General features: G+C 40.5%; 5 protein-coding genes and 1 pseudogene across 14 annotated transcripts; 2 read left to right on the forward strand and 4 right to left on the reverse strand.

Annotated features, from left to right (window-relative positions):
- Positions 1–8,131: 8,131 nt before the first annotated feature.
- cep55l (centrosomal protein 55 like) lies at positions 8,132–36,167 on the reverse strand. 4 transcript variants are annotated; one of them, XM_072239750.1, is made up of 8 exons: positions 35,916–36,167; positions 34,187–34,465; positions 27,773–27,826; positions 23,652–23,778; positions 22,529–22,845; positions 17,242–17,313; positions 13,911–14,036; positions 8,132–10,590 (listed from the first exon to the last, which is right to left on the reverse strand). In XM_072239750.1, exons 1-8 carry the CDS (start codon positions 36,084–36,086, stop codon positions 10,402–10,404), a joined length of 1,335 nt encoding a protein of 444 aa, XP_072095851.1. In that variant the 5' UTR covers positions 36,087–36,167; the 3' UTR covers positions 8,132–10,401. The 4 variants fall into 4 exon arrangements, with proteins under 4 accessions (XP_072095851.1, XP_072095854.1, XP_072095855.1 ...); XM_072239753.1 differs by lacking the exon at positions 35,916–36,167 and adding an exon at positions 35,362–35,894; XM_072239754.1 differs by lacking the exon at positions 35,916–36,167 and adding an exon at positions 35,358–35,894.
- A 12,161-nt stretch (positions 36,168–48,328) lies between these two features.
- LOC140185737 (myoferlin-like) lies at positions 48,329–316,201 on the forward strand. Of its 4 annotated transcripts, none has more exons than XM_072239327.1 (54): positions 48,329–48,733; positions 60,361–60,416; positions 60,805–60,896; positions 94,182–94,287; positions 100,405–100,507; positions 109,979–110,124; positions 110,400–110,528; positions 112,612–112,674; positions 112,753–112,803; positions 113,604–113,634; positions 114,688–114,803; positions 116,983–117,109; positions 119,199–119,302; positions 119,406–119,474; positions 126,693–126,736; positions 130,369–130,451; positions 134,764–134,799; positions 138,586–138,710; positions 141,150–141,263; positions 143,198–143,375; positions 145,114–145,238; positions 146,323–146,429; positions 147,191–147,383; positions 150,292–150,447; positions 154,423–154,554; positions 156,234–156,397; positions 163,817–163,931; positions 164,668–164,770; positions 166,297–166,439; positions 166,753–166,926; positions 167,194–167,281; positions 175,820–175,897; positions 179,341–179,522; positions 179,614–179,772; positions 180,381–180,482; positions 182,029–182,190; positions 185,942–186,107; positions 186,346–186,419; positions 186,972–187,025; positions 190,081–190,179; positions 205,509–205,634; positions 207,330–207,485; positions 208,816–208,907; positions 217,796–217,966; positions 218,405–218,547; positions 247,151–247,290; positions 253,433–253,521; positions 254,661–254,756; positions 286,802–286,943; positions 287,892–287,991; positions 296,140–296,321; positions 299,528–299,637; positions 306,005–306,152; positions 315,507–316,201. In XM_072239327.1, exons 1-54 carry the CDS (start codon positions 48,646–48,648, stop codon positions 315,537–315,539), a joined length of 6,165 nt encoding a protein of 2,054 aa, XP_072095428.1. In that variant the 5' UTR covers positions 48,329–48,645; the 3' UTR covers positions 315,540–316,201. The 4 variants fall into 4 exon arrangements, with proteins under 4 accessions (XP_072095428.1, XP_072095429.1, XP_072095430.1 ...); XM_072239329.1 differs by lacking the exon at positions 186,972–187,025 and adding an exon at positions 189,447–189,455 and having other exon boundaries at positions 48,330–48,733; XM_072239328.1 differs by lacking the exon at positions 134,764–134,799.
- Positions 316,201–322,017, reverse strand: cyp26a1 (cytochrome P450, family 26, subfamily A, polypeptide 1). 2 transcript variants are annotated; one of them, XM_072239332.1, is made up of 7 exons: positions 321,994–322,017; positions 320,976–321,200; positions 320,437–320,721; positions 320,151–320,300; positions 318,999–319,133; positions 318,670–318,825; positions 316,201–317,055 (listed from the first exon to the last, which is right to left on the reverse strand). In XM_072239332.1, exons 2-7 carry the CDS (start codon positions 321,180–321,182, stop codon positions 316,711–316,713), a joined length of 1,278 nt encoding a protein of 425 aa, XP_072095433.1. In that variant the 5' UTR covers positions 321,183–321,200; positions 321,994–322,017; the 3' UTR covers positions 316,201–316,710. The 2 variants fall into 2 exon arrangements, with proteins under 2 accessions (XP_072095433.1, XP_072095432.1); XM_072239331.1 differs by lacking the exon at positions 321,994–322,017 and adding an exon at positions 321,655–321,987.
- An 11,422-nt stretch (positions 322,018–333,439) lies between these two features.
- On the reverse strand, positions 333,440–364,937 carry LOC140185741 (cytochrome P450 26C1-like). The gene is made up of 6 exons (XM_072239336.1): positions 364,388–364,937; positions 363,201–363,425; positions 362,362–362,637; positions 361,494–361,649; positions 344,151–344,759; positions 333,440–337,757 (listed from the first exon to the last, which is right to left on the reverse strand). The coding sequence occupies exons 1-6, from the start codon at positions 364,589–364,591 to the stop codon at positions 337,389–337,391; spliced, it is 1,839 nt and encodes a 612-aa protein (XP_072095437.1). The 5' UTR covers positions 364,592–364,937; the 3' UTR covers positions 333,440–337,388.
- Positions 364,938–372,295: 7,358 nt separating this feature from the next.
- LOC140185739 (exocyst complex component 6-like) lies at positions 372,296–555,816 on the reverse strand. Of its 3 annotated transcripts, XM_072239333.1 has the most exons (23): positions 555,499–555,814; positions 530,369–530,540; positions 520,300–520,347; positions 520,123–520,213; positions 509,395–509,440; positions 496,730–496,934; positions 495,136–495,291; positions 493,116–493,184; positions 488,396–488,479; positions 488,253–488,299; positions 487,686–487,806; positions 482,776–482,847; positions 480,463–480,560; positions 478,556–478,661; positions 477,879–477,988; positions 469,177–469,288; positions 463,139–463,273; positions 461,832–462,011; positions 461,149–461,178; positions 441,921–442,062; positions 420,715–420,788; positions 388,799–388,911; positions 372,296–373,471 (listed from the first exon to the last, which is right to left on the reverse strand). In XM_072239333.1, the coding sequence occupies exons 1-23, from the start codon at positions 555,594–555,596 to the stop codon at positions 373,339–373,341; spliced, it is 2,442 nt and encodes an 813-aa protein (XP_072095434.1). In that variant the 5' UTR covers positions 555,597–555,814; the 3' UTR covers positions 372,296–373,338. The 3 variants fall into 3 exon arrangements, with proteins under 3 accessions (XP_072095434.1, XP_072095435.1, XP_072095436.1); XM_072239334.1 differs by lacking the exon at positions 461,149–461,178 and having other exon boundaries at positions 555,499–555,813; XM_072239335.1 differs by lacking the exons at positions 372,296–373,471; positions 388,799–388,911; positions 420,715–420,788; positions 441,921–442,062 and adding an exon at positions 458,593–458,682 and having other exon boundaries at positions 555,499–555,816.
- On the forward strand, positions 503,958–504,764 carry LOC140185952 (cyclic AMP-dependent transcription factor ATF-1 pseudogene; annotated as a pseudogene).
- Positions 555,817–576,716: the final 20,900 nt, after the last annotated feature.

A 576,716-nucleotide genomic window follows, 5' to 3' on the forward strand; every position in this document is an offset into this window, starting at 1 on the left:
AAATACTTACTCATTTCATCGGGCATTTCCTTGTCCCCCATTATTAGCTCTCCAGCATCATTTTCCAGTGGTCCAATATACATTACCGGTGCAGGTGGTGAATCAATGAGGACGGAGAGAAGTTGGCCTCAGGAACTTGTGATTGAGGGAATGCAGCTTCCTAGTAAATTTCTGGTGTGCCCAAACAACGACGGTTCTGTCCTGGAGACTAAGTAAGATTCAGGAAAGGGAGAAATAACATGGACAAGGCTCCTGAGTAAAAGGGTGAAAAGTGAAATATTTAAGGGGGAACTTCTTATATCTGTGAACATAAAACTTCATATGTTAATTGCCAGTTGAAAATCCCAGTTAATAAATGTCTCAATATATTTTCTGGAACGTGACCATTCACAGCTACAGATTATTTTTTTAATTAAATATTGCCAGGCATTTTCTTTTCCTCCCACCCCAAGAGAAACATTTCAAGTTAACCTTGAGGCATCCACATCCATGGGGTACTGCAAGTCTACATTTAAATCAACAAAAGACCTTCCAGTCCTCTCTCCCTTCCACATGAGAAGCTGGCAACAAAGGAAATGATGTCTTTGCCAACTGCAGACTCAGTGACTTTACCTAATTTACTCAGAGGGGGCTGAGAGTGTGGAACTAGCTGCCAGTGGAAGCAGTGGATACAAGTTCGACTTCAACACTTAAGAAAAATTTGGATAAGTACATGGATGGGAGGGATATGGAGATCTATTGTCTGGAGCAGGTCGATAGGGCTAGGCAGATTAATAATTTATCATGAACTAGGTGGGCTGAAGGGCCTGTTTCTTTGCTGTAGTGTTCTATGACTCTACTATACTGTATCTCTAAATAAGTATAAACAGTTCATGTCGTCAGACTAGTTTCTGGTAACAACAGAAATACTACAGAATCTGGGATTTGGTTAGATTCTTGAAATATCAGTTTCTTTATGCATGTAGGCTCATAAAATGGACAATCCTTGTAATGAAGAAATGGTTCATACTTTTCAAAGATAAAGGAAATGGCAGAAGGGAAAAATAATGTGTTTTGAAATACTCAGCCAAAATGGTGAAGGAAGCTGTCCCTTTGGCCTTCTGGAAGGGAAAAATGCGTCTGGTGATAAATTCTCATTGAATCTGGTGGAATTGAATGCAGAGTGGAGTGGAGAGTGAAAGAAAGGGGAATTCTGCAGAAGGAGAAAGCATGAGACTAGTGTCCTGGAAAATAGGAAGGATACAATCAAGGCTCTGTTACCTTTGGGAGAGGGAGATAATGCAGTAAACTCAGCTGCACTCAGCCCCGCTGATCCTCCAATTCTGAGAACAGAACGTTAGCAAATGCTGGTACTTAATTTGCTCACACCCATTTAATCGGGATTGAAGCCACATTGAAAATGTACCTGTCTCACAAAGAAATGCAGAATTTAGGGATCTGAGGAAAAGTTCTTTTTTTTACCCAAAGGGTGGTTGGTATATGTAATATGCTGCCGGAGGGAGTGGTGAAATCAGATATAATCACTAAGTTTAAGAGGCATTTAGACAGACACTTCAATAGGAAAGGCATGCAAGGATATAAACCAAATATGGGCAATCGAGATTAGAACAAGTGGACAAAAAACGACACCATGGATGAAGGGCTAATTTCTGCGTTCTCCACCTCTATGACTATTAGAAATGAGTCGTAAAATTTAGAAAAGGACTGATAGGGAAAAGACAAAGTGTGCCACCAGGCTTACTTGATTATATCCAACAGAACTATCAAAAGTTGAAAATAAAGCAATTTAAAAGCAGATTACATGTGAGATAACCTTTGTTTCAGTCTATTTAAGCCTCCTCCACAACTCTTTTTAATGTATATCTACAACTCCTACACTCATACAAAACTCAAATATGTCATTACTTTTGCTGCAAGTTCTCACTGTGCTTTGTTTCATATGGTCTATCTCTATCTCGGCAGATAGCTCCATCTCAGACATCTACAGATTCATACAAGTGTCTCAGCTATTTTTCCTCCTATCCTGTTTCTTGTCTGGACTCTCTTCTAATTTCCTATGTCCTATCTCCGTTGCAGCTGCTCCAATAATGAGAATTTCTATACAGGTTCTTCTGAGTTGCCTTGCAGAGTTCCCTCTCCCAAAGATGACAGAGCTTTGCTTCCTTCCTATTTTCCAGGACGTTAGTCTCATGCTTTCTCCTTCTGCAGAGTTCCCCTTTCTCTCACTCTCCGCTCCACCAGCCTCTGCATTCAATTCCACCATATTCAATGAGATTCCATCACCAGACGCATTTTTCCCTTCCTGAAGGCCAGAGGGACGGCTTCCTTCACCATTTTGGCTGAGTATTTCAAGCATTTTCTGCTTTTGTTTCAGACTTCCAACATCTGCAGATTCCTGGGATGTTCATTACAAGTGTATTGTTTTGGACTTACAAAGTCAACAATAAAACTGCTGAAAGATGAACAATTTTTCATTCTAAAGTCCCTGTAGGTATCAGATTGTGAACCATGCCTTCTAATATGGCTAAGGTTTAGAGCTTTTTCTAAGGTGAACCATGTGGCAATGTATTGCCTACATCCATGTTGGCAGCCACTGTCCACATCATGAATTATCAAATCAATGGAATTGTATGCAGGAACAAATTACTCGAGATCAAAAAATCCAATTCAATTCAAAGCCAAGTCAGAGGATCAATGTACTGCCTCTTTGACTGGCTTTCTTTTACCATAGCAGTACAATTTAGCTCAGGTGCTCCCATCCCAACAACATCCTTGTAATTTTTTTCTGTACTCTTTCAACCTTATCTACATCTTTCCTTTAGGTAAGTGACCAAAGCTGCACACAATACTCCAATTTAGACCTCGCCAACACCTTATGCAAATTCAACACATCTCATCTCCTGTACTCAATATATTGATTTATGAAGGCCAATGTGCCAAAAGGATTCTTTATGACCTATCAACCTGTGACACCACTTTCAATGAATTATGGATCTGCATTCCCAGATCCCTTTGTTCAATCGCATTCCTCGGTGTCCTATTGTTCACTGTGTAAGACCTACCCTGGTTGGTCCTACCAAAGGGCCACACCTTGCATTTTTCTGCATTAAGTTCCACTCGCAATTTTTCAGCCCATTTTTCCAATTGGTCCAGATCCTGCTGCTAGCTTTGATATTCTTCCTCGCTGGCCACTATACCCCCAATCTTAGTGTCATCCACAAATTTGCTGATCCAGTTCATCATATTATCATCCAGATCATTGATTTAGATGACAAACAACAGTAGACCCAGCACCAGTCCCTGTTGCACTCCATTATTCACAGACCTCCAATCAGGGGGGCAACCCCATACTACCAGTCCCTGGCTTCTCCCAAAAAGCCAATGGCTAATCTAGTTTACTACCTCATCTTGAATACCAAATGACTGAACCTTCCTGACCAACCTCCCAAGCAGGACCTTGTCAAGTACCTTTGCCCATGTAGACAACATCACTCTATTGCCTTCATCACCTTTTCTAGTAAGTTCCTTGAATAGCTCCATTGGATTGGTTTGACACAACCTACAATGCTAAAAGCCATACTGACTACCCCTAGTCAATCCATGTACCCATATATCTAGTCCCTTAAAATACTTTCCAGTAATTTTCACAGTACTGATGACAGGCTCACCAGCCTATAATTTTCTGGTTTAGATTTCCTCCAATCCTCCGGTACTTCGGCCATTGATAAGGATGATTTAAGTACCTCTGCCAGGGCCCCTGCAATTTCTGCACTTGATTCCCTCAGGATCTGATGGAACACCTTCTCATGTCCTAATCTGCCTCACTGGAAACACCTCCTCCTCTGTAATGTGTATAGGGCCCATGAAATCAATGCAGCTTTGCTTCACTTCGATATGTCCATCTCCTGAGTAAATACAGATGCAAAAAGAAACCATTTAAGATCCCTCCCATGTCTTTTGGTTCCACCCATGGATCATCATTCTGATCTTCCAGAGACCAGTTTTGTCCCTTGCAATCATTTTGCTCTTAAGATATCTGTAGAATCCTTTAGGATTCTCCTTCAGCTTGTTAGCTAGGGCAACCTCATATCTTCTTCCAGCTTTCCTGATTTCTTTCTTAAGTGTTGCCTTGTATTTCTTATACTCCATAAGTACCTCATTTGTTCCTACCTGTCTAAGTTGTTCTTCTCTGTGCCTTGTGGTTCATCGGGCAGCAACTTTACTGCTTTTTCAGCATTTGTCTGTTTTTTTTTTTAAATGAGGCAGAGTTGCTAGCTGGATGCTCAACCAACCACGAATGGGAAACATGCAAGGAGCTGGCTGGATTCGAACCTGGAACCACTCGCCTCGAAGTCCAGTGCAGATGCCACTACACCACCGACTGGCTTATATCTACTATGCACCTCCTTTTTTCTTTCCCCTTAACCAGGGCCTCAATATCTCTTGAAAACCAAGGTTCCCAAAACCTGTTATCTTTACCTTTTATTCTGACAGGGAGATACAAGCTTTATACTCTCAAAATTTCACTTTTGAAGGCCTCCCACTTACCAACTACACCATTGCCAGAAAACAGCCTCACTTGCCAAATCCACTCTGATACCATCAAAATTGGCCCATCTCCAATTTAGAATCTCAATCCAAGCAGCAGACCTATCTTTTTCCATATTTACTTTGAAACTAATGGCATTATGATATTTACAGAGGTTGTAGATACAGTTTTGAAAGTTCAGGGAATTGAAGACTGTAAAGAATTAGCACAGAGGAGATAAGGAGGCATAGGCAGATGAGCCATGACCATATGGAATGGCAGGATAAGTTGAGGGAAAAGGTAGACTACTACTACTTTTTTAAAAAATGTAATACTTGTATGAAGAAGCAACAGCTCTAACTTTCTGGTATAATAGAAAGAAAGACATCACAAAGCAACTTTAATGATAAAACAAACACCTGCTCTTTTCAGAACAACAGAAGTGCTATACGAGGGGTGATTGATAAGTTTGTGGCCTAAGGCAAAAGAAGGGAGTCAATTTTAGAAAAACTAGCACATTTATTTTTCCTACATTTACATACTTAGTCCAGCAGTCGTGGAGCATACGGATCCCTTCTTTGTAGAAGTCGGCGTCTTGGAGCTCCAGAAGTGGTCCACAGCAGGGGTGATTGATAAGTTCATGGCCTAAGGTAGAAGATGAGTTATTAACTTCAAACTTTCTGCATTTTCACTCAGAGTTGAACTGCACATGCATGTAACAAGAGCTGTATAACTCATCTCCTTCTACCTTAGGCCACAAACTTATCACCCCTGCTGTGGACCACCTGGAGGTCCAAGACGCTCTCATTACATGTACGTGCAGTTCAATTCTTTGAGTGATTATGCATAAAATTTGAAGTTAATAACTCATCTCCTTCTACCTTAGGCCACGAACTTATCAATCACCCCTGCCGTGGACCACTTCTACAAAGAAAGGATCCGTATGCTTCACGACCGCTGGACTAAGTGTGCATATGTAGGACAGGACTATGTTGAAAAATAAATATGCTAGGTTTTCTAACTTAGGCCATGAACATATCAATCACCCCTCGTAGTACAGATTATTCGCTATGCACTGAATATAGGTGCTCTGCAAAGGGATCATCCAATCTGATATTACTTTGATGTAGGGGAGACCACATTGCAAGTATCAAATGTAGTACATTAGAGTGGGCTAAATACAAGGAAAGGCTGATAGATTCACTTTTCCAGACTTAAAATGCCAATCATTATGCAACTGGCAACAAAGATTCTTGATTAAAGGGTATAAGGTGAAAGCAGGGGAGTGGGGATGACTGGATGAAGTGGATCAGCCCATGATTGAATGGCAGAGCAGATGTGATGGGCCAAATGGCCTACTTCTGCTCCTAATTCTTATGTATAACTAAGCAACAAGATGATAAGGCCACAAGAGATGGGAGAATTAGGCCATTTGGCCTAACAAGCAATTTCTTCATGGCTGATGCATTTTCCCTCTCAACCCCATTCTCCTGTCTTCTCCACATAACCTTTCTAATCAAGAACCTATCAACCTCCAACTTAAATACACCCAGTGACCTGGCCTCCACAGCTGCCTGTGGCAATGAATTCTACAGATTCACTCCATGATATGTGGATTCAATTTATATAATATTGGGCCGCTCACGTAACACATTCCAAAGGGTTTGGGTAGCAAATAGCAGACACTGGCTAGCCAACAAGAGATAATTTAGTGGAAGTGAGAAAAAAATTAATGAGGCTAAATTTTGAAATATTGCTAGATGACAGGAAAATGTCCTGGTAACCACCACTGTGAAAGGATTCACATTTGCTCTGTTTATTCTGCAAACAGCTATACCCTAGCCATCTTCTTCCCATCATTTAATAATCCCACATTGCCTGATAACTGGGATAAAAGCTTTTCTAAGATGATTTGAGGTAAATAACAAAGCTTAGACTCTCTTCTCATGGATAATTACATGCTTGCAATGCTTGTGCTAACCTATACACAGCTGTCAGCAAACATTGTAACTGATGAATAATTAAAATATATTCTGATCTGTTTAGCAATATCAACTCATAAAATGATTCATTACTTGTAAACTTTTAATATTGTAGATGTGTTTGTTAGCTGATTCATATGAATACATTCTGCAGCTGCTGTCATGTAAAATATATAATTGGCACAAAGCTTATAGGGACAAGTACTAAAGTGTCTCTCAACCCTTGAGAAACACAGCATTTCCTTTGCTTTTCATTTAAAAGATAATTTAACTTTACATATTGTAATTGTTACAAACAAGGCTGATAGAAGGTGGTTCATTGCGATTGGCAATGTACGAGTAGGCTGTGCCATCTTAATCTGATGTATTACATAACCAAAATTGCACCTGAGACCATAGGCATAAAAGGCCTTGCACCATCTCTTCATTAAGAAATCCAGAGGCCCAAGATTAAAGAGCGTCTGTGCTGCCAAACTTCCTCCAAAATGTTCAAAAACTGGGACATTCCAATGAAGATACTGGGTAATTACCTAGCACCATATTCCCCCCCACCCCCTTTGGCAGTCCCTTGGCATCAAGAATGCTTTGGTTGAATAAGAATGACACTTGCCTCCCATCTTCATAGGAATGTGAGTTTATGAACATTTCAGAGGAAGTCTTGGCAGAACAGAACGTGTTTTAAAATCTCAAGCGTGGGACTGAAACAAGAAATGGACAAGAGATGTGTGCAGATAGTATCAGTATGAAAATGTCAGACTCCCCTCTTCCAGTCCCTAGCTCCTCCTCTCCAACATTGTTTGAATACTCAAACTTATGTGCTACCAATCTAATTCTGTTTTTATCCTTAGATGTAAAGAAACAGTTTTAATACAAGTCCCAGGTATATTTATTTTTAAAGGTTTAGTTTCAGCTCAAAACAAATTGCACACTACGGACAAGCAAATAGGAAAGAACTTTAAAACAGTTTATTTCTATTGCTAACAAGCCATAAAACAAGTAAATATTGTGAGGGGAATAATAGTTACAGGAGTTATTTTCATTTCCAGCAAGGAGTCTTAATTTGCTTGCAAATCATTAAGGTCCTGGCAAATTTTCTTCTGTGCACAGACACCAGAGGTGTCTTGTGAAATATTCTGGTGCATTGCTAGAATACTACTTAGCAATATGCAGGAACATAGAGAAATGAAACTGCTCTTCCCAGCCAGCAAGTCATCCTTATCACAACCTTTGAGGCAATTTATGATTGATGGTGAAGAGACAGACTGGAGTCTCCTCTTTCCAATTGTTTCATTGCCAAATTACAAAAGCTGAACAGAGTGAAGGCAAATCTTCCATGTTCTTTTGGAGTTCAAAAATGTGAAAGTAAGCAAAGAAACATCAGATTCTGAGGAGACATGATAGAGTAAACAGAAAAAAATGTTATGACTACAGTGCTTTACACCCTGGTTCAGAGAAACGTCTTGTTTGACGGTATACACATTCTGTATATAGTTAAATGACAATAAACTTGACTTGATATTCATATTTTTGGTTTGGCTGAAAATGTTCAGCAAACTGCTTCATTAATGCAAGAAAATAAAATGAGATTATCAATTCTTTAATCATTTGATGTTTATTTAAAAAGTTACATAGAAATGGACTGACAAGTTCACTATTGCAACTAAACAGAATATCGTAAGCAGAAGGAAACCAAATGGGGCAATTACCACTCCAAGTGCATTTGGTTATAAAAATAGCCAAAAAGCTAAAAAGTAGAAAATAAAACTTTGTACAACCCATTCTGACTTCATCTAAATAATTCAAGTTTTGCCAAAATAATTAATTTCTGGAGATAATTGGTTTGAACTCAAATGTCAGTACTGTATTCAAAATTTTAAATACAAATTCAAACTAATTTACTTGCACTATATTCACATATAGCTGACCTTGGAAGGTGAAGCTTTACAGAGGTATCTGGCAATGTTTTGGAGGGGTGGGGAAAAATAAAGTGGGTCATTACAGTGCATTAGAAAATTACAAATCACACCTGCAATATCTCCCCATTTGATTATCTGAGCTGCTCAGTGGAGTGCATCACCGACCAGGTGCTTCCCAATAATATTGTGCAAGAAAGCAATACCAAGCCATTTGTTATAACTGGTTCAAGAATACTATAATTTTAGGAATTGACTGACATCCTATTACCCAAATTGCAAGTAGGTGGCCTATTACAATATTAAATGCAGATCTATAAAAAAAATTTGCAAAATTACTGAAGTAAACATTCACCAATTTGGAAGGAAACCATTGTTGTTCCTGGTCAGGTCCTATAGTATACACATGGATGGAAGCTGAACCCAAAATTAACCTACCTTTTACCTATTTTAGGCTTAAAGTACAGTGCGAACTAGAACACTAAATTATGTTCTTGTATAATACAATTCTGAAGAGAAGCATTCAGAATGAAAAATGAATATTTTAAGAGAAAGTTACATAGTCATTCATTTTCCACATGCCATTTACCTGAAGGATTGTATGTTTATATTTTAATTCAAAACGAGCATAAATAAACATTCTAAAAAGCAAAGATCTTTAAATTGTTCTGTAATAATAATTATAATACTTTCAACAGTAGCATTTATTCAGTATTTTGTCCCAATATTCTGCTGTAACTTGAAACTAGCTACAGTAAGTTTTCCCAGTGTTTCCTGCAATAAAACCACATATCTGAAACAATTGTATTTGACAATCCAACACTCGTTCTAACAAAATTAATTGAACAAAAAGTTAATGAAAGCTTGTTAGTTGTGCCCAAATGCCAGTTGACTTTTAGAACATTGAAGGCTTCATTAATTCAACTGCATGCAATAATTAACTAAAATAGATACAAACTCTTAAACCTTTTCAATAAATGACATTGATTGTAATTCAACCAAATAATGTTGACCAAGGCACCAAACAAACACACATATTGCATTATCCAGGCTCTGAAGTAGCCACTAAACAAAGACAGCAGGATTTGAGGCTCCTCAGGTTATCTTGTTTGGTCAGACCATGCAGAGTGGAACTGTGAGGGAAGTCAAGGCAAATAAGGAAATATTTAAAATTAAATAGGTTTATGGAGCAAAACAATTGCAGCTTCAAGTTACAATAAACTATCAAGAGCAGTAATACATTTCATGTATCAAAACATTATATGCTCAAGTAGAAAAACAATGCACAAAATAAGATTTTAGTAAACATGCTAAATGCAAGTATTGTGAATTCTTTCACAGTATTGCTTTCCTGTGCAAATCAATTAGCAAATGTGTGTGTGTGTGTGTGAGGGGGGGAGAGAGGGGGAGGGGAAAGAAAGCAAATCTTAATGCCCCTTTGCCCTGCTGACGAACATAAAGTTCAGGAGTGCTTAATCATTCAGTAAAGTAAACTCTAGCCATAAGATAACATCCATTGCCCCAATTTTACATCACCTTGCCAACTACAGAACTGGCTGCCATTCAAGATTACACAGACTCCCAGGACAGAGGCCTTGATGAGATCACAAGAACACCCAAGCAAACCTAAAAATGTGTTCAACAGTCTAAAATCATCTGACATTGTTTTTGTAAGTTAAAGTTAATTTTAGGCATGATATGCTATTAATATTTTCCACTTGATTAATACAAAGAACATTTCAAAAAGGGAGATACAATTCAAAATGTCAAGATCATAAATGCCATCGCAATAGCGATATGCTAAACAATCCCTAGGAACTCGACATTTTTGCATGTATTCTAAAGATCAAGCTCAAATAAAGTCCCAATTGAATTATTTCCCCACTGCAAAACTTTGGAATTGCAAGCTTTGAGAGTGCAACTGAAGAAAAGAAGGTGGGGGGGGGGGGAAGGGGGGGGGAGAAAAAAAAATCAGAATTTAATTATTGCAAATTTCAACATGTTCCAGCAGGTCTCGGTGCCGACTGGTGGGGTATTGAGCTTTGCACTTGGGGCATTCCAAGAAACTCTCGTCAAGATGATTTTTGGATCTTGGAAAACTTGATTTCTCTTCACTCTCACTGTTTCTGTTCAACCCTGGCTCCAGGAGACATTTGTCTTCTATTTGCTGCAACAAAAATAAGTATTTTTAAAATCATTTACCCAAATATGCATACAATGCATTTCAATATTGCTGAAAGGTTAAGTGTTTAAGGTTTGTATGTTTGCTTTCCAATTCATTTGTTCTAGAATGGATGATTCAAGACCACTTGATGCATGCTGCAACAGCCACAGAAGTGGAGTACTCTAGTCTTATAGTCCAATATTAATTTTACACTCTACTTTATTGCCTCTTCTAATTCTTCCCACCGAAACACAACACTTACCCTTTCAAAGTATTAATTTTCATCTAGCACCTAATCTCAGTCTCTACTCCCAATTCTTGAAGCCTACGATCCTCCTCACAGATCATGATGTCTCCAAATTTTGTTATTACTATACATCATGGAGCAGTACAGCACAGAATTGGGCCCTTCAGTCCATCCCGGACTGTTATTCTACTAGTCCCACTGACCCACACCTGGACCATAACCCTCTAATGCTCCACCCATCCACATATTTATCCAAACCTCTCAAATGTTGCAATTGAACCTGCATCCACCACTTCCACTAGCAACTCATTCCATACTTGCAGCACTGAGTGAGGTTCCCCTTAAATGTTTCACCTTTCACTCTTAACCTATGACCTGTAGTCCAAGGTTCAACCAAACTCAGTGGGAAAAGCTAGCTTGCATTTATTCTCTTTATACTCCTCTATTTTGTATACCACTGTCAAATCTCCCCTCTTTCTCCAGGGAATAACGTCCTAACCTATTTAATTTTTCCGTATAAATCAGGTGATCATCCCAGCAACATCCTTGTAAATTTTCTCTGTATTCTTTCAATCTTACTGATACCTTTCCTATAGGTGGGTAACCATAACTGTACACAATACTCCAAACTGGGCCTCACCAACATCTTGTACAATTTCAACACAACATCCCAATTTTTATGCTCAAAAAGATCATAAAATATAGGAACAGATTTAGGTCATTTGGCACATCAAGTCTGCTTTGCTATTTCATCATGACTGATCAATTTCCCTCTCGGCCCCAATCTCCTGCCTTCTCCCCATATCCCTTCATGTCCTGACTAATCAAGAATCTACCAAACTCTGCCTTAAATATACATAAAGACTTGGCCTCCAGATCTGCCTGTGGCAAAGAATTCCAGAAATTCACCACTCTCTGGTTGAAGAAATTCCTCATTTCCATTCTAAAAAGGATGCCCCTCTACTTTGAGGCTGTTTTCTGGTCTTAGACTCCCCACCATAGGAAACATTGCTTCTGCATCCACTTTATTGAGGCCTTTCAACAGTTGTTAGGTTTCAATTAGATCCTCCCTCCCTCCCCACCCAATTCTTCTGAGAGCCAAACTCTCTTCAAATGACATGCCTTTCAATCCTGGAATCATTTGTGAACCTCCTTTGAACACTCTCCAATGTCAGCACATCCTTTCTTAGATAAAGAGTCCAAAACTGCTCACAATACTCCAAGTGAGGACTCACCAGTGCTTCATAAAACTTCAACACTGCATCACTGCTTTGAGATTCTAGTCCTCTTGAAATGAATGCTAACATCACATTTCCCTTCCTCGCCAAAGACTCAACCCACAAATTAACCTTTAAGGAATCCTGCACAAGGACTCCAAAGTCCCTCTGTACCTCAGATTTTTTAAATTTTCTCTCCATTTAGAAAATAATCTACCCTTTCATTTCTTGTACCAAAATGCATGACCAGACATTTCCTGACACTGTATTTCATCTGCCACTTCTTGCCCATTCTTCTAATCTCTCTAAGCCTCTCTACTTCCCCAAAACTCCCTTCCACCTATCTTTGTATTGTCCGCAAACCTGGGTCACAAAGCCATCAATTCTGTCATCCAAGTCATTGACATATAACATAAAAAGCAGTCCCAACACAGAATTTCTGTGGAATATCACTGGTCACCAGCAACCAACCAGAAAAGGCTCCTTCAATTCCCACTTTTTGTCTCCTGCCAATCAGGCAGTGCTTTAGTCACGCTAGTAACTTTCCTGTAATACCATGGGCTCATAATTTGTTAAGCAGCCTCATGTGTAGCACCTTGCCGAAGGCCTTCTGAAAATCTATGTACATAACATCCACAGATTCCTTTTGTCTAAACTGCTTGTTATTTCTTCAAAGAATTCTAATGGATTTATCAGGCAAGATTCTAACTTTAAGAAAACCATGCTGACTACAGGCTACTTTATCATGTGCATCTAAGTACCCCAAAATCACATCCTTAACAATTGACTCCAACACCTTCCCAACCACTGAGGTCAAACTAACTGGCCTACATTTTGCAATCTTCTGCCTCTCTCCCTTCTTGAAGAGTGGAGTGACATTTGCATTTTTTCATTCCTCTAGAACTATGCCAGAATCAATTGATTCTTAAAAGATCATTACTACTGCCTCAACAATCTCTTCAGCCACCACTTTCAGAACCCTGGGGTGTACAGCATACCAGCTGGTTCGGGTGATTTATCTACCTTCAGACCTTTCAGCTTCCCAAGCACCTTCTCCCTAGTAATAACAACTTCTCATATTTCTGCCCAACACGCTCAAACTTCCAGCATACTACTAGTGTCTTCCACAGTGAAGCAAAATATTTGTTCAGTTCTTCCGCCATTTCCTTGACCCCCATTACTAACTGTCCAGTATTATTTTCCAGTGGGCCAATATTTTCCATACCTAGAAAATATTTTCAGAGTATTTTCTACTCTCACCTCTTTTACACTTTACGTCCCTGAAGAAACTTATGGTATCCTCTTTAATATTATTGGCTAGCTTACCTTCATATTCCATCTTTTCCTTCTTAATGACTTCCATTGAATTTTAAAAAGTTTCCAATCCTCTAACTTCCCATTAATTTTGCTCCATTATACACCCTCTTTGGCTTTTATGTTGGTTTGGGATTTCTCTTATTAGCCACAGTTCTGTCATCTTGCCTTTAGAATACTTCTTCTTATTTGGGATGTATATATTCTGTGTCTTTCGAATTGCTTCCAGAAATTCCATCTATTGCTGCTCTACTCTGATTTATGAAAGTCACTGAGCCAAAAGCTCTCTATAACACTTTCAAGGAATTATGGATCTGTATTCCCAGATCCCCGTTCTACCACACTCCTCAGTGTCTGAAAGTTCACTGTGCAAGTCCTACCCTGGCGTGATAGCCTTCCTCGCTGCCCACTACACCTCCAATCTTGCATCATCTTCAGATATGTTGATCAATATCTATGAAGTTATACCATCACAAATGGAAAACTAACCACAAATTATTTCCTCCACAGTGGATAACACTCAAGTAAATTATCTGCATACTTACAGTATTCTCAAGTCTTGCAATTTGCTCTCGTGCCTTCCGCAATTCTTTCAAGACTTTGTGCAATTGATGTTGCAGATTTTGACGTTCATGTTTTTCATTTTCAAAGTCTGAAGAAATGTTCTGCATCTATAAAAGATTAAAAGTAATTTCACAACCAAATGCATGACAAAAAATGAATTAGCTTCCATGCGAATTATTAACTTAATATGGTTTTGTATTATAAATAACTCAGTCCAATCATTCTTAATTCACAAAGATAGTTATCAAAGCTAAAGGAGCAGATCATTCTCTTTAAACTAATCACTGTTGTGACCTTCATGACAGCCAATTTGTAATGGATACTGCAGATATGACACAAAATGGAATGCATAAATAGAATGATATCTATTTGCTTAGAAAAGTAGAGACCTTCCAGTGGATGTTCACAGATCCTTAGAGGTAATAGGATGATAAATCAAGGGAAGAAGTTACACTAGTGAGGTTACTGTTCAAGAACTGCATTCAGTTTTGACTACCATATTACAGAATAATTTTATTTCTATTTCTTGTGCTTTCTCTGAAAAGATTACAAAGGAAATTTACAAACACCTTGTCATAACTGTAACCTGCAGAGAGGATAAATTAGACAAGTTAGGAACCTAGAAAGAAAACAGGCAGGATCTAGTACACTTCTCATACTACTGAGGTCAACAACTGGAGGTACTGTGGTGGTAGTTAGTGGTGAAGGATAAAGATTTGTATTGGTAAAACTTATTTGGTAGAAGGACTGCAGAAAAGGTACAAAGAACTGTAAATATTGAAGGAAATCGGATCATTTCAGGTCTGGAAACAATTGACTGGGGCATGAAAAAGAGGTAGAAGCAGTCACTATTAAAAAGGTATTCAGATCCATGGCCTTCAACAACAATGAACAAAGCTTAAAGAAAGCTAGGCTGTGCAGCTGCCTTGACCAGCATCAACAAAGAGCAAGATGTTCTAGAATTCTATGACACTAGTACATTCCTTATGCACAATACAAAAGTAAACTGTTAGAATAATTCTGGTATGGCAAACCCAAATTGCTTTAAAAGGTGTTAGAATAACATAGTAGACCAAGTCATCTAGTAAGATTATTAATATTTTGGAGAAATTGTAAAAGGACATAGCAACAGTCTCTTGCTGCCGAGGATAAATTGCTTTGACTCCAATTTTGTGGATTTTAAAGTGACTGAGAAAGCCAATGCAGGAACCGCTGACTCTTCCACAGAGAGAGCAGGAGGTGCCTGACTCAATGGGCAACAGGATAGTTTGAGAGGTGCTGCACTTCTTCCACATTTAAGTCTAGGTTTCTGTTCTCTCAATACATGGACTGGAAGTCCTCGATACAAACACAAATGATCTTTCTCCACTGGGCAATCATGGGCCAGGAATTCCTAAGAGTAGAAAGGTGCACCTTTTCAAGGAGGCTTTAGGCATGACCTCAAAACTGTCCTGTGTTTGCCAGGTAAACCCTTCACATGACAGATCATGGGAAAATTCTATTTTGAGTCAGGTGCTGGGCATGTGAACAGCAAGGTTTTGGAGAGTACACTAACCTTGGTTTGCTTATGCTTTCAGTAAATTAGTAGGATTTTGATGAATCAGTACTGTTACAGAGGAGCAACACCCAAGTCCCAGCAGGAGCATTTATTAGACTAGATCATAATCAGGTATGCAACTGTAAACATGTCCAGATTACCCATGCCATGCCAGGCACAGAAGACCACTGCACTGATCATCTAAACCACTCATTGATATCAGGTTCCAGAACAGTAAAGGGCCCTACAATGGTAGCCATTCTTAGACAGTACCTCATAGACAATTAATTCCAACCAACAAGAACCACAGAGTATCAGCTGACCCCATGTTCACCATAAATAGCATCTAGCTGAATCCAGCAAAAAAAAAAGGCATGACCTAAAGGATAGTCAGTGGAAAGAACAAAGGAACCATAGGAACTTGCTGTTAGAATTGCATCCAAGTTCTTCAGCATTTCAAAATCATTTATGACCCAGACACCCAAGATCCTACCTCAATGAGATCCAAGGAAGAAAGTGAAGTTATCAGAGAAGCATGTGTTAATAACTAGTTATTGAAAGCAGTTCAAATAACTCATTTTCAATCAGTTCACAAAAGGTTTCAATTGATAAACCAGTCCAGAGGTTCCCAACATTTTTTTATGCTATGTATCCCTACCATAAACTGAGGGGTCTGTGGACCCCAGGTTGGGAGCTCCTGAAATCAAGTCAGCGGAATTCCTTCGACAAGATATTTCAATGAAAAACCTCTGGATTTACAAAAGGCCATCTCAAACACTGAGGGAACCAACAGGCCATTTTTATCTCATTAACTTCTGGCAAATGCATCTATGATACCATCACAGAGTCAATATGGAATTCCATCTTCACATTATGGGCAGCCTCCATGGTATTACATGATAGTACAGTTGGTTAAATTGGACAAACTCAAACTCCCACTATCAGTACAATTCAGATGAAGAACACTAAGTACAGAACTGCACATTACCAGAGCCATCGAATGGAACTGATTGCTCGCTACTTAGCCGTGCCAATTATGTAATGACACTTGGTACATGCTGTCACTTTAAACAGCAGACATTTATTGCATTTGAAGTGATAACAGAGCAAAAACCTATTGATTATACAAAATCTAAAACAAAGATAGATTGAAATTTCAATAAAAATAATCCATAATCCCTACAATGTGCCTATTAATAGACAATACTGTAACTGCATTTAAACATTCACAGAGTCATGATGACTTTCAGATTGCAGTGCTCATTGAATTACAGTCGGTATACCCTCAATGGATTGTTTTGACTTAATGGTCTGGTTGATCAGCATGTTGCTTTTATGCTTTGGTCATTTCCATATGATCTCAATACATTAATATATTGTTTGATTTGCAAAAGATAATGCTCTGAAACTGCCTTTACATAGGCTACTTCTGTATGTCTTAACCATTTCAGGCATATATTTTACAGCTAGTAACAAGGCTAAGCATTAAATACATCAGCCACAAAAATCTGTCTGCCTTTCTTTCCCATAGCTTAGCTGTCAACTTGAATTAAGAATATACAGGTTGACCTCCACTAATCCGACTACCGGCAGTCCGGTTCCTTCGATAATCCGGCACTGATTATGCTTAATATGATCCTTCTGTAATTTGGCATTTTCACTAATCCGGCACTCCTCAGGTCCCAATGGTGGCGGATTAGTGAAGGTCGACCTGTACTAACACTTGGTGAATTTGAGTCTGTAATATTATTTAAAAACAGCACTATTCATAATACCTGTTGTTCCATTATTCTATTTCTTGATTGCTCTTCCTGCTGGTTTATGGAGGATCTTTGAAGAAGCTGGATCTAAATATTAAAAATGTTTTTTTATGATGAATTTAAAAAGGGTGAAATAATTTTCAGACACACATTTAGATAGGGTTCAAGGAGATTGCTTTGCCCAAGAGGGCAAAATCATAAGATTAATTTATATTTTATATATTTTATAAAAAAAAGTATATATTTTAAAGCATGTTGTTGAAGGCTGTAAACAAAAAGAACAAATATCAAATATGGCCAGTTTCTGATGATTGTGTCAAAGAACACGACAACACAGTACAGACCCTTTGGCCCACAATGTTGTGCTAATCTTTTAACCTACTCTAAAATCAATTTAACCTACATAGCTCTCCATTTTCTATTATTCATGTGCCTAACGTATGCACATGCCTCAACCACCATTCCTGTCAGTGTTCTATGTACCCCCCACTCTAATAAACTGACCTCTGATATACCCCTAAATTATGCCCCCTCATATTAGCCACCCACCCCCCTGGAAAAAGTCCTTGGCTATCCAGTCAATCTATGTCCCTTATCAAAGTCACCTCTCATCCCCCTTCACTCTAAAGAGAAGAGCCCTAGCTTGCTCAACCGATCCTCATAAGACATGTCCTCCAGTCCAGGTAGCATCCTGGTAAGTCTCCTCTGCACCCCCTCTAAAACTTATACATCCTTTTCATGAGGTGACCATAACTGAACACAATATTCCAAGTGTGGTCTAACCTGGGTTTTGCTTGAACTCATTCACCCTTGACTAATGAAGGCCAATACACCATATGCTTTGCAATACACATAAAAGTTGTTGGTGAACGCAGCAGGCCAGGCAGCATCTCTAGGAAGAGGTACAGTCGACATTTTGGGCTGAAACCCTTCGTCAGGACTAACTGAAGGAGCTGGTAAGAGATTTGACAGTGGGAGGGGGAGTGGGAGATCCCAAATGATAGGAGAAGACAGGAGGGGGAGGGATGGAGCCAAGAGCTGGACAGTTGATTGGGAAAAGGGATATGAGAGAATCATGGGACAGGAGACCCAGGGAGAAAGAAAGGGGGGGAAGCCCAGAGGATGGGCAAGGGGTATAGTGAGAGGGACAGAGGGAGAAAAAGGAGAGAGAAAAAGAATGTGTGCATATATATAAATAAATAATGGATGGGGTACGAGGGGGAGGTGCGGCATTGGTGGAGGTTTGAGAAGTCAATGTTCATGCCATCAGGTTGGAGGCTACCAAGACGGAATATAAGGTGTTGTTCCTCCAACCTGAGTGTGGCTTCATCTTTACAGTAGAGGAGGCCGTGGATAGACATATCAGAATGGGACGTGGAATTAAAATGTGTGGCCACTGGGAGATCCTGCTTTCTCTGGCAGACAGAGCGTAGGTGTTCAGCGAAACGATCTCCCAGTCTGCGTCGGGACTCGCCAATATATCTAAGGCTGCATCGGGAGCACCGGACGCAGTATATCACCCCAGCCGACCCACAGGTGAAGTTTCACCTCACCTGGAAGGACTGTCTGGGGCCCTGAATGGTGGTAAGGGAGGAAGTGTAAGGGCATGTGTAGCACTTGTTCCGCTTACAAGGATAAGTGCCAGGAGGGAGATCGGTGGGGAGGGATGGGGCGGGGAACGAATGGACAAGGGAGTCGCATAGGGAGTGATCCTTGCGGAAAGCAGAGAGAGGGGGGAGGGAAAGATGTGCTCAGTGGTGGGATCCAGTTGGAGATGGCGGAAGTTATGGAGAATTAGATGTTGGATTCCCATTCCCATTCTAATATGTCTAGCCACGGCCTCCTCTACTGTAAAGATGAAGCCACTCTCAGGTTGCAGGAACAACACCTTATATTCCGTCTGGGTAGCCTCCAACCTGATGGCATGAACATCAACTTCTCTAACTTCCGCTAGGCCCCACCTCCCCCTCGTACCCCATCTGTTACTTATTTTTATGCACACATTCTTTCTCTCACTCTCCTTTTTCTCCCTCTGTCCCTCTGAATATACCCCTTGCCCATCCTCTGGGTCCCCCCCCCCCCTGTCTTTCTTCCCGGACCTCCTGTCCCATGATCCTCTCGTATCCCCTTTTGCCAATCACCTGTCCAGCTCTTGGCTCCATCCCTCCCCCTCCTGTCTTCTCCTATCATTTTGGATCTCCCCCTCCCCCTCCAACTTTCAAATCCCTTACTCACTCTTCCTTCAGTTAGTCCTGACAAAGGGTCTCGGCCCGAAACATCGACTGTACTTCTTCTGTGAGCCACATGGAGAGGATATTGATGGGCTCACAGAGTGCATCACTGATTACATCAACTTCTGTGTGGACTGCAATGTTCCGACAAGAACTGTCCTTTGTTACCCAAATAACAAGCCATGGGTGACAAAGGACATCCTGAATGCTAAAAAGAGGGCGTTTAGAGATGAAAATAGGGAGGAGCTGAGGGCAATACAGAGGGACCTGAAAGCCAGGATCAGGGAGGCTAAAGACAGGTACAGGAGGAAGCTTGAGTGGAAACTCCAGCAGAACAACATGAGAGAGGTCTGGAGGGGGATGAGGACCATCACTGGGTTCCGGCAAACTAGCAACAGAGGAGCTGAGGGCAGTGTGGACAGGGACAATGAACTTAACCTGTTCTTTAACAGATTTGACATTGTGGCCCCTGCCCATCCCCCACATGAGCCATCTGTTGTCGGCCCCCAACCAACACATATTCCACTCTCCCCTCCTACCCCATGTGCTACACATGCCCTTACACTTCCTCCCTTACCACCATTCAGGGCCCCAGACAGTCCTTCCAGGTGAGGTGAAACTTCACCTGTGAGTCGGCTGGGGTGATATACTGCGTCCGGTGCTCCCGATGCAGCCTTCGATATATTGGCGAGTCCCGACGCAGACTGGGAGATTGTTTCGCTGAACACCTACGCTCTGTCTGCCAGAGAAAGCAGGATCTCCCAGTGGCCACACATTTTAATTCCACATCCCATTCTGATATGTCTATCCACGGCCTCCTCTACTGTAAAGATGAAGCCACACTCAGGTTGGAGGAACAACACCTTATATTCCGTCTGGGTAGCCTCCAACCTGATGGCATGGACATTGACTTCTCAAACTTCCGCTAATGCCCCACATCCCCCTCGTACCCCATCCGTTATTTATTTATATACACACATTCTTTTTCTCTCTCCTTTTTCTCCCTCTGTCCCTCTCACTATACCCCTTGCCCATCCTCTGGGCTTCTCCCCTCCTTCTTTTCTTTCTCCCTGGGCCTCCTGTCCCATGATCCTCTAATATCCCTTTTCCCAATCAACTGGCCAGCTCTTGGCTCCATCCCTCCCCCTCCTGTCTTCTCCTATCATTTCACATCTCCCCCTCCACTTTCATATCTCTTACCAGCTCTTCTTTCAGTTAGTCCTGACGAAGGGTCTCGGACTGAAACGTCGACTGTACCTCTTCCTAGAGATGCTGCCTGGCTTGCTGCGTTCACCAGCAACTTTTATGCGTGTTGCTTGAAATTCCAGCATCTGCAGATTTCCTCGTGTTGACGCCATATGCTTTAACAAACCCTATCAACTTATGCTGCAATCTTGAGGGATCTCTATAGATTTGAAACTCCAATATCCTTTTCTCCACACTGTCAAGAACTTTGCCATTAACCCTGTAAGCTGCCTTCAAATTCGACCTTCCAAAGTGAATCATTTTACACCATTACAGAGTGAACTCCATCTGCCAACTCAGTCCAGTTCTGCATCCTATCAATGTCCTGTTATAATCTACGACAACCCTCCACCTCCTCACAATTCCAGCCTTTGCATCATCTGCAAGCTTAGTAACCAACCCTTCCACTTCCTCATCCAAGTCATTTATAAAAATCAGAAAGATCCAGGGTCCCTATGGAACACCAATAATCACCAACCTCCAGGCAGAATACTCTCCATATACTACCACCCTCTGCCTTCTATAAACAAGCCAATTCTGTATCCACACAGCCTAGTTTCCCTAGGTACCAATGACCCCAACTTTCTGAAAGACCCTACCATGGGGAACCTTACCAAACACCTTACTAAAATCTATATACACATTTTGTATCATCATCTTGCAAAGAACATTAACTGTTTTAACTTCAGTTGTTAACTTTAAAAGAATTCAGTTTAGGTGTAAAGGACTTCAAAATACTGCAAATTTATAGGACTATAGGGAATTGCTATTAAATGTATAAACAGGATGTAACTATATTAAACCATGGCAACCTCAACCTTTTCTTGTACCACTTGTCAATGGGTCTTTTACCTAATGTAGAACTCTATCAGCCCTGTATATTCATTGATGCACCCATAGTAGGTAATCTACCTCTTAAGAGGATTGTACATCCGTACTTAGATACAAGCACTGTATTGTATCAGCATATTAAGAGCTCTATAAAGTATAAAAATTGAAGTTTCTTCCACACTAAAATGTAGTTTAATAATAACAATCTAGTAACAATCAAAATATTCAACAATAGTAAGTATTTGCATGATTTATTTTGGAACTATTAGTAGCTTCTGAATATACTTCAATAGCTTTCAGCCATACTAATCTTCGCATCAATTCATCCAAATTCACAAAAACGTGTCCAGTCCCAAAAAGTTCTCATGTGATCTGTTAAGGATTCAAACACCATAATAAGCTAACAATAAGAGCAAGAAAGCACTTCACCAAAAGGTATTAAATAAATGATATAGACCCATCAAGTTAAAAAAGAACCATTAAAGAGAAAAAAAAACATTGAGGCAGTAGGCCACACCTTTGCACAAGAAACAAATTGGGAACCTTCTTGAGATAATGTCAAATGTGAATGAAAAATAAATATGCATTGGGAATAAATAAGCTAATTCCTTCGAGCTCTTGAGTCTCAAACCACTGAAAATATACAAAAGCCAACAAAATCCCTGAATTAACTGACCAGTGAGCACTCTCAGGGTTGAATGGACAGCAAAAGAAAAGAATTTCAAGTGCAAGAGAAAACAGAAAAAGCTGGTGTAAAAAAGTATCATTCTAAAACGTGGTTCAAATATACTAAAATGCAGTTACCTAATGTAAAAAAATTCCTGAATATCTGAGAATGCAAGTTATGGCATCAATCATTTATTTTGATAACAGATATGATTCTATGTAGTGTCCTCACAACTAATGCAAAATGACACCAGCTAAAATGTGTTACAGTGGTACAATTGTAGAGCAAAGAAATACTAGAAATCATTAAATGTGAACTGAATTTTAACCTGATACAAAAAGTCAGCTGATCTTTTTTTCTCCTCTTCATATTGAGCTTTGAAGGTCTCCAAGTCAGTTTGAAGTCTCTGGATCTTTTCAGCTGAGGATTTCCTTTCTTCATCAGCCTTCCATTTGTTGCACCCTTGCTCTGCATGTAATTTGATACTCATGGCCTTGACTTCCAAGTTCTTTTCTTCATAACGCTTTTTCAATTCTGAAAGTTCCAACTTTAGTCCCTCTGCAATCTCACACTGTTCTTCAAAATTTTTCTTAGCAGTTGAAAGAAGTCGGTCATAGTGCTTCTGTTTCTCTTCTGACAGTTCATCTGCATCAACATTGAAATGTAACTCAAGTCAGAAAATGACAAATCTAAAGCTTCATAAACAACGACCTTACAATCACAGGTTCAAAAAAATCCAACATAGCCAAAATATGTCACATGTCCATTTGGACCAACAGATTAATACTTGTGAGAAATATTTGAAGTGAGATTAGTGCATGGTATTCAAATCAGTACTCCAACCTAAAAATGTACTTTAAATGTTAGAAACATTGGTCTAATCAACTAGGAACCCAAGAATCTTTTCTGAAAGGATAATGAAGGATTATTTCACATCAGATAAACAGTTAAGATAGTCTGGAACAACTATTAAAGACTCTAGTTAAAGCTCATCCAGTTAAAGACCAGAGAAAGTTATCTCCAAGCAAAGCATTCTAAAATGCCGTTTTGTACACTAAGCCTAGTATTAGAAGATACTTCACAGTATAACAAAATTAAGTGATTGAGATTCCTTAAACTAGTTGTAAAAATGATTAAAATTTTAATGTTTTACTTTTACATTATTCAGAGAAAGTTGTGCATAGCATTTTTTTAAATATCAAAATCTCTTGGCTGGTATTTTCAACCAAAGAAAATAACTGTCACAGGAAAAATAGGTGCTTCCAGTCTTGGGGACCAAAGATAGCTTTGATTTTTAAACCTTTATCTAGTTTGTATAATAAAGAGCATCTCACATGAAATTGATAGAAAAATGCTCTGTTTTGAGAGTGCACAAAAAGAGTATTATGGTATGCAGGGTTAAGTTGTTTCTCTAAAATAAAATCTCAGACAGGAATGATGTAGTTCCATACTTGCTGTGCTGGTATCACAATGTTTTCTAATTTCTTGCTCCAGTTCAAATATTCGGGCCAGTAGCCCCCTGACATAGGCCTCCCGCTGTTGGTCATAAACTAGCCATTGCTGGTTTTTCTCAAGAGCCTGGATGGAAAACCAAACGCATATTACCAAGTAACAGAAGTATTTAAGTTACAGCAAGCTGTGCACACATAACATTCATTAGATTTACATAAAGTCTACAAGTTCTGGAAATCTAAAATTTGTATATTGTTTAAAATGTTTTGGTCAGCATCGAAAAGGCCAGATTTAAGCTCACAGAGCACTTACATTTCTCTTGCAGAGGCTGATCAATGTTTTTAAAACTTTATGTCTTAGTTACTACTCTGCCATGCCTTATAAAGTTTAAGCTATATCAAACGTGTAACAAACAGTGGAACGTTTCAATATTTTCTCATTTGCTTCCGACAAGCAGTTAAATCTCAAAGCTGATAACAGAAGAATGCTTGCCATTATACTATACAAAATACCTCACCCATGAAGGGGAAGAGTACCCATTACCAATGTGTGCCAGGAGCAGCTTTCTTACCAAAAAGGAACAGGCATATACCCAGCTAGTGCGAGTGCTAGCTAATCTTAAAGACACAGAGACAAGTCATGATGCAAAGCAACCTGGAAACAATTTGTTTAATGACATCTTGGCAAGAAACCCTAGGAAAAAAATTGTCTATGTTTCTATTAAAATGGTTTCCTTCATAATTAATATAGAAGTTTAAACATCTGATGGTTAGCACAAAAATAATTTGAAACCATTCTGACATCTAGTGGAGAACTGTCTAGCTACAGGTAATAAAGCTAACATTTACAGTATACCTAAGTTGGACAACTCCCTTATCTCTATATAGATTACTGGAAGTATTTAACCAATGTTCAAATATAATTCAAAGTGCCCAGATTCATCACCTCCCAGCAGAGGAAGGAACATCAGAAGGGTAACCACATCTCAAATTACCTTAGTGACCAAATTAGCTGAATGTGTTCAAGAGAAACCTGTGGCATTTCTTTGGCCTATTTAAACATGGTTTTCAAAGGCAGTAAATCACATTTATTACTTCCATAAAGAAAAACAAAGCACAGGCAATCCTTACGGGTTTTGTTCCCAAGGACTGCCTAACCTGATTTCTTGGCAACTCAATTACCAGTTAGAGAAAACCCATATATCACTTTAAATACACTTGCTGTAATTCATTTCATTGAATATTCACCCAAATACTGTGCATAAACTAATAGAGTACACTCAGACCCTGCTTAACACTGAGGATGCGCACCTTGGAGGTGGAGCTCTATGCAAATCAGCCCCATGCAGGGTGATTATAGCATTACAGAAACGGACATGTGTCTGATTTTTAAAAATTAAACCCGATATATATATATTATTTTACGTACACACAGCAATTTGCGGAGTAACAAACATGCAAATAGGCCTGTGCATCAGTGGAGGGAAGTGGGTTGTGGTTACATCTTAGAGGGACCAGACTGTGGGTTCTCCTCTAACTTTGGCTTCTCCTTCATCGAGATTTGACTGCCTTTTCTTAAGTTTCCTCTCAAGAAGCAGCTCTCAGTAGCAGGAAACCATGTTGAAGATACCTCTCTTTGCTTTATTGCTTTTCTCCCAGTCAGGCTATTATCAATGAACTGAAATGAATTTGATTTGACTTTATTTCTTACATCCTTCTTCTACATGAGGAGTAAAAATCTTTACGCTACGTCTCCATCTAAATGTGTAAAGTGCAATTTATAATAAATAGTATGTACAACAGGACAGTCAATATAACATAGAAATACAATTGTGTAAGCATGATTTAATCAGTGTGATGGCCTGGTGGAAGAAGCTGTCCTGGAGCCTGTTGATCCTGGCTTTTATGCTGCGGTACCATTTCCTGGCTGGTAACAGTTGGAACAGTTTGTGGTTGCGGGGACTCGGGTCCCCAATGATTCTTCAGGCCCTTTTTACACACATCTTTGTAAATGTCCTGAATAGTGGGAACAATTTCATCTACAGATGCGCTGGGCTGTCCACACCACTCCCTGCAGAGTCCTGCAACTGAGGGAAGTACAGTTCCCATACCAGGCAGTGATGCAGCCAGTCAGGATGCTCTCAATTGTGCCCCTGTAGAAAGTTCTTAGGATCTGGGGGCCCATACCAAACTTTTTCAACCCTCTGAGGTGAAAGAAGTGCAGTTATGTCTTTTTCTCCACACAGCTGGTACGTACAGACCACGTGAAATCCTCGGTGATGAGGATGCCGAGGAACTTAAAGCTGGTCACCCTCTCAACCCCAGATCCATTGATGTCTATAGGGGTTAGCATGCTCCATTCCTCCTGTAATCCACAACCAGCTCCTTTGTTTTTGTGACATTGGGGAAGAGGCTGTTTGCTCAACACCACAATGTCAGGGTGATGACTTCTTCTCTGTAGGCTGCTTCATTATTATTTGAGATTAGGCCAATCAGTGTAGTATCATCAGCAAAATTAATTAGCAGATTGGAACAGTGGATGACGAGAGTCATGGGTATATAGAGAGTAAAGGAGGAGGCTTGGTACACAGCCCTGAGGGGCACCTGTGTTGAGGATCAGAGGTGAGGGAGCCCTCTCTTTCCAACTGCCAGCAATCTGACAGGAAGTCCAGGATCCAGGTACACAAGGCAGGGTGAAGGCCGAGGTCTCTGAGCTTCTTGTCGAGCCTGGAGGGAATTATGGTGTTGAATGCTGAACTGTGTGTCTATGACTTGTGTGATTGCAGTGATGCTAGTGCTAGGAATTTTGTAGTTAACCAGTCCTTTGCAGCCTTGAACCCAGATGCATGTTTCTCTGCGAGAGATGAAAGTACGAGAAGGCGTTCTTTTCCAACATAGGCCCATTTCATCTACGTTGAAGGCAAGCTTGGGAAGGGAATCATCCTTTTTGATTAAGGCCCTCAGTGTTGAAGGAAAATCCTGGGCTGCCTTGCTGTCTGCACTAACCACTTCCCCAGAGATACGCATGATATGGAGGCTACTGCGCTGTTTAAATCTGTTAAACCAACCTCTGCTGGCTATAAATGTTACCAACATACTATCTTCTTCTTGAATACAATTGAAGATGCTTCTTGCCTTTTCCATTGTTATCAGCTAGCTTAGGGACATGTTTCATTGCCTTTGGTCATCCACCCATATACTTAGTCTATTTTCCATTTTTATCAAGTGAATGGCTCCTTGGACGAGTTACCTTTCTCGATGATAACTTTGAGGTTGTCGTTGCAAAAGCTTTTATCTCGTCTGCATTTTTTATAATTGTTCTGATTGTCAATGTAATCAATTTCAAAGAGGTACCAACATCAACCTGACACTTCCAAATGCCATACCACTTGCAATTTCACATCCATACTGATGCTTTTCCAAGACATCTTCGGTGTCCTACCCTCATGGGAAGCTGCAGGCTGTTTTCCAGTCATTATGGGTGAAAAGAATGGAATAAATTGACGAGGGAGCAGGAATATTTACACGTGCAGGTAAGGCAGTGTGTGAACAAATACATGATTGGCTGAGTGGCTCAGAGCATATATAAAGCAATTTCATTGGCTAATTGAATGTTTATTGCAATGGCAGCCACCGAGAAGCATTGTGTGTTGTTTAGAATAAATTTTTGTAATTTAAAAAAATTTCTACAAAGAATTGAATAACTGCATTGTAACGAATCAGTGCTATGCAGGGTCTGAGCGTACATACATCATTAACAAATACTACCAAACATCTTGTCATTTTGAAAATACTTTCAAAACATATGTTGCATGACTAAAGCCTGCACAACTTAGAAATGAAATTTACAACATGTATTTTATGTTTCCACCCAAATGTAAACACCACTAAGAACTCATTACATACCACTATGGACACATTCATTTTGAGTGACATTGCAGCAATACAATGTTTGTTAAAAGAAAGTTTCAGTTGATCACCTTTAATCAGAACTGAAAAGTCAGACTGACAAGTGTCCAATGCTGCCTTACCTATTGAATGTCTTAAATATTTTACTTTCTTGAAATTACAGATTTATTCTCAGGAATAATGCTTTTTTTTTTAAAAAAAAAGAGACTTACATCTTTCAGTTGAGCTTGAACATTTCCAAGTTCATATGATGACACAGTTTGGTTCTATAATACGTTAAAAAAAAGCATCAGTATTAGGGCCACAAATAAAAGACAGCTAAAAAAAAATAAAATCAGCTCAAACCTCTTAAAATTAAGAACAAAGACTTTTCTCCCTTTTATCTTTAATGCACCTGGCTGATAATTCTAGATAACTAATATTGAAATTGGTGATTACATAAAAATATTAGAAACAGCCCCAAGTCAACCAGATGTAATTTACTACAGAGGAGCATCTCAAGCCTTGTGCAGTAGCCCAATCTTGTCCCAGGTAATGAAGGTGTGAGGAATCTAATCTGACATTGATATAGCAGAAGATCTGGTCCAAACCTGTACTCAGCTGTTGGACTCTGCAAAGGATTAAGAAATAGTGAATGGGGCAAATTGCTATTTTTGAAATTTTTCTATAATGAACTTGGTGACACTGACATACAGAAATATCAATATCTGTGTGCAACTACCAGCACTTCATTTCAAAATTTAATCAGAATAATTTAATCCAAGGCCAAGCAAAGAATTCAAAAACAAAGTGGTGAAGTCAAGTGCACATTTTTGAGAGAGAATGAAAACCATAAGACTTTGGAGCAAATTAGGCCATTCGGCCCATTCTGCCACTCCATCATAGCCGATTTATCTTCTCTCACAACCCCATTCTCTTGCCTTCTCTCCATAACCTTTGATACCCTGACTAATCAAGAACCCATCTAACTCTGCATTTAAATGACTTGGCCTCCATGAAGGAATTCCACAGATACACAACACTGTCTAAAGAAATTCCTCCTCTGTTCTAAAGGGACATCCTTCTATTCTGAGGCTGTGCCGTCTGGTCTGACTCCCCCACTGCAGGAAACATTCTCCCAAGTTCACTCTATATTTGAAGGCCTTTCAATATTTGACAGGTTTCAATGAGATCCACCCCCCCCCCCACCCATTCACTCTTCTAAACTCCAGCAAATACAAACCCATAGGCATCAAATGCTCTTCATACATTATCTCTTTCATTCTCACCAATCTCCTCTGTACCCTCTCCAATGCAGCACATCTTTTCTTAGATAAGGGGCACAAAACTGCATGTGTGGTCTGACCAATGCCTTACAAAACTTCAGCATTAAATCCTTAAATAAAGCGCAAATATCAAATTGCTAAATCTGTCTACTTTAGTAATTAAAATAATTAGTGTCTGAAGGAATGAGATTTCAGACTCCACACTATGAGATTAATTATCAGTCATTAGAAAAGTAGTTGCAATATTAACTACTAGACTGTTTTCTGTGGCAAATTTATTAAGTAATTAAAATGAAAATGTTAGGAATTTATGAAGCTCAGGGGTTTGGTAAGAGGTGCCTGTATTGAAGATAGCATTTAGAATCTAAAATTTTAGATGGTGTTAGTTGGACAGCAGTCTGAGGTAATTCAAAATTCGCTCTTTCTTACAGGAAAGAGTATTCAGCTTGTAGTACCAAGAATCTAGTAACTCTAATGCAAATTCCAACCGTATAATGTATTTTTCATTCTGAAAACAAAACTAAGCAATATATTGGTCAATAGATTAGATATGAGATTCAAACCTTTGTTCTCTTTCTAAGCCCATATTAAAATTCTATCTACAGATTATTGAAGATTTTTCAAGTGAATCTCAAGATTTAGAATTTATAACAATTTTAGTCAAAAGCAGAAATCAGTTTACTATAGATAATTTTGAAATGGTGCACCTGTATTTTGCAGTTAAGTGCCAGGGACTGATATATGCTTGCTTGGTTTAATGCCAGCTCTATAGGATAAACTCACCTGTCTATTTGTCAATGCTCACTTCCTTTTATTGCACATTTGCTTGTTTCCCCATTGCTTACTTGCAGAGGATAAAAAATTCACAGCATGGTCAGTTTGAGAGTTTTTTTTAAAGAAATAATCATCAGGGGGTGGGAAAAGAAAATAACTGGTATTTGAAATACATGGCTTAATAAATGACTGCCACAAATAGAAATTATGTTAGACTATTCTGAATAGTTCTTTGATAAAGCAAATGCAGAACAAGGTTACGAATCAGAATCAGGTTTATTGTCACTGACATCAGTTGTGAAGTTTGTTGTTTTGTACTAGTAGTACAGTGCAGACAAATTACCATAAGTTACAGTAAACAATAAAGAGTGCAAACTATGAATAAGAAGAGTGTTCAGGGGCTCACGGACTATTCAGAAATCCGAATGACAGAAATGAAGAAGTTATTCCTAAAACATTGAATGTGGGTTTTCAGGCTCCTACAAATGACTTACTATAATAATCAAAACATGTCCTATTACTGTATATGACTGTGATGACATGGATAAAATACAGAAAGCAGAAACTGCAAGTAATGGCTAAGGTTATGCAGAAATCTCCTGGTGTTAGTGTTAGGACAATGGTTCTTTTTGAGAAAAAGATGGACCTCAGTTTGGGTATACAGTGCAGAGTTGCAACAACTTCTATTAGGTGGCTTTGGGGCATTTCCATAGGCCTTCTCTTCCTCTGGGACTGGGTTGAGCCAAGGTGACCCACTCACTCCCCTGTAATAATAGTTTATTTTTATTACTAATTTTTTATTGCAACACCAACAAATTACATTCAAGACAACCAGTCGCCAATTACATTTTGATTGCTTATCCCAACCACCCCCCAACCTTCATCACCATCCCCCTCCACCCCTCTCCCCTGCATCAACCAAATGAATAGTAGTGCATACACAGACAAAGCATTCCTATTTTATACAATAGTAAGATTTTCTAATTTATCTGCGTTGCTCATCTTCCCCTGAATCTGTTGTTGTAAGTTGGTGGTGGAGCCCTGAGTTACCTCCTTCCCACCCCCACCCTCCCATTCAACCCTTTACTTTGTAACATCCGTGAGTGTCACTTAGCAATGTTAGACACTGAACAATAACCACCTCCCGCCCCCCCCCCCCCACAGTACCAACAAATTAGAATGGCAAAGCAGTTCTCATAGGCAATATCAAAGAGACAAGGAAAAAAAACCCTGGACAAATCCATTGCTCTATATAATTAAAACCATTTCCATCTCAAACATAATATACCACATAATCAAGACCCGAACAGCTCTCTTGCGAAAAGCTGTTGCTCTAATAAACCGCCAGTTAGTGATGGCACCAGTGACGTCTTATCTGGTGCCCAGGAACGAAAGCAAGTCTACTGGAGACATAACCCAAAATGAACATGTACAACTAAAGTTATTCAGAATCAGAACAAACTGCTGTTTTTCAGTTTCATTCTTTTTTGGGTATATTGAATATCACCTTAGGAAGTAAAAGATAAAAGGATAAATCTAGGCGGACTTATATCACCTTACCATGTTATCCTTGTACTAACAAGTTAACCGAGCCATTGCCTTAAAACTCTGACCTGCAATACTGAGACAAATTAGCCCATTAATTAACTGAATACAAAAGTGCAACGAATGACTTTCCAATAAAAGAATAACCAGAAAACTTCACACCAAGTACGTTAACTTGCCCGTGCCTGTTAGATTGCGCATACGGACTGGTCCGAGCTCTTAATGCAGTTCCGTCTCCTCCCGAGGGGCGTGTGGACTTTGCCCAGGGTCTTCTTCCATTTCTCCCAGCACTGATGAATTCAGAGCTTCTTTTGCTTCCTCTGCTGAGTTAAGCAACATCTTCATGCCTTTGATATTCACTCTCAAAATCGCTGGGTATATGAGGAACGAGTCGATCCCCTTCTGTCAAAGCTTAGCGCGGATCTCCCTGTATCCCTGCCATTCCTGTATCATGCTGGGGCTGTAGTCGACAAAGAACTGCAGCTGGGTGCCATCCGGGAGAGTAGGTTTGGCCTTCCTCGCGCCCTCCAGGATAGCCTGCCGGTCAGTGTTCCGTAGAAGCCTAAAAACCATGATCCGTGGTCTTGAGGTGTTGTTGGAAAAGATCCTATGTGCTCTATCGATCTCCAATGGAGTGCTGTGGGAATTCTTGAGCGCTGGAATCCAATCAGGCAGCATCTTCTGGAGGTAACCTCTTGGATCGTTGCCCTCAGTGCCTGTCGGTAAGTTGACCAGCCACACATTGTTTCTCCTGGATCTGTCCTCCAAGTCGCTTAGCTTCTTCCACATCTTAGTCACCTCCGTGAGACTGGAGTTAGTAACTTTCTCATTCTTGCGTAAGCAAACCTGAATGTTGTCTATTTTGTTGAAGACCATGCTAAATCTTTTAGCATGAATGTCTGCTTGCTCCTTTAATGACAGAATGTTGCCATTCTCTGCCATATGCTTCTCTCTGGGGTCAAGGGCCTTTTCCAGCGACTCCTTTAGCATGTGGGCTACCGTTTCTTGCAATGATTCCACCTCCATTGTCATTGTTTGCTTAATTAGCATAGCTATTTCCTCGGATGAATCGCCAGGACAAATTCATACCAATTCCCATTTATCTTTGCTTTTCTAAATGTCAGCTTGGTTTGTTCCATATTGTGAACTAAAGATTTTCATTACTGTCAACTGGCACACCTGAGCCAGATCTGACTCCCGTTTCTAATTTCTTGAATACTACCTTGTAAAGTATCTTTGCTATAATATCTTTACCCATACAATTTAGTTGTTGCCTCTTTATTGCTGTATTTAGCAGCACCCAGTTTCCAGTATGGACAATCTTCACATCAAGGACACCATTGTGCTGTTTACCAACAAGGCAGAGCAGAAGGGCATACCAGCAGCCAACCGGGTGGAACCAAAAATGAAGCACCACCAACTGGAATATAGGATTACTTGAGTGCTAAACAGCAAAAAAAAATTACAGAGAACTAATCACTCAGAAACTAAAGATTAGATCAAGGTTCGTCATTGATGAATGATGACAGACAAAGGAAGAGGCTTAAAGTACATTCCCAACCTCAACAATGAAAGGGCAACATGTGAATGCTAAAGAAAAGGCTCAATTCTTCACAATGCTATCAAGTGGCACATGGATTTGCAGAAGCATTTAGCACCAAACTTCAATGCAGCCTTGGTGCAAACATGTTCAAAAGAACAGAAGTGACCGACAGCCCTCGATGTCAAGGAAGCCTTTGATCATTTGTGGCCCTGACAAAGCTGAGTAATGCGTTTTAAGAGGAAAAACTCTCCAATATTTGGAGTTATACATTGCACTCAGGAAGCTAGTTCCGGTTATTGAAATTCATCACACCAGTCCCAGGAAACCACGGCAGAAGCTTCTCAGGGCAATGTCCTATGCCCAGATAGATTCAATCTCAATGGCATCATGTGAAGATTCTCAATTTTGAGAAATGAAGCAACCCCTGTCTGCACGCATTAATCCCCAGATAAAGTTCAGGCTTCAGCTGATATAGAGCAAATAACAACTGATCCATAAAAATGCAAGACAATAACCATAGAAACATAGAAAACCTACAGCACAATACAGGCCCTTTGGGGCACAATGCTGTGCCGAACATGTACTTACTTTAGAAATTACCTTGGGTTACCTACAACCATCTAATCATTTGCCATGACATTCAAAAACACTGCCACACCTGGGTTCCCTGCCATCAATACCCAGTAGGAACTCATCCGGATGAGCCATACAAGGACCGTGGCTTTGAGTAGTTCAGAGGTTGAGTATCCTGCAGCAAATGACTCACCAGTTTTCACAAAAGACCTTTTCACTATATGCAAGACAAAAGCCAAAGTGGTTACTCTCCACCTGCCTGATTGCAATGCCATCATGTTTCAAAAATCTATGGCAAAGCAAGTTGAAATATTGTATCACTAAACTGTTTTACCTGCTATGTAGAGATGCAAGGAGCATCCCTTACCTCAGACATCTACAAGGGTTGCCAACCTTTTTTATGCCTTGGACCATTACCATTAACCAAAGGGTCCGTGGACCCCAGATTGGGGCCCCTGATCTACAGGAATCTTAATCCTTCTGAAAGTCATAGCCTTAAGATGAAGTTTACCCTGTTTACTTTCTCAACTCTGAACAGTGGTGCAGAAGAAAGTATGCATGGGTTAACTATACTTGAAACACTACTAAAATCTGTTCAGCTCCTAAAATTCAAAGCAGCAGCCTTCAACACTTCTTTCTGCATCACTTCTGCTGTTTCCCTAACCTCAAAAGAATATTTTTGCATTCTCTTATGTACCCATGTCCTATGTCCTATGTCCCTGAGCACTGAATACTGCAGTGCTCATGGTCATAGGTCATTTCCCCACCCCCCCAGCAAGGGGTACTCACTTTTCCAAAGGCAGGTCTTGTATTATACAATTCATCTGGACAGTTTATCATAGTAAACCAAACAAAACACAGCAAATCAAGTGTTAGCTACTTCTACAAATTTAAGTACAAATACTGCAATTGTTAATAAGCTTTACCTGGGCTTGAAATGTTGAAGCATTCTTTTCAAGTTCTTTACATTTTAATGTGATTGCAGACAATTCATTTTTCAGGTTTTCGGTTTCCTCACTCAAAGACTTGAAGAGTTGCTCTTTTGTTTTGGCATCTTTATCTTTTTCCGCAAGCTGGTTACGTAGAGAAGCCACATCTTTCCCACCAGATTTTGAGAGTTGATCTTTCATTGTCAGAATCTGCTTATCCTTCTGCTCAAGTTCTTGGGTCTGCTTCTGTTTTGTGGTTTCAAGTTCAAGAATTTTCTAGACACAAAGAAAAACTTTGTAAGGACATGACTTGAAGTTTTCATGTTTAAAAAAAAATCACTGAATTTTATCAAAATGCAAGGATATCATCTCCCAAGAAAAAGTAGCCAGCTTAATTTTGAAGCCAAAATAAGGTGGTTATTGGAGCTTAAAGTGTAAAATAATACAATGGTAGAAATTCGGGATATTTTTACATTGAACTTGAGCCTTGAAATTTTCAGTTTTAAAGCCTTAAAAAGCACCACCCAAATTGTTCAGTCTGAAAATTTTTGATCCAGAGGCTATGTCAACAAGAAATTTTTCAAATGGTCTCCAATTTTCAATAAAGAACCTAACTGAAGAAACCCAATAGAAACTGACAAAATGACTGACAGGTTCAATTTTGGTACAAAATTTAAGTTCTGGTAGATTGTTTTATCCCCAATACAGGCTTCAATAAAACAGCAGCATGAATGATGAAAACTACCTGCTTAACAGCCATGATAAAAACTAGCATGACTACATGCTGAACAAGTATGAGGAATTCATGCATGCTAAAACCAGTTTCTATGTGCAGCTTATATAATCCATTCATAGGCACTATCTGCCATTTCAGTTTTATTCGCACACGACAGCAAATAAAGCAGTCAATGCCTACACAACATTCAGACATGGCAACATTTGCTGCACAAAGTGGTCTTCATCAAGACATAATCTAACACACCTACTCTTGACATTTAAATGGCATTACCCTCTCTAAATCTCCATCAATATCCCAAGCATTAACACGGAGAAGAAACAAAACATGTCAACTATATAAATAACATGACTATAAGAGTAAGTCAGAGGTGAGTGACAATTGCAGATTTTCTACATCTACAAGGCAAGAGTTAGGAGTGTAATGGAATACTTGCAGTCCTGCTGAAGGATCGCGGTCCGAAACGACAACTATACTCTTTTCCATAGATGCTGCTGAGTTCCTCCAGCATTTTGTGTGTCGACCTGAAACATTGTTTCTCGGAAAGCTCCCTGAGCACTTCCGGCTTCCACAGTATTGTTATTATGGCCTATCCAGACAGTTCTTTCCAATGTTGTCGGGGAGAAATGTGGGGATTTAACAGCTCCGATATGAACGCCGGGGGTGGCGGGGTTATTGGGGGAAGAGAAGTGGGCTTCAGCCACGTAGCGCAAAGGAAAATAAAGGGTCCAGGAAATGAATCATTAACCCCTCTCGCTTTCCAGCATTCATCTTTTTACGAAGGCAGCCAGCCACGGTGCATAAAAATGCTGCAGCCAGGTTAATGGGCACATTGCCAGGCGATGGGGTCTACACCCCGACAGAATATCACGTCTCTGGCTCTTCCATCTCCCCCTCAAACCTCACCCGTGGCCGTCTGCGGATCCCGCACAGCCCGCGGTATTCACCGCGGAGCTAGGCAGAGCGGCTCTCCGAGGGAAGCCAACGCACCTCCAGCAGCCTGTTCCTCTCCCTCTCCCACGTCCGGCCTTTGCTCAGCTCTTCCAGGGACCTCTTTAACTGCGCGTTTTCCTTGCGGAGTTTCTCCGCCTCGCCGTCCGACTTGGTCATGATGTTTTTGCCGAGGCCGAAGCGGCTACTAATGATGTTTTTCGAGGTCATTTCTTGCGCGGCTGCGGCCACAGAAGACAAGTGAAGGCGAGCAGGGCTCTGGAAGCCACAGTGACAGGCCGTTCACCAACCGCCCCGACAGAATGTCATCGTGCGAATTCAAATTTCCCCGCCTCCGACCCCGGGGCGTATCGGGACCTAGCCGGGCGTGCGCGTGCGATCCACTGCGTGCGCGAGCGCGGCATCCTTTGCACGCGCACAGGTCGTAGGCACCGTGCGGACGCGCGCACAGAGTCGGATGGGGAGCGGTGCCCATCGTTATTATGCAAACTACGGTGCGGTTATTCGAACTACGGCCTCCCAGAAACCTGATCTCCAGCTCACCCTGCACCCTCCCGGGTCTCCTTCCACAGCCCAAAGCTGGGCGGGTTGTTCAGGTTTACTGTCATAAGCTTTTTGCAGCACTGTATATTATAAACAAAAGTTAACAGATACGTTATAACATCATTTTCATGACAAATTTTTTTAAAACGACATTGGTGCATAATTAGCCGCAGTAAACTGCCTCTAATGTAGATGAGTGGCAGTATTTGAGGGGAAATTAGTGGGCGATCGACGCGAATACACCCTTGATGGGTCAGCAGAAGGGCGTGTTTTCGAGTTGTATGAGTAATTAATGGCACAGCAAGGCTTGTCTCTTGAGTGAATTCCTGATCTAAAAACTTCAGTCAAGTGAAAGATTATTTTCATCTGATATTTTTGATAAGACACCCCAGGAGGCTAGTGTGAGCGTAACAACCAACCTTTCCAATTCTCAGTCAATGTGCGATTGGCTGCTTTGGGGACATAGTACAGGCTTTCAGATGAGTGGTTAAGGTGGCGCTGCACTGTGCCCCTGTTTCTCAGAAGTCAGGCAGGTGTTGGCCAATTTTCTCTATTATCAGCAGCGGACGTGGATACCTATATAAAAAAAAACCCAAGCGCGACTGAAATGGGACAGAGGCGAAATAAACACTTTGACAAATTAAAGCCATCCCCATGATACGACGAACCCACGGGCCACAAAACTGCCTTACATAATGAAGATCAGTGTACTTCTTTCGGCATAACCACGACGGGGGGTGGAAATAGATGCAGTTGCAGCCAGTCTCGAAAGGATACCTTGTTATTTATGAAAAAATCATAGTTGCTGTTTTCATGTCCTGCTTGCCACTCGCCTAATGAAGGAATCCAGTAAGATCTAGTGAAATCTGAAATTCAGTCGAGAACGCCCTGTGAACTGACTTTCGAAATTTGCTGTTAAGTGTATTCTGCCTAGCAGCCGCGATGCCCTCGAGCTGAGTACAAAATACATTAAAGAATTCTCACAGCATACTCAGAAGCAAACTTTGATCAACATTTTTTAATTTACAAAATGTTAAATAAGGTTCTGTACACGCGTGTTTGATTAAAGTGGAAGCTGAACTATAAGTGAACGATTTGCTTTTACAATCAAATACAAGTGACTTGGTAGAAGTTGTTATAAACTGTAATTAATGGAAGTTTTTTGGGGGCCAGGGGTTTCCAAACCTCAGTTACTGCATAGTACAGAACTGAGCGCTGGTGTCAGTGCATTGTATAGCAGAATATTTTTAAATGGGTGAACCCCAGGTTAATTTTGTTGACCTAACCCGAACCCTTTGATTTAGGCTAGGGTAGACTCAGCTAGATCCACTTACAGTATCAGAGATTTTTATGCATTTGCATGATCTGTAGAGTTGATGTCAGTTTCAGAAAGTAAATGTTGCCCTTTCATAGACCTGAAGGATTCTCCATATTTAAAGTACTTTGCTTTTGTAGAATAGAATTATTCTCATTACAAAATCCACCCTTTTCTGTATTTCATTTTAAACAATGAAATACCCTTCTTTTCATTGTCCCAGTGGAGAGAAATGTTACTTAACGAAATGAAGACTTGCAAATAACATAGTTCTACCTTTTGAATACATTGTAATCACAACAGAAGTCTCAGAAGTTGTATTTGCTAAACTTACTTTGTTTAAGAAGAATGAGTCATCCTTGAAACTTGTGCCAATGACACATTTATCTGAGAACCAGATACTCCAAATTCGGTCACTTTTTTTTCCATTTCTTCACTGGGTGCTTCATTATTCCCTAGTCGGCCTCTCCCTGTGATTCAATTCATCTTGTGTAACTAACAAGCACTGGAGAGCCTAAACATTAGAAATGGTTGGAGGCATTGTACAAATATGGAATTCATATGTCTTTATTGTTTGCCATCAATGCTAGCATAATTACAAAGAGCATGAAATAGCTGCATTATTGAAAACAAATGACACAGCAGCTTTAGAAAGGGTGGAGTTAGCACTTCAAAAGAAAAAGGGTAGGGACAATCGTGTGGGAGGTGGATAATATGGACCAAGATAGACAGGGAGGGATATGGGAGAGAAATACAGGAAAGATGCTAGTTTGGAACTGAGTCTGAGAGAGCACTTAGAAGTTTACTCTGTCAGACTAGATTGTATAAGTTTATTATTGTCACACGTACTGAGGCACAGTGAAAAGCTTGTCCTGCATACTGTTCATACAGATCAATTCATTACACAGTGCATTGAGGTAGTACAAGGTAAAACAATAAAGTGTAACAGCTACAGTGCAGGTAAACAATAAGGTGCAAGATCATAACAAAGTAGATTGTGAGGTCAAAAGTCCATTTAATCATCCTAGGGAGTCTGATAACACCCTGTCCTTATGCCTGGTGGTATGTGCTTTCTTCCGGATGGGAGAGATAAAAAGGGAGGATGTCCAGAGTGGGTGGGGTCTTTACTTACATTGGCTGAGCGAGTGAGAACATGGAGAGGAGTCTGGTTTCTGTGATGTGCTGAGTTAGAAACATGGATACATAGAAAATATACAACACAATACAGGCCCTTCGGCCCACAAAGCTATGCCAAACATGTCCCTACCTTAGAACTACTTAGGCCTTACCCATAGCCCTCTTTTTCTAAGCTCCATGTAGCCATCCAGGAGTCTCTTAAAAGACACAATAATTTCCGCCTCCACCATCACCACCGGCAGCCCATTCCACGCACTCACCACTCTCTGCGTAAAAAACTCCCCTGACATCTCCTCTGTACCTACTTCCAAGCACCTTAAAACTATGCCCTCTCATGCTAGCCACTTCAGCCCTGGGGAAAAGCTTCTGACTATCCACGTGATCAATGCCTCTCATTATCTTATACACCTCTATCAGGTCATCTCTCATCCTCTGTCGCTCCAAGACCGAGTTCATGCAACCTATTCTCATAAGGCATGCTCCCCAATCCAGGCAACATCCTTGTAAATCTCCTCTGCACCCTTTCTATGGTTTCCACGTCCTTCCTATAGTAAGGCGACCAGAATTGAGCACAGCACTCCAAGTGGAATCTGACCAGGGTCCTATATAGCTGTGTCCACAATTCCCTGTGATTCTGACTGGAGACTAGAGAAGGGGCATAGAGACAGCTGCATGCATATTAGAATTCTATAGCAGTTGTTGGAGGCAAAGAGAGGAAATCTGGGGAACAGTTTGTTGCTGAAAAAAGTAACCCAGTGATCATACTTTTGCTTAAGGATGATCCTGATATAGTGAGCAGTTTGGGCAGAAAATAGGGCAATTTAATTTTGCTTTATTCTGTTAATCTAAATCTGAGAACTCAGTGGGTCAGGCAGTATCTATGGAAGGAAACGACGGTTGATGTTTTGGGTGAAGACCATTCCCCTGGACTGAAAATAGAAGTGGTCAGTAGAAAAGGGTGGAGGGAAGGGATGGAACAAGAGTTAGGAAGTGACAGGTGGATCCAGGTGAGATAGAATAATAGGCAGGTGGGGTGGGGAGAGTGGGATTTTATGGGAATTAGGATTTAGGGTACTGACAAAAATTCATCTAATTGAAACATTAACAATCAATTCTAAACAAATTCTTATGTGGCTTCTTGTGATGCACATTTGTTTCTGCTCTTATTCTACTTTCACCATCAGATGGGAGTGCTTCAATCTCAGAATCTGAATCAGGTTTATTATCACCGGCATGTGACATGAAATTTGTTAACTTAGCAGCAGCAGTTCAATGCAATACATAATATAGAAGAAAAAAATAAAATAATAATAATAATAATAATAAACAAGTAAATCAATTACGTGCATTGAATAGATTTTAAAATGTGCAAAAACAGAAATACTGTATATTAAAATAAGCGAGTTAGTGTCCAAAGCTTCAAAGTCCATTTTGGAATCGGATGGCTGAGGGAAAGAAGCTGTTCCTGAATCACTGAGTGTGTGCCTTCAGGCTTCTGTGTCTCCTACCTGATGGTAACAGTGAGAAAAGTGCATGCCCTGGGTGCTGGAGGTCTTTAATAAAGGATGCTGCCTTTCTGAGACATTGCTCCCTAAAGATGTCCTGGGTACTTTGTAGGCTAGTGCCCAAGATGAAGCTGACTGAATTTACAACCGTCTGCAGCTTCTTTCAGTCTTGTGCAGTAGCCCCTCTATACCAGACAGTGGTGCAGCCTGTCAGGATGCTCTCCACGGTACAAATATAGAAGTTTTTGAGTGTATTTATTGACATGCCAAATCGCTTCAAACTCCTAATAAAGTATAGCCGCTGTCTTGCCTTCTTTATGACTACATCAATATGTTGGGACCAGATTAGATCCTCAGAGATCTTGACACCCAGGAACTTGAAGCTGCTCACTCTCTCCATTTCTGATCCCTCTATGAGGATTGGTATGTGTTCCTTCGTCTTACCCTTCCTGAAGTCCACAATCAGCTCTTTCGTCTTACTGACATTGAGTGCCAGGTTGTTGCTGCGGCACCACTCCACTAGTTGGCATATCTCACTCCCGTACGTCCTCTCGTCACCACCTGAGATTCTACAACAATGGTTTTAAAAACAATCTATTGCTTTTATTCCTAATTTCTGAAGAACATGAGAAAATTTTGGTCTGTGCTGAGGATTCTTTCATATTTCACCTCCTAGGGATTGGGAAGGACCACTCAAAGATACAGGGCGGAACATGAGCTTGGAGGCAGGGGATATCAGTAAGGTGCTAAATGAGTACTTTGCATCAGTATTTACCAAGGAAGAGCATTTCAGGATGTATATTGTTTGCTGGGGCCTTGACCAATATCTCCACAACCTCTCTAGCCACAGGTGATGTCCCAGTGGGCATCATTATTAAGAAGGAAGTAGAGATAATCCTGGAAACTACAGACTAGTGGGAGTCTCACGACAGTGGTAGGGAAGAAGATACTTAGGGATTGGATTTATAAGCAATGGGAAACCTATGTCCTAACTAGGGACAGTAAGCATGGCTTTGTGTGGGGAAAGTTGTGGCTTACTAACTTGTTGAGCTTTTCAAGGAGTTTATGAAGGTGATTGATGAAAGTAGAGCTGCGGATGTTGCCTACGTGGATTTTAGTAAGGTGCTTGGAAAGGTCCCTCATGGAAGGCTCATCCGGAAGATAAACATGCACGGGTCCCACGGTTAACTAGCTGCTTGGATTCAGAATTGGCTTGCACATAGAAGACAGAGGGTAGTGTTCAATGGAACATATTCTGGCTGGAATAGTGGTGTCCTGCAGGAATCCATACTTAGACCTCTGCTGTTTATGATGTATACTGCATAATGACATGAATTTTTTTGACTGAGTTGATAAGATGTGTTAGTGGTGCTGTGGACAGAGTAGTAGACTGGCAAAGGGTACAACAGGATATAAATCAGTTGCAATTATTAGGGGAGAATGGCGGATCAGGTTTAACTGGGGCAAATGTGAAGTGTTGCACTCTGGGAGTTCAAATGTAAGGAGACAGTACACAGTTAATGGCAGTGTCGATGTGCAGAGGGATCTTGGAGTCCGAGTCCATAGCCCCTTGAAAGTGGCCACACAGTTTGATAGAGTGGTAAAAAAGACACATAGTTTGCTTGTACTTATTTGTCAAGGAACTGAGTTCATGAGTTGTGAAGTTATGTTGCAGCTTTATAAGGCTCTAGTTTCAATGGGTATCTTTAATGTCAGAGAGCATCTGTTAGTCTTGCGAGACCATGGATCTGTGCCTGGAAAGTCTTCACTCTCCAGGGCGCAGGCCTGAGCAAGGTTGTATGGAAGACCAGCAGTTGCCCTTGCTGCAAGTCTTCCCTCTCCACAACACCGATGTTGTCCAAGGGAAGGGCATTAGGACCCATACAGCTTGGCACCAGTGTCGTCGCAGAGCAATGTGTGATTAAGTGCCTTGCTCAAGGACACAACACGTTCCCTCGGCTGGGGTTCGAACTCACGACCTTCAGGTAGCTAGTCCAATGCCTTAACCACTTGGCCACATGCTCCCAATAATGTCAGAAATGTATATAATATACATCCTGAAGTTTTTTTTTTCGCAAACATCCACAAAAACAGAGGAGTGCCCAAAGAATGAATGACAGTTAAATGTTAGAATGCCAAAATGTCCCCCAGCATCTCCCTCCCACACATAAGCAGCAGCAAAGTGATGACCCCCCCCACCAGCAAAAAAGCATTGACGCCTCCTCCCCCCCATCGAACACTCAAGTGCGCAGCAAGGCATCAATAAAGACACAGACTTGCAGTACCACAAAGACTACTCGTTCACTCGGTAATTTGACATACCACAGGCTCTCTCTCTCTCTGTATAATAAGGGAAAAAGAAGTGTCCCCGTTTCACAGCGAGAGGGGAGACATATCAAAGCAACTCACTGATTTACGATGTTAAAAGTCTGTTGCGTCGCTTTTTCCGAGCCCTGTGCCCAAAGAAGTCAGGTCTCTGGGCACACAGCCAGCAGCCAGCTTGCTACGTTCAATCTTCTTTCTCCCAGGACACACCAGTTTTCTGCGGTGGCACCAACCCCAAATCCATCCATCTCCAGAGCCATGAGAACCCAGCACCCTGAAGGCCCACTAGTCTTCTAGGCCGCGTCCTTGGTATATCGTGAAACGGCCAGTCATAAGACCCCGAGAGCGGGTCCCATTTCCGCAAAGAACCAAAGTCAGCATGTAACTCCAGGTCAAGGTCTTCAAAAGAACCCTGAAAGGGAAAAATCGAGATATTAAAGATAGAAATAGAGTTGTTTCCGAAGATGCAAGTAAAGGAGTTGCCATTAGGCGCCATTGTCCTCCTAAGCCCCATCCAAGTAAGGCTGCACCTGGAGTATTGCAAAGTATTGCATTGCAGTAATGGTTGCCCCATTATAGGAAGGATGTCAAGGCTTCAGGGAGAGTGTAGAAGATGCTTACCAGGATGTTATCTGGATTAGAGGGTATGTGCTATAAGTAGAGGATGGACAAATTGGTTTTGTTTTCTTTGGACCAGAAAAGGCAGAGAAGAGATCTGATAAAGATTTATAGGATTATGAGAGTCATAGATACAGTACACAGCCGATATCCTTTTCCCAGGATTGAAATATCTAATCCCAGAGGGCATTCAATTAAAGTAAGAGAGTAAGTTCAAAAGAAGTGTACAGAGAAAAGTTAAACACAACAAGTAGTGGGTGCCTGGAATCCTTTTCCCTACCACTGTTGTGAGACTCACCAATCTATAGTTTCCAGGATTATCCTATTTCCCCTCTTGAATACTGAAGCAGCATTGGCTACTGCCATTCCTCAGGGACATCGCCTGTGGCTAGAGAAGACATGAAGATATTGGTCAAGGCCCCAGCAATCTCATCCTTTACCTCTCTCAATGGTGGTGGAGGCAAATACAAAAGAGGTGTTCGTGGCTTTTAGACAGGCACATGAATGTGTAGGAAATGGAAGGATACAGTATGGATGTTGTGAAAGCAGAAGGGATTAGTTGGGCATTATATTATTGATTTCATGAGTTCAACACAATATCGTGGACTAAAGGGCCTTTTCCTGTGCTATACCGTTCCATGTTCTATGTTCTAAGATTTATAAATTTGCATCATTCTTAAAGACAACTCTATTATAGTTCCTACTTCAGTAGAAATTAACGTCTTATTTTATGTTGTGTTTTATTTAGAAAGCATATTTTTCCCAAAAAATGTTAGGAACATCCAACACCGAATGTTTTTATCCAATTTCTCCAGGTGCTTCACATTTTCAAATTATTAGAATCATTCAGTGCTTCTTCCCGAATACTGAAACACACAAAATGCCTCCCAATTTGTATTTTTGCATTTTTTCAAGTAGCTCCAACTGTCAGATAAACCCACAGATTTTCTGCAAGATAGATATAGTAACGTCTTCATTTTGTTCACTTCTGTGCTAATTAATCTTAAAAGGCAATGAGGCGATGAGACAAAAATACCGCATTTCATCACTGTCAACTGCACTCAATGTGATTGTTTTCAAATTTGAAAACTTATTCACTTTCCTATGCATTTAAGTAAGAAGCCAAGCCAAATAATTCAAGTACATAATGTATGTGTTTCAATTTAGATACAAATATAGTTAACAGTTTCTTTTCAATTTCAGAAGGTTGTAATTCAAAACTACTATTAGTAATTAAATGTTCAAAAGTGAAAGCATTACAATCAATGAAATGATCCGAAACTTCCAGAGCTTGCTAACTTTCAGAACTGATAATATTGCTAAAATTGCTTCACATAACTGCAAGTGTTAACTGTAAGGCAGCACCTATGATACAAGATTGCAGTTATTACTGCCCTCAAGCAACTAACAACTATTGCAAATATAATTGTTAATAATACTTACCTACTCAATAAATATTATTGATATTCAAAGCCTGAAAAATACCTGATAGTACAATGCTTTGATTCTTTTCTGAAGATGATTTCCTTAAAAAATACAACATTATTACAGGGCTTGACAGAATAGATACCAGTTTTATGTTTCTCCTGGATGAAATGTTTGGAACCAATGGTCAGTCTTAAAAAAAAACTATTCAGTTGTTCAGTATCGCAATTAAAATAAATTTCTCCCAGAAGGTAGCAAATTGATTTTGTATCAAGAAAGCTGTGGATGTTTTGTTGCTGGGTAGCAATCAATTGACTTTCTGATTTATGAATCAAAATAAATGGGGTTAATGCAAGGGCGTGCCACTGAGGTAAAAGATTACACCTGATTTTTCTTTGAATGGCAGGGCAGATATGAAGGGGAAAATCCTGTTCCTTATACTTTAATAAGAAGACATTATATTTTTATGTTTCTGTTTTAACGAGAAGACTTTTGAGAAGACACAACAGATCCAGAAACTTAAAAAATAAACACAGTTTTTTTTTGCTTTCTTATCAATGCATTTCAGTTAGGATAGTCTCTAAATCAACTGAAAACTTACCTTACATACTATCTTAATATGCAGTTAGTGAATTATGTAGGGCATATGCAGGAGTCCATAAGTAATCAAGCAAAGCAGAAGAGGAAGAGGGAAGAGATCATAAATTGTTGCCTTATAACACTATTAAATTAAAATTCTAAGATAATGTCAAGGATATTTCCAGTAGAATCAAGTCCACTCTTGTGCAAGTGACCTACCTAGGCCAATTATCAGTTCCTCAAGGAAAGTTTCTGCAGAAAATTATCTTTGACTGCAAGTCAATCAGGCAGTAATTGTCCTGGAGGAAGTAGGAATGTTCGCAGATGACTGCATAATGTTCTGCACCATTCATGACTCCTCAGATAGCGAAGCAGTTCATACCATGGTCTGAGTCGACATTCCCTCCCCCTCTCCCCTCCTCATACCCAAATGCAGCAGGACCTGGACAATATCTGGGCTTGGGCTGACAAGTGGCAAGTAACATTCCAGCCACGCAAGTGCCAGGCAATGACCATCTCCAACAAGAGAGGCTCTAACCAACGTCCCTTGATATTCAGTAGCATCACCATCACTGAATCCCCTAATATCGACATCCTGAAGGTTACCATTGACAGGAAGCTGAACTTGTCTAGCTATATAAACACCACGGCTACCACAGCAGGTCAAAGGCTAGGAATCCTGCAGTGTGTAACTCACCTCCTGACTCCCCAAAGCCTGACCACCATCTACAAGGTTCAGGTCTGGAGTGTAATGGAATACTCGCCTCTCACCTGGATGAGTGCAGCTCCATGAATACTCAGGAAGCTTGACACCATCCAGTACAAGGCAGCCCATTCGATTGGTATCCCTTCCACAAGCATCCAATCCCTCCCCCATCAACGAACAGTTGCAGCATCGTGTACTATCTACAAGATGCACTGCAACAACACTCAAACATTCCTAAGGCAGCACCTTCCAGACCCATGGCCACTACCATCTAGAAGGATGAGAACAGCAGATACCTGGGAACACCACCACTTGGAAATCCCCCTCCAAGTCACTCACCATCCCGACTTGGAAACACATCACCGTTCCTTCATTATTGCTGGGTCAAACTCCTGAAATTCCCTGTCTAACAGTACTGTGGGTGTACCTACACCTCAGGGTCTGCAACAATTCAAGACGACAGCTCATCACCACCTTCTCAAGGGCAACCAGGGATGGGCAATAAATGCTGGCTTAGCTGGAAATGCCCACATCCCGTAAATAAATAAATAAATAAATAAATAAATAGATAGATAGATAGATAAATCTGACGGTGGTGTCTGAAAAAAGGATGCTGTCTAAGTTGCATGCCATCTTGGTCAATGTCTCCCATCCACGACATAATGTACTGGGTGGGCACAGGAGTACATTCAGCCAGAGACTCATTCCTCCAAGATGCAGCACAGAGCGTCACAGTAAGTCATTCCTGCCTGTGGCCATCAAACTTTACAACTCCTCCCTTGGAGGGTCAGACACCCTGAGCCAATAGGCTGGTCCTGGACTTATTTCCTGGCATAATTTACATATTACTATTTAACTGTTTATGGTTTTATTACTATTTAATTGTTTATGGTGCAAATGTAATGAAAACCAATTTCCTCCAGGATCAATAAAGTATGACTATGACTGACTAAATAAATAAATAAATCAATGTGGGGATCCTGCCAGATGTTTCTCTGTGGAGGCAGCCAAAATCATTTGATGGCATTGTTCATCACCAGAAGTCTCAAGTTTCAAGGTTCTGATACCAATAGATACCAATAACATACTCAGGGGTGTGATCACGTGCTCCTATCACTGGTCTCCATTTACCAAAAGACAGGTCTCTGTTTACTAATCACACATTCTGCGCATGTTGATATTGCTTTGTAAATATGATTGAATGTGATGATATCCTTGCAACGGGGAACGAAGTCAATGCAATGACCCCCAATGTATAACTATATTTTATTTTTTAAAAAGTATCTTTATAGAAAAGTGAGGGAAACGCACACCTCTACCTCAAAATATAACACAATAGGGCCCAAAACCAGAATAGGGCATTTCTTCGGGCATTGGGCACTCCTGTCGTCAGTCGTCACATCGTCATCATCATCAGGTGCCGTGCCCAGATTGAGCTTTGACTGCCATGGCCCACACACTCCTGATTTGAGTCAAGTGGATCAATTCATTGGTATGCATTTCCAGTTCTCTGGCTGCTGTCTCCATCATCATTTGTCTTTGCCTTCCTTTACTGTGCATTCTAACTCCTCTTTCCTAATCACATGTCCAATGAAGTTACGTTGCCTTTTCATGATCTCATACGTTATTTCTCTTTTTGTGCTTGCTCTGTTCATGACATCCTCCTTAGATATTCCTTTTGTCCATGATATTCTTTTCATCCTCCTCAAAAACCACATCTCTGCTGCTTCAATTTGTTTCCTCATGTTACTAGATACTGTCCAACATTCTGATCCATATAACATAACTGTCTTCACAAGTAATACTTATTGTCGTAAATGAAAATGTATGAATGTCTATGATTTTTTTTGCATGTACCACTGCTAGTTTACTCCTTGATGTAATTGGTCAGGATCACTGCCATTCATCTGTTTCCCCCTTCTGAATAGAAATGGTAACAGGAGAGTTGAAACTGTACGCCTGCGGAACCCGTTGCATTTTACAATAAACGTGATTTCATTGAAACAGGGTTTTTATCATACCGTGGTTTTGCGCATTATGAAACTGATTTATGACCTGATTGAGGTTCATGGGTGTGTCTAACTCTATTCTAACTTAAGAATATTAATATTTAGCGGCTGTCTGTCGTGTGTTGACCACTACCATAATTTCCCTTATCAGGTTAAGGCGTAGTTTTTAACAAATGCTTAATTATTGACTATAGTAATTGGCAGAGTTTATGGCCAGCGGCAGGATTACAACAGTGAGTTATCAAGACACTCATTCAACAGCTGTGACGCTTGAACAAGTTAACTAAGGCTTTCCCGAGGCACATCCACGAATTTTCCACTGGTTTTGAGAAGTTCCCGTTTACTTATGCGCTACGTGGCAATGCTTTTTGCAACTCGCGTTCCGTGGGGTGTTTTTCGGTGTTAGCCCTTGTGTAGGTGGCGCAGGTACTGGCTTCCAGGTGTGGTAACCAATCCGCCTCAACCTATGCATCTCTCATTAAAGATCTCATTACTAGCCTATGAATCATTTCCCCTTTCACCACTGGGGAGGTGGTAGATGCACTGACGATGTCAGGCTGAACCCGGCCGTTGCACACATTCGTGCTTGCTGTTTGGGAATGTCAAAATGCTTCGTTTAATAGTAGAATCAGCCAGTAATCTTCCATCATCAACATTTGGAACGCCCGACCCGATAGTATCGATCATTTTTAAAGGTAAGTTTTTTTTTAATATTCACAATCTGTGTTCCAGAAATACCACAACATTAACTGCACGGCCGTCAGACGTTGTTGGAGGAATTCGATTAATGCTTTTATTAAAACAGTTCGTAAAAAGGAATTTTCTTTTAATTCGGCGATTGTTTAAAGTTGCCGATGGGTGTGTGAATGCGCCGTTTCTCCGCCCAAACTTCTGAACAGTGGGGAGGATAGATTGTTATTTGTGATAAAATCTTAGTCAAACTCCGTCCTGTCGCCAATACTTACCTCTCTCTTTCCCTGCCCACGCGCAACTTCCTAATTCGTGAATTCATTTAAAAGTTTCATTTTTGCCTTTTAAGGCGTGGTCGCTTGCTAATATTGGAAAGCTAAGTTTGGGAAACCATTTTAAGGATTACCTCACGTTGCATGTTCCCGTATTTCGTCCTAAATAGTTTGGGAAATCAGTTTAACATAAGCTAAAACTGATTTCTACAGCTTTTTTAACATTAACTCCAAAGCTCTTTATCCTTCAATGGGTTAACATTTCTACTTTTACATTAGTAGGAGGGATATACACATACAAGCCAACTTCCTCGTTGACTGGAAATGTTTAATGTTCTTTAAGTGTCATTGTAGACGTTGTATATTGAACCATAAGTCCCTCACTCAGTAAGCCATTCATGTCAAAACATAAAACAAACATTTTTCTTGCATAGTTTGTCCTAAGTTGATCGAAGCTCCTCCTATTTATTGGGCCAGTTATCAACAGACTGTGTCTTTCTCCCCTCGCCTACTTGTGTAAGCAAGCAGGAATTCTTCAGGACTATCCTAAATTTTATGTTGTTAATAAACTGGAGATAAAAATTAATCTTTAAAAGGAAAACGTGGGTGACACCTTTCTATTGCTGGCTTATCGAGTTAGCAAAATGGCCAAGCTTGTAAGGAAAAGAGAGAGGGAAAAATCACAAGCATTAAATAAACTGTAAGTGCTGGAAATCAGAAACATAAACAGAAAATTCTGGAAGTACTTAACAGGTCTCACAGTGAACAATTTCAACTCCACTGGCTATTTCTTGACCAAAGGTGTAGCTGTGGAAAGGGTACAAAGTTAGATTGGTCCAGTTTTATTTGAATTGTGGGATGACTCCACCCTTGGGTACTCCCAATAGATTGACAACTACTGTATATTGAAACTGCTTCCTGTCCCCATATTTAATTAGGTTTGCAGCTAATTTTCACCCTATTCGTTACTTTCATATGATGCATCTGATTTCTCTTTCAGTTTTTTTCACTGTCAGTGGATGTGATGAAAAACATTTGAGCACCTGACCTATTTTGACCATCCCCCTCTGCCTCTTGGAAGGATTCAGTTCTCCTAGTTCCTTGCCTCTGTTGTATTTTTTCTGAAAATTTGTACACAATTCGCTTGGCACTGATGGCCAAAGGCCTCCATTGCATTTCATCTGTCTTCTGCATCTCTGTTCTCTTCCCCCACTCTTCGACAAAGGAAAAACCAAGTTTCTGCAGTTTCATCTTCTGCCACACCAGACTCTGAATTCAATAGATCATAGAACAGTACAGAGACAAGATGTTTATCCCACGATGTCTACACCAAACACAACGTTCAATTTACTTAGGTCTCTTCTGCATGCGTATGTCCGTCTATTCATATTCATGTGCCTCTCTGACAGCCTGACTGGCTGCATCACTGCCTGGTATGGGAACTGTACCTCCCTTAATCGCAGGACTCTGCAGAGAGTGATGTGGTCAGCCCAGCACATCTGTAGTTGTGAACTTCCATGATTCAGGACATTTACAAGGACAGGTGTGTAAAAAGGGCCCGTAGGATTATTGGGGGCCCAAACCACCCCAACCACAATCTATTCCAGCTGCTACCATCTGGGAGGCGGTACCGCAGCATAAAAACCCGGACCAACAGGCTCTGGGACAGCTTCTTCCACCAGGCCATCAGAGTGATGAACTCATGCTGACTTGGGTGTACTCTATATTCCATTAACTGTTCTATTTATTATAAATTACTATGATTGCACCTTTAGATGGAGACATAACGTAAAGATTTTTACTCATGTATATGAAGGATGTAAGAAATAAGGTCAATTCAATCCAATTCTTAAACACCACCAGAGTATTTGTTCCAGGTACCTACCACTCTCCATGCTTTTTTATTTCCTTTATGATTCCTCTTTTTACCTTGAGTGCGTGTCCTTTTGTACTTGAGAATCCTGGTAATCCTCTCCTGCACTTCAACATCCTTCTTGTCATGGGATCAAAGTATGGGTAAGATTTGTTATCAAAGTACACATTATGAAATACTACCTCAAGTTTCATTTTCTTGAAGGCATTAATTACACTCAATGTGCAACAGAACCAAAATTTTATAATTTTTCATAATTTCTGCCATCTTCGGTATTCTGCATCCTTTCATGTACTTTGAAGGGACTATTCTCTTCTCTGGTCTATTCTTCAATCTCACTGGTCACTTTCTGCTCTATGCACTTCCCATGCAACCACAGCAAATGCAAAAGTGCCCTTGTATTTCCCTTCCACCATCCAAGACTCGAGCAGCCTTTACATGTGGGAAAAGAAGCAAAGATTTACTTGCGCTTCTGCCAGTCTAGTGAATTGCGTTTGAAGTTAGCAATGTGATCTACAGTGTTGGAGAAAATGAGTAGATGGGGTAACTCCTTGGTAGAGCACCTGCATTCAGACCACAGATGATCAATAGCTACCTTTTACCAGTCACTCAGATTTTCCATTCTGCTCTCAAGTTGACCTATGTGTGTCTGGTCTCCATCATTGTTACAAGGAGTCCTAATGCGAGCTTGAGGAAAGGGACCTCGACTTCTATCTGAGCACATGTACAGAAAACTGCACTGATACTGAATTCTACAACTTATGATGACCTACTTTCTCCTTCTATATTAGAACAAACTTTTTGTTGTAAGTCTTCTGTCTGTGATTTGAGCTTAAAATTTCTATTTGTTTTACTTTGCCTCTCCATTAGAGCACTGTAGTCTGTTTTTTGCCAATGCATCATATTTCCTGCAATTCTTCAATTACCCGTAAAATAACTTGTTCCCATGGCAGCCCTGGCTGTAACCCATCACAGATATTCCATCTGCAATATTCTGTAACTCCAAACGTAACACTGACTCAAGAGAAATTAGGTTCTGGAAAGGTTGCTGTGAGAAAGCAGGAGAATGAGGTTGAAAGGGAAATGCATCAGTCATGGTGAAATGGTGGGACAGACTCAATGGACCAAATGGCCTACTTCTGCTCCTATGTCTTAGGAAAAATGAGAGCCTAGCAAAGGTGCGCACGTATCATGTGGTAGCATCATGATGTATGCAATTTGTGTATTTTTACATACAACACATAATGAATTATTAAAATGAACAAGAATGCCTAAACAAACAATATATTTAGGCTTACTCAAATACTACAGAAATATTAAATACACAATACTCCTTCCTGCTTAGCTGTAAACTCCAACTCAATAGAGAGTACATCTCAAATATATGCATAATATACTTGACAATGCAACTACTATATACAGACATCTGCAGCATAGTAAATTTTAAATTGGCCCGTTTGGGCCTAGAGATTTAATCAATGTGGAGGATTTCTTACTTTTGTGGGATAACAACTTTCCTGACAAGGGAGGTTACTCTGCTTGGCAGGTGAGACTTGTGGCTGTGAAACAATCTCAGGTTCTGGGGCTTCCTCCTCATTTGACTCCGAGACTGCAGGAGGTGGTTCTGACAGCTCTGGATCTACTTCATTCCTCGCCTCTCTCCGGGTCCTGGCTCTTTTTCTTTCTCTTTTTCATACCTTATTCTTTCTCACTCACTTTCTTTCTCTCTCCTCTCATTTTCAATTTCTATTTTCTTGTCAGTATATCTGAATTAGCAAATTTCTCGAGAAATTGGGTCTCGTTTATCCTCTTCCATTTCCAAAGCACTTATTTCCCTTTATCTTCTTTTGAAGATGTGCATCTTGATCTTGGGAAGCAGCATTTATTTCACTGGAGTATTCTCTTATTAATCCTTCTGTTGCTCCCTTTCCAAACTGATCCATCCCCTTAGTCTCCTCATCCAGAACATCATCTGACAAATCATCTGTTTTCGTATCTCCATTGACTCTTTCTTTTTGGCCTACCATTCATCCTGCTGGGCTTTGGTCTTTGCATCTACTTTTACAAGTAGCTTTTTGTATCTCATTTGAAGTTTATGCAATAACCTTAATACTCGCAGTGTAGGTTCTAGTTCTTTATAACCACAAAAGCTGAATGCTTGCAGTATTCCTAAAACTCCTTGAGCTCTCTTCCTGCTTAAACCCAAGCCACATTTAGCAAGTGACTGCCTGATTAATATATCAGAAGCTTTCTCAGATACGTTGCCTACAAAAACTGTTGTAGTCAGACCACTCCTTTGGTCTCCCTGAGATGCTCTTTATATGTGTCCTACGTTGTTGCATTTTCTGTAAGTTTTGTGTTGAAACCTGCATTGGCCTGGTGTATGAGAGCCCCTGCCACAACAATAACACAATTTGTTCAGCCACATAGGCTTCCATCTAGATGCTACAATTTTGTTCATGCTCACATTCATTCCTGACTGCAACTCAATTGCAGCTCTATCTGCTGTTTCCATTAAAACAGCAGTTTCAACTGCTCTTTTAAATGTAAATTGTACTTCAGTTAGAAGGTGTTTTTGAATGCTTTCTTGTAAGATTCCACAAATTAAACATTGTCTGTGCATCATTAAGCCCATTACCAAACTGACAACTTCAGTTCAGCCATGTACGCTGAAATGGACCTCCTTTCCTTAATCGTAAAGAGTTCTGCAATCAACAATGGTTTCAGTTCTAAATGTTCCTGCATTGCTTTCACAATATCAGCTAAACTCATTTCTGCTGACTTGGTTAGAGCAATCAAACTCTTAAGCAAACTATATGGTATTAAACTCAATGCACTAAGCAAAACTGGTACTTGTTTCTCATTGGCTATTCCATTTGTTTTAAAGTGCTGTTCAATCCATTCTGTGTACAATTTCCAGTTATCTGTTGTGTCATGGAATGTGTCAATCTTTCCAATGTAGCCAGCCAATTCTGCTTTTTTAATTATTGTCATCTGGTACTCACTGATGATGAACTTGTGAATTCTTCCATTTTCTGCCTTTTTTTTGAAACTTGATCATGTCTTTTTTTTAAACTTGAATGTTTCCCTGCAATTCCATTGGTAGGTAGTCATCTTGGTTCATTTTTAAAAATGCCTCACTGCCACTGTTATGTTTTGTAATGCCAAACATAACACTAATTGAAAGGAAAAATAGGAGATGCCAGTCTTAGTTTGCTTTTTTACTTTAAGCGAGGCACGCATGTATCGTGTGGTAGAATCATGATGTCTGCAATTCATGTATTTTTACATATAACCTGCAATGAATGACTTAAATGAACGAGAATACTTAAACAATATATTTACAATATTATTCAAATACTACTGAAATATTCAATACACAACACCATCCTTTGCCAGAGTTGCTAACTCTTCTCGGCAATTTTCCTTGTTCCGACAAAGGGTCTTCTACCTGAAACATTTAACCCCATTTCGCTTTCCACAGATGCTGCCTGACCTAATTTCTAGCATTGTGGCATTGTTTCAGAAAACCCCAAGACCCTTCTGATATTCAGTATTTTGGTTGTTCCCACGTCATGTTCATTTTATGAACCTTTATTTATATCTTCTAATTTCCTTGGTGTCCAAGAAAATAACTCCGTCTGGCCTTGGCTACAGCCATCCAAATGAGATGGGACTAAAATTTTCAACCTCTCACAAGAGGGTATTTGTGTCCTTCCAAGGCTTGTCTTAAAATTATGTTCCCCGATTTTGGATTCTAGAGCAGGGGTTCCTAACCGGGTGCCCATGGACCCCTTGCTCAATGGTATTGGTCCATGGCATAAAAAAGGTTGGGAACCCTTGACGTAGAGGAAGCAGCCAGCAGACAACAATCCTTTCAACATCGTGTATGCTTGAGTAAGACAACATATTGCTGATATACTATCTGACTTGTGCTGAGTTAGATGGCCTCCGTCTGGAGTGTCGCAATTGGGATCAGTGTCCCGTGCAATAAGATTAACTTCTCAGTTGGATATTTTTTGCTGTTCAATTACCTCATGGTAGATTTCTCTGAGGTTCTGAGCTGATAAGGGGATCTAGATTGCCTGTGATATCTGTATGGTCTTTGGGCCAGATGAGGAGCAGCCAGCTGAGACTGCAAAAGGAGCAAGTGCTCTTAAAACTTACCATACCAAAGAGTGGATATCATCAAAAGAAATCACAAAACAAAACATTCCACAGATTTTGTTTTGATTAAATATAACTGTGACGTTCACTCTTTTCTGCTGTCTGTTTTCACTGTTAAGAATTATTCTTCAGATTGTTTGTGGGAGGAGGTGGAGGAGCTCAAGGCTTGGTGCCAGGCAAGTGACCTCTGCCTCAATGTCAGTTAGATAAAGGAGATGGTTATCAACTTCAGGAGATTTGCACCTCTCACACCCCTCTTTACATTGGTGGTACAGCAGTGGAACCAGCAAGCAGTTTGAAACTCCTGGGAATGCACATCTCACAACGTCTCATGGTCCCAAAACACATTGTACGCAATCAGGAAAACTCACCGGTGCGTCTACTTGCCGAGGAGGCGGAAGAGAGTAGAACTATGTGTGTCCACACTCGTGTCATTCTACAGATGTGCAGTAGAGAGCATCCTAACAAGCTGCATCACTGCATGGTACAGAAACAATAGACAATAGTTGCAGGAGTAGGCCATTCAGCCCTTCGAGCCAGCACCACCATTCACTGTGATTATGGCTGATCATCCACAATGAAACTGCACTCTGGAGGACAGGAAGGCTCTACGACAGGTAGTTAAAACTACCCGATGCATCATCGGCAGCAGTCTACCTGCCATCTAAGATGTATATATGGAAAGGTGCCGGAAAAGGGCCTGTAACATGAGGGATCCTACTCGCCCTGTCTATGTGCTGTTTGTCCCATTCCCATCAGGAGGAGGATACACAGCACACACTCTAACACCACCAGACTCAAAAACAGTTACTTTCGTGAAGCAGTGAGGATGATCAACACCTCCACCCCTCCACACCCCAACACGACTACTTTATCATTCTCTGTCAGTTACCTTATGTCAGAATCAGAAATGGGGTTAATAACAAAATATAAATATCAAATGTATATATATTTGATATTTATTTCCTAAATCATTGAATGTGTGCCTTCAGGCTTCTGTACCTCTTTCCTGATGGTAGCAATGACTTGGGTGATGAGGTCTTTAATGATGGATATAGCCTTTTTGAGATATCGCTCCTTGAAGATATCCCAGATACTATGGACGCTAGAGCCTATGGTGGCGCTGACTAAGTTTACAACTCTCTGCAGCTTATTTCAACCCTGTGCAGTAGCAACTCTCCCTCATACCAAAAGGTGATGCAGCCAGTGGGAACGCTCATCACGTTACACCTGTAGACATTTGTGAGAGTCTTTGGTGACATACCAAACCTCCTCAAACTCCTCATGAAATGTAGCCACTGTTGTGCCTTCTTTGTAGCTGCATCGATATGTTGGGTCCAGGATAGATCCTCAGAGATATTGACACCCAGGAACTTGAAATTGCTCACTCTCTCCACTCCTGATCCCTCGACAAGAACTGGTGTGTGTTCCCTCATCTTACCCTTTCTGATGTCCACAATCAGTTTTCTGTTCTTTACTGGTGCTGGATTCGAACCCGGGACCACTCGCCTCATACTCTAGTGCGGATGCGAGTACCCCACTGGCCAGCACACAATCAATAATATAAGCTACCTTATGCGTTTATATATTTTATTATCATTCTGTTCTTTATCTTAGTGAGTTTCTTTTGTGCTGCATCAGATCCGGAGTAACAATTATTTCGTTCTCCTTTACACTTGTGTCTGGAAAATGACATTAGACAATCTTGAACACGAGGAAATCTGCAGATGCTGTAAATTCAAGCAACCCACAAAAAATGCTGGTGAACGCAGCAGTCCAGGCAGCATCTATAGGAAGAGGTACAGTTGACGTTTCGAGCCGAGACCCTTCGTCAGGACTAACTGAAAGAAGAGATAGTAAGAGATTAGAAAGTGGGAGAGGGAGGGGGAGATCCGAAATGATAGGAGAAGACAGGAGGGGGAGGGATGGAGCCAAGAGCTGGACAGGTGATTGGCAAAAGGGATATGAGAGGATCATGGCACAGGAGGCCCAGGGAGAAAGAAAAGGGGGAGGGGGAAAAAACCCAGAGGATGGGCAAGGGGTATAGTCACAGAGGGAGAAAAAGGAGAGAGAGAAGAAAATAATAATTAATAATAAATAATGGATGGGGTAAGAAGGGGAGGTGGGGCATTAATGGAAGCTGGGGAAGTTAATGTTCATGCCATCAGGTTGGAGGCTACCCAGACAGAATATAAGGTGTTGTTCCTCCAACCTGAGTGTGGCTTCATCTTGACAGTAGAGAAGGCCGTGGATAGACATATCAGAATGGGAATGGGACGTGGAATTCCCATTCCGTTATGTCTATTCACGGCCTCCTCTACTGCCACACTCAGGTTGGAGGAACAACACCTTGTATTCCGTCTGGGTAGCCTCCAAACTGATGGCATGAACATTGACTTCTCTAACTTCTGCTAATGCCCCACCTCCCCTTCATACCCCATCCGTTATTTATTTATTTATTTTTAAAATTCTCCTTTTCTTCTCCCTCTGTCCCTCTCACTATACTCCTTGCCCATCCTCTGGGCTTCCCCTTCCCCCTTTCTTTCTCCCTAGGCCTCCCATACCATGATCCACTCCCTTCTCCAGCCTCGTATCCCTTTTGCCAATCAACTGTCCAGCTCCTAGCTCCATCCCTCCCCCCTGTCTTCTATCATTTCAGATCTCCCCCTCCTCCTCCCACTTTCAAATCTCTTACTATCTCTTCTTTCAGTTAGTCCTGACAAAGGGTCTCAGCCCAAAACATCAACTGTACCTCTTCCTATAGAGGCTGCCTGGCCTGCTGCATTCACCAGCATTTTTTGTGTGTGTTGCTTAAACAATCTTGAACCCTGTGTTTAATTTATCATTAATTACTACTTCAAAGTTTAAATCATGAGACATGAGAGTCTGTGACCGCCTTTAGAATGTAATACATTGAACAGTAATGATTGGGATTTCCCGTTCTAATATTTACAACAACAAACCATGCATTGTGATATCTGTTGCAAATATTTTTCATTTTAAGCCTGTGCTGTAAACATGAAGATGCAGAGTTTGGGAATCAAAGTCATTGATGTAATCCCTGGAAAAGGGATGTATACCCTGTCTGTTACATACCTCTTCCAGGTTTCGCTCGAATGCTTACAATCTCAAGATATCTGCCCAGTATTTGAAACAATGTTTGTCTATCAGTTTGTAGTCCAGCCCCATTCAAAGTTGTGCATAACTGATTTTGAAATGTATTATTAATAGTAAAATTGCAATTTTCCTACTGCAAAATTGAATGTTTATAGTGCTTGACTAGCATGAAATTAAATTTCAGGCAAATTAATAGAAAAGTAATTTTCCACTGCTGTTTTTTTAAACTAATTACAAATTAGCAAATTTAGTCTGCCACTGACACAATATTTTGAACGTAGAAATTATTATTTAAGAATGCTAATGCAATACAAATGTTGGTCAAACTTTTTCTCCCTGTTTCAATAAAAGGCTTTATTTGATGGATGAGTTTGCTAATACTTGCAGTGAGTGGGTTAGGAGTGAAGAAACTAGTCAACATTCGTGAAGTTTTAGGTAGATTTCCATTTGGTTCTGAACAAGGCCCAGTTCCCAGTCTATTCCATTCAAAAGCCAAGCTTTTCTTTGCCCTGTTTATTTTCCCTTCCCCAACCCTAATGTGTGTGCCAATACACGTGTGTATATGTGTGTGTGTGTATGTGTCTCCCCACACCACTGACATTGTGACCCACAATATACTTTCTGCTAACTGACAAATTGATTAGGCTGGAGATTTTAATCCCTCCTTTTTAGTCAAGTCATCTCTGAAGGTTGCCGAGAGAATTCTGCCTACAGTGTAGTGCCTTGAGGGGCAACTGATTGATCATGAGATTCTGTTTTTTTTGTTAGATGCTATCACGTCTTTGTTTCTAAGTATAGTAAGGATGACATTTTGTATTAGACCATAAGACTTAGGAGCATAATTAAGCCATCCAGCCCATCGAGCTTGCTCTATTGTACTTCACACAACTACAGCATTATTCATAGATAGTTAAGAAATTGCATGGAGTATTAGACGTTTCAGGTTTTGCTCTGCGAATGGAATGGTTTGGAAATGGTTTGCCTACACATAAAATAAAAAGAACAGATTGGAATTAATTCAGTAATTTGTACATGGTGGAATTTATTTTTAAAAAATACTTGAGAATTTACTGGGGTTCCTTTAGAAAATTTTCAATGTTTGCTTTTATCTTGTTTACTCTTCTGCTTCTACGAACATCCTGATGGTAATTTAGCCAGCTAATAAGTTCTCATTATTGTAAATGGGCGTATTTGCAGACACATCAACTCTTGTGAATCAACATGTACTGCAATTTACCTGCTACTGAGGGAGTTATTGAGGTATGAATAAACAGTACTGTATTATTGGGGAGTATTCAAGAGTCCTAAAGAAGGCAAATACTACAGTGCCGAGGAAGTAAAGTGCATTCAATTCAGATGTGTATAAACAAATATTATTTCTAGTTTGGTTTTGGTACAATTTTCTTTAAGAGACCTGAGTATCTGAGGAAATATTAAAGGATATGATTAAAATTCTACCTGGAGGAACATAAAGAATGACAGGATTCTTCACCCCCTAATCTAGAGTGTGGTGAATCAGTGGAATTTGGTTCCACAGAGGCCACCTCTAAGTACTGTATATTCAAGTCCTTGATTAATTAAGGGTTTTGGGGAGAAGGTAAGAAAATGGAGTGGGGGTTAAAATAATCAGCCATGATTGAATGGCTTGAAGGGCTGATTCTGCTCCTGTATTTTATGGTCTTGTAATGAATTTGCAAGCAAGAAGACATTTATTCATTTTCTAAATTGCTAATATGTTGGTTGAAGATTTTTTTTGATGTACATGATAATGGGAACTAGAAATAGGAATAAGTTATTTTGATTTGCATCTGCTCGATCATTCAGACAGATCACAACTGATCCATTAATTCCCCTGAATTTGTCATCTGGGCGTAAGTGTTGAGCAGATAAGCTGTCATTACTGTTTCAGAACAGGTTGCCGGGGAAATGACTAACATTAAGAACTCGTCTGTTTAGTGGATACTGAGTGTTTGAAATGGTTTAATATTGACATCATTTGACTATAGTAATTTATTAGTACCTAAAATAGTTGATTATTGCCTTATTTCCCCACTCAAAAACAAATTTATACCAAAATTATTCTACTGGCTTGAAAATTAGGTAGTCAAATAATCTGGTAAATTGTGGGTCATATATAATGCTTTTCAATGTGATTTTTTTTCTTTGCATTTCACCTTATAAATGTAACATTTAACTATTTCAGATGAAAAGAAGAAAACCAAGTCAGTTGATAATGAATTGAATCCTGTGTGGAATGAGGTGAGATTCCTTCGACAAAGATGTATTCTTAAATTTAAAACCTGTTTGAAACAATGTCTGATTTTGTCACTTTGGAGACTATAGTCTGAAATTTGGGACTCACTAAGTACTGCACAGCTACAGTTCTATAACCTTACAATCTGTGTGAATATGACTTTGTAACAGTAAAATGAATTTTACAATTCACTTTTCAATGATGTGTTGATCTGATGATCTCTCATTTCTGCTTGTTTCCAAAAAAACAACGGAGAGAAGACTATCATGAAAAATTCCCACCACTTCAAACTACTTCAATTATTCAGCATATATTAAAATAGTAATCATTATGAAGTATAGTTTATTCTGATTCATATTTTTGTTGACTATTGATTTATTTATTCACCCACAGAGAATTGAATTTGATTTGAAGGGAGTGGCCCTAAATGCTTCCTCGTCAATTCTTGTTGTGGTTAAGGACTACGAGACAATTGGAAAAGATAAGTAAGTGCTCTAACATTCAACTTTTTAATGCCCTCTAGTCTTCTTGCATTGGAGGTGTATCAGTATCAAAGCAATATGTAGTGTTTTACAAGTTGGTTAGCTTGAAGTTTTGGTGTAGTTAAGGCTCTATCGCTCCAGATGTCCGGAAACGCAGAATTGGTGAGCAGTTAATTTTGCTCCAAATAACTCTTGGCTTGTTTGTTCAGTATTGTGTAGTATATCCCATTGGATGCTACTTCCTAATCAGCATCGTGAGCCTATTGACTTAATTGATACCGGTCATTTTATCCAAAAAATAAAACCTTTTAGAGCTGTGAATGCCTTGAGGTCACTTGCCATATTATTATTCATAAGCAGTCAGGTCTCATTTGAACTCTGAACATTACCTCCTTGTATGTCAGCTGGGATCTGTATTTAATTTTGTTTGCTGGAAACATATGTCATGGTTCACTTCCCAGCTGAGGAAAAGGCACCACCGTTGGTGCCAGGCCTAACTGATCCTGCATTGAGATTAGTTTATTTTAAATTTGTGTTTTCCAGTTCACTGGTTAGGCGTGAATTTGAATTTAATCACCTCCCTTTTGGGTCTCTTTCACCTTCCCTTTCTCCCACAATCTACTCTGCTCTCCGTTCAGGCTTCTTTTCCACCTATCACCTTCCAGCTTCTCACTTCAGTCCCTTTCCCCTCAGTTGGTTTCATAAATCACTTGCAAGCTTGTATTCCTTCTCTTACTCTACTGTCGCGATGAGGCCACACTCAGGTTGGAGGAGCAACACCTTGTATTCCGTCTGAGTTACCCCCAACCTGATAGCACGAACACTGATTTCTCAAACTTCAAGTAATGGCCACCCCCTCCTGTCATTCCCCATCCCCTTTATCCCCCTCTCACGTTATCTCCTTGCCTGCACTTTCTGGTGCTCCTCCCCCTTTTCTTTCTTCCATGGCCTTCTGTCCTCCTATACGATTCCTTCTTCTCCTGCCCTGTATCTCTTTCACCAATCAACTTGCTAGGTCTTTACTTCATCCCTCCCCCATTCCCGGTTTCACCTATCTCCTTGTATTTCTTCCTCCCTCTCCCCCCCCCCCCAACCTAACTCTGACTCCTCATCTTTTTTTTTTCTCCAGTCCTGACAAAGGGTCTCAGCCCGAAATGTCGACTATCCTCCGTTCCATAGATGCTGCCTGGCCTGCTGAGTTCCTCCAGCATTTCGTGTGTGTTGCTCGGATTTCCAGCAATGGCAGTTTTTGTCTTGTTTGTGGTGTTTTCCCAATGCCTCCTCGAGGTAGCTCAGCTCTCTGAAACATGGGAAGGCGGGGGTTATGGCTCTCTGGTAGATCACAGGTTTTGTGCCAAGTTTGTTTTCTACCCATTTCCTGAATTGAACAAAGGTTGTGCTGGTTCATTTTAAGGTGGTGGCAAGTTTGTCCTCAGAAGTGGTGGTTTCAGAGTTATGGGAAGTGGTCTACATTTTCTGGGTGTGGTCATCTGTACTTTTATTGCCATAGGACAGCATAGTTGTTTATGGTGGTGCAAGTATATCAATAAATCTGGACAGTGCATGAATAGGAAGAGATTCCAAGGGAACTTCATGGAAGTTTAATAAAAGTGAAAGATCAGGAGGTAGCCAAATGAGGACAGCAAACTGATGGCTTCTGGCATTTCATATTCTGTGTACCTACACCAAACAATGTGATAATATGAATTTCGTCAGCACTTGAGGTACTGAAAGAATGGCTGATGTTGTGCCTTTTATTTAAGAAAATAATTTAAGAATTACATGCCATTAAGCTTTAAGACCATAATACATAGGAGCTGAATGGGGCCATTCAGCCCATTGCATCTGCTGCACTATTTAATCATAGCTGATTTATTTTCTCTTTCAACCCGTTTCTGCTGCCTGTAACCTTTGACACCCTTCCTAATCAGGAACCTACTAACCTCCACTTTAAATATACCCAAGGACTTTGCATCAGTGGTGTGCAAGTTAATGGAAGGGATTTTGAGGGGTAGGATTTCTTTGCATTTGGAATAGGTGAGGACACTTGAGGGATCCTACTTTCTACAATGATTCCTACATTACTCGTTCACACAGTGCACACAATGGAGCAAGTTGCAGCATGACCCACATTTTTCATCTGCACTCCTAGCTTAACAACTGTAAGACAAGATACTGAATAAAATTCTTTGTGAGCTCATCCCACATTATTACATATCTATTCTCCAGGCAGCTTCTCTTGGTATTGGTGCCTCTGCTTGGCATTGGTTTCGGTTGCTTTGCTGCCTTTTAAATCCTTCAACCTTCACTCCTGCATCCTCAACTTTGATTTCCACTATCAACCTATCTTTACACTTCTTAAAATCCCTGCTTCATCTCTCTCCCACAATTTATAATGTGCTTTAAAAACAGTTTTCTGTGCATGAACACTTTTTAAAGAAGAATAAAATCTGTCATGTAATCTCACTAAGAAGGCACCTTTTCATTTAAAATGCCTTCTCTTCAGGATATACCTATTACTATTTGTAGTCGGGTAGAGAGATTTGCTTCTCTGGTTTACAGAGAACTCTTTGAAGTGAAGCCTTATTCCACAAATTTCACATTTTCTGCCTGAAATTGGCATGTGGTCAAGAGTGGGTGGAGACACTTCAGACATTTCTGTCTCATTAGTCATGATGAGTAACTCTCTTTAGACCTGCAGTTCATAAAATTTGTCAGGCAAAGGGCAAGGGGTTGGGCACTGGCTAGATAGTTGAACTGAGACCATCTCCATGGCTTTTTAGCCTCCTGTGTTGTAATCTTTATTTTGTGGATTAACTTTTTAATGCCATTACATAATTTTTTTTTTAAAAAACCTAGTCAATGGAACTTGTAGTTGAATATGCTGTGATGGAGAACTGAATTCTGTTGTGGAAGTTGGGATACATAAGCCCTTTTATTGTAGTTGCGTATTGAGGAAGGGCTGGGAAAATGCACAAGGTTTGGGGAAGGAGCTGAATATGTTTTGGCAATGCTGTATTATTTTTGCTGCCTTATAGCTTTGTCAGCTAATTCTTTACACAGTGTAACTAGTGTACATCCTGCTTGGTGGGTGTGCAGAGAACGCGATGCACTGCTTTAGAAACATAGAAAATCTACAGCACAATACAGGCCCTTCAGCCCACAAAGCTGTGCCGAACATGTACCTACTTTAGAAATTACCTAGGGTTACCCATTACCCTCTATTTTTCTAAGCTCCATGTACTTATCCAGGAGTCTCTTAAAAGACCCTATTATATCCTCCTCCACCATCGTTGTCGGCAGCCCATTCCACGCGCTCACCACTCCCTGCGTTTAAAAAAACAACAACAACTTGCCCCTGACATCTTCTCTGTACCTACTTCCAAGCACCTTAAAACTGTGCCCTCTCGGCCTAGCCAATTCCACCCTGGGAAAAAGCCTCTGACTATCCACACGATCAATGCTTTCCATCATCTTATACACCTCTATCAGGTCACCTCCCATCCTATGTTGCTCAACCTATTCTCATAAGGCATGCTCCCCAATCCAGGCAACATCCTTGTAAATCTCCACCATTTCTGTGGTTTTCACATTCTTCCTGTAGTGAGGTCACCAGAACTGAGCACAGTCCTCCAAGTGGGGTCTGACCAGGGTCCTGCATAGCTGTAACATTACCTCTCAGCTCTTAAATTCGATCCCACGGTTGATGAAGGCCAATGCACTGTGTGACTGTGTGGCATTCTTAAACAGAAAGTCAACTTGCGCAGCAGCTTTGAGTGTCCTATAGACTTGGACCCCAAGATCCCTCTGATTCTCCACACTGCTAAGAGTCTTGCTGCTTTGTAGGGTGATCTATTGAAGAAGGTAGAAAAGCAATAATTGGTTATCTATCAGTATTGCGTGTTAATTTTTACCAAACCATTTTTTAAAATTTGATTTGTTCCCTCAAAAAAAATCAGTGATGTAAGTCTCATATCTTTGAAAAAGTTTAGAGATAGAGGATCACAGTTGCACAATGTTTTCAGGATTGTAGAGGCCTGTTTTGCAATGCAGGAGTGACTCAAACCTTAGTCGGAATCAGCAGTTTGAATATTAAAAAGAAATTCTTTCTGGTAACGTATGGGATAGAACACAGGATATTTCTATGTAGCATAGGGCACAGTACAGGCCCTTTCAGCCTACAATATTGTACCAATTTAGAACCTACTCTAAGGTTAATCTAACCCTTCCGTCCTAGAGAGTCCTCCATTTTTTCATTATCCATGTGCCTATCTAGGAGTTTCTTAAATATCCGTAATATTAATACCACCATCCTCCATGCAGCAGGGTGTTCAGTGCACCCTCTATGTAAAAAAAAACAGGCAAATAAACTTACCTCTGACATTCCCCCCCCGCCATATTTTCCCCCAACCACCTTAGAATTATATCCTCTCATATTAGCATAAGTATTTGGATGTGCTGTAAACTATTAAGACATTTTGTCATAACTCTTATTTTGAAACAAATGCCAATTCACAAATCACAAACAAAAGAAAATCTGCAGGTACTGGAAATCCAAGCAACAAACAAAATGCTGGAGGAACTCAGCATCTATAGAAAAAGGTACAGTCTATGTTTCAGGCCGAAACCCTTCTGCAGGACTGTACTTTTTTCCACAGATGCTGCTTGGCCTGCTGATTTCCTCCAGCATTTTGTGTGTGTGCGTGTTGTGTGTTGCCTGTTCCAAATGTCTGCTTTTTATATGCTGTTTAAAAACATTTCCTTGTCTGCTTTTTATTTCTGCTCTTCCCAGTTAATGCTGCATTTCTCATAATTACGGCATCACTTGAGAAACTCTTAAAAAGCTGTTCAGTGTTAGTTCTATACCTGGTATTGTTCTTGCAAAATACCAAGTCACCTAGCAACTGCTTTGACAGGACACGCCTCTAGTGCAGGGATTGCAGAAAGTCCAAGCGGTTTTGTTCTGTTCTCCGGAATGTTCTTTAAAAAAACTAGTGCTTAACTTTTGTAAATCTACGTTGACTTGTTACACTTGCATTGGATATATGTGTATCTGTTCATTTGATTGGTTTCTGCAAAGTTTATGAATGTACTGGATAGAGAAGGACTTTGGCTCAGAGCCAATGAATTTTCTGCAATGCACCAAGCCAAAAGGCTCGGTTGAACTTTAAGTAATTCCATATGGGGAAAGTAAATTTGCATGTTAGTTTTAACTTGGTGTTTGGTTGTTGTGATCATTTTAAGCATAGAAACCTAGAATTTAAGAAAAACTGAGCTAAGCACAAAATAAAGATTGCCTGAACAAGAATCAAAGAATGTTTCTGAGCACTGATGCCAAATGTGGCATTACTATCGTTGTGACATAATATTGCCTGATACACTTCTTAATATTTTTTTAAACGGAGAAGGGTTGGGGAGAGAGGTAAGGAGGGTGGAAACAAACTGATTTGAATCTATTTTGCTATGATTTTTATCTCTGGTCCTTTTTGATTTGGTTGACAAGATCATCAAACTTCAAACTATCACGTAATTATTTTGAGAATTTTTTTCTTGTTACAAATGATGTGTGAAGGTTGAACCCTTAAGCATGCATTAATCACGCTTGGTTTTAACTGAGTCTGCAGAGTGACAGGCTGCAAGTAACCAATGCCTGGTTGTTGCTATGGTTTAGTTAAATTCTTGCTAAGCAGGTTTAAGCTTGTGTTAACTTTAGGATTTGCTCAATTCACCACTGACTTCTATGGTGCAGGGTGTAGCAAGTGAGCATGCACAGAGAAGACAGGAGGCCCTTATTTTCAGTGTGTCCATAAGCATTATGACATAATTGATTATATTCGTGTCATTCAGTTTGTGCAGAAAGAATGCAACCATTTCTACTGGTCCTTAAATGCAATAGTGATAGCTTGTGAAAATGTTAAATGTTCTGTACGTTTGGAAAGTGATTAGCCGATGTAATAACGTGATCTGAGGCTATTGAAACCCTAATACAGAATCTGGCCTTTTTTTGACACCCAGTTTGAAGCTGTGGTTTGACGGCATTGTAGGCACGTTGAGAGTTGCTCCAGTCTTCAACGAAAAGCACCAAATTCAATGGCTTGAGCTGCTCCAGAATTGATGCAAGCCCTTACCAGGGGTGTTCACTCGTCCTTGGTCTCCATTGGCTCTCAGCTGCAGCTCCAAGTAGCTGTTTGCATGCGACAGCAACTATACTCTGACGCACCACTTTGACAGGCAGACGAAACAAGGTGACAGTAGCCAGTGGCCTCATACCCTGGTGAGATAGGGACACGCCTATCCTAGCATGTGAAGTCAGCTCTGGCGGACTGGGCAGATGAGATCTATAGTGAGATCCAATGGCCAGGAAGGAGGTGGTACTGCAACACTCTGTGGAGAGCGAAGGGCAAGGCAAGGAACAGAAGACGTCATGGTCATCCACTGCAACCAAGGAAGACCCCTGTTTGTGATGCTTGCTCGTACCACAGGACCCAGACTTCTGAGGTCGAGAGAGGGGATCTGCCCCAGTGCAATGGCTTTTCCACTTTAAAAAGCTCTCCCGCACAGGTTTTCTGTCATCATCGGACATGATGGACAACCACCAGGAATGTAACTTGTGAGGTCGTAAACCAGCCTCAGCCTAGACTAATGTCACAGATATCAGACTTAAAATCCCACCTTGGCTGCTGGGACTTGTTTAATCAACCAACTAGTTGCCATGGTAACGTAGGGGCTAGCACAGTGCTATTACAGCTTGGGGGTGTTCTGGAGTTCAATTCTGGCGCTATTCTGTGGTCCTCTTCATGGAATGCGTGGGTTTACTTCAGGTACCCCAGTTTCCTGCCAAAGGCATAACAGTAGGTTAATCGGCTGTGTAAAATTGTCACATGATTAGGCTGTGGTTAATCAGGGATTGTGGGGATGCTGGGGCGGCTTGGCTCAAAGGGCTGGAGTGAGGGGTTGTATCACTAAATAAATAAATATATAAATATATAAATGCAATAGTGATGGAGAATAAACAAGGAAAGACGAGACTTCAGATGCTGGAAGGACTTTGTGTATGTAGCAGGATCTCGGTGGCAAAAGGATGGCTGCCATTTTGGGTTGAGACACTGCAAGATGTAGAGGGAAGATGGGCAGGATATAGAAGTGAAAGAGAAGAGTGTAAAACAGAGACTTGTAGGTGTCAAAGGGAGCCTAGGATAATGGGCAGATGGAACTAGGTGGGGGACGGAATAGCAAAGATGAACTAAGAGAAGAAATCCAGGTAAATGTTTGAAGGGTAGATGGTGGTGGGTGGGAAAGGGTTTTGAGTCTAAGTAAGGAGGAGGGAGGGATGGATATGATGAACATAGTGGGGGAGAGAGAGAGAGAGAGATATTGGGTGGATTGGTGTGAGTTGGAAAGGATCACTGTGAGTGGGTAACCAGAAATTGGAAAATGTAATGTTCATACCATTGGGCTGTCAGCTATCCAAGCTGAATGAGATGCGGACAAGGAAACAAATCTTTTAATTATATTCTGAAAAGTGGTTCTTAATTCCACCTGGTCAGCTTCAATAAAATATGGCAATCTTGCATCAAAATTTTAAAAATACATGCAGTACATTCATTAGATCAAAATAAAAACCTGTGGGTATGTGATTGACAGACTACTTAAACTTAAGGTGATGAACACAATTTAAAAAAAAAAAAAAAAATACACCTCCTCCTTGATGTTAGGAATGAGAAAAGGGCATGTCCTTGGTGATGGGGGTCTCTCCTCACTGCTGCCATCAGGAAGGTAGTATAGGAGCTTCAGGACTTACACCACCAGGTTCAGGAACAGCTATTACCCCTTAACCATCAGGCTCTTGAACCAGAGAGGATAACTTCACCCAACTTCACTTGCCCCATCACTAACATGTTCCCATAACCTATGGATTCACTTTCAAGGACCCTTCATCTCAAGTTCTCGATATTTATTGATTTTTTTTTTCTCTTTGTATTTGCAAAGTTTGTTGTCTTTTGCAGTTTTGCTGTTTTTCCATCCTACTGGCTATGTTTTTCATTGATTCTGTTGTGTTTCTTGGATTTACTGCAAGAAAACAAATCTCGGGGTTGTATATGGTGACATAGATATACTGTACATTGAAAATAAATTTACTTTGAACTTTAAGAGGAATGGTTTAAAGAATTAATAGTAAGTGATGGAGATTTTGTACAGTGTCTTGCATCTGACTTCAAGGTAGTGGAGCGTAAATATCCTATTAGGGAGATATTGGGAAAGAAAGAGGAAAGAATTTGAAACTTGTTATCACCTAGTAACAAAGAATTGATTAAATAGAGCAAATGATGGACATGTTCCCAGGACACAATAGCATGTTTTGTAGCATTTTGAAAAAGATGTGGCTGTATGGAGGTGTAAGTTGAGATCTCATTTCCGATATCCTGGGACGGTGAGCACATTTTAATTGTGGACTAAACTGAGGAAGCAAAGGTGCGACAAGGTGAAGGAAAGATGTGTATAATCTTGGGGAAACTCATTTCATATGGGTTAATTCAAATTTAGCTGTTGTGTTTGGAGAGTGGCAGTGGCCCCTCCTTGCTAACAGTACATTTGTTTTGTAAATTTTATTTTTGGGAGGAGCCGTTTCATGTTGTACAGCTAAATATTTAGACTCACACTGTTTCTTTTGGACTGAGCTGATCATGCTTTTAATGATATAATGCTGATAAAGAAAATGCTCAAAATTCCACAGTTTGATATGTTTTAAAACAAATATTCAGAGAATTGAGGGATATGGTGCAGGAATGTGATATTCCTGGTACTTAATTGAATGTTGGAGCGGTGAAGTGGGGTAGGGTGCTGGAAAGCTAAGTGGCCTGCCATTTCTTATACCTTTCAATACTGGAAGGTGGCTCATGAGATTGGTTTAAAACATCTTTAATGGCTTTGGGCTTTGCACAAGATCCTGTGTTATCCAGCAAAATGCATGGGGACCACAATGTTCTCCACCCAGGCAAGGAAGGAAAATGGAGCTGAAACCAGTAAAAGTGAGTGTGTGTATGTGTGATATCTAAAAAAACACCCTCCCCCAGAAGACAGCCTTATACTTCATTTCCAGGGGTAGTTAAGAGTTTACATACTGATGGATCTGAAGATCACAAGTGAGGACAGCAGATTATTCCTGAAGGTATTAGTAACAATAAGCCTCTATCACCATGATTACTATTAACTTTAAATTTTCAGATTTCAGTACAGTATTTACTTTCGAGCCTCAAAAGTGCCAAGTTGAAATTCAAAATGGTTTCTGTAGATATACTCCCAATCACTTAACGACTATAGTGAGACAAAGGACAGATACCTAGCCGTATCCTTAAATGGATGTTTCCATATGTTGGGAAATGATGAATGGGAATGATTGTGGTGTGACGGGTGTTTGACTGAGTGTAAAAAGCTTGAGCCTTGGCAACACTGAGTATGGAAATTTTGACTTTTGTGGAGCTCGTGGACTTTTGAAAATGCTATTCAAATTCCAAACTTGATGAAATACTTTTGCTTTTTTTATTATTTAACCCTCACATAAACTGTTCAAGACCAGGCAAATTGTTTTTAAACTGTGCAGCATGAACATTGGAATAACTGTTCCTATTTGGCCACTGTCCCAGTGAGTTTTCTTCATGCCCACAACAGTGACCTTGTGTTTGAAGAATCTGGGGGCAGAGCAGTCACATAATAAGAATCTTGTATTTCTATAATTTGCAGATGACAGAACAGTTAGTTTGCACTTTTCAGTTCTTGTTTGACAGTCAATTAGTTCAGGATTTAACGCACTTTTTGATCTGCTACCATAAATGGAGTGTCACCATTTGTGCACAATATGTGATCAAGTCCTTCTGGACCAGTCTCTTTCAGCCCTCTAGAATTCTTACCATTGGCCTTTAGCTATAATGTACAACGAGCAAAGAACATTTGAAACAGAAGAGCAAATATAGTTTAAACTAGAAATCATTGGAATAGTCTGTGGTTCTATAGAATGTAAACAACCTTTATGTATGATTTTTCAGGCTTTTGTTATGACCAAAGTGGAGGTGGAGTGGAAAAATGTTCTTTCTTAAAGTTCACTCAAAAAGGAGCATCAGTGGGGAGAAGAGCAGGGTCTGCATTTAGCACTGATCATTTGTCTGAACCATTCTTACCTAGTATTCCATGTATATGTGCTTTTATTTCAGATTTGCAGCACCTGCAGGATTTTGATTTTCTTCCAAAATACAGTTATCTCTAACAGACTTATTTTTTAATCTAGCAGAGTTGAACCTTTTGGATCAGTTATAACACAATGTATAACTTGGTCAAATTTTGTAGGGCCCATTCTGGGATGGGATTAGCAAGCTGTGGAAGAGGCATAAGATACAAAATGCAGTTGTAAACAGCGTTTGGAGATCGCTCTGCTTCTTCGCTGTCTTAATAGTAGTTCTATCAGTCAGATTCCTACATATAACTTTTACATTAAGTCATCTAGAATTTGCGTTGGTGATAAGTGTAGCTCAGGAATCTGCACACTTGCCTCAACAGCAACACTTGGCAGAATATTGGAGAACCAATCCATGCCAAAACTCTATCTTCTGCAGAGGAAACGAGGCAGCAGAATTGGATAAAAAGGTGTGACAGTGCTGAATTTGGAGGTGGGAGGATCCATCTTTCAGGAGTGGCATTGTACAGTACTGTGCAAATGTCTTAGGCACCCAAATACAAGCTTGGGTGCCCAAGGCTTTCACCAACATGGAACAGAGAACGAGTTTGTAGATCTGTCGGGAGCAAAGGATGTTGGAAATGGAAGGGTGGTTCAGATGGCAGAGGAGAAGTGCCAGGGGCCAGGGGTGGTAGGGGTCCAGATACACCCAGCCCCTGAGATAGTAGGCATAGTCATTTGATTCCAAACAATTGGTTTATTGATCATTACAGAATATCTCTCTGGTGCTTCCTGCTCCCTCCCTTTCCCTTTTCCCAGCCATGATTTCCCCCGTCTCCCTGCCCCCTTCCGACTCGGTACACAATAGGGACCCAAATCAGAATCGGGTTTATCATCACACACATGTCATGATTTTTTTTTGTTGCAGCAGTACAGTGCAGTACATAAAATTACTACAGTACTGTGCAAATGCCCTGGGCTATATATATGTGCCTAAGACTTTGGCACAGTACTGTATGTTTGGAGAAAAATTTGTGGGTGTCATAGATGGGAGAGGATAGAATTTGGCGGCGGGGGGGGTGTCAAATGACAGATGAATCATTGGCCAGATGTAAAGCACTATACATGGTAAGTGATCTTTTTGTGTAATCATATTATGCAAATAGAAGTGCTGACAATTTTGGCCTACAATCTTCTGCTCTAAATGCAGTTGCCTTCTCGCAGGAGGCGTCACTGGCATAGACCAAGAAACTGGTCTGTTGTCACCCTATTGCCTCTGACCTTGGAAATTTTATTGGAAGGGAATTTTGTGATACAGTGTAGTGTACATATAACCGGATCAAAGACAAACAACCAGCGTGTACACTGTGATGTGACTTCAGAGTCAGACCCTGTTTGAGGGCCGGGTAAAGTTAGCTCAGCACTTAAATGAACACTTTAAATTAGTGCAGCCAATTCATCATGACTTTGGATTTGGTTATTACATTCAACGCAAGAGTGAAGGCTGTTCTGTTCTCATTTAAGGGCTGAGAAAAATCTAATATTTGCTGATGAACTTGCAAACACGTAGGAGTAATGATCCAATTGCACCCACACAGAAAATTACATTTGATTGCTTAAGGCTGGGAAATAGCACTGAGTATATGATTGATTGTCACTGAACAGTGGTGAGTCAACCATCTGATCAGTGCCACAGAGTAGATGAAGCCTAGTGGCAGCAATTTGAACAGTAAATTGTGATTCCTTGTCCCTTCTGGTATTATTAAACAAATCTCAAGTGGTGAGATCATTAGTGCTACCAATCTGGCAAATGCCTAGCTGTAGCATTTAAAGGGAGGTGTTCTCTGGACGAATATACAAGTCCCTGGAAAATTATGGCATGCTGTGCCTGACAATAGCCATTTATGTTGCACTTAATGCAACATAATCAGTATGGCATTGTGATTAAGGCTGAAACTTCCAGAGAGTTCTGGCACTTGCATTTCCATAACCAAGAATGATAAGTAAGTATGGCACTAGGTCATTCAACAGCTTGTGTCTGCTCCACCATTCATACAGTTTTCTTTTACTTGAATATTATTTTCTTGTATAAATCCCATGACTCTTGCTATCCAAAAATCTATGATCTCTACCTTGAGTATACATAGGACTGCCGAAGCTGGATGGAGATTCCCTCTCGGGTGATGAAATTCCTTCTCATCTTGGTTTTGAGTAATTGACCCTCTTTTTTTTTTTCAGGCTGTGATCCCATAGATGACTGGATTGGCGCTGCTTCCTGCACGCATGCAGAACTCGTTGACTTTATTAACTTTGCCTCCAACTTTCACCCTGCCCTCAAGTTTACCTGGTCCATTTCTGACATCTCCCTCCCCTTTCTAGATCTTTCTGTCTCTGTCTCTGGAGACAGCTTATCCACTGATGTCTACTATAAGCCTACTGACTCTCACAGCTATCTGGACTATTCCTCTTCTCACCCTGTCTCTTGCAAAAACGCCATCCCCTTCTCGCAATTCCTCCGTCTCTGCCGCATCTGCTCTCAGGATGAGGCTTTTCATTCTAGGACGAGGGAGATGTCTTCCTTTTTTAAAGAAAGGGGCTAACCTTCCTCCACTATCAACTCTGCTCTTAAACGCATCTCCCCCATTTCACGTACATCTGCTCTCACTCCATCCTCCCGCCACCCCACTAGGAATAGGGTTGCCCTGGTCCTCACCTACCACCCCACCAGCCTCCAGGTCCAACATATTATTCTCCGTAACTTCCGCCACCTCCAACGGGATCCCACCGCTAAGCACATCTTTCCCTCCCCCCTTCTCTCTGCTTTCCGCAGGGATCGCTCCCTACGCGACTCCCTTGTCCATTTGTCCCCCCCATCCCTCCCCACTGATCTCCCTCCTGGCACTTATCCGTGTAAGCAGAACAAGTGCTACACATGCCCTTACACTTCCTCCCTTACCACCATTCAGGGCCCCAAACAGTCCTTCCAGGTGAGTCAACACTTCACCTGTGAGTCGACTGGGGTGATATACTGCGTCCGGTGCTCCCGATGTGGCCTTTTATATATTGGCGAGACCCGACACAGACTGGGAGACCGCTTTGCTGAACATCTACGCTCTGTCCGCCAGAGAAAGCAGGATCTCCCAGTGGCCACACATTTTAATTCCACATCCCATTCCCATTCTGACATGTCTATCCACGGCCTCCTCTACTGTAAAGGTGAAGCCACACTCAGGTTGGAGGAGCGACACCTTATATTCCGTCTGGGTAGCCTCCAACCTGATGGCGTGAACATCGACTTCTCTAACTTCCGCTAAGGCCCCACCTCCCCCTCGTACCCCATCTGTTACTTATTTTTATGCACACATTCTTTCTCTCACTTTCCTTTTTCTCCCTCTGTCCCTCTGAATATACCTCTTGCCCATCCTCTGGGTACCCCCCCCCTGTCTTTCTTCCCGGACCTCCTGTCCCATGATCCTCTCGTATCCCCTTTTGCCTATCACCTGTCCAGCTCTTGGCTCCATTCCTCCCCCTCCTGTCTTCTCCTATCATTTTGGATCTCCCCCTCCCCCTCCCCCTCCAACTTTCAAATCCCTTACTCACTCTTCCTTCAGTTAGTCCTGACGAAGGGTCTCGGCCTGAAACGTCAACTGCACCTCTTCCTACAGATGCTGCCTGGCCTGCTGCGTTCACCAGCAACTTTGACGTGTGTTGCTTGAATTTCCAGCATCTGCAGAATTCCTCGAGTTTTTGTTTTTGATGCCATAGATGAGGTAGTTCTGTGATTATTGTTGGGCATCCTTCTGCATCTAAGAGTGTGTGCATTTATTTTATTTACCCTGCACATCTAGGACTTTGTTTCTAGCAAGTGAGAGCTACTGCTGTTGGCCAACGACTTGCATCTGGGACACACGATTGCATCTCCTTGCCGTCCTCATAGCAGGAATGAAATTAGTGTAAATCAAGGAATAAGGGAAACCTACTGTTCAAAGTTAATTGTGCGTTGCCTCATTCCATAGAGTTTGTTTTCAATATTGGGTTGAGCAGAATTGATTAACACTAATAGAACAAAAACTAGCGAGGCAGTGCTTTGGGAAGCTGGGTCCTCACAGTTGCTGAAAGCACAACTGTATTGTATTTGTGTGGCAAATAGCAAGGGGTCATTTGGGATATATGAATCTTGCTTAAAGTTTTTGTACCTTCAGTCTTGCTTTGATGGTGAAGAACCATTCACTCTGATTTTTTTTTTTTAAACAGTCAACTGGGAGATTGTTAAATAAGATTAAATCTTGCCCAAACTTGCACTATGTTACAAAAAACATTACTGGAAGATTTTAATGACTTAAAATTCATAGTTTTGCTGGAAAAATACAGCTGTATTTTCCCCCTCTATCCTTAAGCCAAGGAATAAGAACTATCCAAATCAACACACACAATGCTGGAGGAATTCGCCAGGTCAGGCAGCATCTATGGAAATAAATAAACAGTTGACGTTTCTGACCGAGACCCTTCTTCAGCACTGGAAAGGAAGGGAAAAGATGCCAGAATTAAAAAGGTGGTGTGAGGAGGGAAACTAGGATAGCTGGAAGGTGATGGGAGAAGCCAGGTGGGTGGGAAAGGTAAAAGGCTGGAGAGGAAGGAATCTGATAGGAGAGAAGAGTGGATCATCAAAGAAAGGGAAGGAGAATGGGACTTGGGGGAGGTGATAGGCAGGTGAGAAGAGGTAAGAGACCAGAGTGGGGAACAGAAGAACTATTATTACGTCGACGCAGGCCTAGGGGGCCGGCATCAGGCACGATGACAGACTCTCCACTTCTCCTTCTCCCTCTCCCTCTCCCTCGTCAGTGTGTTCAGTTCATCTACATTAGCCGTGCCGCTGTCTTCTAGGAGCATGTTGACCATAGTCTTGGGAGGGCGCCCAGGGTTCATCCTCCTGTGCTTGGGGCTCCCATATGATGACTAGGCTGGCAGGTAGCTCGGGGTGGCGTAGACACTGCCCCACTAGTTGCAGTCTTCTCGCCTCGATTTTAGTGGAGAGCATCGGTAGGTTGTTAAGGAGCTCAACGTTCGTCATGTGCTGTTGCCAACTCACATCAAAACAGAACAGAAGAAAGTAGAGAAGGAAATTTTTGTGTTTTTTTTTTTACCAGAAGGAGAAATTGATATTCATGCCATCAGGTTGGAGGCTCCCCAGATGGAACATAAGGTGTCGGTCCTCCAACCTGAGGGTGGCCATACCCTGGCACAACAGGAGGGCATGGACTGACATGTCAGAACAGGAATGGGTGATTCGCAGGTGAGGTGTTGCCTCTCCTGAAAGGACTGTTTGGGGCCTGGAATGGAGGTGAGGGAGGAGGTGGAAGGGCAGGAGTAGCTCTTTGGTCCTGTAAACCTCAGGTTTGGCCAGCATGTGTTTGTCTAGGGGAAGGCAGCCTCTGGCCTAGCCAGACTGAGGGATCTTGTTTGTGCGGATGCTGCATGATGTGTTGCCCGGTTACAAATCCGCACCGCAAAATATCAGACAGTACACCATATGCAATTAAACAAATGAACTTTGTAAATCTTAATCAAAGCCAAGACCTCTTACTAAGGGTTAGTAAAGGAAAAAAAAAAGGAAAAAGGGCCATTGTAATGAAACAGTCTAATGTGCACGTTGGAGCTCACAGACTCGTCCGTTCATTCCCCCATCGTCCTTCCCCGAGCGTCGCTGACCATCGGACCCTTGCTTCAAGTCCACTCTGTCTGGCGGTCTACCAACTCTTTCCATTCACGTCCTCTCTTCATCTCTTGCTGACAAAAGACCGCAAAATCCCTCCTCCCAGACCCACAAGAAAGAACAACATCCCTCTCATTGGCTAGCATACATTCCAAAGCCCCCATTATCTCTAGTCATAACCCAAACATTGCTGCTATAGAGAAACTATTACCTTAGTGAAACATTTCAGAGAGGCCATTACATTAGCAGTGTAACCTTACAGCGCGTTACAGTCCCTTGAAGAGATAAGTGCTGAGAGGGAGATTAGTGGGAGAGATGAATGGACAAGGGAATCATGGAGGGAGTAATCCCTACAGAAAGTGTAGAGTGGAGAAAGAGTAAAGATATGTTTGATGGGAGAATCCCTATGGAGATGGCCAAAGTTATAGCGAATGATGTGTTCGATGTGGAGGCTGATGGGGTGGTAGATAAGGACACGAGGAACCCTGTCACTGTTAAGGTGGCGGGAAGATTGGCTGAGTGCGGATGTTCAGGAAATGGAGGAGATGCAGGCAAGGAAAGGAAACCCCATTCTTTGAAGAAGGAGAACATCCGTCATGTCCTGGAAAGGATTAGATTAGATTATGAGGACACTCAGTCCTCGTTTATTGTCATTTAGAAATGCATGCTTTAAGAAATGATACAATGTTCCTCCAGAGTGATATCACAAAAAAAAGGACAAACCAAAGACTAACACTGACAAAACCACATAATTATAACATATAGTTACAGCAGTACAAAGCAATACCATAGTTTGATAAAGAGCAGATCATGGGCACAGTTTAAAAAAAAAAGTCTCAGATTTCCAATTGACTCCCGATAGTCCCCGATAGCAGGTGGCAAAAGGGAGAAACTCTCCCCACCATAAACCTCCAGGTGCCAACAACTGCCGATGCATTGGAAGCACCCGACCACAGCCGACACTGAGTCTGTCCGAAAAGTTCGAGCCTCCAACCAGCCCTCCGATACAGCCTCCCGAGCACCATCCTCTGCCAAGCGCCTTCGACCTCGCCCCGGCCGCTGAGCAACAAGCGAAGCCGAGCACTTGAGACCCTCTCCTCCGGAGATTCTGGTCACACAGTAGCAGCGGCAGCGAGGCAGGCATTTCAAAAGTTTCTCCAGCTGTTCCTCTGTGCTCTCACGTCTGTCTCCATCAAATCAGGACCATGGACAGCACCCTACTTGACAGATAACAGACATCACCACTGGAGTGGCCACTGTGCGCTGCATCATGCTGCCATCTTCTCCTTCTCCAGGAGAGTTGTATCCTGGGAACAGAAGCGGTGCAGTTAAAGGAACCGAGAAAAGGGAAGAGCATTTTTACAGGAGACGGGCTGGGAACAGGTGTAGTCAAGATAACCTTGGGAAACAGTAGATCCATGAAAGATGTCGGTCTACAGTTCATCTCTGGAGATGGAGAGAAAGATTGAGAAAATGGAGGGAGGTGTCAGAAATGGACCAAGTGAAGTAAAGGGCAGGGTGTAAGTTGGAGGCAAAGCTAATGAAATGGACGAGCTCAGCATGAAGTTGCACCGAGGCAGACATCAATGTAGTGGAGGAAGGTTTGGGGACCATTACAGGGGAAGGCTTGGAACATGGACAACGAAAAGGCCAGGCATAGCTGGGTCCCATGCAGGTACCCGTGGAGAAAGTGAGGACCAGTTCTGCCAGATGAAGGAGGGTGGTGACAGAGGGGAGCTGGTCGCTGTTTTATTGAGAAAGAAGGGGAAGGCTTTAAGGCTGCCTTGATGGGAGATAAGAAGTGTATAGGGACTGGGCATTCATGATGAAAAAGGCGGTCAGGGCCAGGGAATAGAATGGTACTGAGGAGATTAAGAGCATGAAAAGTGTTGCAGATGTAGGTGGGAAGGGACAGAATGGAGTCTAAGTATGAGAATAGAATGAAGTAGAATGTGGCTTTCCCTTCTAGGACATCGGGGTTTCCCTTCCTCCATCATTGATATCCATTGTTTATTTAAGAAGCTCCCAATAGTAAATATAAAGGAAATTGTTTCATTGCCATGACTTGGGCTGACCAAGGATTAAATACAGACCAGCTATTAAAACTCAGGATGGTGGTGACATATCTCTTCCAAACAGAACTTAACATTACTGTTAAGTGATTCATAGCTCTGCGGCTGTATACTTGGAATGTACTTAAGCTTTAATGGTCGGGCATTGTTACAGTTTAACAGATTTAAATTTGCATGTTCTTTAAAGAGCAACATTTGTAAGTAACTCTATTAATGAGAATCAGTGACTATTAAATTGTGAGTGAATTTTAATGGGAATTGACAAGTAGAAACTTGTTTATGTACTTTGCCATTTGTTCTAAACTTGGATATTCTAATGTAGCACTTTTTAAAAACAAGTCTGAGCAGCAGATTGACTATCATATATAGTAGCATCTGACTTTAATATCCCTTGTTCACGTGCACACAAGCTGAATGTAATTGTAGATTTTTTGGAACTTATGAAATATTGTTCCATTGACTCAGATAATAAAGATTTTTGAAGAGGTATAAGCTATAAATGTTCAGTGCAGAAAACAAAATTTTGCCCTCACTTTCATCTTGAATGATTGATCAGTAAAAATATAAGAAGTCTTCTGTGATGATACAAAACACCCCTCGCATGTAAACAACAGGAATTCTGCAGATGCTGAAAATTCAAGCAACACACATCAAAGTTGCTGGTGAACGCAGCAGGCCAGGCAGCATCTCTAGGAAGAGGTACAGTCGACGTTTCAGGCCGAGACCCTTCGTCAGGACTAACTGCAGGAACCGCGGCAGGCCAGGCAGCATCTCTAGGAAGAGGTACAGTTGAAGTTTCAGGCCGAGACACTCTGAAACATTGACTGTACCTCTTCCTAGAGATGCTGCCTGGCCTGCTGCGTTCACCAGCAACTTTGTGTGTTCCTCGCATGTAAAGCTTTGATTCCTAGGCATCTTGCAGCATGTGCCATGTGCAATGACATTTTTATGTAAAACATGACAAGAGTTTCCTTAATAATTTTCAGGATATTGGATGACTTTAAATACATGTTTCACTTTGCTTCCTTGTCTTGAAAGAAAACTGAGTTCCATTTTCACATGCCTTCTCAGCAGTGAAAAGTTTAGCTGATGCTGAGGTGCATCACTGAGATACATCATCAGTGATGTCACTTGGGATCATTGGGTGTTTCAGGTCTTTCAACATCAGGCGACCCCAGCCAGGGTTGATCAGGCCCAGGCTGGTGTCCCAGCAGCCGTGGTCCACGGGCCACACCTCTTGATCCACAGCCATCTGGAGGCTCACCCAGCAGCCTCTGTGATGGTCCTAATGCTCTTTTCTTTTTAGCCCAAGGGAACAGTAGGCTAAATGAGCTGAATGAATGTTAGCAGTGGGTGTTTCTTGTGAAATTCAAACTCTGAATACTCTCAAACTGACTCCCTTCAGTTTGCTTCCCAGCCTGCAAAGTGACATGGTTCAGGACTGTACCTTTTGGTTTATGGTTACATTTGTTCTTAATGCAGCTTGTCAACATCCGTAGGTTGTTTTAATCCAAAACAATGCAGTCTGCTATTTTTTTTAAACTAGCACTTCATGGTGGAATAATGTGGGAAGAGAGCAAGGGATTACTTTGAACTGGATTGTGTGTCCAATTCAAGTCATCCAATATCCTGAAAATGACTGAACATGTATGATTGTGTATGAAGTACAGGCAGATGAATGTAGATCTTTGGAATGATGAACATTGTGAACTTGCAATTGCCTTTTTTCATTACAATTAGGGACATTCACTTTTGCTTCCCTTCATTTAGTGACCAGGAGCAATTTGGTGTGGTAGTATAGTGAAATATGAAACCTGTTTATTATTATGATAAAATTGAGGAAAAGCAAAGGAAAACGTCAGGATAATGCGTCCCCTCAGGGAGTGTTCAGTTTGTGTTAAATTCCTTCTACAAAATGCATGGCGATTCTGATATTACTGCAAGGCATTCTGGGCAATTTTGGTCAACAGTTAAGGTTAACATTGCAGATCTGTCATTATGGACTTGTGTATAGCCCATATTTGGTACAAATAACAGATTTTCCTACCCAAAAAGTCACTGAAAACCACTTGGATTTTGGAGGATATGCAGTTGTCAGGATCAGCTTTGTTTTTTGTATTTTAACTAGCTGTAGTTAGTCTTTCTGCACATGTTGTCTGGTTTGCTCTTGTATGATTCATCCAGTAACAGTCATGACATAGAACCTCTTTGCATTAGTACTAAACTACTATTGCCACTTAGACTTGGGTGTGGTAGTCTTGAGCACTTGTATAGCTAGGATGCCAAAGACTTTTGCACAGTACTGTATCTGTCAATGTGGAACAGAGAACAAGCTTGTAGATGGGGTGGGAACAAATGACATTGGGAATGGTGATGGTGAGGCACCATGGGAGGGGTGTGGGACAGGTGGCAGAGGAGGAGTGCTGGGGCGGGGTAGTGTGGGTGCAGGCTCTCCCAGCCCTGAGATATTAAGCAAGGTCATTTGATTCCAAACAATTGGCTTATTGATCATTACAGAGCGTCTCTTTGGTGCTTCCCACTCCTTCCCTCTCCCTTCACCTTTTCCCAAACATGATTCCCCTCTCAGTCCACAATAGAGACCCATATCAGAATCAGGTTTATCATTGCTCACATATATCATCAAATTTGTTTGTTTTTGCAGCAGCAGAACAGTGCAATACATAATTACTACAGTACAGTGCAAAAGTCTTGGGCACAATGGTTATATACAGCATATGTGCCTAAGACTTTTGCACATTATCGTATGCAGGATTGGAGGGCCATGGCACAAATGTAAAGAGGTTTGGGCATAGTAGAAATGTTAGTAGAGATGTACTTGTGGATGGTGTGCTAGAACTAGAGGAAGGGGACATGTATCAGCACAAGGCTAGAGACAAGTTGTTGTGGCTGTTGGAGCTTGTGGGTCATGGAGTTGTGAAGAGACCTGGGCTGGACTGAAAGCTTGAAGTAGGCTCTCAGTTGGCTTGGGTGTAAGAGTGATATGGGTGGAAGTTGGTAGAACTGTGAGGGCAGATGGTGAGCTTGGTGGTGGTGCAGTTTTGGAAGATGAATGGTTAAGACATGAAGCTGTACCATGTACAGACATGAAGGAACTTGGGGGATGAGGTTTGTGGTGGGTGTAACAGATGTGCAGTCCCTTGTAAAAGTACTCAGTCCCCAATCCTTTGTTCACATAAATGAGGATTGCAACCAGGGATATTGATCAATTTAACTGAGAATTTTTATCTATGAATCAATTCTTTTTCCCCCCCACAGTAGAGTCTAAAAAAAAGGGAAGATTGTAAAACTAAAAATTCAAAAACTGAAATGTCAGTAGTTCAAAAGTATTCACCACTCCCCTTTACTCAGTACTTAGTTGAACCACCTACTGTAGCTATTGCATCCAGAAGTCTTTTTGAATAATTCTCTATTAGCTTTGTACAATGTGATGGAGAACGATTTGCCCATTCTTCCTTGCAGAATTGCTCAAGCTGTGGCAGGTTAGTTAGGGAGCAGCAATGGACAGCAGTCTTGAGATCTTACCAAAGATGTTCAATCAAATTAAGGTCAGGACTCTGACTTGGCTGCTCCAGGACATCAATTTTCTTAATTTGAAACCTCTCCATACTTGCTTTGGTCATTGTCTTGATGAACAACAAAATTCTTCCTCAGTTTAAACTTCCTGGCAGAGGCAAGTAGGTTTTTATCAAGAATATCTCTGTATTTAGCAGCATTCATCTTCCCATCAATCCTGACCAGATTTCCAGTCCCTGCTGAAAAGCATCACAAACTCAGCAGGCCAGGCAACATCTGTGGAAAAAAGAACAGTCGACGTTTCAGGCCGAAACCCGTCAGCAGGAGAGGAGGAAAAAAAAGCCGAGGAGTAGATTTGAAAGATGGGGGGAGGGGAGAGAGAAATGCCAGGTGACAGGTGAAACTTGGCGGGGGAGGGATGAAGCAAAGAGCTAGGAAGTTGATTGGTGAAAGAGACAGAAGGCCATGGAAGAAGGAAAAGGGGGGGGGGATGAGGAGCACCAGAGGGAGGTGATGGGCGGGCAAGGGGATAACATGAGAGAGGGACAAGGGGATGGGAAATGCTGAAGGTGGGGGGGGGGGGGGAGGCATTACTGGAAGTTTGAGAAATCGATGATCATGCCATCAGGTTGGAGGCTAACCAAATGGAATATAAGGTGTTGTTCCTCCAATCTGAGTGTGACTTTATCCTGACGGTGGAGGAGGCCATGGATGGACATATGGGAATTAAAATGGATGGCCACTGGGAGATCTCGCTTGTTCTGGTGGATGAAGTGTAAATGCTCAGCGAAGTGTCTCCCAATCTACGTCGGGTCTCACCGATATAGAAGAGGCCACACCAGGAGCATCAAAAACAGTATATGACTTGAACAGACTCACAGCTGAAGTATCACCTCACCTGGAAGGACTGTTTGGGGCCCTGAACGGTAGTGAGGGAGGATGTGCAAGGGAATACGTGGCACTTGTTCCGCTTGCAAGGGTAAGTGCCAGGAGGGAGATCAGTGGGGAGGGACGAATGGACAAAGGAGTTGCGTAGGGAGTGATCCCTGTGGAAAACAGAAAGTGAGGGGGGAGGGAAAGATGTGTTTGGTGGTGGGATCCAGGTGGATGTGGCAGAAGTTTTAGAGAATTACGTGCTGGACATGGGCTAGTGGGATGGTAGGTGAGAACAAGAGGAACCCTATCCCTGGTAGCATGGCAGGAGGATGGGGTAAGAACAGATGACAATGGAAGATTGAAAATGATGTGAAATGGAAGAGATTTCATTACTTTACAGGGGTGATGGGATGGTGTTACCTGGCTGATGTGCAGTATTAGATTTATGCCACATGTACTGCTTAGTGTTGAGGCCAAAAAGTCTCATCCAACTAAAAGCCCACCTTCCACATCTTTATAGTATCTTCTGAGTGATGCTTTGCAAAGTTTTCACGGGCAACAATATTTTTTTTGCCAGGGTTTCTTCCTTGCCACTCTTTCATAAGTGCCTTGTTTTTTTGTGCAAGGCCTTGTAGATTGTGGAACCATAAGCGTCATCTCCAGTTGCAGCCATTGACTTCTGCAGCTCACTCAGAACAAATGTTGGCATCGCAGTAGCCTGTCTTACAAGTGCTGTTCATCTCTGGCAACCAGGTTGAGAGGGGCAGCCTTGCTCGCACACGCATTTTCAGTTCTGCCCACAAATTTTCTATCGGATTGAGGTCAGAAAATGATGTCAAGTCTGGTTCATCCTTGGGAGCAATTTCCAAACGCCTGAAGGTACCACGTTCATCTGTACAAACAGTAGTACACAAGTATAAACATCATGGGACCACGCAGCCGTCATACCACTCAGGAAGGAGACGCATTCTGTCTCCTAGAGATGAACGTACTTTGGCGCTAAAAGTGCAAATCAATCCCACAACAACAGCAAAGGACCTTGTGAAGATGCTGGAGGAAACAGGTAGACAAGTATCTATATCCACAGTAAAACGAGTCCTATATCGACATAACCTGAAAGGCTGCTCAGCAAGGAAGAAACCACTGCTCCAAAACCACCATTAAAAATGCCAGACTACAGTTTGCAAGTGCACATGGGAACAACGATCCTATCTTTTGGAGAACCGTCCTCTGGTCTGATGAAACAAAAATTGAACTGTTTGGCCATAATGACCATTGTTATTTTTGAAGGAAAAAGGATGAGGCTTGCAAGCTGAAGAACACCATCCCAACTGTGAAGCGTGGGGGTGCTTTGCTGCAGGAGGGACTGGTGCATTTCACAAAATAGATTGCAACATGAGGAAGGAAAATTATCTGGATATATTGAAGCAACATCTCAAGACATCAACCAGGAAGTTAATGCTCGGTCGCAAATGGGTCTTCCAAATGGATAATGACCCCAAGCATACCTCTAAAGTTGTGGCAAAATTGCTTAGGGACAACAAAGTCAAGGTATTGAAGTGGCCATCACAAAGCCCTGACCTCAATCCAATAGAAAATTTGTGGGCAGAAACTGAAAAAGCGTGTGCGAGCAAGGAGGCCTACGAACCTGGCTCAGTTACACCAGTTCTGTCTGGAGGAATGGAACAAAATTCCAGCAACTTGCTGAGAGAAGCTTGTGGAAGGCTAGCTAAAATGTTTGACCAAGTTAAACGATTTAAAGGCAATGCTACCAAATACTAACTAAGTGCATGTAAGCTTCTAACCCACTGGGAAAGTGATGAAAGAAATAAAAGCTGAAATAAATTATTCTCTCTGCTATTATTCTGACATTTCACATTCTTAAAATAAAGTAGTGATCATAACTGACTTAAGACAGGGCATGTTTTCTAGGATTAAGTATCAGGAATTGTGAAAAACTGAGTTTAAATGTATTTGACTAAGGTGTATGTAAACTTCTGACTTGAACTGTAAATATTTCCACTTCCTGTTGCAGATTACATCCACTGTTTTAAAACTCTTTGAATTGGTAACCGCAAAAAAATTGGAAATGCTCATGGGATTTAGATTATCCAAGTGATCCTAAGCTGCATTAGTAATAATGGTCTTGATCTTTTTCCATAAATGGGGAAATAAACAAAATCTCAAACTTCCTGAGTTAGTGGGGAATAGAATGGAAAAACTGTTGTCATTCCAGTGAGGGGCTGAAATCCAATCAAGAACAATAGGATCATGAGTGAACAGGAAATCCTGGTTAATTGTGAATGTTTTTATTTCCAGTTAATTTGTTAAAAGAACCATGCTGTTTTAGTTCTCAATTCTCAATCACTATGCCTCCTGACACCTGTAATTTTGTTTGGGTAGACTGCAGATTGAAACTGGGGCTGTGAGATGGGGAATTAGTTCTTCAAGCAAGATTAACCAGCTGACAGGATAACTATAATTTATGAAAGACTAGGTTGCTGGGATAGAGCATGTGATTTCATTTGCAATGTGCGGCTGTCTCTCCCTCTGGTAAATCCCATAATATGCCTGTGATATGGCAGCAGTGCACTTACTGGCCTTTACTAGGATGGCAGTGTAACCTCCTGCTCTGCAGGTTCTTCTTAACCTCATCATGGGCTGTGCCTGGTATTTGAAACCTGAATCTGCTTTGCACAGATGTAGATGCACTTTAGTGAGTGGGTAAATTACTTTACAAAAGGTAGTAAATTCTTTATTACCTCAGGAACAGGGAGTGGCTTTCTGTTGTGTGGATGCGGTTTTATTAGATGCTGAGTGGCACTAAACTTGTAGGAACACACAAAGGCATTTCAGGGAGCAAGGTACGGACAAGTTGAGATCTGCTCCTACATTTGACTTTTTTTTTTCCTTTGATTGGTCCTTGTATTCAGTGAGGAGTCCTTGATGTCAAAATGGTGCAAGGGCTTCTGGATGGTACCTTGCTAATTTTTATTTCTGAATATTAGTTAAGACATACATTTGAAATGGGATAAGACTGCAATTTGGTGTACTGCATTTAATGATTATATCTGATTGTTTCTGCCTGTTTGTTTTTAATTTGAGATACAGCATGGTAACAGGTCTTGCTGGTCCAACGAGCTCATACCGCCCACTTGCACCCATGTGACTAATTAACCTTGTCTTTGTACGTCTTTGGGATGAGGGAGGAAGGAGAAGGCCCTGCAAGAAACTCAAGCGATCACCAGGAGAATGTACAAACTCCTAGCTAGTGGGGAGATTTGAACCCAGTTGCTGGTGCAGTTATAGCATTACCCTAATTGCTACATCATAATGAAGAACCAAATGCAGACAGGATTTGCATATGTCATGGGATAGCATTTTTCTGACTATAAGGGTAAACCTAAATTTGTAGTTGCTGTGGCTTTCTAAATTGTCCATTCTCTGTGAGTCGATGTTCAGCTTACTGTCATGTGCACAAGTACACGTATGCATGGGCGCAACGGCAAAACTTGTAGAACCATCACAGGCCCCCAACATCATATAAGCACCACAATTGGCTTCTGGCGTTGAAATGAGTGACCTTGAACAGCGTCTCCTCCTCAACTTGAGCATGGGACTCCAGCAATTCAACTATTTCAGATCACCAGCTTGTGCGGGAGCTAACCAGTTCTGATGGAAAAAGAAATCATCGATCTGTGATGTTACCCCACAAAATGCTGGAGGAACGCAGCAGGTCAGGCAGCATCTTCAGAGGGAAATGAGTAGTTAACGTTCCAAGCGGAAACCCTTCACCTGCCCCGATGAAGAGTCCCGGCCCGAAAAGTCAACTGTTCATGTCCCTCCATAGGTGCTTTACTTTATACTTGATTGTCGCCAAACAACTGATGCTAGAACGCACAATCATCACAGCGACATTTGATTCTGCACTTTGTGCTCCCTAGAGTACAAATCGATAGTAAATATTAAAAATTTAAATTATAAATCATAAATAGAAAAGGGAAAGTAAGGTAGTGCAAAAAAACCGAGAGGCAGGTCCGGATATTTGGAGAGCACGGCCCAGATCCGGGTCAAATGCGTGACAAATAATATATATTATATCTGTTTTTGCATGATTTTTAATCAATTCAATACGTACATACTGTAATTGATTTTATTTCTTCTATATTATGTATTGCATTGAACTGCTGCTCAGTTAACAAATTTCATGACACATGCCGGTGATAATAATTCTGATTCTGAAGTTCCCCCAACAGTTTGTGTGCATGTTGTTCCATATTTCCAGAATCTACAGTAATACTCTGGGTAAACCTGCAATGTTAATTTGTTTTTCTCCTCTGCATGTGTGACACTGAGGGTGCTGAGTAGTTCCTGCATACTCTCTCCCCAAATGTTGCTCTGTATCACCACTGTTTATCCTTGATCCATTTTCCTCTGTCCTCTCTCAAAACTGTCGTTTTGTCATCCACCTTCCACACATATCATTGACACTAACAAACACTACTTTCCCTCAGTCAGCACTATCTCTAGATGTACCACTGACATTGCCTTTTAAAAGACATTTCCTCCTCCTCCATCTGTTTTATGTTTGTTTTTTAACTTTAGTCTTTTCTCAGAACTAATCATCAGTCTGTAAGATTAGCTCTCAAGCAACACACACCAAAGTTGCTGGTGAACGCAGCAGGCCAGGCAGCATCTCTAGGAAGAGGTACAGTCGAGGTTTCCTCTGTACCTCTTCTTAGAGATGCTGCCTGGCCTGCTGCGTTCACCAGCAACTTTGATGTGTGTTGCTTGAATTTCTGGCATCTGCAGAATTCCTCGTGTTTAAGATTAGCTCTCAGTTTTTTTTTCCGCATTCCACAGATGCTCCTGACTCAGTATGTTCATTCTGAATATTCAACATTTGCTACCTTTTTGTATGAAGCTGACATGTTTTGTACATAACCAAAATTTAAATATACCAGACTTTGTGTTTGGCCAGCCTCAGCAAAGGCTGGGAGATTCCTTGCTGCCAGCGTCATGGGGAGGGACAAGCTTTGTCAATGAACAGGCTAATTCAGTGATTAACACAACTCCACTGGTCTGCTCCACTTCTCACCTGAGGAAAAAGGCAAACACTCATAGTCATGGCAGCGACCTGTCTGTCAAAGGCTGACATCCTTGTTCCCCAAGTCTGTGATGGTTATAATTTTTATCACACCCATGTCCTTAAAGACTTGATGGCTACCTGTTTGCAAATGAACACTTCATTAACATGCATACCTCATGAAGGTACTGTTTGCATTTCACACAAACTGACTGAGAGATGTGGTTGATACCAAAGGCGTCCACATTATATAAACAAAGAAGAAAAGTGGGTCTCTCCGGCTGCATTGTGATGTTGAAGCAGCACATAAAAAGCTGGAGGAAGTTAGCAGGCCAGGCAGCATCTATAGAAGAATGCAGTTGACATTTTGAGCCGAGACCCTTCAGCAGGACTGGAGGGGAAAAAAGATGAGGAGTAGAGTTAAAAGGTGGATTTGGGGGGGAGGGGACCTTGAAATCCCACCTTTAAATTCTACTCTTTTTTTCCTCCAATCCTGTTGAAGGTTCTCGGCCTGAGATGTTGTCTGTACTCTTTTCCATCGAGGCTGCCTGGCCTGCTGAGTTCCTTCAGCATTTTGTGTGTGTGCGTGTTGCTTGGATTTCTCTTGTTTGTGATGGTGATCATCAGTTGGAAATTGACTTGCACCGTGTTAGTAATCATCACATCATTAAGATAAAGAGGCAGACTTGTGTCACACCTTTCACCTGCTGAATGGGCCAGAATGTCTGACTGGCATTTGCCATTCTCACTTGCTACAATCTTGAGGTGGATGGAAGCTGTGAGCCAATGAGTACTTGCTGGTGGCCTTCTAAATGGCTGCTCATACACTTGGCAGTTCCCCCTGCAGTGGATGGACAGATACTGAGCGAGTGAGGAAGAAACGTTGATTACATGCCCAAGTTACATGAAGAGGACTGAAAGGTGAGGGGAATGTTCTTGCTACCCACCACCTCTGAGATGGTAACTTACTGGACTGTGTTTAGATGATGAAAGCACTGAAATTGCCAAACACTGGGGATGGAGGAGGCAAGTGCTTGTGGTATTACATACCAATCAGGCAAATTGCTTTGTTTTGGTTAATGTTCAAGGTGGAGTTGTGCATACCGAGGTGATGTAACAGTATTTCCTGACACTCCTAGTTCTGGTAAATGAATGCAACATCCTTGATGATGTCTAGTATTGAATTCCATGCCAAAGCCTTGGCCCTACCTCAAACCTACTTCTGTAGCCCCTGTGAATTTCCATTGGTAGTCCATATGCAATTCTAGTCAGCTGTGACTGTCAGAATGGGATCCTGAAATAATAATTCAATAGCATCTCGTAAGGGAGGGAAGTAGACTTTCGGAGTTGGTTCCCTAAAATAACGAATAGTAAACAGTACAAAAAGCTTAAATCTTTTTTGCATTTTTGTCATTCTGTAATATACTGCAAATACTTTATACTTTATTGTCGCCAAATATCACTGCTACCTGTATTATTTGGGTCCGTTTTCCACATTACGAAGCTTTCTGAAGCAGTGATACATTTGCATGATTGTAGGCAAACCTTAAAAAGTCAATGTGATGACTTGGTTCTACACAAGACCTTGGCTTCCAAGTAACTATTGAACAGTTGGGGATGACGTGATGTGAAGCAATGGAGCTAATTGTTAATGCAACTTCAGTCAGAATTATTTGTGGGTTTAAAAAGAATTGGAGTAAAATCTCAATCATTGGTTATCTTCTGGGTTCCTGATCTCGTCCAGTTTCAAGTCTATTTTGTTATTGGTGCTTGCTCATCAGTCTGAGCACTAATCCCTTCACCTTGCAGAAGGTAACAATCTTTTTTAATTCAATTAAGTCCTAGGGCTTGGAAAATTCTTCACTAGTATACCCACAAATATATACCTGCTATTACAATTAGCCTGCCAGTTTCTTGCAGATAACATAGAGGTGTATAACTACGTCCACTCCTTACTCTTCATTCCAGATTATTTAATCTATCCAAATTCTTAAAAAAAATCGGTCTTTCTTTCTGAACTCACTTTTGTACTCGATGTTTTGAGAACATAATTATAACAAAAATAACTCCCCATTGCTATGCTCATCAGGAAGCTGATTTATTCATCTCAGAAACAGGTCTTCTGTTGCTGATTTTTTTTTTCCCTGAATGCCTTTTTATTACAGGGTAGGTATATGGTGGAATAGTGGGCGAAGACAGGCCACGGGAGGGAGTCAGCAGAATATTGATGGGAACTATTGAGCAGTAAGTCCATCCATCAAAGGACAAGGAAGTGGACTTGAATGTCAGAGCAGTAATGATGCTATTGAATGGTGAAGCAGACTTGAGGAACTGGATGGCCCTCGATAACATGCAGTAATTTTAGTGTGTGTCATCTACAAGATTCATGATATCACTTCCCAAATCTGTAGACTTGTGCTACTTTGGACAAGGGCAGCTGGCACAGGGTCACTGCCTGCTCTTCCTTCATTTCTTATCTATTTGGTTTGAAAACATGTTTGTTTATGATGTCGTGAATTGCTGTAAGCACTCATTAAGTTGGATAAAATTAATAGCAAGGGAAGCGGCTAATGTTTAGATTAATTTCTCATTAGATGATATTTCTGAAGCAGGTCCTTGAAGGGGCAGCAGGGTAACATAGTGGTTAGCACAACGCTTTACAGTACAGACGACCCAGGTTCAATTCCTGCTGCTGCCTTTACCTTCGCCCTGTAACCATGTAGTTTCCCCGGGTGCTCTGGTTTCCATCCACAGTCCAAAGAAGTTCTGATTGGTAGGTTAATTGGTCGTTGTTAACTGTCCCAAGATTAGGCTCAGATTAAATCGGGGTTTGCTGGGTGGCGTTTTTTTGAGGAGGCGAAAGAGCCTATTCTGTGCTGTATCTCAATCAATCAATCAGTCAATAAATACAACCTGAAATGTTAACTTTTCTCCCCCTCCGCAAATGCTGCCTGACGTGAATATTTTCACGTAAAGGAATGATCATTTTCTTTTTTTTATTTAAGCTTTCAGCAAATGGGTTTTTTTTGTTCCATTGACTAAAATTCTCCTAACACCCGGACTGATGATACCATGAGATTATCTTCATATGGACTGAAACGCTTCAACTCTGCATCACCAACACCAGTTTAGGATGACCTAAGCCCCTGGCTTTGATAGTTACACTTGTGTCCAATTGAATATAATTAAGGTGCAAAATTAGTTGCACTACAAAAATAACTAAAGGAGAAGAATCAAGTGTAGCAGAGGGCAGATATAGTACTTGATGCAATAGTAAAAGGTTAATCGGCTTATCTAGAAAATGTGTCTGCTCCTGTTATTTCAAGAACTTGTAGACAAATCAACAGCTTTTGCTGCTGATAACATTTTTCTCTGTGTCTGCGTGCATATCAGAAACATTGTTATGGAGTGTGTCATGTGATACTGGAATACAGACTATCCTAAATATGACTTTGCTTCTGAACCATGGAAAGCAGGTAAACCTCATATTTTGCTAATTCGCTGTTAGTAGTTGGCCTTGCATTGATTTATTTTTGACCAGATCCACTCAGCATATATCTGGCTGGAAAGTGCAATATATTTAAGGTGAAAATTTGCCACAACTTTAATAGAACCTTAAGACGAAAGTGGAACACTTATTATGTTTCAGAATTTGCAGTTGGTAGTAAAGCAACGTCACTCATTTCTGACTTTGAAGAAAGTTCTCTATATGTCTGGCATTACTAATAATGAGAAATCTCCTTTCCAACTGTCTGACACTCTTGGGAATGTGTTGAAAGACAAAATGGTATTGATGTTCATCAAGCTGAGTGAGACAGGAACTTCGTTAAAGCTTTGTCACAAAAAGCACAGCTGTACAGTAATTAATACCAATTTTTAACTACTTAATGTGTGGAATTAACCTTCAATATGCAAATTATTAAGGAACTAATTGAGATGTGAGCATTTAAACTATTTCAATATCATAATATGCCAGACATCCCACCCTGCAAAAACTCATTTCAGAGAGGTAGCACCATCAATTTGCGGGAGACTCCCAGAACTTCCAGGAGAGGAGGGATGTCTGCAATAGAGTAGCTCCTTAGCAGCTAGCCAGCTAGTTTAAATAACGTTAGCTATGCTAATGAACGAATGACACCGTTAAACTCACCTCAACATGTCTTTTACAGTCCTAACCCACCATGGGCAATAAAAAAGTCACTGTTGCAAACAGTGCAGCGAGCAACACTGTCATTATTTTTGACCCCTATTAGGCAGGGGTACACTTTAGTATAGTCTGGGGTGACGTACATTTTATTTTTTTTGAACACTCTCCCATGGCGTGCGCGCGCGCTCTCTCTCTCGCGTTCTCACTCACTCGCTCTCAAAAAAACTTTTGTATATAATTTGCGGGCATCAGGGAGCCACTATTAATATGCAGGAGACTCCTGGAACTTCCGGGAGAGGTAGGATGTCTGATATGCAAAGCAGTAGGAACCGCTTAGTACTGCATTTTAAGTCAAGTTTTCAGAATACTGTAAACGTTAAGATTCAAGTCTGTTTAATGTCATTTCCTGTACACAAATGTAAATGATCCAGTGCAGCACAAAAAAACCACTAAAGATAAAGAACAAAAATAATTTTATAAAACACAATGTAGATACATAAAATGGTTGGTATACATTGATTGCATGTCCATAATGGGACACTAGGCACAGGAGTCTCTGTACTTAAGGTGTCTGGCAGGAAATAATAAAGTAGTGGAGGGTGGAGGTGTTGATTAGCATTGCTGCTTGGGGAACGTTTGAGTCTGGCGGTCCTGGCATAGGCGCTATGTAGCCCCCTCCTTAGAGTGGGGAAAAATAGCCCATGGGGAGGGTGGATGGCATCCTTCATGATGTTACTGGCCATTTTCTAGCACTGTTCTGTGTGTATATGTTCTTGATGACAGGTAGGCAGCTGTAAGTGATACGTTGGGCAATTTTGACTACCTGTTTTGGAGCTTTCCTGTCCTGCAGTGCAGTTTCTGTAACTAGCAGTGATGCAGCTTGTTGGGATGCTGTCTTCTGCTATTGTACGTGACGTGAGCATGGATGCACATAGTCCAGCTCTGTTCGGCCTCCTCAGAAAATAGAGACATTCTTAAGGTTTTCTGACTGTGTAGGATGTATGGTGGGACCATGAGAGCTTGTGTGAGATGTGCATTCCCAGGAGTTTTAAACTGCTTGTAGTTTCCACTGCTGTATACTGTATATGAAAGTCACTGAAATATACGTGTATGAAATTTACATTTCATGTACTTTTAAGTTCAAGGGGAAAAGGCTGCGACAGAGATCAGAGAGCAGCTGTGCAGGAATAAAAATCGTAAATTACTGGATGAAAAAAATATTATTTCCAGTGTTATTTAGTTCTTTAGTAGTCATTACTACAAGATCCAGCAAGATATTCTAAACTGAGTTTCTGTTTAGATATAGTGATTTGTCATTGGAACAAAATCCACTGCTGATGAGTTTTGAGATGGCTAGTAATGGCTGTTTCGTTTTGGGATTGCTTGGTGCTCGTCACTCTTAAAGGTGCTGTTGTGCATCTTGTATATAACAATGCCTGATTAGGCCAGTTGTTATTTTTTTTATTTGAAGGGATGAGTTAAGATTTACTTAAACTAATGCTGAGTAAGGGAGAGTGAAGTTTTCATGAATGAAAGATACCAGATATTGCCATGGGGAAGGGATGACTCTGAACACTTCATTTTAGAGATGTTGTCAAGCTAATTTAATTGCAGAGTTGTTAGTTTCAAGTGTATTTAATTGCTGGAATATCAAGGTTTAACATAATAGCATTTAATTTTCATTTCTTCTAGGTTTATTGGTTCTGCAACAATATCCTTGAGAGAGCTTGCAAGTGGTCAAAGAACATTGCCTTTGAAGAATATCTCTTTGCTCAGTGAAAAGAAACAGGCAACTGGGGTAGGTAAATTTTGAGCCCTTCATATGCCTCTTGTGTTTACTGAGGCCACCACTGGGTAAGAATATATTATTACATCTTTTGTTTTTCTAGGGTAGCTATTGAACAATCCCTCAATAAAATTATTTTTGAGCGTCCTAACTCATATGAATGAGAGTTGTAAAGACTAGATTGCGGATTCAAATCTGTGCACCAGAGTTTAAATTTGGACACACCAAAGTCCAGATTCTCAATCTAACTGGGCAAGCCTTCATTACTTGTGCCTAAAATGATGAGGGTGGTTGGTGGTGAATGATAATGTACACGTTACTATATACTGTACATTAATTTCAAATGTATATCTTGCATACTTCCCTTCTGTTCTAGCTCTTTTAGTATTTCAAATATTTTGCTATTCCACTGCCCTCACAGTGCATTGTGTACAAAGCTAGGCAGGGAGTTAAACACCTTCTCAAAAATCACCTGAGCTGGATGCTTTCTTCAGGGTTTTTAATGAGAAAACTGTGTGAAAGTGCAGAAAGTTAAGTAAAATATGTATTAGATTCAATACAGAATGGCTGTGCACCAAGGTATACTAATATTATCAATTATTCTCACAATCAGTGTTGAACAAGTTAATACACACGTGCAACATTCTGTAGCTGTGCCGTCATGTTCCCGATGTGCACAGATGTTGTCTCTGCCAAGCAACAGGAGAATCTTGGCAAAAAAGACAAGTGGGGGAATTTTGTCAGCTACGTCCTTAAGATGTGAGTGACCACAAGCAGCTTCAGTAGTTGGGGGTTTCATCCCTGCTGTTGGGAATATGGTTGCAGTCAATGGGAGTTGACAGGGATGAGTAGAACTTCCCTCCTGTTGACTCCATGACAAATTCACCGGCTCAGTTTCCAGTAACTTCTGACGTACCAGAACATGGCTTTAGAATGTACAGGGAATTAGCTATATCTGATGGATGCTCAGCTGCCTCCTCGCCTTGCTCTGCTGCAGGTGTGCTGGAACCAGAAGTCCAAGGTGCTGGCCCTGAATTTACAGCTGTATCTGGGTCTAATTCAATTTGAGTGTCAATAGGTTCTTGCCTCAGTTTCCTGGAGACCGCTGGTGCTTGCTGCACCGCGTGTTCATCCGTGTTCTACAGTACATTGTTACTGCTTCTCCCGATCTCCGTGCTGCCCTCCCCAGGTTCTCCACCACCCTCCCGATGACTGTCTTGTCCACGTTTGGACTGGTTCTGCCTCGGGCCTTCTCTGGCCAGTCTCAGCATCTCACTCAAACTATTGTCCAACGGTGATTTGTCACCGCAGTCTGGTGCAGCGAGTGAGGGCTGTACAGTTGGTTCTGTGGTAGCTTCTGTTGAAAGGTGAGCCACCGATGCACTGTTCAGCCCTTGTCGGATCTTGTTAGGTGGTGAACATCCATGCCTTTCCAGATTAGGTGGGCACGTCTCACCCTCCGACTTAAATGAAGGTTCATCTTGCTTTTGGTTTAAATCTGAAGCAGAGGTTACAAGTTCAGGAGAAAGGCCAGATAAATCTTGGCAGGAAAGTGTTACGCTCTGGTTCCATCGGCTGTGTAAGACTTGGGAAGACGAGCTCCGGCCCCGCCAAACGTGGGAGATTGAAGTGCGAGCCCCCTGAATCCCCCTGTTTGTGTGCAAGTCTGCGTGATTTGTTCCCGTTACAAATAAGTACCGTGATATAACAGACAGTACACTGCATACAGTAAAAGATTTTGCTTTATAATTCTTAATTTGACTCGAGGGTTAGTAAAGGAAAGACAAAAAAAGGGGCCCAGTTTAATAAAACAGTCTAATGTGCACAAGTTGGAGCTCATGATTTCCCCTTTGCCGATCTTCCTTCGATCTCCCTGGGCTTCATTGAATCACGGCCCCGCTCCGGGTCGACTCCTACGACCTCTTCTCTCCGGCATCTTCACTCTTCTCCCCCAACAAAGCCCCAAGCCCAACCTCAGTGTCCCTCACCAGAGGAACCGCCCCAAAATCTAGCCATCCTAATCGGATGGAATACAATTCTCCTGTCTCTCATCTTCAACAGTAACCCAAACAAACAGCGAGCACAGAACAGAACAGCATACCAGAGGAAAAAAATATGAACCATCTGAGCCAGGGCATTACAGAAGCATGACAGGAGGCTAGTTCCTACCTTTTCTTTTATTTCACCCTTTGTTGAGCAACCGTGTCATATTAAAGGACTTGCACCAATGGTCAGTTCTTCACTTACCTCCTGAGAGAGAGGACCACCACCATCCAAGTCAGTCGCTGCTTTATACACCTTTACCTCAGTTTAGCACTCCTCCTCGAGCAGACTCAATGTAGCCTCTGTATGAGCTTTCTCTGCATCTGTACGAGCTTTCTTCGCGTCTATATGATCTTTTTCCATCAGCATTCCCAACTTTGCGCTTAGGGTACGCTGCTCTCATTCTTGCCACTTCAACTCTGCCGCAAGCTTGTGTTGCAGCTATGCGAATCGTGGTTTTGCTTGAGCATTCAGACGTGTATATTTTTTCACTCCTCTGCTCTCACTGTGCATTGTGTCCAAAGCTAGGCAGGGAGTTAAACACCTTGTCAAAAGTTACCCAAGCCAGAAGCTTTCTTCAGAGTTTTAAATAAAAAAAACTTAGTGAAACTGCAGAAAGTTAAGTAAAACACCTATTAGATTCAGTACAGAAATGTTACGTGCTTTAATATCAATAGGTTTCAATAGGTATATTTAATGTCAGAGAAACATATATACCGTATACATCCTGAAATTCTTTTTCTTGGCAAACATCTATGAAAACAGAGGAATGCACCAGAGAATGAATGACAGTTAAATGTTAGAACCCCAAAGCCCCTCCAACTCCCCCCTCTCAGGTATAAGCAGCGACCCCCCCCCAACAAAAAAGCATCGGGCCCCCTCCCACTGAGCACTCAAGCATGCAACAAAGCATCAATAAAGACACGTACTTGCAGTACCCCAAAAACTATTCATTCACCCAGTATTCGACATACCACAGGCGCTCTCTCCCTAATAAAGGAAAAAGAGGTGTCCCCATTTCACAGCGACATAACAAGCAACTTGCTGATTTATGATATTAAAAGTCTGTTGCGTCACTTTTTCCGAGTCCTGCGCTCAGAGAGCTCGAGTCTCTGGAGACACCGCCCGTGGCAGCCAACCCACTGCTCCCAATGTTCCGTGTTCTCCCATGATGCCTGTCAGGGACACCGGCCTTGAATCAGCCTGTCTCCAGAGCCATGAAAATCCGGCACCCTGAAGGTGCGCTAATCTTCCAGGCCACGTCCTTGGGATACCAAAAAGCAGCCGGTCGTGAGGCCCTGGGAGCAGGTCCCATTCCCACAAAGAACTGAAGTTGGAGTGTAACTCTGGGTCAGGGTCTTCAAAAGAACCTTGGAAAGAGGAAAAAAAGAGATATCAAGGATGGAAATAGAGCTATTTCCAAAGATGCAAGCAAAGGCGTCGCCATTTAGACCCATCATCGCTTCACTCCGCTCCTCTTGCATTTTACTAATAATATCAATTATTCTCATGATCAGCGTTCAATAAGGTAATGCACACATGTAAAATTCAATAGCTATGCCATTGACTAGAGTGAACTCATAGTGCAACGATGGCCAGGAACGATAAACATAATACTTCCTTTGAAGTACATCTACCAAATGTTTACCAATCTTAAGACTCACAGGAGCAAATAAAGAGGGGAATGGAGATGAATGTTTCAGCTATGTTTGCTCAAAGTCAGAACCTAAATTAACCTGTGCAAGAAATGATGTATAAAAATAGCTTATGAACAGGAAGTGATGTTTGTAGAAAATGAAGCGCTTGCAAAACGAACAGTGCTTCTAGTGGCAGAACATCTATAGTACCGTGCAAAAGTCTTTGGCACATAGGCATCCTAGCTATATACCTAAGACTTTGGCAAGGTGCTGTAGTAACATCGTGTTTTGTACTTCCACAAAAAAAAACACATTTCATGATGTACGTGAGTGACAATAAACCTGATTCTAATATGTGTCTCTATTGTGAACTGAGAGAGGGAAGGTGGCAGAGAGAGCGGAATCACAGTTGGAAAAAGGAGAAGGAGTAATAAAGTTACACAGGCAGTTTGTAATTTCCATTGCATGCTTCAGAAACACAAGATTTGGTAGGATTTATATTTAATTGATCCAAAGCAATAATAATTCTTTGGGTATTTAATGGTTGGTTGGATTTTCATCGAAATTTCACACCGTTTGCTTTTTAACTTAGCATGAAGAGAAGTTTTTAAAAATGGCTTTTTGAAACCGGGAGTTACCTGTATTCATGGCTGTGTATTAATACAGCAAGAATTCAATTAACTGAATTGTGTGATCAGTTAATGATGCTGTGAGGTGGCAATTTAAAACAATCCCCATTTGTTTTTGCAAACATTTAGTTGTGTAACCACTTGCAAGAGCATGGAGTTACTGAATGCATACAGTATGCTGTTCTGTTGGGATAAAATACCCCATCTGCATTAATGTTTCATTATAATTCAAAGGCTGAATTTATAGTACATAGTACTTTACCTGTAATCAAAATAAATGGGAGCTTAAATGAGAAATTTGGGTCCTTGTACTTTGTTTTTAGAATGTTCAGTTTTCTACTTGAATAGATTAATTGAAAAGTGTAAAGGATATGGGAAAAGCTAAAGAAACACTGATTACCACTAGTGAGAAATGAGAAAACAGAAACTAGTGAGTCATTGAGAAACCAAAAGTTTTGGAGGTCTGTGTTTACAAATCTCATTTTTAAAACAATGCAATAATTGGGATAAACACAGAATTCACCAGAAGGCAAGCTGAATTAGATAGAATAGTTTGTGTTTGACTAGACCTGTATGCAATTCATATGGAAGATTGAACAGGGGATCAATTGAAGCTTTTGAGATTTGATTGGATAAATGCAGTGAAGAATTTTGTCTTGCAGCTTTTCCACCCCAGGGAGTAGTTAAGATTTTGAGCTAGACTGTTCAAGGCCATCGAAAGCAGAAACAGGTTTAATATCACTGGCATAAGTCATGAAATTTAATTTTACAGCATTGGAACAATGGAAAAACATGATAAATATAGAGGAAAAAAACAGTATTACAGTAAGTATATACAGGTTACGTCCATTACATAGTTAAGTAGTGCAAAAAAAATCTTTTTTTTAAAAAAAGTAGTGAGGTAGTGTTCATGAGTTCAATGTCTATTTAGAAATCAGAAAATCGGGTGGCAGAGGGGAAGAAGCTGTTCCTGAATTGCTGAGTGTGTGCCTTCAGGCTTCTGTACTTCCTTCTCGATGGTAACAACGAGAAGAAGGCATACGTCCTGGGTGGTAGGGATCCTTAATGATGGCCGCTCCTTGAAGATGTCTTGCATACTATGGAGGCTGGTACCCATGATGGAGCTGACTAATTTTATAAGTTTCTGCAGCTTACTTCATTTTGTATGGGGTGGGGCTGCTGCACAAGATTGGTGATGCAGCCAGTCAGAATGCTTTCCATGACACGGGGAGAAAATCATGATCAGATGTCGTTCAAACAAGATCAATTGAAGTATCAAAGCTCTAGATTTCTTTTGGCTCTGGATGCTAAGCCATATGGATCCTCTAGTACCTCACTTACCACTTGTGACATGAAGAAGGTTATCAAAAACAGTAAAGAAGAAGATCAGAAATTACAGGGTAAGTGAGTTGCGAATTGGCCAGGTTCTTTGCGCGGTAGTGTGCAGCCCCATAGATCGCTTTTCCTTTTAAAGATGTGGCCTGTGGTAAGTTTTTGGACTCCAGGATCAAGAGCCAGTAAAACTCCACTCTGAAATAGCAGCAAGCAAGGAACAGTATCAATGGAATTGAAAAGCAAATGAATCAAGCCCGAGTATCCAGTCCTAGGCTTGACCTATCTGCTGGAAACCAGAAGCAGGAGCTCCATACAAAGCAATTATCAGTAGGTCTGGTTGTTTTGGTTTCCTTCTATGCACAAACTGTTCTATCATTGAGCACTGGAAGATAGCTTCCAGAATGCAAAGTATGAATTTTAGCTTTGCTTCATTTTTAAATAGACCCACAGATGATCATTTTAGTTGGTATTTTTTTTAATTCAAGGCAACAATAAACTTGGTGGCCAACTATGAACCGCCTCCTGGATCAGGACCACCTAACCAGTCTGACACTGGAGATTCTGCTGTACAGGAGACAGTTGCAGGAGGTAAGGCTTCATTGTTTGTCGAGTTTTCTGTTTACTTTTTATTCTATTTGAATGTTTCAGCATTCAATCCATTTGACGTGTCCAATGATCTTGGCCTTCAACAAGAATTGTGAATGTTTGGTGTTAAACTAAGATGGCAGAATATAATCTATGGAGGAAAAAAATCTTCAGTCCAAAGATTTATTGGCTACACAGTTCCTCGGATCTGTTAATTTCTATCTGTTCATGCATGATGGGAATTGTCTTAGCTGATAAATATAACATAAATCCCTTGACTTGTAAAGTGTCCGACATAACAACACTTCTTACCTTTCATTTGCAATTCGAAGTTTCAATGATTTTGAGGGTTACATTTAAATTCTAACTTCACTGGTATGTTCTTTGGTTTAAAACTATCATTAGTCATAATTGTCAAAACTAATGTTTAATGGTCTGGTTCCAATCAAAGATTTCAATTGGTACATCTAATGTCAGAGAAATGTATACAATATACATCCTGAAATACTTTTTCTTTGCAACCATCCAGGAAAATAGAGGAGTGCCCCCAAAGAATGAATGACAGTTAAATGTTAGGACCCCAAAGCACCCCCCAGCTCTCCCCTCCCACATGTAAGCAGTAGCAAAGCAACAACCCCCCTTCCCCACCAGCAAAGTGGTTAAGGCGTGGCCAAGTGGTTAAGGCATTCGTCTAGTGATCTGAAGGTCGCTAGTACGAGCCTCAGCTGTGGCAGCGTGTTTGTGTCCTTGAGCAAGGCACTTAACCACACATTGCTCTAGTGTCTGTGCGAGGAGTGGCGCCCCACACAGACTTCCAATCTGTGCCTTGTAAGGCATGAAAATGCCCGACGCAGGCCTCTCATGGTCTGAGTCGACGTTCCCCTCCCCACCAGCAAAAAAAGATCAGCACCCACCACCGAGCACTCGTGTGCAGCAAAACATCAGCAAAGACGCAATACCCCAAAAACTACTCATTCACCCTGTATTCAATATACCACAGGCGCTCTCTCTTTCCTTAATAAGGGAGAAAGGGGTGTCTCCATTTCACAACAAGAGGGGAGACGTAACAAACATCTCGCTGATTTATGATGTTAGAAGTCCGTTGCATCACTTTTTCTGAGCTCTATGTCCAAAGAACTCGGGGCTCTGGGCACGCAGCCAGCTTGCTGCTTTCGATCTTCTGTCTCCCATGACACACTGAATTCCTGCAGAGACACCGACCTTCAGTTCGCCCATCTCCAGAGCCATGAGATCCTGGAACTGCGAAGGCAAGCTAATCTCTTGGGCTGCATCCTTGGCATATCGAATAACGGCCAGTCATGAAACCGTGAGAGTGGGTCCAATTCCCACTAAGAACCGAAGTCAACGTTTAACTCCAGGTCAGGGTCTTCAGAAGAACCCTGGAAAGGAAAAATAGAGATATTAAAGATGGAAATAGAGCTGCTTCTGAAGATGCAAGTAAAGGAGTCGCCGTTAGGCACAATGGTCTCCTCCAGATTGGAAGTTTCACCAAAATATACTCCAATCTGAATGTATCATTCATTTAGGTATGCAATATGCTCAGTGTACAGTGGTTTTCAGGACCTGTGATATTTGCAAATCATATTTCCCGTTGCAATATGTAAGAAATTTGTGCTGTACATCATCCCCACAACTGTGTAGGTTTTCTCCCCCTTCCAAGGAAGGTTAATTAGTCACATGGGTGTGATTGGGCAGTGCAAACCTGTTGGGCCAGAAAGGCCTGTTACCATCCTGCATCAGTGAATAAATAAGTGATTTCTTTTTATTGACAGGCTGATTAATGTCTGCTTTGGTACTTTTAAAGACACAGCCAGTAATGTTGAGATTTCAGAATCAACATTTAAACTGGATTAATTTCAGGTGCATTAATTTTCCACTCCTACAAAGACTGCAGAGGGATTAAAGCTTTACTCTGTAGTCTTGCTCATGTAATGATAGTCACATTCATTGATGTAATGTTTATGTACTGTTTCTTAAACACTATTATTTTAATTTTTGAGAACATGCAGACCAGAGCATGTTTTTCTTTTCTTTTTCCTGTTTAGCCTTTCCAGTAAGTGTTTTCCAAAAAAAATGTTCTTCCTATTAAAAAGTAAATGCAATCGATGCATGTCATTAACTCCATCCATTATACGAAGCAACTCACTATGTTCGCTTATCAATAGCACTAATGTTTTATTTTTAAATAAGCATCTCCCATGCTTCGTTTGTGCAATAAACAGGCTTAGCCCTTAATGTTCAGTGGTGTCAATATGTTGTGCTGTGGTCCTTTTCCACAGGCACTTGTGTCTGTTCCAAGGCCCAGAGCATCCACCAATATGTACTCCTGCAGCTCGGAATGTTCCTCTGGACCACAGTCGTTTGTGGGCACTAGCATGAGAAGACTAAATTTTGAGCAGACCAAAGTGCATCTTTGACTGAGTCACTGACAAAATAGAAAAAATCACTTGTGAGAGATCTGAGCCGCTGTGTAACATGGGATAAGTGCTAGCCAGGAGCTTTGCCAATGGCGTTGGAGTCAGAGTTATACGGTATGGAAGCAGGCCCTTCAACACAGCAGTGCCAGTCAAGATACCTTCCTGATCTAGTACCATTTGTCTGCATTTGGCCCATAGCTTTACAAACCTTTCCCATCCATCACCATTTCTACAACTCCTCCCTTGGCACCTCCTATACTTTCACCACACTGATTGTTAGGGAAAAATTTGTTTTTCAGGTCTCCTTTCAATCTTTCCCCTTTAGCTTAAGTCTGTGTCTCTAGCCTTTATTTATGCATCTTATAGCTTTATGTCCCTTTGCTCCCAGAGAGATAAAGAGGTGCCACCCGATCCATTTCTCTCCTTTTAATTCAAGTCTCACAATCCAGGCAACACCATGTGAATCCTTTCTGCACCCTTTCTAGTTTAATCACGTCCTTCCTATAGAATGGAAATCCAAATGCAGTCTCACCAACATCCTGTAGATTGTAACAACGTCCAAATGTTGTGCTCAATGCCAGTCCGATGAATGCAAGTCTGGCAAATGCAGCCTTCATTTCCCTTTTTTTACCTAAGTTGTCATTTTTGTTGTCCTATGTACTTGTGCACCCAGGTCCGTCTGATCTACAATGCTCCCCAGGGCCCTGACATTTAATGTGTATACATTGATCTGGTTTAACTTCCTGAAATAGATTACTTTGCACTTGAGTAAGTTGAATTCAATCTGCCATATTCCTTTGTCAAGTTTCCCAGTTGACCCAGGCTCTTTGTAACTTTAGGTCAGGGGTGCCCAAACTTTTTTAATGCCATGTAGCCTTCCCATTAACCGAGGGGCCATGGACCCCAGGTTGGGAACCCCTGCTTTAGACAAACACATTCACTGTCCGCCACGCTAATTTTGGTGCCAGCAGCAAACGTGCTAATCATGCAACCCACTTTTTCATCTAAATCATTGATTTATATAGACAAACAGCAGGCAACCCAGCACTGATCCCTGCAACACACCACAGGTCACAGGTCTCCATTCTGAAAAAGAGGTCCTCCACTATCACAGGCTAGCTTCCCCTGGAATCCCATTGTGATCTCATCTTCCACACCAGTCTTCCATGCAGGACTTTATCAAACTCTGCACAGACATAATCTACTGCCCTGCCTTAGTCAGTCCTCTTCTTGGCCACCTCCATCAAAAACCTGAAAAGAAATTTGAGATACTAGTACCCACGCACAAAGCCGCTGCGGACAATCTGTAATGCAGATAGAACCTGCCTATCAGAATCCCCTCCAGTAACGTTCCCACTACTGGCCTGCAGTTCCCAGGATTGTCCTCACAACCCTTAAATGTGCAATATTAGCCCCATTCCAGTCTTCTGGTATCTTGCCTGGCTCTGGCTAAGGAAGACACGGAGCTCTGTACCGTGCTCTCCAGCAACTTGTTCCTGTGCTTCCCAAAATATCCCAGACTATGCTTGTTCAGGCCCTAAGAGTTTAGCCAGCTTGTGTCTCAAGGCTGGCAGCACTTTTTATTGATGTAAACATGTCACTACTTTATTTCCTGAATTCCCTGGCTTCTATGGAAAAACGGCTGAGAAGTATTCACAGTCAAGCATGTTCAGAAGGTGAGGAAGGTCTGACAGAATAGCATTAGTTCCCTGAAAACCATGCAGCAGCTGCTTTTGATCATCTTTGATCTAGAGTGGGTATCATTTTATCAGAAGGAACTCTGACTTACAGTGTCAAGACAAGGAAATAGAGTAACAGGCAAGCACAGAGACACGGAATCTGCTAGTCCTCGGCATGCCTGGATGAAGGGAAGGCCATAGACAGCACAGAACTTTGCATCCTCCATCTCACGGGTGTTGGATAAGATCATGGGGCAGAGACTGGAGCAGGCATTGACCCAGGAGGATCTAACAAGCTCTATCCACTCCTTTTTGAAATGAATAAAAGTCTCAGAAAAACAAGTTTTGTGGGTGGCCAAATTGTACTTGGCTGTGGGACAAGATGTGCCCAGACTTGTTGGAAGTGTATGGCATTATACTTTTAGTTGGCAGCACATCAGAATCCATTCAGAAGGCCTTCACCATCCTCTACAATGAGAAAGGGAGCATTTTGCTACTTTTAGGCCTGTACTCACTGTAGTTTAGAAAAATGAGGATCTCACTAAAATCTATTGAATATTGAAATGTTTAGAGAAAGTGCAAGTTGAGAGGATGTTTCCAATAGTGGGAGAGTCTAGAACCAGAGCACAGCCTCAGAATAGACAGATACCTCTTTAGAACAAAGATGAGTAAGAATTTCTTCAGCCGGAGGGTGATGATCTGTGGAATTCATTGCCTCAAATGACTGTGGAGGCCAAGTGATTGGGTATGTTTAATGCGGTGGTTGATAGGACTTGATTTGTAAGGGCGTTGAAGTTTACGAGAAGAAGGTAGGAGAATGGGGTTGAGAGGAAAACTAAATCAGCCATGAGTGGAGTAGACTCTGAGCCAAATGGCCTAAATCTACTTCTGTGACTTGTGGCCTTTTTAGAAAAATCAGTAAATGCTGACTTGCTGTTGAAGACAGTGGACCTTGTGACTTCCCAATAACCATGTGAAGGCTGCAGGGATGGGAGAAATGGAGAGATGGCATTATCTTGTTTCATTATTATAACTGAAAAATCCAGAATTAATATTTGAGACATCTGGTTTTCGTTCTACTTAATGACATTGCTTGCGGTAATGTACCATTTGTAATACACTCTTATTTGCTAATAAGCAGATAGGAAGCATATCTGGGTGCTACATTGTTCCAGGCCTAGCCTAAATCTTGTGCCGGTGGTAATAATTCTGATTCTGAAACTTCTTTAGAGTGTATTTTAGGATTGGGATACATTATACATAATTAACTGAGCAATTATAAGCATGCTTATTATGACAGCAAACTTATGGAATGGACCAGTGACTAAAAATTCCAGTTTCAAAAGTAACAGTGGAGATGGTATTTTGTGTATTTGGACAGCTCTAGGTGTTCTTTACTGTATACAGTTTGGATACACTTAATCGGTAAACTGTTTTTATTCTTTCAAATAAGATCTTGGAAAGCGAGAACAAGGCTTTGGACATTGGTTAACTGAAGATATTTGAGAAAGCAGTGCATTCTTGAAATTCTGTATGGCATGTCACAATTCGTCACAATTCATGCTCCACTCATTTTACTCATGCTGAGATCCACTACTGTTGGCACTCCTTCTCACAATATGGTTTAATATCACTAACGAATGTTGTGAAATTTGTGGTGTTGCAGCAGCAAATCATACTAAGTAAGTAATGCAAAAATAGTGAGGTAGTATTCATGGGTTGGTTCATTGTCCGTTCAGATATCTGAAGGGGGAGGGGGAGAAGCTAGTCCTAAGATATTGAGTATGTGCCTTCAGGCTGCTGTACCACTTATCTGGTAGTAGCAGTAAGAAATGTGCTATCTTGGGTGACGGGGGCCCTTGGTGGTGGGTACTGCCTTTTGAGGCATCGCCTTTTGAAGATGTCCTCAATGCTAAGGTGGTTAGTGCCCATGATGGAACTGGCTGAGTTTACAATCCTCTGCAGTTTTTTTTTCTGATACTGCACAAACCAGACCAAAAGGTGATGCAACCAGTTAGGATGCTCTCCATGGTCAATGTGTAGAAGTTTGTTGGAGTTTTTGGTGAACATACCAAACCTCCTCAAATTCCTCCTGAAATAAAGTTGCTGATATGCCTTCTTCATAATTTCATCAATTTGTTGAGCACAGGATGGATCTTCAGAGATGTCGACACCCAAGAACTTGAAACTGCTCACTCTTTCCCCAGTTAACCCCCCTGAATGAGAACTGGTGTGTGTTTCCTCAATTTTGCCTTCCTGAAGTCCACAATCAATTTGTTGGATTTTTGATAATTTTTTGTTGTTTCGTATGGCAGGTGTTTTTCTCTTCACACTTCTAAGTGTTGAGTGATCTGTTATTGTAACTCCATTCAAACAGCTGATCTGTCTCATTCCTGCATGGCTCCTTGTCACCGCTTGAGATTCTGTCAACAGCCGTTGTGTCATCAGCAAAGTTATAGATGTCATTTGGGCTGCGCCTATCAACGTAGTCATGGGTGTAGAGAGACACAGGACCTGGATTCTGTTAACTAATCTTCACTGTTTATCATTTCCCTCTTTGGGCAGTGGCATTTCAGCAGGTTACATGGAGTACATTCAGAAATTAAAAGTGCGGTGGGAAAATTTTATATTTCTGACCTATATTTCTGGGAAACTAGAAAGTCAGCTAGTGATACCCAATGCATCAACTTATGCCCAAGGCTTTCAAGCACTGATCATCTTGATTCCATGTCTCATGGCCTCTCGAAAAAATGCTACGTAATAGTATATTTTTAAACCTTTAAGCTTAATTCTGCTGAAATAGTTTTCACTGTTGTCCTAAAGTTTGTTCCTTGCAATAGACCAAATTTAAGAAGGAAATACTTAAGAATGTGACAGTGCTGTTAAAATATGTAACATGAAACCTCTGAATTGGGGATGATGTTCTCAGGTCAATCCTCTAAAACTGTTGAGACGTGTGTCACTGGTAATGCAAGTGAACCGTGAGCTTTTTGTAATTTTTACTGTTGACAAAGAAAAATTGCAACCTATTTTAGCTGACCATCTGTCTTGACTTTAAAGAGTCAGTATTAAATAATCTTCAAGGATGTTAGTTCTAGCTGGGTCCTGGTAGAATGGATTTAACCAGTGGTAATTTCTGGAGTTATTCCTTTGTCCATGTTTTCTATTTCATCTATATCTGTCTGGAAGTGCTGCACTAATTCATCGAACAAGTAATGAATCAGCACCTGTGCAGGTATCTCCAAGAATTAATACGTAGGCTTTTCAGTGAACAGTGACCTGTGTTTTATCATCCTGAGCAAATCTAACTGCTTCGATGACATCTGAACTGTGTCCCACTCTTCTAAAAACAGCAAAGTGCGGCATGCCATGTTAATTGACTGGGCCTGAAATGGTCAAACTCAATAGCCAATTGAGCCACTGCTGCAAATGCAGTTCTGCTAAAATTGCTGCCTTCAAAATGGGACAGTAGAAGAAAAGCTAGTAATAAGCAGTTAACATTGTCACAAGTTCATGAAAACTAAGTTAAAGAGCCCATGGTGTTAAAGGGGAGGTACTGGCATTGATAGAAGAGTTGGTTGACTGGCAGAAATCAAAGGAGACATAAAGGTGTCCTGTTTAGGATGGTTGCTGGTGAGCCATGGAGTTCTGCAGGGTTTAGTATTGCAACTGCATCTCTTCTCTTAAGATATTAATGATGTGGTTGAACAAACTCATGGCATTGTGGTCATGTTTACATGTAATACCAAGGTAGATGGAGGAACAAGAAGTGTCTCAGAGGTAGGGAATCTGCAGAAGGACTTTGATGGATTGGGAGAGTGGGCAAAGAAATGGCATGTGGGGAACTGTGGGCTTATACATTTTGGTAGGAAGAATAAAGGCATGCACTATTTTCTAAATGATATGGGGAATATTTAGAAATTGGGTGCAAAAGGTCCTAGTTCAAGATACTCTCAAGGTGAAGCAAGTTGAGTCAGTACCAATCACTTTGAGAGGCTATAACTAGAAGATAAAAGCAAGGAAGGACTGCTGAGTCTTTAAAGCATTGTTCAGACTGCATTTGGAATATTGTGAGCAATTTTGGAGAGGGTCGGTAATTATCCAAGGAATTAAGGGTTTAACATACGAGGTGCAATGATATCTTGAGCACATACTTGATGGAGTTCAGAACGATGAGGGGGTATCTTTATTGAAAATTAGGAGATACAGAAAGACCTGAATAGAGGGACTGGATATAGAGGTTGCTTCTAATAGCAGGAATGTATGGGATCCAAGAGCCCAGCCTCGGGATAAGGGAACTACAGTTATGTGTCGCATGTGATCAACCTCCTACAAATACCACAATTCAGGATCCACTCATCCTAAGATCCATAAATACTGGCATTCATTCTCTTAACTAATCTTTTATTTATAATTTCCCTCTGTGCCCAGTGGCATTTCAGTGTGTCAGCTACTTTGATCACATGGAGTACATTCAGAAGTTTAAAAGTGCTGTGGGTAAATTTTATATTTCTTGCTTACATTCTTGGGAAACTAGAAATTTAGTTGGTGATACCCAATGCACGAATTTACTCCCAATGGTTTCAAGCACTGATTATTTTGTTTCCACATGTCGTGAGTTCTTCAACAAATTATGCATAATAATATATTTTTTTAATTTAGTGATATTCCTAAAGGGAAAGAGTGCACTGCTTTCTCAAAACTCTTCACTGGTGAGGAGGAATTTGTTAAGCCAGAGAGCGGTGAATCTGTGGAATTCATTGCCGTAGAAGGCTGTGGAAACCAAGATGTTGGGTGTATTTAGGGCAGAGATTGAAGGGTTCTTAATTGGTTGATGGTTACAAGGAACAGGCAGGACACTGGAGTTGGAAAAAAATCAGCCATGATTGAATGGCTGAGCGATCTCACTGGGCTGCGTGCTCCTGTCTTATGGTTTTAATAGTTTTTCTGTGCTGCTGATGCTGAGTGAACCCTCCCAAAATCTCCATTCAAAACAAGTAATATTACTGGTTTAAAAAATAGAAAATACCGTAAGTGCTACCTGGTTTTGACTATTATCTTCATAAAGCTAAATAGGAAATTGATGCTTGGGTAGCCTTTACATTTTTGCTGAGTTCCCAATTAATGGCAAACAATTGAATTGTAAAAGCATTGATTATCAGAGCCTTTGTAGTTGGGCTGCCTGGTGCAAATGACCATTTTACAGAGCACCTCAAGGTTGTGGTTCATTGTGTTATGAGTGCATTTTGATAGAATGCAGGTCCCTGGAAGAACTTAGACTTGCTTCCTTCTAAACGTTCACTGGGGTAGGTGTACGCACATGATTGAGTTCTCAGTGGGCATCTTGCTGTTTGCAGAAGAAGGCGATGAAGAAGATGTGGAGGGCGGTGCAGGGCCTGGAGGCACTACAGGAACCCTTGGTACACCAGCCCTTCCAAGAGTGAGAAGGCCCCGGAGGAAGAAAAGTAAGAGGTTGCTATCCAACAAACCTCAGGATTTCCAGGTATTTTGGAAGAGTATAAATAGCATTTATTTTCCTCTGGCAATAAAATCTTATTTTGTCTTGATGGAGCCACTTGCCACTTCATTATCTATTAAGTGTGAGAATGTCAAACGTGTAGAAGCTGCAACACAGCAGTTCATTTAGACTGTTTACAACAGCTGTCCATTTGGAAATGAAATGGCTAATAACTGATTTATTTTTGTTCACAATTTTGTGTCTGTACAATAAGTGTAAAGCACAACTTCTTGCACCCAATTTGCTATGCTGTATTTCAGATTCGGGTGAGGATAATTACAGCACGTCAGTTGCCAGGTAATAACGTAAAGCCTGTAGTTAAAGTGACTGTCTGCAATGAAACTCATCGAACAAGGATTCGAAGAGGAAACAACCCCCACTTCAATGAGGTACATAAATCTTTACTTGAGTTTGAAGAAGCCAGCTTGATGAGGTTGCATGATCTTTTCCTGCTTGCATTTGTACTTATTGGAGCGAGTAATTAGACTGACCTATAGCAATCCTGCTGTCTTAGTGGTAAAGGATCCCATAGCACTTATGAAGTGTTCTCCCATTGTTCCTTTTGAAATGTCTCTCTCCAATATTAACTATGATTGGTGGGAACATGCATGTGCAAAATAATGATATAAAGCCCTGGCATCTGAGATGTGCAGGTTATTTTGTGACATTTTAATTATTCATGTGGAAATCCCAGACTGCTGTTATAAATACTAAGTGCCAGGATTTAAACCCAAGAATTTATGTGGAACGCGGAGGGCATCTGCTGATGGTCCAAACATCTGCCAGCGAGCTTGATGAGAAAGGCAACAGGTTGATTCTGTTGACTTTACAGTGAACCAATGGTGTAGTGAGTAAATGTTTAGAGGAAACCTATAGGATACCAGTCAAGTTGATCACTTTCATCTAGATATCAATGTTCTACGAGTCTGTGGTGGCCAGTGCTATCATGTTTGCTGTTGTGTGCTGGGGCAGCAGGCTGAGGGTAGCAGACACCAACAGAATCAGCAAACTCATTCGTAAGGCCAGTGCTGTTGTGGGGATGGAACTGGACTCTCTGACGGTGGTGTCTGAAAAGAGGATGCTGTCCAAGTTGCATGCCATCTTGGACAATGTCTCCCATCCACTACATAATGTACTGCTTGGGCACAGGAGTACATTTAGCTAGAGACTCATTCCACCGAGATGCAACACAGAGCGTCATAGGAAGTCATTCCTGCCTGTGGCCATCAAACTTTACAACTCCTCCCTTGGAGGGTCAGACATCCTGAGCCAATAGGCTGGTCCTGGACTTATTTCCTGGCATAATTTACATATTACTATCTAACTATTTATGGTTTTATTACTATTTAATTATTTATGGTGCAACTGTAACGAAAACCAATTTCCCTAGGACCAATAAAGTATGACTATGACTATGTTTGTTGGAACTCTTGTTTATCAGGTTAATAGTTAGTGAGTAACATATACAAGGTGCTAGGGGAACTCGGCAGTCGAGCAGCATCCATGGAAAGAAATACATAGTCAAGACCGTTCATCAGGAAGGGAAAGGATGGTGTTTGCAGTTAGTCCCTCTTCCACCACCCACCTACCTGGCTTCACCTATCACCATCTAGCTTGCATTATTTCCGCCCCCCCCCCCCCAATTCTTATTCTGGCTTCTTCCCACTTCCTTTCCAGACCTGATGAATGGTCTCAGGCTGAAACATCGACTGTTTATCCCTTTCTGTAGATGCCACATGAGCTGCTAAGTTCCTCCAGCATTTTGTATGTGTTATGCTGGATTTCCAAAATCTGCAGAATCTTTTGTGTTTATAATAGAGAACTGGAGCTGGTAGAAAATCTTTATGGCGATGTCAGGATGCAAGCTGGTCTCAGCAGCATATCAGTCCTTATGGGTTTCAAGTCCAATTAAGTTTCCAGACATAGACAATCCCAGATATATTGATATTGGAGAAGAGGCTGGAGGTAGATACCACTGGGTGTTTGGATGGAGGTACATCCCTCCTTCCCTCCACTGGCCTGCCAGTCGCCCTTGAATAAGATGAAGTGCCTGCTTAGCTCCCCCATCGGTATCACGTGAAGTCATGGGAGCAGGTGGTGGATGGTTATATGAGCAGCTGGTGCATATCACAAGGGCTGGTTATGTGACCACTAACACCAGGCAGACAATCTCTGAAGAGTATTGATAATTGTTGCGGTCAGCTGCCTTGTAAAGAAGGCAGCAATGGCACACAACTTCTGTAGGAAAAAATTTGCCAAGAACAATCATGGTCATGGAAAGACCATGATCGCCCACATCATATGACATGGCACATAATGAAGCAATACCACACCCACAGAATGTTAAGAGCAGTTGATAAACATCCATTTAGTTGGGATTATTATATATTTTATACATGTTTGGCTATTGAGAACCCAGCTCAACATTCATTCGAATGTGCCCTGTTGTAACTGATGTTCTTGTGTTAACAGGTTTTCTTCTTCAATGTACATCGCTCACCAGAGGAGCTCTTTGATGAATCCATCTACATTAGAGTAAGTTTCATTTGTAATTGTCATGAACTTACTTTTCCGAGCTTTTGAAGCAAGTTAAACTTATTGTTTTCTCTTTAGGTGTATAATTCATTTTCATTGCGATCAGATTCACTAATGGGAGAATTCAAGGTGAGTATTTACTTGTGTATCTTGGCTATTAGATTTAAATTATAAACATCATTAACAAACCAAGCAATTAAAGCTGCTAAACTCTTCAGAAATGCCACCATGATCTAAATCTCACATTTACTGAATTGTAGCATGTTGTGTTTATACCATGTAAAGATGGACTTTGGGATTATGAAAATAGTTATCACACACAAAAGGCTTCAGACTTCCAATCCTGATGAAGGGTCTTGGTCTAAAACATCCACTGTTTATTTGCCTCCATCGACACTGTCTGACTTGCTCTGGCATTTTGTGTGTGTTGCTCATGATTTCCAGCATCTGCAGGATCTCGTTTATGAAAATGGATATTTTGTTTTTTTTTTCTCTTTTAAACTTGAATATAGCATAGGTGGAGTGTGAGATCTAGTACTGAGGTGAAGGATATGTTCCTTATTATTCTGTGCATTGGAAATTCAGATCATTGTTTCACTTTGTCCATGCATTTTAATTAACTTTTTGACACGGTTTAATTTCTGAGCCCTTGTGGTATTCTTTGTAATTGCTTATAGTCCTGTCTATTTTAATATTATTACAGCATCCTTGCAATTATTAGAACCATTCTCTTCCCACACTTGAAAGGGAAGTTTGCTAAGCTCTATGGTAAGATCACCATGATGATGTAAAATTGCAAGTAAGGTACTCCTACATGTGAAGTTGACCTGTTAGCTTGTGCAGGCTGAAGTACGTGAATCCTAGGTGTTAACATTGTATTGTTTTCAAAGCGAAGAATTAGACCTAAAATGAAATATTTTGTTTTTCAGCTGGACGTCGGTTATGTATATGATGAGCCTGGTAGGTTGTGTGTTTCTTTGTAAATTGAAGTGAGGAAGGAGAAGCGAGCTTTGATTATCCATTTTCACAAAGCTGATAAGCACTTTATGTACACTGTATTTCGTCTTTTTCCCTTTCAAACTTAATGTTACTACTCTAACACACGCACACATGCTGGAGGAACTCAGCAAGCCAGGCAGCATCTATGAAAAAGAGTAAACAGCCAAAAGTCTCAGCCCTAAATGTCGACTGTTTACTCTTTTCCATAGATGCTGCCTGGCTTGCTTAGTTCCTCCAGCATTTGTGTGTGTTAGATAGTAACATTAAGTTTGAAAGGGGAAAAGGACAAAATTTAGTGTATTTAAAGTGCTATAAATGATATAAATTGCTACAAATGACCAGAGATTTATTAGTATTTTGTATGTTTAATTATGGCATTGGCAGGAAGGCTTTCTGTAGGCATTTACAGAATGGTGTAGAAATGGTTGCAACATTCTGTGACTCTATTGTAACATTTCTCTAGGACTGTCCCACTCTCCTGGAATTTTCCTTTAATGATGCAGACTTTTGCCTTTTAGTAATTTTCAGTTTCCTCTTACAAGTATTTGAATTATTGATTTGAATCTACTTGCATCATTTGTCAAGCAATGCACTGTAAATCACTGTTTACTGAAGTGTCTCTTTCTTTGGCCAATCACACTGGACCTTATTTCCAAGGGAAAGTTTCACCTTAGTTGTTAATGCTAAGAATTTTTTTTCCCCTGAAACCTTGTATCAAATATCCCCCTGTGCTCCAAACAGGCCAGGATTTTCTGGTCTCTATGTAATTGAAAGCTTGCATCTCTTGTGCAATTCTCCTCTCTGCTCTCTGAGATGCTGATGATAATACACACTGAGAACTGTACAAACTGGGGTCCATAAAGTGTTTCATGAAGATTTTAGCACTAATGTTTCCCAGAGTGAACATCGACTAATGCATTTTCTGCTTCTGTTTCGTGCTACATTATTGAATAATGTTGTGTGAGTGCTGATGAATAAGTATATTTCATGTAAATTTTTTTTTGCTATCCTCAGGACATGCTGTTTTGAGAAAATGGCTCCTGCTTAATGATCCTGAAGATACAAGTACAGGGTCGAAGGGATACATGAAAGTCAGCTTATTTGTCCTGGCCACAGGAGATGAGCCTCCGGTAATGCTTTGGTGTTGACATTTGAATTCAGTTTCTAGCCAATGAGTTAATTTCAGGTTGCTTATCACATTCACAACAGCTCCCCTGGTGGTTATGAGCTATCACCTGCACCTCTGCAAGCATCTGTAATGTTGAATCAGGTCCGCAGGTCCGGCAAGTGAGACAGGAGTTGCTGATGGGAGTAGGTGTATTAATAATTTATTTACAGTAAAAATTTGACTAAACATTCATGTTCCCCATGTCACAGAAACTACAAAGCTGAATATTCAACAAATATATTTAGTTAAAAGCATGCGCAGAGCATACCTTCCCAATGGTCATGTGCGCTGTTTGCCTTAAACAAAGGGAGAGAGACGGAACTTCCCACGTGTTCTCTATATACTCAAGGTAGTTGAAACTGGACACCAGGAAATGGGAAAAGCAGCTGCAGTTTCTAAACTAGTCAAACATGGCAAAGTGACTTTTGACAATCTGAGTAAGGCACGCCCCACCCCCACCTCAGGACAATATCATCTTTCATTAGAATTCTTATAATAATAATTCTTGGAATACAGCCCACCATTGTATTTCTTTATTTTCCTGTAAATGCCTGCAAGCAATTGAAATTCAAGGTAGCATATGGTGACACATACGCAGACATCCTACCTCTCCCAGAAGTTCCAGGAGTCTCCCGCATATTAAGAGTGGTTCCCTGATGCCCGCAAATTATATACAATATCCCAGAAATTGATTTTTTTGAGAGAGCATGATAGAGAGCGAGCACGAGAAAGAAAGTGCGCCATGGCAGAGTGCTCCAAAAAAAAAATATAAAACGTACGTCACCCCAGACTATACTAAAGTGTACCCCTGCCTAATAGGGGTCAAAATAATGACAGTGTTGCTCGCTGCACTGTTTGCAACAGTGACTTTTCTATTGCCCATGGTGGGTTAAGACTGTAAAAGACATGTTGAGGTAAGTTTAACAGGTGTCATTCATTCATTAGCATAGCTAACGTTATTTAAACTAGCTGGCCAGCTGCTAAGGAGCTACTCTATTGCAGACATCCCACCTCTCCCGGAAGTTCCAGGAGTCTTCCACAAATTGATGGTGCTACCTCTCTGAAATGAGTTTTTGCAGGGTGAGATGTCTGCATACGTACTTTGATAATAAATTTACATTGAGCTCTGAGCCTCAGAATCTCATGACCAAGTTCTTTCAAAGACATTTCCTGCCTGATGACAAGGTTTGACAAAAGGTGGGCAAGTGGGGAAGGTAGCCTCGTATGTAATGAGGGACAGTCAATGGCTAATTAGAATTTTGTAATGATTGTTAGTAATCAGTAAGAGCACTACTGGCAGTTGGTGCCAGTATGGGAATCTTTATTCAGTAGGTACGAAGAAGAATGGGGAATGTCAAAAAGTAAATAAATAGCATTGAACAGCACTAAATGAGATTCTATGGGAATATATAATTGAGAAATTCAGAATGGCTCAATTGATATTGTGACATTACTAAACTCCTCATTCTGATGTACCTCTTTCACTGGTTTGTTTAAGATGGCACCCAGAATACTGTATACAGATAAGTACGTTAATCTACTTTTTTTTCACCTAGATCAACAGGCAGTACTACTGAATTTTACACGTTTTTGTCATTAAGATAAATGCCATAATAACTATACCTTCCAATATATGGGTGTGACTGAAGAGCAACTAAATTTTAAGTGGTCTAGGCAATATACCCACACGTTGGATGTGTTAGATGATTATTTTCATTGTTTTCAGTTCTTCAACAGCAACAAATGGTCTTGAAATAAAGGGAATAATTTGACACTATGTTAATTATGTTTTGGAAGCCACAAGGTACTGAGGAATACATGCAAAGAATACTTAAGAGTAATTTAAGATGAGGGGATCCAAACCAATTTTTATTTAGCCTGGCATACTCGCTACACTCCTGAGTGATGGGAAGACTGATATCAGATAAAACTGCAAGCTGAGTTTTGTAGTAATAAAAGCAAACTACTTTGGAGGGGGGGAACAAGTTATTAAATACTCAGAGGTTATGGTGATGCTGGTGTCACACCTCTCCACAGAAACATCTCGTAATGGGGTATGCTATGAAGATTGTGAAAGAAGCAAAAATTGCATGCAAGTTTCTTTTTTCTATTAATTTTTTCTCTTTTTTGATGCTTAATAGGTTGAGAATAAGGTGCAGAATGAAGATGAGGACGACGTTGAAAGCAACCTGTTGCTTCCTGCAGGCCTCACTCTTCGATGGGCGACTTTCATTCTAAAGATTTACAGAGCAGAGGATGTTCCACAGAGTAAGATGGATTTTGGGGTTGTAGGGGAGATTATGGTAACTTTGGTGACAATGGTGCGTGTACAATCAATCTGTTTTGTGGCCTAGAAACATAGAAAAACATACAGCACAATACAGGCCCTTTGGCCCACAAAAAAAGCTGTGCTGAACATGTCTCTACCTTAGAACTACCTAGGCTTACCCATAGCCCTCTATTTTTCTGAGCACCATGTAGACATCCAGGAGTCTCTTAAGACCCTGTCGTTTCTGCCTCCACCACCATCGCCGGCAGCCCATTCCACGCACTCACCACTCTCTGTGTTTAAAAAAAAAACTTACCCCTGACATCTCCTCTGTACCTACTTCATTTCTTGCATTTCAGAATCAAAATGGGGTTTAAGATTCACCTAGATCAACATATGTTGTGAAGTTTAATATATTTAAAATTAAATTAAGTGGAACAAAAATAATGAAGTAGTGTTAATTGTCCATTTTGAAATCTGTTGGCGGAGGTGAAGAAGCCATTCCTAAAATGCTGGGTGTGTGTCTTCAGGCTCTTGTACCTTCTCTCTGGCAGTAATGAGAAGAGAGCACATCCTGGGTGATGGGGGTCCTTAATGATGGGTAACGCTGCACCTTTTCAGGATGTTCTCTGCTGGGGAGGAAAGTGCTCATGGGGAGCTGACTGTGTTCAGTGTAGGGTTCGCAGCTACGCCGTACTTACGGCGTACATTTGACACACAAGTATAAATCAGCCTTAAGCCACCTCAAACTCCTAATGAAATATAGCCACCAACGGCCTCCTTTTGTAATTGCAGCAATATGTTGGCCCATTTGAACGTAGTTCACACTTGGTATCCTCAGAACTCAAGGGCTTTGCATAATTAGCTCACTGATAATGTGGATCCAACAGGGGTTGAAAGCAGCTCTGTTACTCGGAATCAGAATCACGTTTATCAGCATATGTCGTGAAATTTGTTAACTCTGTTAACTTTGCTTCAGCAGTGCAATGCAATACATGATAAATATAGAAAAAAACTGAATTGCAGTAATTATAAATGTATATTATTGAATTAAAATAAGTTGTGAAAAAACAGAATTTTAAAAAAAAGGTAGTGAGGTAGTGTTCATGTGTTCAATGTCCATTCAGAGTTCTGATGGCAGAGGGAAGGAAGCTGTTTCTGAATTGCTGAGTGTGTGCCTTCAGGCTCCTCTACCCTCCTTCCTGACAGTAACAATGAGAAGTGGGCAAGTCCTGGGTGGTGGGACTCCTTAACGATAGACACTGCCTTCCAGCAGCACCGCTTCTTGAAAATGTTTTGGATACTATGGAGCTAGTATCCATGATGGAGCTGACTAATTTTACAACTTACTTTTTATTGACATCGTAAATTTAACCTGCTAGGCTACCTAGTCATTCCTGTCACAGAGTTGATTTGATATTCTCACACTGTCTTCCAGAGTTGCACCTGTTTATCTTGCCCCTGTCCTCCAGCTGCCTCATCCCAGCTCTAGACCAGCAGTAGCACCTTTCTTGCATCCAGTGCTGGCTAGTATTGAGCATTTCTACAGCCCCATCCAAACCCTTCCTAATCTACAGCCCCTTCCTTAGAAATGAATCCATTTTCTGCATTTTACCTTGCTGTCCTTGAGTTTCAAATGTACATTACCACCTAAATGTCTTCTCAACTCTTCAATTTATATTGGCTACTGAAAAGAAGTCTGCCACAGAGCTGTTATATAGGGCCAATGTTGCCTTGTATACTTAACAATTCTCTTCCCAACCCATCTTGCTCTCTCTGCAGCTTCAAGTTGCCAAATTGCTTGGTACGGTCTAATCTCTTTGATCCGTGCCTGATTTTAACTTTACCATATCATCTTAGTTTGGGAATGTCTACACGAGGAAATCCGCAGATACTGGAAATTCAAGCCACACACATCAAAGTTGCTGGTGAACGCAGCAGGCCAGGCAGCATCTCTAGTGTTCAAGATTTAGTCTGTTTAACCTTGTATTTGCTAATTAAAATTTTGTATCTGGGTTTACTTGAGTTTATTGCGCTCAAGTAACATTGTAGTGACATAATTTTGCTGCTTGCTTTACTCCGTTTTAGTGGACGATGCCTTTGCAGAAAGTGTGAAGTCACTGTTTGGAGCAGGAACTGACAAGAAAAACCTTGTGGATCCATTTGTGGAAGTTAACTTTGCAGGAAAAAGAGTGAGAATCTACCCATCCCCATATTCAGCGATGTCATTATAGAATTTCTAAACGCTGCAAATTGCCTTCCAGCTGTAATACTGGCTTTTTCTTCTCATTTAAGCTTTGTACAAAAATAATTGAAAAGAACGCAAATCCAGAGTGGAACCAAATCCTCAATCTTCAAGTCAAGGTAGGATCTGTTTCATTTTATAATCTGTAATTGCTTTGAGTTGATCATGTTGAGTCAGTGGTCATGTCCATTTTTGAGTCATGTTTTTTTTGTGATTTCATGCTTTTTGTCAGTAAGTATTTTAGAAATGGGCATGGGGAACTCTGGAAAGAACTTAGCATCCACAAAATGGATTTATGTCTGTAACATTTTTTCACATGTGCAAATTAAATGCTATACGAAATATGATACCATTATGACAGGAAGGGAATGAATATTCACATATTATTCTTTAGATCTTTGTGCTTTTGCACCTGACAATCAATTTGTATAGTACTGTGCTAAAGTCTTACGCACCCTAAATTTTTTGATATGGTGTGTCAGATGGTATGGCCTCCACAGAGCCCTGATCACAACATCATTACCTGGAGAGACAGAAGTGAGTGAGACAGCCAAAGTTGCTGAAGAACTGTGACAAGCTCTCCCAAGGTGCTTGAAACAACCTACCTGCTGATTCTCCTATAAAACTGCACAGTGTACCAAATATGCAGTTTTAAAGGCGAAGTGTGGTGACGCCAAATAGTGATTTGATTTTAGTTTTTACTGTTTACTGCTCTTCATGATACATTTTTTGATATTTAGAAACTTTTCAAGTCATTATATTTGAAAGCACCTTTGCTGTACAGAATTTTTATATGTGCCTAAGACTTTTTCACAGTACTGTATATTCTAGATGAAACAATAAGGTTTTTCAGAATACTTGTTACATTCTAGGTGCGTGTATTTAAGTTCCCAGATTGATGTCATGGGTTCTGTCATTTGGCATAATCTCCTTGTTCATATTTACACCAGACATTGCATATGTAAACTCTTATAGATGAATTGCAAGTCTTTACACCTCCCCCCCGGCACGTTAGTGTTGCCAAGAAAGAACAGCATAAATACAACACGATTAGGTTACAAAGGCAGTGCCCATCAGTAAAGAGTAAATTGAGATTGAAATATTTGAAGAGGATCTAACACAAGTAGTCAAACATCAGCAGCAGCAGGTTCCGAAAGTGGCTTGTTGCTGAATGTGCAGTAACATGTCCTTTTATGCTTCTTTCCAAAGAATATTATTGTTAAGTTTCCTATCAACATAATTAGTGCTGTGTAATGATAGGAGCTCTACCCATCCCATCCGTTGGTAGGAATGCATTCCAAAAGTTGGCATCCTCTCAATCTGCTTGACTTGAGACTAATTTTGAACGCTTTTATTTTACATGATGTTGGCTTTGTGTTCAGCACTGCTTTATTTTACCTTCAATTCTATATTTGATCTGAAATTATATTTGATGCAAGTGGATTGCTAACCTAGTTAAGGAATTTCTTCATCGGTATTAATCACCAAGCAGAAACTATCCTAAATAAAGATCGCAACTCTGATAATTGGTGATCATACCATAATTGTAATTGTATGCAAATAATGAAATAGCACTTGGCTGTGGCTAACAAAGTTTAATATCAAATCCAAAACCAGGGTCCTTGTGGAAATGTTTTCACACAATACCTGCAAATACCTGCAATTATCCTTCCTGTTTACATTTTTGCCGCTCATTATTTGAGCGATTAGTGTTCTAAAAGCAAGTGGAGTAAAAATGTGAATGTCATCAAATCAGTTATGTAATTTTCATAGTTATGATCTAGTACACAACTGATTTGATCTACTTCAGGAGGTTTTGATTAGATTTTTATTTACCATTGTTACGTACCCCGTAACTGGGTTGCCATACCAGCAGAAATGGACCACTTAGTTGGAGTCTGGATTACTGGAACTAAGAAAGTTTTATTAAAGAAATAAGTAACACAGTACTCTAAACGTAAGGATATAAATGCAACGGGTTAGCAATGATAAAACACATGTACACAAAACTAGGATAATAGGAATCGATCAAGCTCTTTCGCAGTCTAGGGGTAAAATGATCAGTCTCAAGTGACACACAGTTCAGTTTAGTTCAGTTCGCAGTAATCGCTGTTGTGCCATTGGGGGGGAAAGAGAGAGAGAGAGCGAATGATATGATATTCAAATCGGATTCAACAGACCTTTGATATTCCTCGCAGTTAGCTTTCGGGCAAGCCCTTTGTAATGTCTTCTGAGGTCACCGACTGTGACCCCTCCGTTCCGGATACGGTTGTTCTTCTGCGGTGAACCCGGCACCCAGGCAAGGGTGGACACACACACCAGGTTCCCGCCGATCGTGCCTTTTCACCCTGTGCGTCTATGGTCGGTCCCGCGATCAGACCTCCAAAACTCCCACCATCTTGTGGGGGGGGGGCACCGCACTTCCAGGGTCTTGTTACCTCGTCGTGTCATGGTGTGTCGCTTGCCTTAGCGAACCTGTTCCTTTTATCCCCCTGCTGGGGTATCACCTGTCCATCAAACTTCAAACAGTTCAGATTCAAAGCAACCGGTCTAAACAATACTCGGAACTGTGTCTCTTTTCGTTAATCTCTCTCGTCTCTCTCTGATTAGCATTTTGAATGTTTCCCCCATCTGTCTCTCTCTTAACTCTCTTATCGGCATCAACCTTCTGATAACTTGGTCTGTTGTCACACCGTATTCTGCTTTTGAGTAAGCTTTAGTTATAGCATTGGGTATGTCACCTGTGAGGAGACTTCTAATTTAGATTGCTGCTGATTAATTTGGATTTGTCATTGATACAATATTAAATTCTATGTTGCTGGTTGTCTTAAGTCTGTGCATCTTTAATTTTATTGATCAAAGTTCAAAGTAAATTTATTATCGAAGAACATATATGTCGCCATCTACTGTATATTGCTGAGATTCGTTTTCTTGCGGACATACTTGGTAAATCCAATAAGCATAGTAGATCAATGAAACACCACGCCAATGTGCGCAAAAGGACAGCAAGCTGTGCAAATACAAACAGAAAGAAAACATACATTAATAAGCAATAAATATTCTGACTATGAAGAGTCATTGAAAGTGAGTCCATAGGTTGTGAGAACATTTCAGTGATGAGGTGAGTGAAGTTATCCCCTTTGGTTCAAGAGACTGACGGTTGAGGGGTAATAACTGTTCCTGAACCTGGTAGTGAGGGTCCAGAGGCTCCTGTACCACCTTCCTGATGGCAGCAGCGAGGAGGGAGCATGTCCTGGGTGGTGGGGTTCCTGATGCAAGATGCTGCTTTCCCTCAACAACACTCCATGTAGATGTGCTGTGAATAGTGGGAGGGTTTAACTTCTGGTGGACCGGCTGTATCCACTACTTTTTGTACGATTTTCCATTCACGGTGTTTTCTGTATAAGCTGTGATGTAGCCAGTCAACGTACTTTCCACTGCACAGCTATAGAAATTTGTTAAAGTTTTATATGTCATGTTCAGTCTCTACATGCTCCTAAGGAAGCAGAGGCCCTGCTGTGCTTTCTTTGTAATTGCACTTGCATGCTCAGCCCTTTGAAATGATAACACCTAGGAATTTAAAGTTGCCTTCCCGCTCCAAATCGGATTCCCCCAGTGAGGATTGATCATGGACCTCTGGTTTCCTCCTCCAGGAGTCAATAATCAACTTCCTGATTTTACTGACGTTGAGTGAGAGGTTGTTGTTGTGGCACCACTCAGCCAGGTTTTCAGTCTCTCTCCCTGTGTGCTGATTCGTCACCGTCTTTGATTCAGCCAATGTCAGTGGTGTCATCAGCAAGTTTGAATATGGCTTTGGAGCTGTGCGTAGACACACAGTAGTAAGTGTAAAGCGAGTAGAACAGGGGGCTAAGCACACAGCCTTGTGGGGCGCCTGTGCTGAGGGAGATTGTGGAGGAGATGTTTGCTATTCTGAATATTTCTCAGAGCTACATGTCCCTTTCACTTTCAGGTCATGCTGGCCTTCAGTCAATATCATTAGCATTTGTTCCATCTTCTCAAAAATTGAACAAGCAAGCTCTTTGTAGACAAGATTTGATGGGGATTGTTAGATGCTTCATCATGTTTGAACACAAGTCAAAGTTGAATTTATTGCCAACTGCACAAGTAAATTGATGCACAGGTGCAAGAGAGAAACTTGCAGCAGCATCACAGACTCATAGCATCATACAAGTTACTCATCATGTTGTGTCTAGATGAATTCAATTAACTGTATTGGTTATGGCATACTATCCTAATACACAAGGTCACCTTTGACAAGTGTACTTTCCAGTGTATCTTTTGGCTAATGTGTCTTTCACATTCAACAGTTCAGACTGTTGGCTTTAACTATTGGAGCGTGACTATTATTGATTGCAGCCTGAGAGATGTGGATGCCATCCAGAAGATCACCAAGAATTAGAAGTTTGCCTCACTAGTGTGGACATGTCAGGCTTACCTGGCAAGTACAAGCCCTGAATCCACCAGCTTGGCATTCTCCCCTGCATCCTCTGGCCAGGGCTGGTACATGAAGTACATGAGGACAAGACTCTTGAAAGGAAGATCAATGGCTACCTTTGAAGATGGCTGGGCCTCCCCATAGCCTGAGCAGCATTGCTGTGTACAGAGAGAGGAATAAACTGTAGCTTCCCTTCAGTAGCCTGAACAAAGAGTTTATGGTTTCCCATAGAAGGGAATGACTGCAGTTCAGAGATTCCAGCGACCCCCAAGGTCCAGACAAGCAGTTAAATGCAGGGCCCAGGATGCAGTGGAGGTGGCCGAGTCACGTCTGAGGCACAGGGATCTGGTGGGGACAGTGGTGTCTGGTCAGGAGGGGCTGGACAGCTTCCCTTCAATATGGCCCAGGGCAGGGACAGACGCAAAGTGGTCCAGGAAGAGGTGCAAGTGGTTGTCAAGGAAGTGCTTCAATACGGCCCGGGGCAGGGACAGACGCAAAGTGGTCCAGGAAGAGGTGCAAGTGGTTGTCAAGGAAGTGCGTACAACCAGGATGGTGCGCTTGTAGCAGCAGGGAGTTTGGACGAGGTGGGAGGGTGTGCGAAAACAGAACATCTGGCCCAACATCTGGTAGGCAGAACCACAGCACATCAAGTTCATGACTCAGGCTGTGTACAACATCCTGCCTAGTCCAGTGAACCTTTTTTCTTGGGGTAAAAGCTAGGCACCATCATGTCCTCTCTGCCCTGGCAGAGTGACCCTGGAACATATCCCAAAAGCCCTTGGAGAAGGCTGCTACCGGCTGGCATCAGCTGCTGAAGGCAGTGGCTGAAAATATCTCCTTGGCCATTAACCACAGTAAGCACCTCTGCCCACCCAGAAAGCCTGACCCTTTGTCAAAGCCGAAGACAAATCACGGTCTCCACCTAGATCAGCAGCAGACTTGCTAGCCATGGGGTCTGACTGGCAACTAAAAGTCAACGTTGGCAAGCTATTTAAGTTCCCTGACTTTATTGCATCATCATCACTGAGGGCTGACATGGTCATTCTGTCAGAAACCTCGAAGCAGGTGGTCATGGTAGAGCTGGTAGTGCCGTTGGAAGACTGGATTGAGGAGGTGTTTGAGCATGAGAAGGTCAAATGCCAGGAGCTGGTAGAGTAGTGCCAGAGACAGGGGTGGAGGGCACATTGTGAGCCAATAGAGGGGAAGTGGAGAGGTTTTTGCTGGCTGCCCACTCTGCAGAACTTGCTCTCTTCTCGGCTTAACAGGGGCTACAAAGAGAAGAGCCATCAGGGCCGTCAAAGAGGCTGCCAAGTGTGCCTGCAGGAGGCTATGGATCAAGAGGTGACCCATAGACTAATGCTGCTGGGACACAAGCCAGGGCCTGATCAACCCTGACTGGGTCACCTGGGCGAGAGCATCTGATGTTGGAAGACCCAAAACACCTGATGACCCCGGGTTGCATCTCTGATGTGTCCCAGTGCATTCTAGGATGTATCTCAGCATCAACTGTCTTTGAAATTGCCAATGACTCCTGCCCTGTTCAAGTTCATTGGTTTTCCAGCAAGGACAAGATCATAGGCTAAATACTTCAGATGTCAGGGCAGCACAGTAGTGTAGTGGTTAGCATAATGCTTTAGAGCACCATCTGTAAGTTCAGGGTTCGATTCCCACTGCTGTCTGTAAGAATTTATATATATTTCCCATGACTGTGTGGGTTTCCTCCAGGTGCTCTGGTTTCCTCCCACATTCCAAAGATTTGCAAATTAGGGTTAATAAGTTGTGGATATGTTATGTTGGTGCTGGAAGCATGGTGACACTTGTAGCTGGCTCCAGACAACATTCTCAGTGTAAAAATTGCATTTCATTGTATGTTTTGATGTACATATGACAAACAAAGCTTATCTAATCATCTTCAGATGTGGAAATGTGAAATAAAACCCATAATACTCAGCTGGTGGTCAAAACATGCGATGATAGAAAGTAGACACTTTGGATCGATGCCATTTCATCAGAGCAGTGAACAGTTGAGAAACTGCTTTTAATAAACCATGCAGGAGGAGAGCCTAAATGTTAGAAAAGAACACCAAGGAAAGGTGAAGGTACAGGAGAGAGTCCTGAAAAGAGTTGAGTGATAAAGGATTATACTTTAAGAATATGTTAGAGTGTTCAGACCCTTTGCAGATGGAATGAGGGGAAAATTCATCAAGTAGGTAAAATATTGTGGGATCTGAGCAGAGTGGCGAGTGGGGCAGTTTGAGGGGTTGAGGATTGGAGCTTGCATAAAATAGAGGATGATTTAAGAGGACATTAACTTTTTCGCAGTGTGTGGTTGGAATCTGGAATGTACCGGTTGTGGAAGTGGTGCAGGCATGTTCCGTTGCTGCAAAACGGACATTGGGTGAATGCATATTGGAGAAAATATTACAAGGCTCAAGAGGAGGAGTTGCAGGTTGATGCTGGAGTCTATGTGGTTGGAAAAGGACACAAACACAATGGGATGAGTGGAAGATTTCTCTTCATGTAATTATGCTATCTTTCAATGAATGACGATGGAACTTTGGGTGTGTGGTGAAAAAATGATCTCAAAGGAGTAGAGGTAGAATCAGAATAATTTCTGCTATGGGTTGGACCACGGCCATTTTCCTCTCAAATACTGAATCTGGTATTCTAAAAATATTCTACATGTGATTTCTAATCTTGTGCTTTTGAATCAGATTGGTAGATAGCTTGTACTGCAGTAAGAGTCAACTTGTTTGTACAAAATGTGTTTAACTGGTTACCTGGTCAGTGATGAATGTTAAAACTATTTGTTTTTTTAATAAGATGGCAATAATAAATGCAGAATAGACGTAATAGTATAATTTTCTTTCTTGTCTTGCAGTTTCCGTCCATGTGTGAGAAATTGCGCATGACTATTTTCGATTGGTGAGTGTGCAAGAAAAGTTTTCATTCGTTCCGTGTTGGTTTTAATGTGAATGATTAGCTGCTGGTAATTTTGTGAAAATGCATTGAGGTCAAGTTATCTTTGACCAAGTTGCTTTGGGAGTTGATGCTGAAATACAAGGAAGCACAGAAGAGGTGAGGCAGGAAACCACAGCCTTAAGGGAGAGTTACTGCACTCTGCATTTACTCAAAGGTTGGTTTGCTCCAATAAGTTCATTGCCTCAGAAGGCGATTGTTACTTGCTGGTGTATGCATGTTGCAAGAAGCAAACAGATAAGGAACTTTACAGTACATAAGGAATCCAGTGTGTAGTTTTCTCTTATTGCTGATCTTTCAGTGACACAATTTATTATGGTGTGGAGAGTATGCCATTTTCCTTTAATGACCATCAGAAATAAACAAATTTGTCTGTTAAATTGTTCACTTCCAAATTTGTTTTGAGTGGTAGGAGGGGGAGTGTGAATTCTGAAAAGGAAAAATGATTAATGAACAGAGTTGGGGAGGGAGGCAACAAGTTGCAATTGTTTACAAATATGGATAAAATGTTCTTGTTCAGGAAATTCCTTCTCCCCGTGATGACTCACTGGTCTGCAGCAGGAAGTCCTTAAATTGTATTTTCAAGTATCGAATGATATATTAAAGAAAAAAAAGCTGAAATGAACTGCCCAGGGCCAAGGGTACCAAAGGGAATTGCCCATGTTCAATTACTGATCCTTAAGTCCCAGATCTGTGCAGTCATTGTAAGTCCACATTCTGCTGAAGGGCATGCATTAGTGTAGCTATAATTACTAGTCACCAGTTTGGGAGCAGAACTCAGTGTTGCTGAATATTGTGTGTGACATGTGCTCACCAGGTGATTCTGAGCTGTAACCTATTACATGCTCATTAACTGGCATGGAGCAGATGTTTAACTATTTCTGATTGTGTGGTAGAAATGGCATGGACTACTGTGTTCTCCATATAAATATTACTTATAGCAGTGTATCATTACCATTCTTTTAAACTAAATTTTAGGGTGTTTTTGTTTCCATCTTTGTTCCCTCTTGCTGAATGAAATATACTGCAATGGTATTAGAATTCCATGATCCTTGTTGCCAATAACATTGAATAAGACAATTTTCACTTATTTTTGGGACTGGAAGTCGTACACAAAGTTGGCATGTAGTCCCCATCATTGATTGCCTGTGAATGTAGTGGTTTATTAAAGTAACACACATAAAAGTTGCTGGTGAACGCAGCAGGCCAGGCAGCATCTCTAGGAAGAGGTACAGTCGACGTTTCGGGCCGAGACCCTTCGTAAGGACTAACTGAAAGAAGAGCTAGTAAGAGATTTGAGAGGGGGAGGGGTGCATTCACCAGCAACTTTTATGTGTGTTGCTTGAAATTCCAGCATCTGCAGATTTCCTCGTGTTTTCGTTTATTAAAGTGTTGAATATACAAGTGGGTTTGGAGTTGCATATAGACTAGCTGGGACGAATATATTGATATTCACCCTGCGAGCTAGGTAGGTATTGAACGGCTTGGTACCTTTGTAGTCACACCTAATGCATGAGGCGAGTTTCATTGTGCTGTGCATGTACTCGCTAGAGTTCAGAAAAATGAGGGGGAGATCTCATTGAACCCTTGCAAATATTGAAAGGCCTAGAAACATGGAGATGATGTTTTCTATAGTGAGGGGGTCTAAGAACAGAGGGTACAGCCTCAGTGTAGAAGATTGTCCCTTTAGAACAGAAATGAGACGTTTCTTTAGCCAGAGGGTGGTAAATCTGTGGAAATCATTGCCACAGGAACTGTGGAGGCCAACTCATTGGGTATATTTAAAGCAGAGGTTAATAAGTTCTTGATTAATTAGGGCATTGAAGATTATGGAGAGAAGGCAGGAAAATGGGGTTCAGGGAAAATAAATCAGCCTTGATCAAATGGCGGCGCAGACTTGATTTGTCGAACGTCGTAATTCTGCTCCTATGTCTTGTGGTCCTTGTTCTAACTTTTTTTGAAATTCTAGACCAGTAACTGAATGTTAATTCCAGCGCCAAATGGTGGATTTTGAACTGTATTATTAGTCAGGGCCTCTCTGTTACTAGTCTGACGGTTCTATCACTGTACTGAGAGCCGTGAGCCTCGGCCCTTTTTGATTACCATTCCCCAGTTTTTAATCAAATTTGGAAGTGGTATTTTAAAAGTACTTATCGATGTCAAACCTCATAACAATCATGGCATGAAAGCAGAAACTGCTTTCTTTTTGCAACAGTTTCTGAGCTGTTCTAATGATTCTGCCTATTGAATTGTTCAGCAGCTGGCTCGTTTAACAGGCTCTGCTAACCACAAGTAGGTTTGGATATTCCAGTGTATTATCAGTGCTAAATGCACTAAGGTATAGTGAAAAGCTTGTTCTGCAGACTGTTCATACAGATTTGTTCATTGCACAGTACAAGGTAAAACAACAATAAAATGCATCAGCGACAGAGAAAATACTTGATCAGTATTGCCTTTCTAATGACTTCTTTACTAACTAGTGCAAGACAGCAATCAGGTTTTGCCAAAATTAAGATCAAATTTATTGTCGTGCACAAGGACACAGGCATAGGGTGAAATGAATAACTCGCTTGCATCAGAGACACGAGGCAGCATGTAAGTGGCATTTGCACATTAAGCATAAACATGAGATTCTGCAGATGTTGGAAATCCAGAGCAGCACACTGAATGCTGCAGGAGCTCAGCAGCTCTGAATGCATCAGGAGGGTCCTGAGGAGGAGGCAGTATTAAGCGATGAGCCATGCCAGTGCTTTGCAATGTTGGAATGCAATGTGTTCAAGACGGTTTCTGAGTCAGAGGTCGTGTCGATGATGGGGATGGAGTTGGAATGAGCGATTTGGAGGGGAGTCGAGGCGGAGGAGTTTTGGTGCCCGCCCATCTAAACTGGGAGTGAGGTTGGATCACTCTAAGTTCAGAGCCAGTTTGGAAAGGTCAAGAATGGCTATGAGCTGGACGGTGAGGCCTAATCCCAGTGTCTGTCACTGCGGCTGGGTGCTGGTGCGAGACACGATCCAGTGTTTGGATGATTTAAATGCCAGCCCAGACTGACTGGAAAGGCAGGGTGTTGGGACCGGAAGCAAGGGTTGGGCCGATTCTGCTTGCTCTTCCACGATGTTCTCCTCTCTCTCCACAGTTCAGAATGCTGTTGCTTGCTTTTATTGTTTGTATTGTTTTTAATTGGGTTCTTTTGGGTTTCTTACTTTGTGACTGCCTGTAAGCAAACAAATCTCAAGGTTGTATAATTTATACATTCTTTGATAATAATTGGACTTTGAATCCTTTGATAGATCTCGGCCCGAAATGTCGAATGATTATTTCCTTCCAGAGATGCTACCTGACCTGCTGAGTTCCTTCAGCATTTTATAGATTAAGCATAGCTTATGCACAATTTTTACAAGGGAGGAAAAACACAACAGAATGTCCATTCTAGTGCAAAGTGATCAGAGTGGTATTAGTGTTGATTTTAAGATTTTGTCATTTCATTGAGAAACCAAGTGGTTGGAGAGAAGAAGCTGTTCTTGAATCTGGTGATGTAGGCAGTAATACTAACATTTAAAAACCTGATAACCATCTTTTAGGGATCGGATGACTGGAAATGATGCAATTGGGACAGCATTTTTCTACCTCTCCAAGATAGCTTCATCTGGTGTTGAAGTTAAAGGTTTGTACCTTTCTTTTCTCCTTTCATTGTACTGTTGCTGTTAATGTACAATTCAACTTCCCAAATCTGACAATGCTTCAGTCAAGCTATAATGTCACCATTCACCAAAAAAGGCGTAAAGGAAAATCTGTTACCATTCTCCAAAAAGATGCAAGGCAAAAGGTGGCCTCCATCATTGAGGGATGTTAAATTCTTCAGTGTAGTTTATATTATAGAGGATTCGTAGAGTAACAAGTTGGTGTCATTTCGCCTATCATTAAATCCTAAGCACCTGATGTCAGTGATCTTCCAGCCAAGTATTAATTAGGCCCAAGTCTACTTAGCTTCTGAAATTGGACTAGTGTCATTTGGCAGGTAGAATGTGTATCAATGTAGTTAATGCTGATTTTGAAAAGAGAAGGGGGAATACTGTATTGAAATATTTACAAATAAGTTGCCATGGCAAATAAACTCTTCTCGGGCTTCCAACCGGGTACAGGTATTGATTTTAACCGATGTTTCAATGACAAACTATCATCTTTATTCCTATGAAGATGGCAGAGTTTGTCACCAAAAGCCCAAGAAAAGTTTATTCACTATATACGCCAGGAAAGCACTAGATCCTTTGTCAAGTTGCCACGGCTTTGACATTTCCCTTTTATTTCTTTTAGTCTCTTCATCGTCCATTTTACAAATTTCCAGAAATCATGGGTTAGAGTGCCGTTACATATTTTTCCATAGTGTGGTACTGTCAATTTATTTTCGATAGACATCACAAGCTGCATTTATATTTCATGTTGGATCATAAGGTTCAAAGGTTACAGGTCTTCTCTGTCATAATCCACCATGTTTGGAAAGAGTCCATTCTAGTTAATTTTGAAACAAAACTGTGGAAAACAGTAATTTGTATGTTTCCCTGCTGGTCTCAAAGTTTCCCAGGCAATACAAAATGGATCATTTGTCCAGTGTGCCTTTGATCATGTAGTATAAATGTTTAATTTTAAAATTGTAATATTTTAGGTGTTTCTGCTGTTATGCAATTCAATTGCTTTCTGGTGTGAAGCTCACTACGAAGCATTTTCAGCTCTCTTTGTATCTGGATCCAAGCTTGACGATCTGAGTCATCTCTTCACACCCTGATGCAGTTTTCTTTCAGAGAATGGAAACTTGGGCAGCCTGTTTGTTTACTTCCACCTTCCCCACCCCCAGCAACACAGAACTGCTCTTCCCTCACCTCTCCTCTCCTTCAGGCCATGTTCCATCTCACTAAACATGACAACTTCCTGATTTTTGCACTCCACTGTCCATTAGGGCAAGGTTCACTCTTTGATCCCCATCCCCAATTATCAGAGCTCAGCTTTCCTTCTGCTGCATTGCCATTGCCGCCCACCCTCCGACCTACCTTTACAATTCTCACCAACCACTGCCAGCTTCTGACGCTGCCACCATTCCTTCACATCCTTGTTTCATAGTCTGAGTGCCATGTTTTGAAACAGAAATTTTCATGCCTTGTTGTTAGGAGTTTCCAGCAGGAGGCAAACAACCAAAAATTATTGCACCCTCCTAGTGTGGCTCACTATGCATCTTTCTGGGGGAGCTAACGTTTCTAGGCCAGTGCTCCTTATCATGCTGGCAGTCTTGGGTTACATCAGGAAGAAAATAATAGGCAATGAGTGAGATGCTCTGCAATTCAAGCAGCCTCCGTGAGTGTGAAATGGAGGTATTGTTTTTGGTTGATGGTCTTTCAGAACTCTGGCCTTGCATCAAATCCACGTTATCAAGGAATACTCTGAGCTGCTAAGAGAAAGGTGTAGAGCACAGAAATTGACCCTCTTGGCCTACAGTGGGTATGCCAACCATCAAGTATCTATCTATTCTAATCATATTTACCAGCACTTTGTTCATAGCTTATTAGGCCTTGGCAAGTCGGGTGATCACCCAGATGCATAAATATTGTTGCATTTCCTGTCTCTTCCTCAGATTCCCTTTCCTTTTTTTTTACAACCACACCTGTCCAGCCTCCTCCTAACCCCCATCCCCACCCAATCTCTGGTCTTGGATACCTCTGCCATGGGGAAACCTTGCTTTAATATCTTTCCTTGCACGTGAAATGTCCCACCCCAGGCAACGTGCTGGTCAATCTCGTCTGCTTCCTCTCCAGTATAATTCTGTCCTTTCGTGCAGTTGCCAGAACTGTACTTAAATTTCCAGTTGTGGGCTAGCCATGTTTTATAAACGTGTACAGTGAGCTCCTGCTCTTAATTTATATTGTGAATAATGAAGGTTAGAATTTCGTATGTCACTTTTACCTTCTTGTTGAACTGTGCTGCCACCTTCAGGCATCTTTGGGCATTGTACACAAAGGTCCATTTGTTCCTCCAGTGCTCACTAGGAACATCCCATCATGGTATGTGACCTACTCATATTAGAATCCTCAAAACCTTAATGTTATGATGGTATATATTTATCTGTGGCCTTACATGAGAAGCTCAGATGGAAGTTTTTGCCCATGATTCTGAAGAAAATTAATGGGGAACATTTTTAAATCATAGAAAATTGCATACAACTTTGTGTAACTAGTCTGTTAAATTTTTATAGTGTTCACCATTGAGCATGCAATTCAAATTCCAACTTGCACAACCTTTTTAACTCATGTAAAAACATCGTAGACTATTTTCTATAAAAATAAAAAATTCAGAAGTGCATAGGGACTTGGGAGTCCTAGTGCAGGATTCCCTGAAGGTTAACTTGCAGATTAGTTCTGTAGTAAGGAAGGCAACTGCAATGTTAGCATTCATTTTTTACAACCACACCTAGGACTAGGATATTAAAACAATAATGCAACGCCGAGGCTTTATAATGCATTGATTGGATCACATTTGGAGAAGTTTGGGGCCCTGTATCTAAGGAAGAATGCAAGTCTAGAGAGGCTCCAGAGAAAGATTAGGAGAATAACTTGGGGGATGAAAGGGTTTGTTTACATATGCGGACCATTTGATGGCTGTTGGCCTGTACTCCCTGGAGCTTAAGAGGCTAGGTGTGTGGATTTTATTAAAACCTACTGAATATTAAAATACTTGGATAGAGTGGAGTTGAAGAGGATGTTTCTAGTAATGGGAGAGTCTAGAACCTGAGGGCACAGTCTCAGAAGAATAGGACAACCCTTTAGAATAGCTCAGGAACTTCTTTAGCCAGAGGGTGGTGAATCTGGCTGTACAGGCCAAGTTATCAGATTTACTTAAAGCAGAGTTCAATGGTTTTTTTTATATTAGTAATGGTGTCAAGGGTTATGGGGAGAAAACTGAGGAATGGGGTTGAGAGGTGAAAATCAGCCACGATTGACTGCCAGAGCAGACCCGGATGGCCCAATTCTGCTCTATGCCTCAGGGTCCTGTTCTCTTTAGCTGTGATGTAGATAAGATTGGTAGGTATCTAGTCGTCATAATCCAGTATTGTACATTTCTGAGAAACACAAGAGAGTTGAGATGCTGGGATCTGGAGAAAAAAATAAGGAATTTAGGAAGTTGCGCAGAATTGGTCAAGGGAAAAGGGTAGCCAATTGTTTCAAATCAAGAGCCTTTGCTTGGACTGAAGAACAGATGAGGAGTCACCACCCTAATGTGGACTGTCCCAGGTTCAATTCCCACCTGCTGCCTATAAGGAGTTTGTACGTTCTCACCGTGATCATGAGGGTTTCCTCTGGGTACTCTGGTTTCCACCCACAATCCAAAGAATTACCGGTTGGTAGGCTAATTGGTCATTTTTGCAAATTATCCAGGATTAAATTGGTTGGAGTTACTGGGCAATGTGGCTTGAAGTGCTGGAAGGGCCTATTCTGTGCTGTATCTCAATGAAATGGAGTAAAAACAAACTTTTCTGACCTGTTTGTATCAAAGACAATTCTGATAAATCACTCCTATGCTTTTTATTTTAACTGCATTTGGAGTACCAGTTAGGCGAATTAGCTATTTAGCAGGGTCTGTTGCTTTCTAAACATCGTCTTTTTTCAGAATCCCTAAGTAACCCTTCTGCTGTGAATTACATGTCAGGTTATACCTGTTCTGTCAGATAGAGTGCAATAGCAACTTGCAAGTTACCCACACCATCCCAAATAACTTAGAGGTTGAAGGTTCCACGATGTGTATCACATCCTGTGTGTGGAAGGGCATGGAAGTCTGGTCCTTCTGATTTGCATGGGTATGTCGGCACTCCATGGTGCTGCAGTAGAAATGAATTATGAAACTGGTTCTCTGTAAATATCTACAATATTGTAACTGTTTAATAACACTTATTTTGAAATGTTCTAACTTGTTTTTGTTTCCCTACAATCCAGATGATGAGGGAACTGGGGCTCCTCCAGCAAATGAAGGTTCATTTCTTGGTCTATTCTTTGAACTTCCACTGCCAAATATAACATTTTAGTGTGAAACAGGGTAATGATCTGGCATATACAGAGTTCATTGCTGAGTTAGGTAAATTTGCCTCCATAACAAATAATGCGAAGATATTTGGCAGTGGATGTTTTCACACATGGCTACTGGACTTGAGCTGTTTAGCTAGCTTGGCAAACTTCTTTTTTCCTTTTGTGTGAAAGACTCCTAAAAATGTGAGCAACTAACATTTCAGATTTTGTTGTAGGTTCAAATGTGCATTTAGCTGGTAAGGTTATAACCTCCTGAATGTCTTGCTTTAAAGTGCGGGCACTGCAATTGAAAAAAGAAACTAAATATAACTTGGCAGCTTTTCTTGTTTTAAGCTATGTACCACCAAACAATAATCATTTGTTTTATTCCTCTCCTTGTTTTTCTTTTCCACGGCTGGGCGTGGTAACTCTGTATGGTGTAATAGTTGTTTATTATTGGCAGCCTTCCAGCATCTTGGTCAACTAGCCAGAGCCAAGTGAACCCCTCCACAATGCATGCTTCCAACTGCATGACATTTAGGAGTTGAGTGCTTGATCACGTCAGTATTTTTACTTTACGAATGTTACAGAAATACAGTGGATTCCAGTTAACTGGGACACATCAGAACCAGTACAGTTTGGCCCCATTAAGCGGCTGTCCCAATTAGCCAAAGTTCCATGGAAGTAGTTAAAAGGCATAATGAAGACAAAACACCATTTAACTGAGTAACAGATTTTGTGTTTAAATGAAATGCGGAACAAATTCTAACATAACCGGTACGACTACAGTATTGTAAAACTGTCTTCGATGGAAATTGATGGTTATCGATGGAAGAATTAATCGCTATCGTATTCTTTTGATTGACTGGAAGTGAACTAAATCAGTGTAGATAATGGGCTATCTTCATTGCTTTCCTGCATCAAGTCAAAATAAAAAAACAAAATGATCAAAAATCACTGCTTTTTGAATTGGCATCCATCAGCCCAAATGGATAATATAACACAAGAACACACAACTTGAAGCTATTTAAAAATTGTTTGCTCCATAATGTCTAATGGTCATCTCTGGCATCTCCAAGTCTGAATACTGGAAACCACAGTGAGCAAATCAGTTCTGAATTGTCTTGCTGCTTATTTCTCACCAGCACAAAAATCACTGCCTTTTGAACACAAAAAGCATGCAACTGGCGTTATTTAAAACTGTTTACCCTAAGCACAGTGTGGTCTAATGGCCACAAAAGTGTACGCGACTGATGCCAGTTAGAAACTGTTTGACAAGAGTCTTCTGTCCCAGTTAAGCGGCCGAGTATCCCACATAAACAAAGGGAATCTTGGCTATTTTCTGGATTAGTTTTTGTTCTTTAAGTGTTGTCCGAAATAAGTGGCTGCCCCAAGTAACCAATGGCCTAATTAACTGAAATCCACTTACTGTAAAAATGGTGAAGGTAATGACAAATCCAGTTTGGTTGGCATAGCACATGCTATGTGTTATTCTAGAGACCACTTTAATTCATGTCAGCTATTAATACTGACCAAATGAAGACAAATATCATGATTTAGTACATCATTGGCTCAAAATAGATGCATGGGAAGCTCCTTGCCAATTGTCTGTTGAAATGCTTGAGATTTTTTTTTTACTGAGTCTTGTTCAACTTCAACTTCCTACTAATTCATTTCACTTGTTTATTTTTTAAAAAGGAATATATTTCAATTTTGTTGACCATAAATTTATTCTGTCAATTTTTTAAAAAATCTGACTTGCCCCATTTAGAAATATTGAATTAAACCATGCTGGCAAAATGCACACTGATCCTGCATGCTTTGGCCTAAAGCCACAATAATTGCTTGCAGCCATTTTGTTCATTAATTAACTGCTTATGATACTTAGCTGAGTTTTGTTCTTCCACAAAAACCAATTTTTTTGAAAAGCACAATTAAGAGACTACAGGATTAGACACAGTTAATATTAACTATTTGGGTTATTAATCAAAGACTGCATCTTCCTGAGGTAACTCTTAGATCACTTTTCTTAAAGTTTTCACCAGGCTTTTGGTCATTAACAGAAATACTTTCTACTTAATCACTTGCCTCTGGCTATAACTGCCATTAATTTATTTCGTAGAATGTCATTTTTAAATTTGGGATACGGCAGTACTGATTTAAGTATATCTCTGTTTATGTAACACACATAATTTCCAGCATCTGCAGATTCCCTGTTGTCTCTGTTTATGTATCTGCTCTCCCTAGTTTACAACGTCTCCTGGCAGGCTTTGACTTAGACCATAAGATTTAGGAGCAGAAGTAGGCCATTTGGCCCATGGAGTCTGCTCCGCCATTCAATCATGGGCTGATCCACTTCATCCAGTCATCCCCACTCCCCTGCTTTCACCCCATTCCCTTTGATACCCTGGCTAATCAATAACCTATCTATCTTTGCCTTAAATACACCCAATGACTTGGCCTCCACAGCTGCTCGTGGCAACAAATTCCACCCTCTGACTAAAGTAATTTCTCCGCATCTCAGTTCTAAAAGGACGTCCTTCAATCCTGAAGTTGTACCCACTTGTCCTAGAATCCCCTACCATGGGAAATAACTTTTCCATATCTAATCTGTTCAGGCCTTTTAACTTGTTCTGATTTCTCTATTAATGATTTTAATATCTCATCCTTTAGTATATTTATCATGTGGAATACAGTACAAAATGTTTGTGAGTGAATGCCATTAATTGGGTGGTTTCCACAAGGATTTGCATTCTTGGTTAAGAACACCAACAATTTTGCTGAAATCCACGCTAGAGGCCCTCAATCTCCTGTAAAGTGGTTTGATCCATTACCGAGGTCCAGCATCCGGAAAAACTTGGGCCATACACATTTTACACGTGCATTTCAAAATCAGATTTTAGAATTTTAAGTAAATTGTGTCTAATCCTTCTCGTGAAAATTCTATGGTAGCATCACAAGATTTGCTTGCTCAATGAAGCTATGCATTTTCTGTTAAACTTGGTTGATAGTGACTAAAGCAAATATTTGGGTACTGGTTAAATTATTTCATTAAAGCATTTTTGGTTTTTTAAACATTTTTTTGCTTCAAGTTTTCCCCTTTGGGCTTCAGACTTAGACTTGGGGGTTTACATTGATTTGAATGCAGGTACTTGGGAACTGGTTATGTGATTTCACTTTCTGTTTTTGAATTCTTGCTTCAGGTTTTTCCCAGGGCTTTCAGATCTTTCATCTGCTGTAAGGGGGTGGGGGACAAGCCATTACTTTCCCACACTGCTATTGGAAGTGATAGCTGGAGAGCAGAAGGCTAACGATTCCAGAAAATGTATCACACTTCCTTCCACCCCCACCTTCACTGAGTTAGAAGGTGCTCTGATAGGAAATGGAATGATTGAAAGTAATGGGTGAAATTATGATTTATCTCTCTGTTTGCTTCAGGAGTTTACCTTTTAGACTTGGTTACAGGGTAGTGCAGGGAGTATGTTCCTATTCATTTTTTTTTCCCCAGTACTCATTCTGTTTGATTTCTTGCCAATGTAGTTAGTAGGGTGTCAAAGTAAGTTTGGTAAAATCATAGCTGAGATCTGGAGAGTCTTTTCTTCATTTACTTACATAGAATCTATTTGACTGCTCCCAACCTGCACAATTAGACAATCTGTGCACATGCTAACAAATTAACTTGCACGAAGAATTTTTTAAATGAATGCTCTAGAAATTCCAGGGTGGCTTGCTGATCATTGTGTCCTTTGATAGAGGAAACGGGAGAGGAAACGGCAGGATTTCTTCCTGCTTTTGGCCCTGCTTTTATCAACTTTTATGGGAGCCCCAGAGAATTTACTGGCTTTCCGGATCCTTATGAAGACTTGAACCTTGGAAAGGTTAGTAAGAATTCTTTAACTCGCTCTCTGATCTCACTGCAATGTGTAAAGCTACCTAATAATATAAGTGAGAAAACTGCTTGTACGTTATTGTGCTCCTTCGTATTCAGCTGCAGAAATGAATGTATTCAGCTCAGAAGCAGTAAGTTTTTAAAAGACCTGTGACACGTAACAATTCATTTGTGACAACTTGCTCTGTGGGAGCCACATAAAGTGACCTTGATGGTGCTTATTTGTGCCATTTTGCTATTTTTTTTTTCCTCTTTCTATTGAAGCTTTTTATCCAACGGAAGAAATATGCAGGAAGATTCTGCTGATTCATTGATATCTGTGAAGTGGGTTCTGATCTGCATTAAGGAGAGAATTGGAACATAACTATATAGAAGCAGACTTGGGCTCCGTAGCCGATTGAATCTGCTCTGCCTTTCAAGCATGGCCCATGTGCTTTTTTCCAACCATATTCTCCTGTTTTCTCCCCATAAATATTAACTCCTTTGCCGGTTAAGAACTTTTCTCTGCCTTAATTGCACCCAGTAACTTGGTCTCCACAGCTTTCTGTGGCAAAGAATTCCACAGATTCACTACCCTCTGGTTGAAGAGGTTCCTCCTTGTACCAGTTTTTTCAAGGGCTGTCCTTTTATTCTGAAGCTGTACTCTCAGATCCTAGGCTATCCTACTACTGGAAACATCCTCTCCATGTCCGCTCTTTCCAGGTCTTTCATTGTTGAGTAGGTTACAATGAGATTGCCTCCTTATCCTTCTGAACTCCATCGAGTGCAAACCCAGAGACGTCAAAGGCAACTCGTATTAAACCTTTCATGTCTAGGACCATTCTTGAGAACCTCCCCTGGACCCTCTCCAGAGCCAGCGTATCTTTCCTTGGGTATAGGGCCCAAAGCTGCTCAAAATAGTTCAAATGCTGCCTGAGCAATGCCTTAAAGCTTCAGCAGTTCATTCTTGGAGATTGTACTGTAGACGGATAACGTACTCTGGAGAGTGTGTTTAGGTTCTTTTCGTTACTGGCATGGATAGAGGAATGGCTGACAGGCAGGGGCAGCGAGTGGGAATAAAGGTGGCTTTTTCTGGTTAGCTGCCAGTGACTAGTGGTGTTCCTCGGGGGTCTGTATTGGGACTGCTAATTTCACACTGTTTGTCACTGGTTTGGATAATGGAATTGGCTTTGTCACAAAGGTTGCGAAGACAGGTGGAGGGTAGGTAGGGCTTGCAATTGGAGCAAGACTGAGACAAGTTGGAAGAACGGGCAAAAAAATGACAGATGGAATACAGTGTTGGGAAATGTATGATAATGCATTTTGGTAAAAGGAACAATAGTATGGATTATCTAAATGGGGAGAAGGTTCAAATGTCAGAGGTGCAGAGGGAATTAGGAGTCCTTGTACAAGGCTCCTACAGGTTAATTTACAGGTTGAGTCTGTTGTAAAGAAGCCAAATGCAATGTTACGATTTATTTCAAGGGGAATAGAATATAAAAACAAGGCAATAATGCTGAGGCTTTATAAGATGCTATTCAGGCTGCACTTGGGGTATTGATAACAGTTTTGGGCCTCATATCTTAGAAAGGACATGTCGTCACTGGAGAGAGTCCGGAGGAGGATCACAAGGATGATTCCAGGAATAAAGGGGTTAACTATGAGGAGCATTTGGCAGCTTTGGGTTTGTACTCACTGGAAGTTAGAAGAATGCAGGGGGATCTCAATGAAACCTACCGAATGTTGAAAAGATTAGATGAGGTGGATGTGGAGAGGATGTTTCCTATGGTGGAATTAAAGGACACAGCCTCAAAATTGAGGGGGAAACCTTTTAGAACAGAGGCGAGGAGGATTTTTTTTTTTAGCCAGAGAGTCGTCATTCTGTGGAATGTTCTGCCACAGATTGTGGTGGAGGCCAAATCTGTGGGTATATTTAAGGCGGAAGTTGATCACTTCCTGATCGGTCAGGGCATCAAAGGATATGGTGAGAAGGCAGGTGTATGGGGCTGAGTGGGATCTGGGATCAGCCATGATGGAATGGCAGAGTAGACTCGATGGGCTGAATGGCCAAACTCGCTCCAAAATCTTATCGTTACTGTTACTTATGCTAGTAAATTCTGAACAGTTTCAGCAGTGCTATTTGCAAAAGTGACTTCTAATCAAGCCATTGAATCTGCAGTTGTTAATATGAATCGGTGCCTATGTTAGATCACAAGAAGACAGTGGCCCGGTTCCCACCGATCTTTGCTGTTCACTAGGTGCTGACCTGATGTCAGTGCGATCATCATGTTATTGATCAGGCAATGGATCATCAAATCACTGATAAAGTCAGTCAACTGAATGTCTGGTTTGCTATGAATTTTCAGTCACGACAGATCCATTTCAGTGCTTGGGAAGGTTGGGGGGGGGAACTGTCACTCAAAATCCTCAATTTTTATTTTGCATTTAGGGTGAGGGCCTTTCGTATCGTGGCCGACTGTTAGTTGAACTAATCACTAAACTTGAAGGTAGTCCAGAGAAGAAGGTGGAAGACATACCAAGTGACGATGTTTTGGTTGTACAGGTTAGTTAATTAATAGTGGTTATTCTTCGTAAATCCATTGGTCTTAAAGCATTCTAATGAACACCATCATAAAAACTTGGATTCTGGCTGCAAGATCAGCATGAACTAACTTTCTGTATCCCAGTTCACTCTGTCCAAGATAGCTGGAAAAGTTGCTTATGTTGCTTGCTTCGACAATCCCCTTTGACAGAAAAAACAATACTCTTGAATTTGCTTTTTCTCTTCTCAATTTGTATGTTTTATCTTGATCCTTGTTGGCATTGAATTGTCAAGTGGTAAATAGTTTGACCAATAGTAGTATTAACAAAAGTGATCTAATTTTCAGTTCTGAAATATCCTATTCCTTTTCAAATTTTTGTTTGTCCGCCTGTTGTAGTATCCACTGGCAAGCTGGCACCCTATAAAGTTTCTCTTTATAGGGTGGTACAATGGGGCAGCTTATCTCATGGTATTGGGTTTGCTGATCATGAAGTTCTAAGCTCAAACACAGACTTCAAAAGCCCATTGGATATAAATAGCCATGAGTACTTTCACTGAAGGGAGAGTATACTATAAATACCCAATCTTCAAAGAATAGTTTCTTCCCTGTTTATTCTCCACAGCAAGTTTAACTGCTAACCCCCACCATTAGAGCAATGGGTCCCGTTTCCCTACCAAGGAGAAGATACTTCCAGCTAACAAAGTAGTTTAAAATGCAGTTCATTTATTTTCAGTGATACACATTTGAATCCATACAACACTCTTCAAATACATTTAATACTCAGTGGATTTCTATCTTAAACACTTCCAAATTACAAACCATTTCCTAAACCTAGAGCATTTCTAGCACATGAAGCACGAGGCGTTCTTAAAATCAAAGGATTAAGCATTTCCAAAACAGGTACAATTCCTGTAAACTTAAAAAAAAATACAATGATGCAGACAAGTTGTCCTTTGCAGAAACTGAAGCTGGAGGAATGGATCTAGTTTACCCTATGTTTCTTTCAAGTTTCTTAATGTTCCTTACACCATTCTGAATAAACCTGACCTGCTCTCCACATTTATAAAGTTTCTCTCCCACTTGGGTGTCTTCAGAAATGTATGATAGTTCCTCAGATATCCTGTAACACAAACAGTCTAAAAGCATCTTTTGAAGACCTGGACCTCAGTTTCATGTTCACAATGCTATAAAGCTAACTTCTCTGAGTACATAAAACTATTCCAAGTATAAACAGTTACTGATATACTAAACAATATTCATCCTTTCTGAAAGTTTCCTTGAACTTAGCAACTCAGAGCCAGCTTGTCTGTTTGAAATAACCAAAATTAAGCAATCCCTTGCCTTATACTGTATCCTTGAGCAATAGGTCAGGATGCTGTGAGCTAGTCTCTTCACAGACAGTGTTTTCTAATTACAGAGCTTGTTTGCAAAGTCATTGCATAAAAAGTGCTTTTTTAACTTCAAGTTGATTATTGTTTTCCATTTACATTTTAAGAACTGATGACTGACTTCTATTTACAACCAGAGATTAAACAAGTTGAAAGTTTACTTGCATCTGTTTGTGATCTTTCAAGTGGCAGCTGCTGTTCTTTAGAAAACCAGCTTAGCAAACATGAGACCTCCTGTTCCAGGACAGTGAATCTCCATCACACGGACGCCCTGGTTCAACCTATGGGGGTGGAGGGAGGAAAAATAAAGTCAGTTCGAGGGAGCCCACTTTTGAAGTAGTGATTGCAATATAATGGAGGATAAAATTTGAGAGACTGTGACCTTAGGTGTAGTCGGTAAGGATTAATGTAGATTTAGTGCAAAGGGGGGATTATGATTCGCGTGGAATCAGTGGGCCAAAGGACCTGCTTCCAAGCCAATCTCTGTGACTCAGTAGCTATGTCTTTTATTGGTGATACTTATTACGTGTTGTTGACATGAATTCATCTAATACATCCTGTTCTAGAAATATCAACGCCGACGCAAGTACAGTCTTTGTGCTGTCTTTTATGCTGCAACAATGCAGCAAGAAGTTGGAGATGCCATTCAGTTTGAAGTCAGCATGGGCAACTATGGTAACAAGTTTGACAAAACCTGCAGGCCTTTGGCTTCCACTACCCAGTATAGTAGAGCAGTGTTTGATGGTGAGTACTACTGCTGTGAATCCCAGGTACCTAAGATTTAATATTGCTGCTATCAATTATGGCACTTGTGATCCTCCATTTCCACCAGCTGCTTGACCCAATTATGGGTATAAATTACTTCAGCTAGTCGTGATTAATTGACATCTGTATTCATGGTTGAGAGAAAATTGAGGAGAGTTCAAGCTGTGCAATAGCTTATTGTGGGAATTGTCTGACACTGGCCGTCAATGATTCCTGGATAATGTACAACCAGGTGGCCAGTATTGTCTAAATATAATTTGACATGAATTTAATAGCTGTCAGAAAGAGAAACTTGGAGGGATGAGGGTTGAGAGCACAGCATTGGGAGGTGAGAGGGTAAATTTCCAATTATCCCTGATGAAGATGGCAGAGTTCGTCATTGAGACGTTGGTTATAATTGATACCTGTATCTAGCTGGAAGTTTAAGAAGAGTTTATTCTCCCAATTATAGTTAGTAGTGTGAATTTTTGGGGAGGTTATGGTGTTCTTGAATCCATGCAAAGGTAAATGTAAGTAACGTACATGATATCGAAGTCTGTTTGTACAAATTAGCTGATGTTGCAATTTTAAATTGGACTGAATGTTAAATTAATGGTCTGGGCAGATGTTCAGTAAATGGCTGATAGATTTCAATGCTCAGAAATTAGAAGAGAAATGGTGATCAAGTTAATTAACTTTATCACATCTGCAGCACAAGTTTTGGACCGATGCTAAACTTATTCCATGGTGCCTTCAAATTTTCTGGATCTGTACTCAGAAAACTGCTTGGGTTCTGGGACATATCTGTCTTCTAGTTAATAAGTTGGAATACCTTCAGATAAACCTTGTATTTTAACTTCTTTGGGTTCCTCTGTGACTCTAACCAGTAAAAATTAAAAATAAAAAATAAAAATTAAAAATAATATGTTAAAAATAAAAATATTCTGTCAATGTGGGCTTCATAGACCGAGCTGACATATAATTGTCCTTGACTAATTGCTTGAGAAGGTGATGATGAACTGCTGTGTGGGTATACTCATAATCTTGTTGTGAAGTTCAAGGATTTTGACCCAGTGACAGCAAAGCTGCTGGGTAATATAATTGGTGGAAACGTATGTGATCACAGCCACTGACATAGAGCTGGGGTTCACTTTAGGAGGCTGTTCTGGCATGATGATGTAATTACATCAAGTATTTTTACTGCACTTTGTGTTCAGTGTTTGGAGTGCAATTAATGAGTTGCCACGGTTTTTCTTAAACATAAAACGCCTCTACCATTCTTATTTGCAAAAACCTACAAAGGAATAAGTTTACAAGTGGAGGTGGTATGTGGCTTGGAGTGCAGCTTCCGGATGGTGATGTTCACATGCATTTGCTGCCCTTGTCCTTCAAGCATGCAGAGGTCATGGATTTTTTTGAAGGTGCTGTCTGAGCAGTCTTATTGAATTGCTGCAGTGCTTCCTGAATGGCAATACTGAGAGTTTAAGGAAAAATGAAGTATGTGGGATTAAATTGCATAGATCTCCTGAAGGTGGGAGTGCAGGTCAAAAAGGCAAATAGTATGGTGAATGGCTGTCAAGATAGAGACTGTTTTAAACATTGTCTCAATAGGGAGATGATGAAAATGGCTCAGCAAATGGGATCAGAGAAGATGGTAGTATTTGCTGAACAGGCACATTTTTCAAGACGAGTGTAGGTAGTTCTTCTGTCAGTTAAGTCATTTTCTTATTTCTGGCAGGTAACCACTACTATTTTCTGCCTTGGGCAAACACAAAGCCTGTAGTGACTCTGACTTCTTACTGGGAAGATATCAGTCACAGATTGGATTTGGTGAACATCCTCCAAAAAATGGTCCACAGACTGGTAAGCATTTATTTTTCTTTCCACTCATTTCTCACGATAAACATCAGGTGAATAAATCTTTGAAATTTTTTAGTTTGATAGATTTGTGAGGAAACAAATAAATTACAAGTTCTTGATGGGTTCTTCCCACTGCAAATAAATGAACTTATTTTTAGTTGCATATATGATGAATGTTAAAAGCCAACAATCAAATTATCAATAGATATTATATCACGGACAAGAGAAAATCTGTGGATGCTGGAAGTCTGGGCACAAAATGCTGGAGGAACTCAGCAGGCCAGGCAGCATCTATGGAAAAGAGTAAACAGTCAAAAGTCTCAGCCCGAAACATCGGCAATACTCTTTTCCGTAGACGCTGCCTGGCCTGCTGTGTTCCTCTAGCGTTTTGTGTCTGTTGAATAGATAGTTCATCCTTTGACTTCATAAGTTTTCAGTCATCCTTGAGCAGAAGTCAGGATCTGGTGTACCAAAGCATTTTCCTAACGAAGCTTCCCAATCTGCCACCTTTAGATTGTAGTGCCAGCTTCATGTCAGCTCTATCGGATTTTGGCTGTGCTTCTCCATTCATTTTCTTAGTCACTGCAAGCATAAGCATATTGCAAAAAACACGCATTTGCTACACAACTATTTCTCTTTTTGAAGGACACAAATGCTTTTCATTTTGGCCAGTGTTATCTCGTTGAACCTTGTCCTGGTATATCTTTCACCTGTGAACCTTGATGGCCAACATAGATCAGCATGTATTTACCCCATTCTTGTTAAATATGCATCCCATTTAGTAAGTAATCAGCTGCAAGTATGAACAAAACCGTTCTTACTGCTCACAAGCAAAAGTACCTCCAAAAGGAGTGATGCCTTTATGGAAAAGCAATTGTTTCAATGTATTGAATAACCACAATAGAGTTGCCTTCATTGTTGTAGAAGTCCTGCTTCCAATCTGAATTGTGTGATTACTATGGCATTATGATGGTTACCATAACTGAAGCTTATGAAGAGAGTTTACCAACAAAATGGACATGGAGCTACCTATTCTAAATCTGGCATTTTATTCAGCCTTGCTTAGCTTTCCATTTTTCCCCCCTAGGAAGCGAACTTGACAAAACTGAAGACAGCTATACAGGTCAAAGTTGCAGAGGAACCTTTAGCTGAATTCTGGTTCAAGCTTATTGAACAAGTTATAGAAGAATGCAGGTAAAATGAGAAGAATTTGCCCAACATCATGAAAGTAACTTCTGTTGTAGCTAATTCCAGATGGCTGTGCTGTCTTCTAATGGGAAATTGCTAAAATGTGATTGCAGAATATTACAAGGATATGAGATAAAATTTAGCATATAAATACAATCTTTCCATTGTCATCCATGTCCGACTAAATGTAAAAATCTGAAATCATGGGGCCACAACTGATGACGTGTTTCAATTTCAGTGCATCCTCCAGCAACTTCAGTGAGTGACTTATGATGGAATGCCCTATGTAGTTGTTAATTGAACTGCATAAAATTTATTGAGCTAACTGATACTTTGATTCAATAAATTTTGGTTTGGAGTTGGCAACAATAAATAAAACTGCATTCATTTAAGTGATTAGCTGGAATAACCTTTGGAAATGCTGACCAATTGTGAGAAGCTTCAAACTCTTGACTTACTGGAAGCACCAAAAAAGGGAGGATTTTCTTTCTACAAAAAAAATAGCTAAGAGCAGATTTTCCGGAAGTCATGTTATATTTAAAATTCATTGACATTCATTTGAAGCAAATATAATTTAGTAATTGTATAGATTTACATTATTACTAATATTGAAATTCAATTTTCTGGAATAAGTTTGTTACTTCAAATCACGACTTTTTTTTAATATAAACTCCAAACATCAAGCGCCAGTTATTTTCTGACTTTTAACATTTCAGTTGACATTTTCCTTATCGTGAGTTTTATATTTTTCTCTCTCCTGATTTCAGCCAGCCTGTGCCAACTATTGAAGGTAAACCTAATGTAACACAGCTTGACTTGCAAATCCACAAGATGCGTAAAAAGGTCCTAGAATCCATTGTTGAATCTGCAACGGCCTTGCGAAATGAGGCAAGTGATCCCAAGGAAACAATTGCTGATATTGAAGGTTGGCTGGAGAACCTTAAATCGTTGGCTGAAGAGGTTAGTGCTCAGATTTGCAATTTCTTGTATTCTCTTCCACCTTCATATCTGCACTGTTTATTCTAATGTTCATGGTTTACAGTTATTAGTATGGATAATATTGATATTTAACTGTAAACTAACACTACAGTAGTATTTTCCTGTGACTTTAAAAGTTTTTCAAATATCATGTTTCAAAGAAGTACTATCAAATAAAATTCAATATCAAAGGAGTTGAAGAGAGAATGGAAAACTTAAAGCTCGTACAAAGAGTGAGGCTTAAGGTGTGGGTTGGGACAGTGTTGCAGTGGTGCGATTTATTGAGGGAACTACAAAGCAAAGAATTAGGTATTCCAAAATATGTTTCTCAGTGAAATAGTTAAAATTTGGAGATTTAAGGATAAATGTCGAGTGAGCAGTTGACTGTTATTGAGGAGTAGGTTATTTCTGATCGGCACTGACTGTCGTCTCCTGTTGAGGAAGTCAAGGATCCAGTTGCAGAAGGAGATACAGAGGCCAAGTGATGATTAATTCTCTACCCCCCCCCCCCACCATTCGTTCCTTTGAGTATAGAATTTAGAACTATATTTCCGTTTGTGGCAGAGTGCATTTTATCATAACAGGAAAAATCAAATTCTGCAAATATTCAGCTGGCATCTGTGGATAGGAAAATGGTTAATATTTCAGTCTGAAGACTTTGTCCCAACTGTAGAGGGGTGAATAGAGGTTCCTTAAACTCTGTGAATGGAGGGGTGGGCAGGGCTGCCCCTGACAAGGTAAAACCTGGTGACCCCATCGTAGACAAATGCACTCAGCCCACCCTTCTAGCAGCTATCCAGTTTCTTTTTCCCCTCTTCCCAGTTCTTCCAAAGAGTGTTCAACTGGAACTGTTAACTCTTTCTCTTCCCATAGGTGCAGCTTGGTGTTCTCAGCATATTCTGTTATTACTCTAGATCTGCAGCATCTGTAGTATTTTTGTTCTTTATCATATCCACGTTCTGCTTAAGTTACTCGATGCTGAATTGGAATCGATGGGCCTTGTTTCATTTAATTTCAAGTTAAATTACACCACTGGAATTACTTTGCTACACAGTGGTAACAGCTTTATCACTGCGATGTATGTAATAATACTGCATTTATTGGGGAAAATGGGTATCCCTAATATTCATTATACAAATTATAATCTCTGCTATCAAACAGGAGTTTTGAATTGGTCATTGTCAATACACGTTATGTGAGTTAGAAAACCAGCCAATTCATGTCACTGACAGGATATATCAAATCAAGTTTAATTTTTCTGTGCCAAGCATGCACAATTGTATAAATATTTCGCAGGTGCTGAGACAGGTTTTTGACTTTTAGTCAGTAAAATCTTCATTGCAACTCTCTGTAATTGCTAAATAAGCATAGACCTGGGTTTGAGTTTGGAACCTTGTTCTTCAGATAATACAGGTTGAGTATCGTAAGGTTGTTATAAGCCGGGGGTGGTAATAGGGACAAGCTCCCGCTACTGATGGAATGCTCCCAATGACGTGCACGTTAAATAGCCTCTGACAACCGAGTCCAGCTCCTGGCCTTCACGTGTGGCTTAGCTACTAAACCCGGCGGAACCATTTCTAGTGACAGGAGAAGGGACAATGGTGGGTTACTGGCACATTAAAACCAGTTGCTTCGGGCAGATGGGGCACATCAGTCATGGTTGGCAGCTCTTCTAGAAGGGAAAACTCTGCTGCCTTGCAGCTATACCCACTTATGGGGAAAGCTTCAGGAGTAAACCCCAAGGGAAAAATCTGGAGCTGGAGACCCTAAGGCAGTCCTACATTGAGTTCAATGCTGACTGGCAACTCCTGGGACAGTGCTGGTACCAAACTGTTCCAGTCTCTGTCATTCCTTTGGGTTCTTCAGATGCATGGAGGGGGGGAGCTTGCTACACGGGCAACAGTTTGCTCTCCATATCGCACTGCCCAGGCTTGGACACCTAGACAGCCAGGACGCAATATCCATGGTCAGCTCTGATCGATGGAAGCCTTCACCTCAGCTCACAGATTGCGCACTCCTTATCCGAAATTCCAAAATCCAATGTATTTATTTATTTTGGAGTATTGACGTGATGTCATAAAAGGAAAATTCCACGAGGTGCTGGGAAGGTTCCCAGTTAATGCGTAGGTCTCTGCACACCCCAGACAGTTCTGAGAAGTGACCTCACATATGTAATGAAAGGAAGTTGATGAAAAATAGAAAAACACTCCGTGGAGTGAAAAATGAAGATCTCACTTGTGTATCAGTGAACATAGGCTGTTTAGTGCTAGGCTGATCATGAAACAAATGAAGATCTATCATGTCGAACTGAAAATTGAAGGTAACTCTAAATTTTCAGCAGGCTGATTGCAAAAATTTAAGAAAAGGCACAGCATTAAATAGTTAAATTGTCTGCTGATCACAAAAATCTAGTACCAGAAAAGTCTATGATGATGATTGCTTTTATACTTTACGTAAAACCTTAAAAAAACAATATATATAGTGTACTGAAACCTTACAGCATTGTAAGTGGAGACTGAATGCCAGCTGTGCAACAGCTGATTCAGGTACTCTCCTTTCTGCTGTGCAACACATGACCTTTTCGCGTACTGATATAGTAATGGCATGTGGAAATTTTTACTATTAAGTACGTATGTGTGATGAATAAATTAAAACAAACTGCTTACCGGTAGCACGTAAATTCGGAATCAGAAATGATGGTGATTCCTAGCTATCTCATTATAATCCAAAATCCCAAACACTTCCTGCCCCAAGTATTTGGGATAAGTGGTACTCAACCAGTATAGGTTTGTGTTGGCCATATTGCTCCACTAACATACTTGCAGAGCTTAGAACTAGAAGGGTCCTCTTGACAGAATAAATGGTAAAGATCTTCCTGTTGTTCTCACAGCCACAAAACAGCATGCCTGATATCATCATCTCAATGATATGTGATGAGAAACGAGTTGCTTTTGCACGAATTCCAGCTCATGAGCTGCTTTACTCAACTACAAGCGAAGAAGCCTGCGGCAGATTCTGTGGCAAGACACAGACCATATTCTTGAAGGTAGACTTGAGTGTTGTACCTGGCACTAATATCGTAACTTCCTAATTTTATGATTTAAATTTGTTTTTTAATTGTAATTTTATTTGCTTTTATTTTGTAAAACCTTTCTGGAACTCATTTTGATATCATGTTCCTGAGATCTGACCTAATAGTATAAATCATATTGAAATATTCTATACATATTTTCACTTCTTCAATGGAGTAAGTTGTAATTTGTGAGATGTGGGCATTATTGTGAAACAGTTCAATTTTCCAATTTAAATTGCCTTTGAGAAGTTGCTGGAGTGGAGTGTCTTCAAACACCACTATCAATGCAATTAAGGGCTCCTATGGATAGTTCTCCATAATTTTAACTATAAATAATGAGATGGTAATACATTTCCAATTAGAGTGCACTACTTAGAGAAGGACGTGTTCACATGTTTTTCTAAATTGTAGCGTTATATGTTTTCAGAATCAGGTTTATTATCAGTGGCATGTGATGTGAAATTTGTTAACTTAGCAGCAGCAGTTCAATGCAATACATAATCTAGCAGAGAGAAAAAAAATTAAATAAAACATAATAAATAAACAAGTAAATCAATTATGTATATTGAATAGATTTTTTAAAACTTGCAAAAACAGAAATACTGTATATTTTTTTAAAAAGTGCCCAAATCTTCAATAACCATTTAGGAATTGGATGGCAGAGGGGAAGAAGCTGTTCCTGAATTGCTCAGTGTGTGCCTTCAGGCTTCTGTACCTCCTACCTGATGGTAACAGGGAGAAAAGGGCATGCCCTGGGTGCTGGAGGTCCTTAGTAATGGACGCTCTGAAGAAAGCTCTGCAAAATGGCTGCAGTTTAACTTGAGCTCAATGCGTTAACGTGCATTGTTTTGCCGCGGCAGGATGCACTGATATTAATTATTCAGTTTCTGTTTAATGTTGATATTAAATAAGGTAAAACTGAACACTTTGGCAATTTGGAACCCAAGTGCTGCTTTAGTTTACCATTCAAACCTTATTTAGTACCAATAGAGTTCCTGCTAACAAAAGTGACTATTAAGCAAAGCCAAAATATTCCTGTTCTCCACCCCCCCCCTTTGAATTTCTTGAAATTATGCCACTGGTTGCCTGAAATAGTGCCTTAGAATTTCTGCAGTGTTGTTTTGCCATAGTTGTAGTGGATACTTGAGGTGGTTGAAATAATCATTGTGCTTTAAATCTGTTATCAGGTTGGAAAAGTTTTATGACTTGTACCTAATTCAGTCATCTTTTTTGTTCCTTCTGAAGTTAATAACATTGACAAAGCATTATTCCTTGGGTACTTGAACAGTCTCTAAACAGTATTTACTTCCTGAGAGTTTGGACAAATGGGATGTGGGTGTTCTTAATAGTTGAGCTCATCAAATGGTGATGTCCTCAAACTATTTAGTCAGACCAGAGCATTGTAACCCTGCCATATGCAGATGAATATTAATAATTAATATATTTATAATTATATTTTATAGTTAAATAGTGGATAATTAAGCTACAACAAGGAGAACTGATTTGTGCATGTTACGATTCTCAATGGCAGAATAAAGTGAATGAGTGCCAAAGAGGAGGCTAAACTGTTCATGATAGTATTGGCCAGGACTGTTGAGTAGGTGATGCATTTTGTCTTCCAGACAGACAGGGGTTCCCAACTTTTTTATGCCATGGACCTGTACCATTATCCAAGTGGTCCATGGACCCCAAGTTGAGAACCCTTGGTCCAGGCAAAATTTGCAAAGGCAAATCCAAATTGGCTAAAGAACAAAGTCAAAATCTCTGAACACTTGAGAGAACAAAACTGGAAGGACCATTTACTGACCCAGCTGTCAAAGAAACACAAAATACCAGTACACAGTAGGACAAGTTGCACCCACAAGGAGAGACACTAAATCAATACTTCAGGTTAAAGACCCTTAATTGGATTTGGAAAAGGGTGAAAATAAATGTTTAAGGTTGCGGGGGGGGGGGTAAGTGGAGAGGATAGATTAAGGTTCAGAACAAATAACAAGGTGACAGTTGCTTTAAAATATTTCATGGTGACAAAACTTACAAAGCAATTTAAAGAGCAGGTAGAACTGCATCAATGGAAAAAAGTAGTTGCCCAATGTTATGAATTTCAGCATTTCATCTGTAGGGCTTCCACATACTTGGATTAAAGATGAAGTGCCAAACCTTGTTTGCATTCATTTGAGGCAATGTAGGCGGTTGGTCAAAGAAGGAGTGGGACAGAGAATTGGTGACCGGAAGCTTGGGATTGCTCTTGCAGACTGAATGGAGATGTTCCAAAACATGATCATCTAGTCTGCATTTGATCAAATTGTGAGCTGTGAATGCAAATAGTAAACTTGGGGAAGTGCAAGTGAATGGATCCATGAATGATGGGAAAGAAAGAGGTAAAAAGGAAGGTACTTCCCTGTCGTTTCAGTGGAGTATGAAACAGTAAGGAAGATGTTGGTGAAATTGGCGAAGTTATTGTCGATTTGGAAGGGAAGGGTGAGAGAAACCATGAAGTAGGTTAAAAGTCAGCACCGCATCATGGGCTGAAGGGCCAAATTGTGTCGTACTATTCAATGTTGCTCTGCCTGGAAGGGTGAGGGCAACAGATCTCAATCCATCTGGTCCAATATATAAATCATCCAAGCATCAATGGTTTCCGGTTAAAGGTGACGTGGTGAAGCCCAGTGACTACTTGTGGCAAACAAAATGAAGAATACAACTAAATACTTTATTAATAACACTCACACACACCTTCCACTGATTCCCCTTCCCTCACTGCTCCAATCTGCCCTCCAACCCTTACACTCCTATCAAATTTCATCATTTTCCAGCCGTTTGTTGCCTCCACCTATCACGTCCCAGCTTCTGTTGCTAGTTCCATTCTGCCCTTCTTCCACTGTCTCCCTCACTCACCTGGATCTACCTATCACTTGCCATCTCTTTCTCCACCCTTCCCTACACCTCTTTATATTCCCTAACCCCACCCCCCATCCAGGCCTTGATCTGAAACATCAACTGTCCATTTCCCTCCATGGATGCTGCCTGAGGGTTAATCCACCATCTTGTTTGTTGCTCCGTATTCCAGTATCTGCGGTCTCTTGTGTCTATACAGTAAAAGCATCTATAGGGTTTGGTGGTTGATGGCTGTTCAAAAACAGTAGCTAATCAAGAATCAAGTGTGCTCTCCATCGATCGACAGCTTTAGCCTTATCAATTTAAGAGCAATGAAAAGTAGTCTTTGGCATTATTCACCAATGAGCATTCAGCATTACCCAGCAAACAAGACAACAATACTTGCTGGCTGTACAGAAACAACAAAGCAACATTTCTCAAGGATTTAATAGGTTGGGAGCTGATGGTTGTTTCTGTGGCTGCAGATGTTATTCCAGGAAGGAGTAGCTTCCCCGATGCCATGTTCAAGGATAGGCGGTGCAGTTGAGAACATTAACACTCTACCTTATCAGTGTGTTTACAGGAAAGAAGGATAAAGGTTCTACAGTTTAATTACAGGGAGGATATTGCAAATGACTGCAAGGCTGAAGTGATGCTGATGAATGGGTGGGCTTTGGATTCAAGGCTACTGATAGCCTGTTGCCTAACAGAACAGTTTGGTTTGGCAAAACCAATGGATAGAAATTCATCCTTTTGTCACTTGCATTAAACATGCTTGTTCTACCTCTTCACAGTTTGATTTCACTTGCATCAATCGAAATCTTGTATTACCTGCAGTCTGTATTATATTACAAGTTTATTGTAAATGACTGTGATTGTTTCTGTCCGAAAGGGTTACATCTAATTTCTTTGATTTGCTACCATAACACATAATGTACTGGTCATCAGATTGATTTTTGTACACTGATACAACTTAAAGAGGAATTAACCTTTAGACTTGGTTATTTGTGATTCTGAATGTCTGATTTCACTGAAGAATATTTGGTCTAATCCTTCTGTTCTCTCTGCTAGTACATAGAAGACAAAAGCAAAAATTATAAAGTACCAACTCAGCTGCGTGTTCGCTTTTGGCTTGGCCTTTCAACTGTGGAGAATAAATTCAGCAGCTTTGCTGAAGGAACTTTCAGTGTATTTTCAGAATTGGTAAGCGAGAAGTGCATTTGAATTTTGCTTGTAAAACCAGAAAGCCAGAGATTCGCAACAGGTCAGGATCCATCTGCAGACAGGAAGACAAATTAGTGTTGCAGTTCACAGTTGTTTTATGATGAGAGGTGACTTGAACTGGATAGATTCAGAGACAGATTTGACAGGGTGGATATGGAAAAGATAATTCTGCTTGTGGGAGGAGAGAGAGTCATTTTAAAAATCAGTCGGCATTTCAGGCCAGGATGAGCCAAGAGGGGATGGGAGTAGTTTCTACGAGATTGTGAGTCTTTGAATATTTGTAGTGGATATTTAGATGAGGTAAGAGACTGAATTGCTGGTGGACAGGAATGTGGTGTTGAAGCAACACTTGAGTCAGCACTAAATGGTGAAGCAAAGGGACAAAAGTTTGCAGGAGAGCCAGGCTATAATACTTATACGCTCAGTGGCCACATTATTAGGTGCACCTGGACACATCACTAATGCAAATATCTAATCAGCCAATCATGTGGCAGCAGTTCAATGCACAAAATCAGGTCAAGAGGTTCAGTTGCTATTCAGACCAAACATCAGAATAGGGAAGAAATGTGAGCGAAGTGACCTTGACTGTGGAATGATTGCTGGTGCCAGACAGGGTGATTTGAATATCATAGAAACTGCTGATCTCCTGGAATTTTCATGCACAACAGTCTTTAGAATTTGTAGAGAATGGTGCAAAAAAAAACAAAATACTTTCAATGAGCCGCAGTTCTGTGGGTAAAATGCCTTGTTAATGAGAGGGGTCAGAGAAGAATGGCCAGACCTGCTCAAGCTGACAGGAAGGCGACAATAACTCAAATAACCACATGACAGATGGATTATTGGATTCAATTGTTCTATGGCAGACATTTAAATTTATTTTCTTAGCCACCAGGGTGAATAACAAATGTCTCAGGTAAATATACTGTGCATTGAAGGCAGTGATCTAAACTTCTTGCAACAGTGAAATTTGTTTGGTCAGATGAACTTTGGCATGACTTTCCACAAAGACTTTTGATTGACTGTTGAAGGCCCTGGTCAAGTTAATGAAGACCATGCAAATCTCATCTGTCTAGATGCAGAAATTGGTGCTTGTGGTGATCTGAAGTCTTAATGGAACTCAAAGTACTTCCATTGAAAAGTGAAACAGATGATTCAGGAAGGCCTTGGCAGGTATCTCTCGGTGACACCTCCAACTTTCAAATTTGGCCTTTTTAGTATGTTGGTGAATAATGTGATTTATGATGTCTTGATCAAAGTGCTGTGGTTATGCTGTTATTGCTAATGTCTTTCCTCCCTTGCGAAATGTGGTTTTCAACATGTTTTTGACACTGATGGGAGTAACTAAGATGCTTCTTCCCAGTAGATGGAAGAAGAATTAAAATGCAGATTTGTAGTGGTCTGGTTCATTCAGATGCTATCCTTAATACATTTTGGTCATCAATTTTAATATTTCTGGAGTTCAATTTTTTTGGTTAACATGTACTACTGGTTATGAAGTAACATCTTTAATGTTAAAAATGTTTAATTTTAATTCCTCTCGCTGAATGATTGTTGCCCACACCAAATGCCTCAAATGTACACTAAATTTGTACAACATTGAGTCACTACACATCTGTGCCTTTAAGGCCTGATTTGTCCTCTCTTGTGTATGCATGCAGTATGAAAACCAAATGCAGATACTAGGCAAATGGGGCACCAGTGGACTTGTGGGACGCCACAAGTTTTCCGATGTGACTGGTAAAATAAAACTGAAGAAAGAGAACTTTATGCCCCCAAAAGGCTGGGAGTGGAAAGGTGACTGGTTTGTTGATCCGGAAAGAAGGTCAGACTTTTATCAATTTAAATTAACTTCAAAGCTATTGAATGTAATGTGGTTGAAATATAGCAATAATTTGCAGAAAAGTTGAAATGTTTTGCCCTCTACCTGCACTCTCTGAACAAATGATCCTTCTGTGTATGATATATTTAAATGTTTAAGGTAGATAATCTTTAATCATTTTCTCAAACAAAAGCAGGATGTCTGTCTGCACTCTCAGCAAAATTTTGTATTTGTTCAAGAATGTGGAATGATTAGTGCTGTAGGAAGCTGTTCGGCCTATCATGCCTGTGACAGCTTTTATTAGAAAAGCTCCCTAAAATGAGATTCAGATCTATTTCTCACATGTATGTTGAAACGTGTCACTTGATTAACAACCAAGGATGCGCTGGGGGCAACTTGCAAGTGTTGTCACCCATTCCTCGCTTCACTGACTTGCTCATTCCATCAATTAGTCACTGCACACGGTCTTCAGAATCCGTGTCAAAGTTCACACTTGTCCTTAATGAGCCACACCCCTCCAAGTACTCACTTTCCACCGTTATGTAACACATATGGATTCTTAAACACGCAGTTTAGGTAGGCACGTGGATAGTAGAAAAATGGGGGGCTATGTAGGAGGGGAGGGCTAGATTGATCTTGGAGTCCGTTAAAATGTCGGCACAGTATCGTGGGTTGAAGGGCCTGTGCCTTAGCATTCTATGTTCTGTGTCTCCCCTAGTCGTTAACATTCTCCTCCACACTTCCATTCCCACCTTGTTTAGTATTGTGGCAAACCTGAAGTGTAGACGCATCACCTAAATTGTTGATACAGTATATAAATTGCAGAAAGCTTGAGCTGAAGCATCAGATTCCCCCAGGATCTTGTTAGTTGCAGGCTTCCAACCGCAGAATAATCCATTCATTCCTGCTGTTTGCTTGATCTGACAAGCAACTCCATCCACACCTCTGCCCCCCGCCAGTTCAAAATGTGCTAACCTTAATGATTAGCCTCCTGTGGGGAACTTTATTGAAAGCTTTATGAAAATCCAAATGTACCACATTCGCAGGTTCCTCGTCTTCTATTCTGGTTCTCTCTGGTATTTACAGCCCAGAACTAATCATGTGTGACCTTTACCTTCCACTCATATTGATGGCCAAATGCTTTCACTGTAATTTCAGCATGAAACACAATTTTAGGATTTAATCTCTGAGATGCAAGCTTGTAAGAAGTTGTTCCAGATAGCTTTCTGCAAACTGCACTATTTACATCCTTTGACAAAATTGGGGAAAATAACTTGCGATGACAATGTAACCTGCACATGGCTCAGATTGTTTAGTCACAAATGTCCTTTTAAGTGGAGTCAAAGTTGCCTTTAAATGGGAGCAAACTTGGCAATCTATCTGGCGCATAGAAAACAAATTTTAGAGTGAATTATAATTAAATGTTTTAATTTGTTTCACATGCAACATTAATGGTATTTTCCAAACTTTATAATATTTTTTCAAATATTTTTGTGCTTTAAACTTCATCATGAATATTTTAACGAAGCTCAGAACTGCTGGATGCCAGGAATTTCCGTTACCTGACTTTAGTCCTTTCTGAATTTTGTTTTTTCTGCAACTATGCCCTCTAGGTCTGGATTCTCATGTGATGAAGGATACTTTCAGCATTAACTATGGCTTGTCCCCTAGGAATCTTGTCTTCTAAAGAAACAATATCATTCTCCTTAACTCCAGCGACATTGCCTTATGGGGCATTTCCTCCATAGCTGATGTTATACGATTGACCCTTCTCTGTTCTGCCTCCAATTAAGTATCTTGAAATAAGGGGACCAAATTTCTTTCTATATTCTAGGTGTGGTCTTGCTGGTGCTTTGCCCACTGGAGTAAGGCTTCTGAAGCCTCTGTTGATCAGGTTCTACCATGGATGTTGTGTCCTAGCTGTCTAAGGCAGTACAATATGGAGAGCAAGTTGTTGCCCATATATCAAGCTCCCCCTCTCCACGCATCTGACGAACCCAAAGGAACGGCAGAGACCAATACAGTCTGGCACTAGCAGCATCGCAGGAGTTGCCAGTCAGCATTGAACTCATTGTAGGACTGCCTCAGGGACTCCAGCTCTGGATTTTTTCCCCTCTCGGTTTACCCCCAAAGCCTTCCCTATAAGTGGGTATAGCCGCAAGGCAGCAGAAGTTTGTAATCAGAGTTTTCCTTCTAGGTGAGCTGCCAACCACAGCTGGCAAACCCCGTCTGCCTGAAGCCACTGGTTTTAAACCGCCAGTAAACCTGCCTTTATCCCTTCTCCTGTCAGTAGAAACGTTTCCACCAGGCTTCATAACTAAGCCACACGTGAAGGCCAGCAGCTGGACTTGGTTGTCAGAGGCTATCTGAGGCGCACGCTATTGGGAGCATTTAATAGGTAGTGGGAGCTTGTCCTCATTACCACCTCCAGCTATGACAACCTTAAGGAACCAGTAGTAAGGCTTCACTACTTCTAAATTCCAGTGCCCACCCTTGAAATTAGGACCATGGTTCCAGTAGCTTTGCATATTATCTGCTGCACTTGTGTGCTGACGTCAAATTCCATGCGCAATAAGCCCCAAATCATTTATTCTGCTGCTTTCTGTGGATTTTCCCTCTATTTCACGAATACTATTCTTGCACCCAAACTGAGTGCTTTTGCGATTTTTTTTTTCCACATTATGCACCATTTGGCAATTCTTTGCCTGTTCGTTTAACTTGTTTGTGATCTGTTAGTATCCTGCTCGATTCTCCGGCTTTCCTATTTTCTTTCTGTCATCCATAAGCATGCTGACTGTGCCAAATCTTCCTTTCTCCAAGTCAGTAAGACAAAATGTGATCAGTTGCCTTTCCAGAATCGGCTCCTCCCGCATCTCAATAGTCATGGGTTAGCAACTTGAAAAATGAGCCCTTCTCTCCTTACCGCCTGTGAGCCAATACTCTCTTCATGCTAATATTGTATTCGCATCAGGAGATCCTACCTTGTGACTTGTATGAGGCACATTGTAGAATGTGTTCTGGAATTGAAATGCATCTATATACACTGGCTAAAAAATTCTTAAACCCTTAAGTTTATCAGTTGTGATTCCCAACCCCCTTCCTGAAGCCATGCTGATTATGCTTGTTCAGATTATGATTCCCTAATTGTGCTGCTATGAGTTAACTATTGTTAGAATTGACCATTGTTAGGCTAAACTACCTAGAGTTGCCCACTTTTTCCCTCGTGCTTTGAATGAGGATTTCATATCGCCAGTTTTCCAATCCTCAGACCGGAGTAAGAAATAGAAAGTGAATGATGGAGCTCCAAGGTGTGGGTTTGAGCAAAGGGACCTGGGAATATAGATCCCTAATTCCTCGCAAGTGGCATCACAGATAGATAAGGCCGCAAAGAGGTTTTGGCACATTGGGCTTCATAAATCAAAGACATTGAGTGCAGGAAGTTGTATAAGATGTTGAGACCAAATTTGGAGTATTGCGTGCAGTTCTGGTCACCAGCCTACAGGAAAGGTATCAATAAGCTTGAAGGGGTGTGGGGAAACTTTACAAGGTTGGTGTTGGGACTTGAGGACTTGAGTTACAGGGAAAGGTTGAATACTTTAGGGCTTTATTACCTGGAGCACAGGAAAATGAGAAGAGACCTTACCAAGATAGACCAAATTGTGAGAGGTGTCAATGGGGTGAACATGTACAGGCTTTTCCTCTCAGTTTGGGTGAGACTGTCACTAGAGGTCATGTGTTTAAATTTCAAAGTTCAGAATAAATTTATTATCAAAGTACATAAATGTCACCATACACAACTCTGAGATTCATTTTCTTGTGGGCATGCTCGAAAAAATTTCTTGTAGTGGTTTAGGATGAAAGGTGACATATTTAAGGAGCATCTGAAAGGGGATCTTCTTCATTCAGAGAGTGTTGCAAGTGTCAGATGAGTTGCCAGCAGAAGTGGTAGATGTGACTTCAGCTGTAACACAAGAGAAGTTTGGATGGATACATAGATTAGAGGGGTAAGGAGGGCCACGTTCCAGGTGCAGAAAGCTAGCACGAGGCTAAATGGGCTGAAGGACCTGTTCCTGCGCTTCAGTATTCTGTGACTCCGGTACTTCCAAAAAACTAAGGATTTTTTTTTAAGCTTTCACAATCTCAATAGCCATGGCCCGGATACAAACCTTCTGGCCTGGGGACTTGTGGGGCTTCAGCCCCGTTAGTTGCCTGATACCACTACCATCTCTGGAGAAATTATGTTGAACCCTTGGTCTTTGTTTTGTTTCCCATCCCTCGCCCCTAAATGGTCAGTGATTATTGCGCCAGGACACTGTGATGTTCTTTCTGTCTGCTATATACGTATGTGACTCTGTGGTTAAGCTCTGCCATCTCTTGCTCATGATCAGTGAATCTGAAGAGCTGTCTGTTGACTTCAGGAGAAGAGTGAAGGTGCACTAGTTTACACTGGGGGATCGACAGTAAAGAGTGTCAGCAGCTTTGAGTTCCTGCATGTTAAACTATCTAACGTGTTCTTCACTCAGTGCACAGAAGCAAACATAAAGAAAGTGTGCCAGTGTTTTAAAAGGTTAAGGAGGTTCAACGTCATCAAGCACTCTATCTACCCTCTACAGATGTGCAGTTGAAAAGCAGTGTTGATTTACATCATGGTATGGTACAGCAATTCAAATGCACAGGAATATAGGGGAGTGGATTCAGCCCAATACATCATGGGCATATCCCTCTCTGCCGTCAGCATTACCTGCAGGAGGCACTGCCTGAAGTGCTGTTGTCAAAGATCCCACCACTGCCATTTCCTCGCAGCTACCATCGGCCTGAAGTCCCACACCATCAAGTTCCAGAACAACTCCTTTCCTTCATCCACTCAGTTCTTCAACCAGCTGGCCTGACCCTTGTCACTACAGCTCAGTAACACTATGGCCAACTTTGGTTTCCTTGCACTAAAATGGACTTTTTTTTAAACAAAACACAATTGGCGGAGAAAAGATCATGTAGGATTTGTTGCTGTAGTGAATATTGCTTGTATAATGCAATATCAGAATTGGGTTGATCATGAAATTCATTGTGACAACAGTATGGTGGAAGAGATAATACTATAAGTTAGAATTAAAAACTAAAATAAACAGTGTAAAGAGGAATAGTGTAGTGTTCATGGATGGTTCAGAAATCTGATGGTGGAGGGGAAGAAGCTGTTCCTGAATCATAGGGTGTGCATCTTCAAGCTGCTGTACCTCTTCCCTGATGGTAGCAATAAAAAGAGGGCATGTCCCACATGGTGAGGGTTCTTAATGATGGATGCTGCCTTTTGGCGATGTCCTCAATGGTGGGAAAGCTTGCGAGTGTGTTGGGAGTTGGCAGAGTCCACAGCCATCCAGAGCTTTTCTCGATCCCGTCTGTCTGAGCCTCCAGACCAGACAGAATACTCACCACAGTCCTTCTGTAGAAATTTGCTAGAGTCTTCAGTGACAAACTAAATTTCCTCAAACTCATCATGAATTTTAGAAAATGGCATGACTTCTTTGTGATTGCATCAAACTGTTGGGCCCAGATCCCCTGAGATATTAATGCTCTGGAGCTTAAAGCTGTTCAGCCTTTCTCCTGTGTGTGTTTTCTTCTGACTTCCCCTTCCTGAAGTCCACTATCAATGTGCCTATGATGTTGCTGCGAGTAAGGCTTTCACTGCACCTGTGCATACAGGTACTTGTACGTCTGACAACAAACTCCACTTGGGCTTTGACATTTTCCACTTCCTGTGACTGCACTTAATTTCTGACCAGAGGAGGGCACTCACTAACTGGGCTTTGTTGGCCAGTGTTTGAGTTATGTGTAGATTGAAACTACTGTTGATACCAGTGTACTGCCAGCTGGTGGCAGCAAACAACAAGGTGCACTACAGCAAGAGCCACTGGTACTTCTCTTGTCACTTCTGTGTAATCGTTTTCATTTATCTCCCTCTTTCAAGATATCCAGGTCAGCTTGGCACATTTAATGATATCCTCCCCAGATTTAGCAGTGTGTCTGAAAGCAAGAGGATTTGCACTCATCATAAGAAATCAAAAAATAAACTCAGCAGCTTAAAACTGTCAACTTGATTTTCAATGTTGGGGCAATTGCTAGGGAACGATGGGATCAAAAGTTAAGTCACTTTTACAAGTGTGGAATAATAAAGAAAATCCAGCGGGAATATTTTATGGGCAAATCGTTCTTAATTGATTATCCTTTTTTTAAAAAACAAATCTGATTATTGCGATTAAAGTTGCATTAATTAATGCAAAGTTAAAATTCCTCATTCAACAAAACTGAAACTAATGGAAAAATTGGGTAGCAAGGCTATGGATATAAAAGTTACTACTGATTAGACATAATCATGGTAAGTTGTTATTTCTGGGCTACCGGAAATTTCCCAGACAGTGTTTCCCAAAGACTAGGACTGCTTTTTAGTTATGCACTCAGTGGCCACTTTTTTAGGTACACACGTACAACACATTAAGGCAAATATCTAATCAGCTAATCATATGGCAGCAACTGAAACGCATGAAAGCGTGCAGATATGGTCAAGGGGTTCAGTTGTTGTTTAAACCCAGCATCAGACTGGGGAAGCAATGTGATTATTGGAATTTGACCGTGGAATGATTGTTGGTGCCAGATGGGGTGGTTTGAGTATCTCAGATACTTCTGATCTCCTGGGATTTTCACGCAAAACAGTCTCTGGAGTTTGCAGAGAATGGTGATTAAAAATTTTTAAAAAACATCCAGTGAATGGCAGTTCTGTGGGCATGGCCAAAGTGGTTCAAGCTAAGGAAGGCGACATTAACACTAATAACCACAGATTACAGCGGTACTGTGCATTAGAGCATCTGCCAATGCATAACAATTTGAACCTTAAAGAGGATGAGCCACAGCAGCGGAAGGGAACACCGGGCTCCTCTCCCGTACCTAATAAAGTGGTTCATTAAGAGGCTCATCTGCTGTCTAACAGTGGGCTGAAAGGCGAAACTCCTACCCAGCATAAGGTGCTGAGGCAAGGCTTTCTTCAATATTTTGTTTTAATTTGTTTTGTTTTTTTTTCTGGAGCAATTACATTTTGGTAAATTTGCACTTCCTTCCTGCAATGACAGTGGTAGCCTTCAAACTCTTGTGTAGCACTGATTTTTACCAACCCCAAATGTGAGAGAGTTAAAATATTTTCCATTACTTGGCTCTTACTGATTTTAACCCCTTTTGCCAGGGTGAATTATCTGTTTGAAGTTTTTTTTTAAAAAAAGGGTAATTCTATGCCACAATAGAATTAATTAACTAGGGGATTTAAACCCAATAATGGAATTAATAGGCAAACCCAGTGAGGGGGAAAGTAAAACGGGAGACCATTTGCATTTCATACAGTATCAGCCATAATATAGCTTGGTTTACTTTTGTTAACAGCTTGCTAACAGAAGCTGATGCTGGTCACACAGAATTTATTGATGAAGTTTATGAAAATAACTCTCGCTATCCTGGAGCTGAATGGAAACTAGCAAAGGAGCCTTATACTGATGTGGTTTGTATTATAATATTGATTTTCCAATTAATAGAGTCTGAGAGCTGCTCTTCATAGTGTGCTCTCCAGTCGTAATCAAATAATATTTAGTAACCTTTATTATCTTAAAATTAAGCTCATTAATCATTCAGAGTTCAAATTTGAGTCTTCATTATAATGTAGGATGCTTGGAAATTCTACTGGTTTGGCTCAAGTTCCAGCAGGGTGCAAATTCCAACGTGCAAAAACTGTGCAAATAAAGTTCATTTGGTCTCTGTGTCACTTGTGTAATTTTAATGACTCAAATCCCATGAAATTTTCAACTTGATGATTTGAAAATATAATGCAAGATACAGGCATTATTTTAGCCATACAATATACTGAGCTGCCCTGGACAGTGTCAACGGGCTGGATGAGATACTTACATGAATAATACTAATATTTTGTAGCTATAACTTGAAAGCTTTCTTTCATTCGGATTACATTCCTTGTCTTGTCTTAATACCGCAGATGCTTCCTGCAGTTTGACCACTTGCAAACTGGATTCTGAAGTGCCTGTTCAGAACTACTGAAGCACTTATTGGTGCCCGGTGTAATACCTGCAAATCTTTTTCTGGCATTATGGTTGCTTTGAATTGTTTGCAAGTGATGAATACATTGTTCATTTGAAGTCCGCTCCAATTTATCAAACTAAAGCTGTTTCAAATCCTGATTCATTCACTAATCCTTAAATATTGCTTTTAATTTTGATTAATAGAATGGAGAAAAGAGTTCATCAAGAGAAGAGATTGACCCACCAGCTGGCTGGAAATGGATGGATAGATGGGCATATGATGTCAATCGAGCTGTAGATGAGCAGGGTAATTTACAATCTAGTGTTAGATTAATTATGTATGTTTGCATAGAGAGTGAGGAAGATAGCAGATGTTTCATTAGTTTATTGTACCAGGTACTTTTTGTAATTTCCTCCTATTTTAGTTAATTTGTAATTGGTGAAATTGTAGTTTAAAAAATGATTTTTATAGATCCAACCAAGGCAACACACACAAAATACTGGAGGAAAGTTCAAAGTAAATTTATTATCAAATTCAGTATCGTGCAAATGTCTTGGTCACATATCTATAGCCAGGGTGTCTGAAGACTTGCATGGTTCTGTATTTGCTAACGTGAAGCAGAGAACGCCTTTGTAAATGTGGCAGGAGCGAAGGAGGTGGAATTGGTGTGGGTGGAGTGCCATGGGAGGAGTGTGGGATAGGTGGCAGAGAAGGAGTGCCAGGTGCAGGGGGGCTTGGAGGAGGTGCAGACGCACCCAGGCCTGAGACACCAGGAAAGGTCATTAGATTCCAAACAATTGTTTTTTTGTTCTTTATAGAATGTGTCACTGATGCTTCCCACTCCCCTCCTATTTTCCCAACCATGATTCCCCTCTCCCTGTTGCCTCCCACTCTGTCTACATTAGAGACCCATATCAAAATCGGGCTTATCATCACTCACATGTCATGAAATTTGTTTTTTTTGTAGCAGCAGCAGTACAGTGCAATACATAAAATTACTACAGTACTGTGCAAGAGTCTTAGACACCCTAGCTATGTATATGTGGCTAAGGCTTTTGCCCTGTACTGTATATGTCACCATGTACTTCCCTAACATTTGTTTTCTTGTGGGCATACACAGTGAAAGACCACACCCAACAGGACAGAAAAACAACCACTGTGCAGATACAAAAGGAAAAAATAATAATAAATATATAAGCAATATCAAGAACATGAGATGAAGAGTCCTTGAAAGTGAGTCCATAGATTGTGGGGATATTTCAGTGATGGGGCAAGTGAAGCTATCCCCTCTGGTTCAAAAGCCTGCTGGTTGAATGATAAGAACTGTTGCTGATACCTCGACTGTTTATTCATTTCCGTAAATGCTGCCTGACCTGGCGAGTTCCTCCAGCATTTTGTATGTGCTGTTTGCACTTCTTTCTGTGATTCCTTTTGTTTAAAAAAAATGTGCAATTGAACAACTATTTTGTAGAGCCTTCTAGATATTAGAATAGTTTTTTTTAAAGTTCACCTTATGAAGGGTAACAGAAATTGCAGGATATTGTGGTATTTCCTACTGTGACAAAATTTGATTCTTTGATTTAGCTTGTGATGAATTTTATAATGGAATCTACTTATCATACTCTGTTGGAAAGAGTGAGGTACATATTCGGCAGTTTCCTTTAGCTTAATACTACTTTTCGTTGGATTTTCCAGTGTTTTAATAGATCTGTTTCCTGGTGTGTGTGGCTTGTGTAAATGGTTACTGCTTCATGGTTTTATAAAGAGTTTGATGAATTTTGTATTTGCACTACGATCTTTTTCTTTATTTTTATCTTTTCCACGCATTGCAGGTTGGGAATATGGAATAACCATTCCCCCAGATGAAAAACCCAGGTCCTGGGTTTCAACAGAAAAAATGTATCACACCCAGAGGCGCAGGCGCTGGGTGAGAAGACGCAAAAAGGACACACAGTCAAATGTGCTGTCAAGCAAGGTGTGTTGTAGCACTAAAACTATTTGAAGTTCACAAGCGGAGCAATGCCAAAGTTCCCTGTTTTGCTAAAGCTTGAGTAAGATCCTAAAATCGTGAATAATTTCTTTAAAAAAAATCTTTTTACATTATCTGCATTGATATAGTCTCTGATCCGTGCAGAATTTCTACCTGCGGTACATTGTAATATTTCAATAATATCAAATATTTTGAAGCAGGAATCAACCATTTATCAGCAGTATAGAAATAAGCTATCGATACCTGTAGCTGATGTACAGTATTTTTCTTTTGGCTGGGACTTGCTGCAAACTTCCAGGGCCCATCACCTGACCAGGATTCAGAAGGATGGGAATACGCGTCACTGATTGGCTGGAAGTTTCACATAAAGCAGCGGAAATCAGACACTTACAGACGCAGAAGATGGAGAAGAGAAATGGCACCAGCTGGGAAATTAGGGGCTGCTGCAATCTTCAAATTGGAAGGTGCTCTTGTAAGTACATTACCAATAAATTTTCAAACCAGGTACGACCACCTCTGTCTACGAAATCTGTCTGCTTCTGTTACTGCTTATTGGATAGGTAGCTTGTCCTCAGTAAGAGGATTAAATTGTGGCGTTCTTATTAAAATAATCTCTGACTTTTGCATTGTTATTTTAAATTTAGTATTAAAATTTCACTGCTCCCTTTTATGATTGTAGTCATAAAGTGGGGTTGTGAGGAAAATAAGCCTGTCACTTGTGTTTTTGTTCATTTTAAAGGCTCCATCTTCTGGTGAGAATGGTGACAAATCACCAACAGACTCTATATTTGGATCAAGTGCTCCTATGATCTCCTGTGTGTTCGAGCGTAAGTAAAATCTTACACTTCTGAAAGCCCTGCCAAAGAGGTATGTTCTGCCAAGGGGAGTGCAGGCTGGTCTCTTCCTGTGAAATTAATCACTGAAAGCTAATGCTTAACAAATTATTCAGACGTTAGTGTATTTTTTCACTTCTCCCCTGAGGCCAATGAATCATTGCCCAGCAATCCATCTTGCTGTCTTCCCAGTCTGTAGCAACATGTTAAAGCTACTGTGTTTGCCCCAGTGGATAAGGGATAAATGTTTGTATTTTAGTGCTATTCCAATTTTTTTGCTTGGGTTGATAGGAATTATCAGTTTTTCGGTAGTGATTACGACTCAAGTAGTTATTCTCCAAAACTTCAGGAATATATTGCTTGAAATGTTGTAAGATTGACAGTAGTTGTGAAGGAGGTGGTTTTGATAGTTTTATTGGCTAAGGTCGTGCATGCATACCATAAGAGTAATGCTTGTCTGAGGCAAATTTGCCCCAGTGTTACTGGGTAACCTCCAAGGCAATTGAATAATTGGCTGGGGGGAGGAGTTGAGGGGCTGGGTCTGGTGGTTGCAGATCAAAGTAATTTTCACTGGGGAAATGAGCAATCTGCAGACCAGAATACAGAATTAGCTCTCATCCAAATACTGTAGTGAGTTTTGAGAATTGTCATTGAGTTTAATTACAACAGTAGAGGCAGCAGGGATCAACAGTTCTTAAAAAAAAATATTCACAACCAGATTTGTGGCTGAATATGAAATAAATGGTTTGATATTGCTGCCACACAGAAATGTGAAATGACCCTCAATTTCTGGCAACACCTCATTCAAAGAGAGGTCTCCAGCAAAAGCACGGAAACCCAAAACACCTATTGCGGTCAGTAAAACTAGAACAGAAATCTACTATGAACCCTGATAGACAATGCCTGGTCCATAATTGTTCCTTGAGGAAATGCAGAGGATTCAGAGAAAAATCGCTTGCAGACCATAGATGCTTTCCAAAGGAGCAATAAATAGTTTCAAGTGTTGCACATTAACAGGCACTAAGCAAAAGACTAAAGCTATCATACACTGCACTGAGTGTGACAGTGACCACCAGCACATATCAGCACTTCATTCAGGATCAGCACCTTGGGCTACTACTGATTTCAGCACATACACAGCAGGGAGCTAGCTGAGCATCTATTAGATGTAGTTACTTTCTCATGCACTGAGATATGCAGGAAAGGCTTCCAAGGCAAGTCCTGCTCTAAAATTTGTCCAGTCAACGTCTGCCTGAAAGGACATCCTGAGCAAAAAATAAAGTCGTATGCGATGTTAAGTGATCAAAACAATGTGTCATTGGCAAAGTCAATATCCTTTGCCATCTTCAGTATTCAAAGTTCTCTTTCCACGTACGCTCTAAAGATGTGTTCTGGAACATCAGAAGCTTTTGGAAGTAGAGCCAGTAGATTTGTCATGGCATAAGTAGGAAGGGGGTCCACTGACCTTTGCCAACCCTCAGTGAGTGTGACCACATTCCCAACAACAGGGATGAAATCCCAACTTCTGAAGCTGCATGTGGTTACTCATATCTTAGGACCTTAGCTGGCAAGATTCCACCCTCTCCCCAAACTCTTCTGAGGTGCCAGTGAGGGTAGGAATAGGATGCTCTGGAGGAGGAACAAATGGCTGAGGAACTGGTGTAGGGGGCAGGGTTTCAGATTTCAGGATCATTGGGACCTCTTCTGGGGCAGGTGGGACCTGTACAAGAGAGACGGATTACACTTGAACCACAGGGGGACCAATATCCTTTCAGGGAGGTTTGTTAGTGCTATTGGGGAGGCTTAAAACTAGATTTGCAGGGGGATGGGAACCAGAGTGCCAGAGCTGACAGTGTGGCTGGGATGAAAATAAATGATGTTGAAAGTTTAAGCAAATCCGCTGATAGAAAGGTTGTGAGTGGTGGTAAAAATCTTCTGAAGTGTATATCTTTCAATGCTAGGAGTATTGCGGGGAAGGCGGATGAGTTGAGGGCGTGGATTGACACGTGGAATTATGATGTTGTAGCAATTAGTGAAACTTGGCTACAGGAGGGGCAGGACTGGCAGCTTAATATTCCAGGGTTCCGATGTTTCAGATGTGATCGAGGCAGGGGAATGAAAGGTGGGGGAGTAGCATTGCTTGTTAGGGAAAATATTACAGCAGTGCTCAGGCAGGACAGATTAGAGGGCTTGTCTACTGAGTCCTTATGGGTGGAGCTGAGAAACAGGAAAGGTATGGCCACATTAGAGGGATTGTATTACAGACCTCCCAATAGTCTACGAGACTTGGAAGAGCAAATCTGCAGAGAGATAGCAGGCAACTGCAGGAAACATAAAGTTGTGGTGGTAGGGGATTTTAATTTTCCATACATTGATTGGGACTCCCATACTGTTAGGGGTCTAGATGGTTTAGAGTTTGTAAAATGTGTTCAGGAAAGTTTTCTAAATCAATATATAGAAGGACCAACTAGAGGGGATGCAATATTGGATCTCCTGTTAGGAAACGAATTAGGGCAAGTGACAGAAGTGTGTGTAGGGGAGCACTTTGGTTCCAGTGATCATAACACCATTAGTTTCAATTTGATCAAGGACAAGGATAGATCTGGTCCTGGGGTTGAGGTTCTGAACTGGAAGAAGGCCAAATTTGAAGAAATGAGAAAGGATCTAAAAAGTGTGGATTGGGACAGGTTGTTCTCTGGCAAAGATGTGATTGGTAGGTGGGAAGCCTTCAAAGGGGAAATTTTGAGAGTGCAGAGTTTGTATGTTCCTGCCAGGATTAAAGGCAAATTGAATAGGAATAAGGAACCTTGGTTCTCAAGGGATATTGCAACTCTGATAAAGAAGAAGAGGGAGTTGTATGAAATGTATAGGAAACAGGGAGTAAATCAGGTGCTTGAGGAGTATAAGAAGTGCAAGAAAATACTTAAGAAAGTAATCAGAAGGGCTAAAAGAAGACATGAGGTTGCCTTGGCAGTCAAAGTGAAGGATAATCCAAAGAGCTTTTATAAGTATATTAAGAGCAAAAGGATTGTAAGGGATAAAATTGGTCCTCTTGAAGATCAGAGTGGTTGGCTTTGTGCGGAACCAAAGGAAATGGGGGAGATCTTAAATAGGTTTTTTGCGTCTGTATTTACTAAGGAAGCTGGCATGAAATCTATGGAATTGAGGGAATCAAGTAGTGAGACAATGGAAACTGTACAGATTGAAAAGGAGGAGGTGCTTGCTGTCTTGAGGAAAATTAAAGTGGGTAAATCCCTGGGACCTGACAGAGTGTGCCCTCGGACCTTGAAGGAGACTAGTGTTGAAATTGCGGGGGCCCTGGCAGAAATATTTAAAATGTCGCTGTCTACGGGTGAAATGCCGGAGGATTGGAGAGGCTGGTGTTGTTCCGTTGTTTAAAAGAGGATCAAAAAGTAATCTGGGAAATTATAGGCCGGTGAGTTTAACGTCAGTAGTAGGTAAGTTATTGGAGGGAGTACTAAGAGACAGAATCTACAAGCATTTGGATAGACAGGGGCTTATTAGGGAGAGTCAACATGGCTTTGTGCGTGGTAGGTCATGTTTGACCAATCTGTTGGAGTTTTTCGAGGAGGTTACCAGGAAAGTGGATGAAGGGAAGGCAGTGGATATTGTCTACATGGACTTCAGTAAGGCCTTTGACAAGGTCCCGCATGGGAGGTTAGTTAGGAAAATTCAGTCGCTAGGTATACATGGAGAGGTGGTAAATTGGATTAGACATTGGCTCGATGGAAGAAGCCAGAGAGTGGTGGTAGAGAATTGCTTCTCTGAGTGGAGGCCTGTGACTAGTGGTGTGCCACAGGGATCAGTGCTGGGTCCATTGTTATTTGTCATCTATATCAATGATCTGGATGATAATGTGGTAAATTGGATCAGCAAGTTTGCTGATGATACAAAGATTGGAGGTGTAGTAGACAGTGAGGAAGGTTTTCAGAGCCTGCAGAGGGACTTGGACCAGCTGGAAAAATGGGCTGAAAAATGGCAGATGGAGTTTAATACTGACAAGTGTGAGGTATTGCACGTTGGAAGGATAAACCAACGTAGAACATACAGGGTGAATGGTAAGGCACTGAGGAGTGCAGTGGAACAGAGGGATCTGGGAATACAGATACAAAATTCCCTAAAAGTGTCGTCACAGGTAGATAGGGTCGTAAAGAGAGCTTTTGGTACATTGGCCTTTATTAATCAAAGAATTGAGTATAAGAGCTGGAATGTTACGATGAGGTTGTATAAGGCATTGGTGAGGCCGAATCTGGGGTATTGCGTTCAGTTTTGGTCACCAAATTACAAGAAGGATATAAATAAGGTTGAAAGAGTGCAGAGAAGGTTTACAAGGATGTTGCCGGGACTTGAGAAACTCAGTTACAGAGAAAGGTTGAATAGGTTAGGACTTTATTCCCTGGAGCGTAGAAGAATGAGGGGAGATTTGATAGAGGCATATAAAATTATGATGGGTATGGATAGAGTGAATGCAAGCAGGCTTTTTCCACTGAGGCAAGGGGAGAAAAAAACCAGAGGACATGGGTTAAGGGTGAGGGGGGAAAAGTTTAAAGGGAACATTAGTGGGGGCTTCTTCACACAGAGAGTGGTGGGAGTATGGAATGAACTGCCAGACGAGGTGGTAAATGCGGGTTCCTTTTTAACATTTAAGAATAAATTGGACAGATACATGGATGGGAGGTGTATGGAGGGATATGGTCCGTGTGCAGGTCAGTGGGACTAGGCAGAAAATGGTTCAGCACAGCCAAGAAGGGCCAAAGGGCCTGTTTCTGTGCTGTAGTTTCTATGGTTCTATTCTTCTGTTGCTTGACAGAAACACCATCCGTGCATATAAGATGTGTGAACAGCTCAATGGTCAGCACGATGCACCTCAATGCACAATAACTGGAGCTGCGTTGGATCATAATGAGTGAAGTCTGCCTCAATGGTGCTCCTCAGCCCACTGTCAGCACATTTTAAGGCTAATGTCCCGAACAATGGGCACCAAGTAATTTCAGACATTGTGAGAGTAGAATCTATATGAAAGAGAAGATTGTAGAATGGCAAACCGAGCACCCTGGCATACTTGCCCTGCTCAACCAGATTTGGGAAAGATGACCTTTTGTCAGTTGGAAGATGATTATAAGCTGGCACCTTCCATTGAAGACCAGGTTTTCCTTCATGTCATAAACTAAGAGTTTAGCAAAGGCAAGTCAAATAGTTGGGTAGCTTCCCTTTCTTTCTCACCTTCCACAACAAGAGATCAGGCCCTCAGTCAGTCATACATTGAAAAGGAAGCCGGAAATGAAAGATCATTACATAGAGTTCGTGGAGAGATTCTTCAGGAATAAACATGCTGGTTTAGCACCGCCTCCAGAACCCATCAAAGGAAACTGGTATTTGCCCATTTTCGGTGTTTACCACACACAGAAACCTCCACAAATACAAACTGTCAAGTGTGCAGTTCAAAGGCACATCGCTGAACAATGTGCTTTTGTGCGATCTAGGCCTCCACAACAGTCTGCTTGGGGTCCTTGTGTGCTTCAGAGCCAAGTCCGTCACAGTGATGGCCGACATAGAACAAATTTTCTATTGCTTCCGAGTGAGAGAGGATCATTGAGACTACCTCTATCATGACCACTATCTGGACAGCGAGATTCTGGAATAACACACAAAATGCTTAAGGAACTCGTGCCCACCACAATGCTGAGCCTACTTCGCTACCCCACACTGATGATCTCTTCGCCTGTCTCCAACTCTCCTTATCCTCTTGAGTACCCTGTGCTGGTTCTCCGCCTGCAATGGATCTTTTCATCTCTAATTGATGATGAGACATCAACAGTCTCACCTTCTTCACTCCTTACCTCACAATCAAACCCGCAGACAAAGGGATTGCTGTGGTAGTGTGGTGGACTGACCTCTACCTTGCCGAGGCCAGGCGGCAACTCTGACACCTCCTCTTGCCTACCACTGAAGAAGACTCAGTGTTCAGCACGGACTAGAAGGGCCGAGATGACCTGTTTCCGTGCTGTAATTGTTATATGGTTATATAAGACTCCACTCCTCCTCTTGCCTACCACTGAAGAAGACTCAACTCCGGTCCGTCAGAAAACTGTCTCTGACATCATCACTGTCGAAGTCCTGAAGAAGAGTCTTGGCCCGGAGCGTTGACTATTTCTTCATTTCCATGGACACTTCCTGACCTACTTAGTCCCTCCAGTGTTTTGTATGTGTAGCTTTGGAATTTCAGAATCTGCAGAATTTATCATGTTTTTGAGATTCTGGAACACCGCATGAGAATTCATGTGGAAACTATCCCTCATGAGCTGTGGCAATCTATGGATTTAAAAGGACAACTTTCAAAGGAGGTGAGGAATTTGGGACTGAAGCATGGAGGCCCATAGACTGGCATTTCTATGTGGATAATGGTCTTAAATCAATTTCTAGTGCAGAAGAATTAGTCAGTATGCTGAGAGCAGCACAGGACATGTTGGCGCAGTCTAATCTCAAATTGCATAAGATCGCATCCAACAGTGCTGAGGTCATGTGACATTTTCCATCTGGAGATTTGGCCAAAGGTCTACAGAATCTTGATCTTGGACATGACTTCCCTCCTATACAGTGTATACATCACTTCCTGCTCTAAGCTTCTTTTTATATCATTTCCTGCATGGATTAATTTGGATTTGTCAGAAGCACATGGTGGAAAGACATCCATCTCCATCCTCTCTTTATTTGCTCTTGAAACAGTGATATCTTTTCACAAGTAAGATCTCATTTTAAAAAAACGCTGAAGAAAGCTTTTGCCTTGGGTGATTTTTGAGGTGTTTAACTTGCTGCATGGCCCTGTATATATACACACTGTGAGGGCAGTAGTGCAAGTTTAATTTGAAAAGATTCCCATTCAGTACACCTTTAGCCCATTTTTATTTTATCAAAGGGTAGATAAAGGGAACTGAAACAAGGATCTTGGCCCAGAAGATCAGATGTAGAATGCGTATAGATGCAGTAATGAAGTAACTGTAGGGAAGAAACCAAGGTTTAAGGACTCTAACAGTAATTTGTTTTGGACAGAGTATAAATTAGGGAAAATTGCAGATGCTCAGATATTTAATTACTCCAGAAAGCTTTCACCTTGATATGGCAAGTAGTCTAGAGGAACTAGTTTAGAAAGTAAATCCGTGGCATGAATTAGACAACTTTCTGTTTTTTTAAAAAAGTCAGGAAATGAACAGTGGAAAAGACTATTTTAGATCTATTATTGTGCTATGTGACTGTGTTAATAATGTTATATTAAGGCTTTCTTGTCAAAGTGATGCTTTTAAAGAATTTAGTAAAAGTGAGCACAAATTTAATGAACTTATTTAGCTTAAGTTGGAGGAAATTTTATTAAGATGTAACGGCCAACAGCAAATACTTAAAGCAATAATTCTGAATATAAAGCTGAAAGCACACTCTGTCAAGTGTACACCATTGGAAAACGTGTTAAATTAATGTTATCTAGGCAAGGATTGTGTATGGACAGCAGCTTGCCAACAACATGTGGCAGATCTGAGAATCAAACTTTTCAAGATCAGCAAATTAATAAAAAATTCAAGAATAAAACAATGAAATTAATGAGCAAAAAAGTGAATGGTTTTACCAAAAATCCTGAAGTTTTGTAAGAATGTGAAAAGGAAGAGATACTGTAATTGAATTGAATGAGCCCCTTGAAATCTTCAATATTTTGATTTCTCAGCAGAGGGCAATGTTATTTCTCTGGAAGCCTTGAAAACAAGGGCTATGAAATCTTTCAGTTCTATCTGATATCACCTACGGTGTCGGTCTTATTTTATTCTTTTGACAGTGCCCTTCTAAAGATGCATTTCCTGAGCCATTTAGTCCAGTCTTATTTTGTGTTCAAGAAACTAGAGTGAGAGTTGAACTCTTAACCTTCTCACTCAGTAGCAAGTGTGCTACCAGCCTTTTCATCGTTAACCTTATCAAGCAGTGATTATGACAAGGAAATTAATGCTCCATGCTTGGAAGGAATTTGATAAGATGCTATAAAAGAGGTTGTTAGAGAAGGCTAAACTGCATGGAGGTAAAATATCAACAAGAAGAGTTAATAGACGGAAAATAAACTTTTTTGGGGAAGATTGATTATAAGTAGAAGAATCTGGCCATTGGCCTTGATTATTGATAACGTAAATCATTTCTTAAGGCAAAGGAGTTGTATTTTTGTTTGATATGGAAGTGTATTGACATTTTCTAATGACATAGCTTAACAAGAATGAAGGAAAAGGCAAGAGCAGTAAATTGATCACTGAAATGAATAGGCAGGAAAATGGCAGATTAGGCTGCTGTCTTTTTGAGGACAAACAGGAATAGAACTAAAAGATTGGCTTGTGCTTGGGTGTCAATAGAATGTCTGCATAAGTGTGGGGGGGAGGTGATGGATTTTGGATTGTGGTATATGTTTAGCAGAAGCTTTTGTAGTCGATGAGCTCCCGTTTGTTCTTATTCTTACCCTTTTTGTTAATTGTTCTTTTGCAGGGCCTTTAATTTTTCACCTTCGTTGCTACATTTTTCAAGCTAGAAAAATAATTGCCATGGACAAAGACAGCTTTTCTGGTATGTAACGGTCAGATTCCATCTGACAAAGTTTACTTACTGAACTATTGGAATTGTTCTCAAATTCTGCATGTGTGAACCAAACAATAATAAACTGCCCCTTGGCTAATAAAGCAGTGTTCCACAATTTCTAAGCTGATTTGCTTTTCTTCCATTGCTCTCCTAGCAAGGGTCATAAGCTGCAACCAAGTGCCCCACTGATAACAGTAATATTTATATTTACAAATGTGCCTTTTAATAGAGCAGAAAACATCCCAAGTTGCAAATTACCATCAAACATAATTCATTACCCAAGTGTGCATTCAAATAATAACACAACTAGTTTTGAAGCCAATACTTATGTTTCAGGTTTTGAATATGGTAGTTGTCTCTGTTCCAGCTCTCTGAAATTGCATTTTTCTATGGTTGAGTAAATTACATTTCTAAGAAAATAGGTGAATTTTAATTCACCTAATCCTTCCATAATTTAAAAATCCACTTCCCCATTTAAAGAAAAATCTGCTGTGTCTAAAAGTAGTTGGCAAAAGAATAGTTAAGTTCTTTGAACTCGGCAGTCAGTTTTTGAAGATTGACCCGGAGATGACCTAAACAATAACTGGAATTGGGTTACAAGAGCTTGTACAGGAAATAGTCATGTTGAGCAAGTACCTGCTCTATAGATAAAGGTGATTTAAGAGCTACAGATAATGTCAGAGCCCAAGGATGCCTACTCTTTAATGTCTGGGATAGAAACAACCATAAATATCAACAGGTAGAAACTGACTTGTTCATATAAAGTTTCAGTGTTCAGTGACATGTGATGCACGTGTGCTGAGTGAAATGCTCAGAGCTGTGTCTAAGTATCTGGTAATAAATAGTGGAAGACAGCAGTTACTAGTCAGCTGTATTTTCTGTGGACGCATAATCATAAATTTTGTTCCTGAGAAATATTGTGCAGTCAACACCAGTTCTTCATTCTCTCCATTTCTTTACCTTTTGCCATGCGAGCATGCTCAAGGAAGATGGGAAATTTTAATTGGTGATCTGTACCAAAACTGTTTTTATGGGAAAGGTCTGTTTATTTTTGGTAGACAACAGAAAACACTGATAGCACATGAGATTCAAAAGATTCATATTATGTTTATTATCAAAGTACGTATGCCACATACAACCCCGAGATTTGTCTTCCCACAGACAGCAAAGAATCAACCCTCAAAAATTAAACAGCAAATATGCAAAAGGAAAGAACAAATTGCAGAAATGGCAAAAAATGAGTGGAAAACATAGAATATAAAATTCAAACCACAGAGTCATTCAGTCCGGGATTGCTCAGTGTAGCTCAGTTCTATTCAATTTAGCGCTGTGTTGCTTGCTGATTGTAGGCCACAGAGGCCCTCCACCCTGATCAAAATCACACAAAATAGCAATTAAAAAAAAAACACGATTAACTAGAAACCTGAAACACATATAACATGAACTGTGTCTATTAAACCTTACTCAAGACACCGGCACCTTCCTCTAGCTACAGCGAGTGAGAGGAAGAGAGAGACCAGTCAAATGCAGGCAGACGTTGCAGAACACCTGCTCGCTTTCTGCTCTCGTCCTCGTTGATTTCAATCTTGCTCGATGCTTTAATTGGAGGGAAATGAAGTCAATCATGGGCTCGCACCCTATCTGCAGGCTGCACTCTCTGTTCGAAGCCACACCAAACTCCCTTGGAGACAGTAAAGTGCAGGATCGCTCAATCAGCCTGGAAACACACCATCAAAATGTATCAAAATCAAAAGATTCCAACAAGCTGCGTTCTTCCAAGGTGGAATGTGGGGGCACATTGGGTGAGAGTTCTCAAAGATGCACAGTTTGGGGCCTAGTTCCTTAGGTTCTCATAGCTGGGAGGGGGAGATGGGATAGTGGAGATGAGCTCCCACTACCTATTAAATACTCCCAATGGCATGTGTCTCAAATAGCCTCTGACAACCAAATCCAGCTCCTGACCTTCATGTGTGGCTTAGCTACTGAGCCTGCCTGACTGGTTCTACTGACAGGTGACAGGGTAAAAGGCAGGTTACTGACTCCTTAAAACCATTCGATTCAGGCAAGTGGAGCTTGTCAGCCATGGTTGTCAGCTCGCCTAGGAGAAGGAAAACTCTGATCTCAAACCTCTGCTGCCTTACGACTCTACCCACTCATGGGAGGGCTTCAGAAGTAAACACAGAGGGGCCACTCCAGAGCTGGAGTCCCTGAGGCAGCCTGCATTGAGTTCAATGCTGACTGGCAACCCCAGCGATACCGCTGGTACCAAACTGTGTCTGTCTCTGCTGTTCCATTGGACTCATGACCTGCATGGAGCAGGGGAGCCTGCTGTATGGGCAACAGCTTGCTCTCCATATTGTACTGCCCTGACTTGGATATCAGCTTCGACGCAGACAACTAGGACTCAGCATCCATGGTCAACCCTGACCAACGGAGGGCCTTACAAATTGGGCCCTGGTGACGAAGGAAGAGAAGGGTATTTTTTGGTCATTCTAATAGTTGCATAAACCATTTCAGAAATGGCTTTCCACACCTTTCTCAGTCTTGCATGTTCATAGATACTGTACCTGGAGTTAAAGTTATGAAAAGCGTAATCATTGTGCATTATGCTTATGCCCCACTTTTTGAGTTACCTGCATTGGGTTTTTCCTTTTCTGGCATCACAGTTAGTGACCATTCTTGAGAAAAATTCGAAAGAAGAACTGTCAGCAAGCCTTAAGTTCAGAGGCAAGCAGATAATCCTGTCCTTGATGGTTACTGTATAATGATCAGAGTGGTGATCTCTTCTCTCTTGCCCTTTGGCAGCCTCTTCAATGCCCAGAGTTGCCGAGACCAATTGTTGTGCTGCTGCCGTAATTAGTAATTGTTCTCTGAGCAGCTGTATGTAGCATCTCTGCAACATGTGAGCACAAAGCTCAAAGGTGATGCCTGGTAATATTAAGCTGCATGTAAATCAATAAAGATTGTTTCATTTTCAGGTCTGATTCTTCCTGATTTAGTAACAATCATTATGAAATTTGATGGTATTTCTTCCTTTAGAGCAGGAGTTCCTATCCTGGGGTCCAGGATAGGAGCCATGGGAAGGCTCCATGGCTGGGAAAAAAATGTTTGGGAACCCCTGCTTTAATGGAACATGATAATATTCGGCATATTAAGTGGACTTCCCTTCATTAGAAGTGATTCTTTAATCCTTAACTTGAATTTGATCTTGAAAACCAGTGGAGATATGATCTGTGATTTGATTTTCTGTTGAGATTTATATATTGTACATATTTCCAATATTCCAAAGCTCATTCCCCTACTGTGCATGGATAATGTGGGGATATTTTCTGTGCACTGGACATTGTGAAAGAGGGGTGGCATGGTGGAGTTGTTCCTAATGTGATATCACTTTTAGGGGATTTTAAAGCTGTTACTTTTGTTTATTTTAGATCCATATGCACATGTGTCATTTCTTCATCAAAGCAAGACAACAGAAGTCATCAAATCTACTCTCAATCCAGTCTGGGACCAGACTCTAATTTTTAACGATATTGATATCTATGGCAATCCTTCAAATTTGATTCAAAATCCACCAAATGTGGTGATTGAAATATTTGATGAAGACCAAGTTGTGAGTGCTGCTTTAATTTGTTTTAGTTGTACAGTGTTCCTGCTTGTCAGTTGAGCAAAACTGGACAATGTTAAATTTGCCTTCTGTGCAGGGAAAGGATGAATTTTTGGGCAGATGCCTTTGTTCTCCGATCGTGAAGCTGAATCCCAGTGCAGAGGTGACACCCAAGCTTCTCTGGTATCCAGTAAAGATGGGCACAAGGAAAACTGGGGAGCTCCTTATTGCAGCGGAAATGATGCTGAAAGATAAAGTAAATTCATCTCTATATTTACACTTTGCTCGTGCAACTGGAGGTATTTCTCTCTGATATCTAATTTGGACCTTTTGACTTTGTGGTACTAATTTTAAAGAGGGTGTATGAAACAGAACTTGTCTATTTCTATCTTGTTTTTAAACTACAGGTTCAGGTCAGGGTTGCAATTTAATACTGTCTGATTTGGAACTAGAGACAAAGGAAGTGGAAAACTCTTTCTACTTGAACATTACTAATCATGATGTATGCTTTTTATATATATATAAAAAAACAAATCTATCAGGAATACCTTCAACATCTCTACTCAACGCCATCTTCCTTGTTGTCTCACTACCATTTGAACTGAAGCTTTAAGTTCCCCTGACAGGCACAATCTAATTTGTAATTGATTTCTTATTTTTACCATCAGGCCTTCCAGATCTTGGGTCTTTGTTTTCTGTGAAGTTTACTCTTATCTTCCAAGGAAGAATAATTCCAGTTTAAAATCTGCTGCTATCTTGGCTGATATGAATGCTTTTTTAAAAAAATTCTGCAGATTTTTCACTTTAACATTCTTCAGTTTTCTTAAAGATTAAGTTTGTGAATACTGTGTCCCTTTTCAACAGCCCGATGGATCGAATTTACCCCTTCTTCCTCCAATCCGGTCAGGGTCATTGTATATGGTGCCACAAGGTATCAGACCAGTTGTGCAGCTTACTGCAATTGAAGTAAGTCTCAATTCGTGACAATTTTTAGCTGGAATGAATTTGTCTGCTTACTTTTTCAGAAAGTAGAACTGATTGAATTTTACCAGTGTTCTTCTACTCCAGAGCTGTTTGTTTTGTTTTTAGAGGCAAATGGTTGGTTATTTCTAAGGAAATTATATTGGCCTTCTGCACACATTCAGAAATCCTTTCCCTGCACATTCCACTAATGGTAGTCCTTTTTGCCCATAGTTTTTAAGTTGTAATATGAAGGATGTAAGCAATAAAGTCAATTCAATTCAGAGGAGATTTACAAGGATGTTGCCTGGGTTGGAGAGCAAGCCTTATGAAAACAGGTTGAGTGAACTTGGCCTTTTCTCCTTGGAGTGACGGAGGATGAGAGGTGACCTGATAGAGGTGTATAAGATGTTGAGAAGCATTGATCATGTGGGTAGCCAGAGGCTTTTTCCCAGGGCTGAAATGGCTGACACGAGGGGGCATTGTTTTAAGGTGCTTGGAAGTAGGTACAAGGGGGACGTCAGTGGTAAGTTTTTCATAAAGGGCGGTGGGTGCGTGGAATGCATTACCAGCGATAGTGGTAGAGGCAGGTACAATAGGGTGTTTTAAGAGTCTCTGAGATGGGTACATGGAACTTAGAAAATAGAGGGCTATGCGTTAGGGAAATTCTAGGTAGTTTCTAGAGTAGGGTACATGGTCTGCACAACATTGTGGGTCGAATGGCCTGTAGTGTGCCACAGATTTCTATGTCCTATGTAACAGTATCAATGAAAGGTCAACTGCAGTGCAGTAGACGACAAATGTAAATATAGATAAACAGTAATAAATAACAAGAGCATGAGATAACAGGATAGAGTCCTTAAAGTGAGATCATAGGTTGTGGGAACATCTCACTGGAAGGGCAAGTGAGTGCAGTTATCCCCTTTGTTCAAGAGCTTGATGATTGAGAGGTAGTAGCTGTTCTTGAACTTAGTGGTGCAAATCCTGAGGCTCCAGTACCTTCTACGTGATGGCAACAACGAGGAGAGTGCATGGCCTGGGTGGTGAGGAACTCTGATGACAGATACTGCTTTCCTACAACTGTGTTTCATGTAGGCGCGTTCAACGGTTGGAAAAGTTTTACCCATGATGTACTGGGCTGAATCCATCACCTTCTGTAGGATTTTTTCATTCAAAGACATTGGTGTTTCCATAGTTAAATCATTTTTAATGCTGGAATAGTATGTAACTGTAAGACATTGGTGTTTCCATAGTTAAATCATTTTTAATGCTGGAATAGTATGTAACTGTCAATTACTCATTCAAGTGATTATTATGTACATTCCATTACCGGAGACCTTAAGCCTGCCTATGAAAGGGCTAGGTTATCAACGACAACATGATCTGCATTGTACAAATCCAGACTAAAATGTTGTTTTCGACATTTTTATAAATGCTGATTGTCTCATCAGTATAAAAATTGTGCTTTCCTTGTTTCTTGACTGTTATGTCCTCTGCATCAAATCAAAGATTGAGTTCATCCACGAATCATTGTCCACTAATTTTGTTGCAGATTCTAACATGGGGGTTACGGAACATGAGAAGCTACCAGCTGGCAGCTGTTACTTCCCCAAGTATCGTTGTGGAATGTGGCAGCATGTGTTTAGAATCTGCTCTGATCAAGAATCTCAAAAAATGTCCAAATTTTCCCCGCTCTGTCCTCTTCATGAAAGTGGTACGTTTCTGTTTATTGAGAACACCATGCAGTGGGTACTTTAAAATTGTTGAATCAATATTATCTGATAATTTGTTGAAATAATGAGCAATAGAGGACCATTTAGCTTAGGCAACATTTGATTGCACTGATAGAATATACTGTATCGTTCTAAACTTAAACCCAAGTGCCCTGAATGACTGAGATTTCTTAGTGGTATAGTCCAATATACCAGCTGTAATCAGCTAAGTCTGTGATGGATCAAACTTGATTTCTCTACCACCAGTTTTTGTCATTATCATTTAAGCAACATCAAGGAGTGTAATTAGTAAACTTCAGTTCATATTATTTGTGCTAAGGTAAAAGCATAAGTCCTAGGAACAGAATTAGGCCATATGGTCCATTGATGTTGCTCTGCCATTTCATCATGATTAATTTATTTTCCCTCTCAACCCCATTCTCCTGCCTTCTCCCCATAACCTTTGACGCCCTGATTAATCAAGAACTTAGCATCCTCCGCTTTAAATGTACCCTGTGAACTGACCTGCACAGATGTCTGTGGCAGTGAATTCCACAGATTCACCTCCCTCTGGCTAAAGAAATTGTTCCTCATCTCTATTCTAAATGGATGTCCCTCAGTTCTGAGGCTGTGCCCTCTGGTCCTAGTCTCACCCACTATAGGAAACATCCTCTCTAGGTCCACTCTATCTAGGCCTTTCAATATTCAATAGGTTTCAATGATATCCTCCCTCATTCGAATAAACTCCAATGAGTTCAGCTCCAGAGCCATCAAACGCTCCTTGTATGTTAACCCTTTCATTCCAGGGATCATGAATCTCCTCCAGCCCCTCTCTTTCCTGAGATATTAGGCACAAAACTGCTCACAATATTCCAAGTGCTGTCTGACAAATGCTTTACAAAACCTCAGCATCACATCCCTGCGTTTGTATTCTAGTCCCCTCAAAATAAATGCTAACATAGCATTTGTCTTCCTTACCACCGTCTGAAGTTATTCTTTAGGGAATCCTGCACCTCTGACTTTTTAAATTTTCTCCCCATTCAGAAAATAGTGTATGCCTTTGTTCCTTCTACTGAAGTGCACGGCCGTGCACGTCCCTACACTATATTCCATCTGCCACTTCTTTGCCCATTCCCCCATTCTGATGAAGTCGTTCTGCAGACACTCTGCTTCCTCAACACTGTCCACCCCTCCACATATCTTCGCATCGTCCTGAAACAGCCATAAAGCCATCGGTTCCTTCATCTAAATCATTGACCTATTAAGTGAAAGGAAACAATCCCAACACAGACCCCTGCAGCACACCACTAGTCCCTGACAGCCAGCCAGAAAGGGCCCCCTTTATTCCCAGTCTTTGCCTCCTGCCAGTCAGTCAATCTTCTATCCATGCTAGTACCTTTCTTGTAATACCATGGCTTTTATCTTGTTAAGTAGTCTCGTGTGCGGTACCTTGTCAAAGGCCTTCTGAAAGTCCAAATACACAACATCCACTGGCTCTCCTTTGTCTATCCTGTCTGTTGTTTTCTCAAACAATTTGTCATGCAAAATTTCCCCTTGGGGAAAACCATGGAGATTTTGGCCTATTTTGTCCTGTGCCCCCAAATTTTCATCCTTAATAGTAGACTTCAACATCTTTCTAAGGCTAACTTGACCTATAATTTCGTTTCTTCTGCTTCCCTCCCTTGTTAAAGCATGAAGTGGCATTTTTGCAATTTTTCAGCCCTCTGGAATCATTCCAGAATCATGATTCTTGACCAATCATTACTAATAATTCCAAAATCTCTTCAGTTGCCTCTTTCAGAATCCCGGGGTGTAGTCCATTTGGAAGAGGTGACATCTATCTTCAGAACTTCCAGCTTCCCAAGCAAATTTGCATTTATAATAGCAGTGACATTCACTTCTTCCCTTGACACTCTCATATTTCTGGCATTCTGCTAGTGTCTTCCACAATGAAAAATGATGCAAAGTACTTCTTGTATCCTCTTTTATATTTGGGCTAGCTTACCTTCATATTTCATCTTTTCTTTCTGTGTTTTTTTTATTTGCCTTCTGTTGGTTTTAATAGCTTCCCAACCACTACCTCCCCACTCATTTTTGCTGTATTATATGGCTTCTGTTTGCTTTAATACTGTCTTCAGCTTTAACATCCCTTTGACTGTAATTTTATCCTGTCATCTTCCTGTCCTTCCTGATAGTCTGATTACACACTGCATCTCGTTATATACCAACTGCCCATCATCAGCCCTATCACCCCTGTTCCTTTTCTCCTGCCAAATTTGTTTGAGCTTTCCCCTACAGCTCTAGCAAACCTGCTGCAGGAATATTGGTCCCCACGGGTTCAGGTGTAACCTGTCCTTTTAGTAAAGGTCATACTGTACCTTCCCCATAAGAAATCGCAATGATCCAGTAATCTCAAACCTTGCCCTCCCCACCAATTCTTCAGCCATGCATTCATCTGCCTCATCATCCGGTTCTTGCTCTCACTGGCGTGTAGCACAGACAGCAATGCAAAAATTGTTACCCTGGAGGTCCTTGCTTTTTTGCTTTCTGCCTAACTTCCTACCCTCTCACCCTCGCCCTCATGTCGTTGGTACCTATATGTACTACAACTTGTGGTTGTTCACCTTCCCCCTTTAGAATGCCATAGACCTGATCCGAAAGATCTCTGGCACCTGGGAGGTAACATCCACAGAATCTGTTGTCCTCTCCTCTAACAATGGAATCCACTATCGCTACTGCACTTCTTCTCCCCCCTTTCCTTCTGACGCACAGAGCCAGACTCAGTGCCAGAGACCTGGTCGCTGTGGCTTCGCCTGGTAGGTTGTTCCCTGCAACAGTACCCAAAGCAGTAAACTTATCATTGAGGGGAACAGCCATGGGGTACTCTGCGCTGGCTGTCTATTCCCTTTTCCTCTCCTGACAGGCACCCAGGTACCTGCCTCTTGCAACTTAGGGTGACTACCTTCCCGTAGCTCCTATCTATCACCTCCTTGTTTTCCCATATGAGCTGAAGGTCATCCAGATGCAGATCCAGTTCCTTAACATGGTTTTTTAAGGAGCTGCAGCTGAGTGCACTTTAGGCAGATGTAGTTTTTAAGGAGACTGGAACTGAAGATTAATATGTGTATTCCAAATATTCAGCACTTGAATCTCTGAACTCTGTTAAAATAAACTATAGCATTATTAATTTCAATCTTACAAAGAATACTTCATGATTCCCCTCAGTAATATACTACTTGATTTACAGTTAAAACAGTTGTAGTAAAATTACTGTATTTAAATATTTTATCAATTAAATTTACAAGTGCAAAATACTGACCTTTAACATTATCAAAGCATTTCATTGTCTGAGATTTTAATTTAAAAGCCTAATTTGTCCAACTGATGTTGAAATTTTTGTTCGGTTTGCAATTTGAGAATTCGAATTGTCTCAATTCTCAGAGAACTATGTAGTTCCTGATCTTGTAAATATGGTAGCTTTCCATGTGTTACAAATAAAGTGTTAATAATTCACTGGTATATTTTGAGCTTGGAAAATGTGAGGGCAATTTTGGACACCATTTCTCAAGTTATTATTGAATGCAAGCTAAACTTACTGTTGAAAATATATCTTGTACATAATTTTAGAACTGGTACTTGTAAATACTTGATTACTTAGTGAATTAAGGGTATGATAATTGTATTATTCCAACAAATAATAAGTGAATTAATGTCTAAAATTATCTCTGATTTTTTTTAAAATCTTGGTTCTAGTATCTTCCAAAAGAAGAAATATACACTCCACCTATTGTCATAAAGGTTATTGACCATAGGCCATTTGGACGTAAACCTGTGGTTGGACAATGCACAATTCATTCTTTGCAAGAGTTTCGGATTGATGCCTATGCTGAAAAAGAATGTGTTGGAATGCAATCAAAAGGTATTCTCTAAACATCTCTCTAGGAAATTGCAACCTTGTAGAAATTACCTTTAACACAAATAGAAAATTTGGACTTCTATAGGATTACATCTAATGTGTTTTGAAATTTATAGGAGCTACTTTTAAGTAGTCATGCAAATGAGTCTCCTAATTTTAATCACGTCAGTTTTAAAATCATAATACAAATGTTTGGATATTTTATAACATACTGTAATCATTGATCCTTTTATCTGTACAGTAACTTTACTGTCAAATGCTCGTGATTGTGTTATTGACGTAGAAGACAACCAGAAACCTCTCCTGGAATCACAGGTAATATCCTTTTGGTGAAATCAGTCAATGCTTTGTTTTGTTTTTAAGTGAGTGGCTTGAAATCAGAATTCTATCTCCACAAAACCTAAACAGTACCTTTAATGTTCTGAGGTAAGACAATTTGCTCAGATATAACTGTGAAGAAATAGCATGCAAGTAGATGTGATTTCTTCGCATTTGGTAATTCTATACAATCCATGCATAAATGCTGTTTGCTAAAAATGCCATGGCAAGCTCATATGTTATGTGACAATTTGTAGATCAACAAGGATAACCTAAAATAAAAGATTCTAAAATACCTTAAATACAAATTCACTGTGGCATGGATGCCCTTGCTGTGTACAGTGGATTGCATAAGTATTCCATTACTTGAAGTTCAGTTTTTTGCTGTCGTTACTAGGTCTTGCTATAGAACCTGTAAAAATCCGATCCAAGATGTTTTAGATTTGAGAGAATAATGTTAAATTGCATTGCAGTGAGTGAATATTGATAAAAGGGAGTAACTTCTTTCAAAGCATTAGGTGGAACTCACTCGTGCATTCTAACTTTCAGTTTGTAGACAGTTTCACCCAGGCAGTCATCAAAATGACTTCACCAGCATTGCATGTATGTATGGAAGACACAAAGTTAGTAATATTCAGGGTTTAGGAGGCTTTTCCTGGATTTTTTTTTTCTGTCACTGTATGTTACATGAGAGGGAGTACCACCATCTGCTATCATTTTACCTTGAGCAACCTGCCAGTAGCTAACACGTTTTGAAAATATTTAATCCCTAAATTGAAATGATGTGCAAGTTATTTTTTGATCAAGTTAACTTCATTGTTTAGTATAGCCCACCACTGGGCATGATTTATGAGTTAAAATACTGTATGCAATAACCTTTACAGATATTTCCCCAATTTTTCCCCACTTTCCTCAGTTCCAAAGGCTGATAACATTGGTTAACAGAGTGTCAAAGATAATGATACTTTTTAAATTGGTAAACGTAATAGGTTGGTTAGCGTTCAGTGTCCTAGCCTTAGTATCTGATTTGATGTTACTTTTTTGCTAAAATGAGATTAAAACTACTTTTGCCTTCATTTTGACTTTCTAGTTCATTGTTTCCACTCTAACTACATGTATAATTTTCCCTTCTCCTCACCTCATGGTACCAATAGTTTGGGACATAGTTGAGGAAAGGGAAATTATAGTTGTCACCATGTGACGATTTCTGGAAGTAATGGAACTTGGAAGGTTTTGCTGCTGAGCCTGACTCATCCCACGTCCAGCCTCACGGAAACGTTTCCAGCAGAAAGGGACAGCACTGCCTGTTTTCTTTTTTTCAAACCTGAAGATTTTAGGCAGCATGGCTCTTATTGCAGCCTTGGCTTAATCGCTATTTCTATGGAAACCGTTTTAGTGAAGACAAGTTTGGATAGATTTTTGCGTAGTAGGGGAATTAAGGGTTATGGCGAAAAGGCAGGTAGTTACAGATGAGTCCACGGTCAGATCAGCCAAGCTCAACAGGTCAGATGGCCTACTCCTGCTCCTGTTTCTTGTGTTTCTTATGATCACATAACCTTAACTTTGAAACCTAAAACAATCGATGATTGAACCACTATATTTTCCTCAGAAATACTGAACATCATGTAACAATATAAAGCAGGGAATAAAGTGTTACTAATTTGTTTAGATTTTTTTTCATGCTGATGCTGTTTTTCCATGTAAGAATTCCAATCTATTTTATATTCACTCTAAATCCACTGTAAATCTTATTTTAGTGAAAGCAGATCCCAATTTATAGAAACATAGAAAACCTACAGCACAATACAGGCCCTTCAGCCCACTTGCTGTGCCAAACATGTACTTACTTTAGAAATTACCTGGGGTTCCCCATAGCCCTTATTTTTCTATTTATGAATATTTTGCTCATAAATTTCAATTTGTATTTGCATTTGGAATGCAACAGTTCACTCTGAATTAATGCTAGGAGACCTACAGAAAGCTAGTTATTGGCAGATGTTGCTCCTTTGCAGTAAATAACCTTTGTTTGAAAGCTTTGCTACTGTAACAGATGAAACGCTACTCCCAAATCTCACTTGCATACAGTAATTAAAATCATTGATTCAATAAAGACACCGCTTTTCTTATACAAGCCTACACAGTCGGCAGATTGAGTCTGAGACAAGTGGCCCTATCAAGGGCTATCTTAAACTTCACAGCGTTAATAAAATACTTCCATCACAATTTAAGATGGAATCCATTAATGAAAAATTCTGTAGGGTTGTCTGTTTTGTGTTCTTCTCAGGTATGTTCTTTAGTGCTGTATAGTGAAACAAATGATATGAAAATACACGACATACTAATAATGCTGTGGATCTAAAAGCATAGTGAAGACTGTGTAGGCTGATTTTTTTTTAAAAATAAGGTCTTTAGATACCATTGGCGGGAATATAATCTTGGAATAAAATCTTAGATGTGGAGTAAAGCTATAAATTGGGTGATAATTTCTGTTCATTAAACAATTCAGCAAAATCCAGCGCATGTTCATACACAGGGTTGTATTCTTAAAGAATTTCCTTTTTCAGTTCATTAAAGGTTGTACTAACACCGCATGTTTATTACATACTTTTATGCCAGGATCTCCATTTATTTATTTGATAATTTTGAACTTGAATCCAAAGTTTGAAAGAAGAAAAGTGTTAATCAAAGTTTTAAAACTTTAATCTATTGGCCTTTGCATTGTATGATAGTGCAATGTTTGACATGTAATGGTGTCAATTATTCTGTGTTCAGTGGTTTATCATCCTGATGAGGTATGTAATAAAGCAATGCTTTAGGAATCTTCTGGTGAGAATGAGGTGGTTATTCACAATGATGATCTCTCTTCCTGGTACAGGGAATTTTTTGATTATTCTTTTCTGCTTAGAAGTGCATGTTGCCTGTTTGAAATTGTAACATTTGTTTAATATTCTGATCACTTAATTTTCCCTTCCTCTTTTTATTTCCCAATTGTGGTATTGATAAATCATCTGGTGCTGTGACCAGACTGCTCAGGTAAGTTGCATTTTAGTGTTATACCTGTAACGGTGCAGTGCAGTGACAGGTTGATTTGAGATGTGGGGCCGAGAAACGAGTTGACGTTCTGTTCCTATTTACTTTGGTCTGTGTGTATTGAGAAAGGTATGGGTTGTCCTCACCTGTAAGCTGTATTGAAGTGGACATCAGTAATGAAGATGACCATTGTGACATCTGCCCCTTCTGCCTCATTTCCTCCCTTCTCTTTTCATCTCTTTGTTCCACATCAATGTTCAATCCTTAGTCAGAATCCTGTCCACCTGAATGTTGGCAAGCTGTTAGAGTTTCACATGAGCCCATTTGCAGTAGATACCGTAAGTCAGTGGTGGCACCGCCAAGGCCCAAATAACTGGTCTTAATTGTGACGCTGCACTTTACTATCTACCTACACAGCCCTCAATCTCTACTGTAACACTTCATTCTGCACCCTTGTTATTGGTTTACCTTTCACTACCTCTATGCTGTGATGAATTAACCTATATAGACACTATGCGAGACATTTTCCACTGTATCTAGGTACATATGACAATAGAATTACCAGTTTGTGGCTGTTGCATGTCTTTTAATGTATTAATTTTCTGGAGAGTTGATTTCTTTAATATAGAAGGATGAATCGATCGATTGGTGGAGCAAGTTTTATGCATCTTCAGGAGAACCTGATCGATCTGGCAAATATCTTCAGAAAGGATATGATACACTGAAGGTAATTTTGTTTGGTGCTTTGGTTGGGATTGCAGGGTTTTACAATATAGCTTTCAAATGTTTTTTGATTTTCGCAATGACTCCCTTTGATAGATTAAATATTAGAAGTACAAACCAAATGCAGCAAAAGATGCACAGATTTGTTTCTCAAGTATGTCTTAAACCTAGTTTCTTTTTGCCAAAAAAGAAAGTCAGAGGTAAGTTTCGAGATAAAGGTTGATCACTGATTCCTTACAACTTCCCTCCACTTCAGCAAAATCATCTGGTTTCCTGCAATTTGGAATTGTTTAAAATTCCATTCCTCACATTTCCCAGGAAAGTAAGTAGGAACTTCATAATTGAAATAACAATTTGTGGAAAAAATAATTTTATGATCATAACTGGAAACAAGATGCAAAACCAGGGTCACAACATGGAGGTAAGTAGGAGCATAGTGCCTCCATCCAGACTACCTTTCAGAAGAATGTATACAACCTGGTTATAGAAGCAATATTACCCATTTACAGTATTGGACGACAAATAAGGATAGTAAAATGTGTCCTTCCTAACACTGGTAAACATATAAGGTTATTAAGGGATTGGACATGCTAGAGGCAGGAAACATGTTCCCGATGTTGGGGGAGTCCAGAACCAGAGGCCACAGTTTAAGAATAAGAGGTAGACAATTTAGAACGGAGTTGAGGAAAAACTTTTTCACACAGAGGGTTGTGGTTCTGTGGAATGCTCTGCTTCGGAAGGCAGTGGAGGTCAATTCTCTGGATTCTTTCAAGAAAGAGTTAGAGCTCTTAAAGATAGGGAGTGAAGGGATATGGGGAGAAGGCAGGAAAAGGGTACTGATTGTGGATGATCAGCCATGATCACAGTGAATGGTGGTGCTGGCTCGAAGGGCTGAATGGCCTCCTCCTGCACCTATTGTCTATTGTAAACATGTATTCTTATACTCCTGAATTTTTTTTTCATATTTAAAGCTGTATCTTGAGCTTTGACAAAAACAAGTTGTTTTCCCCTGTAGGTGCTGTGTTGAACTTTTGCAACACTGTAGTACATTCAATTCTGGTTAACTGGGCACATTGGGACCAGTACATTTTGCCCCAATTAGCCAAAGTTTCATGGAAATAGTTAAAAAGGTATAAAAAAAAGACAAACAACTGTTTAATTTGAGTTACAAATAATGTATTTGAATGAAATACAGAACAAATTAGAACACCACCAGTACTAATTATTTATTAGTATCGTGATAGTTATTGACAAAACAATTTGGCTTTTAATTTGGTCAAATTGGGTAATTTTTTTGGCTGGTGTCAAATATTTTTGTGGCATCTTGGCAAGTGGCTGAATTTTTTTAAGTCGAGATTAAAAAAAACAAGATTATCAAATATCACTGCTTTTTTGAATAGGTGTCATTGGCCCAAATTGATTACATAACACAAGCACACACAACTGCCACTATTTAAAAACTGTTCACTCCAAGCACAGTGTAGTGTCTAATGGCCACATAAGTGCATATTACTAATGCTAGTTAGAAACTGTTCGACAGCAGTCTCCTGTCCAATTAAGCTGCTTAGTGTCCCAAATAAACAAAGGGAATCCCAGCTATTTTCTTGATTAGTTTCTGCTTTTAAAGAATTTCCTAAAGAAGCAGCTGCCTCAATTAACCACTGTCCAAATTAACCAGAATCCTCTATTTTTATAATGATTTCTGATTTCTTTTTGAAATAATCTACTTGCTTTGTGCCATAGCTTTCTTTGAACCTGTAGCATCCAAATTGCATTAATTTTCTGATTGGAATAAGTTTTTAATTCTGAGACTTCAAATATACCAGTGCCCAACAAGCATGGTAACCTGCCTCAAAGACTATTGTCCAGCAGTCCTTACATCCATAGTAATGAAGTGATTTGAGAGGTTGGTGATGAAACATATCAACTCCTGCATGAGAAGTGACTTTGATCCGCTCCAATTAGTCTAGCACAGCAGGTGCCATCTCACTGGCTCTTCAGTCAACCCTGATTGCTCTGAATTGACTACAGTTCAGCATTCAATACCATCATCCCGTCAAAACTAAATCAGTAAGCTTCAAGACCTTGGCCTCAATACCTCCTTGTGCAATTGGATCCTCGATTTCCTCACTTGTAGACCTCAGTCAGTTTGGATTGGCAACAACATCTCCTCCACAATCTCCATCAGCACAGGTGCACCACAAGCTGTGTGCTTAGTCCCCTGCTCTACTCGTTTTACACTTATGATTGTGTGTCTAAGCACAGCTCCTATGCTATATTTAAGTTTGCTGATGACACCACTGTTGTAGGCCTAAGATGAAGAATCAGCATATAGGAGGGGGGATTGAAAACCTGGCTGAGTGATGCCACAACAACCTCTTACTCAATGTCAACAAGACGAAGGAGCTGATTATTGACTTCAGGAGGAGGAAACCAGAGGTCCATGAGCCCGTCCCGATTGGAGGATCAGAGATGGAGAGGGTCAGCAGTTTTAAATTCCTCTGTGTTATTATTTCAAAGCATCTATCCTGGGCCCAGCACGCAAGTTCAGTTATGAAGAAAGCACAATATTGCCTCTACTTCAGAGTTTGTAAAGATTTAGCACGACATCTAAAACGGGAGGAGAAGATGGCGGCGTGACACAGCTCGCAGCGGCCACTCCGGTGGTGATGTCTGTTATTTGTCAAGTAGGGTGCTGTGCACAATCCTGATTTGATGGAGACAGATGTGAGAGCACGGAGGAACATCTGGTGAAAGCTCTGAAATGTCTGCTTTGCTGCTGCTGCTACTGTGTGGTCCAGAATCTCCGGAGGAGAAGGTCCCGAGTCCTTGGCTTTGCTTGTTGCTTGGCGGCCGGGACGGGGTCAAAGCGCTCGGCACAGGATGGTGCTCGGAGAGGCTCTGTCGGAGGCTCGAAGTTTTTGGACGGACTCAGAGTCCGCTGCGGTCAGGTGCTTCCAATGGTGCTGCATTGGCAAGTTGGCGGCACTTGGAGGTTCATGGCAGGGAGAGTTTCTCCCTTCTACCGTCTGCATGAGACGATGAATCTATCAGGACATTCTTTTTACCGTGCCCATGGTCTGCTCTTTATCAAATTATGGTACTGCTTTGCACTGTTGTAACTATATGTTATAATTATGTGGTTTTGTCAGTGTTAGACTTGGTTTGTCCTGTGTTTTCTTGTGATATCATTCTGGATGAACGTTGTGTCATTTTTTTTAATGCATGCATTTCTAAATGACAATAAACGAGGACTGAGCGTCCTCATAATCTTTAAAAAAACCAACTTCTATAGATGTGTACTGGAGAGGATATTGACTGGCTGCATCACCACCTGGTACGGAAACACCAATGCCCTTGAACGGAAAATCCTGCGAAGTGTGGTGGATGCAGCTCAGTCCATTGTGGGTAAAGCCCTCCTCATCATCATCGAGTACAGAGTTGTCGCAGGAAAGCAGCATTTATCATCAGTGACCATCACCACCTAGAATATGCTCTCCTCTCACTGCTACCATTTGGGGGAAGGTACAGGAGCCTTGGGACTCGTGCCACCAGGTTCAGGAACAGTTAATACCCCTCAAGTATTAGCCTATTGAACCAAAGTGGGTAACTTCACTCAATTTCATTTGAAATGTTCCCACAATCTATGCACTCACTTCAGGGACATTTCATCTCACGTTTTCGATATTTATTTAATTATTATCGTTATTGTTTCTTTTTGCACAGTATGTTGTCTTTTGCACACTGGTTGATTGCCCAAGTTGATGCAGTCTTTCATTGATTCTATTATGGTCATTATTCTATTACGGATTTATTGAGTATGCCAGCAGGAAAATGAACCTCAGGGTTGAATATGTGCTTTGATAATAAAGTTACTTTGAATTTTGAAATGCAAATATGTTCATGTCCAAGAACTTGTTGTTCCCTTCTGTTAAATGCTATGCATTTAAAACAAAGCTTTTCTGCATTGTTGTGAGGATTAAATCACAAGACCATAAGATGTAGGAGCAGAATTAGGCCATTTGGCCCATCAAGTCTGCTCTGCCACTTCATGGCTGATCCAATTTTCCTTTCATCCCCAATGTCCTGCCTTCTCCCCCTATCCCCTCATGCCCTGACCAATCAAGAATCAATCAACCTCTGCCTTAAATATACATAAAGACTTGGCTTCCACAGCTGCCTGGGGCGAAGAATTCCACAGATCCATCACTCTCTAGCTAAAGAAATTCTTCCTCATTTCTGTTCTGAAAGGATGCACCTCTGTTTTGAAGCTGTGTTCTCTGGTCTTAGACTCCCCCCACTATAGGGAACTTTCTCTCCACATCCACACAATCAAGGGCTTTCACCATTCGATAGGTTTCATTGCCATTTGATGAGCCAGTAATTGCAGATGGTAGAACAAAATCAAGTATTTAGCTAAAAAAAAAAACCCAGAAAAACCATTAAATGAATATAAAGTTACACCTTTAACAAAATATGCCTAGAGAATTGAAGTATGAAAGATTGGAGGTGCAAAGCAGACCTCTGCTTCACTAAGACAAATACTCAGTTGTTAATGTATGAAGCTATACTACAACCTCAAGGTCAATTAACTTTAACTTAGCCTGTAAGAATGTTTCTTCTTTTAAATGAGATCAATATATTTCTAGGATGATATTCAGTCATTTTCCAAAATATACATTAAGAAAACTATCATTATGCTTCCCTCTGTTTAGATAGTCAGAGTTGTTCAAAATCAGGAGCTAACTTCCCTCTCACAGCTCTTAAGAAGTCATTCTGACTCCGCCTGTTTGTTGCTGGGTGGCAATAAGCTTCTATTTAATGAACAGCTTTCCAAAGGTGTTTACAATAAGTTGATGTCGAAATTGCTGGCGTGAAAATCTGGTTAATTATCTTCGAATTATGACAAAGCTTAAAATCCTACTTTTGGAGTAAGGGTGGCTGACATGTAGGTGTAGGGTGAGGTCTTGATCTAGTTGCTTCAAGATTATACCCCAAGAATTGGTCAACGGAAATATACATTCAGTGGCCACTTTATTAGGTACACCGGTATACCTCGTTAATGCAAATATCTAGTCAGCCAATCACATGGCAGCAACTCATAGCATAAAAGCATACAGATATAGTAAAGAGGTTCAGTTGTTCAGACCAAACACCACAATGGGGAAGAAATGAGACCTTCGTGACCTTGACCATGGAATGACTGGTGTCAGATGGGACGGTTTGTGTTTCTCAGAAATTTCTCCTGAATTTGGAGAGAATGGTGCAAAAAACAAAACAAAAAAAAAAATCATCTAGTGAGTGACAGTTCTGTGGATGAAAATGCCTAAATGAGAGAGGTCTGAGGAGAATGGCCAGACTGGTTCAAGCTTGCAGGAAGGTGACAGTAACTCAAATAATTTTGTGTTACAACAGTGATGTGCAGAAGAACATCTCTGAACGCATAACACAACAAACCTTGAGGTGGATGGACTATAGCAGCAGAAGACCAGAAACATAAAGGAATGCCCTCAGTCATCACTTTAGTTGGTAACTCTTGTACCTAATTGAGACCACTGAGTGGATAGCCCAGTCGGAGAGATGAGCAAGCCTGCAGGACTCCAGCTGACAATTTGCGGCTAGCTCTTTACCCACTTGTGTTAGCTTTACAGAGTAGGAATTTTGCATCAATGAAAGATTTAGAGAGCACTGTCTTTCATTGCAATCATTTGCACAGCAGTTATGTCACTCTGTGCTGGAAAAAGGTTGTGTAATAGATATGCTAAGTAGTTACTGAAGTGAGGATACACTGTTGCTAGTTGTTATCTCAAGGAGATGTGCACTTATTGCATTGAGTAAAGGATCAGTTAGCAGAATTTTCACTAACCTTACCAGAGAAGCAAATGCAGAGTCTGGGCACTTACCTATAAATAATGCAGAATGGGGTTGCATGACAGAGCAAACCACATATCGGTTATCAGATTAATTAATCTAACCTTTGGTAGAGTTAATATATAGTTAACTCCCCAGCAAAAGGAGCATCCTGCTTGCAACCCTGTAAGGACTACATTTATAGAATCAAATGCCCCCAATCAGATAATGCCCATCCTTCACATTGTTCTCATCCTTAAATGCTCACAGTAAGGATATGTAAGCAGGAGGTGCTGTAGACTGGAATATAAGTTTGATAAGTATTGGACTTCTCTTGTCTTTGTATCATTGAAGATGGAGCTTAATGGGTCTGGACGATGCCCTATGAAGTATGGGTAGAGCAGAGGAGAATAACTTTGCGAAGATGACATTCACATACTTATACCACCTCCTCTGCAAAATAGAGGTAGAAAAGGTCATTTTTCATTGTGAATAGGACACAAGTTTCCTCCTAGCCTTGTGTACAGAAGCTGAACTATGATACAGATCAGCCACAACAGCCTGGAATGATGCTGGGACAGGTGTTGTGTGGGTTTGGTTGGAGCTTTGAATGTGATAACCTGCCTCAATGACTATCGTCCAGAAGCATTTACATCCATTGTAGTGCTGTGAGAAGATGGCGAAGAAGCATTTCGACTCCTGTGCGAGGAGCAACTTGGATCCACTCAATTTGCCTCCTGTCACAACAGCTCAACAGCAGATGCCATTTCATTGGCTGTTCACTTACCTGGCTGTGTGCTGCCACAACAATAACCTTTTACTCAATGTTAGCAAGACCAAGGAGCGGATTACTGACTACAGGAGGAGGAAACCGGCCCATCAGCCAGTCCTCATCGGGGGAATCGGAGGTGGAGAAAGTCAGCAACTTTAATTCCTTGGTGCTGTCATTTCCGATGATCTGTCCTGGGTCCAGCATGTTTATGACATTACCGAGAAGGCATGACAGCACATCTGCTTTCTTAGAAGTTTGCGAAGATCCTGCACATCATCTAAAACTTTGACAAACTTCTACAGATATGTGATGGAGAATATAACCAAATGTTTGCGTCATGGCCTAATTTGGAAATAACAATGGAAAAGCCTACAAAAAGCAGTGGATACAGCACACTCCACCATTGTGTGCATCTACATGGAGCACTGTTGCAGGGAAGCAGCATCCATCATCAAGGAGCCCCACCGCCCAGGCCATGCTCTCTTCTCACTACTGCCGTAAGGAAAGAGGTACAGGAACCCTGTGTCCCACACCAGCAGATTCAGGAACAGTTATTACCCCTCAACCTTCAGGCTCTTGAATCAGAGTGGATAAGTTCACAAAAACCACAATGCTGAACTCTCAAGGTCTCTATGATTCATGTATGCAATATTTTTCATTTATTTATGCGATTATTATTATTTTGTTGCTTCCTTTTTGTTTTTGCATATTGGTTGTTTGTCCATCTTTGTTGTGTGCAGTTTTTTTTGATTCTGTTGTGTTTCTTTGTATTTACTGTGAATGTCCATAAGAAAATGAATCTCAGGGTAGTATATGATATTTATATACTTCAATAATATATTTACTTTGAACTTTGAACTGAGGCATTCCTCACCGGAGGTTAAGGTAGGAGCATGTTTTCAAGTAAACTTCATGGTAAGATGGTGCCATTAATTAGTGACTCTTTGTGTGCAACTCTAATAGGAACCATCAGATATTCCCATTTATCACTGCTGCAGCTAAAATCCACAGTCACTGCCATTGGTACTTCAGTAAGCAGCGTCACCTTAAGATGTCTAAAAACTGTATTGCTACTCTAAGTTGACCAACCTCGAACAGTAGACTCTAGTTGCGAGTGCAGTTTCCCTTAAAGAACGTGAAAGCAGGGATGCTACAGTGATCTAAAAGCTCAATTGAGATGCAGAGCCTTCAGACCTCTGCTCCGAACTATCCTGCTGGACCTCAGAGTAAGATTGCTGTGTATGAGGGATATCAAGGACTGTAGTGTACTTTGCTTCACAGAAACATGGCTATCCTTTGCCGTTTTGGACACAGCGCTGCAGCTCGATGACTTCGCCATTCTTCGCAAAGACAGGACAGCTCAGTCTCTTAAAGGCATAGGAAGTTGAGAATGCTTAATGATTTAACTCATTGTGGTACACAAACATGGCAGTTCTGTCTCAGTCCTGCTCACCCGACCTGGAACATCTAGCAGTCAAATGCTGTCCATTTCATCTGCCATGGGAGTTTTCTGCCATCACCCTGGTAGCACCATACACTCCACCTCATCCAAACTATGGAGGAACTGAGCAACGTAACAGACACACAACTGTGTCACCTGATGCCTTCCCTATCTTTGCAGGAGATTTCAACCCGGCCAGCTTGAGGATGTCTCTGAACAACTACCACCAACGTATCACCTATAGAATTAGAGGAACCAACACACTTGACCACTGTTACACCACCATCAAGCACACTTATTGCGCAGTGCCATTCCCACTCTTTGGAAAGTCTGATCTTCTACTTCCAGCACAGGGAGAGACTAAGCTGCAACACCAGTGCTATGACCGAGAAGGTACAGTCAAGGGCGGTGGAGGAGTGCTTACAGGACTGCTTTGAGTCAGTGGACTGGACATTAGTCAGAGATTCATCCTTGAGTCTGAATGAATACGCCATAGTTGTCATTGACTTCATCAAGACCTGTGTTGGTGAGGGTGTGCCTTAGAAAACATACTGGACATACCCAAATCAAAAGCCATGGATAAACCAGGAAATTCTTAGTCTTCTAAGAACTAGAACTGTGGCATTCAAGACCAGAGATCCAGAATTATACAAGTAGTCCAGGTATAACCTATAGAAGGCTACCTTAAGCGTGAAAGAACAGTTTGGTTGAGGTTACAGAGGGGATCAGATGCACATCAGCTCCAGCAGGATTTGCAGGCCAGTACTTCCTACAAAGCAAAGCCTAATATGAACAGCAGTGATGCTTCACTTCCGTACGAGCGCAACGCCTTGCATGCTTTGAAAGGGAGAATAAGACTATGTCCATTGGAATCTCTGCAGCATCTGGTGACCTTGTGATCTCTGTCTCAGAACAACAGCATCAGAACATCGTTCAAGAGGGTGAACACTCGCACAGCATCAAGCCCTGATGGTGCACCTTGTGGGGCTCTGAAAACTTGTACCAACCAATTGGCAGGAGTGTTCAAGGACATTATCAGTCTCCCAGTGCTACAGTCGAAGGTGTCCACCTGTTTCAAAATGGCGCCAATCATAATGCCTTACAAGAGCAGGGTGAGCTGCTCAGCAACTATCACCCGATGGTGCTTACATCTACTGTGACGAGGTGCTTTGAGAGGTTGGTCATGGCTAGAATTAACTCTTGCCTTAGCAAGGAAGAGCGGCAATTTGCCTAATGGGTGCAGTCTCACTGCCTCTCCACTTGGACTTGGGTCTCCTGGACATGAGTAATTACTTGAGTCACGCTGCTGTTTATTGAATCTAGCTTGACATTCAACATAGTCATACCCTCAGTTCTAATTTAAAAAGCTCCATAACCTGAGCCTCTCTGCCTCCCTCTGTTGAGTTCTTTATACGTACCATGGGTTACTAAGAGCAAACCATATTCGGGAAGAATTAAAACTAGAACTTTTGTTTACAACAGCAAACATCAACCACGTTTTCACCATACAGTTTCGAGATCATTCTGTCATTTCTGCACATGGTCCAAACCCTGTCCAATCACGTTCTTACACGTGATATAACCCCATCTTCCTTTCCTTAAAAAGAATAACAATTAGCAACATTAATCAAAACAAAAGCATAATTTTTCATGTCTCAGTCTCTCTGGGGTTTACGAACACAAGTAGACCTTCTAACTGGTTCATACACTTGTATTTCGTTGTTATTTTCATGTGTTGACTGGTCTGCATCAGTTAATTGAAACTCTGAAACTCTTTCTGAGGTATTTGAGAAGAAATTGCAATTCATTCATTAACTGTGTAATCTTTTTTATGCTGAGACTTCATTTCAATAAAACTTCTCAATTCCTTCACTTGCGTTTTCACTTCTCCAGTTGGATACTGATTCTTGTCACTCTTTGGCTTCAGATCCGTGTTGTACTGTACTGGCAAGTTTGACCTCTGTCCACTGTATTCTAACTCTGTATCACTGTCCAGGACTAAATCTCTTTTCACCAATTTCAGTCTCTCACAGGCAGATAGACCCAGTATTGACTGTACATTCTTTGGCACCACTGCAAATGAAAGCATGTGCACCATATTTTTGTGTGATACTTTTGCCACACATGTTCCTTTAACTGGAGTGTCTGCACCTGAATACCCAGTCACTTTTATATTTGTCTGTTGTAACTTTGGTCTAGGCTTTAATGCATTAAACGCAGATTCTGCAAGAACATTTACTTGTGCTCCAGTATCAAGTTTAAACGGAATATTGTTTTGGTTCACTTGCAATGGAATAGTCCAGTCATTCTTTCTTTCTTTGTTTTCACAAAGCACATCTATATAAAACTCCTCAAGTTCATTTTCAAGCACTGCATTTACATGTTTTATTTCCTTTCTACTTCTGCAACAGCAGGAAAAATGATTACTCTTACCGCAGGTGTTGCACATTTTCGGATACGCTGGACACTTTTTTAGATGATGTTGCCACCCACAGCGATCACAATGTTTTTTTCTTTCAGATGACGTCTTGCTTTCTGTTGGTTTCATTGTCGCTGCATTTTTTTCTAATATGTTTGTGCTTTCAGCGTCTACGTAGCCGTTATTGATAGAAAGCTCTGCAACATCATAGTCTCAGAAGCTTTGCAGAGTGCCACAACTTTTCCAAATTCTAATCTTGTTCTAACAGTCTTTCTTTCAGACCATTATCCAGAATGCCACAAACAATTCTGTCTTTAATGAGAGGGTCTGTAAGCTCTGCAAACTCGAATCTCTTACTGTGGTTTCTCAACTCCGTAACAAATTGATCAATTGTTTGACCAAGTTTCTGCCAACATTTGAAAAAATTATAGTGCTTATATGTCACATTACGCTTCAGTATACAAAATGTGTCAAATTTGTCAATTATCGCTTTTAGAATCAAATTATCTCCATTTTCAAAAATAAATTGGTTATATACTTCAATTGCGTCATCCCCTATTACATGGAGTAGAATTGCAGCTTTTGTTTTTTTCCATTTTATTACCTGCTCCGATGGCCAATAAATAAATTTCAAATCGCCGTTTAAATCTTTTCCAGTTTTCAGCTACGTTTCCAGTCAGCTGAAGTGTCGATGGGGGTAGCAAAACTTCCGTTTTTAAAGCTGTTAGCAAACAACGAGAAAGTTTGCACTCTTTTTTTTCAATTATCTTTGCTTTTTCCGTGTTAGTGAAACGTGATATTCTTCCAGACTGACTTCTGACACCATGTTGAGTTCTTTATACGTACCATGGGTTACTAAGAACAAATCATATTCTGGAAGAAATAAAACTAGAACCTTTATTTACAACAGCAAATAGCGACCACGTTTTTAACATACAAGTTTCTGTCATTTCTGCGCATGCTCTGAACTCTGTCCAATCATGTTCTTACATGTGATATGTGATATCACCACACCCCCTGCAACTGGATTCTTGACTTTCTCACCAGGACACCACAGACTCTGCAGATCAGAAATAATATCCCCCCACTGACAATCAACACTGTTACTCCTCAACGATGCATGCTTAACCCACTGCTCTACACTACACCTATGACTGTGTGGCTCGGCACAGCTCAAATGCCATCAGTAAATTTCCCGACAGTGCAGCTATTCTCTGCAGAGTTTCAGATGGTGATGAGAAGGCATATAGGAGCGGGATGGATTAGCTAGTTGAAAGGTGTCACAGCAACAATCTTGCACTAAACCTCAGTAAGACCAAAGAATTGATTGTGGACTTCAGGAAGGGGAAATTGAGTAAATGCACACTAGTCCTCATTGAGGGATCAGAAGTGGAAAGGGTGAGCAGTTTCAAGTTCCTGGGTGTCGGCATCTGAGGATCTGTCCTGGGCCAAATGTATTGATGCAATTACAAAGAAGGAACAGCAATGACTATATTTCATTAGGAGTTTGAGGAGAGTGAGTAAGTCACCAAAGATGCTCACGAATTTCTACAGATACACCATAGAGAGCATTATAACTGGTTGCATCGCCATCTGGTACGGAGGGGCTACTGCACAGGATCAGAAAAAGCTGTAGAAAGTTCTAAACTCAGCCAGCTCCATCATCATGGGCAATAGCCTCCCTAGCGTTGAGGGCACCTTCTAAAGGTGATGCCTCAAAAAGCTGGCATCCATAATTAAGGACGCCCATCATGCAGGACAAGCCCTCTTCTCATTGCTATCAGGGAGGAGATACTGGAGCATGAAGACACACGCTCAATGTTTCAGGAACAGCTTTTTCCCCTCAGCCATCAGATTTCTGAATAGACAAGGAACACCAGGAATACTACCTCAGTATTTTTCCCTCTCTTCATTGCACCACTTAATTGATTTATTTTTGTATATACTTATTGTGATTTATAATTTTCATTACTATGAATTGCAATGTTCTGCTTCTGCAAAACAAATTTCCTGACATATACTGGTGATATTAAACCTGATTCTACTTGTAATGATGTTGTCTTCAAATGTTTGTGTGTTATGCCTCTCCTTCTGGGCTATCTTGCATATTTCTATATGGAGGAATTTCTTTAGCCAGAGGGTGGTGAATCTGTGGATTTCACTGCAACAGATGGCTGTGGAGTCCAAGTCATTTGGTATATTTTACGCAGAAGCTGATAGGTTCTTGATTAGTAAGGGCGTCAATGGTTATGGGGATAAGGCAGCAGAATGCAGTTAAGAGGGATAATAAATCAGCCATGATTGAATGGCAAAGCAGACTCGCTGGGCCAGGTGACCTAATTCTGCTCCTATGTCTTGAGTACATGTAGCATCTGGCCTGAGCTCCCACTCAAAGAATGCACAGCCAGCAACATAACCATGAAAGCACCGCCATTTTAAGGTGGTTGCCAAATACCAGGGAATTAGTGGTCTTCAGTAAATATGTCTATAGTGAAGTGTAGCCACTTTCATGAGCAGATTGCAGCATAGAATTCAGCAGATTGCAAAGGTTGCACTTGGATAGAGTGGCCTTTAACTGTTGCAGCCAGAGAACTGGTAGTATTGTGGAAACTTAGTTTGTATTCTCTTGAACCAGCATCATGTGCCGGAGACAAAAGAACATGAGCAATGATGTTGGGTTTGTGTGTGTGTGTTGAGTGGTGCATGAAATTAATATTACTGGAAGTGCCTGCTTAAACTTTGGAATGCAAACAGTGCAATCCAGTAAATTGATGTTTTTATGCAAAAATCAATTTTCATTCGTATTTATTTCCTTTGTGGTTCTTGGCAGGTTATGTTTACCTTTTATTTTGTAAATGGAAAAAGTTGTGGGTACGGGCCAGCTTCTTTTAGGGGAGCAAACAGCCCTTGGCTTGAGCTCTCTGCTGTTCATCCTGTCTTGAACTTCTGCACATGCAGGGGTAAATGTTAATGTGAGCTGGAGGTCAGGTGCTGGTGTGTTGGCTCTAACCACCAAGCACCAATATATCTCACTCATATGGGTAACTGCAATTTAAAAAAAATAAATTAGCATTAAAAAACTCAGCATCTTGGAAAGACTTGAATGTGCATTTTTCCTTTCTAAAGAGCAAGTGCAGTTTAATATTTATTGCATGTGTAAGAAAATTAATTAGGCATGTCAATGTAAATGTTTTTTTTCAGATATAGAGTCTTAATAGAAGGGCGTCACTGTAGAACAGAGATGAGAAATTTCTTTAGCTGAGGGTCATGAATTTGTAGAATTCATTGCCACAGATGATTGTGGAGGCCAAGTCACAGAGTATATTTACAGCAAAGGCTGATAGGTTCTTGATTAGTAAGGACATCAAGGGTTGCAGGGAGAAGGCAGGAAAATGGGGTTGAGAGGGAAAATAAATCAGCCATGATTGACTGGTGGGGCAGACTCAATGGGCCAAATGGCCTGATTCTGCTCCTATGTCTTGTGGCCTTATAGCAGCAATGTGCTGAAGGGAGGAGAATGGATGCACTTTGCATCTGGCCCCTCTGCTTTCTGCCAGCATTTTCTGAGAAAGTCATTCAATTGAATGGGCTTGCCAATGCTGATGGGGGAAAGAAACACAAGCCGTTTTCAAGATTTATATAGTTGTACTCATGTCAGGACCCGGCTGGTGGCATGGTGGCATAGTGGCATCAGCGTTGGACTTCGGGACGAAAGGTCCCGAGTTCGAATCCAGCCAGCTCCCCCGCACGCTTTCCATCCATGCTGGGTTACGAGCTGGTGATCTCTTTGGAAACTCACCCAGCAGAAGGCAATGGCAAACCACTGCTGTGACTTGCCTCGTATGTGCTTCCCCACTACGTCATCAGAGAGGTGTGGAGGGAAATCGTCCGCTAACCGGAGAAACTCCGGATGCGACGTACCTTTCCTACTCATGTCAGTACTCATGAACATTAATTAGTGGTACAGTGGGTCCTTCGAGTCACACAGCCCCAGCAAACTCTCAACCCAGATTAAACCTAAACTAATCATGGGACAAGTTAACCTATCCGGTACATCTTTGGATTGCGGGAAGGAAACTGAGCACCTGAGCAAAACCCACATTTCTCATGGGGAGGACATATATGGAAATTCCTTACAGAGCAGTGCTGGAATTGAACTCTGAACTCTGGAATGTTCCAGGCTGTAGTAACATGCCAACCACTATGCTACTGCGGTGCCATTTATCAGTTTAAAAGTGTTGGAGACCTTGGGGTGAGTCCTGGATTGTAGTGCAGAGCCTTCTTTATCACGAAGGTAAATAGAGTCAGTTAGGTTTGCTATCTGTATCTGCAAAAGGTTGGTGAAGATGGGCAGTGGGTTTGCTCCAGGCTGATCTGGCTTAAAGTTTTACTGTTTCCAATGTTGTTGCTCCTGTTTGGAGTAGATTGTACTTATAACACTACTCGGTTGGCAAATGATATTTAACAGTGGCATATTAACACTGCTAAAGTTTTAATTATGATTAATATTTGTTACCTAGGCTGCTTATCTGCTATTGTCCCTGCCAGTTAGATTCCAAAGGTCTGTTTTCTACTTTCACTTGAAATGAAGAGAGTTTGACATTTTGCATTGCCTGTAGACATATAACTGTCAGCACAATTAAGAGAGATGATTTTAAAACTGTCACTGCCTGGACATTTTCAGATTACACCTGGCCCTAACTGTTGCCAATAATCAGCCCCACGCCAGCTTCCATCTAGATAAGGTGATTCTACCTTCCAGGCAAAAAATGAAGTGGGACTAGTTGGTGATAAGAGTGCTTCTTGTTTCTTTCTTGTTTAATTTGGCTTCCTTGACTTCACTCCCTACAGGTGTATGACACAGCTCTGGAGGATGTCCCTGAATTCAAAGGGCTGACTGATTTCTGCCAGACATTTAAACTCTACAGGGGCAAATCTGAGGATGATGAAGACCCGTCAGTTGTAGGTGAATTTAAGGTAGGCCTTTTTCTTTAAACTAATGTGGTTTCATTATCAATTTTTAAAAAATATTTAATGAATATAATTGCACCTTGCATGTATCAGGGTGAAAGTCTAACTCTTGAGATTGTATTCAACCAAAAAAAAATCCAGTTTACCTGCCTTTAAAAGATTACGTGCTCTCTTTTCAAGTAGTCCAAAGAGTTTGAATATACATATTGCTTGTCTGCAGACATTCTTAATAAATTAACAAGCAAAATAGCTTAAGGTTAATATAGGAGTTATGCTGTCCATCACTATGTAGTTATGAGCTGTATCTTTTAAGCAGGCATGCAGTTGAAACTACCATTCTACTGGAGTGGTCTTGCACAAAAAACTTTGGAGTAAAGTAATGGTAGAAATGGGATTAATAGAACATATGGACTATTTCTCATTGAGTTTTTCTCATCACCCTACAGAAAAATTAATAGTTTTGGATATTCCCCACATAGTGTTACACTTGCACTTGTCTGATGGACCACCATGTTAAAATCTTGACCATCTGTCTCACTCCTACCTTGCATTCCTTTCTACTGGCTATCTGCTCTCTACACTCAGTCCTGATGCCGATTATCAACCTGAAATTGCCTCCACAGATGCTGCCTGACCTGCTGATGTTCTTCAATCAGTTTTTTTTTGCTCTGGATTACAGCATCTGAAGTCTTTGTGTCTTCTAGATAGTAGACCGGCCCATTATTAGAATTCCTGGCATTTCCTTCTATAGGATAACCAAGACAGCAGAGCTTCCAGGTCAAGCTGATGCTTATGGACAAGGAAGTATTAATTAGGTAACACAGTCTCTGAGTTGAAGAAGAAATCAATAATATTCCAGGTCTGTGGCTACTTTTTCTGTGTGGCCTTCTCTCCAGGTTCACAGTAGCCACATTAAGAAACTGGAGCAAAGGGAAAAATGCTTTTCTTAATGTTTTATTAATCTCTAACCCTTTCAGAAGGGTTTAAGATTGGGGGTATAAAAGCAAGTTTTTACCGTGGAGGCTGATGATTTTAATGGAATGAGCTGAAAGTGGAAGCAGTAGTGGTGGGTCCAATTACATTTAAAAGACATTTGGATAGATATGAGAGATATGGGCCAAATACAGGCAAATGGAACTAGCTTAGGAGACATTGATTGACATGAACAATTTGGGCCAAAGGGCCTGTTACTGTACTGTACATCTGACTCTACTGGTCTGACCTGCAAAGATTTTGGCTTGCGAAACAGTGGTGTGTTTATAGGTAAGTACTCCTAAGTCAGTAAGGGAGGATTCCTTGAGACTTAAAAAAAAAAAAAAAAAAAAAAAAAAAAAAAAAAAAAAAAAATTGAAAACGGATAATTTCACGCAGTTCAGATATTGGAAACTATTGCTGATCCTAGAAATCTGAAATAAAATATGATTGAATATTCAATGTTGGACAGCGTGGACAGAGATAGAGCCTATTCATTGGAGCTGTGGTAATCAAAACCCTAATTCGGTTTCTCTCTTCGCTTGTGCTGACTGACCTGAGTATTTCTGTGTGATAGTTCCTTCAAGCTAGTTTGTGTAAGCACCATCCTGACCAGAATCTCATAGAAAAATAATTGGTGAATACTGCAATTGTCCTGAATTTATTCCCATGAATTATTTACCTGTCCAGTGACACTGAGCTTTCATGTCATTTGCTTATATTTTCTAGGGCTCCTTCAAAATTTATCCTTTAAGTGATGATCCCAATGTTAAAATGCCTTCACGCCAGTTCATCGAGCTGCCTGACAGTGGAACTCAAGAATGTTTGGTGCGAATTTATATCGTAAGAGCCATTGACTTGCAACCAAAAGATAATAACGGCAAGGTAGGAAACTTGAATATTTCACTTGCATTGAATCTGCTGGCATCAAGTAATTTCCAGAAGATTATCACTGCATTAGGAGGGTATGTGAGTCGTGTAGCCTTTATCTCATTGCAGTTTTTTAATCTACTTTTACAAGATTATGTTGAAAATCTGTTGTTCAAGTGCACATAGTTTTATTTAAGTGCCTGCACAGTTGCTCATCTCTCTGTCTGATCTCTGCACACCAGTCTGCATGATAAAATGGGACCGGATACCTGAAGGCAATAGGAGATGGTGGTCAAACATCACATACCCATCTGATCCCCCAAACTCCACTTCACAAATTTCCCCTTAAATAATTTTATTAGTTTAGACATGATATTGTGGATTTCTGACTCCTGATCTGAGCAAGTAAATGGACAGGTCTTAAGCTACATAACATATTAACATTTCTTTCAATTTCTTTAGTCCTTTCTTGGCATCTAATCACAAGGGCTGAGTTTCTGTCCATTGTTTTTGCAATGAACCTTCCTGTTGATATCCAGCTTGTAACCAAAACAATCAGGAGGCCAGGGACTGTTCTTGACCTCTTTTCTTCCATCTTCCTTCTATTCCAAAGCCCTGGAATCACAAATTGGTCTTCATTACCACTACCTCACTGGTCTAGATTTATTATGATGCTTAGTTCCAGTTTTGAACTGTGCTCTATTTATAAAATCAAATATCACTCAGCCAAACTGATTAAAAATGTTTTTTTGGGTATTTTGTTTCCAACACATAGTTTTGTTGCACATATGCCTTTATTTTCTTTACTGGAAACCTTTACAAAGCAAGCTGATTTAAGCTTTGACCAGTTTGTATCTAGATCAAGAAAGAACAGGGGTGGGAGAATAAAACCAGGACAAACCAACGGCTATAATACTTGTAAATGCAACAATAGCTTGTCAATGACTAATAAGTTTAAATTGCAGGAATTAATGTTTCTAGGCCACTTTCCTGTAGCAAAAACTCTGATCCCTACATGTAGATGTTTTGGTTGTCAATTACCCAAAAACTCTTACAATATTTCTTTTGTATTTTGTGTTCCGGATACCAGAAGCAGATTTTCACCAAGATCTGGCATGTTCATACTTAGAAATTTAAATATAAATAAGAAAAATGTAGCTTTATTTTTAGTTCAGTTTCTGGATGCAATTTCTGGTGGTATAGCCAGCTGATAGAAACTAGAGAGGTTGAGTGGATGTCCCTTTGTTTATCCTTGTCTACCTGATTAATTTTACCAAAATAACTATTTTTCCCTTTTGCTAAATTTATTGTATTAATTTTCCCCTAAAAACCATTTTTCTTTCAGTGTGACCCTTATGTGAAGATCAGCTTGGGTAAAAAAACAATAGAAGATAGAGACAATTATGTTCCTAGCACTTTGAGCCCAGTGTATGGCAGGTAATGCATAATATATTTTGAATGTTCAGTGCGTATTCTAATAAGGGCTGTCAATAGAAGTAACATTATCTTGGGTTAAATGGGCATCTTTAGATATAATAGTTCTTGCTTCCGTATATTACTTGCTATCTTAAGTGGTTTGTGTTTTTCTTCTCTTCTATTCGCACAATGCTCTACAAAAACATCAACTATAAGTAACCATTCCTTCATTGATTCATTCAAGTCTTACTGGTTTGTTAATCTGCTGGTATACTGCAGTTGAATTGCATGACAATTTGTTAGTATTTTTAAAACCAATACTCTTCCAGTCCTTTTAAGCAAACAGTCAGCAGGACTTAAGGATGTGTAATGGGGAGTGTGTTCAATCATGGCCCAAATTAATTTAAAAAACATAAGCAGATATGAAGTGGTCTTCACTCTGCAAACAAAACTTTTAGAAATAGTTTAGACATGGGGCCAAGCATGGGACGCATTACTCCGTGAGCTTTCATCTGTTGCTTAACGGACAGTAATGTTTTATGGGATACTAGTGAAATTGCTTTTCTGTAAATTGTAGCCTTAATCAATTTAAAAACACCTAAGTGGGTAGACTATGCCTCAATTTAATGTTGCATCTGAAAGGCAATGCTGGTGGCAGTGCAAGACAGAATTATCGACCTGGACTTTTCCCTTGGTTCTGGAGTCAGGCTTGACTCTACCCCTACGGCACCTGGAGATGAGAGAATGACTACAAAGCCAAAAATAACCTTGTGAGTCAAAAGTAAAGCAGCAAGTACTTGTGAGTGCAATGATTGGAGCACCAGTTCAAATAAAAACTATTAGGTGCTAGACTAAAATTACTAAATCAGACAACAAGCTACATTCAGAATCGGATCAATTTATTGTTATATATACCTGGGTGCAATGTAATTCTGTGCTCCTGTGAATCTCAGTGTACAGCATACATGGTAGTAATTGAAGGCATCCGTTAGTCTTGTGAGACCATGAATTTGCACCTGGAAAGTCTTCACTCTCCAGGGCACAGGCCTGGGCAAGGTTGTATGGAAGACCGGCCGTTGCCCATGCTGCAAGTCTCCTTTCTCCACAACACCGATGTTGTCCAAGGGAAGGGCAAGGGCCGATACAGCTTGGCACCAGTGTCGTCGCAGAGCGCTGTGTGGTTAAGTGCCTTGCTCAAGGACACAACACGCTGCCTCGGCTGGGGCTCGAACTCACGACCTTCAAGTTGCTGGTCAAATGCCTTAACCACTTGGCCATGTGCCCACATGGTAGTAATTAATACAAAAAATACAGGGTGTTGCTGGATCTCTGCTTAATTTCTGGTCCTTGGGATTCCTCCAGGAATCAAGAATGAAGAGTAGTCTTCATTCTAAGATTTTCATACAAACACACGAATATTAAACAAACTAAATAAACAACTGAGAAACGATGCTCAGAGATGTATAGATGAAAGAATAAAGATGGCGCTTCTAAAAAATCTATCACTTTTATAGACAAGTTGAGAGACATTCCTTAGCAATGAATTAGTTAACAGGCTACATAATTAAAACAATTATATCATGTAGGTAAGGTGCTAATACTTAGCCAATGAAAAATGAGAATGGTGATAAACCAACACACATAAAAGTTGCTGGTGAACACAGCAGGCCAGGCAGCATCTCTAGGAAGAGGTACAGTCGACGTTTCGGGCTGAGACCCTTCGTCAGGACTAACTGAAAGAAGAGCTAGTAAGAGATTTGAAAGGGGAAGGGGGAGATCAGACATGATAGGAGAAGACAGGAGGGGGAGGGATGGAGCCAAGAGCTGGACAGTTGATTGGCAAAAGGGATATGAGAGGATCCTGACGAAGGGTCTCAGCCCGAAACATTGACTGTACCTCTTCCTAGAGATGCTGCCTGGCCTGCTGCGTTCACCAGCAACTTTGATGTGTGTTGCTTGAAATTCCAGCATCTGCAGATTTCCTCGTGTTAAGGTGATAAACCGTTAGTTTAGCTGTTATGCCGCTTTCTGCCAGTAAGAGTGAAAAATGAGTTTGTTAAAAAGTACAAATCTTACAAGTATTTTTTTTAAAAAAGAGAAAGTTGTTTCCAACAGTTCCCCCTCCCCCCACCTTTTAATTCTGTAAGAAATCCTGGCAGAATCACATCTGAAAATTCAGATCTTAAAAAAATCTACATTACAGATTATTTAAAAGCCACTGTTTAAAGACAGTTTTAGTAGTGCATCATGATTGAATACATTTGGAATGCTTATAGGAGTTTGAGCTATTCTGCTAATAATCACTTTTAAACAAACACAAACATTTTGTTTATGATAATGTCCAATAATTATATTCATGTGTGAAGTCTTCCCAGAGTATTTGTGTTAAACTGGATTCACTTTAGCTCGCCTGCAGTGGCTGACGTGTATTCACTTACTTTTACCTTGACTGCTGAATTAATAATTAGCAGTACTTGGTAAAGACCTTCCCACCAACTTCCCAGCAGTTCTTTGTGTGGTTACCAGGACCCACTCGCCAGGAATCAAGTTGTGTACTCCTCCTGATGGACCACTCCAAGCAGCAGAAACCTCTTGAGAAGCAGACTGAACAGCTGCATTAGTTTTGAACAATAATCAACTAAGCTATCTGCCATAACATGTATATCAGCCTGTCTGAGACAGAGAGCTCCCTGTCACCATTTCAAGTGGACTCAACTCTGTTTTGTTTACAGTTGCCTGGATGCTGCATAAACCACAGGAAGAGCTGTAGGCCCTGGTCTGCCTTCCTTGTGATACTTAGTCATTGTTTGATGATGCCATTCAATCTTTCAACTTGTCCTGATGACTCTGATGTGGACAATGAAGAGACTATTCAGTGTTCATCAGTTGACATAATTCTTGACAATCATTTCCAGTGAAATGTGTTCCTTGGTCAGAGTCAATGTGGCATGGCAAATCCCCATCTACTAGGAATACAGTCCTTAATCAGAGCCTTGGCTGTGAGTGTGGCAATAGTTTTTCTCGTTGGGATGCCTTCCACCCATCTTGAAAATTTGTCCGAATATCATTGGCACTTTGGTAATGTAGATGTTAAAATGGACCAGGTGGGGCAGGATTACTTAGTTGAAGTAGCTTCTCCATTGATCTGGTGTTTGTTTTCTGGCGTGTCATACATCTCTCAACTGTTTGTCAAGCTTACATCCTGAGCTTTGGATTCCACCACCAGTGGGAGAATTTGTCGGCCATCTTTTGCACTCCATTGTGTTCTAAGGAGTGTATCTGCTGTGCCAGGTAAGGAAGCAGCTCGGCTGGGGCTACTAGTCTATGACTACTGCTATATCTCCATACTCCATCATTGTTTAATAACCCACCATTTTCTATACAGTACCTCTTTGCTTCATTTGAGCAAAGATCTTGCATTTCTTGAGTAACTTGCATGTTCGTCTGTGACACAGTGTTTTACTTGGTTTCAGTTATCGAGTTTTCTTCCATTTCTTTGATTTTCTTTATTCCTTCTTTCCTTCACAGTTTGCAGTTTTGTCTGCAAATGCATTTCCATGGCTTTCTATTGTGGTCATTTTAGAGTGACCTTTACATTTTACTGCTGCAACTTCTGATGGTAGTTGTATGACCACATAAGTTCTTGTACTAATTCGCCATTCCTGATTGGAGTTCCCACAGCTGTAATAAATCCTATTTGTCTCCATAAGTTTCCAAAGTCATGAACGACTCTGGAAGTGTATCAAGGGTCTGTGCAGTTATTAGCTGATCTTCCTTCTGCACGCTTGCAGAGTTCAATTAAAGCTTTCAGTTCTGCCGGTTGTGCAGAGGTACTGGGAGCCATGCTTCCCGAGACCACCACTTCATTTTCCGTGACAACAGCTCAACCAGCCATTCAGATTCCTCCCTCAATGGTTGAGGAGCCATCATTGTACAGAACGAGATGTGGGTTTGATAAAGGCACATGATAACTTGCATCTTCTTGGCATGTAATTGTTCTTGGCACAGGCACGATGGTCATAGTCTTCCATGTCCACTGACAATAACGTAGATGGATTTGCTGGACTTGATCATTTGGGTGAAGAACAGCAGACCACTTAGACCACCGAGCTGTTGTCACTTGAGAGGCCCTGTTCTTAGTCAGTAGAACATGAACTGAATGTCATCGAACATTTAAAGCCTGATGTTAGAAACAGTCATGACTGCTAGATAAGGTGGTTGCACTGCTCATAGACATGTACCCTATCTTAAGGCTACGTTTTCCGGTTTGGCAGAATGATAACCAACAGGACACTGCTGATCTCCACGTTCTTGAGTTGTAACTGCCGTCCTGTTGCACGCTTCTTGTTAACATACAGAGTGAATGGTCTTCCTGTGTCATCGATGACCAATGCAAGTGCAGTTATTGGTATCACCTTTGAACTTTGGAGAGCTTCCATCTGTTATTCATTAAGAGTCAGAGGGTTGTTGGAGTGCTTGCTGCCTTTCAGCAGACGAGTGAGGGGTTGAGCAATTTCTGCGTGTGAGTCGACCCATGCTCTGTTGTAGTTGCACAAACCCAGAGAAGATTAAAGTTGCTGGATTGTTGTAGGTGGTTTTGCTGGTTTAATGTTCTTTGCACAATCTTCAGTTATTTCCCATTTGCCCTGGGAAATTTTCTGTCCCAAGTAAATCACGTCCCCTTGTTGCAATTGTGCCTTGTCCAAATTTTCTTTGTGTTCCTTGAGGGCTAGATAATCGAGCAGGCAGAGTACATCGCATTCGTGCTGACCTGCAATCTCAAAGGCAATTAGGATGTTGTCTACATATAGTATGAGGGTTGAGTCAGTGCTTGGAAATCCCTTTAGATGTTATCTCAAGGCCATATGTTAGTAGGACTATTGTGAAGTCCCTGTGGTAGTCTCATCAACTGATATTGTTGACCATCAACTGTAAAAACCAACTATGGTTGACATTCAGGCATCATCAGTGGTACCGGCCGGAAATCATTGGCCGGATTGATGAATGTAAACCACTTACAGGATGGATTCAGGGTGTTGAAGACAGGTGATGGACGGGCTACCAGAGGAATTAACTTGTCAATTCTGTAATCCACAATCAGTCTGCAAGTGCTATTCACTGCCTTGACAGGTCAGATTGGATGGTTTGAGGGACTTGTGTATTTTGACAAGAATTCCTCGCTCCTCCAGCTGATTGACAATAGGTTTAATGCCTTCTATAGATCTTCTGCTTAGAAGATATTGCTTGGTACTAAACGGCATCTTCCCCATAAACCTGACAGGATCCATTTCTGGTAGGTCACAATCATTTTTGTATTGTGACTGGTTAATTCAGAGTTTTTGTAACCACATGAGATTCCAGATAATTTTACCCTTCATAAATTCAAGAGTAGAATTTAAAATCAATCAGACATCCATTCCAAGAGGTTGCGCAATTATTCCCACCCAGATGTCAGACAGATGTTTGTTTCGTGTAACCTGATATAGTCACAACGGGGCTGTGAATTTGGTGAGATTTCTGATGTCTAAAAGTGAAGAGTAATTCTTAAGATCGAAACCAATACAATGGCTAAAAATTTAAAACAGACCAGTGGGACCCTTGAATTCCTAGCTGAGAGAGAAAAGTTGGCTGAAATCTTCAGCACATAAGTGATGCACATTAATTTGACACTGTTGGGAAAGAAATGTGCTATCAATACCAAGTCTAGTGAGGACTGATTCATAAGTGATGTTCAAGCAATATGCTGTAAAATCAAAAAAGATGTGGTCGTGAACGAAAAAAAAGCTTGGACACTAGCTATCTTAACGGAGCTGCAAAGGTGTGAGCACATTGATCTGCAAGCCCAGATCAAGACTTTGAATTGAGAATGCACTGATTTAGATAAAAACAAATGCTAAAAGAGCAGTATGAAAAAGATAATAAATCAGCAAAAAAACAGATCTCTGCATTAACGGCAAAGTTTGTCCATAGTCAAGAGCTCTGTTCAAGAATTTGCTGTCTTTAATTCGAAGATTCTTGTTTATTTTAGAGTACACAAAAACATACAGATACTAAGAATAAAGATGGCACATCTGAAAAATCTATCACTTTATAGATAAGATTTTTAAAAATGCCTTAGATAAAGATATATTAATTATTAGTCTGCATAATTGGAACAATTATATCATGCAGATAATGTGCTAATACCTAGCCAATGACAACTGAGAAAGCTGATTAAGTTTAGCTGCTATATTACTTTCTGCCAGTGTGTGAAAATACGTACGTTTGTTAAAATGTACAAATCTTATAATAATTATTATTTTAAAAAAGACAGTGGCTACCAATAGTCTAAAAACAACAGGATGATGCAAAGTATAATATTCCAAATGAGGTACTGCAAAGAAAAGGATAGTTGAAGTGAAAATAATGGAAGAGGTAAAATTAAGGATTCACAAATGTGGTAAATGGGATGGAGGAAAAATTGATTGCTTCAGAAATCTGATAGCAGTGCAGAAGGACTGTTCTTGAGTTTAGTCATCTAAGCGTTCAAGCTCTTGTGTTTTTGACAAGAAAGAAGAGAGGAAAAAGAATGACCATTGCGGCAGGCATACTTGATATTGTTACACTTCCTGATGCAAGCTAAAGTAGTTTACTATTCAGATTGTACCTTCTACATTGCCAGATTCTGCTCAGCAGAATTAAAACATAATTCATGGTTGAGTGCTTTGACTTTTTCGGTAAAGGACAACATGGGCAGGAATGTAGTGAAATTTTGGGTTTATTTAAGGAACTTCCCAGAATTAGATCTAATGTTATGTACTCATGAAGAATATCCAGAATAATGCTTTGCGTTAGATTGATTATAGTTGAATTCATGAGAACGATCCCAGGACTGAAAGGGTTAACATCTGAGGAGTGTTTGTTGGTTTGGGCCTGTACTAGTTGAGTTTAGAGGAATGAGGGCGGGATCTCATTGAAGCCTATAGAATATTTGAAAGACCTAGATAAAGTGGACGTAGAGGATGATTCCCATCATGGGGGAGTCTTGGACCAGAAGGCACAGCGTCAAAGTAGAAGAACAGATATGAGGAGTAATTTTCTTAGCACGAGGGTGGTGAATCTGTGGAAATAGTTGCCATGGGCAACTGTGGAGACCCAGTCATTTGGGTATATTTGAAGCAGAGATTAAATGGATCTTGATGAGTAAGGATGTTAAAGGTGACAGGGAGAAGGCATTGATCAGGTTCACCCATGCTGTCTGTCATTGGCGCAGCGCCACCAGCTGATACACAAACCAGCCTGGGTGGTACAATATGGAGAGCAAACTGTTGCCCACACAGTAGGCTCCCCCGTCTCCACACAACTGATGAATCCTCAGTAACATCTGAGATCGATATAGTTTGGTACCAGCAGTGTCTCAGGAGCTGCCCATGTTGAATACAATGTAGGCTTCCTTAGGGACTCCTGCTCTGGATTTTTCCTCGGGGTTCACACCCAAAGTCTTTCCCATGAGTGTGCGTAGCCAAAATTCAGTGGAGGTTTAACATTAGTTTACCTTTCAGATGAGCTGCCAGCCACGACCAGTGACACCCATCTGCCCAAGATTAAGAGGGATAAGGAGTCAGCCATGATTAGATTAGATTAGATTCAACTTTATTGTCGTTGTGCCGAGTACAGATACAAAGCCAATGAAATGCAATTAGCATCTGACCAGAAGTGCAAAAGAATAGTATTATTTACAAAATAACTGCGAATAAAAAGTAAGTGCTACAGCATACAAATATAAAATTACTGAGACAGTCCAATATGGGTGCATTACTACTTAGCACTGTGATGTGAGGTTCAGCAGGGTCACAGCCTCAGGGAAGAAGCTCTTCTTGAGCCTGCTGGTGCAGGAGCGGTGGCTCCTGTAGAGCCCACCGGATGGGAGGAGAGTAAAAAGTCCATAGTTAGGGTGAGATGCATCCTTGATAATGCTTTTCGCCCTGCCCAGGCAGCGTTTATGGTAGATGTTCTCAATGGTGGGCAATTTGGTGCCGATAATCCGCTGGACAGTTTTCACCACACGCTGGAGTGCTTTGCAGTCCGATATGGGACAATTGCCATTCCACACTGAGATGCAGTTGGTGAGTATGCTCTCAATGGTGCAGCGGTAAAAGTCCGTCAGTATCCTGGGACAGGGGTGAGCTTTCTTGATGCTCCGCAGGAAATAAAGGCGCTGTTGCGCCTTTTTGATCAGGATGGTGGGGTTCAGGGACCAGGTGAGATCATCGGAAATGTGGATACCAAGGAATGCCCTAATTCTGCTCAAATGTCTTGCTGTCTTATGGTGCTGTGTAAAGTTGTCTTTGGTTTAAAGGACAGCATGGGCAAGAACATGAAGCTGAGTCTCTTTAGTGAACTTCCCAGAAATAAATCCAACTTGATGTGCTCAAAACAAATGTACAGAGTAATGCTTTAAGATTGTTTATAGTTGACTAGATGTAAGTTCAAATTGAAATCAGTTCTTGGTAACTTATGAGTGAAAAATACTATGGTACTTTTCTTCTGTATTGGATAGCTTGCAACAAAAGGAAATGTTGCTTTATATAAAATGAAGTGGCTTTGATGTTTAGCATTGATATGTTCTCTGACAGTGAAATTTACTGTTTATTTGTTAGAACCTGGGGCAGTCTTTCTCATATCCCTAGCTTGAACATAAAGGGGGAGTCCCTTATCAGTCCTATTGAGGTAACTGAACTTAACGTTGAACAGGCATTAAACCCAATACTTCCCTCTGGCTGAACTAATTGATGAATACATGTTCCAACCAGCAGTTTTGAAAGCTGTTATGAGCAATGTTGCCAATTTAAATAAAAATTCCATTTCCTTCTTTCAGGAAAAATTATAACATCAGCTCCAAAAATGACTGCTGTTTTATTTGTCTTCAGGATGTTTGAAATTACTTGCAATTTGCCTACGGAGAAAGACCTCAAAATTGCACTCTATGATTTTGATTTGTTGTCACGTGATGAAAAAGTTGGAGAGACTATTATTGATTTGGAGAACCGACTTTTATCCCACTTTGGAGCTTGTGCTGGATTGCCCCAGTCATATTGTGTGTAAGTACTGAAGCTGTATGAATTGATGCTTTTGCATTATGTCTCTGTATGTATAAATGTTCCCTTCTGTCCTTGATAGTTCCTGGAATATGGCCACAAAAGCCTGAATTATTCTCTGGTTCAGGTATAAAGCCTTTTGCTGGCTCTGTCTGTGATCAGGTGCTTAGTAAAATAGCAGCATATTTTTTACACCATTGCACATACACGTTATTGGGCAATAATTGGAAATAAGAAATCAAAGAACTTTCTCCCTCCTAGTGTCTATCTTATAGGATAAAGTAGAAAAATTCTCATTGACTTATGTAAAGTTCACTTGAAAAGGAATTCATTGCATGAAATGTTTTTTTTTAGTTTTGATGTGAACTTTAATAAGGTTAACTTTATTTTTTGTTTATGGTTGATTTGATTGTGTTTAACTGAATTGGCTTGCTTCAACAGGTCTGGAATAAATACATGGCGAGATCAGCTCAAGCCATCTGAGCTATTGAACAATTTGGCCAGGATGAAGGGCCTTTCTCCACCTGTTATCACTGACAGCAGGCTCACCTATAATGGTCAAGAATATGTACTAAGTGAAATTGGTAAGTGCTTTTGCTGTTGAAAGCTACCAGGAAAGACATCAATCACAGTAGTAGAAAGGCTCCGGAAAAGGACCAGTAACTTCATGATGGACCCCACCTAACCTGCTCATGGGATGTTTGACCCACTCTCATCAGGGAGGAGGCTACATAGTATCCATGCCAGGGCCACCAGACTCAAAAATGGTTGCTTTCCCCAAGCAGTAAGGCTGATCATCACCTCCACCCACTATCTGACCCTTCCACACCTCCCACCACCACAACACTGTCATTTTCTGTTAGAGTCACCTTATGTAGACACTCCTGTGCCTAGTGTCACTTTATGGACGTTTATTCAATCCATGTATATAAGCTAATTTATGTATTTATATTTATTGTGTTTTAATTATTATGTTCTTTATTGTGTTTCACTTTGTCCTGCATTAGATTCAGAGTAACAATTATTTTGTTCTCCTTTACACCCGCGTATTGGAAATGACATTAAACAATCTTGAATCTTAAAGAAAAGTAGGATTAATGTGACTTGAATAGTTTTTATCCAGCTCAATTACAATGTTAATTGTTTATGAGCTAACTTACCTTGCACTTTCTGGTCAAGGCACTTGATTTCATTGAATATAGATACGTGGTTTATTGTTGTTGCGTGCGAAAAGGTTTAGTTTGCATGCCATGCAGACAGATCGTTCCCTGTAAAAAAAAAATGGAATGTGAGAAAAGAGAAACAAAATTAAAGTATTCAGATTTTAAGACTGAAACAATTAAAATAAATGTAATGAACAGATCTGTTGAAGCTATCTTGCCAAGAGACCTCTTTCCTCGACAACTAATTTTGCAGAGTGGAATGGAATGCCCCTTTACTAAGATCCTGCTGTGGCTGTAAGGAGTTTGTACGTTCTCCTCCTGACTGCATGGGTTTCCTCTGGGTGCTCTGGTTTCCTCCCACAGTCCAAAGACATACCGGTTGATGGGTTAATTGGTCATTGTAAATTGCCCGATAATTAGGCTAGGGTTAAAGTGGAAGTTGCTGCCGGTGTGGCTCAAAGGGCCCATTCGGCATTGCATCTCAATAAATAAAATAAAAAACGATAAACTGACTGCTTTCATAGGTGGGCTGTCATTCCGATAACCCGAATTGTACATTCCATGGAGTTTGAAGACAGCGTAAGAATGTATGTTATGTTTAACCTTTTGTTATTTTTCATTGCTAGTAGTACTGTTGAAGCAGAAGAATTTTAAGATGAGTTTATTTTTCTGAGGCTTTGAATGCAAAACAGTTTGAGTTTAAGTGATCTGATTTTCATTAGCATTTAACGTTATGCTGGTGGTTCAGTTCAATTCTCATTTTCTTTTGTGCCCTTGAAATGGGGACACTGTGTTCAAGTACTTTCATGGAGATAATTCTGTTGTTTGCTTATTAAGGAGTGTGCTTATACCATTGACGCCACAATGTGCAACAACTAGTAGTGCGATTGCTCGAGTCAAATATGATGGCCTCCTGAGGAGTTGTCTACTAGTGAGGCTTCTGGTGACTCTAGAGTTCAATCCAGGATCCACATAGACTGGTGCAGTGTAGGCCAGACCTCTCAATTCGGCCCCCTTTGCACCTGCTGATCACCTTGGGACCTAATCCGGGCTGTTAGGGTGGATTCCCCTAATGTGTGTGACTTTATTTAATGTGGGGAGGCTGATGCACAGGCAGTCGGTCCTTGACAGTTTGGGGTCAGAGTTCAGTGGCATGGAATTCAAGATAAGTAGAGACCCTTCTCTGCTTCAGCCTTCACTGCTGTAGTGATGATTCATCATCTTCCTCCAAGCTCCACTGTTGAGACCTTTGTTGGATCACCCTTTGTCTGGAAACTCCCCTTGTCCGTACTGCCTTTGGTGACCCAACTAGGAGCTAAGCCACAGATGCCTAAACTCCAGACGGCACCGCTGTCAGAATCTGAGGAGCTCACAGGCCTTCCCACCGTGACAAGCTCACAATCCTCAGAGAGGATGGGTGACACTGCGCAAAGCACCAATTTCCATCTGTATTCAGAAAGTTAATTAGTTCTTTGAAAAATTCACAACTACATCCCACATTGCCAAGCTATCAGATATTTTAATGATCGCATTTATCACTATTTCCAGTAAATGCTTATCACCCCTAGTTTCATACAGTATATAGACTATTGAATAACTACTGGAGAAATTGCAAATTTGTGTCTGTTCATGAAGCACTCTGTTAGTTTGACACCCAGTAAATTTATTCCTGTTGTCACTAACCGACCTTTTATAATTTATAAATTATAGAGTTTATAAACATTTGAAATTTCCCACTGATTAATAAGCATTGAAGAAAGTAAGTGCACAGTTGGTCTAATCCACTTGACTCATGGTTGAGACTTTATGATAGAGGTGCCAATTTGACCTGGCAGTTAGGAAGGACTAGGCGTGAGTCTCACTCCATTAATGTAAGTCCATTGTTATACCGGAATTCTAGCATAATACTCTGGAAGTGCTGCATTATTGAAAGTACCCATCTTTCCAATGGCATGTTGCCTTAACACTCCATCTTCTATCCATAGTGAACTGGAAAGATTCCATGGGTTTATCTGAAAATAGATTTCTTCTGCTGACTAATTCAACGTTTATATGTGAAGCCATTAAGTTTTGTTTGGTCATTTATGTTGTTGATGCGTTACTTTTTATGGTGAAGATTGGCTGCTATGTTTCCTTGCATTAGATTTTACAGAAGGTAATTGACTGCGTATTGTATCAGAAGATGTATTAGGTGGTTTCCAAAATTCTTTTCTTCCAAACTTCTCAAAGGAAAAAGAAAATCTCACATTGTTCCTTGGGTGTACTCTCCCCTTGCCCATCTACTCACTGCTTCTGCAAGCTGTCTGTCAGTCCTTGACGTTGTGTAAAGTTTCGATAATGATTTAACCACCTTGACTTGATGTTGTCTTGATATTTGCTGTGGTTCCTTTCGTATAGTTGGCAACTGTTTGAACCAGGTTAATCAGGATACTGTAGGTGAGAATTTCTGAAGTAAAATTCATGTAGTTTATTTTAGTGGTAATCTCAGTTTAAAAAAAAAGCCAATTCTGGTTGATAGAGCCACTGGTTAATCAGGGCAGCCACTTATTTGGGACAACTTTTAATACAAATCAAGAGAATAGCCAAAATTCTCTTCATTTACTTGGGATACTATACAGTTTATGGACTGGAGATTGTTGCCGAACATTTTCTAACTAGCTTGAGCCCCATGCACGTCATGTGGCCATTAAACACTGTACTGCGCTTATAGCAAACAGTTTTTAAATAGCACTGCATGCATGTTTGTGTTCAAAAAGCAGTGGGGTTTCTTTGTCACTGATATTTGAGTAATATACAGTAAAACAATCCAAAACTTTTGCTCACTGTGGTTTCAAGCATTCAGACTTGGGGATGCCAGAAATGGCCAGGAGTGAAAATTAAACAATTTCACTACTTCAACAAGTTAGGCACTATGAAGAAATTAAAGGTATAATCAATCATCTTGAACGTTAACTGAAGCTGAAGATTTGGGGGATGAAGTCATCAAAAGCATTGTTTGAAGGCCATTATCTGCACTAGGTGTCTGCACTGACTTTGTTCATTTACAGTCAATCAAAAGAATACATTGGTGTACACTGAACGAATTCTTCCATTGACAACTATTAGGAACAAATACACAGTGTTAGAGTACTGTGGTAGTTTTGGTAGTGTTCTAATTTATTCTGTATTTCATTTAAGTACATAATTTGTTACTCAGTTAATTGGTGGTTTGTCTCTTTTATACCTTTTTAACTATTTCCATGAAACTTTGGCTAATTGGGGCAGTTGCTTAATTAGGCCAAAATCCCCATGTGTTCCAATTAACCAGAATCCAGTGTAATTACCTGGTTGGAAGCATCATATCCCACTTCCATGCTCCTGCCATTGGTAGGCTGACATGACTAATTCCATGGTGTGTTACTTTTCATGCCAACGGGAAAATATACTCACTCTAATCTAACTTTATTGTTAATTGAATAACTTCACAAACCCCCTCCTTGTGTCCACTCTTTTTTTTTAATTGTTTGTGTAAATAATTCAAAACAAAAGTGCCTTTATTGTAGTGGCATTATATGTTTTCTTCAGAGTTGCAGGAAATGGTAGAAAAGATTAATGTAAATTCCTGGTCACCAATTTTTTTGGTGCTGAAAGCATTTTCTCAAAAAGGTTGTGTCACACTGTTAAAATACAGACACTCAATTACTGAATTAGTTTATTAGGCAGGCAAGGCAAAACTTTGTTTCCAGGAAACTGATTCTCCCTCACTTGGACCTCAAATATATCGCCTTGTAAGCCTGCATTGAATGGAGACCATAACTTGGCATAGCTTTGTTTGCGGTTTAGTATATGGGTCAACATTGCAAATGGCAAATGCTTCCACAAGTGCCAAATGCACTCAACTCCAGTGTGTTTTATAAGTAGGCAGAGTCTGGTGTTCAGTGAAATAGGGTGCAGCACTTAAAAGCATGCTGATGAACTATAATTTACCCAATTGCTCCTACGAACTTTTGCTCGCTACGTGACCTGATATTATCTGCTGCCTTAGCACTCAAAGCACTTTCTGGTTGTAATTAGACCATTGGCGAGATATTAACTCAATACATTGCACGTGATCTGTTTGGCAGAGTGGCAGGTCTTTTGCTGAATACGTATTCATGTCCTACAGCAGAATGACAAAGACGGAAAGTTATCCAGACAATCCAGCGCATCACTGATTCTTTTGACGGCAGGTGTTGACATAATTAATATAGTGGATGAAAAGCAAATAGAGGTGATCACAGAAAGCTGAGACATCATCAAACTGCTCGGCTCTGTTGCATCATCAGATTTTATACATGCTAGACTTTTCAAATCTCTGCTTGTAGTCACAAGCCCTTGCTTTTACTCTGGAGGCTGATCCATGGTTTAATCTTTTGTGTTTTTGTTCTTATTCACGTTAAAAAATGAAATGATTGAAACTTGTAGTTTAATACATGCATCCTGATGCTGTCAAATCCAGATGGCTTCCAGCATCATGCAGGTGTGTAATTCTAAACTATTAAATTACTTTCCCTTTAAATTAATATTGCAGAAATATTCTCAACCTTACTGATTGTGAAGCTTTACACAATTGAATTCAGCATTACATCAGAGTAAATAATGCTCAAAAATTGACACTTAGTATCTTGATTTGGTAGAAATTAATTTAAATGCTGGATTTGTAACTGAACCACAAGAAGTTAAAGCAGAATGACTAACAATTGAAGTTGTAATTAACTGTATGTGACTTTTTAAATAAAATAAACTCCACTCTGCAAACACTTGAGCTTTTGAAACTTGTGCTCTTGTTATTGCCCCAGTAATTAAAATATTTTCCTAGTTTAAATCCTAACTTAAATTCTGAAAAATCTCCAGGAAAATTTGGTGGTTTTGAACATGAGTGATTTGACATATGCCTGGAACAAAAATATCATATCAACTTTAAATCTCAAAAACTGGGCAGGCAGAATTCACAAATCATTTTGAGGTTTTCAAACAAAAAGACCTGGCCAAACATTCTTAAATCAAAATCAACTATAGCAATATAATATTAATTGGCAATCTATCTGGTCTTTACTGTGTGGAATGTGGAAAACATTATGTATGGGGTCATTCAGTTTGACACATTAGTAGTAGAAGCAAAAGGTTTATGGTCTGTTTGTGATCTTAAATGAAACAAACTTGACACAACTGTCTTGGTATACTATTTACTTTTCTAGTACAACAAACCATAAAGTGACATATCTTGGAATTAATGGTTAAAATTTTAATCGGTTTGACCTAGGTTACGGTGCACCAGGACGAAAGAAATAATCAAATCTAAATCTGATTCAGTTGTAAAATGCTGCACAGTTGCTGAGTGCTGTAGTCTTCCTCTTCTGCACCCACCTATTTTAAATGCTTTAGATGTCACCTATTAACCCAGTTGTATAAACATTTATTTAACTAGGCAAGAGACATCCCTCACATCAGCAAATGAGGCGGTCAATATCTACGTGCTGAAAGACCTAAGCATGTTCAGGCATGGTTGATAAGTGGTAGGTATATCATACAAGTACAGGCCAACAGCTAGGTATCCTGTAGTGAATGACTCGTCCACCTGATGCCCTAAAGCATTTTTATCTCGGGGCATGAGGCAGGAAGGTGATGGGTTGTCCTTAAGACACATAGCTCCTACAGATCCCAAGAAGCTTGACACCATTCAAAAATGCAAGTTGTCCTGTTATTACCTCAAAACAATGTTTCCCTGCAGCACCAGTGGAAGGTATTCCATCCACAAAATGCATTGTGGATGCCCTCAGAAGGTATTTGAACAGCACCTCCTAAATCCATGATCTCCACCACCAAGCAGTAGCACCATGGGAGCATCGCTACCTGAAGGTTCAAAGATGCACCACCTCCTGATTTGGAAATACATTGCCTGTCCTCTATTATCGCTGGATCTAATCCCCTGTCCTGCAGCAACCAGGGGGAGATATTCACCAGAGGACTGTAACATTTTCGATCAATGAGGAAACTCTCCATTGGGTTTGAGCCTCGCCATTTTCATGATCGGCAATAGATACTGCCCTTGCCAGTAACACCTAGACGTAAACTGAATTAAAAATAATTGTTGCATTTAATGTAGATGACTAAGTAGCTTATTGCAAGGTGTAGTTCCACCAATTGTCTTGGCGATATCTTGTTTTTAGAAAGTGGTGCCCCTCTTCCTTCCTCCCCCCCCCCCATGGTTCACTCTCCTCTCCTATCAGATTCTTCCTTCAGCCCTCTACCCCTTTCACCTATCACTTCCCAGCTTTTCACTTTGTCCTCGCCCTCCCCCACCCACTCACCTGGCCTCGCTCACCACCTGCCAACTTGTGCTCTTTCCCCTCCCTCCCCCTTTCTTATTTAGCTGCTTCCTCCTTCCTTTCCGGTCCTGATGAGGGATCTCAACCTGAAACATCGACGGTTTATCCCCTCCATAGATGCTGCCTGACCTGCTGAGTTCCTCCAGCCTTTTGTGTGTTCTCTGGATTTCCAGTATTTGCATTATGCTTTAGAAAATGGTAGTCATTTGCAGCTGAAATTGCATTTTATACATTTGTATATTAATGAAATATTAATCTTGATGCTTATTACCTAATCTGTTTGAGACCATACCGTAAGTTAATGTGGTGTTTTGTCATCTATCAACATATTGATTTCCATTTTTCTATTTCCAAGCAATTGCCATTGCAAGTAATTTAGCATCTGTCAAATTCCAGTTAATACTCTGCTGCTGTAGGCACCTCCTGTAATTGGTGCAGAGCTAGTTGTGAATGTGCTGTCCAAATGCAGATGAATTTCAGCTTTGCTGGTGTTTTTGTTCCTAAAGTGAAGTCACCACCTGCTCTGAGTAAAGGATGTTCATGCATTTATGACAATTATGGCATTTCTCTCACTGCTATATCTCTGCAGTATGGAGGGCCACTTAACTGATGCTTAAATGTTGCTTTCACACTTTGTATTGAAAGCTCTATGCCAATATAAATTGAGAACCTCAACATACGTACTTGTAAAGGAGTTGATTGATTGATTTATTATGATACTGACTTGCAGCCCATTACACTGCTGGTGCTTAGGGCAGTAGTGAAGCTTCCTCCATCTCTGGTGGTGTTCAGGACTTCCTTCATGTCAGTAGCTTCCTCTCGATTTTCACTACTGTCAGTCATGCAAGTCCTGCGTGGAGACTCAGGAATACCGTCACAGTCAGACGTAGAAGGATTCGTCAGATGTTTTACCGGTCAGGGTTGCTGGCCCTGAGCTGAGCCCCCGAACCTGGAGGACCAGTGGACCAGTCTTAGTCCAACCTCTACCCTTTGACCTGCTTAGCATGAGTGACCTTGCCAAGAGCCAAAGCATAAAGCCTTGACTCCAGCCAACATAACTCTCCAGGTCTTTGAGGCGTGCAAGCCTCCAAGCCCTACGACAGGGCTGTGATCCTCTTGGAGGATGTAATACTGAGTTATTGTTATTGTTATTGTTCTCTTGGCAGCCACTTTTACATCTTAAATAGATGTAAACTGTAGCTCCAAAGGGATCTTTTCACCTGCATCATAAATAGTTTTCATTCAAGCAACAGAAAATGCAGATTCAAATTTTCACCCTCAGCATTTACTTTTAATAGTATAGCTATAATTGGCAAGGTCACATTTCATTCTCTTGAGTCAAAAGGTCAAGGATACATGCCCTATTCCTGAGAACCAAGGCTGACATTCTAGAGCAGTAGGTGGCAGAGCTTGTCTTTCTGATGAGATGTTAAAGCCTGAAGTCTTCTGCTCTTTCAAGGTGGCTGGAGGGCATCAATGAGTAGGTATCTTTTTGTATCATTGATACTTTGATACATGTGAAGCAGAAATTAGGGGGAAAAAATATTCATTGCAGACACCTTTTAGGTAATCCTAATTTATTCTCATTTTAAAATGTATTCCTGTTGTTTTAAAAATCTCCCTGAGAACAGCTTGCACCTTCAAATGATACCAGGTGTTCCTGTAACAATAGTGTTTGCTATTGGAAGTTTTCTGGAAGTTTTCTGGTAGTATTTTCAAGTAGGGACATCAAGAGAACACCAATCCTCATTGAAGGATCTGCGGTGGAAAAGGTGAGCAAATTCAAGTTCATGGATATCAATTGCAGGATCTACCTTGGGCCCAACACATCTGATGAAGACGGTGCACCTATGGGGCCCAACACCTTTGATGCAGCCACGAGGAAGGCACACCCGTGGTTCCAATTCATTCGGAGTTTGAAGAGATTTGGTGTGTCACCAAGGACTTGCAAATTTTTACAGATGTGCGCTGGAAAGCATTTGGACTGCTTGGATCACAGCCTGGTATGGAGCCTCCAATACACAGGACCAAAAGGAGCTGCAGAAGGCACCATCACAGGCACAACCTTCTCCACTATCGAGGACTTCTCCAAGAGGTGACGCCTCAAAGGTGACATCCACCACTTAGGATCTTCACCATCCAGAACATGTCCTCTTTTTGTTAGTACGGGAGGTATGGGAACCTGAAGACTGACACTCCATATTTTAAGAACAGCTTTTCCCCTCCACATTCAGATTTCCGAATGGCCCATGAATCCATGGACAATATCATTATTCCTCTTTTGCATTTTTTTTTTGTAGCATATAGTAATTTGGTTTGGGTTTATTATTGACACAGTGAAAAGCCTGTTTTGCAAATTGTTTATACAGATCAAGTCATTACACAGTGCATTGAGCTAGAATAAGATAAACCAGTAGCAACGCAGAATGAAATGTAAAAGCTTCTGACAAGGTGCAATGCAGGTAAACGATGAAGTGCAAGCTCATTATCAGTAGATTGTGAAGCCACAAGTCCATCTTATCATACAAGAGTCGAACGCTGAAGTTGTCCTTGAGCCTGGCGGTACTTGTACTCGGGCTTTTGTTTTCATGGCCAAGGGGAGATGAGGGAATGTCTGGGATGCGTGGGCACATTGATTATCCTGGCTGCTTTACTGAAGCAGATAGAGTTACATGGAGGGCAGGCTGGTTCCTGTGATGTGCTGAGCTGTGTCCACAACTTTCCACAGTTTCATGCTGTCACATGCAGAGAGTTGCCAGACCAAGTCTTTCTGCTTCCAACCATAACCCATAAGAAATAGGAGCAGGAGTCGGCCATCTGGCCTGTCGAGCCTGCTCTGCCATTCAATAAGATCATGGCCGATCTGGCCATGGACTCATTTGCACCTACCTGCCTTTTCCCCATAATCCTTAATTCCCCTACTATGCAAAAATCTATCTAACCTTGTCTTAAATATATTTACGGAGGTAGATTCCACTGCTTCATTGGACAGAGAATTCCACAGATTCACCACTCTCTGGGAAAAGCAGTTCCTCCTCATCTCCGTCCTAAATCTACTCCCTCGGTTCTTGAGGCTATGTCCCCTCGTTCTAGTTTCACCTACCAGTGGAAACAACTTTCCCGCCTCTATCTTATCAATCCCTTTCATAATTTTATATGTTTCTATAAGATCTCCTCTCATTCTTCAGAATTCCAACAAGTACAGTCCAGGGCGACTCAATCTCTTCTCATAGTCTAACCCCCTCATCTCTGGAATCAACCTGGTGAACCTCCTCTGCACTGCCTCCAAAGTCAGTATATCCTTCCTCAAGTAAGGAGACCAGAACTGCACGCAGTACTCCGGGTGCAGCCTCACCAGTAGCCTGTACAGTTACAGCATAACCTCCCTGCTCTTAAATTCCATCCCTCTAGCAATGAAGGCCAGCATTCTATTTGCCTTCTTGATAGACTGCTGCACCTGAAAACGAACATTTTATGATTCATGCATAAGCACTTCCAAGTCCCTCTGCACAGCAGCATGCTGCAATTTTTTTACCATTTAAATAATAATCTGCTCTTTCATTTTTCCTTCCAAAGTAGCTGTTCTTGCGTTTACCAACATTGTGCTCCATCTGCCAGACCCTTGCCCACTCATTTAACCTATCTATATCTCTCTGCAGACTCTCCGTATCTTCTGCACAATTTGCTTTTCCATGCAATTTAGTATCATCAACAAACTTAGATACACTATATTCGGTCCCCTTTTCCAGATCGTTAATGTGTATTGTGAACTGTTGTGGGCCCAGCACTGACCTCTGCGGCACACCGTTCACCACTGATTGCCTATCAGAGAAATGCCCATATATCTTAACTCTCTGCGTTCTATTGGTTAACCAATCATCTATCCTTGCTAGTACATTGCCCCCAACTCTATGCATCCTTATCTTATGGATGAGTCTTTTATGTGGCGCCTTATCAAACGCCTTCTGGAAATCCAAGTAAATAAAGTCTATCTGTTCCCCTGTATCCACTGCGCTCATTATATCCTCAAAGAACTGCAGTAAGTTTGTCAAAGAGTACCTGCCTTTGCTGAATCCATGCTGCGTCCAGATGCCTTGCTATCTCTTCTTTACTAATGGCTTCACGCATTTTCCCAATTATAGATGTTAAACTAACTGGCCTGTAGTTAACTGCCTTTTGCCTACATCCTTTTTTGAACAGTGGCGTGAAATTTGCCATCTTTAATCCACCGGGACCTGCCCAGAGTCCAAAGAATTTTGGTAAATCATCACCAAAGTCTCTATTATAACTTCTGCCATTTCTTTCAGTACCCTGGGATGCATTTTATCAGGAGCGGGGGACTTGTCTATCTTTGGGCCCATAGGTTTGTTCAGTACTATCTCTTTAGTGATAGCTATTGTATTGAAGTCCTCACCTCCCATCGCAGCCATAACATCTCTCTTTGGCATGTTAGATGTGTCCTCCACTGTGAAGACCAACACAAAATAGTCATTCAAAGCCTCAGCCATTTCCTTATTATCCAATATCAATTCCCCCTTCTCGTCCTCCAAGGGACCTGCAATCATTTTAGCCCCCTTTTCCACTTTATATAATTATAAAAACTTTTACGATCCCTTTTTATATTTTGTGCTCATTTATTTTCAGAATCTAGCTTCCCTTTCTTTATTGCTTGCTTAATGGTACTACTTTCCTTTTAAATTTTTCCCCAATCTTCCAGTTTCCCACTACTCTTGGCGACTTTGTATGTACAAGCTTTTAGTCTGATGCCTTCTTTTATTTCCTCACCCTTACTATCCTTGCTTTTATCTGGAATATACTTTTGTTGAGCATTGTGAAAAATCTCTTTGAAAGTCTTCCACTGTTCCTCAAGTGTCCCACCATATAGCCTGTGTTCCCAGTCTACACTAGCCAAATCCTTCCTTGTCCCATTGTGGTCGCCATTGTTTATATTGCACCCTTCATTTGTATGAGAAATTCGTTCATACTGTGATCACTCTTTCCAAGAGGATCCCGAACTACAAGATCACTAATTTTACCTGTCTCATCACACAGGACCAGATCTAAGATAGCACATTCCCTTTCCCTTTCAATGTGATTCAATTAATAATTGGTAAGAGTCAATGGGGATGTCACAAAACAACAAATTTCATGATTTGTCAGTGATAATAAACCTGATTCTGATTCTGCTTCAGTGTAATGAACGGGTTGATGCAATGGATATGTTTTGTTTAGTCTGCTGTACCATTTCACTCTACAATTAATTTGTTCCTGTGATCAACAGAGCAATTTATGTGGAGACCAAGATAATTTTGTGTGGAATAAAGCTCGAAGGGATTTTTCTATTTTATTCCTGAAGGGCCAGACATCCGTCTCCAAATTACCATTTTGTAGATTTGGGTGTTCTGTAATTTGGGGAATGCAGTTGGGTGGAGAGCAGAACAGACTGCATGACAGGGGGATTGAACCAGGGGAAAGTGGGTGAAAATAATTGAATGACAGAAAGCACATTTGGTTGAATAAGTAGAACAATAAAATTTGAAATTGCCACAAGAGGAATAAGCAAAGCTGTAAGTGAAATTCAACGTGATGTATCTGAAAATATGGAATTCAATAACCTTGAAAGGCTGTAATGTGACAAGACAGAAGATAAGGGGATGCTCCTCCACAAACATTGAGTTTCAATGGAACAGTGCAAGACAGCAAGGATAGAGGTTGGAGTGGGATGGGAAATTAAGATAATGGTGAAATACTACTTTGGACTTGCAGACTGAATCAATATTTTGCACCTAGACTATTTTTGGCTTCAGAATGGAATGGACTATGTGAGTATTGCTGAAATCTAGGTAAGTTCTTTAAGAATATTGCTATGCCTGCAATCAGGCAATATCATGTTCAGCTGTTGTTCGGACCAAACATCAGAATGAGGAAGAAATATGATCCAAGTGACTTTGACTTGTGGAATCATTAGTGGTGCCTGATGGGGTGGTTTGAGTATCTCAGAAACTGTTGATCATCCTGGGCATTTCACTCAACTTAGTATTGATCTCTGTAGTTTACAGGGAATGGTGCGAAGACAAAAAGGCATTCAGTGAGTAGCAGTTCTGTGGGTAAAAAAGCCTTGTTAATGAGAGAGGTCAGACAAGAATACTTGTGCTCCCTGTGACTGCACGGATTTCCTTCAGACTATCTGGTTTCTTCCCATAACCCAAAAGCATGAGCTTTTCTAGGTTAGTTGATCATTACGAATTGCCCTAGGAAGTGGATGAAGAGCTGATGTGGATCTTGTGGTTGTTTGAGTAGTGTTATGATAAGCACAGTGAATACTGATGGAAATAGAAGAATTAATCAGGACATTAGAGAAGGAATGGTTCCTGTGGAATTCTGATGCATAGTATAGGGTCAGTCCTGATGGAGGATTTCATTACAAAACATTGGCCGTGCTTCCATAGATGCTGACCTGCTGAGTTCTTCCACTAGGTTTTGTTTGCTCCAGTTTACAGCATCTGCAGGTCCTTGTTTTGATGACAAGGTGCGTGGTGATGGCATTTTTACTGGAAGAATCAGAAATTCTGGACGTATACGCATGAATTTTTAAAAATTTATTTAGTGATACAGTGTGAAACAGGCCCTTCTGGCCCAATTAGCCACACCACCCAGCAAACCCACCTAATTAACCTCAGCATAATCACAGGACATTTACAATGACCAATTAACCTACCAACCGGTATGCCTTTGGACTGTGGGAGGAAATCAGAGCACTTGGAGGAAACCCACGCAGTCACAGGGAAAACGTACAAACTCCTTACAAACTGACTCGATGGGCTGAATAGCTTAACCTGAACCTATGTTGTGTGGTCTTATGGACTGCGTCAGATTTGAACTCCGAGCTCTAACGCTGTCACTAACTGCTACGCAGAAATGTGGGAACTGATGGGGAAAATGAGAAAACCTATCCCTTGTTCTGAGTAGGAGGTAGTAGGATGTGCTTGAAAACACAAGTCCAGGAAATAAAGACAAAGTTGAGGGCTCCATTGCTTATGATGGAGAAAACATAGTTAAGGCCAAATGCTTCTGCCTTTTAATCCTCTAATTTGAAGATCTTCAACGTGATCAGACACTCCTTTCATTGCCCTTTCAAAACTTTGTCTTCGGCTTTGCTTGTGAAACCGGATTTATCGCTTTAGGTGTTAAAAATGAAATGAGCAGAGCTCACTTAACCCTCTTCTGTGGGTTAGTGATCTAGTATGAGGCAGCATGAAGTTGTGAGTAGAACAGAGCTTCTCAATTATCCACTGGTACATCTCAGGCGATATCATTTTGAGGCCAGTATTGTAGAAACAGGACAATATGGAATGATCACAGACATTTTCCTCTGTGATTTAGCAATTCAAAGAGTACTTAATTAAAGAGAACTCAAGCTTTAAATGAATTGAAGTAATTTCTTCCTGTGTTGCTGATTTAATGGGAAACCTGCAGTGAATTTCAAGAGGTGTTCTACATCACAGTTCCAAATTAGAGCTTTGAAAGTACAGAATTTATGTTGGTTAATGTTTCTATGTTCATATGCTCAGGAGACACTACAATCAGCCTTTGTTTGTTCTGAAGTTGGCAGTCTAAGCCCTGTCGTTTGGGGAAGGGAAAATGTTATGTTCATTTGATATTGTATCACGCTTGGCCTTCCGAGCAATGCTATAATTCTGCCAAGACAGTATACAGTGCAGTTTGTACTCAATTTCAGTTATTGTTTATCTTGAGCCTCCGAATTGTTGTAGTAGCAAGAGGAAGTTTTTACTCTTTAATTCAAGGTCAGCTGAGGCTTTATCATACAGGCAGCTGCTTTTATACGCAAGAAGGGTTCACTGGTAGTTCAGGGTAATACAGTAATAATTTCAGGAACAACACCACCTATTCACTGCCTTATTTTGATAGGCAATTGAAAAATTTTGGTAACCCCGTGACCTGAATCGCTTTGCTGTCTATAGGCTGATAAATCTCTGAATTTTGCAGCTCATTTAAGTTTGACTGTTTGGAGAATATAGTGTTTGTTTTGAAACGGCTGCCAGTGCTAAAATTTAGACTTTTCATAAAACTAAAACAGCTCCAAGCTATTTCCAATAAATGCCTTTTTCACAAAGCAGCTAGGGCAATATTTGAATTTAGACAGTACATTATTAAGTGTAGTCATTCATCTGGGTATGTGCCAGGCTGTTCTAATATAATTTTATAGACTGGTTCAATCTATATTTGATGGAAAGGTGCTGTGTATGACTTCTCCAATATTTCAAACTATCTTCAGTACTTGGACCTAGAGAACAAGCAAACTGGACCTCTGCAGTGTTATCCAGCATTATTGCATTATCCATGCAGTCAATGGCCAAAGGATTGGTCTCCAATAAGTATTGTGGGTTTATACTTCAGTAGATTTGAGTTTGGTTTTTTGACAAACTTTAATTTGGTTATCTTATTATTAGTTTTTGTATGTTAAAGGAATTGCTTAAATAGAAGCAAATAAAGTGAAATATAAATATTAAATAGAAATGCTAGAAGGAATTAACCTGTCAAACAGCATCATGGAAAGATGAACCAGTTAACATTTCAACTCAAGTACTCTTCATCAGAAAATAAATGTCAGCTTGATACCGGACAGCCTTCAGGGCAACAACTAAACTGAGTCACCTACAGAGTTCACAGAGGAGGGGTGGGCTGGTTGAGTTTGAACTGAGTGAGTTTTTTCAATTCAGAACTTGTTAATTGAAGTAAAATTTTGATGTACACTTGGTAGCCACCTTTATAGGTGCACCTGTACATCTGCTCATTAATGCAAATAACTAATCAGCCAATCATATGGCAGCAACTCAATTCATAAAAGCATGCAGACGTGGTCTAGATGTTCAGCTGTTGTTCGGACCAAACATCAGAATGAGGAAGAAATATGATCCAAGTGGCTTTGACTTGTGGAATCATTGGTGGTGCCAGGTGGGGTGGTTTGGGTATCTCAGAAACTGCTGATCATCCTGGGAATTTCACTCAATTTAGTACTGGTCTCTGTAGTTTACATGGAATGGTGCAAAAAACAAAAAGGCATTCAGTGAGTAGCAATTCTGTGGGTGAAAAAGCCTTGTTAATAAGAGAGGTCAGACAAGAATGCTTGTGCTCCCTGTGACTGCACAGATTTCCTTCAGACTATCTGGTTTCTTTCCATAACCCAAAAGCATGAGCTTTTCTAGGTTAGTTGATCATTACGAATTGCCCTAGGTGTAGATGACTAGTTAAAATGTAGGAAATAGGTGTTACTACATGAGCAAATAAAATGGGATGGGGCAGGATCATTTTAAAAATGGATGCTTGATGGTTAGCACAGACTCAATGGGCCAAAGGGTCTATTTCCATTCACAGTATTGTTCCACCCACTGCTTGATACAAAGGATAAAGTTATTTTATTCAATAAACTGTAGCCACCTACATTTAAATAGTCAACAAGACCAGATACTGCTCGTAAGGTATATATTTTTCGGAGCAGCCACACTTGAAACTCAACGTCAAATCTCCTGAATTGAGGCAGACTGTTCTCTGTGTCATAGGGGTTTATGGTAAACACTTTTCCCCCCGATTAATAACATGAAATTAATCTGTTTATTTAATCCTTTCTACAGGTGGACTTAAACTGCCTTGGATACACGTATTTTAAATTCAAATTACTTCCGGCATTGGTGCTAGGTGCCTCTTCAGTAGATTAGTATTCTGTGAGGGATTTTAGATAGTCATGTATTTTAAACCTGCCTATGTAGATAAATTTTTAAATGAAAATGCCCCACCGTTAATTTTACATAATGCCTAGGGCGATGTCGATGGCTATCTAAACCAGTATTTCATTGGTGTTACAAAGAAGAGAATATCTGCAGATAACAGGAATTCTGCAGATGCTGGAAATTCAAGCAACGCACATCAAAGTTGCTGGTGAACGCAGCAGGCCAGGCAGCATCTCTAGGAAGAGGTACAGTCAATGTTTCAGGCGAAACGTCGACTGTACCTCTTCCTAGAGATGCTGCGTGGCCTGCTGCGTTCACCAGCAACTTTAATATCTGCAGATGCTGGAAATCCAAGCAACACACACAAAATGCTGAAGGTACTCAGCAGGCCATGCAGCATCTAGGAAAAGAGTTTCATTGGTGTGGATGGGACTTCTTAGTGAATGAAAGGGTTAAACCTTTTCATCTTCTACTTTTCCAAATCTACTCGTTGATTTCTTTTAATGATGTTTAACCATTGTAATAAGGTAAGGTAAGGTAAAAGAGCACTAAGTGCTAAAGTCTTTGGTTACAACCTGAGAAGGTCTATCCAGATTGATGGCTATGAAGTAGTGGTGTAATATCAGCTTCGGCTCATGAATTTGCTAGACGTTTACAGTATCTCCAAAACAGAAGTCAGTACCAGGTAGTTAAAAGCAATATTTCTCCATGTGGAACTTGACTTGAACTGCCCCTTCACACCACTCTAAGTTGAGGATGTTTCACAGTTATTTTTGCACCCAATATCCTTTTGATCTGTTCAAGGCAGATTGTGTATCTTGAATATTGTAAATTTAAGTCATTTGATATCCATTTACTACTTTAAAACCTTCTCCTGAAGTGGAATACTTCACAAAAAGTGACTTTTGGCTTTTTCAACTTGATTTCTTCCCGAGTGATGCAAAAGTATTCTCCCATAAGTCCTTGAGGTGGAACTCCAATGCGATGCTCCAGTAAAGACAAATGACTAAAAAGATGTTTATGATAACTATAGCACAAACGGTTATTCCAGTGCATTGTTGAGCATGGATCAGAAGTTATGCCTCGTGGCTTGTAGCAAATGGTTTCTCAAAGGATTTTAATGAAATTGATGTCACCCTGGTTCTCTGCAACTCAAGGTTTCCAACTTTGGGGGCTCAAGTTGCATTCCAGTGACTGAGCTCACTCAAGTGTTGGGAAACTCTTAAGCAACATGCATTGCTGGAGGAACTTGGCTGGTCGGACAGCAGCTATGGAAGGGAGTGAACAGAAGATATTTGGGGCTTTGATTTTTCATCAGGACTGATGACAAGTATTGCCATGATACATTAATTGTTTATTTCCCTTCATGGGTGCTGCCTGACCTGCTTAGTTCCTCCAGCATTTTGTATATGTGTTGCTCAAGTTTTCCAGCATCTGTAGAGTCTCATATCTCTGGTTTAAGAAACTCATGCGTAGTTCCATCCCTTGAGTTAAGTTTAAGTTGCTACTTGTCTCATATGGCTTAGAAAGATCCTGTGATACTATTGGATGAACAGTTTGTTTTCATCCTGGGCTAAAATTAATCTTCCGTAAACATCACATTAAAATAGTTATTCATTTCATTATTTGTTGGATTTCGTTATACATAAATGTGTGGATTTATTAGTATGCATTTCAGAATTGTTCAATTGTGAAATACTTGAAATGCGAATAATGTGAAAAATGCCTCGCAAATGTTGAGCTTTGAGGATGGATAGGTAGGGGATTCTGAAGAGTATGTACTGGGCTTGAATGTCCTTCCTTTGAAACAGTAACATGGCACCGTTTATTCAGTGGCCCAGAAATATTACTTAGGCTGACAAATTATTGGAGCTATCATGGCTGATCCTCAATGTCTTCTTGTCTGATGACAATAGATGAGTGCGGTTAAAGGTGTTGAGAAGTAGATGAGGCAGCATCCTGGTGAACTTTATATTTTCTTTCACCCCAGGCACCTTTTAAAAACTACGTCACTATGGTTGTATTTGATACTTTGCTAAGCCCTTGCTCTGTAGCATATCATATCACATAGAGGGATTTATCCAATGAGCTATGTACCATTGTTCAATCAGATGACAAAGCATTGAAACAGCTTGCCACATTACAAAGTGCATCAAAGTACCAGATGAAAAGCATCTACAACGTACTCAAAGGACTTTGAGCAGATAATTAGATTAAAGAGCAGTTATTCAACAAACCATGCACTAGACCCAAAGGAAATGTAAACCTTAACCACTCTTATTGATTTCTGACTTCCCCATTTTGCCAAATTCATAGCCTGTTGCAAAGTTGTCTTTTTCTTCCACCAATGTCTGCCTAATCACATAACTTAGATATGCAGACTCTCTTAAATCCACTCAGCAAGTCATAATACTGCAATTAAACATTTCCATTTATATGGACTGTCCGGGTCCAACATATAATTCTCCGTAACTTCCGCCACCTCCAACGGGATTCCACCACTAAGCACATCTTTCCCTCCTCTCCCCCCCCGCTTTCCGCAGGGATCACTCCCTACGTGACTCCCTTGTCCATTCGTCCCCCCCATCCCTTCCCACTGATCTCCCTCCCAGCACTTATCCTTTTAAGCGGAATAAGTGCTACACATGCCCTTACACTTCCTCCCTTACCACCATTCAGAGCCCCAGACAGTCCTTCCAGGTGAGGTGACACTTCACCTGTAAGTCGGCCGGGGTGATATACTGTGTCCGGTGCTCCCGATGCGGCCTACTATATATTGGCGACACCCAACACAGGCTGGGAGACCGTTTCGCTGAACTGTCGGCCAGAGAAAGCAGGATCTCCCAGTGGCCACACAATTTAATTCCACGTCCCATTCCCATTCTGATGTGTCTATCCACGGTCTCCTCTACTGTCAAGATGAAGCCACACTCAGGTTGGAGGAACAACACCTTATATTCCATCTGGGTAGCCTCCAACCTGATGGCATGAACACTGACTTCTCTAACTTCCGTTAATGCCCCACCTCCCCTTTGTACCCCATCCGTTATTTACTTTTTTTTTATTATTACTAATTTTTTTTCTCTCTCTCCTTTTTCTCCCTCTGTCCCTCTCACTATACTCCTTGCCCATCCTCTGGGCTTCTCCCATCCTCCTTTCTTTCTCCCTAGGCCTCCCGTCCCATGATCCTCTCATTTCCTTTTGCTAATCACCTGTCCAGCTCTTGGCTCCATCCCTCCCCCTCCTGTCTTCTCCTATCATTTCGGATCTCCCCCTCCCCCTCCCACTTTCAAATCCCTTACTCGCTCTTCCTTCAGTTAGTCCTGACGAAGGGTCTCGGCCCGAAACATCGACTGTACTTCTTCCTAGAGATGCTGCCTGGCCTGCTGTGTTCACCAGCAATTTTAATGTGTGTTGATTTCCATTTCAACTATGCTTTACAGTCAGGAAAAAAAAACCTTCCAAACATTGATTTGCTGTTCTGTTCTATACTCTATGATATCTTGTGTTTTTCCAGAATTCTCTCCTCCTCTTCTACCCTCCACTCCTACTCTTCGTCCCCATACATACTCTTGCCTCCCAACCCTCCTGGAATCATTTAGGAAATTAGAAAATAGTGCATCAAAAGTTCAGTTTGTCAATACATTTGAGCTAATAGTGATCCTTCAGTTTTTAAATAGTTTGTGAATGAGCATCCAATAGCATCTAAGGAGATTAATTACTGTGTGTGTGGTTTGTATTGGACAAAACCTACACCCCAGGCAGCCGACACCACTGTTGGAGCTTTAAACGTCGGTGAATGTGTTATATCTTTACATTAACTTTGTTGTTGATGTGTCCTCTTGCCTTTAATTTGGGAGAAAAAAAAATACTATTTCATTTAACTGTAAAGTCATACCAGTTCCAATTTTTTAAAATTGGGTAATTTTTATGGGGAATTTTCAAAGTTGGCACAGCTATTTTCTTTGAGCCGTGAAAATATTTTTTAAAAATCCCAACGTTCCCAAAATGTGAGTTCAAATGTTGATTAAATCTTTTCACATCAGATTTCAACAAGGCAAAACAGTGTTTCCGAGCAGTAATGCGAGTGGGCAGATGCTCAAAGCAGACAGGTCGGTTTGACATGAGAATGAACCCGAGGAGTATGAGGAGTAGAGATAATGGGTGCTAAAATGAGAGTGAAATGTTGCGAAGAGCATTTCTTTTGCTGATCCGGGGAGATTTGTAGCGGGCAGCTGGGGGTGATTCTTTCTGCCTGTGTCAGGGACTTACTGCACTATATCCTTTCTGCCCTCTCTATGAACTGGGCAGCTTCCTTTCACCAGTTTATTTTAACTTGTGCTTTGGCAGTTGTCTGAAAGCTGCAGATGTTCCATATAAATAAATGTGCTACTTGCCTTAGAAAGCTGTACACTTGTAGTGAAAAGTTAACTATTTCCTTCCAAATTCAGAGCAAACAAACAGAGTGGGCCATCATTTAGTATGCACTAGGCAACGATGCTGTTTGTTTCCAGAGCTGGCAGCCAAGGTTGTTATATTCTTCACTTTTTTTTTGTCAGAATAGTATGTTATCACCAAATTTCAATTGCTTTTGAGGCCACTTCATTAACTACAATTATAAATGTGCATTTATTTGGCTTGTTTATCGTGAGTTGCTGTTTTGCTGTGCCAAGCAGAGTTACAGCCCTCAGTGTTGAACCAGGTTCCATACTCCCAGCCTTGTCATCAGCAAGTAATCCATACTGCAGCAACTTTCTGGGTGTCATCACTTGATCACTTAAATAGCTTTCAGTCTGAAAAACACATGGTATGATGAATGCCTTCATAACAATGTACTTACAGCAGCTCCCAAATTGTAGAAAATAAGGAACAGGGTTTATTGGTGGTGCCACCAGTTCAGCTGTTTCGAGCATCGTCATTCTACACATGATGGGGAGAAAGAGTGGTGCCCATTCAGACCTAAACAAGATGCTGTATTCTTGTGTGATTTTTTTTTTAAACAATATTATTTGTAGACAATGCAGCACAATTTCACTCTGAAAATCAAGTTGTGGTATTATTAGTATAACAAAACTGAGGCAGCCTGTTATGGAAAATCAAAAGTGTGTGACTTTGTAGTAAACAACTGGCCAGGGCTTATTCGTCATGCTGTGTAATTAGTTTCTTCCAAGCCTTTTTCTGTCAGTTGTTCAAATGAACTTTTGTAGTCTTTAGGCACATTACTGAAATAATCTCATTAGAGATTTTGTTGACCCATTGGGTCATAATTAACCAGAGATGACATCCCTTACAAAATGATATGGGCTTCTTACTATGCTTCAAATAAAATTGTCTTGCCAATGCTATTGGTGGGGGTGGGGAAATATTCAACAGTTAAACCCATGTAGTCTTTTGGTAGATTGCCAGAATCCCCTTGATCCACGGGGCCTTGCTGCGAGAGGTTGAATCAGTTCTACTAACTGCGACTTTGTAATTGCTTCTCAGAAGTAATTGGCAAAGATGTTTAAAGCTGAGAGCGGATGCTCATTAAGCAGAATGTGCAGGTTCCTTGTGTGGTAAGCTTCTCTAAAGGTCAGGTGCAAAGTTTCAGCCGGCATTAATCAGGCAAGTGAACATCCCAATATTGCACCACATAATCCAGTGTGCGTACTCAACATTGTTCCCTCTAAGCTGTACGGGTGTGTGGCCACGCAGTAACTGAAATGCTCCTATGCACATAGCCTTTGTTACTGCGCAACAGGAACTTTCTTTTATATAATGCTAATATAATTGTGAAATACCCTGTGATTAATTGTGTTGATAAATATAACCCATAAATTTTCTAAATAATAAACAGAACATTTTATACCTTCAGCATATTTACATCATCAGTGTTTCAAGTTACAACACCATTACAAATTGTAACAGCAAACTCAGAAGGGAAATCAGTAGCTCATTGAATGCTGATGCTAAGGTTAAAAGTTTATGAAACTTGCAAGATTTTCTTTGCTTTACTGTATTTCATTATTCTTTTCAATTAATAAAATCAAAAGCATGCGATTTTTCAAATTTCATTCTAAATATTCATAGTATGTATATTACAAAAAAACAGCTTTTAAAATGTCACACAGTTTTCCAGCAGTGTATTTAGAAAAAAATACCCAGCTCAGAGCAATGGTTGGTTCGTGCAGCTGTATTTAAAGAAAAAGATCCTGCTCAGTCCGTGCAGTTATTTTTAAAAAAAAAATTAGTTCAAACGGTGCTCAAGTGAAATGGGTTAAGGCTGAGGTGCAGTGTATGATTTAGCCAATGGCCTCCTCCATCCTTGCCACTGCTTGAGGAACATTGCACTGCATGTGACATCTGAAAATCCTTCATAGCTTGTTGGCCAGATCAGGAGAATGTCCTGTTGGGGCTGTTCCAGCATCGTTCCTTGTTTAGTCCAAGAGTTCACCTCAGTAAGCTTGCTCCACATATTCATTTACCCCTCTTTTATTTTTCTCAGCTTCCTCCTTATGCAATGCTAATAGCCATCCCAGGCTCCTCTTTCTAATATGAGGCAATTTACAGATACAGTATTCCCCTCTGACACAGCACTGCACTAAATCTGGTGACCTATACTTTGACTCTAAGGATCCCTTCTGGATATTGCTGCTGCCTTCAGAAATTTCTCTTAAGAGCTCACAGGAATGTGGGAGAAATATCATGCAATGTGGTACTGAGACTGTGTTTATCTAGATCTCAACCCAAGCAAAGATGGCTAGATGTTGTACTTAATCCTATGGAAAAACTTGAGTAGCCCAATCCACTTTTCTACCCCATATTCTATGTTCTTCAAGGATTTATTCAAACAATTTATCAAGCATTCCAGCGCTCAAATTCCAAATTTCAAGCAGCCACTTTTCTTAATGGTTCCTCCTGTCGTCTTTGATTCTTTCTCAAACATCTTTAAACCGTACCTGGTGACTACAACTCTTAAGCCATATATTATAATCAAATCTTGTAGCATATTTAGAAGTAAAAATGCCCTTAAATAATGGCTTAGAATGCTTTTTTTAAACTAAAGAAATTCTCAACTTGGGTTTCTTAGATCCTTATTTTTAACTGATCTCCATTCAAATATAGACACAATTTCTTTGTGCTTAGAGCACTATTTTCAGCTCAATAAATTGAAAAGCCCTTAGAACAGTAGAGCAAAGTATTGGCCCTTCATCCCATGATGATGTGCCAATCTTGTAACCTACCCTGAGATCAATTTAACCTTTCCTTCCCACACAGCCCTCCATCTTCTTTCATCCGCGTGCCTCTCTCAGGGTCTCTTCAATATCACAGTGTATCTGCCTCTACCACCATCCCAGCTGTGGTTCTGTGTACCTACCACTCTCTGTGTAGTTTTTAAAAAATATACCTAACTCTACGCCTCCCCATGCTTTCCGCAGTCACCTTTAAAAGTATATTAGCCATTGCCTTTCTGGGAGGTGGGGTTGGTGGGGAAGGCTCTGTCAATGCTGCTTATGCACCTCTATTAAGTCTCCTCTCATCCTCCTCCACTACAAACAGAAAAGGTCTAGCTCGCTCAAACTTTCCTCATAAACCATGCTCTCTAATCCGGGCAGCATCCTAGTAAATTTCTGCAGGCTCTAAAGCTTTCACATCGTGCCTGTAATGAAATGTGAAATTGTTGTACTGTACAAATGTCCTAGACACATTTATATATCTAGTGCGCTAAGACTTTTGAATAGTACTCTATTTGTCAATGTGGAGCGGAGAGTGAGTTTGTAAAGCTGGCGGGAGCAAAGGATGTTGGGAATGGTGAGGGTGGAGCACCACAGGAAGGGTGTGGGACAGGTGGCGGAGAAGGAATGCACCGGCAGAGGCAGGAGTATGGCGCGGGTGCAGATACACCCAGCCCTGGACATCAAGCATGGTGATTTGATGCCAAACAATTGGTTTATTAATCATTTGCAGAATGTCTCTCGGTGCTTCCTGCTTCCCGCTCCCTCACCTCTCCCTGCCCCATCTCACTGTCAGTCCACAATAGAGACCCGTATTATCATCACTCACATGTGTCATGAAACTTGCTTTTTGCTGCAGCAGCAGTACAGTACAATACATAAAATCATTACAGTACTGTGCAAAAGTCTTGGGTAACCTAGATATATGTGCCTAAGACTTTTGCACAGTACTGTGTGTGTGAAGGCAGTTAAGGATGCAAAGTGATGTCAAATGGCATAAAATGACATCACAGTTTAATTGTACCTGGCTATGAGACGCAAAACAACAGTGAGGGTGGAATAACTGGAGGCTGGAGGCCTCTTTTCTTTCAGTTAAAGGGCCTGTTGCCATGTGAACCTCTACCAAGAAGTCTGAAGCTTCACAATTCTGGATTGATATCTTTAATGTTTCCTTTTGTTGCTGCTTACACCATTTGCAGTACTTATATTCTGTGCCGCCACCACCACAATACCTCGTCAACAATTGACTGTTTCTCCTTGAATTTCGAACTCCATTCCTGCACCCGTTCACGCATAAGGTACCTCTGACTCTCCAAGTTCCATATCCCCTCCCAGAATCATCATTGTTCTCCACTACCTGAATAACTGCACTCTGCAATAAAAAGAAATGCTGGAGAAAAAGCTTGTTCTACCGTGGGTTCCATGCATGTAGTATGTTGTAGCCTCCTCATCAGAAATGATCCTTTACAGTGGGCTAAGCTGAGAGATAACAAGGGCAACGTTATCCTGGAGCTCCTAGCATGATAGCCAACACAACATTGTGAGGGGATGGTACTGCTTCACAAGCCTGATCGATTACTTTGAAGAAGTGACAAGCAAATAGATGAAGGTAAAGCAGTGGATGTGGTGTTTATGGATTTTAGTAAGGCATTCGACAAGGTTCCCTGTGACGTGCTCATTCAGAAAGTCAGGAGGCATGAGATCCAGGGAAACTTGGCTGTGTTGTTTCAGAAATGGCTTGCCCACAGTAGGCAGCGGGTGGTAGTAGATAAAGCACATTCGGCCTGGACGTCGGTAACTAGTGATGTTTCGCATGGGACACCCTGCTCTTTCTGATTTATTGTTTTATATATATAATAAATGACAGATAAGGAATTGGAAGGATCAGTTAGTAAGTTTTTAGGTGACACAAATGTTGGTAGTGTTGTGGATAATGTATAAGGTTGTAAGTTACAGTGGGGTATTGAAAAGATGCAGAGCGGGGCTGAGAGTAGCAGATGCTCAATCTTGAAAAGTGTGAAGTTATACCCCTTGGAAGGTTAAACTTGAAGGCAGAGTACAAGGTTAATGGAAGGATTCTTAGTGTGGAGGAACAGTGGCATATTGAGGTCCCTGCCCATAGATTTCTCAAAGTTACTGCGCGAATTGATAGGGTGGTTAAAGAGGCATAAAGTGCAGTGGCCTTCATTAGTTGGGAGAATAAGTTCAAGAGCCATGAGGCAATGTTGCAGCTCAATAAAACTTGGGTTAGACCATACTTAGAGTATTGTGTTCAGTGCTGGTTGTCTCATTATAGAAAGGACGTGGAAGTTTTAGAGAGGTTGCAGAGGAGATTTACCAGTATGCTGCCAGCATTAGAGAGCAAGCTGGGCTTTTTTTTTTCTTTTTGGAGTGAAGAAGAAAGAGAGGTGACTTGATAGAAGCGTAAAAGATGATGAGAGGCACAGATAGATTAGACAGACAGTACCTTTCTTCCCCAGAATGGGAATGGCTAATACAAAAGGACATAATTTTAAGGTGATTGGAGGAAAGTAAAGGGGGACTGTCAGCAGTTGTAAAGGGTGGTGATGGAGGTGAATTAGATTAGAGAGATTTAAGAGACTCTTCGGAAGTCTCATGGATGAAAGGAAAATGGAGGGCTATGTGGGAGAGAAGGGTTAGATTGATCTTGTAGGAGGTTAAAAGATTGGCACAACATTGTGGGCCGAAGGGCCTGTACTGTGCTGTATGTTCTACGTATGCACCTTGGTGCTTTATTGGAGCAATTTGGATAAAATTAGTTACTAATTACTAACTTATAAATTTGAGTAGTTATCCAGACAAATCAAAAGTGGTCATCAATATTGAATGCATAATTGATTTTAGCTAAGTGAAGATTTCCATTTTCATGAAAATTCCTTCAAATCTGTAGATGCTTTCCGAGAAATGTATTTTTTTTAAAAAGGAGCTTTAAAGAAAATTTCAAATACTGACGAGAGACTTGAACTTGTCAGATAGAAGGTTGTCCTTGTAATCTGATAAAGAACAAAATTTTGAGTATATTTGATCACTGGCATGAGGAATAATATCTGTTTTGATTTGATTTATTCACATCATCAATCATTTTCCACGTGCAATGTGAATATCAGAGAAGTTGACATTGATGGGTTTAAAAGGTGAGGGTGTGGAGCAATGAACAGTCACATGTAATTAGGTTTCACTTGAGTCATTTATTTGATACTGCTCGCTAAAATTTAACCTTTTTCCTTCTATCAGGATTAAAAGGATGTCTTTAATTCTGCTGTTGGCTTAGTTGATAAAGACACCACCCTACATAACTTTAAGCAACGCACAGGAAGGTTGAAGTTCAAACACTGGTTTGCTCTGTTAGCTCATGCATGGGAACCTTGGCCTTCTCTAACCTCGGGCCAAGGAGAGCGAAGTTAAACTTCTGATCACAAGCCTGCTCATACTTCCATTATCACTCAGTGACAATTGCGGCTTTGAAGCAAAATTGATCATATTTTGCTCAATCCTTAATAGTACCTGATCAGTTAATTGTTTAATGAAAGGCTATCATGCAGCCCAAAAGCTGAATTTTCTGACTTCTATCCCCTTCCTTTCTAGTCCTGATGAAGGGTCATGGCCTGAAACATTGACTGTTTACTCCCCTCCATAAACGCTGCCTTGGTTCCTTAAGGTTGTTATAGTTGGCAGTGTGTGGGGTGGAGGGGGCGGGGTACCTATTAAATGCTCACAATGAATGGCACGCATCTCAAATAGCCTCCGACAACTAAACCAGCTCTTGGCCTTCATGTGTGGCTCCTAAGCCCAGTGGGACCATTTTTACTGACAGGAAAAGGGGCAAAGGTGGGTTGCTGGCACTTTAAAACCATTTGCTTTGGGCAGATTGGGTTTATCAGCCATGGTTGGCAGCTCATCCAGGAGAAGGAAAACTCTGATCTCAAACATCCACTGCCTTGCGGCTATACCCACTCATGGGGAAGGCTACAGGAGTAAACGCCAAGGAAAAATCTGGAGCTGGAGGCCCTAAGGCAGGCCTACGTTGAGTTCAACGCTGACTGGCAACTCCTGCGACGCCACTTGTGCCAGGCTATATCACTTTCTGCTGTTCCTTTAGATTCATCAGCTGTGTGGAGAAGGGGAGCCGGCTACATAGTAACAGCTTGCTCTCAACGTTGTGCTGTCCTAGTTAGCGTACTGGCTTGCTTATCACGTAGACAGCTGCTACGCAACATCCATGGTCAACTCTGACCAATAGAGAGCCTCAAGATGCTGCCTGACCTGCTGAATTCCTGCTGCATTTTGTGCGTGTTGGTCTGGATTTGCAGCATCTGCAGAATCTGTTGTGTTGAGGATGTTACCTTTTCAATATTGTCCCAATGTGGCCAATCTAGTCTTTAGACATTGCGTAACTGGTGCCTGTGCCTACGCCTACGTACTATATATCATTTTGAAGCTTCATAATGTACTGGTTGCATTTCTTTTAATTTGGAGAACAGTTGTTGATGTACTTCACAAGACGTCAATGTTAGTGCAGAGAGGTGTCTGAACTATTTTTGGGAAAGCAAATTTTAAATTTAATCATCAATGAAAAGTTTAAAGAAGAACACTTTACCTTCATCATAAATAGTTTAAAACCTATTTTAAATTGCATTTTGATCTTGAAAAGTGTGAATCCACCACTGACATTATATGTTATTTTCTGATGCAGAGAGTAACAAAACTCTAAATGAGCATCTTGGATCTCCTGAGGAACGTCTCGCACTCCACGTTTTGCGTCAGCAAGGACTTGTACCAGAGCACGTGGAAATGAGGACATTGTACAGCACCTTTCAACCCAACCTTTCACAGGTAACCCTTCAGTCTGATATCTAACCAACAATAGTTTTGGAGTGAGTCATTAACTTGGGCTACTTTGGAAAAGCAGGCCCAGAGAGAGCATTTCTCAAAACAAAAACTCAGAAGCAATGAGTGTGAATGTAACCCTTCACTGATAGGGACACCTGACAATGAAATTTCTTTAATTAATGATCTTCAAAAGAAATGGGCAGGACTGTTGAAGCATAAAATGGTTTTCCATATTGGATCATTGAGACTTGACCTAAATAGAGTGGATGGGGAGAGGATGTTTCCAGTTTAGATTATGAAGGCACGTAGTCCCCTTTTATTGTCATTTAGTAATGCATGCGTTAAGAGATGATACATTATTTCCTCCGGTGTGATATCACAAAATACTGGATAAACCAAGACTGGAAAAGAACTGACAAAACCACATAATTATACATATAGTTACAACAGTGCACAATACCGTAACTTGATGAAGAAAGTCCGTGAGCACAGTGAAGTTCAAAGTTTCTCAAATGTCCCACATCTCACGCAGACGGGAGAAGGAGGAAAAACGCTCCCTGCCATGCCGACCACAATCCGACTCTGAGTCATCTGAAAACTTCGAGCTCTGATCAGCTCTCCGACACCAAGTACTGAGCGCCATCTCTGTCCGAGTGATTCGACCTCTTTCTCGGTCGCCAAAAGCAGGCAAGGCCGGGGATTTTGAGGCCTACCCTCCGAAAGATTCCCGACCGCGCAGTAACGACAGCAGTGGACAGGCGTTTCAGAAGTTTCTCCAGGTGTTCCTCTGTGATTTCACGTCCATTCTCCATCAATTCAGAATTGTTCACGGCCCCTATTTAACAGATACGGCGTCATTTTTCACCGGGGAGCTGCGCAGTTGTGGGAAAGCCTAGGACCTGAGTGCATAGACTCAGAATACACGGATATCTCTTTAGAACATGGATTCCCAACCTGGGGTCCTTGCTTAGTCCATGGCATAAAAAAGGTGGGGAACCCCTGCTTCAGAACATAGATGAAGAGGCATTCCTTTAGCTAGAGGGTGCTGAATCTGTGGAATTTATTAGAAAAGACAGCCGTCGAGGTCAAGTCATTGGGTACATTTAAAGCAGAGGTTGACAGGTTCTTGATTAGTCAGGGCATCAAAGGTTATGGGGAGAAGGCAGGAGAATGGGGTTGAGAGGGAAAATATATCCGCCATGAATGATGGGGTAAATAGCCTCTCAACACACATCAAAGTTGCTGGTGAACCCAGTAAGCCAGGCAGCATCTCTAGGAAGAGGTTTCAGGCCGAGACCCTTCGTCAGGACAGGAGGGTCTGGGCCTGAAACATTGACTGTACCTCTTCCTAGATATGCTGCCTGGCCTGCTGCTTTCACCAGCAACCTTGATGTGTGTTGCTTGAATTTCCAGCATCTGCAGAATTCCTCATGTTTGTAATTCTATGTCATATGGTTTTTGCATTTTTTTCCCGCTTGCATATTTCTAATCTTTTCAAATGCAATAACAAACATTCTTTATAGCTTATGCAAGTGAAATGGGTAAAGAAAGTACAGTGCAGGTCTGTAGAAAGTACAAACCCTGGCAGCAGAGCAGGATGGGTACATCTGAAAATCAGAATTAAAATCAAACGCTGGAATTGCCTACTGACCAAAGATTTTTTGCCTAAAATATTGCTTTTTCGCCTCCTGTAGATACTGCCTGAATATTAAGTGATTGCAACATTTACTGTTTTTAAGATCGTGTAGTTGTACTGACAATGTTCTTCAGGGTGGATGAGTGTATGTGATGCCCTTGGGGAAAGAATAAAATGGGTAGAGTCTTAGTTTAATTGTTTTGCTGTGAGTGGAGTCTGTGATGCTTGGCTTTGAGTACGTTGGGTAGAGAAACCAGTAACGCGGTACATTCATAGTCACTATTTCATAAATCAGTTGATTATTGCATATGGTTCTGAACACTATCTTTCAGAAAACCTGTTAGCCTTGAAGAGCTTAGAGGAGGATTACCTACAAGTTACACCAGAATTACGGAATTTGAATTTGAGCACCTAATAATAATAAAGGACTTTAATCAAAAGTACTCTTCAGTACTTTGGCCTACTAAATATCTTAAAGGGCTCCAAAGAGAAGAAAATGGTGGTTAGAAGGCCATTGCTACCAGCCCAATGTATATGGTTAATATAATTACCAAACGTCCTTCGAAAACTAATGATTTAAGGAAATGAGTCAATATCTCCCACTAAAGACCATCTTTGTTCCAGAAATCACTTTTGTAGTGTTGTACAGCCTGTAGCCATCAATATTCCATTCCTGTGGCTCATAAACATCTGAATATTTCGAAGAGCCAAAGGAACATTAAAAAAGTGATCTCATGAGCAGGGAGCTGGGTGGATAGAACTGATCTCAAATTCAAGATGCTGTGAGAAAACCTTAAACTAAAGCTATCAGAATTGTTTCCTGCCATGCAGATCTCGAAGATTCAAAGGTGCAATTTAATGTCAGAGAAATGTATACAATATACATCCTGAAATGCTTTTTCTTCACAAACATCCATGAAAACAGAGGAGTGCCCCAAAGAATGAATGACAGTTAAATGTTAGAACCCCAAAGTCCACCCCGCCCCAGCTCCCCTCCCTCCTGCTCATAAGCGGCAGCAAGCAACAATCTCCCCTCCTCCCACCAGCAAAAAAAAGCATCAGCACTCACCACCGAGCACTTAAGCAAAGCAATAGCAAAGACACAGACTTGCAGTTACCCCAAAGACTTCATGTTTCACCCAGTATACAACAGACCACAGGCTCTCTCTTTCCCTAATAAGGGAGAAAGTGTTGTCTCCGTTTTCCCAGCAAACAGGGAGACATAACAAATAACTCACTGGTTTATGATGTTAAAAGTCCATTACGTCGCTTTTTATGAGCTCTGTGCCGGAAGATCTCAAAGATCCCAGGTCTCCGGGCACACAGCCGTAGATATCCCAACTCCCCCAATGACACACGGATCTCCTGCTGTGACACCGACCTCAATCCGCCCGTCTCCAGAGCCCCGAGATCCTAGGCTTCCAAATCCGAGCTGAACAACGGCCAGTTATGAAACCCAGAGAGTGGGTCTTTTGATAAACCAGATATTTGCAAGTAGTGCTTTCCCACGTTGAAGAGGAGGTTGCCCAGGCATTGACGGGACAGGTTTTAAGGGTAGCAGAATGGCAATAATTGATATCCAGTCCTGAAAATCATCTAGAATCAGTAGGAATAAGTTATCCATTTTGGATAAGTTGAAGGAATTATCATCTTTGCATATCCTGCCACATATTGTGCTTCTGGGATAATGTCCTTTGGGTCCCTTGCAACAAAATGCATGGGAGAAAATAGTGAAATAGGCTGTTTTTGATGCAGGGCAATGTGCTTGAAGGTCATTAGCAGTTAATACCCTTCTTCTTGAATAAGGAACCAAGGACTGGCTGAGCAGTAGAATTAGGAATGCAAATGTACAGACTTGAGAAGTTGCAGTTCAACCATGCATTATATCTCAGTAGGCAATCTATGGCCGAAAAGATATGTATGTTTTTTTTTTAAAAAAGTGAACTTTGACAGGTTTGAAACAAATTTTGATGAACTAGAGAAAAGCCAGAAATGCATATGGAAGTGACTAAGAGCCTTGCATTGACTGGCATGCTATTAATTAAGTTTAATAGAGTGATGAGCTGTTACCAAATCAGTGGAGTACCAGTCCAAAGCTGTTGTGCTGAAATTTTCCATCTCCTGGTTCAGCCTACACTTTGCGCCTTGTCACAAGTAGAACTAGGAAGCATTTGGTCTCTGACATCTCTGTGTAGAGGTATCCTAAATACTAAGCTATCTTGAAAATGATGTACCCTTCAGCCATCAAGGGTGAATAAGTGTACTAAGCAGAGGAGAATTAAAATAGAGCACTATTTTTTAAGCTGTGACTGCAGATAAAGGAACATAGATCACATTAACCAAGTGGTTGTTGTTATAGATCAGCATCCTAGGTTATGTGAGTTTAAAACTTGGTGCCAAATTGTGACTCTGAATTAACTGAACCAAGTGATTTATCACCTTGACAAGAAAAAAAAACTCACTACTATCCTTCAAAAAAGGGAACATAATAGTTATGGTCTGCATGAAACTAAGAAACGGAAGGTTTTTGATTCCATGGGCATTTTAGAAATATAATTCTGCTTTCCCTATGTCACCCGCAATACATTTTCAAGTAGATCTGTTTCACCCTAATTAAGTTTACTTATTCATCCAACAAGTAGGTATGTTTGTAATTTGGATGACAGAAAATTTGTAGAATGGATCTTGGTGATTGTAGGGATGACTTACAGCAGATTGAAAAGCTTGTGCATATGGACATTAAGAAAGAGGATGTGCTGGAGCTTTTGGAAAGCATCAAGTTGGATAAGTCTCAGAGACCGAATGAGATGTACCCCAACTACTGTGGGAGCTGAGGGAGGAGATTGCTGAGCCTCTGGCAATGATCTTTGCATCATCAATGGGGACGGGAGAGATTCCGGAGGATTGGAGGGTTGCAGATGTTGTTCCCTTTTTCAAGAAAGGAAATAGAGATAGCCCAGGAAATTATAGACCAGTGAGTCTTACTTCAGTGGTTGGTAAGTTGATGGAAAAGATCTTAAGAGGCAGGGTTTATGAACATTCAGAGAGGTATAATATGATTAGGAATAGTCAGCGTGGCTTTGTCAAAAGCAGGTCGTGCCTTACAAGCCTGATGGAATTTTTTGAGGATGTGACTAAACACATTGATGAAGGTAGAGCAGTAGATGTTGTGCATATGGATTTAAGCAAGGCATTTGATAAGGTACCCCATGCAAGGCTTATTGAGAAAGTAAGGAGGCATGGGATCCAAGGGGACATTGCTTTGTGGTTCCAGAACTGGCTTGCCTACAGAAGGCAAAGAGTGGTTGTAGATGGGTCATATTCTGCATGGAGGTTGATGACCAGTGGTATGCTTCAGGGATCTGTTCTGCGACCCCCTACTCTTCGTGATTTTTATAAATGACCTAGATAAGGAAGTGGAGGGATGGGTTAGTAAACTTGCTGATGACACAAAGGTTGGGGGTGTTGTGGATAGTGTAGAGGGCTGTCAGAGGTTACAGCGGGACATTGATAGGATGCAAAACTGGGCTGAGAAATGGCAGATGGAGTTCAACCCAGATAAGTGTGAGGTGGTTCATTTTGGTAGGTCAAATATGATGGCAGAATATAGTATTAATGGTAAGACTTTTGGCAGTGTGGAGGATCAGAGGGATCTTGGGGTCTGAGTCCATAGAACACTCAAAGCTTCAGCACAGGTTGACTCTGTGGCCTTCATCAATCATGGCATTAAGTTCAGGAGCCAAGAGGTAATGTTGCAGCTATATAATACTCTGTTCAGACCCCACTTGGAGTACTGTGCTCAGTTCTGGTCACCTCACTACAGGAAGGATGTGGAAACTATAGAAAGGGTGCAGAGGAAATTTACAAGGATGTTGCCTGGATTAGGGAGCATGCTTTATGAGAATAGGTTGAATGAACTTGGCCTTTTCTCCTTGCAGCAGCGGCGGATGAGAGGTGAGCTGATAGAGCTGTACAAGATGATGAGAGGCATTGATCGTGTGGATAGTCAGAGGCTTTTTCCCAGGGCTGAAATGGCTAACACGAGAGGGCACAGTTTTAAGGTGCTTGGAAGTAGGTATGGTGATGGAGACAAATACGATAGGGTCTTATACGAGAGTTCGGATAGGTACATGGAGCTTAGAAAAATAGAGGGTTATGGGTAACCTAAGGTACCTTCTAAGTAAGTACATGTTCAGCACAGCTTTGTGGGCTGAGGGGCCTGTATTGTGCTGTGGGTTTTCTATGTTCTGTGTTCTAATGTTGATCATTAGAGCAAGAGGAGCCAAATGGCTTTACCATCTGATAGTGATCAGGTACTGTAGTGGAACACAAGCTCTGGCCTATGCCCGTCTAGATTAGTACATACCTGATATGCGTTTTTAATTATATTCAGTCCTGTCAAAATAAGCAGCCTCATAATACTTGAGTTTTCCAAATTGTTATCCAGTGTTTGTTTCTTCCCATATTTTATGTATTGATTTTCTCATACTGTGCTATCTCTTGCATTAGGGAAAGCTTCAGATGTGGGTTGACATTTTCCCAAAGAGTTTGGGACCACCTGGGCCACCTTTTGACATTATACCCCGAAAGCCCAAAAAGTAAGTATGGATTATATTAATCACCTCTCTACATTAGTATGTGCTGATGCAAGCTCTCAGTAAGACTTCACTGAACATCAGTTCCATTTCTCTGCTGATGCTACCTGACCTACTTGGTGTTTCCAGCAATTTTATTTCGGATTTCCAGTATCCACAGCTTTACTTTTCAATTTTCATAATGTGCTGCTTGGTCTATGTGAACCATCTTCTGACTTGACAAAAATTACCTCAGTGCACTCATTTAACTAATAAACCATCTGTTTGGCTGTGGGCCATAAGCAAAACGTGTTGTGCTTATTGCATTTTGTTTTATTGGCTTGATATAGGGTAATATTAGTGGTGAGACATGCTAACACATCAGTGTATGCCAAAATATATCAACATGATATTTGTTTAAGTGTGTAATCCTTGCAGATGGCTGGTTAATGGATTCTTTGTTGTGTAATGGTCATTCAGAGCCCTGTAGTTACCAAGAAAAGCTGACACAAGAGCATCGGTAATCTGAAACAAATAACAATTGTCCCAATTATCTTTTCTGAGTGATTGTTTAATGGTCTAGTTTAAACATTTTACTAATTTTCCTGCAGACTTTACATCTAATTGCAGACTTGGCATCATTGCCTCTTACGAATAAATTTAGCAATGGCTCCTAGTTCTTACTGTTACTTAATGACATTTTCCCCATATAAATGTCAGGTAATATTTGAAGTGGTTTTGATTATGATCCTTCTCACTGTTAAGTTGCTTGCTAGCCTGATTGCCATGAGGCAACAGAGTAATAATAATACTGGAAGTATTATTGCAAATAATACTAGAAGTAGACTTTAAAAAATAGAATAGTGTGAACATTCACATTTTGAGCACAGGAATTATTTAGTCCAATATTAATGTCTGAGCTTGGTATCAAGTTCCACATTGGTATTTCAGGAGATGTTTGTACCAACAAGTTTTAGATGACTTAATGCATCGAGTAAAAAAAAAAGTTATGCTGTATTCTCATGTTTTTTTTGTATCCCCTTCAACCTGTTTCTCAACTTCTTTATCCTGTACCTTGAATAATTATTTGAAGGAAAATTGTCTAATCCTAGCTATTCATGCTTTGCCTTTCAATGCCTTGTCACTATCTGTACTTCATGCAGATATTTCCTTCGCTGTGTAATATGGAATACCAGCGATGTTCTTCTGGATGAAAAAAGCATTACTGGAGAAGAGATGAGTGATATCTATGTTAAAGGGTAAGTAAGTTATTCCTTAACTGGTGTAAAAAAAAATATATAGTTTTGCTTGTATCTAAAGTCCAGACATGACCTCAATGCTTGAATTGTTAGTCTTATTTGCTATCTGCTGCAGCCCTGCTCTCTATCATACCAACAGTGAAAGTAAAGTGGAGTTCATGTGCAGGCCAATCGAGACCCCAGGGGAGTTGCTGGTATTTGGAATATTACTTTTACGGATGGTCTGATGAAAGACCTATGGAACTTGGGCCTTGAAAGGCTCATGACCTTGCTGACAATTTCTTTGCCATCAGAAGTTCAGAAATGCTGCAGGTGGGAGTTGTGGGCATGAGTTTAACGTGATTTTTCATTTCCTTTGTGGTATCTCTGAAAAAAAGGGCACTCTGTTGAACACCACTGATAAAATGTCTTTTTATTTAAACTGAAAATATGTTGCTCATGTTTTCTTTTATTGATTCAGTGCTTGTAATCTCTGACTGCCCTGCCGGACGTCCTGCTTTCAATCAGGTCATCTGTTTGAAGCAAAATTGAGGGGCAGAATAACAGAGCAAAGGGAAAAGCCCTTAGACCCACAACAATGTTGAACTAATGACACCAAGTGATCAACTAAACAAATCACTTCTGCTGAAACAATGTCCATATCTTTCCATTTCAAGTGCCTATCTTAAGGCCTTGAATGCCCTTTCACGTTTGCCTCCACCACCAACCCTGGCAGCACATTCTAGATGCCTACCACTCCGTTTTTATAAAAAAGAACACTTCCCCACACATCTCCTTTGAACTTACCCCTTCACCTTAAATGCGTGCTGTCTGGTAATAGACATTTCAACCCTGGAGAAAAGATGTTGGCTGTCTACACTGGTCATTATAAATTTCTGTCAGATTTTCCCTCGTCTTCCACCGCTCCAGAAAAATCGACCCAAGTTTGTCCTCCTGTCCTTGTGGAGGCTTTGGAGAGGGTGCAGAGGAGGTTTACCAGGGTGATGCCCAGATTAGGGAGCATGTGCTACGTCTTTCCTATAATGGGGCAATTAGACCGAATGCAAAACCATCAGACGTGGCCTAACTAAAGTTTTGTAAAGCTGCAAATTCCATATGTTTGAACTCATTTCCTTGACTAAGCATACCAAATATCGTCTTTACCACCCCAACAATATGTGTAGCCTCTTCTAGGGAGCTGTGGACTTGGACCCCCAAAATTCCACTGCACATCAAAACTGTCAGGTGTCTTGCTGTTAATGGTGTACTGGCTCTTACACTGGATCTTCCAAAGTGCAACAGGGCCGCCGTTTAAATTCTCCAAACAGTGGAAGTGCCTTGCATTAAGACCTTGCAATTAGGCCATTGTTTTCTAATTTGCTCATAAATTTTAGCCTTTAGAATCCTGTTCAGTAACTACTTGATCACTAATGTGAAAATCGTCAGTGTATGGTTTCCAGGACTTTTTCCATTTTTCCTTTGGAAAAATAGAGCAACACTAGCTACTCACCAGTTCTGTGGGACCTTCCCTGTGGCTAGAGAGCATCAAAGTATTGGTCCAGACCCCAACAATCTCAATAACCTGGGGTATATCCCATCGGGCCCTGGAGACTTATTGACCTCAATATCTTTAAGAGACCCAACTACTACTTACTTTATCTGAAAATGCCCTAGCAAATTAGCACACTCCACATTTATCTCCCTATCCTCCATGTCCTTCTCCTGGGTAAATATTGATGCAAAGTAGTCATTTAGGACTATACGTTTAACCTTGAGTGGTCCTAACCACTTCCCAAGTTTTCCTTTTATTTTTGATACTTTGGGGTTCTCTTTAATCCTACTTGCCAATGGCATTTCATGGCCCCTCTTGGCTTTCCTAATTCCCTTCTTGATTTGTCCTTTGGCTTTTTTTCTAATCCTTTGGACTGCACTTTGATTTCCCACAATGACAGACACATGAAAGCAGTTGTTAGTGATTAAAATGTGCTTCAGTTAATTTAAGCTGAACCATCCGATTTGATTTTTTGTGCAATTCTGAACATCTGGAAATATCAGTATTTGTGACTTCAGTCAAAGTGATTTGTTCAGTGAGACTGATTCAATGACATTGGAATGCATACTCATTAATATTGTGAAGGTTCAAGGCAAATCATTATGGATCAGTACTACAGTGGGTCAAGATACTTCTATGATGTTTCTCAATCCAGATCCCAAATATTTGCATTATGCCAGCTGCCCCTAATTGGAGCCATAGTTTCATCTCAATCTGAACTTGCAGGATGTGAAAAAGGGATATATAAGTACATGGAACACATTATTTGACCTTAATGATGCATTCCTGTCTCGCTATGTGCCATGTTGCTCTGGTTTCCTCCTCGATCCATCTCTGAAGATGCTCAGTCGTGTATATTGATAGCAACTTGCTATCTAGAACAGAACAAGAATATTTGTCTGGTCGATGGGGGCCAAGTCTTGCAACAAAATTTACAGTAGTCATATTGTGGGCTTAATCCAAGGAATGCAGTGTGGCCACTGTTGTGTATGATTTGCTGAGCAATACCTAGTTAGTTTGGATGGTCCAGTCTATTTCCTTTCTCTGAACAGAGTAGAAACATCTGGTGAGGTGCTCACCCCATTAGTCATCCTTCACTAGTTTCATTATATACTTTGGATGTTTAATGGTCTCCTATTTGTATGTCGAGGATTATATCAAACTGTTTGTGCTCAGTGTATTCACTTCTTTGAAGTGGAAAGGAAGATTTGTGCCCAAAAAACTTCCAATGATAAATTTACTCACTCTGCCAGCCAGTTTCTCACCCCCACCTCCACCCACCCACCAACCCCATCGCATGGTTTCACCTATCACAAGCTAGCTTGTACTCCATCCTCTCCTCCGAACTTTTGATTTTGGCTTCTTCCCCTTTCCTTTCCAGTCCTGATGAAGAGTTCTGGCCCCAAATATTGACTGTTCATTTCCCTCCATAAATGATACCTGACTTTTGTGTGTTATTTGCTCTGGATTCCCAGCATTTGCAGAATTTCTTGTGTTTGCTCTACCAGGTTTCAGCTTCCAATTTTATCCCATCATTGGTTGCGAGATGCCTTGCAAGACATTGACTTGCACCAGATAGTCATTGATATATAATATCTGCTTTAGCCAATGTAGATTGTTAAAGGAGCACACACACACAAAATGCTGGAGGAACACAGCAGGCCAGGCAGCATCTGCGGAAAAGAGTACTGTCGACGTTTCAAGCCGAGACCCTTCATCAGTGCTGCTGAAGAGTCTCGGCCTGAAATGTCGACTGTACTCTTTTCCATAGATGCTGCCTGGCCTGTTGAGTTCCTCCAGCTTTTCAGATGTGTTGCTTGGACTTCCAGCATCAGCAGATTTTCTCTTGTTTTATATTGTCAAAGGTAATTTTTTTTAAAAAAAACAATGAAATCAGCCTTTCAAAACATTCTAAATGCAGTTTGAGAGAGCTTTTGCTAAATGTTTGAGCATCCCAGATATTGTGTAGCAACATGACACATCCAGGAACAGATTATGTATTTTCTTTTCAAAAGTCATTAAATAATTTCCTTTCCATCCTGCCCCATTTCCCCCTTATTAGCTCCCCCATTTCCCAAAACATATATATAATCAATGTACAGCTTGTTTTCACTCACCCATAATGGGTACAGTTTTTTTTAAACCTAGGAAGTGAATATGTAACATATACACTCCATGACTTGGAATATACAAGATGTGGAATAGATAAAACTTGATGAATGAAGAACTTCAAATACTAGCAAAAGAATCTGCTGATTGTACACTACTGTGTGACCCTGTTGCAAGAAATACTTTTGACTTGTAATAGAAGAACTAACAGTACTTGCAACTGGGATACAGCTAGCTAAACATTTCAATATATCTGTTTGCATTGATATAAAACACTGTGGTACACTGTCCAAGGAAATTATTAACAATTTAAGAATATTGTTTTTGACAGGAAGAGTTATGTTCTTCGTTAGAATTTAAGTGGCTAATTATGTGAAATGTATTTTCAGCCATACCTCCATTTTACCTTTGTTCCTTGACTAATTTCCCTTCAAGCTTTCATTTTGATATTATTTGAGAAAGTTTTAGCCATTGCAAATAAAAGCAGGAAGTGCTTAGCGGACCAGGTAGCATCCACGGACAGGGAAATATGATCTTGCAGTGACTGATGATTTCTGCTGGAACGTGTCTATATAATAATATTGACTGTAGGGCTGAACTTCATTTCTCTGAGTTCAGAGCTTTGGAGCCGTTGATAGAGTGCCACAGCGCCAGTGACCTTGGTTTGGTCCTGACCTACAGTGCTGTCTCTGTGTGGAATTCATGCGTGCTTTCACCCAGATGCTCTTATTTCATCAGAGACCATAAAATACCGTTTTTATTGGGTAAACCGGCCATTTTAAACAGCCCCTGATATGTGTGTGTCTGGGTGGAGCATATAGTTATGGGAGAAGGTATGTTACAAGGAAATAAGGGAAGTTTGGATTACCCGATGGGTCAAATGGCCTACCAAGTCCTTGGTGAAATATGAGTGAAATTGAAATGAATACCAACATGTTGCTGCAAAAAGATCTATGGAAAACAGGCCACAGGAAGGGTTGAGGATAGGAGAGTTGACTGCAGAGAGGTACAGGGAAGGCATCTGCCAAAAAATAGATTGTTGTTATTTTTTGATTTTAGCAATGCAGCACAGAGTAGGCCTTTCCAGCTTTTCGAGCTATGCCACTCAGCAACCCCACAACCCCAATTAACCCTAATCTAATTACAGGGCAATTTACAATGACCATTTAATCTACCCAGTAAGTCTTTGGACTGTCGGAGGAAACCAGATTACCTGTACATTCCACAGGGAGGAGAACTCCTTACAGAACAGTGCCGGGATTAAACTCCAAGCTCCAGAGTGCCCCGAGCTATAATAGTGTTGGGTTAACTGTGGCGTTACCATGATAAAAATCAGTGGAAGATTTTATCAAGGAGCCAACCTCCAAATTCATTGAGGTGTTAAAAGGAAGTTTGAGGTTTTCTGAGATGATTGCTTGGGGTAGTAATACTGTTCAGTACAGTCAGACAGAAAATAAAAACAAGGTTTGTAATTCAGCAGCTGGCATTTGCTTGTTCGTGATGCCATTTTGGTCGTCATGTGTCCACTAGAGGGAACGGAAAATAATTGGATTACATCATCTCTTCAAGCAACCTCTCCAAGTCAAAAAAAAAAGCCTCAAGGTTGGAGGCAAGAGAGAAAATTAAGGGAAAAAATTGTGATTGCAGAGAAAAGTAGTGGGAATGGATTGATGGTCAGAGGTAAAGTGAAGAGAAGAGGCATTCTGTGGCATTGGAAGCTTGAAATCATTGACACTAAAAAGGAGAAAGAACAGTTTTATTGTCAAAGTGCCAGACTAGAAGGGTGAAATAGAGATAGGGATGAAAACATTGCATTGAGGTAGTAAATCAATGCATTTGGGAGATTGCATGCATCAATGCTTGGATCTATGGATTCAGTGAGAATAAATGTTTCAGAAAGTACTCATTGATAAAATGTTGCTGATCTCCCAGTAGGTTTTTCCTTGCATTGATTCAATCTTCAATGTAAGGTTTTTCTCTTACAAAACTGAAAGATCCATTTTGCCTTGAGGCTTAGGAACTGTATAAAAGTAACAGCACTTTTACATCTTGTGAAATTCAACTACTTGCAGTAGATTTTTGCATTTGCTGCCTGGATAACTTGCATAGTTGTGCACATGATCTTACCCAAGTGACAAATGTTCACTGAACTTCAGTGAATATAATTGGATTTACTGGTATCCTGCTAAGACCTAATTCACAGTACCGATTCGTTATGATGCTCTTGGTCTCTACGGCCATGTATCCTTCCCCACACTTAATGCTTTAAAATGAACATGCATATGAGCTGCACTCTCCTGTGTTTGGGGACCTGTGCTTACCCTGTCCTCCACAGCTTGGTGAAGAGGCTGTCTGTGAGGTTTGGATTTTGGGCTGGTCAGGTGAACCAGCCTGGTGCTGGGATGTGGGATTCTGCTGTCACCTCCTGCACTCCAGCCTCAACCAAGTGAGCACTCCCATGTGTTGATAAGCCACCTGTACCCTGCAGTATCTCTCATCGCCACCTGCTGGATGTGTAGGAAATTGCCCTCTTCTCGCTTGGTTACACAGCTCTCCAAACCCAGAGGTTTCATTGGTTATTTCATGAGCACTATTCCCATTTGCACTCTTGCACCTGCGAATACACTAAGCAAGGTAAGAGTGTGTATGATGCAGGAATTTTGAGATGTTATGTTCTGTCCTGCCATCTTCCACCTAATCTTGTATCTGTAATCATACCAGTGCCAGTGTAACTGAGGCAACGAATTAGCAAGATGTGCTGATGTAGCAACTGTGGGGCCAGTCTTACTATTGCCACTTGTTCCTAAGAAGAGCATTTCATAGTTCCAAAACTGAATTCTTTCCGCACTGTATGCAGACGCAACGGCTATATTCTGTTGGTTCCATACTTTCTCTTCCTATTATTAGCATTGTGCTTTTGTTTTTGGGCACAAACAGATCTGTTTGCACTTTGAATTGTTATTTTGTGGAATGAAGTGCTTCAAAATACTGGCTTGTTATGATTGAGTATTGTGAAAGTGATTGCAACCTCCTTTTCTTTGCATGATACAATGATGGAGTTATTTTGGTGGTAATGTTTTCCCTCTTTTTAAAAAAAAAAGAATCAGAATAACATTTGTCACACCCTTTTAATAGTTCAGTTTGTCTGCTTCCTCTCCTTTCTTTAATGGAATGTAAGATCTATTGTGTTTGATAGAGGAGGGACTCTCCTCCATGATGTAGAATGCACTTAAGTTTACCCTTGGTATGACTACCATAAGAGTCAATTACTAAACAAAGGTTAGCAAAGTTTATATTTCATGGTAATTTACAAGTGATGAACGAGCTATTTTGTCATCCCCAGTCAGGTGAAGGTCATTCCTAACTGTCTGACACCCCTTCACAGAGGTGTCTGTGGGTTTGCAGTGTGATGTTTGGCTTCTGAAATTTTTTTCCCTGTATTTTGTTTTTAAAATTTCACGACACATACTGGTGATAATAAACCTGATTCTGATTGATACCTAATTGGGTACCTAAGTAGGGGTATAAATGTTAATGAAGACAACAACTATCTTGAGTTGACAAAAAATGACAAGTTCTCTTCTGTATCTTCCACAAGCAGGATCTAACCACAATCTTTTCCACTTTTTCTGCAATATACCCTGTATTTTCTTCCCGTAGTGTGGTGTGGGTTTTTGCTCCTTTCCAAACCAAAAGATTTAAAAACTTGTCAGTGACCAGCCTTTTGGACTCCTGGTCTTTGTGTTTATATATATATATATAAAATGCTCTGCTTCAAGTTTATTACTGTGTATGAATAGCTTGTTCTCTCCTCTGACTTAAGGCCAGGTTAGATCTCATTTAAAAATAAGTCCCTGCCGCTCATATCTGCGCTATCACTATTCCCTGAAGCCTTGTTAGGGTTTTGCTAAGTAAATGTTATTTTTTTGTTGGTGGGGGTGTGCGCACAAATATGTTAAAACATATCTGCTAACTGATAAATTGGTTCTCGCCTGCTTGTCTTGCAGGATTTTGTCCCATTGCGTTAATGTAGCTGCCTGTCATGGCATCAAAATATGTGTCTGTTATTATTCCTTTGAAAGTCCAAATGAGTAATTTCCTTGAAAGTGCATGATGTTAAAGGCACATATAACATGTGTTTGTTATCATTCCTAGCCCAGTTATGCTTAGTGCTGTTTTGCATAGTTGGGGCCAAGGCCACATCACAGGATGACATGTAGCTTGTCTTAAATAAATAAAGCCAGTCATGACCCATTTGTTTTCATTTTTTTTCCACTGATTGCCTGCCCTGGAAGAATAGTGCTGTGGCAATAGGAAGACAACAGCAGAAACACTAGCGCCTCAGTTTTCTTTCGCGGCTTAACTGATCAGATTTACTGTGTGTGAGATTGGGAAATCTATGCAAGAGTTAAAAGCAAATCCTGCCCTGCAAGTCTACAGCTCCAAGAGCTTGCTTCCCGCCTCTTCTTTCCCCACTACCCCCTCCCAAACATTCTCCCAGTAGGATATAAAATTATTTTATTGACAAACATACTTTCCCGAAAGCCCACAAAAATTCCATCAGTTCCTCAGGGATTTGCACCACTTCTTTTTCTCTCTCTTTTTGGCTATATTTCTGGAATAGCCTGCTGTGAAATGGCAAAGTTCATGGTTCATCTGAACTTTTGAACCCCTGTTCGTATTAGTCGCAGTGCAACAGTCTAAATCAACCCAGCGCAGTTTTTGTCGGCAGAATTCTGCATATGCCTCGTCTGGGTCATTTGGCAGGCGAAAATGTTCTTTTATTTACTTAGTGTAAGCCATCAGTTTAATAACGAGCAGGGATTTGAGATAAGTGAAAGGAGTACCTTGAGAAAGCTGATATTGTGTTGGTTCATCAGTTTACTGAACTCTGTTTGACCCCCCATATTGGAGGCTTCCCCAGGACAAGTCACAGCAACATTGACAGTCAGAGCTTCCTATCCAGTTTCACATGCTGCAGGGCTGGGAGTTCACGGGAACAAGCCACAGATTGCTGCAGGTTGCACAATTTAGCTCGGTCCGACCGTTTGTAAATACCTTAAAAGCTTATTGATCTGCACATACAGTACCAGGGTTAAAGAGCTGAGGCTAAACTTAACAAAATTTCAGAAAAATATCTGCTAGTTGATATCTGCTTTAGAAAATGTCGAACAATGCTGTGCAGTGCTTCTTTTCCATCTGTACAGTTATACTGCTTTGTGGCTAGGTCATCAGGATTAAATTGGTCTGATCAATGAAAAGAAAAATGGAAAAATAAAGTTGGTGAAAGAGCATAAAGAAATGTAGATGGGAAAACAAAATCATTCAGCCTGAAATAGTGTCAGGTTAAGTTGCTTTGCACAGGTTTTCATGACATAGTTATTGAAAGGGAAAGTATTGGTTGTTTTTTTTTAAATAGTGCACTTGGGTTTGAAAAGGGGAGCAAAGGTACATATACGATAGTGTAGTGGTTAGCACAATACTCTACAGTACCAGCAACCCGGGTTCAATTCCTGTCAGGAGTTTATACATTCTTCCCGTGACCACTTGGGTTTACTGAAGGTGCTCCGGTTTCCTCCCATAGTCCAAAGACCAACCGGTTGGTAGTTTAATTGGTTAATGTAAATTGTCCCATGATTAGCCTAGGGTTAGCTAGGCAGCATGGCTCAAAGGCCCAGAAGTGCCTATTCTGTGCTGTAGCTCAATAAATACTTTGCAGAGGATTTGTGAGACATGATGTAGGCTTTGGTCTCCAGGTTCATGGCGCTAACATTGAGGAAGACCGAACCTCGAGCTGCCTCTTTGGAAAAAGAACCTGAGACAGTTTGGAGCAGAAAAAAAGATGAGGCAAATACTGCAGAGATTTGAAACTGCATCTGCTCCTTGAAGGAGATTTCATTGTCGTAGGGACTTATTGCAATCCACTCTGTTTGTTGTGTTGCCTCACCATGTGCTAATCTAGAAATTTGTCAAGGTAGGAGTTTGCACTGAGGAATCAGTGTAGAAATGGTACTGGAATTATATCCAGTGGATGTAATGGATTAGAATATGCAAACTACATAGTATTTAATCAGAAACTATTTTGACTCAATTGGGAGTATGTTTTCTTTCCCAGTGTGTGCGTGGTATTTGCAGTGACAATATTTATTGCCACTTCTAAGTTGATAATAATGCCAGGAAGTAACTTACTATCTTTGACCAAATGCAATCACCATCTGTTTGTCAATAACAGCAGAAGATGTATAAAAGGAATCAATGGTATTCTTGCCCAACAAAAATCCATGGTGCCCTGCAATTTTCATTGACTTGATCATGAGTCAAGATGTTGCAGACTTCAACAAAACCTCAATGTGAAGAATCGCTTCCTGATTTTATTCCAGAACAGCCTAGTTCTATTTATCAAATTGTCTGTTGCCCCTCCCTCCATTTGATCACATCTCCTGCTGAAATACTCTATCAGGTTCAATCAGGGGTCCCCAACCTTTTGCATGCCATGGACCGCTACCATTAACTGAGAGGTCTGTGGATCCCAGGCTGGGAACCCTTGAGTTCAATAGTACTAACTGTTTCCTCTATCTACTAAATGCATCAACTGGATTGATCAGCAACTTTGGAATGTTAACTTGGTCTGTGAAATTTGCTTTAGTCACTTGTTTCATTTATGAGGTGGGTGAGTTTCTGGCAAAACTATTCACTGCCTCTATTCTCTGTCCTATTTGCCCACCAGTAATGAAATATGGCCTGAAATCTCTAGTCCATCTGCAATGACCAAGTTTGTGGTGTTGGGTAGGGTGTTACAAGAATTTTGACTTTGAGCTGATAAAGGATCAGCTACTTATTTCCCAGGCAAGATGTGTATCACAGTGGGAAACGTAGTTGTGTATCTGAGTGGAAGCGGATTTCTGTTATGGGCGGGGGAGGCATTTGTGTGCACCTACAGCGTACGTGCAGCTGTTCTATGAAATGTCAGCAAAACCAAATGCTGGAGTTTTGGATCAATGCACGACTTTGAACTGGATAATGTTGAGTTTCTGAAATGTTGGCTGGTAAACAGGACATTCCATTGTTCCCGATGTGTATTATAGAATGCTTTGAGGAGCTTGGAGGTGAGATGCTTGCCGCAGTATATTCTGCCTTTGTACTTTTGGAGGCAAGGCCAGCAGGAAACTTTGATGTTGGTTTAAAAAGTGTCAAGGGGATGTGGTTAGAGTGATCATGGCCCGAATGCCACATCAGCCCTGTCCGAATACTGTAAGGTGTTGTATCTTGTGGAAATTAAATGGTAATAATCATTGGTAGTGGGGGAGGGTAAGCCTTTTGATGAGCATTGAATGAAGCAGATAAAATTGTATGTTTATTGGACACCAGGCTGGGGATCATCTGACAAAGGACCTGGATATAAGAATGGCTTCCAATCATCATGCCAGCTTGCTGTGTTCCCTTTAAGACTCCAGTTTTACCTTTTAGATTCTCTTTTGATTCCACTTTATTAAGGATCCTGACTGATTCTACACTTGACCAAATGCTACCTTGATGTCAATTGAAAATGACCGCTCAAATTGCCTCCAAAGTTCAGTTCCTTCATCTGTGTTTAAGCCGAGCTGTGATGAGGCCTTGTGCAAGAGGCACTCAGACATCTGTGAACACACTGCGCACTGCCATTCTGCTGACTGAGAATAAGCTGACAGGATAGTAAGTTAAGCAATGGAATGTATCAGCTGTGGAGGGTAGCTCTCCTCTACATCAAGCAGATACCTTGTGGTAGCTGGTGTACAGCAAATTGGCCAGAGGTGTGGCTAGTCCTGGAGCAAAGTCTGCAGTTGGTAGGTCACATGGTGTAGATACTGATCTGAAGATTCCCCTTGGTACTCTGCTTTGCCCATATCCCAAAGGCTTGCTGGTTATTAGATTACTTGGCAACTGTAAATTGTCCCAACTGTAGACAGGTGGTAGAATCTGGGGGTTGGGGGGTTGGGGTGGGGGGGGGGAGGTAAGGTTAATAGGCATTTATGAGAAAATGCTTTATAGGGGATTGACATTGTCCTGAGCACTTGGCATAGGTCTTCAGCCTAATAACCATCATTGTTAGTACATATGAGAAAGATTGTACTTCAGTATGCATAGGGACTTCCAAGTTGACTTGATGTTGCTTCACGAAGGTAGTTCCAAACTGTTATGCAGATCTGTCATTGCCAAATGTGTATATATTCATTAATCAGCTATCTCCTTTGGTTATGAAGAAACCACAGAGATTTGTTCCAATCGATTGGCTTTTGGTGCTCAAAGTGTGATCTCTTTGACATTGTAGAAATCTTGACTCCTTTACAGAGCATCTACTTGGTCTATAAAGAGTACTCTGAGCTTTTGGTCTCTTGTCACACTAATTTTCCATCTCTTTCCTGCACATATCTGTCCTCGACCTATATTGCTCCAAGGATGTCCAATGTAGGCTTGGGGAGCATCATTTCAGTTTTTATCAGAATATTTCTGTAGTTTCTGGTACAGCTTTTATTTTACATCATCGTGAAGCCCCGTTTTACTGGGTGTCTCTGGAACTGTGTCTCGTTAGCCCCTCGCTAACAGCCACTGGACTCCATTGCAAGAAACCCACCTTCCTCGGGCTTCATACATCTAGGATGTATACAGCCTTGGTCCTGTCAAATCCCTGAGGTTGGGATATCTTGCCCAGCCAAAATCCAGTTTCTGTGAACTACTGCCCCCGGCAATCATCCATTGGCAAGAAATAACAGATCGTACACTACATACAATTATAAAAAAGTATATTTAAGAATGTTAACTTAAACAGCCCGTTATTAAAGGAAAGAAAGAACAAAACAAAAAGGGTCCATTATACTTAAACAATCACGTGCACGGTGGAGCTCAAATCTTCCGGACGTCACTGTTTTGGAAGTACACACTGCACCTTCCAGATGTCACTCAAAATCCATCTTGTACAAACGGGTCTCCCACAGGAGTATTGGTCCTTCCTCCTTGAAGCCATTCACCTGCACAAAGCACCTTGTGCAGCAGGGGCGGTATCCTCGGGCTTCTTCCCTCCTGTCTTCTCCGAGCTCCCACCCAACAAAGACCTTGACTCACACCAGAGTCCCTCACAAAAACTCTCCACCCAGTGTTCTCGAGAACCTTCTCCCAATTCCACCATCCCAATTGGCTGACGCCACATTCCAAAGTTGAACAACAAAGCCCCTTATCTCAGCTCAAACCCAAACATACAGAAAGCAGAAAGGTTTACTGTTGCAGAATTGCTAAAATAAAATACCTACAACATAGCAGTAAATATCTTAACCATGGCGTTGCAATCAGCTACCAGTTTTTAAACGAGTAACCTTGACAACATTGGTCCACACCATCTCACAGACATTCCCTGTTCTCACCTACTACTCCTCTGTCAGCAATTTAAGACACACATGGCTTCTCATATTTCCAGTTCTGATAGTCCTTGACTGAAAGTGTTGACTCCATTGACTGCGTATCCAGTGTTTTTTAGATTTCCTGCCGCTTTCTTCAGCACGTTGTGGCATCAGCTTCATTAAGACTGCACCTCACTTTCAAGTAGAGCTTGTTAGTCCAGACATTCTCTCCTGCATTCATGGCCACAGTTGTATCCCTTGCTCTTTGATTATTGGAAAGTGGCCAATGTGCCCAGCCTTGGTTACACATAGTTGTGGTGGGAACCTCCTAGGCCATACTTTGGGATTGAGGGTGACTGGCTACCACTCTAGTTTTGTAGGTAATGAAGTGGCTAATAAGGCTCCCTTGGATTTCCATCTCTTCTGCACCCCCCCCCCCACACATACACACGTACGTGCAGAAGCTGAGAAAGAGTTAGCAAAAGGTGCAGGTGAGTGAGTGGGAAGCTTGAGGAATGGTACACTGCTTCTGTCTGCATAGGACTTTGTGCCCCCAGGCATTGGGCACTCACAGAAATCCTCAATGGTGTCACATTTCTACTGGTAGCTGATTACAGAGATGGGACTTTATTGCCAAGGCCAATGTACGAATAATGTCATTAAAAACTCTCAATGACTAGACTTGAGGACTGAATTAACTATGTTTTCTCTTCACCTTGTCTCTGTCGCTCACTTGCTGTAAGCTCTAAGATGCCTTTCAGGATTTGAGCAGCACAGCTACTTTTTGGCACTACCAAGCCATTCCTGATGACGCACATTGAAGTCCGACGCATCCAATGTGCATCCTTCCCACCCTCCATGTTCAATCCACCAAATGCTTGTCATGGGGTAAGGCTGATCTTTCAGCTGAGGAAGGACACCAAGTCGTGATCATGTTTTCCTTGGAGATGATGGCACCTTGTGGCTTTGGTGAAGTCTCCCAGGATCACTTTTATCTGCAGTTGTGTGATCACTGTTATGCTGTCTTTAGTGGGTCTGTCCTACAGGCAGGAGTGATTGTGCTGGAATCTTAACAAAGTGATTCTGAGATCCTGGATATAGAATGTAGTTTGCATGCTCAACGGGATGATATTTTTAGTATTTTCTCAGAGGTCATTAGGGCAGCAATCACATTTGAAAATGTAACCAAATCCTAGGTCAATTCACTTGCTTCTGGGAGTAATCTTTATCAATGTCATGGCTTGGCCAATTCAGAAAGAACCATGTGTGGATGACACTTGACAATGATGACAGATTACCTTCACTGGAGAACTTCGGAGAACCAGTAAGATAATGTTCAATACCATCATTTCAGCTGTTTCTCCCAGATTTAATGAACCATATGCGAAGTAGTTGAAGTGGAGTTCCCACTCCATTAATTTGGACCTTTGGCCATCATAACGTTGATGATGTGGAAATGTTTCATCTCCTCCAAAGCCAATATGCCCTTTCAGAAAATACTGAACTAAATGCACCATTTAAAGCATCCTTGTGGCTTTCCAGCCTCCTAAGGGTAAAGATCAATATTCATTTTATGGTCATTTTCTATCGTACTGGTTCACTAGGTTTAAATGATTGCTGTACCTTGGCGGAAGGGGGCTCAAACTCTGCACCTGTTAGCTTTTGGCATTTTAAAAACTCTACTGCTGAAAATGTTACTGGCAGCACAAGTTTTGTCCAGTAGTTGCCGTGCAGAATCTCCATCATTGTCATAGAACAGAAACAGGCCCTTTGGCCCATCTAGTCCATGCCAAAACCATTTAAACAGCCTCCCTCCATCAACCTGCATGACCATAGCTCTCCATATCCCTACTATACATATACCTATCCAAACTTCTCTTAAACATTGAAATTGAGCTTGTATGCACCACTTGTGCTGCCAGCTCATTCCACACTCTCATGATCCCCTCTGAAGAAGTTTTCCCTCCTGTTCCCCTTAAACTTCTCGCCTTTCAGCCCATGACCTCTGGTTGTAGTCCTACACAACCTCAGTGGAAAGAACCTACTTGCATTTACCCTATCTATACCCCTCATAATTTTGTATACCTCTATCAAATCTCCTCTCAGTCTTCTATGTTCTAAAGAATACAGTCTTAACCTATTCAATCTTTCATTATAACTCAGGTCCTCCAGACCTGGCAACATCCTTGTAAGTTTTCTCTGCACTCTTTCAACTTTGTTTACATCTTTCTTGTAGGTAGGTGACTAAAACTACATACAGTACTCCAAAATAAGGCTTCACCAGCATCTTGTACAACTTCAACAAAACATCCCAAATTCTGTATTCATATATTGATTTCTGAAGGCCAATGTGCCAAAAGCTTTCATTATGACCCTATCTACCTGTGATGCCTCTTTCAACGAATTATGGACCTATATATTTCAACATACGGCGGGAATGTCATATGTTGAAAGATTGAAGCCACTGGGCTTGTATACACTAGAATTTAGAAGGATGAGAGGGGATCTGATTGAAACATATAAGATTATTAAGGGATTGGACATTCTAGAGGCAAGAATCATGTTCCCGATGTTGGAGGAGTCCAGAACCAGAGGCCACAGTTTAAGAATAAGGGGTAGACCATTTAGAATGGAGTTGAGGAAAAACATTTTCCACTCAGGGTTGTGGATCTGTGAAATGCTCTGCCTAAGAAGGCAGTGGAGGCCAATTCTCTGGATTCTTTCAAGAAAGAGTTAGATAGAGCTCCTAAAGATAGCGGAGTCAAGGGGTATGGGGAGAAGGCAGGAACAGGGTACTGATTGTGAATGATCAGCCATGATCACAGTGAATGGCCTACTCCTGCACCTATTGTCTATTCCGAGATCCCTTTGTTCTTCCACACTCCTCAGTGCCCTATTGTTCACTGTGCAGGACTCACCCTGGTTGGTCCGACCAAAGTGCAAAATCTCACACTTGTCTGCATTAAATTCCATCTGCCATTTTCAGCCCATTTTTCCAGCTGATGCAGATCCCTCCGCGAGCCATGATAGTCTTCCTCACTGTCCACTACACCCTCAATCTTGATGTCATCTTCAAATTCCCTGATCCAATATCCTGGAAATTGCAAAGGGAACTAACCTCGGTCTTGACCAAGCAATCTCTCCTCTTACAAAAAGGATGTAGGGAAGATCGTAGATGCAACAGTAAGAGGGCTGGGCCTTAAATATTTTATGGCTGAAATATGACTTCAGCTTTTGGTTTTCCATGTAACTCCCACTGGCTAATTCTAAATGGTTCCTAAGTGCAATCAAAAGTCGAATTAGTCTCAATGTCATTAATCTTCAGTTTGTCTTCAGTCTAGCTGTTTCCTCCTTCTTTGGAGCAAGGTTGTACACTCAGTGGCCACTTTATTAAGATCAGCTGTACACCTCGTTAATGTAAATGATCTAAGCAACCAATCATGTGGTAGCAACTCAATGCATAAAAGCATGCAGATATGGTCAGGAGGTTCAGTTGTTCAGACCAAACATCAGAATGGGGAAGGAAATGTGATCTAAGTGACTTTGACTGTGGAATGTTTGTTAGTGTCAGATGGGATGCTTTGAGTATCTCAGAAACTCAAATGGTTTGATCTCATAGAACATAAAAAACCTACAGCACAATACAGGCCCTTCTGCCCATAAAGCTGTGCCGAACATGTCCTTACCTTAGAAATTACCCAGGGTTACCCATAGCCCTCTATTTTCCTAAGTTCCATGTACCTATCCAGGTGTCTCTTAAAAGACCCTATCATTTCCACCTCCAGCACCACCGCCAGCAGCCCATTCCACGCACTAACCACTCTCTGCATAAAAAAAATGCCCCTGACATCTCCTCTGTACCTACTTCCAAGCACCTTAAAACTGTGCCCTCTCGTGTTAGCCATTTCAGCCCTGGGAAAAAGCCTCTGACTATCCACATGATCAATGCCTTTCATCATCTTGTACAGCTCTCTCATCCTGCGCTGCTCCAAGGAGAAAAGGCCGAGTTCACTCAACCTATTCTCATAAAGCATGCTCCCTAATCCAGGCAACATCCTTGTAAAATTTCCTCTGCACCCTTTCTATAGTTTCCACATCCTTCCTGTAGTGAAGTGACCAGAACTGAGCACGGTACACCAAGTGGGATCCGACCAGAATCTTATATAGCTGCAACCTTACCTCTCGGTTCCTAAACTCAATGCCATGATTGATGAAGGCCAATGCACCGTATGCCTTCTTAACCACAGAGTCAACCTGTGCTGCAGCTTTGAGTGTCCTGTGGACTCAGACCCCGAGATCCCTCTGATCCTCCACACTGCCAAGAGTCTTACCATTAATACTATATTCTGCCATCATATTTGATCTACCAAAATGAGCCACCTCATACTTATCTGGGTTGAACTCCATCTGCCACTTCTCAGCCCAGTTTTACATTCTAGCAGTGTCCCACTGTAACCTCTGACAGCCCTCCACATTAGTCACAACACCCCCAACTTCTGTGTCATCAGAAAATTTACTTAACCCATCCCTCCATTTCCTCATCCAGGTCATTTATAAAAATCACGAAGAGTAGGGGTCCCAGAACAGATCCCTGAGGCACACCACTGGTGACTGACCTCCATGCAGAATATGACCCATCTACAACCACTCTTTGCTTTCTGTGGGCAAGCCAGTTCTGGAACCACAAAGCAATGTCCCCTTGGATCCCATACCTCCTTACTTTCTCAATAAGCCTTGCATGGGGTACCTTATCAAATGTCTTACTGAAATCCATATACACTACATCTACTGCTCTACTTTCATCAATGTGTTTAGTCACATCCTCAAAAAATTCAATCAGTCTCGTAAGGCACGACCTGCCCTTGACAAAGCCATGCTGACTACTCCTAATCATATTATTATGCCTCTCCAAATGTTCATAAATCCTGCCTCTCAGGATCTTCTCCATCAACTTACCAACCACTGAAGTAAGACTCACTGGTCTATAATTTCTTGGGCTATCTCTACTCCCTTTCTTGACTAAAAGAACAACATCCGCAACGCTCCAATCCTCCAGAACCTCTCCTGTCCTCATTGATGATGCAAAGATCATCTCCTAGGATTTTCACGTACAACTGTCTCTAGAGTTTATAGAGAATGGTGCAAACAGAAAAAACACCCAGTGACCAGCAGTATAGGAGGTACCTAATAAAGTGGGTGCTGAGCGTATACTTCTACTCATGACAAAACCCACAACTTCTGGCATTGTGTCGGTTGTTGCTCTTTAGATGGTGCCTGATTTGCACCATCCATTCTTGTTTGCATTTGCACATAAAATTTATGATTGACCAGGCTGTCTAGTCAAGCTTTCGTGGACAAGACGAATCTTGGCTATTTTATCTTAGATGCTGGGCAAATGCCCCAGTATTATACAGCTTCCCAGTGTATTATCAGATTCAAATCAAGTCACTTCTTATTGTCATTTCGACCATAACTGCTGGTACAGTACACAGTAAAAACGAGACAATGTTTTTCAGGACCATGGTGCTACATGAAACAATACAAAAACTACACTGAACTATGTAAAACAACACAAAAACTACACTAGACTACAGACCTACCCACGACTGCATAAAGTGCACAAAACAGTGCAGCCATTACAATAAATAATAAACAAGACAATAGGCACAATAGAGAGCAGTAGGTTGGTGTCAGTCCAGGCTCTGGGTGTTGATGAGTCTGATGGTTTGGGGGAAGAAACTGTTACATAATCTGCAGCCCTATGTTGCCTTCACCTATCACCTCCCAGTCTCTGTTGCTATCTCCACCCTTCTCGCCTACACCTGAGTCTCCAACTGCCAATCAACCACTCCTCACCTATTGTTTGCCAGCTCTTTTCCCACCCCTCTTCTCACCTGTTTACACCAGCCATCTCTCTTTGTTCCTTTAGTCCAGACTGACACTACATCCGCACTAGGCCGGATAATTTTGAAAACACTAGTTTCGAGTAAAAACAACAGGCGTCCACACTACACGTTTTTCAAAATATCTCTGTCCACACTAAGACAGATATTTGGGCGAATCTACTCCTACTGGGCATGCACAGACACATCTACAGAAAACGAGTGACGAGGAAACGGTATAATATTTACGTTTCCGTGGAGGCGTTGTGCTATTTCCATTGGTCAAAAACTAGAGTACCTACAACAACAGCGAAAGAAAGTTTTGAAAAATGTCTTCAAGGAATACAAAGAAAACCTCCGCTGGACAAAGCAGACCAGACTTCTTCATTTAGCCAGATAATGAAGCCGGGCTGTTTCTGAGAGTTACAAACAACTACAAAGTCAGCAAAGCAGTGGAGATGTTTAATTCCAAACAAGCTATTCATGTAGACAATAAAGTAAACAACACGCATGAAGCCGTCCTCTACCCAAGATCAACCTTATCAACAATTACAAAATGTTAAATGGTCAGCTTGACAGACTGCCAATCCCACATCAAACCCAAACCTATTAGGAGCAGAAGAGGGCACTCAAGTCAATTTGAAATACTAACTACCAAGTCAGATGTGTACAGCAATTCATTTTTCCCCCGCACAACTAAAGCATGGAATAATCTTAATCCTAACACAGTCACACAACCAAACCCAATTAAATTTAAGGCAGCTTTTCTTCTTCAAAAATCTTCTTCTTAAGCCCACCCTCTGCCACCTCCAGTTTAAATTCCATGCAAAATATTTTGGAGGATCAAGAACCGAGAGAGTGGAATCTTCTGCCGCCAGACCTGCGCAGTATTTCTGATATTAATATTTTTAAAGATAGATTCAATCAAATCAATTTAGGGGATCTAGTCAAAAAAGCTCACTTTACAATTTAACTCTCACGCTGTTCACAACGACTGCGAGTTATAACAGCGGTGGTCAGTCAGCGACAATGCCGGCTTGGAGACCCCGGGGTAATATGTACGACCACCACAGACCAGGAGACGGCGGGGTACGGGCAGAAGGACAGAGGATGCAAACAGAGAAACCGAGGGGACCAGCTTGAAAGCCACCTCCAGTTTAAATTCCATGCGGAATATTTTGGAGGATCAAGAACCAAGAACAGCCATCCGGCAGTGCTTGCGTAGTCCCAAGCAGAAGCAGAAAAAGCATTGTTGTTGTGGTGTTGTCATGACAATGTTTTTAAATCTCTCCATTTACCCTGTCCTCACTACAACGCGAAACAATCGTTTTCAAATCTACACACTCTGGAGAGTGTTTTCGAAAATCTCCATTTTTGGGAGATGAAGACGCCGTTTCAGTGTGGACGGAAGGTCAAAACGAGGAGAAAAAGCTTCGTTTTCAAAATTATCTGGCGTAATGTGGACGTAAAGCCAATTGTCCAGATGCTGCCTGACCCACTGAACTCATTTTGTTTTTGTCCTTTGTGAACTTCAGCAAAATTCCAGCAAGTCTACTTGCAGATGCAGAAATTGGCAAGCACAGTAGCAAACTTTTTGTGTTCTGTAATACATAAAAATGCTGCAGGCAGCTGTCTTAATTAGTTGTAGATATTGTTCATAATGCAAATCAAAATCTGACAATTGCATCATTACTCAAGTTTAGCAAGGCATTCAAGTAGAAGCTCTGATTTTGAACACCTATGTTTGGGATTTACAGTGTTATTTTGGTAAATAAAATGAAAGTCATTGGTTCAGTATTTGACTGTTGACATTAAGCCCTGTACTATTAAATGGATGATCTGTAAAAGTAAATATTTTTTCCAAACTCTCCCTCCATATGGTGCTAAAGATTTACTGATGGGAGCAGTGTGATAGAAGCATTAAAATTATTTTCTGCAAGCAAATGAAATGAAATTTTTAAAAATTACTAATATATTTCTGGATGGGGGAAAGGGTCTATTGTCTCCTCATTTTCTCACCGCGCATTGGTCTGGATTGATGGACTGAATTTGAAGAATCATTTTGAATTTAGAGTTTGTAGCCAGCAGATGTGCTGAGGCTCAACCAGTTGATGTATGTGGATCTTCAGGTGGTTACGAAACACAAAATTAGAGTGCATATTATCAGAATAATATGTGGTAGCATGAGGGTTGGTTAAGAAACAGAAAACATGAGGAATTAACAAGTCGTTGTTGGGTTGGGAGTGCGTAACTAGTCAGCTGCCCCGAGAATCAGTCTGGGATCCCTTGCTGCTGACTGCAAATTATGAGGGAGTCGAGTGAACTGAGCCCATTTTCCCTGATACCAACAAGCAGGGTGGCATGGTGGATTTGGCACATTATGGGCAGTCTAGGTCAATAGACAAGCACGTGGTGAGTGGAAGATAATGTGGAATGAGGTCGTCCATTCGAGAAAGTAATAGAGGAATGGAATACTCTTGAACTGAAAGATTGGAAGTTGTTGGCATGCGTGATCTGAGTGTCCTTTTACACAAATCGCCAAGAGCAAATTATATATTATAGACGGCTATAGTCCCAGTGAACGTTCATGGGACAAGGAAGAAGACCAGGCCAGCATAAATTAGATGGCCGAAATGGCTTATTTCTGTTTTGTAGTGCACATTGACTATAAAATGAAGGATTAGCAAGTAAATAAAAGACAAGTACTTCATTATACTTTTTTGTAAGAGAATTTGAATGGAAGGGTGGAAGTACCGTGCCCTAATGTCAGGCTCTGAGACAGCAACTGGAGTATAGGTCTAAGGAAGTATATACTTGCAATGAAAGAAGTGTAGGAAATGTTCACTAAATTGATTTGAGGGATTGGGTTTGTCTTAGAGGAAGAGTTTGAACATTCAGACCAATTGTCTTCAGAAGAAAGAGATTAGTTTATTAAGGATAGATAGTTGGCTAGGTGGTGTGGCGGCTACTACTCGAGTACGTGGTCTCAAAGTAAGGGGCCAGCTATTCGGGAGAGATGTGAACTCTTGTTGCTCTGCAAGGACTGAATCTTTGGATTAGCTGTCTGTGAAGACAGGCGGTTCTGTCATGGAATATACTTAAGACCAAGATTGATTGCCTTTTATATGTCAAAAGGATTGTAGTGTACAGGACTAGTATAAGGAGAAAGTGTTGAATAGTGGAGCAGGTACAAGTGGCTGAATGGCCTGTTGCTGCTTCTGTTAATTTGGTGATGTTTAGCCACCAGACTTGGCAGAAGGTCTGGGGTGCAACACGGCCTGAGCTGAGGGACAGGATGCCACACATCTGACCTGCCAGGGACGTATTGCAACTGTAATTGACACAGTATGAATGTTTTTTCTAACCTTGATTGAAAAGCTAAGTGCAGGTAAGTGGTTTGTTTTCATTTTTTTCCAGTTTACATATATTTAATGTTTTTCAGTAATAGTATTTAGGGGTGTTTTTTAAAAAAAAACTTTGTTTACTTTTAAGTCCATTTGAACAGTTTTGTCTTAAATGGCTCTGATTAGTCATTAAGGACCAGTCTTAATGCTTGACCCAAGCTGCTTTACTAGACAGCTGCAATAACCAACTGCTAGAATTGGATTTTAAAAAATTTTTAATTTATTTATTTAGGAGCCAGCACGGTAGCAGCCCCTTCCAGCCCAACGAGCCCACACCGCCCAAATACACCCAAGTAACCAACTAACCTCACTCATTTGTCTTTTGGATGCGGCTGGGATCTGGACCTTGTGGTCATGGGCAGAACATAGAATCCTTACAGACAGTGGTGGGAATTGAACCCACAACTACAAGGTGTTATGCTAGCTGCTACACCACCATACTGCCCCTGGGCAGCTTCATATGTACAGGGCTTTAGGAGAAAAATTAAAAATGCAGAATTTAAGTGGACCTAATTAAGGTTAGGTTACCCTCAAACTTTTGCCCTCCTGACAAGTTATTAGTGTTGGTGATAAACAGAATATCACCACTAAGGAGCTGATGTAGAACTATCAGCAGACTGGCCTCCTTTTAATTCCACATCCATTATTGCTGCCACCTTGCCCAAGTGGAAATTCATCAAGGGCCTTGGCATCAAAGTGTCCTTACGATATGAATCACTAAGATTTTTAGATATCTTGGTGGAATTGTTCTGCCTATTTAATCTGGGTATTGAATCCATGCAGGATAGATGAGTTACAAAGTCTCTCCATTATGATATTTAGGGCAGTTGTAAACTAGGTTTTGGTGTTTAGGGGCAGTGTTGAAACAGAGGCATTCTGCTGTTAAATCCTGGCAGGTGCCAGACCTGCATGTGTATGGAGCATCATGCTAAGACTTTTCCCTCAGATCGCATGGCATATCTGATGCAGGATCAAGGTTCCACTGATTTCAAAGGGATGTATTGGCCAAGATTTAGGAGACAAAGGCAATGGCAAGTTTCTTTAAATGATTTTGCTTTGGGTTCAGGTTTTTAAGTATTGGTTCATGTTGAATTTTAGTAATTCACTTCTGTTTTAATGTCTCTGACCATTGGGGTTTTTCGAAGTCAGAATCAGTGATGGCTTCTACAGGGGTCAGAACTCTGCTTCCGACTCAATCTGTTCAGGGCATCTTTGAGGAAGTGAGTGTGGAGAAGAGGGAAGAACCTCCTGACTGCAGTGCCTGAAGCCCTGATGCTTCCAAGGCAATTTCGTAGTTCTCTGGGATCCAAAGGGTTAGCAACATAGTTCCAGCAGACCCAGCCTTGGTCTTGCGGCCAAAGGTGGCTACCTTGGATGGAAAAGCAAAGCGCTTGACGTGATTTCTACAACCTGCGGCTTTAGCAGCTAAAGATGAGACCACTAAATTGGAAGGAAATGTGGAAGAATTAAAATTACAATGTTGCTCAGTTTTGATCTTGTGTGGGTCTATGAGCACATGCTAAGAGTAATGAACAGGACCTAGAAGAGCTACCTATATTCCAATGTTGTATTTATAAAAAGTACAACTATAGAAAATCAACCTTACCTGGTAGATTTTAGTATATTAGAAGGCCATTTTGACTTTAAGAGAAGAACTAGCACCTGACTTAAGATTTTGAAGGTGAGACCATGGCAGATAGCCAGTGCATTATGTATATGAAGTCTGCAGTCAGAGGCTGCAGTATAGGTATGAAAGAAATGCCTGGAGCTACTGTCAAACGTGAACTTCAGAGGGAAGTTTCAGCTTGTCCTTTTGAATCCAAGAATGCTACAGAAACAGGTGGTGTCTGACAAAGACAATAATTATCTTTCATCTTGATGGATGTAGGTTTAATCTTCTTCTTACGTGGTAGCCACAGCCCTCAGCTTGTGTAGTGTCAGCCAAGCAGATGGGATCTTCATGCAGTTTGCATGCCACGAAGAATGCCCTAGACAGCTTTTTATGCCCTAGTTGATTTATATAACACTTACGAGTGCTAATAGTACCTCTGGTATCTTGTTATGGATGATGGCCGTAACACACAGCTATTTATTACACCACAGGGACACTTGTATATTGTGTCAATACTATCGTTCCTTCTGTAAATTTTGACTTATTTATTGAGAAGCAATTATGTGGTAAGTGTAATAGTGTCATTTATTTTTATAATCCTTGTATCCCAGAAATGCCACAATTAAAATGCATTATAATTAAATTTTAGTTAATATCTCCTTTAGCTATGTACAACTTATCACAACATCTATGTTTAAAAACAGATTTGCAGATTTTATCAATTGGTACCAGATGGTGGCACTGCTTATAGGGCCAGAGATTTCTGTTACAGGTGATAACTGGGAGGAGGAAAAAGGCAGGTTTATTTATTTTTCTTGACCATTAACACCCTGGCAATATATTTTGTATTTTAATAATATTGAAGTTCACATAAGGAACTTGTGTACCCAATCACTGATTTGTTACTGACATATTCTATGACATTGATGGTTAACTTTTGGCTAGGTGGATGATTGGTTGGTGGAAACTCCTAATAGAAAGAATTATAGACAGTGGTGGCCAACTGTGAATAATGTGTGGGTATTCCTTATTGCCATCAACAATTTGGTTGCATTTCATTATTATTTTCATAGCTAAAAATATCCAATTATTCCCAACAGTGATTGGGTTGTCAGAGAACCTAAAATGAAAGATACTTGCTAACATGGAATAACTTCGTTTCTGTCCACTTTTGTATATCTACTGTTTGTGAATTTTGTCTATCTTGTATAGAAAATAATTTATATTTATATTATATTTAATATAATTGTATAATAGTTATATTTAATTTCATTTAAATGTTTATTTCGAAGGAAAGAATTCCATTGGTAATTTGTGCAATATTTGAAATGGTGATTCTGTGTGTCACCTTTTTAAATTAGAAGTCAATCTTCAAAGCATTTGACAGCACCAGATTCATGATATAGCCCATCTGGTACCAGACATACTGTTTTTTTTGGGGGGGGAGGGTTGTGGGAAAGAACTCTATAGTACTGATGCTTCTAAAATTTATAGAAACAGCAGTATTCTGTTCATTTGTATGCCAAGTTTGAAAATATGACAATGTCCATTCATGTACTGTGGATCAGAAGGGTATGGAATTTGGTTAAATAGTTTAACCAATCAACAGTAGAAAAAAATTGATTAAAATATCATGCAAAGCATCATGTCTGTTCAGTCAGAAGAATAGAATTCTTTTGAATTGGAGAACCAAATGTTGTGAAATTAATTTATGTTCCCGTTTTCCTCTTAAAGAAAATGCAGTAAATTTGGTATTGTTTGAACCTAACAGATTTTTTTTGTTGCTCCATATTTAATTCAATAAAACTTCAAATCAGAAAAATGTGTTTAATTTCTTAGTACAGCTGTACACCCACATTTTTCAGCAACTGGTAATCATTACTGGTGCTAAAAGGATTAAATTAAGAACCAATTGCATAGGCTAGGCTTATATTTCCTTGAGTAAAGGTGGTTTAAAGAGTGATCTAATTGAGGTGTTTTAAGATGATTAAAGGATTTGATGGAGCAACTATTTCTTCTGTTTGGAGAGCCCAGGACAAGAGGGCATGACCTTAAAGCTGGAGGTGGGCTGATCAGGTGATGTCCGGACACATTTCTTGATGCAAAATGTACAATACGTGAAATCTTGGAAATGTGTCCCTAAATGCTTCACTGGCTCAGCAAAAAAGTGTCAAAATGGACAATGATTTTTTTTGCTCAGCATATGTTTAGAACCAGAGCATGGACGTATCTGCCATGATTTTGCATTATGGAGGTTGCTTCTTTGTTGACGGGTTTGAGAGAGATTTAATAGGAACCTGAAAGGCAACTTTCTTCACCCAGAGAGTGGTCAGTGTATGGAATAAACTACCAGAGGAAATCATTAAAGCCTGGTTTATACTTCAGCGTTAACTGGACACCATAACCTACGCAAGTGGCCTACGCGCGTTGTGAGCATTTATACCTGTGCTTTGGCGTGTCTGCGTCGCTCAGCAATTCGCGCACGTCACACATGCGCACTCACCTGCCCGCGCAAGGCTTCGTGGTCATGGTAGTCTGGGGGTAAACAAGACACGAGCGTCTTTTTCCGTGCAAAATGTGTCCTCCATAATTTCGGAGGTCTGTAAAGCGTTATGGAAAGCATTGCAGCCAGAGTTCCTTCCTTGCCCTTCAGTCGCCCAATGGGAAGCTATTGCAGCGTAGGATGACGTGATGCTACCAAGCGGACCAATCACAGCTGCTGCAGTCTGCGTTGCTGCGACACGCGGTTACATTTTGGGAGAGGTGTGCATAGCAGCAACACAAGCTCTCGCGTAGGGTTCCACGTCGACTTTGTGTAGGGTTTGCAGCGACGCGTTGACGCAGAAGTATAAATCAGCCTTAAGGCCAGTACAATAGCAAGATTTAAATAGGTACTTGGACAGGTACATAGATAGGAAAGGTTTATGAGCCAGACATGGGCAAATGGGACTAGCTTAGTTGGGAATCTTGGTTGTAGGGATCAGTAGGACCAAATAGCTTATGTCTATGCTCTGTCTTTGAATTACTAAATAAACTATGTAGTTGAAACCTGCTTGGTGCAGTCCCTCTCAAAGGACCCTTAACTTTGCCAAAATTCTAATTATGTTTCTTTAATATTCCTCTCTCTAACTTTTTCCAACTCCTTTGAAAGGATGTTGACTGAAATGTTAAGTTGCTCTCCACAGATGCTTCCAGATGTACTGAGTAATTTCCAGTTTATATGTGTTGTTTCCTAATTCTTAGCATTTTGTTACTTCATAAAATTCTTCAAATTGTTGGAAATACCCATGTCGTAATACAACTTGACCTTGTCCAGATTTGTGTAACCCTGTCTAGAATGATCATTGTGACTTTGCCAGCTACAAACTGACCTGAGGACCTCTGGGCCACTGAGGAGAAACTTGTTGGCTTTTATGCCGCCCGTGAGGGAGATGGAAGGTTAAAGGACAAGAGAGACACTGAAAGCTTTGAAAGATGTCTGTTCTAGGTTAAGAATGAAAGATCATCTCCAAAAGAGACTGAGAAGCCTTCATGGGTGGTGTGAGCTCTAGGTTTTATTTCTTCATTTAAGTTTTTAGACGAACTTAGAGAGAAAAAAAAGTTGCAGCTGTTTGATATTTGGAAGGAATGCCAAAACCATAAAGAGGTTTTGGAAAAGATTTTTTTCTCTGCATGTACATGTGTTCATTAACTGCTTAATTACTTGTTTCACTTCATTGTTTAATTGAAGCATGCTCTCCTCTTTTTACTACCATAATGGAGAGTCCTTTTCTATCTTGTACCATTGTTGTTTTGCACTCTTTCCTAGGCAACAGTGGCTGATTTTGCATTGCATTATTTTTAAAACTGTAATCTCTTACTTTAACTAGTATAAATATGAACCTACCAAGAAATGGTTTAAAGATTCAACTCACTTCATGGAGGAGTTCAACAGTTATCTGAAGGGCTATAATTTCTAAAAGTATAGTATAGGTTTGCAAAGACTTGCTTAACATTAAAGTGAGTTTTTTGTGTAGCAATAGATCTCTCAGAGGAGTTGTGAGCATGAAGCCTATAGCTTCCTGTACCTCGCTAATACAGTTTGCCATTGTCTTCCATTTAGTTTTTGTTTTGCATTTCTTTTCTGTCTCTTCCATGAGTATGGACTTGGGAACTTGGCCACAGTGGTTTTGTTAACTCTTGTGCATGTGACAATCTTTCTCCCTATCTTTTGCCTCTACTTGTCAGTATGTGTCTAGTTTCCAGTGAATTCTCTCTATGTTCATTGTCCTCAGTGTTTTTTTGTTTCTTGGGCAACTATGCATTGTAGAAATAATTCCCTCTCTCCATTCAGTAAATTTCGAGGAATCAAAATGGTAATTGTATACCAAGTGTAGAGGATCAATAGGAATTTTCTAAGCCTTGGCATTTAAGAGAATAGCATGTTTGTAATTCATGCCATTCTTGTTATGAAAATTGCCAAGACTTTTAGGAGATTGTGATGGTGATTCATTTATGCCATTCTGCTGCTTAGTTACTGAACCAGCATCTTGTCCTTAACAGCTCTCTAAGGCAGGATCATCCTTCATCCATCTCTTGTCTGCACCCAATACCTTGGTAATACTATAGCTGAACTCACCTACTGCTCTGCCAACAGGACCAGCAATGCTGGAATTTTCTGCCACATTTGCTCCATGGCCCATGGTAGAACATTCCATAACCTGCAACTAGGATGGAGGTGACTGAGCAAAGGCTCTGCCCACAACATGGCATAGATGGCTTAAAGTTAGCAACAGCCTCGTGTTCAGAGGTGTTTAAAACAAATGGCTTGAATATTTTTAATAAAAAATAATAAAATCAGTATGCAATGGAATTTTAGCAGATGAGGTAATGCTTGTTTAAATAGATGGAGTTGCTATTCATATGCCAGAACTGCTGTCAGTTGGTGATGAGTTTAGCAGCAGAGTGAAAAGGCAGATGTCAGCACTTGACCTCTGACAGTTTTCTACCTCTGCTATAGTGCACAGATGCAAACGCTGAAGATGTGAAGAACACTGGAAAGTGGGTGTGCTTGAAAGGAATAATCTGGCCCATTCTTTGTCATTTTAATTTGTGATTTAACTGTCCAATAAACGCATTGCAGAAAGTTGCCTGGTAATCACTGGCACAAGTAAGTTTTATTAAACTGATTATTAATGCTAAATCAATAACTTTGAAGGAGCTACTCTGCTTCCTATTCTTCTGGAATCCGTGTCCCATTGTTTACCTTAATCACTCTGATTCCTGTAAATTATAGCTCCAGACATGTTAAACTGAAGGAAGAGGTGGTGGTGGAACATCCAGCACAGATGTTCTGCTCTGGCCAGACCTGGTCTCTTGTACCTTTTTTATTCTCAATGATCTTACCTGTTTCTTGGCTTCATTTGCATCTACAGTTCTGGGAATCTGAGTAGGAATATACATGGGAAGTGTGCATACAGTGCACTGACTTTGCAAGAATCAGAGTCAGGTTTAATATCGCTGACATACGTCGTGAAATTGTATTGCACCAACAGTACAGTAAATTACATAGAAAACTAAATTACAGTAAGATGTATAGTGTGTGTGTGGTTATTTATTTTACAAGAATCAGCCCTTGTAATAATGATCAGTGAGGCCCAGAGAATCCGTAGTTACCGGCAAGAAAATTTTATTGTTTCAACTAAAAGCAGGTGTGTTCACAAACTGTCTGGGTGTGCACCCTACTAGAATTCCCTGACCCTCCATGAACAGTCAATGAAGAGAAAAGGATATTACCCGGAAAGAGTCTACGCTGGCCAGGCGTTCCTCATGGTCCCGATCTCCACGTGTCCGTGGGGTCCTGCTTATCCGCGATGGTTGGTCTCTGGCTGCTGGAGAGTTATTGCTCCTGTGTATTTCAAGCTCCTGAATCTTATACTGTTCCTCATCAATCGAACCATTGGATCTCCATCCCTTTGGCTCAAGGTCACTTGACCTACCTTGGTCACCTTCCTGCTGGTCATTGTATAGGGCTACAGCCAACATTGTTTCATGGCTCTGCCCGCCCCAGCCTTGTGTATGTGTGTCTTTACACTCTGACTGGTCGAAACCTTTTAAAATAGGGCAACCCAGACAGAGTCTAATGAGTTTACCGATTGCAGGTCTGGCATTTTACATAACAAGTAGCTACTCCTTAAACTGTGTACATACATCTACTGATGCTTCTGGACACATCTTCAGTGATGTTCCTGGAATCATCGGGTGTTTCGGGTCTTTCAACATCATACAACTTCCTCCAGGTGACTCAGCCGGGGCTGATCAGATCCCAGCTTGTGTCCAGATGGCTAGCTACTTATGACTCCATGGCTCCTCTCTTTTGGGCCACAGCCATCTTGGGGCCCTCTCTGCCACATCGGTAGTACCGTGGATGGCTCTCCTCTTCCTCTCTCCCTCGACGCCCAAATTACTGAAAGTTCTAGCCAAGGAACGGGCTGCAAATCCCCCACAACCAACCTCCACTGGGAGACACCTTGCTCTCCATCCAGCCTGCTGACAGTTGTTGACCAGTCCTGCGTACTTGGAGAGCTTCCTTTCAAAGGCCTCTTCCAAGCTATCTTCCCATGGGACTGCCAGCTTCAGCAGCACCACTGGCTTAGTAGACTCAGACACAAGGACAATGTCTGGTCGCAGGGTGGTGGCTGCGATATGGTTGGGGAACTTCAGCTGCCATTGGAGGTCCACCAACAGCTGCCAGTCCCTTGCAGAGGTCAGAATGCCCGCAGATGTTCTTTTGGCAGGTATTGGCTGCTCCCTGTGCGTTGGTGTGTCTGCATCACACTGCAATTCACCGCCAAAACGCTAGTTGGCAGTGGGGTTTCTATGCCACTGTGTTGAGTTTCTTCATGTTGAAACTCAACACGAAGAAACTCAAACTTCAAACAATGGCAACTGAACCTGAAGGAGGGTGAATTTTCTGTGCTTGTCTGGCCACTGAGAGACATGGACGAGGAAATGTATTTCAAGTATTTTCGGATGTCGATAGGTACATTTGACGATTTGGTTCATTGTCTCCAACCATTTATTTTGCATCAGTGTACACACAGTATACTCAGAGACTGGCAATCACTATTCGAGTTTTAGCTTCAGGTGTAAGTCAACAGGCTGTAGCAGATAGCTACAAACTGGTGTCAAGCACAGGGTCCTCCATAATTTTGGAGGTCTGTAAAGCTTTATGGAAAGCATTGCAGCCAGAGTTCCTTCCCTGCCCTTCAGTCACCCAATGGCAAGCTATTGCAGCGTAGGAGGAAATGCGATGCTACCAAGCCGACCAGTCACAGTTGTTGCAGTCTGTGACGCCGCAACGCGTAGTTACATTTTGGGAGAGGTACGTGTTAGGCTACAGCGTAGGGTAGGCATAGAGTACAGTGTAGGGTACGCTGCTACGCTGTACCTACAGCATACATTTGACGCACAAGTATAAATCAGCCTTAAGAATGCTCTCCACATTGCAGTTGTAGAAATTTGCTAGAATCTTAGGTGACATACTAAATCGTCTCAAATTCCTAATGGAATATAGATGCTATCATGCCTTCTTTGTAATTGCATCAATATGTTCGGCCCAGGATAGATCTTCAGAGATGTTGACCCCTAAGAACATGAAACTGCTCACCCTTTCCACTGCTGATCCCTTGTTGAGGACTAGTGTGTGTTCCCTCAACTTCCCCTTCCTGAAGTTCATAATCAATTCCTTGGTTCTTACTGCCGTTGAGTGCAAGGTTGTTGCTGCAGCACCACTCAACCGGCTGATCAGACTCACACGTACGTACCTCCTTGTTGCCTTCTGAGGTTTATTGGTGGCATTTGAGCTGTGCATAGCCACACAGTCATGGGTGTTGAAAGAGAAGAGCAGTGGGCTAAGCATACAGCCTTGAGGTTTCCTAATGTGGTTGTCTGTAGTCTCGCAATGAAGAAGTTAGGGATCCAGATGCAGAGGGAGGTACAGAGGTCCTGGTTTTGGAGCTAGTGGTATATCTCCAACTGTCCTCTGCCAAAGTCCTTGCTTCTTTGTATAAATTGTTAATTGGTGAAGCATTTTGTTTGACTCTAAATATTTATTTATATATTTGATTGTGTTTTCTCCTGTTTCTTCTGAATTAGTTGGATAGGGGGGCTTGAAGATGAGAAACAGAAGACAGATGTGCACTACAGGTCCCTCGGAGGAGAAGGAAACTTCAATTGGAGATTTGTTTTCCCATTTGAATACCTCCCGGCTGAGCAGCTGTGTGTTGTCTCCAAGAAGGTGAGTTTCTAAATTCCAGGCACTGCGGCATTGAAAGGCCAAGGAGAGCTGCCTGAAGAATTTTAGATGCACTCTGAAGTTAAGAATTCTGTCATATATAGCAGAAAATCCAGGAGGGCTGAACGTCCAAGTCTGATTTCAGGCAGCAGTTTATTTTAACTTTGTCGGTACTGTTTAACAGAAGAAAAAGTCAAACCCACGAACTGGGCTCAGAATTCTCTGGAATGTTCAGGTTCAAGTACAGTAATTGTTGAGTACAGCTATCCCCACAGGGCAGTTACGTTGGTTCGCAACCAGCCCTCCTTGTGGAACAGAAGTTCCCATAGGGAGGTCTATTGTCCTCCGCCCTGCACCATTTCCTCTTGTTTGTAAGTGTACATTCTTTCTATTCATGCTAACAGCCATGAGAATGTAACCCTTGCTGTGAGCACTTATTTATGCAGTTTTCTGTGGGAATGCTAGAGCATGAAGAAGTGGTTGAAGCTCGCAAGGGTCGTATCTAACTGACCTCTGTTTTCTTTGGATCAAAAAATTCATCATTACAGCAACCTTGTAGCCTTCTACTTTTGTACTTATGTCAGCTATCTTCCCAGCTCCCTCTAATTTGACACTGTACAGCTGGTTGTATGTGCTTAAACCAGGTGTTTAAATTTAGGGTGTGCGTGCCATATATGTAAAAAGGAAAAAAAATCAAATCATTTTACTGCAGGGTTCTTAAATGTAGGAAGGTTCCAGTGCATGTGACAGAATTAAGTTGCAAGCTTTAATAAAATAATTTTGATAAATCAGCATGATGTTAGCAATGCCTAACATCTGCAATCAGATGTGATTCTCTTTGCCCTTTCAGAAAGCATAAGCTATCACAGATGGCTTCATGTAAAAAGGCCAAAGAGAAAAAATTAATGTGAAATGGGTCATCCAAACTGGCTTGCTTTTTTTCTATTCCAGGAAAACTTCTGGAGTCTTGACAAAACAGAGTTCAGGACACCTCCGAAACTATTCATTCAAATATGGGACAATGATAAATTTTCCATGGATGACTATTTGGGTATGAAATTCTCTTTCTGCTTAATCTACTGTGGCTAAACTAAAGTACTGCCTTTCTAATCCAACAGCACATATGCTATAAAAATATTCTTTTTATGTGCAGCATTCATTGCTGGTTATATCCTGTATTAAATAAAGTAATCCTATGGTATTTATTATTCTAGAGTTCTGTTATGCTGTTAAATCCAACATCTTTTGGAAGTTGCATGAAGTGTAGAAATGGCCAGATCCAATGCAGCTTTGAAGAGTCCTGCGAATTGTTTTAGTATTGGTGAAATCTGTCCCTCAGAGCAGCACTTGTCTCTATCAATATAGTTGTGCATGTAGCAGAATGACTTGTCTTGGTCTTGTCATATCCAGGAATGGTAATGTTAGGTAAAAAATGGTCAGAATTGTGCCAAGAATAGAGCAAGGTGGACAAGATTAGGAAAGAACTGGAGTGAATAGGGAGCTGCAGTATGGAGTTGGTGGCCAAATTGATTGGAATGAGAGGTTCCCAGGGCCATACCAGAGGTCAGGAACACAAATAAGCTTAACCTCCAAGATTAAGATTAATACAGTTGAATAGGTCTTATTGGTTAGTGCAAGTATATTTTTGTAGACTAACTTTTGTAATTTAATTCTTTCACCTATTGTTTGTAATTTTCAGCAAAATAACAATTAGATAGATTCTGAAAAATGTTTTCTACAACTTCTATTAAATAAAAGGTTTTACAGTTTAGACCCTATTTGTAAAATGTGCTTCAGGGAGGAAATTTGGAAGTAATTGATTTGTATGTCATTGAAATGCAGTTACCACATTTTTGCACGTGGGTCAACATTGATTTGGTTTTTAGTTGAAAATTGTACAAGAGTTAAAGGTTGAGCCATAATGAGTTTTGACTGCCTTTGCAAAACTTGCAACAGGGTTCACTGACAACCATCTCCAATTTCAAGTTTCTATGTTTAAGTAGGATTTGATTTCAGTAATAGTGATGAGTGCCAATTATCTTTGAAACCACATTCTGGTGGACTGTGTTTATTAAACCTTGATAAGTCTTGTGTGAATGTTCATTAAACTTAATGCCAAGTGACTGTAAGATGGAAAGTTTACTTGTGATCTTTTCCTGTGGTTGTTTTAATGTCTTGTGTGCTGGTTCTGAAGTGATTTGTTGTTTCTTGAGAGATGAAATCTCCATATGACTCTGGTAAATGCAAGTATTGCAGAAATTTGTGTAAATGTGTGACACCTGAATTGGTTGGCAAGCACTAGATAAATGAAATACAACCTGTGTTTGGTCTCCTGCCAACAGTAAGTAGCGAATGCATATTTCTAACCAAAAAATGTTTCATACATTGTGGTGTTTTGATTTATGATTAACATGTGTAATAGAGGTGGCTGCATCGTGCAGAGTATTAGACTGTTCTTCGAAAGTAAACTTCTGCAATTTCCACAGTCCTGATGAAGGTCTTGACCAAAATGTTGGCTGTTCATTTCCCTCCATAGATGCTGCACAACTCTGAGTTTTCACAGCTCCTTTGTATGTTGTTCCAGATTTCCAGTGGTCCCTTATGTCACCACAATTTACTCTGCTTGTCCAAAGCAAGAACCACAGATTTTTTTTAATTGTTATGACATACCTCTAACAACTACTGAATTTCAGTTAATTTAAGGCTAAAGTTGCAATCAACGGCAGACCATAATTATTGAGTTAAATGCTCTACTGGACCTAAACATTCTCTCCTATTGTTATTCCCAAGCTGCTGTTCTTCAAGACCTCTTATGCTAAATTTTGTTTTCCTGCAATTTTAACTGTCTTATCATGATTCCAGTTCAGATGAAAGAACATTGATCCACAGTGATAACTCTGTTGCTATCTCCACAGATGTTGTCTGACCTAAATATGTCCTGCAAGTTTTGTTTTTATTGCTGATAATGGGGTGGGGGGGGGGTTGGAATATAGCAGATGTCTTTTTTTTTGAAAGAAATGGGCTTGTCATTTCCTCCTAGCTTCTAATCTTCAATGTAATATGTAGCCAGGGTCAAGAAGCTGGGAATTTCAATCATCTGCCAAACCCCAAGAAGTATGCTTTGGCAACTGTAACTTCTAATTGTCTTTACGATGTACATATTTGGACTAATTCCCCAGAGGATGGGTTAAACGGTGGCTGAAAGGAATGGGCTAAATTAAATATTAAAATGGAGCAACTCTTGAACTCCAGACCTCAGGTTATCCATGAATATTATGACTGGGAAACCTGTTACTAAAGACTATGAAGCAAAATAGAAGAGTCCTTAGCTATCACTGGTACAGGCACCCCACTGGATACTATTATGTGACAAACCTGCTTTTTAAAGGGTTGATGCTATACCAAGGTCAGATTTGTTATATTACAGCTGATTAAATTCCCAAAGAGGCACCAGCTCCATTTAATCCTCTTGTGGAATGTTGACTTCAGTAATTATTAGACAATTAATGAGTTTGAATTTGAGTCCGAACTGGGCAAAGAATACACAGCAAAAACTGTTGTGTGCAGTGCAAATTGCTCAAAACCTACGGCTGTATTTAGTATTTGGAGTAATACTGGGTAAGTAAGGTTTGTATTATAGTGGAAGGAGATTGAAGCATACAAGATTCTGATGGGGCTTAATAGATTGTGTACAGGGAGGATGTTTCTCCTGGCTGGGAGGTTGGGGTGGAGGAAAATAGCCTAGACCCAGGAATGACAGTCTGAGACATGGGGCTCGGATGAAATACTCTTCAGAGGGTGCTTAACTGGTGGAGTAAAAGTTAAAGAGACCAAGCTACTGAGTATATTGAAGAAGGTGATAGATTTTTAGACGTGAGGCATTACGGGGTAAAGAGGTGAGTGAGAGAATTTAATGCCACGATATGGGGATCAGCCATGATTATACTGAACGGAAGAGCAGTCTGAAATGTGGCATTGTCATCATCCTTGTGATCTTGGCTGAAATCAAACTTATTCCCCATCAAAATGTGATTCAATTGGTCATGAATGTAATCAGGAGCCTTCCTATCACCCATTTGTGGTAGATATAAAATCACATCCCATGATAATTCATTGTACTGTAATTCTCTTACAAATGTTCTTACCTGTTGCAAACTCCTTGATACATTTACCATCAACATCATTGAAGAACTCAAAAGGAAACCACTTATGATCTGCTACCTATCCTAGACTGAGCTAATTTTCTTACCTGTTTTTCACAGTCATAGTCATTGTCATACTTTATTGATCCCGGGGGAAATTGGTTAAAATTTGTAACTCTGAATCATCTTGAATAGAGATATGAATATTTCCTAATCCTTTTACTTTGGTAAACTTACTGCAATCTTCTAGGAGTATATTTTGAAGGTATACAAAGTCTTGACAAAGGCTTTCTAAAGCATCCAAAGATTACTGGCAGCAACAAATATAATTGCTGCTTCGGTTACTAAGTTTCAAGTCTAGATTTAAGATAACTTTTTGGTTTACCCACTTAGAATAAATCCCTTACAGATGACCTCAAAGAAATTCCCTTTGCATTTTTGGACACTTTTTTGTTTGGGCAGCTTCCAGTGGTTGCCATTAGTTAGCATCTTGTTAATTTAACTAAAACATCCCCATTAAAAATGATTTAAAGAAATTTCTACCACAGCAATGCCACTAAGCAAATCTTTCACACAACGCCCCCTCCCCCGAACTCTCAGTTTTCCATAGGATCACTCTCTGTGTGACTCCTGTGTCTACTCATTACTCCCACACTGATCTCACTTCTGACACTTATCACTGCAAGTGGGTTAGGCGCTGCACCTGCCCCTACACCTCCCCCCTTGCCACCATCAGGAACCAAAACACTCCCCAATGTAGATTGGGGAATCGCTTCGTCGAGTACCTTTGCTCGATCTGCCACAAAATGTGGGGTTTCCCAGCAGCCACCCATTTCAATTTGACTTCTCATTCCCATTCTGACACGTTGGTCCATGGCCTCCTCTACTGCCACAATGAGGCCAAACTCTGGTCAGAGCAGCAACACTTCATATTCAGTCTGGGTAGCCTTCAACCCTGTGCCATGATCAGCAATTTCTCTAACTTCTGATTATTTCTCTTCTCCCCCACTCTTTCTCCATTCTCCATTCTGACAACCCTCTTGCCCCTTCTGTTCTGCTCACCTGCCCATCACCTCCCTCTGGTGCCCCTTTTGGGATTCCCCACCTTTCCCTTTCTTCCATGGTTCACTGCCCCCTCCTATCAATTTCTTCCTCCTTCAACCTTTACATCTTCCACCTATTACCTCCTAGCTTCTTACATCAAACCCCCCTCCCACCCACCCTCCTTCCCCCTCACCTTGTTTCACCCATCAGTTGCCATCTTGTTCTCCTATCTCACCAACTTCCTTCTTATTCTGGCGGTTTCTTTCTTTTCCAGTCCTGATAAAGGGTCTTGGTCCAAAATGTGGACTGTTTATTCCCCTCCATGGATGCTGCCTGACATGCTGTGTTTCTCCAGCATTTTCTGTGTGTTACACAACATTTCCAGTATCAGTAGAATCTCTTGTGTTCAGCATTTAAGTAGAATGGGAATTAAAGTTTTGTAAAGGGAAAAGTAATGTAACTAGTATAATACTTTGTGCCTTCTGTTTACTTTGCACCAACACAACCCCTGCAAAAAAATAAAATTGAAATTTAAACAACCAAGTCCCGGTGATAAAATGTGAAGGAAAAGCTATAAACTGCACAAAAAAATGCTGCAATGCACATGTTTGCTCATTTTCTTTTAGAGGCAAGTTTGCAGAAAACATTCCATAATTAAATCCAATGTTATTTTTGTTCACAAATCAAGAAAGGCTGCGCTTTTAAACACACTGAGAAACTTCATGCATAGTTGTAATGAATGTTAACGATATGGTCATTGCACTGTTTGACACTTTTGATTCTCCAGGCTATGTAACAGTCAGCATACAAAAATAATCCCTCATTTCTACCTTTGAGTATGTCACGTTTCAAATACTTGCACTATTAATGAAGCAAATTGTTATCTTAAAATCTGCTAATGTCCCATTTTTTTCAATAAACTTCTAGTAAAATGTTGAGAAATGCTAAGCTTTTTTTTTCCTCTTTGGAGTGTACCAGAACCAAATTATTCACGCATGTAACAAGTTCTTTTTTGGTCGTTTAATCTTCATCTAGAACCTCAATATCAGCGAACAGGTCACCTTGTATAATTGTTTCCTAATGTCATCGTGGCACTGAACTGCAGAATCACCAGATACTGTAAATCTGGCTCTACTGTAACATACTGAGCTAAGTTTAACTCATTTTAAGATGTGTTCAGTTATTCAAGTTTTTTAAAACTTTATCTTTTTTTTTAGCCTGTTTTTCAAAAGTACTTGTGCATTTCTGGCTAATTTCCTAAATATATTCTCACTTGTAAATTTCCCAAGTTTCCTTTTTCAAAGCTCACAAAACAAAATGCTAATTGAGTAAAATCTATGAATAAGATATAATCGTCATTATCGTGAGATGAGTCTCAATTCCACAGTGCTCACTTTATGTGATAAAACTGGATGATATTGCATTAGTCAAAATATAAGTGAATTCTGTTAGTCTTTTTTTTAAATGGTCAAAGTTTCTGTCATTGTGATACTTCTCAGTAGTTAATGAGGAGCCTTGTGATTTTGGAAATTTCCAGCATCTGCAGAATTCCTGTTGTTAGCCTTGTGATTTTCTTTAATTTGCTATTTCTTAGAAGTTCCAATGTTGGACAAATCTTGTTTTTTTTAAATTTCTCTTTTCCCAACTGTCCAATTATACCAATGTGACCAAACATACAAACCTGCACCATCTTTGAAAGGTAGGAGGAAACTGGAGCTCCTGGAGGAAACCCATACAGGCTCAGAGGAACATACAAACTCTTTACAGATAGAGTTACTGGTGTGTAATAGCATTATTGCTAATTGCTGCACTACCATGCCATTCTTTCCTTAATGCCATTGCAATTTGTATCAAATCATACAGCTAGTATAAGGATGAGTAGGGGATGTCCTTATCTTTGTTTGAATCCCAATATGTTGCCTAAATCCTCCAATGTGCTTCCTTTGAGCTGTTAATTTCCATTAATTATCACACGGGCATCTGAGCCCCTTCTGCTAACAATGGCATTTCCTTTTCAGCCAGTCTCCAATCAGAATCAGGTTTCATTCACCGGCATGTTTCATCAAATTTGTTAATTTAGCAGCGGCAGTACAATGCAATGCATAACAGTATAGAAAAAAGTAAATAATTACAGTAAATATATGTATAAGTGGTTAAAGAGTGAAAAAACAGAAATCATAAAATCTGTAACCACTTAAAAATAAAAAAAAATAGTTGTCTGTAGTAACATTCAAATTTTTATTAATGAAGTAGTGTGATCTGCTTCAATCTCTGGGGAGACTAATTAACTGAGTTCCTTGCATGCTTTTCACCATAGGTCGGAAATCCTGTTTCAACACAATAATGCAAGAAAAGATGAACTAAAAAGATGTTTCCTATTTGCATTTCTATGAAAGAAAGACAACGCTGCATCCTTCACTGCAGTGTGTATGTCAGAGCTGATTGTTTGCCTCTTGATCCCACCTCATTTTGTTATTCTCACCTTCATAATCCTGTACTTTCTTCTCTACCCCCAATTTTTGTGTTTCCTGGCTGTGAGCATAAGTGCCACATTCACATTTTCAAAGCTTTTATTATCAAGCAAATCACTGCCTGTGGAATTAAATGGTGGAGGAACGCTTCGGGTGTATGGCTGACACACAAAGCAACCTTGCGCTGAAACCCCCCCCCCCATTAAAGTTATGGCTCTTAAAGTCAAGTTCCACCTCCATGGTGTTCTCTTTGATCTTCCTCCCCCACCAGAAGCAAAACCTAGTAAGCAAACACAAAGCTGGGATTTAGTAGAACAGTACAGACAGGAAATCACTAATTCTAGGATGAGATAGCTTCACAATAAAGCCAAGCTAGCTACCTTGAATGTGTTGCTTGGAGTAAAGCCATTAATCCAACACATTCTGACCAGGTCTGCACATAAGTTGCTCTTACAGGTATTTGATGTGGGCTGCGATAGGGATATTAGGCTGCCCTTGGGTTAGAGAAGTAAACTATGGTCTCAAAAAAAAATGTTGTTGATGATACTTGTTAAGAGTGCCCTTGGGTGGAAATACGTTGAAGAAAATATTTATTTTCTTTGCCTTTGACCCATGGGCAATGGATGGTGTCAAAAGGACGAAGGACCTCTCCACTCCCCACCCAGCTTTGTAACTCCATTCATATGGGAATCAAATCATAGTTGTCTCATATACAGAAAGAGCAATGAAGAATGCCATGTTGGCTCTCTTGGAGCACTACCACACAGAATGAAGTCATTTGGCGTATCTAGTCTGTGCCAAACTGTTATTCCCCCCTATTCTTATCACCCCTCACCTGGACCACAGTCCTCCATACCCTTCCCATCCATGTACTCATCCAAACTTCTCTTAAGTGTTGAAATCAAACCCGCACCCACTACTTCCTCCAGCAACTCGTTCCACACTCACAGCACCCTCTGAGTGAGGAAGTCTCCCCTCAGATCCCCGTTAACTATTTCATCTTTTCTTCTATAACCTTTAGTTCTCCTTTCACCCAACCACATTGGAAAAGGCCTGCTTGAATTAACCCTATCTCTACCCCTTAATAATTTTGTATACGTCTACAAATGGGCTTGTGCTTTCAAAATCCTAGTAAAACTTAAAAAAAAATTGAATCACAGTCAATGTGTTTTCCATTGTCCCATTACCCTTTAATTGGCTTAAGGTTGCAGAATATGTTCTGAATTTGAATAGGCAGCATGACATGTATAATGAAGTCTGTCAAGCTGTTGAATGGATAACTGGAATATGTCCATTAAAATTGTTTGCTTTATCATTGAAATGATCAGAATAATCCTTTCCAGCCTTGAAGCATTTTTCAGGGAATTCACTAAAACAAATTTGCTGTGTTTGTTTAATCTACTGAATTGAATTGGCCTAATGAAAGTTGAAATATTAGAACAAAAGAATAATTCTGGTGTTTGACTATGGCCCTATAAATAGTGTGGCAGATTGTAATATGTGCCAAGTGCTCCTGTTTGATTCTTTATCTCCAATTTGCAGGTGTCCTTGAGCTGGACCTGAATTCGACAATACATCCAGCCAAAATAGCCAAAGGATGTAACCTTGATATGCTGCCAGACCAGAAGGATGGTGGTGCTAAACTGACCTCGCTCTTTTCTCAGAAATCCCTCAATGGTTGGTGGCCATGTGTCCAAGAGAAAGATGGCAAACGTATATTGGCTGTAAGGACCTTCCAATGCATTGTTGGAATTTTATTTTTAACACTGTGATCGTCTTCCTTGCAGTTCTGGAGCTTTATCATTTGTTTTGGTGAAGAATATGCGCAATAACTTTAATGTCAGTTTTAAACTGAAATAAAACAGAACACAGTAGATATTTTGTTACTTGCTCGAGGGCCTGATGGGATATATCTCAGATTATAGTGGAAGGGACGAGAAGAGATTAATGGGGCCTTGGCACAGATCTTTATACCCTCTTTAGTCACAATTGCAGTCTCAGAGGGCTAGAGAATATACAATGTTATTTCTTTTTTAAGAAGGGCAACAGGGGTAACTCAGTGAACCTTGCATCAATCGTAGGGAAATTATTGGAAAAGCCTGGACTTTCATAGCTGGTCAATATGGTGTTTTGTGAAGTAGGTCATGTCTTATGAACTTGGTTGTGTTTTTTTTGAGATGAAGTTAATGATTTGAGGGTAGAGCAGTTGATGTTGACTATATGGGCTTTAGTAAAGCATTTGATGAGGTCCATCGCATCAAGCTTATCAAGGAGATTAAGGCATAGGGAATCCAACGTGCTTTAGTAGATTAGATTCAAAATTGGCTTGGGCATTGAAAACAAAGGGTAACGGGGAGATGTATTACTCTGACTGGAGGTCCGTGACCATGGTGTTCCACAGGGAACAGTTCAGGGAGATCTGTTGTTTGGTGAAGTTGTGGATAGTGAGGATGATTGTCAAAGGATACAGCAAGATGTATGGATGGAGAAATGACAGATGGAGTTACTCTGCACAAGTGTGTGGTGTTGCACTTCGGGAGGTCAAATATAAGAGGGGGATGGGCAGTAAGTGGCAGAACCCTTAACAGCATGACATACAGAGGGATCTTGATATGCAAGTCCATAAGCACCTGAATGTGGCAATACAAGAGGATGATTTTTTTTAAAAGGTTATATAGTGTGCTTGCCTTTTATCAATCAGGGCATTGAATGTAAAAGTTGGCAAGTCATACGGCAGCTGTTTATACTTTGGCTAGATTACATTTGGAGTATTGTATGTGGTTCTGGTAGCTTCATTGCAGGAAGGGTGTTGGGACTTTGATGCAGATGAGGTTATTGAGGATGTGTCAGCTATAAGGAGAGCTTGGGCAAGCTTGCATTGTTCTCCTTAGAGCATCGGGGGTTTTTTGAGGCAACCCAAGAGTGTATAAACAGAATAGTCCTTTTCAACCAACAGTTAAATACTAGTGGGCATAACTTGAAATGTAAAGGAGGTTTTTTGAGTGGCAGGTGCCTGCAATGTGCTGCTGGTGAAGATGGTAGAAGCAGATATAATACCAGTGTTTAACAGACATTTACTTAGAAACATGAGTAGGCGGGGAATGGAAGGATATAGACCATGTGTAGGTAGTTAGGATGAACTTGGTATCACAGACATTCTAGGCCAAAAGGCCTTTTCCTTGTTGTACTATTCAACATTTTGATTTTGTAATACCGGACTAATCTCGTTGGTGAAATTGTTTGGATAGATCATTGAAATTATAAAGGAAATGTTCAATCTTACTGTTGGTTTAGGACCACTGCTGTTAATCAACTTGAGTTTCTGTTGTTTCGGAATCAGTGCTTTCAGTGCTGTAAGCATTAATTTATATTGACCATATATGTAGTTATTGACTTTGTCTTTCTGATATTGTTGCAGATTAGTCCAAGTTGGAAATGTTGGGACAATATACATATTCAATTCTGAATAGAAAACCTTGTTAAATTTTTTAGCATAAAGATGAAATGTGTTGCTTTAACACAATGCCGACCCATTAGGCCCCTTTGCCCAATCACATACTGCAGATCTGGACAAAAGGTATAGGTATTTTAAATGTAAATTCTTTAGTGTAAAAGCAAAATGCTACAAAGGCTGGAAAAGTAAAATAAAAATGGAAGATTCCTGAAGATACTTGCTAGAACATATAGCATCCGTGGGGTGAAGGATATAGTTAATGATCTTGAAAGATTTTTAACTGAAATATTCAGTTTCCCTCTCTACAATATACTTTTTTTCCCTATTTTGCCTACAGTGCAAATACAATTTCTACATACCCTCTGTGTGAATTTATAGCAGTGTTAGAAGCAGGCTGTGAACACAAAACCACCTTCCTTGTCTAGAGTAAATTAAACACTGGGAATTTTTAACAATTCGCTCCTTCACAGGCCATTAAAGAGTCTCTTTAAACAGTTCTTGATGCGGAGACAGCTTGGTGAATTTGAAAGCTTTTTACAAAAGATCTATCTACAAGTTAATGGTTCAATGTTTTTTTTTACAAATTCATATCCAAGAATCAACCATACCTTTGTCATTTTCGTGGCAACCTCCTTTCCAGAGGAAGTAACATACTGTAACTGATGGCAATTATCAGCCAGTAGTTTTTAAAACAGTTACATTATGTGGTTCTTCCAAGTTATGCTATTCTTTTACATCAGTGGGGTGTGAATTAGTTTGGGGGTTGGGGAGAAATGTAAGCAATGCCAAATAAAGAATTTATTCCTGGATCATGACATAAAACTAACATTCATAATTGTGTGTGTATTACTCTAAAGTATTAAGAATCTAGATCAGCATAAAGAGAAGAAATAATTTTGACGTATGAAACAATGGTGTGCAGCAAAGCAGCACCCATTTTTTTAAAACCATAGTAGTTTATGTGGAAGAAAATTATTTTACAATGCACGATGTTTTCGGTCTTGAGTGCATAATCTTGACAGAAAATGACAATCATTTGAAGTCACAAAGAATATGAAAGCTTATCTGATTAATGATTCAACTGCCAGGAGCTACAGCAGTTCATACCTTGGGTCATTAGTCATAGTCTACGATGACATGTTGATAGAATTCTAAACTCAAATAGAAAACCACGATAGGCATTTTGTTAATTGTTAAAGTAAAGCTTGAATACCAGAGGAACTTTTTAGGTCAATTGTTTGGATAGTTAATTGCGATTATCACAAAAATAACTCTGCCCTGATTCATGGATCGCATACTTGCTTTAGTTGGCTTTTGAGATTGGACTGTTAGTCTGAAAAGAACTGCATGAAGTACTGTTTTTTAAAAGGTTGAGGTAATCCTAGAAGTTTTGTATTCGGAGGTAACCGTATCACTTATCTGTGAATGTCTGTTCTCAGTAGACATTTTGCTAAAGGTCTTTCTTTTGTTTCCCAGGGTAAAGTTGAAATGACACTGGAGATTGTCACTGAACAAGAGGCTGAGGAAAAACCTGCTGCCAAAGCAAGAGATGAACCCAACATGAACCCAAAACTGGAGCCTCCAAAGTAACCTTTTTCTCTTGAATTTGTTTTTGTATGTTTGTATCTTACATTTTGAAAGAACAGGAGCTTTTATGGGGCATCACATTTAAAAGCATAGGGGTTTTGTGCTTTAAACATTGAATACTGACTATCTGAAGTGAATGGATGAGCTTTAATCATTCTTTGTAAGCAGAGATTTTTTATCTCCTCCTATTTCATGCACTAAGGATTTACATTCAGGTGTTCTATTGAATTCACTAAGTTGGATGCAGTTGAGAGTCATGTTTGTTCTTTCAATTGCTCGAGAAAAGAACATTTCAACAAATAGTTTGTTCTGCGATTTGGTTAAATTGAATTTAGACCAGAGAAGGCATTTCTTGCACCTTCAACTTTTGCATATATAATAGCTCTAATAATCATGAATTTGCTAGTGAAATAATTTATAAGTGGACTCTCCTGTTGTTCACTTTCCACTCCACCTCTGAACATATATTAATTTTCAGGTGCTGACTGCACAACCTCTCTTCTCTTGGGGATCCTGTTGATACAAGGAATTCAGGGGGGGGGGGAGAGAAAAGAGCTTTTGTAGCCAAGCTGGACCCTTTCATTACCAGCAAGAGCCACCATTGCCGCCTTGAGTTATCTCTCGGAACGGAGGATGACATGTCCCAGTGTGTGGGTTAAGAGTATTTAGTGAGATCAATGTAGGATCCCTAGACTGAAAAGCTGCATTTTTTGTTGACACTTTGCTTAAAGTCCACCTATCTGGACAATCAGAATGTGGAAAGTGCTTGGTCAACACTTCGAGAGCTGATCTACGACACTGCTACAGAGATTCTGGGGCATGCTTACCAGAAGGCACAAGTATTGGCTTGATGTAAACTGTGTGGATATCAAAAAAGAAATATTGTCACCACTAAGTTTTCCTCAGTGACCAGAAGTCCAACTCAAAGAAGGATGCCTTCAATAACATACAAAGGACCATACAACACAAACTACGCCCAATGCTAGATTCTTGGCTGAGCAATAAAGCTGATGAGATCCAGGTGTATGCAGGTAGTTATGACTTAAAGAATTTCTACACTGCACTAAAAGAAGACCCCACAGCTTCAGGATCATCCACTCTCCTTAGTTGATGGAACACATTGTTTGTGGACAAAGAAATTTCTTCATAGGTGGGCTGAGCACTTTAACAGTGTTCTGAATCATCCTTTGACTATAAATGAAGAAGTCATCAATTGGCTGGCCCAAGCTCCTGTAAATGAAGCACTGGGTGGTCCACCAACTTTAGGTGGGACCCCGAATACATCAGCTCTCTAGCAGCAAAGTGCTTGGATCAAACAGAAAACCAGTTGAGACATGAGGAAGGTGGTGCAGTGCTAACAGAAAAGCTCCATCAGCTCTTCCGACTCGTGTGGCAGCAAGGGTTGATAGCACAAGAATTTAAAGATGCATCCATCATCTACCTGTGTAAGCGAAAGGGAAACTGGCAGCTGTGCGACAACTGTCAGGGAATTTACTGCTACCTATCGCTGGCAAGATCTTTGCCAGGCTTCTTGACCATCTCGCATCACACCCTGGCTGTGGACTCCTACCAGAGAGCCAGTGTGGAGTCTGGAGAGAGCACGGGACTATCGACATGGTGCTTGCTGCAAGGCGACTGCGAGAGAAAAGTCAACTGCAAAATGCAGAGCTGTTCTTCTGCTCTGTGGGTCTGACTAAGGACTTTGACACTGTTAGCAGAGGGGGTCTGTGGAAGATCACGGTGAAGTATGGATGCCGAAGGGAATTCATCACCATGATGGCATGCAAGCTAGAGTTCAGGACAACGGTGAGATATCCGAGCCCTTCCCTGTCTTAAATGCGGTCAAGCAGGGCTGCGTCTTGGCGTGCGCACTATTCAGTTTTGTGTTTGTCACCACAGTGATTGGTGATTGATGCCTCCTGAGACCAGGACATAAACTTCATCATCAGATTCAGAAACTGTTCAACCTCAGGAAGCTGCAAATAAAAATCAAGGTTTTGATAGATGTCATTAGAGACTCCCTTTTGCTGATGACACTGCACTCATTGCTGGTTCCAAAGCTGATCTGCAGCACTGTGTTGACAAGTTTTCTGATGTGTTTACCAATTTTGGGCTTACCATCAACACCAAGAAGACTGAAGTAAATACAGCAGCCTTTTCCAGGCAAATTATACTTTGAGCCAGCCATCACTATTAACGGTCAAAGACTCAACCTAGTGAACAAGTTCGTGCATCTTGGCAGCACACTGTCCCAGAACATCGTCACTGATGATGCAGTAAACTCCAGGGATTGTGAAAGCAAGTGTAGCGTTCAGCAGACTTTATAGCAACATCTGGAACAGAAGAGGCATAGGTCTACAGATGAAATCAGATGAAACTGAAGGAGTATTGGGCCATATTACTTGCCACGCTGCTACATGCCTGCGAAACGTGGGCAGTGTACCAACAGCCTGCTAAGAAATGGAACTATTTCCACACAGTCTGCCTCAGAAAGCTCCTCAACATCACATGGCCAGACAGAATCCCTGACACTGAGGTACTTACCAAGGCAGGCCTGCCCAGTGTCTCCACCATCCTGATGCAGGCCCAGCTCGTTGGGCAGGCCGCGTAGCTCATATGCCATTCCGTTGGCTGCCTTAGAGACTGCTTTACGGCGAACTGCAGAAAGGAAATCGTTCCTGTGGAAGCCAAAGCAAACCTATAAAGACACCCTGAAAGCTTCATTTTGACGTCAGCCCAGACACATGGAAACATACCGCCCAGGATCAGGCTGAGTGGCACTCCTCCCTCCATAAGGCTGCAGTGACACATGAGGCAGAAAGGACAATTGCAGCAGAGAGAGATAGGCCAGCTGGGAAAGCCCAAGCTTGTGAGGTGGTAGTCCCTGCCACTGCTTATGCAAGTGCTCCTGATATGTAGTCTCATGGTGTGCAACACCATACTGAATGTTTTCTTCACCACTGTGTGTGAGATTTCCAGGAACTGGTTGGGAATGCTCTTCAAGGAAGCTTTGAGCTTGTTGTTGAATCTTTCTATTCCTACCTGATAATCTCCACTTCAGAGCTTGGAGTAGCAGGTCTGTTTCTGGGGTCAGGTGTCAGGCATGTGAACGATGTGGGCAGCCCCAGCAAAACCAACTAAGTGTTGCCAAGTCATTGATGCTGGAGATGTTGGCTTGGGTGAGGTTGCTAATGTGGGTGAGGTTCACTTCTCCTTCCTGCAAACTTGGAGGATTTTTCAGTCAGTATGTGTGGTATATTTCCAACTGCTTTGTGTACCTGCCATAGGTAATCCGAGTCACAGAAGCACAGGGGAGAGCAGGGAACTCTGCTGCATAGGAGACTTGTTGTGCCGAGTCCTGGGTCTTGATCATTTCAGTAGATGGGCAGTTGTACCAATGCATTAAAGATTGTGATGAGTCTTCTCAAAAATGCTGCAAAGTGGCTCCCCAAGTGTTGCCGAGTTTCGTTGTTGGAGGGCAGTTTGGCGAAGGACCTTGGTTTGCAGCTCTTGACTGCAAGGCCCATCCCTTTATTACGTCCAGCAAGAGCTAATATAACAATGAGGACAAGCAAGACAGCAGTGTGTTTCAAAAAAAAATCGTGGAATGCGCGAGGTTTGATAGATGGTGGAATGTGTGAAGTCAATACCTAAAGAAGTCTGCCAGTTTTCCATTGTGAGGGCTTTTTCAGCAGATGAATAATGTATTTGAAAGTGTTAACCTAGAACCAATTCTGTTGTACTGTCACTCTGTAGGTGAATGGTCTACTGATACTAGATATCTAGGCTTAAAGCTACCTAGTATATACACAAGAGGCCTATTGGTCTCTCAAAATCCAAGAATCCATGGCATCCTTCTTAAAAAAAAAAGTGGAGAAAAGTGTTAGGTTAAGTTAACCCTTAGCGATTTAGCAAAACTTGCATTTTATGATCTGTGCAGAGATGCAGATCAATGTCATCCAGAAGTTTCCGTGGCTCCCAGTTATGCAGTGTGGGTCGCACTCACTCTGCTCAGCTGTTTCCTGCTTAAAAGTTTTGCCATCTGTCATCGCTGGTGTCTTTAACAATCCATTCCGGTGCTGTAAACTTCTATTGTTTGTGAAGTTTATATTTTTAAGATTTCCAATTTTAAACCTCTTGTGGTCTCCATCTTCCATGAATTGCTTCAAGTCCCAGTAAATATTGTTTGTAATTATGGTTTCCTTATGCTTGGCAAGATTCAACAAGCACAAGTGTTTAGTAATGTTTTTATGTCCATGATGCTTGGTTGAAGGAGGAGTGTTTTCTGGGTAATTACCCAGCTCTCTGGGCCTTGGCTTAATATTGTTGCTTAATAATGTTCATCTGATGTGATGCTCAAGTATCGGCCTAAATATTGCACTGAAGTTTTTTGAGGTGCTTGACTTGGCCTTTATTTGATAATTCGAACAAAGCTCATTATGTTTAGCAGATTGATGAATGCTGTGATCTAGCAAATCAGAAAGAATCCAAGAACATATTTATTTATTTATTTATTGACATACAACATGGAATAGACCCTTCCTGCACTTCAGGCCGTGCCCCAGATTTAATCCTAGCCTCATCATTGGACAATTTAAAATGACCAATTAACCTACCAACTGGTACTTTGTTGGACCGTGGGAGGAAGCTGGAGCACACAGAGGAAACCCACACAGTCACAGGGAGAACATACAGGCAGTGGTGGGAATTGAACCCTGGTCACTTGTACCATAAAGTGTTGTGGTAGCCACTACTCTACGTGCTTCCCCAGTGTCTCAAACTGATGGCCTTTAACAGATGTTTGTTGACCGATTGAATGTTTGCAGCATCGTTATTATTATTTGAAATTTCCAGCAACTGTATTTTGCATTTTTGTATTTTTTTTTAATTATTCACTCTCAGTTGGTCCATGTCCAGATGAATGAGAAATAATCACATTGAAACCCATAAAATCCTTGTAGTATAGTCCCTGGTTGATGTCTAGAAATGGGGCACATAATTTCAAAGTAAGGAATTGACTGATGAGAGGACTGCAGTGAATCTTCTGGAATTTCCCACCCATGAGAGCTGTGGAAGTTCAGTTGCAGAGGATGTTCAGATTGATAGGTCCATGGATTTGTGGGGAATAGAGGGTAATCAAGTGGAGTCAAGTTTATTGTCATTTAACTATATACATGTATACTGTCAAACATTATTTAACTATATACATGTATACCGTTTCTCTGAACCAGGGTGTAAAGCACTGTAGTACACACAGCACACAACTTGCAAAAGTAAGAATGAAATCTACACACGAGGAATTCTGCAGATGCTGGAAATTCAAGCAGCACACATCAAAGTTGCTGGTGAACGCAGCAGGCCAGGCACCCTCCTGACAAAGGGTCTCGGCCCGAAACGTCGACTGTACCTCTTCCTAGAGATGCTGCCTGGGCTGCTGCGTTCACCAGCAACTTTGATGTGTGCTGATGAAATCTACAGATGGATTATACATAAACTAAAATGCTTAAATTAAATATTGTAAGACATGGAACAGATTAACCAGTGAAGCTTCAAATACAACATGGCAGGGAGTTCAGAAGCCTAAAAGGCTGGGGAAGAAACTGTTTCTCATCCTGACCTTTCTTGTTTATATGCTTCAGAGTCTCCTACCTGATGGTAGAAATTCAAAAGGGATGCTGGATGGATGGGATCCTTAATAATACTAAGGGCCCTGCATATGCAGCACTCCTGATAAATGTCCCCGATGGGTGGTAGAGAGACCCCTACGATCCTCTCAACCATTTTCACAGTCCTTTGTAGGTCCAAAGCACGGGCAGGTGAGGCAGAGGTTAAGATAATCACCCATCATTTTATTGAATGTCTGAATTGACAAAAAAAGCTAAATTCTGTTTTTCACACAAAGGAAGCTTTCATTAACAAGGGCGGCATAACATCATTGTGATTCCTTTCTGGGACGTAAGAGTATTCCTTTTCTTGCCCCTCTCCAAAATCATGATTTGCTTGGAAGACAGTTTATGATGGTAAACTTCATAGGGCTTCATTCCAAAGGCCATTCTTGTTAATCTTGGCACTTTGCTCCACCGCACTACTACAAGAGATGTTAACCTCAGATGTAACAGTGCCATCACTGCTTAATGAGAAGACAAAACCCAGTCTGTCCTGAGTGACTCTGTCTTGATGCCTTCACCCACTGAGCCCTGGGTTAGGTAGGAATGCTCTCTAGTTTTTAAAAGGGGTATTAAACGTGTCTGTGGTTTTTACTTGAATAATGGTTTATTAATCCTGCGAATGAGCTTTTAATGTAAATTGTGTACACTTTATCAGTTTAGAAAGGAAAATTAACTGTATTTAATTCTTTACAATCAGGCGTCCAGAAACTTCATTCCTGTGGTTCACCAGTCCTTGCAAGACGATGAAATACATCATCTGGCGCCGATTCAAATGGATATTTATTGGGGTTTTAATACTGCTGTTTGTCGTTTTGTTCCTTGGGATCTTCTTTTATTCATTCCCGGTAAGTGCAGGGTTATTAGTAATACTGTTCTCAAGGTGAGATTGCACAGAGACAAGAAGTAAGCCTGACTTGAATTTTCTTTCTTAATTCCCCTTGTACTTCGTTCGGGCCATCGCTTACTTGTAATGTTTTGGGTTTTGCCTTTCAATCCAATGAAAAGTATTCGGCCAAGACTTGATCTAAAATAGAGAGCATGACCTCAATGCCACAATTGGCTACTGTTTACACTTGCCACTTTCCACACTTAAATCTAAAGTTACAAAGCAATATTCTTAAAGGGAGTTAGCTTGATGTTTCTATTACTTGTAGTACCCTTCTTTAATATAATTTTCTCCAGGCAGTTCTTCAGTACAAGTTATTGAATCATTTGCTGTCTTACCTCTCTGCTGTTATAGTTCGGAGCCTTTATTGTTGCCTCGATAAAATTTGATGAGTAAACTCCGCAAAAACACATGTACTTTGTACTCACTCCCCCACAGTTTGAATGTCGTGCTTTGAACTAATGTGCAGGCTTCTCACCCAAACCCCCCCACCACCACCACCACCACCACCACAACAATCGCCATCATATCGATGTGCTGTATTGACTAGCATGTTGGCTACTTTACGAGGCAGGATATGTCCCTGAGATAGTTTATGATCCTGCCAGTAAAAAAAACAGCAAGTGAAGGCTGCCTGAAGAGCAATGCTGGTAAAGGCTGCAATTAGAGTTTGAGAGCTCTGAATAGAGACCTGGGCTCTACTCCAAATATTACTTTACCCTTTTGTAAGGGTAATTGAGCAATAATTTATTAAGAGTATTTTACAACCAGACGATTAAAATGTGAATGTATGCATTTTTGTGTATCTTTGATTCTGGGCCTCATTCGATTTAGTTGACTGACTGTGTACTCAGGAGCTGCTTTTGTACTTAATCTATTCATGAACCATCAGCTACAGAGGGGTTAATGTTAGTAGCCAAGTTCCTCACTATCTTAACATTTTCAATTAAATACACCAAATTACCAGTGGCACTTAGTATAACGTATTGCTACAATAATGTTAGGCGACCAGCAATTACATTGATTTACTCTGGACTATGTTCAGTTCATTGGGTAGAAAAAAAAGAGATTGGTGTTTGAGAAATTCACTGGTGTAATAAATTCTGTATATTGCTACCAAGTTAGAGCAACAAGGCTGTTAATTTAAGATTAAATAAAAACCCTCTGTCTTCCACTTTGATGGGAAACAAAAGATTATGGGAAAGTTCTTTTTAAGGTGATAGGAGGAAAAGTTCACCAGCATCCATCATGGCCTCCAGGCTTGCTGGGATAGGAGGGAGGGACATAAAGGTGTCAACACCAGAGCTGGTACAGTAGTAAATCACAGTTAGTGGAGCTAGCACAGGAATGGCAAACCAAGGCAGCTGTTAGTTGTGCTGTGCTGGATGTCTCAATGTTGTGTTAAGGCAAGTCCCCTTCTCATGACCTTGCTTTCCATTGCTGTTTGCACACCATCATCATCTCCCTCCTTAGCCTTGTGACCTTAGCTTGGCTGATTTTTTTTTTAATGTGGCTAATAAAGCTGAGAAAAGAGATGCAGCTAGTCAGGAAGTTTTAACAGTTCAATTATTATGGGCTGGATTTTTCAGTGGCTAATTTGGCCTTTTGTGGCTGTAGAGGAAATATCACTTATTTTATTTTTCATCTACGTTATGTTAATTTGAACTATTTTCGTGATTGTTAGCCACAGGATTCTGATGGTACAATATACAAGCTCTCCACTTACGACTGAGATAAAGGTGCCTGTTTTAAAAGCCTCAAGTTTGATTCTGTGTGTATCATTATAAGTAGTTGAGATTATTTTACATTTAAGTGAAGGCACAGGTTTGAATTTTCTGACTTTTTTTAATCTGTTAGATTAAATGTGAAATGTAAAGCATATTGTGGTTTATCCTTATTGAGTGCCAAACATCATTGCTAAATTTTGTGTACATCGCAGAAGAGAAAGTAATTTAGGTCTGGATTGTTGGATGTAAGGTCTGACAAATAGTAATGTGCTGGAGCCCCACGTGGAGAAGCTTCTCCTGATGTGGACCATGTGGGATTGGCAAACTCAAATCAGGAGCCATGCCACATTTGGTGAATTTTGAGAAGTTTGATCAGCCCTTCAATAATGTATTGTTTGAGACTGCCAAATGGCAGAAATTGTGTTTTTTTTATGGTGAACAAAATATTGCTGATGCAAAATGTGGCAGACTCTGAATTTAAAATAGAAGTCAAAATGTTGGAAGCTGTCAGAAAGTCGAGCGCCATTTGTGAAGGAAAGTAAATTTTGCATGTTTCAATAAAGTGAAGTGGGTGCCATAGTGTTATGTATTCAATGCTGACAATTCAGACCTTTCAGTTTTCAAAGGTTCGGCTTTCTTGGTTAGTCCTATAAACAGCTAAATTTATTTAGGAACAATATGGTCTTACATATAATTTAATCAAACATCTCTGGAAAGACAAATAACCCCCATGACTGTATTAATTTTGAAATTGTGCAAGTTGAATGTCATGATGCCATTTAATCTTTTGTAAAATTAGTAATTAATATGAACCTAGTGTTTGCAGCTTGGCTTCCTTGAAGTTCAAGCGTGCTTGGCTGCTCACCCCACAAGCGGGGGAGGGATGTACTCCCACGCTACAAGATCGCCAGTGGGAGGGAGAGCTGGCAAATAGAACTACAGTACTTCCAGTCTGGATGTTCAACCTCCAGCCCTAGAGTAAATGTCATGCAGGGAGGTGAAGAAAGTACTTTAAAATAAACTGGACATTTCCCCATTGTTTTCTGTCCTCAACCCTGAAAGCATTTATAGCTTTGCATTGTTTTCTTTTAAAACCTGAGTTGCAAGCTGCATCACCATACAAGAATGACCTAATTCATCGCACATCTTTCAGAACTTAAACGCTGTAAATACCAAAGATGTGCTTTACTCTGGTTTCATTCATTGCAATTACAACAGGTATGATAACCCATGACAGCAAAAGGAATGGTCATGTGATGGGATGGCAGAGTGTAGTCATTTTTTTAAAAAAAAAGTTACAGCTATACACCAATCCCTTGTCTCTGAGCACTACAATGTGAGCAAAATAATTAATAAAGCAAACCTTTCTCAGATAAATATTTATGACATTCATGTGAAAAGTAGGATGTTCTAGTTTTGGTCAGTACAGAAAGTGATGCCATTTGACTGGAGATTTTGGCAAGCTGCAAAACAGTAATCTCTTGTCTTGAGTTCAAGGGGTCTTTACAGTCATTGTAAAGGAGATGTGCCCTCCAAAACTTGTTCTGATTTAAAAAAAAACTAATCCAATAAGGCTGTCTTAATGGAGGCCATAGTTGGTGCTAATACCCAATTCCTCCATATAAGGCCTTGTGTTTTGGGGTATTATTAATGTAGGTTAGTGGCCCAATCACTGTGTGTAACTATTGCCCTGACAAATGCTCAGTAAAGGACTGGCCATACAACAGCCCATAAACTAAACCAGCACTTGAAGGCATCACTTCAATTTAATGCATAAAGCTATTTTCCTTGTATGAGGTTTATTGGGTCTTCCAATTTTAAGGATAGCCTCTGGTGTATAAATTTGGTCTAAGTGATTTGACATATTACAATTTATCAATGCAGCAACCCTATTGCAAATTCTAGATGTTAATGATAATTGATCCATTTAAAAACAGCATCTTGGGACAGTTTGTGTCTTGAAACATAAATCTCTGGAGGACAGAGGCAACAAAATCTGGTCGAAGCTATCTGATTTTAATAGATTTGTCTAAATTCTGTGGTTGAGTCCACTTCAGAATTGCTCAATTGTTGGGAAAGATATTCAATTAATTCTAGGAGTTTATCTGCTGACAAGGAATTGAGAAAGACTTAAGGCTGATTTGTACTTCGGCGTCCAATTGACGCTATAACCTACGCACGTTGTGAGCATTTATACTTGTGCGTTGGTGTGTCTGCGTCGCTCTGCAATTCGCGCACGTCACACATGCGCACACACCTGCGCACACACCTGCCCATGCAAGGCTTCATGGTCATGGTAGTCTTTCTTGGGGTAAACGAGTTTAAAAGCAAGCGTCTTTTTTCGTAAAAGCGAAATGTGTCCTCCATAATTTCGGAGGTCTGTAAAGCTTTATAGAAAGCATTGCAGCCAGAGATCCTTCCCTGCCCTTCAGTCGCCCAATGGGAAGCTATTGCAGTGTAAGAGGAAATGCGATGCTACCAAGTGGACCAATCAGAGTTGTTGCGGTCTGCGTTGCTGCGACGCGTAGTTACATTTTGGGAGAGGTGCGTGTCAGGCTATGGCGTAGGGATCTGCGTAGGCTCTGTGTAGGGTTCGCGGTGACGCCGTATCTACGGTGTTGATTTGACACAGAAGTATAAATCAGCTTTTGGACACCAACACCTGAGAGGATAAAAGAATATAATCGGTGTACCACTAGTACACCACTAGGAACCACTAGTTTATATATGTTTTTCAAACCATATGGTTGGCAGTAATGCCTGAGGAAACGTGCTTGATTTGGTCAAATCCTTTCCCCTGTAAAGGGTTGATCAGGCTACCAGTCACATGGATATCAGTTATAAATGGCAGAAACTCTGTAGGTCCGTCTTGTGAAACTGGAGTGAATCAATAAATCTATTCAGATGGCTAAGAATTGGGAGCTATATTTGACTAAGAATTAAGAAAGATTGGTAAGTCGGAGAGAGATTATATGCCCTCATTCCAAATGAATATAAATACAAATCACTAGTTATTAGCAAACACTGCATGTACGATTTGGTGAAAATAGGACCCATTCCTACAGAAGGAGCTACAGACCTGTAACATTTGAGCAACTTCTCAAAGATCAACACTTCTTGTCCTCTTTCAGGTAGACAACATTTTTTTGCTTTCTTTCCCCCTTCGGCTTCATCTTGAATATGCTACAGAACAATTTTTTTTCTCCCAACTGCTTAAGCAGTACTGATGTCTGTCTATCTGTATAAAACTGGCAACATGAGAAACGAATAGCTTCCCTGGCTTTGTCATGGGAATTGCATTGAACCATTATTGCAACCATAAGGCATCAAATAGGATGTCCATTTCCCTTTAACACTATCCGTGCACTAATCTTTGTATTTTTTGCTTATTCTCTTCCCAGCCTCTCTTGCACCATACCATACCCCTTTTTGCTGTTCACACACTCCTTCCCTCTGCCCAAGCCCATTTAGTTTTCTTTACCCCACCCACATCTTTGTCTAATTGCTAATTTTCTTTCTACTACTTATAAAAAGGTCATTACCTGAAATGAAAGCATTTTGACCCGGTTCTAAAGGGAGGATACAGAAGCGAGGCGCTTGAATCACGTTCAAACTTGCTGTCCTTGTTGGAAAGCAAGTCTATTTCTCAGAATGCCCACTAGATAGAGCTCTGTGCAGCCAAGTACTGCTGTTCTTCAAGGCAGATGGAAAAGAATGCAGTGCACAATTCATTGCTGAAAAAGTACTCTGGGATTTGTAGAATCAGTTTGAGACTGGAAAAGTCTTCAGTGGGAGGGGTGCTTAAGTATCAATCATTTTGGTTTTATTTGACGTATTGCAATAAATTGCAGCATTTATCAAATGCTGCTTTCTTTATTAATGTCCTTTATAACATGAAACCTGTGGGGTGGTGCATTTGCGTAGCATTTAGGGCCATGCTTTACAGTGCCAGCTGTAAGATTGGGGTTCAGTTCCCCCCAGTGCCAAGAGCTCGTACATTCTCCATGTGATGGCACAAGTTTCCTCCGGGTGCTCCGGTTTCCTCTCACGTTCCGAAGACGTAAGGTAAGGGTTAGTGAGTTGTGAGCATGTTATGTAGATGCTTCCAGCAACATTTCCAAGCTGCCCAGCACGAACCTCACTGATTTGATTTAATGCAAACTATGCATTTCACTGTATATTTTGATGTATATGTGACAAATGAAGCTAACCTTTATTTTTCTATTTGTGATGTAGTATGATAATAGGAGTGAAATGGCTGAAAGAGAATTTTGCTATGCACAAAAGATCAGGTTTAGAGGGAAGAAAATTTGATTCATAACTGTATCCTGAAATAAATGTTTTGGGGTTTGCTAAGAACTTTAATTTTGAGAACATTGGTAGATTAAGAATCATGTGGGTCAGTAGTGTGAAATGGTGGCGAATGGAGCTTTGATTGGGATAGAGAGATAATGAATTCAAAGCTGTCAAATCAGCAGATGACTGGAATGAAAGTCAGAATTAAATTTTGGCAACACAGATTGATCAAGTGTTAGATTTTGGAACCTAACCAGTTCCCCTCTACCACCACTCTGCTCCATCTAGCGGAATTAGTCCTTACTCTTAATAATTTCTCCTTTGGCTCCTCCCACTTCCTCCAAACTAAAGGTGTAGCTATGGGCACCCATATGGGTCCAGCTATGCCTGCCTTTTTGTTGGCTTTGTGGAACAATCTATGTTCCAAGTTTATTCTGGTATCTGTCCCCCACTTTTCCTTTGCTACATCGACGACTGCATTGGTGCTGCTTCCTGCATGCATGCTGAGTTCGTTGACTTCATTAACTTTGCCTCCAACTTTCACCCTGCCCTCAAGTTTACCTGGTCCATTTCTGACACCTCCCTCCCCTTTCTAGATCTTTCTGTCTCTATCTCTGGAGACGGCTTATCTACTGATGTCTACTATAAGCCTACTGACTCTCACAGCTATCTGGACTATTCCTCTTCTCACCCTGTCTCTTGCAAAAATGCCATCCCCTTCTTGCAATTCCTCCATCTCTGCCACATCTGCTCTCAGGATGAGGCTTTTCATTCCAGGACGAGGGAGATGTCCTCCTTTTTAAAGAAAGGGGCTTCCCTTCCTCCACCATCAACTCTGCTCTCAAACGCGTCTCCCCCATTTCACGACAATCTGCTCTCACCCCATCCTCCCCCCACCCCACTAGGAATAGGGTTTCCCCTTGTCCTCACCTACCACCCCACCAGCCTTCGGGTCCAACATATAATTCTCCGTAGCTTCCGCCACCTCCAACGGGATCCCACCACTAAGCACATCTTTCCCTCCCCCCCCCCCCCAGCTTTCTGCAGGGATCGCTCCCTACGCGACTCCCTTGTCCATTTGTTCCCCCCATCCCTCCCCACTGATCTCCCTCCTGGCACTTATCCTTGTAAGTAGAACAAGTGCTACACATGCCCTTACACTTCCTCCCTTACCACCATTCAGGGCCCCAGACAGTCCTTCCAGGTGAGGCGACACTTCACCTTTGAGTCAGCTGGGGTGGTATACTGCGTCTGGTGCTCCCGATGTGGCCTTCTATATATTGGCGAAACCCGACACAGACTGGGAGATCGTTTCGCTGAACACCTACGCTCTGTCCATCAGAGAAAGCAGGATCTCCCAGTGGCCACACGTTTTAATTCCATGTCCCATTCCCATTCTGATATGTCTATCTACGGCCTCCTCTACTGTAAGATGAAGCCACACTCAGGTTGGAGGAACAACACCTTATATTCCGTCTGGGTAGCCTCCAACCTGATGGCATGAACATTGACTTCTGAAACTTCCACTAATGCCCCATCTCCCCCTCGTACCCCATCTGTTATTTATTTATATACACACATTCTTTCTCTCTCTCTCCTTTGTCCCTCTCACTATACCCCTTTCCCATCCTCTGGTTTCCCCCCGCTTTTCTTTCTCCCTGGGCCTCCTGTCCCATGATCCTCTCATATCCCCTTTGCCAATCACCTGTCCAGCTCTTGGCTCCATTCCTCCCCCTCCTGTCTTCTCCTATCATTTTGGATCTCCCCCTCCCCCTCCCACTTTCAAATCTCTTACTCACTCTTCCTTCAGTTAGTCCTGACGAAGGGTCTCGGCCTGAAACGTCGACTGTACCGCTTCCTAGAGATGCTGCCTGGCCTGCTGCGTTCACCAGCAACTTTGATGTGTGTTGCTTAGATTTTGGATGCAGTCTTTGCAAAGAACACCAGAGATTAGAAAATTGTGGTTTTGAGTAGCATCCTTCAACCTGACTGGACTGGGAGGAGGATAAAGCTAATCAATTTATTGTGCAGTCCTTAATAAAGGCTTTTATCATTATCTTTTACTGAAAGAGATCAATAAACCTCCAGAAATTAAAAGACAGACAAGTGGCTAGACAATATTGTGAAGGGGCTAAAGGTTGTGATTGGCTTTGAGTGCCAATGCTGTGAACATAGAACATGACTGTTTGCCTTCTAATGATGTTGGCACTGAAGAGGAAGAATATTTTTTTTAATCCAGAAGAGGGATGAGGGTGGGATCTAGAGATACTTGGGTTACACTTGCCAGGATTAGCTGTACAGCCAGGCAAGAGTTCTTATTGTGCTGGACAACCAGATGACCACCATTTCAAAATGGGTAGCAAGGTTGCTAAGAGTTAAGAACAGAGAATGCTGGATTCAAGTATATTTACATATGCCTGTCTAGAAATAGTGACTACAGTCCTAGGCTTTGGTGAGGATGTATCAAGTGAACAAGTGCAGTTGCTAGGGAAGGCAGGTGGACAGATGAGCAAGGACATTTGATGGGAATAATGGACTAAATGAAAGCGTGCATGATGAGGAAAATAGAAGGCAAATGCTGAGGCTGGCAACTAGGCAAATCCAGCATAGAGCGGTAGAGAGGTACTAATAATCTGATGAGATGGAATTTTATTAATCTTTTGTGTAGCATCTGATGTGTTAGATGAAATACGTGCATGAAGAATCTTATGTAAGGAGCAGTGAAACTCAAATTTCACTCTGGAGTGTGTATAAAGCAGAGCAAGTAATCAGATGCAAATGGTTGCTATCTTACTTTTGCTACAGCAGAAACATCCATGCATGAGTGGTACTGAGGATAAATTAGTGCTGTGTAAATGCATGTTTAATATGATATGTGTGCTGCAGATTAAGTCGTTGTGCAGTCGGTCTGAAGAGTTATGTGGTACAGGAGTTGCTTGCTGTTGGTCACCACAACAATGCAGGAAGGTGAAATTGTATCCTGAATCTGTATTCCTTTAATGCAAGTAAAGGCATGTCTATCTCCTTTAATTTCTGTTAATCATTGTTTTAAAAAAAATGTTCCACTGAGAGGTGTTGATAACAATCTACAGCTGATCTTGTTCAGATGCATAATTTGTGTCCTAGCTTAGATGTGATTCTTATTTAAACCTGTCAGAGTAACTGATGATCTGTAGACATACTGGAAAAGGCATTACTCAGCTCCAGTTACTATTTCTTTTAAGAAGCAAGTTTAAATTTATATATTGTTTCTATGAAGTCTATTTTTAATAATGTTTTATCTCCCACAGAACTATCTATCCATGCGAATTGTGAATGGCTAATCACATTGGCTGGTCCTCCAACAGCAGTAATTCTGTTGAATAGCTGGTCCAAGAACATTCATTTCATATGTCTACAACCTCATGGCCTAAAGGATAGAAATGAACTGAGGTTAGGAAGGCGACAAGATCTACATTTACCAAGGTTAGCCAAGGTTCATGGGGTCATGACTGGGCCATTTATCAGTGATTCCATGTTAATGTGCTGACCCTGATGACCAGGATTCTGCCGGTTTAATCCCAGCTTTTCTCCAATTGACTGTTCAGCAGGTGCCTCTCCAAGTTATGAAACACCAGCATTGATTTTTGAAATGATGAGCTAAACTGACTGTTATAAAACAATGGCTATTCAAGGTGGTTGGTTTGCTAATCTATTACAGTATAGATTTAAAATGTTCAGATTTATATAGATTATTTTATAAAAATAAAACTTAATTCAAAGCTGCAAATGCTTCCACTGGGTGTGCATGTGTCCTGCAGGAATGGAAAATATAAACTGCTGGTTGACATTCCATTGATTATATAAAGTGTAAAAATATTGTACTCAGCAAAAGCTCAATGGTTCATGAATCTGTTTGAGTGCTGCATATGAATTTGGACCAAAGTGTTATTAATCAATATGTACCTTCTGTACTCACTGGTTGCATATAAATCATTTCATCAGTTCTATGGTTCATGTCCTTTTTATTACATATAGCTTTGTTTAAAAATTCCTCTTTATGGGCCTCCCTCCTGATTCATGGCTTTGCTTGACATGTTCTTGCAATGCATGCCAGGCAGTTTAAGTTATAATATTTACACACAAAAGCTTTAACATAAATTAGCAGTCACATAACAAAGATACAAAGCATTTAAATAATAAGAATCTAAAAGCATTGGGTTGAGAAGCTTACAAGTAGTATAAAATAGCTTATTTACAGAAATAATAAACAATTCAACTTTATCAATGTGCCAAATAGGCATAGAAAATCGTGGAGGAAATATTTTAACTTTGTAACAGACAAAACTACATTTTAGAAATTAGATTACATTTTTCTGTCATTTTCACAAACCCCAAATGATAGCCTGAAGCTTATTACTTCCTTCACATACTGTACAATGGATGAAAAACCACACCCAAGTCTGTTAATGATGAGACCCTGTACTTGCAGAGTTATGCTTTGTTGTTGTTAGGTCAGATTTTGTATGGAAATGGTGTAAATTTTGTTGGCAGATTGTCCACTGGGTATACAGTGGGATTGGTTTTCATTGTAGGCGGTCCATTCAGAAGTTGCCAGTCACAAGCCCTGACGAGCTCCACTGTGAAGATTTTGAGGAGGATCTTGGCAAACTCTTTACCAACGCAACTCCTTGAGCCTCCACCAAATGGAATGTAGCTGAATCTGCATGCATCTTTTTCTGGGCACCCCTCCATGAAGCGAGCAGGATTAAATTCGTCCTTTTTTGAGAAATTAGTTGCAACGTCATGTGTGTCACAGATGCTGTAAATAACATTCCAGCCTTTTGGTATCTGATATCCCTGGAAATAAAGTCAATGTCATTACTTTAAAGCAATATGGCTTCTGCAATATATAACTTCTAATGAACAGTGTGAATTGTATGATAATGTATATTATGTATCATTTTATTACTCTAAGTATTACTGTACAATATTTGAAATTGACATTGTCCAAGCATTCTTGTTAGCTCAGCTTTGTCACTGGAGCCATCAGCAACTCAAATTAGATGGCTGTAGGCTGTAAGGTATTAATGTGAAATTAATTGTAAATTATATCAGTGCTATCACTGTTTGTTTACTTGTTTTAAACCAGCAACTGTTAACATTCAACCTCTTTTTACAATGATCTAGTTTAAATTTTATAATCCATGTACACTTTAAATTTATTTGTAGATATCAAACCTTCCCTAATAGCAGGCTTGAAAGCTCAAAGAGCAGACTGGTGCTGGTCAGTATTCCCCTGAGCCAGTGATAACTCCTGCTCAGTTACTGTATCCTCCACTATCTGAACTACATATTTTCATCTTTCGAGACAAAAGCAGATGCTGAACATTTGAAATCAAAATTGTGGGGCAGTGCTTTGAATATTTATAAAGCTCAAAATATCAGAAAGATTCTTCAAATTCTTTGGCTCTTTGTTTCTGCTCCTGTTTATATTCCTTTTTGTGATTTAATCTCAACCTTTTTTCCTACTCTTCCATTTTGTTTTGCTTTTCTGGTCAGTAACCTATTTATTCTTTTAAATTTTTTCTCTAAATACTACCAGCTCGACTACTGTTGACATTTTTCTGTTAACTGTATAGCACTGTGCTGAAGCCTTAGGTACATATATAGCTAAGGTGCCTGAGACTGTATTTATCCATGTGGAGCAGAGAGCGGGTTTGTAAATCTGGCGGGAGAAAAGATGTTGGGAAGGGCGAGGATGGAATGTGTGTGGGACAGCAGGCATTGAAGGAGTGTCTGGAGGTGGGGGAAATGTAGAGACACCCAGCCCTGAGCCACCAGCAAGGTCATTATTGATTGTGGCGAAATGTCTCTGTGATGCTTTTCTCCCTCCCCCTCCCCCTTTTCCCCAACCATGACTCCCTCCCCCCCCCACCCCCTTCCCACTTAGTCCACAATAGAGACCTGTATCAGAGTCAGGTTTATCATCACTCACATTGTTTTTTGCTGCTACAGCATTACAGTGCAATACATAAAATTACTACAGTAGAGCTAGAGTGCCCAAGACAGTTGCACAGCATTGCAGTAAATTTTATTTGAAATTGTGATGGAAAAGAGAATCATTCTTAGCCTGCTCGAAGAATATATGGTTGTTCCCTATGCTCATCTGGAACAGAAGGTTATTCACTTTCTCCTGTCTGCATTGCGATTGAAACATAATGACATTTTTACCTTGTACCATTTTCCCCTCTCTATATGCTCATATGTAAAATCATATGGATTTGCTTGGAAGCAGTTTAATGTTGATATAGTAACTAGTTAAACATTGTTTTAAAGATCCATATTTTATAATATCAGCTGTTTTGAAATGTTATTCTTGAATATTCCTATGAAATTCCTTTACCTTATGTTGTTTCAAAAGGTAAAACTCATTTTGCAGAAGACTTACTAACTCTTAAAATATTAACTTACGTTTAACACGAAGGTCTTTAGGGCCACGCGGAACCCTCCGGGGACCGGAGGACTGAGTCGAAGAGTTTCTTTGATGACGCTTCCGGTATACTTGAGTTGTTCAAGGGCTTCAATGCTGATTTGTTTGTTCTCTTCAGCGTCGCTGCCCAGTAATCCCTGCGTAAATCGATAGCGAAGTCACATTTTAAAAAAACAAAAATAAAATCCAGGATTGAATCTTAAATGACACTATTATGCATCGACTGGAGATGTTCAGTCCTTGCACCAGCCGCTGAGAAATCTGATCGACGAGCGCCAACCGATACGCTCCGCCGTTTACGATGCCTTACCTGCTCCTGCAGTTCCTGTCTGACTTTTTGCACCACTTCGGGGTGCAGAGCCAGGAAAGTAACCAGCGAGGTGGCTGTGCTGGCTGTCGTCTCGTGTCCTCCAAACAGGAGCTCGGTGGCAGATTCCTTCAACTCCTTAACATAGAGCGAAAAAAAAGAGGGAAGGCGGGAGCACATCAGACAATAACAATGGTACCAGCACTGAATCACACCATCTCAATTAGGGGGTTATTGCACTTGATGATCGTGAGTGGATCCAAACAGCCACTGATCTTGCAAACTTTACTCGAAATGCACCCTCCAGCTTCCAGAGTCTGCACTACACAGTTGCAATTGTCCCGTTTGGATAAAGCTCGTTGCTACCGGATTAAGTAAACCGAGATTCTCCGTTTAGAAGTGACTTTTTTTCAAAACAGGAAAACTTTTAAAAACGTTTCTATTGTGTAGGAACTCATCTTTTAAGGCGTGGCGTTAATGATTGTATTGTGTATTGGATTACAAGAGCTGACGGGTTCTGATTTAAAAACCTATGGAGCGCGGCATCATTGGCAGGGTGGAAATATTATCATCGTGCAAGAAAAAACTGGAAACACTTAGTAAATCGGGCAGCGTCTATGGAAAGATAAGCAGTTAACTTTTCAGGCTAGAGACCCATTCCCGGGTTTTCCCAAGCATTTTGTTTTTTTTTAAATTTCAGATTTCGAGCATCTACAGTTGTTTTAAAATGCAGGACTCTATACAAAATGCAGGTGCGTTTGAGGGAGTTGCAGTTTGTTTGGGGGGGGGGGAGCATGTTTCTGTGGCTGAGTGTGATGCGCAACCTGAGGCTCCAGTTCTCCGACGGGTGAGAACTTGTGGTCGGACTAGGGAAGGCGATCTCATGGGGTGGTGGTGATGGTTAAGGGGCGGGCAGCAGATCCGAGAGTAGAATCGCAGTCTGGTTGCGAGTGCAGCGAGTGAGGGTTCGGGCTAAGTGGGCTAGGGCCATGGAGGTGGGGCTGCGGCCTCGGAGGCCCACGCTGAATTCACCGGCTGCGTCGAGGCAGTGTACTGCTGAGCAGCGGCTCAGGTAAATACGGGAACCGCGACAATCAAGGGTGAGCACCTCCGCAGGACGTGTGGCGGGTGGACGGAGGGAATCTGTATCTTTACCTGTAGCCGCAGGGGTTGGTTGCTCTGCTCGGAGTGCTCGATCAGAAGCTGCAGCGCATCCTTGAACTGGCCGGGGGCCTCTCGCCTTGCCACCTTTTTCCTGATGTTCTCTTCGATTTTTGCATGGATCACATTCCTGGCTTTCAGTCCCTGTCATCAGGTAATGACAATCTGCGTTATAATGGAATTTAAAGATCCAATTCTCCATTCTCCCTGCAGTTGAAGCAAAAAACCCTACAGTTTTAATTGCACTATTTTCTCTATTTCTAACCTTGGCGGGTCTTACCCGGTATAAGCCGCTGAACGGCACGTCGATGGGAAGTGAGAAGAGATTACGAATCATTTCCTCAAAAGCTTCGATCAGCTGCTGCTGCGTACGTGGGTTGGTCTGGCTAGGTTCGAATCCCAATAAGATCCGCATGGCGATCCCGAACATGAGGCGTTTCATCTCGGGATAAACCAGTACGCAGGAGCCCCTCTCCAGCCATCTCCTGATGCCGGCACGGATCTCCTCCCTCATTACCGGGATGTAGTTTTCCAGAGCTTCTCGAGAGAAAGCTTTCAAAATCACCTGTTAACATTAGAAAAACATTACAACACATCAGGAAACTATCTGCCACATTTTTTTTTCCTTTTTTGCATTGCTAGTGATGTATTACGCTTGTTTTTACATATTCTTTTAAAATAATGGATAATAGCAACAGTTTCTATTAATACTTTTGATTCCAGTCTACCTGTACATGGCCATTGCTTATGAGCATGTTGCAAAAACCTCCATATGCGGAAGTTTATAAAAATCGCTCAGTGATGTGGAAAGACACTTACTCTCTTCCTCATTTTGTGTTCGGAGTCGTGGAGGCTGGACAGGCAGCCGGCTCCCAGGATCGTCCTTACGGAGGCGGGCCATTGCACCGACACAAGTTTATGCTCCCCTAATAAAATCTGCTTCACATTCTCGGCTCCCATAATTCGCACAGTGGGGCTCCCGAAGAGATGGGTCTTGTAGATGTGGCCGTACTTTCGCACTTTCATCTTAAGGAACTTGTATCTCTGTAATGGATACACGGTGTGTTGCTTAGGCGCAATTAATACACAGAACACACTTTCCGGGGTTGAGATTGTTACATAACTCTGTTGCAAAAACATTTTATTATCTCACCCTAGAGACCAAATCAAAATTCGAGCAAGACTAACTTGGCGAAATAAGTCAGTAGGACAACCACTCAAACCGTCAGGTTGTTTTGTTTAAACACGACGACGCTTGCTGTAAATTCCTTTATTAATGACGACACGCTGGAATGCAATTCACTTAAAGTTACTGTACGCCGCTAGTACAACTGAACAGCCCCTATCGCCTTTCACTGCAAGTTCGCAACTGGTTCTCATTATCTCAAAAGGTTTACAAAAATTATTTTCTATTCTATTTGGCATTTTGCTCTGGCGTTCTCTTGGCATCCTGAATTTGATGTGGACGCCAGTGCTCGAAGCAAGCGGAATCTCTCACCTGCAGGACCAACTGGAGAGTCTCTCCCAAGAAGGGCAGCCCCATTGACCCCGGAGGTAAGGGGTTTTCACAGCTACGGTCCCTTCCACTTATGCAGTAAATTTCCCACAATTTTACCGCGGCGAGGAAGAGCGACAGTGGCAGCACGAAAGTACAAAAGAAAGTGGCGCAGAGTGTAAATAAGACCATTTTAACAACAGCAACACTTCCTTTCCGTTCTCCCCTCGGGACACCCTCAACCTCGTAATGTGATTCTCAGGATGAGGGAATGAGTCTCCTGAATGATCACACTCCAGGTTCAAGCCTCTTTATAACCACTCCAGGTCTCAGCCCCTTTACCTTGGTCAGTTCAATTAGTTCACACAAAGTTCATCTTTAATTGTGTAGTTTGTGCCATCCCCTCTGACTCCGCCTGCTATAATGACGCTGCCCAAAAATCTTTAACCCATTGTGAACCAGAAGTGAGGCTATCAATGAAGGAGACCGAAGAGTGTGAGGTTTTGATCACCTGGGTTTCTGTGATCAGTCTTCGCAGGCTCAGTGAAACACTATGCAAGGATTTCAGTCAATTGGAAAGGATCGTTAATAGAAGGGGCGAAAGGAAATTATAGCTCATAAACTTAAACCCGAGGTCTTGAAATTTGGGGAGAAAAGTATTCCGTTAGTTCTACTGCTGTTCAGTGCAGTATTTTATTAAGACCCCTTTTAACGTACCTAACATGCAAATTGGAAAGCAGCCCATAATATGTGATCGATCAAATTTACATTCACTGCTCCGATAAATTAATTATACTTGAGTCGAACTGAGCGTTAGTTTAGGAAAAAGCACGTACAGTATTACATTTAAAATGATACCAAACTTGTTTCATTGACCTGGGAAGCTGCAAAATGTAAACGATATTCAACATACCAATGCATAAAGGTACACGAAATGTAAAGGTCTCTTTTGAAACTTGGGATAGTAAGTTTGGCTCGCAAGCTGAAATCTGCTCATCATTATGGTGCCTTTAATTAATTACATTTAAAACAATGCTGCTTAAAGGAATTGGTAACGCGCGGTGTTCACGTCGGCTCGCTCATCTCCATGAGAATTACGTGCTGTGTGGTTCTTTCAGGATGAAGGATAAGATTACACATTTTAAAATAAAATATTTAGCGCGATATATTAGTAGAATGCCGGCTGGAGGTTTGCTCTGGATGGGTCGCTGCTCACCCACCAGTTGGAAGGACCTGATGTAAAGATTAATTATGTCATTGTGGTGGAGCCAAGTTTTGCATTGACGTGGCGTAGGGGCTGAGTAGCTGTTATTTAAAAAGCAGCCTGGCCTAGCGTTCACCCCCGACTGCAGATTAAACCGCGCCTTTGGGTAACTGTGAGAAATAACTACATCGTCATTCAGATGTGAATTCCTAAAATTATGATCCCATCCTCGTTCTAGGTTCAAACCCAGGTCAGCCAGGCAGAGCAATGGAAAAGTAAAGTTATATCAGAAGTAAACAGTCGCCGTTGCCACCCACAGTTTTATAGGTACATTTACAGCAGCTATAACTCCCTGCGCGTGCAAATCAGAATGTAAGTCTGGAATTGTTGTTAAAGAATCTGGAAATGATCGATATGTACGAGCAACGTACAAATCCGCTGCCCCGTCTTTGAACTGCTGTATTTACTTGATTCTAACATTAATCCGAACGTTCTTAGATTTAATCTGTGTGTACAACATTTCAAAGAACGCGCAGCGAGCTGCCAAACTCATTTAATCGGCACAGCCCCCACCCCCATTATTACAGTCCCTTTCAAATAAAATGTTCTAAATCAACCTTTTTAAGCTTCTGTATTTGAAATAATGGAGGGGGTTACTGGATAATTTCATCTTTTTTCCACAGCTCTAGCAAATTTGAAAAATAGTGCATATTATGCAGTTAAGCAGTGTACAATCCAAATAATGAACAAGATTAATCAGAAAATGCTGGAACAGCTTGTCTCTGTTTCTCTCATTATGTTGTTTGACTTGCTATTAGCTTTCAACAATTCGTATTTGTTTTGCGTTTCCAGTATCTGAGGTTATATGCTCCTAAAGCAGTCCATCCAAGGGTAGAACATCTCCCAGCGTTTATTGAAGGGTGCATCTCTACTTCCTAACACTCAGAACTTTAACCTCGTCAACGTGATGTTACGTGCTGAGGTTTTACCTGCATCTAATGGTGCCAAGATTAGGCCCGCCCCCCCCCCCCCCATTGCCTCGCACTCCCAGTCTATAGCCCTGCCTATTCTTGGTGGAAAATTTTTCAGGAAAACACCTTGGACTACAAATCCATCAAGTGATGGTCAGCGCGGAATGTCCAGCAAAGCTGAATGGATCCTGCTGAATGGTTCCCTGAAGACTGTACAGATAGATCATCTGGCCGAATGCCTCATCACCAAAACGCACCAACTAAGCGGAGGCTAAAACACTAAGACCTCACGTGTTAGTGAGAGGGATCCTTTCAGTCATATCCTTTCAGTATGGTTGGAATCTCACTCTGCGCTGCTATGAAGATGAGATGGTCTCCCACTTCTTTGCGCACTGCATACTTGTAACGAGCTTCTTGCGCAATGCAAGGTGCCTTGTCACGGTTCATCCCGAGCAGTTGTTTAACGGAGGACCTACTGACTATTCCCAGCACGCATACTGCCGCATTCAGCCATATGTTGCTGGAAGATCAGCAACATGGCGAAAGACACCCTTTGGTCTGCTGGGATCTAATTTGTTGTCTAGTACAACGAGATATCGTTAAGGAAATGCTGCCGACTGGCACATTCCAGGCTGCAGGGGAATGTGCTGGGAACGCACAGAATCTTGGTGCAGGCAGCACAAAGGCTTTGTAGGGAAGGACTGCATTCTGAGGCCCTTCCTGCACTGGACAACGAGGGGCGAAGCCTCTCAGACACCTGGAGTTTATATCATCCCGAGAGGTCACATGAATAGCAATAGAGCCATGTGCACACGGTGCTGATATTACCAATATATAGAACCAATAACACTATAAACGCACAGGCTGAGCAATGCATGTAGAGCCCTGTACTTTTTTGTTGATGCATGTCATTTTATGAATGAAGTTTTTGCAGAAAACGGGTCCCGAGATGCACTTGATACGGGAACTCATTGCCATGACAGGATTGTTAGTACACCGAGACACTAGGTGATGTTGCCGCCGCTTTGTTGTTTGGAATTCTGCCCACGTTGCACTTTCAGTTGGAAGTAGTCGAACTATGTAGGACGATACGGTCATAGTCCATCCAAATTCGCAAACAGGTGCTGCACTTCCTGAAGTTCAAGTCTCCGATCACGAGGCACTGCTGCGCTCCCTGTATTCACGGAGTAACAATTCCCCTTCACATTCCAAGCATTGCAATGTAAATTATAATTATGTGCAGACTAACGAATAATGAATATAGCTACCTTCGCCACTGATGGGGAGGGAGTTAACAATACATTCAACGCTATTCAGTTGCTAATTGTCGGGCTGAGTTCCGTTTCAGTGAGATGACGAGGGCAGTTGAATGCGAGCGGCAGATGCAGCGTTTTGCTAAACGTCCCATGATAGTTAATCCTTTAAGTTACACCCACTAGTTATACATTTCTAAACAACGATTCGATCCGTTGTGAAATCCAATAAAAGATCTTTATACCACATTGTTCTGCAAATCTAATAAATGCAGAAAAGGCATGTGTTGCTGTCAGACACTCAGCACCCGGGAGTACGCGGGGCGGTCGGACCGGTTTTAAATCACAACACCTACTGCAAAGAATTAGTGAAATTGCTGACTGTATCGACCAAGAAAAAAAACGGTTGGTATTGCATAAATCATTACGAAATATTGACGACTGCAGGTTATTTAGTTTTGATAGGGCTGATATTTTTACAAATTGTTAAGTGTGTATCCAAGTCGTTGCTGGTATCATGCACGGTTGAATATTCAGAAGCAGGAATGGTATTATATACATAAGCCTTCCACAACAAGCCCAAAGGGAGCTCTGGGTGTTTCCTCCCATTCGCACCTCATTCTGATTGTCTGAAAAATATGGAAACCGCGCAAAGACCAAAGAGAGTGTAAGTCGTTAAATGACGCAAGGTTAACTGAAGGTGAAGCGCAATATCGTATCTCTTGCTTTAACAATAACATACTCTTTCATACCATTTCGTGGTTCCAAAATTAGACGCTCTCAGGTATTCCTAGTTGAAAAAAATGTGCTTTGTGCAGTTTGAAGCTGTTGTGGACTTTATTTTACGCAGTACGTTATTAAGACCTTTTGTAAATATTTGAAGCTTTGATGGACTTTATTTTATCGCAGCACGTTAAGGCCTTGAGAAGTTGTCAAATACATTCATTGGTAACCTAAGCTGTGTATATATTTAAAAGGAACTAATTTCCAGTGCTGCAGGAAGGAGCAGGGGAAATTGAACAGACGCTTAGGCAGCTCAGAGTGCGCGGAAAGCTTTCCATTTGCTGTAGTAATTCCTTTAGCGCAGTATACTGAGAGAAGTTCAGTTTTCCCCTGTGCTTTCACCAGACATGTGAAAGCGGAGATCACACACATTTTCGTGTACTTTTTTTTTAAAACGCCATTTAATCTTACTGTATTGTGAAATGAAATATTATACTATGATGTATCCAATAAAATACCGGTATATAAGCATAGAAATATGACCCATATTACAGCGTTCGAAAGCCATCTAAATTGCAGATGCAACATTAAATAAATGGATGAAGGGTTTAAGATGAGGCTACACGCCATTTACCAGTTTTAAGCATTTGGTAACTTAATTTATATCCTGCTCTAATATTACAAAATGTCTTATTTCAAAATGATTTGCCCCTTCCCCATGATTGGAACATAACATCCTCACGCTCGTTTCAAACTAATTAAATTAAAACTTACATTGGAGGATTTTTATCCAAGTAAAATTTTCCACAACGCCGGATCATTTCCGTCGGTCACATGAAACCTATTTTTGTGATTTAAAAAAAATCATTTATATTGGATTGTAGATTGCTATTTTTTATATACTTAACTGTGGTAAATTCAATCACAATTGATCAGGCGTTCGTTGAAATTCAATTGCAGATTCTCAAACTGTAATTTATAAACGTCTGCCAACTATAGTTAGTCAAATCTGCCTTTTAAAAAAAGGTATACAGACGTTTCATTGTTCGGCATTCGGGGGTAAGACTGCTCTCTTTGCTGAGTGGAATGGGCCTGTTATTTACTAATCAGTGTTATGCTCATTCAGTTATGGTCATTTGTTTGTTGCATCCCAGCAGATGGCGTAATTATGGGTTACAGCGACTAACGTAACAATGATAATCTCCTCGGACAGTTGCTTCCTCGGTGGAGTGATTTGGAGTATTTTTTAATTGTTAATTGTTAGTGTGTGGTGTTAACAAAAATTATTACGATATATGACAATCTTAAACATAATAGAAAACAAGTATTTTGGTTCAGGTATTATTATTGACAATAATCATCATTATTGACAGATGATGTGTATTCTCCGAGCAGGTGAACCTATAGCATTCACTAGTTGATGTATGTGTTTGCTCCCCTCTGACCTGGGTTAGCCTAAAGGTGAGGTGGGTGACTTTTTAGCCTATAAAACTTTACAATATTGTGTGAAGTGCAGTTTGATGCCGGGGTTCCTGTGGATTATCAGTAAATGGTCGCTCTTGTGTGCTCCCCAAAGCCTGGGGAAACACATGGCTCTTTCGGCCGTAAGGCTTGTTCGTTTTCTCAGCCGGAGCTGACCGCAATCTGACCTATAAAGACGGACCGTGACACTTTCGTGAACTTTGGCAGAAACTTCCTCAAGTTCACTGTCCGTCCATTCAACAGAAGCATGCCAGGAGTACTGGAGCCACTACGACGCCGAAATTTCTATTATCTACTTCCCGCATTGAGCCGAGTCACTTCTTATTGGAAGAACAATCCAAATCGACCTTATTCCACTTTAAAGCCACAGGCCAAAACCACAGCTCGGCTGTAAACTTCTCTGTATTCTACAGGTGAACAAACAGCGAAGTTCCACGTATCTTACTGATTTAATATATTTTATATTAAGAAATTTTTAAATAAATAATTTAAGTTTTCTATTTTCCCGATGTGAGTTAATAAAATCTCTTAAGAAAAATATTTAAATTTGTTGTATTCGGATTCTTAGAATTTGCCCTGGACCTTTCATATAAATATAATTGCAAATAAATCACGGCAGCGTCCCTACTTCCTCAGGAGTCTGCGGAGATTCGGCATGTCATCAAAAACATCGGCAAATTTATATTAATATGTGGTGGAAAGTGTGTTACATCACGGCCTGGTGTGGGAACCCGAATGCCTTTGAGCGGAAAATCAAAGTGGATTCGGCTCAGTACAGCACGGGTCCTGCCCTCCCAACCATTGAACACCTGCACGAAACGTTGCCTTGACGTGAATATACTCTGATGATGATTTTCCCTTGAACTTCGAGGATGTGTCATTGCCGATGGGTCAGTGTGATTGAGGCCAAGGTTTCTTCCAGTTTTTACATAATGGTGTGATCATTACCTCTCATATAGAGCTGATTAAGAGACATAATAGAATCTTCTGGATAGTTCGGCTGTAAAATGCATACCTTTAACTCAAGAAGAGCAGCAGCGACAAGCCAGATAATTGCAGCCTGGTGGATGGTCAGGATACGGAAGTTGCTGGAAAAAAATAAAGATTAATTTACACTTGGATAAGAAGAGGATTAATAAAAATAATTAAGTATGGCTTTGTTAGGGGAAACCCCATAGGACCACGTTTTCTAAGAACTTATAATGTAACTCACTTCATAGCTCATTAACAGCAACACAGTTCATGTAATTTACATGGACTTCAGCATGGTCCTTTGCAAGCTCTCACATGGAAGACTGGACCAAAAGGTTAGAACCCATGGGATGCAAGGCAGTTGCAGTTTGACAAATTAGATCCTAAACTGGTTTGGTAATGGGGGAGAGAGTGAAGGTAGTAGGTTGTTTTTCTGATTGGAATCCTGGGTAGTGCACTCCATTGATCAGAGTACTAAAGTATTCAGCGTTGGAAAACTTGCTGTTCAACCTAATAATGGTCTGGATGTGAATGTTGAGATTTGATGTCTACATTTGCCGACACCACAACAATTGATGGTGTTGATAGTGAGAGAGAAGGTCTTGGGCTATGGGCTATGAGATGGTAACATGGGCAGAGCAATGGCAAATGGAATTTAATTCTGATAGTTGTGAGGTGATATTATTGGTGATTGGTGTATTATTGACACATATACTGATATACGGTGAAAAACTTTTGACTGACATGATATCCATACAGATAACTGTACATTGAGGTGGTGCCAAGGAAAAACCAGTAGCAGAATGTGGAAATATAACAATAACAGAGACAGCAGGTAGACAAATAAACTGCCAGGACCAGGAGATGGGAAGTCTTATAAGGTAAGGGCAAACGGTGAATGGTATCTGAGGATTCTTTCACCTAAAGGGCTGTTTGATTCTGGAACACACCGCACACATTTAACAAGCAAGCATGGAAGACAAAATGCTGGTAAGTATGATTTGTACAGAGGGATACTTGATGGTCGGCATGAACAGAAAGACCAAAGGGTCTACATTTGTGATGTATGTCACTGTACATCGTTACGCAAATATAATTGGTGCAGTGTCTAGCAGGCCGATATGCATGAAGGTACTTTTTGTTTCAAAGTATTCATGCTTAAACTAACGTTATTTACATTCTTCTTTCTGTTGCTAATTGCGCGCAGTGCAAATCATAAAAGTAAACAAATTCCAGATCCCGATACGGACTACAACCCACTGGCGACTTCATATCTCCTAAGTTTCGATGCATTCTTCTGCTGACAACGGAGATTCACCTTACTGGCAAGGTCATAAGGACACGTGTTTCTAGTTCACTGAAGGGTCGCCCAATGATATCGGCAATATACACCGAGTGGACATACAACGCCACAGTACCGAAACTAGCCTCGACTAGAGACAATAAAAATTAAAAACATACCCGAAAAAATGCCTCTCTCTTACTGATCTGATTTTATAAGTGGTGATGTGATTTACTTTAGATATAGTTAATAATGGTATTACAACCTATCACTGTGCTACGTAATTGCTTTTCACATCAGAAATCCTCAGCTTGTTACGTGGGTGACTTGTTCATTGAGTATCTAGAATTTTCCATTATATGTTACATTTCCCTGCAATCTTTTTTTACATGATGCTCTCATTAAATTCTCGATATTTTCAATAACATCTGTCAGGTTTGGGAATTGAAATGATTTATTATTTTCATGCAACACAAATGGATTCCCATGGTGCTGTATCAACAGAACCGAATGTTCTTGTCAAATATTGCAATAATTTCTCAATTACGCTCCTAGAGATTTCATACTCGCTGCACGGAGTCTAAAATGGCACTTTTATGCTATACGGAGAGTTGGTTTCCTTGTGAAAGCCAAAGATCTCTCGACACTACTTGAAGAAGAGCAGTGAGTTGTAAATGGTATTGTGGCCGATAGTTACCCTCGGCGAATTCCTGTAAAACTAAACAAATAATCTTACTTTCTCGCATTTGTACTGTGCGTCATTTGCTTTTTGCTTCCTGCTGACATCAATGTGAAGACGTCAGCGCGATGAATTGTAAAGCTCTTCGTTACAGCTAGAGGTCATGAAATGTATGTCACTTCTTTAATCCAAAACAATTTCTGACTAAATTTACGGAAGCTATTTAAGTATTCATTTCTGTTTGTCCCCTATAAAGTTGATTGATATTTTGGAAGTTTTGAACAGAGTAACGTCATTTTTAATTGTTAAAAACCACAAGATGGGTGATGCAATTTAACCACCTGTTAAAGGAAGCGGAGCAATTGCCCAACCCAGTCTCTGCAAGGATTTAAATGGTAATTGTTCAAAAAGAGGAAAAAATGTTTTATTATAAATCCCTCAAATTAGTCTAATTTTAATTTGTGTGAAAGTTATTCCAAAACCTATTCAAATCTGCAAAATTTCTATATGATATTTTGCTTGTTTATCTGTAAATTCGGTGCTAATCCGGAAGCTGCGATTAAAATGACTTGGATCCTGTTGTAAGATGTGTCTTACTTTAGAAAATAATTACGTAGCTGAACATTGGGCAGCTATTTTAGACTATGTATTCATTTTTGTATGTCCCCTCAGTATTTTTGACGTTTCGTACAGTATGTTACGTCATCAGTGCAAGAGCAAAATTTTACATTTTGTTTCAATAGCCCAGTGGTTATCGAAAATGCACGTGGTTTACAGTGATAAAACGATGCATTTTATGCATTGCGAGGAAAGTGCTTTAAATATTATTACCTCTGATCTGTTTTATAGACCAACTATCCAATAACCCAACAGTCATCGCAACCAGGAAAGGAATATGAATCATCAGTTGTAAGGAATAATCCGTTCCGTTTCGTCGTTGAAGATACCGATATTGATGTTTCAAGATAAAATAAAGATAGAAAAATCTTGATCAATATCCAATATTAAACAACTAAATATCCAAAATATCAAATACCGTATTAGCAAAACCTGTATTGTGCTTTGCAATGATGTGTCTCTCTCGTATTACTGCTTTAAGTGACATAACCCGTTTATTAAGATTTATCGTAGGAAAAGAATATGCCGATACCAATTGAAATCAGATTTCTAGGAGAGAGCACATATGAAAATATAATATTCATTATTCATCTTCACTGACAGCAAAGGCTTATATAGCATTAAACAAGGATAAACACGAGAAATTCTGCAGATGCAACACACCGAAAATGCTGTCGGAACTCAGAAAGTCAGGCAGCATAGATGGGATTGAATAAACATTCGACGTTTCTGTCTAGAAAGGAAGGGGGAAGACGGCAGAATAAAAAGGTGAGGGAGGGGAAGGAGGAAAGCACCGAAAGTGATAGGTGAAGCCAGGTGGGTAGGAAAGGTTAAAGGGCTAGAGACGAAAGAATCTGATAGGAGAAGAGAGAGGACATTTGGAGAAAGGGAAGGAGGAGGGGACCCAGGGGAAGGTGATAGGCAGGTGAGAAGATGTAAAAGGTCAGAGTGGGAAATAGAAGAAGAGGGGAGGGGAGTGATTTCTTTTATGTACCGGAAGGGTAAATCGATATTCGTGTCATCAGGTTGGTGGCTACCCAGACGGAATGTACGAGTAAAGTGTTGCTCCTCCAGCTTGAGGGTGGCCTGTTCGTGGCTCAAAAGGAGGCCACGGAACGGATGAAACGGGAAATATCAAACATATCAGTGAAACAGTTACTGAACTGCACTAAGGCACTGATTGAATAATAAATGTTAGATAACATCAAGAATGCCTTCACATTTTAAAAGTCCTTTCTAATCGCAACAAAATGAAAGCTGATGCTTTTAGAGCATCTGGTGAAAATTGTAGAACTTTGTAGGGGTACAATAGGGTCAGTGCTGATTTCATCTGCGCAATTGTAACACGCCTTTGGTCGTTGGGCGGCTAGATGACCATATATGAGGTAAGTTGCAAGCAATTTTTTGGAGATCCTGCGTTTTTTTTAGCTTCTCGTTTATTGGTGCGTATTAATGTTAAAATGTTAGCGATCCCTGATGCTTGGATGGGAAAGCAGACCAGTAGAAAAAGACGGCCATCTTGTACGTTGGTTGTATCGCCGTGTCGACCTGCTGCCTCGAAGCTTGACGGTAAGGGGTAGATGGATCGTGCTTGCTGTGACCCCAGTTCACGACCCCTTGCCGCCATCCGGTGCGTACGGTGAGGTCTCCATCATCCAGCGACGATCATAAGGCTATCCCACGAAGAATAACCAGGCGTCTCTACTTTCCACGGGTTGATACTGACCAGGCCACGCCGATTCCCGTGCTCGGCATTTGCAGGGTTTATCTTATTTTAGAGGGGTAGTTGGTGAATCAGCTGGGCCCAAGCCCCCCGGGCTAGGGAGGGGAAATCGGTTAGGATTACTGCTATTGATCAGTAATGAAGAACTCCTCCCCTTTTCTTTACTGAAATATACTTGTGTAGTAAAGAGCTGTGGCTTTTTTCATAAATGTAGTTTTATGTTTAGAGAATAAAATGGGACAGCACAGCGCAGCATCGGGCCGCGCGGCACGACTTCCGGCGGTGACTGTGTGGGGTTTGCACCTTCTCTTTGTGGCCGCGTGGATTTTTTCCCCCTGGGTGCTCTGATTTCCTCCCGCCCAAACGCGCTGGTAATAAAATAATTGTTCAGTATAATTTGCCTCTAATAGTTTTTTTTTGGCAGGGGGGCGAAAAAGTTGCTGAGAATATGGGGGAATAAAACGGGATTTGCGGCTGTATGATTTCTGCAATGGCGAATTTGCGAAATGACCCCACCCTCTAAAGTGCTTTAACAACGCGTACGTTTTCGGAGCAACTTTTTTGGCTCATATTAACGGTTGTCCAGTTGCTTTGAAAGGAAAGAGTAATTCTATACTAGACTGTCTCCTTGACGGCGTCGGTGCCAAGAATCTGCTGTGGACCATGATGCCGCTCCACGCGGAAATACCGCCACCCGAGCGAAGAAAAGGGAAATGGAAAAGTAGACGGCGTGCACTTCCTCAGCGGTGAGGAGTGGGTTTGCTCATGAAGAGCTTGCGCGTCTCACCAGCAAGAGAGTGTGATCATGGATGTAAATGTTCTACATGCATAGAATTTCAGGCACAACAAGAACAAACACCTTTGATCTTTACTGTCGGTTTTAATGTTCTCCTCGAAAATTCACACAATACTGTTCAAGTATATTTAAAATAATATTAGTCTCAATTTCGTAAATTACACTAACAACGTTTTTCGAAAAAAAATCTACATATAGTATTCAAAATTGGAATCGGTTATCACAACGACTCAAGTAGTGTTTTATAACCTATTTTACACTTACCACGGCATACAACGACATATTTTGCAACATTATAACCACAACATGTGTGTAGGAGAAACTAACAATACGAAACAGATACAGTATCCAATATTAATCAGGTAAGGCTGCATCTTTAACAGTTCCGCTGGAGAATGGGCTAATTCTTGTTTCCCTTCTCTCCTGAATGACCTGTTGAATATTTAAAGCATTTTTTAAATTATAAATTTCGTCTGGGAACTACATCATATGCCTGAAAATCTGACTGCATCTTTGTTTAGATTGAAAACAAATGATGGAAGAATTCAACTGCCAAACAGAAGACCCTTGATCAGAACCGAGAAAGAAAAAAAACAAGTTATTTAAAGGGCAGAAAAGGTGTGGTAGGAGGCGATGGGATTGTCAGCAGTAGGATTTATACCTATTTTTGCTTCATCAACACATCAATGCGTTTGGACAAAGCCACATCGGGTGCCCCCGGAAAAGAATGAAAATTGGTCCGAATCTTGGACGAAAAAGCATAAAATAAAGCGGAATTTGCCTTGTTCCTGGTGGAACCCTTTCAGTTTGTCGCGCCATTTTGCTTAGCAACGGCCTTAGAAGTGATACACCACGTGATAGCTGCTAAAAACTCCTCTGCTTTTTGCTTCAAAGGAGGGGAAGTACCTTCTATGTTCGCCCAATCGAACACAGACATCTGTAAGGTATGCCGGAAACCTGCCATTTCCTCCTGATAAGAAACTAGTAACTAGGTCTAGTTGAACTTGCCCTGCAGTGGTCCCTGGAAATAAGAATTCCATGAAGTGGACCAAATATCGAAATTTTATGGGAATGGCATCCTGAAGAGAGGATGGTTTTCATACGACCATTTGCACACGCAATGTTGAAGTCCTAGCAGGAACTTCGTACAGTGGCGAGAGTCTTTTCTGAATCGATCATCAGATAGATAATACAGAAAGAGAATATAGTGACTACCAGAGACATCCGCGAGTGGATAACTTTCCTTCTCTTCCGGTGATAACTCCAGCTCTGCCTCCAGGTGATGTTAAATAACCACACGAGCAGGGTATTCATGCATTAATGCAAACAATGTACTTAGTAGACAAGCGGTAATTCCCACTAACATTCTGGTACTTGCATGTCCTCATATCTGCACTGAGCTGCCATGATAAGCGAACATACTGACGCGAGTAGTTTCAGGAGTTGGGGATAGATTTGCTCCTTCCCCACCCTCACCCTCGAGACAGTTCTGGCCGCTGAACATATCCAGCTGCGTGTCTCCCTCGGAGAAGGAAGGAACGTGATTCCCAGAAACATGAAAAATGTCTCACAGGGTCACTGTGCAAGTGAAAACATTTCTTGTCGATGAAATGGTTGTTCACAAGAGCCCATAGGAGTGAAAAGGTTAGAAATACGAAAATGGATCATTTTTCAGTACCCAGATTGCTGCCTGATCCTTGCGGCATTCAAAACCGTGAGATCATTTCCTCGAAAGTGCGGTGACTGAGTAACCCATCTAATACACGAGTGAATAGCAAAATATGAAACATAATGGAGTCCAACAAACACAAGAGAATCTGCAGATGCTGGAAATCCACGCAACGCACTCAAAATGCTGAAGGAACTCAGCAGGGCGAGGCATGGAAACTAGTAGACAGCTGACGTTTCAGGATCGATGAAGAATCTCGGCCCAAAACGTCGACTGTTTACTGTTTTACACAGATGCTGCATGGCCTGCTGACTTCTGCAGCATTTTGTGTGTGTGCTGCCATGATGGACACCTGCTGCCGTCACTTGGAAAGAGCGTACTGAAAAAGGAAGTTGGAAGTCGACTCCTCCCTGGTGAGCGCAGTCCAAGTCTGAGCGTGGAGCTGAAGGGCTGGTGGTGAGTGGTGAAAAGCTTGGAAAACTGGGGATGCACATACATTGTTCATCGAAGAGGTGAAGCAATGACTGTGATGACTCTTCATGAAAAGGCTGACAAACAGGTCCTTGCGTCACGTCAGGTTCCTGGCCACGGTGAATGACTAATCATAACTATAATAATCCCCCCCCCCCAGCACTGAAGTGCTGCGAACAAGTTCACCTCAGAGACAGACACTAAATGGGTATCTCAGCAACTTAAATGTGTAGAAAACACTTTTCTTCTAGTTAGGGCATGCTTTTGATATAAGGCGCCTGAGTCAGTTCTCAAATTATATCATCGGGTCTCCTATGGTCGGCAGAGTATTAATTAAAATATCGAGAAAGGCAACACACACTGTCGCGCACACAAAATAATGGAGGAACTCAACAAGCCGGGCAGCATCAATGAAAATGAATACATAGTCGGCGTTTTGGGCCGAGACCCTTCTCCAGGAATGAGGAGAAAGGGGGAAGAACAAAAACCGATCCTGGCTTGATTGCCGCTCTTCCACGCTGACGTCAGCATGAAGATTTTCAGCTCCCATATATATTGAGTAGATAAAAAAAAAAGAGTATTTACCCGGAAAACGGTTCACTGGGTGTATGTGCTACTAGGAGAATGTCAAGCGTGAGAAATATAGATTACGCATGGAACTCTTCAATTAATTCCACGTATTTAATTTTGCATTAAAAGCGAGCGTAAGGATATTTCAGGGTTAAAGTTTAATGGAAAACGTGTGGTGGTGAGGTAGTAGGAAACAAATGCCTCACTAAAAATGAAACACTGGAGGTGTAGCTCAGTGGCCCCAAGTCATGATCCTTGGCATGACCATAACTTTAATAAACTGGATACTGTCCATACATATTAATCTTCCTTAAGAACAAATACCATTATATATATTTAAAGCTAACTAAATTCTAGCCAAAATTCTGAATAGTTTTAATTGTAAACTATTTTTCGACCCTCTCCAGTCCATCCCCCTATTCCCAGTCCGCCGTTTTCACCCCACTTCCCATTCTTCCATTCGCAACCTCTTCTTTTCACCCGAATTCCCATTCACAATCCTTAGTCCACTCGTACCACTCCCCCCCTCAGTCCGTCATCACCATCCCACACTCTATTCACCATCGTCAGTCCTCCCTCACATGCCTTCTTCACACGTACAATCCTCCCAGTCCACCACTCTCTTAGTCAATCCCTCTTCATTCCAGACGGTGGAAGGCAGCGAGGATGGGCATGGGGAATGAGACCAACACGAAAATAGGTGATACTGGAAAAAAAGGGTTGCTCAACTTTCCAAATCGACAGCCCATGCAAACAAAAGCGAGCTCACATTTTATTAAGTTTACGACATACTTTGAACCCTTTAGCCCATTTTCTGCTGGTTGGGGAATTAAACTAATATTCTAAGAAAAGGAAAAACGAAATGGTAAACTGACAAGTTCGCGAATGAAATATACCATCCTCTCCCGCAGTAAAACCCCGCCGAAGGACCACATTTTAATGTGAAGAGAGTCAGTGGTCAACCCGTCAGTAGTTGCCGGACGGAAATTTGTAGTTCCAGTCTTTAGTTCGTGGCTGTGTGCTCAGAAATCTAATACATTAATGTTTAAGTGCATAAATTAAGTACTGTGTTTTGCTATGGTGTATTTGAGGCTGCTAGAGTTCAAACGCATTTAAATCTTCGTGAATTACTGACAGAAACATTTTCACATTTGGATAAACACAGATAACGATTTTTCCTTGCCTAGGAATGATTGGCAGTAGACCCTCTGATGCCAGCAGTGAATGGCATTTACATTTATGGAGAAATAGAAGTTCGGCATAGATTTGACCGGCTTAACATGACAGTCCTCGGGCAACGGTCCTCGCAGGCGGCGATGTCCTGTTATTCTTTTATGGACTTGCAGTTTGTTTTATCATTCAAGCGGCGAAATCGAACCTTCAACCCATCGACGGGGTGTACAACCGGCACAGTCTGCATGTTGGGATAGGCGGCACTGGCCAGTTCCCATTGCGCACTGCTGATCAGTTCAATTGCCAGCGTTTTAAGGATAACTTGAGCCAGCTCTTTCCCTATGCAACTACGAACGCCCCCTCCGAAGGGCAAGTAATTGAATCTACCCACTTTGCTCTCATCCCGTTCGGGTCCAAACCGATCAGGGTCGAATCTGTCTGGATTCAGGTAGACGGCGGCTGTCTCTTGTGTGTCGCGAATGCTGTATATGATATTCCAGCCTTTGGGTATCTGACATCCCTGTGAATGAGACAGAGCAAGTAACTGCAAGCGGAGCTTGTAATGTTAATCAAATAATAACAAATACCTCATTCATTCAGAAATAGCAAACTGCTTTAGAATTGCTTTTGAATTGACTGCCAATAGGCTTCCTGAAGGCTTTCGCTCCTCCACTTCCCGCAACTGCCACTCAGTCAAGTTGCCGGAGGCAGATTGCCCACTCTCATGCAGTTCCGCATAGTTGTGATGTACGTTTCTCGCAAAGCCTCACTGGCTCCCCACAAATGGGATTAATATTCTGTCCCGTCTCCCTCCAGTGACCTGCTGAGTATGAGCGCCACACATAACTCCTTCTTCTCCCACTGTGCCTTTTGTTACTTGTTCCTTACCAAAGTCTGCACCTTTCTTCACATCTCCACCGTTTCATTAGAAGTCCTGACAAGGTTCGGCCGAAGCCACTGAACACCTTTCTCTGGCTACACCGTACAGACAGACCCAGTCAAGGATTTAAATTTCAGCAGTTCCCGTCGCGGAAGAAAGGCTACAAAGTGTTCTGTGAGACGGGACGCTGGGAGAGAAAAGGCTTTGAGAAGCATGGCCGGGGACAGGAGTGAAACACGGGTTGGTAGGATAGGCGTGTGATGATCAGTGGTTGGCGGGAGGGGTGGAATGGGACCACGGAGGAACCTTGATCTCAGTCTTTTGGGGAAGAGGGAAACCAATGGAGCAAATCTAAAAACAAAGGGATTAGGGCAGCGCCGAACTGTGTGAAATCGAGCACTGCCGCTGGCTTCGCGAATGTGTTGTAGCTTGCAGAATGTGGAAAAGCGGAAATCTTCAAGAAAAGTATTAGCGTAGAGGTTAAGCTTCAGGCGATTGATTACAGCTGCAGCACGACAAGAGCGGAGACCGACAATGGTTCAGAAGGGAACGAAACTGGCTAACTGGCTTTGCTAAATGATCAGCTGTGGAAACAATCATTAGCTTTTAATCCAATGTTAGACTAAGGGCAATCCCATTTCCTTGTCGATGATTGTTCTTTAACAACGCGTTTCTCTTTACACCCTACACTTTTGTTTGGGAACAGCGTCACGGGGTATCTTCGGATGGTATTTAACGTGACAACTTCGAGTGATTCTGCAGAGATTATTGACAAGAAATTTGACTATATACTGTAGATAGTCAAACTCAGCTTTCAGTCATCTTCCCGCAGAAAGAATCCGTGTGATTTGGACATTAGAAAAGTGATGCGCAGATTTAGGAAGCTGAGATACATTTCGGAGAATTTCCACCATGACACCGACTGAAGGAAAAAATATGACTTTGTTTCAAAGGTTTCAATGAGTTTAGAAGCTTCACGACAGTTTTCTACAGGATGAATTCGAGACAGTTTCCTTGAACATTATTGTAACCAAACGAGAAACAAACCCCTTCAAGCTTTAAATTGTGTATTAACGTAGGGATAATCTGTACTCCTAAAATAAAAGATAGTCTAAGGGAAAATGGTCACAAAATGAAGCAATGTTCTAAATTTAAAAAAAAACAATCTGAAGATGCTGAAAATATAAAAGGAAAAGCAGAAATGCTTGAAACATTCAGCAGGTCAGGCAATGTCTGTGGGAAGACAAAATTATTTAATATTTCAGGTGGACGACCCTTGGTGAGATGGAAATTTGTACGTAGCTGGTCGTTGGGTTTAATTTAAAACAGAAATGAGGGATGGAATGGCCAGTGTAAATTGTTTTATCGGATTAGGTACAGATAAGCGTGTAGAATTTCAAAATTAAATAAATACCTTAAACGTATATTTAAAATTATTTAGTTATTTGAATGATTGCACACAACTAAATATTTACTATTGTAAAATCAAGCGCCAAGAAATAACCTTGGGATTCATGAATACAGGCAACAGGCAGGCAGATGTGATTCATCCCAAACTTTGACCACTACTGCTAAGCGATTGCGGCCGTGTTCTTGCGGCGGCAGCGTGCAATGCGCGGGTGTTGTGCGGAGGGTTTTGGAAGGCACGGGAAGTTGCGGTGTGCCCGGCCACTGCACAATGGCACCAGGAAGTTGCTAGGGGTTCATTCATCAACCAGGTCGACGCATACTTTCATACGAGCAACCTGCACTGGGCATAGTAGGTGTGTAGTTTAAACAACCCTGGGATTTTAATTGTCACTAGTGTTAACAGAAGGTTGTTAACAAACCCTTCAAATTCTCTTGGAGGCACAAGAGACTGCAAATACCGGAATCTGGTGCAATAAAAAAAATGTTAGAGGAGTTCAGCAGCACCTGCGGAGGGAAATCTAGAGCTGACGAGATGAGATCCTTCATCTGAACTAACTCACTGACGTCATTCAGGGGAAAACCTGCCATCTTCACTTTCTGTTTGCAACTCCAGACTCAGGTAGACTTTTCAGATTAGGGTCAAGGAGGAATAGATAATAGACATTGGCCCTGCCAGCCGAGTAGATGTCAGAACAAGGCGGTTCAAAACTTGGTGCAGCCTTCTTGATGAATGGCATCGCTGCTGTTGCCTCAGAGGAGTCGAGGCACTTTGTCAGGACACAGCTCGGAAAACAGGAGACGGCACTCTATTGAGCTGATGTCCAATTAAAGAGCCCTTGCAAAATGGGGCACCTTCAATGGCCCATGTGGCCTTTACCTTCAACCGAACACGACTAACACATTCACTAACACAATATTTAGGGGGTAATTTACTCTCTGATCCGCAAATGCAAGGCAAAATCGACCTATAAGCATCGAATCCTGCCAAATTGTTAAAAGTGGGATAAACAACTCAATTTCATGTCGGCAGGCTAACTAGTGGGGTGTCACTGGTACTTGCCTGGTTTCTTCAGCTGTCAACATTTAGACTAACAACCACGATGCAAAGATACATTGCAATTGAGCTTCAAACATTCTGCTGCAGGAACTTTGCGTCGACAATTCCGCTCTCTTACAGATCCTTCTCGACCTGCTGAATACCTGCTTGAGACGGTTGGTTGCTCCGGATTCCAGAATCTGCGGTCTCTTCTGTCTCTTTGTTTCTAAGCTTACCAGTGATAGAGAATTAGAAACATAATCCACGAGGAATACTAAACGAATCTGCGAAGTTAAGCAATTAGGCAAGGTGGTAGCAGATGGCGTATCTTTAACTTGTGCACTGGAAGTGGATGTCAGACAATACCTTTCCTTCCTTGTCCACCCCTAATATACATTAAGATTTTTTTTAAGGGAGAACTTGGGAGAAGCAGAAGAACCTTGGTGCACTGATTCAACAGATACAGAAAACAAACATGCAACAACTGCAACACACATAAAAGTTGCTGGTGAACGCAGCAGGCCAGGCAGCATCTCACCTCTTCCTAGAGATGCTGCCTGGCCTGCTGCGTTCACCAGCAACTTTTATGTGTGTTGCTTGAATTTCCAGCATCTGCAGAATTCCTGTTGTATGCAACTACTGCAAGCAATTAGGAAGCTAAATGTCAATTTATCCTTTATTGCGAAGGGAAATCGTGGACTTGGTGTTCTGCTGGTGACTCTTAAAACTACGATGAACAGTCAGGATAAAAAGGTCAAATCAATTGCAAATAAGATGCAGGAAACTTCTGGGAAGGAGTTTGAGAGTTTTTGATACAATTGAAAAAGAGATCAGGGAATTAGTGAAGAAAGTGGAAATTACCAGGGCTTCATTGAATAGTGGAGAAGGCTTAAAGGGCCTTCTATTTGAGATTTTCTCAACCACAGTCCATATTTCCATCTAAGAGAAAGATTTAGAATATAGAACATAGAAATACACACCACATTACAGGCCCTTCAGCCCACAAGGTTGTGCCAACCATATAACCTACACTAGAAATTACCTAGAATTTCCCAACTGCATAACCCTCTATTTTTCTAATCTCCATGTACCTATTTAAGAGTTTCTTAAAAGACCCTATTGTATCCACCTTCACTGGCAGGGCATTTCATGCACTCACCACTGTGTGTGAAAAACTTACCTCTGACATCCTCCCTATACCTACTTCCAAGCACCTTAAAACAATTCCCCCTCGTGTTAGCCATTTCAGCCCTGGGAAAAAGCCTTTGGCTATCCACACAATCAATGCCTCTCATCATTTTATACACCTCTATCAAGACACTTCTCATCTTCAGTCACTCCAAGGAGAAAAGGCCAAGTTCACTCAACCTATTCTCATAAGGCATGCTCTCCAATCCATGCAGCATCCTTGTAAATCTCCTCTGCACTGTGTCTATGGTATCCACATCCTTTCTGTAGTGAGGTGACCAGAGCGGAACACAGTACTCCAAGTGGGGTCTAACTAAGGTCTTATACAACTGTAATATTAACTCACGGCTCTTGATAAAGGCCAACACACCATACACCTTCTTAACAACACCGTCAATCTGCACAGAAGCTTTGAGTGTCCCATGGATATGAACCCCAAGATCACTCTGATCCTCCATTCTGCCAAGAGTCTTACCATTAATATCACAGTATATCTGTCTTCACATTTGACCTACCAAACTGAACCACTTCACACTTACCTGGGTTGAACTCCATCTGCCATTTTTTTTTTACTCAGATGGCTATAAATCTTTGGAATTCACTACCCAGGAAAGCTGTGAATGCCAAGTCATTAAGCATACCTACAATTGAAATCAACTAGGAATGAAGGGATATGGAATATAGTCATTCAGTGAGGCAGAAAGGTAGATTGACCACACAAGATCTTATTGAATAGTGGTACAGCATCTACAGTTATATTATGAGTGCAATCTCCTGAGCCAATGGTTAGCTTTGACTAGCTGCACATCTTCTCACATATTTGTATCCTACCTACTTGAAGCTGTACAGAGATATGGAGAAATTTCTTTAGCCAGAGAGTGATGAATTTGTGGAATTTGTTACCACAGGCAGCTGTGGAGGCCAGATCATTGGGCGTATTTAAGACTGAGATTGATGGGTTCTTGATTGGCCATGGCATCAAAGGTTATGGCGAGAATGCCGAGCAGTGGGACTGAGGAGAGGAAAAAAGGATCAGCCATGATTGAACGGTAGAGCAGACTTGATGGGCCAAATGGCCTAATTCTGTTCCTATGTCTTATGGTATACAGACCAAGCTGGGATACAGGTCCACAGGGCCAAGGATCAGTGATTCACTGCACCAGGTGTCATCTGAAAAGTTACTATATTGGATGGGTGAGGTTTTGTCAGAACTCAGTACTTAACAGAAATTTATGCTTTTATTTAATTTATTTTTTGACAATCACTTTTTAAAAATTTTGTTTCAAGGTGTTGGGCATAGGCCAAAGTCAACAGTCCACTGGAGGCTTTTGTTGTCCTATACCGGATGCTCTACAATGAATCTCTGCTATTTTATGTGGAGGTTCATTAGAGAATATTTTACCAAGTTCTAAACTCCTTAACATGTGGACTGTTTTGGAATCAAGAGCTATTGTGATTGTCAGCACTCCCATAGGCACTGTCCTGCACTGCCTGTAGTCTCATTAGAAGAGGTTGGGCCAGGTGTTCAGTTTCTATAAGTAGGGGAATTTGTGCTTTTCTCTAACTAGTGAGACTGACCTCCTATGAATGCATGTACTTGGGAATGCAATTCTGATTGTATCTGCACCTCTAAGTCTCCATGTGGACTAAAATATTGGGAAATATTTCACTGTATTTGAAGGTCTGTCTAAACCAGTTATTATTTTTGTGGTGTCCCTCCCACCCTCGCTTTGCAGGCCAACGCCTGAAAAGAATTGACTGCGATATTTATCATAGTAAAGTTTTTCTTTGCATTTAAACTCTGGGGCACACTCCAGTGCCATGTATCTATATAAGGTATCTCATGCTTTAACTGTTCATTATCGCTACAGTATTCGTTTGAGCTCCATCTAGCTCCGTAAACTTAGCAGGACTTCCTTAGCATTTCACTCTCCCAGTCCTATGGAATCTGCGTCCATTTTCTGAAGGTGGGCGATGACGTCACAGAATAGCCAATGCAGTTTTAAATCACCGAGATTAAAATTACCTGGCTATTAGCAATGGAACTATGCTGAACTGTATGATATCAAATCCATAACCAGACTGGTGTAGTGAGTTTACAAACAAGAATGCTGGCAAAGGGGGAGTCACCGTTAAAGTAATATACTGTTAATATAAAGTAATGGACAGTTATAAAGCCGGGAATTGTTATGCATATCTAGAAGGTTGACGGATGCAGTTTTAATAACTTTTGAAAGGGTATTAGATAAATAAGAAAAAAAGGAATTGCAAGGCTGCGGGCAAAGGAACCAAATTAGATGTTTTTTTGGCAAAGTGGGCACTGATACGGTGGGTGAATGGCTACTTCCATGCAGCATCTATGAGCGAGTGGCTCCTTCCACGGTCGGAAGTTTACTTACATTCAGCTCAAAGGTCTGCAGCGCCGTCCTGTAACCCCCAGACACTGGGGGAAGCAACCTCAGCACCTCCTTCACCACACAGTCGAGATAGCGCAGACGTCCCAAGACCTCCAAACTCAGAGAGCGCCGACAGTCGCAATCGCCACACAACCATTCCATTTCACTTTCCGCCGCTCTGCCCTCGGCCAACTCGGCTTCCCGACTCACGTTGTGCCGAAAGGGAGAGGGATGGAGATGCTCTTTATCCGGCATGGTACGATCTTGGTCGGCGCGGATTTGCTGATAGTCTTTATTCACGGTAGTGACGGACTGCGGGCAGCCGCCGTCCCAGATTAAATTCTCCCGGACGACGAGCCGCTGGCACCACGGCACGGACTCGTTCGCCCTGTTGTCAGGTTCGGGATCAGCCTGATTGTTTCTGTGGCGACGGGTTCCCTCCCGGGTGGCAGAGGGAGACTTGCATTGGCAGCTGGGGATGAGACCCTGTTGCTCCAGTTCCCGCCTCGCTTTCTGCAGCACGTGCGAGTGCTGGAGCAGCAGCAACACCAGGGATGTGCAGGCGCTGGCCGTAGTGGAGAAAGCGGCGAAGATCAGCTCCACTGCAGATTCCTGGCGGGAGAACACAAAGTGTTGAGGTAAGTCACTGACAGGTGGAAGGAGCAAACTGCCATAATCCCACCGCAGACACGCGAGCAGACCCGGGAACGATTAAGCCGTTTGAAATTCATCCCTCTTTGGACGATTGCCAGAACCTAGGTAAACCAGACACGAGACTCAGTAGGTTAATTTTTAAACAAGTGCGTACACGTGTAAAATATGGAAATATCATCTTAAATGATTCTAGTCATTAGGCATTCCTCGGGAAAGTGTATGGGGTCAGTCAGCACACAGGGCTCGCCGTGGCTTTGCCAACCATTATCTCCACCAATCCGGGTCTTCAGAATTTGGTTTGTGATTTACTCTGCCTTGGCCATTCTATTGCCCACCTATATAATTAACTGCTACAAGCAGTTCGGACTCCATTGAATGACCCGTTAATTCTGGATAAGAGACGCTAAAGGGAATTCGTTCTCCCCTGAGCAGAGAATTCGCACTAGGGCGGAAGAAAGGGCGAATCCTCTAAGTAAGTGGTGGTTGTTCAGATTTACACTTGACTCGCTGATATACATGAAATTGCGAGGATTTGAACAGCACTGTACACCTCCCAGACTCTCACCTGTCGCGAAACTGATCTGTCGCTTTGAGTAGTAAAATTCATAACGGACGCTGAACCCTTCATTGTAACGACTTCATCTCAGGAGTCCACTGATGCTAAATCTCTGCTTTGTACCCAGTTCGCACCGTCCTGCTTTGAAAAGCAGGGAAGGTCTTCTGCTTTGGTCAACCCACATCACCATGACAGAGAACCTGTTCATTGCCCCATTACTGTTGGGGGGAGCCTGCTGTGCTCCAACTGGCTGCCATGTTTCCTAATTTGTACTGCACCTCAAAAAATCAGATTAGCTTTAGGGTGAATTTGATACAGTGGAATATCCATGTTCAAAAGTGCACAGGATTATCAAACACTCCCTCACCTCCCATTGCTCTAATTCCTAAGACCATAAGATATAGGAGCAGAAGTAGGTCGTTCGGCCCATCAAGTCTAATCCACCATTCAATCATCCAATTCTTCCAGTCATCCCCACTCCCCTGCCTTCACACCATTCCCTTTGATGCCCAGGCTAATCAAGAACCTATCTATCTCTGCCTTAAATACACCCAATGACCTGGCCACCACAGCTGCTTGTGGAAACAAATTCCACAGATTTACCACCCTCTGACTAAAGTAATTTCTCCACATCGCTGTTCTAAATGGACGTCCTTCAATCCTGAAGTCGTGCCTTCTTGTCCTAGAATCCCCTACTATGGGAAATAACTTTGCCATTTCTAATCTGTTCAGGCCTTTTAACATTTGGAATGTTTCTATGAGATCTCCCCTCATTCTCCTGAAATCCAGGGGATACAGCCCAAGAACTGCCAGATGTTCCTCATACGGTAACCCTTTCATTCCTGGAATCATTCTTGTGAATCTTCTCTGAACCCTCTCCAATGTCAGTATATCCTTTCCAAACTAAGGAGCCCAAAACTGCACACAGTACTCCAAGTGTGGATAACGAGTGCCTTATCGAGCCTCAACATCAGATCCCAGCTGTTATATTCTATACCTCCAGAAATGAATGCCAACATTGCATTCACCTTCTTCACAACTGATTCAACCTGGAAGTTACCCTTTAGGGTATCTTGCACAAGGACTCCCAAGTCCCTTTGCATCTCTGCATTTTAAATTCTCTCCCCATCTAAATTATAGTCTGCCCATTTATTTCTCCCCCAAAGTGCATGACCATACAGATTCCAACATTGTATTTAATTTGCCACTTCTTTGCTCATTACCCTAAACTATCTAAGTCTCTCTGCAGGCTCTCTGTTTCCTCAACACTACCCGTTCCTTCACCTATCTTTGTATCATCGGCAAATTTAGCCACAAATCCATTAATACCATCGTCCAAATCATTGGAAAAAGCAGCGGTCCCAACACTAACCCCTGTAGAACTCCACTGGTAACTGGCAGCCAGCCAAAATAGGATCCCTTTATTCCCACTCTCTGTTTTCTGCTGACAAGCCAATGACCACCTACGCTAGTAACTTCCCTGTAAGTCCATGGGCTCTTATCTTCCTAAGCAGCCTCATGTGCAACACTTTGTCAAAGGCCTTCTGAAAATCCAAGTACATCTACTGCATCTCCTTTGTCTACCCTGCTTGTAATTTCCTTGAAGAACTAATGTGTAATATAATTGATTCAACTGACAAAGTGGCCTTTCTAACTTTTCTTTATCATTTCTGTTTTATTTGACACTATTACACTAAATACCCTTCTAAATTTCTACATTTCTTTCCTCTGTATCCATTTCAAGAATCCCTCAAACTCATTCTTCCCCATAATTTCAAAGGAATTAAAGGGTAAAATTCCCTTCCTTCTTGCAAAAAATTCCAGGCATTCCCATGAGTATACATCACCAAGCCTAGTCACTGCTTTCTCGATTAAATTCACTTTGGCCATCTTCCCTCAGTCTGTTATTCCCCTCTTTCCCAAATGCAGTTTCCATTACATTAAAGCTAATCGTTATTTCATGTATATAGGTGTTATATATGGTATATTTAATGTTTTACGTACATCAACAATTCCCTTTTCTGTTCAGAGGTTGCAAATTTCAGCATTGAAAAGCCAATTATCAAGTTTTAGAAGCTGTTCTTTTCACATAATATGAACAAAGCATTAAATATGAATATAGTTTTTGTGGCTAAGTAATATGTTGATATGAGATACGCCATTTTTGCAAGGAATGTTGGAATTAACTTGTAATGTAGGCTGCTTCAAAATGGAAAACAGTCTTGCTCCAAGTAGAAATAAGGAGGAATTGACATAATAAGGAGGAATCATTGCAACAAACATCCATAAAATGCAGAACATCCCAAGGAAACTAATATTGCATGGGGGCAGGAATGCAAGTAAATGAAGAAACTGTGGTCACAAGTCCTGAGGGTCAGATAGTTTCCATCAAAGATTTTAAAGAAAGTAGAACTTTGGACGATGATAACCAGACCACCCACAAAGTTTTCATAATCTGATAATTTTGATTAGAAAATTCTATACACCTGGTTTACTGTTTAAGCTAAAAAGTGAAATACTGATAACTATTGACCAATTAACAACCATGCTTGGAAATTGCAAGATTCTATAATTGAGGACCATGCACCTCAGCAGACTGGAGAGAGATAAGCTGGATTTATAAAAGATAGACAATGCCTGAGAAAGGGTTAACTAAATTTGTGAAAAGCGGATTCAATGCATGTTAAAAGTGGCCTTCCAGAAGACGTATGATAGAGCATCTCATCAGAGGTTGTTTGTAAACATTCATGAAAATGAGTAGAGCCAGTCACTGTTGACAGCATGAATGTGGGCAGAAGCCACTGTCCAAATTTGCTGATGACAAGGGAAGACAACATTATAATGTCTAGATGGAAGGATAACTTATAGTGCAAATGGATTTCAATGTAGACAAGTGTAGCACTATAAAAGACGGAGCAGAAAACCCAAAGGAGATTTAAGGGTCCATGTGGATCATAATATCTGTCAGACAAGTACACGGTAAAGAGGCCAATAGAATGTCACTTTTTACACTCAGAGGAATTAAATGATAGAAAAGGTTCTGTAATACATCACCCGGAAGCAATGTGAACAGTCTTGGTAGCACACCAAGGCTCTATTGCCTTTGGAGAGTGAGTGTTTAGATTTAACAGTGATGGGTGGGTTCCTAGGGTTAAATTATAAGGGCAGATTATACAAACCAAGATACATACCCTGGAATTTAGAAAGGTAAGAAGTGATTTAATTGAGAATCTCAAGATATTAAGAGGAACTTTCAACATGAATGAAGAAAAACTATTTCTTCCTCTGCATCCAATGCATCATTCTTTGCAAATTTTGCTATCTTCAACGGGATCCTACCAACAAACACAATTTTACCTCCACTCTCTGCTTTCTGCATGGATTGCTCCCTCTGTGATTCCCTTCTCTGTTCATTCCTCCCCACTATTTTCCTCCCGCACATATCCCTACAAGCAATTGAAATGCTACACCTGCCGTTCACCTCCTCCCTCACCTCCATTCAGGGGCCCAGATACTCTTCCTGGATGAGGCAACACTTCACCTGCAAATCTGCTGAGGTCATCTATTGTGTCCGGTACCCGATGATGCCTCGTCTACAATGGTGAGACCCGACATAAATTGAGGCTCCATCCACCAAAAGTGGAATTTTCTAGTGGTCAACCATTTTAATTTCTATCCCCAATCCCATTCCAGTACATTGGACCATAGTCTCATATCTTGCCACACTTCCTTTCACATACAAGGGCCATGATTCTAATGCTCCCTTTCCACTCAGAAATACTAGTTCCCACACTCCTTTTAACACACCAGCTTCCTGGCTTTTGCATTCCCTTTCAACTCACCAGGGCTCTGGTATCCTTACTAGACTTCAACTCATGGGGATCTTGGTTCCTGCATACCATTTCAACTGAAATAGTTCACTTGAAAATTTATCATACTATGTAACTTTGAAAAGTGAATCAAAAGGGTTGTTGAGGCATTAACAGAAGTAATATCAAATAGACCAAAAAATCCTCATGTCCAGCACGAAGGTGTTAAGCTTCTCAAGTTATTGTATTAATTATAGATACAGATTGCAAGAAAAAGATATACAGTTGCAAGAAGTCTGTGATGCCTTTGCAATTACCTGGTTTTCTGCATTAATTAATCATAAAAATGTGGTCAGATCTTCATCAAAGTCACAATACTGTAATAGACAAACACAATCTGCCTCAACTAATAACACACGAACAATTGTACTTCTTGTCAATACTGAGTACACCATTAAAATAATCACAGTCTAGGTTCAAAAAAGTACGTGAACCTCTGGGGTAATGCCTTCTACAAAAGCTATTTGGAGTCAAGTGTTCCAATCAATGAGATGAGATTGGAGGTGTGGGTTGTAGAGGTGCCCTGTCCTATAAAAAAAAAGCACACAAAAGTCAGGTTACTGACAGAGCCTGTGCTTCTCAAGAAAGATCTCTTTAAGTGCACTATGCCTCAATCAAAACAACTTTCAGAGGACCTTAGAAGAAGAATTGTAGAGATGCATGACCTGGAAAAGGCTACAAACGCATTTCTAAAGACCTGAGTGTTCATCAGTTCCCAGTAAGTAAAACTGTCTACAAATGGAGGAAATTCAGTACTGTTGTGACTCTCCCTATGAGTGGGCATCCTGCAAAGATCACACCAAGAGCACGTTGTCAATGCCGAAGGAAGTGAACAAAACCCAAGGGTAACAGCAAAAGACCTGCAGAAATCGCAAGGACCCGCTAAAGTCTGGTCATGTGTCCACCATAAGAAAAGCACTGAACAAGAATGATATTCATGGAAGGACACCATGAAGGGAACCACTGCTCTTCAAAAAAAAACATTGCTGAACGTCTCAAGTTTGCAAAGACCACCTGGATGTTCCACAATGTTTCTGGGACAATATTCTGAGGACAGATGAGGTAAAAGTTGAACTTCTTGGCAGAAATGAACACTGCTATGTTTGGAGGGAACAGGGTACTGCACACCAGTGCCAAAATCTCACCCCAAATGTGAAGCATGATGGAAGGAACATCATGGTTGGGGGCTGCTTTGCTGTCTCTGGGCCTGGACAACTTGCAATCACCGCAGGAACAATTAATTCGAAATTGTATTGAATTATTTTACGGGAGAATGTCAGCGTAGCAGTCCAACACCTGAAACTTAATAGAAGTTGGATGATGCAACAAGACAATGATCCAAAACACAAGAATAAATCAACAAAATGGTTTTTTTAAAAAAAGAAAATTCATATTTTGAAATGGCCAAGTCAGAGCCCAGTTCTTAATCCAATTGAGATGTTGTGGCTTGAGCTAAAGAGGGCTGTTCATGCAAGGTATCCCAGCAACATTGATGAACTGAAACAGTTTTTTTAAAAATGGAGGAATGGTCTAAAATTCCTCCAAGCCAATGTGCAGGGCTGATCAACAGTAACCAGAAACATTTGGTTGAAGTTATTGCTGTACACCAGTTATTGAAACAAAGGTTCACATACTTTTTCCAACAAATACATGTAATATTGGATCATTTTTCCTCAGTAAGTAAATGAATAAGTATGATTTTTTGTGTTATTTATTTAATTAATTGAGTTCTCTTTATCTAGTTTCTGTACTTATGTGAAGATATGATCACATTTTAGGTCATTTTTATGCAGAAATAAAGAATATTCCAAAGGGTTCACAAACTTTCTAGCACCACTGTAGATGTAGATACAGACAGACAGAGGCAGTTACCTGACTTAATTGTAGAATATTTTGTCATCTACATTTCCAATTTTTGAACAAATAAGTCACCATTGAAAGCTTCAGGCACACATCTGCATTGCATCCATCATAATCACATGTAATTACAGAAGAAAAAAAGTCTTTTTCTAACATCTTCACTTGGAAGTACTTGGCCCAAGCTATAAAATAAACATTTGATATTAACCTGGCCTTTGTGGTAGCAGGAAGATTTTGGAAGTACAGAGTGACTTAGCAAGTGTACAATGCGACATTATTTAAATGGTGATCCTCGATGATTCATGATTCAGACCTGTTCTCACTGTGAAGACTTCCTGAAATTAACTGTAAAACCAGGTGTTGTTCTCTTGGGCATTTGGAACAGGAACAAAGAACTGCACTAAATCTAGCCCCTCTCTTAGGGTGAAAATGACCCAAAATTCTTTGCAATGAAAGAATGAATACAAAAATGGCATGCAGCAATCAATTTACATGCAATATTTTTCAAATTTTTATGAGCAAAATTATGAAATAGCCTGAGAATTTAGAATGTTAGTTTAGGAAGGAGTTAGCATCTTGGTAAGGCAATGGTGATAGAGGAAAATACAATGAATGGAGGTACACTTAGAAAAGAGCAGTTTATATTGATAAATCAAAGGTAGCAATGACTTGTAGAAAGCTTTAAGGTGGACAGTACAGCACACCTGATACTTGCCTGATTTTGGCTAAGGCACAAAATACAAGGAGCATGATCCTGAAGAATTACGCAAAACTTTGGTTTGCCCAAAACCAGGGCATGTCTAAAGTCCTGCTTATCAAAACACAGGAAGGATGTGGTAGTGCGAGAGAACACAGAGGAAATTTATAACCATCGAAATAAAATAGAAATACTGCAGATGCTCTAAACCTGAAATAAAAACAGGAAATGCTGGAAACATTCAGCAGGTCAGGCAGCATCTGTGGAATGATAATAAAGTCTAATGTATCTTTCAGGTCTGTAATTTTTGTCAGAACACAGAGGCTTTGAAAAAGCTTCTCAGACCTGAAATATTAGTCATTACTCTCTCCACAGATACTGCCTGATATGCTGAGTATTTCCAGTCTTTACTGCAGATTTATGAGGAAGTTACAAAGTGAAGAGAATTACAACTATGGGGACAGACGGTTGCAGGTAGGCTTGTTTCCTTTGGAACAAAGAAGAATGGGGAGGGGGGAAATTAACTGATGTGTATAACATTATGAGAGGCTAAAAGACCAAAAAACCTTCATCTGTAACTATCAAGGAATGGATTCAGAAAGCTTATGGAGAATTAAAAGATAAAGTCAATGAGTGGGGTGTCTGGAACCCACTGCCTGAATCAGAGAAGTTATCAGTGACTCTTGCAACATGGGTAGTTGAAGACGCAGGACCAGCTTTGATGAACAGGCAACAATCTCTGTGCCCTGCAAGCAAGCACAACATTCCATCACTGCAACAATATCCAGGAAGTTAGAGAGCACACTATAGGAACATCCTTAAAAGGAAATAGAGCATGCTCATGGACACATAGGAATTAGTGTCTAATTGTTGGCTATTAACTAATCCTAATGCTATACTAAAATTGGCTGCCTAGACTTCTATTCAGTATCAAGCAACCTTCTAAGTAGGTCTTTTTACTGTGACTTTTGCAGCAGCTCAGACTGGAGTAGCATCCAAAAGGGTCCAAGAACTTTGGAGAGCCTCTGTTTGGAAGTCAAGCGTGGGAAAGAGCATTAAAGAATCTAATCATTTCATCCACCTTGTCATGTTCCACCTACAGCAACATCCACAGATGCCACATAAGCCTCATCAGACACTTCAGAACCCACAGAAGTGGAGAGAAAGCACATCGTCATCAATGCCGAGAACTGGGAAGTGGAATAATCCCAGTATCGATCTAGGCTCCTGTAGCTCAATGGTCCCCCCTTCTATGTCAATTTCTATATATCTAAGAATACCTGAATGGTACTTTAATCTGGATGTTTGATGACCAGATTGTTTATATCCTTAGTGACTATATTTATTAAAAGCCAAAAACACAGCTGCAGAAAGAAATATGATCCTCAATTCCCAACTGCTCCCATGTTCTTCCATTGTCCCATCCTCCCAATATTTCCTATTCCTCATTTTGCCCTTTTTAGTTTCTTTTTCCTCTCTACATTCCTAGATATTGCAGAGTTTAAACAGGCATCACTCACTTTCTGATAGCTTGTACAATCGCAATTCTTCATGTTTGTGATTGGACAATAGGCAACAAATTATTCAACCAAAGTTGATGTATTTATATTCCCAGCACAGAAAGCATTCAGCTCATCACTTGATAGTAGAAAGTAGACTTGGAGGCCAATTTTAACAAACCACTTAAATCTATTAACACCACTTAAGTAATACTTTGAACCTTAAACACAAAATAATCCACAGATGCTGGGGTCAAAGCAACACTCACAACATGCTGGAGGAACTCAGCAGGTCGGGCAGCATCTGTGGAAATGATGAGTCGACGTTTCGGGCCGGAGCCCTTCGTCAGGACTGTAGGGGGAAGGGGCAGAGGCCCTATAAAGAAGGTGGGGGGAGGGTGGGAAGGAGAAGGCTGGTAGGTTCCAGGTGAAAAACTAGTAAGGGGAAGATAAAGGGGTGGGGGAAGGGAGGTGATTGGCAGGAAAGGTGAAGAAAGAATAGGGGAAAACACAATGGGTAGTAGAAGGAGGCAGGACCATGAGGGAGGTGGTAGGCAGCTGGGGGAGGGAGCAGAGTGACATAGGGATAGGGGAAGGGAGGGGGAGGGAATTACCGGAAGTTGGAGAATTCTACGTTCATACCAAGAGGCTGGAGACTACCTAGACGGTATATGAGGTGTTGCTCCTCCAACCTGAGTTTAGCCTCATCATGGCAGTAGAGGAGGCCATGTATGGACATATCTGAATGGGAGTAGGAAGCAAAGTTGAAGTGGGTGGCTACTGGGAGATCCTGTCTGTTTTGGTGGACGGAGCAGAGGTGCTCGACGAAGCGTTCCCCCAATCTGCGTCGGGTTTCACAGATATAGAGGCCACACCGGGAGCACCAGATGCAATAGATGACCCAACAGACTCACAAGTGAAGTGTTCTCCCACCTGGCACTTACCCTGTAAGCGCAAGTGCTACACCTGTCCCTTCACCTCCTCTCTTGCCACCATTCAGGGCCCCAAACAGTACTTCCAAGTGAAGCAACAGTTCTATTGGCTGCACCACTGTGCTGCCCAGATGTTGAGGCTGGGATGAAATCTGGATACAATAGACAGAGTGAATAAACATTAAGGAGTCCAGTTTATTTAAAGTGAATAACCTATTTGGGTACAATGCTTCCCAGAAGAGGGAAAGCACAGCAGTAACTTCTGTTATCATTTTCCAATCCTCTGGCAATGGCCATGGATGAAGGATAGTTTTTTTTGGTGCTTTTGTTTATGGAAGGAAAAAGGTAAATGTATAATTACAGGACAAAACAGTTTAATATTAGTCATGAGCAAAGTATAGAAATTGTGTTGCCCTTAAGGCATTTATTTGACTTTGTTGGGTCTACGCTTTAAATGATTTGCTTGTAACTATTTTCTAGTTAAAGTTAAAGGTTGATAATTAAGTTACAGTGTAACAAAGGTAAATTCATTGTCTATGGTATATCGCGGCATGTGATGATGTCACCTCTGGTTTTGCTGCATCTTACATGTAACCTCCGGTTCGGAGAAGGTGTTAAGGCGGGTGCCATGTGTGCAGCATGATCGTGAAGAGCTCCATTTCTACCCACAAAGAAACATTATAGAAGCAACGCTGCAAGGTCCTATGTAAGTATTTGAAGTAAAAATATTAACGCGGTTTCTGTTAAGGAAGTGGCGGTTCGGGTGGCACGCATGTCGGCTTTTCAATTTAAAACGTGGGGTTGGCTCGAGCCCGGCAGTGGTTTGACGGGATCCCCCTTTATTCCCTACTCGGGACGGCTGGAGACACTCGCTAAAAGAAGAGAGCACTCGTGGTCTCCAGAATGAAACAGACGCTGTATACGTTTGTATTTTTTTATCAACAGTTTTCACCATACGATGTTAATGTGGAAGAGTGAACAGTAAATGGTTAACCTTACGACGACTCTGTCTTCATTGGCTCCGGTTTAACTTGGTGGTTGGTCAGAGTTTCAACACACTGCACCAGAACACTACAGAAATAATTCTAAGAATTAGTGAAAATCAACAGTTCCAGGAACAGACTTTAATGAAACATAGGAAAATGAATTTGTGGAAGATGTCACCTGACTAATATTTGAAAATTTAACAAGGTAAAAGGGAGCTGTGACAAGGAGAGCAGACATTATGTAATTTTAGACAAAATCTCACATGAAAAACTGATCAGAAGAGTAAGTAAAACCACCTGGAATCAAGCAAAAGCGGCAAATGGAATCCAGAGTTGTCTCAGCATGGGAGCTTCAGTCTCTGGAATGCACTGAGGTTCCACTGGGCTCAGTGCAAGGTCACATCGTTTACAGGGTTCATAACAACGATTTGGATCTGACAATGGCAGGCATAGTTAAGAACTTTGTCCATCATTCCAAAATTGACAAAGCAGAAGGTTTCAGACTGCAGTATGTCACTGATGTGTTGTGAACCATTAAGTGCCAAGCAGAATAAAGTTCAGAAAGTTCAACACAATCCATTTACAGTAGTTTGACAATGACTGAGATACATGCGATGCATAATAAATGCTAAGTGCAAAGGATTCTGTCCTCATATTGTTAAAAACTGGCAGGGTGGTTAAAGGGTATTCCAGGAACTTGCCTTTATTGTCTGAAACATCACACTGAGGAGCAAGAAGGTTATGCCAGAATAATATAGAGCACTAGTGAGGTCTGGGTACAATATTGCAGACAGATCCATCAACCACATTTCTGGAAATAGATGATCGAACTGGAGAACACTGATGTGAGTATTACGAGGATGGTCCCAGAGTAGAGAATTTTAGTTATAAGGAGAGAACAGTTAGGTTCAGGTTGTTTCCTTGCCAACATATGAAGCTGACAGGAGATTTAATCAAGGTGGATAAAGTATACCTGAAATTAAATAGGGTGGAACAACTTCCCTTGGTGGGAAGATCAACAACAAGGCATTTACATCTGTGCAAACAATTTGAATGTATGAGGCTGGAGATTGTATTGGTTGGGAGACAAGAGCCTGGCCAGTTGTGCTGCTTGCATTTTCTGCAGATATTTCATGAAGGAGTTGAAGATGACAATATTGATGGATTAGAAAAAAAACACTCTCACTGATCTTTTAAATGGGAGTGGACTTGAAGTCCTTCAAAAAAAAGGCAACAAACTTCGTGTAACATTTATATCGTCTGCAAAATTGATCTAGACTTCCCCCAAGATAAAATGTCGAAGTCCCAAAAGTGTGATCGATATTATTTTTGACATTTGAGTATAAATCACTGCTCTAATTTTGCACAATTTGATCCAGGACTACAAGGCACAGGAGTAAAGATCCACTCTACCATTAATCTCTTATTATCAGACATTAGAAAATACATGTGAAATCATTACAATCCAGGCAAAGATTTAGAATTGATTACATTTCCACCAGCCAGTTAATGATGGAAAGTTTGGTACCATTTTCCCCAGTTACTTTTTTTTCTAAAATTGCTTGCTAATTTTAATCTTATTGTCGCTATTGTCTATTTATTCTACTTGAAATGAAGGCTATTAAACAACTTATTTTAGCTTTTCAAGTCCGTAAGAGAATTCAGAAAGGCATGGTTATTGCACTGTTAATGGAACTGCAGAAATCCAGTCACAGTGGACTGCCAGAGGGAATACAAAACTCAAGGCAGTAAAAGTGACAAAGCAGCTATCAGATTTTGGTAAAATCCCAAATGATTCACAAATGCCTCTCAGGGAAGGATATCATGATCCGTACTGGAACAGGCCTAAAAGTAAAACTCAACTACTTTCCAAGGTGGCTTTGCAAGCTATTCACCTTAATTAAAACTACATACCAGCTATCCAAGCCAGCGGGCCATTATCACTTTCCAAGTGCAAATTAAGGGTATTATAAATATCAGCTCAGGGTGTATGGGGTGTCCAGGGAGGGGCAGCACCTTTGGTGAAAGGGTTTGCCGTGTCCATTCTGGGACAGCTCACTTACCTTTGGGCCCCACAGGACACCCAGCTCTCACCTGTGGCTCCAAGTAGCTGTTTGCATACGACTGCCATCACACCCCAGTACGGCACTTCAACAGGCCAGCTAAACCAGGTGAGGGTAGTTGGGAGGCCTGATACCCTGGGGAGATAGGAACATGCCCGTTCTCGTATGGGAAGTCAGTCCTGGAGGACTGGGCAGATGAGATCAGAGAGATCCAATGGTCAGGAAGGCAGTTCTGCAATGCTGCATGGAGAGCGAAGGGCATGGCAACGCACAGGAGAAGCCATGGTCATCCACTGCAACCCTTGCTGTGATGGCTACTTGTCCCACTGGACCTGGACTTCCAAGGTCGAGAGAGAGGAACAGCTTTTCCACTTTAAAACTCTCCTGTCATTGTTGAATATGACGGTCAGACACTGTCAAAACAGTTCTGTGATCACACCCACCTCCAAAAAATGTGTGAGAAAAAAAAATACAGAACTATATGTCAGTTTTCCAAAATGTATAGGAGCAGAATTAGGCCGTTTAGCCCATCAAATCTGTTCTGCATATGTATATCTAATAATTTGTATTTGATAGAGATGTGAAACTACCACTTAATTACCACTTAAGAGCCTACATTTGTTATATTCATATTATTTTTAAAATTATTGATCAGCTGCAATGATATTTGGTTTCTGTACTTTCAGAATGAATATCAATGGTAGTTTGTCTCAAGAGAGCCCAGTATTACATCTAAGAATATTGAAGCCAACAGTATAAACCGAGGGAAATGCTTACTTTTGTTGTTCTGTCAGGATTTAGCTGGTCACAACAAAATGGATTTATATTAACAGCAGAAATGAGCTTTGGACTGCATCGCTGGAAATAAGGATTTTAAAGATTTCAAATTTATAGTTAATTTTCATGTCTGAAGGGAACTGAAATGAAAGTGATCTTATTCATACAATTATTGTATTAAAATGAACATTTGTACCAAATTATAGTAGGTGATTAATGGAGTTGCACAGTAAAAGTATTGGGTATAATTATTCCATTGGGGTTAACACTGAGTTCAGTGCAGGAGCCTCAACCTTTGGCAAAGAGCTGTGGAGACAGAAAGCTCTTATGAAGTTATGGAGTCTGCATTTCAGTTGTTACTATTGTTTTTTGTGTTGACTTTAAGAAAATCATTAACTTAATACTGTTAAACATTTAAGACTGTTGGCTGCACAATTGCTTCCAAAAAACTGTATCTTGTTTGCAGTTGCTGGCTTTGAATTGTACTCTTGACAGCCAAAAAAGATCCTCTATATGGATATTAAAAACATACGAAGTTTTATCATTGTACAGAAAGAGAGCTGACTTTCTTGAAGTCCCAATGATTGGTCTCCACCCAAAACTCTGACTCTTTATTCCTTTCCATTGATGCTGCCTGATCTGCTGAGTTCCTCCAGCATTTTGTGTGCATTACAAAATAAAACATCAGCTTAAATTAATTATAATATACAAGAGGGCCCTTGGGCCCAAAAACATTTCTCATGTCCAGTTTCACAAGCCTCTGCAGTTTATCTGCATGTGATGTCAAAACAAGACTACTAGATAGCTTCTCTGAGGACATCCTGTAGAATCCTAGTATGGAATCTGGCTAGGACTACTGCAAAAGTAATGCTCCAAGGCAAAGTGCTTCTACATTGCTTCGTTCCTCTGGCCAGGAACACTTATTCTGTCATCTTAAGGGTTATTTCTATTCTCTCCTGATGTGTGCCCACAGATATCTCAAATTCAGCAGCAAGTGTAGTTAAGAAAGGAAGAACTTTCCCATTTTCTTATGTGGTAAATTTCAATGGAATTAGATCAAGAAGGCATCCTTGATAATTCATGCAAACTATCATCATGACTCGCAATGTAAATGTAATGTTAGAGCAGGGTGGAAAATCATTAATACCAAAAATGAAATTAGCATCTTAAAAGGCTTAATAGGTTCAGTATAATGAAGTTATTATAGAGTGCAAAATAAATTGCTTGTTAATTTATTCAAGTCCTCTCTGAAGACAATCAACATGATGGAACTTCTCCAGAAATTATATATATTGATTATAATGTTTACCAGGTGCTGAGAAACACTCATGAAGTCCTTTTGATAAACTGTGTCATTTTACTTGCAAATGACTTTAAATAGGATTGCTTATAAATTGGGTTCCCATCAAAGTAAGCATAACTATAAAAGGATATAAAAACACTGTGACTCATGGATGCAGGTGTAAATTTTTAGACATTTAAATTTTTCACAGCATAGTCAGATATATATAAAAGAACACAAAAATGTGAAATTATTATTTGCCATCAGTAATGACCAAATCAGGCAACTTGCTAATGATTAAAAAGCAAGAGGAAACTACAAACCCAAGCAATTATAAATAAGAACAGAAAATGCTGGAAAGTCTCAGGTCAGGTAGCACCTGTGGAAGAAGAAATAATTGGAAATGCTACTCCCGTTTCTTTTCCATGGATACTGCCTGGCCTGCTGAGTATTTCCAACATGTTCAGTTTTTTAAAATCTAGATTAGGCTGCTGTCCTATAATTCATTCCCAGTACTTCCAGTCCATGCAGTATGATTGACATAATTACCCTAATCTGTTGCACAAGTCTGTGGCAACCAAGTTACCAAGGTACATGGTGTAAACAGCAGCACTTTCATTTTACAACATATATTTCTGAATAAAATTACAATATACTCTGGCTAACAACTGAAATGAAACTACTGTATATCCTCTATTTTCCTGCAGCTTCTAGAAAATTCCAATTATTATTTTGTTCCATCAGTGGAATAAATTCCAATTGTTTATGTTTGGCTTGGAATACATTTATAAAAAGGCTTTAATTTTCCCTTTGCAGCACTGCTAAAGACACTAATTTGAGTACAGTCTAGATTTAACTGGATAGTCTTTAACTCCATAGACCAATTAAAATGAGTTTACATTTAAGGAGTTCAGTGACAAAGTGACTGGACAGAGTCAGCTACATACTACAAAACTGGTCTTTTCAAGGACCTATCTGTACAAGGGGCAGAAGGAATTCCGCCCACACTCCCCCACACAACGTGTGGTCAGTATTTCGGTTTACTCTGGGCACCTCCCCCCCCCCCCCCCACACACACACACACACGATCGAACTCAGCTGATCAGTCAACATCTATGGAGAGAAGTAAACAGTTGACGTTTCAGGCCCAGACCCTTCATCAGTCCTTCGTGAGAGTTGATTTCCAGCATCTGCTGAATCTCTTCCGTACATGGAAGAGCAAATTCGATCGTAACAGTCAACAGGGAACTGCGGGAGTATCTGGAAGGACAAGTTGCAGGATGCTGGGGAGAGGGCCAAGGTATGAGTCCAACTCCATTGCTCTTCCGTAAAGCCAGTACAGTACAGACTCCGTGGGACAAATGTCTCCTTCAATACTGTGACCATTCTGTGCTTATGTCATGTGTGAAGTTAACAGTGGAGCACTTTCCTGCCAGACAGTTTGAACAAAAAGCGTACTGCACTTTCTGACTGAAAGCATCATCTGAAAAGACCAATTTTGTTCTGTGTTTCCAAACCCATTTCTACTTTTGGAGGTGCAACACGGTTTAGAAGGCGAGTGGGAACGACAATACGCGCGCATAAACCTAAGCCTGCCTTTCGAGTAACTAGCGATAGCTTCAGAATCGTTACCAGCAGGGGCAGTCAACTGGATAAAGACTTCGGCACGATTCTTGCTCCATTTGCGCTCGGGAGATCGGGACTGCGAAGACCGACCGGCGTTAACGTTCAGCTGTACTTCAAGCACCCAGTGCTGGGGTCGACGGGCAGAGCGCAGACTGGCTCCATTCGATGCGGGGTGTTTACACATAGTCTTAAGTATTACCACAGAACGGAAACCGGCTTCGCTGCGCCCTAAGCTGGTGAGTGATGTTACTCCTGATCGGTTATCGGCATTGTGCGTGCGTACAAGATGCACACCAGTATAGGCAACGCCGTAGTGCTGGTTCAAGTCGTTAACCATTTCGCTTGGACGATGCACCGGCAGTTGTTGCTTGCGGGTTGTTCGGAGATGCAAAGATCACCGCGTTACTCTTTCTGCTTTTGTTTATTAATGAGGAGGTAGGAAGCTGATAAGGATGGAACGGCACATTGTAAAAGCAGAAAGAAACTCAGGAAGAGGATGGGAGGCTAGGGGATTTATCCCATTCTGAGAGTCGGGATCCGATTACCTTTAGCTCCTGGAGGCTTGGTTCCTTCCCGTTCTCCCTCGCACTTTTCAGCATGAAATCCAAAGCGTCGGGGTAAGCGCCTGGGCTGCTTTGTTGCAGTTTTTCAGAAATCGCTTTTTCCAGGTACTCGTGCAATGCGTTCCTTGCTTTAATGCCCTTTCAAAAAAAAACAAAGTATATTGTTATAAAACAGGTTTCAGCCGGAGTCCATTTTATATTGAAGGCTAATGCTTATCAAGATGGTGTTGTCTGAGAGCTACAATGAATGCGTCTCTTAGCCACGAACTCTAAAAGAAGCTGCAGCATGAGATAATTCTGGTTTAAATCTGATACATTCCCCTCTTACAGCACTTGCAAACAGACTGAATACTCTGAACAATACTCTGCCTACTTAAGGGGAGCCACTTCTTTAAAATGCTCCTGTCATTTAATATGTTGTGGTGAGCACAATTATATAGAAACAGAAAACCAGCAGAAGTTTAAATTCAAAGCTCGGCATCAATATTGAAGCAAGAGCTCGGGTGGGGGAGGGAGAAGGTGGTAGTGTTGGAGTTTCTCACAAAAGTGCAGAGAAAAGAATACAGTATTTACGAATTCCAAACATTAATTCGGCTCTTTTATATAACGAAGCGGCCCAAACGCTCTTCATGCAGCAGGACACCTCCCAGGAAAATAATCAGCGAAAGCGAATGTGAAACCTGGACTTGTCCGCGACAGGTTGTAAGACAGTCCCGTGGAAAAATCGCTACTCAGCACTCTAAATCCAAAAACATATCTTACGTTGAGGTGCATTCAATATGGAAAGATTGCAGAGGAGAAATAGAGTGAACAGATGACAGACTGAACGTAAACTACTCCGTTGCCGTACCTTACGCAGACCGCTGAAGGGAAAATCCAAAGGCAGCGAGAAAATGTTGTCCATCAGCTGTTCGAATATGCTGGAGAGATGGTCGAGCTGGTGATCCGCAGCCTGGAGACCAAGCAGGATCCGAATGGCGATGCAGAAGGTCAGCGCTTTGGCGGCCGGGTATACGGTGACGGGGGCTCGCCCCTCGCACCAGCGCTGCACCCGGGAGCGGACCACCTGCTGTGTGCCAGGGATGTAACTGTCCAGAGCGGCGTGACTGAACACCCGGGCCAGGATCTGCAAATACAACGGAGTGTGAGTGCAGAGACAGCGCGGGCCAACTGCGAGATCCCGCAATCTGTTAAAATGCTCAGACACGCGGATCGAAGCAAGAGCAGTGGCGCATTAAAATCACCCACTCGGATTTGCGAGGCCCGCGATTTGCTTAGAGATGCAGGAGACTGCAGATGCTGAAATCCGGAGCTACAAACTGCAGGAGGAGCTCAGCGTTGTGGACCCACATCTGCGGGGAGTGGGCGGAGAGGAGGAGGAGAAAATGATGATGCTTTGGGTCGAAGCCACATATTAGTAATTTGGTTATTCGAAGCTCTTCTTAAACTTAAGTCTAGTGCCTGAATGCATGACTCCTTTTTGAGAACTCGTGCGAAAAAAAAACAACAGGAGGAACTCTACGGTCAGACAGCATCTGTGGAGGAAGGATAATTTTCATTGTATTCTGATGCTGCCCGACTCGCCAAGTTCCCCAAGGTTGTTATTTTTGCTGCTCCAGGTACCAGTAGCTGCAGTCTCCCGCGTCTCCGTTTTACTCCACGCCTCCCCTCCACACTGAAGGTACTTGCCCTCCGTCTCTGGCGGTGCAGCTCCCCGCTGGAGTTGGCGAGCGTGTTGGTACCCAGAAGGATCCGGGTGCTGTGCGGCCACTGCGCGCTCACCAGGCTGTGCTCCCCCATCAGGATCTTGCGTATATTCTCTGCACCCGTCACTCGGATCACCGGCCTTCCCAGCAGATGTGTTTTGAAGACGTTTCCGTATTTTTCTCTCCTGGAAGCGTGGAAGTTGGCGCCCTGCCGAAAGGGAGAAAGGAAGGTGTCACGGAGAATCGAGCGCTGGCGGAAAGCTCGAGGCTCAGTCTAAGTGCCCACATCCAAGTTGCTTCCGACATCTGAAAACACTTGTAATTAACTCAGAGTGCTTCCGAGGTTTTGGCACAGACCCTTCAATCACTCCTCGCCCTTCACAAAACCAAATCCCACACGAGTTAGCAGGGAGCACACCACAACCTGATGTAGTGGGGCTTATGCAACTTTTCTTTTGCTATATCAAACGAGTACACCCATCTCACCAGACGGGTTCCCCTTCCCGGCCGCACACAACTCGGGTTATGGGAGTATTCTTTTTTTTATCTTCCTCTGCATATTTTATCCTCGTTGGTGTTCGCCGTTTTCTCACCCTCCCATCATCTCGAATATTCCCAAATCAATCCTTTATCCCTTAATGTAATGCGTAATAACCTGCCCACACAGATCTGACCCTTGCGTGTTAATGTAGAGTAGACGCGGCTTTCGCGACCCACAGTCAGCACTAAAAGCAGATACTATCGATAGATTTTACCCGCACATTTATGGAGACTGTTTTTAAGAATACAACAAAAAAATTGCATTAAAAATTAAAAAGCATTAGAATAATATGTAAACCCAAATTATGACACTAACGTATTTGGAGGCAATCTCGGGACACTTCGTTTCTCCCTACGTATGGAGCAATAACTGGCGGGATGTATAAAACCAGGAGCCAATAAATTCAGGAAGTGCCTTAGAGCTCGACGCCTTGTTATTCATTAGCATAGAACGCGACAGACAGAAACCGGTTATTTTATTCAGCTTTGTTTACTGTACAACTCAACCTAGCACAAGCGAAAAGGTAATCAACCTGGATGGACGCTGTGCCCGCCCCTCCCGCCGATATAAAACGCCTGACCCGCAGGATTATCCGCTTCACTAACGATTATTGCCTTCTCCCTCTATACCTGTACCAGCCAGTGCAGCGTCTCTCCAAGTAATGGCCAGCCCATTGAGCCTTTGGGAAGCGGCAGCTTGTTGTCCCTGTCTCTGGTCACATTCCAGGCGAGGGTCCACAGCTGTCTGGAGACTGCGAGTAGGAGCAGAACTGAGAGCAGCGAGGCGAGAGCCGCAGCCAGCGCCGACAGGTAGTCAACCCCGGGCAGGAACATGGCCAGCGGCCGCGGGAGTAATTTACGGCAGCCAACACTTATTTTCACAGCGAACTATCAACCTTTGCGCCGAGGACTCAGTCTCGATAATAATATTTTGATATTAATAGGACGTTCTATCTCCTCGTATCAACACCACATTGGAAGCGGTTTAATCTCTCGGGAATCTTCAGTCTCCGCTCGTATCCTGCACACAAAACATTGTCATTGGTAGAAACTACTGATCGACCGTGAAAAGTGTCTATCGGAAAGGCAGCGATTCAGAATGATTGTGTATTAAGTGCTATCCAATAAACACTGCTGTAATTTGTAAGGCGTGCTTTACAATTTTATTTAATCGTTAAAGCCGGACAACTTGGTAAAGGAGAAAAACTGGAAATAATTTTTATAGGGACTTACTGTTTGAGATCACACTTAATTGGAGTTACGAGTCGCAAATATTAGTCTGAACCTGCAAAATGTAGCATGTTTGTTCGCTATCAAATTGTACAGAAACAACTCTTATGCTTTAAACCCGGAATATTTGAATGCCATAGTGGAGGCTGGCTATTTCCTCAGCATTTTCCCAATGTAATGTTTATTCGTAGACAGTTAATTTCCAACGATAATATCCAATATTTAAAATATTTTAATTTCCAACGATAATATCCAGTATTTAAAATATTATCTCCTGTTTGGTCGTTTGGGTTATCTTAGGAGCATGGATATTATTATCCGTGCCGGCAACACTACTACTCATTCAACAATTCAGCGTGCAGACATATGATTTCAACAGTGCAATCCACAAGCATGCATTTATCTAATTAGGCCAAAAGAATGGTTAACATTGAGACAATAACCCTTGTTGAGCAAGAGGCGATTACTAAAACACATTTGATTGAGGCAGTTCAACCAGTAACGGATTCGTTGGATCTAGATTAATTCCAATGTTTAAATTTAGATTTGACCTTGCAGGTTGTAAACACAGCAAATATGAAATTAATAGGGTCGTAATCTGCTGGCGGGTACTCCATTACCGCATTAGCACTGCGCACAATCCCAGACTGCATCTCCGGCGGCAAAGCGTGAAAGTTTGCAGTCCTTATTCACACTTGTCAGTGAAAGACTGAAAACAAATAATAGATAGGCTAACGAGAGAAACCAGCTTTCTTTTTAAAAAACTTACTGTTTTGCCGTTCACGCAATTGAAACGTCGGAGGTGATAGTCGGTTTTAACAGATTGTGTGGTAGTTTTCGTTTAAAATTCCACCATAAACCTGTTCCGGGTGAGTATTGGTGGGTTTTCTATGTACAGCGGTTTTATAGATATTCGCTAACTGGACTATCCACCTCCTCGGATGACGTCGTTGGTAAATTTAAATACTTTGTAAAGTTGCAACAATCAGATTGCGATAATCCGTGCCAAATTAGATGGATTTAAGAGAGAATTGATCGCAATGATTGAAATCGAAGGAGCGAGGAGAGCGGTCAGTGCACCAGATCACTGACGTTGCTCGGACTCGAGTAACTCAGTGAGAGGACAGGTAACCAATAGCAGTAACAGCAGCAACTCCACATCAACACAGCCGGCCACCGCTACAGAGTCCATCATAGACCAGTCAGTAACCCCAAAGGATACAGGACCCCGCCCCTCCAGCACCCTCCCCCAAACGGCAATCTGATCACATACTTTTTCTGTCGTTCTCTGACAAAGGTTGAACACTTTGTTATTGTAACCAGAATTAAAACCTGGAGTAAACCCAGTAGCTGGAGGCGAGTCTTACTTCATCCATTGGTTCACAAACAGGGGAAATCAATTAATCGATTGAAAAAGCGCAAGACAAACATTTATTATAGTCTATTAAAGCTTGGGAGAAGAGTTCACCTGTTTTTTTTCCCTCTCTGAATACTTGACATCGATTAAAAGAGGCTGATGATGCGCTTTTTAGCGGCTGGTGTGGTGCGCTGGGTCTTTTTCTGGAGATCTATACGATATAATAGTACCTTATGACGATTAGTCACTGAGTAAAAGGCATTGGGACATAACAACATGCACCAGGGATTTATGCATCATAAGTGCCTGTGTAATTTTGTATTGACCTGGATACCCAGCACTCGTGAGAACCGTTCAGATTTCAGTGTTGCTGGAAATGCGCAGCTTACTTAACCAGTAAAAAATAACAAATTGTAAAACTGATAACTGATATGAAACTATCATGTGCGGTGTTAAGCAATTGATTTGGAATAATTATGTACAGTTCAGCCTCACAGTTAACCTTCAGTACAGTGATCCGTAACCCTGCTCGACACTCAACATCAACCGCTCGCCCCGCTGCTGAAACAGATAATTATACTGTTAAAAATGAACCGGAATTTAAATACTTTAAAATCTTTTAACTTTATATTTCTAAAGATTCTAAGATAAATTATTTGCAGATACAAAGTACACAAGTCTGGTTGCGTATTTTGCAACTTTAATAAAAACGAATATGTCCCCAACATTTACAGTTGTGTGCATTTAAACCAATCTGCCAAACTAAAATGTCGACCATCAGGATTACAGAGACAATCCTGAATGTAAGTTAAGAATATTAACAGTTTGATTAATACCTTCCAGCCTATTATTGTTTCAACAGGCAAATGCTAAAATTACGCACTTATGATATCGAATTGCTAATTCAGTAATTTGCTGTCCGATGTTGGTACGGAATAAAAACACTATAACGACACAAGGCCCTCTTTACATTGAGTCACCTTCTACACAGGCATCGACTTCTCTCCGACATTCCTTGCCATTATCTACAGTTCATTATTATTAACCGGTCTCCGCTGCAGTCCATATATTTTACATCTGCTCAAGATTCCTTCCCCCCACCCCCATAATACAGTCCAGACACCTTTAAAATAGTTCATCTCCCCCATATTGATTTTCCTCCCAGCAGAGATTTGAGTGGTTTGGGATTTAATTACCCGCAACGGGGTTTGTCTTTTCGAACTGTTCCTCCTTAACTCAGACCACCAACTGCGCGAGTATGCTTTATCCAAATCCTCGAAAATACTACTTGAAAGCAGAGGATCCGCCAGTTGCCGTAGGAAAAAGTTAGTCTCGTGTTATAAACAGCGTTTTTCAAGCCAAGTACTCATACAATTCCAATTAAATATATTTTTTTGGTTAACCGCTATACACGCACGGTTATATAAATACTACCTGCTGGGATTTCTGATACTTTCTACTTTTAATTCTGTTCTCTTTTCGACTCTCTTTTCACTGGGACACCAAGCTTCACTTTGTTTAGCTGCATTTGTCCCTTCACAGTTGCTTTTGAATTTAACATCGTTAGTTGATCTCCCAGTTCCAGGTGTACCATCTCATTTCCCACACCCACTTATTGAAAACACCTGTTGGTATTTGTTGGTGTAGTTTATATTTGTGTGTGTCCCTTTAACAGTACAAAGAAACAACGAATCTCCCGAGGGAAGTGTTCTTTCCCACTCGGCTCCAGAAGGTCCTGACAATTCTCTTGTTCTTTTTTTTGTTTGTTTTTAATTGGTTTGGGGAAAAAAACTGTCTAATTTTATTTGTTGTCATTCCGATTCTTCAAATGCTGCTAGGAGATGTGTTTCACCTCAATATGATATCGATCTCCTTCAAAAAGGATCTCTCGTTGTCCCTGGCATTCTTGTGTGAGACATGACCAGATATCACAGTTGCAAGACTAATAAAGTAACTTAGCCTAATCATCAACGGAATGTTTTACTTCACTGTTTTCCTCCACCGTACAATGTGCATACTCTCACGTTTACATGTAACATTTATAATATTATGTAGAAAATAAAGGAAATTTACAAATTCATATTAATATAACAAAATGAATGGAATGCATTCCTTAGACATTAAAATCTAAGTACACAACATGTAGGATTAACTCGTAATTAAATAAAAGCGTTAATATACACTCGCTTGTCTTCTCGAAGATACTTCCGCCACTTTTTGATTGACTCAGAGACAGGATATGGCTGACGTAAACAATTTATTTTGAAATTCGCGCATACCTGTAGGATTTCGGAATCGTTCCCCGAGAAAGCATTTGTACGGGGCAGTGCAAACATGTGTCGGCATTCAAGTTGACACGCAAATATAAAACAATGGGCACAATTTCAGCTTCAAATATTTTGATATGCTGTTACAGCGTGATATGATTTTAAATCTTTCAGTGCAATCAGTGACTTGATAAGATCTAAAACAAAAATCCACGGTGGAATCTCCAGTTTCAATTCATGTCTGACTTAATCCTAGCCTGAGATAACTTTTAATTTTGCAAATGACTACCTGTACACTTACCCCGGTTATTTCCGTCTACCTTCATTCTCCAATGTTTGATCATTTGGAAACAGAAAAACAGTAACGACCTGGCTGTGGAGAAGCCATTTCCAAGGATAAGAGGTACCAGGATCTGTCCCGGATTCTATTAAGGACCTCCTAAAGTTGGCCTGGCGCTTCACTGGAAATATATTCCATGTAGTGAAGTCCTGAAAAGTGGGAGACTGGGTCGTTCAGAGTTGAACATAATTTTAAGAGGGAGCAGGCATAAAGGCCACACTACTTATGCGGCGTCGTTTGTCCTAGTAACTGCCCCTTAGATGTTAATGACAATAAATGTAACCAACATGTTTTAGAGATTGCCAGGTGCAAGCTTATTCATATTCTCTTATTTCCTTTACAATAGACGTTTTAAAAATGAATTTATATATTTTAAGGAAGAAATAAATTGCTTAAAAGGCAGCAGAACAAAAACACGACATGTTTCTTCACAAAATAGCAGAGCGCTATCTGAAAAATGCTTAAGATCAAGGCTTCCCCCCCCCCCCCCGCTTCTAATCCAGCGGTGCTTTTAATACATGCGATCTTCCTGGTTCGAGAGTATAATTTCTTTCCGGGTTTCCTTTTAGCTCAATTAGGGGACAGTATGTTTCATCTTTGGATAAATCACTAAGATCTCCGTATCAGAAATCCATTTACTCCCTCTCATAATCCGAAACTAATTTTAGAGTACCGGCTCTCATGCTGCCCGCTCTTCCCCGTCTTTCAATAATTACCGGACGTGGAGTTGTAATTCAACAACAACCCCAAAAAAATGCAAGAGAATGTTCATTAGGTGTTTTCTTTTAAGGACTCAGCCCTGCCCAGTAGAAACCCCAGTGATGCGACGATTCAGGCCACACACACCGACAGATACTCTACAATCCAAACGAGAAACAGAACACGGATTCGCCCAGAGAGAAAGAGACGGAACACATCATACGATTCTCTTCTTTCGAGGGGACATTTAAAACTTGTTTACTGAAACAAAATCTGTTCTTTCGGCAAGGTTCTGAGTAGTTCGTTAAGTAAAACCTCCAGTTTTTTAAAAAAAAACAAACCCCTCCTTCGTTCGATCACACATCCGCAGACAACTTCCAAATATAATCGGTAATGTCGGAGTACTCAACCAAAGACATTCGCCAGTTTTCCTTTATGTGGGTTATGTACAAGACAATCGAGAAACTAAAAAGGCTGGTAATATAGGGTACATAGTCTAGATTTTAAAAAATCCAATGTAAATTTATGCGTTATGCAATGAAAGCTGTATTCACGTTACAAAAGCCCCTATTCCTTACGATTAATGCTATCAACCCAGAGGGGCACCATCGAGTTAAACTGTATATTTAATGCTTTCTCTTGTGCTTAATTTTACGCCACTTTTGCTTTATAGTTTTTTTTGTGCGTCCACAAAACCTTAGCCAAAACCAGAAGCTTAAATCAATAAACTACTTTACATAACGAAGAAAGCTGATAGGCCAGCGTAAAGTCAATTCCCATAAAATCAACATCACATTTAGCTGAACAATAAAAAGAACGCGAAAAATTAAAACAATCAGAGCATAAACAGCTAGTTGTATTCGGGATAAAAATCTATTTGTGGGCATATTTGAAGTTTACATACATTTGGATTTTTAATTAGAATAGGCTGAAAGGTTCATTTTAGTTGCAGGTATCAAAATAATTTTTTAAAAAATCTTGAACTAAACAGTTAATTTATTTAGGAAAAACAACGATTATATAAAAAAGGCTTACATACTTAGATTTTAAATTAATAAAACACTGGCAATGTTTATATTTCCATGTGACCACTTTCAACACGCAAATATAGCCACATTAAGAAATTCCCTATGCTGAAAATGAGAGATTTAAACTCTTCTCCAAGAGCTCCCATTCCAAATATGAATTAAGTTAAAATAATTTAAAGTTTGAAATGTACTTAGGTCATTAAAAAAATCCAAAAATTGTAAAGAATTAAACAATGCCCATCATTAAAGGAATGTTGGGTAGGGGGCAGGGCAGATGGACATGTAGGTAATACTGCTCTATTGCCCACAGAATGGGCCCATAGTAGAGGAGTAAAAAGGGGAAGGCACTTGTTTTCCCATTACACTTTGAATCATCTGTGTACAGTATCCTGGTTGTCTCAAAGCTATTCCTGTACTTTTTAAAAATTAAAATGCTGCCGACTTGTTAAGAGTTTGAGCAGCTTACCACCTTTCTTGAAATGCTCTGAATTACTCTTACTACCTTTACCTAATTTCCTGCAACTTCTAATATTGCCAGACTTTAGCATCCTCATCACTTCAGTAACAATTCATTATAAAGCAAATAATCTGCTACAGTACAATTTAGTGCACAGAAAAGGTGTGTGGGGGGTACTTTCTGTAGTGTTTCTGCCTATGGCTGTGATCAATGATCATTTTAGAAAGTACTGAGATTTTGGGACTGCATTAACATTAATTATTACTTGGATGTGAAAGGCCCAAATCAAATTAGGCATATACATAAAGTCATTCAATAGCAATAGCTCTGCACTAGCTATTGAAATAAAATTATACCTCTGATCTTTGGTGAAATCAAATTAGGTTTCCTATAACAATATTTTGACAGCTCTAGAATCCTTTTGCTGGTAAGAGCTTGATAGTAATTGAGCAGCAACAAAAGTGCAATGAAAATCACCTGAATAGAGATATTAGTTTAGCCTTTGGATAAGTTTCTAGTATGTAAAGGCCAGAGAACTGTAATGATGATAATGTAATCAAAATACAGTATTTGACAGATATAAAACAACTTTGACCCACTAAGCCATTAGGAAGGCTTTAATGCCTCAATTTCATTTGTGGCTGACTTCTGAGCCATTAGCTTACCAGGTTAAAATTATTCTACTTATTTTTTGTTATAAATGCGTTAGACTCATGTTTATAGAAAAACTTACTGTCAATGTGTTCTTTGTATTAATGAAAATGTTTGCATCAACGACTTCTTAAATGACCCATAAACTGAAGGTTTAAGGAGAGATTAACGAGGGGTGCATTCACTAGGAAAGATAGAATTATTCTCATATTAAAACATTAATGAGTGACTTGACTGGGAGGATTAATGACAACAACCTTCATGTTGAAGTATTATTGAGTAACCCTCATATTAAAGCAATAATGAAGGTGACTCACATAATGAAGAATTAATGATCGGAATTAAAACATTAATGGGATCTCTTAAATTAGAACAAATATTGATGATACTTTGAAAGATGTTAATATGAAATGCCATAATTCCAAAATACAACAATTAATCTTAATCTCATGCAAAATTGTAGCTATTGGTAAACTACGTCCAACAAAATAAAACTGAGACATGGAAAGTAACAATTAAAAACTGCTCAGGGTTACTTTTATTGCAGAGTGGAAATAAAGTACTGCAATAGCTCAATGTACAGAATTTAATATTCTTCATTAATATCCATCTTATAACAAGAATCAACAAATCTGGAAAGTCAAACAGTAAGATAATGAAGCTATACATCACATATCCTTATTGATTGTGCTGAGGATGATCCAATCTCAAAATCAGAATGAGGAAATTATAATTTTTCCACCACTTTTTGAATTAAGGTGTGATCTGTTTCTAAAGGGAAAAACAATAGACTGAAGTTGATTGAAAGTTATTTTCTGAATGCCAGAGAAGTGCTTTTGGTTAATTTTAATATTTTTGCAAAGAAGTCAAGTTCACAATAGTACTACAGCCCTGAGTAAAAACTTAAAAACATACAGATTTACGTGCAATCATATCAGTGACGTGAAGGTAAAACATTCTCAAACAGCTCCTTCAGAATACGAATAGTGAAAATAAAATTAGTCTGAACATCAAAGCAGGTAAAACATACAAAACAGTGGTCAATAAAGTGAAAAGGAAACATCAGCCAACTCTATGCAAGACTGGAACATCATGCCTTCTTTGATTATTATTTACAAAGTTATGTCACAGTCAATCCACAAAGTTAGAGATTACAGTGCCACTACCAAACTAAAAAATTATATTGCAACTGTAACTTGCAAAGATCTATGTTTTAACACATTCACCCAACTTCATATTGACCCTGCCCATCAGTCACTTGAGTTTTGTGTTATGTACATTTAGTTTTACAGTGTCCTTAACCAAATTAACTATGAACAGTTGCAGTGTGCAGTAAAGACCATTGCACATATTCTGAAAGTCTCAAAACACCAAATTCTGCATGATTTGAAAAATACATACAAAACATTCCCCTTCATTTTATACCACTATACCCTTTACATTCCCAATTGTTATTCCTCTGTTGGTACTTGACAATCTTTTACATTCTGTTGTACACAAATGCTGGCTGAAGAATCATAAAGGGCTGGAACAAAATAACCAGGGCAACAGGCTATGTGTGTTGGGACATGCCGTTCACCAAACTGCGTAGCTGCTTCACTACAGTCTCGATTAGTTTCTGTTTATCACGGTCATTTTTCCTGAACTGAGAAAATATAATGTTTTTTTTGCTGGTATCCTTCATCCTGCAAAATAAATTAACCACATTTTTAGTGCCTCAGACCTGTAACAATTTTGAATGAGTCAAATCAATCCATTAATAAAATAACATACATCCAATACAAGAACCAAGAATAAATAATGTTCAAAAGTACATGCAACTGCAAATATTTTTGGAGCGCACAAATCAACTTCCCAACCTCCTTACTTCAGTCAGTTACCTCCAATGCCTATACACACTTGATGCTCAACATCTATCACCTTTAGTATTGATCTACACAGGTTATGGTTCCAAAATAATATCAAATTTAAAATAATTTTCAGGTTGAATTCTCTTCAAGGTCTTTACCTGTCTCCCAGTGCAAGCAAAATTCTTAAAGAATTCTGTTTCTCAAATTATGACCTTGTTATGCACCCTAATATCACTCTATACTCCACAGCATACAATTCCTGCAGTTGCCTACACTCACTTTCCAGAACTTCCTTCCCAATTTCCTTGCCTAACTTTTAGTTTTGAGAACTCCACTATGGGATTTGGGCTACATTGACAGCTTATTCAGTGTTTTTGGGCTACTACTCTTACAGGCAAATGAAACATTTATTGTCCTTTCATAACTAATTCCAAGATGATGATAGTGAGGACCCTTCCTGAAGTATTGCTGTCTATCACTTGGCACTACCGTCAGGGTATTGCCATGGTGATACTGAAGTGCTTCAGGGATTATACTCCAAAATAAATAGAGATACATTTCCAAGCCAGGACATTGTGTGATCTAAAGGAGTACTTGCCTCTCCATATACTTGTTACTTTTGTATTCATCAGTAAAAGCAGTTGCAGAGTTGGGAGATGCAAAGGAGGCAGCACTGCAGCTATGGTGTTGGAGGAAGCAAACATTTAGGGTGGAAGGTTAAGTGTCAATCATGTGGTCGCCATCGTCCACAAAAACAAACACCACATGTTGTTGGACTGCTACTTTTCTATATATGTGGAGGTACCCTAACATATTCCTCATCTGTTATTTAGTGATAGTGAAAAGGCTTTGGAAAGTCAGGGAGGTGGTAATCACCACTTCAGACTGGCATTTGGACACATGGTAATTATAGTTTGCCTGGTAGATGCATGTGGCAAATGCTACTATTCATTTATTACCCCCTACCCAAAGGCAAATTAAGTTTTCCTGCATACAGGCACAGACAGCTCCATTTTCTAATGAGTATAATGACTTCTGACCTTATAATGGAAGGCCACCAATATTAACCTTTGGGACTTCTGCAATACTGGGGCTCAGAGTACTCACAATCACTTTCCTTGGTGCAAATATAACTCCACCCAATGGAGTTTCACTTTATACCAACTTCAGTTTCATGGGTGCCCTGAAGTTACTTCTGGTCCAATTCTGCCTCAAATGTCAAGGGTAGTCACTCTCATCTGGAATTGAGATCAGGTGTTGGGAAACCCACACTGAGCAATGAACAGATTATGGTCAAATAAATGCCACTTTGTACCCTTCAATGACTTCTATCAGTAATTGATAGTCTAAAATTTTATGACAATGATTGGATGTGACATGCTCTTTTTGGAGAATACAATCATAGTTGGTAGGAACAACATTGTGGTAAAACTTCAATGAATTTCTGATTCATTGTAACAACCATAGTTTCTCAACTCAATTTCTCAGAATCAGGTTGGTCCAATATCTCCTTATGTGCTTAAGTATCAAGTTATATTTATAAATGCTTCTCAGAAATATCTTAAAATTTTTACTAAGTTTAAACGACTACATAAAAGCAAGTTGTTTGATGATCCTCTTCCCATAAGAATGAATTCTGAAACAGACATACGCTCAATGAGGACCCACAAACTGTTGAGGAGGAAACACAAGGCAAATAATCGTCAGTTACCTCTTCGATACCTTCCTGATGCTGAGCCAATGGAAGATTTGGGTGCAGATTAGCTGCAGGATGTATGACAGTATGATCTTCAATGTATTAAGATTGTGAGCAAAATTGATATAGTTGTGTATTAAACTGCTGGGAAACTCATTGTATCCCACCTCTCACTCATTGAAGCAATTGTATCAATAATTACTGCTTTCAAAGAAAAACAACAACTCTGCTTATTCTATTTCCATCAAATACTGTCAATTTTACAAGCACATGACGAATTTTCAATTTAATCCAGTTAATATATCCACAATAGGGACATCCAGTCAGTCTCAAAGCAGCACTTAAAAAGCAACCATTCAAAAAAAAAGGCAATAGCCTGCATGCTCTCTTCCAGAAACTATCAGCACACTTCAGTCTTTTACTCACACCAGTCATGTTTGCAATCAAAATTCTGCATAATCATTGCGGAAGTTAGATAACTGGACACTCAGGTAGAATTCTCTTTTGACATGGACCGTTCTAACATAATTTTTTTATTATGCTATACTTGGTTTATTAGCAAAATATAAACTTCGGTCGGTTTAGGAATTTGTTGTAAAACTGAACTACACTGCCACCACTGGGAGGAGGGTTCAATTACAGCAATGTTCCCGGAGGTAGGAATGTTAAAAGGTAGTAAATAAACACCTGTAACTAACATACTGAAACCATTACATCATTTTAAAATATTATGCTGACAGTTAGCATGCATTAGTGTTTTCTGGATGGTCTCTGCACAATATGCTTGTCTATCTTTAAAGTTGGTATCCCCTTGTACAACGGGATCCTCGATTTCTTCATGTACAGACCCCAGTCAGTTTGGATTGCCAACATCTCCACAATCGCCATCAGCACAGGTGCCTCACAAAGCTGTGTGCTTAACCCCCTGCACTACTCACTTTACACTTGTGACTGTGAGGCTAAGCACAACTTCAGTGCCACATACAAGTTTGCTGATGACAACATTGTCACTGGCTGAATCAGAAGTGGTGACGAATCAGCAAAAAGGAGGGAGATTGAAAATCTGGCTGAGTGGTGCCACAACAGCAACCTCTCACTGTCAGCAAGATCAAGGAGCTAATTACTGATTACAGGGGGAAGAAACTGGACATCCATGAGCCAATCCTCATCGAGGAATCAGAAGTGGAGAAAGTCAGCAACTTCAAATTTCTCGGTGTTATCATTTCAGAAGACCAATCCTGGGTCCAGCACGCAAGTGCTATTACAAAGAAAGCAAAGCAGCACCTCTACCTTCTTTGGAGTTTGCAAGGATTCAGCATGTCATCTAAAACTTTGAGAAACTTCTATAGATGCAATGGAGAGTATATTGACTGATTGCATGAAAGCCTGGTATGGTAAAACCATGCTCTTGAACGAAAAAACCTGAAAAAAGTAGATACAAGTCCATCATGAGTAAAGTCCTCTCCACCATTGAACACATCTACATGAAGTGCCTTTGCAAGAAAGCAGCATCCATTGTCAAGAACCTCTACTATCCAGGCCATGCTCTCTTGTACAGGATGTAAAGGAGCCTCAGGACCTACAATATCAGGTTAAGGAACAGTTATTATCACTCAACCATCAGGCTCTTGAACCAAAGGGGATAACTCTACTCATCACTCACCCCATTACTGAACTGCTTCCACAACATATCAACTCACTTTCAAGACTTTTTCATCTCATGTTCGATATTTATTGCCTATTTATTTATTATTACATTTTTTTTTTGTATTTACATAGTTTGTCATCTTTGCACATTGATTATTTGCCTGTCCTGTTGGGTGTGGTCTTCCATTCATTCTACTGTGTTTTTTGTATTTACTGTGAACGCCCGCAAAAAGATGAACCTCATGATTGTATATGGTGACACACATGTACTTTGATAAAAAAACCTATTTTGAACTTTGGTAAGAAACCATGTTTTCTCATGCGTCCTCTACTGCTTTTCAATCTCACCCAAATAAGTTATTGGCTGTGCTGTCACTCAAATGCACTTTCACTTCTTATGATCCAATCATGATTAGTAATTAAATTTGCATATAAATCTAATAAGGGTTATAGTAATTATTTTGTCATAAAACTTCACCCAACTTATTTTGTTGAAAAAAACCTGTACTATATTCATGCCTAATCTCATGTAGCTAGTGTATTAGTCTGTACACTTCATACAAGAGAGTTTACTTAATACTACTTTTTGAAAGTTGTGTTCAGTTCTGGTAACCATATGTGGTGGGTGGATTACAAAAATAATTCAGTATTTTAAAAAAATCAGTTACTCAGAACTACTCTGCAGGTGCATCAGTGAAAGCTACTAATGAAACAGATCAAATATTTAAATAAATGGTCATGCTTTCATTGTTGTTATATGTTAGCATGGTAAAGATGATGGATATAAGTTATGTGAGAGTAGCTTTTAGGTAATTTTTTCTCTACATAATTGCATTCCTTTGAACAAGTTAAAAGCTTGTGGACAGTGCAAAATGGAGACCTCTCCAAATGTGACTATGGAACTTTTAAAAATTTGGCAAATAAAACACGATCAGAACAGTCTCTTGGATTATTTCAACACAAACAAAATGCGAGAGAAACTCAGCAGGTCAGGCTGCAACTACGGAGGGAAATGAACAGTTGACGTTTCAGCTGAGATCCTTCAACAGATTAGATTAGATTATGAGGGCACTCAGTCCTCATTGTCATTTAGAAATGCATGCATTAAAAAATGATACAATGTTCCTCTGGTATATCACAGAAACACAAGACAGACCAAGACTAAAACTGACAAAAACCACACAATTATAACATATAGATACAACAGCAATACCATAATTTAATAAGAGCAGACCATGGGCACGGTAAAAAAAGTTCTCAAAAAATGCCTCAACATCTCACACAGATGGTAGAAGGAAGAAAACTCTCCCTGCCATGAGCTTCCAGCGCCGCAAACTTGCCGATGCAGCACCCAACCACAGTCCAACTCTGAGTCTGTCCAAAAACTTCGAGCCTCTGACCAGCTCTCCGACACCGAGCACCATCTCTGCCGAGCGCTTTGACCCTGGTCCTGGCCGTCAAGCAACAGGCAAAGCCAAGAATTCGGGGCCTCCCCCTCCGGAGATTTCGGATCACACAGTAGCAGCAGCAGCGAAGCAGGCATTTCAGAAGTTTCACCAGATGTTCCTCCGTGCTGTCACGTCTGCCTCCATCAAATCAGAATGGTGCACGACCTCCTACTTGACAGATTACAGATATTCATCACCAGAGAGGCTGCGCGCGCTGTGTCGCGCCGCCATCTTCTCCTCCTCCCGAACATGATCTTCTCATGTCTAACACCTGCCTCCTCCTCTTAAGTACCTTACTCAGGCTTTTTGCCCATTCTGGATCCTTTCATCTCTAACACCTGAGATCTTCTAGATTAAAAATTAACTTTGTCACAGGTACATTGAAACATACTGTGAAATGTGTCATTTGTATCAATGACCACAGTTCGAAGATGTATTGGGGCAGCTTGCAAGTGTTGTCATGCTTCTGGTGCCACCACAGCATGCCACAACTTATTAACCCTAATCTGTACATCTTTGGAATGTGGGAGGAAACCACAGCATCTGGAGGAAACCCATGTGGTCACAGGAAGAATGTACAAACTCCTTACAGACAGCAGCAGGAGTTCAATCCTAAATCACCAGCACTGTAAATTGTTGCACTAATCTCTATGCTACTGTGCTGCCAGCATCTGCAGTGTCTCCTGGGCCATTTCCTATTTAAACGCTGTGAAGGATTCACCTTCCCTCCTCCCCCTTAAGTTTTGCTCCCAACCCCACCACCCTATGTTGGTTTAATTCCCTCAGAAGGAATGACTGCTAGAGATGTTTAACCAAGCAACAGTGATACATGTTCAAGATCAGAGACAGTTTAGGAATACCTCAAAGCTAGTTCACGTGTCATTTATGTACAAGAAAGTAAAGATGAGGGGAAAAAAGTTTGAAGGCATTTGGATAAGAAAATTACTGCAAAATAAATTAAGTGGTCATAGATTAATGATATATGATAGACTACTGCATGAAGTAATACAAGTATAAAAGTTGAATTTAAGGAATTATATGACACTGCAAGGAACATTACTAGCATCCTATGAATACAATAGAAACATACATAACCACTAGTCATTTACTGCACAGCTTTCTATCTTTCAGATACTAAACTATCTCCATGCATTGTTAACCATATAACAATTACAGCACGGAAACAGACCATCTCGGCCCTTCTAGTTCACGCCAAGCTCTTACTCTCACCTAGTCCCACCAACCTGCACTCAGCCCATAACCCTCTATTCCTTTCCTGTCCATATAGCTATCCAATTTAACTTTAAATGACAACATCGAACCTGCCTCAACCACTTCTGCTGGAAGCTCGTTCCACACAGCTACCACTCTCTGAGTAAAGTTGTTCCCCCTCATGTTACCACTAAACTTTTGCCCTTTAACTCTCAACTCATGTCTTCTTGTTTGAATCTCCCCCACTCTCAATGGAAAAAGCCTATCCACGTCAACTCTATCTATCCCCCTCATAATTTTAAATACCTCTATCAAGTCTCCCCTCAACCTTCTATGCTCCAAGGAATAAAGAGCCAACTTGTTCAACCTTTCTCTGTAACTTAGATGAAACCCAGGTAACATTCTAGTAAATCTTCTCTGTACTCTCAATTTTGTTGACACCTTTCCTATAATTCTGTGACCAGAACTGTACACAATACTCCAAATTTGGCCTTACCAATGCCTTGTACAATTGCAACATTACATCCCAACTCCTATATTCAATGCTCTGATTTATAAAGGCCAGCATACCAGAAGCTTTCTTCACCACTTTATCCACATGAGATTCCACCTTCAGGGAACTATGATCTCTCTGTTCTACTGCATTCTTCAATGTCCTACCATTTACCATGTATGTCCTATTTTGATTAGTCCTACCGAAATGTAGCACTTCACATTTATCAGCATTAAACTCCATCTGCCATCTTTCAACCCACTCTTCTAACTGGCCTAAATCTGTCTGCAAGCTTTGAAAACCTACTTCATTATCCATAACTCCACCTATCTTAGTATCATCTGCATACTTACTCATCCAATTTACCATCCCATCATCCAGATCATTAATATATATGACAAACAACATTGGACCCAGTACAGATCCCTGAGGCACACCGCTAGACACCGGCCTCCAATCTGACAAACAGTTATCCACCACTACTCTCTGGCGTCTTCCATCCAGCCACTGCTGAATCCATTTTACTATGTACTTCAATATTAATATCTATTGATTGAACCTTCCTAACTAACCTTCCCTGTGGAACCTTGTCAAAGGCCTTACTGAAGTCCATATAGGCAACAATCCACTGCCTTACCCTCGTCAACTTTCCTAGTAACCTCTTCAAAAAATTCAATAAGAGTTGCCAAAACATGACCTTCCACGCACTAATCAGACCCGGTCTCTCCAGATAATTATATATTTCATCTCTAAGAATACTTTCCATCAATTTACCCACCACTGACGTCAAACTCACAGGCCGATTGTTGTGGAATTCAATCATCTAAGTTTATTACCTAACCTAATGGAATATAAATACTTTGTTTTAGATTACATAGCAAGTCTGTTAACTCAGAACCATTCTAATAGAAACATAGAAAATAGGTGCAGGAGTAGGCCATTCGGCCCTTCGAGCCTGCATCGCCATTCAGTATGATCATGGCTGATCATCCAACTCAGAACCCTGTACCAGCCTAATTCAAGTATTTGCACTAGAATTAACACTGTAGAAGATTAAGTCCAGCTCCTATGGTGAGGGTGAAAAGGAGGAGGTAGTGGGGAAGAGAACAATAAATTGACCATGGGATTTGTAACAAAGATATTCCTGCTCCCACTAATGGGAATGGAGTGGGGGTTGTATTAGGGCAGCAGAAGTTCGGCAAGCTTTACTAAAGAACAGATTTGGTTATTTATAGGGTGGAGTGACTTTCAGAGTTTTACATCTTGCTTGTTGATTAAAATGTCTAATTTTTCCATTTGGCTGAACAACTAGTGCAGTGGTCCCCAACGACTGGGCTGCAAAGCATGTGCTACTGGGCCGCGAGGAAATGATATGATTTGGCGATATGAAATGATATGAGTCAGCTGCGCCTTTCCTCGTTCCCTGTCATGCCCACTGTTGAACTTGAACGCACGCGAGGTCATCAGTCAGTTATTAACCTACAACTACTCAATGAGTAACAAACAAACGTCGCTTGAGAGTTTCTTTGGAAGAAGTGGTAGGGGACATAAAAGGCCTAACGATGATGATAACGCAGAGCTGAGACTGCAAAAAAAAAAGAAAGCTTCCTTCCAACAGAAAATATGACAAGTCGTACATAAAATATGGCTTTATTGTGAGCAGTGACTCACACGCTCCGAGCCCCCTGTGTGTGATATGTGGAGACAAGCTGTCTAATGAGGCAATGAAGCCTTCAAAACTGCTTCGGCACCTTGAGTCCAAGCACCCTGTACTTAAAGACAAACCAGTTGAGTTTTTTGAGCGGAAAAAACTTGAACAAGTGGGACAGAAGCAAGTGTTGAGAGCCACCACCTCCACAAATGCTGCTGCTCTGAGAGCATCGTACTTAGTGGCTAGCTGTATTGCTAAGGCTAAGAAGCCTTTCACTGTTGGTGAAGAATTGATTCTGCCTGCTGCCAAGGACATGTGCCATGAACTGTTGGGAGAAGCTGCAGCTAACAAGATGGCACAGGTTTCTCTTTCAGCTACCACAGTTTCAAGGAGAATCGATGACATAGTGGAGGACATCGAAGCACAGCTGTTGGAACAGCTTAACAAGTTACCTCGTGATGAGGAGTGGATAGCAAAACTTGCTTATCTGTGTGACATCTTCAACCTGCTCAATGAACTCAATTTGTCACTTCAGGAGAGAATGGCAATTGTCTTCAAGTTGGCAGATAAAGTGTCTGCTTTCAAAGCCGAACTGGAACTGTGGGGACGGCGAGTGGACAGGGGCATATATGACATGTTCCCAACAGTAGCTGGGAATGTGGGAGAGACTGAGGCTCACAGCTGGTGCGTGAACACCTATCTTCGCTATCGTCAGAATTCAAATGTTACTTCCCAACCGCAAATGACTCAAGACGTGCAAAGGAATGGGTCCGTGACCCATTTGTGAATGTCCGCGGTGAATCATCCATGTCCACACGGGAAGATCAACTCCTCGAGCTTGTAAATGACGGTGGGCTGAAAAATATGTTTGATATAACATCTCTGCCGACATTCTGGATCAAAGTCAAGGCTGAATATCCTGAGATAGCCACGAAAGCACTGAAAATGTTGCTTCCATTTCCAACATCATACCTCTGCGAAGCAGGGTTTTCTGCAATGAATGCAACGAAAACTAAATTGCAGAATAGACTGGACATAAAGAACTCCCTTTGAGTATTGCTGTCTCCCATCAACCCTCGATGGGACCGTCTTGTTGCAGGGAAACAAGCCCAGGCCTCCCACCGATTCAGCGATATTGGTGTGTGCAATGATTTTATATGTTCATACAAGGAAAATATGCGCTGTGTTTATTATCCAAATGTTACTTAAAATGTTATGATGCTATTGACTTATAAGTGAATTACAATTGACTTATCACTATATTAATGCGAGGAAAATATGTGCTGTGTTTAATATTGAATTTGTTAGATAAACCCTTTTAGCAATGAAATTGAGTGTATTAGCCACTTATAGTTGACTTATCACCTGTATTCCAGTCGTGATTAACACCCCCTGTCAGCTGGTCCGCAAGAATATTGTCAATATTAAACTGGTCTGCAGTGCAAAAAAAGGTTGGGGACCTCTGAACTAGTGTGCAGGCTCCGTTATTTAGAGCAGGTCTGGAGTTCTATCATACTGTACATTTAAAAATTTTAACTGCAAAATGCAGATGTAAACTTGGTGTTTCGCAATTGGATTTAGATTTTTAAAAATCTGGATCTTTATAAATTCAATATTTTTTTATGGTCAATCTTCAGAACTAGTGTAAAGGAGAACAGAATGATTGTTACTCTGGATGCAATAGTGCATAAAACACAACAAGCACAAAAAATATAAAAGCATCCTAAAAATGTACAAGTAACTGTTGAGTGTGGCTGTATACAGATAAAACTAGCTTGTAGACATTCACTGATTGTATGTACATAAGTACACAAGGTGCAGGAGCATCTGAACACAAGGTGATTGATAGGAAATGGTAAGTGACAAAGTGACTCTTGCCGAGTGGAAATCTTCCACGCAGAGCAGGGAGTATGAAAGCACAGTTTTCATATAATGCACATATATACTCAGGTGCCTGGGCTTTTATAGTGATGTCAAACTGATAACAATTGCACTTTAACACCTTTACACAGATTTGTTCCGCACCCACAGTACATGAGGCCTGGTCATAAACATTGAAGTAAATCTAAGCCAGAGGAAAGAAGCGTTTTTACATTATCTGACTATACCTGGTAAGCTATCAGGATTTGAAGCATCATACTCCACTATTAGTCCATTTCTTACCAATTACAACTGTTCACATTAATTACTAATCCCCTCACCAAAATCAGCCACAGCCTTCAGCTCTTCACGTTCTCTCAAGCAATGATTCACCTATGGTTCCACGCCAATTGTTAAGTACAATATACAAATGATCCAATCACTGTGCAATACATTGCCTCCTACTTAAAACAAGTGCATAACTGGAAAGACATGAAAAGGTTCCAGAAAGGGACTTTCTAAGCCGAATAGAATTTCCAATTTTATTTAGCTAGAAGCATCCTAAATTCTGAATCAGGAGTTTATGAACTTAAGTCCCAATTACAGGCACTTAAATGATTCTGCACCAGTTCTGCATTTTTGGGGCGAACATCCTTCATAATCTCAGACAGGCGAAAAATATTCCAGAGAAATATTCACAGCAGAGCAGATGAGTTCTTGCACAGCTACAGTATATTCAATATTTCTCTCATTGAAATCACCAAGAACAATTATCCAAGTATCAATTTCTCCTGTTGTGTAACCTTGCTGGGTGCAAACTAGCATGCTTTTCTGTATCATAATACTTCATTACAGAACTCCATTCGGTGTCAAGCACATTGGGACATCCAAATATGTGTAAGGCACTATATTAAAAAAACCATGAGACTAGAAACTTCTGTCAGTCAGGGGCTAAACTGGCACATGTAAGTAATGCACATCAGTATATCTCAATGCCTTTGGTGCTAATTTTCCCAGCACTATCTTATGTAAATGCATTATTGCATATTGAATGTGCAGTGTATATATTTTCCTATTTCCTCATGCAACAGCTTATTAGTAAGGCAATATTCCATACCTGTGGAACTGATCCTGGACTAATAATCAATCAGAACTCAAAAAAAAGCATCACACATAAAAGTTGCTGGTGAACGCAGCAGGCCAGGCAGCATCTCTAGGAAGAGGTGCAGTCGACGTTTCAGGCCGAGACCCTTCGTCTGGACTAACTGAAGGAAGAGTGAGTAAGGGATTTGAAAGTGGGAGGGGGAGGGGGAGATCCAAAATGATAGAAGACAGGAGGGGGAGGGATGGAACACAGTAACATGCAAAAAAAGCATGTTACTATACAAACACAAAACTGCTGGAATTCTTTTGGATAGCTGTAGAGTATTGAACTGCAAGGGAAATTCGGCTGCCATGGAGCAAATTTACTGTTGCAGGATTGAGTATCCTTGCATAGGAGTTGGAGAAGTACAAGAGTTCTATACACCTTGATGGCTACCAAATGAAATGAAGTGATAGGAAGTTGCAAGAGAGGTTAGTTACAGAAACTAATCTCCATGAACCTGACTGCAATGCCTGAATATATTCCACAACTTTACTTTTGGCCAAGACTAGAATAATGGTTTCTCAGAAGTAAGGTGGTCAAATGTAGCCATGAGCTCAAACTCTTAATACTGTTACAATTCTCACATTTCATAACCCAACCACACAACTAAACCAGGATGGAAGCCATGTCTTATCAACCTATAAAAATCATTTTCCGTTTGCTGGGTAAGATTGTCCTAAGGTCAAAGTTCATCCTAGGAGATAGGAGGAATCTAGCACATCCAAAATCTGTACAGTAGGGAGAAACAAATAATTTCCTGATGATAGGACTGGAAGCACACAAAGCTTGCATAAGCAAAGGATACCAAAGTTCAATGTATGTATGCTATCATTCCTTTCAGATACCTCAAGCTCAAGACACAGGATATTGTTCCGATGTTCATGTACATATTTGTTAAGCGCTCCCTTTTAACATTGACATGCCCCCAAATTTACCACTACCTCTTCTTGATCATTTGCAGACTCACTGGAAATTTCTTCTTCCTGGCTCATCCAATTAACTTTACATTTTTAAAGTCCAAGTCTGGAAATCTTGACAGACCCTGCATTGAGCCTTTTAATTTGCAGACACGTCCTCAACACTCAATTTCAAAATGTATGTAGCAATAATGGTCTGATATCCTTCTGTTATTTGATTAGGCAAATTCTCTAGCCAAGACAACATGGCTATGAGAAGAATAAATGACTGGTCTAATTTGGAAGTCAGGACCTGTCAGTAGACTGAAAGGATTTATGGAAAAGAGCAATTTTCCGCCACATGATCATTGATGGATTGTAACAGCTACCATAAAATTGACAAGGTGCCACACACGAGGACGCTGAATAAGAGCCCATGGTACTACAGTAAAAATACCAGCATGGGTAGAAGACTGACTGACAGGCAAGAAGCACTGAACTTTTCTGATTGGTTGCCAATGACTAGTGGTGTTCTGCAAGGGTAAGTGTTGGTACTGCTTCTTTTCACATTATATGCCAATGATTTAGATGACAATTTCAAATCAGAACCATCATTACAATATGCCTCTTTCATGAGGAGATATTGCAAGGTATTAAGGTGATAACATCACTACTGCAGTCTCAATCAGAAGTCTGTGATTGGTAGTCGTCCTTTGTCGATTACACTTCTTCAACTGTTAACAGCATAGACAGAGATACCTACTTATAGCTTGGTTAAGTGTAGGTGCGCACATTAATGCTCCCAAGTTACTTTGGCCATGTAATCCTTAAGATGTGTTTTTTCAAGACTGCTTATCATTGCCCGAATTATTGCTGCTTGACTCAAAGTGGAGTTGGTAAAGTGGGATCCTATGGGGCAAGGGTTCACAACCTTTTTTATGCCACGGACCCTGAAAATTAACTGACGGGTCCATGGACCCCAGGTCGGGAACCCCTGCTTAAAAAAATCTCCAAGCAAAGAGGCATGCTGTGGCAACAGAGGCCCTCTGTTACTGGGCACCATCACCTTCCACCTGAACACTTTTGAGCAAACATCAACCCCCCCCCCCCACAGATAACTGACAACTGTTGACAAAGTATCTAGGTTTTGACTGGGACAAAAGGAAGATATGCCCAATTTGATGTAGAACACTGATTTTCTTGAGGATCATGATACTCTCCACAACGGCCTTGTATCTAATACACCTCAGAGCTGGAGTATCTTTACTGGTATAGTCCCTGGTGACAAAGCCAGGATACAGACTCTTCTTTCCCTTCTCCTTTGCCTCTAACCCTTCACTTCTGGCTTCTATAGCACATCGAGTGGAACCACTACTGGAGCATTCAAGACAGTTAATAACACAGTGACTGAAGAGCTCATTCTTATCTACTTTTCAGTTAAGGGCTGCCCCTCCACTCTCCCACTAAGGCCACTTGCAATATCCAACCGTGTGTGCAGTACACTGCACCTTTAAATGAGATGGCTGAAAGCACTGGGGAAAAAGTCAGATCAGCTAGAAAGAAAAGCTAGGCTGAAGGCCTCATTAGATTCTCCTGCTGAATTACAGTGAATTGGAATAGGAACTGTTTCTCTCTCCACAGAGCTTTGCAAGTCTGCCATATGTTGTTGTTTTTATTTCACTTAAGTTGGTCCTTTAAAAGGCAAAGCTAGACATTTATTAATCAGACAAATGTGATGAGAATGGTGAAAGTGATTATCTGTTCATTATATACTGGTGTAAAATTTGGGATTCAGAGCTTTACCCCATTTACGTGGAATTATTGTGCTTGAATGAATTGTGACAAATACAATGAAATTCATCTATTAGCGTATAAAATGTCTCAAGACAAATGAATCCCTAGCTCAAGTTCTTTGTTTTATCATTAACTTTTCTTGTTCACCTACATTGGCAGACTTTTAGCAACACACGTACACACAAAATGCTGGAAAAACTCAGTAGGTCAGGCAGCATCTATAGAAAAGAATGAACAGTCAACGTTTTGGGCTGAGATGCTGACTGACCTGCTGAGTTCCTCCAGCATTTTGTCTGTGTTGCCCTGGATTTCCAACATCTGCAGAAACTGTGTTTATGACTGGCAAACCTTGGTTTGTTCTCCTGGACTGCTTTTTAATCACCGGCAATTTATACATTCATTTCACTGCAGATTGTTATTGATGGTTGAATTCTATAGTACTATGAAGATGAGTTAGACACACAGGACAGTAAAGAGATTATTTATTCATTACCATTATGTGTGAATAATGAGCCCTGCCTTTGAAGCCACTGTAAGAATCATTCCCAAAATGCAGCATCAGAAATGTAAAAAGCTCTAGGGCAACAATCATAATTCATTTCTGTCTGACAAAGAAAATGTTCTCAGATTATAAAAAATAAAACTTCATTAAATCGCTCTAAGGCATAGCTTTCAATCTCAGTGAGTGAGATGTTACAGTTTTGTCAAACAGGCTTACGGATGCAATATCAAAGCAGTTAAAATCAAGCATGTCACAAAGACTTTGTCAAGAGCCCAGATCTATTATGTTAATTATGTGTGCATTAATTATGAAAATTATTTCAAACAAAAGTTTCAAATTTCAAACCATAAAGATTCAATTCACAACAATGAATGAGTGACACTACCTGGTACATGCATACTACTTACCTTCTGTAGATTCTGTACAAAAGAGGAATGATAATGACAAAAAAATCAGAAGCTACCTCATTAGAAAGAGCAATTGCTTAAAGGTCTTGGTGCATATTTAAACAGTTAACATGGAAAATATTGGTATGATGAGTAGATAATATTTTTGGATTTCTAATTTTAACATAATTTGTGCAACATGCATTACCAACTGTAGAAATTTGTAAATTTGTATAAAGTTTTACTAAATTTTTAAAAAAAAAATATGGAACTTTCTAAGACAGTAAGGAGATGTAAAATTTAACACTAATTTTCCTCAGAATAGAATTCAATTAAAAGTAGTTACAGAAAATCATATGATTTCCCATTTTTTTGGTATACTGTAAACCAAGTTTAATCTGTACATGTAACATTGTAACTGTTTACTTACTTCTCAAGTAGTATCAAAGCTGTGCTGGGATTCACTCTCAGGTATTTGGATGTAGCTTGCCCATAATCAGCTAGATATGTCGACCAATCCCATACCATAAACAGGTCGAGTAGCTACAAAAGGCAAGTATAACACAGTAGTAAGCAATCTTTTAGATAAGTGTTAATTAGTGTGATTTATTACTCTGTAATAAAAACAGCTATTTAAAAAAACAGGTCAACTTATAAATGAATTTGATTTGGCAACTTAAACCTGAAAGAGTAAGGACTAGTTGACCTGCCATCCTAATTGATTGTATAGTTTCAAGTTGGTAATGAAACTGAATTAAAATGCAATATAATCTATTAAAATAGCTTATTTTCCAAATGCAGCATGTCTGAGGGCATTTTAAGAGCAGAAACTAACATATCTGAAGAGCCTATACCACATGCCTACTAATCTACTAATTCCTGTGATATTAGGCAGGTAATCCAATGAAGTTTGGACAGCGTGAGTATCAATGAAATAGTGAACTCAAGTGTCACTTCCTCTGTATGCTTCTATTTACCTCTGAAAGACACAAATTGATTACTCATCTTTTGACTCATTTCAGCTTTGTATTTATGTCCCCCACCATAATTTTCTGAAAATTCAATTAACTGAAACTGTAACAAGTACATTTTACTTACGAAAATCCCTTCAGTTTTGCATCATGCCTGAGTTAATGCTGGTCTTTAATGCCTGTTTAATGTAGGCAGCAGTAGTCTTACCTTTGAAATTAAAGCTTCACTCCAAGAATGAAAGACAGAGTCCAGACAAACATTTCACCGCTATGGTCAAGCAAGGGCAGAAATGCCTGATTGTAAAATGCCCAGAACTCCAAAATACTGAACAGTTCATTCATCTCATTGTCTGTTCATAGGATCCTTTGTGCAAAATAGCACCTACCCACAAAGAGTTATTGCACTTCAAAGTAGTTCAGTGCATGTGAAGTACAATTTGTCAAAGTGCATTGTAAATACTTTCCTTGTTCATTTATTACTTTCTTACACAATATAGTGATTTTCTGAGTTAATTACAAAAAACATAAATGTGTGGTTTCCTTCAAATTATCTAAATGTGAGATGACAGCAAAACATATCAGGCTGTTTATCAACTACAGCTCAGCTTTCAAAACTTCATTCCCTCACTACAAATCACCAAGCTTCAACCCTCTTTATGCATCTGGATCCTTGACTTCCTTGTTAGGAGACCAGAGTCAGTATTGATTGGTAATAACATCTCCTCCTCACTGACTATCAACACAGGTACACCATAAGAATGCATGCTCTACTCCCTCTACACTGGGGCTGTACATAGGTCCAACACCATCTCTACTCCCTCTACATGTGGCTATACATAGGTCCAACACCATCTATAAATCTGCTGACAACACTACTGTTATTGGCTGAATCTCTGATGGCGATTAGAAGGCGTACTGGAGTGAGACAAATGGACAGGCTGAATGTGATGTAGCAAAAACCTCGCACTCAACACCAATAAGACCAAAGGATTGATTGTGGTCTTCAGGAAGCTGAGGTTGGGAAAACACTCACTCAACTGCCCTCATTGAGGGGTCAGCAGTGGAAAGGTTGAACAGCTTCAAGTTCCTGGACGACAACAACCTGGAGGATCTTTTCTGGGCCCAACATAATGATGTAATCATGAAGGCATACCAGTGGCTCTGCTTCATTAAGAGTTTGAGGAGATTTGGTGTGTCAAAGACAGTTGCAAATTTCTAGAAGTGTATAGTGGAAAACATTCTGATTCTCAGGCTGGTATGGAGCCTTCCAATGTACAAGATTGCAAGAGGCCGTAAAGGTTGTAGACTCAAGCAGTTTCATCACAGGAACAATACTCCCTGTCATTAAGGGGATCAAGAGGTGATGCCTCAAGAAGATGGCATTCATCATTGAAGACCCTCATCATCAGGGACATGTTCTCTTTACACTACTACCTTCAGGGAGGAGTTACACACTCAAGTGAAATCTCACACTCAAATGTTTTAAGAACAGCTTCTTCCCCTCTGCCAGAATTCTGAACAGTCCATTTAAAAAAAAGTCTTATATTGTACTGCTGCAACAAAACAACAAATTTCATGACACATCAGTGATAATAAATCTGATTCTAATTCGGTAGAAATCAACATACTCAGCAAATTGCTGATGAAATTGCAATTGTGCTAACCTCAAGTTCAAAATTCCTACTTCCCAGAGTAACAAGGCACTAAACTGAATTTACAATTTTACTCTCACACGAGTCAGATTAAGCACTGTATGGAATATAGTATAGTAATGTAGTCCCACTTGGTGGAGGACAACAAGAGTTATGGAAAGATAGAATGGAGGTGCAAAATAGATAGCGAGTTTAAAAGATACTGAGATATCAGAGCTTGTATACCTTCATACCTGGTACATTTGATCATTTTTTTTAAATATGAAAGGACTACCCAAATTACTTCGCAAAATAGTCATGCAGGGTCAGTACTGGGGTACTTCTATGAAATAAAACATCAATAATTTGGATACAGACACAGAAAAAATGGAGAAAAAAGCTATTAGCTTCTTTAGGAAAGAGAGGAGGATAAAAAACATTGTTAGAAACTCGGTAAGAAAATATTTGAAATATAGAAATATACATTCTTAGTTGAACCATTCATTGATTATAGCATCAGGTACTATTAGCTTCAAAGTTCCACTGAAGAAATGGGCGCACAAAATTTTAGCTAGATACTTCACTGCTATATTGTTTGAAAAGCTACAGTTTGCATGAAAAATAAAGCAGAGACCCAGGTCAGCTCTGTTCAATGTTCATGCATTACAGAAGTAACTAAACTCTAAATTACTGTATAAAATTTAGGTATATTCTGAGGGGGCTTAAAATAAATACGTTCTGCATTTTTATTGCCCTAGACTTAATCAGTTCAATACCAACAACTGAAATCTGTAAAAGTATAAAAATTTAGACTATAATGACATTTTGTTAGAAGTTGATATTGACAAACAATGAAACAGCTTTAGTGTTGTAGCATGACTTGTCTTTCAACCGAACAAAGGACTGAACTGGCTGACAGTGCGTTTTGTCAATTCACTGGCATGTCATTAAAATGATGAAGCACCTTGCTGTGTTGGAGAGGTTTTTCAGGAAGAGAAGCAATAGTATTTGCCATTTGACTCTATGGACAATCAAAGAATGGTGCTGACAATTGTTATAGACCACCATACATCCATGACCACTCTTTCCTCAAATGGAAACAGACTATGTGGTCTCAAGTGTTCATATTATGCTGTTTGTAGCATAAAGGAGGAAAGGAATGAAATGCTAAGTCAGAGATTTAAGCAGAGCCTCTAACATGTAAAGCATACTTTTACAACAATTGCTTTGTGCAATTTGGATATATGAGGAGTTAAGCCAATGAATGTACAAGATAACTGTTTTCTGAAGTTAAAATAGGCATTACATTTCCAAACTAGCAATTACTACTACCTCACTTTTCTCTTACATTGCCTGAAATAGTATAGCCAGTGAACCACAAGCCACTTAAATCCACACTTTTACAATTAGGAATCAAACAAATTTACAGAGCAATCAGCAGTAGGAGTAAATATCAAAGGAAAAAACATCTGGATTTTCCAACTAAATCAATGTTTGGTGTTTCTTTTCACACACTGGCTATCACTTCCACAGACACCAATTTAACAGAAAAATTTCCCGACAATCACAAACTCGTAATCACTTGACAAAAAGTTGACAAATATTTGTCAAAATGACAATGCTCCAAGATGTTGTAAAATTCAAAACACTTTCAATGTTAGTGCAGTAGTAAAATCCTGTGTGATTAAGGGGGGAGAAAATTGAACCAATCACTAACATATACATTAGGTTTATGTTTTGTGCTGCATGGGAAAAATAATTGAGTTGTGCTACACCAAACATCAAAAAAAAAGGATGTCCTGGTAAGCACTGGCCCAGTTTTAATAATAGTAATCTCAGAAGATGAATTATAATAAATAAACTATTAAATTATTTCCTTAAGTGAAATTCCCTTAAGGCCAATATCAGTACTCTAAATATGCCTCCAATAATCTTATTCAAAAGCAACTTCAAAAGAGAAAAAAAATTATGTGTTTTAAAAATGCAATTAAAGGCACAAAAACATATACCTATTAAATAGTTAACTAAAGTATTGCACAAAATTACATGAGGGTCTATGCACGAAGAATAGCTGGATTAAATAAAGGAAAGACTTTCAATTTGATTATCTAAATTAAAATAGTTTGAGTAACTAAGATGTACTAATCATTTGGCAATTACTGACAATTTGCCAAATAGAATCAAGTGATTTGTAATCAATAATTTTTCTCTTAATATCTAAAAATCCCTTAATTACAATAATTAATGATTATCAGTGACTAATAAGATTCAAAATCAAGAACCATTGGTTCTTAAGGTTCTTTAAATAACAGCAATATGAACTTAAAACAATCATAATTTGAATAGAAGTGAACTTGATCCTTAGAATTTTGTAGTTATCGATTTGAATCCTTCAAAATTAATTAATTTTGTGATTCGATCCTGTTATTTATTCTGTTCTTGGTTGGACCACCAGATGGGGTATTTTGGAGACAGAGACAGAAAGAGAGAGAGAGACCCACACAGAACAGAAAACCACCCTTCAGACCACTGAGTACCCAATAATCATCAACCATTTGTTCTCATTTGAAGCAAGGCACAAATTTCCTCTTCAATCGATGCAGTAATAATGAAATGTATGGCCTTTATGACCGGAGGAGAATGCACAGATTCATATCAACAAATTTGAAGCAAAAGAGCTTTTCCTACTGATTTGCAATTATGGTTCTTTTTTCTGTTTACAGAAAAATTCTACAATAAGAACAGATATAGCTCTCATTACAGAAGTTATATACAAGACCATAAAACAAAGGATCAGAATAGTACTGGACTCACCTCGGCAAAACCCTCCTAATGCACTGGAAAGTGAACTGTCTTCTCCTAGACCAACGTTTACAGAATCTTATTTAGTTATTTACCAATACAGTGCTGAGTAGAACCTTCTGGTCCTTCAAGCCATGCTGCTCCAGCAACCCTGGATTAACCCTAACCTAATCATGGTTCAATTTACAATGACCAATTAACCTACCCAGTAGGTCTTTGGATTGTGGGAGGAAACCGGAGCACCAAGGGAAGCCCAGGCATTCCACAGGGAGGATGTACAGAGACCTCTTACAGAACAGCACTGGAAATGAATTCCAAACTCTAAAATGCTCCAAGACTTCAGAGCATTGTGCTAAGGCCCTAATTGCACTCAGTTAGCTCTGTTGGACTCAGATTAGAGGTTTGTCATGAGAAGCGATCATCAGACGGGCAGAGGGAAAGATACTGCGATGTTCTCAAAGTCTTCTTGAAAGTGCGCAATATCCCCGACTCCTGGGAACCTCTAGCTCATGATCACTCCAACAGCATTCAGGCTGGTATTGAGAAGCTTTTAGTTCATAGGTACATCTGTCTAGTGTAAACAGTGGCAGCAGTGCACAACCTCACACATTAACCACTCACATGCTTCATCATCAGCTCCTGCTTCAACTAGGGAAAACAGTATGGCTCCTAGATCAGCCACTTCTGAACCAGAGTGAAAGCAGTTCATCCTCACTTCCAAAATGGTTGTCGGAGTTGTAACTTTTGCTTAAGTGATTTATTATTGTCGATATTTTATTATCACAGCATGAAAAGTCATGAAGATACAAAACTGGCTCTAGAAAATAAATACAGCCATCCATCCAGACATAAATTCAATGCAAAACAGCAGCTTTAGGGAGTTAGTTGCAGTAGTTTAGACATTCTATTTTACTGCTTTTGTCATTGTGTTTAATTATTCCATTCACTTTCACTAATTTAAAAGCAGATTAATATTGTGAGTACAGTGGTAATATTGGGGCTGAGAAGCAGTTTCGATCAGAGGATCACAGCTTACTGTTTCTTGTCACTTGAAGGAATCTTTGAGGCTTCACAGAGTTTAAACCATTTCAAATTTCTCATATACTGGGAACACCTTTCTGAATATGGTGCATTTGAATCAAACTTACACACCTGCTTGTAACAATCAGCTTCCTGTGCAGTTCCCCGTTCCTCAGGAGCAGAACAGCCAAATTGTTTTTGAAATACCATTACAGTGCAGTTGATTGCACAGCCACAGACTTTACTCAAGCCCTGAAACAGGCCTGTCTTATTTACATAACCATCAGCAGCCTGCACTGATAAAGGGGGACAGGAATTTAGAAAAGAGGGCCAGTATCCTAGAAGATTAGGACTTTTGAGGTGCAATAGCAAGTACAGAAATTTGATTTCCTGGTGTAGGTCCAAACTTTGGAGTCTGCTTGATTAGAAGATAGAGTCAGCTGTCCCAAAATACTTTGAATTAATTTCACCAATGGAGTTTTGACTTTTTATTTCACCTCACTCCCCCTCACTTCTCCATTTTTGCTCTCTGCCCTCTACTGTCATTGCTGGTGCAGGGTCTCCACAGATGCTGCTTTACCCACCAGATTTCCTCCAGTACTTTGTTTTATTCTCCAGATTTCAGCATCTGCAGTCTCTCATTTATCTCCACTCAAAACCATGCTAGCCCAGATAAGCTTGAATTTCCAAATGTACATAAAATTTATCCCTTCACATTTTCTCCAATTACTTCTCTACCACTAACTCATGATTCACTGGCCTGTAGTTACACAGCTTTTTTGTGCTCTCCCTATTAAATAAAGGAACATCAACTGTTCTCCGCGTCTTCTGGCACTTCCCCTGTGACTAACAACGATGCAAGAATTTCCTTGTGCTTTATCCTCTCTTACTTTTCTGAACAAATACACTTCATCCAGCCCTTAAGATTATCAATACATGTTCCACGACATCCAATATATCCCCCTTTCTTAATACTGACCCACTCCCAATCATCTACATATCTCTCCCTGAAGTCACCATTTCCCACGTCTTTCTCTTCAGTGTGCACTGTATTATCTAGAAACATTCCCTGGTTCTACATAAAGATTACCCCTTTGGTCCTTAAGGTGTTCCATTTTCCTTGGCTATACCCTTGCTCCACATATTTTTTTGGAGGGACTCTCCCTATTCCAGCTTGCTAAGGATACTACTTCATCTCCTTTTTGCTCTCCTAATTCCTTTCTCTCCTGCACACACCATTTCTCAAGAAATTCACTCCATCCCATGTCTGTACCTGCGTTTTCTTTTTCCTTCATCACACCATCAACATTCTGTGTCATCCAAGGGCTTTTACTCTTACTGGAATCTGCTAGCTCTGAATTCTTATTAATTCTCATTTAAAAGGCCTACAAGCATATGCTACAACCCATTTTAACCAGGTCCTCTCTTTTGCTCTTGAAATCAGTTTTATAACAATTCAAGACCTTAACTTGAGGCTTATCTTTCCCTTTCCATTACTACTTGAAACTTTCCGAATTGAGGTCAATATTTCAAAAGTGTTCCCCCACCTATCCAGATCCATTTGCAAAGATCAAGCTTTACATCTCCCTGGTATTACTTTCTCACGTGTAGTCTCAAATCCCGTTCTTTTTTGAATAATGACAACAGTTATCCTAGCCAGAACATGTGGAAGAATTTCAACAGAATCAGTCTTTGCTAATGGCACCAATCGAATAGCTGAGATTGCACTTAAGAATGGACTTTCTATACTAGCTTTGGCATCAAGTCTTAAAGCATAATAGACAATAGACAACAGGTGCAGGAGTAGGCCATTCAGCCCTTCGAGCCAGCACCGCCATTCACTGTGATCATGGCTAATTATCCACAATCAGTACCCTTTTCCTGCCTTCTCCCCATATCCCTCAACTCCGCTATCTTTAAGAGCTCTATCTAACTCTTTCTTGAAAGAATCCAGAGATTCTTTAATTTAGAAACTTCTACAAAGAAACTTGGGGGAAAAGAGTGGGATTGACCAAGCAGTTGTTGACTTTGAAGTTATGTTTAACAAAATTATTTTTATACATCTTATGAATTTCAAGTGACTTTGCTAAAGTTTTCTTTTGTGGTCACTTTTCCCTTTGTTTCTCCTTCCATTCACTGATCCATTCATTTTCCACTAAATTTCTATACAAGAAAACAATTTCTTTCCAACTGATTAGCTAAGCAACAAGTACTATCCATCATTCTCACATACAGTGGCATGCAAATGTTTGGGCAGTCCTGGTCAAAATTTCTGTTGCTGTGAATAGTTAAGTGAGTAGAAGATGAACTGATCTCCAAAAGACAAAGTTAAAGGTGAAACATTCTTTTCAACATCTTAAGCAAGATTAGTGCATTATTTTTGTTTTGTACAATTTTAAAGTGGAAAAAAAAGGAAAGGAGCACCATGCAAAAGTTTGGGCACTCCAAGAAATGTGAGCTCTCAGATAACATTTACCAAGGTCTCAGACCTTAATTAGCTTGTTAGGGCTATGGCTTGTCACAGTCATCGTTAGGAAAGGCCTGGTGATGCAAATTTCAAAGCTGTATAAATACCTTGACTCCTCAAACCTTGTCCCAACAATCAGCAGCCATGGGCTCCTCTAAGCAGCTGCCTAGCACTCTGAAAATTAAAATAAATGATGCCCACAAAGCAGAAGGCGGCTATAAGAACATAGCAAAGCATTTTTAGGTAGCCTTTTCCTCAGTTTGCAATGTAATTAAGAAATAGCAGTTAACAGGAACGGTGGATGTCACGTTGAGGTCTGGAAGACCAAGAAAACTTTCCAAGAGAACTGCTCGTAGGGTTGTTAGAAAGGCAAATTAAAACCCCCGTATGACTGCAAAAGACCTTCAGGAAGACTTAGCAGACTCTGGAGTGGTGGTGCACTGTTCTACTGTGCAGCGACACCTGTACAAATATGACCTTCATGCAAGGGTCATCAGGAGAAAACATTTCCTGTGTCCTCACCACAAAATTCAGTGTCAGAAGTTTGCAAAGGAACATCTAAACAAGCCTGATGCATTTTAGAAACAAGTCCTGTGGACTGATGAAGTTAAAATAGAACTTTTTGGCCGCAATGAGCAAAGGTATGTTTGGAGAAAAAAGGGTGTAGAATTTCATGAAAAGAACATCTCTCCAACTGTTAAGCAGGGGGTGGATCGATCATGCTTTGGGCTTGTGTTGCAGCCAGTGGCACGGGGAACATTTCACTAGTATGGAAAGAATGAATTCAATTAAATACTGTACCAGCAAATTCTGGAAGCAAACATCACACAGTCTGTAAAAAAGCTGAAGATGAAAAGAGGATGGCTTCTACAACAGGATAATGATCCTAAACACACCTCAAAAGCCACAATGGACTACCTCAAGAGGTGCAAGCTGAAGGTTTTGCCATGGCCCTCACAGTCTCCCGACCTAAACATCATCAAAAATCTGTGGATCGACCTCAAAAGAGCAGTGCATGCAAGACGGCCCAAGAATCTCACAGAACTAGAAGCCTTTTGCAAGGAAGAATGGGCAAAAATCCCCCAAACAAAAATTGAAAGACTCTTAGCTGGCTACAGAAAGCATTTACAAGCTGTGATATTTTCCAAAGAGGGTGTTACTAAGTACTGACCATGCAGGGTGCCCAAACCTTTGCTTCGGGCCCTTTTCCTTTTTTGTTATTTTGAAACTGTAAAAGATGGAAATAAAAAAGTAATCTTTCTTAAAATATTAAAGAAATGTGTCATCTTTAACTTAATGCCTTGTGGAAACCAGGTCATCTTTTACTCGCTTAGCTATTCACAGTAACAGAAATTTTGACCAGGGTGCCCAAACTTTTGCATGCCACCGTATCTCTCATTTAGTGAAGAATTTAAATCAGCTAACTGTGGTTCATCCCTCCATTTCTCATACTCCATCACTCACCAATCTTCATCAACAAACTATGTGTATGCTGTCATCTGGTAATAATGATATAACTTAATTGTTTTATTCCATATGGCCTATTTCTTGAGAATCACAGCAGAATCACTGGAAGGATCTGAAGTGCTAACGTGCGAGACATGAAAGTTTTATTACTTTATAGGACGCAATTAGGCAATAATACATGGATTCAGTAGATAACTTGTACACTATTTAAAATATTTGTGTATTCCTATTACCTCAATGAGCACTATAGAGTGCTTATTTATTCTGGTACCTGGTTCTCCAATCCAACCACCCCTTATACTTTAAGACAGACATTTACTTGGGCTTTCTGGTGCTATGTTGGGAAGCTGTTGCAAAACTCCACCCTCCTCTGGTGGGCTTGCAGCAATGACTGGCCCATAATTTGGTGTGGAAAGATCACCACTGATCTTGTTACAATAATCTCTGGGCTGGGGAAGAGCTGAGCAGCCACACAAGGCAGGAAAGAACAGCTACCATTACAACCTACAGGTGATGGCAACAAAGACCATAGACTTCTCATCATATGGTGTGGGTGTTCCAGTCCTCATGCAATGGTGCTGTAGGTCAGTGTTGTGAAGATTAATAGCTCAACCTAACAGTGTCTCCATAGTGAGCCAGGGCAATGCAGTCCTGGATTCTCATCAGGTTTCTGGCACCTAGGTTCATGACAAAGCAGTAAAAAGGACCAGGGTTTGTGCTAGATCTCCAACACAGATTTCTCAGCGTTACATCATATTTAATATATGTGATATACACAAACACACACTAAAATAACTCCCATTAGTGTGAATTTCATAGAATTTCTGGAAAAGCATTTTGAGCACAAAGCAATGTACCTATGTGCTTGTTATAAAATAATACATCCTTTAAAATTTCCAATATTATCCAGATTAAGTTCTGCATCAGGAAGAGTAAAAGTAATATAGAGAAGTGTTCCTTTTTTCATAGAGTTTTTCTATCAAATCCATAATGGTAGCTTATAAAGAGTGCAAGAATATTTTAACAAACACATTAAAAGCTGAATAATTATAAAATTATTTTGTACTATTAAATATCATTTAGGTTAACCACATCTCTAAAAATTGGCGATCAACAGGATTCATGCTTATTGCAGCTGATTGGAAGGCAAGCGGATACAATAGGGTCTTTTAAGGCAGATGCAATAGGGTCTTTTAAGAGACTCTTAGATAGGTACACAGAGCTTGGAAAAATAGAGACTGTAGGGAAATTCTATGCAGTTTCTATAATAGGTTACATGTATGGCACAACATTGTGGGCCAAAGGGCCTGTAATGGGCTGTATATTTCTGTTTCTATTACATTAACTTGGAGTTGCAAAGACCCAGGATATGATCAAATATTTGATGACCGTTTTTAAAACTATACAGCTAAGGGTTTGTAACAGTCAAGGGTAAACCTTCAGCTATAAATGTGGGACATGTCTACGAGCATAGTTGATTAACCCCTAATCATCCAGCTGCTCTTGGACCCAATTGTAAGTGTAATTACCTTTTTGTCAGGTACAATTTGCCTGATAAACATGTCAGAACACTTGCTGCTTAGTCTATTTCAACAGATAACTGCTGCCCATCCACAGCCTCCAGGCACAATTACAAAAGAAGAGGGCTGTTATAAAACACATAGAAGCTAATGCACTAAAGGAGCCAAAAAAAAGAAATACCCACCTGACCTCTGGATAACCCAAGCAGGAGATTAGCCTATTTCCAAACAAGCAGACTGTCACACATAGCTTGGCCAATTGCACCCATTGCCACTGTGCATACAGTTCTTACACAAGCTAATGAGGGCAGACTGCTATGCTATTATTTCTGTACCCTTTCTTAAGCCAAGTACTGCAAATGCTTTACATCAATGCAACAGCAGAAAAGGCCCAACGTCAAAATGAGCACAAAGGGTGAAAAAGTTCAAAAACAGATTTTAATTGGAACTCTAATACCAATGCTGCAGAATCATGAGAAACTCGGTGTTCGCTTTGATAATACTGGATGCTTTGTGTGTTAGTAATTTGGTCAAATAACTTGGAACTCTTAAAAAACTTTAAAATGTTTCTGAAAAAGCACCTCAGAACTTACTGATTATTTACCATATAAAAATGCTAATAACATTATTGTCGCAGTTGGTCTTTTAATTAAGATGAATTAAACTGCTTCTTTTATCAGGTGTTGACTGGGTCCCAGACATATTTACTCATTCCTATTAGTACCCATCCCCTCTCATTCCCTACCGGGAATGACTATCAAGGAAATGAATGTATACAAACTCTTAACAGTGTTATACACACTACAAAGCTAACACTTCCTGAGATGGCAGCAGTTTATTACCAGCTCAATGGCCAAACTATAAAAATTACCTATACTTCACGGGTTTGCGTCACATACCAAAATCCCACAAAATCCTTGACTTTTTTTTATTAAACCTGCTTTCACTTTGATCAGAGGTGCAAACAGCCTTCTCTGGGGGATATGAAAGCCACCTGCTGTTGTTGGCAAGGCAGCTGCTAATTGGTAGAAAAAAATCTTCAGAACTTGCTTAACAGATCCCAGGTTTTTTTAAAAAAACAGCAAAGTAAAAAGCAGAATTGATTGTGGCACATTGAAAGGCTGCTCATGGGGATGATGCATCAAAGGAAAATACAACAAGCTTTATGCCCGAGATCCATAAAATACAACTCTCAAAGCCAATTTCAAATGTCTTCAATTACATTAAAATTTACTTGAAAAAATACACAAATGCATTCAGTATTTTTGCACTACACTAATATTAAATAGAAATTCTGCCACAATTTGTAAAGAATGGTTCCCTGTACACTAAACATATGCATTGAATGGAACTCCCATAAGTTTTGACAGCTGGAATAGAGGGATTTGATATTTTCTGAGGATGAAGTCGGGTATTTGGGTTCACACTAATCCTGCTCTACCTTCAGTTCTCTCCACAGGCAACGTACCTTTTCAAATCTAGAACTAAGTCTGGTCTTGTTATATTCATAACAGAGCCCAACAGAACCACTGCTGTTTTAATCTCAGACACACCCACTTAACCCAGGTCTAAGGACAAAAACAAATGCAAGCAATGGGACTGAAAATTATCCTGCTGGTGGGCTATTATTTGAGAAAATCCTACAAGTTATAAAAAGCATGCAAAAATAAAATCAGAAGTACACAATACTTTGAATTTTAAAGGTGCTTTGCGATCATGGCCCATCAAAAAATTAGTTGGGGTACAATTCTACATGATGCAAAATGCTGCTGTAATATTTTCCCCCCATATTAATATGAATGTGTTTCAGATATACACCAGTGTGAAAGTGGTGGATAGTATTCAGTGGTTCAGGTTGATATAATTTTCTCTATGCAGAGAAACTGGCATTTTCAGAACACAAGCACAGCTTTGGATGACCAAGGAAAAGGGTAGAGGAGATCTCAGACCCTGCACAAATCAGAGATTTGTGTTACCTGCTAAAAGAACCCCAAAGCAGACATCCCACCTCTCCCGGAAGTTCCGGGAGTCTCCCGCATATTAATAGTGGCTCCCTGATGCCCGCAAATTATATACAATATCATGGAAATCAATTTTTTTTTGAGAGCGAGCGAGAGAAAGCAAGAGAGAGCGTGAGAGCGACCACGAGAGAGAGAGCGAGAAAGAAAGCAAGAGCGCTTGAGAGCGCGCGAGCAACGAGAGAGAGCGCACGCCATGGCAGAGTGTTCCAAAAAAAATATAAAACGTACATCACCCCAGACTACACTAAAGTGTACCCCTGCTTAATAGGGGTCAAAAATAATGACAGTGTTGCTCGCTGCACTGTTTGCAACAGTGACTTTTCTATTTCCCATGGTGGGTTAAGACTGTAAAAGATGTGTTGAGGTGAGTTTAACAGGTGTCATTCGTTCATTAGCATAGCTAACGTTATTTAAACTAGCTGGCTAGCTGCTAAGGAGCTACTCTATTGCAGACATCCCACCTCTCCCGAAAGTCTCCCGCAAATTGATGGTGCTACCTCCCTGAAATGAGTTTTTGCAGGGTGGGATGTCTGCCAAAGGACAGGAAGGCATCATCAATGCTAGCTCTACAAAATCCTCTAAATCCATTGGAAGAAGCAAACCAACTTGAGTGCCCCCTCCCAGCTGCCTTTGAAGCCATAACTGCTTTTATTTGGCTCTCGAATTGCCAAAAGAGTCGATTGAGTTCCATTGGAGAGGGATGAGCAGGTAAACATTCAAGGATGTTTTCAAAACCTCCTTGAGAGTGCAACATCCAGCTGACTTCTAAGTATCCCTGTCCCATAACTGAAGTGAAGAAGGAAATCAAGGATGTCAATCAGAAGCAGATGGAACTCACTATATTCATTCACCTCAGAAACCACAAGAGTTGGAGTAGAAGCTTAATCCTGAGGGTTCACTTTAGAGAAGGAAACAATTGGCCTCAATAAATGTGTGAGAGTACTTCTTTGACTGCAGCACATATCATTCCAATGATTTCTGGATCATTTTAAAATGTTGGCAGAAAATAAAAGCTTATACAATAACATTAAAAAGTAACCAATTACTAGATCAGAGTGTGGCTGAGATATCTGTCTGAGCTACAATTACTTTATTAAATACAATTCTACCTAATAATAGTTGTGGAATTTATATTAAACTGAGAAACAAAAAAAATAAGATTCCAATTTCATTATTTTGTATTGGTTAGAGTATTACTGAACATATTTTCAATCAAATTATTTTCCAGTCTTTGAGATCAACGTGCCACCAATTTATATAATTTGCAAAGGAGAATTTTAAAGGCAACATAATCTGCACACAAGGGTATTAATTAATTAGGCTCCTTAGTAGTTGTGGATTCTGCATGGAATAGTTACTCTCTATTGGGAGAAGTTGAATGGATTTGATGTTATTCTTCTCAGCTGGGGAAGTGAATTTCTATCAAATCTGCTTCCTTTGCTGACATGAGCAAGGGTGTTTTGACTGGGTATAATGAGTTAGAGATCAAAGAAAATTTCTAACACTGTAAAATAGCTTGCATGTATAGTTTTGTTTAAATAAAGCACAGACAGCTTTGTGGTTTCAAAAGGAATTTTGAGCTGCCAATAAATTACCCTCTTCATTTAAAGTGGATGTACTTGGGTGACAGAGCAAAAGGTTTTTGATTATATAGTTTTTCATATATAACATTTTATATAGACATTTAAACTCATTCAACATTCTGTTTGGGGCAAATTAATCTCAAGATTCAAACAATACACTATCTAGATTTGAATTTGAATACATATAAACCTTACAAGACAAATGAGTGAAATACTGAAAACATTTAATTTACTGAAGTAGAATGCAAAAACATATACACAAAAAAATGTTTGAATGAGACAACACTGCAAATGTATGCAACTTCATATTATGCTGCAATTGCTAATGTTCTCGTGGAAATCAGCGCCATTGGCAGAAAGACAACAGCAGCACCATGATCTTTTTATCAACTAGTGGGATGTGCATGTCTTTAACCTATTGTATGATTAAAATAAAGCTTTTCCAATAATACCTGACTTTTTGCACAGCTCAGGAATAGGACATGGACCCCCAACTTTGAAAACAACATGCTGCACTACAGATGACACACAGGTGCAATACTATTTCTAACACTGGTCATTCTTAATAATATCCTAGATCAGTCTGCTAATTAACTGGGCAGATGTCCAACATAGATAAATGCATAGTGAAAACTATGGAAACATTTGGTTGGCAACCAGCTAAGATTTTTGTCCTAGTACTGTATGGACTGGATTCAGCATAGCATTTAGAAGAAGGTTGTGCTAACCCACCGCTGCAACACTCACCTCAGCTATTACAGATTACTCAGTATAGCCTCTCAAAGAGCACAATAAAAATAAATTCCACTTGGATTTGTTCTCTATAATTCACACAAAAAGTATAAAGATTAGATTAACAATTATAGCAAATACACTTGTTTTTAAGTCAACTGACAGGTAGTCAGGTAATTGTCAGAACATGATTGGATTAAAACTGATCTCAAATTATATCAATTCACTTCATTTATTCATTAAGCAATAGCAATATTAACTGTCTCTGGGCAAATTTGAGATGTTCACAGGATAAAGTCATCTAAACATTTTTTTCAGGTATTTAAGTTTATTCAGTTTTCAATTACTCCCTGGCAGCTTTCATTCTCTGCCTTTCTCTGGCGAAGGTCACAGTTCAATTCTGCTTCTTGTACATTTGTCTTCATCAAGAATAACTTTATTGACTTTCTCAAATGTTTGAGGTCTCTCTAGCCGAAAGGGGGCATAACTATACTCAAACAGGTGGCATTCTAATACTATTTATCCACTCCCATTATTCCTCTAGGCTTGTCAGCTATTTAGGAATGTGCCATTTGAGTCTCTTCTGTTAAGGTCGTGATACAGTATGGGAGTTGATAATGGGATCATGCTTATTTAAATCAGAAATAGACAAAGTAATTTCATTTTTCCTATTTTCTGCTTGTGACTTATTGCAAACTACTCCCTGCAGATCCACCCATTACTATTACTTCTACTCTTAAATCTCAGTTGTCTGTCTTAATGAATCACTGATAATACCAATACCTCTCATCTCCTAGGAGCATTAGGAACCAGAAGCCTTTAGTTTTTCACCCACTGTATGTCTACTGTTTCCCCACTGTAGTAGGTACTATCTGGCTATACTACCACAGAGACCAACACAATCTAATACATCGAATCCAAATCTCTAGGTAATCCTAGCCTTGGAAATAGTAATCACATTTTCTTTTTTGTTGCAGTATTTATACCCATCAGCAGCTGCCACACAATTTGAATTATATTCTTTAACAAAAAAATTAAAGACTTTGCTTAATGGGTCAGTTTCTTTTATTAATGAAGCAAGCTAAATGAAACTAAAATAATCCTAACAAGGGTTGCCTATGGAAGTAACAGAAACTGTACAGACTTCAAAAGTGAATTTTTCAAATATTGTGGGTAAGAAACATCTCCCTAAAGTATGAAAGATATTAAAAGGAAGTGAACCTCAAAACAGTGAACTGATGGAAAATTAAATATACTTAATGGACTTTATCTATCAAGATAAAAAAAAACTGAGGTCGGATCAGGAAAAGGAAGAGCTGTTGCCAGGGTGCACATCCTTGGAAGGATGAATGTGCTGAATGGGAAGCTTAAATTTCTGAATTGATTCAGAACAATGTGGGTCTCTCAGAGGTATATTCAGTGACTACTTTGAATGGACCCCATGGTGCCACTGTGAGTTAATCAGGATTTTCAGGTGCAAGGACAAAATTTAAATTTAACCAAATTGAAGGCATTTGGAATGAAGGGGATAGATCATCTCATTCACAAAAACATCTCATTTGCTCATTTTGTGATCTTGAAAGGCAAAGGCATTATGGAACACAGAGTCACAAAATTTTTTAATTATGGAGTTTGGGCACACAGCTGGGAAAGGTATTTAAAATCAGAGAACAAGTCCTACTTGAAGGAGTCCCTGGAGGAGAAAACAAAGAATGCTGCAGCCCAGTGGTAGCTCTGGGCTTTGTGTAAGGAGATGAGGTTTAGGAAAGTGAATAAACTCTTACTGGCCTGGGAGCAGCATTTAAAGACTCTGTTGATCTTGATCTCACGAAAGGCTAATTGGACAAGAGTGGGGAAACAGCATAGAGGATTAGCATTTACTTGATGTATTAACATTTTTCCATAAGTCATATATAACTAAACAGATGAAGCTGAAAGGCATCACAATAGTCAGATCAAAGAAAATATAATATAGAAGAGGAAAAATAAACTTATGATTGCATGCACTACTGAATTGTTAATTTTTTTTTGAATAGGGTGACCATGAGGAAATACGCAAGCTTATTACAAAATACATATCATTGGTTGAAAGTTTACTAAAAGACTTCCATTTGCAATAATTCTAAGAATTCTGAATTCCCGCAGGTCTGATATTAAAGTCTACTAAATTGCAAAATTTAAATTAACTCTTATTCTTTTCCAAGTAGAACAATTATTAATTTAAATTTTGCTTAGACAACAATGATAGGGACACAAAGCCACAAATCATTTGAAGGATCCAGCCATCATACAAGATCTTTATATAAACCATAAAGAATTGTATCTGCCTCCACAGTTATGTAAAATGAAAAAAAGTTAGGACAAATGTAGGCATCTTGCAGTCAAAAACAATTTGTAACACAGGAAAGAATTAAACTTTTTTTTGTCTCTTCAGAAATGAAAAATACTTTCCAGGTATGCTTTAAAAAAAACTTGCAAAACCAAATTAAAATAAAGTAGTATTGGTAAGTTGGTAAGGAAAGTAGTAATGGAGAAATTAAAGAGCCAGGCAGCTGATGACCAAATCAGATAATGTGCAAAACAAAACCATGGAAAATGAATGTATTAGTTGTCATCTTCCAAAATTCTATGGATAATAGAACAATATCCACAGTTAGAAGTGTAGCAACTGTAACTTTAAATATTGAAAGAAAAATAAAGCAGACAGAAAACTTAAAATACCAGTGGTATGAAAAACCACATTAAGGAGCTGATAACAGGACATTCAGGAAATGTCAGCAGGATTAGACCAAGTTATGAAAGGAAAATTGTGCCTCCAAAACTAAAGGAGTTTTTATTTAAAAAGGACATAACTAAGGGAATAGATAAGACAGAACAAGTGAAATTAGTAACCTTGGATTTTCAGGAGATGTTTGATCACTGCATGGATTAAAAATTGGTTAACAGGCAGGAAATCAGCAGAAATAAATTTGACTTACTTGGGGTGAAGTTGTGACTAGTGGGATACTGCAGGTTCAGTGTTTTGGTCCAGTTATTCAAGGAACAATGATTTAAATGAAGGAAAACAACTATTATTAATAAATTTGCCAGCAACATAAAATTGAGTGAGATTTTGATATGAGAATGCATTTCCAAGACAACGGACTTGTTTAGTGAATAAGCAGATACCTAACAAATGCAGTCTAATGTGGATTTAAAAAAATTCTGCAATGGTAGAAAAATAAGAAATTAAGTTTGTTTAAGCGGTAATTGACTGAAAGATGTTGATGCACAAAATGTTGAGGTCCTTGTGCGCTAGTCAACAGAGCAAGTATGCAGGTACCAATAAACTATTTCCCATCTTTACAAGAGGTTCAAGTGAGGAGTCTTTCTTTAAATATCAGGGCTTTGGTGGGATTAGTGGATACCTGGATTAATATGTTAAATTTTGATATTACTTAAAAAGAGGATGTACTGTATATACCACAGAGAGAAATAGGCAAAGCCTCCCAGGGATGGCAGAACTATTGTACGAGACTAGGTCAGTTTTCAGTTGAGTTCAGAAAAATGAAAGGACATCTCATTAGAAGGAACAAAATTCCATCAGAGGCACACAGAAGGGAAGGCAGGCAGGATCTTTGTTTTCTGGCTGGGAGTTCCAGAACAAGTGGGGGGTGGGGGGAGGTGTTGTTAACACAATTAGGACTGAGATGAGAAACTTCTTCATTTTGAGAATGTGAACCTATGGAAAGAAAGCAGCTTTGTCAGTGAATACATTTCCTGACACAAAATGATCAAAAACTACAGGGAAAACTCAGCAACATTGTATTGAGATGCAGCTTGATAGGACTATTTGTATATTTTATTTTTATCTATTTATAGTACTTAGTCCATTGTCAAGTATAGCAATTACAATGATAAAAGTTTATAAAATTATGATTTAGGCACCAGAATTTTAATGCATTTCTTCACCTTTTCTCCTTGTCATTTGACAACATCTCAAATGACATTTTACCACCACAAATTATTAAGCTTTTGCCCAGTAATATCTAGCAACTGACAATTCAATAACTTCGGATATTTTGAGGAATCGTGTAATGTCCAAGTACAAAATCTCTCTGCTATTGAATTTCCATTTTTCATCTTTCTCAATTTGTCTCTTTATGTTACACCACCCAGAAATGCTGAATCTTATTGGGGTATAATATTAATTGTGCTCACCCTTTAGGTAAATTTTAAGCTTTGCTATGTAGAGCTAACAGAAAAAATGCTGCTAAATAATGTAATTTAAAATTAAATTGAAGTTGTGAATGAATCCAAGATTAACTTCTATAATATGGATGTCAACTCTAAGCACAATGAAGTCATTCCATTCATACCACAGGAATACCATCTAGTACAGACCATGCACCACAGGCAGCAACATACACCATAAAATTGATGATGGAAAAGCATGAGGAAAAGCTCTCTTAAATGTAGATCCTATCGTGTCAGAGCCTGATTTGCCTAATCCATGTGATAGGAGAATTTTAAAACTTTAAACAATACAGTCCCTTAATATAATATTACTTTATACATTTTAAGAGGCAATTCTAAGTAGCAATTAGAATGTGCAGAAACTGAAAAATCGTGTAGGAGCTTTTGAAAAATCAAGAGTGTTGTGGCAACGTTTCAGAAAAGATTCAGCAAACACAATTAAGCTGTCACCAAGTCAAAAGAACAATATAGGCTTGAAATTATAATTAGCAACCATAATGAATGCCTAATAGAGTCACTGGTCTGGGTGCTATTGTAGCTACACATGCATTAACATGTTCAAGTTTCTCTCTTAAATTAAAATACAGAAGTGCTTTAGTAGAGTAGCAAAGCAGTTAATACTGCCACCTCTCAGCTCAAGACCCAGGTTTGATCATGATATTGGGTGCTGAGAGCAGAGTTTGCATGTTCTCTACATAATTGCATGAACTTCCCCAAATTTCCAGTTCCATCCCACATAACAGACATGCTGATTGGTAGGCAGAAACAATGAGATGGGAGCAGGGAGAAAGAGTGCAGGAATTTGAAAGAAGAGTTGGTGGGGACGTGTTAAGAAACAGAATTCAGAATCAGGTTTATTAACACCGGTATGTGACGTGAAATTTGTTAACTTAGCAGCAGCAGTTCAATGCAATACATAACCTAGCAGAGAGAAAAAAATAATTAAAATAAAACATAATAAACAATTAAATCAATTACATATTTTGAATAGATTTAAAAATGTGCAAAAACAGAAATACTGTATATTAAAAAAAATGAGGTAGTGCCCAAAGCTTCAAAGTCCATTTAGAAATCGGATGGCAAAGGGGAAGAAGCTGTTCCTGAATCACTGAGTGTGTGAGCCTCTGTATCTCCTACCTGATGGCAACAGTGAGAAAAGGGCATGCCCTGGGTGCTGGAGGTCTTTAATAATGGACACTGCCTCTCTGAGACACCGCTCCCTGGGTACTTTGTAGGCTAGTGCCCAAAATGGAGCTGACTAGATTGATAAGAATTAATATTATTGTAGATATAGAAGGCTGCAAGGCCATGCTGTGTGATTATATAAACACCACAAGCATTCTCCATAAGACCCAGGAGCAGAATTAGGGCATTATGAGAATGCCTCCCTGTAACACTTGATAATCAAGAACCTATCAACCTCCACTTCAAATACACCTGATGATTTGGACTCCAGTCTTCTGTAGCAATTCTAAAGAGACAACTTTGTACTCTGAGGCTATGTCCCATGATCCCAGGATTCCCCCTCTATTGGGAGCATCCTCTCAATGTTCACTAAGTATTTTAATATTCAATAGGTTTTAATGAGATCTCCCCTCATTCTTCTGAACTCCAGCCAGTACAGTCTCAGAGCCATCAAACACTCATGTTAACCCTTTCACTGTTGGGATCATTCTCATAAACCTCCTCTGGACCATAATAGTAATTTCAAACCCAGTATTTTTTAAGTTTAAGAATGTCAAACTTTTGAGATGGCAAGATCTAAAATACTTGAGAGCAAGTGTATCAGACTTCAAATTATATTTGCTTCTGAAATTACTTAAATATCTGACAGCATAATCCCTATCAATTTACCCTGATTACCAGGACTGGGACACGAGTAGATGTAGTGGTGCAGTAGTTTGGTATAAAGTGAAGGATTCTGGCTAGGCATATTGTAGGTACCTGTAAAAGATCTTAATACCAAATTGTAATAAATGAAACTTACTGTAAAACCATGTTCATCCTAACAAGAACCTTGGTTTTAAAATTTAAAATAATTTTCCAGAAGGAACGCAACTTTAAAGTATATGTTGGCATCAAAATTCCAGCATTACAGACCAATTTATCTGTCAGAAATTTTAAAAAGTGAGGAGTAGCAATATGTCCCAGATCTTGCTGGAAAATAAACATGAAATTGCAAGCAGGAATTCTTCAGCCAGCTGGTGGTTGCAGGATTATGACTAAATACATCCTACAGGCATATGAAATATCATGCCTTCAGTAGTCACATCCTCCCTCAGTAATTTGTTTAGACACCACTTTTAAAAAGCACACTTTTTAATGCCTTGGATTTCTTCTCCAAAATAAGAGTGACTGCATTTTAGACACATCTATAATACACTGATATCCTTACATATCCAACTTAATTGTCTTTAATATTTACAGGGCAATACCAGTTTCAGATATTCTTATGTCCAAAGATTTGCATGCATCAGCACTTTATAATCTTATTATGATAAAGAAACTATGGTAATTACCTTCTTCTGTTCTTGATTTCACTAGTTCTGGAGTTCCACCTTTTTAAAAAGGCAAAAAGCTGGAATTCATCATCTCACTGTCAGTATTTAATCCTTGAATGCTACTCTCTACTAACAATACCCCTTATCAATGGCATATAAAACATGACATCAGATTACAGTGCAAATAAACATGACCACTGATGTTAGGAGTAATTGATTAGCATTACTTAAAATTGTTCTCAAAATAATTGATTTACATATTTACAGCAGGATATTAGAGTTCAGATTTGCCCAGTAAATAAATACATCTTACAAATGTACTGAATAAAATTTTCATCTTGACAGTGCATGTTTTGCACAAGGATAGTCTTCCAAAAATTAACTGAACATTTTTAATGTTCAATTAACAAAATGAAGCAATAAAACTATTTCACCCTGTGTTGATTTTAACCTGACAACTTTATCTCTAGGCACATTGTTCAATTCAGGATTTTTAAACAGAATTTGTTCCTACATCCCAACTAATCCTATACATCCACAGTCTAAATTAAGGAAGAAAAGGAGATGCTATTGAGACAGCCAGTTTCCATTAGTGATCCAATGATTGGCAGTGGGATCATGACCTCTCAATCTCGGGTCACCTACTTTTCTAAAAAGGGCAATCCCTCTGATCCATCTTTTAGCCACAGCTTCTCATCCAATCCCAAGCCTCTTGCCTTTTAGCTTTGATTTGGTGCAGGCTTTCCTTGGTATCACTCTCTACCTGTCATCAGCTCTTCTGTAAAGCGGTGCAAGTATCAAGATTCTAACCCTGGGGCACAATCCGGGTGGGCAGGTAAAACCTGGCCATTGGAACTACTTCCTTATCTTTCATAACCTCGGAGGCATGGCAGAGTATCAAATTCAAACTGGAGAACAGTACATGAAACAGCCAGATGCCCCAATGGAGAAGTTCCTTATAAAAGGCACTGTTTCCTTCACAGTCTGCTTGAAAAGAAATGTCATCTATCACATTAAAAAATAAATGGATCATAGGATTGTATGACAGGCAAATTGGCACATGGTATTCGTACTGCAGGTGAGTGCTGAAAAACACAAGTGCTTGTGTTTTTTTCTGCATTCCCGATATATCGTCACTCACAAGGCAGAGAAACTGAAGGCGGTTTAGACTGCTTGATTAATGTGAAAACATCTGATCCCTAATGAGAACATTGTACCAGAGCTACCTACAAAAGAAAAAGTTTAAAGCATTTATTTACACAATGATTCAGTGAATTAGATACATATACAAATGCAAAGATATAATGTATGCTTTTCTACACTCTTGTTCATTTCCATGCAGAACAAAGACCTGGATCTATATACAGTGGATTCTAGTTCATTGGACCTTCAGTTAATCGCAGCAGCTGTTTATTTGGGACAACCCTTAAAGAACAAAAACTAATTGAGAAAATAGCCAGGATTCCCTTCATTTATTTGGGAATTATGCTGTTTAATTGGGCAGGAAACTGTTAATGAACAGTTTCAAACTAGCATCAGTCGCGTGTACTTGCTCGGCCGTTAGACAACAAATTCTGCAAGCAAACAGTTTTTAAATAGCATCAGTTGCATGTGTTTGTGTTCAAAAAGCAGTGATTTTTGTCACTGATAGTTGGTGAGAAATAAACAGCAAGACAATTCAGAACTGTTTTGCTCACTGCAGCTTCAAGCATTCAGACTTGGGAGATGCCAGAAATGGCCAGGAGTGAAAATGAAACAATTTCATTACATTAACAAGCTAAAAACTATGAAGAATTTGAAGGTATCAACAATCATCTTCAATGTTATGAAGGAAATGAAGACCGAGGATGCAACCATCGTATGAAGGCAGTCCATGGTCTGCACTAGGCATCTGTGCTTAATCTGTTCATTTAAGTCAAAGAATGCATCACAGATGAATTCCTCCATTGGCAAGTATTAAGAACTAATAGTTTTATAGTACAACAACAGTATTGGTAGTGTTCTAATTTGTTCTGTATTTTATTTAAATACATAATTTGTTACTTTTTTCCATATACCTCTAACTATTTCCATGAATCTCTCTCCACAGATTCTATCTAACTTGCTGGCTGTAAGGGATATTACTATACGAGTGCCATCTATGAATGTTCGTGCATTAGGAAAGACTGTAATGAGAGCAAATCCATGTATTAAGAGAAATTCTTCTTTCCCGACTGGAGCTAAGTAACAATCTATGATATACCAGGCAGCATCTATGGAAAAAAAGAGTGTTTCAGCCCAAAACATTGACAGTACTTTTCTCCCCATAGACGGTGCCTGTCCTCCAGCATTTTGTGTGCGTTGCTTAGATTTCCAGCATCTACAGATTTTCTCTAATCTCTGATATAGCAAAGATCAGCTGAATGGACTGCTAGGAAGCTAAGTGCCCATGACCTTGATCAAACCTGGGGCGATACTTGAGGTTGCAGGCAATCAGAGAGATCACAGTAGGAACTGTCTTGCTGAAACCTAGCTCTCCAAGCAATTTTTGATCGGGGATAAGCTAATTATGAAAATGGATCGCCATAGCTCAGGATGGATCAGCCCTTCTATGTCTCCCCCACATAGTCCTGTAAAGTCAATGATCTATCATCATGCCATCCAATATGATTGGATGGAAGAAGAACCTCGCTTTGGACGTAGAAGTAATTTAGAATGCAAGATCAAGATAGGAGGGTGAACGGTGTGTGTTAGGACTAGGTGCTGATGCTGCACAAGACAGAAATTTGACTGTTGGCCCTTTAAACAACATTTTATGGAGAAGTTGGCAAAAGTTGGTTGTTCTGCAAGTAACAAGAACTATCATTTATCAGAACATAACCACAAAGATGCTGGAAATCTTAAGCAATGCACAATAAGTGCTGGAGGAACACAACAAGACGGAGGCAACTATGGAGAGGAATAAATGGGCAGCATTTTGGGCTGAGACCCTTCATCAGGACAAAAAAGGGAGAAGGCAAAATAACTGCCCTCTCCTGATTTCTTCTTCTTCAGCCTTTCATCTCTTTTACTCATCACCTCCCAGATGCTTACTTCATCTCCCCCTTCCCTCTCACCTATTATCTATCAGCCTGTACCTCATCCATTCCATCCACATTCTTTTCTGGCCCCTTCCCCCTTCTTTTCCTCTCATGATAAAAGGTCTCAGCCTGAAATGCCGACTAGTTACTCCCCAACATAGATGTTGCTTGACTTGCTGAATTCCTCCAGCACTGTGTGTGTATGTATGTATCAAAGCAGCAAGGTTACAATCCATATTAGAAATTATTATGTGTTGTACTACTTTTGATAATATTTGACAGAGCATTAAAACGTTTTGGAATCAGAAACTTTTCATTTTAAGCTTCCATTTGCCATTTAGTTTTCTCAACTACATCACTGATATCAAAGTGTAGAAACACAAGCTCAAAAGGCTAACCAATGGGTTAAAAATGTTTGTATCAAAATGGATTAGAATCTAAAATCAGAAGAGAAGCTGTGATTGTACAATGAGAACTGACAATTTTTCCATGAAAGGAAATGCTTCAATAAGGAGCACAATACTGGATGTCATTTTGTTTCTTCTCATAGGAAACATCCCAATGTTGCAGGTCTCCCATTATCCAACTGTGATTTTGCCTCTAGTTTAGATGCTAATCGATATATGCCAGATACTCTGCTTATAAATCATCTTCTCTATTCTGAAACGTGTCCACACCATCAAGGAGATCAAGGAGTGAATGACAGGATCTGTCTGGTGACAAGTTATGAACAATGCAAGAGCTACAACACCAAACATCATCAAATAGCTGAAAGGGGATAGAGGACAGTCTGTTCATGAAGGTTTCAGGAAGATCAAGGAATCACAGTAGATATAACATAGAAACCCTACAGCACAATACAGGCCCTTCAGCCCATAAAGTTATGCTGAACATGTCCCTACCTTAGAAATGACTAGGCTTACCCATAGCCCCCTATTTTTCTAAGCTCCATGTACCTATCCAAAAGTCTCTTAAAAGACCTTATCATATCCGCCTCCACCACCATTGCCGGCAGCCCATTCCACGCACTCACCGCTCTGTGTAAAAAAAAAACTTACCCCTGACATCTCCTCTGTACCTACTCCCCAGCAGCTTAAACCTGCCATCCCCTCCCCCACCCCTTACTGGTTTTTCACCTGGCACCTACCAGCCTTCTCCTTCCCACCCTCCCCCCACCTTCTTCATAGGGCCTCTGCCCCTTCCCTCTTCAGTCCTGATGAAGGGTTCCGGCCTGAAATGTTGACTGATCGTTTCCACAGATGCTGCCCCACCTGCTGAGTTCTTCCAATGTGTTGTGAGTGTTGCTTTGACCCCAGCATCTGCAGATTATTTTGTGTTTACCTTAAACTTGTGTCCTCTTGTGGCAACCATTTCAGCCCTGGGGAAAATGCCTCTGACTATCCACACGATCAATGCCTCTCATCATCTTATACACCTCTATCAGGTCACCTCTCATCCTCTGTCGATCCAAGGAGAAAAGGCCTTGTTCACGCAACCTGTTTTCATAAGGCATGCTCCCCAATCCAGGCAACATCCTTGTAAATCTCCTCTGCACCTTTTCTATGGTTTCCATACCCTTCCTGTAGTGAGGTGACCAGAACTGAGCACGGTACTCCAAGTGGGGTCTGACCAGGGTCCTATATAGCTGCAACATTACCCCTCGGCTCCTAAACTCACACTTATCTGGGTTGAACTCCATCTGCCACTTCTCAGCTCAGTTTTGCATCCTATCAATGTCCCGCTGTAACCTCTGACAGCCCTCCACACTATCCACAACACCTCCAACCTTTGTGTCATCAGCAAGTTTGCTAACCCATCCCTCCATTTCTTCATTCGGGTCATTTATAAAAAATCACAGAGAAGGGGTCCCAGAACAGATCCCTGAGGCACACCACTGGTGACCGACTACAGAATGTGACCCATCTACAACCACTCTGCCTTTTGTGGGCAAGCCAGTTCTGGATCCAGTAAGCGATGTCCCCTGGGATCCCATGCCTCCTTACTTTCTCAATAAGCTTTGCATGGGATACCTTATCAAATGCCTTGCTGAAATCTATATACACTACATCTACTGCTCTTCCTTCATCAATGTGTTTTAGTCACATCCTCAAAAAATTCAATCAGGCTTGTAAGGCACGACCTGCCCTTGACAAAGCCATGCTGACTACTCCTAATCATATTATACCTCTCCAAATGTTCATAAATCCTGCCTCTTAGGATCTTCTCCATCAACTTACCAACCACTGAAATAAGACTCACTGGTCTATAATTTCTTGGGCTATCTCTACTCCCTTTCTTGAATAAAGGAACAACATCTGCAACCCTCCAATCAACCGGAACCTCTCCTGACCCCATTGATGACGCAAAAATCATCACCAGAGGCTCAGCAATCACCTCCCTCGCCTCCCACAGTAGCCTGGGTTACATCTCATCCGGTCCTGGCGACTTATCCAACCTAATGCTTTCCAAAAGCTCCAGCACACCCTCTTTCTTAATATCTACATGCTCAAGTTTTTCAGTCCGCTGCAAGTCATCACTACAATCACCAAGATCCTTTTCCATAGTAAATACTGAAGTATTCAAGGAACTTTATTTTTAATTATCCTAATGTAAACTGATTTAGCAACAGAATTAAGGACAAAGGAAGAATTGTGCAAGAAACTGATGTGTTTCCCATCAACATGGAAGCAAAACCATTACTATACTAGAAATGAAGTGAGGCAAGTGATGTATAGTTCAGCAGGATACAGTTAAGAGAATAGCAGTTATGGAAAAAGACAAAACACAATCAAGTATAGAAGCATTTATCTGGAAAAGGGTTTTAAAAAAATTAGGCAAGATGGATTGAAATTTCAAACTGATCAGTCAAATGCCAACAGGGCAATGGAAGATCTGCAAATGGATAGTATGCTTCCTTGAGAGGGAAAGACTAGGCATTTGAGTCTGGATGAATATAAATTGTGACAGAAATGAAACAACAGGAGACTTAAAAGGAGATGTACAGGAGTGAGATAGGTCAGCTGTTGGAGTAGTGTGGTAACAACAACCTTGCACTCAGCATCAGCAAGACCAAGGAAATGATTATAGACTTTAAGAAGGGGAATTCAGGTGAAACATACACCAGTCCTCATTGAAAGGTTTGCAGTGGAAAGGGTAAGCAGCTTCAAGTTTCTGGGTGTCGTCATCTCAGAGGACCTAACCTGGCCTAGCACAGAGATAAAACCATAAAGGTAGCTCACCTGCATCTTTACTTTCTTAGAACTTTTAAGGAGATTTGACATGTTATCAAAGACTGACAAACTTCCACAGATTTACAGTGGAAAGCATTCTGATTGGAGTTTCCAGACCAAGATGTGCTGCAACCATTGCACAGGAACACCAAGGAATAATAGATTTGGACAATTCTATCATGGGTACAGCTCTCCCCACTTTTGAGGTGTCTCTTCAGGGCAGCAACATCATCAACCTGAGAAACCCCCACACTACCTTGTATTATATTTCTTTTTCTATCTCAATTTTGCACCAGTGTTATGTCTATTTTGTGGTTTGTTTTTGCATACATGTTTATTTACGCTCATTATGTACTGTACTCCAAAAAGTTAATTTTCATGGCAATTAGCTCAGTGTACATCTGCCTATGACAAGAATAAGCTTGATATATGTGAAAGGATAAGAGAACCAAGCTTCAAAAAGTATAAAAGAACCAAAACAATAAAAGGACAGGGGAAGAGTAAAGATTAAAAAACCTAGTGAGAATGCAAAGATTTTTCATGAACATATAAACGAGAGTTGTAAAAGTGTATGCCAAGGACTAGAAGATCTTTTTTGAGACAGAATTACACTAAATAAAAATGATGTTCCCAAAACAATAAAAGGACAGAGGAAGGAATAGGTAGCAGTGATTTATATAAGGCAAAATAGAGGATGTACTTGAAAGGCCGGATGCTTAAATTTAGGATAATTGGTCTGGATGAGTAAGTATATATTTTTTGCATGTGTGGGGGGTGGTGGTGGAAAGAGAGGGATTTGATGTTTTTCTTTGAACAGGTTGGTTCTATGATTCTTTGTTTTGTGGCTGTCTGTGGGAAAGACAAATTTCAGGGTTGCATGCTGCATACATACTTTGATAATAAATTTGAATTAATTAAATACTTTGAAACTTTGAATCTGATGGGATGCTTGTTTGGTTACAGAAAGCTGCAAAAGGTGGAAATTCCATTGTGGTTTTGTAAATAGCCTTCCAATGCTACTTAAAAAGGACAAGGATACTGGAAAGATTACAGTATATTCCAAAGAGAAAAGGATAAATCCTGTTATCAGTTTATCAGTCTATCAGTGGAGATGGTATGTAATTAGAAACCAAGTTCTGTGAATGGCTTTTCCTGAGGAGAAGTGAACAACACAACACAGACACCAGACTATCCACCGTCAAGAACGTACACAATATAGAAAAAGGTGTCAGAAAAAGGCCAGTAATATCATGAAGGAAACTCATGGACTGCTTGTCCCACTCATCAGGGCAGAGGCTATGCAGGCATCCGAGCCAGGACCACCAGAATCAAAAAGTTACTTCCCCTCAAGCCATCAGGCTGATTACCACCTCCATCCATTAACCCACCCCATTACCGCTACTTGATAATTTCCTGTTAGAGTCACCTTATGTACAGATACTCCTGTACTTAGCATTACTATGTACAGTCTATGTATATAAACTAATCTTATGTATTTATATTTATTGTGTTCTTTATGCTTAATGTGATTTTTAAATGCTGCATCAGACCTGGAGTAACAATCATTTAATTCTCCTTTACACTTGTGTACTGATGAATGACAATAAACAATCTTGAATGAGATTAAAAATAACAATCTCAAAGTTTGGACTGATGCATTGGGCAATAGGAGCCAGAATGAACATTCTGTTCTGGAAACATAATGTATTGCGTTAAAGGGAAGATAACTATTTAAAACCTTGAGCTTCTGTAAATCCACATTCAACATGATTTTTAAAGAAAACTATCCAGATAGCTAATGTCATAACATTTTAGCTAATGTTATGACTCCATCAAGCCACAGGAAAATTCAAATGCACCTCTCCACCTACATTTCACAGACAGGTCATTAGAACAGAGATTTCTACACAGGAACATCCTCTGCATCAAACCAAAGACTCTGCCACATAACAAAAAATTCTCCAATAGAGTTCAAACCTCAGATCAACTATTGTGAAGGTATTCGGCCACACAACTACAGATTCATACATAGCTTTAATGAACCACAGTAACTGAACAGAAATGAAGAAAAATAAATCCATGATCCAAAATACGAGAATTATAGAAACATAGAAAACCTACAGCACAATACAGGCCCTTCGGCCCACAAAGCTGTGCTGAACCTGTCCTTACCTTAGAACTACCTAGGCTTACTTATAGCCCTCTAATTTTCTAAGCTCCGTGTATCCATCCAGGAATCTCTTAAAAGAGCCTATCGTTTCCGCCTCCACCGCCGCTGCCACCGGCAGCCCATTCCACACACTCACCACACTCTGCGTAAAAAACGTACCCCTGACATCTTAGTCTCAAGCCTCAACTCCCTTTCCCCACTTTTTGGTTCAAATTAATAACCAGTCCTCTAACCTTGATCTGAAATCTTTACTCAGTCTCAACTTCCTCCTTGCAATGCCATAGGAGGTTTGAACTTACGAAACCATAATGTAAATATCAAAAAACATTGAAAATAATTTTCCTATTTGAGAACCAAATGAGCTTCAAGCCATGTCCACCATGTGCAGATGTCATGATAATCTATATAATTTCAATTCATTTTGACCAATTCACCATGACATTGTTACCTAACAAAGTTCTACTGATTCCCCCCAACCTGTAAAGTCAATCATTACCCAATAGCCTTTTAAGGGAAAAAACTCCACATTTCTACAACACAACACACACAACACTGCACAATATATAGCAAATCTTGTGATAACACATTATTTGATAATTTGTCACTTCTTAGAACTGGTTAAATTACGTGTTATTTAACTGACACATACTCATTTACTTCTTCAGGATTTTTTTTATTCAAATGAAGCTCTGATTTTCTAAAAGAAAAGATAGTACGCATCATGGAAACTAGTCACTTGTTGCAGGAAGTTAAATCTTTTGTTCAGCACATGAACATCTGTGGCAGTTTTGTCATGGCTCACCACATTATGATTTAGAACAGTAAGTACACTTAGCAGCTTCTTAAAGATGAAGAAGCAAACAATCAGCATCAACAACTGGTAATTTACCATTGGCTTCTGCATCACTCAATGAAAAATAATCCCAAAAGCCTTACCTGTCTGAGATCGATGAATGCTAACTGTAGGGTGTCCCCTTGGAAACCTGGCACTGGTTCAGAGCTAGCAAACACTGAAAGCAAATAATCAAAAAGGGGAACTGTTGAGAGAGAGAACTAGAGCAAATCTATGAAGACTTAAGCAAAAGAAAATATTAATTATAACAAAAAAATTTTATTCCCTATTTCCCTTATAGGAATAAATCCAAATTGAAGCCAATTAAATGGTTTTCTCTTCCAAACATGAAATTTTAGAGATTTAAACATTAGATGTGCAGTTCAGTAACATTAATCAGCCATCGTAATATAACATTTCTATGCAATCAAGAGTACATACTTTACAAAATGTATAATGCTGAAGTTAGTAAATTGACAGATTTTTCACCTCAATTTCTGGTCCACAGGGTGAATGACTACAAAAGCATTTTAAGAAAATACCAATTCCATGGCTGTCAACATATTTTTTAAACATCTGCTTTGTTATAGCATCTGCTCAATAAAAATGCTACCTCTAGCCAAACTGCAATTAAAGACAGACAGTAGGGTGGGAACTTGCTTAACTTGCAGACAACAGGTGGAATGCTCTAAGCACTACAATCTGTACTTAACTGGTATGTCTGTTCTTGCCATGCAAGACATTTCTGATAATTTAATATAAGACATTTAAGAAAGGTAGTTAAAATGACTGAAAGAAAAGAAAGCTTGACCAATTGGAAATCCCACAATTAGAGGCTACTGAAACACTTTCCTTTCACACCATTATAATCCATACAAGGTTGGAAATTGAACTACCTGTTCTGATAAAAAGCCATGATACCAATTTAAAGAATGGTGTCTATAGAAGAAATATGCACATTAAGCCCCTTGGAATTAAGAGCATCTTTTGCTTCCATGCTGCATCATTTATTTTAAGTCACATGTAATTATTTTCATTTTAAAATGACGACCTGTAAATTGAATTTTCTCTCAACCTTTTCCCCAGACTCCTTTAAACCATGGAGTGGCTAGAAAATAATCATACAAAGGGAAACCTTCTCTCAAAACATTTTGCAATGTCATGATGATAGTGATGCACCCATGTGACCCTACTGACTTTTACATAATATTCAACATGAGCTCTGGCCTGAAGCTCAATTTGTCTTTATCCCAAGGCATTTCCTGAATAAGACAGATCCATTATTTGCATTCCCGTTAAGATCCGAGGGACAGCTGGGTGGAAGTTTTGGTGCTTGTGGAAGGTGCCCCGGAGAGAAAAAGACAACATTCCCAGTAAAACAGGTAATCTTCCTTTCTTCTACAAATCAAATTCTCTACACTGCTGGAGGCTGACCAAGTAATAATCGCAATGAAGGGAAAGTATTCTTTACAGTGAGGATACACTCCAGCTGCAAGGCATGCATGGCAAATGCAAAATGGCTTCAACTGCTGCTAATTTAACACACATTTTGGTGAAAGTACATAGGCTAACCCAGTATTTCTAAACATACAAATTAATTTAATGGTCATCTAAAATAGTTGAAAAATTTATGGAATGGACCTCCAACTTTCCACACTGATAAGATCAATATTGTATACAGTCAGTAGCCTTTTTATTAGGTACCTTCTGTACCTAATAAAGTGGCCACACTAAAGCACGTTCATGGCCTTTTGCTGCTGTAGCCCATTCATTTCAAGATTCAGCATGCTGTGTGTTCAGAGATACTCTTCTAAACACCACTGTTGTAACATATGGTTATTTGAGTTACTGTCGCCTTCCTGTCAGCTAGAACCAGTCCAGCCATTCTCCTCTGACCCCTCTCAATAACAAGGCATCTTTACCCATAGAACTGCTACTCACTGGATTTGCGCCATTCTCTTTAAGCTCTAGAGACCATTGTGCATGAAAATCCCAGGAGATCAGCAGTGTCTGAGATACTCAAACCACACCGTCTGGCATCAACAGTAATTCCATAGTCAGAGGTATTTAGCTCACTTCTCTACCCTGTTCTGATGTTTTGTCTAACAAAAACTGAACCTTCTGACCATGTCTGCATGCTTTTATGCATTAAGTTGCTGCCACACGATTGGCTGATCAGGTATTTGCATTAATGAGGTGTACCTAAGAAAGTGATTACTGAGTGTAAATTTGACAAGTCATCTAACCAGCCCTGAGCACGATTTGATTTTTGCAAAGGCACACATAAAATGTGTGAGGAACTCAGCCAGTCAGGCTGCTTCTATGGAGGGGAATAAGCAGTCAACATTTTGGGTCAAGACCCTTCATCAGGGCTGGAATGGGGACCTAAGCTAGAATAGGAGGATGTAGTACCTGTAGTTTTGAGAACTGATGAAAATAAAACTAGTATAGAACCACTGGCATATAATTCAGATCTGTTCTATATTTTCCTAAGAGTCAAATCAGTTTTGGTTAACTTTTAGATTCTACAGTCAAGGGTGCTGAGCAGTTCAAAAGGAGGTGACATTTTTCACAACGTCAAATTAAGGTGTTGCTTTGTACTAATACATAGAAATGTGGATTTATTCTTTCAAACAAAATTCTTGAACCAAGGTTGAAAGTATGTTTGCTTAAATATCCATACTAATAATTTGAAAAAAGCTACATGAATACAAAAAAGTATGAATTTCATTTATACATCAAAAGATAGGTCTTCTTGAATCTGGAAAAGACACCCTAATTAAAGATGGACATAAATGCAATCAGAAAGGATCACACAGTTATGAGAGTATTAAGAGATGGAAAAGATACATCCTTTGTTCAAAGGAAAAGGGAAATACCAAGTATCTCACCCTCTCAGGTGTTAAGATTATTGTCAGTGTACAGCAATTGAAGGAAATGAGCACTAAATAACTTGGCGGCAATATAAAGAACCACATGAAACTAAACAGGAATTGATTAACAATAATGCAACTTAACCTGAGGTAAGTGACTTTTGGTTTAGTGTACCCATGAAGCAGAACCATGTGCTTTATCTGGCACACAGATAGATTACAAAAGCAGGACAAGCTATGTTGTAGTGAAAATTTCAAAGGGACACATTAACTGTGCATTACCTAGACTACTTCTGTGGTAATTGCTGTTCACCTTCAGCATTGTTGTTGCTTGATACGTAAACAAGGATGGTTCCCACTAGGCAGCAAGTTCCTCAGTGTCACTCTTGACCTTGCTAATGAAAGTCAAAAAGTTGTCTTACCTATGGTCTCAGACTACTTGTACCAATCTGCACCAAAAAAGCAACATGGACAATGGCTTAATGACAATGAGCACTGGACCAGATATCCTAACAATACTGGATTGTTTATACTGTACAATTCAGAACCAGACTACTTATTTATTGAGCAACAAATAAAATGCAGGAGGAACAAATGGACAAATGAAGTTAGTTAATTAGCGATACAGCATGTATCAGGTCCTTCCGCCCGGCAACCCTAGCCTCATTACAGGACAATTTGCAATAATCAATTAACCTACTAACCGGCACGTCTTTAGAACATGGGAGGAAACCAGAGCACCCAGAGGAAACCCACACATTCACAGGGAGGAATGTACAAACTCCTTACAGATGATGTAGGAATTAAACTGTGAACCCCAACACCTCAAGCCATACGAGTGTTGCGCTAACCACTCAGGTTTTGTGTCAAGATCTTTCATCTGGACTACTGGATTCCAGATGAAGGATCCAGACCCAAGACGTCAACAGTACATTTCCCTCAACGGATGCTACCTGACCCAATGAATACATACAATATTGTTTGTTGCTCTAGATTCCAGCATCTGCAGTCTCTTGCATCTCAAGGTATTTATAGTTACACAGTATGAAAACCAGCTTTTCAACCCAAATTGTCCATCAATGGTAATCCCATTTACTTAAATTTTGTCCATATCCCTCCATACCTTTCCCATCAAAGTATGCATCCAAATACGTCTTAAGTGTTGTAACTGTACCTGCCTCTACCACCTTCTCCAGCAGCTTGTTCAATATACCTAATCAGCCTGTGTAGAAAAACTTGCCCCTCAGATCCCTTTAAATCTTTACCCTCTCACCTTAAAAACACATATCCTCTAGTTTTAGACTTAACCTCCTGCAAAAAACAAGCAAACAACCAAACTGATTTTGTACCATCTATACACCTCAATTTTATAAACGTCTATAGGGTCACTCCTTGGTCTCCTCTGCTTTAGGGAAAGCTAGAACCTAACCAATCACTCAAGTCAAACCCCAATCCAGCAACATTCCTGAGAACATGTTCTGTACCTTCTCTAGCTCAACCACATTCTTCCTATAATGTCGTGGCCAGAACTGCACACAATACTCCAAGTGCAAGCTAACCAACAACTTGTACAACTGCAACGTATTCCTATAATCAATGCAGACACAGACAGCAGCTTGAAATTATGGATCAACAACCAAAAGCTGGAAAAACAATGGGCTTAACAGCATCTGTGAGGAGCAGGGAGAAGAGGGCAATTTCCCCCTCCCTCAGCTCATTTCCCCCACAAATGCTGTTTGACCCACTGAGTTCTTCCAGCAAGTTGTTTGCTGCTCCTATGTCCAATGTAGGGAAGCATCCCATATCATTCACTGCCACTCTATCCACACGTTGCCACTTTCATGGATCTACATGTCCCCCCCCCCCCCCAAAGTGTTGTTGCTCAATAACGCTCTCTAGGCCCCTGCCATTCACTATATCCCAGCTTGATTCATTTTCCAGAATAAATCTCTCCACACCCATCTCAGTTAAATGCAACTTGCCCACTTTCCCAGCTGATCTATCCTTTTGTAACCTTAAACCATCTTCTTCACTGTCCACTATGTCAACAATTTTGGTGTCATTTACAAACTTACTAATCAAGCTATCTGAATTATCTTCCAAAATTACTAATATTTGATGAATAATAAAGGACCCAACACCAATCCCTGTAGCACACCATGTTTACAGGTATCCTATCTGTAAAACAACCCTTCACTACTACCCCATGACTTCTACCACCAAACCAATTTTGTACCCAATTGGTTACCTTATTCTGGATCTCATGTATTGAGATCTGTAGTCAGGCCTATTAGAGATGAAGTCATACTGGTCAGGTCTCTCAGTGGGTGAGTATATGCAGTGACCACAACTCCCTGATCTTTGCCATAGCCTTAGCTAGAGTATCCCTGCATAGGCTTGAACAAATCCTCAATGACTGGATGAGTCAAAACAAAGAAAACTGAAATAATTGTTTTTGGTGCCAATAAAAGACCAATTAAAGGTCAGTGCTCACTTAGAATCCCTGTCATTACAGGCCAGAAACCTTGGTGTTGTGATGGACACTGATTTAAATTTTGACTGCCACATTAAGACAATTACAAAGGCAGCCTAGTACCAACTTAAAAATGTAGTGAGAGTTAAAGGGCTTTGTCTCAGCAAGATCTAGAAAAACTCATTCATGCATTTATTTTTAGTAGGATTGACTACTTTAATGTCGTTTTCACAGGTCTCTGTAAAAAAATCCCTCAGACAGCTGCAGCTCATTCAGAACATCGCTGCAAGAGTCTTCACTAAGACCAAGAAAGAAGAACATATCACTCCAGTTCTCAGATCACTACACTGGCTTCCTGTCCAGAGGATTGACTTTAAAATATTTCTTTGGTTTATAAAGCACTGAATGGTCTAGGGCCAAAATACATCTCCGATCTCTTACTGCATTATGAACCTTCCTAAGCTCTCAGGTCATCTGGAGTGGGTTTGCTTACCGTCCCCAAGGTCAAAACTAAACATGGTGAAGCAGCTTTTAGTTACTATGCTCCATATATCTGGAATAACCTTCCAGATGATCCGAAGTCCGCCCCAACTTTAAGCTCTTTTAAACTGAAGCTTAAAACTTTTCTTTTCACTGTAGCGTTTAATTAGAATCTCCCGCACTGTAACTTCTATTTATCATATCTATTTTTGTGTGATTTTATTCTCATATATTGTCTGAAATTTGATGTTTGATTTTTATATCTTGTTCTTATGTAAAGCACTTTGAATTGCATGTTTGAAAAGTGTTATACAAATAAACTTGACTTGGATAGAGAAAGGAGCGGATTATATGGGAAAGTATTTAATTTGGGCAGGGCAAATTATGATGCTATTAGGTAGGAACTTTAGAGTGTAAATTTGAAATATTTATTTACAGATACAGCATGGACAGGCTCATCTAGCCTAATGAGCCCATGTTGCCCAATTAACTTACATGAGGAAACCCATGTGGTCACATGGAGAACATACAAACTCAGACAGCAGCGGACTGAACCCAGGTTACTGGTGCTGTAAGTGTTACATTAACCATGCTTAGTGTACTCAGGAAAATGCACAACCGAAGTGTGGAGGTAGTTTAGGGAGCCCTTGCATGGGCTTCTCGTTGATGGCAGGGAAAGGATTGACTTGTTGAGGCAAGGAAAAGATGGTAGGGTGAAGGAACCATGGTTGATACAAGTTGTGGAACATTTAGTCATACAGGAACTTAAAGTTATCGAAATAGACAAAACCCACTGCCTAGCCCTTATAAGGTCTCTTGATCACCTCCATTAAAAAACAAATTTATGAAACATAATCCCAATGAACAAAGCCAAGCTGACTGTGCCTTTTCAAACACAAATAAGTCCTGTTTTTCAGACACCTCCCATTAACTTTCCTACCTACAAGGCCTGCCAACTTGTAGGTCCCTGAACTTTACTTGCACCTTTTTAAAAAGAGGTACAACATCAGCTATTCTCCAGATTTCTGGTATCTCAATCATGGCCAACAAAAGGTCAAAAACTTCTGCCACGTCACCAGCAATATCCTTATTTCTCACAATGTCCTAAGATACACCTGGTCGGGCCGTGCAGATTTATCCACATTTTTGCATTTCAAGTCTACCAAGACCACTTCCTTCATAGGTAACTAACTTTCATATCCTTCTCCACAGTAATTATAGACAAGTAATATTAAGGATCTCACTCATTTCTCATGGCTGCACACAATGATCAACATGGTGTTCCTTAAGGGGCCTACTTCAAAATCAGGTTTATCATCACCAGCATGTGTTGTGAAATTTGTTAACTTAGCAGCAATTCAATGCAATACATGATAATATAGAAAGGAAAAATGAATCAAATATATAGATAAAAATAGTGCAAAAACAAATAATGCATTAAAAAGAGAGGTAGTGCTCATGGGTTCAATATCCATTTAGGAATCTTATGGCAGAGAGGAACATGCTGTTCCTGATTGCTGAGTGTGCGCCTTCAGGCTTCTGTACCTGATGGTAACAATGAGAAGAGGGCATGTCCAGGGTGATGGGGGTCCTTAATAATGGGCATTGCCTTTCTGAGACACTGCTCCTTGAAGGTGTCTTGGGTACTACGGAGGCTAGTACCCAAGATGGAACTGACTAATTTTACAAACTTTCTGTAGCTTCTTTTGGTCCTATGCAGTAGCCCACAACAAACAGCCCCAATATCATTCAGTGATGCAGCCTGTCAGAATGCTCTCCACAGTATCTCTATAGAAGTTTCAGTGTTTTAGTTGACAAACCAAATCTCAAACTCCTACTGAAATATACCCACTGTTTTGTCTCCTTTATAGCTGCATCAGTATGTTGGAACCAGGTTAGATCCTCAGAGATCTTGACACCATGGAACTTGCTCACTCTCCCTACTTCTGATCCCTCTATAGGGATTGGTTCGTGTTCCCTCATCTTACCCTTCTGAAAGTCCACAATCAGCTCTTTCAACTTGTTGATAATGAGTGCAAGTTTGTTGCTGTGACACCACCCAACTAGCTGGTATATCTTGCTCCTGTATACCCTCTCATATCCATCTGAGATTCTACTAACAATGGTTGTATCATCAGCAAATCTATTGATGGTACTTGAGCTATTGAGCTATACCTAGCCACACAGTCATGGGTACAGAGGGTAGAGTAGTGGGCTAAGCACACACCTGAGGTGTGCCAGTGTTGATCTTCAACAAGGAGATATTACTACCAATCCGCACAGATTGTGGTCTTCCGGTTAGGAGGTCAAAGATCCAATTGCAGAGAGAGGTACAGAGGCCCAGGTTCTGCAACTTCTCAATCAGGATTGTGGGAATGATGGTGTTAAACAGTGAGCTATAGTCAACAAACAGCATCCTGACAAAGGTGTTTGTATCCTCCAGGTGATCTAAGGTGACCTCTCTCCCTAGTTACCTTTTGCTCCTAATATACTTCAGAAAATCTTTTAAGATTTTCCTTCAGCACATCTACTAGGGATATCTAATTCAATACACACCAGGTTAGAGATATCTCATGCCCCATTTATATCCTCTTAATTTCCATTTTAAGTGTACTCTTAAATCCTTTATGCTATTCAAAGGACCAGCTTGATCCTATTTGCCTATACCTGACATAAGCTTCTTTAAAAATAAAACTGAGCAGAGCCTCAATACACTTCATCTACTAGGGTTTCCTGACCTTGCCAGCCTTGCTTTAAACTCCAATTGGAACATGCTGGCCCTGAACATTGCCCATCTCACTTTTAAAAGCCTCTCACTTGCCAGGTGTCCTTTTGCCAACAGCCTCTCCCAAATCAACTCTGAATTTCTGTGTAATACTATCAAGATTATGCCTCCTTCAATTTTGGAGTAACTTGAGTTTCAGTCTAGTTTTTTTCCCCCAATATTTATCTTGAAACTAATACAAATATGGTCAGTGTACTCAAAATGCTCCCTCAGCGACATCACCCACTTGCACAACCTCATTTTCAAGAGGAGATTGAGTGTAGCACATGCCATAGCATGACAATCTACACTTGGCTTTCCTGAACACACTTAAACTCTGCCCCTTTGAATCCCTTAGCACAACAGCAGTTCCAGTCAAAATTAAGGAAATTAAAATTACTTAGTGTTAAACCACTTATTCCTACACCTATATGCAATTTCAGTGCACTTTTTATAATCCCTACCAAGTTTTGAGGGGCCTATTGTATAATCTAAAAGTGATCACCCCACCTTTTTATTTTCAAGTTCTACCATATGGCTTTGCTTGACATTTCCCCCCACTACCACTGTGATGGTTTCACCGATGAATAGTACAACTCTACCTCCTCTCTTAGCTAGTTTAAACTCTCCTTCGTTGGTCTATATAAAATAACCCCGCCAGGATATTCATCCTCCGGTTCAGATTTATATATTTACTCAACTACTTTTGTAGACCAATATTTCAGTGGAAATTTGTGCTTTGCGGTATCATTCCACACAATTGTTGTTCTCAACAGGAGCCAACATTTGACTGAGAATAAATGCCATTTTCTCTGGTGTGAGGAGAAAGTGTGGATTATCCACTGCCCTGAAGATTGATAAAGAATCTGAGACCAAGAACTGCATTTCAAAATAAATACTGAAATTTCTTCCTTTAACAAAAATGGAACAGAAACTGCTGCATGCACAGGTGTTGCGAATCAATTGTTTCTTTGCAGGGACACTCTGCTGCAATACTCTGTTGTGCATATAGCTATTCCAGGGTCAGTGGTGGATTTGGCATGGATCCTGGATCAGAACAGTCAAAGGGGAGGATTAATGAAGTCTGTTGGGTGGGGGTGGGAGGAGTGGGGAAAAGTAGTAAGATCAGGGTTATAATCGTGAAGGAGAATATCAAAGTCATGATTGGATGCCTGTGATTCAGTACAATTAGATGGGCTGGGGTGGGAAATAAATTTTGATTTTGTTCAATAACAGATGATGTCAGGGTCTTGTTCAATATGGAGGTTCGCAGCAAAGAGGAGCTGAGCCATAAATGTTGGAAGGACAGGCAAATCAAAAATTTAAAGTGAACTTAACCGGAAAGAGGGTCACAGCATCAAACTCCATGGTAATGGAAAGGATAAACTTTTCATTACCTTTACATTATACTGAATCAGACTTAACTGCATAAGTGGTCTACACATTTTGTAAGCCATGTATGTGCTAAATTATTTGAAGCCGGCCATGTCCAAATACATGTTGGGCATGCACTTCGCCATCTGAATAAATTCAGATGCATAGTGCCAAATAAATAAATTAATAAAACACTACCTTTATGAAAAATTTTCTGGCCATACACACAAGCTGCAACTTTGTGAAAAAGTGGAATGATAAACTAAATTGAGTGTTTTTAAATTTGTTTCTGGGAGTGAAAACAGCACAGATTAAGCTTCTGCATTTGAGGTTGACTTGTGTAATAATTGTTTACAAAGAAGGCGTTAGTTTTGAACCCAGCTGACATTCAGATATTACTTGACTTCTCAGTAGATGCCGTTCCACCCATGCACGTTAAACCCTTAAGCGCATTTATCAATTACAGTAAAGGAAGCTAGCTGCCACTTGTGAGTTATTTGCACACACAGGGTGCTAATGGAAATGTCACTGCTGTGATCATTAATCCTGAAAACATCATACAAAAAGACTGGAGGAGGGCGTTAAGTTCAAACATAAATCACAGACAGCACGGTGACGACTGGAATGTACATCCTACAGTAGCCATAAATGTACAAAGTTTTAACTGGTTACTGTGCTGATGGTCTGAATTCAAAATTTTACCAATTTTGAAAATATAAAACAAATGACTAAAAAGGGTTCCTTTAAGCAAAATTAAATTGAAAGATATTTTCCAATAGCAATTTCACATAGTTTGCAAGGTATTGTTCAATATATAAACAGAACAGATATTGCATCAAATACTGAAAAAAATATACAAATGCACTATACAAATTCAACACATTTGCTCTGAAGATATGATGACAAAAGATGTCAGCAGCTTGTACACATCTTTATACCCGCAAATTTTTTTTCAGACTCATGAATCACTGAAAGCAGCATGAACACCCAGATTTACATTTCAGGTTTGATTTTCTCTGCACAAAGAAAGGCAATCTTTGCTCATGATTTCAAAGAGGAATAGTACAATTGCAAATACAAAATTAATAGCCTTTCTGAACATAAACATTAGGATGATCCTTCACAATGTGTCCATAAATGGGCTATTCATGAGCAAAGCGTGTCTTCAGACTCAGTGGAGCTTTGGCTCTAGGACACCTGCACCTCATGGAGTCAAAAAGGAAAACTTCCACAGATTTCCCAAGTCTCAGGCTGGGAGATTTGCCTGCTGAAGTTTTGCTGGGTTAACTTGGCAACAGGCTTATGAAAATGAATTGGAGAAATCAACTACTAAAGAGGAGTGAATTTAAGTAAATTTAAAAAATTTTAAAAATTGCTTTCAGTGTGATTTTAAGGTTGTACTCCAAACTTTAAAAAAAAAAGCAAAAGCCTAAATGGACCAGATCATCCTGGAACTACCATTTTGCCTAGATTTGCCACCTGAAGTCCAGGCTTGTATGGACTTACTTATTCTTAATACACACTCAAAAATATTGGCAATGCTTTTGGACACCATCTACAAAGTGAACTGAGTTCTGAGGATGACTAAAGCCCAATTTATACTTCTGTGTCAAATGTACGCCGCAGGGTGATGTGCACCTCCCCAAAAATATAACTCACACGTTGCGGCAACGCAGACCGCAACAACTGTGATTGGTCTGCTTGGTAGCATCGCATTTCCTCCTACGCATCTCCGGTTGCTTATCTCCGCCATGTCTGTACACTGATGCGAAATAAATGGTTGGAGATGATGAACCAAATCGGCAAATCTACCTGCTGACATCTGAAAATATTTGAAATGCATTTCTTTGTCAATGTCTCTCACGAAGAAACTCAACACAGTGGCATAGAAACCACACCGCAACTAGCTTTTTGGCGGTGAATTGCAGAGCGACGCAGACACAACTACGCATGCTCGCTACGGTGTAGGGCGTAGTCACTTTCAAAGGCTTTGGGACAATTTGAATGATTCTGATTGGCAGAGACATTTAAAAACAAATTTAAAATGAAAGAAATATTTAAAACAAAAAATATTAAAACACTAAAGTAACTCATGCGCTTGCAAATTTTTAAAAAATTTAAAAGGGAACCATTTTTTATCCAAACTCCCTGCAGTAAAGCTAAGAGGCAAGTTGTAAGGGATGAGTGTGGCATTTGACCTTCTGGATGTTTTGGGGTTTCAATCCAAGACATCCAAGACATGAATTAGCTATTAGCCAGTTAAGCATAATTCAGCACAGCATCCTGATTGGTGCTGGATGATTTTCAATGTTATGAATGTCAAAAACATTTTAACATTCAATTTGAACAGCAGCTTTGATAGCTGGCATGGCTGGTGACAGATACTCATCAGCTGACAGTCACTCAATGGGAAAGGCCCTGAGCCTTGCTGGTGAGCTGGCAACTGACCTCCCAGGGAAGGCAGCATCATGGACTGTGCGGGACTATTAAAAATTAAAGATTTTAAAGGAGGGAGGGAGAAAACAGGGAATTATAGACTAGTTGAGATGTTGGAGTCAATTATAAAAGATGACATTACGACACATCTGGATAGCAGTAACAGGATCGATCCGAGTCAGCATGGATTTACGAAGGGGAAATCGTGCTTGACTAATCTTCTGGAATTTTTGAGGATGTAACCATGAAAATGGAGAAGAGGGAGCCAGTGGATGTAGTGTACCTGGACTTTCAGAAAGCCTTTGATAAAGTCCCACATAGGAAATTCGTGGGCAAAATTAGGGCACATGGTATTGGGGGCAGAGTACTGACATGGACTGAAAATTGGCTGGCTGACAGGAAACAAAGAGTATCGATTAACGGCTCCCTTTCGGAATGGCAGGCGGTGACCAGCGGGGTACCGCAGGATTCGGTGCTGGGACTGCAGCTGTTTACAATATATATTAATGATTTAGATGAAGGGATTAAAAGTAACATTAGCAAATTTGCAGATGACACAAAGCTGGGTAGCAGTGTGAAATGTGAGGAGGATGTTATCAGAATGCAGGGTGACTTGGACAGGCTGGGTGAGTGGGCAGATGCATGGCAGATGCAGTTTAATGTGGATAAATGTGAGGTTATACACTTTGATGGTAAGAACAGGAAGGCAGATTATTATCTAAATGGAGTCAAGTTAGGAAAAGGGGAAGTACAATGAGATCTAGGTGTTCTTGTACATCAGTTACTGAAAGCATGCAAGTACAGCAGGCAGTGAAGAAAGCTAATGACATGCTGGCCCTCATAACAAGGGGAATTGAGTATAGGAGCAAGGAGGTCCTTCTGTAGCTGCACAGAGCCCTAGTGAGACCACACCTGGAGTATTGTGTGCAGTTTTGGTCTCCAAATTTGAGGAAGGACATTCTTGCTATTGAGGGAGTGCAGCGTAGGTTCACAAGGTTAATTCCTGGGATGGCGGGACTGTCATATGTTGAAAGATTGGAGCGACTGGGCTTGTATACACTGGAACGTAGAAGGATGAGAGGGGATCTGATTGAAACATATAAGATTATTAAGGGATTGGACACGCTGGAGGCAGGAAGCATGTTCCCACTGATGGGCGAGTCCAGAACCAGAGGCCACAGTTTAAGAATAAGGGGTAGACCATTTAGAACAGAGTTGAGGCAAAACTTTTTCACCCAGAGAGTGGTGGATATGTGGAATGCTCTGCCCCAGAAGGCAGTGAAGGCCAAGTCTCTGGATGCTTTCAAGAAAGAGATGCATAGAGCTCTTAAAGATAACAGAATCAAAGGTTATGGGGATAAGGCAGCAACTGGTTACTGATTGTGGATGATCAGCCATGATCACAGTGAATGGCGGTGCTGGCTCGAAGGGCCAAATGGCCTACTCCTGCACCTATTGTCTATTAGCTTTATTTGTTACATGTACATAGTAACATGTGTCATTTTGCATCAAGTCAGTGAAGATGGTGTTGGGCAAATGTTGCTACGCTTCCAGAGTCAACAGAGCATGCCTACAACTCATTAACCCTAACGGTTTTCCACCATCATCCTGGTAGTGGTGTACAATCCACCTCAGGCCAACATCAGGCAGGCAATGGTGGGAACTAACCAACATATCAGCAGGCACAAAACTGTGCACACTGATGCCTTCCCCATTACTGCAAGAGATTTCAACCAGGCCAGCTTAAAGAAGTCTCTGAACAACTACCACCAACATATTACCTGTGGAACCAGAGGAGGCAACACACTTAACCACTGTTGTACCATCATCAGGAATGCTTTCCATGCCATTCCACACTATGGAAAGTCTAATCACCTGGCTGTACTTCTACTCCTATCATATAGGCAAAGACTAAAGACCGCAGCACCAGTGGTGAGGACCAAGACATGAACAATGGAGGTGTAGAAGCACTTAGAGGACTGCTTTGAGTTGGTGGACTGGAGAACATTCTGGGATTCATCTTCAAGTCTGAATGAATATACCACTGACTTCAAGACCTGTGTGCATGAGTGTTTGCCATTGAGAACATGCCAGATATATAATATTTAAAGAACATGGATGAACCAGGAGATTTGTAGTCTGCCGAGGGTTAAATCTGTGGCATTCAAGGCCAGTGATCCAGAACTATACAAGTCATCCAGGTACAAGTTATGGATACAAAAGACAATTCTGGTTGATGCTAGAGACAGATTCGGACGCACATCAACTCTGGTAGGGTTTGCAGGCGATTATTTACTACAAAGCAAAATCTAACATGAATGACTGATGGTTCACCTCCAGATGAGCTCAATACCTCTTATGCACTGTTTGAAAGGGAGAACAAAATTACACCTGTGTAAATCTGGTGACAACACGATCTTTCTTGGTGGCCAACATCACAACATCCTTCAAGAGGGTGAACCCTTGCAAGGCTTCAGGCCCTGACGGTATACTTAGTAGGGCACTGAAAATCTGCGTCAACCGGTGTGAATGTTCAAGGACATAGTCGATTTTTCATTGCTGCAGTCAGAGGCTAGGCTCTCATCTGCTCAAAAGGGCAACAATGATACCAGTGCCCATAGCAGGGTGAGGTGTAATGTTTTGCAACTCCAAAAGCTTAATCGAAACTAAAACACGGGAGCCAGGAACAGGTCTGCTTCATTTTACTTGCCTTTTCTTTAGTGGGGTGCACACATACAACATGATAGTGTAACGACTTACCCTACATACTTCTTACATAACCCCTAATGATTATGTAAACAAGAATGCTTAAATAAATTTACAATAGTACTGAAATAATAAATAAATTACACCCCTCCCTGCTTAGCTGTAACCTCCAACTCAACACAGAATGCATCTCAATTCAAATAAGCAACATATTGCTCTCTAGTAATCTATATACATATTCAGTGTCAGTGTAGTGTGTTCTGCTGACATTGCTTGCAGTACATTCTTCAGACTCTGGACAAACTGTTTGCAAAGTCACCTGTAGCTGGGTATGTGCAAATGTAACATGTCTGAGGAGGGAGGAGAAGATGGCGGCGCGATGCAGCGTGTGCGGCCGTTCCCAATGATATCATATGTGTTAACTAGGGGCCGTGCACAATCTTGATTTGATGGAGACAGCTGTGAGAAGCACGGAGGAACATCTGGAGAAATTTCTGAAATGCCTGCTTCGCTGCCGCTGCTACTGTGCCATCGAGAATCTCTGGAGAAGGCCCCAAATCCTCAGCTTTGCCTATTGCTGGGGCCGGGGTCAAAGTGCTCGGCAGAGATGGTGCTCGGTGTCGGAGAGCTGATCGGAGGTTCGGAGTTTTCGGATGGACTCGGAGTCGGACTGTGGTCGGATGCTTCCAGGATGCTGCATCCGTAAGTTTACGGCGCTGGAGGTTCACCGTCTGCGTGAGATGATGGGACTTTTGAGAGACTTTGGGACTTTTTACCATGCCCATGGTCTGTTCTTTATCAAATTACGGTATTGCTTTGCACTGTTGTAACTATATGTCATAATTATGTGCTTTTTGTCAGCTTTCCAGTCGGTTTGTCATGTGTTTTTGTGATATCATTCTGGAGAAACATTGTATCATTTCTTAATGCATGCATTACTAAATGACAATAAAAGAGGACTGCGTGTCCTCATAATCTAATCTAATCTTATTCCATTCATTTTCAGGAACGACTGAAACTGTTCCGTAACAAACTGTGACTCATTGTCACTGATCAAGTGCTTGGTGAAACCAGTCCTTCAGAACAGGCTTCTCAGCATATCGACAATGTGCGAGGTTGTAGTGGAAGCAATTGGGAACTCTTCTGGCCATTTTGTAGCTGCATCTACTACTACCACCAAGAAATATATACCCATGAACGGTTCGGTAAAATCCACACGAATCCACTGCCAGGGCTGCGCAGGCCATTCCTAGAGATGGATAGGCAGTGCTCTTAGCATCTTCTGCATCCCAAACAGTGCATAGTGAGCTATGCGCCAACACTTTCAAGTGGACCATGCCTAGATGACCGGCATGTAGCTCTTCCAACACTTTAGCTCTCAGCTTGGATGATACAACTCTCAATCCCCACACAGGCAGCTCCCATTCAAAGGCAAATTCATCCCAGTGCTGGTAAAACTGAGGAAACTGGAGTTGCTGCTGCACATTCCAGCCACGTTGGGTGGCTGTGTAGACCTGAGACAGTGTTCGCTCTTTTCTGGCTTCCCTTTGGATCACCTCTGCTCAAAAATAAGTCTATTATGGTGATAAAGCCCTTTGTGACTGTTTATGGTGCGAAATACTTTGGACTCTTCTTCCATCTGCAGGTAGGCCTTAGTGAAGTCTACTTTGCTGAAGTGTTTCCCTCTAGAAAGGTTTGCTAAGATATTATCTGTCCTGGGCAGAGATTATCGATCTACTTTCAGTACCAGATTGATGATGACCTTAAAATCTCCTGATAAACTCACTCTTCTTGGTTACTGGGACCAGTGCCATTGCCCATGGGCTATATGCAAGGCTGGAATGAATTCCTTCAGCCTGTATGCGATCTAGCTCACTGGCTACTTTATCACAGAGAGTACAAGGAACCAGACAGGCTTTGTAAAACTTATGCAGCACTTTTAACACTAGTTTACCCTTTATGTGAGTTTTCCCAATGCCACCCTTCAACACCGTTGTATTATCCAGTACCTTATTAAATTCACTTTCAGTTGACTCAAGCGAAGGGGATATGGCATGCAAATGGATCACTAATTAAGCTGTAGCTGTCAAGGCTATCCAATCCTGTGTCACTCTTATCATTATCAGTTTTTTCCAATCAACATGCAGATTAGTGTTCTTTTTGAAACTGCAACTTGACCTTTTATCTTTTCCTCTTCCCTGTGTAGTCCAATATGCCCTTTGTATGTGTCCTACTTTGTTGCATTTTCTGCAAATTTTTCCTTTAAATCTACATTGGTCTGGTGTATGTGAGCACCTGCCACAATTTGTTCCGCCAGTCAGGTTTCTCTTTGGATGCTACAATTTTGTTCATACTCACTTTCACTCGTGACTGGAATGCAATTGCACCTCTGGCTGCTGTTTGCATTGAAACAGCTATTTCAACTGAGAGTTGTGCTTCAGTTAGGGGCCATTTTTGAATGTTTTCTTGTAAGATTCCACAAACTAACCAAACTCTCAATGCATTAATAAGCTCATCACTGAACTGACAATGCTCTGACAATTTCTCCAATTCAGTCACCCCAAGGGAACTTGAAAGAAAAAAAGGATGGAATGGCTGGGTGGGCACATAAAATGACAAAATAAACTACAGATGCCGAAATCTAGAATCAAGAACAGGATGCTAGTTAAGCTAGTGGATCAAGGAGCATCTGCTAAAGAAATAAAAGGTGTAAGTTGACAAGTACACCCCCTCAACTCAGGTCAAGGACACAGAAAAGATTGTCAATCTAAGTATGGGGGGGGAGATACTAGGATAATAGGGAGGGTAATGGGATGGTGAGAGGTGGTGTAAAGAGGCAGCTAAGTGACTGATGAAGGGATTGGGAAGGGACCATGGGCAGATGGAACAAGGTGGGAAGGGAAACTGATACAAGGGATGGCAATCTTACAAGAGGCTTGCTGAGATGAGGAACAGTTGAAGTAGAAGATGCCCAAAAGCGACCTCTCCTATTCTTTCTTCCCTGTTTTACTATAGCACCAACCCCCATCATGGCTTTACCATCTCTCCTGCTCTCTCCCTCTATATGCTGAGCTATCAGTCCTTAGTAATGGGCTCATACTTGTACCCCTCACACTACACCTTAGTGAGTTTCGGGCTTGACACAATGTTGACCCGTTCTTCTAAACCGCCTACCTGTGCTTATTTCTTTGACAAATAATCTTCACTCCCCAATGATGGTTCCTTCTTCCAGTGCCCCCCTTCCATTTAAATACGCCCTTCTAGCTTTTACCATCTCTCGACCTTTGACATCATCCGATCAAAGTTATTCATGCGACTCATCAAATCCACCACCCTAAACATTCAGTCCTTTCAACAACACCGCACTAGAGCTGTTGTGCCATCTACAAAATGCACTGCAGTTACCTGCAAGAACATGATGATAAAGATTACTTTAAGTTGTCACATATACATTGAAACATACAGTGAAATGGATCATTTGCATCAACGACCCACACAGTCTAAGGACGCACTGTGGGCCTGTGTCGCCCTGCTTCCAGTGCCAACATTAGCAACTTACTAACGTACAACATTAGCAACGTACACCTTTAGAATACTGGGGAAAATCGTAGCACACAGAGGAAGCCCATGTGGCACGGGGAGAACGCACAGACTCCTTATAGAAACATGGTAAATGATTTAGAAGCAGAACGTAAAAGGCATTCAGAAGAGAGAACCTGAAGCTACAGATATTGATGAAAAGCACCAGTCTCCTATGAATGGGTGTTTAAAAACTCCTCTCGTTTATCAAAGCCAAACATTAGAAATAGATGAGCTTAAAAAGCCTGTCAAACTCACACCTTTCAACAAGTGCATCAACTGAGTAAACTAGTAGTAATCTCAGTTCAAATTGAACTAATATTAACACAGTTTACACACTATCCCTTTAATGTTATTCGAGTAACAGAATAAAAACAATGCTGTTCTGGCCTGCCTCTTCTCAGGCTCTATGAAACTGCAGATTCTTGCTTTGAGCTAATGAACTTCAACTGGGAGAAGGAAGACCAGGACATAAACTCAATGCAGTACCCCTGGCTGAAGAGTAGTGGTAGGGGCTTTGAAGTAGGCATATTACTAATCACTTCAAGTATCTGGCTTGTTTAAGATCATTGTGACTTGTGCCTCCCAGTGGCTCCAACAGGCAATGGTACGGATTCTTTGGTTGGCACAATCTACTGGCTAAGAATAATATGGCCATCTTAGCCGTGGTCAGGTTCCCCACAACAACACTTAGTACAAAGAAAGCTTGCACTCTTCGATGTTTCAATGGGGATACTTATCGTGTACTTTTATGCTAGGCCATAGCCTTCTTTGGCCACCTGGAAATAAAGCCTCGTATCTTTTCACTGATCAGGGCATGCTGCTCCAATGATCACTGACAGGAACTTTTTTGAATGATGATCAGGAATAGATTGGAACAGGATATCCTCACTGTCAGTCTTCACAAGATTTGCCACAAAGCGCCATTTGTGTTGAGATGGCAACTATTTTGGACCCAGGACTTTTCCAGGGACTCAAATTCTTGGGAATGAAGTGCCTTTCAGGTGTGGTACTGAAATTGAACAACATTTGTGATTAAGGAAATCCTGTATGTTGGTGCAAGGCAGAAATGCCTTTACTTCCTGAGAAAACTAAAGAAATTTGGCCTGTCCCCTAAAACTCTCACTAATTTTTATAGATGCACCGTAGAAAGCATTTTTCTAGGGTGCATCACAACCTGGTATGCAAGTTGTCCTGTCCAAGACCGGAAGAAGCTGAAGATCGCGAACACGGCGCAGCACATCACATAAACCAATCTTCCGTCCATGGACTCACTTTACACTGCACGCTGTCGGTGCTGCTAGGATAATCAAGGACACGACCCACCCAGCTAACACACTTTTTGTCCCTCTTCCCTCTGGGAGAAGGCTCAGGAGCTTGAAGACTCATACGGCCAGATTTGGGAACAGCTTCTTTCCAACTGTGATAAGACTGCTGAACGGATCCTGACCCGGATCTGGGCCGTACCCTCCAAATATCCGGACCTGCCTCTCGGATTTTTTGCGCTACCTTACTTTCCATTTTTCTATTTATGATTTATAATTTAAATATTTTATATTTACTATTGATCTGTAATCCAGTGAGCGGGAAGCGCAGAATCAAATATCGCTGTGATGATTGTACGTTCTCGTATCAATTGTTTGGCGACAATAAAGTATAAATGGTGGTTGCACTTCTAGGATATTGGAGGTACCAATAGTAACAGCTTCTACATTCATGGCAGTTACAACATCACACTTGGTGAGAAAGGAATAAACTGACAGTGTGTTACTGGGCTCCTTGCCATCTAGGAACAGACAGTACAGAACTAATGCCATCTGGGCACTTTACCTGCATGTCTGTTTCAACCACAGAACCTGTCAATATTGTGGATAGTCACTGGGTAACTGTCCTCAGAGGAACTGCATTAGTGTTTAGAAAAGGAGCTTATTTAAAAGATCAAATCCCACAAGAGAATTCATTTCAGGGCCAGACAAAATCATTACGAATTCAAAAAAAAAAAAAAAAAATTCACTCTGAGAGCTCATACTTCTCATACTGAAACTCTATGCTACTTACTACAAACATGGTAGTCACAATTACTGTTCTGGCTTGTCAAAGTGACCTTAGTATCCACAGAGCAAGGGGAAGCTTACAGTCAGTTTGAAAGAGTCACATACAAGCAAATAAATGGACAATACAATGAGAAACTGAAATGTGTAAGTAGACAAACAGGGCAAAACACTTCATGAAGTAAAAAAAAACACAAAAATTCCCCAAGAATTTTTTATCTTTCCATTCCTATTGATTCAAGTCAAAATTTAAAACTCTCCAATACAGGAAAACAGTTGTTACCTGCAATTATAGCAATATTTTGAGTAATATAGAATTACAGTCTGGTATTACACTAGTTTAGAGTAGGGATTCCCAACTTTGTCTATGACATTAGCAAAGGGGTCTGTGGACCCCAGGTTTAGATTAATAATGCTGCATCAAGGTATGCGCTCAGTCACTTGTCTGACTATGTTTGTATCTTCTCAACTCATAGCAGATATACTCCTAGTCAGTTCTAACATTAACTTGTTTCATCTAGATTTCTAAAGTTAAAATTACTTGTTCACTTAATGTCAGACAAGTTCTACTTACGTTCACACTGAATTACGTCCAGATTGAACTGCTGAATGGCTCCCATGCTTATCTGCTTCACATCAGCATCCAGAAGCATTTGCATCATAGATGTGGATAGGTGCTTACAGGCCGACATGCACGCAGTTTGGGCTACCTTTCCCTGGAAAAAGCAAGACATTGAGTAAAATCAGCTCAAGGCAAAATACAGTTACACATACTACACATATACTGTATGTATATGTATTTTGTACCATCAAGATGAAATATCCTCAATTTACATAATATTCTCATTTTCCTTTATTACATATCTAACAGACTGTAAGTTGATGTTAAGTAAATGCGAATATAAAGTATTTCATCATTGCGGCCAATTGCTATCATGGTAATCAAAAGGTTAAACAATATTCAGTTTGGGATGTAAAAGACTAATAAACAGTTAGGTGTGTTGAATTATGATTTTTGTCCCCCTATTGACCAGAAAGACAAAAATCATGAGTAGTCTATGTTCTGACTGATAAAAATCAAATACATACAGTATTTATGTATGCACACGAATACAACCACAATGCTGAATGGGTACGCATGAAGAAAACATTTCTTCAGGCAATGTTACTTTCTCAAAGACCAAGATACTAGGAGTAGCAATTGGTCATCCGCTGGTTTAATGTACAAATTTAATTAGATATTACCAACTTTAAAATTACCTCAGTATTTAAATTATGTGTACACAAATACTACACGAAGAAACTCCCACTACCTCCAAATGATAGAATGTGAATTTCATACTAAAGGTTTGTCTTTTTATATTTCTCCTTTTACACAGCATTCAGTTTCACAGATTTGTGTTACTAGATCTCTAAGGAATTAACAGCTAGTATAATGACTATATTCCTAGTCTAAAAAAATTAATGTTTTGTTTCAATGCCACAAGTTTATGCTTATTTTAATACATCTAATGTAACAATTATATAAACTTAATGAAAAATGAATTTTGGGGCATTATAAACATGCAATACATTGTCATACCACCACAACGTCAACATTATGGGAAATGGAAAGAAGGCAAAATATAACACAGATAAACAGAGCTGGAAGATTCTAGCAAACCTAGCTGCAGGACATTCCAACTAGACCCAAAAGACCAGATCTGTTAATCTAGCAATGTACAAATGCCTCTACTGCATCCCGTATAAATAATTGAATTGAGAAACAAACAAAAACATTCATATCAGTGCAAGAGTTGGTGCTAGCTGATTTTTCTTTAAATTCACCTCATTAAAAGTTCTTTGTAAAAAGTGTAAAATGATTTACTCTTGAATAGGTGGCAGAATTGTATACAAATTCTTCCAGCTCTGAAGTAGACAATGTACGATTTTATTACAGCAATTAAATTCAAGTATTCATGATCAATGTATTTTTAATAAAACCCCTGGAACATGCAAAAGTTTTAGTTTCAAACCCTCACAGAAATGCTGCATCTAGTTTGAAACACACCCATCTACGTAACTGTATTAACCATTGTGGCCATCAATTTGCCAAATGCATTAGGCAGAAAAAGGACTTGTATTTCTCACAGTTGCAAACCATGCTTGTTAAGATTTTACAGCAATGAGTGGGAAAAACATACTGAGCACAGTGATTAGGAAACTAAATTTTCTACTTAACTTCAGTGCCGCAGATGAACTTGTGCATAATCTTTAGTATATGGAACACTTACACTACTACAGCACAGAAACAGCACAATAACAATTATATTGCTCCAACTGTTTTATCAGTCTGCTGATCACACACAATTTCTTGGAAACTTTCCTAATGCTATTTTATTAATAAAAAGCCAACAGAAAAAGAGAGAGAAACAAGGCAAGTCCCCATAAACTAAGCTTTTCTCCAATTATTTTTAGATACCAACAGCAAAAGTCTATTTAATGGTGGAGAAGGCTAAATATACTCTTCACTTCAATACAAGAAAAGGTACAATATTAAAAGGACACTATTTTATAAAACTTTAGCCAAGTTTGAGGATAAACAGATTCTCTATGATGACATGTTCCCCTAGTTTAAGGCACTATTTTGGTGATGAGGTGTACTACATCTGTAGTGTTTATTTTTCTATTCTAATATTCGAATTCAATGAAAGCATTCAGCACAGCCATAAACGACAATGCAAATGATATATATAAAATTGTGTAGGATTATGAGATGCCATGAAGTTGTGTGGTTATAAAATGCAGAAAATGCCTGTGTTTAGACAATTGTTTCCTTGAAAAGACTTTTCCCTTTCAGTTTCTGAAGGCATCACTCTACCTTTGAGGAACAGTTCCAGTAGTATCAAAGCTTTCTAAACATTTCCCTCTTGTTCTCAGGCCTTGTTAATCAAATCTGCCATGTTACAATTTAATACTCTTATGCTAATTTTTTGATGCACAGAGGAATCACAAGTCCCTATATACATCATTAGTGTGAAGGAAATCACAAAAGTTAATCTAAGTGCCTTTTAATGCATTTCACTTCAATACCAGATTCCATCAGGGATGTCACTTCCTTTTAAGCTTAAGTCATTTTAAACAGAAGCAGAGGCAGCACACAAACATCCTGACATAAATTGATAAACAAAAGTACAAGCTACAATCTGAAACAAGCACGCATTAAGAGTCCTCAAACCTAATGTTAATCACATTGGAAGATGAGCAGTTCTGCTCCCCAAGCAATAATAATATGAATGAGAAAAGGAAGCTGAAAAAAAAAATCAATGGCTACTGTTCATTTAATTATAGAGTAATAGGTTTGAGATACTTAATGGAAATGTCATTTTAATTTAATGGAATAAGTACTGCATTTGAGTATAACATACTGCTCCATCAGATCAGCTCCATGTCCTATTTATTCTGTCTATATAATGTAATAACTGCATAAGCAGATTAATAGGTTGTCAACCAACATTCTAACATTCAATTTATAAAATGTAGGAGTGTTTGAAATTATTATAATACACTTATGGCTAACATTTAGGGGAAGCATACTACATACTTGGCACAAAACGTATCTCCCCCCCCCAAGAGAATAAGATCCTGCCGTGCACATGTTGTCCCTGCAAAATAACATATGTACGCATGCTGGACAATGCAAGTTATGCTTTAGAACATAAACTGAAGATGCGTTTGGGGACGAGTAAAGAACACTAGTGAATTTTGGGAAATACAAGGAGTAGGCAATCAGTCTAAGTGTTGACAAAAAAAAGCCTAATTAATAAATCCTTTTAAAAAAATAACCAGTAGCTTGATTCAAAAACTGAGCTTTGTCCAAACTGTATTTGTACTCATTTGTGGAATAAATTACCCTGATCAGCAGAGTGACCAAGTACTTTTCCATTTGTGATCCATGGTGATGCACCTCATACTTCCAAGAGTCAAATGCGTTTAATGAGTTTAATCATAGCACAATGCACATTTCATTCCCTTCCAATGTAAACTGTAGCTCAAGTCCAAAAGACACCCATGAATCAATCCATAGGACAAACTAGGAAGACTGTGTGGTTTTCTTGGTATATTCAATTTAAATCAATACACCTCACAAGGTAGCTTGAAACTGTCTTCAAGCATTTCCCAAAGTCCACAGCTTGTCTTCAAGCCTGCACGGGGCCTTTTCTTCTTGGAAAAAAAAGCAGCACTCAGCAATCAATTTAATGAGTGCTTCAGTGGTAACACCAGAAGTTTTAGCATAGATATTCAGGCATCTCAAAGGGTTAGAGACCACAGGGAACAAGGCATATAAACATGCGCACTGTCTTTAGAGACATCAGATCACAAGCAGATCTTTCTGATGAGCAGTGTGCTTGCAAGTTCAGGCTTTCTAAGACGATAAGAACTCTAATCTGACATCGGGAGATGAGCAACAGCCAAACATGTGCCCAGGCAGCTCTTTTTGTGAATGCCAAGGTAAATGCAACACTCACAGCTCCTTCATTCTTAAGAGTTCAAACTTTCATGTCATCTCTTCCAAGTATCTGAACAGAGCTGAGTAATAACAGCAACGCAAGTATGACGATGCTGCTGACTTGAATACAAGATGCTGCTGTTGGCATTAGTCCAGTGGGCACTGCAGTATACCAGTGGAAACTGCACTATGGTGTGATGCATAATCTATCCAAAAGAAAACAGCCTGCATTCAAGAAGAAATTTAAATCCTGAAGACCAGAAAACAAACTTAACCAGTAGACAGCACAGTGCAGAGACATTTCCAAACTTAATTTTAACCCCTTTGAAGGTAGTAGTTCCTTCCAATTATTCATTTTAGGCCTCTGAATTTTAAACAATAATTAATTCATTCCTCAGCCTCCACTGATCAAAATAAAAACTTCTTTTTCCCTCAGAAGAAATTCTCATCAACATCCTTGTGAATTGCCTCTGCATTACTTCTAGCACAGTGACACATTTCCTGTAAGGTGGTGACCAGAACTAAACAATGTTGAATACATATGTAGGCATAGTATACCATTCTGATAATAATATCCCTACTCTTGTATTCTATGTCTCAACTGGTAGTCTCATTTTAATCATTTTATCCATTTATACTATCTGTATTTTTGATCACCAAGAACCCATGTTCTACAATTCTTAATATCCTTCCAATTAAAGTACATGCCATTTTCTTATATATCCCCAACTGCACAACTTTTGCCATTTCTGCTCATCTGATCAGACCATCTATCAATATTCTATTGATGTTTGCTTTCTGATTGATAACAATACAGCAATTTCTGTAACAATTTAAAATCTGTCATTTCACTAGATTTGAAGTTCAATCACCGATCTCATACAAATCGAGGTTCTCTCCACATTCCATGTCTTTTCCCTCGAACAAGAGTTGCAACAACCAAAACAGTCAAAAACATTGTATTCACTTACGCTGCTTTACAGATTTACCTATACTGCTTTTGACATTAAAATACTTGGAGAGAAACTATTATTTTATGCTTTCTACAGGATCTTCAAATGTGTTGTCATTCATCAGGAAATATAATGCATTCTGAACTCCTCACAAAATATACTTTTCCCTGGAGAAGCACCAATCTGCAAGTAGGGATTAAAAGCTTTTACATTTTGGCCCATTGATCAAAATTGCTGGTGGATTCAATATGATCAAAATATGACATTCATTATTTTCAGTAATCAGATTGACAAAAAAAAATAGGTGGAGGTTCATTGATGGGTAACATTTCAAGTCAATATCCTCTATACTAAGGGTTCCCAACCATTTTTTTTATACCATGGACCCCTACCATTAACCAAGGAATCTGTGGACCTCACCTTGGGACTCATTCAGTGGTGAAGAAATCCTCATGGAATTCCATGAGATGCATTGAAAGCCAATAAACCTATTGATTATTTCACAATATAGAGGGGAAGAAGATAAAAAGACCATGTCTCACACTGTTCACATATAAAGTAGGATCACTGTACTGCCACGTGATCCTCCTTAAGCAACCTCTTGCAACACTACCTTCTCCATTCATGTTGCTTTTAATTTCATATATAACTGAGGGCTCCTGGAGAATGGACCACAACATGCAATCTTTATCACTATTCTTCAGCCTCTCACAGGACTCTCTTCTATAGAGGTTGTCGTTATAAACAATCAGACAAGTACACTGAACTGGCTACCAGAATTCTAAAATTAGAATCTACTTAATAGAGAAGGTCATACTCATTCTTTGTGCAAGGCACAAAGAGTATTAATTCACTATTTCATAAAGGGATCAGAAGCAGAGGGAGTGAGCAGTTTGAAGTTCCTGGTGTCAAGATCTCTGAGGACCTAACCTGGTCCCAACATATCAATGCAGCTATTAAGAAGGCAAGACAGCAACTATACCTCATTAGGAGTTTGAAGAGATCTGGTATGTCAACAAATACACTCAAAAACTTCTATAGATGTACCGTGGAGAGCATTCTGACAGGCTGCATCACTGTCTGGTATGGGGGAGCTACTGCACAGGATCAAAAGAAGCTGCAGAAGGTCATAAATCTAGTCGGCTCCATCTTGTGTACTAGCCTACAAAGTACCCAGGACACCTCCAAGGCGCGGTGTCTCAGAAAGGCAGCATCCATTATTAAGGACCCCCAGTACCCAGGGTATGCCCTTTTCTCATTGTTACCATCAGGTAGAAGGTACAGAAGCCTGAAGGTACACAATTAACAATTCAGGAACAGCTTCTTCCCCACTGCCATCTGATTCCTAAATTGAAATTGGACCTGTGAACACTATCTCACTTTTTAAATATATATTATTTGTTTTTGCACAAATTTTAATCTATTCAGTATACATATACTGTAATTGACTTATTTTCTTCTTCTTTGTATAGCATTGAACTGCTGCTGCTAAGTTAACAAATTCCACAACACATGTGGGTGATAATATACCTGATTCTGTTTCTTGCCATCAGTGATTAAAGCTGTTCTCAATGCCCAACCTTAACAAGCTTACTAGACGAGTACCATGGGTATGCTGCAATCCCAGCAGTTCCACTGTCACCTCTTTATGTACTTGGGAGTTGTCATAAGCCTTGGCACAAGAATGCAGCCCAAATTATGAAAATCCTTTTACATAATTAAAAAATACATTTAAAAAAATCAAGACCTCCACAAAGAAAAATGCCCTAAAGTAGTTCCCTTTTATTCACACTGCAAGTGGATTTTGATTGCTTAGCACCACCTTACTGTGGCTACTGCCCTTCCTTCAAGTCTATGCTGATGTTCCTGATGACCAGTGCAAAGGTCTTAGATGGACTGGCTTCAGATTTCTGATAGGAATGGCTGGCTTTTGGACGTGGATGAGCACATTGCCCAGGATAAACTGCTGACCTTACAAGGGCAAAATCAATATTGTAAAGAACCTGCAGACTAGGGGATCTGTCAGTCAAGTTGGTAGACCACAGTACAATAACCAGTTATCATCTTTACCTGAAATCATGGCACCTTGATCTTTCCCTCAGAGATGGCACCAAAATTCATCCATGATAATGTGTCAATGGTGACAGGGAGGTGGGTGTGGGAGTACACAGCTTTCGTCTTGTAAAAGATTAATTCCTCTATTCTGTTAAATTGCTGGAAGGGTACTCTGCTTATTTTCAGGGAACGGAGCTACCTGTTTGAAAGCAGCTTTGCTCTTGAAGATAGAAGAATTGATCAAGGATAGCAGCTCCATCTTTAGGAATAGCAATCTACTCACAACTGACATCTCACTGTCAAGCTGCCCTGTGTAGCACATATCAGACTTCCTTTTGGATCAGACCAAGACTGCATGAAAGCAGAAAGGCACTGTAGTTCTACTGCAGCTGAAATCTAAACCAGTTAGCACTGTGTGCCAGGACTGCTGCTAAGAGCTTCCTCATCACTATGCATGACTCCTGCAGGAACATGAACATGGGAGATGGACTCCTGTTCTTTCTATCACTTCCTGCACTGTGGTCTCAACATCATGCAAACCATCTCACAGGGGACCTACATCAGCCTTATCATTAAACACATTCTTCTCTGAGCCCACTAGGGCAAAGATGATGCACGAACACCACCCCCCCCGCCATCCCCACCAAACAGAACCTCACACCAGATTCCTTCCATCTCATGTTAAACTGCAGCCCACTAGTTCCTGCCATCTTTCCTGTAACATATATCTTTAACACAGCTTGCTGAAACTTCACTCTGCCAATTACCAAAGTAGTTATGGAACAGGCAGTATGAGGACTGTGCTGTTCAGAAGTCAACCCTTCACTCCCCGCACCCCCCCCCCCCATACCCTGCCGCTCACTATCCTGATGTTCCAATAAAGGTAAACCTAAGAACATTCTTTATACTGAGCAAAGATTGTAAAGAGCAGCAATTGTAAATTGCAGCAAAAAAATCTTGGAGATACAGCAGCATATATAGCGAAGAAAATTTATGTCACTGAGCAGTATGAAGGATGAATACTGAATCAGTGAAATATCATTTTTGGGCATACCTGGCAGATTGCACACAGCCTCTGCCCAAGAGGTGGTTTATGCCTTCCTGATGCTCATTCAAGATTGACTCTTCTAGCCTTAAAGTTCTGCATTTGACATGTTCCCCTTCTGTCTGGATGGTCTCCTTTTGACTCCTCACTAGCTCAGCCTAAATGAAGGAAATTGAATGATCTTTTCACTTTCCTCTATTTGGAAGTTTAATCACAGTAAGGGACAGGGTCAAATATCAATAATGGGGAACAAGGTAGGAGTGGTATAGAAGGTAGGGTGATTGGGAATTGAGACTTAAGTAACAGGTTGCTGAATATAACAATTGTATGTAACTGCCTGTTCTTGAACTAATTAGAGGGAGCAATATTTTCAATGTCTTTTGCTCATCTTGATTTAACTTGAGGCCACAAAGTTTCTAGCAACTTTGCTCGAGACTAGAGAGTTTTACTCCTAGAGGAGGCAACTTAAGCCATTTCCTACAAGTCATTTCTTTTAGTGACTTAGGTGGGATTCCTAGCCCCGCAGAAGCACAGGGATTGATTTATGGATTAAAGTTTTTTGCTCATTCTGCTCTTGCAGATTCTCTCATATTCCATGCTGTATGCATCAAAGGAGGAAGGCCATTCTGAATTTCATGCTGCAAAGTGCTAGAGGCCATTCTAAATTTATTCTCAAGCTATCCTGAACTGAGTACTTGTGTTTCAGTACACCTTTGCGACCAATTTAAGGAAGACTCCAACCTGGTGCCAGCGCCACATGCAGGGGTGCTTTTAGTGCACTATTGAGAAAGTGCAATTCCAGTTTCTCGGCATCAACTTTTCAAACAAAATATTTCTTTACAAAACTTCTGAATTATTCTCAGTCTCTTCAACACAGCCTCTTTGACAAAGAAAATCAAAGCAAAATCAAACATTGGGCACCAAAAGCAAAGAAAAAAAGCAGAAGACTTGCTTCAAATTATAGACCTTATAAGGAGAGCTTTAAGAGAACAAAGTGAGAGCATGGAGAAAGATGACCAGACTATGATGACTAATCAACAAGACGGAGGCTGGGTGGGGGGGGGTGGGGGGGGAATTCTAAAAAAAAGAGAAAAAAAACAAGACAGAAAAATAGAAAATCTACAGCAAAATACAGGTCCTTCAGCCCACAATGCTGTGCCGACCATGTACTTGCTTTAGAAATTACCTAGGGTTACCCATAGCCCTCTATTTTTCCCAAGTTCCATGTACCCATCCAAGAGTCCCTTAAAAGACCCTATCGTATCTGCCTCCACCACCGACGCCGGCAGCCCATTCCACACACTCACCACTCTCTGCGAAAAAAAACTTACCCCTGACATCTCCTCTGTACCCACTTCCTAGCACCTTAAAACTGTGCCCTCTCGTGTTAGCCATTTCAGCCCTGGGAAAAAGCCTCTGGCTATAAACACAATCAATGCCTCTCATCATCTTATGCACCTCTACCAGGTCACCTCTCATCCTCCGCCACTCCAAGGAGTAAAGGCAGAGTTCATTCAACTTATTCTTATAAGGTATACTCCCCAATCCAATCAAGATCCTTGTAAATCTCCTCTGCACTCTTTCTATAGTTTCCACATCCTTCCTGTAGTGAGGTGACCAAAACTGAGCACAGTACTCCAAGTGAGGTCAGACCAGGGTCCTATATAACTGCAATATTACCTCTCGGCTCTTAAGCTCAATCCCACTACTGATGAAGGCCAATGCACCATATGCCTTCTTAATGACAGAGTCAACCTGTGCAACAGCTTTGAGTGTCCTATGGACATGGACCCCAAGATCCCTCTGATTTTCCACACTGCCAAGAGTCTTACCATTAATACTATATTCTGCCATCATATTTGATTGACCAAAATGAACCACCTCACACTTATCTGGGTTGAACTCCATTTGCCACTTTCTCAGCCCAGTCTTGCATTATATTGATGTCCCACTGTAACCTCTGACAGCCCTCCACACTATCCACAACACCCCCAACCTCTGTGTCATCAGCAAATTTACTAACCCATCCCACTACTTCCTCATCCAGGTCACTTATAAAAATCATGGAGACAGGGTCCCAGAACAGATCCCTGAGCAACACCAATGGTCACTGACCTCCGTGCAGAATATGACCTGTCTGCAACCACTCTTTGCCTTCCGTGGGCAAGCCAGTTTTGGATCCAGAAAGCAAGGTCCCATTGGATCCCATGCTTCCTTATTTTTTTCAATAAGCCTTGCATGGGGTACCTTATCAAATGCCTTGCTGAAATCCATACATCTACTACTCTACCCTCAATGTGTTTAGTCACACCCTCAATGTGTTGAGTCACATCCTCAAAAATTTCAATCAGGCTTGAAAGGCATGACCTGCCTTTCACAAAGCCATGCTGACTATTCCTAATCATATTATGCCTCTCCAAATGGCCATAAATCCTGCCTCTCAGGATCTTTTCCATCAACTTACCAACCACTGACACAAGACTCACTGGTTTGTAATTTCCTGGGCTATCTCTACTTCCTTTCGTGAATAAAGGAACAACATATGCAACCCTCCAGAACCTCTCCCATCCCCACTGATGATGCAAAGATCATTGCCAGAGGCTCAGCAATCTCCTCCCTCGCCTCCCACAGTAGCCTGGGGTGCATCACATCCGGTCCCAGAGAATTATCCAACTTGATGCTTTCCAAAAGCTCCAGCACAGCCCATTTCTTAATGTCTATATGCTCAAGCTTTTCAATCCACTGCAAGTCATCCCTACAATTGCCAAGATCCATTTCCGTAGTGAATACTGAAGCAAAGTATTCATCAAGTATCTCTGCTATCTCTTCCTGTTCCATACACACTTTTCCACTGTCACACTTGATTGGTTCTATTCTCTCATGTCTTATCCTCTTGCTCTTCAGATACTTGTAGAATGCCTTAGGGTTTTCCTTAATCCTGTCCACCAAGGCCTTCTCATGGTCCCTTCTGGCTCTCCTAATTTCATTCTCAAGCTCCTTCCTGCTAGTCTTATAACCTTCTAGATCTCTATCATTACCTAGTGTTTTTTTTTTAAACCTTTCATAAGCTTTTTCTTCTTGTCTAGATTTTCAACAGCCTTTGTACACCATGGTTCCTGTACCCTACCATCCTTTCCCTGATTCATTGAAAAGTATCTATGCAGAACTCCACGCAAATATCCCCTGAACACTTGCCACATTTCTGCCATACATTTCCCTGAGAACATTCGTTCCCAATTTATGCTTCCAAGTTCCTGCCTGATAGCCTCATTTCCCCTTACTCCAATTAAACACTTCCCTAACTTGTCTGTTCCTGTCCCTCTCCAATGCTATGGTAAAGGAGATAGAATTATGATCACCATCTCCAAAATGCTCTCCAACTGAGACCTGACACCTGACCAGGTTCATTTCCCAATACCAGATCAAGTACAGCCTCTCCTCTTGTAAGCTTATCTACCGATTGTGTCAGGAAACCTTCCTAAACACACCTAAAAAACTCCACCCCATCTAAATCCCTTGCTCTAGGGAGATGCCAATCAATATTTGGGAAATTATAATCTCCCACCACAACAACCCTGTTATTATTGCACCTTTCCAGAGTCTGTCTCCCTACCTACTTCTCGATGTCCCTGTTACTATTGGGAAGTCTATATAAAAAAAAACATCCAGTAGAGTTATTGACCCCTTCCTGTTTCTAACTTCCACCCACAACGACGTAGTAGACAATCCCTCCATGACTTCCTAACTTTCTGTAGCCATGACACCATCTCTGATCAGCAGTGCCATGCCCCCACCTCTTTTGCCTACCTCCCACCCCCCGTCCTTTCTGAAGCATCTAAAGCCTGGCACTCAAAGTAACCATTCAACAAGAAACAAGTTTGATTTACAAGAAACAGATTAAAAATAAACCTGATATTCAAATATCATGATTGTGGGAGCTTGCATTGAAAAGTCAGATGTTGGCAACAAGGAATAATGATTTAAAAACATATTTAAGAACAATATTTCAAAGTTTTTGGAGAAAGGACAGAGCTAATTGCTGCATTGCAACAATGAAGCAATTAATGAAGACAGAGCAAAGGGATTGGAGGTACTTTTCTGCATCTGAGGTTCAAAAAAATGTGGAAGATTACTACTCCGTATTCTAATTTATACAGAATGTCAATGTATTTTTTGCTGATGTGTAATGGAAAACTGATTGGATGGAATCAGATGGAAATTGGTTTGCAGCATCCTACGCTGAAAAAGGCTAAAGCTGGCAGAGGCAAGAAGCACAGCTGCTGAGGAAATTACATTTTTGAATGGTGGGTAGCCAAGGGATTAAGCTAAATTCTCAACCCAAATCATTAGCTATTTATACATGAAGAATAAGAAATCTTGTTTGGTTTATCCTTGAACATAATACAAATTGTGTCCAAATTCACAGTGCTTCCTTATTCACAAGAGTGATTAAACCAATGCAGAACAGTGCAGCACAGTACAGGCCCTTCAACCTACAATACTATGCCAACCCTTTAACCTACTCCAAGATTAATCTAAAGCTTCACTCACATAATCTTCCATTTTCCTTTCATCCATGTGTCTAATAGTATCTTAAATGTCCCTAATGCATCGGACACTACCACACCAGACATAATGTTCAAAACACGTACCACTCTATAATAAATCTACTTCTGACATCCCCCTTATGCTTTCCTCTCAATACAAAGTTAAGCCTGCCCCTTGTATTGAGAGGAAAGCCTCTAGCAGTTCATTTGATCTGTGTTTCATCAACTTGTAGACCCTATCAAGACACCTCTCTTCCTCCCCCCTCCAAAAAGACCCTAGCTCACACAATCTATCCTCATAAGATATTTACCAGGTAGCATTCTAGTAAATCTCCTCTGCATCCTCTCTAAGGCATCTATATCCTTCCTATGATGAGGTGAGAGCTGAACACAATACTCCAAGTGAGGTCTAACCAGAGCTTTGTAGAGCTGCAACACTACCTTGTGGATCAAGCTCAATCCCCTAACCAATGAAGGCCAATACACCATACGCCTTCTTAACCACCTTATCAACCTGTTCTACAACTTCAGAGGATTTATGGATATGAAACCCAAGATCCCCCTGTTCCACCATATTTTTAGTCCCGCCATTAACCCTGCATTGCAACTTCAAGTTTGACCTTCCAAAGTAAATCACTTGACACTTTTCTGGATTGAACTCCATCTGTCACTTCTCATCTCAACTCAGAATCCCAACTATTCACAACACCATTACCTTCACGTCCTCTGCAAATTTACTAACCCACCCTTCCAATTACTCATCTAAGTCAATAATAAAAATCACAAAGAACAGGGGTCCCAGAACAGATCCCTGTTTATACATAATGGATTAAAGAGAAGGCATCAATAACAACAATCTGATTACAAAAAAATAGCAAATTTAACTTTAGAATAACGATTAGTTACTAAGACAGCAATTTGCCACATTAAAATATCAATTTCCAAAGAAATTAGTTTAGTAATTGTAAACTTTTAAAAAATAATCTCATCATAGTTCTCAATTCACCAACTAATCAAATGACCAGGTCAAAAGCAAATTGAATTTTTTGCATTCATTAAAAACTTTCTGCTGCATCACAAATGAATTGCAAAACTGTCATGCTAAAAACAATTAACTCAATATTCTTTATTATTTAGCAGGCACAGATGCTTAAATGTACAGATTTCTAAAGAATAATTGCCACAAAATTGCTTTAGGATTCCCTTTGGGTTTGGTGTATACATCTCTGCACAGCACATCACCAGTGTTGAATTCTTCATCTGCATTAGCTATCTAAAGAGTAGCTATCATCATTCAGTTTAGTGCTAGTCATTTGATTTATGAGCTGCATTCAAAGTTGGTGCTTACCAAATGAGAAATATGACTATAGCACAGTAATTTGCTTTGCATTGAACCACTTAAAAATCAAAGACCCCCTGTCAGGATAAGGCAAGAAACACAATTAACCAGCTAGAGACAGGTTCATCTCTCCATCCTGCCAAGAAGTGCCAATCAAAAGCAGCATGAGGTGACATTTGGTAGAGTTAGTAACAAAACCCATTCTCTTGCCAACCCATGTGGGCTTTTGAGTGAAAGTCTTTAGAGCCAACTGTTAAATGTTGCTGCTTGTCTTCCTGCACAGTTGACAATAAGGAATACTGACAGTGATGCCTATCCCTCAAAAAAAAAGCACCAGCTCAAAACACAACCACTAAATCTTTAATTTCATTAGCCTGTAATTGATAAGATTAGTATGTTCTAATTCAATGTTTTCATCACAATTTGGTTCAAATATTGCATTCTACAAACGGTAGCCATTTGTTTTATTTTGTGCATCCAGCAGCTGAAATTATCCAAAGTATTACATGTTGTAATTAAACTACAAAAAAAAGCATTACATATGTCACATAAGAACTATTTCTTTAAAATAGTCTACCAATTTCAATTTAATATATAACAAGGCTTTAAGTAAAACTGCTACAAAATCTCTTTCCAGTTGCATTCTGTTGCAGCAAATTTAAATTATCCTGGTTAAGACATTTTGTTTGTACCTAATAATTAGCATGAATAAACAATGTGGCTAATTTTATATTCACCACCCTAAATGGCACAGTAGAATTATGAAACTATAAAAAGGGTACTTTAGACCCAAAAATACTGAAGGTGTTTGTTTCAGTCTGCAGGCATTTTTTATTTTATCATACTTTGCATGAGAAATGGTGGCGGGATAAATTAATAGCTGACTGGAATTTCAGGAGATTTGTTATTTTGCTTACATAGCTCCCCATTCATACATATTGACAAGTGAAAATCTGATTGAATTCCTTTTGCTTTAAATATAACGTAGTTACTAAGTTTGGGTTATAATGCAAACCTTTATTTTGTCCAGTATTTCATAGAAAAGTCTGAATTAGAGGCCCAATAAAGTTTCCACTGCATTTATTTTTACATAAACTAAGATTTCTTGTCATCATTCTATGGTCATGTTACTGAACCCAGTACACTGCTTATCTGGCTGCCCCATTTCCTGAAGTAGGCCTTAAAGTAGTAGGTTTATCTGAAATCCTCATTTTGTTTGATTACTTGGAATTCTGCCAGTTTAACAATTGTTGAGTCTCTTGCTACAAGAATTCAAATGGCATTACACAGTGCTAACTAGATCCATTCCCAACAGCTGTACTAGCATGGCTGTAGGTAAGTACTCTCTCTCTAGCTTAAGTACACAATATGAAATCAATGCGAAATATCATTCTCTGCTGGCTTCAGAACATGCTTTGTAGGGCATATGTGTTTTAATAAAAATGGCAGGTGCTATGTTTTCAAGGGAAAATTCTCTATAACCCTTGTAAAAAAGGAGGCATCAGCTAGACAGGATTTGTCATGAATGAATGCAATTGTAATTTATACCCATTTCTCATTAGGTCATCCTCCAGGCAAAGATTTGCAGCAATGTTGACAAGGCTGGTTTAAAATATTTTCAATATTACATTAAACCAAATATACTACCTGCATCTCCAACTGGCCCTTCCATCATAATTTCATCCCACCTGAATGCTTTCGATGAATATTTTAAAAGAAACACTTTAAAAGTTAAAACTCTTCATGAAAAGGGCATGAAAGGTCTGAACCATTCTATATATAAAATATATTTTACAAGTTTATACTGTTGGAAGTTATGCTCTATTTCTGAAGCTTCTGAAAATTCTTTCAGATTAGCTTTGTCATATGTACACCAAAACATCGCATCAATGATCAACACAATCATAGGACTACTTTGAAGGTAGCCTACAAGTGTTGCCACATTTCTAGTGCCAATGTAGCATGTCCACAACTCACTAATCCTAACCATACATCTTTTGAAAGGTGGGAGGAAAACTGAAGCAACCCCACATGGTCACAGGGGAGATCATACAAACTCCTTAAAAATATCAGCAGGAACTGATATCCACTCAAGTTCAGGCCAGAAGCATCATGAATGACACTTGTGTTTCATGTTATAAAACCAGTATTAATTTATAGTTACCTAGTTACAAAAGTTTCTCAGAGTTCCTTATAGCTTCCTGATCATAGTTTCTTAATGTCTTCTCAGCATTTCCATCTCTGCTATTATCCCAACCAAAGCAACATAGAAAGTACATCAGCTGATTTGAATTCCCAAAACCACAGGTACTTTAAACTAATCAGCTTTAAATGAGGTGACACTATTTCTTCTCTTCAAAATTGGGAGACTTTTGAGCACATATTGCTACATGTTGAAACAGAAGGCAGCTATATTTTCAAAAAAGTAGACAATTTTTGCTTTAAAAAGATATTTTATAAATATGTTTTGCTAATAAGGTCTGGGGCCACATCCTTGCCCAGTACATCAAAACATGTATATTTAAATTGCAATACGAATTTCCAAATTGTGAGACTTTACACAAGATTATACAAGACCACCTGCAGGAAAACTATTTCAATTAGTGGTTCTATGGAAAGATACTAACTTGCTGAATAGCTACACTCATGTCTGGGTACTACAGCCAGAGATATAGAATGCAATAAAGGTCATTGTGGGGGGGGGGGGGGGTTGCAATTTGCCAAGCTCAGCAGCTACCTGTCCTTGAAATCCTTTGCTCTTACCCAAGGCAGCTCTCCAGATGCAATCTCTTGTTGCTAAGCTGGCTAATTGATCAGCAGGGCCCCATGCAGAGCAGAGTCATTTCCAGCTAAACTAACTCTGTCTTCAGCATTGTTGAGAATTGCTTTAGCCCCTTCCACAGGCATACTATTAAGCAAAGATAACAAGGAGATTAAAAAAGCTCACTGTTAAAACTACGATTAAGTGATTAAAAACTGAAATACAAAATCTCAATCAAGTCATTAAATACATTTAAACCAATTCAAATCAAAACTAAGGTAATTAACGTATTTATAATTTTTTTTCTAGTCAGGTAAATGGATTCCTATACTTGTGCCAGCCCAAGTGCTGAGATATCTTCAGAAATACACACTTGCATGCTGGATTCTATGAAGAATCTAACAGCTGCGTTATCCTGGAATTGGCGATCAGCTGAACAAAAAGCTAGAACTTCTGCCTTTGACTAAGGTACTCAACTTCTACTCATTCACGTAGCTAAATGCCAACAATCATCATGTAGATACAAATAGTATTCTCACTTATCTTGATCATTAGTTTTTAAAGGACCTCATATTCCACCAGGTTACAAAAACACTTTTTGCTATCTTCTTATCCTAGCATTATTTTACTTCTTCCTTTTCTTATTTCATATTCTCACTCCTGGTTCTGAATTCCATCACCCCCTAATATCAGCCTACTCTGGAACTCATACTCTCTTTTCTATCTTCACGGATACATCAACTTGTTCTCCCATAGTTCTACTTATACATAATCCCTTACAGGTCTTTGCTTTTAACTGTTTTTTTTTGTATTTTGTGCAATATTTCCCAATTTCACTATTCTGTGAAAAAGGCCTTTTCAAGTTTAGCGGTCAAAAAGTATTTTTACGTGAATACAGCCAACTCAAAACTAGGGAATGTGGTGAGAACAGCAGATGGTGCTAGAAATGAAGCAGAGAAGAAACAAGCGAGATATGGGATGAGCTTAGTTTCTTCAATCAAATTTGATCTGGAAGCATGCATAGTTGATCACCTGGTCCAAAACACTGAAGGGTCATGAAGTTTGGAAAAGATCAAGATGGGAAGTGTTGAAAAACAATTTAATGATTTTGGGGTTCTTTGTATTCTTATGGTAACACAAACTAAACCGTTTATTTTTCAAATCGAATTACATTTGAGGAATTATCCACTTAGTTACATCTTAAGGTACAACAGTTGAATGGCAGTTAAGCGTTCTACAATGCTATCAGCACAAAAAATTATGGTGCAACTAAACTCCTGATTTTGTTGGATGAGACATGCTATTCACAATCACATTACCCATCTACCTAAACTTATCAAGTCTGGGTCCATAGAGCTGATCCTGCTTACTTAAAGGAAGCACAGTGACAAGGCCTCAGGAGGCAAATGGGCCTCAATGTAATCAGGTGACATGCACAAGCAGAACAAGTTCCACCCATTCATCCAGAAAACATCGACATTTGGCAAAGTACACTAACATTTTTGCCATCAGTCAAAGCTGTCAACTTCCCCTCCTTCCCAACCTTTGCCTGTTCTGATACTCAGAAACATAAAGTAGTTTTCCAACTTCTTCCATAAACCTGTACTACTGTGTTCAAATGAATAGGCTTCACTGATCTATCTTGGTGCAGGAGCTGACTGCAAATTTCCCAAACCATTGCAAGAATGTGAGAAACTCCTGCTCTGCTGTTTAAATCAATGATTCCCAACATGGGATAGCTGAGAAATTACTAGCAGATCTTGTCTAGAAAGCTTGGGACAATTGTATTTGTCTGGGAATCCCAAAACTAGCATACATATACATGAGCAATATGTTAAACCAGCAAAATGCAAAATCTAAGCCATTTTTAAAATCAGACATCTTGGCTTTGTTAGGAAAGATGTTTCAAAGGGAAATGAAGTGATGCAATTGGCATTCTATTAACATATAATTATCTGTCAAGTTTTTGATATACTTGTATAGCAATTAAAGTTTCATCACAAGTGTATATTTTGTCTTTTGGTAGGTTAATAGATTAAGTTGTCCCTGGGGTAAGTCTGTGGCAGAAGGATCTGAAGAGAACTGACGGGCACATGAAAGAGAACAAGGTACAGGAAAATAAGTGGCATAATAGGATCAATGGATAGAACCAGTATAGTCTTGAATGTCCGCCTACTGTGTAATATGGAAAAATGGTAAAAGATTATGTTAAACAAACTACTACACTGCAATTATACTTCCACACAAAAGTTTTTGCTGTTTGATTATTCTTTTTCATGTAAACACTGCTGATATACTGTACCTCAAGCTAAAAACACAATTTAATAAGTTTTTAATCTTTTGAGGGGTTAATTCTATTATGAATAGCTAATGGTGATTGGAATTGTCAGTGATGATTGTTAAGGGCTACTCTATCACAGAATGTTACTGTTAATCAATTCCTACCCATTTTAAGCCTGTTGACTTGTTCTAAACAGACTATACAAAGTCATTACTGGGGAAAGGGCATGTTTAGTTTACTTTAAAAATTTATATGAAGGCTACTTGACTTTAGCAACAATTGTATAGTCAATTCATAGCCTTCAGATGTGCATGCTTTCTTCTGCTACTCACCGACATTGCTGCATGGTGACTGACGTTATTCTGAGAAGGAACCCAGCAAGGAAATCAAAACAAAAAATCAAATGTAAACATGCGTAGAAAGTGTGAACACTAATAAAAAATTAATTTGTAAAACAAAAACATACCATTACTCAATAGATCAGCTGCTAGGTGGTCATTGTCACATTACAAAAATCATAGGTTGTCCAAATCAATCCACTTCAACAATGGTCATAATTTTGTAAAAATCACATTCCAATCAAACTTAAATTTATGGGAGTGTTACAATGTTGTAAATTAGATAACAAAATTCAACATGTCAATTCCACCAATCATATCTGCAGCTGTGTAAAAAAAAAAGGAATTCTTAATTTAAAAGGTGATTTTGTTTGATTGTCAAAGCCAGAGGTTTATAGAAAGCTACTGTTAAAAAAAAATTTTAAAAACTGGATTAGTGCATGTATGGAACTAATTGAAATTATCTTCCAACATGTAAGCTTGGTTCTTAACTTGTACATCAAGGACCACACAAGGAAGTCGGTTAGAAAGAATCTCATTTAAATTAACAGCTATTTACAAAATAACTTGAGCTTAAATAAATATAGTAAGATCTAAGCAGTTTAAGAACCTAAAAACTAATTTTAAGCCAAGAAAATACTTATTGTAGGAATCTCATGTTTGTATTTAATACTCACAGGCAAATGTGTAAAAACTTGAAAAGTGCTTCGAAGGAAGTTTATAAGATCCATTAAGTAACCACTGGCTCGACCATTGGGTTCTGTCATGGTCCATTCATAATCAGCGAGTTGTATGAATTCATCAATTTTATGGTTGAGCTTTGTATATATTTCTCCTTCTGCTGCATGTCTAGCATCCTGCAGTAAATATTATATTAACTAATATTTTCATGTTTACCTTGGCAAAAACTTATTCAATCCAATCTTCTCAAAAGATGTAAACTTTACTACTAAAAAAATTTCTTCAATGTACATGCAGACAAAACAATACAAAGGTAAGTATTTTTATGATTATCAAAAAGGCTACAGGTGCTGGATATCTGAAATAGAAGATCCTGAAAACACTCAACAGCATTTGCGGAAAGATAAACAGAGATAATGTTCAGCTCCCCGACCCGTCATCAGACATAGCATTTCCAGATATATTTAATAGTAAACATACACTGAAAAGCCAATCAACAAATGGGAAGTTATATTAAGCATCTGTAGAAAGGGTAAACAATCTATAGACAAAAAATAATGTATTGCCAGGGGCTACATGGATAGTTTTAGTAATTATTCACTCATCAGTTGTTCACAAAATAAACTAAGCAAAAAAAGTAGTTAAAATTAATATTTAATTATCGTATACCTGCATCTTCTAGAGGCAGATATACACAATTTTTTTTTACATTTGATTAGAAAATGAGCTTTGAATATTGAATACGTCAATCAGCCAACAGAGATAAAATGATCGAAACCTTTGGACAATAGTGAAATACCTGGTGAAGCAATGAATTTTCCAATTTTACATCCATTTCCTTTTCTCCAGGTTTCAGAATGGGTGCCGCAGTAGCATAGCGGTTAGCTCGATGGTACCACAGCTCAGGGTGTTCCAGAGTTCCACTCTGGTGTCATTCTGTAAGGGGTCTCTGTACATCCTCCCAGAAAAATGTGTGGGTTTTCACTGGATCCTCCCGATCCCACCCACCCCCCCAACGGACCAAAGACTTGCAGGGTAGGTTATTAGTCATTGTAAATTGTTCCGTGCTTGAGTTAGGGTTAAACAGGGGTTGCTGGTGCAGTCTGTCTTGAAGGGCTGGAAGGGCCTAGGGCCTACTCTGCACTGTATTGTTAAATAAGAATAATGCTAGATTATTTTAAAACCTGATTAGTGTATACCCACATGAACAGAACTATTAAAATGGTGACTTTACAAAAAACTACTGTAATTAGAATGTAAATTTCTGAATACTGATTGCTTAACATATTCACACTGCACATACCTTGAATGTGGATAACCCATAGAGTCGCGTGGTGTGCACAGTCTCAGGGGAGACATTAGTTATGTTTGTTATAAAGTCTTCAAGGTATTTACAGGCCTGCTCCAGGTGTGTTGTATTTATGATGATTTGTACGAGCTATAAAATGCAAATGTTTCCAATGAAAATCTGCTTGTACCTTTTAGCGTCAGCATTTTCTAGTCCCACCCTAATTTGTCACATTTAATTCTAGGCAACTTTTATAAAATAAATTTGCAAATTATTGTTGTTTCAACCATCAGTAACTTTAAATGAATAATAGTTAATTATTAGACCATTAGTAGCTTGATCCACACAGAACTTTTTTTTAATATAAATTTAGCAAACAATGAACAGTCTAACAAACTGCATCCTCTTGCATTTGATGAACAGTGAAGAGAGGTTCTGGACTGCCATAATGCCATGAAATGGTCCATACATAGGAATGATTGAAGTTGACTTACTGTACCTACTTAACCATAACCTGATATTTAAGGGCCTTTGTTGACTAGGTAATTAAAAATTTGTTCTTGGGTAGGTTTGAAAAAATTATATAAATGAGTGAGAGGTAGGCAGACTAGAGAGGAAATGGTCATGTTTAGAGTGAATGGCATACTTGGCTTCATTGCTTGGAACACTGAGTACACAAGTCTACAAGTCAAGTTCTAAGTTCCAAGTACAAAGTACATGTATGTCACTATATACAAACCCCAAGATTCGATTTCTTGCAGGAATATACAAGTCCAAGAAACAGCGGAATCAATGAAAGACTACACCCAACAGGATGGACAAAAAAAATTATTATTAAGCAGTATCGAGAACATGAGATGAGGAATCCTTTAAAGTGAGCCAATAGGTTATGGGAACAGTTCAGCGATGGGGTGAATGAAGTTCAGTGAAGTTATCCCCTCTAGTTCAAGAGCCTGATGGCTGAAGTGTAATAAACGTTCCTAAACCTGGTGGTGTTGACCCTGAGGCTCCTGCATCTTCCTGATGGAAGCAGTGAGAAGAGAGCATGGCCTGTGTGGGAGGGGTCATTGATGGTAGATGCTGCTTTCCCACAACAGTACTCCATGTTGGGGGGGGGGGGGGAGGGCTTTACTGTGATGGACTGGGCCATATCCACTATTTTTTGCAGGATTTTCTGTTGAAAGACATTGGTGTTTCCATACCAGGCTGTGATGCGAACAGTCAATGTACTGCACACCTGTAGAAATTAGTCAAAGTTTCAGATGTCACGTCAAATCATTGCAAACTTCTAAGGAAGTAGAGGCGCTGCCATGTTTTCTTCATAATTGTTCTTACATGCTGGGCTGAAAGCAGATACTCTGAAATGACAACACTGAGAAATTTAAAGTTGCTGACCCTCTTCAGAGAGAAAAATCAAGGATTCAATTGCACAAGGTGATATTGAGGCTAAGGTCTTGAAGCATATTGATTAGTTTTGAGGTTATGATAGTATTGAGTTGGAGTCAAAAAACATCCTGATCTTCACTGTCCAGGTGTTACAGGTTGAATGAAGAGCAGATGAAATGGCATCTGCTGGAGCGCTGTTATGATAATAGGCAAATTGGAGAGGATCCAAATTGCTCCTTAGGCAGAAGTTGACATATTTCATTACCAACCTCTCAAAACACTTCATCACAGAGAATGCATAATAAATGCTACTGGAGAACAGTCATTGAGGCAGGTTATCAATCTTCTTAGGCACTGGTATAATTAAAGCCTGCTTGAAGCAGGTGGGTACCTCAAACTGCCGAAGCAAGAGGTTAAAGATATCAGTGAATACTCCAGCCAGTTGATCAGCACAGGTCTTTGGTACTCGGCCAGGTATCCCATCTGGGCTGGATGCTTTCCATGGGTTCACCTTCCTGAAGGATGCTCTCATGTCGGCTGCAAACTGAAAACACAGGGTCATATCTGGGCCATGGGACTTCATGAAGGTTCCTTCATGTTTTGACAATCAAAGCAAGCACAGAAGGCATTGAGCTTATCTGGGAGGAAATCTTTGATATCACCTATGTCATTTGGTTTCACTTTGTAAGCGGCAATAGCATTCAAGTCCTGCCACAGCTATTGAGCATCCTCCAGTGATTCAAACTTAGTCTGGAATTTAAATGCAAACAACAGGAATTCTGCAGATGCTGGAAATTCAAGCAACACACATCAAGGTTGCTGGTGAACGCAGCAGGCCAAGCAGCATCTGTAGGAAGAGGTGCAGTCGACGTTTCAGGCCGAGACCCTTCGTCAGGACTAACTGAAGGAAGGGTGAGTAAGGGATTTGAAAGTTGGAGGGGGAGGGGGAGGGGGCGATCCAAAATGATAGGAGAAGACAGGAGGGGGAGGGATAGAGCCAAGAGCTGGACAGGTGATAGGCAAAAGGGGATACAAGAGGATCATGGGACAGGAGGTCCGGGAAGAAAGACGGGGGGGGGGGGGACCCAGAGGATGGACAAGAGGTATATTCAGAGGGAGAAAAAGGAGAGTGAGAGAAAGATTGTGTGCATAAAAATAAGTAACAGATGGGGTACGAGGGGGAGGTGGGGCCTTAGCGGAAGTCTGGAATTAGTCTGGAATTGCCACTTCACACTCCAGACGGCTTTCCAGAGATCATACCTGGACCTCTTATCTTACTTGAGCGCCAGACCTGGATGCCACGGATCTGGCCCTCAGAAAATTGCGGATCCCATGGTACGTCCAGGGCTTCTGGTTGGGGAAGACTGAATGATTTTGTGGGGACACACTCGACTACGCCTGTTTTTAATAAAGTCCACGACATCTGTGGTGTATTCATTCATGAATCCTTGAACACAGCCCAGTCCACTGACTCAAAGCAATCCCATAGCCAATCCTCTGCCTCCTGTGACCATCCCTTTGTTGTCCTTATCTCTGCAGCCTGTCAATATATGCAGGTAGAAGGGCAGCCAAGTGATCAGATTTCCCAAAATGTGGTCTCTTGTCTTGTCTATACTGCACCAACCGCCGCTGCTGGGCTATAAACGTGCAGGAGTGGTTAAGTGCCTTGCTCAAGGACACAACACGCTGCCTCAGCTGAGGCTTGAACTCGTGACTTTCAGATCTCTAGTCCAATGCTTTAACACAGTGGTCCCCAACCACCGGGCCGTGGACTGGTACCGGACAGCAAAGCATGTGCTACCGGACCGCGAGGAAACGATACGAGTCAACTGCACCTTTCCTCATTCCCTGTCATGCCCACCGTTGAACTTGAACGCATGAGAGGTCATTACCCACACAAGGACATCAGTCGGTCATTAACCTACTACTATTCGATGAGTGAAAAAAAAACAAATGTCGCTTGAGAGTTTCTTTGGAAGAGATGGTAGGGGACATAAAAGGCCTAATGATGATGATAACGCAGAGACAGCTGAGGCCGAGACTGCAAAAAAAAAAAGCTTCCTTCAACAGAAAATACGACCAGTGCAATGAGTCGTACATAAAATATGGCTTTATTGCGACCGGTGACTCACACGCTCCAAGCTCCCTGTGTGTGATATGTGGAGACAAGCTGTCTAATGAGGTAACGAAGCCCTCAAAACTGCTTCGGCACCTTGAGTCAAAGCACCCTGCACTTAAAGACAAACCCGTTGAGTTTTTTGAGCGGAAAAAAACATGAGCAAGCCGAACAGAAGCAAGTGCTGACAGCCACCACCTCCACAAATGCTGCTGCTCCGAGAGTGTTGTACTTAGTGGCTAGCTGTATTGCTAAGGATAAGACTGTTGGTGAAGAATTGATTCTGCTTGCTGCCAAGGACACGTGCCATGAACTGTTGGGAGAAGCTGCAGCTAACAAGATGGCACAGGTTTCTCTTTCAGCTACCAGTTTCAAGGAGAATCGATGACATAGCGGAGGACATCGAAGCACAGTTGCTGGAATGGCTTAATGAGTCTGGTTTCATTACCCGAGTCAAAGAGGTTGCTCCGGAATGCCAGTCTACACACTGTGTCACACACAGGGAAACGCTGGCTAGCCGAAAAATGTCACCCGATCTTAATAGCGTATTGAGTGACGTTGTTGAAGTTATCAATCACATCAAAGCAAAAGCCCTTAACTTACGTCTGTTTGAGCAGCTTTGCGAGGAAGAGCACAAACGCCTTCTCTTACACGCTGAAATCAGGTGGCTATCAAGGGGGAGAGCCCTGGCCAGGGCTTTTAGGTTAAGAGAGCAGCTACAGAGATTCCTTTCAGGAAATAAGTCACCACTGGCAGCACACTTCAGTGACGAGGAGTGGATACTCACTTATCTGTGTGACATCTTCAATCTGCTCAATGAACTCAATTTGTCACTTCAAGGGAGAATAACAATTGTCTTCAAGTTGGCAGATAAAGTGTCTGCTTTCACAGCCAAACTGGAAATGTGGGGACGGCGAGTGGACAGGGGCATATCTGACATGTTCCCAACATTAGCTGGGAACTTGGGAGAGACTGAGGCTCACAGGTGGTGCGCAAACACCTATCTTCACTATCGACAGAATTCGAACGTCACTTCCCAACCGCAAATGACTCAAGACGTGCAAAGGAATGGGTCCGTGACCCATTTGTGAATGTCCGCAGTGAATCATCCATGTCAGCGCGGGAAGAAGATCAACTCCTCGGGCTTGCAAATGACGATGGGCTGAAAAGTATGTTTGACATAACATCTCTGCCGGCATTCTGGATCAAAGTCAAGGCTGAATATCCTGAGATAGCCACGAAAGCACTGAAAACGTTGCTTCCATTTTCAACATCATATCTCTGCGAAGCGGAATTTTCTGCAATGAATGCAATGAAAATTAAATTGCGGAATAGACTGGACATAAGGAACCCCTTTATGACTTGTAATTGACTTATCACTATATTCATGCGAGGAAAATACATGCTGTGTGTTTAATATTAAATTTGTTAGATAAACCCTTTTAGAAACAAAATTGAGTGTATTAGCCACTGATAAGTGATTTATAGTTGACCTATCATCTATATTCCGGTCATGATTAACAACCCCACCCCCCAACCCCAGTCAGTCAGTCCGCAAGAATATTGTCAATATTAAACCGGTCCACGGTGCAAAAAAGGTTGGGGACCCCTGCCTTAACCACTTGGCCATGTGCCAACCTCAATGTGGAACACTAGGCATTCTTAGTTGTAGTATAGCAGTGGTCAAGTGTGTAGGATTCTCTGGAGCTGCGAAGTATATATTGATAATAATTGGGCAGAGAGTTCTTCAAACAAGCCTGATTGAAGAACGTCTTTATCAGCAAGACCAAGGAATTGATTGTGGACTTCAGGAAGGGGAAGTTGAGGGAGCACACACCAGTCCTCAGAGGGATCAGCAGTGGAAAGGGTGAGCAGTTTCAAGTTCATGGGTGTCAACATCTCTGAAGATCTATTCTGGTCCCAACATATTGATGCAATTACAAAGGCGGCATGACAGTGGTTATATTTCATTAGAAGTTTGAGGAGACTTGGTACATCACCAAATACACTTGCAAATTTCTACAAATGAACCATGGAGAAATGTACCATCACCACTGCTCAGGTTCGGAAAAAGTGGCAGAAAGTTGCAAACTCAGCCAGCCTCATCATGGGTACTAGCTGCCCCAGCATCGAGAGCACCTTCAAAAGACACTGCTTCAAAAAGGCAGCATCCATCATTAAGGACCCCCATCACCCCGGACATGCTCTCTTCTCGCTGCTATAGTCAAGAAAGTGGTACAGGAATCTGAAAACACATGCTCAACATTTCAGGAACAGGTTCTCCTCCACATTCAGATTTCTGAATGGACTATGAGTCCACTAACACTACCTCCCTAATATTTCCCCCTCTCTTTTTGCACCTTTTTTTATATATACTTATTACATTAACCCGGATTCTGATATGCATGGTAACTAATTACATTGTACTACTATCAACTGAATGGCATCAGTTTTCAACTACTGTTTAATATGAATGGTCCACAAGCACTATTTTACCAGATGGTTAGAATCACTTACAAAATGTTAGTTCTTATAGGTGCTAAAGACATACCTCAGTTAAACCTATGTGCTGTTTCTTGATAAGGCTTTGTAAACATCCACTTAAAGTTCGAGTCAGCAGCAGGTTGGTAGATTTTCTGAGCATATCATCTATTTCTGTTGAACTGAAAATCAGAATATTTATCAGAATGTACTCAAAAATGCTTATTGACAGGGGTTTCACTATAATGCATTACATTAAAAATGTCATGGTAAAATATGTTGACATAAAATTGACTTGATTCTACCACAGAAGTACATTTAGCATTCAAAACAGCATCCGACTGAAAATCATTCTACTAATTCAATGTCCATTGACAGTGCCCGCACTCCACAATGAAGTGATTCATTCAACTCTGTCTATGTAAATAACTACATTCAATATCAATGAATATAGTTGACAATATTGTGAATAATTCTGTAGAATTACTTAGTTAAAACAGATGCAAAATAAATATACACTCAGTCACCATTTTATTAGATACAGGAGTGGAACCCGGTGTGATCTTCTGCTGCAATAGCCCATCCACCTCAAGGTTCAACATGTTGTGCATTCAAAGATGCTCTTCCGCACACCTCTGTTGTAATGCATGGTTATCTGAGCTTTTGCTGTCAGTTTCCTGTCAGATTGAACCAGTCTGGCCATACTCCTCTGACCTCTCTCATTTACAAGGTATTTTCACCCATAGAACTGCTGTTCACTGAATTTTTTGGGTTTTTTTTTCACCATTCTCTGTAAACTTAAGAGACTGCTATGTGTGAAAATCCCAGGAACTCAGCAATTTCTGAGATAGTCAAAGCTTCTCATTTGGCACCAATAATCATTCCATGATCAAAGTCACTTCAATCACATTTCTTTCTCATTCTGAAATTTGGTCTGAACAACTGAACCTCTTGACCATGTCTGCAAGCTTTTATTGTTTGAACTTCTGTCATGATTGGCTGATTAGATATTTGCATTAACGATGTATACAGATGTACCTAATAAAGTGGCCACAATGTATTTCAGAATGTAAATATTTATGACTTGGGAACATGAAACATTATGATGTTACAAAGTCGACCCCTCTCCTACCTTGGCCAATCAGCTCAATTTTACTGTCGGTTTGATAAGGCCAATCAACATCCATCTCTTTTCAATTCCTCTGATCCCAATAATCTGAGCCCCAATACCTTCCCCCCTTTCACAAACACTCCAGTGTCACTTTTCTCCCTTCACCCCAGTCCCATTCACCTTCAACATCCCTCCCCCTGCCCCCTCCCTCCATCCCACCCTATACTTGCTGTGAAGCAAGAAGCCATTTGCAAACCGCTTGGAAAGCAGAACTTTAGGAAAGATGGTGTCTCACCTGGTACCCTAAGGCACTGTGTGAATCAGCTAATACCCATCTTCACTGAGATATTTAACACCTCCATGCAATTATGCAGGGTTCTGGACTGCTTTAAAATTGTTATGATCGAATGATTATAAGCCAGTCACTCTGACTTCAGTAGTTATCAAAACCTTTGAACATCCGATGTTGGTCAATCTTAAGTCCATTACTGATTCTCTGACCTACTAGTTTACTTGTAGAGCAAATCACTCCTTGAGGATGTAGTTAACTGGTGCTTTCATTATATCCTTCAACATCTGGACTCCTCCAACACCTATGCAAGGATCTTGTTTGTGGATTTTAGCTCTTCAAATCTAATGTTCCAGAGTTACTCCATAGCAAGCTAATCCACCTAGCTGTACCCTACAGTATCTGTCAGTGAAATACAATCTTCCTGACAGGAAGTAGTATGCAAGGTTGGGCTATTTGTCTGATCCAATGTCTTCAAGCAGAGGCCCTCCCGAGGGCTGTGTTTTTCACCCCCCCCACCCCGTTCTCATTTTATATAAATGACTGGGCCTCCATAGAAAAATCCATTGAAATCCTAAAGTTCACAGATGATACGACTGTACTTGGTCTCATCTCTAACAATGATGTAACCTGATATCAAAAGGGAGGTAGTGTAGCGGTGTGCTACACACAGCGCTAGAATAACCACACGGAGTCGGTGAGTTACAGTCGCGATGAAAGAGATTTATTCAAACTTCGCGGCCTGCTTTAAAGCCTTCCCGTTCCCGCCCTCCCTGGGCGGGATTGCTGTGGGGAATGCATATTCCCAGACCCTTTCTGCGCGCGGGATTTTCCCCCTGCTGAAGATGGCCTGGCGCCCTTTTTGGGGCCAGCCCTCTGCCTGCGCGCGCTGTTGAGAGCCGGTTCGTGTGTGCCAGAAAGTGGGTCGCCACATAACCCCCCCCCAGAACCGGCGATACCTCCCCCAATGTCCACAGTCTGGATCGGCCTCTATTTGGGGGGGTCTGCCCCTGCGCCGCGGTGCCTGAGCCTGGACCGGCTGCGCCAAGTCCACATGGGCCGGTTTGAGTCGGTCCACCGTGAAAACCTCCTCTCTCCCCCCAGTGTCCAGCACGAACATGGACCCGTTGTTCCTGATCACCTTAAACGGCCCCTCGTAGGGCCGCTGTAGCGGTGCCTGGTGTCCGCCCCGTCATACAAAAAGAAACCTACAGTTCTGCAGGTCTTTGGGTACGCAGGTCGGGATCTGTCCATGCTGTGAAGTGGGGATGGGGGCCAGGTTACCGAGCCTCTCCCGTAGTCTGTCCAGGACTGCTGTGGGTTCTTCCTCTTGCCCCCTTGGGGCTGGTATGAACTCTCCTGGGACTACCAGGGGTGCGCCGTACACCAACTTGGCCGACGAGGTGTGCAGATCCTCTTTGGGCGCCATGCGGATTCCGAGCAGGACCCAGGGAAGCTCGTCCACCCAGTTAGGCCCCTCCAGGCGGGCCATGAGAGCTGATTTCAGGTGACAGTGGAAGCGCTCCACTAGCCCATTCGACTGTGGGTGATAGGCAGTTGTGTGGTGTAGCCGAGATCCTAAAAGGTTGGCCATAGCCGACCACAGGCTGGAGGTGAACTGAGCGCCCCTGTCGTAATGTGGGCCGGTACCCCGAAGCAGGCTACCCAGGTTGTGATCAGTGCTCGGGCGCAGGATTTGGAGGTGGTGTTGGTGAGCGGGACTGCCTCTGGCCATCTGGTGAACCGGTCTATCATAGTTAGGAGGTACTGCGCTCCTCGTGACACTGGCAGGGGCCCAATATCTACATGGATGTGGTCGAACCTCCGGCGGGTGGGTTCGAACCGCTGCGGCGGAGCCTTGGTATGCCGCTGCACCTTGGCCGTTTGGCACTGCATGCACGTTTTGGCCCATTCACTGACCTGCTTACGAAGTCCATGCCACACGAACCTGTTGGCGACCAGCCGGACGGTTGTCCTGATGGAGGGGTGCACTAAGTTGTGAATGGACTCGAAAACCTGCCGGCGCCAGGCTGCTGGGACGACGGGGCGGGGTTGGCCGGTAGCTACGTCACATAGTAGGGTCTTCTCACCTGGGCCTACGGGGAGGTCTTGGAGTTGCAAACCGGAGACTGCAGTCCTGTAACTGGGGATCTCAGCGTCTGCCTGCTGTGCCTCTGCCAGCACTGCATAGTCCACCCCCTGGGACAGGGCCTGTATGGTCGGTCTGGAAAGTGCGTCTGCCACGACGTTGTCCTTTCCAGAGACATGCCGGATGTCCGTCGTTTACTCGGAGATGTAGGACAGATGTCGCTGCTGGCGGGACGACCAGGGGTCGGACACCTTCGTGAACGCAAAGGTAAGCAGTTTGTGGTCTGTGAACGCGGTGAAGGGCCGACCTTCTAAGAAGTACCTGAAATGCCAGATTGCCAGGTATAGTGCCAATAGCTCCCAGTCAAAAGCACTGCATTTGAGTTCGGGTGGTCGTAGTGTTTGCTGAAGAATGCCAGGGGTTGCCAGCGACCCTCGATGAGTTGTTCCAGCACTCCACCGACCGCTGTGTTAGATGCGTCCACCGTGAGGGCAGTAGGAACGTCCGTTCTGGGGTGCACTAGCATCGCGGCGTTTGCCAAGGTTTCTTTGGCTTTAACGAAAGCGGTTGCGGCCTCTTCATCCCAAGTAATGTCCTTGCCCTTACTCGACATTAGAGTGAACAGGGGTCGCATGGTTCGGGCTGCTGAGGGGAGGAAACGGTGGTAGAAATTCACCATACCCACGAATTCCTGCAGGAATTTGATTGTGCTGGGTCGGGGGAAGTTGCGGACCGTGTCTACCTTGGCAGGCAGTGGGGTTGCCCCGTCTTTAGTAATCCTGTGGCCCAGGAAGTCGATGGTATCGAGTCCGAACTGGCATTTGGCTGGGTTGATTGTAAGGCCGAATACGCTCAGGTGGGAGTAGAGCTGGCGGAGGTGGGACAGATGCTCCTGCCGACTACTGCTGGCTATGAGGATGTCGTCCAAATAGATGAATGCAATGTCCAGGTCGCGTCCCACTGCGTCCATTAGCCACTGGAAAGTCTGTGCGGCATTCTTTAGACCAAACGGCATTCAGAGGAATTCGAAAAGTCCGAACGGGGTGATGTGCTGTTTTGGGGATGTCGTCCAGATGTACAGGGATTTGATGGTATCCCCGGACGAGGTCTACCTTTGAAAAGATCCTTGCGCCGTGTAAGTTTGCTGCGAAGTCTTGAATGTGCGGCACAGGGTAGCGGTCTGGCGTTGTAGCCTCGTTCAGTCTGCAGTAGTCACCGCATGGTCTCCAGCCCCCTGTTGCCTTGGGCACCATGTGAAGGGGAAAGGCCCATGGGCTGTCGGACCGTCGTATGATCCCCAATTCCTCCATCTTCTTGAACTCCTCCTTCGCCAGTCGGAGCTTGTCCAGGGGAAGCCTTCGAGCACGGGCGTGGAGGGGTGGTCCCTGGGTCGGGGTGTGGTTCTGTACTCCATGTCTGGGCATGGCTGCCGTGAACTGCGGTATCAGTAGTGATGGGAAATCCGCCAGGACCCTGGTGAATTCGTCATCGGACAGCGTGATGGAGTCCAGGTGTGGGGCTGGCAACTGTGCTTCACCCAGGCAGAACGTTTGAAAAGTCTTGGCATGGACTAATCGCTTCCCTTGCAGGTCGACCAGCAGGCTGTGGGCTCGTAGAAAATCCGCCCCCAGGAGTGGTTGGACCACGGCGGCCAGTGTGAAGTCCCACGTGAACCGGCTGGAGCTGAACTGTAGCCGCACCATGCGGGTGCCATAGGTTCGTATTGTGCTGCCATTTGCGGCCCTCAGGGTGGGTCCCAGTTCTCTGTTGCGGGTGTTGTAACTCATTGGAGGTAAGACGCTCATCTCCGCTCCGGTGTCGAGCAAAAAGCGGCATCCCGACTGCTTGTCCCAGACGTACAGGAGGCTGTCCTAATGGCCAGCCGCCGTAGCCATCAGCGGTGGCTAGCCCTGGCGTTTCCCGGGAATTTGCAGGGTGATCTGCAGCGGCGGGCCTCTGTGCCCCACCGCTGGTGGTAGAAAAACCATTGTTCGTTGGGCTCGCGGCTTGGTGATCTGTGCGACGGGCGCCCCTCTCTCTTTCCTGACATTCTACAGCACATCTGCTCGGGCCGCCACCTCCCAGGGGTTGCTGAAATCTGCGTCGGACAGCAGCAGGCATATGTCCTCAGGCAGTTGCTCTAGGAACGCCTGCTCAAACATGAGGCAGGGTTTGTGTCCTTCAGCCAGGGCCAGCATCTCGTTCATTAATGCTGACAGCGGCCTGTCTCCCAAACCATCCAGGTGCATTAAGCGGCGTGCTCGTTCGCGCCGTGAGAGTCCGAAAGTCCTTATGAGCAGGGCTTTGAATGCTGTGTATTTGCCGTCCTCCGGGGGCAACTGTATAAACTCAACTTGTGCAGCAGTCTCTTGGTCGAGTGAGCTCAGCACGTAGTAGTAGCGAGTGGACTCCGAGGTTATCTGCCAAATGTGGAATTGTGCTTCTGCTTGTTTGAACCATAATTGGGGTCGCAGCGTCCAGAAGCTTGGCAGTTTTAACGAAATTGCGTGAACAGATGCAGCGTTGGTCATCTCTGGTCCAAATATCGTTTGGGCCGTCGGGGTCACCAATTGTAGCGGTGTGCTACACACAGTGCTAGAATAACCACACGGAGTCGGTGAGTTAGAGTTGCGATGAAAGAGATTTATTCAAACTTCGCGGCCTGCTTTAAAGCCTTCCCGTTCCCGCCCTCCCTGGGGCGGGACTGCTGTGGGGGATGCATATTCCCAGACCCTTTCTGCGCACGGGATTTTCCCCCTGCTGGTGAAGATGGCCTGGCACCCTTTTTGGGGCTGGCCCTCTGCCTGCGCGCGCTGTTGTGAGCCAGTTCATGTGTGCCAGAAAGTGTGTCGCCACAGTAGACCATCTTGCAGAATGGTGTGCTCATAGCAACTTTGAGCTTAATACTATCAAGAAGTGGAAATGAGGAGTGACTTTCACTGACAACCCCCTCCCCAAATTAATGGTCAGACTGTGTCTATGGTCGAGCCATTCAAATTCCTGGGGACTACCCCTGAAGTGAGACAAGCATGTTATGCTCACTACTAGGAAAGCCCAACAGAGATTGTTCTTCATATGCCAGTTTAGGAAACTTAGCATCTCAGGGCGTATGCAAATGAAATTTTACTCAGCCATCATTGATACCATTGTAACCACCCTCTTACGAAGTTTGGTTTCCTGCTGCCTCCTCCCTCTCCAAGTCCAGGATGCAATGAGTGATCCACTCAGCACAGAAGATCATTGGCCCTTGATAAAAGACCTGTAACATTGCCAGCGCGAAGAAAAGAGCTGAAAGAATTACTGCTGACTCCACCCAACCTAGCAGTCAACTATTCACCAACACTCACAAGAAATGCTGCCTGGGCCTGCTGCGTTCAGCAGCTGCGTTCACCAGCATTTTTTCTATGTGTTGCTTGAATTTCCAGCATCTGCAGATTTCCTCGTGATTACCTATTCACCAAGTTGCCATCAGGGAGATACTGCAAGTCCATTACCACAAGAACCACACATCATCTTCGAAGCTTCTTTCCTATAGCTATCCAGCTTCTCAAAAAACTCACTTGGATGTAATACCCTAACTGTTCCTGAATAACATTCCTTAAATGCCCTTCCTGCTCTCCTTGTTCTGTTGATAATCATTTAGTCTGTTAATATGTTCACACTTAAGTTTAATTATTGACATTTGCACTAATTGTTGATTGTTTATGGTTGTTTGCACTATTATCTTGTAAACTTGTGTTTGCTTGTGTTGCCTGTTATGGTATTGTCCTGTACACTACTTCCTCTAAACTGCACAGGTAGGCGGCCACACAGTAACTGAAGAACTTCCATGCATATAGTCCTTGTTGCCACACAGCTGGAATTTTCTTTTATATAATGTTTTATGAAAGTGCTGTGCAGTTTTCAGGACATGTAAAAATCTCTTGCTCAAAGCAATGGTTGGCCTGTGCAGCTGTAAAGGAAACGGGAACACTGGTTCTGTATTTTATATCTGACACAAAACCACGATCAATTCTGGCACGTTTCACATACTGGCAATAAAGTGATTGATTTATCAAGAGCAGCTGGTTGTAATTGTATTAAACTCATATTTGCATCATTTCAGGAAAAGATATTTTAGAATTGTTCCTAATTTGCCCAGTACTTATGTTTTTTTTTTACAGAATATTAATTCCAGATATCTTTGTTGTCATAATTCAGCAATTATTCGCAATTATTAATAATCATGGAGAGGACTCAATGTTGAGGCATCCAGTTGCATACATCTGGGTAAAGTCTAAATTGCAATTGACAAAATACATGGACAAATAATTTGCATTCAGAATTCATTTGTTATAATTACTTTTTGTTATAAAGGTGATTTTCATAATTATTGTTCAGCCACCAGGACCAAGCAACACCAAAAGGCATGGAAGAGAAGAGGAAAGACTTCAGTGAAATAACACAATGAAAAACAAAAGAATGATAATTGCCAACAAATACAAAATGAAACTATTCATTATATCTTTAGTGTGTGTCAAGAGAAATAAGTTCAAAGTAAAAACTTAAATTTCATGCTGCATTTTTGGCATCAAATTTAGATTCTATATCAGAAATAGAGCAAAAGAAAAATATCTATAATCATAGAAAATATATGTATAATTGACACATATTGAGGGTTTAACAGCAGAATTCCTGTTTGGGACCGGATTGTGCTAAGAACCAATGACATTCAGCCACCTAATGGGCTGCAATTGTCTGTCTTCACATAATAGACTGAAATGTGACAAATGGCACTTACTGAGAGAATGAGAAGGTATGATGCTATGGGAACAAAATTCAGATCCTGCAGCAGATGCAGGTTGCTAGTCTTTACTTACCTCCAATGGAGTTCCCACAATAAAGCATTAAGGGCCAAATGGAAGGCAAATTGTTTTAAATAAACAATTTTCCTTTAATATTTTAAACTAAAAAAATCAGAAAAAACAATATACTTTTATTTGAAAAATTAACATTTGCAATTGTCTACCCCTTTGTTAAAAGATTCTGAATGTCAGACTAGTAGCCATCTCAACTTTGCTGCTATGTTCCAGGATGTGGAGAGGCAGCAAGGTAGGCTGTCACTGCCAAATCAACTAAATGTAGGCATGGATGGATCAATCTTTGGCAACATTCACACCTGGTCTCTTTCATTAAATGTTTAGCAAATGCATAGATCAGCTGGAACAAAACTGGAAAGGCTAGTTTAACTTCCCCATACAACAATGAAGTACAACTTTTGAATCTGAACTATCTCCAGCTTACCTTCGATGAAGAGATTCAGAAAATTTAAGGCTTGCGTAAATGAATTCTTTGAACTCCCTGTAGATCTCAGGGACTGACTGAGATACTGGAAACCTTTTTGGAAAAGGTTGCTATGGGGTGGGGGGTGGGGGGTGGGAGGAGAGGCAATTTAAAATTAAAAAGTGTACTAGAATATATTTGGTATGTATATATCCATTAAAAACTATTTTTTAAAAACAAGTTTTATAACAAATGCATGCAATCAGGAGACAGACTTCAAATTTGATGCAATTAAACCCATCTAAACACTTAGTTCCCTTAGATAAAATATAAATTTGACATTTGTACTTGCATTAAAATACATTATGTCCCTTCAGTTGCATTTGATTAAAAGTGACAGAAGAATCTTATTCCAAATCAACCAGATATGGCAATTTTAAAAAGGGAACGAGGGGAAACAGAAAGCAAGGTATTTGCATATTAGCCATCTCAATTAAGTAAGAGAACCTTAAATTTTATGAAGCATTAAACATAAGCAATATACTATGAGAAGCACCTTTATAGGTTTCTGCTCTAGAACTGAGCAAGATCTCATCTGAAATGCAAATTTAACAATGCTGTGAAGAATAGGCCGAACAAACAAATCAGAATGAAACATGTGGTCAAGAAGAAACTAAGAACATAACAAAGCTACGGACCTTTTCAAGTTCAGTGTCATGAAACGGAAATCGACTGATTATCATTCTATACTCCTCTTCATTTGCTGCAGGAATAGGACTGTAGTTATCAGATTCAAAAATGTCTCTGTTAAAAAGATCAAACATTCCTGTGAATTAGCATCATGAACAATGCAAATACATAGTCATCTGACAGAACATTAATTGGAAGGATTGGAATAATAGAATAATTAAATGTTTTCCTTAAAATCAAAGATTATTTTGAGGTGGGAAATTAAATTATCTCAGTAATTGTGTTTTTTTAAATTCATGGAAATTCTGGCTCACTGATGAGGGAATCATCTCAAACTGATTTGAATAAAGTGAAGAGCTTCCTTATGGAATTGAGGCAATTTTTTAAGTAAGGGTACTCCCAACCAAAAGCAGAGTTCTAGGAATCCGAAACAGTGACTAGGGGATAGATAGTGGTATCTTTCCAAGTCAGAAGTCTGTCAGAGGAGAGATTGCAGACAATGTTCTCATACACCAACACTCCTCTCCTTCAAAGTAGCCATAGATTTTAGAAGTGTTGTCAAAAAAGGCTTCAGCAATTAACTCCAGAGCATTTTCTAAATAGTGACTCTGCAGGCACAGTACAGATTGTGGAGATTTTGATGGCATCAGTCGAGTGAAGTGCTTTGGCTTGGTTGAACCTTAGGTGTCCTTTTTAAGCTCTACTTATCCAGTAGGTGAAAAATACTCTGCTGCACTTCTGCCATGCCTGAAAATGGTAGAAAGGCTTTGTAGAGTCAAGAGACAAGTAATTCAGAGAATACATAGCCTCCCATTTGATCTTGTGAGCAGCATTTCAATGGCTGGTCAAAGGTGATCACAAGGACATTGCTAGTGGTCAAATTGGTATCAATTGCTAAGAGTTTTTGATGGTAAATACTTCATATCTGAAAATGCTAATGTTACCTGTCACTTCATTCATGCCAGATATTCACTCAAGTTGTGCTACTTACAGGCATGGGCTTCTTCATTCAGTAGCAACCCAATTTCAAAATCATTTGCTGATCAGGCTTTAGGGGGCTAGCAGAAAGGTTACTGATGCAACAAATAGACAGATGGATCAACGGCATTGCCCATGAAATGTCTGCAGCAGTGCACTAGGACCAAAGTGACTGACCTGCATTACCATTTTTCTTTGTCTGAGATACTTCACCTTGGTTCCCAATTCCTCTAAATTTCAACTAAGCTTTTTCATGCCAAGGCCTGTAACTTTTCCCTCGCCTCTCAAATTATGCCTTTCTAGTTATTTGGATTGAGCTGTAATGAGATCTGGAAGTGCATGGTCCTCAGCAATCCTGATGAGTCCTGCACCTGTTAAAACAACTGAGCTTGGTGTATTTATTTCTGGATGAATTCTGGCTAATTGTGCAGACCTTTTGCTGTTTACATTGTTCCTGACGGCTCCACCAATATCATGTGAACTGATTGAAACTGATTTCCAGGATGGCAGGGGACCACATGAGAAGTCAAAGATGAAAGATTATTGCAAATGCTTTAACCTCATCCTTGCCCTATATAACACTACCAAGGAGGTCGAGGATGTTTTCAGGACTGTCTCCTCCAGTTGTCTATCACCATTCGAGATTGTGTGTGGCAGGACTATCAAGAAAAAAAGATAAGGTACAATATTGCCTGTAGTTTAACGTACTCCAACAGATACTGTGGATTTTACCATACATTTTAAGGCTCTAACATATCATAAACATGTAGAAATTATAAAAGGTGGCAGTATTTGAGAAGTAACAGGTGCACTTCAAGGAAGGTTATGTTATGGAGATGGAAAACAGTTTACTTTGAACTTTGAATAGATTCAAACAGTATTAGTAACTTATCTTTTCACATCAATATGATAATACATTTTTCATAAAAGAACTAACCTAAACACAACTGCCCATTTCTTTAATAAAGTTTCATTATATTGATCACGAATTTCAAGTAACAAGTCAAAAAGTCTGCTCACAGGAAATCCATAGCCCTAAAAAAAACAAAATTAAGAACATGTGTATATCATCTAAGACAAAATGAAAGATTCAATTCAATTTAGTTGCAGAAAAGCACAATAAAATTCAAAAAACTAGATTAAAATTCAAATTTTTCAAAAGATAAATTCTGGAATATTTTGCCTAATTTTGTGATATGCTGGTGTTTTGGATATCTTTCTTGCAGTTGGATTGCAACTGTTTTTCTCTGAAGACAAGCAAGGTTGATGGCTTTTCACTCTGCTCCACAATACGGTAGGTAACATAACTAAAGAGACTCTGTTAACAATCCTGGGAACAAACTCTATGGATAGTCCATGTAACAATGGCTCAACAAAATTCAAACATTTGCTCAGCTGAATTGCTTAAATATCAAGCAAATGCACCCCAAGATAAATGCTCCCAGTAAATTGTGGAAATGTTGGGAAAGTTTGTCTTCAGTTCTCTAGAGTACAGATTCTGGCTGTTGGAACTTATGTAAAAAGAAAAGTTTATTTTAACTAAGCTGATTGAGTATACAACTAAAAAAGAAACTAAAAGAAATAAATTAAGAGACCTAGCAGTGAGCTTTGGTTCAGTTAGGGATGTCAGTAATTACAACACATGTAACTTTCCAGAAAAGGTGTTTGTGTGCAATACGATAAATTAGTTAGAAAGCACAAAGCCAATGGAACTAAAAGGAAAGTAGTAGCAGTGATAAGAGATCGATTTTTGTGATAGAAAGTCATATTGAATGTTATCTAACTAGAGAAAGATTAACAGCAGCGCTACCAAAGCATCAAAGATGAGACCACTTCCTTTTCCTGATACAAGTTGATGACTTGAATTTCCATGTACAAGAAACAAAATTTTCAGGACAACACAAAACTACAGCTAGTCGTAGAGGACAATAATATACTTCAAGAGAATAAATGTTGCTAAATCAGTCGTCACATAGCAGACAACTTTAAGAAAGCTTTGAGAAAGACAAAGTGATACACTTTGCTAGAAAGCAGCAGCAACTAAATAGAAACATTTTTTCAGCAAGATGGGTTGAGAAGGAATACAGTATAGGATCATCATTTACAAAGAAGTCAGAATCAAAATAAAAGTGTTATGATTCTTAAAAACTAATTCCACCCACAAATGAAGTGCTCCATTCACTTATAAATGCAAATATCTTTGAGAGTTCAGGAAAGATTTATTACATGCAAATTCAGGGAAGGTTATAATATCCAAGGGCCAAAAACATGCCAATTTGATCAAATCATCAAATTACATTCCTCACTACAGAAAGGTAGTTAGCAAGTTTCAGGGATTACTTTCATCAGATACTTATAGGTATGGAAGTGGCCAATTAATCTAAACTCTGGTGTTTGAAAACTTACAATTGTTCCCAGTGCTTTCTTCCCTCAGAATGGTTGATTGAGCATATATACTATATACACATACATATATACATACAGACACGATATGAAGCAGCATCATATTTTGTAGCTCATTCACTTTCACATATGGGAAATTGTGTCTGTTTTATGTTCAATTCTTCCAGAATGAATACTTTTCTCTCACATATTCCAGTTACATTTGCATTCCTGGTTTGATCAGTTTAATTTAACACAATACATTTACTATCAAGCAGCGAAAATCTATATTTTAACAGGGATTTTAGCTCAATTAAACATGTGGAAGTATCAAGAGCTAAGGAAACTAATATCCCATCTGAAAACTTACCAGCAGATCCTTTGGTACATTTTGTGTGATTTGCTGCAAGATGTGAGTATTATTTCATATTTTAAATGCTTTCAAGCTTTCTGCCCTGTTCCAGGACAATATAAAAACCACCACCTTGTCTCTTACTCACTACATTTCTTGCCAATATTCTAACAAGAGGCAACATCTTATGTTGCATATGGTTTGTGAAGATTTCACAATGCGATTAGATTTTGTGTCCCTTGTCCCAGCAAGTGAATATACATAATTGGTTAAATCTTTTCACATGATTCATGGTAATATTCTCTTCTGATTATTCCTGTAATCCTCAAATACTACAACACTAATAGAACATTGTACAAGGGGAAAAACTCATTTGCTTTGTTTTCATTCCTCTGGATTTTACAAATTTTTTTCTCAGGATACCATTAATATATTCTCTTTTTCTACCCTTCTCAAAATTTTGATTTCAAATCAATTTAGGACAAAAGAGAAAAATTTTAATGAGCTAATACCTACTTGCAAAGTGTCAGCGTAAACGACAATTAGGTTCTTCAACTCCAAAACAAGGTCAGGATCAGTGCAATAGGACTAGGAGAACAATATTAAAGATGTTACTACTTAGAAAAGTGCAAAGTCATAAGTTTCATCCAAAGAAAAAATATAAAAATTATGCATTTTCAAGTACAGTGGCTTTTTCATCATGTATTTAATAGAATTTTTTTTTACTCATGTATACCACGCCACCATTTTAAACACTGAATAAATCTGTAGTAATATCTCTATTAATCATTCCAAAAGCTCCACACAATAAGTCAGGAGGCATGTTACTTGTTCAATTCTACTGTGCCAGGAAAATGAACAGTTGGGCATTATCCCAGGACACAAATTTATTTCAAGAGTTAAATGATTTTCAAATTACAAGGAATAATATAACAGTTTACAAAGTGAAATTATTAAGACCTTGGAATAAATATTATCCTATCACTGATTTCCAGTTTCAACAATTAAAAATTGCCACCTGCAAAATATGGAAAATATAGAAAGACTGGAGCTACTGGAATGGACCAACAAAAATTGCTGGAGGAAAATCAGGTGGTCAGGCAGCATCTACATACTTCCTTTTTCCATTAACATTACTGGCCTCCATGTATGCAACACTGTTCGTTTTTATTGAAATAAAATGGTAGAAATACCCAGCAAGTCAGACACCCATCTGTAAGGGAAAAAGTTTGTGCTTTAGGTCAATGACCCTTCATAATTTCTTCAGCATTCTCCTGAACCACTCCTCCTACAGTCTCTATGTTCAAAAGCTCCAATAAGTATTTTGTCTCATGACAGCTGTGACCCAACTTGAGTTTTTAAAGCATTTTTAGTTTTAAATTCAAAATTTCCTGCATCTGCTATACTTTTTTGGGGGCTCTAGAATTAATAGCTTAGTTTGGAGTTATCAAATTGGCATGAATCCAAGAATTGAAACAACATAAACCAGATTAACTGAGTGCTGAATTCCATGTAATATTTCACAAAAAGCTGATGGAACTCAACAGGCCAGGCAGCATCTGTGGAAAAGAATAAATGGTCAACTTTTTAGGCAAAAACCCTAAGTCCTAAGTCCCACCAGCATTTTGTGTGTGTTTTGCTTTGGATTTCTAGCATTGGCAGATTTTTATCGTGTTTGTAATATTTCACTGTAATTATCGTGTTAAATAGAAAAAAATCTAGCTAATTTAATTTAAAATGCAATCAGAGACTTCATTCTGACTTTCAAAGATACTTTGGCATGTTCTTTGTTCATTTTATAGACTAGATAATATCCCTAATGCAAAGATCTGAATTTGCTGCATTAGGTGAGTTTGCTGATAGTTTTACTGGTGGGGTGTATTTTGGAAACAGAGCATTTAGAATGATAATTAGGAATTGTTTCTTGGTAGTGCTTTGATTACTAAACTATTCAATCTGATCTAATGAAGAAGTCAGTTAGGACTAATGAGGACAGATTGTAACAATAACAGCAGATTAACTCTGCATATTCTAAACTCCTGAACTAAAAGCATGTTTGGAAGGCTCAATCAATTGTAAATCACTAGAAGATTATGCAAATAGCCCCCAGCTGTGATTTAAATCCTAATTCTGTTGAGATAAACAAAAGCTTGGCAGGCCCTCTCCCAAATCCAAGTACCTTTTAATTACAAAAAAAGTCAGAGGTGTAATCATTCATTTCTTTGACACATACTTGTCAATGAACATGGGAATGTGGAGTGTTACCAACAGCAGATACATTGCCCTCCCACAGATGAAGTCAATTACAAATATCAAAAGAGGCCCACACTGGACTTCCACCAGGTTTTTGAAGGTTTCATATAATATTAGATTTGTGCCTATCATCCAGCCACTGAATACACATAGCTGGCTAAATCTTTTCACCATTCCTCATGACCAATATTCATCATCATGGCACAAGTACAAATCACTTTAAATTATTTTCATCCTAGAATTAATAGCACAGCTTGAGGTTAAATAAAGAGTTGATGTTTTGGGCAGAGACCCTTCATCAAGACTAAGGCTATGTCCACACTACGCCGGATAATTTTGAAAACACCGGTTTCGAGTAAAAACAACAGGCGTACATACTAAGCGCTTTTCAAAATATCTCTGCCCACACTAACACGGCTATTTGGGCGAATTTCCTCTACTGGGCACGCGCAGGACACACAGAAAACAAGCAAAGAGGTAACGGTATATTTAGTGCGCGTTTATCCAGTTACAGACTAGAAAAACTTCAAAGGAATTGCTTTTGGCTCTCGCACAGGAGGACTTAAAACTGAGAAAAACAAATACTGGAGCGTATGGAGGCAACCGACAGGGAGTTCACGGACAGCATGACCTGGCTGACGACGAACAGTGAAAAACTGACTAACCCTGTTGCATTACTAAAGCACCTTGTTAAATGTATAAAACATGTCTGTATCAGTGTTATCTTGTATTTCCATACAATGTCACATTAGGCTTTTACACATCTATTGTCAGAGAAGTACTTGCATAAATAGGTAAACCACCTTCATACAGCAAGGACAGAAAACAGGGCAAAGTGAGTATACTTATTTATTCAGTAAGCTATGGGTCAAAGTATTTGGTGAGTACATTTCTAAATCTTCTGGCTTCAGTCTCGTTGCCATCTGTTCTGAAATTGTTGGGTTATGTAGGGGGGTTGCATTCAAGAAAATAATGAAATGTCGCACTGCGGCCATCTGTTCCGGCACATCATGACAGCATTTTAAATAGTCAAAGAAGCTCACTTTACAATTTAACTCTCACGCCGTTCACACCAACTGCGCATTATAACAGCTGTATGGCAGTGCTTGCGCAGTACCAAGCCCAACATTGTGGGCCGAAGGGCCTGTACTGTGCGGTACTATTCTATGTTCTATGTTCTAGAAGCAGAAAAAGCATTGTTGTTATGGTGTTGTCCTGACAGCGTTTTTAAATCTCTCCGTTTACCCCGTACACACTACAACGGATATTAGGCGTTTTCTGATTTATTCACTCTGGAGACCGTTTCTGCAAATCTCTGTTTTCGGGGGATGAAAATGCCACTTTAGTGTGGATGTAGGGTCAAAACCAAGAGAAAAAGCTTCGTTTTCAAAATTATCCGGCATAGTGTCGCCTAATATCCTAATATCCGTTGTAGTGTGGACGTAGCCTTAATGAGTCTTTACTCTTTTCCAGAGATGTTGCCTGAACTGCTGAGTTCCTCCAGCATTTTGTGTGTTGCATATATCAAGGGAGGTGATTTGACTCTCATAACTACCTCAATCCACTGACATCTTCTACAAGCCCACTGACTCTCATAACTACCTCAACTATACCTCTTCCTTCTCCGCCTTCTGCAGGGATCGGTCCCTCCGCGACTCCCTGGTCTACATGTCCCTCCCCACGGATCTCCCACCTGGCACTCATCCCTGTAAGCGCAAGTGCTACACCTCCTCTCTTGCCACCATTCAGGGCCCCAAACAGTACTTCCAAGTGAGGCAACACTTCACTTGAGTCTGTTGGGGTCATCTATTGCATCCAGTGCTCCCGGTGCAGCCTCCTCTACACCGACGCAGATTGGGGGACCACTCCATCCGCCAAAACAGACAGGATCTCCCAGTAGCCACCCACTTCAACTCTGCTTTCCACTCCCATTCAGATATGTCCATACATGGCCTCCTCTACTGCCATGATGAGGCTACACGCAGGTTGGAGGAGCAACACCTCATATACCATCTAGGTAGTTTCTAGCCCCTTGGTATGAACATAGAATTCTCCAACTTCCGTTAATTCCCTCCCCCTCCCTTCCCCTATCCCTATGTCACTCTGCCCCCTCCCCCAGCTGCCTACCACTTCCTTCTTGGTTCTGCCTCCTTCTACTACCCATTGCGTTTTCCCGTATTCTTTCTTCACCTTTCCTGCCTATCACCTCCCTGCTTCCCCTCCCCCACCCCTTTATCTTTCCTCTTACTGGTTTTTCACCTGGAACTGACCAGCCTTCTCCTTCCCACCCTCCCCCCACCTTCTTTATAGGGCCTCTGCCCCTTCCCTCTACAGTCCTGACGAAGGGTTCCGGCCCGAAACGTCGACTGATCTTTTCCATGGATGCTGCCCGACCTGCTGAGTTCCTCCAGCGTATTGCGAGTGTTGCTTTGATCCCAGCATCTGCAGATTATTTTGCGCTTACAATTGACCTGATTCTATCTATTGACATGTTAATTAAAATAACCCAGTTTATTTAATTTAAAATCAAAGTTATTGGAGACTTCATTTTGACTTCAACAGATACTTTGGCACATACTTTACGGGCTACATGACATCCCTGCTGCATTAGTTCGTCTAATGCACAACTGCACAAGGTGAACATTGCCGACTTGGAAAAGCATTTAGAGTGATACCACAGAATACCTCTACTTAATTCCCAAGTATTGTTGAATTAAACTGTTTAAAAAAAAACTTGTATAACCAACTTTTACCTTGAACGTTTCACGATTTATAGTAAAATATTTAAAATCTCCAATTATGTTTGCAGAAACTCTGACACATGTACTGATAAAAAATACTGAGTCCAAATTGCAAACCAATTTGGATTTAAATTTGCAGCAGCACCACAAACAAGTTGAAAGGAGGTGCTAACAACACACAAAGTTGCTGGTGAACGCAGCAGGCCAGGCAGCATCTCTAGGAAGAGGTACAGTCGACGTTTCGGGCCGAGACCCTTTGTCCAGGACCCTGCTGCGTTCAACAGCAACTTTGATGTGTGTTGCTTGAATTTCCAGCATCTGCAGAATTCCTCGTGAAAGAGGTGCTAAGTGTCTGAATTTGCATGTTCCTCTCCCAAGACCCTTCCGTTAAGTATACTTTAATCACTTAAAAACTGCAATCTGATAACTTACTGAATGGGTTCTTAAGACAGCAATTATTTTTGAAAGTGCCGTGTTCCAGAGCTCATCAGTAAATGCTCTAGTCACCAACCCTTGTGTTGCATGTAATATATGATCTTCCACCACAAAAAATCTAAAAGACCAAAAAATATGAGTATTAAAAATCTCATTACAGATGAAAAATTTAACATTGGACATAAATAAAATATTTTATACCTTTTATCAAAATCCTCGAGGAAACACTAGGGCAACCCACAAGTGTCACCACACTCCTTGTGCCAACATAGCATGCCCGCAACTTAATAACCCTAACCCATAAATCACTGGTAAGTCACAGGAAGAACATACAGGCAGCAGTAGGAATTGAACAATGATCACTGGTGTTGTAAAACATTGCGCCTACTACTACAGTACTGTGCTACCTCTCATTTATAAGAATGACCTGTCCTATTTTGAGATGTTTGTTACAGCATTCATCATCTTCTTTGAAGAACTGCACATCCAAGCTACTACTGTTTTAAAATTTCAAAATATCACTTTAAGATGATACTAACAAGCCTTTAACAGAGAAGATCTTACCCAACAATCTGGTTAAAATACTTTCTGTAGCCTTCAACAGTTTCATGCTATTGTGAAACCAAAAAAAAACAAATTTAGTAAATGGTTATATGTATATTAAACACGTAAAACACACAACTGTTAGCTATCATTCCAAACATTACCATATTTGACTGTGGCTGTAACACCAGTCCTGCTTGCTTCCTTCGCTGTCTTCTATAGTAGTTTTCAAAGGTTTCACGATCACCCTGCAATAAAAAGAAATAGAATAACAAAAATTCAAAGCAAATTGTCATTACTTTCTTTTATTGCAATCTTATTTTCATCATTAAAATGTCATAATATTCCCAAATCTGTTGTTAGCATTCATTAAAAGCGTCAAGAAGTTTCACCCACTCCCCTTTTCCCAGTTTCACCTATCTGCTGCCACCTTGTACTTCTTCCTCCCATTACCCCCACCCTTCTTATTCTGAATTCTTCCCCCTTCCTTTCCAGTCCCGATGAAGGGTCTTTGCTCAAAACATCGACTGTTTATACCCATCCATAGATGCTGCCTCACCTGCTGAGCTCCTCCAGCACATTGTGTATTGCTCTTGATTTCCAGCATCTGCAGTACCTCGTGTCTAAAACAATTAGGATTTTTCTGGGGTGACTTGATATATTAAAGCCTTACAGCAGACCCAATAAATTCCCAGGAATATCACTGAAGCACACTCCATTTTGCCAAAGCTTAATTCCCGATGCTCTCCCATGCTAATGAAATGTATGCTATGCTCACATTTTACCTATTTATTGTAACAGTAATATCTCCTGGCTTACACATTTCATTTCCAGTCTTGATACATTTGATGTTTGCTTATGCTGAGACTGTTCTCTCAATGGTAACATTCTTGTGGGAGTAGCAACAGATTACAAAACTAAAAATACATCAGCATGATCTTCTAAGCTTAGTTGTAAAATATTAATTGGCGTCAATAAATAGCAGATATGCATCATAGACTAGCCTTCAACTCAACTCTCACTCCAACTGGATAAGAGTAGCTGTTTGGAAAGATGAATTCTATTCAATTCTATTCAGGAATAATCCAGTCTGTTCTCTGTTCGTCTATCACTGTCTGGTTTGGATCAGTTACCAAACAAGACAAGAATAGACTCCAAAAGAACCATCAGGGCTGTGGAAAGGATTATTGGTGGGAAGCTGCCCTTGATCCAGGACTTATATGCATCCAGAGTCAGGAAGCGAGCAAGCAGCATCATTGCAGATCCATCACACCCTGGACATCACCTATTCCAACTCCTTCCTTCTGGTAGGCACTTTAGATCACTGTATGCCAGGACAAATAGGTACAAGAACAGTTTCTTTCTGTATGCCATCAGTTGTATGAACACTTGAATTTTAGTCTATTATAAACCAAGTCCACCTGTACATACACAGGTATACCTCATTGTATATAGTTCACGATTATTTGCACTATTGTTTTGTTTGCCTTTTGATTCTGTGCAGCGAGAGCTCAGGGAAACCGGCATCAATTTCCCTGCATGTGTCCACATACTAGGCGATAATAAAGGATTCTGATTCTGATTCTGAGAGATGAATGGGCCCGTTAAGGCACAACTCATCTTTTCCCACCAAGCCTTCCTGTTTGTACCATTCTCTTTTGCAAAGTTACAGAGTTGTATTTAATTCTTACAAACGCCAGGTTTTGTTGACAATCCTCACTACTTAATTCTTTCAATAACCTGCACAGTTGTTACAACACCTAAAAACAACTTTGTTTCTTTCTAATACTTTGAATTCTTTAAAAAGTACAAAGAACATTTGTAATTTGTTAACTTTAAGTATCAGGCATAGCATTTGAAGTCCTGCAGGCATGAAGACTTTCACAAGTTGTTTTTATGCAGTCCCTAAGGTAAGGAATGATTCGCACCCACTTCAAGTTTATGGATTCAAAGGCAATTGATAATTCCAATATGGGAGTCACAGACTTTCCATAAATGGAGCAGACAATGGTGTGTGCAGTGGTGAAATCATCTTGTTGTTTGTGCAAGAATCTGTGACAGAACCACTTGAATAGTGCATCTTTACCTAATTTGGCATCAGACATGAGAACTACCTGGGATTCCCCTTTGGGGCCAAATGAGCAACTAGGGCTTTAATTCTGTGATTCAATTGGAGAGAAAGACTGACATTGTTTCGAATATCGTTTCGGCGATTTTGGAGGATTTTGTGAAGACAAAATGGTGGCATCCTTCCAGAGTCTTGAGTTGCAGGTTAAAGATATATAACATTCAGTGGCCACTTTATTAGGTATATCTACTCATTAATGTAAATATCCAATCAGCCAATCATGTGGCAACAACTCAATGCATAAAAGCATGCAGGTATGGTCAAGAAGTTCAGTTGTACAGCCCAAACATCAGAATGGGCAAGAAAAGTTAGCTAAGTGACTTTGAAAGTGGAATGTTTGTTGGTGCCAGATGGGGTGGTTTGAGTATCTCAAGATCTCCTGGGATTTTCACACACAACAGTCTCTAAAGTTTACAAAGAATTGTGCAAAAAACAAAAAACATCCAGTGAGTGACACTTCTATGGGTGAAAACGTCTTGTTAATGAGAGAGGTCAGGGGAGAATGGCAGACCAACAGAAAAGCAGCAGTAACACAATCACGTCTAACAACAGTAGTGTGCAGTAGAGCATCTTTGAATACACAACATATTGAATCTTGAACTGGATGGGCTATAGCAGCAGAAAACCACACCAGGTTCCACTCCTGTACCCAAAAAAAGTGGCCACTGGGTGTAAATCATTGAATGTATTGCAAAGGAAGTCTTACAACACTGGAGTCAAATACTCAAGGTACTTGTGTTCATTTTTGGAGGGAAAAAAATGTCTCAAACATTTGTGCTAAAGAAGCACTCTTGATTTTTTTCATTCCTATGAATGCAATACAATTTTTCTGCAATATGGTTTGATTTTACTGTGGAGGTTATTGCTAGGTCAGAGCTGTATTAGCTTATTAGTTCTTCTAAGAGCATGGCACTTATGCTGTGAATAAGAAAGGCTTTCAACTAATAGAAGTAAATGCAATATTAACAAAATCATGAAGAATATCTACGCTATTAAGAACCAGTTTTAAAAAACCATTTAGGACATAGATCTATGAATGAGTAGAGATGTCCATTAAAGTGAATAAGTTGGTGAAACAGGCATTCGTTATGTTACAATTGTTCAAGTTGGTGAGGCCACACTTGGAGTACTGTACAGTTTTTGTCACCCTCTTATAGGAAAGACATGGATAAAATGGAAAGACTGCAGAGAAGACAGATTCCACCTCCCCCCCCCACAAGGACCTGAGTTATAGGGAAAGATTGGCCACAATACGTCTTCCTTGCAACATAGGGGAATGAAGGATGGCTTTGCAGAAGTGTCTAAACTTATGAGGGTATATACAAGGTGGACAGTAACCGTCTTCTCTCCCCCCCAGGTTGAGGAGTCCAAAACTACAGGGCAAGAGGGAAAAGATTTAAAGGCAACCCAAAGGGCAATTGCTTCACTCAAAGGATGGTAAAAGTATGGAATGAGCACCAGAAGTGGTTGAGGCTTGAGGGAAATGTGCCAAATACGGGAAATCATACTAGCTGGGTGGGCACCATGGGTCATAGGGGCTGTATCCATATGCTGTATGCCAACGCAACTAAAAAGATCAGTCAGCTAAATGCACTTGTAGAAATTTGGCAGAGAGAGAGAGAGAAAGCTGCAAAAGATGGAAAAGTGGATGCGAGGTGGAGAACTGAACAGGGAAGAGAGAAAGGTTTACAGCGGAAGGTTGAACTGGAACAGGTGATGCTGAATTGGAGATAATGAAGACTGCACAAACTGATTACATTGATTCTGGAATGTAGACTAATTTTCCCTGAGTTTATATTCACATTGAGACTGGAAGTGCTAAGATCTGATTTTACATTGCATTTAAAATAAATGGAAAGCAAGAACAAGAGGAGGAGAAAAAAAAATGTTGACCATGAGAGCCATAAGTCAATGAGAGGCTCCAAATGCAAAGACAGAATGTACTTAGAAGGAAACAACAATTCCCTTAACAAATTCAGATGTGTAAGGGAGAACAAAACTAAACAAGTTGTAGACGTGCCCATCACAGCATTTGCCACACTCTTGGGCTCTTTGCCAAATTCTGCTTGCAATAGCTCAAAAACAAGGCACTTCTTAATGTTTAATCTTCACAGCAGGCTAATATCAAAAAGGCCATAGTTGTCAAGAGTGGAGCTAAAAATGACGTACAAGAGATTGAAATTAAAAGAGATTTCTGAGCCATACAGAAACCTCCAAGAATCTTAAATAGATATATACGTAGATACTTTATTGATCCCAAAGGAAATTACTGTGTCACAGTAGCATTACAAGTGCACAAACATAAATATTAGAAGTAGAAAGAAGAAAAAGTTACCTCAAAACAATCTAACAGGAGGGGGTCACCACTCCCCTCACAAGAAGTATATAAGCACTTTTATTGGGAAATTCAAAATCCTGGTATTCTAAAGCTGCAATTCCCAACCCACCCCCATGAGTTGTTCAACAGCACCTACCTAAAATTATTGACTTCTAAGCAAAGGCAAAACAAATATATAACAAACCAGATTAGATCTCTTCAGATCTTTGTTGTGGACATTAAGACAATTTTAAAGCACTCCTTTTAATAAGGATTGTGTTACATCAATTTTCAAATTTTGTTGTTTGAACTCTAGCTGGAGAGAATACCTACCGCTATTTCACAAGCAAGTATCTCTAGTTTTCATTAATCTCATCACATTAATCAACTACAATGTACACATCCAATCAACATCAAACACAAAATGCCAGGAACTTACCAAAATGGTGTATATATGTAGACATCGGTAAACAGGAGAGAAATCTACTAGATCTTGGGCAGTGAGAACCTGCAAAGAATGTGCATTCTTAAGTATTTATGATCAAACATTTAGACAGGCTAAAATAACAAGCCATGCTTTCAACTGTTAAAATTGTCAGAACCCATTTTCAGAACCTTTAATAATTATATATTCAGGAAGATCAGTACAAATTGAAAAGGCTCTCTAAATTACAAAATTACATTTCAAATAATCACACATTTCAGGTAACATAGTAGTACTCGGATTTCAGCATTATGAATGGAACCAAGTAGGAGAAATTTAAATACAGCGGATTCTGGTTAACTGGGACACATCGGAACCAGTACATAATGGCCCAATTAAGTGGCTGCCCCAATTAGCTGAAGTTTCATAGAAAAAGTTAAAACGGTATAAAAGACAAACTACTGTTTAACTGAGTAACAATTTATATATTTAAATGAAATACAAAACAAAGTAAAACACTACCAATACCTCTATAGTACTATAATATTTTGTATTAGTTCCTAACAGTTACTGACAGAGAAATATATCCAGTGTATGCTGCCGTGTTCTTTTCATTGACTGTAAATGAACAAAATCAGCGCAGCCACCTAGTGCAGATAATGGACTGCCTTCATACAATGCTTTTAACGATTGCATGCTTCAAAGCTTCATTTTCATTGTAACGTTCAAGATGATTATTGTTAATTTCAAATTCATCTTAGTTTCCAACTTGTAGTGAAACGGTTTCATTTTCACTCCCAGCCGTTTCTAGCATCTCCAAAACTGAATGCTTGAAACCACGGTGAGCAAAACAATTCCAGATGGTCTTTCTGCTTATTTCCTGCCAACCATCAGTGACAAAACTCTGCTTTTTGAAGACAAACACAAGCAACAGATACAATTTAAAAACTGTTCACTCTAAATGCAATGTAGTGTCTAACAGGCACGCAAGTGCATGCAATTGAAACTAGTTAGAAACTGTTCAACAAGTCTCCTGTCCCAATTAAGTGGCATACTGTCCCAAATAAAGGAAGGGAATCCCGGCTATTTTCTTGATTTGTTTTTGTTCTTAAGAGTTGTCCGAAATAAGCAGCAGCTCCAATTATCCAATAGCCCAATTAACCAGAATCCATTGTAGCTCTAAATTCTGCTATTACAGCATAGATTAAAACATTTACATCAATCTGTATCCAAGGCTTTCCAATAAACTAACTACTTTATGTATGTGCAATGGATCTGAATGATATGGAAGAAACAGGAGCAGGTCACTTAAGTCTCTGAGCTTGCTCCACTAGTAATCAAGATAGTGCCTGATCTTGCATCTCAAAACAGTTTTAAGTTCCAGAAATCTATCCCTCTGTACTCCAAACGCAGTCAATAACCGAGTGTCTACAGCAGTTTGTCATGGAATTGTACCGCATGGAAACAAGATCTTTGCGCACAATGTTCACACCGATTACCACCCACACACCTACAATAATCCTGTTAATCCAGTTTCTTATTCTTCCCTGAATGTAACACCACACATTCTAATCCTCGCTTACACATTAGAGACAATTTATAAGCAGCCAATTAACCAAAGAATCCGATTGTTTTTGGAATGTGGGAGGAAACTGGATTACCGGGAGGAAACTCGTGGTCATACGGAGAAGATAAAAACTCCACACAAGCAGCACTCAAGGTCAGGGTTGGGATAGAAAATTCCAAAGTCGAGGCACCTCAAAGTGAAGAATTTTCTCATCCCTCTCCCAAGTGTCTTACCTCTTAATTTAAGGCAGTCTAAAGGGAACCGGGGCTGGGGGGGTGGGGGAAGGGCATTACAATCTATCTCATTGAGCACTCTGAATTTTCCAGGCTTGGCAAGATCCTTCACACATTGCTAAATGTGAGACAATACAATTAGGAAAATGTCCATTCTTATAATTAGACTATGCAGCATAATTAATTGGTTTCATGTTTATATACAATTTAAATATGGAACAGCTACTAAACTTACCTCTTCTTCATATTCTTCTTCCTCATCCTGTAACTGCTCTGATGTTGCTTCATCCATGTGTCCTAAAACTGCAACACTGGTAGTATACAACTTCCGTTCATTACCAATATGGGTTTGCTTCTTTACAACACTATTGAAGGTTCTCTGTTGCTGTGACTGTGGATCATCAACAAAAAGACAACTGTGAATATTCCAAACACAGCTGCTTTAGAAAACTAAATTCTTCAGCATATTTTAAATCCCTTTCTGCACATTTTAAGATACCTTATAGACATTTCTCCAAATTACAAATCATTCCAATTTACCCATACTTAAAATTCATGGTCCTAGTAGAGAAGCAACAATGCTTTCTGGCCCATTGATGAGACCCAAAAGTAATTTCTGTGGCATGGGCTTCTCTCTTTGCTGGTGTCAGTTGTTTGATATCAATCAATACCATAAGAGTCCAGCAACAATGATTTCATCAAACTGATTGAGCTACTATATTGGAGAATTTTCACAAGTAACAAATCAAGTAGTAAAATCTATTTCAACATTCTAAATATTTTACACTGCACAATCCAAAAGATGAGAAAGTGGCAGCTACAACATCAAATATTTTAATATTAATATTATTTAATGTTTAAAAATTTCAGAAACAGTATTCAGATAAACAAAACTACTCAATTACTGAACAGTAATTATGATTTACTACACTATCAAAATCTGATCTTAAAACATTATTTGCTGAGTATTTTACAGTGAGAATGGTTAGTAATGGCTTAAAATTCTAATTTCCTTCCGTACCAGAAATGGTTGTACAACAATATGAACTACAAAAGAGCAGGTATCCATTAACAGGGACTCCAGGACTTCACTATCACATCTATTCCAAAATTGATTGTCATTTTTATACAGTAATGATGATGAATGCTGATAGATTCATGGTCATTACAGATAATAAGCAACACCCAGAGACTGCAGAAAAGCATGATACACCACAGCGATCCGGCTATTATTGTATGGTAGTTCAAAAATTATGTGATATTCTAAGCCAAACAGTACCCATATGTTAAACTATCTTGTAATGGAAGTTTGGAGTGTCAACTCTACCAATACAGATTTGCATATATTGACAACATACATTTAAAATAGCAGCAGGAAACACTTAACTTAGTGGACACTACTTTAAAAAAATACTATCTTCCACAATCAATAAATCTTTTTCATCCTTAAACAGCATTCTTAAAGCTCAAAACTTCCTTGGAATATTTATCAATTGAAAAAGATATGCCTGGGAAAATTAAGCTAAGTGTTCTACATCAACAAGGATTAGCAATTACTCCAGCCCACCCCAACATTTCTTCCATCATCCTTCAGCACCAGCTCCAGTTATTGTAATCTCACTTTAGCAAAACTAATGAACAAAAGATTGGAAATCCTCCTGGTCTATCTAAATCAGCATAACCACACCAATCACTTTTATTCATTGTTTAAGTTAGAATTTTTAATAATAACATAGAACAGTACACACTGTTACTGTGGTAAAAGATTGCCAAAACAAAATGATAGTAGTTTAAAATAAGTTAAGAAACTAAATTTGATATTTTCTCACTTGTTTCATGGCCATTTCTCCTATTTTATCAGAATGTTTCCGAATACTTTCTAGGAAATCTTTCAAATCTGACATTGAAATCTCTTTGATCTCTTCTCGCAGTCTGGGAATATTTTCAGTCATGATTTGACAGAAACGATACTGATAAACCTGGGGAAGATAGGTATTTTCTAGAAGTTCCATAGTTTTCAAAGCAGAATAATATCTGAAATAAAAACAGATATTTACACGTTTGTATGAAATCATGTTCAATGCACCAAATAGGATTTCTATAATGAGATACCAAAATAATTTAAGTTTTAAAAATGCCTTGGCTCATTGCACTTCAGGAATTTTAAGGATCACCAAATAGAGGGCTTTCAAAAAAAAGACAAAGTTTTCCCTTTTAATTTTAAACTTCAGTCTAGGCACATTTTTGCCCAATTTTAGAACAGGATAAAAGCTGTTGAATTCAAGTTATTAAAAATTTCAATCAAGAAATCTTTGGAGGCCAATATCAGAACATCCTTCAAAAGGGGAAACCCTCACAAGACCTCAGGGCCTGATGTTATAGCAGGCCAGGTATTGAAAATCTGTACCAACCAACTGGCTGGAGTGTTCAAGGACACCTTCAACCAATCACAGCTGTGGTCTGAGAATTCCCTCCTCCCTCCCCTCCACCCCCATTTCAAAAGGGCAACAATTATACTGGTGCAGTGTGAGCTGCATCAACGACCAGCAATTAGTGTTTCAAGAGACTGATTATGGCTAGAATTAACTCCTGCCTGAGCAAGGACCTGGACCCACTGAAACTAGCCTACTAGCACAACAGGTCTACAGCAAATGCAATCTCACTGACTTTCCACTCTGCTTTGGAGCATGCAGCCAATAGTAAAACATACATCAGGCTGCTGTTTATTGATTACAACTCTCTGCTCAATACCATCATCCCCCCCAGTATTTATCACCAAGCTTCTAAATTTGTGCCTTTCAACCTCCTTCTGCAATTGGATCTTTGACTTCATTGTTGGGAGACCACAGCATACATCAGTAATAACATTTCTCTCTTTGCTGACACTCAAAATAGGCACAGCTCAAGGATGCATGCTTAGCCTATGCTCTAATCTCTCAACACTCATGACTGTGTGGCTAAGCACAGCTCAGACAGTATCTGTAAATTCACAGATGGCACCACTGTTATTGGTAAAATCTCAGATGCTAATGAGGAGGCATACAGGAGAGAGAGAGATAAATCAGTTGTTTGAGTGTACAGCAACAACAACATTGCACTCAACATCAACAAGACCAAGGAATTGACTGCACTTCAGGAAGGGGAATTCAGGAGAACATGCATCAGTCCTCATTGAGGGGGTCAGCGGTAGAAAGGGTAAGCAGTTGTAAGTTCCTGGTTGTCAGCGAGTGTCTCAGTGGACCCACTACGGGCTCAACACACACTCATGCAATAAAGAATGCACACCAGTGGCTCTACTTTGTTAGGACTTTTGTGAGATTTAGTGTTTCAATGAAGACTCTTACAAAATTCTACGAACATACAGAGGAAAACATTCTAACTAGTTGCACGACAGCCATGTATCATGCTTCGATGAACAGGATTGCAAGAAGCTGCAGACAGTTATGGAAGTCAGCCAGCTTAATCACAAGTATCACCCTCCTCACCAGAAGTCACCTTCACGAAGCAGTGCTTCAAGAAGGTGGCATCTATCACTAAGGACCCACCCCATCTGGCTTACTACCATCAGGTGTGTGGAATAGGAGCTTGAAGACCCATATTCCAATGATTCAGAAACATCTTCAGCTCTGCCATCAGGTTCCTGAATGGTTCATGAACATTACATAATTTTTTTGCACTATTTACACAACTCATAATTTATAGTGTACCACAGAGCCCACTGTATATTATGTGACTACTTTATGTTGTAGTAACACGTCGTTGAGCATGCGCTATTAGGCGCGTATTGATCTGTACGTGTGTGTTCAGTTCTGTTTCAGTCAGTAAAGAACCCTGTTAACTTAACTCCCGTCACCAGCATTCTGTTTTCTTAGTTGAAGCAGGCGTGAAATGCACTGAGCTCATCTGCGAGCTTGGATTTACTTTGTAGAAGGTCATAGTATTCAACCTTTGCCACAGCTGTCAGGCATCCTTCTGTGATTCATGTTTGGTCCAGAATTGGCACTTTGCATGTGAGTTACCTGCACCTCTTGTATTTTACATGGTTGCCAGACTTGAATGCCACTGATCTGTCCCGCAACAGATTGCGGGTCTCTTTTCAAACTCCAAAGTTTGTAACTCCACAGTTGATTATTGCCACCAATGTCTTCGGTATACAGAATTAATGCTTGCAAGTGGGCACAATGAATATCAATACTGAAATGATTTATTAACAATGCTGAAGAATTAACAGTAAAATTATGTGCACATTGTTCTAACAAAAGTGGATAAATGTGAGGTTATCCACTTTGGTGGTAAGAACAGGAAGGCAGATTATTATCTAAATGGAGTCAAGTTAGGAAAAGGGGAAGCACAACCAGATCTAGGTGTTCTTGTACATCAGTCACTGAAAGCAAGCATGCAAGTACAGCAGGCAGTGAAGAAAGCTAATGGCATGCTGGCCTTCATAAGGGGAATTGAGTATAAGAGCAAAGAGGTCCTTCTGCAGCTGTACAGGGCCCTGGTGAGACGACACCTGGAGTACTGTGTGCAGTTTTGGTCTCCAAATTTGAGGAAGGACATTCTTGCTATTGAGGGAGTGCATCGTAGGTTCACAAGGTTAATTCCCGGGATGGCGGGACTGTCATATGTCGAAAGATTGGAGCGACTGGGCTTGTATACTCTGGAATTTAGAAGACTGAGAGGGGATCTTATTGAAACATATAAGATTATCAAGGGATTGGACACGTTGCAGGCAGGAAGCATGTTCTCGCTGATGGGTGAGTCCAGAACCAGAGGCCACAGTTTAAGATTTAGGGGTAGGCCATTTAGAACGGAGTTGAGGAAAAACTTTTTCACCCAGAGAGTGGTGGATATATGGAATGCTCTGCCCCAGAAGGCTGTGGAGGCCAAGTCTCTGGATGCTTTCAAAAAAAAAAAAAAAAGAGATGGCTAGAGGTCTTAAAGATAGTTGAATCAAAGGTTATGGGGATAAGGCAGGAACTGGATACTGATAGTGGATGATCAGCCATGATCACAATGAATGGCGGTGCTGGCTCGAAGGGCCGAATGGCCTACTCCCACACCTATTGTCTATTGTTTTCATTTATAGCTTTGTTATGTAACCCAGCCACATACACAACATACAGTAATTGTCTTTGCACCGTACTGTTGCTGCAAAACAAATATCACATTATACAAGACAGTGATAATAAATCTGATTCTAAAAATCCATGATTTTTTTTTACTTTATATGATGAGATTTTGTTTATAATGCATCCATGAACATTGATTCACACGATTCAGTGTTTTACATTTGTACTGACTACAGGCACCAATGTAATCAGCAGAAAAACAGTGCACACTGCCTTCTGAAGAGCACTAGAGTGGTAACATCTGGATAGGAGGAGCTAGAGTATGTATATATTCCAAGAATGATTTCTGAGGCATCTCCTCATCTTCCCATTCATCAGGCTACTGACTAATATGGATGTGAGAAAGGTGCAACATTTACAATATATGAAACCCCAAAACATTATAACCATGATTCTTTAATTCTCTTTCCAATTTCCATGAACGTACACAGCCCATTTATGATTTTAAAAAAATACTTGAATGTTTGAAAATAAACTGGTGAAAATTTTTAATTATACCAACTATCATTCCATATTCTGAATATTTATTAAACCAGCATAGAATGCCAGACAGCCGTTTGCTCAAGCAGCTGCTGTACGGAGAACTGTGTCAGGGCAAGCGCTCAGTCGGGGGGCAGAAGAAACATTACAAAGACTGTCTGAAAGCGTCCCTCAAAGGCCTGAGTGTCGACATCAACATGAGGGAGACGCTTGCCCTCGACTGTCCAGCTTGGCACAGCAAGATCACCACAGGAGCCCATGCAGCTGAAGTCAGGCGCATCATCGAGGCGCAACAAAAGCGTGCTGTGCACAAGGCCCGAGCAGCATCCACTGCCACGACAGCACCCACGCACTTGTGTCCCACATGTGGGCGAGCCTTCAGGGCCCGGATTGGCCTCATCAGTCACCTCCGGACCCACAGCCACCAATCTCACATTTGACTTTGAAGCCATGGTCATCTTCGACTACGAAGGATGAACAACAACAACAATACCAGTAGAACACTTTTGAAAAGCTTTTACTCGTTTATATTTGTGGTAGCCTTTGATATGATAAGCTGAGGTTTTGAGCACAGATGAAAAATTTCTATTCCCTATTACACTAGATCACATGCACTTTTGAAGTAGCTTATTTTGTCTAACACCAGTAGAGCACTGTGGATATGTCAGGTTACGTCTTTATTATATTTTAAAATTGTGTAACGCCCAAACTCCAACACAAAACAGTTACAAGATGATATTTATAATAGCATCAGTGAAATGAACCATTTTATTGAAATTTTATTTATCAGCTAATCTCTGCACTGTTAGATCATATGGAAAGCCCAGACTTTGAGATCAACATTCATACATAATCCATACAAATCCATCCTGCAACCCCTCTCTAATTATACGCATCTGTAGAACAAGACCTTGGCCTTTTAACATCTGTTCTCATAAAATATTGAGGCCTTTTTAATTTGCAGGTCAACTGCAGGTCAAGGTCCAAATTAAACACTGCAATTTATTTTAAGCTGAAATAAAATGCAAAACTCAGCACAAGTTTAGTTCAAGCGATAGCAAAATAATACACGCCACAAATGTTGATACATTTGTTGCCAAAAAATTTACCACAAGTTTTATTTGCAAAAACTATGATCAATGATTTAATAAACTCAATATATCTTAGATGATTGTGTGTAGCTGTTACCTAAACATATGACTTCCATTGCATTAATCTTAAGAATAAGTGCATGCACTGACAAGAGTTAAGATATGACACTAGTAAAGATGGCTATACACAAATCAGTTAAAAGAATTAAGATTCCATCTGTTTACCATGAGTGTTTTCTAATTTGCTAAACTAATTTTAGAATTGATATCCATTTAATCGAAATGCAAAAACACCATCTACTAGTTCCTTCCAGAAAAGATTCATCATTTTGTTAACTCTGCTGCTTGAGTTCAGCATTAGTTATGAATAATTTATATATTATCATAAGCCATTAACCCAAGTGACTCCCTAACCTGATGTTAGTAAATCTTTATGTCAGCTTCGTAATGGCTTTTTAATGACTGACAAGTTTATATATTGCCCACTTACAGGTTTTATTTCAAATGAATGTACTTCATTAAATGCAAGTCATAACAGAATCCCATTGGAATAAAAGGTTTTAGAATATTGACTTTTACATTTTTTGGAAAAGCCACAAAGGCACATATATTAATTAATTATACTGCTTACTATTATATCAGCATTTATATTGCGGCTATAAAACTGAGCTCCAGAGCAGCCAATATTTGGACATTGTATTGTCAAATTCATCTTGACATTGGCAATTGATACACATGTTCAAGTTTGTACCATACGTCATATACCTTCCATATTGGTAACTCATCAATTAACACTCACTGGAAGCATGCAGAATCAAGAGACTCATATGCATAAATCCCCTCACAATGCTTAATGAGAGTGCTACTAAATTAGAACTTAAAACTCATGTTTTCTTATTATCGTGCACAGCTGAACACTGCCTCTGCAGCAGGATCTCACCCCTGCAGTAGTATTTATAAAAGGATTGTCAACTACTTACAGTCTTCCTGATGATTGATTTCTATGGGCTGTTGTTTTAATTTTAAGAGGATTTGGTATTTTCTACTGCTCTTTAAAGTTGCTAAAGTTTACAAAGAAGTGCAAGGAGTGTGTGCTGAAGGAACATCTTGACTTAAAGCATCTGCATACAGGGTTCAAGCAATGACCCCTCACTAGATGTTCCCCTTGGTGCATTGTGTATGATGGAATGTAGAGACAAGGATGAGACCAAGAAGAGGAGACAGAACAAGCCAAGAGAAAATAGGTCAAAAATATGCTAGGAAGAGAAGCTAGAGCTATTATCTGTATTCTTCTCAGGAGTTAAATATGCACTATGACCTACACTTTTACATGGATTTCTGCAAATAACAGCACGAGAGCATATCCCTCGAGTAAGAATATCCTTTTGAGCATATCACCTTTTCTAGCCACAATTTCCATCTTGTAACAGGGCAAGGACCGTTTTGCCAATAAGGTTTAGGGAGCATGAAACTTTGGGCACTGGGACCCTCCAAGCTGGACTGAAGATATGTACAATGCTTTACTATTTGTTCCCTCTGCTATACATGCAAGGTTATTTATGGATTCTACTACTTCTAAACAGGTGGCCAAATTTTATTCCCACTGTTAGGCAGCAGCATACAGCAAATGGATTCAAGGCTCCTCCATGGTGCTGCAAATCACAAAACACATGCAAGACTGTTTAAGATATTGAACAGTCAAATGGAATTCCACTGTTTCAAAGTCCAGCTTTTGCGTGACCAGACAAAGCACATCATTCAGATCATTGATTATTCAAGGACATATGGCAATTTCTTCAACGTGATCGAGTCTGCTGTATTAACCAGAGTTAAACCACACAAAGCAAATGTGTGGCTGCTGGACGACGAGCACCTTCCACTGAAGTTATGCTTCTTGAATCCAATGTGCAGCATCCACATGAAATTGGATGCAGCAGGAAACTGCTATTCCTGGCTAGATTTTCAGAAGAGATCCACAGATCCTGCAGAGATTTCAAGAGCAGTATTTCCTCACTCAATGTCACACAACCTTGCTATCATGAAGACTGAGACACTGCTACTTGATATTTAGCAAAGAGAAAGAGATATTAGAACAGAGCTCAAAGATCCTTCCTCAATCCTCTGACCAACTCATTAAACCACATTAATAAACCAAATCTCAACTCAGCAGTAGTTCCACATTAGCTTTAAAAGTGGTTTTAAATTTAAATACATGTTTTATAATCAGGTTTTAAGAACATAGAGTTACACCGCCATCCTGCTGCCCTTTGTAGTCTCGTCTGGTCCGCCTTGGCTCGGACCTCCCGCGCCCGCTTGATCTACCCACCGCAGCACCATGCGGCAGGTAGCCAGTAATGGAGGAGGTGCAGCGCGATGGACATAGTAGTACAGACACAGGGACGTCCAACCCCACCACCCTCCAACATCAGAATACAGAGCTGACCCAGCAGGAGTCGGTGCAGTTGGAAAGTGAGTATCTCCAGCAATCGTCAAACGATGCGTCCTCTTCGCAGAAGTTCCATGAGTTACTCTCCAGTTGCCCATCATACACGAAGATCCTGAATGAGTTGTCATCGGGAGACGCAACAACCCAGAAGAATGACAAAAGGAACAAGGAGGCCGATGCCAATCCCCTCACCACCTTGACGGTCCCTACACCTGTCTACCAAACCAATACACTGCCATCACTCCAGGTGGAACCATCCAGCTGGCCAGTGTGGGGGCTGAAGGTGTCCATGGTCTGCAGGCACTCAACATCCAGCGCTGGGGCTGTGCAGCAGGGGACCACCATTTTACAATACACACAGGTGACAGATGGGCAGCAGATCCTGGTCCCCAGCAACCAAGTTGTAGTGCAAACTGCCTTGGGGGACATCCAGATCTACCAGATCCAGACCATTCCAACCACCAACTCCCTGTCATAGACGGTGATGATGACTTCACCCATCACCCTCCAACCACAGGCCATCAAGACTGAGGATGCCACGCTGAAGCAGGAGATCCGGCTGATGAAGAACAGGGAGGCTGCAAGGGAGTGCCACAGGAAAAAGAAGTACGTGAAGTGCTTGGAAAACCACGTGGCAGTGCTTGAGAACCAGAATCAGATTCTAATTGAGGAGCTGAAAACCCTGAAGGACTTTTACTGTCACAAAACTGCCTAGGCACTTTGTCAAACCCTGAACCCTCCCCAAATAGGGCTCTCTGACTGGAAGGGCATGGGCACTGTTTTTAGAAACTACAATTTACAGATGCATTGAAGGATCTAAGGCGTAGGCAGGGGATCTGGCTGTGGCTCTGGATTCTCTGGACCAGCACCTCTTCTGGAGTAAGGGAGAGCCCCGTAGAGAGAGAGAGAGAGAGAAGAAAGGACTCGCAATCACTGGACCAACTTCATTAGTCACCTTTAGCACTTATCCAGCAGACTCTGTTTCAACCCCCTCTCCCTCCACCCTCTCGTGGCCACACGGTAGTACTTTGTATTGTATGTTTTAATAATAAAAAAAAATTTAAAAAGAACAGAGTTACAATAGTAACATAACAGGAGTAGAAGCACCATTTCAGTTTCATGATTCATTCGTATGCCAAAGGCCTCCAATGACTCCAATGTTATTCCCAACATCAGGCATATCTTTATGTTGACCCCAAGGTTCCCTTTATTATACTAAACTTATCTCCTTAGCTTACCCTTGAAACTTAGTTGCACAATTTAAAAAAAAGTACCCTAAATGATTGAAAGTAGAATTTATCCAGCTTTTGTTTCATGACTCAACACTGGGAGCACAGTTCTTTACTACATTGCTTTCAGTCCAATGAGTTCCTTGGCATATCATGCAAATATATTTGTATCTATGTAAAAAAAAAGTGTCACATTAGGAAGTAGATTTAATCTGGTTCACATGTTCTGTTTGAAGAAAATTGCATAAAACCAACAGGACAGGAGTTCTACTAACCAGATTTTTAAATACTGTTTTTAGTGCTGGAATGCTGCAATTATAGCTTCAAGATCATAGTTTATTTTATTATTAATTCAGGTGATGCATGTTTTGGTTGTAAGACAAGCGTGTAGTGTCCATCTCAAATTATCCTGAAGGTAACAATGAGATGTCTTCTTTAACTGTTACGTTATATATGGAAAAGGTGGTTCGACAGTGCTATCAGATAGATCAAATTCCTAAAATACATTAAGAATGAAAGGAACAAATATTTTCCAACCAAGGATGATGTACAGCTTGGCAAGATACTCTAGTATTGCCAAGAGTCAATTTTGTTTTGTCCTTCTAGCTGTTAGAGGGAATAGTGTGAGAAATACTGCTGAAATAGTCTTGGACATTTTTTCGCTGTGCATGCCAGCAGGGGATGAAGTAGTTTCCTTTCATTCAGTGTGAAGTTGCAATTCAAATATACCAAAATATGTCTGTTGCAGTGCTATAATATATTTAAGAGATAATCATGGTGATCAGTCATCTCAGAAAATTATTACATGATTATTGCCTAATATACTGAATTGGTCTCATTAAATCATGTAATTTAATCTATTGGTAAGACACAGCTGTTACATTTAGTACAGCACGCATTATACGGAACTCACTTGGTTATATTAATGAGTGCAGAAAAATTGTAATTTGATGAGCATGCTGGATACCTGTATAATTTTTAAATTAGTTTATAATGTGTTCTGATTAATCAGTAGCTGAAAAACAACTCATATGGCCAGGTGGTTCTAATAATATGCAGGGTACTGAAGTGTATTTTCACAAATGGGTAAAAATCCAATGATTGAACATTCAATTTGATCTATTTTCCATTTGGAGACTGCACTCTGGGCACAAACATACTAACATCATTCTGAAATTCCAAAGCACACTGATAAACTAAATTAATAACCAAGTGGGAATAAAGAAAACAGAAGCATGCAGAGGGTGGAAAGAGGAGGAAAAAAAATGGTAAAAGGAGATCTAATAAATTTTAGAACCATTCAGAATGTCATAGCTTTGGCCAGCTGAACTGACAATATAAGCCAAACTTTTATAGATACAGCGATGTAAACTAATAATGTCATCCAAGTCTTCAATATTTATCAAATTGTCAATTAAAAGTGCAAAATAGACTGAAATATGATTTGAAGTATGCTTTACACATAGTATTTGCAGTGTTATTTCTTAATACATTAGGTAAATGCATTTTAGATTTATAGATACTAATAAGGAAGTAAACTTCATCTTGATCAGACAACACATAAACCAAGAGGGTTCACTGATGTACAGCCATCTGTTATTTTGCATTTTAGTGTGCACATGAAATGAACCTGCACATCAGAGTCTGAAGTAAATATAATTTTATAGAAAAAATTACAAGGTCCTCAACCTTTGCTAACTAAAATAGAAATCAATGCCATTATCTATGGTAGAAAATGTTTTAATCAAAATTTTTGTAATGCAACTTTCTTCTGTGCAAAGCCTTATTAATTTGTCACTGATTAATGTGGAAAAAATTGAGTAATAAAATATTAATTTGTTTCTTGGCAAGAGATATACCAGGATGCAATTTTTCTTTTGCATATAGATTGATAAAACAATTTTCTGCACACTTTGAAAGAATTTGACATTGCAAGGAACCTCAGAGAAGCCATCAATCAAGAACTGGCTTCAGGCTCCAGAATCAAAAAGGAACAGAGGATTTGAGGAAGCTCTAAACGCAAACTTCCCAGGGAGGAGATATGGTTTCATAACAATGTGTTTAAACAGATGACTTAGGCATCCAATTTGCATTGTTGATTTCACCATTCAGTTATGCTATTATATTTCCCTATTTTGCAAATATATTTCCGAGCACTTCAGAACTACACAAAAATATGAATATACTTCAATGAGACCAATCAATTAGACTCATACCCATTTTCTACAGCTCCAAGAAGAAAAAAATAGGAGGTTGAAGGGACAGTATCTGTTTCACATGGCAGCAAATTTACTTCAACTTTTGATATACAGTATCCTATTCACTTGGCAATACAATATGGGTTGCTGTACTTTTTCTGCCTGCTGTTCCTTCCTTCTTTGCCAGGCATTTAGAATACCTTCTCAGGCAAACACAAGCTCCAGGAGACATGTAAAATGAAAGGTAAACTATTACCACCCTTTGGCTAGAAGACTAATGCAAATGCCAGAGGGTTGGACATTAAATTTAGATGGTTATAATGAGCCAATGACAAGCTCATGAAATAAATTACTTGCAATTATTAACATGGACAAGATTTTACAGTAATGCTTACTATTCAGGAAACTTATTTACAAATATTGCATACTTACCAAACTGTACAGAGTCTACACGAATCTTCTTCACAAGGAAGACAATTGGCAGTGGCATATTCCATAATGTAGCAAAACTATGACACCTTTCTATTGTTAGGGATCTTATTTCATCATGATCCACCATTTTTGCTTACTTGATATATTATTAATCTAGTTATAATTATTCAATGAAGTTTGACACTTTAACAAAGTGTCAAAGTGGAGGATCTTTCCTGATTTCTTATCTGTAGTGATGAAAGCACCTTGGAATTTGAATCAAATTAAGCAATCAGGTTGACTCACAACTTTAGCCTCTACTTACTGACTTATCACAAGGGAATCTTTTATAAAGAACATAATTATGAGACAAAGTAGGCTATTTGGCCCTTCAAACTTGCTGACATACAACAAGTTCATGGCTGATCTTCCACTTCAGCTTCATTTTTCTGCTCTAAGCTTTATATAAAACAATTTCCATAATATCCAGAAATTTACTTCTATTTTAAAAGAACCTAATAACTGAACCATAGCTGCACATTGGGGGCAAGTGCACCTCTCCATGAAGAAGCTTCTTTTCACCTCATAGTTTTAAAGATCTTCTGCCAAGAGGAAACATTCTCCCAACATCTACTTGACAAGCAGGTTTCAATGGGATAATTACTCATTCAGGGTTATATAGGCCTCATCTACTCACTCTCTCCTCATACAGCCAATTCAATACACCAGGAGCTAGTCCTATGACTCCTTTTATGGCTCCAAGGTACAATATTCCTAGTGCAGTCTAATTAAGGCCATTGTTAACTGCAGTATTATCTTTGACTATCTGCATGTCAATCCTCTCGTAATCAAGGCCAACATCAAGACATCCAAGTCCTTTTGAACATCTATTCCCAAAGAACAAAATCTGCCAAAAGGTCAAGATATGCTCTACTATTCTGTTTGGAGCAAAGTGGATGGCTTTGAATTTTCCATAATTTACATGTTATATTCTCATCCACTTTCTTGGTTTGGCCATATTCCCTTACAGCCTATTTACATCATCCTCCCAGTCAGCTTTGTATCATCAGTAAACTTGAATATGAAATTTAGTCCCCAGCCAAATTAATAATGCAAATTTTCATTAACTGGAATCCAAGTACCAATCTCCACTGATCAGGGCTATATTACTGCTTCAGATAGTAGCTTCATATACTTCAGATTAGATAGTGAGGAGGGGACTTTTAATTCATCATTAGTAGCAACTTAAAATGCTGTATATAAGAAACAAATGATTAGGCACAGTTCTTTTTTTAAATGCATACAAGGCATGTATTCTAAACTGGATTTCACATTTTTAGATGAAACATAGCACATTTACAAACAGATGCAATAAATTATTACTTCTAATGGAATCTGTGAAACATGGAATCCAATACAGTATTAGTAAAAAATGCTACATTCATCATTTTGTTTTTGCAAGGTGAGTGGCAAACAAAATTACATAATACACAGACATACAAACTACCTTTTGGCCTTCATCTGTTCTCTCACTTTGCTGTACATTTCTAGTACTAAAAAGCAGAAAGGGGGAGAAAAACAAGTTAACAATCATTAATTTAATAAGCAGCTCAGTACAAAAGGGTCATCAAATTAGTCTACTAATATTAGACTACATGATCTCCCTTAGTATTCCCAATGTACAAAATATAGCCATTGAGGAAGCTCTACAATACAAGGTCATAAATTTTTTTCTGCTGAAAACACCTAGGCTGCTCACTAAATCTAAACCTGGAGAAGGAAGCACCAGGAACATACAATGTTGAAACAATTAAAATTAGATATTATTAAGATACACATTAAAAAATCATTAGACTGAGAAACAAAGAGTAGGCCATATATCTCAGTATGTAGAAATTAAACTTAAAATACAAAAGGACCCCTAGTGAAAAATCATCTCGTAATCTCACACCTTAACTAGGGCTCCAAATGCATTACAAGAATGATGTAACAACACCACTGAGAAAAGGGTCTTGGAATAAAGGACATACATTGTTAGCCAACCTTAGCCTCAATAAGACAAATTATTCTCAAGTCAATACTTTGAAAAATCAGAGGCACTATTGCAGTGTGACACTGAAGGAATTATCTGGAAGCTACTAAGTCAAGTTGCTACTGCACAAGTTGGATGAATTTTAAGCTTCCGGAGGTCTCAATTTTGGAAAATAGCCAATTTACAAACAGATAAGCGTTCAATTTTGATTGCCTCATTATAGGAAGGATGTGGAAACTTTAGAAAGAGTACAGAGGAGATTTACCAGGATGCTGTGTGAACGGAGTACATGTCTTATGAGGAAAGGCTGAGTGAGCTAGGCCTTTTCTCTTTGAAGTGAAGGAGATGATGAGGCTTGATAGATGTGTACAAGGGGCATAAACAGAGTGGACTACCTGCATCTTTCTCTCCAGGATGGTAATGGCCAAAACAAGAATACATATTTTTAAGGTGACTGGAGGAAAGTACAGTGAAGGGATATCAAATGCAGTTATTTTGACTTGCACATAGTAAATGTGTGGAACACACTGCTGGTGGTAGAGGCAGATACATTAGGGACATTTAAGAGACTCTTAAATAGGCACATGAACTAAAGAAAACTGGAGGGCTATGTGGGAGGAAAGGGTTAGATTGATCTTGGATTAGGTTAAAGTCAGCACCTCATGGGTGAAGGGTCTGTACTGTGTTAAACAGTTCTACGTTCTACATTAATAAAAATAAGAGCAGCCCCTTAGTACAAGGTGAATGCAAGAGTGAAGAATTCAGACAAATATCCTAAAATTAGATTAAATGGGCAAATAGAAAATAATTGCTGCTAGTCAAAAAGCAAAAATGCCTATGGTGCAACCTGCACTGAAAAAACATCAGCAATCCGTACAATAGGTTTAAAATTGTACAAAGTATTTCCATGTTATCCTTCAAATATTATTTTCTCCACAGAAAATTTCTAAAATAACAGAAAAGTCCAGATTTTAAAAATTAAAGTTACTCTTGTAGCAAAACAAATGCACAAATGGCAATTAGTTAACCCCCCTCAAGGAAAGGACAAGATTTATTTTGAATGTATAACACTCTTCTTTCCCTTTTTCTAGAAAGTGGTCAAAATTTGTATCTAGTATGTATATTTACATTGCTGACCTTTGTGCTTCACACCTGGCTCTGAACTGTAATTAGCAGGAACCAGGGAAAGAAAAACAGATGTCAGTTTTTTTTTATATAATTGTCTCAAAACCGCATTCAAAATGCAATGTTTGCATTATTTCATTGAAATTTAAAGTGATTCTTCAGACTACAGCTTAAAAACAAAATACAATTCTGCCAGTAATAATAATTATTATACTAAAATACTATCAATCCACTCCAAAATCTCTATCCAGGTAAGGAATGCGGAAAGAACGTGCAACAAACTCCTACAAATTATGCACCTAGGACCATGACAGCATTATCAAATAGCTCTTGATATCATTTCATTTTTTCCTTAATGTGCTTATTCTACAAATAAGGCAATAAATTTATGGGTGGCACCGTAACTAGCAGCTGGCGTAAAGCTATTGCAGCACCAGTGATGTGGGATCAATTCCACCACTGTTTGTAAGGAATTTGTACATTCTCCCCATGACCACATGGGTTTCCTCTAGGTGGTCCCATTTCATCCCACATTCCAAAGACATATGGGTAAGTAGGTTAATTGGTGACGCGGGTGTAATTGGGTGATGCAGACGTGTTGGGCTGGAAGAGCTTGTTACCATGATATAACTTTAAAAAAATGAAAGACCAGAGAAGTAAACGATAAATTGTTGATGGAGTTATTTAAAAAGCAGTCAGGTTCAAACATCTACATATGCATGGTCAAACATGGAAGGCTAACAGATTCAGCTCAAATTTATTGGTTCACATCTTCAATGGACTACCCATGGAACAGTGTTGAGGGAATTCATCAAGATTATACTAGCAGAGGAAAGGAAGAGTGATATTGCTGGCAGTTGTGGATAATGGTACCTGGCAGACAAGGTCTGGCATATTGGTGCAGAATCCAACACTCTTAAAAACTATATGAATATGAAGGATGAGAGAACACTTGAACTATCAGGATTTTTCCACACACAGGAACAAAAAAAAAAGTATTTAACATAAGTCAGTTTATTGCAGGCAAGTGGCACCATTTAGCTCATCAGTGCCACCAAGCTCAGCTCCTCAATCCAATGGCATTTATACAAACATTGCTTACCAGTCATACATAGGATTGCCTCCAAATATTAGATACTTTATTGATCCCAAAGAAAATTATGGTGCCACAATAGCATTACAAGTGCACAGATATACAAATATTAGAAGAGAAGCAAGAAAGAATGAAAAATAAGTTACCTCAACAGTCTTAACAGGAGGGGGTCATCACTTCCCTGGTTATAGGTGGATTCATTACACAGCCTACTGGCCAAGGACAAGAATGACCTCATTTAGCACTCACTGCAGAAGCACAGTTGTCTTAGTCCATTACTAAGTGTGCTCCTCTGTTCAGCCAAGGTGGCATGCAGAGGGTGAGAAACATTGTCTAGTGTTTTTTTTGGAAAATGACTTACCACTAAAGTACAACTGCCTAGAGAGGAGGTGACTTAAAACAAAAAAATTACCCATTTTCTAACACCAGGAATTAGGATTGTATTGCAGCATTTTTGAGTGGCCGGCTTGTCTTATCAACCAGAACTAACAATTCAAATTCCTTTAAGGTCAGCATTTTGGAAATGGAGTTTACCACTTGCTGTTCCAAGGATAAAAATTGATAAGGGTCAAAGAGGACATACTAAAAGTTCTTTAGCCACCTTTGGAAATTGAGGCTTTGCTAGCTTCCTTGGCCATGGCAACAATGTAGTTCAAACAGAAAAGGCCATTGGTAAATGTCATTCCTAGGAACTTCAAACTTGCAACCATCTTGACAGCAACACCACTGATGTAAAATGGGAGCATGTGCACTGCCCTCCTTTCTGAAGTCAAACCTGTTTTGTTGACATTGGGGGAAATAGGTTTTTGTCATGACACATCACTAGGCTCTCCATCTCCTTCCTATACACTGACTCATTACTTGAGATAAGATGACGGCATTTCGGATGCATAGCTTCTACCAGGCCAACCAGAGTTATTGTCTTTTTAATTTTTTAAGAAGAAAAATTTTAAGACCCTGCTGCACATTAAGATCTTAAAGTACTCCTGTCTGCCCGACAGTGAGTTCCTGTTGGCAGAGAAACTAAAGGAGCTGGACTTGGTGTGGACCATGATGCTGCCTCAGTGCACAAAGGAGGTGTGCAGTTTAATGGCAAGTGATAGTTTTGGTCACTTTTCTTGTGATCACAAGATCTTGTGGTGTGGAATGTGGCAAGTTCAACTCATTGGTTTATCGCGAATGGTTGAAGAGGACCGCAGAGGGAGCTATGTGGCCTCTTATCATAGCAAGGACTAGGCCTCAAGCCGCAGTGTCACCTGTTTGCAGCCACCCAGGAGTTGGAGTTAGTGCTGTCCCTACTCCACCTCCCCTCCCCAAGTGTTCCCTCAGCAGAAAACAAGCTGGACTGTGTTTGGCCACAGACTGCTGCAACATTCATGGACTCAGGGACTTGGACCATGTATTTTTTGTGACTATTTCACTAACTTATGTGCTACGACTGTTGGGACTGTGTTTTTCTCCATGACCTCAGAGTGATACTGTTTCATGGGTGTTCATGTATGGTTGACTGAAAATTGAATTTGAACTTGGGATACAGCCCACTATGGTGGTATCATCCACAGACTAGCAGAATCTGACCAAACAGTCATGAGTGCCTAGGGAATAAAGTTGGGGGTTCAGAACAAAACCTTGTGGCATTAGTGTTGACAATAATCATGGTAGAGGTGCTGCTGCCCATCCTTACTGATTGTAGCATGTTCCTCAAAGTCAATGACTCAGTTGCAAAGGAAGGTGTGGATTCCAAGGTCTAGGAGTTTGGATATTTGTTTGGACTCTATTCATGTAGGTTCCAATGGTTGGGCCTCTGGGTAGGTTGAGACAGGCTAATTGTGATTGTATTTCAGTAGGTCCTCAGCACCAAGTCTCTGAAGCAGGTACTCCAATGAGGTTGAGTCAGGTCTTGATGTGTGGGCTCAGTGGGGTCGGCTATTTATCCTGCACAAGCTTTCACATGGACAAGTCCATCCTTGCCACACTAGGCATTGATGGTTCGGAGCCTGTACTTGGAGTTCATAAGAATGGGAAGAGCTCAAGGAAACCTACAAGATGAAGTGGACATGCAGAGGGTATTTCCATCAGAGTGTTTAGGATCTGAGGGTTCAACATCAGAAGGGATAGCCCTTTAAAACAGACATGAGGGATTTTTTTTCAGTGAAAATGGGGTGAACTTTGGGATTCATTAACAGAGGACTGTGGAAGCCAAGCTATTTGATGCACTTAAGGCAGAGATTGATACGTTCTTGACTGGTAAAGGGGCTAAAGGTTATCGGAAGGCAGCAGGGAATGGGTTTAAAAGGAACTTATTGAATGGCAGAGCAGATTTGATGGGCCAAATGACCCAATTGTGCTTTTACATCCTGTATGGAGAAATTAAAGTTAAAACATGGAAATTAGCAACACCAAACTATATACATCTATCAAAGTTAAAAAAAAAAATAATCACAAATAGAGAAAGCTTGGAGACAGTGCGACAGGGAAGATAGACAGGTGATAGAAAGGGACACGCTCAGACTGATGGATTGAGATGTGTCTATTTTAATGCAAGGAGTATTATGAACAAAGCCGATGAGCTTAGAGCGTGGATCAGTACTTGGAGCTATGATGTTCTGGCCATTTCAGAGACTTGGATGGCTCAGGGGCAGGAATAGTTATTTCGAGTGCCAGGCTTAGGTGTTTCAGAAAGGACAGAGAAGGAGGTAAAAAGAGGTGGGGGCGTGACACTGTTGACTAGAGATAGCGTCGTGGCTACAGAAAAGCAGCAAGACGTGGAGGGATTGTCTACGGAGTCTCTGTGGGTGGAAGCTAGGAACAGAAAGGGGTCAGTAACTCTACTGGGTGTTTTTTCCTTTTTAAATACAGACCACCCAATAGTAACAGGGACATCGAGGAGCAGATAGGAAGACAGATTCTGGAAAGGTGCAACAATAACAGGGTTGTTGTGGTGGCAGGATATTTTAAATTTCCCAAATATTGATTGGCATGTCCCTAGAGCAAGGGGTTTAGATGGGGTGGAGTTTGTTAGGCATGTTCAAGAAGGTTTCTTGACACAATATGTAGATAAGCCTGTAAGAGGAGAGGATGTACTTGATCTAGTGTTGGGAAATGAACCTGGTCAGGTGTCAGATCTCTCAGTGAGAGAGTATTTTGGAGATAGTGATCACAATTCTATCTTCTTTACCATAGCATTGGAGAGGGATAGGAACAGACAAGTTAGGAAAACGTTTAATTGGAGTAAGGGGAAATAAGAGGCTATCAGGCAGGAACTTGGAAGCATAAATTGGGAACAGATGTTCTCAGGAAAATGTACGGAAGAAATGTGGCAAATATTCAAGGGATATTTGCGTGGCATTCTGCATAGGTACTTTCCAATGAGACAGGGAAAGGATGGTAGGGTACAGGAACCCTGGTGTACAAGTCTGTTGTAAATCTAGTCAAGAAGAAAAGAAGAGCTTACAGAAGGTTCAAAAAGCTAGGTAATGATAGAGATCTAGAAGATTATAAGGCTAGCAGGAAGGAGTTTAGGAAAGAAATTAGGAGAGCCAGAAGGGGCCATGAGAAGGCCCTGGCAGACAGGATTAAGGAACACCCCAAGGCATTCTACAAGTATGTGAAGAGCAAGAGGATAAGGCTTGAGAGAATAGGACCAATCAAGTGTGACAGTGGAAAAGTGTGTATAGAACCAGAGAAGACAGCAGACGTATTTAATGAATACTTTATTTCAGTATTCACTACGGGGAAAAAAAACCTTGGCGATTGGAGGGCTGACTTACAGCGGACTGAAAAACTTAAGCATGTAGATATTAAGAAAGAGGATGTGCAGGAGCTTTTGGAAAGCATCAAGTTGGATAAGTCACCAAGACAGGACGAGATGTACTCCAGGCTACTGTGGGAGGTGAGGAAGGAGACTGCTGAGCCTCTGGCGATAATCTTTGCATCATTAATGGGGACCTGAGAGGTTCCGGAGCACTGGAGGGTTGCGGATCTTGTTCCATTATTCAAGAAAGGGAGTAGAGATAGCCCAAGAAATTATAGACCAGTGAGTCTTACTTCAGTGGTTGGTAAGTTGATTGAGAAGATCCTGGAGAGGTATAATATGATTAGGAATAGTCAGCATGGCTTTGTAAAAGGCAGGTCATGCCTTACGATCCTGACTGAATTTTTTTGAGGATGTGACTAAACACGTTGATGAAGGTAGAGCAGCAGATATAGTGTATATGGATTTCAGCTAGGCATTTGACAAGGTACCCCATGCAAGGCTTATTGTGAAAATAAGGAGGCACGGGATCCTAGGGGACATTGCTTTGTGGATCCAGAACTAGTTTGCCCACAGAAGGCAGAGTGGTTGTAGACGGGTCACATTCTGTAGTCGGTCACCAATAGTGTGCCTCAGGGATCCGTTTTGGGACCCCTTCTCTTTGTGATTTTTATAAATGACCTGGATGAAGAAGTGGAGAGATGGGTTAGTAAACTTGCTGATGACACAAAGGTTGGAGGTGTTGTGGATAGTGTGGAGGGCTGTCAGAGGTTACAGTGGGACATTGATAGGATGCAAAACTGGGCTGAGAAGTGGCAGATGGAGTTCAACCCAGATAAGTGTGAGTTTAGGAGCCAAGAGGTATTGTTGCAGGTATATGGGACCCTGGTCAGACCCCACTTAGACTACTGTGCTCAGTTCTGGTCGCCTCACAAAAAGATGGATGTGGAAACCATAGAAAGGGTGCGGAGGAGATTTACAAAGATGTTGCCTGGATTGGGGACCATGCCTTATGAGAATAGGTTGAGTGAACTCTACCTTTTTTCCTTGGGGCAAAGGAGGATGAGAGGTGACCTGATAGAGATGTATAAAATGATGAGAGGCATTGATCGTGTGGAAAGTCAGAGGCTTTTTCAGAAGGCTGAAATGGCTAGCACGAGATGGCACAGTTTTAAGGTGCTTGGAAGTAGGTATAGAGGAGATGTCAGGGGCAAGTTTTTTTTTTAAAAAACAGAGAGTGGTGAGTGCGTGGAATGGGCTGCCGGTGACCGTGGTGGAGGCGGATACGATAGGGTCTTTTAAGAGACTCCTGGACGGGTATATGAAGCTCAGAAAAATAGAGGGCTATGGGTAACCCTAGGTAATTTCTTAGGTAAGGACATGTTCGGCACACTTTATGGGCCGAAGGGCCTGTATTGTGCTGTTGGTTTTCTATGTTCTATCCTTTCTAACTTTATTTTTGAATGGATTTCAGCTACATCACAAATCCAATGAGTGTTAAATTTCATCTGATGTGCCTTACTTTATACTTACCTGTATCCAGTTTCACACCATTAATTTATCCAGATGCTGCCTGTCACACACACTTTTGCATTTGAGTTCTTTGGATTGTCTATCCCTTATACTTTAGTATCACTGTGAAGTCCTTAGTGCGTTTCTGAAAATTAGAAATCCCACTCAACAAGTGCTTCACACTGAATACTTCACGCTACCCTATCAACTTCCCTAGTAAAACAAAATCTACAGATGCTGAAAGCCTGAAGTCAATTCAGAAAAGAAGAATCAGGAGATTCATTTTGGTTCATCATCTTTTATCAGAACTAGAAAAACTAGAGAAAACAGATTTTATAATTCTAAGGACACAGTCTTTGTCATCCCTCACCCCAATGCTGCTCGACCAAGAGTTGTTCCAACAGATGTTTAAGGCTCTGAGAAAAGATGGAGAAGGAAAAAGAAATAATGTCTCATGATACAATGCAAATTGATGTTACATGCAAATGAAGAATCGGAAAGGGACACATCATGAAAGATGGATCTGGAGGAGAAATTAAAGGGAACATCAAAAATATTATCCAAAAAAAACTTGTAATCCTGAGCCAGAGAAACTGAAAAATGTCAACTCAAAAAGTGAACTGCTGTTCTTTGAGCCTCTTTGGAAGAACACTGGAAGTTGACACTGGGAGCGGTTGGGAACAGAAAGCTCACTTTTGTGAGTGTCAACAAACAGTCATTCTGTCAATTTTCCGTGTGTTCCCATTGTAAATGAAACCACCTTGTAGCAAACAGAATATGTATAAAAGTCAACATCAAACTGGCAAGAATGACTGAGCCACTGTCCCTCTAAACTGTACAGGTGCGTGACTCCACAGTAACCAAAACGCTCCCATGCACGTAACCTTTGTTGCTACGCAGATGGAATAAAGACAGATGCAAAAAAGTTTACAAAATACAAAAGATTCTCTTTGTACTGTATTTCATTATGTAGGAAAGGAAGAAAATTGCCTTTTAAACTCACAAGAGAGCATAGGCCATCAACTTTTTGCTGTTGATGTTCCTGTAGCAGGCAATTTCTTTTTTACGAGGTCGAGTTGCTAGCTCGACGCTCAACCTGGCACGGATGGAAAGCGTGCCTGGGGAGCCAACTGGGTTCGAACTCGGGAGCCTTCACTCCGAAGTCCAACACTGATGCTACTACGCCACCAGCATTTCATTATATAGTACTGTACAAAAGTCTTAGCACATATCTATAGCCAGAGTGCCAAAGACTTTTGCATAGTACTATACTAATTTTTCATACTGCACTGAACTGCTGCAAATTTCATGACATATGTGAGTGATGATAAACCCAATTCTGATATAGGTTTCTTACTGTGGACAGAGTGGGAAGGGGACAGGGAAAGGGGAACCATGGTTGGGAAAAGGGGAGGAGAGAGAGGAGGGAATGGGAAACACCAAAGAAGCATTCTGTAATGATCAATAAACCAATTATTTGGAATCAAATGATCTTGTCTGGTGTCTCAGGGCTGGGTATCCGCACCTGCGCCAACCCTCCCCGGCACTCCTCTGCCACCTGTCCCGCATCCCTCCTATGGAGCTCCGCACTCGCCATTCCCAACATTCTTTGCTCCTGCCAGATTTCCAAACTCTCTCTCCATTCCATGTTGACAAATACAGGGGGGCGAATACTAATTTCCTCATCGATTCACTTTATCAATTAGTGAAGATAGTTATCAATATTACTAATTAATTTCATTATTCTATAATGAGTTTGAAGACAAATGAATCTTAATTGGTTATACTTACATTTTTTCCTTTTAGAAAAGAAAAAAATATTAGATACCACATGAATCTGCCTCCAGACTAATTATGTGCCTTCAAAGTTCTGAGTTCATTTACAAGATTTTTGAGTGCTCAAATTTTCTTTCACAGATAATCCTTGCAATAAGGAAAGACAAAAGGAACTACATTCCACTTAGCTTTGATCAGAGTCAAATTATGTGCACTCAGATTTGAAGGATAAGTTTCTGACTTGATGTTTTATGTTCAAGCAGTTTTCTGAGCCTATGCATTTCCAAGATTCCTTTTTAAAGGAACCCTCTAAAAAGAGAGCAAGGGGGGAAAAAACCTGGATAAATACATTGAAGCATTTACTGATAAGACTTTAAGACTATGCACCTTTAGGATTTTTAGTAATACACAAATAATTTCTAGCCCTAGTACACAAATTACCAATTGTACATTTAAATAGTATTTAAATTTGCTTTCTTCAGCTCCAGCTACAAGTCAAATTCCTAAGTGAAAATAATTTTGCATAATAGGAAGTAACCAAATTTCAGATTGATCACATGAAAAACTAATTTCTAATTGACATACAAGTGCATTTTTCTTTAAATCATCACAGAATGAATTCAATCACAAATTTGGGAAGGTATTGGGGAAATAGGAGTCACTGCTATCAAGCTATAAGGAGGCTTCAATGAGCTGGAACACTTGTATAAACCAGGCAATTTAACCAAATCCTTACTGCAAAATGCTACAATTAGAAAATCAGCACCACTGTACAATCCAATATCAGTCTTTCAAGTACAGCTCTTTGTTGGATGAGCAGTATTAATTCACTATATTTAAGTAATTTTCAGAAGATGTTCCAGGTATGTTAAGCCAATGACTTCAAGCCAATGGATTACACCTTTGTGAAACTTAACTGCATTTCGCAATTAGCCTTGCTTACCAGGAAGACAAAGTTGAAGCTTCTCAACTGTAATAGCAATGTTCCTCTGATGTACCCTACATCGGATTACCTCTTCACTTTGGTTAATCACCTAAAAATAATAAAAGCCACATTCCACATTATTGGTACATTTGTACAACTGGCAGTAAACATAAGCATAAACATATTAATTCTTACCTCTTTTCCTGCATCCTGAAGTCGGTGATTTGTGTCAGTTACCTGATCCTATAAAGAACCACAACTAGAAATTAAATGCTGAATGAAATCTAACATTTTAAAGTATTAAGTTTAAAAATTATATTAGAAAACTCACTGAAAGATCCAATTTGAAAAACTTCTGACAATAAGAAATAAAGTACCCAGCAAATTGCAACAGAACTTCAAGCCAATGCAAGCGGGTATGATGCCAATCTTTTCACACATGAACACTTATTAAATCATCACATTCAAATTCATTTTTTATCATTAATTCTTAGAACAGCAAGCATTCAGCTTCATTTGAGAGTTCAATATTGTTATCAGGATTTCACTGTCCACTTCACTACAACAGTGTTCCAAAAACTTAGTTCTCATTTTTTATTGGGTGTCCAGATACAAACTTATCCTTGCAATCACAAGTATTAAACAATTCATTCTTCTAAGCTGCTGTAAATCAACATCTGCATTTAAGATGCTAGAATGGCTTTACAGACACAAACATGTTGTATCAGCGGTACCTAAACTAAATCACAAGGAACAAAATAAAAATAGCATTATGTGACACACGGGTGCAATTTTTTGCATGCCTTCTTTGGTGTCCAAGATAAACTCAAAATCAGGTAATGATGGATGCCAGGCAGGCTAATGCCCATGACAGAGCTGGCAGAGTTTACAACTTTCTGCAGCTTTTTCCAATCCCCAGCAGTGGCCCCTCCATACCAAATAGCCATGCAGCAGTTAGAATGCTTTCCATAGTATGTCGGTAGAAATTTGCAAGTTTCTTTGGTGACATACCAATTCTCCTCAAACTCCTAATGAGATATAGCCCGTTATGCCTTCTCTGTAATTGCATCAATATGATGCGCCCAGGATATATCCTCAGATGCTGACACCCAGGAACTTGAAAACTGCTCAGCCTTTCTACTTTTGATCTCTCTATGAGGACTGGTGTATGGTCCCTCAACTTCCCATTCATGAAGTCCACAATCAATTCCTTGGTTTTACTGATATTGAATGCAAGGTTGTTACTGCAATACCAATGAACTGACCCATCTTGATCCTGTACATTTCATCATCTGAACTGCATGCAACAGTTGCCCTTTAATGGGACCATCTTAACTTGGAACTTTAAACTCTGAACAGATCATTTATGGGCATCTCAAAAAATAACATCAAGTTTATCGAACCTCCTAAAAACTATTTCCTTTATAATAATTATAAATGTAATGAATCATTGTTTGACATTTCCAAGACAGTTTTCTAAATTAGGAGACCAAAGCTTGCCAAATCTATAATAACTGATATAAAAGCACAATTTCTCCCAAAATCAACATCACCTTGTTTTATAGTGTTATTAACATGGTAAAATATTATTTAATTCTACATAGTAGTATTCTCAAATAATGCCACGGTACAAAAGTTATTTTGGGTAAATTAACAAGAAGTTGGGAAAAGTTCACATTTAAAAGGAGTACAGGGTGGGGTAGAAGCAGTTTTGTCAGAACATTTTAGATATTAAGATTTGGACATCAGCTGGCAACAGAACGTGAATGCATACAAGGATGATTGAAGTGCAAGGCATTTGGAAGATTACTGGGATACAGAGATGCAAAAACAGGGATAGCTTCTGAGGGGAAAAAACCTTAAAATTGAGCAAATCAGTGTAAGTTAGATCACAAATGGTAGCATATTACAAACGTTTGTAGATGACCACATTCAATCAAGTGTGATCACCCTCACCCTCTTCTTTGAGAACTTTGCCAGTGATTTGAGGCAGAGGTGAAGTTCAAGGCCGATTCAAAAGCAACAATAGATGACAACTTCCCATGTGTTATGTGAACTTCAAAGGTCAAAATGTGACAGCAATGTTGTGAACAGTCGGGTTCAATTTTTTTTTTTTTTTTTTTTTTAAAATAGTGCCAGGGAAAGGAATGAAGTCAATGATTCGGAGACAGCTTTTGAAAATTCCAGCAACAAACTGAAGGAAAATTCCGCCCATCTAGCAGGGAGTTTATAGAAGCGGTCAGATAATTCAGTGGAAGGATAAAGGGAGATGCCGGTAATGTAAATCAGGGGTCCCCAACCTTTTTTGCACTGCGGACCGGTTTCATATTGACAATATTCTTGCGGACCAGACGACCCGGGGGGGTTAGAGTTGCCAACGAACAAGAGTAGAGCCAAATACATTGCTTACACAGAGAGACTACAATGACGATGAAGCCTTGCACGGGCATCACTGCACATGCATGCCGATTTTTTCTACAAATTGTTTTTGGTGATTCTGTTGGGGGGGGGGGTGGGAGTGTTAATCATGACCGGAATATAGGTGATAAGTGGCTAATACACTCAATTTCGTTTCTAAAAGGGTTTATCTAACGAATTTAATATTAAACACACAGCGCATATTTTCCTCGCATGAATATAGTGATAAGTCAATTATCAGGGGAGCCTGAAGTAAGTGTTGAATGAACTTCCAGTAGAAGTAGTACAGGCAGGTTCAATATTATTTAAAGAAAAATTGGATAGGTATATGGACAGGAAAGGAATGGAGGGTTATGGGCTGAGTGCAGGTCGGTGGGACTAGGTGAGAGTAGCGTTCGGCACGGACTAGAAGGGCAGAGATGGCCTGTTTCCGTGCTGTAATTGTTATATGGTTATATAAGTCAATAGCATCATAACATTTTAAGTAACGTTTGAATATTAAACACACAGCACATATTTTCCCCGTATGAACATATAAAATCATTGCAACACACCAATATCGCTGAATCAGTGGGCGCCCTGGGCTGAATGCTTGTTTCCCTGCAACAAGATGGTCCCATCGGGGGGTGATGGGAGACAGCGATACTCGAACGGGGTTCCTTATGTCCAGGCTATTACGCAATTTGGTTTTCGTTGCATTCATTGCAGAGATATGTTGGAAATGGAAGCAACGTTTTCAGTGTTTTTGTGGCTATCTCAGGATACTTAGCCTTGACTTTGAGATCCAGAATGCCGGCAGAGATGTTCTGTCAAACATACTTTTCAGCCCGCTGACATTTGCAAGCTCACATTTGGCGTTTTTTGCATCCTCAGGAAAAAGATTTTTCTTTTTTCTCACATGTTCACCATTCCTATTCAAGAATTGATTATTTCTTTATTGATTCTCGTCTTATTTCTTCAGTGATTAAATGTGATTATGACTCTATAACCATTTCGGATCATGCTCCACTTAAGCTTTCTATTAAAATTCAGGCCAATACACAAAATAATAGACAGTGGCGTTTTAATTCGCTGTTGCTTCAGGACTCGGACTTTGTTAACTTTATGAATGAACAGATTGATCTTTTTTTTTTACAATTAACTATACAGAGGATATTTCTGTGAACATTCTTTGGGATACTTTTAAAGCTTATATTCGTGGTCAGATTATCTCATTCTGCTGCTTTGAGGAAGAAGCTGAAGCAGCGCAGGGGTTGGTAATCGTGGACAAGATTAAGGAAATTGATAAGAAATATGCTATGGTTCCTTCTGAGGAGTTATATAAACAAAGAACTGAACTCCAAATGGAACACAGTTTATTACTTTCGTCCTCGATTGTAAACCAATTAAAGAAAACAAGAAGTGAATTTTATGTACACAGTGACAAAATTGGTAAACTGTTGGCTAATCAACTGAAGTCTAATTATGCTAAATCTCAAATTAATCAGATTTATAACCAAAATGATCGACTGATACTTGACCATGTGGGGATTAATCAAACTTTGTGATTTTTATTCTTCCTTATATCAATCAGAGTCTCCTCGAGATTCTAAATATATGAATGATTTTTTAGATAATCTAGACTTCCCTGAGATTTCACAGGATATGTCTTCTATGTTAGATACTTCCATTACCACGGATGAGATTAAGAATGTTATTTTCTCTATGAATTTGGGGAAAGCTCCTGGCCCTGATGGGTTTACCGTAGAATTTTAAATGTTTTGCACCTTCATTAATCCCTTGGCTCGGTAGGGTTTTTGAGGCTTCATTAAAACTTGGTAAACTTCCTGAATCTTTCAATAGAGCGTCAATCTCTCTAATATTAAAGAAGGATAAAGATCCTGCTCAATGTGCATCTTATAGACCAATATCCTTATTAAATGTTGATTCTAAAGTTTTTTCTAAGTTATTAGCAAATAGATTAGAAAAAGTACTTCCTTTTATTATTTCGGAAGACCAAACGGGTTTTATTAAAGGTCGTTACTCTTTTTATAACATTCGCACACTGTTAAATATTGTTTATACCCCCTCACAAAATGTTCCTGAGTGTGTTATCTCTTTAGATGCTGAGAAAGCTTTTGATAGAGTAGAATGGCCTTATTTATTTAAGGTGCTTGAAATGTTTAACTTTAGCTCGAAATTTATATCCTGGATTAAATTGTTATATCATTCTCCTGTGGCCTCAGTCCATACTAACTCTTTAAGCTCACCTTTTTTCCCTCTTTTTCGAGGTACTCGACAAGGGTGTCCTCTTAGTCCTTTATTATTTGATATTGCCTTAGAACCTCTTGCAATTGCCATTCGAGAATCTCCAACTATTACTGGGATAACTCGGGGCTTAAAGTCCCATAAAATATCACTCTATGCTGATGATTTACCTTTATATATTTCTAATCCCCAAAAATCCATCCCTGCTGTTTTAGAGCTATTAGCACAATTTGGTCTTTTTTCAGGTTATAAATTAAATCTTAGTAAGAGTGAACTTTTCCCAATTAATAAACAATTTCCCTTATATCATAACTTTCCTTTTAAATTGATTAATAATTATTTTTCATATCTTGGGATTAAAATTACTTGTAAATACAAAGATTTATTTAAGATTAACTTTTTACCCTTAATTGATCATATTATTCAACTTTCATCTAAATGGTTTCCTTTATATTTAACTTTGATTGGTCGTATTAATGCAGTTAAGATGTTTTTTCTGCCAAAATTTTTTATATATATTTCAGGCATTACCAATTTTTGTTCCAAAATCTTTTTTTGATAAAGTTGACTCCAAAATTTCTTCATTTATTTGGCAAAATAAAAACCCGAGACTGGGTAAAATACATTTACAGAAAGCTAAGAGAGATGGAGGCTTAGCATTACCTAATTTTAGATTTTATTATTGGGCAATTAATATTTGACATATGAAATTTTGGTTACTTGACCAGGATATACTATCCATTCCTAAATGGGTAGCATTGGAATTACAATCTGTTCAGGGCTATACACTTGGCTCTATTTTAGGTTCCTCTCTTCCTTTTGATTTGAAACGCCTTAAACAGGTGTCTAACCCGATAGTTAAATATACCTTACGTATTTGGTTTCAATTCAGAAAATTTTTTGATCTTAACCAATTTGGGCTAGCGATTCCTATTTTAGGTAACATATTTTTTCCTCCCTCTTTTACGGATCGTGCTTTTCAAATTTGGAAGACTAAGGGTATTTCACGGTTTTTGGATTTATTTTTAGATGGTTCCCTTATGTCTTTTGAACAATTATCTAATAAATATAATTTATCAAGAATACATTTTTTTAGATATCTACAAGTTAGAAATTTCCTAAGTACTATACTTTCTTCCTTTCCAATGCTTCCTCCTACATATATCTTAGATACTATAATTAACCTTAATCCATGTCAGAAAGGTGCATCGGCTATTATTTATAATATTATTATGAAACTTAGGAAAGCTCCATTTGATAAGATTAGGTTAGATTGGGAACAAGAATTGGGATCTATTATTTCTGTGGATGACTGGGGGCAGATTTTACAATTAGTCAATACTTCCTCTATCTGTGCTAAACATTCCCTAATTCAATTTAAAGTTGTTCATAGAGCACATATGTCCAAAGATAAATTAGCTCACTTTTATTCTCATATTAATCCTTTTTGTGATAGATGTCCGGGGCAGATAGCTTCTTTAACTCATATGTTTTGGTCTTGTCCTACTCTGGAAACTTTTTGGAGAGACATTTTTAATATTATTTCCAAGGTATTGAATATAGATATCTCTCCCCACCCTATTACTGCTATCTTTGGACTACCTAAAATTTCCAGTAATCTCTCTCCTTCAGCCCGTAGAATGATTGCATTTCTTACTCTAATGGCGAAAAGATGTATTTTACAACATTGGAAAGAGCTTAATGCTCCAACTACCTTTTTTTGGTTTTCTCAGACGATATTATGCTTGAATTTGGAGAAAATTAGAAGCAATCTTTATGACTCTTCATTTAAATTTGAACAGACCTGGAGATCTTTTATTCAATATTTTCATTTAATGTAATATATATCCTTCTTGTTTTTTTTTTACTGTTTTTAATGGAGGTCGGGATTGAGGACGTGATTTTAAGTTTTTTTAACTCTGTTTGGTTTCAAGTTAGCCCATTGCTTTGCTTTTAGTTAGTTGACGATGGGTTTTTTTTGGGGGTTTTTTTTTCCTTTTCTCTATTGATATATATAAAAATTAGTATACTGTTATGTTACCTTGGTATGTTATGTTTAAATTACATTGTTTGTATTTTTTTTGTATTAATATCTCCTGTAATTTTATTATATTCTAACAGTGTATTACTGCCTATATGGCTTACCCTTTTGTATACTTATTCAATAAAAAGATTTAAAAAGAAAGACATTTGCAAGTTCAAGGAGTTGATCTTCTTCCCGCGCTGACATGGATGACCTCACATGCGTAATGGCTCAACAGTGGGCATGACAAGGAATGAGGAAAGGTGCAGCTGACTCCTATCACCAAATCATATTGCTTCCTCGTGGCCCGGTACCGGTCCGCGGCCCAGTGGTTGGGGACCGCTGATGTAAAGCGAGATGCCCTCAACCCTCAGAATGGCAACTAAAGCCATGCTTTTTAATTTGTAGGCTGGTGCCAGTTAAAATGCAGATGGAAAGGCATCAAAAGATGACAGTATTGTCCACCACATCATAGACTATAGACAAATTAAAAAGGAAAAACAACTTTGATTACAAATAAGAGAAAATCTGCAGATGCTGGAAAGGCAAGCAACAAACACAAACTGCTGGAAGAACTCAGCAGGCCAGGCAGCATCTGTGGGAAAAAAAAAAGTGTACAGTCAACATTTCAGGCCAAGACCTTTCAAGCAGGACTGTCACAAAAGGATGACAGTAGTTACTGAGACATTAGCAGAGGTCAAAACCTGACTGAAGGAATTCAAAAATAACATTTCAAGAAAAGTGGATAAAGGTTTGGAGGAAATCAGAGACTTTGCAGATATATTGCAGATAGAGCAATAACACTGGACAACAAAGACTTTGCTTTCTGAATACTTTTGAGATATCTTATGGATTTTCGACTGCTGATAATGAAAATCATCATGAAATTTCTCTATTACACATTTTTTTAAAAAATTGTCTACATTTGACATTGCAATTCATAGCTGATCAAAATAACAGATGCCAAGATTAAGGAAGGTATTTTTGTTGGTCTAGAAATCAATAGGTCATCAGTGACAGGCAATTCAAAGTACTTTAGTGGGACCAGAGAAAAATCCCATGGAAAACATCCAAGGATGCTGTTGAAATTTTTTTTTAGCAACTACAGAGCACCAAACTATATGCAGCTGCATACAAAACTATGAAGTCCAACATGTCACTCAAGATTTTCTGTATTCCCATTTAGAGTTCTTCCCTGCAAATCTTGGCACAACCAGTTACAAGCATGGTGAAAGGTTTCACCAGGACATTGTGGTCACAAAGTGTATCAGGGCAACTGGAATCCATCAATCCTGTCTGATTATTGTTGGACACTTAAACGAGAAGATTCAAACACCGAGTATAAGTGAAAATCAAAACATTTTTAGCTTAGTTGAACAATTGCAAAGTATCAGCACCATTATGCAATTAAGCACATTATATTCAATAAAATTTCTTGTTTCTCCAAATTCCTACGTGATACAAATAGTCTGAAATTATATTGTGTCTAGCTTCAAGTGGTCTATCGTAAACAAAAAAATCTGAGGAAGCAACACTTGCGGAAAAATTTGTTGCCCAGTGTAATTTGCAAGAAAATAAGAGTTAAGCTTTGGACTTTTGAAGAGAGACTGATAGCAAGTTTGAACATAGAACAGTATGGCAAAAAACAGGCCCTTCAACCCATGATGCTGTGCCAACCTTTCCACCTACTCCAAAATCAATCTAACCCTTCCCTTCCACACAGCCATCCATTTTTCTTTCATCCACATATCTATCCAAGAGTCTCTTAAATGTCCCTAATGTATCTACCTCTACCACCTGCTCTAGCCATGTCCTCCACACACATACAATTCTAAAACACCTACCTCCTGTCTTCTCTCCCCACCCACCCCCCCATACTGTTCTGTAATCACCTTTAAAGTATGTACTTTCGTACTGGCCATTACTGTCTGGGAAAAAGGCACTGGCTGTCTATCTTTTCCTTTTATCATCTTATGCACTCACCTGTTAAGTCACCTCTCATCCTCCTTCACACCAAAGAGAAAAGCCTTAGCTCATTCAACCTTTCCTCACAAGATATGTTCTCTAAACTAGACAGCATCCTGGTAAATCTCTGCGCCTTCTCTAAAGTTTCCAAATCCTTCCAATAATGAGATGACCAGAATTGAACACAATACTCTTACCCCATCAATTTGCATGTAAGGGATCTATGGATGTGAACCCCAAGATTTCTCTGTTCCTCCAAGCCACTAAGCATCTCGCAATTAACTTTGTACTCTGCCATCAAGTTCAACCTTCAAAGTGTATCAACTTCAGTTTTGTATTGAACTCCATCTACCACTTCTCAGCCCAGGTCTGCATCTTATCAATGCTCCATTGTAACATACAATAACCTCCTACACTATCCACAACATCACCAATTTTTGCCATCTGCAAACTTCCACATCTAAAATAATTCATTAAAAAAAAATCACAAAGAGGTCCCAGAACAGATCCCTGCAGAACACCACCAGTCACAAACATCCAAGCAGAAAACGCTCAATCTGCCACCCTCTGCCTTCTGTGGGTAAGCCACTTCCAAATACAAGTTTCTCTAGATCCCATGTCTCCTGACTTTCTGAATGAACCTACTATGGTGAAAATTGTTGAATGCCTTACTAACATCCACACAGCACATCCACCTATCCTCCTATTCATTTTGTCACTTACTCCAAATCAATCAGACTCATAAGGCATGACTTGCCCCTCACAAAGCCATGCTAACTATCCCCAAATGGTAGTAAATCTGTCTCTCAGAATCCTCTCTAATAGTTTCCTCACCAATGATTTAAGAATCACTGGACCGTAATTACAGATTATCCCTATTACCTTTCTTGAAAGAAAGAATAATATTTTCCAACCTCCTGTCATCTTGCACTACCCCTATGGCCAGTGGATACAAAATAAAACATGAATAGTTCAGCAAGCTCTTCCCTTGCTTTCTGTAATAACCTGAGGGTATATCCCATCTTGCCCTGGGGAGTTAACTCTCCTAATGTTCTTCTAAAGTTCCAACTCAGCCTCTTTCTCAACTTCAACATGTTCCAGCACATTAGCCTGCTCTACAATGACCTCACATTCATCAAGGTCCCTCTTACTGGTGAATTCTGAAGCAAAGAATTCATTAACAACATCCCTTACCTCCTACTCCAGGCATGTTTCCTCTCATCGCTAATCTAGAGTGAGTACCCTCACTCTAGTCCGCTTCTAGTTCTTCACACGTGTAGAACGCCTTGAGGTTTTCCCCAACCCTACTCATTTGAAACAGGGATCGTAGTGGATGTGCTGGTGATGGTGGTTTTCCCTAACCCTACTCACTTGAAACAGGGATCGTAGTGGATGTGCTGGTGTGGGAAGCTAATGGAAAATAAAGGCAAGCTATTGGGAGAATTTAAATGAAAGTGAAAATTAGCTTTTTTTTGGAAGGTGGAGTGTTTAGCACTCACAATTGTAAGTAGATTGTAATAAGTAATGTTAGATACAAGGTTTACAGCATCATTAAACAAAAATGCATTTGAATTTTTTATTTGTCTTTCTCAATTGAAAAAAAAGTCTTACCTTCAGCTTTCCGGCATTTGATCTCACTTTAAGCAGTTCAGTTATAGCATCAACAAAACCTTGATGATGAAAATTGCACATTTTTTCAATTTCTCGGTCATGATTCCGAATGCGGGCCTCAAGTTTTTCCATAAACCGTTTGTGCGCATTGGGTTGGTCATCATATACAGATCTAATGAGAGAAATTTAAACCAGTCACAAATAATATTCTCTTCGTCAACAATGAACAATACCAGTAACTTTAGTTCAGGGTTTTGACCCAAAAATGTTGACAGGTCCTTTCTGCCACAGATACTGTTAAACCCAGAGTTCCTCCAGAAAATGAGGCAGATTTTCCAAATGTTCATGGTGCCATCTAGTGAAAAATTTCATTACAGCAGTGTTCCCATAGAATACACCACAATTCATTTAGATTGCATGCACTGTCCCTCAGAATTACAATATCATATTTATACACAGACTTTCATTTTTTAAAAAAATCACCAACATAAAAACATTAGTGACAACATGAAAATGTGAAAACATAATGCATCATTTTTTGCAATCCAGTGCTTTAACATGGAAACTCTCATCTCTTGCCATGTCAAAATAATGACTCAAGATCCAAATGCAAATTATTGGACTAGATCTTAGTGTTAACATCCACACTTGATGTTGAGGTAAACACTGTAACACTTACATGTGCACATCCCCAAAGTCGAACTGGCTATACAAAAGTATCTGACACTATAGTACATTACTCTCAAAGTGCAACATACTACAGCATACTTACAACACACGACTCAACTCATCTCACTGAGTTTATGCCAGCTCCCAGTTAAGCTAGTCCATCAGTCCCATTCTCCCTCCCCTTATTCCCCCCAATAGCCCTGCAGCAAATATGCATTCACATGTCCACAAATTTCCTCTGGCTGACAGAACACAAAAGATGACAAAATCACCACACCAGCTTCATCATCTGTTAAAACTTAAGATTCCTGATTGCTTTTCAAAGTCAAGAACAGAAAAATTTAAAGCATTATGGTTAATGTAAAACTTTTCTGTGAAACGAAACACTTTTCTGCATTATTTCTATTTCTGTCTTGCAGGTACTCAATGTACACTGGACTGAATGGGCTCTTTGATCCTGCATGATCCACAAGCAAATCAAATTACAGCTCATCTCTGCATTACAGCTGTTCAACGTTCAAAGTTATTATCATAGTCATACTTTATTGATCTTGAGGGAAAATGATTTTCGTTACAGTTGCCCCAACCAAGAATAGAGTATAAATATATCAATATAAAACCATAAATAATTAAATAGTAATATGTAAATTATGCCAGGAAATAAGTCCAGGACCAGCCTATTGGCTCAGGGTGTCTGACCCTCCAAGGGAGGAGTTGTAAAGTTTGATGGCCACAGACAGGAATGACTTCCTATGACGCTCAGTGTTGCATCGCGGTGAAGTGAGTCTCTGGCTAAATGTACTCCTGTGCCCAACCAGAACATTATGTAGTGGATGGGAGACATTGTCCAAGATGGCATGCAACTTGGACAGCATCCTCTTTTCAGATACCACCGTCAGAGTGTCCAGTTCCATCCCCACAACATCACTGGCCTTACGAATGAGTTTGCTGATTCTGTTGGTGTCTGCTACCGTCAGCCTGCTGCCCCAGCACACAACAGCAAACATGATAGCACTGGCCATCACAGACTCGTAGAACATTCTCACCATCGTCCGGCAGATGTTAAAGGACCTCAGTCTCCTCAGGAAACAGACGGCTCTGACTCTTCTTGTAGACAGCCTCAGTGTTCTTCGACCAGTCCAGTTTATTCTCAATTCATATCCCCAGGTATTTGTAATCCTCCACCATGTCCACACTGACCCCCCAGATGGAAACAGGGGTCACCGGTGCCTTAGCCCTCCTCAGGTCTACCACCAGCTCCTTAGTCTTTTTCACATTAAGCTGCAGATAATTCTGCTCACACCATGTGACAAAGTTTCCTACCGTAGCCCTGTACTCAGCCTCATCTCCCTTGCTTCAAAGTACACATATGTCACCATATACAACCCTGAGATAAATTTTCTTGTGGGCATACTCAAATCCATAGCAATAACCATAATAGAATCAATGAAAGATGCCACCAACTTGGGTGTTCAACGAGTGTGCAAAAGACAAACTGTGCAAATATAAACAGGCACCTAAGATTTGTCCCTGCAGAATTCACATATCACTGACCAAATTTTGACAGAACAAAATTCACTGAATTTGTTGGTAAAGTAAGTAAAATTGACTTTTAAACTCACACTGACATATGTAGAGAACAAAGATTTGCTTTACAGAAAGTCATAATATGGAAATTTTTCTAGGAACGCAACCCTTTTCCCCCCCCACACTGCAAGCTGGAAGACACTTGTAATACAAAATTTTCTACAAATTGGTTGCAAGCTCATGACATTGAAAGTTTAGGTAGATATAAACAGTTTCAGGTTTTCTTACATTTTTATGGGTAAATGTTAGTGGTTTGTCTCTGAACTACTGGAAAACCACCATGATTTCAACCTCCCCTCACTATGTAACAAATTGAAACAAGCCCATGTATTAAATACTACTAAAACATCTTTTCTTTTTCAATCTTTTTATTGGTTTCATAATGATAAACATACCGTAGTATTGATACAAAGTTATTGGGATTACATTGTTATAATTAACATAGTTAAATATAAACCCAGTTGACACATGGGTACTAAACCTCCCAATCATACAGGATACAAATATAATATACAAAGAAAAGGGAAAAAAATCATGAAAAAGGAAAAAAAAATAAAAATATACCGCAAAAGAAAAACTAACCTAAACAGTGTTAATCAACTAAACCAAGAAAAGAAAGACATGGGCTGTTATGTAACATCAAAAAAAGGAACCATTAGCGTCATCGACTCCGCTCCTCTCAACATATATTAAAAAGAAATTGAATAAGTCTGGTAAAGGTCAAATTACATCATATGAAAATGTTGAATAAATGGCCTCCAAGTCTTTTTGAATTTAATAGAGGGATCATAAATAAAACTTCTAATTTTTTCAGTTTAAACACAACATAGTTTGAGGAAACCAATGAAATGTGGTGGGAGGATTAATCTCTTTCCAATTCAGCAAAATGGATTTTCTAGCCATTAATGTAAGAAATGCAATCATCTGACGAGCTGAAGAGGTTAAATGAATTGATTCTATCATTGGTAACCCAAAAATTGCAGTAATAGGGTGAGGTTGTAAATCAATATTCAGAACAGTTGAAATAGTATCAAAAATATCTTTCCAATATTTTTTCAAAAAAGAACATGACCAAAACATACGAATTAAAGCTATCTCAAAGTGACATCTATCACGTACAGGATTTATATGAGAATAATAACAAGCTAATTTATCCTTTGACATATGAGCCCTACGCACTACTTTAAACTGTATCAGCGCATGTTTAGCACATGTAAAGGATGAATTAACTAATTGAAGAATTTTTCCCATTTTTCAATCAGTAAAATAATCTTGAGTTCTCTTTCCCAATCAGTCTTAACTTTATTAGATACGCCTGGATGTATTTTCATAATTATATTATAAATAACTGCTATCACACCTTTCTGAAAAGGATTTAAATCTAAAATTTTTTCCAAATTATCTGTTGAATATAAATTTGGGAAGGTAAGAGAAACAGTATTTAAAAAGTTTCTAATCTGTAAATACCTAAAAAAAAGGGATCTAGACAAGTTATATTTATTAGACAATTGTTCAAAGGACATGAAACTATTATCCAAAAATAGATCACAAAATCGTACTATACCTTCAGTTTTCCAAGCCAGATATGCTTGATCCATAATAGAGGGTTGAAAGAAGAAATTAGATATAATAGGATTTGCTAAAATAAATTGATTCAACCCAAAAAATTTTTGAAATTGAAACATATACATAAAGTATGTTTTACTATTGGGTTATCCATTTGTTTATACAATTTAGAAAGAGTAAAGGGAAGCAAAGTCCCTAAAATAGAACCCAATGAAAACCCTTGTAAAGAATTACATTCAAGATTTACCCAATGTGGACTTGGTTACATCCAAGTCCCATAACCAAAATTTTAAATATCGAATATTAATTGCCCAATAGTAAAATCTAAAATTCCGCAAAGCTAAACCACTCTCCTTTTTAGATTTCTGTAAATGTCTTTTAAATAACCGAAGATTTTTGTTCTGCCATATATATGAAGAAATTTTGGAATCAACATTATCAGAAAAGGATTTCGGAATAAAAATTGGCACCGCTTGAAATAAATATAAAACTTTCGGCAAAATAATCATCTTAATAGCATAGGTCCGACCGATCAATGACAGAGATATTGATGACCATTTAGTAAACCAAAGTTTAATCTGATCAGTTAAAGGTAAAAAATTAGCCTTAAATAAATCCTTATGCTTTTTCATAATTTTAACCCCTAAATATGTTAAAAAAAAAAGTCGGTAACCAATTTAAATGGTAAACATCCATAAATAGGAACCTGCATATTTCGGGGAAATAGTTTACTCTTATTAAGGTTCAATTTATAACCAGAAAAATTACTAAATTGAGCCAAGATAAAATAGCAGGAATGGATATATAATAACAAATCATCTGCGTATAATGATAACCTATTTCATTTCTACAGGTAATACCAAAAATGTTAGGCGAGTCTCGGATAGCAATTGCTAAAGGTTCAAGGGCAATATCAAATAATAATGGACTAAGAGGGCATCCCTGCCTAGTATCCCGAGATAGACGAAAAAGGGAGATCTTTGATTATTAGTACCAACCGAAGCTACAGGGATATGATATATCAATTTAATCCAAGATATAAGTAATCGGACTACAATTAAATTTCCCAAGCACACTAAATAAATATGGCCATTCAACTGTACCAAAAGCTTTCTCAGCATCTAATGAAATAACACATTCCCGAGTACTAAGTGAAGGAGTATAAACAATATTCATTAACCTCCTAATATTAAAAGATGAATAACGATTTTTAATAAATCCAGTTTAGTCCACAGAGATAATTTGAGGTAATACCTTCTCTAACCTAGTTGATAATATTTTAGAAAAAATGTTTTAATCTACATAAACAGTTCCAGGTTTTATAACATTTTTATGGTAAATGTTCGTGGTTTGTCTCTGAACTACTGGAAAACCACAAAGATTTCAACCTCCTCCTCACTATGTAACAAATTGAAACAAGCCCTACTAAAACATCTGACACAACAGAATTAAGATATCACCAGATTAAAACATTACACTAACTAATGTGGAATTAAAACAAAAATTGTACTAGAAATAATTGCTTATGTTAAGTGCATTTCTAAAATGCACAAATTTAATGCAAAGCTCAAAAAATTCAAAACGAATTGTTTTCAATTTTTAAAATGGAGGAGGCAAGTCTTCTCATGATAATGAGACCTACAATTCAACTTCAAATATCTATAAAGTGGATTAAATATCAGAAACCAGAACATTCTTGGCTAACAAAAGGCATCAGCATTAACTTGTAAAGTGAATGCCATGTTTGACCAAGTTAAAGAACAGCAGATTAACAAATAGAATTGAGTGGACATTGAGTTCCCCATTTGAAAAGATCAAGATAAAGTCAAGTTTATTATCATGTGCACAAATATATGTAAGCACACATGCAATGAAAAATGTACTTACAGCAGCACAGGCACACATCATAAGCAGCATTTACAATAAAAAAGACCATTTTTACAAGATAGAATCTTGCAAGAGCTATTTTACATCCCTGCCCACAATATAGTGCAGCCACCATTCTCATTCATGATCTTGGCGCCATCTGGCCTTTGTGAATCTCAAGCAAGAAATTGAAAATGCTTTCAATTATTTTCTTCACTATGTACCTGTTTTCTGCCCCATTTTCCTCAAATTTCCTTCTGCTCACTGGTGAGCTAAACTTTTAGCAATTTTTTATTTTCTCTGCACTCCCACATTTCCCTTCACTTTACTCAATGAAACATTACTGCACATGGTTAAATTTAATAACCAACACTGTTGCTTACATTGCATTCCCTTTAGTAATTCAGTTTTGATTCCATCTCGTACCTTTCTCTGATCTATAATGTCTCCTCTTTCTCTTAGAGTGACAGAGACCAAAACCACAAGAAAGCTTAATGGGATTACAAAATAGGACCAAGGTACAGAAACAGAGGCCTGGCAGAGAAACTGGATTAGGATGATAATACAAGCATTATGGTTAAAAACAACATGGTGCAATGCAAGACACAGCAGAAGAAACTAATAATAATAATCACAATTTCTTAATGGAACAAAAATGAAGATTGCACTGTGACATGAGTGGGCAAGTTCAAATGTACCATGTTTAATAAGGATTTACAAAGTTAACTGCCAGTAGGAACACCAGGAAATAATATTTCCGAAACTCAAATAAACAGTTATTGAACATTCAGATAACTAGGAACACTTGTCTCAATTAACTTGAATCTGACACTGAAATTATGAAAAATCCAGTTAGAAAATTATTATGTAACAGCATCAACACCAATAGAAACTAAATTTTGTTCAGAGATAAAACAAATAAATACATATGCAGTTTTAAAATATTAATAACTACTACTAGTTTGCAATTAGTTTTAAAAGGTATGTGCCTCAATTCACTGCCACTAGAGGGCTCCCTTAGAATATTCAACAACGGCTGCTGTTACAAATTTCTAACTATTTCCCCAATTTCAAGATTTTGAATCGCTATACTATTTAGGGTAATGTTATCAATTTGCACATTTATAAGGCATGGTGCTGACCCTTTTTGGAATTTCAAGGGGAGGAGAAATAGCAAATACTTGAGCCAGTGGGGAATACTTTCTCATTTAGTCCCTTGAGAATCAGAAATCTCATTTATGTGATGATTTCCATGAAAAACCAAGTTCACTAGTTGAAGAGTCAATTCTCAAGTCTAACCTGTTCTTTGCAACTATAAGTTTACTAGTATTATACTGGGGTAGCAAGTTTGCTTTGAGTTATTAAATACTAGTAGCAGCCTTGTGATTTTATAGTTGTCCCTTTTTCCTTTTAAAAATTTCTAGTGGCACCTGAGTGGTCAGAGTTAACTGGCCAAAGCTGAAAACAAATTAGGGAATTTGGGAGTGGAGCTTGGAAGCAGAAGGAAATTTGCTCTGTTTCAATGATTAACATTTAATCTGGGCCGGCTGGTGGCACAACAACATCGGCGCTGGACCCGGGAGTGGAGGTTCCCGGGTTCGAAACTAGTCAGGTCTGCCCCTGAGCACGCTTTACATCTGTGCCAGGTTGAGTGTCGAGAGCGCAACTCGACCACGTGAAATAAAGGGAAAATACTGCGAAAATGTCTGTGAGAGGAGTGGCGCGCCACACAGTCTCTCTCTCTCTCTGCGCCTTGTAAAAAGCCATGAAAAATCCATCATCATGGACGTACGCATGGACATGCAGCCGCACACATGCACAGACTCGCACCCACATGCCAAAAAAACAAGCATTTAATCTACCTTGTAAAGCAACAAAAACATTATAATCCATGAACAGGTGGAGAAAGTGCCAGGAGAGTCAGTCCTGAGGACTCTACGCACATGATGATGCTTCTGGAATAGTCCATACAGCCATTCCAACAGGCCTCTGCTGCAGGTGAGGAAGTCTGCACGGGCCAAATACTTATTAGGGCAGGGCAACTAATGTGACTGATTAACCTCCTGGTCAACAGTTCTTAAAGGTTGAGAAGACTTGATGCTGACCGTGTGGAGAGGATAGCTGGAAATTTTCTTTGCATCATCTATCCGTAAGATCATTTAAATTATGAAAATTGCTTTTGGCCCCACTGTGCCTTGAACATGCATTCACAGATCTCTGAAAACTGAGCCACGGCCTCAGCTGTTTCTCAAAGTCTAGATCCTTGCCAGCACTTAAGTTAGACCCCAAAGAGCAGATTTTCACATACCAAATCCAGACTACACCAATAAGCATTTTCTTACAGATGCATCTAAAGTTCTGAATGTGTGTCTTCAATGCCATTGACTTGTCAGCCATGAAGAGAATCATTATAGCTAAATCACGTGAACAGTGCCAAGTTGTACGTGTGAATCCCTGCAGCATCTGGTGACCCTGTGATCTGCCTCAGAAGCCGATGTCAGAACAACCTTCAAGAGGGTGAACACTCACGAGGTCTCCGGCCCTGGTGGTGTACTTGGTAGGGCACTGAAATCCTGTGCTAACCATCTGGCAGGAGTGTTCAAGAACATCATCAACCTCTCACTACTGCAATCTGAGTTTCCCACCTGCTCCAAGGTCAACAATCATATCAGTGCCCAGGAGTGGGGCGAATTGCCTCAACTATCGCCCAGCTGTACTTGTATCTACTGTGACTGAAGTGTTCTGAGAGGTTGGTCATGGCTAGAATCAACCCCTGCCCAAGCAAGGACCTGAACCTCCTGCAATTTGGACCACGGAGAGACTTGTTCTGGAGCTGCTCCAGCCAATGGTCAGGCCACACTTAGATCCCCTCCAGTTCGCCTACCAGCCCCGACTAGGAGTTGAGGATGCCATCGTCTACCTGCTGAACTGTGTCTACGCCCACCTGGACAAGCCAGCGAGCACTGAGAGGGTTATGTTTTTTTACTTCTCCAGTGCGTTCAACACCATCTTCCCTGCTTTGCTGGGGGAGAAGCTGACAGTCATGCAGGTGAACGCTTCCCTTGTGTCATGGATTCTTGATTACCTGACTGGCAGACCACAGTACGTGTGCTTGCAACACTGTGTCTGACAGAGTGATCAGCAGCACTGGAGCTCCACAGGGGACTGTCTTGTCTCCCTTTCTCTTCACCTCGGACTTCAACTACTGCACAGAGTCTTGTCATCTTCAGAAGTTTTCGGATGACTCTGCCATAGTTGGATGCATCAGCAAGGGAGATGGGGCTAAGTACAGGGCTACGGTAGGAAACTTTGTCACATGGTGTGAGCAGAATTATCTGCAGCTTAATGTGAAAAAGACTAAGGAGCTGGTGGTAGACCTGAGGAGAGCTAAGGTACCGGTGACCTCTGTTTCCGTCCAGGGGGTCAGTGTGGACAAGGTGGAGGATTACAAATACCTGGGGATACGAACTGACAATAAACTGGACTGGTCAAAGAACACTGAGGCTGTCTACAAGATGGGTCAGAGCCGTCTCTATTTCTTGAGGAGAATGAGGTCCTTTAACATCTGCCACACGATGCTGAGGATGTTCTACGAGTCTGTGGTGGCCAGTGCTATCATGTTTGCTGTTGTGTGCTGGGGCAGCAGGCTGAGGGTAGCAGACACCAACAGAATCAACAAACTCATTTGTAAGGCCAGTGATGTTGTGGGGATGGAACTGGACTGTCTCACGGTGGTGTGTGAAAAGAGGATGCTGTCCAAGTTGCATGCCATCTTGGACAACGTCTCCCATCCAATACATAATATACTGGGTGGGCACAGGAGTACATTCAGCCAGAGACTCATTCCACTGAGATGCAACACAGAGCGCCATAGGAAGTCATTCCTGCCTGTGGCCATCAAACTTTACAACTCCTCCCTCGGAGAGTCAAACACCCTGAGCCAATAGGCTGGTCCTGGACTTATTTCCTGGCATAATTTACATATTACTATTTAACTATTTATGGTTTTATTATTTATGGCGCAACTGTAACGAAAACCAATTTCCCCCAGGATCAATAAAGTATGACTATGACTACTACTACTATAATTTGCCCACTGGCACAATAGGCCTACAGTGGATGCAATCTCACTGGCTGTCCACTCAGCCTTGGAGCACCTGGTCAATAGCAATACCTACATCAGGCTGCAGTTTACTGAATACTGCTCAGCGTTCAATGCAATCATACCCTTAGTTCATATCAACAAGCTCCAAAACCTGAGCCTCCATACCTTCCTCTGCTACTGGATCTTCGACTTCCTCACCAGGAAACCACAGTCAGTGCAGATCGGAAATAACAGCACCTCCTTGCTGACAATCAACACTGCCGCACCATAAGGACGCATGCTTAGCCCATTACTCTACTTTCTATATCAACATGATAGGGTGACTAGGCAGAGCTCATTCGCCATCTTGTTGATGACAAAATTATTGTGGGCAGAATTTCAAATGGTGACAAAGAGGCATACAGGAGCGAGATGGATCAGCTGGTTGAGTGGTGTTGCGACAACACCCTTGCTTTCAACATTAGTAAGACCACAAAATGGGCTTCAGGAAGAGAAGTTGAGGGAACACACACCAGTCAGAGGGATCAGCAATGGAAAGGGTGAGAAGTTTCAAGTTCCTGGGTGTCAACATCTCTGAAAATCTATCCTGGGCCCAAGATATTGATGCAATTACAAAGAAGGCACAACAGCAGCTGTATTTCATTAGACATTTGAGGAGACTTGGTACGTCTCCAAAGACACTTGCAAAATTTCTAGGAGTACTGTGGAGAGCATTCTAACTGTTTGCATCACCGTCTGTTATTGAGGGCCTCTGCACAGGAACGGAAAAAGCTGCAGAAAGTTGTAAACTCAGCCAGCTCCATCATGGGCACTAGCATCACCAACACCCATGACATCTTCAAAAGATAATGCCTCATCAAATAGCATCTATCATTAAGAAATGCCCTCTTCTCACCGCTACCATCAAGGTGGTAGTACAGGAGCCTGAAGGGACACACTCAACATTTCAGGAACAGCTTCTTCCCCTTTAGATTTCTGAACGGACAACGAACCCTTGTACACTACCCCAATTTTTTTCCCTTTTTTGCACTACTTATTCAACTTAATTTCTTTAAGTACATCTTATTGCAATTTATAGTTTTATTTTTTTTTTTTACGTATTGCAATGTACTGCTACTGCAAAAACAACAAATTTCACAAGATATACCAGTGATATTAAACCCAATTCTGACACTAGAGCGAGCACAGGGATAAATCCTCCACTTATTCCAATGATCATCATTACAAACAATTAAGTATTATGTAAAAACAAAAATTTTAATATTTTAAGTAATTAACATAAAATAGTTCATAGCAGATTCTGGAAATTCCCAAATGTATGTTAAGTGGAAGGATGCCTTAATCAATTGTCCATTCTTCCCAGCTATTTTACGGACAAATGTTTAAACAGTGCCCCCGATCTCTTCCTCAATGGACCCCTTACTAAGAAAGGATGTCCTAACATTGAAGGTGCTTCAAAGAAAGCTCACAAAAATAATTCTGCAATTGAAGAGTGTCATACGAGGAGCATATGGCGGCCCTGGGCCTCTACTCACTGAAATTCAGAAGAATGAGGAGGCAACTTAATTGAAATCTATTGAATGTTGAATCTGTGGAGGCAAGTCTATACGTATATTTAAAGCAGAGGTTGATAGATTCTTGATTTGTCACGGAATGAAAGGATACTGGGAGAAGGTAGGAGATTGTGACTAAGAGGGAAAATGGATCAGTCATGATGAAATAGCAGAGCAGGCTCGATGGCCACATATAACCATATAACAATTACAGCACAGAAACAGGCCATCTCGGCCCGTCTAGTCCATACCAAACTCTTACTCTCACCTAGTCCCACCGACCTGCACTCAGCCCATAACCCTCCATTCCTTTCCTGTCCATATATCTATCCAATTTAACTTTAAACGACAACATCGTACCTGCCTCAACCACTTCTGCTGGAAGCTCATTCCACACAGCTACCACTCTCTGAGTAAAGAAGTTCCCCCTCATGTTACCCCTAAACTCTTGCCCTTTAACTCTCAACTCATGTCTTCTTGTTTGAATCTTCCCCACTCTCAATGGAAAAAGCCTATCCACATCAACTCTATCAATCCCCCTCATAATTTTAAACACCTCTATCAAGTCCCCCCTCAACCTTCTACGCTCCAAAGAATGAAGACCCAACTTGTTCAACCTTTCTCTGTAACTTAGGAGATGAAACCCAGGCAACATTTTAGTAAACCTCCTCTGTACTCTCTCAATTTTATTGACATCTTTCCTATAATTCGGTGACCAGAACTGTACACAGTACTCCAAATTTGGCCTTACCAATGCCTTGTACAATTTCAACATTACATCCCAACTCCTATACTCGATGCTCTGATTAATAAAGGCCAGCATACCAAAAGCTTTCTTCACCACCCTATCCACATGAGATTCCACCTTCAGGGAACTATGCACCATTATTCCTAGATCCCTCTGCTCTACAGCATTCTTCAATGCCCTACCATTTACCATGTATGTCCTATTTTGATTAGTCCTACCAAAATGTAGCACGTCACATTTTTCAGCATTAAACTCCATTTGCCATCTTTCAGCCCACTTTTAACTGTTCTAAATCTCTCTGCAAGCTTTGAAAACCTACCTCATCATCCACAACACCACCTATCTTAGTATCATCTGCATACTTACTACTACAATTTACCACCCCATCATCCAGATCATTAATATATATGACAAACAACATTGGACCGCTACACACCATCCTCCAATCTGACACACAGTTATCCACCACTACTCTCTGGCGTCTCCCATCTAGTCACTGCTGAATCCATTTTACTACTTCCATTTTAATGCCTAACGACTGAACCTTCCTAACTTACCTTCCATGTGGAACCTTGTCAAAGGCCTTACTGAAGTCCATATAGACAACATCCACCGCTTTACCCTCGTCAATTTTCTTAGTAACCTCATCAAAAAATTCAGTAAGATTGTCAAACATGACCTTCCACGCACAATCCATGTTGACTGTTCCTAGTCAGACCCTGTCTATCCAGATAATTATATATACCATCTCTAAGAATACTTTCCATCAATTTACCCACCACTGATGTCAAGCTCACAGGCTGATAATTGCCAGGTTTACTCTTAGAACCCCTTTTAAACAATGGAACCACAGGAACAATACACCAATCCTCTGGCACCATCCCCGTTTCTAATGACATTTGAAATATTACTGTCAGAGTCCCTGCTATTTCTACACTAACTTCTCTCAAGGTCCTAGGAAATATCTTGTCCGGACCCGGAGACTTATCCACTTTTATATTCCTTAAAAGCGCCAGTACTTCTCTTCTTTAATTGTCATACTTTCCATAACTACCCTTCTTGTTTCCTTTACCTTACCCAATTCAATATCCTTCTCCTATTGAAGAAAAGAAATTGTTCAAAATCTCCTCCATCTCTTTTGGCTCCACACATAGCCGTCCACTCTGATTCTCCAAGGGACCAATTTTATCCCTCACTATCCTTTTGCCACTAACATAACTGTATAAACCCTTTGGATTTATTTTCACCTTAATTCACCTTATTTTCACATGGCTTAATTCTGCTCCTATATATTATGGTCCAAATCCAACACGCCCAATAGTTCTGGATTTGCAACAAGGGCCTCAATGCAACTGGTGAAACCAGATAGGGGAAAAAGACAGAAGATCAGAATTCCACCGAACTCAGTGAGATGCCTTCTACTAACCATGGGTCTAAAAATTACAAAATTAAATCATCTTAATCATTCAAGTGATTTTATAAACAAATAATAAAACACTGTTCAAATCCTCAATCAGATAATAACTTTTGTAGAATCTGATAGTTCAATGTTCCCTTAGTTGCAAATTAATTATAAGTTCAAATCTCTAGAGTGAGACTCAAGCCTATAATTTTCTGGCTCAATCCAAAGACCTCCAATTCAGAGAAAAAACAGGTGAAAATGTGTAATGTTAAAAAAAGTAAAAATTGCAAGGCTTAGGTTCTGCTTCATTCAGCCAATTCAATGATTTTCCTATCCTCTGCTACAAAGCTTGCATATCCCCACTATTTATGGTTTGAATCTCAAGATCTCCACAAGTAAAAAAATGCCCAAAATATGGGCAGCCTACCTCTACAATCAAGCAGGTTTACCGAGATAAATGACAAGCATTTACAAGTTTTAAAACAAAAATGACAATATCTATGTATAAAAGTTTTCCTCAAACTTACAGTGGACACTGCCACCTGTACATTAGATGCCCTTTGAGGATGGTTACTTGGTCTTGTTGCACAGCAAATGCCACTAAAAAAAAAGCGCACCAAACTATTAGATCAAAATTTAAGAATCAATTCAGATAGACGGTCATACAAACATTTGGGTATTTCTGCCTAATCTGGGACTCACAGATCAGTCAAACAGCAACCTAACATAATCACATACACTCAAGTGTAGTGCCATTGGGCAGATACTCTAAATTTCCTATCACAATTCTTAGATTCACCCTTACAAATCTAAAAGGAGGTTCCAAAGACCTACAGCTGGGAAGGGAACCAGCAAAAGAGTCCAATTCTAGACCCTCAAGACTCTTCCAATTACCTTTGACTGCTTTTTCCTCTGCTCTATATACCTTTTTCATATTGAACGATTTGAATGTGGAGAAGATATACTGAGCAGAAGAATGGCAAGGGCTTGATAGAGTGGATAACTTCTATAACTAAGAACAGAGCAGTAGCACCACCAATGGCTGGTCTTTAATGTAAACTCCTACCAAACTAATTCTGCAGTGTGAATAAGTCAAGAAAGCTAATCAAGGAACAAAACTACATTTCATCCTAACAATACCTGCTGCAGATGCACTTTACCGGGACAAGATTTATAGGCATGACAACTCCTTTCACATCCATGCTGCGGTAAAATGGAATTGATGTATTCCAAGCAGCTCAGAACTGCATACAAGACAAGATTTCAACAGCAATATAACGATATTCCAATGCAATCTGCAGCTTCTGATCTAACACATCCCTCTCTACCACTACCAATTCTGAGATCTAGCCCTAAGTTCAAAAGAATATATGGAATGTACTAAAAGTACCTAGAAACACCTGAAGCTAAAACAATAAGCATGTATTTATTATAAAGGAAATAGTAAACATTAAACAGGGCGAAGCAACATCACGGTCAGCTAATAAGTACAAAGCTCTGCAGTGCTTCTGCACACTCATGAAGTGCCATAATAAAATGCTAATGACAAATTTTGGCTCCTCAAAAGGACAAGGGTAGCATACGCGTGCAAACTTCAAGGATACAGTCTGCTGGGCTAGTGACTGAACTATCTCAAAGGTCCCCATAACTGATTAGTATCAAGGAATGGCCAAGAGTACAAAAACAGAAAAAAAGGTGTAAAAGTGAATAACATTCTGTGTGTAGTAGCAACAATGGTGCTCCAAAACCAGCTGTGTATACTCAATGTGTTCCATTGTAGTTACCAAAAAAAAGAGGAAATATTAAATGTCCTATTCTATGCAGACAGCTATGATCTACCTGCATGCAACAGGACAAACCCAATTTGGCCATTAACCCAAACTGCCTTTGTTTCAGTCAACTCTCAATCATCTGGAAAACAACAGAAATCACAACAGATAGTAGCACTTAAAAACTGCTTTCTCATTCTCATTCAGTTCTACTAATCTACCCATTCAAAGGTATATTGGCAAAAGAACAGAATTTGAGTAGTGACTGTGACAGGAATAACTACTCTTTAAATTATAGAAGTACTTGACTGAATGCGGCATTAAGGAATCAATAAAATCAACCACAATCTCTGGGGAGGGTTCCACTGATTTGACATTACTCAAAGAAAAAGTGTTGTGGTCACTGGAGAACAAATCAACTCAGTTCCAGGACTCTGCTATAAGAGTTCCTCAGAGGAGTGCTTTTAGCATAACCAGCTTCATATGCTTCAATGACCTTCCCTCCATCACAAAAATCAAAACTGATAATGCCCACTGATAATTAAAATTTTAAATTCATTCACAACTCCTCAATTTTGAAACAGTCCATGACTGTATCTATATTCAGACATGACCTCAAGTGGAAAGTAACTTTTACATCACACAAGTGCCAGGAACAAATGATTTACCTTCATCACAAGGACTACAGTATTTCAAGGTGATGGCTCATTATCTCAGGGACAATGGTCAATAAAAATACAGTCAAATGAACAAAGATTCTACTCCATTACATTTAATCTGAAGGTCCAGAGAAAACTGACAGGAAGCAAGGCCACACTCTTGAGACGAAACAGCTGATCCTTGGGTTTTGACAATATTTAAACTTCTCAAGCATCTTCTCTTCACAATAAAGTCAGTAGTTACTGTTTGCTAATGATGTACATCTGTATATCATCTAACAAAACCTCTGGACAACTAAACCAGATTCAACAGGTAAACAACAGGAATTCTGCAGATGCTGGAAATTCAAGCAACTTTGATGTGTGTTGTAGATCCAACAGGTAACAACTTTTCCACCTGAATAAGCAGGAAAACTTACTCAAACTTAACACTGACAAACTAAATCACATTTTCACTTCCTGCCATAAATTTCACCATACTCAAGTATTGAAAACCAGTACAAGTCAACTGGTTGGAGTGTTTACAGGGATCTTCAAACTCTAGCTCCAAATCATACCGGTGACCAAAAAGAACATGGTAATCTTCCTCAATGACTATCATCCAGTAGCACTTGTATTCACTGTGATGAAGCACTTTGAAAGGCTGACCATGAAGCATATAACTCCTGCCTGAGGAGTGACCTGGATCTTCTCCAATTTGCCTAATGTCACAACAGGTCAACAGCAGATGCCATTTTATCGGCCCTTCATTCAATTCTGGAGCACCTGGACAATGAATCATGATGCTCTTCACTGAGTATAGCTTAGCATTCAATACTATCCTCCTCGAAACTAACTATTAAGCTCTAAGACCTGGGTTTAAATACCTCCCCGTGCAATTAGATTCTCAATTCTTTCACTTGCAGACCCCAGTGTGGATTTGCAATATTTCCTCCACAATCACCATCAACACAAGGTGCATCACAAAGCTGTGTACTTAGCTATACCCCTTTTTGTGTGGCCGAGTACTACTCCAAAGTCATACTTAGGATTGCCAATGACTGCACTGTTGTCTGAATGAAAGGTGATGATGATTTGGCATATAGGAGAGAGATTAAAATCTGGTTGAATGGTGCCACAACAATCTCTCACTCAATATCAGTAAAACAAAAGCTGATAATCAGCTACAGGAGGAGGAAGCCAGAGGTCCAGGAGGCAGTCCTCAGAGGTGGAGGTGGTCACTTTGGCATTATGACATCAGAAGATCTGTCCTAGGACCAGCATGCAAGTGCCATCACAAAGACAACAGTGCCTCTACTTTCTTAGAAGTTTGTACAGATTCAGCATAGAACCATAGAACACTACAGCACAGAAAACAGGCCATTTGGCCCTTCTAGTCTGTGCCAAAACATTATTCTGCTAGCCCCATTGACCTGCATCCAGTCCATAACCCTCCAGACCTCTCCCATCAATGTACCCATCCAATTTATTCTTAAAACTTAAGAGCGAGCGGCCATTTACATGTCACCTAAAACTTTGACAAACTTCTACAGCTGCACAGTGGAGAGTGTACTAACTGGTTGCATCACAGCCTGGTATGGAAACACCATTGCACAGCAACAGAAAAGTTCACAGAAAGTAGTGGATACAGCTTAGTCCACCACATGCAAAGCCCTCCCCACCAATGAGTATACATCTGCAAGAAGCACTGCCACAAGAAAATAACATCCATCAAGGACGCCCACTATCCAGGCGATGCTCTCTGCTTGCTGCTACCATCAGGTAGGAGGTATACAAACCTTAGGTCTCATCCACCAGCAACAGTTATTGTCCTACAAACATCAGGCTTGTGAACTGGCATGGATAACATCACCCGTCTTAACTCTGAACTGATTCCACAAACTACTTACTTTTAAGGACTCTACAACTCATGATTTCAGTGTTATTTATTTTTGTATTTGCACTATGTCTTTTGCAAATTGGTTGTTTGCCAGTCCTTATGTAAAATCTTTCATGAATTCCATTATATTTCTTTATTTTTCTGTAAATTCCAGCAAGAAAATGAATCTCAAGGTAGTATATAATGACATGTGCATACCTTGAATTTTGACTTTGATAAATCACTAACTCTACCTTCAACTGGTAACTGTCCTAGACTTACAGCTGTTTGCAACTCCTATATAGTTTTTGATGTAGTTTCTGCTCCAGGTCCAGACAGTCATCTTGCATCCCCTTAACCTGAATCAATTCCACCCTTACTTCAACTAGCTAGGCCTAAAACACTCACACAGTATGTTAACTTATATAAATTTAATATTTTATATAAAATATTACAATGTTAGAAAGCATTACACTGAAAAACATAATGGAGATAGAAAATTAAAGATAAAATATGGACATTCTTCAAAAAAAAATACAAGAATGCCTTTTCTTCATAACTAATGAAGTGCATCTCGTAGGTATTGTTAAATAAAGCAATACATACACATCGTTCCCTGCACAATATGAAATTTGCTAGAGCCAAAAAAAAAAATTCCTCTTAATTAATGCAACCTCCATTACATGCAATCCATCAATTGCGTTGTTGGGCAATTTCACAGTATAATGTCTTGAAAAGGACAGCTCAGTGATACAAGATAAACTACAGTTAAATTATTATCCTTTCACCGGGAAAAATACAACTTCATCTTGGAAAATGGCCTGCACCTTCTATTCTCTCCAACGTATAAAGGGCAGAATATTTTAAAAGCACCCTAGTGATTATCAACAATTATAAAGTGAATACAATGAACCTCATTTTCAAGTACATGAAAAAGAGGTAATATCTCGTCATGTACAAACATTATATAATAATGCAACATGATCCTATGACTGTTTGGAGTGCTAAATACCTATAATTACTAAACAAAATGAAATGTTATAGTGTAAAAGCAAAAGAAAAAAATACTTAAGACTATACGTAGAAAACTTAGCAAACCTGAAAATGGAAAAGGACATTACCAGAAGGACGAAAGCTGTTAACAATATCAAATTAAATTGGGCCAAGTAGGAAAGACGAAGGCTTAGCTGGAATAAAATCAAATGACCCAGATGAAACAGAAGTTCAAAATGCAAGCAGTTTTAGAATACTGCAGGTGAGCTTGGACCAGTAGACAAAAGGAAAGGATGCAAGAGCTACAAGCTGACAAACAGGTAATCTTTTGCTTATTGTTAAAGTTTAAAGTCATTTAAAAAGAAACCCTGCGGTGGTGAAGCCTAGTGTCATTTTTCCTATCCTGGATACCCTTTGAATAATTAGCATGTTCATCCTAATACCACCCCTTACTCTTCACTTTTTTTGGCCCTGTAAATCTAACCAAACTTGAGGCCTCTTTACCGCAGTCTTCGACAAAGTGGAGTGGACATCAGTGGGTGAGATATCCAAGGAGCCAAAGCCTGAAGATCTCTTTCACCTCTTCATGACCTTCTGACAGCTCTACTGGTCAATATATCTGACAATAAGGGACATTTAAAGTCAGCCAAAATTTTTTATAAATACCTAGTAACGTGTGTTAAAAAAGCACTTATTTTTATTATCCAGATTAGAGAACCCATTCAAATGATAGATACACTATTAATGGCTGGTTTAGAGCTGAGATAACAAACACTGTGATAATGATAGTGCAATTTGCCCCCTAGCTTAGCATGACTGGTCTCCAACCCTCACACTTGTGCCAGAACAAGAAATCAGCTGCATCAGCATTTGATATCCACGCCATCTGTATCTGTGCTACAGTGCACTTCAAACTCAAAATATACACTTTTGGTAACAAAGTTCTGATTATCAAGCATGTCAACTTCTCAATGAAATATCATAAACCCCACCCCCCACCACCAAAGCCTTTTTTCATGTTGGTATTTAAAAAATCCACAATACTTCTACAAAGATTAACAGGAGTAGTTCTGCTATCCTTGCTCAACATTACTAAACAGGCTATTTGGTCATTATCACACAGCTTTGTTCTGAGAATTTAGATTCATAAATTACAACTATGCAACAATGTTTTAGAATGCTCTGAAAGAAAGGGTTATACAAAACACAAGCATATTTTTAAACATGCACAAATGCAGACACCCCACCTCTCCCGGAAGTTCCGGGAGTCTCCCGCATATTAACAGTGGCTCCCTGATGCCCCCAAATTATATACAATATCACAGAAATCAATTTTTTTGAGAGCCAGAGGAAGCAAGAGAGAGTGCGAGAGTGACAAGAAAGAGCGCGTGCGCGAGAGCAAGTGAGCAAGAGAGAGCGAGTGAGAAAGCAAGCGACAGCATGCGAGCGAGAAAGCGAGAGCACTTGAGAGTGCGCGAGCGACCATGAAAGAGAGAGAGTGAGCATGAGCGAGAGCGCACCATGGCAGAGTGTTCCAAAAAAAAATATAAAATGTACATCACCCCAGACTACACTAAAGTGTACCCCTGCCTAATAGGGGTCAAAATAATGACAGTATTGCTTGCTGCACTGTTTGCAACAGTGACTTTTCTATTGCCCACGGTGGGTTAAGACTGTAAAAGACATGTTGAGGTGAGTTTAACAGGTGTCATTCATTCATTAGCATAGCTAACGTTATTTAAACTAGATGGCCAGCTGCTAAGGAGCTACCCTATTGCAGATATCCCACCTCTCCTGGAAGTCTCCCGCAAATTGATGGTGCTACCTCCCTGAAATGAGTTTTTGCAGGGTGGAATGTCTGCAAATGGTAAAGGAGTGACCTGGATGAAGAAGTAGAAGGGTGGGTTAGTAAGTTTGCTGATGACACAAAAGTTGGGGATGTTGTGGATAGTCTGGAGGGTTGTCAGAGGTTACAGCTGGACATCGATAGGATGCAGAACGGGGCTGAGAACTGGCAGATAGACTTCAACCCAGGTAAGTGAAATGGTTCATTTTGGTAGGTCTAATTTGAAGACAGAATATAAATGGCAGTGTGGAGGATCTGAGAGATCTTGGGGTCCATGTTGAAAGATTACTCAAAGCTGCTGCGTAGGTTGACAGTGTTGTTAAAGTGGTGTATGGTGTGTTGGCATTCATCAAATGTGGGATTGAGTTCAAGAGCCGTGAGGTAATGTTACAGCTATATAGGGCTTTGGCCAGACCCCACTGGAGTATTGTGTTCAGTTCTGGTCACCTCACTACAGGAAGTATGTGGATACTATAGGGAGTGCAGAGGAGATTTACAAGGATGTTGCCTAGATTGGAGGGCGTACCTTATGAGAATAGTTTGAGTGTACTTGGCCTTTTCTCCTTGGAGCGACGGGGGATGAGAGGTGAGCTGATAGAGGTGTATTCCACCGAGATGCAACACAGAGCGTCATAGGAAGTCATTCCTGCCTGTGGCCACCAAACTTTACAACTCCTCCCTTGGAGGGTCAGACACCCTGAGCCAATAGGCTGGTCCTGGATTTATTTCGTAATTTGCTGGCATAATTTACATATTACTATTTAACTACTTATGGTTTTATTACTATTTATTATTTATGGTGCAACTGTAATGAAAACCAATTTCCCCTGGGATCAATAAAGTATGACTATGACTATAAGATGAAGGGCACTAATCGTGTGGGTAGCCAGAGGGTTTTTCCCCGGGCTGAAATGGCTAACACGAGGGGGCATAGTTTTAAGGTGCTTGGAAGTAGGTACCAAGGGGATGTCAGGGTAGGTTTTTCCACAAAGAGAGTAGTGGGTGCGTGGAATGCACTTCTGGCAGCAGTGGTGGAAAAAAGATACAATAGGGTCTCTTAAGAGCCTCTTAGGTACATGGAGCTTAAAAAATGGCTATGCGCTAGGGAAATTCTAGGCAGTCTCTAGAGTAGGTTACATGGTCGGCACAACATTGTGGGCCGAAGGGCCTGTAATGTGCTGTAAATTTCTATGTTCTAAATCTAGAGTTGTGACTTCATAATTGGGCAGAATGAGAGTGTGCTGTGACTTCTTTTTGAGAAAAACAACCAACCAATCTGGAGATAAAAACTTGAACGACAAGCCAAAAAAAATCTTCCTTTTAACGTCGTGATGAATCAGTTGCAGCACAAATCAATTATAGCTCCATGTAAATAGGAAGTAAAACTTTAATTCTGCAAACATCTTTCCTGACCTCAATGCCCCAATTCTTTAGAGCAATCCAAAACTGGTATCACTGTCATTAAGAGACAACAGTCATTTTCTGTTTCTCAAAAAAGGGTAAACAAGGGGTTCTGCAGATGCTGAAAATCTAAGGCAACATTCAAAATGCTGGATAAACTCAGCAAGTCAGACAACATCTATATAAAAAAAAAAGTCAATGCTTTGAGCCGAGACCCTTCATGAGAAAAGGAAGGAGGAAGATACCAAAATAAAAAGGTTTGGGGGGGGGAGGAGGGGAAGAAGGACAAGTTTGAAGGTGTTAGGTGAAGCCAGGTGGATAGGAAAAATAAAGGGTTGAAGAAGGAATTTGAAAGGGGAGGAGAGTGGACCATGGGAGAAAGAGAAGAAGGAGGCACACTAAGGGAAGGTGATAGGCAGAATAAACGGCAAGAGACCAGAATATAGAATAGAAGAAAAGGGGGAGGGGAAAAAAGAAAAAAATTACCAGAGAAATCTATATTCATGCCATCGGGTTGGAGGCTACCTAGATGCTATGAGGAAAAAGAAATGGGAAGGAGGCAGTGGGGAAAGGTTGTGTATAATCTGTAATCTTACTCTTAATCTGTAATCTTAATCTTAGCATGAGATTGGATTCACTTTGCATTTTTTTTGGGAATGCTGGTCTGTATATTATAAAGCAAGTAGTGTAAAAGAATGTTAAAAATATTTAAATAATTTCAAAATGTGCTTCCCCCCCCCAAAAAAAAACTTGCATTTAGTTTAACAGTTCTGAAACAGCTTGAAATATGAGAATCATTTAAAAACTTAAAGTCAATTGCTGGCTTTGGCATAAATCAAGGTTCTGCCTCCAGCTTTGTCATTGCCAAAATGTGCCAGGGACAGTGGCACAGCATTACACTGTCTGAAACTAAAGCACTATCAAGAATCTGCAGCACATTTGCTTGGTTTGGAGTGTCAGCTTGATTGGCCTACCACATCCAGCTCAGGTGGGGGGGGGGGGGGGGGAGGCATAATTATGATTAGCAGAGTCCAGAAAGATCTGGTCCAATTGTACTCAGTTTAGCTTTTAGTTTATCCAAAGATGCACCATGAGATTACTCTCATGCCTCAGACTGATGTGAGCAGTGAACCAGATCGTACACATTTTCTTCCCAGAATGTTTATTGTTGCTATTGAACTGAATTCAAAAAGAACAACTATTTCCTCTTGAGTTCATTCAAGTCTTGAGCGTTCAGGGCACACAACTGGGTAAGGCATCAGCTCAATGAAACCCCCAGGTACACAGCAGACACAATGTCATTGTGTTGACTATGCTACTACATTAAAGTATTCCCAATGGACAGCTCCTGTATGAATAATAACACAACTGTTTATCTCCTAAACCAAACTGGGTTGAAGCTGCATTAATGAACATAATATACTACGATTCATGAACTACAAGTTTGAATTAATATTGGTATATTATTGTCCCATGTACAAAAATACAGTGAAAATCTTGTCTTGCAGTGTTTATATGGATAAAATCATTACATCGTGCATTGAGGTAAAATAACGTAAAACAGTAACAATGCAGAATGAAGTGTAAAAGCTATCAAAAAAGTGCAGTGCAGGTAAATGATAAAATGCAAGATCAATATGAGGCAGACTGAGGTGCCAAAAGTCCATATTATCATACAGGGCCTTCTAAGAGTTTAGTAATAGCAGGATAGAAGCTGTCCTTGTTCAGTATGCTGATTACTACTGCATATATTTTACAATAATAAACATACTGTACTATTCCAACTGCTTCTAATGATCTATGCCCCAACCAGATGCACCATTCCATAATCAACACCAATCTACCCTCAGCAAAGCTAAATGTGCATCGATAGCACAAGGTAATACTTTAAAACATGATGCAATCACACTTCTAATTATATATCATAATTACTTTTAAATAAATTTGTGTGGCATATCTGATATCCATAATAGTTTCCAGCACTATATTACATCGTTTGGCACAACTCAGAGAAAATGCACAGAAGTGTGCAGCAAAATGAATCTTTGTTGGATTATAGAATGTGACTGTGAAATAGACAGTGTAGATACTAGAATCTGAACAAAACAACCTGCTAGAGGAACAAGCAGTATCTGTAACACAAAAAGTGCTGGAGGAACTCAGCAGGTCAGGCTGATGCAGAGTCTTGATTCATTTCTTTCCATAGATGCTGCCTGACTTGTTCAGTTCCTCCTACTCTTTGCATATTTACAAAATTCCCAGTATCTGCGGAAACTTGTGCTTTTACTCCACTGAGTTCCTCCATCAGATTGTCCATATCTCACAGTAGCAAACAATCTTACGCTATGGCAACATCCACACAATTATTCCAAGAGTGCATAGGACACAGTGTGACCCAGGGAATGGCAAGAGCAAGCAACATCCCATCATGGAGAAGTGTGAATCATCAGCTCTGGGAAATATATTCTCAGTATCTCCCATATCAATTAATTGTGTATCATGGAAATGGACACTCCCACTACTGGCTAGTTTTTCCTGTAACCTTGGTAATAGTATGAACGGGTACATAATAGCACTGTTGGGCAACTTCCCCTGTAGTTCAAAAGAACATGGTGAAATTCTTTTTGAAAATGCTGGAAGTATTTTTAAGGCCATTGAACTGAATCATTAGGTCTTTTCCCCCCATGTGTAGCCTCACCTGCTGAGTATTTCCAGCATTTTTATTTTATTTCAGTTTCCACCGTGACACTGGGTGAGTGGCTACTGCCAGTCTATATCCCTAACTGTGACAATCCCAGTGATAGACTTATCCTGCAGGGTAGGATGTGTGTCAGTACCCCATGCAAGGCAATGTTTACACTCATGCGAGTATAGTGACTAGCAAACGTCCTTCAAATGCAGAAGCCTTGGAAACTGAGAGCCGCGGCTCTCGGCCCACCACCAGCACCCGTCTTCCATCCCAAACTTTCTCCTCCCTCCCCTCGCCCATCGCAGAGACAACCAACAGCAGGGCCCAATCGCGCCGGCGACGGAAACTCGGGCTGAGGCGGCGGGGCCTGGTGCGGAGCGGGCGCTACCGGCACCGGACACGAAAGCGCGGCCACTTGCCTGAGCGTTGGGCCCACGCAGGCCGCGTCCGTGCTCTCGATCTCCTGCAGGATACGCTCGTGTTCCGTGGCCGTCTCCAGCCCCTCGGCCTCTGCCATCTTGCAGCTCGGGCTGGGCGGCGATGGCGATGAACCCACTTAACGGCTCATGGCCCGGCCTTCCTCCAAACCACCAAGGAGACGCCCCTCCTCGGTTCCGGGTCCTCGGGCGTTTCCACTTTCCTCACGGTACCCACCCCGATTGCGCGTGCACGCTCGCCAGCTCGCTCCGGTAATGCGCGAGCACGCTCGCCCTCCCTCGGCTCTACCTGCCGCAAGCCAATTTCTTTTCCGTATGTCAGCGCACAGTGGCGCAAAAGGCATCCTTCGTGTTGCGTCCAAATGACGCTGAAGCACTCAACACGTTTCTCACCTGTTAAAGATGTGGCTTCGTTTCCTTTGGAGTAATCATCCGACTGAAATCCAGACGTAACCCAACACCTTAAACTTCACGTGGAGAATCAGGCTTGTGCGATGCAAGCACGCGAAAATACTAACACATTTAATGCATTTGAACAGAAATTCCTACAAAACAAAATAGTGGATGTGGCCCAGTCCATCACGGGTAAAGCGCTCCACACCGTTGGGCACATCTACACGGAGCGCTGTCGTAGGAAAGTGTCATCCATTATCAAGAACCCCCAACACATGCTCTCTTCTCGCTGCTGCCATCAGGAAGGTGATGCAGAAGCCTCAGGACCCACACCACCAGGTTCAGGAACAGTTATTACCCCTCAACCGTCAGGCTTTTGAACCAGAAGAGATAACTAACTTCAGTAGCCCTATCACTGAACTGTTCTCACAACCTATGGACTTTTAAGGACTCCATCTTATGCTCTCATATTTACTGCTTATTTGTTTTCATTTGTATTTGCACAGTTTATTGTCTTTTGCACATTGGTTGTCCATCCTGTTGAGTGCCGTCTTTCATTGATTCTATTGTTTCTTGGACTGGTTATGTAAGCCTGCAAGAAAACGAATCTCAATATGTTTCGAGGTTTGAAAGTTATGGCATATAATGATCTATCTCAAAATTCAGATTTTCTTGTCAACATAGGGTTAATACCACTCTGATTGCAGAGAATTGCACATGCCTTTTCATTCTTACATTCCTTAAAACTGATAGAACTGTTGCCATTCATTTGGCCCGGAGGTGGTATACTACTGATGTTAACGATGCATGGTAGCCCTAAAACAGCTGAAATGAATGAGGGGTTTCCCCAGCATGCACATTTGACAGTCACCATGACAGACATCTCACCTCTCCCAGAAGTTCCAGGAGTCTCCCGCATATTGATAGCAGCTCCCTGACGCCCGCAAATTATGTACAATATCCTGGAAATCGATTTTTTTGAGAGTAAGCGAGTGGGGGGGGGGAGAGAGAGAGAGAGACACACACACACACACACACACACACACACACACACAGAGGGAGCGAGTGACAGAAGTAGCAAGAGAGTGAGAGAAAGAGCATCCTGATAGGTCTACTTAGCACAAAGAGAGACCAGTTTTCTTTGTGGGCGGGCTTCACAGTTGACCTCTCTCTCTTTCATTGTCCATCAGTTCAGTTTAGTGTCCTGCAGCGCAATAGCAGAATGTTCCAAAATAAGAAAATATAAAACATACTTCACCCCAGACTACACTAAAGTGTACCCCTGCTTAATAGGGGTCAAAAATAATGACAGTGTTGCTCGCTGCACTGTTTGTGACAGTGATTTTTCTATTGCCCATGGTGGGTTAAATAACTAAACGACAAGTTGAGGTGAGTTTAACAGGTGTCATTTGTTCATTAGCAAAGCTAACATTATTTAAACTAGCTGGCTAGCTGCTAAGGAGCTACTCTATTGATGTCCTACGTGATGAGGCCAAACTCCCTGTAGACTTGCTTAAAGTTGTAATCATAAAACGGCTCCATGATAATATAATTGTGAATCTTGTGAATCTGATGTCTTGCAAAATTAACAAACTCATTGACAGAGACTGCTATGAGGTTGAGACTTCCGACAAAATGCTCAAATCTGCCAAGTAAGCCACATCACAGTACAAGGAAAGTTTGCAAAAGAAATAGAAAAGCTATTTACATTAATATTTAGCCATTAGCATTGAGACTGCCAACAAGATACTCAACAAGGAATATATATGTGAGTGTGTAACTGACTTAAATATGTGATCAAATAAATTGTTCTGTTCTTTCATAATCAAATGTCCTGTGTACATACACCCTTGAAGATCAACGGGGGGGGGCGGATATGGGGTTGCAGGGGGCAGGGGTGGTGGTGCTACCTCCCTGAAATGAGTTTCTGCAGGGTGGGATGTCTGCCATTACACTCACTATAAAATACAGAAAAAAATGTTACAAGCATTTGAGTCTTCCCAACAAGAGATCTCTGGTTATACAAGTGGGGCTACATGTAAAATGTGGAATTATTCTCCCTTTACAGCACTAGCTAACTTATGAAATTGAGAGTTAAAGGTGCTCATCAGATGCTAGGTACTACTTCAGTGGGAAGAATCATTGAAATACTGGGATCCACGTTAATACATCACTGCAACTTTAGCAGGATAGATCCCACATCAACAAAAATAAATGAATATTGGATTTCAGCAATTAGAATGGAAGAATTCATAATTTATTTTCAGAATATTCAGATCTTAAAAGGCAGTATATTTGTATATTAAGCTCATTCTCTGCAAGCATCAGATTCATCATATGAAATTCAAGTCCTGGTAGGCCCTTTTCAGCCTGCTTGTGTTCTGCAAAACTTGTTTCTCCCTGCCTTAACTATTCTTTCTCCCCCTTGTCCAGTATATTTCCAATTACATCCATGGCTCACTACCATTAACAGTCCCTACTGGCTTATCTTCATCATGGATGTCTAATCCCCCTACATTTGTATGCCACATCAGGATAGTCAGAGAGCTCCACTTTTCTTGAAAAGATGCCACATCTGTCTCCCTTGCTTTATCCACTGAAGAAATTCTTCAGTTCAACTCATTGTCTCCAAATTAATAATACAACTTGGGATCAAGCTACAGTCACCTCTTCAGAAAGATGGAACAGTTCTTATTTCAGTCTTTTCAGGGACTCTCCCCCCCCCCCACCCAACTGTCTTCTCCAACAATAACTGCATGATGTTCTTGCTACATTCATACTGAGCTAAAAATTTAATTCCCTTGGCTACCGTTTCCCCACATAGTTCTTACTTTCACATTGTCTAAATCTGGCTCTTCCCTTCCTTATTTTGAAATCTCCATTTCAAGGGATAGATTAGTTACCAGTGTCCATAATTAGACCATCAATTCTCTCACCTATTCCTGACTACATACACCTCCCCCACTTGACTTCCTGCATGGACTCAAATTCTATTATACCAGTTTCTCCATCATATATTCACCAGTGACAAGGCCACACCAGAATCAGATGTGGCAGGAGGTACAAAGGAACTGGGCATCAACAGTGAAGAAAGAAAATGATAAACTGTTCAGTGGAGAGCCTTCTGTTTAAGGGAAGGGATTGGACAAGGAAAGTATGCATAATCAAAGTAGGAAGCAACAAGTTTCCTGAGCAACTGAAGTGATGAACTCGGCAATAACAACATTTTCGCCAATTGTGGCTCCCTCTGCCATAGTGGACAAGGTTCTCACCTGTATCTCTTCTTTTCCCCAACACATTCTTCCCAGCCACAATAATAATCAGCTTCTCCTTCCAGCGATTAGCCTCCATGTTCAATGATGGGTCATATGCCATCATTTTTAACTCTGCCATGGAAGGTCCCACACCTGGCAGTGAAAGGAGGAGGTTTGGGCATAGGGCTAGCAACCCATCCCATAAAAACCCAGTACTTAGGAAATGCCAACAGAAGCTCTAAAGATATCATCCCTGGGAGATGAAGGATACACCAAGATACTTGGAGACAACATGAAAGGCTGGGCCAGAACAGAGGATTCAGACGAGCTACTTTCGGTGACCTATGGCCCAGTAGGGATGATGGGAATAAGTAAAAGTACGCCATAATTTTGCCACCTCTAATGGCATTCCATCAAATACATCCTCCCCTCTTTCTTCTACATTTTAAAGAGTTTGTTCCATGTTCAATTCCCTGATCCACTCTCGCCACCATCAACGATCTGTCTTTAAAAGAAAATTCCCCATACAGCTGCAGGTGATTAAAACATCAGCCCTTTAAGGCTTTCTAAGGCATTGGTCAAACTGCATTAGGAGTATTCTGAGCAGTTTTGGCATCTATATCTAAGAAAGGATGTGCTGGCATTGGAGATGGTCCATCCGAGGTTTACAAGAATGATCTGGGGAATGAAAGGGTTAACATAATAGGAGCATTTGATGGCTCTGGGCCAGTACTTGCTGGAGTCTGGAAGAACGTGGTGGTGGGGAGGGGAATCTTATTTAAACCTATTGATATTGAAAGATCTAGAGAAAGTAGATGTGGGGAGGACGTTTCCAATAGTGGGACAATCTAGGTCCAGAGTGCACAGCCTCAGAATAGGAGGATGTCCCTTTAGAACAGATGAGGAATTTCTTCAGCCAGAGGGTGGTGAATCCGTGGAATTCATTACCACGGGCAGCTGTGGTGGTCAAGTCACAAAGCAAAGGTTGATCGGGTCTTTAATAATTATGGAGAGAAGCCATGAGGATGGAGTTGAGGGGGAAAGTAAATCAGCAATGAACAAATAGCAGAGCATGCTCTATGGGCCAAATGGCCTAATTCTGCTCCGATACCTCATGATCCCTTTTCTCCCCCATCACCTCATTCTCTTTCCACCATCAATCAGTCCCTCCAGGTAACGCAACAATACACTCGCACTTCATCCCATTTTTCAATCAATTTCAGTACTGATAATGTTACTCCCTGTACAGTGCAGAAAGCAGACTGGATAATCATTTTGCAGAATGCCTCTATTAGATCAGGAGAATGACACTGCGCTTCCACCTGCCACATTAACTCTCCTACCTCGCCCTGTGTATTTTGGGCTTCCTGCATTTCTCCAGGGAAGTCCAGCACTCAAGAAGAGGATTTTCCGTCCGAATACGTTGTAACCTTCTGGACTTAATATTGAATTTCACCATTTACCAGCCTTCCCCACAGACTATTGTCTATCACTGCACCAACGTGTTCTTTCTTCCTCCCCCCCTCCCACATCTCCAACTACACTTAAAAAAATAATTGTTACCCTATCTTTGATCTGTACCTTCTCACATACATTCCCTGGTCTTTTCATTCTCGACTTCTTTTGCATCTTAAAATACATCTATTTTTCACTCAAAAACGAGGAAATCTGTCGATGCTGGAATTTCAAGTAACACACATTAAAATTGCTGGTGAACGCAGCAGGCCAGGCAGCATGTATAGGAAGAGGTACAGTCGACGTTTCGGTCCGAGACCCTTCGTCAGGACTAACTGAAACGTCGACTGTATCTCTTCCTATAAATGCTGCCTGACCTGCAGCGTTCACCGGCAATTTTTATGTGTATTGCTTGTCTATTTTTCACTCATGATATTTGGCCTGCTAAGTGCTTCCAGAAATGTTGTTTGTAAGTGTTCCACGTTAGATTCCAGCTTCACTAAATACGCCGTTTTTTATATATTTTAGCGTACTAATGTTAACGGAAATATCAAAAGTTTGGGAGAGGGGAATAACTACAGAGGATCGGCGAACGAGAATCTTAATTGCCAAGTGCACCCCTTTAACCCACGGCAATTTGAAGTCCAAACCGGATTATATTCTCCCACCAACATCCCCACCCCCCAGGTGGCTGAAAATATCTATTAACCAAATTTGCGTTTAATTCCCCGAATTAATATCTACGAAATAAAATACCAATAGGTTAACGCTGGACAATAGCAAAATCGTTGGAAAGAACCAGCCATTCAGAATCAGGTTTAATATCAGTGGCAATGTCGTGAAGTTTGTTGTTTTGCGGCAGCAGTACATTACAGGACATAATAAAATTATTCACACACACACGATATAATTAAATTAAATAAGTAATGCAAAGAGAGAAGAAAAATACAGAGGTGGCGTTCATGGGATCATAAAGGTCAAGGGGGAAAAAAAGCTGTTATTGAAACGTTGAGTGTGCGTCTTCAGACTCCTGTACCTCTTCCCTGATGGTAACAGTGAGAAGAGGGCATCTCTGGGTGATGGGCGTCCTTAATGGTAGGCGCTGCATATTTGAGGCATCGCCTTTTGAATGTGTCCTCAGGGCTGGGGAGGCTATTGCCCATGATGGAGCTAGCTGAGTTTACAACTTTCGGCACCTTTCTCCGATCATGTGCAGTGCATAATCCATACTTGATTATGATGTAACCAGTTAGAATGCTTTCCATGGTACAATCGGTAGAAATTTGCGAGTGTCTTTGGTAATATACCTATTCTGCTCAAACTCCTAATGAAATATAGCCATCGCTGTAATTGCATCAATATGTTAAATCCTTAGAGATCTACAGTCTCCTCTAAAGTTGTTCCACCTTGAACTTCATCTGGGAAATCGGATTCATGCATGGATAATGTTTTAATTAAAATGCTAACACGTTTAATGTCTTCCAAATTTTGGAAGTACTCTTACTTGATATCGTATATATTTGTCGTTAGTGAAACAAATGGACCATCGTCAGTTTAACCCCTAAATTCAGCGCAGGAACTATACTTTACGAAAGTCACGGGGGGAGGGGGAGGGGGAGGAGAATTTGAAGAAAATTTTTAGCTTAGGAATTTTCCACCCTCATACGAATGGTTCAAGCAAGTTTGGACGCCGCTTTCAACCCATTATTAACTAACCAAATATTTTTAAACAATTAACCACTTAAAAGATACACCGATTCACAGACTGTTAATGAAACCACGGATCAACACTTGTCTTTCCCCTGTGAAAAGTTAACTTTGAAGTCAAGCGACTGTTAAACTGAACAACTAGAACTGCGATTTTACACAACACAAGCCTAAAGTACCGTACCACAACTAGACATATTTTGCGTGCTTTTGCCCAATACCAAACTCTTTAGTCACGACGAGAGGAAGTCACGTTACCTACCGTAAACTTGTGCCAAGAGGTAATTCGAGTGTTTCGATCTCCGAAAACACATTTTCATAAATTTGATTTTCTCGGGTTTCTTCCTCGGAGGCAACTGATTTATTTGATTGGGCCATCGTTTTAAGCGTCTTCTGTCTCGGAATACTGGAGGGGAATCTTTTGATTCTGTAAAATTCTATACATAAAAAGTGCGCGAAACAACGAAATTAAACCAACATGAAGGTGCCGCACAGGGTACTTCTGGGTGCAATTTACCACCTCTTCAATAAGAAGTGAGGGGGAATGACTTATTTTTAGCGCATGGTTATTTAAAGCCTATCATGTGTCACTCTCCAACTGATTAACCTTTCACAAATACCAACAGAACCGCTCACGCTTTCTTTAGAAAACACAGAAAATAGATGTCTAATTGTTTTATGGAATAGCGAAGTGTCAATAAAATATGTCGGAGGGTCACTAGTACCGTTTAATATAACAATTAAGGGACAATTTTCTGAGTTAGTACTCGTTTGACCTTGAAGCCAGCAACCGAACTAATCATTATCATAGTTAAGTTTTACAACTTGATTTTTTTTAGCCGCAATTTTATAGTGAATTCCAGTCTATAAGTCGGAGAGTAGAAGACGGAAGTTAAATCTGAAATGATCCCAAAGTGGAAAGTACTGCTTTTCAATTATTGTGGCTCTATGTCAAACCAGAATAGATTTGCTGTAAAATAGACCTCAGGAAGTTCCAAGCACTTTGCACACAAATAACGGTGCAGTAATGGCCATGTACTCTGTGGCCTTTTCTGCAGCTGACAGAATAACAGAGTAGGGTTACGTTTAGAATTTCACTAGCAGGATGGCCTTTTTGACGGTGCAGTTCCCTATTGGTGAGTGTGCAATCCAGATTTCGAGTTCAAGTATCTGAAGTGGATTTTAGACATAAAAATCGGAGCAAAAGAGATCTTCATCCTGTTCTATCAATCGACAAAATTGACTTAATTAAGTTTCCTAATTGTAACCACATCAGATACACATCAGCTGAGTCAGTCATACAAAGTTCACCTCGCAAGTATCTGGAGACATGTCCGAACAGTGAATAGGAATAGGGACCACTTAGTCACACATTAGTTAAGCAGCTGCTGTGGTCCATACCAGAGGCATTCAAGTCTGGAGACCAAGAAAACTACAAGAGGTACAGGTATGATCCCCAGAAAGCCATCTCAATGGCGAAGGGGAAATACCAGACCAAAATATCACCCAAAATAAAGTTAAAACAAACAAACGACATGATGAGCTCAATGCCTTCTATGCTCCCTTTGACCATCAGAATATGTTGGAACCATTGTGAACTCCCACATCCCCTGATGATCATATGATGCCTAACGTCGGTGGTGGGGAACCGGTTAGCCTAACGTCGGTGGTGGGGAAACTGCTGGAGTCAGTTATCAAGGATGTGAAAGCGGTGAAATGATCGGACAAAGTCAGCATGGATTTGTGAAAGGAAAATCATGTCTGACAAATCTCATAGAATTTTTTGAGGATGTAACTAGTAGAGTGGATAGGGGAGAACCTGTGGATGTGGTATATTTGGATTTTCAGAAGGCTTTTGACAAGGTCCCACACAGGAGATCAGTGTGCAAACTTAAAGCACACGGTATTGGGGGTAAGGTATTGGTGTGGGTGGAGAGTTGGTTAGCAGACAGGAAGCAAAGAGTGGGAATAAACGGGACCTTTTCAGAATGGCAGGCGGTGACTAGTAGGGTACTGCAAGGCTCAGTGCTGGGACCCCAGTTGTTTACAATATATATTAATGACTTGGATGAGGGAATTAAATGCAGCATCTCCAAGTTTGCGGATGACACGAAGCTGGGTGGCAGCGTTAGCTGTGAGGAGGATGCTAAGAGGATGCAGGGTGACTTGGATAGGTTGGGTGAGTGGGCAAATTCATGGCAGATGCAATTTAATGTGGATAAATGTGAAGTTATCCACTTTGGTGGCAAAAATAGGAAAACAGATTATTATCTGAATGGTGGCCGATTAGGAAAAGGGGAGGTGCAACGAGACCTGGGTGTCATTATACACCAGTCATTGAAAGTGGGCATGCAGGTACAGCAGGGGGTGAAAAAGGCGAATGGTATGCTGGCATTTATAGCCAGAGGATTCGAGTACAGGAGCAGGGAGGTACTACTGCAGTTGTACAAGGCCTTGGTGAGACCACACCTGGAGTATTGTGTGCAGTTTTGGTCCCCTAATCTGAGGAAAGACATCCTTGCCATAGAGGGAGTACAAAGAAGGTTCACCAGATTGATTCCTGGGATGGCAGGACTTTCATATGAAGAAAGACTGGATGAACTGGGCTTGTACTCGTTGGAATTTAGAAGATTGAGGGGGGATCTGATAGAAACGTATAAGATCCTAAAGAGATTGGACAGGCTAGATGCAGGAAGATTGTTCCCGATGTTGGGGAAGTCCAGAATGAGGGGCCACAGTTTGAGGATAGAGGGGAAGCCTTTTAGGACCGAGATTAGGAAAAACTTCTTCACACAGAGAGTGGTGAATCTGTGGAATTCTCTGCCACAGGAAACAGTTGAGGCCAGTTCATTGGCTATATTTAAGAGGGAGTTAGATATGGCCCTTGTGGCTACGGGGGTCAGGGGGTATGGAGGGAAGGCTGGGGCAGGGTTCTGAGTTGGATGATCAGCCATGATCATAATAAATGGCGGTGCAGGCTCGAAGGGCCGAATGGCCTACTCCTGCACCTATTTTCTATGTTTCTATGTTTCTATGATGTCGGTCTCAGAGGCTGAAGTGCCAGCTGCCTTCGGAAGGGTGAATGCATGGAAAGCATCTGGATTGCATGGTGTGTTCACTGAGATCTTTAACCTCTCATTTCAGCAGTGAGTGGTAGCCACCTGCTTCAAGCAGGCTTTGGTTACAACGGTGCCTGAGAAGACCATGGAGACCTGTCCCAATGACTATCACCCAGTTGCACTTACATCCACAGTGGTGAAGTGTTTTGAGAGAATGGGGATCAAGCGTATCAACTCCTGCCTAAGAGGTGACTTGGATCAACTCTAATTTGCTTACAGATCCACAGCAAATGCCATCTCATTGACTCTTCACTCAATCCTGTGACATCCGGACAGCAAAGATGCATGCATCAGGATGTTCTTTATTGACTACTGCTCAACATTCAATACCATCATCCCCTCAAAACTAATCAATAAGGTCCAAGACCTTGGCCTCCATACCTTCTTGTGCAATTGGATCCTCAAATTCCACACATATAGACTCTAGTCAGTTCAGATCGGCAAAAACATCTCCTCCATGATCTCCATCAGCACAGGTGCACCACTGGACTGTGTGCTTACCCCCGCTCTAATCACTTTACACCTATTACTGTGTGGTTAAGCACAGCTCCAATGCCATACTCAAGTTCATTGATGACACTATTGTTGTAGGCTGAATTAAAGGTGGTGATGAATCAGCATATAGGAGGGAGGTTGAAAATCTGGTTGAGTGATGTCATAACAACAATGTCTCACTCAGTGTTAACAGGACCAAGGAACAGATTATAGACTTTAGGAGAGGAAAGTCAGAGGTCCATGACCCAGTCCTCATCAGAGGACCAGAGGTGGAGAGGATTAGCAACCTTAAATTCCTGGGCATTACTATTTTGGAGGACCTGTCTGGGACCCAGCATGTAGTTACAATTACAAAGAAAGCATGGCAACACCTCTACTTCCTCAGGAGTTTATGTAGGTTCAGCATGGTATCTAAAGCTTTGACAAAGTTCTATAGATGTAGTGGAGAGCATATAGACTGGCTATATCACAGCCAGGTGTGGAAACACCAATGCCTTTGAATGGAAAATCCTACAAAAAGTAGTGGATTCAGTACAGTACATCACAGGTAAAGCCTGCCCAACTGTTGAGCACATCTGCATGAAACACTGTTATAGGAAAACAGCATCCATCATCAGAGTTCCCCACCACCCAGGTCATGCTCTCTTCCCACAGCTGCCATCAGGTAGAATGTACAAGAGTTTCAGGACTCATGCCACCAGGTTCAAGAACAGTTACTACCCCTCAACCACCAGACCCTTGAACCAAAGGGGATAACTACACACAACTTCACTTGCCCCATCATGGAAACTTTCCAACAACTAATAATCTCGCTTTCAAAAACTCTATCTTATTATCTCAGGTTCTCATTATTTATTGTTATTTATTTATTTTTGCATTTGCACAGTTTGTCGTCTCCTGCACTCTGCTGGACTTTCACTGATCCTGTTACAGTTATTATTCTATAGATTTGCTGAGTATACCCACAAGAAAATCTGTCTCAGGGTTGTATATGGTGACTTATGTACTTAGATAATAAAATTTACTTTGAACCCTTCAGTTAACATCTCAGAATTTTCCATCACCATCACTGAATATACCCCATGTGGTAGAATTGCATCAGATGCGATTGTGGAATGGTGCATCGTTGAGAGGGAGTGTCTCCTGGAAGTCTTCAACATAAAGTCTATGAAGTTTCATGGCAGGAAACAGATAATGCTCAACTGCTGCTGTCCTGCACTCATATCTGATAAATGCACTCTTCCCTTTGGCAATTCAATAATTCAATAAGGACCCTCAACATCCAGAACATTCCTCTTTTCATTACTACCATTGGGGAGGAGGTACTGGAGCCTGAAGGCCCACACTCAATGTTTTAGGACCAGCTTCTTCCCCTCCTCCATCAGATTTATGAATGGTCCATGAACACTACCTCATTGTTTCCCTTTTGCACGATCCTTCTCTCTACCTATCAGGTGTAACTTATCGGAATTTTTTTATGTCCTGCCCTGTACTGCTGCCACAAACCAACAATGGAAGGCTATGGTCCAGGTGCAGGTCGATGGAACCAGGCAGAATAATAGTTTGGCACAGACTAGATGGGCCAAATAGCCTGTTTCTGTGCTGTTGTGCTCCATGACCCTATGGCTTAGTTTCCATGACCCTGTGGCAAGTTCAACTTCAAAAGATTCAAGACCTTCAACATCCAAAACAGAGCCATCTTCCTGACTAGCCCCTATTTTGACCATTCTTCCCTATCTCCATTAGCTCAGCCTAAATGCAGTGTGTATCATTGTCAAAATGTACAGCAGGAAGTGTCTCATGGTTCTTTGAGAGGCAGATGTATCCAATTCATCCAACATATTCATTAGCATTCAAGCAAAAACTTGTCTTCCTATTCCCAGACCATACCCCTGCAATCCACAGAAGATCCAATTATTGCAAACTAAATGCTGCTTCTTGATGACGCTATGCACAAATACTCAGTCACCTTCTATGAGTACTTTACTGGTTCCTTCTAATCAACTCTGTCGATACGATAACACCCAATGTACAAAGAAGCAAAAATAGCATTTCATGAGGTACAAAACAAAGCCTTTACATTAGCTAATGTTGTGTGAAAGGAAAGGGTTATTATGTACCACCATTCAGAAGAGTTTTTTGAAAGTTAAAAAAAAGATTATTAGTGAATTCTAAGTGCTGTATATATTGCTTAGGTGTAGGGGATTCCACGGTAGTGTAGTCGTTAGCGTGACACTGTTAGAGCTTGGGCATCGGAGTTCAGAGTTCAATTACAGCACCATCTGTAAGGAGTTTGTACATACACCCTGGGGCCACATGGATTTCCTCCGGGTGCACCAGTTTCATCCCACAGTCCAAAGAAGTAAAGGATAGTAGGTTAATTAGTCACTGTAAATTGTCCTATGCTTAGGCTGGGGTTAAATTGATGGGTTGCTTGGTGGTGTGGGTCATTGGGCTGGAAAGGCCACATCACTAAATAAAAAATACATAAATATTTTGATTAGAAACATGCTGGAAATCTGAATTAAAAGCAGAAAATGCTGGAATAATTCACCAGCTCATTCTTCATAATTTCTGTCAGCTTCAATGAGAGTCCACCACTAGACACATCGCCTCCTCTTCCCCTCTCCTTTCACCATTCCAAACAGACTGATCCTTTTGTGACTCCATGGTCTACTATTTAGGTCTCTCCTAATCACCTTGGGGTACTTTCCCATGTAACCAAAGATGTGCAACCCCTTCACTTCACCTTTTCCTTTCCCATTATCCAGGGACCCAAGCAGTAAAGTAGTGATTCTAATATACTTGAATGAATTCTGCACACACTTCTGTATATTGAAGAAACCAGACACAGATTGGTGACTGATTTGCATAGCACCTGTGTTTAGATTTCAGAGCTGGACCGTGCACTCCCTATTTAATTCTCCTTCCCTATCCCACTTTGACCTCTTTGACTGTTTTAACAAGCCTGCTGTAAGCCTGTGAAACAGTACCTCATCTTATGTTTAGACATGATGTAACCTTCCAGCGTGAATATTTGATAGAGCTGCTTCAGGTAACTTTTTCTCCTCTCAGCTTTTACATTTGACTGCATTTTCTCTCTCTAACCGCAAGCATTGACCAGTCCACCATTTTATTCCCCACAACTTCATCCTATATTCCCTTTGCATTTCCCCTCCCTTTTATGTATCTTAAAATAATTTGTTTTCTTTCTTTCCCAAAAGGTCTTTGAGCTAGCATATTAATGTTGTTTTGCTTTGCTACAGATGCTGCCTAACCTGCTGAGAGTTTCTAGCATTTTCTGTTTTTATTAACAAGATTCACTCAGTAAACAGCAGACAACACCTGTGTGCATTACTTCTAAACCCTAAAGTAGAAGTAAGCGTTCTTCGCCTCAGCTTTTGATGTCTAAGTAGTGGGTAAGCAAATTTCAAAGATTCAAAGTATATTTATTATCGAAGTATGTATACAGTATACAACCCCGAGATTCATGTTCCCCATTCAGCCACGAAACAAAGAAAACTAAGGAACCCTTTCAAAGAAAAGCATCAATTTCTCTCCCCTCAATGTGCAAAAAAAATCATGCAAACAATAAAAAAAATGAGCAACTAAAAAAGGAGTGACCAGAAACCAGAAACACATCATAATGTGAACTGCAGATTCCAACCCACAAACTGTGTCGATTAAACCTTGCCCATGGCCTAGGACTCCAGAGCAATCCTCCAGCAGCTTCGTGTAAAAGGGAGAGAGGGACCATTCAAATGCAGGGACCTTCCTCCTGGAGCAGCAGGCAAGAGGGAGAATGAGGCCATCACACACGACCACCTTCCTCTGGAAGCAGTGAGTGAGAGGCTGGTAGATGGGGATGAGAGACTTCCACTCTCAGGTTACGTCCACACTAGACTGGATAATTTTGAAAACGTCGGTTTCGCGTAAAAACGATAGGCGTCCACACCAGGCGTTTTTGAGAATACCTCCATCCACATTGAAACAGGTATTTGGGCGAATTGCCTCCTGCTGGGCTTGCACAGGACACATCTACAGAAAACAAGTGAAGAGAAAACGGTATACTTAGTGCGCATTTGTCCAGTTACAGACTAGAAAAACTTAAAAGGAAATTGCCAAACGCTGGACAGCTGTTGGCGCTCGCGCAGGAGGACTTAAAACTAAAAAAGCAAATACTGGAGCGTATGGAGGCAACCGACAGGGAGTTCACGGACAGTATGACCCAGCTGACGACGAACATTGAAAAACCGACACAATACCAGCCTCACAGCCACTACAATAGCTACACATACGGACGCACAGACCCTCGGGTGGTCCCACCAACATCTTCCCCACTCCCACGGAGGGGTCACCCTGGAAACATTTCCTACAACCATAGTCTCTTCACCGATGAAAGGGACGACAGGTTTTTTAAAACCTCCGGTTACCCCGTGCACACTACAACACCCAACCGGTGTTTTCAGATTTAAACACTCTGGAGAGCGTTTCAGAAAAGCTCCGTTTTCAGGGGAGGAAAACGCCTTTTTAGTGTGGACGGAGGGTCAAAACGAAGAGAAAAAGCTTCGGTTATTGATTTATCCGGTCTAGTGTGGTTGATGATTTCAACCTTCCTCGACAGTTTAATCGGCGAGAAATGGAGTTGCCCTCACCCTGTCTACAGGAATCTGGGGCTCAAGGCCACATGCTTCGCTTGAAACCTCAACAAACACCCTGGAAGACAGCAAAGCACCAGGTCACTCAATCAGCACGAAAACGTACCACCAAAGTGTTGGACATGGGCTCCAACAATAGCAGAGCCACTTTTGAAAGAAAAAGAAGTAGTTTTGTGAACCGTCTGGAGCATGTCACCCTTGGTCGTGTTGTTTGCTGGCGCAGTCTTCTTCTGGACAAGAGAAGTAGTTGGGATGGTACTGAGAACCTTACGGTATGTCTATGCATTAAGAGCACACAGAAGCTCAACATAAATGACAGAATGTGCTGACCACCTTACGAACTACCTATCTGCTCATTTCACCATTCTTCCCCTGCATCCGCAGAAAAGTCTCTGTTCCCACACAGGCTTCATCAGCATCCGCAGAGGTCGCAATGTAGAGCTGGAGCAATGATCCTCAATCCAAAACACTGCTTAAGAAGAAAGGTTGATGAATTACATGCTACAACTTAAAATATTTCCTTCCAGATATTTTTTAAAAATGTAGTCAACAAGATAGATGGTAGATACTTAGCTCTTCGAGTCCATCTGGAACCTGCTATTCCGGATTTTGTCTGAAAAGCAATATCACTTCAGTCAACAATCCATCTGTCTGTACTGAACAATCTCAACAATTTATCTGGAAATCCTGATAAATACAATGCACATTCAATGACAATCCACTTCATGAAAACTCATACAGGAACTGTCAGAGGTAACACTGTTAGCAACGGGCCATGTAAAGGAAACACTTAGGACTTTTGATTAATTCTTCAGAATAAAGAAGTCAATGATATCTGTTAGTTGCAGTGCTAAATTGTGTTGATAGTCTTCAAATTTGCAGAGTTTTGCTGACCTTTCCCCCAGCCTGCACTTATCTACGGATACACAGCAGTCAAAGAATGGAAAACAGCTTAAAGAGCATCCGTTAGCAGAATCACAATAGTGAACTCTACCCCTCCACCAGCTTATTTTGCGTCAGCAGGACTTAAAAATTGTTGTAACTTATTTATTACATGTAAAACAATGGTCCACTAAATTTCAAAATCCAGCACATAAATGGCAAGTTTTTCTAAACAGGTGTGATTCCTTCAGGAAATAACTCAGAGTATAATGTGCATTATTAATTAAATTATTTATTAAATGTTAAATACTACATTATTTCCAGTGGTGGAAGAAACATCTGCTACTACAGTATTTAAGGATGTGTAACACTTTGAAGGATGCAACACTTCCTAACTGAGAAAATAAATTTCTGATAACCAAGAGTCAGAGCATTTGCATCAGCCAATGAGTTGGGGTGGAGTAGGGGAGAGAAAATTGTCAAGCGACCACACAAAGTTAATCCATTCGGGAGATCAATTTACAAAATGGAGAATATAAAACCACAATAATTTCTTGGAAAAATATGATGTTTCGAGGATTCTTCTTCTAATGGTATGGAGGCAATGTTCATTTTTGGCACAAGGTTGTTTTTATTAGGAACGAGCACAAACTCAGTGAGCTGATTGGTCTTCCAAGGCTGTAATGATTCTATGGGTCTAATTCAGCATTCCATGGTACAAGTTGTCCACATAATACCTAGACACAGACCATAAAATAGATTAATAAAAAACTTATATTGCTTTTGAACTTTGTTCAAAGATTTTCCTACTCATGCAGAATAATGTGGCAGCAAAACAAATGAAAGATATTGATATAATTGTGGAAGTGCAAGCAAAATATGGAAATTTTGAGAATCATATAGGAGTCAGGAAAGCTTGGCCTGAGAGTCAGTGTAATGAATAAACTCTTCTCCGTCTTCAGGTCAGGTATTGTTATTGATAATAACCGATATCTCAATGATAAATTCTGCCATATTCATCAGGGATGATACCCATGTCTAGTCCAGTGGTATTTATTAAAGGAGACTTGGCTCAGAAGAGGCATTGTCTCTGGGTAAATTTTTGTAAGGGTCCTTTTTCTCTCCCTCTTGCTGTACCTAGTGTAGTAAATGGCTGTTGTGTGTTCTTCATGCCAGTTATTGGAGTCCTGGGAGTCTCCCAGGGAACTGCATCTGTGTGAAGTGCATCTAGTTGCAGCTCCTTGAAGCTCGTGTTAGGGATCTGGAGAAGCAGCTGGATAACCTTCAGCCTGTACGGGAGAATGAGGAGATCATCGATCAGAGCTACAGGGAAGTAGTTACCCCTAAGTTGCAGGAGGGGAGTAGATGGGTGACTGTTAGGAGAAGTGGAAATGTGAATCGGCAGTTAGCACAGAGCACCTCTGTGGCCATTCCCCTCAATAATAAGTATACCGCTTTGGATAGTGTTGTGGGGGATGACCTCCTAGGGGAATACCAAGGAGACCGAATTACTGAGCATAGGTCTGTGGTGCAGAAGGGTGAGGGAGAAGAGGGGAGTGGTAGTGATAGGGAACTCAATAGTCAGGGGAACAGACAGGAGATTTTGTGGACGTGAATGGGACATCCAGATAGTACAGATCGCGTCCACAACATTTTGGAAAGAGAGGGAGAGCAGCCAGGTGTCTTGGTACATATCGATACCAATGACATAGGAAGGAAAAGCAAAGAGGTCCCGAGAAGAGAATTTAGGGAGCTAGTTAGAAAGCTGAGAAATTAGACCTCCAGGGTAGTAATTTCTGGATTGCTGCCTCTGCCACATGCCAGTGAGAGTAGAAACAGGATGATTTGGCAGATAAATGCATGGCTGAGAAACTGGTGCAGGTGGCCAGGGTTCAGGTTCTTGGATCATTGAGGTCTCTTTTAGGGGAGGTATGACCTGTACAAAAAGGATGGGTTGCACCTGAACCCAAAGGGGACCAATATTCACGCGGGCAGCTTTGTTAGAGCTGTTGGGAAGGGTATAAACTAGTTTGGCAGCGGGGCAAGAACTGAAAAATGAAGGGACTCAGGATAGGACGGATGGTAGAAAAGCAAAGATAACGTGCAGTCAGACTGTCAGGAAGGGCTGGCAGATGATAGGACAAAATTGTAGTCGGCAGTGCCTTAGTGATGCAGAATCAAAAAGGGTAGCAAGTACAGTACTCAAAAGTGTTACATCTCAATCACAGAGTATAAGAAATAAGTGGATGATCTTGCTGCCCTGTACAGATTGTCAGGTATGACATCGTGGCCATCACTGAATCGTGGCTGAAGGATGGGAGTTGAATGTCCAAGGTTACACGTTGTATCAGAGGTATAGGAAGGTGGGCAGAGGGGGTGGCTTGGCTCTGCTGGTAAAAAAATGGTATTAAATCAGTAGAAAGATGTGACATAGGATCAGAAGATGTTGAATCCTTGTGGAATGAGTTAAGAAACTGCAAGGGTAAAAGAACCCTGATGGCAGTTATGTACAGGCCTCCCAGCAGTAGCTGGGATGTGGACCATAGATTACAATGAGAAATAGAAAAGATGTGTCAAAAGGACAATGTTATGATAGTCATGGGAGATTTCAACGTGCAGGTCAATTGGGAAAATCAGGTTGGTAACGGATCTCAAGAGAGTGAATTTGTTGATGGCTTTTTAGAGCAGCTTGACGTTGAGCCTACTAGGGGATCAGCTGTACTGGACTGAGTGTTATGTAATGAAGTGGAGGCGATTAGGGAGCTTAAGATAATAGAACCCTTAGGAGGCAGTGATCACAATATGATTGAGTTCAACTTGAAATTTGATAGGGAAATAGTAAATTCTGACATAGCAGTATTTCAATGGAGTAAAGGAAATTACAGTGTATGAGAGAGGAGTTGACCAAAGTAAATTGGAAGGACCTGCTGGCAGGGGTGACAGCAGAGCAGCAATGGCATGAGTTTCTGGGAAAAATGAGGAAGGTGCAGGACAGATGTATTCCAAAAACGAAGAAATACTCAAATGGCAATATAGTACAACCATGCTGACGAGGGAAGTCAAAGCTAATGTAAAAACAAAAGAGAGGGCATACAGCAAAGCAAAAATTAAACATAGAACATAGAATAGTACAGCACAGTACAGGCCCTTCGGCCCACAATGTTGTGCCGACCCTCAAACCCTGCCTCCCATATAAGCCCCCACCTTAGATTCCTCCATATACCTGTCTAGTAGTCTCTTAAGCTTCACTAGTGTACCTGCCTCCACCACTGACTCAGGCAGTGCATTGCACGAACCAACCACTCTCTGAGTAAAAAATCTTCCTCTAATATCCCCCTTGAACTTCCCACCCCCTTACCTTAAAGCCATGTCCTCTTGTATTGAGCAGTGGTGCCCTGGGCAAGAGGCGCTGGCTATCCACTCTATCTATTCCTCTTAATATCTTGCACACCTCTATCATGTCTCCTCTCATCCTCCTTCTCTCCAAAGAGTAAAGCCCTAGCTCCCTTAATCTCTGATCATAATGCATACTTTCTAAACCAGGCAGCATCCTGGTAAATCTCCTCTGTACCCTTTCCAATGCTTCCACATCCTTCCTATAGTGAGGTGACCAGAACTGGACACAATACTCCAAGTGTGGCCTAACCAGAGCTTTATAGAGCTGCATCATTACATCGCGACTCTTAAAACTCTGTCCCTTGACTTATGAAAGCTAACAGCCCATAAGCTTTCTTAACTACCCTATCCACCTGTGAGGCAACTTTCAGGGATCTGTGGACATGTACCCCGAGATCCCTCTGCTCCTCCACACTACCAAGTATCCTCCCATTTACTTTGTACTCTGCCTTGGAGTTTGTCCTTCCAAAGTGTACCACCTCACACTTCTCCGGGTTGAACTCCATCTGCCACTTCTCAGCCCACTTCTGCATCCTATCAATGTCTCTCTGCAATCTTTGACAATCCTCTACACTATCTACAACACCACCAACCTTTGTGTCGTCTGCAAACTTGCCAACCCACCCTTCTACCCCCACATCCAGGTCGATAATAAAAATCACGAAAAGTAGAGGTCCCAGAACAGATCCTTGTGGGACACCACTAGTCACAATCCTCCAATCTGAATGTACTCCCTCCACCACCACCCTCTGCCTTCTGCAGGCAAGCCAATTTTGAATCCACCTGGCCAAACTTCCCTGGATCCTGTGCCTTCTAACTTTCTGAATAAGCCTACCGTGTGGAACCTTGTCAAATGCCTTACTAAAATCCATATAGATCACATCCACTGCACTATCCTCATCTATATGCCTGGTCACCTCCTCAAAGAACTCTATCAGGCTTGTTAGACACAATCTGCCCTTCACAAAGCCATGCTGACTGTCCCTGATCAGACCATGATTCTCTAAATGCCTATAGATCCTATCTCTAAGAATTAGTGGGAAGATGAAGGATTGGGAAGCTTTTAAAAACCTACAAAGAGCAACAAAAAGAATATTGAGAAGGGAAAAGATAAAATATGAAAGCAAGCTCGCAAACAATGTCAAAGTTGTTAGTAAAAGATTTATCAAGTACAGTATGTAAAAAATAAAAGAGAGATGAGAGTGGATATAGGATTGTTAGAAAATGAGGACAGAGAAATAATAACGGGGGTCAAGGATATGGCAGATGAACTAAATGAGCATTTTGCACCAGTTTCCACTGTGGGAGACACTAGCAGCGGGCCAGGCATTGTGTGTGAAGGAAGAGAAGTGAGTGTAGTTACTATTACAAAGGGGAAGGCGCTCAAAAAGCTGAAAGACAAAGAAACATAGAAAACCTACAGCACAATACAGGCCCTTCGGCCCACAATGCTGTGCCGAACATGTCCTTACCTTAGAAATTATCTAGGGTTACCCATAAGCCTCCTATTTTTCTGAGCTCCATGAATCTATCCAGGAGTCTCTTAAAAGACCCTATCATATCCGCATCCACCACCGTCGTCGGCAGCCCATTCCACACACTCTCCACTTTCTGCATAAAATACTTATCCCTGACATCCCCCTGTACCTGCTTCCAAGCACCTTAAAACTGTGCCCTCTCATGTTAGCCATTTCAGCCCTGGGAAAAGGCCTCTGACTATCCACATGATCAATGCCTTTCATCATCTTATATACCTCGCATCCTCTGTCGCTCCAAGGATAAAAGGCCGAGTTCACTCACCCTATTCTCATAAGGTATGCTCCCCAATCCAGACAACATCC

This window comes from Mobula birostris, chromosome 21, assembly GCF_030028105.1.
Source record: "Mobula birostris isolate sMobBir1 chromosome 21, sMobBir1.hap1, whole genome shotgun sequence".
Taxonomy (NCBI): Eukaryota; Metazoa; Chordata; class Chondrichthyes; order Myliobatiformes; family Myliobatidae; genus Mobula; species Mobula birostris.

Bases quoted from the DNA above. Each gene is read 5' to 3' on its own strand.
- cyp26a1 (XM_072239331.1), bottom strand. From the start codon at position 321,843: ATGGTCTTATTTACACTCTGCGCCACTTTCTTTTGTACTTTCGTGCTG. The intron at 321,201-321,654 runs GTGAGAGATTCC...TATCCATTACAG, and splicing joins CTCTCCAGTTGGTCCTGCAG to AGATACAAGTTCCTTAAGAT. The intron at 317,056-318,669 runs GTAAGTTAATAT...CTTTATTTCCAG, and splicing joins TAAAGACCTTCGTGTTAAAC to GGATATCAGATACCAAAAGG.
- LOC140185737 (XM_072239327.1), top strand. From the start codon at position 48,646: ATGCTTCGTTTAATAGTAGAATCAGCCAGTAATCTTCCATCATCAACA. The intron at 134,800-138,585 runs GTTCATTTCTTG...GTCCTTTGATAG, and splicing joins GGCTCCTCCAGCAAATGAAG to AGGAAACGGGAGAGGAAACG. The intron at 299,638-306,004 runs GTAACCTTTTTC...CTTTACAATCAG, and splicing joins CCAAAACTGGAGCCTCCAAA to GCGTCCAGAAACTTCATTCC.
- cep55l (XM_072239750.1), bottom strand. From the start codon at position 36,086: ATGACCTCGAAAAACATCATTAGTAGCCGCTTCGGCCTCGGCAAAAAC. The intron at 34,466-35,915 runs GTGCGTTGGCTT...CTTTGTGTCTAG, and splicing joins AGAGGAACAGGCTGCTGGAG to AAAATTCTTGAACTTGAAAC. The intron at 27,827-34,186 runs GTAAAGCTTATT...AACGTATTATAG, and splicing joins CTTCAACATTTCAAGCCCAG to AACCAAACTGTGTCATCATA.
- LOC140185741 (XM_072239336.1), bottom strand. From the start codon at position 364,591: ATGTTCCTGCCCGGGGTTGACTACCTGTCGGCGCTGGCTGCGGCTCTC. The intron at 344,760-361,493 runs GTAATCGGATCC...TTCTCCCGCCAG, and splicing joins CAAGCCTCCAGGAGCTAAAG to GAATCTGCAGTGGAGCTGAT. The intron at 337,758-344,150 runs GTAAGTAAACTT...TCTCATTCACAG, and splicing joins TGCAGACCTTTGAGCTGAAT to GGATGTCAGATACCCAAAGG.
- LOC140185739 (XM_072239333.1), bottom strand. From the start codon at position 555,596: ATGGCAGAGGCCGAGGGGCTGGAGACGGCCACGGAACACGAGCGTATC. The intron at 530,541-555,498 runs GCAAGTGGCCGC...TTCTCTCATTAG, and splicing joins TGCGTGGGCCCAACGCTCAG to ATCTGTATATGATGACCAAC. The intron at 480,561-482,775 runs GTAGGTATTAGC...TGTTTTTTTTAG, and splicing joins TTTACGCTGACACTTTGCAA to GGCTATGGATTTCCTGTGAG.